Genomic DNA, 515631 nt, shown 5'->3' with positions numbered 1-515631 from the left:
CCACACCCTTCTCGGACCTTCTCCCCTGGGGCAATGCTTCAGTTTGTTGACTAATCCCAAGGGATTTAACTGCATTCATGTGATATTTGGGGTCGCCTTTTGTGGTGGAGCCTGTGGGATCTGTTGTGAGCTCTGGATTCAGTCTACTCAAGATTTGAAGCTCTGTTCTGCCATTATTAGCTTTGGGATCTTAGGCAAGTTACTTAACCTCTCTCCTCCAGTTTCCGAATCTCTAAAATGAGGATTAAAAATACCTGCCTCATAAGGTTATTGTGAGAATTAAACAAGATAATGTGTGTCAGTTGTTTTCAATAATAGTATTCTGGCCGCGCCCAGGGTAGCGCTGTCTCTTGGCTGATTCCCATCGGGGGAGGACAGCTGTTGGGCAGATATTACGTGGAGAGAAATATTCTGTATTCAACCATTGAGAAAACATTTATCGAGCAGCTTATTATGTGTTATATCTGTTTAGTGATATGTTCTATCTATAGGTACCTATAGATACACCTTGAAAGGGAAGGACAAATGCATTTTAGGGATTGCTTCCTGAAAAGGGGCCCTGGTGCCTGCTTCTATCACAACTGACTCCGCAAGGAGCTTGAGGGACCCTGTGGCGTTGGATTCAAGCTGTGCTGGCTCTCTGCAGAATGGTAGCCGAGTCTGCCCCCTAGAGGCTAAGAGCAACTCCAGCAGTAAGAGCAGAACTGGGAAGTCAAAACATCACACCCTTATTGATAGCTTACCACCCCCTCACCAGAGGCTGGAGTGTGGGAGGCATGAAGTTGGCTGAGTGCATGGGAAGGCTAAATTGCTAATGTGATGAATCAGATTGAGACTCTGGATTAGTCTCTCTTAAAAAATACTGACACATGGAATTTGTAAAAATGTTGCCCTTACAAATCTTATATGTGTAATTTATGTGTATAATACTGCTTAGTCACCAATATCCTGTTTGCCTTATCTCCCACACTTCCCACATATTTCCAGCCCCTAAGGACCTGTGTGTATCTTTGTATACACTGGAGCGTCTAGTGAGAGAAGCTATACAGCACATCTCTCAACACCTGTCAGGAGAATTGAGTTGAATTACACCTCCGTGAAATTTCAGAAATCTGAAACAAAGAAGACATCCACAGGCTTTCAAACATAAAAACAGGTTTCATTAAATGTTTTCCAAAAAACAGGAACAGAACGTCGTCAGAGTTATCATCAAGTCTGAAAACTGGAAGTCAGAGGAAAAATGCTTTCTGAAGGAATATCATTTCCTGCCTAGAATTCTATTCTCAAACTACCAAAGAAAACGTATGAGAAGAGAAGCAAATATTATCACATATGACATGCAAACTTTCCAAAAAAGATACTACCTTATCCTCCCTCCCAGAGAGCTCTTAAAGGTGTGCTCCACCAAGACAAGCGGCAGGTGAAGGAAATCACCAAGATCACAGCAAAGGAAATTCTCGGGTGCACAGCTGTGTGCCGGGCATAGAAAGCAGCCTGTTCAGATGGAAGCTGCTCAAAAGACTCCAGGAAAGATTTACCCAAGAAGACGACACCGGTAGAACTGTGTTTAGACACATTGAGAAGGGGTTTAAATAACAGGGGAGAATTAGGGGTTGGACCAGTGATAAGTACCACAAAGTGTAACTAAATAAATGGGGGGTGGGGAGAGGACGTGATTATCAACTCCTGTGGAGTGTAAAAAGCCTGTGAAGGAAAGGGAAAAATCATGGTCCTTGAGTGACTCGGTTGTGAACAGCATGAACACAATCATAACAATGTGAATGCAGAAAGCTGATATAACCCCATATGATATAACTCTATTGGGAGGATGGGGGAATGGGAAGTGGGCACATGCATGTGGTGTTGATCAGGGTGGGTTAACAGAGCTGAACCTTTGTCTGCCATATTGGAAAGTCAGTAGGTGATTCCTGACATGGACAAAACCAGGAAGTATCAATATCCCCATCTTATTTAGAGCTATGGAGGTAAACAGCAGAAGAATCATCTAATAAGACCTGAAAGCGATTGCCTCAAGGGAGCAGGAAAGGGGTAACAAACTGATATTTTTGATACATGACTATTTGATTCTTTAAGCTATGTATAACTTTGGTTTTTGAAAAAAAACTCTAAAATTAAAAAATAGAATCAAAGTGAGTGGAGATGGACTTGCTTCACCGAGGAGGTCCACAGGTGATGCCTAGGGGTGTGGTCAATTCCATCGTGGATTTTATAATGTTGGTGCTAAAATGGGCACCCAAGTCTCCAACCCTGGAACCTCAGGGATGCTATATCCTCCAAAGTTGTGCTGCGGTGTCACCTCGGAAAATTGGGGGTGTGGTCAGAGGCCCTATTGCCTACACCCTGCTCTTTTTTTTTTTAATTTTATTTATTTATGTTTTTCCCCCAAAGCCCCAGTAGATAGTTGTATGTCATAGCTGCACATCCTTCCATTTGCTGTATGTGGGACGCAGCCTCAGCATGGCCGGAGAAGCGGTGCGTTGGTGCCCGCCTGGGATCCGACCCCGGGCCACCTGCAGGGGAGCGCACGCACTTAACCGCTAAGCCACGGGGCCGTCCCACCCACCCTGCTCTTGCTTGACCCTTCTCTGACCCTCTTTCTGCTTCTAGTGACTTTAACTCTTGTAGATTCTCTGGCGGTCTTATCTCTTCTACTTAGGACTCACCTTCTGTCCCAACATCCAAAGACCATGCCAAGGTCTCTTCTGGAATCCTCTCTGTCGATGGTAGCACTGCCAGCTCCCAGCCAGCCGAACCCAAACATCGGGAAGTACACAGAACCCTCCGTTCCCTCACTCTCAGTTTCCGCTGGATGCCTATCTCCTACCATCTTCCCTCCTCTCCTTTCCCTGGGACACCACTTCAGTTCAGACCCTCATGGCTTCTCACCTTGATCCTGCGACCCCCTGCTCATTGCTCTCACTCCTCCAGGTCACCCACCATGCCGCTTCACAGGGCTGTCCAGTTCTCTTCAGGCCTCTCCCCTGCCTTCAATCCTCCAGTGGCCACCCCGAGCTTGCAGAAGGTTCACACTCCTCAGCTTAGCACACAAGGCCTTTGTGATGTCTCTCTGGCCACCTCTCCCACCGCTGCCCACTCCCACCTTTCACCCCGGGCAGCTGGAAGCACCTGCAGCTCCCCACAGCGTTATGAACACATCAGGCCTTGCAGGTGCCATCCTTCACAATGCAGGACAAGCATCACCTCCTCCAGGGAGCCTTCCTTGATGCCCTGGGGGTGATTCAGAGGCTTCATTCACACCTCGTACATACACCTTTATAGTAGCTTCTGTCACACTACATCATAAACGTTTATTTACTTCTTTAAGTCATCCACTTACCGTGAGTTCCTCGAGGTTGTGAATCATGTCCTATTCATAATTCAAACCCCAGCCCCTAGCTCGATGTCTGGCCCACAGAAGCGACATGAGGGAATGATTGCATGGACTTCTGGGATGCAGTTCCTAGATGAGTCCCACCTGCAGAGGGCCTCAACAGGAGTGAAAACACGTCCAGCTTGTTCTGAATGCTCGTGTCTCCTTTGTCTCTTGGGTCTGCCTTTGTCTTCTCTGAGGTGCCTCCCCTGTGGGGTTTGGACCACACTGCCACATCTCAGGGAGCCCATGGGGCAGGATGGTGGGGAGGGCATTCCTGTGCTGAGTGGGGTTCTGGATTCCTTCCCCACCAGGGTCCTCTCAGTTCAGAGAGTCTTGGAGTCTGTCTTGAAGGCAAGGTGGTCCGGGTCTGCTATGGGAGGAGCCTCGCTCTCCTTGGGAGAGAACGGAGGAGAGCCCCCTGCCTGGACACGGAGACGCAGGCTCTGTCCTGGACGCAGTGGTGGAAATCGATTCTCAGTTCCCTGGCAGTACGCGGCTGTATCCAGCGAGGCCTCAGATGGTGTTAGTTCTGCTCTGAAGAAACAGCCACCTACTTGGGTCACATTTTACGTCCTCAGCTCTCCGTACTTGGGTGTGTTCATGGGGTCCACTAGGTTGTTCTTCATACCTGTTTATATGTTTTAATAACTTCTTAATAATTAGAAACCAACGAAGTTGCTCCATAGGCATGAGAAAGACCTAACTAAAAACATGAGTCAAAGAGGAAGGAGGTATTAAAATGGCCTCTTTTTGCATAATCTGTAGAAAGCCCAGAGGTGTGAGGCTCTCTTTGCATAGTGAACTAGAGGAACTGTGGTGCCAGGAGGTTTGCTGATTGCCAGGGCCACAGTTCAGGCACACGGGTGACACAGCAGAGAGGCGCTGACGGGCAGGGCTCTGTGATGCTGGAACCGGAGTGTGAGAGAGGGGACAGACAGTCCTGTGGTTCAGCCCCTCGGTTTACGGGGGATAACACCCGGGCTGGGGAGCTGTCTTAACGTCATTCATCTATTCACACAGTCGTCCCCTGTAGGCCAAGCACTGTGCTGGGTGTCGGGGAAACAGACACAACAAAGCCAGTGGTTCTCGCTCTCCAGGAATCCACACACTAGGGGTGAGACACATATGTGACAAATCATTGCTGAGTGGCACAATAAACGCGTGGTGGAGGTCCATTCTGGTTCAGGGACTAAGCAGGGGGCCCGAGAGGGCTTCTCAGAGATGCTTGAACAGGACCTGGAGGGGGACGTAAGACTCACCCAGGCCCCGTGGACGCTGTTGGGGCTCCAGTGGTGAGCGAAACAGACATGGTCCCTCCCTGCCCTCACAGAGCTTGCGGTCTGGTTGGGAGGTCAACTGTCAAACGCTCACACAGGTGTCAGTTGAAGTGTGACAAGTGCTATGAGGGTTATTTGTAAGAACTTGTAAAGAAAGAAGGATGAGCTAGATGTTAAGAAAGAGTGGGAACTAACTGGGTGAAGGAGAGGGGAAGGGCATTCCGGGCAGAGAGAGCAGTTCGTGCAAAGGCCCTGGGCCAGGAGGGAGCACAGCCCTTTAGGGAGTTGAGCAAAGTCATTGTGGCAGGAGCAGAGGGAGGGGGAGGGGGAGGGGGAGATGGGGGAGAGAGGCAGCAGCCTGAGGTGCAGGCATAATTGAGGGTTTTGTACTTCATCCTAAGAGCAAAGGGGAGCCACTGAGGGGTTTTAACCAGATGAGGGACATTGTCAGGTTTGTCACTTGGAGAGGTTACTCTGGCTGCTTCGTGGAGAACTCGGTTGGGGTTAGGGGCGAGCATGGGGACAGAGAGACCTCTTAGGAGGCCGTTGTGGTCCCCTAGGGAGAATGGAGTTTTAGAGGTATACAGGGGCAGTGCAGGAGGGTGGGGAGGAGGGGCAGGGGAGCGGTGGTGCTGGACTGGATTGGATGGGGAGGGGGCAGAGAGAAGAGTCAGGACAATGCCCTCTGCAGGGAGAGGAACAGCTTCAGCCCATGAATCTTGCAGAGAGAAGCCAAGTTGTAAAGGAAAAGTGCCCTGTGTTCTTATCCCTCGTGCCTCCTGTTCCTCTCTCCTTCCCCATTTATTCGGCCTCCCTCCCCTTCCTCCAGCTCCCTCAGCTCCTGCAAGGTCAACGGGCCAGAGACGCTGCTTTCAGTTCAGAGTGTGAATTCCCATGGAAATTCAATAATCAAATTTTATGGAAACTAATGCATCCCGAATTCATGGTCTTGTCTTTCACTCTCTGCCATCACGCCCCTCCAGGCTGCAGAGCAGGACACTGGCTCAGGTTCTCCTTAATTCTGTGAATAAATAGAATAACTAGAAAGAAACAAACACGTCCAGAATGAAACCCCAGTATTTATGGATCCCCTTTAAGTTTTCCCGAGTCAACAGGTGTGTGAAGTCCCTGCCGTTGGTGCCATCAGCCGCCCTGAGCTCTGAGTGGTCTTGAAAGTGCTTCCTGGTGTCTCAATTGGGGAAACCAAGAGTGCTGACTGTACCCCAGTTTTTTCAATAATCTTTTCTTTTCACTGTTGCATTGAATGCAAATGACAGATGCCCAACCCGAACCAGCTGCAGCTCAAGGAGAATGTGTTTCGAGAAGACTGGGGGTGCTCACGGCCTTCAGGGAGGAGGTGACCAGTCCAGTGGCAGAAAGGCAGGGTGTGGCTGAAGCCTCTGGACCTGCCAGAACCAAGGACTGGACCTGCTCAGGACTCTTCCCTTCTCCGATTCTCCTCGTGTCTCAGTCGTTTGGGCCGCTGTGACGAAAATACCGTATAATCGACAGAAACTTATTTCCACAGTTCCGGAGGCTGGGAGGTCCACCGTCTAGGAGCCGGCAGATTCGGTGTCTGGTGAGGCCCCCTTCCTGGTGCACAGACGGGTCTTCTCGCTGTGTCCTCACGTGGAGGAGGGGCGAGGGATTTCTCTTGGGTCTCTGTCATTAGGGCACTGATCCCATTCGTGAGGGCTCCACCCTCAGGACCCCATCGCCTCCCAAAGGCCCACCTCCCAGCACTGTTACCTACAGGTTGGATTTCCACATATGAATTTGGGGGGGACACACAACTATTCCATTGCACCCTGCGTGTCTGCTTTCCTTTTGTCTCTTCCTGAAGACTGGTTTTCTCCACGCTGGACTTTCACCTCTTCACGGCTTCAGCTGCCTGAGAGAGGCTGCCCTGATGTTCTGTCCTAAATACAAACTCCCAGATGCCCATTCCTGGACCCATTGACTGGACCATGGGGACAAGGAGGCAGGTGCCAAGGGGGCCGGCCATAGTGGAGGTGGAGGAGGGGCAGTTCCCAGGAAGAGAGGAGCCATTAACCAGGCAGATAAGACCATCAGTGTCCTCCACGACCATTGACTCTTATGTATTGAGAATCACGTACTTTTAGAAATGAGGTAAGATTCGACGCTCTCACTCTCATGGCCTGGGTTCGTTTCCCAGTCAGGGAACCACACCACCCATCTGTCAGTTGTCAGGCTGTGAAGGCTGTGTGATGCTGAAAGCTATGCCACAGGGACTTCAAACACCAGCAGGGTCACCCATGGTGGACAGGTTTCAGTGGAGCTTCCAGACTAAGACAGACTAGGAAGAAGGACATGGACACCCACTTCTGAAAAAATTGGCCATGAAAACCCTATGAATAGTAGGGGAGCATTGTCTGATACAGCACTGGAGGGTGAGAGGATGGCACAAAAAGATGGGGCAGGGTTCCGCTCTGCTGTACACAGGGTGGCTAGGGTCGGAATTGACTTCCAACAACAAAAACCTAGTTCCCTATCCCCTTGGTGCTTGGAAGCATCCCCACTTTTGTACTAAGGACCATCGCGTTTGCCAGAGTAATGATCAGGAGTACAACCCCAGTCAAGGGCTGCCTGTGCCCATTGAATTTCTCTTGCACAATCATTTGTGTGATTCTGCAGATGACTCCAGAATCCAAACGCAGCTCTGTGTCTCTGCAGTTGGTATTTCCTGCTGGGACAGATCTCTGTGTGACAGCTTACCTTCTGGTCTTCCTGCCTTATTTCTCATTCCTTAACATGCCTTTAGTTCCCAGTGCTCCCAAGAACTCTTTTATCTGCCCAACAGAAGAGCACATTTCTGGCTTTCTGGCCGCAGAGTCCACACTGTCACTCCTTGTTCTAGAGTAGGGACACATGGACCAGTGAGACCTGAGACGATTTCAGATGCTCCAGGAGCAACACAGGGGCCGCTGCCCAGCTGAGGCCAACACACTCGCTGTCCAGTCCCAGGAGGACAGCCTGGCCCCTCTGCGGAGGGGACACGCACCCAGCACTGCCTTCCCTCCAAATCCACTTCCAGGTCACCCCACTGTGATCCCTCCTCAACACCCCCCAATCTCAGCTTTCCCCTCTGCATCCCCCAGCTTTCCTCCCCCTGACTCTTTGGAGCCCAGCCTCACTCTGCCCAACTCCTCAGCACCCCGTCCCACGTGTCCTCTCCCACATGCCCTCCTCAGGCCCTGCCCTTAGCTCAGCACTCCGTCCTGCCCATCCCTCACCTCACCCGAACCCCCACACTGACAGCACCTCGGGGTCAGTCCCCCACCCCCTCGGCTTCCCTTCTCACAACACCCCAAGCCCAGCCCTCCGTCCCAGGCTGCAGCCTCCTTTTCCTCCTTCTGTCCCTGAGATTCCCAGGGTCCTGCGGGCTCTCTTCTTTCTCCTTCCCTCTGCTCAGCCCCTTGGGACCTCACTCCCGGCTCCGACCCCCCACCCCTGCCTCCACTGCCATCGCGAGGCTCTGCCTTCCGCCTCTGCATGCAGCGCTCCCTCTGGGCCGTGGTTTGTCCTGCTGGTCACAACTTTCCTTTTGCTCTCCCTTATCTGCTAGTTTCTGTTTAAAATGTGTGTATTCAGAGAATAAAAGTGAGTCAACTTGAAACATGAAGTCAATAACAGTGCAGATAGTCCAGGGATGCAGCAGAAATGGTGGTGGCCATCTCTGGGTGACTGAAGTTTGAGGAAATGCCGACTTAGAGGAAAGGGTATAACCTCAGATGAAAAACAGCTACCGTACTCACGCGACGACAACAGCCGTGTGTCGAGTAATTTCTGTTGGTGTGGCCCCGCTCTGACTGCTAATCAGGGAACCACAGCACGAAACTACTGACACAACCTGTTTCCGTCCCCCGCAGCCTCGTGGCACACTGGGGCAGGTCTCAGTCTCCCTCTGTGCCTGGACCCAGGTACCATTAAGGAGCTTGTTGCCGCCTGTATCTCCGACACTCACTCGTTTTGGAAGCTGACGTATCCCCACCATCTCCACGGCTGTCAAAAGCCTGCTCCTGGCCAGTGTGTTGGGAAAGTTGGGGACATCAGAAGGAATCTGTGGAGTCTTGACGTTGAGAATTCTCTTCCTTCCCTTTGCTAAAGTTAGTGAGAAGTGGGGAGGAGGCAGGGATGGAGGGTGGTGTGGGGGTGGCGATACCCATTGACTCACTTATTCATTCAACAAATATTGTTCAGCCCTGACTGCCTTTCCAGCACTGCTCTAAGCACAGGGGATACAATGGTGAACACACTGACAAGGTCCTGAACCTGCTGAAGTTGACAATCCCACAGAGAAGGCAGTCAATGGACAAACAACTAACATAATATCATGTAAGGTAACAAGATAGAGAGTGAGGCGGTGGTTAGGGAAGGCCTTCTGAGGAGGAGACATTTGAGCATAAGTGAAGGAAACAAGCCACGTGGAGATCTGGAGCGAAGAGTGCCCCAGGGACAGAAATGGCAAGTGCAAAGGCCCTGAGGCAGGAACATGCTTGGTTTGTTCAAGACACAGCAGGGAGGTTGGTGTGGCTGGAGTAGAGAGACTGAGAGGGAGAGTGCAGGGAGAGGAGTTCAGATAGGGAGATGGGGCCTGATCATGAGGGGTCTGTGGGCTCTGCTGAGGACTTGGGCTTTGACTGAGGGAAGAAGCTACGAGAGGGTTTTAAGCAGACAAGTGCTGTGGCTGACTTGCATTGTAAAAGGATCACTCTGGCCACCATATGGAGAGTAGACAGGGGAGCCGTTAGGAGAGCCTGGTGAGGGACGAAGCAGAGGGATGGAGTGTCTGCCCTGGGTGAGAGGCATGGATGCGCTGACAGGTGGGCTGGTTGTGTCTTGTCACCAACTGCAAAAAATGGGGGATGCTTCTGTGGAAATGTACCTCAGCACCAGCACTTTTGGAGGCAGTAGAGTTAGGAAGAGGTAGAACCGTCTCTCCAGCTATTTGGACACCTCCAGCCAGGGGATAGTGTCTCCATATCACCTCAGGCCACACTGGGCGTGTGCTGTTCCCTCCACCTGGAACGCGCTTCTCCTCCTCCTCCATCTGCTTGACGTTACTCATCCTTCAGCACTCAGTTGAAATATGTCTCCCTCAGGCAAACCTTCCCTGACCACCCCCCTCCCCACAATAGGTCAGGTCCTCGGGGTGTTTGCTCTCCTGTTCTCCGTGCTTCTCTTCCCAGGTACTTATCACAGGTGTCATTCGTTAATCAGTACGATTAGGTCTTGGTGTCTGTTTCCTCCACCGGACTGAGACTCCCCGCGGGCGGGGATGGCTCTGCCTTATTCGTTCCTCCATCCTCGGTCCCTAGCATGTGCCTGACACAGGTGGGCGCTCAATACATTCCTGTTGAATGAATGACTCAATAAGCCAAGGGACAGTAGAGCAGCTACCAGAGAGGCAGCAGGGAAGGGAAGTGATTCTGAAAGGAGAGACGCAAATAGGAACAGAGCCTGTGTCAACTCAGAAACCGAAGGACTCACAGGCACCTAGTGTGGAAATCATCAGGACTCTGTCCTCGACCTGTGGACGCACCCAGCCTTGCGGACATGCCCACACATTTGCACACACACACGTATACACACACACACACGTATACACACACGAGGCAGTAAGAGCGGTACCTCCCAATATGAAGCATAATGGTGGTTGATAACATAAAATCTCTACTCAGAACACATACTGAAGTTGGAGCAGGAACAGGGACTAATATTTTGATGGCCAGAATTTGTTCTTGAGGCGAATGATTGAATCAACTTAAGCGATTTGCAACTCAACTCAACTGAAACCAGGATCAATGTTGATAGAAATCATGACATGATCAATTTGGTTTCGATGCCTCTAGCTCCCATCCTCCAAGTCCCCTCCATACCCATTCCTCCAATCTCTAGCATGCTTATGCCCTCTCTACCCTCCCATGAATCAAAAGAAGACCTTTAGGGAAGGAGCAGGCAAAAATTCTGTCTACAGTGTAAATGGCTGATAAGACACAGTATTACTCGTGCCAGGAGTATTTACACTTTGGCTGTAATAAATACCTTAAGCTACAGGAACACAGTTTGGGGTTCTTATGCCCTTGTGATTGTATTCTACAGACAGCCACGTCTCTCACACAGGTTCTCTTCCATTCACTGCACTCGGAAGGCACTTGACAGGGTTGCTGCAGCAGAAGAGCATTTTGTGAAAGGGACAGTTTTTTTACATTCCTCTTTTTCAAAAAATTATTTTATTGAGGTCATACTGGCTTATAACATCGTACAAATTTCAGGCATACATTATTATAGATCAGTTTCTGCATAGATTGCATGGTGTTCACCACCAATAGTCTAGTTTTTATCCATCACCGTACATATGTGCCCCTTTGCCCCTTCACCCTCCCCCACCCCGTTCCCCTCTGATAACCACTAATTTGTTCTGATCTATGTGTTGTTTATCTTCCACATATGAGTGAAATCACATGGTGTTTTTCTTTCTCTGTCTGACTTATTTCACTTAGCATAATATCCTCAAGGTCCATCCATGTTGTCACAAACGGCACAATTTCGTCTTTTTTATGACTGAGTAGTATTCCATTGTATATGTATACCACATCTTCTTTATCCATTCATCTGTTGTTGGGCACTTGAGTTGCTTCCAGATCTTGGCTATTGTGAATAATGCTGCAATGAACACAGGGGTACATAAGTCTCTTTGAATTATTGATTTTATGTTCTTTCGATAAATGCCCAGTAGTGGGATAGCTGGATCATAGGGTATTTCTATTTTTAATTTTTGAGAACTCTCCATACTGTTTTCCATAGTGGCTGCACCAGTTTGCATTCCCACCAACAGTGTATGAGGGTTCTCTCAAAGGACATTTTTATATATTATTTTTAAAAACCATTAGGCTTCCAACCATTAAAAAATTATCAAGTAATGTACCTAACGTACATCTTTATTCCATCCCTGAACCTCATCCCATCCTCATCCCCACTCCTTCCTTCTCACCATTGATGACACGTGATATCAGAGCTGCCAGATCAAACTGGTCCTTGGGTCAAACATTCTGCTTCACGTCAAGTACATTTACTTCTTGCAAGTAGGAGGCCCTCCTGGCTCACTAAACTGTGACAACGGATGAGAACATCTGGCTCCCAATTCAGTGCCGCAAGCCCTGGACCACACTCTCTGCCGGCAGCTGTGTTTCTTGAGTACTGGGTGCTTGCTGTGTTGACCAATGAAAGGTTTTTACCTAAGGAGTCTACGAATGGGTTTCAGGAGTCTATGAACCCCTGAAATTATGTAATCCAAATTTGATGAGTACATATATACTTTGCAAAGGGAAGGGGGCTCCATAGTTTTCATCAGATCTTCAAAGCAATCCTATGACCACCAAATGTAAGAAATCAGTGGTTTACATGGGTAATCCAGATATTTCAGGTAAAAAACGCCTGCTTCGGAACATGCTGCCTAGTATCTGCCCTCACTAGATACGGGGTGTCAGGGGCAGAGCTGACTATTCTGTGATGTGTATTTTGTCACTATGGGCAACCAGTTTATGTAGCACATAATCGAAAGTGGATTTCCTGACACAAATGATGCACTTTGCAGGCAACCGTTGAGGACTAAACAGAGAAGTTACTGAATTAATTTGGGGCAGAGTGAAGCACGGGTTTGGTGAGACCATCCTGCCTTCTAGAAGGTGACTCTTTATTCTCTCTCCATTTGCAACAAGATTCCAAGAACTGGGTCTAAAAGGAAAGTTTAGCTTCTGACTTCCACGTTTCAGGTGACCTGGGGCTTGGGAGAAGACCCAGAAAGAGCCGTGGGAGGCGCGGGGAGTGGGAATTGCTTCTGCTTATCTGCCCAGATATTATGTCCTATTATGGTTGAGACTGAAATCGCATGTCAGCCACATGTTTCAGATTGAGGTGACTCCTCGCTGCCTTAAAGGTCAGGAAAGCCACTGTGCTGACACAGGCCTTTCTCCCCCTGGCAGTCTGCCCCACATCGACTCTTGAGTCATCACATCTGGATGACTGGGCTGACAAAAACAAGGTTTCACGGGGTGAGTCGAGCTGGGGGGAAGTGGGGTGGCAGGGCAGAGTGATGAAGCGGGAAGAACACTGCCCTCGGAGTCTGAGGCTCCGGGTTCGAGTCCCCGCTCTGTGAACTTGGGCATGCCGCGATGATCCCTTTGGGTCTCGGAGGAAATTAGATAAAGCAAGACAAGCTGCTTAACGTGGCACCAGGGAGCTAGCAGTGCTCGATGAAAGGGGCCGTGCAGGACCTGCACTGAGGCAGAAGTCTTGGCCCTAGACCTGGATGTGCTCAGCCCTGATCTTCACAGTGACGTGTCTTCAGAGGTTGTCTATGCAGACCAGGTTGGTCCCCAGACCTGTGGAGATTTGCGTCCCTGGTCATTCATTTAGTCACCAAATATTTCTTCAGAGCTATGCTCTGGGATACAGTGAGGAAGCCTGATGAGGTGCCAGCTTACGCCGAGAAGTCAGTTCTCTGTGTCCAAGCTTCTTCTGCCAAAACACATAACAGTTGGCTGTGAGAGGTAGAACTCAACCTGTGCGGGTCTCTCAAGCTGGGGTGTGGGGCTGGAGCCTGGAGGGGGAGGGAGGGGAAGGTTTGTGTCCACAGTTCTCTGTCTTGTCACTAGGTGGCAGCACCAACTCAGGGCTGCGGTCCCCAGGATCCTGGCTGTAACTTGGGACCTCAGAAATTCCCCCAAGTGGACTCAGCCCTCATATACAGCTCCAGCTTCGGAGGCAAAAAAGGTGAGTTTGAGCCCCATCTCCACACTTCGCTGTGTGACCTTGGGCAAACCATGTACCTCTTTTGAGTCTGTTCCTTTAACTGCAAAATGGGGAAAATGACAGTTCCTAAAGTAATAGAGTGAACAATGAGGCAAATGTTTGATAAATGGCAGCTGCTGTCGCCTCTGCCCCCAGCAAGATCAGGCAGCACAGTCCCCTTACGCTCTCATGCATCGCCCTTATTCTGCGCCTTTCCCCTCTTGCAAGAGTGCCCCTGGGCCGGCCCTGTGGCTTAGCGGTTAAGTGCGCGCGCTCTGCTACTGGCGGCCCAGGGTTGGATCCCGGGTGCGCACGACGCATTGCTTCTCTGGCCATGCTGAGGCCGCGTCCCACATACAGCAACTAGAAGGATGTGCAGCTATGACATACAACTGTCTACTGGGGCTTTGGGGGGAAAAAATTAAAAAAAAAAAAAAGTGCCCCTGATTCTTATTTAAAATGACACCAGAGATAAACATTTTGGGGTGGGGGTGTGAGAAGGCAGGGGGAAGGTCCACAGGGTGATTTTTCTAGAACAGACCCAACTTTTCCCCTTCCTTCCCTCCTTCTACCCCTTCTTTTCCTCTTCATTTTCTTTCTCCTATCTAGGGATTTTTATTTTTTATTTACGAATGTCTGTTAACCACCAGCTCTGTGCAGAGCCCTTGGCCAGGCAGGGACAGGTGGGGAGCGAAGGCTGCGGAGAGCAGAGTTACACCCACTGGAGACAGCCCCTCCCTCAGAGGCGCCCACATCCTATAGGCGCTGAGCTGATACCCACATGGGGCGCGCCCAGCGCAGTCCCGTTGTTGAAAGAGAAAAATATTTACATCCTGGCTGGTCAGTAGCCCCACCCTACTGCCCTCCATGCCGCAATGCAGGGCACGCCTTGACCCTGCTCCGGCTCCAGCGTCCGTTCTGACTGGCCGGCGCCAGACCTGAATTTCAAATATTGCCCCTGAGCAGGTTGGCTGGGCTTCACACAGCGTGAACCAAAGCGGGTGGAGAGTGCAGCCTGGAGGCCGAGTCGCAGACTCCCAGTGATGGTTTTCAAAGCAATAAAGGGTCTTATCCAGGTCAGGCACGCCAGAGGCTGGCGCAGGCTGGCTGAATGCTTGGTTTCTGATGGAGCATCCCAGAACCCTCTCAGAAACCAGCCTATTCCTTTTGGCCCCAGAGAATTAGGATCCAGTGCCCTCCCCCGCTTCCTGGAAAACCCAGGTGTGAATCATCATTCCTGAGTTTTGGGTTTCTTAACAGAAGCTTACTCTGGCTGGCTTAAGGAGGAAGTGAATTTGTTGGAAGGATATTGTGTGGCTCACAGAATCCAAAGGAAGGCTGGAGACAAGGCTCAGAATACGGCAGGAACCAGGACGGTTCTCCACCACAGGAATTCTCTGGTCAGGGCTTCACAGCTGGAATGGAGGGCTCCTGTTATCTTTTGGGTCTTTCCTTTGCTCTGCTCGAGTCAGATTCCCAGGAAAGAGTCTGATTGGCCCAGCCTGGGTCAAATGATTGCATCTTCACCAGCTAAGGCATGGCAACTGATCGACAGCCCTACACATGGAAAGAGGCAATTCTCGAAAAGGAAATTAGGGTGCTTTACCAAAACAGGGAGGAATGGATTCTGGGTGGCAAAAAATGACCTCTGTAATCACCTGCATCCCAGTTGTAGGTCAGAGTCCAGTGACATGCTGTCATCAGTCCTCAGGGGTTAGAACCAGACAGAGCTAGATCCCCATCCTATTAATACTATAAACTTCTTGGAGGCCACCAGGTCAACCCAGGCAGCACTGGTTCCTCAGGATTTGGGGAGCCTTGTTCCCCCTATCTCCTCAGGAACAATGGGACACAAACATCTGAGGGAGCTGTAGGCAAATTTACCCTGAAGTAGACAAGCCTTGAGAATATAAGAGATCCGTCCTTCCTTCCTTCCTTCCTTCCTTCCTTCCTTCCTTCCTTCCTTCCTTCCTTCCTTCATCAAACCAATAGTTATTAAGTGCTGGCTGTGCCGGGCACTATGATACAGAAGTAACAAAGACAGAGACAGTCTCTACCTTTGCTCACAGGGTAGTGAATGGCCTATTTAGAAAGTCATTTGACTGTCCATCATTAGTGACCACTGGTGGCTTTATCCATGGTATGTGTGAATGTCCTGTCTTTATCATCATCGTCTCTCCTTTCTGGGTCAGAAGATTGGTTTGTGGAGCACACGCGCACACTCGCATGTGTGTGTGTGTAGGGGGTGGGGGCATGGAGAGCTAGCTAGGCAGGCAGGCAGGCCAACTTCCATTGTACGTTATCATGGGAGCAGGACTTGGAGGGATAGAGCAGAGGCTGATGAGGGCGGGCAGACAGAGGTGAAGGTCCTTTTATGGAGCCCTGTTCTGGACTCCAGCTTGTTTCTACTTTGATCCTGGTCCTTGCCTCTGTCTGGTTGGTGACATCGAGATACAAAACTAAAAGCCAGATGACAGTGTGACTCAAGAGACACAGCTCACCACCCTAGCCTCCTCGGCCCCACCTGGGGCTCCTGTCCCCAATCTCTACCATCTCCATGGGAATGAGTACCTTCCCTTGATTCCTGCTCTTAAAAGATCTGATTAATTCTTACTGTTCATATGTTGGTCAAATGTTTGTTACTTGTATTCCATTGTCAGAAAAAGAATTGTCCTGGATTATACATTCCTGGAAGGCAGGCACTGTGCTTCCTTCTTTCATCCATCCATCCATCCATCCATCCTTGCATTCATTCAGTCAACAAATATTGAGTTCCATACTGTGTGGCAGGCTCTTTGCTACTGTGCATAGAAATGTACGTGAGAATACAAAGGTGAGCCAAACCTTTGCAAGGTTCTGCCATCACAGAACTTTATGGTCTAGGAATAGAGACAAATGTTAACCAAATAACCACACAGATACATGTGAAATTTCAGTCTGTTAATGACTATGAAGGAAGGGTATGTGTTGCTATGAAACCATGTGATAGTGGGGATCTGATCTGGTCTGGGAATTGGGCAAAACTTCCCTAAACTGATATGTGAAGAAAAGGTAGGAGTTAACCAGATGGAAGGGGAGTACGGGATAAAGAGCAGTCAGTTGAGGCTGAACGGTATGGACAAGATTCTGAAGGGGGAGGGAGTGTAGAGAATCAGGGAAAGGCACAGGGCCAGTGCAGGAAATGAGGGTGTGTGAGATGAACTGAGGGGCAGAGGATGTAAGGCCTCTGGGGTCCCATCAAGGACTTGGGTCTTCACCTCGATAGTCACATTGACTAACTTTTAAAGCCCAGTCATGCCACGTGCCAGCAGACAGTTGATAAGCATTTGAGGAGAATAATGCTGACTTCACCCAGAGAAGATGTGCTAATTGGGATGCGGGCGGGACCTGGTACTGATGTGACTCAGCCTGATTTCACTGCTCCAATGGCACAGCCGTGAAGAGCTGGTCTCCAGGAATGGGGACCCATGTCTGTGACTGCACGTTGCAAGATGGTTTGGAAAGTTTAGTTCAGTATTTTATTTTATTTTATTTTACTTTTTATTTTATTTTATTTGTGAGGAAGATCAGCCCTGAGCTAACATCTGCCAATCCTCCTCTTTTTGCTGAGGAAGACTGACCCTGGGCTAACATACGTGCCCATCTTCCTCCACTTTATATGGGACGCCGCCACAGCATGGCCTGACAAGTGCTGCTTTGGTGCACACCCGGATCCGAAACGGCGAACCCCGGGCAGCCGCAGTGGAGCGCCCGCACTTAACTGCTTGCGCCACCGGGCCGGCCCCTAGTTCAGTATCTTAAAATGCCACAAGATAGGGAAATGAGATATGATGCTTTTCACTTTTCAGACCTGGCTGTTCTCTAGAGAAAACAAAAAGGGGAAATTTCAGGGATGCTTCTGGGCTTTCAAACTTTGGTTTTATACCCCATATTAGCTAGGCCTTAAAAATCTAAATATACGTATTTTTAAACAAAAGAAGAATGTAACTGATCTGGGTTTTGGCCAAGAGGGAGGTTTAATTCATCACCCTCTTCTTCCTTGTCTTCTATGTGCATTAAAAAGCAACATGGAAAACAAAGCAAATATTTACATACTGTGTACATTAACAAGAGTGATGTTTCCTAAACAGCTGTCATTTTTAGCATATATTTCTTTAAATCGATTCACTTTTTTATGAAAGTGAAGTTTATTTGTAAAGGAACCTGTATATCATTATAATAAATGGAAAACCACTAGACTTATTAGAATAAATAGATACCAACTAAAGTAAATAAGTTTTAACCAAGTATCGCCTAAAATCATCCTGCATTCCAGGCAGGCCCTGTGGTCATTGAGTTGGATTTTGAAAAATGGGTAGAATTTCAAAAAAATAAATGTGGCATAATGAAGTCATGCATCTCATGCCACTTAGATCAGAGGCACCAGAGAATCCTATTAAAAATGAAGGTTCCTGGGCCCCGTCTAAAGAACCACTGAAAAGATGACAGGGGCGTTCTAGGTGGAGGGAACAGCACAGGAGCAGAGGCCTAGCATAAGGAAAGTGCAAAATGTGCTCACGGACCTGAGTTTTCCAGCCTAGCCACCACAAAAGTTTGTGTCCACAAGCGGAAGGATGGAAGAGCGAGCCAAGGGAGGGAAGCAGGCTAAGGGCTAGTGCTCTGGAAGCACTAGGGCCAGCTGCAGGGTTTCTCAGCCTCTGCACTACTGACACCTGGGGCTGGATAATTCTCTGTCGTGGGGTCTGTCCTGTGCGTTGTAGAATGTTCAGCAGCATCCCTGGCCTCTATCCGCTAGATTCCGGTAGCATCTGTCTCCCAAGTTTTAACAACCAAAAACGTCTCCAGACATTGCTGAATGTCCCTTGAGGAACAAAATCACACCTAGTCAGGAACCACCGAGCTGGGGTGGTTTAAATTCCTTGTTTGGTTGTTTGTTCTCTCGGCTTCTGCATTAGACAGAATGAGGTAAGCAGCACTTACCAGTGCTACTCATAGTGGCTTAACCAAGTAAACTCTTTTCTACTTTCACTTAAAAGAAACCCAGAGACAGGCCTTCTAGCTCGTGCATCATCACATTTCTGCATTATTACCAGGAACTCAGAATCTCTTTTCCTCCTTTGTGTACATGGTTGTCTCATGGTCTTAAAATGGTTGTCCCACATCATATATCACATCTGCCTTCTAGACAGAAAGAAGGAGGAAGGCATGTGCCAACTGAGATGGCCCCACCTTTTAAGGAGCTTTCCTATAAGCCCTACTTGGCAATTTCTGCTTACATCTCATTGGCCTGTGTCATGTGGCCATCTCTAGCTGCAAGAGAGTCTGGGAAACGTAATCTTTTGAGCTGGGCACATTGCCATCCTGGATGAAATGAGGGTTCTATAGAGAAGAAAAAGAGGAGAATGGCTTTGAGAGGTCAATTGTCAGTCTCTGCCATTGCTCCTGACCTTGGTTTCTAGGTACAGTGACAAGCTCAGTGGTCTCTCACCAGGAATCTTCCAGAAGGAGCCAGGCAAACCTCCTGGGCAGCAATGGAATTAGTCTGTGCCAATTTCCCTAGTGAATTCCTCTAAGACGAGGCTCCTCGTCTCTGCTTGCTGGTGGATTCTGTAACCCAGGATCAAGTTTTTAGCCTATCTTCCCGGAAGTAGATTAACTGAAATCACATAGGAAGCAGTTGAAAAATAAGATTTTAGGAGGAATGTGCCTCTGTTCCCTTCCCGGCCCCGGCTCCCATTCCCCTGGCACCCACACGAGGCCAGCGCAGCAGCTGGTCATCCACGCGGCAGGAAGTACACTAACTATCTCCTCTCCACACTTGCTGCAGAGCCTAAAACGCCACCCTTAGCCACCATTCCTTCGGTCAGGCCTGGCTCTCCCCAGGGCCTCTTAAAATGCCAGTCCCGTCTGACAGAGACGAAAGAGGATGAAATCTCGGCCACCTTAGTGTTGGTCTCAGCTCACCAGCCCTTTTCCCTTGCGGTTCCTGGGCAGCTTTGGGGCACCGAACCCCGTGACGGGGAAGGAGGCCAGGGCGGCGGAGGAAGACGGCCTCTGTCCCGAAAAGCGGGGGGCGCCCAGCTGGCGCAGCTCCTTCCCTGTAAAGCCGCAGCCACAACGGGGGCACTGGCTGGAGGTATCAATAAACACTGCCGGTAAGTCTGGGCCCAGCAGATGGCAACCCCGTGACCTTTGAGTTGCCTTTGCTGCCCTTTCTCTCCCCACCCACACTTCTCGACCTGCAGACTGAAAATCTGGCTTTCCTGTAACTTGCTCTGACGCTGCCTCAGGGAATGACACTGCTAGTAAGAGGTCAACAGCGAGGATGGCAGGTGGGGACACAAAGATTCCCCAGGAACCCTCGCGTCCAAGTGACAGGTAACGATGATGCGGCCTGCGCCCCTTTCTTGCTGCTCGGAGCCTTCCCCCGGCCCGGGCTCTCCAGGGAGACCTCGGTGACCTAGGTCAGAGTTACAAAGTGGCAGGCCTCTGCAGTGCCACCCTCAGACCCGGGCAAAAGGGGACCCTGCTCTGGACTCCCCACATTGCAGGGACTGGCCGTGGCCCTCCTCCTGCTATACCCCTTCCCGTGGGGCATGAAGTGCTTAGGACCCAGGGGACATGCCTACCCAGAGCCCTCTGTCCCCTGTTAGACTGTGGTCCACATACCCAGGACACCAGAATCCCCTGCCTGAGTGGCCCTGAGCCGGCTTCCAGGAGCTGTAGCCCTCTTCCCCCGATACTTGCTCTCCCGGGTAGAGCAGACCTCGTATGTGCACCCCTGGACCTGAGGGGTGGCCGAGGATGGCTGTCCGTGGTGGAGGGACATGCAGGGAACCCTGTCTTGTAGGTGGTATGTCCACCAACATAACATAAGGCCGCTGAGGAGGAGCCAGGAGAGGGACAAGAAGAGGACAGGCCGAGGTCTGGGGACTGTTTCTCCCTGTGCCACCTTGTGCTAATACCAAGTTCTGAAGGGTCTAAGAATTCTAACTTCAAACCTTGCCTTCCTGGTTGTTATGAAGATGTATTTGTTAAGGTAGGAGTAAAGAACATATATTTTTTAACATATTTAACATATTTTATTTTGTTGTTACTGCCGTTGAGTGGATTCCGACTCCTAGTGACCCTGTGTACAGCAGAGTAAAACCCAGCCATGTCTTTTTATGCCATCTTCCCACCTTCCGGCGCTACATCAGACAATGTTCCACTGCTGTTCATAGGATTTTCATGGAAATTTTTTCAGAAGCGGGCAGCCAGGTCCTTCTTCCTAGTCTGTTCTAGTCTGGAAGCTCTGCTGAAACCTGTCCATTATGGGTGACCCTGCTGGTATTTGAAATACCAGCAGCATGGCTTTCAGCATCACAGCAACACACAGCCACCACAGTATCACAACCGACAGACGGGTGGTAAGGTTCCCTGCCCGGGAAACGAACCCGGAGCAGGGCAGTGAAAGCATCAAATCTTACCTCATTTCTAGAGGTACGTGAGTCTCAATACACAAGAGTTAATGGTCATGGAAGGCACTGATGGTCTTATCTGCCTGGTTAATGGCCCCTCTCATCCTGGGAACTGCCCCTCCTCCACCCCTAGTATGGACCCCTTGGCAGCTGTCCCCTTGACTCCATGGTTACAGTCAATGAGTCCAGTATGGGCATCTGGGAGTTTGTATTTATTTATTTGTTTGTTTCTTGTGAAGAAGATTGGCCCTGAGCTAACATCCGTTGCCAATCTTCCTCTTTTTGGTTGAGGAAGGTGGTCCCAGAGCTAGCACATTTGCCAATCTTCCTCTTCTTTGTACGTGAGACGCTGCAGCACCATGGCTTGATGAGTGGTGCATAGGTCCACGCACGGGATCTGAACCCACAAACCCCAGGCCACCAAGGCAGAGAGCACAAACTTAACCACTATGCCACCGGGACAGGCCCTAGGAGTTTCTATTTAGAACAGAACATCAGGGCAGCCTCTCTCAGGCAGCTGAAGCCGTGAAGAGGTGAAAGTCCAGCGTGGAGAAAACCAGTCTTCAGAAAGAGACAAAAGGAAAGCAGACATGCAGGGTGCAATGGACTAGTTGTGTGTCCCCCCCAAATTCATATGTTGAAATTCAACCTGTAGGTAACAGTGCTGGGAGGTGGGCCTTTGGGAGGCGACGGGGTCCTAAGGGTGGAGCCCTCATGAATGGGATCAGTGCCCTGATGACAGAGACCTCAGAGAGCTCCCTCGCCCCTCCACCACGTGAGGACACAGCGAGAAGACCCGTCTGTGCACCAGGAAGGGGGCCTCACCAGACACCGAATCAGCCGGCTCCTAGACGGTGGACCTCCCAGCCTCCGGAACTGTGGAAATAAGTTTCTGTCGATTATAGGGTATTTTCATCACAGTAGCCTAAACGACTGAGACACGGGGAGAATCGGAGAAGGGAAGAGTCCTGAGCAGGTCCAGTCCTTGGTTCTGGCAGTTTCCGAGGCTTCAGCCACACTCTGCCTTTCTGCCACTGGACTGGTCACCTTCTCCCTGAAGGCCGTGAGCACCCCCAGTCTTCTCGAAACACATTCTCCTTGAGCTGCAGCTGGTTTGGGTTGGGCATCTGTCATTTGCAATCAATGCAACAGTGAAAAGAAAAGATTATTGAAAAAACTAGGGTGCACTCAGCACTCTTGGTTTCCCCAATTCAGATACCAGGAAGCACTTTCAAGACCGTTCAGAGCTCAGGGCGGCTGATGGCACCAACGGCAGGGATTTCACACACCTGTTGACTTGGGAGAACTTAAAAGGGATCCATAAATACTGGGGTTTCATTCTGGACGTGTTTGTTTCTTTCTAGTTATTCTATTTATTTACAGAATTAAGGAGAACCTGAGCCAGTGTCCTGCTCTGCAGCCTGGAGGGGGCGTGATGGCAGAGAGCGAAAGACAAGACGATGAATTCGGGACGCGTTAGTTTCCATAAAATTTGATTTTGGAATTTCCATGGGAATTCACACTCTGAACTGAAAGCAGCGTCTCTGGCCCGTTGACCTTGCAGGGGCTGAGGGAGCTGTAGGAAGGGGAGGGAGGCCGAATAAATGGGGAAGGAGAGAGGAACAGGGGGCACGAGGGATAAGAACACAGGGCACTTTTCCTTTACAACTTGGCTTCTCTCTGCAAGATTCATGGGCTGAAGCTGTTCCTCTCCCTGCAGAGGGCATTGTCCTGACTCCTCCCTCTGCCCCCTCCCCATCCAATCCAGTCCAGCACCACCGCTCCCCTGCCCCTCCTCCCCACCCTCCTGCACTGCCCCTGTACACCTCTAAAACTCCATTCTCCCTAGGGGACCACAACGGCCTCCTAAGAAGTCTCTCTGTCCCCATGCTCGCGCCTAACACCAACCGAGTCCTCCACGAAGCAGCCAGAGTAACCTCTCCAAGTGACAAACCTGACAATGTCCCTCATCTGCTTAAAACCCCTCAGTGGCTCCCCTTTGCTCTTAGGATGAAGTACAAAACCCTCAATTATGCCTGCACCTCCAGCTGTTGCCTCTCTCCCCCACCTCCCCCTCCCCCTCCCTCTGCTCCTGCCACACCGACTTTGCTCAACTCCCTAAAGGGCTGTGCTCCCTCCTGGCTCAGGGCCTTTGCACGAACTGCTCTCTCTGCCCGGAATGCCCTTCCCCTCTCCTTCACCCAGTTAGTTCCCACTCTTTCTTAACATCTAGCTCATTCTTCCTTCTTTACAAGTTCTTACAAATAACCCTCATAGCACTTGTCACACTTCAACTGACACCTGTGTGAGCGTTTGACAGTTGTCCTCCCAACTAGACCGCAAGCTCCGTGAAGGCAGGGAGGGACCATGTCTGTTTCGCTCACCACCGGACTCCCAACAGCATCCACAGGGCCTGGCTGAGTCTTACCTCCCCCTCCAGGTCCAGTTCAAGCATCTCTGAGAAGCCCTCTTGGGCCCCCTGCCTAGTCAGTCCTGAACCAGAATAGACCTCCACCACGCGTTTATTGTGCCACTCAGCAATGATTTGTCACATATGTGTCTCACCCCTAGTGTGTGGATTCCTGGAGAGCGAGAACCACTGGCTTTGTTGTGTCTGTTTCCCCGACACCCAGCACAGTGCTTGGCCTACAGGGGACGACTGTGTGAATAGATGAATGACGTTAAGACAGCTCCCTGGCCCAGGTGTTATATCCCGTAAGCCGAGGGGCTGAACCACAGGACTGTCTGTCCCCTCTCTCACACTCCGGTTCCAGCATCACAGAGCCCTGCCCGTCTCAGCGCCTCTCTGCTGTGTCACCTGTGTGCCTGAACTGTGGCCCTGGCAATCAGCAAACCTCCTGGCACCACAGTTCCTCTAGTTCACTATGCAAAGAGAGCCTCACACCTCTGGGCTTTCTATAGATTATGCAAAAAGAGGCCATTTTAATACCTCCTTCCTCTTTGACTCATGTTTTTAGTTAGGTCTTTCTCATGCCTATGGAGCAACTTCGTTGGTTTCTAATTATTAAGAAGTAATTAAAACATATAAAAAGGTATGAAGAACAACCTAGTGGACCCCATGAACACACCCAAGTACGGAGAGCTGAGGACGTAAAATGTGACCCAAGTAGGTGGCCTTTTCTTCAGAGCAGAACTAACACCATCTGAGGCCTCGCTGGATACAGCCGTGTACTGCCAGGGAACTGAGAATCGATTTCCACCACTGCGTCCAGGACAGAGCCTGCGTCTCCGTGTCCAGGCAGGGGGCTCTGATCCGTACTCTCTCTTAAGGAGAGCGAGGCTCCACCCATAGCAGACCCGGACCACCTTGCCTTCAAGACAGACTCCGAGACTCTCTGAACTGAGAGGACCCTGGTGGGGAAGGAATCCAGAACCCCACTCAGCACAGGAATGCCCTCCCCACCGTCCTGCCCCATGGGTTCCCTGAGATGTGGCTGTGGGGTCCAAACCCCACAGGGGAGGCACCTCAGAGAAGACAAAGGCAGACCCAAGAGACAAAGGAGACACGAGCATTCAGAACAAGCTGGACGTGTTTTCACTCCTGTTGAGGCCCTCTGCAGGTGGGACTCATCTAGAACTGCATCCCAGAAGTCCATGCAATCATTCCCTCATGTCCCTTCTGTGGGCCAGACCTCGAGCTAGGGGCTGGGGTTTGAATATGAATAGGACATGATTCACAACCTCGAGGAACTCACGGTAAGTGGATGGCTTAAAGAAGTAAATAAACATTTGTGATGTAGTGTGACAGAAGCTACTATAAAGGTGTATGTGCGAGGTGTGAATGAAGCCTCTGAATCACCCCCAGGGCATCAAGGAAGGCTCCCTGGAGGAGGTGATGCTTGTCCTGCATTGTGAAGGATGGCACCTGCAAGGCCTGATGTGTTCATAACGCTGTGGGGAGCTGCAGGTGCTTCCAGCTGCCCGGAGTGAAAGGTGGGAGTGGGCAGCGGTGGGAGAGGTGGCCAGAGAGACATCACAAAGGCCTTGTGTGCTAAGCTGAGGAGTGTGAACCTTCTGCAAGCTCAGGGCGGCCACTGGAGGACTGAAGGCAGGGGAGAGGCCTGAAGAGAACTGGACAGCCCTGTGAAGCGGCGTGGTGGTGAACTGGAGGAGTGAGAGCAATGAGCAGGACGTCTCAGGATCAAGGTGAGAAGCCATGAGAGTCTGAACTGAGGTGGTGTCCCAGGGAAAGGAGAGGAGGGAAGATGGTAGGAGATAGGCATCCAGCGGAAACTGAGAGTGAGGGAAGGGAGGATTCTGGGTACTTCCCGATGTTTGGCTTTGGCTGACTGGGAGCTGGCAGTGCTACCATCAACAGAGAGGATTCCAGAGAAGACCTTGGCATGGTCTTTGGGTGATGGGACAGAAGGTGAGCCCTAAGTAGAAGGGATAAGACCTTCAGAGAATCTCAAGAGTGAACGTCACTAGAAGAAAGACGGTCAGAGAAGGGTCAAGCAAGACCAAGGTGTGGGTAATAGGGCCTCTGACCACACCCGCAATTTTCTGATGTGACACCATAGCACAACTTTGGAGGATACAGCATCCCTGAGGTTCCAGGGTTGGAGACTTGGGTGCCCATTTTAGCACCAACATTATAAAATCCACGATGGAATTGACCACACCCCTAGGCATCACCTGTGGACCTCCTCGATGAAGCAAGTCCATCTCCATTCAGTTTGATTCTATTTTTAAATTTTAGAGTTTTTTTTTTTTTTGAAAACCAAAGTTATACATAGTTTAAAAAATCAAATAGTCATGTATCAAAAATATCAGTTTCTGCTGCTGGCCTGGCAGCATACTGTTTAAGTTTGCATGCTCTGTTTTGTCAGCCGGGGGTTTGTGGGTTCAGATCCTGGGCACGGACCTACACACCACTCATCAAGCCATGCTGTGGAAGTGTCCCACATACAAAATAGAGGAAGGTTGGCACAGATGTTAGCTCAGGGACAATCTTCCTCAAGAAAAAGAGGAGGATTGGCAATGGATGTTAGCTCAGGGCCAATCTTCCTCACCAAAAAAAAAAATCAGTTTCTTACCCCTTTCCTGCTCCCTTGAGGCAATTACTTTCAGGTCTTATTAGATGATTCTTTTGGTATTTACCTCCATAGCTCTAAATAAGATGGGGATATTGATACTTCCTGATTTTGTCCATGTCAGGAATCATCTATTGACTTTCCAATATGGCAGACAAAGGTTTAGCTCTGTTAACCCACCCTGATCAACACCACATGCATGTGCCCACTTCCCATTCCCCCATCCTCCCAATAGAGTTATATCATATTGGGTTATATCAACTTTCAGTGTTCACATTATTATGATTGTGTTCATGCTCTTCACAACCGAGTCACTCAAGGTAACCATGATTTTTCTCTTTCCCCCACTGCTTTTTATATTCCACCAGAGTTAATAATGACATCCTCCCACACCCTATTTATTTAGTTATACTTTGTGGTACTCGTCACTGGTCCAACCCCTAATTCTCCTCCAGTCATTTAAACCCCCTCTCAATATTTCCAAACACAGTTCTATCAGTGTCGTCTTCTTGAGTAAATCTTTCCTGGAGTCTTTTGAGCAGCTTCCATCTGAACAGGCTGCTTTCTATGCCTGGCACATAGCTGTGCACCTGGGATTTTCCTTTACCATGATCTTGGTATTTCCCATCGCCTGTCTCTTGTTTCGCCCCTTGTTTTGGTGGAGCACATCCTTGAGCAGCTTTCTGGGAGAGAGGATAAGGCAGTACCTTTTTTTTTGAAAGTTTGCATGTCACGTCTGAAAATATTTGCTTCTCTTCTCATACTTCTTTCTTTGGTAGTTTGGGAATAGAATTCTAGGCGGGGAATGATAGTCCTTCAGAAAGCATTTTTCCACTGACTTCCAGTTTTCAGACTTGATGATAACTCTGACGACATTCTGTTCCTGTTTTTTTGGAAAACATTTAATGAAATCTGTTTTTATGTTTGAAAGCCTGTGGATGTCTTCTTTGTCTCAGTTTTCTGAAATTTCATGGCAGTGTGTAATTTAACTCAATTCTCCCGACAGGTGTTGAGAGATGTGCTGTATAGCTTCTCTCACTAGACGCTCCAGTGTATACAAAGATACACACAGGTCCTTAGGGGCTGGAAATATGTGGGAAGTGTGGGAGATAAGGCAAACAGGATATTGGTGACTAAGCAGTATTATACACATAAATTACACATATAAGATTTGTAAGGGCAACATTTTCACAAATTCCATGTGTCAGTATTTTTTGAGAAGGACTAATCCAGGGTTTCAACCTGATTCATCACATTAGCAATTTAGCCTTCTCATGCACTCAGCGAACTTCATGCCTCCCACACTCCAGCCTCTGGTGAGGGGGTGGTAAGCTATCAATAAGGGTGTGATGTTTTGACTTCCCAGTTCTGCTCTTACTGCTGGAGTTGCTCTTAGCCTCTAGGGGGCAGACTCGGCTACCATTCTGCAGAGAGCCAGCACAGCTTGAATCCAACGCCACAGGGTCCCTCAAGCTCCTTGCGGAGTCAGTTGTGATAGAAGCAGGCACCAGGGCCCCTTTTCAGGAAGCAATCCCTAAAATGCATTTGTCCTTCCCTTTCAAGGTGTATCTATAGGTACCTATAGATAGAACATATCACTAAACAGATATAACACATAATAAGCTGCTCGATAAATGTTTTCTCAATGGTTGAATACAGAATATTTCTCTCCACGTAATATCTGCCCAACAGCTGTCCTCCCCCGATGGGAATCAGCCAAGAGACAGCACTACCCTGGGCGCGGCCAGAATACTATTATTGAAAACAACTGACACACATTATCTTGTTTAATTCTCACAATAACCTTATGAGGCAGGTATTTTTAATCCTCATTTTAGAGATTCGGAAACTGGAGGAGAGAGGTTGAGTAACTTGCCTAAGATCCCAAAGCTAATAATGGCAGAACAGAGCTTCAAATCTTGAGTAGACTGAATCCAGAGCTCACAACAGATCCCACAGGCTCTACCACAAAAGGCGACCCCAAATATCACATGAATGCAGTTAAATCCCTTGGGATTAGTCAACAAACCGAAGCATTGCCCCAGGGGAGAAGGTCCGAGAAGGGTGTGGAAGGGAACTGAGAAACCTGTCTTAGGGCCGGCCCCGTGGCATAGCTGTTAAGTGTGTGAGCTCCGCTGCTGGTGGCCCGGGTTCAGATCCCGGCGCGCTGGGCTACACCGCTTGTCAGGCCATGCTGTGGCGGCGTCCCATATAAAGTGGAGGAAGATGGGCACAGATGTTAGCCCAGGGCTAGACTTCCTCAGCAAAAACAGGAAGATAGGCATGGATGTTAGCTCAGGGCTGATCTTCCTCACACACACAAAAAAAGAAACCTGTCTTACTGTTGCTTGTTCTCATTCTAATTCGCTGTGGGACTCTGATAACACACTCTGACTCTCTGGGCCTCAGTTTCTACATCTGTAAAATGAAGTTAAGAACGTATTCTGAAGAATTCTTGGAGAGGACCCTGATGACCTAGGGAGATAAAGCATGAGAGGTCTCAGAAGGCCTTCCAAGAGAAGGTAGGTTCTGTGCTCCCTGGAGAATGATGGGAATCACCATTAGAATTTGGAGGGGATGTTAAATTAGTGTAGAAATTCTTAGACTGCTATGAGTTCCCTCTTCAAAGATCCCATTCTAATCCAAGACCCCATAATTTCTACCAAAAAGTGGGTGCCTCCAAGCAGTGTTGCCTCTCCTGGGAACCTGTGGTTCTAACTCCACCAGGGGTGCTCAGACTTGGCTGCATGGTGAGGTCTCCTGGGGAGCTTTAAACACGCAGATGCCAGGTCCACTCTCAGAGACCCTGATTTGGGGTGTGGCCGAGGCACTGAGAATGTTAGGAGTTCACCATGTGATTGTAATGTGCAGCCCAAGTTGGAGCCACTCCCACAGAGTTTTAAATTCTTCACTTTTGGTCTGAAGATGAAAACAGAAAACCAAAGGAAAGCAGTGGCACCCAGTGGCTCTCAAACTTTAATGTGCAAACAAACAAATCACCTGGAGATCTTCTAAAAGGCAGCCTCTAATTCAGTCGGTCTGGGGTGGGTCTGGGCTTCTACCCTTGTAACAAGCCGCCAGAGGATGCCCACACTGCTGTCCCCAGACTATGCTCGAGTAGCTGGGCTGTAGCTTGAATGAACACAGACTTGCTGGTCTTCAGGCCAGATGGGACCTTAAGAAGTTACTTCACTTCTATGAGCTGTTTTATTTTCTGTAAAATGCAGGCAAGTAATGGTAACTACATCACAGAATTCTTGTGATGCTTAAATGAGATAATGCAGTGAACGTGTTTAGCACAACGTAACAATTGTTCGCTTTTCAATTGTTAGGACAGTCAACACTCATGGAATGCTTACTACCTGCCAGGAATTTTCAAAGTGCTTTCATGTCTTAACTGTTCAAGCCTCAAAACAACACTATGAGGTGGGCACTATTATTTCATCATCCTTATTTTACAGTTGAAGAAACTGAGGCACGCAGAGGTGGAGTACCTTAATTTGCACTACTCACCTAGGAGGAGCTAAGCCGGTGTCTGAACCCAGGGAAGATCTGGGCTCTTTTCCCTCCCCAGGGCTGAATGGATCAGTGTGAACAGGCACTTCTGCCCTGCACGCCTGACTTTCTGGAGGAGCTGAGTTGAGGGCTTTCCCTCTGGCATGGGCTGGGACCAGCAGGGGGCAGCCTAGGTACGCGGCTGCAAAGACCACGCCCAGGGGCGGCACTGTGCTGGGCATTTCCCCACAAACCCACCGCTAGTTCTTAAACGTCTCCGAACTCCCCTGTCCCCTCCCCGCTCAGGTCCTCGCCTAGGAGGCGGCCGGGGCACCTATCAGGAAAGAACAGCCTACGTAACAGATTCAAGCTTGAGTTCCCCGAGACAGACCACGTCCGCAGGGAAAGCAAAGAGCAAAGCGAGTTTTGCGCAACTCCCCTTTACCCCAGGAGCGCAACCAGACCGGGAAACCTACAAATCTCTCTTTATACCAAAGTTCAGCAAGAATCAGGGAGCCTAGCCAAGTGGGAAGAAGTCGGGAATCCCTCTCGGATTCCCCAGAGCACTAGGCGGCCCCGGGCATCGGTGCCCGCGCGCAGGGGATGCGGACCGGCACCGGGGAGGCTCTGCTTGGAGGATTACCTCGGAAGGACGGAGGGGCTTTTCTTGTGGGGTCCCCTGGGAGGGGGCAAATGAATTTGACGGGCAGTGCAGGGGGTGGGGGTTAACCGGCGGTTTCCATGGCGCCCGGGGCGTGTAACAGGAATGCACCCGCAAGTTGTGGCGAAACAACTGTGCTGTCGGGCCAGCCCGGGTCAAGAAGGCGGGAGGGAGTGGAGGGGGTAGGGGGGTGGGGACGCCGGGCTGGACGGGGGCGGGGCGGTCACGTGCGCCCGAGGGGGCGAGGCCCCTAGCCGGCCCGGGAGCGAACGGAATGCGGGAAAGTGGCTGCGCAAGGAGCGAAGTTTTTCCAGGGCGGAGAGGCTGAACGAGGCGAGAACGCCCTGGGAGGACTCAAGGCGCCGGCGGCCGGGACCGGGCTGAGGAGTCTGCGGTGGCTTGGGGGACAGCGGTCGGCGACAGAGGACGCCAAGGAAAAGTGGGTGTAGGATCTCGGGGGTGAGCGCAGGGAGCCCCACGCGCGGCTTTTACGCAGGCTCGGGTCTCCGTTTATTCTGGGGCTGTCCGGGGCCAATGCCTCGTCAGCTCTAGGGGACCAGCTGAGGCCACTGTCCCTCAAGACCGCCGGAGTCCCCAGCACCTGTGGTCATGGTGAATGAAGATCCCAACCAACAGGAGTGCGATGGCACCCCTGCGCAGGAGTCCGCAGTCCGGGCGGACCCCAGCGTCTCTGCGGACCCCAGTGTCTCGGTCCAACCCAGCGTATCGGTCCACCCCAGCGTCTCGATGCACCCCAGCGTCTCTGCGGACCCCAGCAGTTCGGCCCACCCCGGTGGCTTGGCCCGCCCCAGTAGCTCCGGCCCCGAAGACCTTAGCGTGATCAAGGTGAGCAGGCGCCGGTGGGCGGTGGTCCTGGTGTTTAGCTGCTACTCCATGTGCAACGCTTTCCAGTGGATCCAGTACGGCTCCATCAATAACATCTTCATGAACTTCTACGGGGTTAGCGCCTTCGCCATCGACTGGCTGTCCATGTGCTACATGCTAACCTACATCCCTCTCCTCCTGCCTGTGGCCTGGCTGCTGGAGAAATTCGGCCTGCGCACCATCGCGCTCACCGGCTCTGCTCTCAACTGCCTGGGGGCCTGGGTGAAGTTGGGCAGCCTGAAGCCACATCTCTTCCCAGTGACCGTGCTGGGCCAGGTCATCTGCTCTGTGGCCCAGGTCTTTATCCTGGGCATGCCCTCCCGCATCGCTTCCGTCTGGTTTGGGGCTAATGAGGTTTCAACAGCCTGCTCCATAGCTGTCTTTGGCAATCAGGTGAGTAGAGGACTTTGTGGATGTTCAGAGGAATGAGCGTCATGTTGCTGTGAGACTGAGTGGGGTAGATTGTACCTAACTGTGGGGGAGCCTGCAATTTTCTGACTTCAGCAGTGTTTGTGACTCTGGGTGACTGTGGCTGGGTGTGACTGACGGTGTGAGTGATGGTGACTGGGTGACTGTGTATGAGAGGTGCGGGGAAACAAAAGGAGGTGACTTTTTCTTTCAACACAATTTCTCCTCCCCCAGCAGAAAGCATCCTTCTGGAACATAAACTGTTTTTATGATCTCATTACTGAACCTGTCAGTCCACCAGCTTAGACCTGTGACTTTAGGAAAGCTATTCTTTCTCAGGGAGTAGCCCATGGGTGTCAGACTGTTCTGGTGTCATGAGAATTGGGGAGGTGTTTTTGGCTTGACCAACCAGCTTTCCTAGAGTACAGTATCTCCTGTACTACACAGAATCGCGGAGCAGTGTCCTAGCGGTAGTTTGCACCGTTCTTACCTTCTTTCATACACAGCTGAAGCCAGGACAGTGGGAACAATGCTTTGTGCCAAACTCTTTCCCTGGAGTCTAGAGCCAAGTCCAGCAGGATGGAGTAGAAATCTTGCTCTGAATTTCATCCATCCTTGGAAAGGCCTAGAAATCTCATATCTTAATCCTTTGTCTTTCCTTCTTTATGCAAGGAGAATCTCAAATTCTTTGCATCTCACTGTGGTTGTGGCCCAGAAAGTTGGGTGTATTATGAATCTAATTGCCTTTTCCAATTCTTTGAAGCGAATAGTTATGGACTCCTTTATCTGGACCACTGCCTCCAGTCTCACTTCTTCCTAAGGACGTGCAGTCGTGGCTACGTGTCTAAGGAATGACCAATAACCCTTAGTTCTTGTAGGCCTATTTTCTCTGACCTGTTCATTGCATTTAGAAAATTTAACCTTTCATCTAGAAATATCTCATTTGGATCAGAAATTTCCAAATCTTCTCTCAAGGCAAATTTCCGTTCTGTTCATCCACAGCACCAGGGAGGTAAGCTGAGCTAGATTTCCCTATGCCGGTAAGTCCTGCCACTGGGGTGATCGTGGAAGCAATCAGTGAAAGCACAGAGACGGCTTCTCTAGCACGCAAACAGGCGCCATAAAGTCCTTTCCTCAGTTGTCTTGCACTGCAGGTTTGAATGTTCTGAAGATTGAATTGAGTTGAGGTCTGGGGATGAAACAAGATGGATCTTTTCTTCAGGGCAATTGAAAAGTAGGTATCGAGGGTGACATTTACCAACCCCCTACCCTCTAAGGTGATGTGACTGTGGATTTTAACATCCCCTTTGCAGCCCTGCTGATGGGTTTGACATTTTTGGATTTTTCCTTTATAGGAGGGTAAACCTGGGAGGTGAAGGGCGGGACTTGCAGGCTTCCAGAGGGTTAAAGCTCCCTGTGAGCAGCAGAACAAGATTCAGACAAGGTCGCTGCAATCCCAAACCCACTGTGTGGGGAGGGCAGGAGAGCTAACCAGGAGAAGTCTTCAGTGGTCTGGTGAGATCAGAGAATGCAACACTTTTTGTTAACCATAAAGTGTAAACTAATAGGTTTTCAGAGCCCTCCTCACACACCTGTGAGGGAACTTAACACCAGATACATCTTTGAAATTTTAAAAGAACAGTTATTCATTCTCCACCCTCACCCCCCACCAAGGTCAGGAAATGCTAAGAATTTTACATTTGAAAACACTCTGATGGCATATATTTGTATCACGAGCCATCTATTTAAGTTTGACCTTTTAGGCTTAACCAACTGTGGTAAGTTAAAAAAAAAAACACATGAAAAACGGAATTGTTTATGCTTCCTCACGTAGAGATGACCAGGTTTGCTTCTCGGCGTGTGTTCTAACCTTCCTTTCTGAGTAAAGCATGGCTGAGTGGAGGAGAAATATTAACAGAGCACCTTGAGCTTTGCTGCTTAGAAAAAAGGCTCCACCAAGATTTCAGATGTCATTCTGCAGAATAATTCTTCGTGATCTACAAACTTCACACTGATCAGCACAACCCCTGTACCCTGCCAACTCTGACCTCTCTCCTAGTGCTTATATGCTCCACACCTGCACCAGCCCCTGCTCGCATTAAATCCCACATTCCCTCATTCATTCCACAAGCATTTTCCTGGCACCTACCTTTTGCCAGATACTATGCTAGGGCTGCAAAGATAATCCCTGCCTTCGCAGAGTTCCTGTACCAGGGTTTTAAATTCTACCGGGCACCAAGATTCAGAAAAAACAAGTAACACATGAAAAACAGATCAGAGTATAGAGGATTTACTTTCAGTTTTCCACAAGGTTTTTAGCATCTGCTTTGCCTAATTGCTATGGGAAAATTGAAGGGGAAGGAAGCTCATATCTATCAAACACTTATTATGTGCAAGGCACCTTTTCATCCATTGTTGAATGTTTCAGCTCTGTGAGATAGGTGGAATTGTCCCCATTGTTAGAGATGGAGAAACTGAGCCCCAGATAAATGGAGCCACCTTATCCAGGGTCCTACAGCTGCTGAGTGGTAGAAGGGAGATCTGAACCCAACTCTACCTGCAACACCCCTGTCAGTAGCCAGTATTGAGTCTTCACGTGAATGAGGCGTATAATTTAAAAAAAAAAAAAGGCAGGATTCTGAGGTTTGAATTTTGCCCCTTGCGTCTTGAGGGTTGTTGGTGGTGATAAAGCATCCAGCAGTTTTCTCCAGAATTTGAGGGCCTGGCACCTGTCTTTGTTTTGGAGTTCCCAGTATCAGCATTGCCTCTCTACCCGCTGTGCTGTAAACTGCTCAAGGGCCCCTTCTGCCTCTCTGAGCCTAGGCAGAGCGCACAGGAAGGTGGGGCTCCAGTCTCTGAGAAGGAGAACCAGTGAGGCCTGAGCTGGGGTGAGGGAGGGAAGGCTAGTCTTAGACTGCAGCCCCAGCTCTTCCCTTTCCCTTCCTGTGGTACACTCGGACCAATTGCACAGTGGGTAACAGCTTGACAGTTTTTAGCAACACTTGCTCCATTGTTTCAAGGGAAAATGATCTGTGTGGAGTTTTGAGTGATGTGGACACATTGTTAATGCGCAAGGGCTGGAAGCAAGCTTTGTGTGGGAGTCTGGTGATCGCTTGGTGACACAGGACGGTCAGCTCCAGCCCCAGTGAAGAGCCTACAGCACCGATGCTTCCTCAAGGACCCTTGGGCAGCTCATAGCCCAGCACCACCCAGCAATACAGTAGGAGAGAATCAGTTTGCTTTTCGAGGTAAAGAAAATACAGTAACTTTACAGAATGAGTTCTGTAGAAGCCACGGCTGGCTGGGCTATCGAAAATAGCGCTGTCCAGGAAAAATATAACGCAGGCCACTAATGCAAGCCATGTACATAACTATATTTTCTAGTAGCCACATCAAAAATAGGTAAAATGTAAATTTTAAAAAAAGTAAAAAAGAACAAGTGAAATTAGTTTTAATACTATATTTTATGTAATCCAGTATATCCAAAATATTATTTCAACATGTAATCAATATAATAAAATTACTAACAAGCTATTTTATATTCTTTTTTCATACTGAGACTTTGGAAATCGGCATGTATTTTACACTTGTAGATAGCCACGTTTCCCAGCAATAATGGGATGTGTTCAATAGCATCAGGTTCTAGCAGATCCAGAACAATGATGCTAATTGTAGAGGAGAAAAAGTTTTCCTTGAGCGTCTTAAGGTCCCTGGCTGGGTCTAAAAATTGAACTGGCAAAGTCAAATTAAAAGGAGAAAATCAAGGCCGGCCCTGTGGCTTAGTGGTTAAGTGTGTGCGCTCTGCTGTTGGTGGCCCGTGTTCGGATCCCGGGCGCGCACCGACGCACCGCTTCTCCGGCCATGTTGAGGCTGCGTCCCACGTACAGCAACTAGAAGGATGTGCATCTATGACATACAACTATCTACCGGGGACTTTGGGGAAAAAAAATAAATAGATAAATAAATTTAAAAAATAAAAAAAATCATCCAGATTTATTTAATGTAAGTATGATGTAATATGGGAGCCTTACTGTTTCTTTCTTTCTTTCTTTCTTTCTTTTTGCTGGCGAAGATTAGGCCTGAGCTAACATCTGTGGCCAGTCTTCTCTATTATGTACGTGGGACACCACCACAGCGTGGCTGACAAGTGGTGGAGGTCCGTGCCCAGGAACCGAACGCGGGCCACCAAAGCAGAGTGCGCCAAACTTAACCACTAGGCCACAGAGCCAGCTCCCACCTTACTGTTTCTTCATAAGGAAATGAAGAAACAGGTCGACCCATGTGCTTTTGTGCTGGGTTTGATGAGGAGTGGACAGTCGTGGAGGAATATGAATGGTGAAGGAGTATCAGGTGGTTTTAACTGGGGGAAACTGTACAAGGCTAGTTTGTTAGGATTCTCCTTGGGGGAGTCCCTTTGTCTCCAGAGATGAGGATGCTCCCTTCCTCCGAGTACAGGGAGGGCACCTCTCACAGGAGGGTTTTAAGGGCTGTTTCAGGGAAGAAGGGCGGGGACGGGGAGGAGGTCAGAGTGATCTGCCTCTGCCATTTTCTCAAACTCCTTCAGCTTAAAATACTCAAGATGCCAAGGTCCCGTATTCTGGCGTAGTGTGTCCTGAGCTGTATTACATTTCCATCAGTTGGAAATCAGAGTCTAGCAGGTAAAGATGGGCTCTAGGAAGCCGAGGCTGGCCTCGAGGAGCTTGTGTTTGCTGGACCGCTGATCGTGTGGCATCACCCAGAGGCTGACTCAGGAGTCAGGGTCATAGGTGGCGGTCAGCCTAGCCTTGTTCCAGAATCATGGTTACTTGGGTCTGTTAAAGTCCGGGCTTTCCTTCTGGATTTTCCAACGTTAGAGGCCTTTCAAGGTCAGAGAAAAGTTTGGGGAGGTGAAGGCAAACTCTTGTTCTCTTCCTTTGGTTGTTAGTGTTACTCAAGGCGCACAAAGGGCCAGCCCACACGGCCACCCACTTTCTGGCCCCCCGTTATGCATTAGAAGAGAGGAACAGACAGGGCCTGGAGAGCAGAACAGAGCTAGTGGGGACCGAAATGAGAGAGGGTGGGGCCACCACCACACCCTCAAATGGTCATGGGGGCCAGCCAGGTCATATACATGTGGCAAAGTAGAATTGACATTGGAGTGTGGTGGGGTCACAGCAAAAGTGACAAACACGTCTCACCTAAAGGCAGCAGCTCCTTCAGCTCCTGCCAGCTGTTGACACACACAGAGTGTGACCTGGGGTGGTCATATGTCTCATTTTTTTTCTTTAAAGAGAAACCAGAAATCCAGATTTTCATGTGAAATCTTTTTTTTTTATTGTGGTAAAATATACATAACATAATATTTTTCATTTAACCAATTGTAAGTGTACAATTCAATAGCATTAAATATGTTCACAGTGTTGTGTATTACCACTATCTATACCCAAACTTTTTCATCATCCCCAACAACTCTGTACCCATTGAACAATAACTCCTCCCTTCCCCCTCCCTCCAGTCCCTAGTAACCTCTATTCTACTTTCTGTCTTTATGAATTTGCCTATTCTATAAACCTCATATACATGGAGTCATATAATATTTGTCTTCTGTGTCTGGCTTATGAAATTTGTTTTTTAACTAATTCAATAGTTTTATTATTGTTATTATTACATTCTATGTTTTGAAACTGTGGGTCAGATAAAACTGCCCGTTTGAGACTTCTGGGGAGGGTAACCCAAAACCAAATTGCAGTTCTGCTTTCTCCTTCCTCGGGAGGCCCTCACCAAAGATGCAGGCAGGTAGAAATGAGCTCAGAGGCCAGCAACTCTGGGGAGGAGACTAGACCAGTGCTTCCCCACCATGGTGATCATTTGCCTCTCCCATGGGGCTAGGTAAAGAGACAGATGCCTGGGCCCCCACGTGGACTTCCTTAACTGGACTCTCTCAGGGAGGGGCCCAGGCCCCTGTATTTCACCTGGTCTCCCAGAGGAGGCTAGTGGTCAGCGCTTTTTGAAGCCGTGTGGAGACGGGACCAGCACCCCATGGGAAGGCATCCTCCTGCTTGGAGCCACGTTCTTGTCGGAGCTGATTTATTATGTGTTTGCTGTATGCTGGGTCCTCTGTCCAGGTGGAAGCAGTTGGAAGCTCAGCCACTCGCTCTTCAGATTGAGGGGAGAAGCACGACTGGGGGTGGGGTTCATAATTCTGATTCACTTAAGGTTCTGAAAATATACTCAACGCCCTGGGGTGGGGGGTGGGTAGGGGAGAGGGGATGCTCCTCATCCTTTGTTGCTGTGACGTTCAACTCCATGCACTGGAGGAGGCTTGGGTTGGCCTGGCCTGACTTCTGTCTTGGCTTTGTTGCCTTGCCAGACATTGTTGCAGGTGCCCGCCAAGTCCATGGCATCCAGTCGGAGTCTCCAGTTTGGTAGTCCCTACTCCCTCCCCATTCCTATGCAGCCTGTCCCTTGTTCCCTCCCAGCCTCGTCTCTCTGCCCTGACCAGTCTGGCTCCTTAATTATCTCCTTGAAGAGATACTGCTTGGGGAATAATTCTTAGGCCGTGGAGAGTGACATCAGCAAGATGGTGGACTAGGAAGCTCCAGACCCTCACTCCCCACGGAAACATTAAATAAACTAGAAACTGGCTATAGTAACTTCTTTATAGGAGCTATGGAAATCAGTCAGAGATCTATACCAACCAAGCAGGTGCCCAGTCAGGAAAAATCCACATTCAAAATGGTAGGGAATTTTATGGCCTTCTTACTCAGCCTTGCCTTCCACCTTCCCCGTGCTGGGCCTCCCAATGTCCTATTCCCTTCTGCAAACTGGGGAGAGTAGAGCAGACCCAATTTGCATCATTTTAACCCAGTTGTATTTCTATACACTAACAGTGAATAATCCAAAGAGGAAATTAAGAAAACATTTCCATTTATGATAGTATCGAAATAGAAAATACTTAGGAATAAATTTAACCAAGGAGGTGAAAGACTAGTACAGTGAAAACTACAAAATGTTGCTGAAAGAAATTGAAGTCATAAATGGATGGAAAAACTTCCTGCGTTCATGGATTGGAAGACTTATATTGTTAAGATGTCAACACTACATAAAGCAGTGTGCAGATTCAGTGTAATCCCTATCAAAATCCCAATGATGTTTTTTGCAGAAATAGAAAATTGCATCCTAGAATTCATATGGAAGTTCAAGGGACACTAAATAGCCAAAACAATCCTGGAAAAGAACAACAAAGTTGGAGGGCTCATACCTCTTGATTTCAAATCTACTAACAAGGCTGCAGTAATCCTGATGCTATGGTATTGGCATAAAGACAAACATGTAGACCAATGGAATAGAGAGTCCAGAAATAAACCCTCACCTATATGGTCAAAATGCTTTTCCACAAGAGTGCCAAGACCATTCAACAGGAAAAGGACAACTTAAAAAAAAAAAGACTTTATTCGTTAGAGCAGTTTTAGGTTCACAGCAATATTAAGGGGAAGGTACAGTATATCTTCTATACACTCCCTGTCCCCGACCAATGAAAGCCTCCCCCATTATCAACATCCCCCGCGAGAGTAGTACATTGGTTACAATTGGTGAACCTACATTGACACATCATTATCACCAGTTTTTTCAACAACCAGTGTTGAAAAAACTATAAAAGTCATAGAAGAAAACAGGGAAAAAGCTTCATGACATTGGATTTGGCAATGATAGCAATGATTTCTTGAATATGATACTAAAAACATGGGCAAAAAAAAAAGGTAAATTAGACTACATCAATTTAAAAACTTTTGATATGCATCAGAGGACACTATCAATAGAGAGAAAAGGTGACCCACAGAATGGGAGAAAATATTTGCAAATCATATAGCTGATAAGGTGTTAATATCCAGAATATATAAAGAACTTCCACAGCTTGACAACAAAAAAATAACCCAATTTAAAAATGAGCAAAGGACTTGAATAGACATTTCTCAAAAAAAGATATATAAATGGCCAATAGGCACATGAAAAGATGCTCAACATTAGGGAAATGCAAATCAAAACCACAATGAGATACCACTTCACACCTATTAGGATGGCTTAAAAGAAAGAAATGTTGGCAAGGATGTGGAGAAATTGGAACGCTTGTGCATTGCTGATGGGAATGTAAAATGGTGTAGTCAAATGGAGGATAGTATGGTAGTTCCTCAAAAAATTAAAAATAGAATTACCATATGATCCAGCAGTTTCTACTTCTGGGTATATACCCAAAAGAATCGAAAGCAGGAACTTGAACAAATATTTGTATACTATTGTTCATAGCAGCATTACTCAAAATAGGCAAAAGGTGAAAGCAACCCAGGTGTCCATCTACGGATGAATGGATAAACAAAATGTCATATATACATACAATGGGATATTATTTAGCCTTAAAAAGAAAGGGAAGTTTGACACATGCTACACGTGGGTGAACCTTGGAGACGTTATGCTAAGTGAAATAAGCTAGTCACAAAAGGACAAATACTGTATAATTCCACTTATGTGAGGTATTGAGATGTATTTTTTTCTGATACCAACCAATTCTCCAATTCTAACACCTACTGGGTGTCCTACAGTTGAGTTCAATTCTAACACTACTTGGAGTTAGTGCAGACCCCACACGTTAAGGGCTCAGTTCCACAAGACTGCCTCCACTTAAGACGCCATTTGCAGGGCCGGCCCCGTGGCGGAGCGCTTAAGTGTGCACGCTGTGCTGCGGTGGCTCGGGGTTCAGATCCCGGGCGCGCACCGACGCACTGCTTGTCAGGCCATGCTGTGGTGGCGTCCCATGTAAAGTGGAGGACGATGGGCACGGATGTTAACACAGGGCCAGTCTTCCTCAGCAAAACGAGGAGGATTGGCGACAGACATTAGCTCAGGACTAATCTTCCTCGTGCGCACACACACACACACACACACAAAGATGCCATTTGCAAATCCTAGGGGCCACCCGTACTTCTGACTCACTGACTATAAATTGGGGGTTTCCACAACCCCTGCTCAGGTTCTATAGTTTCTAGAATGGCTCACAGAATCCAGGTAAGCATTTTACTCAGGTTTCCTGGTTTGTTATAAAGGATACAACTCAGGAAAGGCCAGGTGGAAGAGATGCTGGGCCAAGTTGTGGGGGAGGGGCACAGAGCTTCCATGTCCTCGCTGGGGGCGCCATCCTCCCCGCCTTTGATGTGATGTGTTCACCAACCCGGAAGCTCACTGAATTTGTTTGTTCAAGAGTTTTTACAGAGCTCAGTTTCCAGCTCCCCTCTCCTCCTCAGAGGTGGGGGCAAGGTGGGATTGGAAGTTCCCCAACTCTGATCACTAGGTCTTCTGCTGACCAGCTCCATCCTGGGGCCATCTAAGGCGCTAGTCACCCTAGGTCACCTGATTAGCCTAAACTGGAAAGGAGCCCCTTTTGAATAACAAAAGACACTATTATCACTCAGGAAATTCCAAAGGTATTTAGAGCTCTGGCCAGGAAGTGGGACAAAGACCAAATATATTTTTATTATACCACAGGTGCCTAGAGTAGTCAAATTCGTGGAGACAGAAAGTCGAATGGTGGCTGCCAGGGGCTGGGGGAGGAGGGAATGGGGAGTTATTGTTCAAGGAGTACTGAGTTTCAGTTGAGGAAGATGAAAAAAGTTCTGGAGATGGATGGAGGTGATGGTTGCACAATAATGTCAGTGTCCTTAGTGCCACTGAACTGTACTGTTAACAATGGTAATGGTTAATGGTTAAAATGGGAAATGTTAGGCTCCGTATATTTTACCACCACCACCAAATAAAGGATACATCACTTTTGAGGAGTTCTCTTCTGGCTGGGTACCTGCTCACCTCTTGCCCTGCTGTCATCAGCCTGTGCTGGAGGAACGCATTCCCTGCCTTCTCCGTGCTTGCTGAGTTTACTGGGATACTGGCCTTAGTTTTCTGGTGGTTTGTGTTTCCCCTTCTTCCTTTTCTCTTGTTCTCTTCCCCTCCTCCTCCACCTCCTCTTCTGACTAAATGGGAAACTTGTCTGAAGACTGGAACCTTGACTAATACATCTCTCCAGGGCTCCGGGCTCTGGGCAGTAACAGGTGCTTAGAAATGAATGGACAAGTTAATAAACAAGTTTCCATTTCCTGAAAGGAGTTAAGGCGACCAGTCAGTTACCTGAGAGCTCAGGTGGTTGGAGGAAGGGATTATCAGGCCTAGATTCTTCCCGATGTGACTCAGTCTTGTTCACTCAATGGAAAGAGCTGAAGTCCTTGCTGTGTGCCTTGGACTGTGCCAGACCCAGGGTGGTTGAGGACACTCTCTTTCGCTCTGCTGGGTACCCTTGGACAAGTCCTGTAACTTCCCTAAGTCTCGGCTTCTTCTTTTGTGAGATGGAGATAGTATTGGCTACTGCAGAAGGTGGAGGCGAGGATTAAATGAGACAGTAAGCGGAGGGCGCTAGCCAGCGGAGTTTATCAGATAAGAAGTGCAAAATGAAGAACAGATGCTGTCAGTACTATCACCAATAAAGGTGGTTGGCTCCTGTCTTCAGGGGGCTCCTGATCTAGAAGGTGAGGCCAACACTTCAACGCTCATGATACCCCACGTGGCAGGCTTAAGGGTCTATGTGCACAGGGCATTAAGGGGTCACAGCATGTGGGAGGACACTACCCCAGTGTGAGTGCAGTGGGGAGCAGGCGGGACAGCTTCCCTGAGGAGGTGATGGTAATAGCCAATTCTTGATGAGTGAGGCGACCAGGAGTTGGGTAAAGAGAAGACGGTGGGCCATTCCAGCTAGTTCCCAGGCAGTATCCTGATGGGACCTTGTCCCTCTTGAGAGCTCCTCACACTGAAAACAGTGCCAGTGCTGGGAGATGGTGTTAATGTCCCAGTGTGTGGTGATGAGACCTGATGTCTGTGATGAAAACTTTGGGGTCTCTGTGAGATACTGGGCCAACCTCCACCCCCGCACATCGGACTGTAGTCTCACAAACCTAAGACTCTGCTGAAGGAAATGGGGCGCCCCGCTTATCAGGTGGACACAGCTGTTTTCCACCGCCTGGGTCTTGATGTTTTTCCAGCAATGCTGTTAACAGGATGTCCTTCCCTTGACTTCGGCTCCCTCCGGCCCTCAACATCAAACATCCCCGAGTGGATTGCAGGATGAGGGTTGGAGCCCCATCAGGGATGGTAAAGAACCACAGGGTTACGGTGAAAGCTGGTGTTGCCTCTTCTTTCATTCTTCTCTGTCTCCTGACTTCTCTCCAAGACCATTCCCAAACTTAACTGGTGGAGCATCTCCCTTGTCTTGTTTCTGCAGGACTAAGGGCCTTTTTCTTTGCTGGGTCCTTCAGAGGTGGCAGGGCACCCTGCAGACTCGGGCGGCCCACCCAGACTCTCCTGCTTTCTGATCTCATTACAGCATCTTTCCATTTTTATGCTGTGCAAAAACACTAGCTCAGCCTCTCACCCCCCACAGCAAGATGAGGCCTTGCCCCAGCATGGGAGCAGGTAGCAGCGGCACCTGTGGTGTTTGCAGAAGGCGGGGGTGGGAGGCAGGGCTGGCTTCCACTTGCTTACCCGCTTCTTGGGATTAGACAGTGTGTCTCGGAACCTCATGGTGGAGCAGGGTTTGCTTTGGCTCCCATCCGATTCCTTCTCTAGAGAGGAGGTGAACACAAGCCCCTTTCAGTTCCAGGAGACCACTTTTGGGGGACAGCTCCAGAAAGGAGGGACATAGAAACTGGAGCAAAGTTGGGGGTTATTTTTTCTCCTTTTTGCTGTTCTCCTCTCCCCTGGAAATTCCTGATCTCTGCCCAGAATTACTGTGTTAGCATGTTTGGGTCTCCTTTGGTGGCTCTGGAGGCAGCTATCTGTGCACAAAGCTATTGCTGTGTCCGTCTCCTCTGAGACTGTAGGAAGTGAGCAGCCCTGAGTCATCATGTTAAAGCAGGACCCAGGGCCGGCCCCGTGGCTTAGCGGTTTGGTGCTCGCGCTGTGCTGCTGGCGGCCCGGGTTCGGATCCCGGGCGTGCACCAACGCACTGCTTCTCTGGCCATGCTGGGACCGTGTCCCACATGCAGCAGCTGGAAGGATGTGCAGCTGTGACATACAACTGTTCACTGGGGCTTTGGGGGAAAAATAAATAAATAAAATCTTTAACAAAAAAAAATAAAGCAGGACCCATTCCAATGGGCTGCTGTTTGGGGTGGTGGCTGCCAGGTGAGCAATCCACACCTCCTCAGACCTTCGTCCTGGGCTTCCTGTTTGGTGCTGGACATGTTGTTGGGGCCCTCAGTGAGCTCACTCAGAGGACTATTTCTTCTCTGCCGAGGAGCCAGATAGGAGCTTGCACGTCTCTTCCATCATCCCTGCCTAGGACGCCTAGGGAAGCCAGCAGCTGAGAATTATCTCTTGATTTCTTTCCTTGGGGCAGTGGAGATCAGTTGTTTTTAAGTGTGGTCAGTGAATTCCAGCACTAGAACAACTTGGAGTGTTTGTTAAAAATGTAGATTCCTGGGCACCAGGGCAGACCCTAGGAATTAGCCTCCCTGGGGTGGGGCTCAGGAATCTGTGTTTTTGATTGTGTGCCAGGGATTCTGATGCCCACTGAAGTGTGAGAACTCCTGGTTGGGAGCCATGGAACCGCACTTCCGCTCTGCTGGTGGCTGTTTGGGGCCTCCAGCAGGACACCTGCCCTCTTTGGGCATCAGCTTCATTATCTGTAACAAGGAAGCCTGCCTCACAGGGTTGCCCCCAAAGTGAAATGAGGGAGTGTGTGTGTGAAAGTTCCTGGATCCAGATAAGCCCTCCGTAAATATACTGAAACCACATCTATCTTCCCCCTCCCCACCAAACTCAGGTTCTGTGACATTCTTTCTGGTATCTCTAGATTCCAGCTCCTTTCTTTCATCTTAGTTGCTATCCCTGGAATTTTTGCTGACAGATGATCCTCCCTGATGTGTCAGCCATTGGGAACTTAAGGAGACCCACCTATCTGCTTTCTCTGCTGATGAGTTAGGTTGGGATCAGCATCACCCCCCTTCTAGACAGAAGTCAGCCCCTGCAAGACCTTGCTCATAGTACACAGGCCAGGAGAGGCCATGCCTGGCACCCATTAGGGACTGAGAACATTTGGGTGGAAAGATGCATGACTGGTGTTCTGGTCTTACATTTTATCTTTGGGGCATTGTCTTCTCATTGCAGAAGGAAGATTCCAGAGCATTTTCTGTGATTATTGTTTAATAACATGTCAGTCATGGCCTCAGTAGGATGGGGCTGTGGTGGGGGAAGAATGCGTCTTGACCCAACCCTCTTTCTAATCTTTCTTGCTTTTTACGTGTAACTGGGCCCTCTGAGAAGATCTCTTCCACCTCCATCCTCAGTTCCTACAGCTTTGGAAGCCTGTGCTCGAGCTTGGGGAGAGCAGCAGGTGGTCAGGCACCTCCCCCTCTGAAGCTGGCTGACCTGGGAGGCGGGGCCTGGGAGGATCAGGGCTCCCTTGTTCTCTGAGCCACTTGCTATCTAGCCCCTCACCAGTGCCCTGTGTCCTGAGTGTCACTGTCCCAGTCACCAAGAGACATTCTTGGCCTCTGGCTGGCTGTGTGGCCTTGGGACAGGCATCTCAACAACCTCTTGCTCTATTTGTGGAATAAGGACAGTCCACCTTGCGAATGTTTTGTTTCCTCAAGGTTATCGTCAAGGGAAGGAAAATTGTGTTCTCAGGGCTCAGAACACTGGCTGGAAGTTTGTTTGGGGACTTAAGGAGACATTGACTTTCTCTCTTCTCATTAGACTGCCTCTTTTTTTTTTTTTTTTTGTGAGGAGATCAGCCCTGTGCTAACATCTGCCAATCCTCCTCTTTTTGCTGAGGAAGACTGGCCCTGGGCTAACATCCGTGCCCATCTTCCTCCACTTTATATGGGACGCCGCCACAGCATGGCCTGCCAAACAGTGTGTTGGTGCACGCCTGGGATCCAAACCGGCGAACCCAGGGCTCGCCGGTTAAGTGCGCCACAGTGGAGCGCACGCACTTAATGGCTTGCGCCACCGGGCCGGCCCCAAGACTGCCTCTGACTCACTGTCCAGAAAGAACTTTGATAAGAAGTGCTGAGTGAATATGTCTCCATTTTATGATGACCCAAACACATTCCTCGTTGTAGGACAAACCCAGTTGCAAATGATCCCTTCAGACCCTGGATCATCTGGAGTCTCAGACCGTGTCTTCCTGGGTTATGTGGCTGCTTGGTGCCTTGTTGTGGCTCAGCCAGGACCTGTGGGGAGAGAGCAGGGCTGGGAATGGGAACATCAGAAGTCCTGATGTTTACCTCACTACTTATTCACTCATGACTTCAGCAAGTTGTTTAGAGTCCATTAGGTAATGGAGAGAACGAAGAGCCCCTCATCGGGTCTGTTGCCTCGTCTGCACTTTGGGCATCCTGCTGTTGACCTCACTGGGTGGTTTTGAGGCTCAGATTATATGCTGGATGTGCAGATCCCTTGAAAACTGTGAAATATTATGCAAATATGGGCTTTTAAGTGCCCTTAAAAAAAGAGAGATCCTGGACTTGCCTCATGATACTTGGGGAATAAAAGGGTTCCTCTGTCCACAGATCATCTTCTGTCCATCTCATGAAGTGCAACCTTGGATTAGGGGCCTCACCCTCCGTTTACAGGGTTTGGCATTCTTGCCTCTAGAGTCAGCTCTTTGTTTCAGAATAAGCTCTGGTTATTCTGGCTACAGGAGCCTCTCCCAGAGCTTCTGGGTTCCAAAGCATCCTTGCTGATCTGATCCTTTTGAGCTGAGCCATGCTGCAGCTCCAGGAGTACTGCGGAACATTCTGATTCCTTTTGATTCCAAGAAGGGCCTTTTGCCAAGGGTTGGCACGAAGCAGCTTTTCAGTCTATACTTGCCTCTGATGGCTCCTCTCTTCAATGTAGGAAAGTGGCGGTGGTGGTACAGCACAGAACAGATTTGGTTCCCACCATCAGGAGGTAGGGGCCAGGAGTGAGAAGTTTTCTCCTAAGGGCTTGGAGGTCCTGGCCTTACCACATTTTCTCTCAGGCCCCTTACAGTTAGCAAGTGGCTGTGATCAATGGTAACGAATGGAGACTGGTAGGGTCAGACAGTCCTTGTGAAGATGTTGCTTTTCTCTCTCTAGAGTTCTTCTGTCTCTCCTTAGGGAAGAGGGTACCCCATTATCTGCCCCAGGAATGGCTAGCCCCGTATTCTCATGCTACTCCACAGAAATCCATGACCTTTCCTAGGGTGTCCCCACCCTAGGCTAGATCTCTGTCCCTTGCAGATAACCCACACAGGCCCTGGGCCATCCAGTGTTTGTCTCTCTTTGAATTCTGTTTGTCCTGGATTGCATCTTCCAGCCAGCCTCCCTGTGTCTCCCCAGTTGACAGTGTCTCACCAGCAGGTAATGTGATATATGAGAGCCAGTGAATGAGGGCTCGCATCCCATTGGCTGTCTGTCCCATGAAGGACAACCTTGGATTAGTGGCCATGCCCTCCATTTAAGGGCTCAGTGCTCTGACCTTTATAGTCAGTTCTTGGGAGCTATGGTTTTTTTGAGACAATGCACACCGCCTTCATTTATTTATTGAACAGATAATTATTGAGTATCTCCACTGTCCCAGCAACATTCTGAGCTCTCAGGATGCAGCAGTGAATGGGAAAGAAAAGGTCCCTGAGTTCACATTTCAGGGAAGAGATCAGACTGAAAGGCAGTCACTTACGGAATGACTAATGGTGGAAATGTCAGGCCAAGGAGGAGGGGAGCTGGCTTCAGAGCAGGATATTGAGAGATATTCTTGTGTAAGTAGGTCCCCGAGTAACTCCCTAAATTGCAGGGCCAGATCTGATGCTGCTGCTTTCTTGGGGTGGTGTTGGATATGGGTGACTCATAGTTTTCCTGGTGCAAGGTTTAGATTTCTTTTCTTTCCAGATTTCTCTCTGGGATCATGAGGCAGGGTTAGTTAACTTGTGAAGTTGGCTTCTTAGGAAAAAGCTACAGGAGGCCCACGCTGTCTGTTTCTGGAGGCACACCCTGAAGTCAGAGGAACTCGGTCTGTCTCATCGCAGCCCTTTAAGCAATAACTCTTCCAGGACCTGCCCATGAGTAACCTCTGGGTCTGAGTTTCAACCGTGAAAATGGGAATGGGAGGGGTGTCACCAAGAGAGCCCAACCAGACTGAAAAGAAAACTTGGGAGGATTAGAAACATTTGTTGTCACATGAACTACTTTTAGGAATGACAGCGTGTGACATCACAAAGGAGACAATTATTCCGCTTTGGGCTGTTGTACACCATCTGTCAAAAGGCAGGCAGTGGTGCAGTTGAGCACAGTAACAGCACACAGGACGGTAAAGTCCATCTGTTGGCTGCTGCGTGCTGGCGTCTGGGACAGAATTGGTGGGAAATTCCAAAGCATTCCAGTGGAGCTTTGAACTCAAATGTGAAAAACTTGGAAAAAGTGAGGTCTCCATTCTACCACCTTAGCCGGCCTGGTGGTTTGAAAGAGCCCCCCTCATTTTTCCTCTTTTCCAGCTGAGTCATTGGGGAAGTTCTATGAGCCTGTGGTCATGGGCCGTCAGCACTGTCAGACAGAGGGACCTTTGAGTGGTGAATTCAGCCAGCAGTGACGCGGGCTCTTCGTGAAAAGGGAGGCAGAGGAGGCTTCACGTCTGCTCTCATGTAGACCTAGACTGACCCTTTGCAGATGTCACCACAGGGACAATTTCAAGAGGAACACCAACCCTTAAAAGGAGGAGTGTGTGTACCAGGACCCTCCTGGGTTGATGACTGAAAGTGGGCAGAAGTATGAGGCTCAGCTGAAAAAATAAAGCCCTTTGTTATCATCCTTTTTTTTTTTAATCAAAAAAATTTCCCTGTAGAACTCAGACCCCTCCCCTAAACTTAGAGTCTTCTCTATTTACAGCCTAGGGTTCCCCTGCTCTTCAGCTACCTTGCATCCTCAAAGATGAGGAGGAAACCCAGCACCAAGGCTGTAGGTCAAGATATTAGATAGTTTGTAAGCCTGGTGATGTGAGCTCTTTGTCTTACACCTGTTGTCTCCTCCCCCTCCTTTTAGTATGGTGCTTAGTATCAGTAGGTGTTCAATCAATATTGAGTGTAGATTTGAGAGTGGGAAGCTGATCAGCCTACATTCCAGTGGCCTCCATGTCTGATCTTGGGGATCCTCAAATTTGAGGTCTTCTCTGTGTTGTTCCACCTTGCATCTGCTTCCTTTTGGTGGTAAACTCTTGGAAGACAGCAAACTGCTGCTGTACCCAACTTGTTTGCTATAGAGGAGACTGGAAATACTAGAATTAGGTTTGAGCTGCACAATTCTCAAAGTCCTCTCTTTATTCAAAAGATCTTTCCGAAGCACCATCTCTGGTCTTGGCATTGTGCTGGGTGCGGTGTGGGGAGGGGTCACACAGGAAATGTTAGTCAGTGTCCCCGTCCTCAAGGTGCCAGCCGTCTAGTTGGGGAGACAACGCTTTACATGGAAAAAACCCGAAACTCAGCATTACATAAGAACAAGAAATCCCATAGGGTGTAACCACGTGGTAAACAAAACAGACTGTGGCTGGAGACACCTCTCACATTGCTCCCTCCAAGAGCTAGACAGACGGGGAGGTGCTTGAATTACAGAGTCGAGCGTATGAGGCTGGAGGAAGTGTCAGGTCTTTGAGGGCGGTCACTTCTGTGGCCTTCCCCCTGTTTGTCAAGGGATTTGGAATCAGGTAGCCATGGGTTTGAATCTCAGTTCTGCCTTTAGAAGCTGGGTGACCTTGGGCAAAGTCCTGATGTTTTCTCATGTATAAAAACCAACCAGAGATAGTGAGGCCGACTTAGGGGGTTGTTGTGAGGGATTAAGTGAAATAACATGAGAAAAATCATTTTGCACGCTGCCTAACATATAGTAGGTGTTCATTATGTGTTAGTGTCCTTCTTTCTAGTTTGGATAGTAGCCGTGACCTGAGCGCTCAGCCTGATGGTTAAGAGTGCAGACTTTAGTACAGAGGGCCTGAGCTTGAAGTCCAGCCTTATCACTCGCTATTGTAGGTCCTTGGGCAAGCTACTTAAAAGCCACTTTCCTTATTTATAATGGGGATTAGAAGAGTGCGTGTATATTTATGTATAGTGCTTAGGCTGGTCCCTGCGGCTTGGTGAACACAACGTATCAGCTGTTATTACTACTCTTATCTCCCCTGGGAATCATGATTGCAGGCTACCCTAATTTCCATAGCTGCTGCTTCCTACAATTCCCTAACCTGTTTTCTCCCAAAGGACTGAAGAAATCCAAGAGTGTCGAGCTAGTATAAGCCACAGCATAATCACAGATTTGAGGACAAACCCTGTGAGTGGGGAGGGAGCTCTAAGGAAGTCTAGAGTTGACCAGCAGTGACCATGCTTTCTAAGTTCTTAGAGACCTAAGCTTAGCCTTTTAAATCCATAAACCTCTTTCATGAGTGATTTTCCCCCAAATCAATGGGATTTTTTTTTTGTTCCTGAAGGTCTGCTACCTCCTTAATCCTGAGTTGGACTTTTCAAAAGAAGCCAAGGGCTTGGATTTGGGGATTTCAAAATACAGTCATATGAGCAGGTTTTGCATGCACGTTATTGCTTACCATGGCATTTTCCTGGGAGCTGTCTGGGGTTCCTAGGTGGGGAGGGCTCGTTCTCATGATTAAACTGTTGTTCAGCCTCAGTGTGTCAGTGCCCTAGCCGCCACCTCGTTCTCCTTGCTGCTTTCTGGAGCATCCACAGACTCAGTCCCAGGCCCCCCCTCAGAGCCTTCTCCACTGGTCCAAAGGTGGCTTTCCTGCAGAGTGCCTTCACTCTAACCTAGTCCATTACGTTTGGGACCGTGGGGCCCCTGTTTGTGCATTATTCTGCCCAGATTAGTATTCACTTGCAGGTGTAAACAACGTCTAAGTGACTCACCAAGGAGAGAGGGAGTTATTTATAGGACCAGAATTGTGTATTGGAGTGTGCAGACGTGCCTCACTAGCACCATCATCATGGTGTTGAAATGCCCACACCAGTGCACGTGGGGGTCAGGCAATGAGTGTTGAAGACACTTCCGAGTGTTTGTACATAATTCCTCACGTGGACATGGTCCTGGGAGACGAAGCTTTAGTGGTGTCCTCCCTGCTGGTGGCCATACTGTCCATACCTGAGATGTCAGTGTCAAGCCACACAGCCCCAGGAGTGTGTGGGCATGCTTTTGTGTGGAATGGAAATTAGGCATACCGCATTTCTAGCATATTTTAGCGCTCATAAATTCGGTATGGACTTAAATGAGCCTCAATATAGTAACATTTTCTTACATTTGTCTATGAAGCTTAAGTTTTCCTCAGCTGTGGTGCTCTGTGAACCTTAGCTTCCAATATGTCTTTAGATTGTAAGACCCCTGCTAGTGTACACAGATTTGTGTAGATAACTCATGTTCCTAGTCACTCGTATAAGAACACCCTTGTGGGGGGTGCCCTCATGCTGGGTGCTTTAAGATTACTCATAATCGTTGATGGGCTTTTAAGTGTTAAGTTTTTAAGTGAGCTTTAAAGGACCCTCCATCATGTATTTTAAATAGCAGACTTTCTCTGGGAACCTGGTCTAGATTTAAATTTCCAACCACGTCTTTCCCGGGTCTGGGCTCACAGCTAATCTGGAAGGGAAGTGATGTTTTCCTGATGTGCCAGTTAACTACGGCCTACTCATGCAGCACCCATTTATTGAGTAAGCCCTGTTCTGTTTACCAGGCACCAGACTAGTGTCAGACAAATGGCTGAAAATCAAAGGACTAGAGGAGTTTGTGGCGAGGAGATGACGCCTAGCTACAATAACCAAGGAAGACTCAGTGAAGGAACTGATGTTGAGATGGGCTCAGCAAGATTAAAGCGGGAGACCTTTCCAGGCAAGGAAACTGCTTGGATCAAGGTGGAGACTAGACGATGAAAAGGTTGGCATCGTGAATCGTCCAGTCTGGCTGGAGTACCAGCAACATGGACGGAAGTAGGTGGAGGTGCACTGGAAAGGTAGTTTGAAAGTAGGTGAAGAAAGCCGGGAACAGCAGGCTGAGGGGTTTGGACTTCCGTCCTCCCTCTGAGAGGGCTGACTCCTCGAAGGTCCTTGAGCGGGGACTTTGTGGGCAGTGCAGCTCTGAGGAACGTGCACCTGAATACGTTGTGCGGGCTGGTGGAGAGAGATCACGGTCACCTGAAGGCAAGGGGGCGGATTCAAAGTGGGCTTCTAAGGAGGTCTTGGGAGGGTCTGGGACAGAGTGGACGTGAGAGGGCAGAGTCAAGGGTGACTGAGAGAACTGAAGAGCAGAGGGAAGGAGGAGGAGGAGAACCAGGGGCGGGTGGTTGCATGACTGCCATACATAAACTAAGCCTGTCTGGTGAGTCCCAGTAGCCCCTCCTCTCCTGCCGGTTGCCATCGCTGTGTGCGAGTGTGCAGGGTGCAGAGCCAGGCTTGCAGATGGGGAGTGAGAGCCTCGGAGGTGTAGAGCATTCTGCTGAATGGTCCATTCCCATGAGCTCATTTAGTCCTCAGAACAACCCTGTGAGCTAGATACTGTAACTAGGTGACATTATCTTTTTTTGGTGGAGTTGGAAACAGGCACAAAGAGATAAATTAACTTGCCAAGGTCAGACAGCTAGTAACTGGTAGAGCAGGGATTTGAACTCAGGTCTCTCTGACCCCAGAGCCTGAGCCCTTAACCCCTGTATTCGGGTGATGATGTCTCTGAATAATGTTGGAGTGGAAAGAAGGAAAGGTGAGGGGTTCATTGTAAAGTGAACAACATGCGTGTGAGCTCCTCAAGGAGCAAGGTGAGCCCCCAGTGAGGTCACAAGGAGACCAAGTTTGGACTCAGCCTTCAAGCCCAGGGGCTCTGCTGTAGAGAAAGCTGCCACCCAATAAGGAGACAATATTTAACTCTCAGTGTCAGGGAGCCAGCTCCTGGGGGCCGTGAAATCCTAGAGAACAGTGGTTCTGTGGGTCTCAGAGCCAATATAACATGTGTTGTGTGATGTGTTAGGGGTGGGCATCTTATCCCAGAGGCAGCCCGATGGTTTCCTGGTTTTATTCTTGCTCTGCCAAATGTATGAGCCAGAATGATGAGCAATGCATTACACAAAGCATGGCTTCTCCCTGTCACCCCCAGCCCTCAGTCTGCACAGGTGTGTTTTTAATTGTGACATTTGCTCTGGCAGTGCCCGTGACCGCTAGATTGCATCAGTGTTTAGATATCACCCTGGAGTTTGTGGAAAGAGCAGAAATAAAATGGAAAATGAAAATTGAGTGTCCCAGGCTGCCTCTCCATTCTTTCATTCACCTCGTTTTTGTTCAACGCCTTCCTTTGGGGTGAAGTGAACTGTAGTGACTGGGCGCACAGGCTCTGGATGCAGAACCGCTGTGTGTTCAGACTCCCGCTCTGCTACCTGTAGTTTGTCACCTCAGGCAGGGGACTTCACCTTTCAGTTTCATCATCTGTGAAATCGGGACAAGACTGGACTCTCTTTCTGGGGTTGCTGTGAGGATTGAGATACTCCGTGAAAAGTGCCATACATTTTACTGATTCATGTTATTCTGTGCTAGGCTCCAGAGGTACATGTGAGCCCTGCCCTCATGGAGCTTATAGTCTGGGTGGGAGACAGATGTTAATTGAATAATCATACAGACATAAAACTGCCTGTGCGAGGGGACCTGACCTCAGATGAGGGACCGGAGAAAGCTTCCCTGAGGAAGTGCGACTTGAGCTCAGGCCTGAAGGACATCTGCGTTTATGGGATGACACAAGCAGGGAGGGCATTCGAGTCTGGGCAGAGGAGCTGGTGCAGTGTCCCTGTGGTCTTCTGGCATGAGGACACTTTGGACATTTGAAAGATAGAAAGGAGGCCGATGTGGCAGGGTCTCAGGGAGCAAATAGTTGACCAGGGGCAGGTGACCCCATGTGCAGAACTTGGTGGGTGTGCCTAGGATTTCTACCACTAATTTCAAAGTAAGGGGAAGTCACTACAGGGCTTTAAGCAGGGGAAGGACATAATCCAATTACATTTTGCAGATATCCCTTACTGCAGAGTGGAGAATGGCTGGGGGCAGAGCCGCATGGAAGCCATTAGGGGGCCCATGCCATACATTTTGTGAGGCCAGTGTCTCCCCCACTCCCTGGATGCGTGGTAAGGGTTGCCTGCAGATGAAAATGCAGGTACTCAGGACCCGCCCCAGACCTGAGGGATCACAGTGGGGTTGGGGCTGGTGACCTCTGTCATCAGGCATGGTTGGGAAATACTGCTATGGGCTATGTAAAATGAAGAGCAATTTTTACTCTACTTTAAAAGCAATTTTTAAAAAATAGGTTTCTGAAGGCTAGGCCTGGTGGTCTAGTGGTTAAGATTCAGTGCTCTCACCACCATGGTCCAGGTTCATTTCCAGTCAGGGAAGCATACCACCCGTCTGTTGGTTGTTATACTGTGGCATCTGCCTGTTGCTGTGATGCTGAAAGCTATGCCACCGGTATTTCAAATACCAGCAGGGTCACCCATGGTGGACAGGTTTCAACAGAGCTTCCAGACTGAGACAGACTAGGAAGAAGGACCTAGCCACCCACTTCCGAAAAAACTGGCCGTGAAAAGCCTATGAATAGCAGTGGAGCATTGTTTGATATAGGGCGGGAAGGTGAGAGGATGGCGCAAAAAAGACTGGGCAGGCACAGCCTCTATGGAAAACAGTATGGAAATTCCTCAAAAAATTGGAAATAGAAATACCTTTTAATCCAGCTATCCCACTACTGGGTATATACCCAACAAACCTGAAATCAACAATCCAAATAGGCTTATGCACCCCTATGTTCATCGCAGCATTATTCTCTATAGCCAAGACCTGGAAGCAACCCAAGTGTCCCTTGACTGATGATGGGATACAGAACAAGTGGTATATATACACAATGGAATACTATTCAGCCATAAAAAAAAGACAAAATCGTCTCATTTGCAACAACATGGATTGACCTGGAGGGTATTATGTTAAGTGAAATAAGCCAGAAAGAGAAACTGTATGATTTCACTCATATGTGGAAGATAAACCAACACACTGACAGATAGAACTGCTTGGTGGTTACCAGGGGCACAAGAGGTGAAGGGAGGCATATATATGGTGACTGACAAACAATACTGTACAACAAAATTTCACAATTGAAAAAAAAAAAGACTGGGCAGGGTTCTGCTCTGCTGTCCACAGGGTCGCTAGGAGTTAAAGTTGACTTAACAGCACTAAAAACAACAAATTCCTGATGAGTTAAGACTCTGACTTGGTTTGACTGTGTATTGTGTAACTTGGTATTTTGTTGAGAAGGATAAAACTAGAACATATGCTGGGACATAAGCCAAGTCACAACCAGTTAGCGGTGATTTTTAATTGTTTACATTCATGGCCTGGGTCTCTGTTTTGTGTGAGCACAGGAAAGGTACCCGCACCACCCTCCCAGAGCAGCATTCTCCCATCTATTGGAAGTAACCTTGGGCTGCAGGTCTCTGAGATTTACCCAAGTGGTGTCCTATTGAGTGCTTGACAGAACTCAGGTGGGTGAATATACGGGCTTCTGTGTGAACTGGTATCACGTCAACATTTCATGGGAAGCAGGAGGTGAGCTCGGGTTCTGGAGTCAGACAGAACTGGTTTAAGGGCTCAGCTCTTCTGCTAGCTGCCTGTGTGACCTTGGACAGGGTGCTCACCATCAGTTTTTCTCAGTTTTGTCTTTGTTGTAAGCTTCGTGGGTTAAATGAAAAAGATAAATTACGTTAGATACTCGGTGCATAGTAGATGCTCAGGAAATGCTCGGCCTTCCTACCCTCACCCAACTCTCCCCTGTACACATGTTTTTCCTTACCACTTCACAGTGGTTTCTACAATGTGGTTTGTAGAAAGAACACAGACCCTAATGGGCAGGACTGTGTGATATTGGCATCTTTGTGTAGACAAGAGTTTCTGCCAACGTACATCTGTCCATCTGTCCAGCCGGCCAGCATGACTGAGTACCTACTAAGGGACAGACTTAGGAACCAGGAGCTAGAATACAGCTGTACACTCTCACTGAACACAGCTCTCAAGAAGCAGGGAAAAAAAGACTTGAAAAAACAGAAAAGGCAGAATTTTTCAGTCTAATCTCTATGTTTTGGTTTTCCACACTGGGCATGAAGGTACCTCCAAGGCTAATTTCCTCCTGGAGAAAGGTCACTGTGAGACAGTGTCGCTCTCTGACCAGGGTTACCGTGGGCCCCTGTGGCTGGCTGCTCCATCCTGCTGGCTGGAGAAGGCTTCAGTGCTGGAGTTGAGGTGGAATGGCACTCACTCAGCATTAGTGTGCAGGCGGAGAATGGAGTCCAGCCTCTGAGGGGTCAGGCATGTAGTGTACAACCGGCTGGGAGGACTTTTTCTCGAGGCAGAAGATTCCTGGGGATTAGGTTATCCTACATCAGGGTCCTTTGGGAATGAAAGAATGACAGAGCCTTGGGTGATGTCCCATATCTTCCCTCGTTCTTGCCAAAGGGACCCTGGGGATTCTATTCAACTTCTAGATCTCCAACTCTGAAGTGCTTAGGCTAAGGCTAGCTATGACCTTCAGTGAGCCCATGGTCATATGAGCTCCCAGCTATGAAGGTTGTGTTTGCCCTTCTGTCTTTGGCTGGTTTTTTTTTTTTTTTTGAGGAAGATCGGCCCTGAGCTACCATCTGCCAATCCTCCTCTTTTTGCTGAGGAAGACTGGCCCTGGGCTAACATCCATGCCCATCTTCCTCCACTTTATATGGGACGCCGCCACAGCATGGCTTGACAAGCGGTGCGTCGGTGCGTGCCTGGGATCCGAACCGGCGAATCCCAGGCCCCCGCAGCGGAGCGTGCGCACTTAACCGCTTGCGCCACCGGGCCGGCCCCTGTGGCTGGTTTTTACCCTCAAAGTCTTGGAGATCAGCATTTAAGAAGCCGGACTCGAGTCTGACAAATCTGTGTGACTGAGGAAAGGATAAAGCTCCGAGGATATGAAGTATCTTCTCTTCTGGAGAAGCCTGCTCACTTGGGCCTTTCTCAAGGCTCTTGGTCCTGGAGGGACCAGGCCAGGCCCAGTGGAGGAGGCACTGGCCTGAGAAGCCAGGAGATCTATTTTTCTTACCTCAACTCTGTATGACCTGAACAAGTCACTTCACCTCTGCAGTTTAGCCTTACCTATCCTCCGTTTGTTCTTCTAATGATCAGGTTGTAGTAGAGGATGACAAAGGAACTCTGAAACTATAACATTCTATAATTTCAACCTACAAGTATCCCCATTTGTGTTAATCTTTTGTATCATTGTTTTAAATGCCCCCTGCCCCCACTAGATTATAAAGCTCCCTGAAGGCAGGAACCCTGCCATATATATCTCGGTACCTCCTAAAACATCTAGCAGAATACTTTTCACATAGTAGATGCTTTAAAGATGTTTGATTTATTGAGTGTATCCTGGCATACTTTGGAAGAACCCTATACTGAGCCTATTGGTGATGACTTTTGTGAATATTCCAGAGCTGAGAGCCACTAGTGACCATCCTCAGTACGTATAGTTGACAGGCTGGAAAACCAATCAAGACGGTCACCAGATTGGCAGATGATGCATGGTGTTGTATGTGTCTGCTGTTTTCCCTGTAAGCATCTTTGCTGTAGACGTCTTTGCCACATTTTCGCTGCATAACTAATCAGCCATAAGGCAATTTTGCTGTAAAGGATAGAGATCACAAAAAATAAAAGAGGGACATTAAAAAGGACAGTTATGAAACATGAAAAATGAATAACAAAATTAAAGAGACTTTTTCGAAATACAAAATATTTTAATACATTTAAAATGTGTGTAGATTCACGGCAATACTGTGCAAATAACTGATTTTATTTTGTGGGATGTATCTAAGCACTTGTCTTCAAAGTCTTTCATTCATAGTATTATACTTTTTTTTTTTTGCTTGTTGATTCATCTCCTTGTTCAGCATCCATCACACTTCGTTTTCACTAAAATTTCTTCCTTCGTTAAGAGAGGTGTCAGTTTCCAAAAGCTAGGATCCATATTTGTAACTGAGCTTTGAATTGCGTTGTGAAAAGCCTTCTACGCTGTTGTTTGTTCTTGGCGTGTTGTCACATGTCCATTGATACATGTTCCAAAGTTCTATGGGAAATGTGGAGCTAAGGTTTATATAAGATAAAAATGGTAGTCCTGTGTCAATGGAGAACTTAAACCAAAGTGTCAAGCAGTTGAAACGAAACTGTCAACCAGTTATGTTATCTTTTATACCAAAATTGCCTTATGAACAATTAGACATTGGCAAAAATGTTTGCAGCGAAAATGCTTGCGGCGAAGGTGCCTACGGCGGAAGTACCTAGAACCCGTGTTATAGGGTGGCATGAAAGGAAATTGCTTCTCTACCTGCAGGTCCTTTCAAATACAATAAAGGAAAAGTGGGACCTTAAGACAAAAGACTTACTCATCTTCCTTCACTCTTAGGATTTGAGGCTTGCCTGGGTTCTCAGACTATTTTCCAATTTCTGCCTTGGTATTACGTGTGGCAGAAGGGCATCCAGGAGTTGTATCATAGCTAGTCACTACTGAAGCAAGGCATTTCTGACCTCAGAAACACCCAAGTCACGTTATCTGTCAGGTCACTGGAGTTTGAACTTCCACGCAGATATGAGATGTTTTAATTTGTTGGTGCATGCGTGTGTGTGTGTGTGTGTGTTTATAGCCAGTTTCCATGTGTGTATAAATTTATGCAGTTGCTATTAACAAGCAATGGGCTCGCTGTGCTCGCTGTGGTCTGAGCCAATCAATCACAACGAGTTAGGGATCGAGAAAGAGAGCTTTAATTCCATTAGCCGGCATAATTGGGAAGACATTAGCAAACTAATGTCTCAAAATTCTCAAGAATTACAGAATCTCGAGGTAGTTATATAGGGAAAGTGGGCAGTAAGGAGGGGGGTTAGAAATGTCAGCCTTCAAGCATGATGACTCCAGAGTCTTTCATTGTTCTTTTCTTCTGCCAGTGATGATGAATATCTTGTAGGTGTGTTTCTCGCCTTTGGTCAGCCTGTTCCTAGAGAGAAACTCATAGAACAAAGTTTTAATTTATCAAGCTATATTGGAGTACCCACGTAAGCAGAGGCCATAAATCAGGAGAGCATGTGAATTTTTTTAGAGTACATGCAGAGCAGCGAGTAGTCACATGGAGGAGGGGCTGGGGCCATTTAGTATAACAAGATGGCCTCACTTATGTTCACTTAACATTGCGTGTGACTTCACACTACAGATGCTTTATAAATTACTAAGTTATTTACACAATGAACTTAAGCTGTCATGTTTGTAAATGTGGTAACAACTTCAGGCTTCCATCTCTTACTGAATGCAAGTTCTTGGGGTTGTAGGGTGTAGAACTTTTCCCTCAGCTGGTCTCTCAACTCCAGGGTAACAGATTCAGTGAAATCAAGAATTTAAGTGGCATGAAAAAAAAAATCAACATTGTTTTACTCTACCATAGAGATGGAAGTATAGGAACCATTGTTCATCAGTTTGCAGCTACAGGAGAGCCAGTCTGCATTGAGAACCCATCTATCATTGTTTCCAATTGGTGTTGATAGTGAGGGTGGTCAGGGGTGTGTGAGTTGAGTTGTCAATCAAAAGAGAGATCTCTCTGGTATCTTGAGGGGGGTTTTTAGGGGGTTCCTGATTATGTTTCTTATTAGGAGTCTCCTTAAATTTGTGCTGTGATCTCTTGGCCATTGGTAACTGTAATTGATTGTCTCTGTCTTTTATAGCTTGGAATTGCGATTGGGTTCTTGGTCCCTCCTGTTTTGGTACCCAACATCGAAGATCGGGACAAGCTTGCCTACCACATCAGCGTCATGTTCTACATAATAGGAGGTGTAGCCACTCTGCTTTTCATCCTTGTCATCATTGGTAAGGTCATTAGTAGACTGATGGGAGGCTGGGAGGTAAGGAGGTTCCGCTGACTTGGGTGGGGACGTGGTGAACATGGCTCTAGAGTACCATGGACATTTATAGAAACTGGAGACCTGGCTTCTAATGGTCTTCAAATGTTTTTACCTGCTCACTTGCTACCAATACAGTGCTAGCCAGTCCTGTTTACTTTGTTAGCAGCTCAGTAAAGGTTTAATTGTAATTAAGCCAATATGACCTCACCAGAATTCACATGCAGACTGCTGCATTGTTGAAACCCCAGTGAGCACTTATGGTATCACAGGCACTGTACTGAGCATGTCTGATCTCACTTAATCCTTGACAACTCTGTGAGTGAAGGTACCATTATCACTCTCATTTAACAAAGAGGAAAAGGAGACTTAAGGCAAGTTACTAAATTATTCAAGATTAGGGAGCTAGTAAGTGGCAGAGATTGGATTCAAGCCTAAACTTATTGAACTCCATACTCAAAATTTCTGGAACAAAACAAAACAGAATTGAGCCACAACACTAATACTCTCATAGATTGACCTGAGAATGACTGGGACCACATTTTTTAATGCTCTTTTTTAAATTATAAAAGTAATATCCTCATTATGGAAAAATCTAGAAAATACAAAAAAGAATGACCATTCATTTAGCCTTGTACCAGTTAATCCAAATGACCAACCTCAGATAACTACTGTTAATTTTATATGCATGTACATTGAATCATTGAGATATTTGGTTAATTTTATATCTTCTTTTATCATCTGAGTGATATGACGGGCTGTGATAAATTCAAAAACAGCATAGTAGAGGTTTTCATTTTCAGTTAGTCACCCGTCTTTAAAGGTTAACCAGCTTTCTCCTAACATCTGAAAGTTCCACCACACATGTTAAAGGTTTCCTTCCTTCCTGCCGGCCTCACCTCCAGAGTCAGTTTTATAATCTGTACCTCATTACACTGTTCTCACTGTGTTGTTCCCTCCCCGGCATCCAAGCTGAGGAAGGGCCGCCTGATGGCTTCAGAAGCTGGCAGCATATCTTGGACAGAGGACTTGGTGTTCCTGGAAGGCTGAGAAGCTGTGGAGCCGTGGATGAGAGCAAGAAAGAACAGTCCAGCCAGGGACCCTCTTTTTTTTTTTTTTTTTTTTTATAATTTTATTTATGTATTTATTTTTTCCCCCAAAGTCCCAGTAGATAGTTGTATGTCATAGTTGCACATCCTTCTAGTTGCTGTATGTGGGACGCGGCCTCAGCATGGCCGGAGAAGCGGTGCGTCGGTGCGCGCCCGGGATCTGAACCTGGGCCGCCAGCAGCAGAGCGCGCGCACTTAACTGCTAAGCCACGGGCCGGCCCCAGCCAGGGATCCTCTTAATCAGCAAACTTGAAGTTTCAAGTTGTAATGTTCCCACCTCCAAATTCTTATGTTTGTAGCAGATGAGGGCTTGGTTCTTTGCTGTTGACATCCTGGAGATAGGACATTGCTACATTTTGGCATTTTATTATCAAGCACAGATAGTAGCTCATTGAGTAAAGAACTGAGAAATCTTATCTGGATTCTGGTTTGTGGTTGCCAAGTCCTTGAGCAAACCCCTGCTGTTGCAGAGATAAATAACCTCTTGCCTTGCTCTTTCCGCCTGAAGGGGAGGTGAATAGGCAAGACAATGGATGAGAGGTTCCCAGTGGTGGGAAGTCATCCAGGACTATTTCCGGAGAAGGAAGAAGCCAGGCTCTGAAGTCGGGGCTGGAGGGTTTTCTGGGTGGGGGCCCCTTTGATCTTCAAGAGAGTAAACCTCATTTCCAGAGCTGCTTCTAACTGGAGATAGCCTATTGACCTTTCAGGAGTGTTCTCATGGCGTGTGGGGGGGGCCACGTGGTGCTTGCTTGGACCCAGTTGGAGGACCAGTTTAGCCAAACAACTAGCTAAAGTGATCTGTCCCCCAGAGAACTGAATAGCAATCTGTGCAGTCAAATTGACTGTACCAGTTGTATTGAAAAAAGAATATACAATGAATGGTTTTCCATTGTCCGTCCCCAGTCCTTCATATCAGAGTGGCTACTCCTGCAGGATCCTCTTGTCTCTTCGTGAGGCAGATGTCTGATTCAGACTTTGAGAAACTAGGAATGAACTTGAGGTTCTTCCAAAAGAAGAAGATCCTTTCACTTATTCAGGGAATAATTCTTGGCTGCTGTGTGCCAGGCTCTGTGCTAATCATGGGCAACACAGTCCCTTCCCCTTCGGGAGGAGCCCTGGGGGTAAGCCATTAATTGGGTATTAATACCAGAATACCAAAGCCTCAGCCCTGACTTCCTTTCTATCCATATGTTACTATTGCATGTTTTCAGTGCTCTGTGGTATGTTATTTTCTGGGTATTATGGGACTCCTTGATCCTTGAACATTGCCCGGGAGGCCCACTGATTTGCAGCCATCCAGAAGCCATTAAGAAAAGATAATCAAAGGACTGCTCACTCAGCCACAGACAATGAGAAGCAGCCTCAAGAGAGGAGGCTGTAAAGGAGTTAATTGAATAATTAATATTTCCTTTTGGGGGGCTAGCCCAGTGGCCTAGTGGTTAAGTTTGTGCACTCAGCTTCGGCGGTCCGGGGTTCACCAGTTCGGATCCTGGGCGCAGACCTATGCACCGCTCATCAAGCCATGCTGAGGCGGCGTCCCATATAGAGCAACTAGAAGGATGTACAACTATGACATACAACTATCTACTGGGGCTTTTGGGGGAAAAAAAAATAAAGGAAAAAGGAGGAAGATTGGCAACAGATGTTAGCTCAGGGCTAATCTTCCTCAAAAAAAAAAATTTCCTTTTGGAGTCTTAGTTCCTTCTCAGATGAGGGAGCCAGCTCTCCTTCATGTGTCAGCTCTGTGGGGGTGGGACCACAGGGATTTGCAGTCATCTCTCTTTTTGTTTCCTTTCAGTATTCAAGGAGAAGCCTAAACATCCCCCCAGCAGGGCCCAATCCCTGAGCTATGCCTTGGCGTCCCCTGATGCTTCATACTTAAATTCCATCGCCCGACTCTTCAAAAACCTCAACTTTGTGCTGCTTGTCATCACCTATGGTAAGGTGCAGGTGTGTTCAGGAGTGTACTTGAATGGAGACTGTGAGATAAGAGGCCTGATGTGTCTATGCTTCTTACTTTTTCCAAATTCCAAATATGTATGTAAAGTCACTGTTTAGGTTCAACCAGAAGAGCCAGCTGTGCCTCAGGGCCTTTGCATGTTCCGTAGAGTTCACTTAGAAAACCATTCATTCCCATGTCAGTTTGTCTGACAAATGCCCACTGATCCTTCAAGTCTCATCTCAGTATCACTGCTATAAAGCAGTATTAGGTGACCTTCCCTCTTTTATTGTGCTGTTCTTGGTACATCGTAACACTTATAATTTTTAAAAAACTGTTTCCGGATCTGTCTTCCAACTAGACTGTGAACTCCCTAAGAGTGGGGATTTATGTCTTTCCCTCTTTATAGTTCCTCAGCAGTGGCCAGCCTGGTGTGGATACACCACCGGTTATTGAATGAGTGAATGAATGAAGGAATGAATGAATGCATACATGAGTCTTGCCACATGAACCACTCCTCAACCAATCCTCCTTCATCTGGTAATATTGACTCCATTTTTACCTGAATGCAAAGGCACATCCCTCTCTCATTTCATTTTCTTGGCTTTTGGTAAGATAAATTTGAATATTTATGCTAGTGTATTGGCTTGCCTTTCCAGCATGGTATATCCTGCATCTTCTTCCCAACCTTTAATGAGAATGTTGGACCAGACCAGGGCAAGGACAGAGCCTCGTGGCATTCCATTAAAGAGTGTCTTTACAGATCTACCCAACTCTACTGCTGTCCAGCCTACATTTGACCATTTAATCTACCAGTTAGCATGATTAAAATCAAGAGTTAACATGTATGTAACATGCTCAGTAACCATAAGAAAAAAAGAAATGAGATTGGTTTGACATGACTTATTCTTAGTGAAACCCCAGTTGGCTATAACCTCACGTTTTCTTTAGGGTCACAAACCATGTGTTTTATAAGAACAATAACATTTACTGTGTGCCAAGACTTTTCTTATATGATTTTATTTAACCATATCCGTGTGAGGTAGGTACTATGATTATCCGCATTTAACAGATGAGGAAACTGAAACTCAGAGAGATTAGGTAACTAATTCAAGAACACACAGCTTTTAAGAGGCAAAGCCAGGATTCAGATACAGGTTTGTCTAACTCCAAAGCCTGTACTCTTAATAGCTGTTCCATAGTTGCCTATACTCCTTCCTGGAACTGTACCATGGTTTCATTTTAGGCCTATTGATGCCCTTTAGCTAGATAAAGGTGGTATCATCCTTTTTTTCAGGCATGCACAAAAGTTAGATGTCCTCTCACCTGGAGTAGCTCTAGATGACCAGATTAGTCTTCAAGGTCTCAGGTCTCCGTTCCTCATTCTCTCCAGCGTCTCAGTTCTGAGTATGTCTCTGTAGTCATCCACAATATAAAGACCAAGTTTCTAATACTTAAGATGTCCAACTAAAGAAGGTATGAGTTGCCTGTCACTGGGAGGTATTCAAGTGTGGGTGAGACCAGCCACTTTGTGGGGATATTGTGGGGAATATCAAGCTATAGATGGATAGTGAAATCAGATGACCTCTGGGGTCCCTTCCAGACTCAGGATTCCATGACTCTAAGAATTTTCACTTTTCCCTAGAATTAAACATCTTCAGTGCATTGATCTTTGACCACCATAAACTTTATTGCATCTGACAGCAGGGTATTTGGAGCCTACTTTGGGGTTCTAGGGCAGATGAGTACTTAATAAATATTTTCCATGGATGAGAATGGTGATGGTGGTAATAACTGGGCAATGGTCCAATTCCAGAGGCTGTGGTCTTCAGTGCTGGAGGCTGGGTTGATTGCAGGTTCAGGTCATTGACCCATGAAAACAAGAAACAAGAACAAAATGTACAGGAACCAGCATTGCTCCTGGTCGTTGAGGGACTCAGCTCTGGGCCATGCTGTGGGAGCAAAGCAACTACTTCTCTTTCCTTCTTCCATGGCTGCTTGTTTATATGGTCTTTAATCTGGTGGAGTGGTTTTAATCCTGTACTTCTGGACACTCTTATCTATTTGGTTAAATGATAACACAGGAAATAAATAGAGAAGCACTTCTGGAATGGTGGAGTTAGGACCTTAGGTAATCTGTTCCTCCATAAAGCAACAAGAACACTGGCAAACATTGTCAAAATCAGTTTCTTCAGAACTCTTAACCAAAGGCCTACAATAATCCAAGGGACATTTATTCAAAAAAAAAATGGCTGAATAATGGTAAGAATAGTGAGCTATGTGTTTTAACTTGCTCTATTTTTAGACCCCTGTCCCAGGCTCTGCTGTAGCCTTGACAACCAGCAGCCTTGCAGCCCTGGTAGTTGTGAAAACCAGCAGTCTTGCAGCCATAGGAGCAGTGAAAACTGGCAGCCTCACAGCCACTGGAGGGGGCAAAACACTTTTGGAGCTTCCCCAGTGCCCCAACCCTAGGTCACTATTTGACCTATCAGGAAGGTCTCTGGAAAAGCCCCATTCAGAGGACTTGCTTGTATTTGACCTGACTCAGAACTTGCTCAGTGGGAAAGCCCAATTTCTTGGGAATTTGTTGAAAATAATTACTGTTTAATGTCATAGCTGTCTGAGGTAGCAATAGCAGTTGGGGCAAACAAGAGGCTGGCCAAAAATCTTGAAAGGAAAATCTGGAGACTGAGATGTCCATGGGAGCTTTGAAAAACTCTGAAATATTCTTAGGGATCTTGAAGTCCACATGCACATGCAGAGCTGTGCACATGCCCAGGGAAGATCTGAGCAAGCCCTAAACTCTCACCTCTGGCTGACCTTGAGGCTCTGTGCAAGCAGGAAGTGAAGGCTAAGGCAGAGTTGTCACCTGCCTGCTAGAGCATTAAAGGTGAGCCCCAACACAGACAGAGAGGTCCTTGGTAAAGGCAGAGACTTATTGGTTTAAGATGTTTAAGGAAATCTCTGTTTAATCATTAGCTTGCCACAAAGCTGATGTAGCAGAAACTTCAGTGGCACATGAGAAAGAATACAGAATTTGCAAAGTTAGTCCAGGAAAGTCACTAAACAAACAGCAGCAACAGCAAGAAATCCTGGGGAGGGAGGAGAATCTCAGTTGACGTGATATTTAAAATGTCCAGTTTTCAACACAAAATTATGAGACATGCAAAGAAACAGGAAAGCATGGCCCAGCCCATACACGCTTAATAGAAACTGTCCCTGAGGAAGCCCAGACATTGGGCATAATAGACAAAATTGTAAGTCAACTATTGTAAATGTGTTCATAGAACTAAAAGAAACGATGTCTAAAGAATGAAAGAAAAGTAGAGAATGATGTCTCACCAGATGGAGAATATCAATAAAGACGGAAATAAAAAAGAACCAAATAGAAATTCTGGAGTTGAAAATACAATAACTGAAATGAAAAATTGACTAGAAATCTCATCATCAGATTTGAGCTGGCAGAAGAAAGAATCAGTGAACTTGAAGATAGGTCGAATGAAATTATCCTGTCTGAGGAACAGAAAGAAAAAGAATGAATAAAAATGAGCAGAGCCTCAGAGACCTATGGGACACCATCAAGCATACAATGTATGCATAATGGGAGTCCCAGAAGGAGAGGAGAGAGAGAGAGGGGTGGAAGTAAATCATCATTTAAGTTGAGATAGCAGTAACCTGGAAAGCAATTCACTTCTGAGTCTCTGGAAGCATTTGACTCTGTTGTGTATAGATAGAATTTATTAACATTTTTCTCAAAGGCCTAGGATTATCCCAGTGGGACAGAGTTAAACTAATCTGGATGTTCATACACATTTCAGAAAACCACAAGCCTTATTTCCATGGTAGAGAATTGGACTTGGTGACAGGGCTCTTTGCCAACAAGGAAATGATTCTTAGGCTTTATCACAGATTTGAAAAAAATTTTATTGAGCCATTATTATGTGTCAGCCACCATGTTAAGTGCTTTACAGGCATTATCTCTTAATCTTCAAAACAAACCCATGACTTACGTCCTTAACTCTATTTCATTTTATACCTGAGGAAACTGACGCTCTGAGTTAGTTCCTTGCCCATACTTGGACAGCTAGCAAGCATAAAGCTTGGATATAAACTTTTGTCTGTCTGATGCCAAATCCCATCTTCCTAACCACTGCGCGATTTTGCCTTTCCACGCAGACAGGGGCCTCTTCTTGGAGACAGAGCCAGGGCTCTTTTCTTAGTGCACTTGCCTGAGTGGTCTTGGGTCTACCTAGGGGAGTATGTCTTTCCTCAGATTCAGTCCTCCAGACCAGTTGCCGGGGGTTTGCTTTCTTCTAAGGTGCAGGTCTAGAGTTCTAGGCTTTTGGAAGCAGGACCAACCTACATTGACCAGCCATCTTTGGGATTTGGGGATGATGGGGTCTCAGCATTAGTGAGTCTCTCTAAGGTTTACAGGCCATGTAAAGGCAGTGTCTGGTGCTCAGTCCACTTCAGAATCTCTCTTTCTTCTCCCAGTCTTTGCTACAAATTAAAACAACAATAACAAAAAAGCCTCGATATATTCAGCTAGAGGCTTTGAAACTCCCCCAGAGATCCCCCAGCATCCCCACCCTCCCTGCAGTTTCAGATTGGGCTTTGAAGAGGGAAACGGTTCATACTTTTTATATTGTACATTTGATGTTCATATTTTCCTCTGAATTATATGCACTTGAGCACGTAGCTGAGAATCAAGCAGATGATAGCATTTCACGGGCACCTTTGCTGGATGTGGTGGACATCTTGGAGTAAAAGCCTTGACTGCTGGACTGGTGAGTTCAGAGTTGGCACGTAAGGAATGGGAGGTCTGAGTTTTGGTGTTAGCTCTGCCACTCCCTGAGTGTACCACCTTCACTCGTCCTGTGCCCATCCTTTGTGTCTCTAATTACCCCCCTCAGAAAATAGTAGTAACATTTGCTTCTCATTGGAGTGCTCTGAATGAGCAGTTAAAGCAGTTAAAGCAGTTGTGAATAAAGACACTGCATGTATCCACCTTGCTGTTGCATTGGTAAACTTGCTGATTTTCTGCATTCTTGTGCTGGTCTGAACTAGATTTCACCAAGTAAGGAGTCTCTCTCATGCTGCTGGTGGGATATCCAGTATGGTTTTTGTAGTGGCTTCTCCAAGTTGCGGAGTCAGCTGCCCAGAGGTGAAGTACAGTAATACAGTGAAGGCTTTGGAGGAATTCCAGGGTCCAAGTTTGGCTGGCTGTTTCCTGTAGGCTTCTGGCCACACCCTTAGAGGTAGGTTTGAGAGATAAAATATAAGGGCCATCTGGCTCAATTTGAATTTCAGATAAACAACAGGGGCCAGCCCAGTGGCGCAGTGGTTAAGTGTGGGCACTCCACTTCGGCGGCCTGAGGTCCGAGAGTTCACTGGTTTGGATCCTGGGCGTGCACGGACGCGCCACTTGTCAAGCCATGCTGTGGTGGCATCCCATGTAAAGTAGAGGAAGATGGGCACGGATATTAGCCCAGGGCCAATCTTCCTTGGCAAAAAGAGGAGGATTTGCATCGATGTTAGCTCAGGGCTGGTCTTCCTCACACACACACACAAAAGATAACACAATCTTTTTAGTATAAACACGTCCCATGTAATATTTGGGGCATATTTATGCTAAAAAATTATTTATCTGAAATTCAAATTTAAGTGGATGTGAAGCCGGGTACCTGAGGGTGACTGTAAATATTCAATAAGATTACCTTTGCACCTTGTTATGAAAAGAGGTTAATCTTGTCAATTTGCTGTGTTCCTGTAACCTGAGAGGTGACTCAAGGGTCACAAGGATTTATGAGCTTGTTTCACAGAAGAAAGATAATGCCTTCAAGGAAGTTACCATCACCAGATAACCAGCCCCCAGCTGCCCTTGAGGCCGAGAAGTCAGATTGCCCAGGGCTTATCTGGGATGAAAGAAACATGGATTACCCCTTTGTTTCTCCTCCTGCCAAGCCCCTTAGCTCTACAAAACCCCTTGCTTTCTTCTCTTGTTAAGGTGGATTTGAGAGAACCTGTCTTCCTGCCTTCTCATTTTGGCCAGTTTATACCTTTCTCCATCTCCAAGCACTGATGTCTCAGTAATTGGCTTACTGCTCATCAGGCACTTGAATTTGAGATTAAGAGGTTTGGTATCAGATGTCCTGTTTGTTTTTGTTTTTTCCTAAAACTGGCAGCCCAACTTAGAGGGAAGGAGGTGCAGAGGTTGGGTTTATGCTTGATGTTGCTGAAATATCACAGGAATAGGAAACTGCCTCCTCCTCTAGTAAAATACCCTTCTTCCTCCAAGTTTGGCGATGCAGGGAGGTGCAGGGCTGGAGCCAGATTCTCCTTGGGTCTCTCAGAGTCTGGGAGTAGGGCAGGGCTGGTGATGTGTATGAGCAGTGTGCGGGGAGAGGGGGGCTGAAGAAAATAGCCTTTCTTTGGCTACCTTCTCCTTGTGTCTCTACGTCTTGCTTTTATATGGCCTCTTCTTATGTCTTTTCATCAATGGTGTAACAACTGCCATGTTAAAAACAATTGTTGAAAAGTCTCCTCTTCTAGAGAATGTCCTCAAAGGGAATACTTTTCCATGTTATCCCCCAGCCTTGCCTCCAGCTATGCTTCTGAATAATCTGCCAGTGAGGGCAGATTATCTGAAATTAGAGCCTCAAGTGTGTCCTGGGGATACCGTTCCTGGGGGTTCTCAAGGGCATTACCACTGCCCCACCCACATGTGCCTGGGGAGGGGTCTTTGTGTCCCTTCTAAGATCCTGGCTTCAGAGTGGGTATAAAATCGTCCAGATTCCCTGGAACTTCGCTGAGGTCAGGCTGGCCCTTTGAAACAAGGGTTTACTACAAGTTCAGGAATGGCAGAAGGGAAATGAACACAGTGTAGCCAGAACCCAGGGATAGGATCTGGGATCAGTGTTTCCCGAGCTCCCTGAGGACAGAATGCCCTGGGGTGCTTGGTTGAATGTGTGCATAGGTTTCCCTGCCTCTCTTCTGCAAATTCAAATTCAGAAAGTCTGGGTTAGGGCCTGGGAATCTGCTTTTAACAAGCATTCCAGGCGATTCTGGTGGGCGGCAGGGTTGAGAATTTCAAAAGTGGGCGTGTTATGGGTCATTCTCATGGTCTTGTAGCCCCTTCCCATCCCAGCTACCTCCGTGTTAACCCCAGCTCCTGGGGGCCTGGTTCCGGATTCCCAAGGCCATTTATTCCCAAACTCCAGCAAGTTTAAGAAATGCCCAGGGTTTTTTGTTGTTGTTGTTTTTAAAATGCAGATTCCTAGCCCTGTTCCAGGAGAATCGGATTTAGTAGGTCCATGGTGGAGCCCAGGAATCCGCATTTTTAAACTCTAAGGACTTCTAATGCCAGTGGTCTCTGGACCACAGTTTGAAAAAACTGGTCCTGACGAAGGAGAGAAACTCAAGAGTGATGACACGTCCTTTCTGCCTTCCTAAAGCCCGTCTCCTCAGTGACCAGGTGACTGATACTAGGATGACCTGGCCTTTCGGGGAGGGGTCATTTTCGCACAGGAGTACGGCCTTGACCTGGCAGGCTTACCATGCTGGGGACAGTCATACCCGAGTATAACACAGTAACCTGTCTTCCTGTGAGAGGGACTCACACACCGGGCAGAGCACGCATTCATCCCTGCCCTCCAGTGCGGACACCGACCCCTTGATTTGGGCAGTGGAGTGGTTTGTGCTGTTGAAGCATGTCTGGTGGCCTGGGATGGCTATTGGTAAATCACACTAATCTAGCTGAGCCAGTGGGTCTGAAACTTGAGCACGAGCAGAATTACCTGGAGGGCTTGTCTCAGCGGGGATTGCCAGCCCCACTGCCAGAGTTTCTGCAGCAGTAGGTCTGGGGCGGGGTTAAGAATGTCTGCATCTCTAACAAGCTCCTGGTGTGCTGATGTGGGGCTGATTTCCCTAAACCCTCCAGCCCCTGTGAAGCTGCTCCCTCAGTAGTGCAGGTCAGCCAGCTCAGGACTGCTTCCCTCTGCCTGTTTCAGCGTCACGAAAGTGCTGGTGTTGGGGGTGGGGTGTTTTGCTCCAATTCTCCCTCTGCTTCCTGTGGATTCTGCCCTCCTTGTTCATCCCAGCCGGGCCCCCAGCTGAGAGCAGTCATCCCCCCTGAAGCTGAGCTTGACTTGGAGCCTCCTCTTGCCCCTTGTAGTGTGAGGCCCAGAGGCTGAGGGAGGTGTGAGGAGCAGGAAGAGGGCTGATTCCATCCTTCTCCCTGGCCCCCCTCCTCCCCACCCCCCTTTTCAGGAACACATCTCCTTGTGGGACCTCTTGACTCAGGAATGGAATTTCCAAGTGGCTGGGTGTGTGGTATGAAGGTTAGTCAGGTATGGTTGTTGGGTCAGAAGTTGCTGAGAGCCTCAAGGTCCTCATGACCATCAGCTTGTAGCAACATTTGGTGACACTTCTGGGTTTGCCAACCCACTGTGGCCCTGTGCCAGTCAGGAGGCGGCTTTGAGCCCACCCTTGTTGCATCCCTGAGGCGACCTGCCAGAAGAGGCTGAGACGCGAAATTGTCATCCCCTGAGCTGGGGAAATCCAGAGAATCAGTTTTGTGAGGATGTAAAGTAGAGTGATTAAGATCGAGGACTCTGGAGCCATGCGGTCTGGGGTTCAAATCCAGCCCTGCCTCTTACTACCTGTGGGATTGTGGGAATGGCAAACAAAACTTCCTCTCCCATTTTTCTGAGAATCTGGCCTTCACTGAACTTTGTATCTCGTTCCTCTGGAAACCTGATAAGGGGGTAAGTCAACTGCATTTCAGCAACATTGCTTATGATAAAAACGACCTCTTGGGATAAGATGACTGCAGCTGGACTGGGAGGCCTTTTCCTATCTGGTAGGAAGCCATTCTTGGTGCTTCTCTGAGTACAGTGACTCTTTCCAGTGGCCTGTCCTTTATGGGGACCCTGGAAGCTATGGCTATGGGGTTGTTACAAGCAATAGTAGCTCCTGTGAGGTGTTAAACCAGGGTTGCCATATCTCCCTTTCCCTCCACCTGAGCCATCACCTTGGGGGCCAAAGAGAACAGCTTCTGGATGGCTCCATGGACTGGGGTTCTATGGACTGGTTCCATTGAAGAGCAACTCCTGGGGCTGCCCTGCCCGTGAGCTGTCTTATACCTTTCTAAGTGGACCTAATGTCAAGTGTGCCGGTGGTAGTCTTGTGAACCTCAAAATGAGTTAAAGTTAAAAAGACCCCTGGTGGGCATTGCAGAGTGACCTCTGTGTTTGTTTTTAAAGTCTGTGTGCAGTTTTCTCATGTATAAAATGGGGATGATATTATTACCTACTGGCTAGGGTTGTTATGAGGATTGTAAGGTGCTTAGAACAGTGTCTAGTACATAAGTCTGTGCAGCTGCCGTCGTCGTGATCATCATCATCATCATCGTCATCATCATCATCATCATCATTGTTACTGTTATTATGAAGGGAGGGCAGGAGGCCCTGTCTCCTTTGGGTCAGTTCCAGCCTGATCTTAGTTACTAGCTCACTGTATGGCTTTGGACAAATGGCCTCATTCTCTAAGGACACAGATTCTTACAGTATATTCTAGGTGCTCCATTTGTTACTGAGCCCTAAGGGACCAGTGACCCTCTGGTGAGTCCTTTTGCCCGGATCTGCTTGCGCCGATAGGAGACCAGGTTCGGAATAGCAGAGCAGAAACGTTATTCATTGATCAGTGAATGGAGGAGATAGAGTTCGTGCTCTCAAACACCTTCTTGAAGGGAAGGTGAGCAGGGTTCTTATGTGATGTGAAGGGAGAGGGGTCTCTGCATTATCGCTCAGGGCAGGGGCATTTGGAGCATGCGCAAATCTTCCTTTCTTGCACACGGCCCCTTTTGCACACGTTTCCTTTTGCGCATGGCACCCCATCGCCATCTTGGACCTTTCCGGTTTGGACCAGTTCTGCAGTTTGGCCACCTGGTATTGTTCTGCCTTGGTTGCTATAAGCAAGCACAACTTAAAAACAAAGCATTAGACATGGAAAGTTTTAGGGACTTTTCTGGGTGACACATTTATTTGTTGAATGAGTCGATGAATTAGGAGAGTCAGCTAAATGCTCTTTAGGGTCCTTTCTGGTTTGTAATATAAGATTTTGTGTGACATTGAATCCGAGAAGAAAGTTGAAAGAGAGATGGGGAAAGAGGTTAGAAACCAATTGTGGAGGGAGTGGTGTCAGGGGTCAGAGGTCTAGAGCAGTCTGGAGAGGTGAAAGGTCATCCGGAGGAAGTGGAAGGTGTCCAGTGATTCTACTGACCCCATAGGTCTAGCCAGCAGTTAAGAGGAGTGTGGATGGTTCTGGCCTAGGAGTAATACTTTCTAGAGCCTTTGTTTCCAGGGCAGAGTTAAAGGGATCAGAGGGCAATGGTGTGTGGCCAAGAAAAGGTTCGAATGGTTACTTTTGGTGTTTTGGAGTATTTCTTTGAGAAACACTGCAGAGTAGCCTCATATGCCCTGGATTTTTCTTCTCTGAGGACACCACTCCCTATGGCAACGAGGATGAGGATTTCTAACCTCCCTAACTACGAGGGGAGAACTTAGCTCTGGCCCTAGCGGAAGGTTGACCCTAATGCTGTGTTTCTCCCTCCCTCCTTCAGGTCTGAATGCTGGTGCTTTTTATGCCTTGTCCACTCTGCTGAATCGCATGGTGATCTTGCACTACCCGGTAAGGGACTTCCCCAAGCATGAGAGAGATTGAGATTTCTGAGTCTCGGCAGGAGCTAGGGTGGCAGTTACTTCTTGGTTTCCCCTAGGTCTTGGCAGTGTAGTATGGTGGTATGCTTATGGGATTTGGAGGGAGATGGCCCTGGGTCTCAACCCCAGCTCTGGTGGTACTGACCTGTGTGAGAAGCTAGTTAGCTTCTCTGAGCTCTCATTCTCTTTTCTGCAAAAGGAGCATCATTACCTACTGAAAGATTATTTGTAGGATTAGAAAGTAAATAATATCGTGTGTGTATATGTACATTCATATCTATTATATGTATGTAAAGCGCAGGGCCTGGTGCCTGGCAACACAGTAGGTAAGCATATATACGTATAGAATCACATATGAAATATTTAATTTGTAAAATATGCGCAAAGTTTAATTTTGAATCTTAGTTGCTCAACTGAAGCATTTTTTAAATGTTTCCAGAATCAGTGAGGGCTGGATACTGGGAGTGGGATTCTGAGTGTCCTGGAGTCAGGAATCCCATGTCCAGCCCTCTTTTGAAAGGATGAGGATGTGACACTTTGGGAGGTGGTGGGTCACTGTGGCTGAGTGTTCCAGTTCTGGAGTTTGACAGGTCTGAGTTCACATCCTACTCTGCACTTAATAAATGCCTCATGACCTTGGGTGGGTAGGTTAATTTCACTGTGCCTCAGTTTCTTCATCGTTAAAATGGGGAATATTGATTCCTAACTTTATGGTGGGGAATTATGAGAATTAAATGAGAGGATGATATGAAGTCCTTGCCATGGTGTCTGGCTCATAATAATCACTCAAAAATATGTAACTATTATCTCCCTAGTCCTTTGGCACTGATAGCTCAACAAACTTAAGTATGGAATGTTTGGATATACATATTTCAGTTTCCCCATCTGCGAAATGGGAATAATGATAAAAGGGTTGCTGTAAGGATTAAATTTTTTAAAAAATCTACCTAAAACTGGTTCCAAGGACAGAATTTGGTGTCCGTCTCCTCCCACCCCCCGCCCCAGCATCCAGTGTCATGCTCACACTCCAGGGTTATGTTATGTTGGGAGGAGCAACTGTTCTAGGATTCTCTCCCCACTGGTAGCTTCCTGCAGGCTGTCTTCCCTGGTACTTTCTGAGAATTGGCTCTAATGGAGCCTGAATTACTTGCCTTTGCCCCTTCGCCTTGTGGTGACTGTGCCCTGCCCGGTGTCCCATCCCCTTGCTGAGTGACCATCAGGGTTGTGGTTTGCCCAGGGGGAAGAAGTGAATGCTGGAAGAATTGGCCTGACCATCGTCATTGCAGGAATGCTCGGGGCCATGATCTCGGGCATCTGGCTGGATAGGACCAAAACCTACAAGTAAGTGACTTCCTCCTGGACTGAGAATTGGGGACCAGTGTTTTGAAATGACACATTCATTAGCAATACAGCACTAAAGGTTTGGGTGCAGCAGCTGGGGGTCTGAGTGGTCAACTAGGCAGTTGAAATTTATCTTCTCTGAGCCTCAGTTTCCCTATTTATAAAATGAGGTAAGCAATACCTGCACCGTGGGGATCTTCGGAGGACTAGAGATGGAGGACATGATGCCTAGTGCAGCACCTTCCCCAATCTCACCCCCAAGTAGCAGTGGAAGGAGTGGATGAGGGAGAAATGAAAATGAACATGGAAAAATGTCAGCAGTTGGGAAATTTGTGGAAAGTCCAAGGAGCAGAGATGAGGAGGTGATTCCACTGCACCATTCCCATGACTCCCTGTTGGACCCTGTGGGTTAACAAGGTGCTCTGTGCTTCCTCCGGGCTGCAGTGTTATCTTGCAATTGCTTACACCTCATTGGTGTAATTGGTAAATATGGGGATGTGCTTTGGGCCTGAATGTCCAGTGTGTTTCTAAGAGCCACTATGATTTTACTGTATGCCAGGCTAATCCAGGATGCTTGTTAGAAACACAGATTCCTGGGCCCCACCCTCAGGATGCCAGTTCAGTAGGAGAATCTGCATTTGTAAAAAGCAACCCAGATGGCTCAATTCCGTAGTGAGCCTTGGAGAAAAGGCTCTGGAGAACAGAGGCCCAACTTCCTTCCCTTCTTGTTGTGTCTTTCCAGTGCTCTGCATGCATTGGGTGCACAATTAATGCTGGCCCACAGCGTAGCTGTGAGGGTTGTCCAGCGCTGGGGCATGGCAGTACTCTGGGCCCCTTTGTCAAGGCCTCCAAAGTTTCCAGGGTCTGGAGGCGACAGACAGTAGCAGAGCTGTTCTCTCCACACAAACCCGCTTCTGTGAGGCTCTGGTCAGACCAGGTCTCACTCTGGCCACCCTAGTCCAAGGCCATTGAGGCCATCCCTGGGGCTGTGGCCGCCTGGCTGAGCACGACGAGGAGCCTGGCTCGGCTTAATTACTGCTGGTGGAGCTTGGCTGCCGTCTCGTCTCTGCCACCTGTCAATTGCTTGCTTCAGCCAGACACGAGAGCAGTGAGGACTGGCCACTCCCAAACCAGTGGACAGCAGTGTCCCTTTTTCCAGGGCTTGCCCTGTGGCAGGAGAAGGGAGGGATTGGAATGTCGGCTGGGCTGGGATGTGGGCAGCCAGATGATTCAGATGAACTAGAAAATAGAACGAAAGGGCTGGGGAGGACACTTCAGAACCTGTCGTCACCAGTTCCTGGTGTCACTTGATGTCTCAGTCCTGCAGTCAACAGGAGGCATTCTTCTGTCTGCACTGCTACCCAGGCAGAGAAAGGAGGAGAGGGCTCTGTGATCTGGATATTTCGGTGGCAGTTCCCTCCTCCCTAAGGCTCCGAGATTTGTCCCCTTTGGTTTGGAGGCTGGAAATTGGGTGGTCCAGTCCCTTTATTTCAGGCTGGGACTACAGACAGTTTTTCTAGACGGGTCAGTGGTTTGAGATGAAGCTATGGTGAAACAAATATGGCTAAATATGAGCTTGTGGGTTAGTGAGAGAGCCTGGTGTCCATGAAGCTGCATTCTGCAGGGGGTGGCATGAGGGGAGGGGAACAGGAGTGGGGAAGAGGAAGCTCATGTACCCTCAGCAGCTGCTCTGAGCACCAGGTGGGAGGGGCTTTCTTCAGAGGCTCTGGCCTTAAGCTTTTCCAAAGATGCAACCACACGGTATATTAGTATTCCTGTGTGCAGTGGTAGAAAAAGTGCTGGATTCAAATCCCAGCTCTGGGTTCAAATCCCAGCTCTGCATTTACTCAGCGGGTGACTTTGGTCAAATAACTGGACTGAGCCTCAGTTTCCTCATTCATAAAATCAGGGGTAGCCATGCATTTCTTGCAGGGATTTGTGAGGGTTGGGGGAAATCAAACGCCTGTTAAGTGCTTGACAGAATGCCTGGCACCCAGTAAGTGCAGTATCAGTTGGACATAACCGTAGTCTACGTCTCCTGGCGCCCCCACCGTGTTTCTGGCCTCAGGAGAGGAGTGAAGCCTGTAAGCTTTCATCCTCTGAGTCCTGATGTTCGGGCAGGAGGGCGGAGGGCTGTGTGGAGCCTGGGCCCTGCAGTGAGTAGGGCAGGGAGAGGAATGCAGGTCCAGCTGCAGGAGTCGGGGTTGCAGCAGAGTCCTGCCTGGGCTGCATGGGAGGAGACGTGTGTGGAGGGGACTAGCAGGGTGAGCCCGAAACAGAAACCAGCACGTTGCTGATGGTCCTTCTGAGGGGACAGACAAAGGGAAGTGTCACAGGGAGAGGGTGGAGGGTTCTCACTTTGGCTTTGGAGTCAAGCATTTAGTTCAGGGCTGTAGAATGTTCTCTTAGTTCTGCTGTCTGGAGCAGAGTGGCTCAGATTCCGCAGGAAAAGCTGTGCTGGACCTGTGCACGTGGCGACAGGAAGAACTTAGAGACCACAGAGAGAACCGAAAAGGCACACTGGCCAGCATTGTCGTGGGGCTTGGGGCAAAGCAGACAAGCAGAATTGGATGGCTTCTGGGAGAGTTCTGCACGCCACTGCCGCCTGACCAGAGCTGATGTTGTCCTGTTTGGTTTTTTGGTGCGGGATGAGGAAAGGAAAGGGCCGGACCTTATTGCTTGTGGGTAGGACATGACAAGTCAAGCTGCAGCTCGATGTTTTTGAGAGGCTTCTGCAGGAGGAGAATGCACGTGCAGCAAGACAGCTTCGTACTTCCTGGTCTTACCCTTTGTAGCAGTGACCGCAGTGTAATTCAGTAGTTATTTGTGTGATCATTGGTTCAGTGGCCATCAACCTCATGGACAGAAATTTCCGTGAGAACAGATGTCCCAGCACACAGCAGAGGGCTTGACACACAGCAGGTGCCCCACAGATACTTGCAGAATGATTGAACGAACGAATGAATGGATGGATGGATGATCCTGTTAAAGTCGGAATTGTGTGACTCAACTTCTCTGCCTCTGCTTGTAGGGAGACAACCCTCGTGGTCTATATCATGACCCTGGTGGGCATGGTGGTGTACACATTGACCTTGAACCTGGGACACCTGTGGGTAGTGTTCATCACCGCTGGCACAATGGGGTAAGTTTCACCTCTAACCCGTTTAACTGGGAAGCACCATCCCGTGCCTTCTAGAGCTGCCGCCATCCTAGGAAGCCATATTGATCCCTCTGCTGCCTTCTCACTGAGCTCTGGAGATGCACGTGGACATGGTGCTCAGAGCTCTTGTTTCCTTGCAGCACTTCAAAAGGCCGCCTGGGGCCCCCAGGCCCATCCATGCTGTTGGGACAGAGGATGTCCTTCACACACCTCTGGGAGGCTAGGAAATGTTTTTTAGCTCTTCCTGGGACAACACGGGGTCACAACAGAGGGCCGAGAGTCAGCAAGTCTGGGTCCTGGTCTCAGCTCTGCTGCTGACTATCTGTTAGACCACAGGCCCATCACTTAACTGCTCTGAGCCTCACTTTCCTCATCTGTAAATGAAGATGAGTGGCCTGCCTTGTCGAGTTGTTAGAAGGATTGAGAGAGATAATAGATGTGAAAGCAGCGAGAAGTGTGGTATAGATGTAAAAAATTAGAATTGGAATTTTCTAGACCTGTTGTTTGAGAAAGTGTAAGAAATGGTCCCCTTTTCACAGGGGTGTCTGCTGAGCTTCACCTCCCAATTATTTCTGTGTAGGTACTACCTGAGTCTGTGTGTGTGTATGTGTGTGTGAAAGAGAGAGATTCAGGGACAAAGACAGACAGACACTCAGTCCTTCTCAGCTGGTGACTCTTTGGAGAAAAATAATGAGGACTCTGAGCTCCTCCTTCTAGGTCCCCGAGAGCGATTGAGATGCTGTTCAATATCCGGGAACTTCCCACTCCCAGCACAGGGCCTGTGTACCCAGGACACAGAATTTCTTAGCTGAGGTCTGAATACTCCAGGCAACCGCACCCCTTCTGTAAATGCTCACTCTGTGTGTAATTGATGGCTGGACGGAGAAGCAGCAGGGACCTCCAAGGGCCTCCTGAACAGAAAGCTTCCATGTGAACTTCTTCCCGGTCTGCAGGGGTCTCTGTTTCCTTAGTATGGCCACCTAGTGGATGGCTTGATCCATTCAAGGGCCTAGCATGTCTTTTTCTTTTTTTTTTTACAGTACCATGGTTTGTGTATAGTTTTTTTTTTGATTGTGACATTTTTGTTGTACATTATTATTTGTCAGTCACCATGTAAGTGCATCCCTCCACCCCTTGTACCCACTCCCCACCCCCCTTGCTCCTGGTAACCACCAAACAGTTCTATCTGTCCATGTGTTGGTTTATCTTCCACATATGAGTGAAATCATGCACTGTTTGTCTTTCTCTTTCTGGCTTATTTCACTTAACATAATACCCTCCAGGTCCATCCATGTTGTTGCAAATGGGACGATTTTGTCTTTTTTTATGGCTGAGTAGTATTCCATGATATATATATATACCACATCTTTATCCAATCATCCTTCGAGGGACACTTAGGTTGCTTCCATGTCTCGGCTATAGTGAATAATGCTGCGATGAACATAGGGGTCCACAGGCCTCTTTGGATTGTTGATTTCAGGTTCATTGGGTAGATACCCAGTAGTGGGAATAGCTGGATCATAAGGTATTTCTATTTTTAATTTTTTGAGGAATTTCCATACTGTTTTCCATAGAGGCTGCACCAGTTTGCATTCTCACCAGCAGTGGATTAGGGTTCCCATTTCTCCACAGCCTCTCTAGCATTTGTTGTTTTTTGTCTTGTGATTATAGCCATTCTAATGGGTGTAAGATGATATCTTAGTGTGGTTTTGATTAGCATTTCCCTGATGATTAGTGATGTTGAACATCTTTTCATGTGCCTATTGGCCATCTGTATATCTTCTTTGGAGAAGTGTCTGTTCGTTTCCTCTGGCATGTCTTGATGGGGAGAAACAAACAGGAAAGTTCTAAGGGAGGAGATGGACTCCCCATCCTTCTTGGCTGGAAGTTCTCCATCACCTTGTTTCTGTGATCTGGCCTTTAGCTTCTTTATGACTGGCTATCTCCCACTGGGATTTGAGTTTGCTGTGGAGCTGACATACCCAGAATCAGAAGGCATGTCGTCTGGCCTCCTCAACGTGTCTGCTCAGGTAAGGCTCTTATTTGGTGGTGGCTCCAAAGCAGTGGCTCTTGGTTCCCTGCCCATCTTAGCTCGTGCAGACACTGCATTGTGGCAGCTCAGTTCCCCCTTGGGCTAGTTGGCTGAGCGCTTATTTCCAGTCTTCTTTATGCCTTTCCAGGTATTTGGGATCATCTTCACCATCTCCCAGGGCCAGATTATTGACAACTATGGGACCTTGCCCGGGAACATCTTTCTGTGTGTGTTCCTCACCCTTGGAGTAGCCATCACTGGTGAGTTGGGGCCTCAGGACAAGATGACACTCAGGCTGCTCATGCGCTTAGGTTGTTGGCACTTTGGGACCCCAGGGTCTTGATTGAGCATACAGATTGGGGGCACACATGCAGAAGGAATGGCTTATTTGGAAATCTGTTTGGGAGGCAGTAGCATGTTTTGGTGGAATGAGCATGGGCTTTGGTGCCAAAAGACCCTCGTTTGAATCCCAGACTGTGACTCTGACCTCCATAGCTGTTTGATCTTGGCCAAGTGAACCAACTTCTGGGAGCCTCACTTTCCTCGTCTGTAAAATGGGGACTGTTGTGAGGATTAGAGCAGTGTGTGCAAACTCCGTGGCAAATATAAGTGATCTATAAATGAAGGCCAGTGTCATCATTGGCTTCTGCCTGTCAGGGACAGCAGCGATCCCCAGGCTTTATCAAGTTGGTTGATGGTACCCCCAGCTCCCTGGGATATCTGAAGTAGGTCTGGGATACCTGTGACCATAAGGAAAATGAGGCCTCCCTCTCTTGGATGAACTTGACCATTGGTCGGCTTCATAACTCTGTGTCTCTGTTGCTTTTTCTTCTTGATCCCTCGACCTCAGCATTCATTAAGGCAGATCTCCGGAGGCAGAAAGCGAATAAGGAAACCCCTGAGAATGTGAGTATGGGGGAGCTTGCTGGGCAGAGTTCTGGGTTCTGGGCATTGGCTGAGGATGTGGCAGCAGGGGTGGGGGTTGGGGGAGCTCCCGAAGTGGACTGGTTTCGTGGTGGCTGTGAAACCAACTCAACTCACAAACATGGCGCCCAGAGAGTTTCCTCAGTGGGTGTTTCAGCACTGCTTTTCTGCTGCTCTTTCCCGGGCTCTTTTCCCACTTCCTGCCCTTCTCCTGGCCTCCCTGCTCTGGTCCCCAGAGCACATCACTGTTGTCACAGTCTGCTGAGTAGTGTCCACCCCAGATCCTGACACAAGTCCTGAGGCCCTGGCTCTGCTGCTTTCAGCCTGGGGTCAGTGGCTGGAGAGCAAAGGTGGAAGCCAGGCTCGACCATTCTGTCCTGGTGGTGATGGCCCCAAGGCAGTGGCTCTCCTGGCATGTGACGACCCCTTAGGCAGTGGGATGGAGATGGAGGGACTAGAGCCAACGGATTTCCAGTAGGGCTTTAAAAGGACAGTTCAGGAAGTAGGAGCAGTTGGTGGTAGAAGGGAAGAGGATCAGGAGTATGATCTAGAACAGAAAAGTGTTTCCCTGGGGCCGGCCCGGTGGCGTAGTGGTTAAGTCTGTGTGCTCCGCTGTGGCGGCCCAGGGTTTGATCCTGGGTACGCACTGACGCACCGCTTGTCAGGCCATGCTGTGGCGGCGTCCCATGTAAAGTGGAGGAAGATGGGCAACGATGTTAACCCAAGATGGGCACGGATGTTAGCCCAGGGCCAGTCTTCCTCAGCAAAAAGAGGAGTATTGGCATGGATATTATCTCAGCACTGATCTTCCTCACACACACAAAAATATATAAAAAAAAAAAAAAAAAGAAAGAAAAGTGTTTCCCATCTGCTCTAATCAGCTGGGAACTATTTTAACCAAAATGTTAGGTATCAAATCTGAGCCAGGAAGAAAGGAATAACAAATCTGAGGAGTAAAAGTGGGATATTTCTTAAAAAACAAACAAAGCACCCAAAACCTATTAGAGAGGTAATACAGCTTCTTTGTAGAAAAACTAAAAAATACAAAAAAGTGTACAAAATTTAAAAATCACCCTGTAATACATTCATCTAGAGATGAGATACTGTTTTTTTGCATTTACTTATACATGTCTACATCCATATATAATATATAGCCATGGATATCTATGTATTTTTTTTAAAACAAAATTGGAATCTTCAATCTGCTTTTTTACTTGTGAACACTGTATCAGGTCATTAGTCTATTACAACATACTTTTAATGACTGCACCATATTTTAATGAGTGCACATGGATAAACTATGATTTGTTTGACAGTTTTCCTGTCCATGGACATTAAGGTTGTTTCCAGTTGTTGTTATAAACAATATTGTGGTTAATGTCCTGGAAGCTGAATCTTTGTGCATGTTCTTAAGCACAGTATTTCCTTGAGAAATGGATCAGCGGTCGAGCACATTTTTTTTTTTTTTTTTTGTGAGGAAGATCAGCCCTGAGCTAATATCTGTGCTAATCCTCCTCTTTTTGCTGAGGAAGACCAGCTCTAAGCTAACATCTATTGCCAATCTTCCTCCTCTTTTTCCCCCAAAGCCCCAGTAGATAGCTGTATGTCATAGTTGCACGTCCTTCTAGTTGCTGTATGTGGGACACGGCCTCAGCATGGCTGGAGAAGCGGTGCGTCGGTGCGCGCCCGGGATCCGCACCCGGGCCGCCAGTAGCGGAGCGCGCGCACTTAACCACTAAGCCATGGGGCCGGCCCTCGAGCACATTTTTAAGACCTTGATATATTGCTAAACTGTTCTCTAGAAAAGTACCACCGATACTAACAATTTATATGCTATAGCAGTGTATGAGTGCCAACACTGAGTATTTACCATTTTGAAAAATCTTTACCAGTTTTCTAAGGCAAAAAACGGTATGTGAGGGACTGGCCGCGTGGTGTACTGGTTAAGTTCAGCATGCTCTCCTTTGGCGACCTGCGTTCACAGGTGCAGGTGCCAGTGTGGACCTACACCACTCCTCAGCCATGCTATAGCTGCGACCCACATAAAAAGTAGAGGAAGACTGGCGACAGATGTTAGCTCAGGGCGAATCTTCCTCTGCAAAAAAATTTAAAAAATAAAATAAAATAATGGTATCTGAAAGAGGTATATTTAGCGTTTTAAGGATACATGTTGGCAGATAGATGATGATCTTTAGTTCTTTACCATTTGTCTTCTGATATCGGGCTCTCGAGTTGGCAGGCAGCGGTGGGCAACATGTGGCGGGAGGGGCCTAGGACAGGAAATTTAGTGGGGAGACAGGGAACACCTTGGAGCAGAAACGCTGTCTCTAGCCAGGGTGAGGTCATGGCGTTTCCACTGTGGGGACGGGCGCTCCCCTGTGCCATGTACAAGGAAACATAATGATCTGCAACACTTTGGTAACTATATAGTGGGCCTGGGCCAAGATGCCCGTAATAAAACGGGATAGATTTCTCGTGAAAAGGTTTCAATTTGGAATGTGACATATTGTGTCAAGTGATATGGGATTTTGCTGTGTTTACGTTAGAATCTGTGTTTACGTTGGCAGATATAGTCAAACAAGAAGAATGTAAAGGTCACCTACAGTCCTTGCACCCCCAGACAACCTAGGAACATTTTAGCCCACTTTTCTATGGGTGTGCTTGTGCACATTTGGTTTTCTACCTGCTTGTTTACTTAGTATAGCTTGACAGCCTTGCCTTTCCACACCATTGATTTTACAGCCTCATATCTACATATATGTATTTCTGTTTCCTCTCATTTAGTGTTTAGTTTGGTCCAGTATTTCACTCTTATTGCAGCCAGATCCTTGTGCACATGGACCGGGTTTGTTAGTCAAGGTTGGAGCTGTCGGCTCAGCCACCTTCTGTACGGAACATTGGAAATAGCACTGAGTAGGAATACAAGACTTGAGTGTGGTGCTGGCGCTCAACTCTCTGTGTCCATGGATAACTCACTCTGCGTCTCTGGGCCTCACTTGTATCTGGGCCAGCTTAGTGTTATGGGGCAGTCAGAGTCATGCTGGGCTGACACCCAGGGAAGCCAGGGCTGTCACAGAGCATCCCTCCTCTGGAGCCCGTCCATCATTACACACCCCATGGCGGTCAGTGTAAGCGAGACCTGCACAGAGCACACGAATTCATTATCAGAGCCAGGGGAAGACAGGGCACGCAGCAGACCTATCCAGAGCTGCTCTTCCTAATCTGTGAGGTGTACAGCTTTAGTAAAAAGAGACAGAACTTCTGGGATGGTGTAACGCCTGACTATGAAAATCTTGGTTTGGTTTCCATTTTTCTTCCAGCTGGTAGTTCTCAGCCGTCAGTGGCTGTGCTTCCTTCCCCACTAGCCTGGGTTTCTGATTGCGATTTCAAGGTGATGGCTCTGCGGAGGCAGGCGTGTCTGTGTGCGTGTGTGGCAGAGATAGAGCCTGCCTGGTTGACTGAAGTAGGCTGCTAGTTGCCTGAGCGAAGGCTTCTCATGACCGAGGCTGACCTGGTGCCAGAAGGTTAGCAAGACTGAGGATGCGAAGGTTGGATTTCCACAGCTGTGGCCACTGCCAGGGACTGGCCCGGAGATACTCCCTGGGGAAGAAGCACCACTGTCGGATTGAGACTGGACTGCAGCTTGGCCCTGCACACCCTCCTCCAGCCGAGTGGTGTGGACTGTGCAGGGCTGTGCCTGGGCCCGAGGCCTTCTCACTAACTAGAGCTAAGCAGCAAAGTGTTCCTTAGAACAGCAGACAAATGTGCAAGGTGGCAGTGTGCACCTGGGGGCCCTAGAGGATGATTTCCAGGCCATATTTAATTCCTGGAATTCCTTTAGTTCCATATTTAAACTCACCTAACAAGTGTGACCCAGAAGACTCTCCTAATCCTGTGCCACCCCTCCCTGGGAAAGCCACAGCCAAACTGACCCAAAGTCTTTTTTTCTATCCATAAAGTGCATAGACATATTTGTAGCCACTGAGTTTATATTGTTAGGCATCCTGCCTTTATAAAAATTCTCTGTTGCATCCATTCCATACACATCATCATAATGTTCCTCATCCTGGGGGGCTGCTTCCAAATGGGGGTAGTCGGAAATTCTGCGGGAGTTGCAGACCGGGCAGTTGGGACAGCTGCTTGATGCTCAGTCCAGGTGACCTTTAGGCTGTCAGCACGGCGAGGGCGAGAGCGTGGAACCTGGCACTCGGACTGGGATGGTTTGTGGTGGCTGTGGCATCACAGAAAGCTGGACTGTGTTTTCCTTTATGTTGTGATGGTGTGTGTGTGTGTGTGTGTGTGTGTGTTTGGGGAGCACACCTGTGGCAGGGGCTGGTTGCTTTTCTCTTGTTCCCTTTGTTCACTCTTGGGGACACAGAGTGGCCTCTGACTCTTGTGTTTCCCACGGATACAGTCACTCACAGGCAGCGGCTCCAGCCAGGGTGGAGTCCTGTGTCTCTTCACCCAAAGGGCCGCCTGCTTGTCTTGCCTTGTAGAAACTCCAAGAGGAGGAGGAGGAGGTGATGAGCCATACCAGCAAAGCCCCCACGACCGTCTCGGAGGAGCATTTCTGAGAGAGAAAGGTGGTGGCGACTCAGGGAACACGAACACCCCCCACCTCTTCCGTCAGCACAGCTCACCGCCAGCACAGAGGTCTTCGCTGGAGCAGCTTTTGGAGGGAACCGGCTGGAATATTTGTGGGTTGGATGGCAGTGCCTGTGCCTCCTGGAGCCCACTCAAGAGCTTATGTAGTCAGGGAAAAGGGCACCTTTCACCAAATGCAGACTCGATCCCGACCCCGACCCCTTCGGGTCATGGGAGCTGGCGTTGGGAGAGGCTGGTGGAGGACAGTGGGGTCAGTCCTGGCCTGGTGACTGCCTTCCCTCTTCACCTCCTCCCTTACGGAGAAAGCCTGGGAAATTATCACGGAAAGAAGCTTAATCAGGACATTAACTTTTCTAGTGTCTTATGACCCTCAGAAGCCCAGTTCTAAGGAGCGGCAGCTGCTCTGGCTGAGGGTCCTTCTTGGGTCATCACAGACTGCTCAGTTCTCGGGGAGAGAAAACACCATCAGAACCAGCTTCATCAGAACAAGCCCATCGGCTCTCTGGGCCTAGATTCTCCTGGCCTAACCTTGGGGTCTGTCACCAAACCCTCTTTCCTAAGAGCTGATCAAACCAAACATCAATAAACTCGAGCAAAGCTTTGTTGTGGCCAGGAAGGAGAAAGCGAATTGGCAAAGCTAACGGCCCAGGTGTGTGAGGGTGCTGGGGCCACCTTCTGAGTGTGTTTGTGAGGGCCCGGATTTGGGAACTCGGGTACTTGATTTGGGAACGGGAAGGATCTTGTCTACAAAAGAAGTCCTTGTCCAGGGACTTGTGTGTGTGTCACAGTCACCTCTGATGCCTTCATCTGGACACTGCCTTGAGAAACTCTGTCATCGGCCTAAGTACTTGTTTGCTCCGGAGGGAGGGAGGGAAGTCCCAGCCAACTTCCTGTAACCTTACTGAAAAGTAATCTTGATGCATTCCAGCCCGAGAAACCCAAAGCTGCTTCTGAGCGATGAGAGGAAAGGGCAAAGGGAAGGAGGCTCTTGAAATGGGAATTGAGTCGGCTTGAATTAAGTGTACCCCACCGTTGGTGGGGACAGGATTTGCACACCGACCACCTTCTAGCAATAATGTTTATCAGAAGTTCTAAATGTAAAGAGATTCCCTTTAAACCATCTCAAGCTGAACTCCTCCTCTGCCTAGCCTGCTGTCTGGCTCTACTCATGGGCTTGGGTAGTGTCTCCTGAAAATAAGACATGTTGGTATTTCCTCCTGTGCATTGAGCTACAGTCATGACCACAGTGCTCTTCTGCTGTGGCCACTGTCCTGGCCTCAGCACATCGGGGCAGCCTGTGCTGACCGCAGTGCTGGGGTGCCTGGGTCACCGCCCGAGGGGAGCCAGGGGTATTGCTGTGAGTACACTCTGTACATAATAAAAGTTCACACTTCTGGTGCGGGGAGTGAGGTAGGGGTGGAAGAGAGGTGAAGAGAAAGTGTACCTGACTTTTTGATAAGGAGAAAGGTGTTTACTCTTCAGCCCCTTAAAATGTATTAACAAAATGTTTACTGAATCCATTGCTTTATTTTAAAAACATAATTTGTATTTTCTATTTGTAATACCAGATGTTTTAAGGCAATAAAAGATTCTTCAAGTAGTCTGCCTTGTCATTTGATGGGGCAGAGATGGCTTTTAGTAGTCCCCACGAGACTCGCACGTTTCTGAGGACTAAGGTTTGGGAAAGGCCAGGGTAGGAGGGGTGGGTCTGGGCTCAAGGTGCAGCTCCTTGGCCTCCATAGAAGTGGTGTTACCATCCTGGTCACCTAGGTTTTTTTTTAATGACAAGGCTGTAAAGGTTACTGTCAGCCTGCGTGGGAGACTGCACCTCATGCCTAACACACGACCCTGACTGCTTCCCGTGCTGTGTACACATGAAGATGGTTCACTAAGTGTGGCTGCTGAGAGAGCCCACTGTCATTTCTGGCTCTGCTTCACAGGGTGGCAGAGGTGTTTGTTCTACAATCACCCCAGGCTCACACCAGCCTGCTCTGGCCGGAGTCCACAGTCTCGGCCCCTGCGGTTCTGTTACCATTTTTCTGCTGAACTGTCCTACTTACTGCCACTCTCCCTCCCAATCGCATTCACCTTATGGCTGTTACTTGGATGTGCTGCTGCCGTCAGTTTTCTGTAGGTTTCTTCCCTAGAGAGTTGCACTGTGCCTGTGGCCTTCTGGCACCATATGTGTTAGCAGTTCTTAGCTGGAGAGAAAACGTTACCATTCTCCTCTAACTCATCTGGGAAAGGAGCCAAGCCTGGGCTGTTAAAGAAATGTAATAGTCATAGTGTCTGCTAAATACTCTATGTCCTCTTTTTAGATTCTTTGGGGTCTTTATTTTTCTGGAATCACACTTCTATGATGCATGCCTCAAGGATTCAAATCATCTTATGCTTCATTCATTCTTTCTTTTTTTTTTTTTTTTTTAAAGATTTTATTTATTTATTTTCCCCCCAAGGCCCCAGTAGATAGTTGCATGTCATAGTTGCACATCCATTCCAGTTGCTGTATGTGGGACGCGGCCCCAGCATGGCCGGAGAAGCGGTGCGTCGGTGCCCGCCCGGGATCCGAACCCGGGCCGCCAGCAGCGGAGCGCGCGCACTCAACCGCTAAGCCACGGGGCCGGCCCTCATTCATTCTTTCTTAGGTGGGCTTCATGGGGATCTCCATTCAAATGTTCACTCTCTGTAAGATCATTGCTTTTCTTACTGCCTCCTTTTCTTACCTGAATAGTTGCTAAGGGAAAGATAGTTCTTATCACTGGGCTATTTTTCTAGATGTGCTATCGTGGGGATGTGAGGGCTGGAATTGCTGCACCCACTTTTGGTGCCATAAAGGAAGCCAGCCTGAGGATGAAGCCAACACAGGAGGGCAGAGCTGAAAAGACTGGAGAAATGGAGCTGAGTCCTGATCAAACCATTCCTGAAGCCTTTATCCTCTTTTCAGTTTTGTGAGCCAATGTTAATGTTGTTTAAGCTAGTTTAAGGCAGATTTTGTTCCTTTCACCTAAAGAGCCTTAACTGATAGAGAATTCCCAATGCACTCAAGTATCAACTTCAAGCTTCTTATGATCCCTTACAAGTCTCCTGCCTTTCTCACCTATCTCCTACCTTCTACTTCCTAACTTCACCATACCATAGTTACACTGATCTTACTTCTTGAGCAGACTGTTCCTACCTTCCAGATGCTGCTCCCTCTGCCCTAAACGCCTCCCTCATATCTGAAGACATCTGCTGTCTGGGCATTCTGGTCTCAACTCAAACCTCACCTCCTCAGGAGGCCTTTCCCGATGATCTAAGTTATACCCTCCTCCCCATTTTGATCACAACTCCTTGTTTTCTAGAGTTCTTATCACTGTCTGAAGTTGTTCTCTCACCTGTTGGCTTGGTGATCATGTTTCCCTGATTACAAGGGCCACGGGAGCAGGGACATTGCCTGGGCTGTCTGTCTCTTTCCCATGTGTCTGGCAGGGAGTAAGTGTTTGATAAACACTTGCTGAAACAACGAATGGGCTCTCAAGTCTACACGCTGTGTGGGAGGGCCCTAGCCAGTGGGAGCCTCTCAGGGTTGTGTCTGGAGGCCCCCTGTCCACTCAAGCGCATTGTCCTGGGAGGTCAGTGCTCTCCTTTTCAGGGTCAGGCAGCTGTGTCTTCTGTGCTGCCTTGTTGTCTTTTCTGCCTCTGCTTTCTCAAGAATCTGTTTCTTCCTTAGGAAGAAAACAAGAAAGGGTCCTGACCATGCAGTTGTGAACTCAGAATCTTGAAGGTGAGGAAGGAGAGGAGGAAGAGTTGACTTTAAGAGAAATGAGCAAGTGACAAAAGGGGCTGGAGGCAGCCAGGTGTGCCTGGGTCCTGAGCTGTCCTCACTCTGGTGTCTTTGATCTGTGGAAAGCTGTGCTTCTCTTTCGCTGGGAATCAGAGGAGGGCACGAGCGCTCTTGGCTTAGGGAAGGTCAAAGTACAAGGACTGATCAGAACAGAGAGTTTTTCTATTTATCACAAAATTTGTTACATAAACACAGCTGACCAGAAGGTCTAAAACAGCTCCGACTCTTCCAACCCTGATCCACCTGTAGATACAAGGATGTGAGCCACGCTCACTCACAGAGGAGCCCTTCTCAGAACTGCCTGTCCCTCGGATGGTTCAGAGTCTTGGGTGCAGCAGCAGACAAGAGCCCAATGTGGGTGGACGACCTCTGAAAGCAGACCTTGGAGTCATCTGCTCTGGGTGAGGCAGCAGCTTTAAGTTTCACAGTTCACGTGTTGCCACCACACAAGTCACATCAAGGATTGAAAATAAAAGGAAAAAGGCAGAAGGCTGGAAAAGTGATCCTGGAAGAGGTGGAGGTGGGGGAACGGCACACAGTGGGCTTCGGAGGTGCTGGCAATTTCTTGATCTGGATGGAGGTACAGCGTATTCACTTTAAAATGATTCTTTACATTGTGCATACATGTTGTATGTTAAAAAATTTTAAATGTAAAAAAACCCCCAAAGGTAAAAGGCTAGACATGGATAAGGCGGCTGATGACAGAGCAGAGAAGAAGAAATTAAAGAGCAGAGAGGATGAAGGCAGAGGACAGCGAAGGTGGAAGCCGAAGTCTTGGAGGTGGTGGGGGTGGCCTCAGTTTCTCTTCTTCTGTCTGGATACTGGTTCAACTTCCAGGTACTGGAGCCCAACTAGCATTCCCAGGATTGAGAAACCTTGAATACAGAGAACAGCGAACAGACGTGAACACAGCGCTTTCTTAAACCCTTGTGGGTCTGCTCTCCGGCCCCAGCTCTAGGGCTGGGCCAGTTCCTGTGGGGGGTCTAGGGTGGTTGGATGCTTACTTGCCACCATCAGGGGTGCCAGGACGCCAATCGTGGGAGCCGCGGTCCCATATACAAACACCTCGGAGAGGAAGTGCCCCAGGGCGAGGAGGAAGGTCCAGAGCGTGAGGTGGTAGAGCCTGCAAGGGAGCAGACAGAAATGGGAACTGAAGGGCCTGCGTGCTCAGTGCAGAGGAAAAGGAGCCGTCAGACTGGATACACACAGAGAAAAACCCAGGCAGTGACTATGGCGGAAGGAAAAGAGACTTGGTCCTGAGAAAGACCTGGCCGCTTGATCACATCAGTTTATTCTCTACTGGGGCAGAACTGAAGGTTTCAATGGCTAAACTGAGAGCAGAATGGTCCCGGCTTCCAGAATGATCTCCAAGTCTTAGCAAGGTGGTGAAGCCAGCTACAGCAAAGCTGAGTCTGGACGATGGCAGTCCCAGGCAGTGTAGACGATTTGGGATCAGTCACGCTTACATATTCTCCTTACTCAAATTGGCTTGCCTCTGTAGTCGAAGCCCACCCGGCAGATGTTTGGCCAGGGGCTGGTCAGTGCTCCTGTCATGGATACCACAGAATGCAGGGCCTGAACGGGGGATGATCAGCAAGGACCTCTCTGGGCCTGTCAGATGCTCTCACAATGTGGGCTGGTTAATCTGTGTCTCAGCCTAGGACAATGGTGAGGTGGAGGACACAGTGACAACCTCACAGGAAGAGAACTTGTTCCTCGGCTTTGATAAAGAGGTGGGGAAGAGACAGGTTACAGGGTGATCAACCGCCTGGACTGCTGCTATCTTTTTTTTAACTCTGAAATTTTTAAAATTATGAAATACTTCAAACATACAAAAAATTATAGATAATAAAATACTATAATTAACCCCTATGCGACCAGCACCTGCTCCATCAAATCTGAACATTTTGACATTTTTGCTTCAGATACTTTTTTCTAAGAAATAAAATATTACAGGTATCAGTTAAAGCATCCTGTGTATACTTAGCCCATTCTCCTGTCCCCCCGGCCCCCTGCTCACTGAAGGAACCGATATCTTAAATTTGATTTTTGTCCTTCCTGTCCATGTTTTTACACATTTAGTAAATATGTATGTATGGGAGTTGATTTTGAGTTTCCAGTTAGGAAGGGAATAGAATCAGAGTGCACAGCAGAAGTGCGTGGACCAAAGTCCCAGGCTAAATGAGGCTGGAAACAGAAGTCAGCCCTTTGCTGACTGTGCAGCTGTCCTGTGTGGGAGAAGGAAAAATGAATGGGTAATAGAGGTAAAAATAAGTCTGAGCTGTCTTTGCTCATTGCAAAAGCACAGGAAACAAAAGATATATCCCTGATCCCTATCAGCTTTTCTTCATCATGGTAAAGGTCTTTCAAATGAGTATTCAATCCTCACTCCCTCCCCGTCACTCTGAGAGGAGGACAGATACACTAGTCTCACTTCATACATGCAGAGACGGATATGCAGAGAAGGTCTATAATGAACTTGCTGCTACAAAGCTTGTTACATACATAACTGAGACGAGAGCCCATTTTCTAGTTTTCATTTTCACGCTCCAGGCTGTTTCCACTAAACCACGCTGTTTCCACTAAACCACACTGCTTCCAGAAATACGTGTCAGTCTAGAACAAATAAACCACAGTTTTCAAGTTCAAAAGAGAAAAGTATTTTAAAAATAAAGTTGGAGAGATCGCAGGGCTAATAGCGCTGCTTCAAATCCCACTGGAGTCAGTCTTCCTCGGTTTAAATTAATTGGGTCTCTAATACATAGATCTGCAAACCTGGAATGAAAATCACTACCTCCCAGGGCTGCTAGGAGGAGACTTAATCAAGGTCATGTGGATGAAAGCATCCGGCATAATCAGAGGGGTCAGTACCGTTACTTCCTCTCTTCCCCAGATGATGAGAGTTTGGGTAAGACAGAAAAATGTTTTAGTGTGAAGTTAGCGTTGGTGGCCTCACTCAGTGACCTGAGCGAACATTCCACTTCACTGTGGTGATGACTGTTGCTGGGAAGAGAGCTCGAGCCCCCTCCAGTGGCCCCACCAGTTACAGCATTCCCTAGAGGAGGCTAGACTGCCTGCAGTTGCTCCACACTGGTCTCCTTGAGTACCTCGAGAGGCAGAATACAGGGGTCCCCAGTTCTCTGTCACCCTCACTGACTGAGTCTGCTTAAGCGTAAAACACGTTACTTCTGGGCTGGTTTTTTCAGGATCGTGATTTCTGGTCATTCCTGCCTATTGAGGAGGAATGTGAGAATAAGGTATGTGTGGGTGGCTGCTCTAAAAAACAGCACGCCACTCTACTCCTTCAGTAGAAGAAAGGCTGATTCCTCAGTAACAAAGTAGAGGGATATGATGCAGGCCACTGGATCACCACACTACTACTTTGCTATGTCAGTTCTGAAGAATTGTCAAACTTTAAAGAACCGTTAGTTCTACTATGTTTTTAGACCTGGAAGGAATGGAACCTATTAACCTTTCATTTATTTATTTTTGTGAGGAAGATTGGCCCTGAGTTAACGTCCAATGCCAATCCTCCTCTTTTTTTGCTGAGGAAGACTGGCCCTGGGCTAACATCTACTTTATATGGGACGCCGCCACAGCATCGCTTGACAAGCGGCGTGTCGGTGCGCGCCCGGGATCTGAACTTGCGAACCACGGGCCGCTGCAGTGGAGCGCGCGCACTTAACCGCTACACCACCAGGCCAGCCCCTATTAACCTTTTATGATCCACATTCTAGGCTAATGCGTCTCCAAGGGGAGGACCACAGTGAGTATGCTTAGCACTTGATTTCCAACAGAAAGATGCTAAAGCTCCTCCTTCCCTTACATACGTCTTGTTGTGGATGTCGATGGCACAGATGCAGCGAATCACTGATGAGAGCAGCGTCCAGATCCCAAAGGTCCGAGCTTGGAGGCCATTCACTGTGTAGCAGAAAAAAGTAAGACTGTTGAGAAGGGGAGGAGTAGGGCTCCTTCCAGACTCCTCCCACGTCACTGGTGGGTCATGGGAGGCAGGGAGCTGGGCCTGAACTCCCGCTGGCTGGGCAGAGTGGAAAGAGGCACTGGTGCTGCACATGGAAACTAGAAGGAATGGAAGGAATTCCAGAATGAGAACTGCTCAGCTCCTCTTCAGATGTCTACAGTTGGGTGGGGGAGTCCCAAGAATAGAAACTCGACAAAGAGCCACTTAGGCAATAACTCCTGGATGTAGTAGTTTAAGCTTCTGCCCTGGAAGCCACTCTGGTGTTGAGAAAGCCCAGCAAGTCTGGATCAGGACAGGTGTAGGGCCCTGCTCGAACAGGGCCTATGTGCTTTACAACAGCCATGCGTCCCTGAGGCCCCTTGTCTGGACTAGGAGCCAGCACTCATGATAACAGTCCTGGGCTTGGCCAAGGCCAAGCTATCTCGTGGGATAGCTAGCACAAAGACTGCTGCGGTCTGAGGGAACATGGGGGCACTCCAGGGGGAGCTCTCGTCCTTAGGAAGGCAAGTCATAGAGGGACAGTCCCCCTTGACAAGCCTGCAGCCTTTGTTCCTCTGCCTACTTAAGCAAGCTTCTCTCAGGGGGTGGGAGCGGTGTGCAAATCTATGTCCAGTCACCCATCCCTGGACTCTCCCTGTACGTAAGTCCTAATAAATCTTTATGTCTCGCCTGCTGTCTCTTGAGGCGTTTCTTTGGTCTCTGGGCACAATACCCCACTGTCTTAGCCCACCTGGGCATGAGGCCAAACAACAGGTTTGGAGGAGTATTGCAGAGTGGTCTGTCAATACAAGATGCCTAATAGGTCAGCTGATGTAGGAGAGAACTAAGAAATACTGGGACCTATCTCGATACCCACATCTGGTCTTTAAGAGACCTAAGTCCCTGGGTCTTCTCCTGAATCCAGATCTATATTATTTGAACAGAGCCCAAACCAGGCTGGTTTCCTGTGCATGTGGTGGTGGGACAAAGCACTGTTTCTTTGGTGTTTTCCGAGGCCACGGTGCTCTTGGTGGCTTCGTTCTGATACTGCTGTATTAAATATCTTGTCCTGAAAGTATGGATCATATTCTACTGTAATAGTGGTTCTTGAGCCTGGGCGTTTGTTAGAATCAACCAAAGAAGTTTTATAAAATTACCAAGACCTGGGTACCAGACCAATCAAATCATACTCTGGAGGTGGGCCCTGGGCATAAGTATTTTCTATAACTCTCTCCCTGGGTGACTGTAACATACAGCTGTTGATCTAAGCCATCCAGTGGTCAGGAATTTCAAAATAGTGAAAGCAAAGATACTTCCTGTGCAGGTCTATCAAGCAAGAGAAATTTCAAGGGACAAGACTGAAAATGGAAAGGTCTATTAATGTTTACTTAGGCTTTAAGGATTTTCCAGCTTTTGGAAAACTAGACAGTGATACCAGTTGCACAACCCTGAAGACCTTTAGATGGTAGTAAGGTGAGAAAAAATTCCATCTGCCAACCAAATATCTAGGGGTTAGCCCTGGAGAGCTACATTCTTTATAAACCAATTTGATAGCTTTTCTGATGAAAAGACTGAGGAAATTTCTCTACTTAGTGAGATATGAAAGTGGAATATTTCAACAACCCAAAGGAGATTAGACATCAGGTGAAATTCTACGGGATGCTCCAGAGCACGGCTATGACCAGCAGAGAACCCTGACAGCCCCCAGATCACGAGGGAGGAGGCAGCCTCTACTCTGGGCTGGAGACAGACACACACAGTTGTTTTGCTCAGCTACATGCCCTTCAAGCAAGTCACATGACCACTGGGCTTTTCTGTCTCTACTTGAATTCAAAGGGCTACACCAGATGACCTAAAATCCCGTGAATCTATACAGGGTTCGTGGACCACCAGAAGGCAGTGTTTGAGGGTGAAAAAGTGGAATTGTCCTGCCCAGCTTTCCAGGTTCTTGACTCCTACTGTATTTGAGCTTTGTTCAAAATGAGCCATAGCCTACTTAGTTTCATTTTATACACAGATGTTGTGGAAAATGAGCTAGGTCAGTGCCTGAATCTGGGTTAGCTATAAATGTGACATGGACTCGTCAGCGCTGTGAGGTGGTGCTGCAGCTCAAGTGACCCCCCGCAGCAACGCAAGGGAGTGCATGCTGAAACGTGAAGATGCCCTCAGCAGAGGCTCAGGAAGCTGGGAAGGCCACCGTGGGCCTTCGGGAGCTTCACTCTGGGAGACCAACTTGGAGGGATCTGGGTGCCTTCTCAGGGCCCAGGTCACAGTTTGAGAAGACCTTGGATTAGGAACTCTCCATCTGCAACATGGAATATAACCACGTGGGCCGTGACCTGATTTCTGAAGAGGGCTGGATAACATGCAGAGCTTCCTCATGGCTTTCCAGTGGGGCCTCACAGAGTCACCAAGGACCTCTATTTCCTCACTTGTGTGTGTAATGCTTTTTGTACAGACTAATTGCCTAGGGCAGTGTGAAATGGATGAAAGGGTATTCAGAGAAGCCAGGGGGAAAGGGGCCAAGTGCTCTCCACAGTCTTTATTCCAGTGACTGCCAAAGGCTAGATTAGGCAGCATCAGAATCACCTGGGAAGTTTTTAAAACACAGCACCCAGGGCCCCACCCAGGGGGTCAAAGATTCAGTAGATAGGTTGGGAGAGGGAAATGGGCACCTGTGCTTTGTTTGTAAGTCTTCTAGGTTATTCTGATGTACAGCTGGGTCTGGGAACCACAATTTAGGCCACTCGCACAAAGGATGCAGTTCTTCGATTTCTTACCGAGCTCTGGCTTGCCGGTGTAGAGCTTTTCATAGAGAAAGGTGTGGTCTCGGAAGCTCTGCAGCGTGTTCCCCATGGCTATGATGGAGACCATAACTAGCCAGCTTCGCAACACATTCAGGAAACGGCTCATGGCTCCCCTCACACCAGACAGGGCTTTTTGCCTTGGAAACAAAGGCAGAGGACATGAGACAACAGATGGTTAGTCTACTGCAACCATAAGCTCTCTCACCTCCGTAGTTAAACTGTGCCCCACTCATGAGGGCTGTACTGACCTTACTTGATCAATCACTTCATAAATTCCTCTCCAAGTCCCCTAGGATCTTCCACCCCCAGGGATTTTTCTTTCCTTTTTTTTTTTCGGTGAGGAAGATTGGCCCCGAGCTAACATGTGTTGCCAGTCTTTCTCTCTCTCTATCTCTTTTTTTTTCCTTGAGGAAGATGGTCCCTGAGCTAATATCTGTGTCAATCCCCCTCTATTTTGTATGTGGGACACCACCACAGCATGGCTCGATGAGCCGTGTCTAGCTCCACGCCTGGGATCTGAACCTATGATCCCTGGGCTGCCGAAGTGGAGCGCTCGAACTTAACCAATACACCACTGGGCTGGCCCCCACCCCCAGTGATCTTGACACACTTCCCTTACTTCACAAGGTTAGCACACTGCCTTTGAATATCTACCTTAAACCAAAATGTGCTGAAGTTTACCCAGAGTGAAAAGGCTAAATAATGCAGTGGGTGGAAATGACAACAGCAGTGGAAAAAATGGAGAGAAGAAAGGGAACAGAAGCAAAGGAGTTGTACAAATATTACTACAAAATAACACATGGACTTCCGTGCAAGACTTACAGAAACTGCTCTCAATATTTAGTCACACTAATAGTAGTGAACCAACAGTATACTCTGTAACAAGTGGCACAGGACTTATTTTTGTCTAAGCAATTTCTCCAAAATACTAGCCTAAATCAGAACTTTTTCTCTTGGCTGGAGTCAGTCCTCTTCTATCTTTATTTGTAGCCTGGTTTGTCACGCCATTCCTTTGTAATGCAAGTGGTTCAAATCTGCTAACAGATACCTGCCTGGCTACTGACGACAGATCCTTCCAAGCACAGAGAAGCCTTATGCATTTGAGTGGAACCTATGGTGTGAGGCCCATATTTACATCCTCGGCTCTTCTCTACTCTGGTTCTCAGGTACACCATGCTCCATAAACTAGAAGAACAATCTAAAAGTTAAAAATAAATAAACTGCTGTGACTTGAGAACTAGTAAGAAAATTACATGGAGAAGGAAACAGCAATATTGGTGTTGGGTTACAAGAGAAATGATAATAGCTTACAGTTATTGAGCACTCATGTGTGCCATGCAGTGCAAGCACCTAACATATATTATCTCATTTAATCCTTAAACAAGGTAGGTAGGCACTATTAATATTTACATTTTTACAGAAGAGGGTTGGCACAGAGAGGTTAAGTGATTTGCTTGAGGTTACACAGCTAATATATGGCAGAGCTGAGATACATGGTCTGTTGGGCTTGGTATTGCAATACTGCCTCACTGAGAATACTTTGATGAAGTTTCCATTTTTGAGGAAGACAAGCAGACCATCTCCATTTCTGTCTTCAAGTTGTGTAGAAGATACAACTAGGTTACATACTTTTTGTTTTAAAAAAAATAAAAGCTTAGATCAAACCTTGGTGAGCACTGATTTCAATCAGCTTGATTTCAATAAAATCCTTGCAGATAAAGAATCTAATAATGGAATTACTTCTTCCCAGCTTCATTATGTCTTTTTGGCCCACAGTTTATCTGTTTTGGGTTAACTTCTTGGGCCTGAAGTGGTGATAAACCATCAGGCCTCCTTTGTTACTGTGGCGGCAGGAGTCTCAGGAGGGTCCTACACTACCAGCTGAAACAGATATGAAAGTCAGCAATGGCTCTAGACAGTGAGAAGCATCAAAAAGCAAACAAAAATGAGCTCTAGAGGAGGATGGGTGAATAGATGACACCTTCAGGGACGGTGGCTCACAAAAGGGGACTTTGTCCAAGTCCACAGAGAAGAGGGCTCTACTGGCAGGTGCAGCATGGGCCAGGATCCCTCCATCCTCCTTAATTTCTCGCCCTCCCTCAATAGGAGACTCAGGCTCTTTCCTCCCAGGGTCAGAAAAGCTCCATGGATGGCCCCCTCTTTGACAATCTTATGTCCATTTCACAGAAGGTCTTAGAAATCCCAACACATAGCTGATGAAGGCAGAACTTGATCACTCTTCTGAACTGCTCTTCCAATCCCTCAACACCATTTCCCTAAAGCTTGAGGGCCTCCTGGAATATCCAACAGCTATTCTCAAATTTTGCCCTGGCCCAGCCCAGCAAAGGTGTGGTGTTAAGACTAGAGTCAGAAGAGAGAGATTCCTCTCCTGATCCTACCATTTAGTAGCTGTGTGACCCTGGGCAAGTAAGTTACACGTTACACTCTAGGTTTCCTCACCTGCAAAATGGAGATGAAAAATAATAATTACATGAGCAAGTGGAGGTTGCACCGTGCTAGGCTCACAGTGGCCGCTCATTAGTTCATCCATTCAATCGTTCCCCGAACCTACCAAGCCTTCATCTTCCTAGCTCCCCCTTCTCGTGGTCTCTCGAACCTCTTTTCACTCAAAAGATTGCCTTCCAGGTATCTTCCTTCCATCCCACCTCCATTTTTCCAGACGCTCCGGAACCTTTCAATCAGATGCCACACACACCCCTACATCCGTCTTCTTCCCCACATTCTCCTTACCTGGCGACTGTAGCCCCAACCCAGCAGCAGCAGCTGCAGCAGCAAATAAGCTGCCCCGAGACCGCTCCAGCCGGAGTCCACCTGAGCCATTTGTCCCCGCCCCCGCCCTCACCCGGCTCCAGGATTGGGTCGTTTCCGTCTGTCCTCGCTGTGATTGGCTGTCCCGGTTCTGCTCGAGCAGGAGATGGGGCGTGAACCCTTTACTGCCAATCAGCGGTTGCCGCTGCCCAAGCCCTATCTCTGGGACGCCGCTCACGCAGTGAACCATCCTGTCTAGAGAGGCGAATGAACTCCGGTTTCGAAGTCCACCTTTTAGGGGCGGAGGAAAAAAGAGCGGCACAAAGAAATCGAGTCTCTTCCGCTGAGAGGAGGGCTCTGCGACCGCGCTGCGCCGCGCCGCCGTGACGACATCCTTCCGCGCCCGAAGCCGAGCGTCCTCAGCGGCGGGTGGCGGGCGCCTGCGCAGTGGCTCCGAGCGGGCGGTTGCTTGTTGGTTGTTGTAGTAACGGGGGAAGCAGCCGTCAGCGGCTGCCGTGAGCCCGGCTGGGGAAGGAGGACGGAGGTAGGCGAAGAGCGCGGTCCCCGCCTGCCCGCCCGAGCCATGGGAAGATGAGACGGGTAAGCGCCTGCGTCCGCGCGCCCCCCTGCCGTGGGAGGTGCGCTCCCGGGTCTGGGCGGCCCCGGCGGCTGCGCTTCCTTCTGAGTCCGGGAGCAGCTGGTGGCTTCCGGGCGCGCCGGGCTGAGTCGCGGCGGCGGAGTCGCCCGGTCCTTCCCCTGGGGAGCATCTGCGACCTGCCTGGGGTTGGGGTGAGCCGAGGTAGGGCTGAGGGGCTGATCCCGTGAGGGCGAGGACGCTCCTGGGGCGAGTGTCCTTAATCTTCTTCCGATCGTCCTGTCTGTCCCCGCTCTGCCGGCGGCCTGGGACGGGTCGGCACCCCTTCCTCGCTTGGAGATTTTGTTTTGCTTTAGCTTAAAGGACATCCCAGCATTTTGGGAGAGATCGAGAAATCCCGTTGGGAATCCTCGGAAGAACGCCTTTGAGGTGGTTAGATCTTCAGCCCATTCCGCTGAAGATCTGTAGGGATCGTTATTGGGATTGGCGTTTTCTTGTCCTGTTTACAGTCTAATCTTATTGTGTATATGAATGGATAGAAAAGGTTTGGAAAGATTGACATCAGGTGGTTATCTCTGAGTAATGTGATTATGGTCATTTAAATATTTTCGTTTTCTTTTTCTGTCATTTCTATTCGTTCCTCAAACACACGTAATGAACATGTACTTTTTCCCTATGGAAAAAGTATTTTAGGTTAGAAATATCTTAATTTCTCGTCTATTTGAGATTCGGATTATAGTTTCTGATTTTTAGTAAGAGAGAATAAGTTTTGAGTGTTTGGAAGGACAGTTTTTTTCCCAGCTATTTATGACCTCGATTGAAGAGAACTATATTAATCTTTTGGTTCCATGGTTGAATTTATTTTAGTGGAAAGATGAGGGCATTTTATCTGTGTGCTTGTCATAGAGTCTAAAATATTTTCAAGGATCTTAAATCTTGAGTTTTTATTTTTAACCTAGGTCAGGTTTTTCTAACAAGCAGTCTGTTTTTGGTTGTCATCTACTTACCTCAGACTTACCGAAAAGTTAAGTAAGTCTATCCTTTTGGTGCATGTTAGATATAGTATATAAAAGAAAAATGAGAAACTCGAACTTAATAACACCTCTTTAAATACATAGAGGACAGACCGTATGTTTGGAAAATAATCCTGATTTTTCTGGCGTATGTGAGGGACTGTGATAGAAGGAAAGCTTCTAGAGGCTGGGCACCATTTAGGTAGATATTCATTTTTATTACTTGAAGATTATCAGCAATAATCAACAAATAGACAACTGTATTATGTTTCAGATCATTTGGCTTTCTTATAGGAAACTGTGCCACCCAAATTGATTGATCCAGTGAATCTGCAAGGAAAGGTCTCTGAGGCCCCCGTCTGCTGACTGTATGACAACCCCTAAAGGAAATGCCAGTCGTGATGGCCCGGGACCTGGAGGAAACAGCATCATCCTCAGAGGATGAGGAGGTGGTAAGCCAAGAGTAAGTAATAGCAAGCCTGCTTTTGACCCTTTGCCTCTAGGATGGAAAATAGTTCTCTTTTACTCATATACTCTTTTACCGAATATCCTTCCTTTACTATTGTCTGCCTCTGGTTTTAGCTTCTATCCATGATCTAATTCAAGATCTTATTGGGTTCCCAACAGCTAACTGACATGAGATAAGGCTCTGGGCTCGTAAGTGAACTTGGGCTCATGAATGAACATCGGTTCTAGATGTTGCAGGTAGTAGCTCTTAGTAAAAACTCTTAATCAGAGCTCCTACCATAGGAGATTTTGAAATTTTTAGATATTGAAGAAAAATAGATCTCTAAACTCTGTGACATTGGTTCTGTTATTTTCTCAAAAGCCTTTACAGTGATGGAATGATGATAATATAGAGAGGTTAGGTGACTTCCCAGAGTAACTGTGGGGCAGGACATTAGAATTCTGTAGCCTGTGCTGTGTCTGTTGGACCATGTTGCTTTCCTGAGTTCTTTTAGGTAAGAGTCATGTTTCTTGATTGCTGGATTCTCATGATAATAAAAATGAATGATAGTGATAAGTGCAGCTGCTATAGATGATGGTAGGGACTTGAACTACTGTATCTCATTTAATCTGAAGATATTTTTGTTCCCACTTTATTAAACTCAGTCTCAGAAATATCAGAGTACTTCTGTAGGGACACATAGAGTAAGTGAAGGATTGAAAACTAGTGACCTAGTTTTCCTGGATTTTGAAGCTCTTCCGTATTTTGCCTCCTTTAACATTATTACTTGGGGCTGGCCCCATGGCTTAGCAGTTAAGTGCTCACGCTCTGCTCCTGGTGGCCTGGGTTCGGATCCCGGGCGTGCACTGACGCACTGCTTTTCTGGCCATGCTGAGGCCGCGTCTCACATACAGCAACTAGAAGGATGTGCAACTATGACATACAACTCTCTACTGGGGCTTTGGGGGAAAAAAGAAAAAAGGAGGAGGATTGGCAATAGATGTTAGCTCAGAGCCGGTCTTCCTCAGCAAAAAGAGGAGGATTGGCATGGATGTTAGCTCAGGGCTGATCTTCCTCACAAAAAAAAACAAAAACAAAAAAACATTATTACTTGACACAGAGAACAAAGAGAGAGACTGGCTTAAAGTTAAGATTAGTTTTTAAGATTCTCTGTGAGTCCCCTAGGATATGTGTGTGTTGTCTAACCTGAGAAATGGGGATAATATCTCCCAGGCTATTTTGTAGGGCTATGCTTAGGATCAAATAGAAGAATGTGTCTGAAATTACTTTGTAAATTATAAAGTGCGCTACAAATGTAAGGCATTATTCTAACTGGCTTTAGTATTGAATGTAAAGAGGACTTTTTATTATAAAGTGGAAGATGCCATTATTTAATATGACTTGAAAAAAATTATTGAAGCATTAAGAAAGCTTTGGGGAAAGGCTTCTTATCACTGGTAGGTTGCAGAACGTAATAGAGACTTGACAATATATTTGGGTCGTTCTTATTCAAGATAATTAAATGGATAATTCCCTCTGGCCACTTTGCCTTCTCATGACTTTTGCGCTCTGTGTGCTGCCTCTTACCCATTTTACAAAATTTTTAACTTCTGCTGAAAGCATCCGTCTTTCTGATTTCAAGATCATTTTTTTACTTGTGAATATCTCTCTAAATAGTGGGCTTGGAGGTTAGGCCCAACAAGTATGAGGTTGAACTGTATAAAATTGCCATTTTGGTAAGCAATGAATGAATAGATGCTTTATGCTTTAGATCACCTTAGATCCAGGGATTCTTAACCTTTTTAATGCCGTGGATCCCTTATCAGAATAATATTTTTAAGTGCTTAAAATAAAATACATATTACAAAGAATACTAATTACATTGACATGCAGTTGTCAAAATTAAAAAAACAAACTTGTGATATAGTAATATGTGCTTTCTTATTGCTACATTAAATAACAAGATCATTCATGTAAAACATGGGAAAGTTAAATTTTATTTTCTGAAGACAGCAGCATGAAGACTGTTTTTGCTTAGTTTGCATAAAATCATCACACTCTGGGGTGGTCTTTGATTAACACTTATAAGTGGGGAATACTGGGAAGCATCATAGATGTCTGGACCACCAATGTGAGATGTGACCATTTGGTGGCTTGAGGCAGAGTTGCCAGATCATTGTCCAGCCTCATCACAGCAGAGGAGGACGACTGTGATCACAGGTGATCTAGTGGCAAGTTTAATATCTACCATAACTTAGAGGTAGTGATAAATGTAAATGACATTTTGAGATATTAACAACTGTAAAATGGTATAAAAAATCTATAATTTCAGATACAGTCAGTGACACAGATAACGCTAATACTGCTGTGCTTTGTTGCCTATATTCATAATTGAGAAATGTTAAATTTGTAGTAGAAGTTAGTAAAATGAAGGTGTAATCCCCACTATCCCCACAATCCAAGTTCATGGACCTTTTGCTCTTCTTCTTTTCAAACTCCTGCTGTTGCTTTTTGACTGTTAATCTCATTCCGTCAGCTTATGTCTTGTCTATCAGACACTTGTTTTATGCATTAGGAATCTTAAGTCAGTCTTGTTCACACTTGGAGCAGTAGGCTAACATTTAAAAAGTCTTGGGGGCCGGCCCCGTGGCTTAGCGGTCAAGTGCTCGCGCTCCGCTGCTGGCGGCCCGGGTTCGGATCCCGGGCGTGCACCAACACACTGCTTCTCCGGTCATGCTGAGGCCGCATCCCACATACAGCAACTAGAAGGATGTGCAGCTATGACATACAACTATCTACTGGGGCTTTGGGGGGAAAAAAAGAAATAAATAAAATTAAAAAAAAATAAATAATAAAAAAAAAATAGTCTTGGAAGTTAGAAAGTCTTAAATCATCTAAGGATGTTGATTGGATCCAAAGATCATGGACATCTGTTAGATCTGCTCAGATCCCTAGGCTGTATTAAAGTATTAATGCCTTGCAATCCTGGACTTCAGGGCTAGAAACTGTCTGTGCAGTCCTTGTTTTGCATGGCATTAATTCAAATAATAAATGTAAAGGGGCTCTTTTTGTATATTTTGCTTGGAGATGCCAAATACAAATTTATAAACAGATTTGGAAACTTTCATAAAAGGATTTGATGTCAGATTTCTTTAGTCATGGAAAAAATAGTAACTTTAATTCCTATCATAAAAGCTGGCTTTAGGGGCCGGCCTGGTGGTGTAGCGGTTAAGTTCGCGTGCTCCGCCGCCAAGGCCCAGGGTTCGGATCCTGGGCGTGCACCGATGCACCGCTTGTCAAGCCATGCTGTGGTGGCGTCCCACATAAAGTGGAGGAAGATGGGCACGGATGTTAGCCCAGGGCCAGTCTTCCTCAGCAAAAAGAGGAGGATTGGCAACAGATGTCAGCTCAGGGCTCATCTTCCTCACAAATAAAAAAGAAAAAGCTGGCTTTATATCAGTTCAAAAGATCATCAGCATTTACATGGAAAAAATAAAAGAGCATCAACAAATGATTATACAGTGAGTGCTACAGGATTTTAGAGAAGGAAGGCATCACTGTGGCTGGAGGAGCTGGGGAAGGCTCCATGTAGGTGGTGAGACGGGCTGGGCCTTGAAGAGTGGGATTAAATGGACAAAGAAGTGAGGAAGGCATTTCCAGCAGGGATGTTGGTATGAGTCAGGCATAGAAGCTTTGAGTTATGCAGGCTGGATCCCAGTTGAGTTATGCAGGCTGGATCCCAGGAGTGAATAATATATATTCCTCATGAAATTGCTTCTTAAGAATCAAAACATTCCTAGGCTTTCAATAAAGTGAACCATAAAACTGGTCTACTTCAGTAATTAATGATTCACATCCTTTGTCTTTTCATGACTCTAAAAGCATATTTTCTTAATATATACTAGTTTCTGGTGTGAATGAAAATGTAAGGTCCCAATTTTCCAGTTTCCTAATCATTTTGAATCTTTCCCTTTAGCACCACCTGGTGGGCGCATGATTTTCATGACAATTTAACATCTGCCTTCAATGTGTTTTAGTTGACCTTACTGAATTAATAATTCGTTGACTACCTCTTTTATCTTTTCATAGCTTGTAAGTGGAAAGATTTCTCTGTCAGAGATTTGGCTTTCCACAGACAGTATGGTTAGGGCCTTGGCTCTTCTCAGCTGTGTGTCTGTTTACAGTTATGCATCGCTTAATGATGGGGATACATTCTGAGAAATGTGTCATTAGGTGATTTCATCGTGTGAACATCATAGAGTGTACTTACACAAACCTAGATGGTATAGCCTACTACACGCCTAGGCTATATGGTACTAATCTTATGGGACCATCATGGTATATGCAATCTGTCGTTGACCAAAACGTCGTTAGGCAGTGCATGACTGTATTGTGTTCCTGACTCTTGTCAGACATTTTTAACATGTGGCCGTAATCCATTGTTTGTGAGTGCTAAGGCACAGTGGTGCCAGGTTGTAGCTAGTGCTAGATTGACAAGGAACTTTGGATAGTTTCCAAAGTTTCTGTCCAAGACTTGGTAATTTAGGCTGCTTGCCTGTTATTTCTCTATCCTCTGACTAAGAAATATAGTGGAAAAATTAGAGTTGGAAGAGATCTTAGGAATCATCTGGCCCCATGCCCACATTTTACAGGTGTTTAAGAGTAAAAAGCATGCAAACCACAGAAAAGTCCTTCTTGCTAAAAAATGCACCTCATGGGGGCCGGCCCTGTGGCTTGGTGGCTAAGTGCGCGTGCTCTGCTACTGGCGGCCCAGGTTCGGATCCTGGGCGTGCATTGATGCACCGCTTCTCCGACCATGCTGAGGCCGCGTCCCACATACAGCAACTAGAAGAATGTGTGACTATGACATACAACTATCTGCTGGGGCTTTGGGGAAAAAAAGGAGGAGGATTGGCCATAGATGTTAGCTCAGGGCTGATCTTCCTCACAAAAAATAAATAAATAAATAAATAAATAAAAATAAAATAAACTTTAAAAAATGCACCTCACAAATGGGCATTATCACCCAAGTCAAAGAGTAAGAACAATTAGCATCCACATTCCATTTCTAGAAAACAGGAGATGAACTAGGTGTGGTGTTCTTTGCTTTCCTCACTAAAAGGCTTTTGGCAGCTCATGCCAAGTGTAAAGGCTGCCTTACTTCTAAGATTGGTAGCCTGGCAGCCTGTGCATTCAAAGTATGGATCTTTTTCAACTTGGGCTGGGAGAGTCTGACTTGGCCCTGAGATTTGTGGTATGGCCTTTGTTAAGGGGTGTGGTCATGTGAGTTTCTGAGAGCATCCTGAATCTTGGCTAAATGGATTGTATTCCATTTAAGGAATTGATTAGCTTAAGTTCCCAAAGAGTTGAGTGTAAGGTGATCCATATGCAGAACATCACCGAAATGTGACTAGGGAGATGGAAGAGTAGAAAGAACATAGACACTTGAATTCAAATACCTGTTCCCTTACTTAACCAGCTGTATAACCTCGGGCAAATTACTTAACCTCTCTGAGACAACTTTGTTCCCATTCATAGTGCGGCAAGAGGATTAAGTGAGGTGCCATGTAAAAGCTCTTAGTTTAATTCCTGGCACAGTGCAGGGACTCAGTTCATTTCTTTCCCTTTCTACCTTCCCGCATTAAGGAGGTTGAAGATTTTCCTAATCTGTGAGTAAATATACATGTGTCTAAGATTGATTAATCTGAGATTTCCTGAGGATAGGGACAGAGAATAAAGTCAGAGGTCCTTTTCTGAAGGAAAATGTCTATTGTTCCATTTAGTATAGGCTTTCTTGAAAATATGTGGTTTTAACTGGGATACTTGTATTAGTTTAGAGTTCCTAGCTCAGAATCTTAGGATGGACCATCAAATTGGCTTAAAAAGGAACTATAGGGTGTAAAAGGGGTATATAAATTATTGTGAATATATTAGTTAGCATTCTTTATGTGTGCTGGGGAGTAAAGTGTCCTAAATAATAAAGGGAATTTATTTACTCATATTTAGGAAGGGCTTGATTCTGCAACTCCATATTTGCCACTCAGGATCTCACTTCTCTCATTCTTTCATTCAGGCTCCACTGACTTCCTCTTCTACCAAAGCTCCATGCTCTCCTCTCCAGGTCACAAAATGACAGTTGCACTTCCAGACTTCTCATGCCCTTACACCACCAAGGGGAAGAGAGGCCATCTCTCCTGTAGCTGCTATAGAAGAGAAAGAAAGCATCGCTTTCTCAGAGGGTCTCACAACCTGTCTCCTGACACTCACTGGCTCCATTTGGTTTATATGCTCATCCCTGAACGAGTCACTATAACTGGGGGGTGGAATGCCTTGATTGGCTGAAACCAGTCAAGGCCTATCCCTGGAGCAGGGATGGAATTAATCTTAAACAAACCACATGCTTAAGAATGGGAGAGTAAGGGTTTCCCAAAGGGCAGCTGGGATTCTTATTCCAAAAGGAGGGGAAAGTTGCTAAGCAGCAAACCGCAGTGATCTGCTTCAGCCGGTAATTCAAATTTTGAGCTGTGAATTAATAAAGCCTTTTGTTATGGTTGCAGGGATCATCCATGTATCATGTGGACTGGAGGCTGCAGGAGAATTCCAGTTTTGGTGTTCCATGCTGATGCTATTCTGACAAAGGACAACAATATTCGAGTAATTGGAGGTGGGTATGACCTCCCCACAGAGGGCAGGGCTGGGTGTGGCCCTGAGAACCTTGTCTTGCAGAAATTGATATCCCATATAGATAGAGAAAGGGCCTTGGTCATGAAAAAATCCACTGATTTGTTATGCTTGAAAGGATTAAGATTTCTTTGGTTGTTTTCTGCATATTAAATTTTTTTTTTTTTGTGAGGAAGATCAGCCCTGAGCTAACATCCATGCCAATCCTCCTCTTTCTCCTCTTTTTGCTGAGGAAGACCAGCTCTGAGCTAACATCTATTGCCAATGCTCCTTTTTTTTTCCCCAAAGCCCAAGTAGACAGTTGTATGTCATAGGTGCACATCCTTCTAGTTGCTGTATGTGGGACGCGGCCTCATCATGGCCGGAGAAGCGGTGGGTCGGTGCACGCCCAGGATCCGAACTTGGGCCGCCAGTAGCGGAGCGTGCACACTTAACTGCTAAGCCGTGGGGCTGGCGCTATTAAATTGTTTTTCCTCTCTGATTTTTTTTTTCAGAATTATGTGTACATGTATTTATTTATTGTTATTTTTTTAATTGTGATAAAGTACACATAAAATTTACCATTTTAACCATTTTAGAGTGTACGACTCAGTGGCATTTAGTACATTCACAGTGCTGTGCAACCATCACCACTGTCTAGTTCCAGAACATTTTCATCATCCCAAAAGTAAACCTGGTACCCAATAAGCAGTCACTACCCTTTCTCCCTTGTCCCCAGTACCTGGCAATCACTAATCTACTTTCTGTCTGTATGAATTTTCCTATTCCAGATATTTCATATATAGACCCATACAATATGTAGCCTTTTGTGTCTGGCTTCTCTCACTTAGCATAATGTTCTCAAGGCTTATCCATATTGTAGCATGTATCAGTACTTCATTCCTTTTTATGGCTGAATAATATCCCATTGTGTGGGTTTGCCACATTTTGTTTATCCATTCGTCAGTTGATGGATGGTTGTTTCTACCTTTTGGCTATTGTAAATAGTGCTGCTAAGAACATTCATAAACAAGGTTTTGTTTGAACACCTGTTTTCAATTTCTTTGTGTATATACCTAGGAATGGAGTTGCTAGGTTGTATGGTAATTCTATGTTTAACTTATTAAGGCACTTCCAGAGTTCCTTAACTGTCACTTAACTTATTAAGTGACTGCAGCGTTCCCACCAACAATGTATGCGAGTTCCAATTTCTCCACATCCTCACTAACAATTTTTATTTTCTGTTTTTTGATTATAGCTATGCTAGAGGGTGTGAAGTGGTCTCTTATGGTGGTTTTGATTTGTATTTCCTTAACGACTTGTAACAGTGAGCATCTTTTCATGTGCTTATTAGCTATTTGTATATCTTCTTTGGAGAAATGTCTATTCAAGGCTTTTCCTATTTTATAGTTGAGTTGCTTGTATTTTTCTTGTTGAGTTATGAGTTCTTTATACATTCTGGATGCAAGACCCTTATCAGATATATAACTTGTAAATAGTTTTTTCCATTCTGTGGTTTGTCTTTTCAGTCTCTTGATAACGTTCTTTCCTGAGCAAGTTTTTCATTTTGATGACGTCAGTTTATCTATTTTTTCTTTTGTTGCTTATGCTTTTGGTGTCATATCTAAGAAACCATTGCCTAACCCAAGGTCATGATCCCTATGCTTCTAAGAGTTTTATAGTTTAAGGTCTTATATTTAGAGCTAAATGGTCTTTGATCCATTTTGAGTTAATATTTTTATATAGTGTGAGATCATTCTTTTGCATGTGGATACCCAGTTGGATTAGTTGAGGAGACTGTTCTTTCCCTGTTGCGTAGTCTTGGCACTGTTGTTCAAAATCAGTTGACCACAGATGTATGGGTTTATTTCTGGACTCTTAATGTTCCATTGATCTCTAGTACATTTATCCTTATACCAGTGCCATATTGTTTTAATTACTGTACCTTTATACTAAGTTTTAAAATTGGGAAGTGTAAGCCTTCTAACTTTGTTCTTCTTTTTCAGAATTTTTTGGCTGTTCAGTGTCCCTTGCAATTCCATTGAATTTTAGGATCAGCTTTTCCACTTCTGTGAAAAAAGGCTGTTGGGATTTTGATAGGGAGTGCATTGAATCTGTAAATCACTTTTGAAAGTATTGCCATCTTAATGTTAAGTCTTCCAGTCCATGAATATAGGATGTCTTTCCATTTATTTGGGTCTCCTTTAATTTCTTTAGCAATGTTTTATATTTTTCGGTGTATAAGTTTTGGACCTGCTTGGTTAACTTTATTCCTAAATGTTTTATTCTTTTTGATGCTATGTATTATAAATGGAATTATTTTCTCAATTTCATTTTTGGATTGTTCATTGCCAGTGTGTAGAAATACAATTTATTTTTGTATATTGATCTTGTATCCTGAAACCTTGCTTAACTCATTTATTAATAAGCTCTAATAGTTTTTGTGTGTGTGTATTTTTTAGGATTGTCTACATATAAGATCATGTCATCTGGAAACAGAGATTTGACTTGTTCCTTTCCAACCTGGATGCTTTTTATTTCTTTTTCTTGCCTAGTTGCTCTGACTAGAACTTTCAGTACAATTTTGAATAGAAGTGGTGAAAGTGGGCATCTTTGTCTTGTTCCTGATCTTAGGGGGAAAGCTTTCAGTCTTTTACCATTCATTGTGTTAGCTGTGGGTTTTTCGTAAATGTCATTTATCATGCTGAGGAAGTTTTCTTCTCTTTCTTTGTTGAGTATTGTTATCATGCAAGGGTGTTGGACTTTGTCAGATGGTTTTTCTACATCAATTGAGATGATTCTCTGTTTTTTTTTCCCCTCATTCTGTTACTGTGGTATATTACATTGGTTGAGTTTTGTATGTTGAACCACCCTTGCATTCCTGAGATAAATCCCACTTGGTCATGGTGTATAATCATTTTAATATGCTGCTGGATTTGGTTTGCTAGTATTTTGTTGAGGATTTTTGCATCTATATCCGTAAGGGATAAATGGTCTGTCGTTTTCTTTTCTTGTGATGCCTTTATCTGGCTTTGGTATCAGGGTAATGCTGGCCTCCTAGAATGAGTTCCCTCCTCCTCTTTGGAAGATTTTGAGAAGGATTGGTAAGTGTTAATTTTTTTAATATTTGGTAGAATTCATCCAGTCCTAGCTTTTCTTTGTTGTGAGGTTTTTGATTACTGATTCAACCTCTACTTGTTATAGGTCTATTTGTATTTTATGTTTCTTATTGAGTCAGTTTTGGTAGTTTGTGTGTTTCTAGGATTTTGTTCATTTTATTTAGTTTACCTAATTTGTTGGCATGCAGTTGTTGGCAGTATTCTGTTATAAGGCAAGGTCAGTAGTAATGTCCCCACTCTCATTTCTGATTTTAGTAATTTGAATCTTTTCTCTTGTTTCTTAGTCAGGTGTGTCAGTTTTGATGATCATTTTCAAGAGCCAACTTTTTGTTTTGCTTATTTTCTCTATTGCTTTTCCATTCTCAATTTCATTTATCTCCACTCTTTGATTTTAAGCAGTGCTCTGAATCCTGAGGCTAGCCTATAATTATCTTCAAAGGTCACAGTACTATGGATCAGAACTGTCGTGTGACAATAGTGGAAAGACTCTATAAGTGGGTCATTGGTTCTGTACTGAGGTCATTGGTTCGAATCCCAGCTTTGGCGTTTACTAGCTGTGAGTCATGGGCAAATCACTTAAACTCTGTTAACCAATTTCATTATTAGTAAAATGGAGATAATAGCTACCTTGAGGCCTTGTGAGAATTAAAAGTGGGCACTCAGAACTTGTGCTGCTTACTTTACTTGTTGAACAGGATCTGCTCTACTTTGAAATGACTTTAATAAGCCAGGAGTCCAGAGGACTGGTGAGCACCTGCTTCTGGAATTTGAATCCTCCTCCCTCCCTAAGGGTCCTTGTGTTCTAATCCCCTCAGCAAGTTGCTAGGTTACCATTTAAAGGGACATGGTTCATTCATATTCTCTGAAGCCTAAGTAACTGAAGAATTGCTAACATTTGCTGAGAAACTCCCTCTAAATATGATTTGAATCAAAACGTGAAAGGTGGGTGAAGACAACAGAAGTAAATAATCCCCCCAGACATACTTCTTTTAATCCGCTTATCTGTCACATAAATGAATCTGTGTATTCCATGGCAATAGGCAGACCCTTTTTAGAATATTTAACATTTATTGGAAATTAGTATCCATCAATGTAGTCATCCCATTATTCAAGTAAGCACTGTTTTCTAGAACTTATAAGTCTTTGTTTTTCTCTTTTACATATTCTTGTGATTAAAGAATAGGCCACTAAACTTTTTTCTCAATCTCTCTGCTTTTAAATTTTCTGTATCTTTCCAATTCCTTTTAGGTTTAATAATTTTTTTCACCTTTTTTATGAAAAGAACACTTTGAGTGACTTTTGCTAGTTGCTGCCCTGATGTCTGAATTGTTGAACACTTGGTCTATTTTTTTTTTTTTTTTTTGGCTCTTTTAAATAGCTGACATAGATCTGCTCAGATCATAATCCTGTGGTGAAATCCCCTTGAGAAGTTTATCTGGGGCATTAGTTATCTTCTGTTGATCTTATAGTGTTAGAGGCCAACCTTGTTTTTTCTGTTATGTGTTAAATGTTTCATTGAATTCACTATTAATATGTTTGGTACAATATGATTTCATATGCTTTATTTGTGAAATATTCCAGGAATGTGTTTTTTCCTCACAATATCCATGTTTTTTTCAAAATAGTAAAATAGTATGGTCTTTAAACGTGTAAATGGGATTGCATTTTAGAGGCAACAAAGATGTTTTCAGTTTAAAGTAATCTTTTCCTAGAATGAAGTAGCATTTTATAATTTGCCTCTGAATGTGTTAGTTACCTAAGTTTCTATTTATATAGACTAGCACTGTCCAATATGTCCAAAATATGATGCAAGATATATATGTAAATTTTCCAGTAGCTTTATTAAAAAAAGTAAACAGAAATAGCTGAAATTAGTTTTAATAATATGTTTTATTTAGTCCAAAATATCATTTCCACATTTACTCAATATAGAAAAATCATTAAGATATTTTACATCCAGTATGTATTTTATATTTATAGTGCATCTCAGTATGGTGCAAAATTTACCCGGAAGTATTTGATCTGTATTTAGATTTCACAAATGTTACAGGTGAAAAAGTAAATTCGTATGCTCAAGTTGTTCCAAACAGATTTTCCAGTAACTGAATCGAGTATCAGTTTTTAAATATAAATTAAAGTTAAATAAAATTAAAAATTCAGTTCCTTTGTCACACTAGTCACATTTCAAGTGCTCACTGGTTAGTTACATGTGGCTAGTGACTCCATATTGAACAGTGCAGGCATAGACCTAATTTTCTGACAGTAAGGCAAAGCTACACTATGTTATCATTGAAGGGATTATTCTTGTATTCTAAAAGTCGAAAACATTAGTTTTCAGTTTACTTTCCCGTGCTATTTTAGACCAAACCCCTTAGGGCACCTTACCATTCCCCAGGTGCTTCTGTGCTGACAGTTAGATTATTGGTTCCTTGTTTTTATTTGCTCTCTATGGTCAGTCCTGGAACTTGCCAGGGGTCCTAGCACTTCAGGTTGTCTCCTGAGAGACATGTAAGTGATTGGAGAAGAGGAAATTCTACCATCTCATGGTGGAATTGATGCAATTTGGGTTCAGAGGCTCAGCTGTCAGAGGTTTGGGCAGTTTGCTAGTAGCCAGGGAGGATGAAGGCCTCTTGTTTTTATATGGAAGAAAACATGGACAAAATGATTCTTTCTTGGGCAGTTGGGCAGGTTCAGTTTACAGCTGCAAGTCTCCATTTGACTCTTGCTGTGGGAGAGAAAACCTAGGTTGCCAGTTTTTTCAAGAGAAGCCCAGAAATCTAGATTTTTATATGAATTCTTTCAATTTTAAAAAGTTAGCAACTAGTTCAATTTTATGTTTAAAACACCACGAGGAACGAACCAACCGTGTTTGCAGGCTGGATTTGGCCCTTGGATCACCAGTTTATAACCTCTGTTCTTACATATACTGGTAATCAGCATTCTTGGACTCAGAACGTGCGTGTGAGTTATAATCCCCAGCAGTCACCATTGCTTTATATCATTCCACCCGCCTCTCTTGCGCTCCCCTTTTGGAACATGTTCAGTGTATCTGAGTTGGGTTATAGTTAGTTGGTGTGGATTACAAGTAATTGGTTACTGCTTACTACTTACATACTGTGAGAATCAGATCTGCCACTGAATGCAGTGATGACTGCATTTTTCTTCTATATTAGGAGAAGTAGAAAGAGTATTAATAGCATTTTTATTTTTTAATTTGCTATATAAAATGTATAATTTACTATGTATGATACTATGTATTAATAGCTATTTTACTAAGTATTTACTTTTTTACTGTATGAAAAATTTTACTATGTATCAACAAGTGTCTAAAAGTTTTACAGTATTAACTGACTTAATGCTCACAACTACCCATGAGATATGTACCTTTGTTATCACCCCTGTTTTACAGGTGAGGAAATTGAGCCTACAGAAATTAAATAACATATTCAAGATGACAGGCAGGAAGTAGTAAAGGCAGGATTTGAACCCTGGCAGTTTGGCTCCAGAGACATACTCCTCCTCTTATTACTCCCCCGTCTGCCCCAGTCCCCACATAATCGTTCTCTGTTTTTCCACACACGTTACTGATCACCTTTCCCGTGGCTGGCATTGCGGAGCCAGCACTGCAGAACAGGCACAGAGCCGGACGTAGTCCTGGTCTCCAGCAGTTAAGGATGCTTTGGCTTTTGCCTGTGCAAAAATAGAGGTGTCAGTGATGACTGTTATCATAAGAAAAAGACTCGATTTTTTTCTTTCATTTTCTAAACATTTTACTTAGAAAAATTAAAAACCTCCAACAAGTTGTAAGAATACTACAATGAATGCATGTATACTCTTTCCCTAGATTCACCAATTATTAATATTTTGCCCTATTTGCTTCTCTGTCTCTCTCTCTGAAACATTTGAGAATTAGTTCAAATGCTTCACACCTAAATACTTTATTCAGTATGTATCTCCTAAGAACAAGGACATCCTGTCTAACCACAGTACAGTGATGGCCCTCAGGAAGTCTGTCATTGGTAAGACACTCTTATCTAATATACAATTCCTATGCAGATTTTTCCAATTGTCCCCACTTTATAGCTGGTTTTTTTTTTTTTCCCCCAAATCTGGGATCCAATCAAAGAGTGCATTTAGTTTTAGTCTCCTTTAATCTAAAACCATTTACTAGAATTTTTTTGTCTTTCATGACATTGACATTTTCAAAGATTCCAGGCTAGCTCCTCTGCAGATGTCCTCAAGTTTGGGCTTGTCAGATTGTTTCCACATGTTCAGATTCAGGTTAAAAAAATTTGCAGGAATATCACTTAGTGAAGTTGTGTCTTTCTCAGTGTATCACATTAGGAAGCATGTGGTGTCATTATATTGCATTGTTGGTGTTGGCAACTTTGATCATTTGATGAAGATAGTGTTCACTACATAGCTTCATTGTAGAGGTAACTTTCTTCTTTCTTATAAGCATTCTCTGGAGTGATATTTTAAGATGTATGAGTATCCTCTTCCCCAATAGTCTCTAACCCATTGGTATCCATTGATTCTTGTCTTGAGTTGCTTACTCTTATGGTTTTTATAAAATGGTGATTTTCTATTTCTGTCTTTCCTTTTACATTTATTGGCTGGCTTTTCTGTAAAGAAGAGCTTTCCCTTCTATGGTAGGCAGGATAATGGTCCCCCAAAGATGTCCACCTCCTAATCCCCAGAACCTGTGAAAATATTACCTGACCTAGCAAAGGGGAATTGAGGAATTCTATTGTAGATGGAATTAAGGTTGCTGATTAGCTGACCTTAAGATAAAGAGATTCTCCAAGTGGGCCCAGTATAAGCATAAGAGTCCTTTAAAGTAGAAGGAGGAGGCAGAAGAGGAGTCAGACTGATGCGATGTGAGAAGGACTAGAACCATCATTGCTGGCTTTGAAGATAGGGGAAGGAGACTACAAACCAAGAAATGGGGGCGGCCTCTAGAAGATGGAAAAGGAAAGGAAATGGACCCTACCCAGAGCCTATATAGAAAGGAGCACAGGCTTGTTGATGCCTCGATGAGACTCATCTCAGACTTCTGACCTGCAGAACTATAAGACAATACATTTGTGTTGTTTAAGCCGCTAAGTGTGTGGTAATTTGTGTTAGCAGCAATAGAAAACCAGTATACCTTCTCACCTTCTTATCAGTGTGGATTCATGGATTCTTTTCTTTTTTTATGAGTGAGTTATAAATCTATCTCTGTCATTATTCATTTTTATATTCAAAATTGTCTCAAATTTGGCCATTGGGAGCCCCTTCAAGATCCTTGTGACATGTTCCCAATCAGTTTTTGAGCACTTTCTCTTTTTTTGGCATAGTGAGATATTCCAGGCCTATCTTGTGGTTTCCTTCCCAACTTGGAATCAGAACACAAACTCTTAAGCAGTGCACCATATTGCTTCTTATGTTATACTCTACACCGAAGTGACCACGTATGACTCTGTGCCGTTTTTCTTATAACAATATTGCGAAGACAACATAATAGTGATTGATCATTGGGAAAACCCTGTAACTGGGCTTTAAAAGTTTGCCACAAGAATGAGAACTATGGCGTGTCTGGCCTTTCCATTCCAGTCCTCCTGTGTCTGCTTCGCAAGGCGTTCCTGCCAGGGCTGGGCAAGTAGTAGCAGGGATTTGTGAATATTTTCACATAAATGCATAAAAATCAATGCTTATCTTTGTAGAGGCTGAATTTTGTCCTAGGGTCTGTCCGTAAGTTTCTGTGTTATACTCATTCGGAAATTGTTCAATACACAGTCCTTTAAAAAAATTGTTCTGTAGAATTCTTAGCTAACTTTTCAATAATTTGTAGTGATGCATAGAAAGAAATTGAATTTAATGGGCCAGATTAAATGTTAGTCTTTGGGGATATATAGACATTTCACATGATTTAGCTTTTCCTTTTAGACAAGGGTCACAAGCACAGAATGCTTACAGGGGCCTGGCAGGAAATATGAATGAGTGAAGCAGGCTGGGTGGGGACTGTGCTGAACTGGACAGTGCAGGCCTGTCCTAAAGGGAGCACTTGCACTTCTCCAGTTGACTCTTGCCATGCCAGAGAGAGAGAGCCCAGGGTTGCCAGGGTTCTCAAGAGTAGCCCAGAAAACTAGATTTTTATATGAATTCCTCCAATTTCTAAAGGTTAACAATTAATTCAATTTTATTTTAAAGCACAATGAAAAACCATTCCTGCAGATTGGTTTTGGCCCTCGGGTCGTCAGTTTATAACCTCTGGTCTAAGATATGCTGGTAACCAGCATTGTTGCGCACACAGGGCTATCTGGAGGGGTTCTTAACCTTTTTGGTGCAGTAGACCCTGTGGGCAGGGTGGAGAAGCCTATGGGTCTCTTCTCAGAATAATGTTTTTTAAGTGTATTAAAAAAATACATATAACTACAAAGAAAATCAATTATATTGCAATACAGCTACCAAAATATTTTTTAAAAACCAAATTTGTGGTAGATATGCTTTTTTATGAGTGCATTAAATAACATGATCTGGTGGTTAGGTCTGTTAACTCCTATAATTTTTAAATACTGTGAGAATAGTGATATTTTGAGCTAACTGTAACCATTGTAAAATAATATTAAAATGCCTGATATCTATTGGTGGCAGGTCACGGGTACTGCTAATACTACTCTGCTTTGTTGCCTACACTCCTAGTTGAAGGTCATGTTAAATTTCAACTAGAAATTAGTGAAAACAGAGATGTCATTTTTCCCCCATCCATATTTAGTAACCCCCAACGAATCTCAGGTCAAGAAACGTTGGTCCAAAATAATCCACAACCTACTTAAGGTTAGGATTATTTTTATTATTATCATTATTATTACTACACTGCATAAGAGAAGCAGTGTAGTGTTATTGAGTATAATTAAGCAAGCCACCCTCTTACGGTTTATATCTGTCTCTACAGTTAACTTTCTGCTTACTGAACTTGATTTATGTTTTTCTTTAGAACGTTATCATTTGTCTTACAAGATTGTACGAACAGACAGTCGCCTGGTGCGCAGCATTCTGACAGCCCATGGATTTCATGAAGTAAGCTCATTTTTACTGCCTTACCTGATGTGCTCAGAAGCTGAAAAACCTAGCCACCTGGCTACCAATTAACAGGGCCAGCTCAAGAAAGTACATGGGACCAGTGCTTAGTGATGATGCAGAACTTGGATTGAATTTCTGAGTGGCTTTACCAGTTTCTTCTTGAAATACCTGGAAAACATTTTCACACGATTATTTTTTTGGCAAAAACTCACTTTATTTTTCTTGCTATGTTTTTTTTTTTTGGTGAGGAAGAGTCACTCTGAGCTAACATCTGTTGCCAATCTTCCTCTTTTTTGCTTGAGGAACATTCACCCTGAGCTGACATTTGTGCTAGTCTTCCTCTATTTTGTATGTGGGTCGCCCCTACAGCATGGCTTGACACGTGGTGTAGGTCTGTGTCCAGGATCCGAACCTGTGAACCCAGGCCCACGCCCAAGCAGAATGTGCCATACTTAACCACTACGTCACAGGGCCGGCCCCTCTTGCTATGTTTTTAAGCTTGGGCTAGAGGCAGAGTTGCCTATAAGAAGTTGTCTGATACCCAATTAAGGTTCTTTGATTGCAGGCAACAGAAATAGACTCTGTCTAACTTAAACCAGAGGAATTTATAGGAAAGGTGTGCGCAAGATGGCTAGTGGAATCAGAGGAATAGCTGAAAAGGGAGGCCTTTGGAAGGAGAGAGACTGGGACAGCCCCAGCGATCTGGGAACAGGAATCTTCAGGGCCATCTCCTCAAGGCACTTCCACTGCTGTGGAAGTGACTTGACTCCATTCATTGTCCTTGTGCCTGTCTCTGCTCACGAATAACATTCTAGGGGGCCGGCCCGGTGGCACAAGCGGTTAAGTGCATGTGCTCCACTGCGGCGGCCTGGGGTTCGCTCGTTCGGATCCCGGGCGCACAGCGATGCACTGCTTGGCAGGCCATGCTGTGGTGGCGTCCCATATAAAGTGGAGGAAGATGGGCATGGGTGTTAGCCCAGGGCCAGTCTTCTCAGCAAAAAAAGAGGAGGATTGGCAGATGTTAGCACAGGGCTGATCTTCCTCACAGAAAAAAAAAAAAAAGAATAACATTCTGGAGATAGAGTGACTGGCCCAGCTTGGATCATGGATTCACTTCTTGGGGGAAGAGAGACGTGGGTGATTGGTAGGTCCTTTAAAACCAAGGAATATGTTATTCCCCCTCAAAATTGGGAAAATTGGCATGTTGACATCAAAAGGGACAGTCAAAAATGCTGGACAGTCTTCCACTGTAGATGTTTTGAGACAATTGATAAAAGTCTAGTTGCTAGCTCCTTATCTTAGGTTGAGATCAGAAGTAGATGTTTTGAGGAAGTTCTGATACCAGTGTATATCCTGTCTTATTGCTGTTTTATCTCCAGGGCTCAAAAGGGTACCTATCATGTAATAGGCATAGAGTACATAATTATTGAATGAATGGACAAATGAATTCTTATGAATGAATGAATGATTCTGAGTTGGTTTGCTGCTATAAGGCTTTAGTTCTGATCAGTACTTTATACCCAGCATCTGCAAGGACATAAGGGCAATCTGAGAAGGGAGTTTTGGGGTTGCGCCCTCTTCTCATACTTTGATATGCAAGAATATTAAGAGACATCATGGACTTCTGTAGGAGGGTTAATTTATTCTACTTTTTGCATCTGGCATTTGCCCAACTCTCCCATTCTTTAAACTTGATTATCCTCATGTTCTGTATACCCCTCTTTTGTCTTACTAGGCTCACATACTAACTGGGCCACCTCTGTGAGTACTCTGTGGATGAAAAATCTCTATGGCCATCACTCTTCTTGAAGAGACGCTGTCTCTCATGTTTTTTGTCTTGTCTTTTTATATGCCATCAGGTTCACCCAAGCAGCACTGACTATAACCTAATGTGGACAGGATCCCACCTGAAGCCCTTCTTACTTCGTACCCTCTCTGAAGCACAAAAGGTTAATCACTTTCCCAGGTAATGCTCTTGTTGCTATTTTGCTCCATTTAAAGGTACCTGACATTGGGCATGTAGCCAGCAGAGATAATTAATGTCCTTAAAAAAAAAGTCTGTGATATAGGGCAGCAGTCTGCAAATCAAACCGGGGTGTTTATATCCCTAAGCATATATCAAGCCTTTCCAAGGACTGTGTAGATATGGATAGTTTTAAAGACTCTTTCTAAGATTGCAAATCCCATAGGTTCTCTTTCCTACAATTGAGCTGCTTGAGAGCCCCTCATGTGGACAGGTTCTCCCTTCTCACCTCATTTTTTACAGTTACTGTTTTTCCCCTTTATAAAAGAATGGCCCAGCTAGACTCTTACTATGGTACCTTGTCCTTATGTGTAAAAATTTCCAGAGTTCCAAACAAAGGTACAAAAAAATTGGTATTTAATTGAATTCTAGTATGCATTGAATTCTTTTTGCATGATAAGGATTTCCATTTCTTTGCTTTTAACAGAATTGAAGGAGGACATAATCAAGTTGTCACTGATAGATCATTAAATATAATTTTTAATGATAGATCATCGTGTGACTTCTGACACATAATTAGGAAGGAGTTCAGAGAATTGAGTGTCATTGCTATAGAAAACTCCTTCCAGTTGCCGTTGTTAATGGCAGCCGAGAGAGGCAATATGGCCTCGTGATTAGAAGCACAGGCTCTGGAGCCAACTGCCTGGGCCCAGATTGCAGCTCTGCTGAGTGACCTTGAGCAAATGACCTTCCTGAGTGTCAGTTTCCTCATTGGTAAAAAGAAGGTACTAATGACACACATTTCATAGGATGGTTGTGAGGATTTAATATATCAGGATCCAAAGTACTTAGAACAGTGTGTTCCTGTCACATAGTAAAGACTATGTAAGTTAGCTATTATTTTTGTGACCAAGGTTTCTTAGTGTTTACATCTATGAAAAAGAAGATAGGAATAAAATTGATGCCGAAACCCTGGTTCTTCTAGCCAGTAAGGAATGCTCGACCATGAAGAGGTACATGGTTACATTTTATTTTATTTTCAGGACTTACACCCCAGTTACTCACTTACGCCAAGTTTTATTTTCTGTTACCTCATATACTTTCCTCATTTCCGTGAGGAATGAAAGGCACTTCCTTGATTTTTCAATACTACTGTCTTATTCCTAGGCACTGTGTATAAATACCTGTCTCTATTGTCAAATAGTTTCTTCATAATCTTGGATAAATGTGTGTTTTGAGTCTTCATTACAAGTTCCAGTTTTATTTTATGTCTGAGCTTCATTTGCAGAAAGTAATTTAAACCTTATTTTCGGGCCGGCCCTGTGGCTTAGCGGTTAAGTGCGTGCGCTCTGCTACTGGCAGCCCGGGTTCGGATCCCGGGCGCGCACTGACGCACCGCTTCTCCGGCCATGCTGAGGCCGCGTCCCACATACAGCAACTAGAAGGATGTGCAGCTATGACGTACAACTATCTACTGGGGCTTTGGGGGAAACAAAGGAGGAGGATTGGCAATAGATGTTAGCTCAGAGCCGGTCTTCCTCAGCAAAAAGAGGAGGATTAGCATGGATGTTAGCTCAGGGCTGATCTTTCTCACAAAAAAAACCCCAAAAAACAAAAAAACCTTATTTTCTTCCTTACTGCCTGGAAGATGTAGATTTGGTTTTCTAAATGTGTGACTGGTTGCTTGAAGTGAATCAGATGCATCTACTTTAAATAGGCATTTAAACAGTCTTTAAATAGCCCACACTAGAGTCTGCATTCCTAATTCATGATAGTAGTTATTATTTATTTCAGTAGTGTTTGAAATATTCCTGTAGGTGTATGAGAATTCCATCTCAATTTGGACTCTGTCAGTATTAATAAATTCTAACCCCGTGTTTTCTTGATTACTCTTTGAATGTGTTGTATGTTTGAGAAATTAATAATCAGTTACCTGAGAAACAATACAAAAAATAAACAAATGGGACTACATTAAACTAAAAAGCTTCTGCACAGCAAAGGAAACCATCAACAAAATGAAAAGACAACCTAACAATTGGGAGAAGATATTTGCAAACCATACATCTGATAAGGGCTTAATCTCCAAAATATATAAAGAACTCATGCATCTCAACAACAAAAAAGCTACCAACCCAATTAAAAAATGGGCACAAGACCTGAACAGACATTTCTCCAAAGAAGATATACAGATGGCCAACAGACACATGGAAAGATGTTCAAAATCATTAACTATCAGGGAAATGCAAATCAAAACTACAATGAGATATCACCTCACGCCAGTCAGAATGGCTATAATTAACAAGACAGGAAACAACATGTGTTGGAGAGGATGTGGAGAGAAGGGAACTCTCATACACTGCTGGTGGGAGTGCAAACTGGTGCAGCCACTATGGAAAACAGTATGGAGATTCCTCAAAAAATCAAGGATAGAACTACCATATGATCCAGCTATTCCACTGCTGGGTATTTATCCAAAGAACTTGAAAACACCAATGCGTAAAGATACATGCACCCCTGTGTTCATTGCAGTGTTATTCACAATAGCCAAGACTTGGAAGCAACCTAAGTGCCCATCAAGGGACGAATGGATAAAGAAGCTGTGGTATATATACACAATGGAATACTACTCAGCCATAAGAAACGATGAAATCCAGCCATTTGTGACAACATGGATGGACATTGAGGGTATTATGCAAAGTGAAATAAGTCAGAGGGAGAAGGTCAAATACCGTATGATTTCCTTCATTAAGTAGTAGATAATAACAACAATAAACAAACACATAGAGACAGAGATTGGATTGGTGGTTACCAGAGGGGAAGTGGGGAGAGAGGAGGGCGAAAGGGATAATTCGGCACATGTGTGTGGTGATGGGTTGTAGTTAGTATTTGGGTGGTGAACATGATGTAATCTATGCAGAAATAGAAGTATAACGATGTACACCTGAAACTTATACAATGTTATAAACCAATGTTACTGCAATAAACAACAAATTAAAAAAAAAAAAAAGACAGAATAATCAGTTACCTAAATGCATACACTTTGTGGCTTCTGCTACTATATCTCTCCTTTTTCAATCCAAAGACTTCTAACTCACATGCAAGAGGAATTCTAACACTTAAAATGTTTCCATGTTTTTGTGAACTCTTTCTTAATATAATTTTTTAACTTTTTATTTTTAGTAATTGTAGACTTATAGAAAAGTTGCAAAAATAATGTAGTTACTATGTATCCTTTACCCAGTTCTCCTAATGTTAACATCAGTTATGATCATAGTATAATTATCAAAATGGAGAAATTTACATTGGTATAATGTACATTTTAACCAGAATTTATAATATTTATGGTGTTTTGATGAATTGTGTACTATAATACTTGCATTGATAATCAGTCCAATATAAACAGTTAAAGACTTATGATCACAGGAAATTTAAAAATATTACATATTAATTCATATGCATATTTTTGTTGTAGAGAAGGTATGATAGGATGTGAAAAACTTATGAGCATTAAATATGTTCTATTAGGCTAAGCTGTTCTTTGGAGGAAATAGAATGGAAAAAGTAAAAATAAGAGTGATTGGGGGGATAATGTCTTGGTGGGAGTTTGGGGGAGGCTTCTGGCTTGCTGGGAATGTTCTATACTCAGTCTGTGTGTGTTCACTTGGTGTGTTCACTTTGTAAAAATTCTTCATGCTCTGCACTAGTGGTGATTTGTGTGCTTTTCTGTATATATGTTAACTTCAGTAAAAAGTATATTTAAAAAAGTGAAAAATTTACTGACAAAAAAGAGCTTTTTCTTTAGTAACATTTTTTAAATGTATGGTGGCTAGTGAATCCTGATGTTATTTAGGTTCCCTTGAATATACTTAAAACCGTAGTGTTACAGTTATATTTTAAAATAATATTTGCCGTTCATTGGATCCTTTGGAACAATTTCAATTTATGATGAAAAATCTTAGATGCCGACTAAAATGATATATAGTCTCCCAAAATTTGTATAGGGTATATACCAAGCAAAACAGTTTTGAGACCACTAAAAACTGGACATCTGTAGGAGAATGTGTTCTTCTTCTTATCCTTTGGTTCGGTGTTTCTAATTCCTTAATGATAAGAATCACCGAGGGTACTTTTTAAAAATATACATTCACAGGTCCCATTGCAGATTCATGGAATCACCATCCCAGGGAAGATGTGTGTTTAAAAAACACCTTCTATGTGCTTAATCTTTCTAAGTAAATATACACCTAGAAAGCTATATATTTTAAAACCTCTAGATACCTGTGGCATATATATATTAAAAAGCAATGTATATCCACCTAGTTTGGAGACTGTGAAACTAGAGTAAATGAGTGTTATAGAGTGGCCTCTGGACCACCTGTACCAAATCACCTGAGGTACTTGTTTAAAATGCAGAATCCTAGACGTCATCCCAGAACTTTGAGAGCTGGGGCCAGGAACGTGCATTTTAAAGAAACTCTCTAGGTGATTCTTATGTACACTAAAATTTAATACCTATGCTCTAGATTTCTCAAGAGGACAGTGGATAAGAAAGAAGTATTTGTAATACCTGGATTTGGCAAAGCAACCTTTGAATTTAAGAAATCATAATAAAAAATTTGAACTGAGGAACAGATAGAGTAAGTTTTTAACGGTTACAACAAAGATTCTTCAATGGTTTTTATTTTATTTTATTTTTGTGTGTGTGTGTGTGAGAAAGATTAGCCCTGAGCTAACATCAGATGCCAATCTACCTCTTTTTGCTGAGGCAGATTGGCCCTGGGCTAACATCTGTGCCCACCTTCCTCTACTTTATATGGGACGCCACCACAGCATGGCTTGACAAGCGGGCATCGGTGCGCGCCTGGGATCCGAACCTGCGAACCCCAGGCCGTCGAAGCAGAGAGTGCAAACTTAACCACTACACCACTGGGCTGGCCCCCCTTAGATGGTTTTTAAATGGTGGCATAAACCATAGACTCATGAGTCCAGTTGAGGCTAACTGAGGTGCCTTTTTGTAGTATGCCAGAATACACTCCCCAATAGGCAGCAATGATTGCCCTGAATTTTAAGGTGATCATATCCTTTGTTTTCTTTAAAATTTTACCTCTTATATATCCATATCTCAATGATGTAGTTTAGTTGTCAGTGGGATTCTTAACCTAGTAATCTGGGACTTGACTACAGTGGGATCATTGCAGTCTAAAATTAAGATCTGTCTTGGGCACTATGCAGGTGAAACATATCAGACCATTGGTACTTATACTAATGGTACAAGTTCCATGTAGGTATCTGAGAGGTTGTGCAATTATTGCTGTGGTGTTAGGTCTATATATATGGATAAAGTGGCCACATGTTTTATTTTCCTGGACAGTCCTGTTTTCCAAGATACTAACCTTTCTTTCTAAAAACAAATTAATAAAATTTCTCAGAAATTCTGATATTTTAGTATCTTAATCGGTCTGCATCTACACTTGGGATTAACTGAGAAATTTTTTGTCAGGCCATATATCTCAGAAGGTCACATCCTCTGGATACCTGTGGCATAAAAATTCCCAGAATGCTTTGGATTTGGAACTTGTTAGTTGATATACTAGTGTTTTTTCATTATTTGGGTAATCCAGATTTTTTGGTACTATTAATGAATTATGATTCAATTAAAATAAAGCACATAGGGCCGGCCCCGTGGCTTAGTGGTTAAGTGCGCGCGCTCCGCTACTGGTGGCCGGGGTTCGGATCCCGGGCGCTTACCAACGCACCGCTTCTCCGGCCATGCTGAGGCCGCGTCCCACATACAGCAACTAGAAGGATGTGCAGCTATGACATACAACTATCTACTCGGGCTTTGGGGGAAAAAATAAATAAATAAAAGATTTTAAAATAAAGCACATAGTGTTCCTAAAATATTTCATAATTGTTTGTAGTGGTGAATAGTCACAGACTGTTCATGAAGCTTTATGAGACTAGAATTTATTTGATGTATTTACTTTCTGGACCCTCTAAATTTGAGTATATTTATCAAAAGTCAAACTTAGAACACAGTCTTTTCTTGTTTGTGTATATTTGAAGTCTATTTTATAATATATTTTATACTTATAAATCAAATTTAAAAAGCCGATTTGGCAAGAAGAATCATAGACTTAAATGTAAAACCTAAAACTAAATCTTCTAGAAGAAAACATTTAGAAAATTTTTATGACCTTGGATTAGGTAAAGATTTCTTAGATATAACAATAAAAGCACAATCTATAAGAGAAAAAAAATTGATAAATTGGACTTCATCAAAATTTAAAATGTCTGTTCTTTGAAAGACACTGTTAAGAAAATGAAAAGACAAGCCCTAGACTGGGAGAAAATATTTGCAAAACATATATCTGATAAGGAATTTGTATCCAGAATATACAGTAACTCTTGAAACTAAATGATAAAGGAACAATCTTATTTTTCAAAATGGGCAAAATATTTGAACAGATACTTCACCAAAGACCATATATGGACATGACAAGTTGTTCAACATCGGTAGTCTTTAGCAGAATGCAAATTAAAACCACATGAGGTGTTACTACATAGCTATTAGAATGGCTAAAAACAAAGCAAAAAACCAGGCAATGCCAAGTGCTGATCAGGATGCAGTGCAACTGGAACACTGAAACCTTGCCGGTGGGAATTGCAAAATGGTACAGCCACTTTAGATAACAATTTGGTCATTGCTTGTAAAGTTAAACATATACTTGTGGTTTTAAAATGTGTCCACAAATTCCTTGACATTGCCTTCAAAAGGTTGAGCCTAATTCTCTGTTTTTGAATGTGGGCTAGACTTAGTGACTTACTGCTAACGAATATAATGGCAGAAGTGATGGTAAGTTACTTCTGAGACTACGTCATAAAAGACTTTGCAGCTTCTTTCTTGCTCTGTTTCTCTCTTGGATCACTTGATGTGGGAGAAACCACCTGTCATGTCATAAAGACACTCAATTAGCCTTATGGAAAAATTCACATGGGGAGGAACTGAGGCTTCCTGCCAACAGCCAGCCCCCTATGAGTGAGCATCTGGAAGGTGGGTCCTCCAGCCCCAGTCAAGCCTGATGACTGCCACCCTGGCCAACATCTTGACTGTAACCTCAGGACAAGAAGAGCTACCAAGACAGAACTACCACTGCTACAGTGGACAGCTCTGCCACTCCTGTGTTCCTGACCCACAGAAACTGTGTGAGATAAAAAATATTTATTATTATTTTAAGCTATTATGTTTTGGGGTAATTTATTATGCAGCAATAATAGATAGCTAATACAACTTACTAAACAATCTTATTAAACCCAGCAATCCTACTCCTAGAGGGATGAAAACTTACGTTCACAAAAAACTTACAAAAATTTATATTCATATAAAACCTGTACACAAATGCTTATAGCGACTTTATTCATAATCTTCAAAAACTAGAAACAGCTCTTTTGTCGTTTAACTGGAGGATGGATAAACAAACCGCGTACACCCAAACAATGGATACTACTGAGCCGTAAAAAGGAATGAAATACATACATGCAACATAAATCTCAACTGTGTTATGCTCAGTGAAAGAAGCCAGTCTCAAAAGGATACATACCATATGATTCCATTTATTTGACTTCCTGAAAAAGGCAAAATTATAGGGACAGAAAACAGAGGAATGTTTGCCAGGGCCTGGAGGTGATTGGCAGGGTTGACTACAAAGGGACTTAGGGTAACTTTTTGGGATGTTAGAACTGTTCTATACCTTGATGTTGGTGGTGGTTACCTAATTGTATGTGTTTGTTCAAACTCATAGACTTATACACTGAAAAGGGTAGATTTTACTGTACGTAAATTATACCTTAATGAATAAATCTTACCTAAGAAATCCATTTCATGAAAATGATTAATAAACTTTTGAGCTTGACAAAGGGATAGATTTGGGATATAATACTATCCCAAGTAACTGCTCTAGAACTGTAAACTATAAACTTTTTAGAATATGGTAACACAGGAAAACCTCTGAGTCATGGTTTACTGAAATGGGAATACTTTTATGATTTTTAGGTCGTATGAACTAACCCGGAAGGACCGACTGTACAAAAACATCATTCGAATGCAGCATACGCATGGATTCAAGGCTTTCCACATCCTGCCTCAGACCTTCCTGCTGCCGGCTGAGTATGCGGAATTCTGTAGTAAGTGCTTGACTGAGAACGCCCCCATCCCCACAACTGAACTCGGGGCAGACTTACCCCAAGGGCTGCCTCAGTCAGTAACCAATCAGGGCTTTTCAAATCCTTAAAAAATTGTGTTTCTTTAGTAAAACAGCTGCAGAGATAACTTTAAAACTGTTTTTATTCTGATTGTGTACCTGTGTGTTTATTCTTAGCAAGCTTGTCGGTATCATTCATGTAAGGACACATTAGTGTCATATACATGTTCCCCTGTCTTGTACAAAAAGTGTCTTCTCCATTGACCACAGTTAGTGCCTATGTAAAGATGTATGTACTTCTGCATTTGAACTACATATGCTTCCTTTTTGGTGTCTCTTTTCCCCTTGCCATTTAAGCAATATTCCTGTCACCTTGATTTCTGGACTTGTGTGACGTATGTTCTTTGGGGTACAAGTATCGTGCATCTTTTGGTGTTAGAGTGTGAAGGTACAAATTAGTCACGCTCTCTCTCCTTGGTGTTCAGACTAGTTGAAAAATACACATGGGAGCTAAATAGGGATCTAAATGTCAGCTGTACTGCTGGTAAAGCCAGAGAGGAGCACATGGCCTGCATCTGAGTCTCAGTGGGCTTCTTATTTCTTTTGCCTTGAAGTGAACTTACCTCCCCCACTCCAGGTAGAGGAGATGGGTTATTTCAGGTTTTCCTCCATGGGGTCAGAGCCTGACTCAGTGGGCTTAGTATATAGGAGAGGCATGAGTACAGAGGAGGTTTGAAGTAGGTCTTTGTGAGAGTCTAAATAGTAATAATCATAATAGTTAACACTTAATGAATATTTCCTTTCTGTTAGGCTGTCTTCTAAGTGGCATCTATCCTCTGAGTTATGTACTATTATTGTTCCCAGTTTTACAGGTGAGGAGACGGAGGTACAGAGAGCTTAAGAAACTTCCATAAGTTATGCAGCTAGCAAGTGGTGGAATTAGGGTTCAAACCTGGCAGTTTGGCTTCAGAGGCCATGCTCTTCACCACTGTGGTTTATTGCTAAAGACACTGGGCAGTATGCGCGTAATGACCATTTCTCAATATCACCAATGAGAGAAGTCACCTCTGTGAAGAGGATCAGGTATGACATACAGAGTGGAGAGACATATCGATAGTGCTCTTCTCAGTAAGTCCAAGAGAGACTATTCCTGTTTTATGGGTAGAGGAAGAGAAAGTTCTCTCTAGACTTCCTGACTTTTAATTCTTTTTTTTTTTTTTTTTTTTTTGTGAGGGAGATCAGACCTGAGCTAACATCCGTGCTAATCCTCCTCTTTTTGCTGAGGAAGACCGGCTCTGAGCTAACATCTATTGCCAATCCTCCTCCTTTTTTTCTTCCCCAAAGCCCCAGTAGATAGTTGTAGGTCATAGTTGCACATCCTTCTAGTTGCTGTACGTGGGGTGTGGCCTCAGCATGGCCAGAGAAGCAGTGCGTCGGTGCGTGCCCGAACCTGGGCCGCCAGCAGCGGAGCATGCGCACTTACTGACTTTTAATTCTTTTAACCTGTTGGACTTAACAGTCTGGTCGTCACCAGTGGGCTATTCATGCTCTGGGACTTTCATCATCAGGGACAGTTATCAGGATCTCCTGCTTCCACCTTGGTGAGGCCATTTCTCTGATAGCACTAGTGGCTCCAGCTGGGACCATTGGTTGGCTGTTCATGTTCTTTTTTTTTGTGAGGAAGATCAGCCCTGAGCTAACATCCATGCCAGTCCTCCTTTTTTTTGCTGAGGAAGACTGGCCCTGAGCTAACATCCATGCCGATCTTCCTCCACTTTATGTGGGACGCCACCACAGCATGGCCCCACAAGCGGTTCGTTGGTGCGCGCCAGGATCTGAACCCAGGTCGCCAGCAGTGGAGTGCACACACTTAACCGCTACGCCATGGGGCCGGCCCCTGGTTGGCAGTTCAGTGTTTGCCCATAGAAGGCTCTGAAATGGATCAGAAGAGAATATTAATTAGATGAATTAAGTTAACTTCAAAGCTATAGTACACCTAAAGCTGGAAATTTGTAGGTAAGAATTTTTATTATGTGACTTTAGCTACATTACTTAAACCTCTCTGCACCTTAGCTTCCTCCTCTGTAAAATGGGACTATTTCTAGTACTGACCTGATGGTGTTGTTGGGCTGTTTAAATAGGTTAATGCATGGAATGCACTTGGAATGGTGCCTGATAGGTGCTTAATAAATGTTTAATATTATTTCCTATTTCAAGTTATGTTGAGATGTATTGTTACATAATAAAATTAATAATAAGCTAGTATAAAAATGCTTCAGCTAACATGTCAGCAATGTAAAAATCCCCGATATGAACTCTTCTTGTTGTTGTATTCCTAATGAGAAATTAAAGTCCAGAATAATTCCCTATTAAAGATTAAAGGAGTCTAACTTGAAAATTTCCCTTTCTCCTCTCTGCGATTTTTTATTCTGCTGTTCTCCGCCACGCTTTGGAGGCAGGTTGAGGGCTGGGGATGCTCATTCAGATGATTGGATAAAGTTAGGGTTCCTCTATCAGTTCAAGCCTGACCTGTCTTTCTTTCAGTAGAATTGCTTCTTCAGCATATTGTTCAAACTCTGATGTGTTCTACTTTTTAACAAAAATAAGTTCAGAAGGTCAGTAGAATACATAGAATTAATACAGCTGTAACCCAAGGTCACCACATTTAGCTTCAGGGCTAAATTACAGGCAAATGGTGTTCCTCAGTCCCCGAGGCAAACCACCCATTGCCGTTGCCACCCAAAGACCACAACAGGGACTTACTGTGTTTGTGGAAGAGGGAGGACAGGGAAGACTTGATAGTAATGAGGAATCTTCTTGGTTTCAGTCTTGCCAGGATGCCAGTTGTCCAGAGTCCATGATCTCTAAACTTAAATCCATTAGGGAGAAATCTAAATCATTAGGTTAATTGTGTTGCTAAGTTTACGTATTAGGGGAGAAACCTACCTATTCCTACCACTTCCTCTTTCAAAGAGACCTTCTTCTTCTTCATAAAGTCTGTTTTAAGTTCCCTTCTTTTCCTTTGGTGTCTACCTAGCATATGATAACTAGGAAATTCCATTTTCTCCATGACTCTTATGTTCCTGACCCTCCAGTGCTGACCTGAGTTTGGGCAATAAGAGATTTTTGAGAAGGAAAGGGACGTGAACAGGCTGGCCTTAAGAAAAATGACCTCATGAAATGAATTGGAGGGAGTGGGGGGAAGACACACAGCGGTCACTTTGAAGGTTATTGTAGTGATCCAGATAAGAAGTGAAGATGGGCGCACCTAGGTAGCTGGAATGGAAAGGAGGGATGGAAAGAATGGTAGAGTAAACAAGGTTTACTTACTGGCTGTGAGGAGTGAGACAGGGGCCAAAGATATCTCCAGAGGTGTGAGTCTAAGAAGCTCGGAGGATGGATAAGTCTTTAACCAGGGAGTATAACCAGGAATGTAAAGGAAGTGTGTTAAAGGGGCAGGGGAGGGTTAAATTTTGGACCAGGTTTGGATTTGAGATGCCTACAGGCATCCACGTGGTAATGTTTTACAGGCAGTTATAAAGGCAATTTTGAGTTCTGGCTGGAGATACAGATTCTAGAAGTTGCAGGTATGGCAGTGGATGTGATTACCAAGGGAGAGAAAAAGAAAGAGAAGAAGAACCACGGAGAAATCAGAGGGAGAGAGAGCTCGAAGATATGAGCAAGGAAATGAGGTCCCAGAGGAGGCAGGAGAGGGTTAAATCAAGAGCCCAAGTATCAGGGTGAGCTTTAGGAAGGAGGTGGGCACGTCTTTCCCCTAAAAGGAGGGAAGGAAAAAGGGTAAGTGATGACCCAGATAAAGTTTTAGATAGAGAGGAAAGCAGGTAAGTGGGTTTATGTTACAAATTCCCAGCCTTGGTGAGGAGGTTGTCGAGGATACACACCAGGAATGAGGGGCCTAGAGATGTGTTTGGATATTTGAGAGGGGCCGAAAGGGATGGGAACAGCCTGTGAAGGGCCTTTGAAAGGGAACTGGTGAGAAATGGACGTGAGGATTGCCTAAAGACACTATCGATACCAGCCAAGGTGAATCTCATGAATTTATAGCTTTTTGTTTTAACAAGAAAAAACCTTAAAATCTATCTCTATAGGGATCTAGCCCAGAGACCAACCACTACCTCAAGAGATATGAAAGCCTGGATGCTGCCAAACTGTTCCCGGGAATGCATGGCACAGATCTTTCTAGGCTCCTGGTGCCGCTGTTGCCAGTTACAATATGTAGTAGAATTGGAGGTCTGTGACCCTGATGAACCCAACTAAGAATCTCTTGCCAACTCCAGCCGCTTCCCCAAGTGGACAGCTTTCTACGTAGGAAGAAGGAAGCAACAAGGAAGATATGGTGGTGCCATGTCAGAAAAGCAAACTTTCCCCAAAACCCCCTGCAGATTTCTGCTTACTTCTGATTAGCCAGAATTGTGTCCTATGGCCATTTTTAGTTGCAGAAGAGGTTGAGAAATGATTCTAAGGAATGAGCAAAATTTCGACGTCAGCTGTTAATAGCAGGTGACTGGATTTCCAAGCAATCAGTAGGATTATAGAATCATAATATTAGAATTATAAGAGATTTTAACAAATCAGACCAAACCTCTCATTTTAAAGATGAGACTGGATAGTTTAAGCAAATTACCCGTGGTGTCCTCCACTTGAAAAGTCAGAATTAGAACTCAGATCTTTTCCTCCTGGCTCAGTGCTCTTTCCATTAGACAGAGCATGCTGCCACCATAGGACTGGAAGGCACTAGAAAGAATTGCAGACCCTGTCTAGTACATCTGCATCCTGACAGGCTGTCGAGCTCTTTGCGCTGCTCTTGCTTCTGATATTTCTTGCTTCCTACCCACATTTTTAGAACCTGTGAAAGAAATCAATCTTTGTTCTGAAATATAACAAATCAAGGAGAAAAGCATAGCATGCAACACAAGTCTTTGGTATTTAGAATTTCAAGAACATGGTAAAAGTGAACCAACAGAAGAGGCAGAAACCTCTGATAAGACTAGTTCACAAAGTAAGATTGTTAAACATGTTAGGTGGCAAAGATTGCGTTTAGGTAGATTTTCCCTTTTCTGAAAACAAGAGTTTTCTGCATCTGCTTGCCACTGCAAAGGGTACTGTCTCCAGACAGGTTTGGTCATTTTCTTAGGCATTCCTATAGCCCCCTGCGCTTCCTCTTTGTAACTCTCAGTGTCTCTGTAATGACTTTTTCAACGTCTGCCTTTTCTGCTAGTCTCATCTCCGTGAGGGCAAAGACTGTCTTTTTCACTGCTGCATGCCCCACACCTAGCAAACTGATTGACACGGATTGGGTACTTAGAAGTAATGAATGAAGGAAGTTTGGAAAATTTTGTAATTTTTTGTTTTCTTTTGCTGTTGATAGCTTCTTCTGGGCTCAATCCATTGTGTCTTCAGAATCTGAGGGAAATGGCAAAATTGAAAAATACATAAACTGTATACATATATTCAAGGCTATACTTTATAGAGATTTAATGTGTCTTATGTAACTATAAATATGTCGTGTATAGCAGGCCTTTAAAATAAATTATCTAAGTTACATTTTTTGAAAGGTAATATATTCCCATGGTACAAAAAAAATACAAAACAGTAATGAGTGAAGAGCCTCCTTTCTCCTTTTTTTTTTAATCTAGTAGTCATTCTTTTTTTTTTTTTTTTTGAGGAAGATCAGCCCTGAGCTAACATCCCTGCTAATCCTCCTCTTTTTGCTGAGGAAGACCGGCTCTGAGCTGACACCTATTGCCAATCCTCCTCCTTTTTTTTCCTCAAAGCCCCAGTAGATAGTTGTATGTCATAGTTGCACGTCCTTCTAGTTGCTGTATGTGGGACGCGGCCTCAGCATGGCTGGAGAGGCGGTGCCTTGGTGCGCGCCCGGGATCCGAACCCGGGCCGCCAGTAGCGGAGCGCGCACGCTTAACCGCTAAGCCACGGGGCCAGCCCCTCCTCCTTTCTCCTCTTGTTCCTCAGTCATCCTGTTCTCCTCCCCAGAGCTGGTCAGTGTTTTTTACTTCTCCTTCTAGAGACATTCTCTGCATTTACTAGCATATCGCTTGAGTGTGTGTATGAACAGATGGGAGCATATACCACATTACCTGCACTTCCCTTTTTTCACTGAACAGCCTGTCTTTGAGATCATTCCCTATCTGTTCATTAATAACATTCTTGTTTTGTGTGTCTGCTTAATATTCTATGATGTAGATCAGGTGTCTGTAAACCATAGCCCTTGAGTCAAATCCAGGCTTATGCCTGTTTTTATATATCCCATGAGCTAAAAAGGGTTTTTACATTTTTAAATGGTTGAAAAAAAAATTAAAAGAAGAATAACATTTTGTGGCATGTGGAAATCATAGGAAATACAGTGTCCATAAATAAGGTTTTATTAGAACACAGCCATGCCCCTCTGTTTACATATTGTTTATGGCAGAGATTGCATGGCCCACTAAGCCTAAAATATTTATTATCTGGATTTTTACGAAAGAAAAGTTTGCTGGCCCCATTATATAGATGGAATATAGTGTATTTAATTAATTGATGGACATCTTTTGCTCTTATAATGCAACATTGAATAATCTGGTACATACAGTGTTTCACACATGTGTGAGTAGAAGAGGAGGATACATTTCTAGAAGTGGAATTGCTCATAAAGTTTTAAATTCCATGTGGCACATTTCCATTTCTCCTAATTCTGTTAGGTTGCATCAAGGGGAAAGGCAGGGGAAGATGGGGGAGAGTGGACAAAGGGATCTTTTTCTCCTCCTGGTGAAATGGTTTGTGGGACTGACAAAGTCAAGTTCCTGTTGCAAGGCCTTGAAAAGATGGTTTGGCTCATATCAGAGGGAGTCCTTTGTCCCTGCTTCTCTCCCATGTCCTCTGACCTTCCCTAAGTGGAGGGCAGAGCCATCTGCAAGCATCTGGGAGTCCTAGTGTCAGTTGTCTGGTTTCTCTTCCCATGATCCAAACGTATTTAAAGTGTAAATCTGAACCTGGGAAAGGAACAGAAGTAAAGGGCATCTTTTAATCACTTGTAAATTATTGTCCTCCCTCTCCACTTGCACATTGTTTGATTTAAGGTGATTTTTTCCTACAAGCTCAGAGAAATTGCTTCAGGAAACTGAGCATGTTAGGAGATCTAGCATTTGGCTCACATTGTCACTGTCTGCAATGACAGCCTCTGGAGGTCCTTTAGTTAATGGGGGTGAGAGTTTCAAAGATTCCTGAAAGTTGTTTGTGACAGTAATAGACTGACATCCAGATATTTGCCTTATTTTGTTTTCATCCTCTCGTTCAAGAGGGGAAATGGAAAAAATATAGGGTATAATTTTGTTGTCTCCTCCTCCTTTCTTTCTCCTGTTCCCCCTCTCTCTCTCTTTTTGTTTTCATTTTTAAGGCTAGTCCAAAAATACAGGTTATTTTAGCTGCTGCCCTGCACTTAGAAATTTGAAAAATTCTTTGGGTACCTGGGTAGATAACCATTGCTGAAATTTAAGATGATAAACTCATGTCCCTTCTTTCCCTTTGTTTCTCTCTCCCACTTTTTATCTCCCAATATTTTGAGCAGATTCATATTCAAAGGACCGGGGACCTTGGATAGTAAAACCAGTGGCCTCTTCTAGGGGGCGGGGCGTCTACCTGATCAACAATGTAAGTATGCGGCAGATGGCCACCTTTCTCCTTATGTGTTCTTCCCCGTTCACCCTTGGTCCTAGCTACTAATACAGTTCCTTTTCATTAAGAGCAGATGTTCCTTTCTGAAATCTGCATTCAGAAGTATGGGTTCAGGGTGGGTATGAGTTGGCTACTGTTCACCTTACTGGCAGTAACCTCCTCTCGTGCCAACAGTTACTCTATGGCTATAAAGTCACTTGATCAGATTTTAGGGAAGGGCAGGCTTTGGTGTCAGCAGAAAAGGTACCTCTTTTCAGCTTTCAGCATACTGTTATGTTAATTCCTCAGCACTAAGAATTGATTGGTAGCATACACATTTAGTTTCTATTATGAGCAGAACTGTGGGTTCCTGCCCTGAACGTCGTGAAGGAAATTAACCTTAATTTGGTATGGCATCCTTGCTGCTGCTTCTGCTCCTTCCTCCTTTCCTCCCATCCTCCTCCTCCTTCCCTGCCTCTCTTCCTTACTTCCGTCCTCCCTCCCTCCTCCTGCTTTTCCTTCTCATCCTCTTTTTTTCCCCAAAAGTCATCAGTATCTTGAATCTTTGCGAAATCCTCATTAAAAGGTGTTTTTAAATTGAATACATATACAGAGTGAATAAAATAAAATCTCAACTCTAGTCTCACCTTCTAGACTTACAACAGTAGTTAGTAACTTAATATGGTTGACTTACCTTTCTTTTTTTCTCAACTTTACATTGTATTTGTTAATTTCTAGTTTGATATTTATTTCGCACATATCACCTCCTATTCTCCCTTCCTCATTCCATCTCTAAATTTGGTTACTTTTTATTATTTTTTTATTTCAAAGGATTATAACATTTACATTCTCTTCGATAACGATGCTTCATTTTCTCTGCTTAAGAAGAGAAAAAAAAAAATTTAAACTCAATAGAAGCTTTATAGCATTGGAATTCTGAAATTTAACCAGTATGTAATTAAGCCTGGGTCTCTTTTCATTCTTCCTCTTGGACCTTTGGTTGGACCTTTCAATCTGGAAACTATTTTCCTTTAGTTCAGGGAAAATTATCCGTTTTTTTTGTCTTTGTTTCTGCTTTTAGAACTCCTTTTTGAGGCATTCTGGGTCTTCCTTCGTGTCAACTTTTCACTAATTTTTCTTTGTCTTCCCCATCTTTATCTTCTGGATCACCAGTTTGAGCTCTCATCTGTTTTATTATTCATTCTATCCTACTGTATTTCTTCTATATTGGCTTATCATAGTTTCCAGAAACTCTTATTTCTGATTTGCCTTTTTCTTTTTTTTTTTATGACAGCCTTTTGTTCCTTAATGGATACAGTTTGCCTGCTGGTCTTTCCGAGGATGCTTTCTGATGACCTTAGGTGTTGCGTTATATTCATGAACAAAAGACTAGACTGAAATTGGCAGCTGGCCTGGGTTTCCCCTGCTGTTGTGTAGGACTGTTTTGTTTCTCTAAGAGCTTCTCTCTGGATGAGAGGCTGAAGGTGGGTTTTGTGTAAGGGAAAAATATGGGTGACATTACCTTAGGTGGACATGGGTGAAGAGCATGCCCCTTCCTTCCCCCTCACTAAAATAGGGCAGGCCTTATTGTGAATACAGAGGAAGATTTTGGTAATTTCCCTCTTGGGAAGAGCTACCCTTCCTCTCCTTTCTTCTTTGTGTCTGTTGTAGGGATGGAGGGGCCTCAAGTTGATCTCTTCTCTCAGATCCCTATACCCACCCAAGATGTCCTCCTGAGGGTGTCATCATTAGGTTTTATCCCGAGGGCAAAAGCTTTGGGTGTGGAGAAGGCCCACTGGCCTCACTGTTGTAATTCTTGTTCCTTGGCCCACTCCTGCTCTTCATGTTTGTTCATTACCAGCTTGGAACTTCTCAGAGGGCTCCTTGAGAAGATCACTCTTACCTCAGATATTTGGGGCTGGGCCTTCCTCTGCTCTGTTTTCTCAACTTGATCCCATCTGCTTTCTATCTTTCAGAATTTCCTTATACTTTTGGTCTGTTCTTGTCTCCTTTACCTGTTTTCTAGACTTGTTATCATTTCGTTCTTTTAAAAATATCTTTTCTGTCCTTTTAGTGGGACTCGAAGGGAAGAGGGGAAGGTGGCTGTGTTGTGTGTGTGGTCAATACTCCATCTTAAATTCCCCAGTTCTCTTTTCACATGGTCTGAGCTATTTCCTGTATGTGCAGAAACTGACTTTCTGAGGGGTCTTTCATATTGGGAAATCCTTAAATTCAGTCTGGACTAGAAACTGTACAGTAAACACTGGCAGCCAGACCTTTTGTGCTGAAGAAACATAGGATCTAGTTCTGATACAGCAACTACTACAGCCCCAGGCTGCAAGTCCTGTTACCTGGCCCTGGGTCATGCTGGAGGCCTTTTAGCCTGGGTCTCATGTGACCCTGGCTATATGGGCTGTAAGGCCCTGGTCATATGCCTTGGAACTCTCTTTTCCTGTCTCTGTTCTGACCTTGGCGTGAAGGCTCCTGTCCGACAGCTTTTCCTTCAGTCCCGTGCCAGGAGCCCCCGTGTTGTTTGAATCTCATAGACGGCACTAGTTTGGGTTTGGGTTTCGGCTGCCAAATGGAATTGCTATTGAAAGTCAACTGTGGTACAAGTTTGCTTTTTATTTTCTTAGACATGAGTCAAAAAGAATAGGATCTATTCCCAACTCATCTGGGACTTTTTTCTCTTGGAATGCTCTTTTGCCCTAGTGATTTGTTATTTTAAACCCAACATCATAAAGAATAGAAAAGTTAAACTTTCCTTGGTGGGGCTGAGAACCCCGTGGGTGACAAGTCTTGAGAGAATGTGTTTGGCAGGCTCTCGTCCTCCCTCCCACCCCTCCCTGGGCTGAATCCCTTGAGACCCCCTGCATAGATCAAAGTACTTGGCAGGACCCTTTGCCTCCCCCTCCCCCTCAGTGAAGCTTTGGAATGAGTCTGATTCTTTGAGGTATTTGGTGAAGGTGCCAGACAGAAGCCTGGGAAGATGCCAGCAGGCACCGGGGGAGCTGGCAACATGTGGACATAATGGGAAAATATTCCCATTTCACTCCAACACTGGAATTTTATCACCTTTTACCCAGACCTACAAACCATGTAGTTAATCCTCTTCTCTCTCTCCTTACATACAGGCCTAACCATCCCCTCTTTTCCATACCTGGATCCTTTCCCATGGAATATGTGACCCATTAGCCAACGGGATGAAGTAACTCTTTCCAAGGCTGCTGCCTGCTTTCCTCTTAGATTGGAGGGGGACTGGGGGGAGTGCTCAGGCAAAGGGTCTATGAGCAGAACTAATATGAGTGGATGGGGTGTTGGGGGGGCGGAGTTAGGTGTGAGGCCAAATGAAAACATCTTTCCCTGTCTTCCCGCTGGAGTGAGAGGGCCTCTTATTAAAAATTCCCAATAACAGTCATAACCTTTTGGAAAATATCTGCAAATAGCAACTTTTACCATTACACGAACAGGATAAAGGATAGAAAAAAGCATTACTTTTATGTAATACTGAAGAGAGAAGTGTGAGCTCCTACAGATGGAAGCATCTCCGCCAGTTGGCTAACGGGGTCTCTTAATGATGTGCTCTTTAACTCTAGAAATACAGCGTAAAGGAACAGAGTTGTGTTTGCTCCAGCTCCTTCAGTAACCGTTGACTAAATGCCATATTTTCTCAATTTAGTATATTCAAATCAAGGAGGGGAAAGAGCTGCTGTTTTCTGATTAATGTATGAATTTGATTATGGAAGTCAAATTTAGTCATCCTTGCCTCACACATTATCCACGGTAAACACAATATTAGTAATTTCCCTGAGATTTTGAAGTATCAGGAGAGTATTTAGGTCACTCTAGTCATGCCTGTATTTGTGCATATAATTCTGTACAGCTCTCTTGTTCCTATATGTTTTTGTTTTGTTTTGTTTTTTTTGTTTTTGTGAAGAGATGAGCCCTGTGCTAACATCTGCCAATCCTCCTCTTTTTTGCCGAGGAAGACTGGCCCTGGGCTAACATCCGTGCCCGTCTTCCTCCACTTTATATGGGACGCCGCCACAGCATGGCCTGACAAGCAGTGTGTCAGTGCGTGCCCGAGATCCGAACCGGCGAACCCCGGGCCGCCGCAGCAGAGCACGCACACTTAACTGCTTGTGCCACCCGGCCAGCCCCTCTATATGTTTATATGTTGTTTTATGTTTATGTTTATATCTTATGTGCTCTCTATTTTTTCCCATTGTTCAACAGATATTTAGGGAGCCCTTGCTGTGTGCTAGGTGCTGCCACTTCGTAAAAATAGAGACTTTCTCTTAATCCTTATGTATCTTCATTATAACTCAGTGCATTGCTCTGTGTAGAATGGCGGGTGGCATGCTGTGATGAATGCTGCTGAGTTGTGGAACTTAGTAAATAGAACCACATAGATGCTATTGGGTTGGCAGTAACAATAACAACTATTTCTTGAGCATTTAATATGTGCCTACCACTGTGCCTTCCAAATATAATCTCATTTAGTCTTCATAAGAACCCTATGAGGTGGTTCTGTTATTTCCTTAGTAAGTGGTAGAGTCGACTGTAACCCAGGTCTAGGTGATTCCAGAGCGTACACTCTTAACCACTGTACCATTCTCCCTTGCAGTAACTTAGCAGATACCATGAGCTTTAAAATGTTTTTAAAGTTAGAAAAATGTTTTAAAGTTAGAAAAAAGAATGTTTCCAACTTTCCCAATAATTCAGATTCTTGCTTTAGTATACTTTGGAGGGCAATTTGAGCTTGGAATTGAAATCATTTAAAATGATTTAATTGGGGATTGATGAAGAGGGAACAGGCATGAAGGTATCAAAAGGCTTTCATTAGTTACTTATCAGTATATCACATTACACAAATAAACTATATCCAAATCATTTTTTTCTTCTATGAGCTTACAGTCTAATTCCTAATGCAGATAGAAGTGAAAGGGACAGACTTTTGAGCAAATATTGAAGTTACTTAAATAATGTAAGAGATTATGTTATGCATCACTCAAAGGATAGATGTGTATGATGAGGAAGGGAAGGGAGGGAATGGGCATGGACACTAGATGTGTAATGCAGTGAAGACCATCATTAGTGTATTCTCTGGTTCAGAAGAAGGTTGGGTGGTCATATATCCATTGTAGCCTATTGGTGTTACTCAGTAGGAAGAGAACTGCGATGGGTAATTTTAGGTTTAGAACACAGCCTACAGCTTGCTGCTTTGTACTGTGCATCAGTTCTTAGACATTAAGCTGACTCAAAGTAGACAGTAGTTGTGAGAAACTGATCAAGAAACCTAAGGGAGTCAGGAAGTGGTGTGAGTGATTGAGTCCATGCGTATGAGTCAGTACTGATGTTGTGGTGTCCACATGGTGCGTAGAAGTGGGTTGTGACAGTTGTGTTCTGAGTTTGAGATCGCAACAGTGGGAAATGAGAGGGGAATCTCATTACTGTGACTCTGGAGTTGCTCGTTGTGGTTGTGTATAATATGCTGGGTCACAAAGTTATCCTTCTTCTGTGATAACTGCAGTATTTGGGATAGCAAATGCACGTTATAAAGACAGACTTTTGAATTTGGGGGACAATTATTTTAGGTCAGAACTTTAGGGAAAGTTGTGAGTAGTACTTAAGAGTTGAGCCTCTGAGGCAGACTGCCTGGATTCAGTGCTGCTCTGCCACTTATTAGCTGTGTGACTCTGAGCAAGTTCCTAACCCTCTCTGACTCCTTACTCATCTGTAATATTTGGATGATGATATACCTACCCCATGGGGTTGGGTGAGGATTAAATGAAATAATACTTGTGAAGAATTAGAACAGTGCTTGGCATGTAGCGAATGTTCAGTATGTTTATTAAATTTTATTTTTCTTTGCAAATGTTAATGGTTATTTCTGTTTCTGCTACTGTAGCTATTATCATCACAATAATTATTATGGCCACTTCCTCTTTTGGAGTTCTTTTGTCCTAGATAGATTGTGCTGACTTCCAGCTGATTTCTCTGTCTTAATCTAATCTCACATAGAGTTGTTCTATTCCAGGTATTTTAATCTTACTATTAACTTAATCAAGAATCCACAGTAATTTCTTGCTTCCCACCATGTTCAATCTAAACTTCCCTTGCCAAGGGTTCAGATCCCTTAGCCAGTGGGGTCCCTCCCTCCTAATAGCCTAACCGAACCTTTCATCATTTCCCAGTTCAATCTTTTAGTCCCAGGTCAGTGAATCTGCCTACTCTCCTTTCTCCTGGACTTTGTGCCATCTTCCCATGATGGCCTCCTTTCCTTCCCTCCATGTGCTTGATGGCTTTCAGCACTCACTTCTGTGCCTGCTCTTTCCAGACAAGCCTGCCCTGACTGGTCCCCTCTAACTGGTCTGCACTTCCGCTTTGCAGCCTCACATCTTGCACTGGCAGATATGGTGCTTTGTATTCTTTTAAATTATATATTTTGCTGTCCCTCTACCTAAATATTAAACGCTTTGGGAGTAGAGCTTCGGCTCTGCAAAGGCAAGAATTGTATCTATTTTCTTCATCACTGTATTCCCGGTGCCTTATACAGTATCCAACAATACTCATAATTATTTATCCTATAAATGACTCTTTTTTCATCGAGAAAATCTTTAAAAGATCTAGTTCGGTCTTTGCATACAGTTTTCTAAGCACCTTGATGAAAGTCTTCATTTAAGAATAATGGTAGTAGGGGCCGGCCCCGTGGCTTGGTGGTTAAGTGAGCGCGCTCCACTGCTGGCGACCTGGGTTCGGATCCCGGGCTCACACTGACGCGCTGCTTCTCCGGCCATGCTGAGGCCGCGTCCCACATACAGCAACTAGAGGATGTGCAGCTATGACACACAACTATCTACTGGGGCTTTGGGGGGAAAAATAAATAAAATAAAATCTTTAAAAAAAAAAAAAAAAGAGTAATGGTAGTATTTTAAAATTTCCATCATACTTTACATTTGGGAGAAAACAAGTTTTTATTTATGTTTTAAGTAGCTTTTATTTTCTTGGCATGTAACTATTTAACATCATGTATATAAATCTTTAAAGCTGTTTAGGCTGTATTTATTATGTGAGAGGTGCTGTGTAGATTTATTTTTTCCCCCATTGTAATTGGATACCCACAATGTTTATGAAAGTGGTGTGTTATGTGGCCAATTAAATATATGGGTGGCTCGGAGGAAAGTTTTTCTTAAGAGTTTTAGTTTTCTGTGTTATCATTTCTAAAAGGTTAAGAACTTTACTCCCTTATTGTAAGTTAGGATTTCTTTGTGTTTCTACGCTTTCATTCTTTCTCTTTACTCAATAGCCAAACCAGATTTCCCTGGAAGAGAACATCCTGGTCTCTCGTTACATCAGCAACCCCCTGCTCATAGATGGTGAGTTGTTAGGGCCTCGACTAGATTGGGCTGGATCTTGCCAAATTTTTTTGATGTTTTCGTAGTCTTCTCTAGTAAACCTTGCTTAAGCTGGTGTGAAATTATTGGTAACTGTGGCTCCAGAAATGATGCTGGTTCCTTACCTACCTCATAGGATTATTTTGAAGATAAAATGAGATAATAAAAAAGGACATGCTTTATAGGTTATACAATAACAAATATATACGAAATTGTCCAGTACATATATATATCATTTCTCTCTCATTATATATATGTATGTATATGTATGATTCTTTCTGTCTCATTTTATATTATTATATTTTATATTATTTATCCTCAAAAGGCAAGGTGTGTGGGCAGTCTGTGTTTTGTAGGAGAGGAGGACTGTTCTTTTTTTCATATTTGTTACATTGTCCTGTTCATTCTGTAGCACAAAACAAATGCACTTAGTTTTTCCTGTGAATCCAAATTTTTTTCTAGATTTCAAATTTGATGTGCGCCTCTATGTGCTTGTGACTTCCTATGATCCTCTTGTCATCTATCTCTATGAAGAAGGATTGGCTAGGTAAGCGACTTTTTTAGGGGGGAGGGTGTTTATTAGAGTGGACCCATTAAAGAGTGTATTAAGATCAGGCGGTTTCTTTCTGTTATGTTCAACTCAGGAAAATAGAGTTTAGCAAGATAGTCTTCAGATTACAGAAATCAGTGTTATTAGTGTTATTACTTTACAGTCCCATTTGCATATCCACACATATGAACAAGCATGTGAATGTAAACATATGCCTTTCCCAGCAGGGATCCAGGATCACATCATATTTTCATGCAATGGCAATTGTTATGAAAACCCCAGGGTATTAAGATAATTTGCCGTGGTTCTTCACAACTGATCTAGAGAGAAAAAAAAATCCTACCTTTACTTCTTTGTTCTGTATCAGACATTTATTTTAATGCTCACAACCTTTTAGTTGATGCATTTTTGCAGTTGAGGAAACTGAGCTTTAGAGAGGTGAGGGAACTTGAAGTCAGTTTTCTGAGATCTCCCAGCTGGTTGGTAGTGGAGCGGGAATCTGAACTCATAGATCTGACTCCAGAGCTCCAGGCCGGAGCTGTTTCATGCCCTCTTGTATTTAGGAGACATTAGCTGCTTTATTTTATTTTATTTTTTTCACCTGCAAGTAATATACTTTGCACTGGTTATATATAGATTATTCTGTTTTTCTTGAGGTACTTTTTAGGTTTTAAGGTAATGTGACTGACTTACAAAATTAAGTTCAAGTTATAATAATTTAAAGTTTTCTTTCCCATAGCCACAGGATTTTACAGGTGACAGTGTTTTCACAGACTCTTTAAATTGTTTAAAATAAGTATATAACTTTGCTATGCTTGTCTTCTTTTCCCCCACAAAACTTATATATAGATATATATTTACCAACTAGCCTGCCCTGCAGTTTCTTTTATGCATAATGGCCTTAGAGAGCATAGCAGTTTAGGAGAGGTGGTTTGCATCTGTGAGCAGTCGTGACAAGCTCAAAAGCATAGTTTGTGTTTCTGTATTTTAGAAAATACACTTCAAAGACAGGAAATACCATGGATAAAAGAAGGCTACCTATTTAAGTATAGGTGCTTTGACACATATTATTGTACTCTGACAACTGTTATTTTAGAATTGTATTTTAATTATTTCATATACTCAAAATTTTTTGATTCACCCTGTGGCTGGAATCAGAGGGTGAGAGCAGGCTGAACCAATTCTAGCTGGCTGAACCATGTCTTCCCTTCACCTCTAGGTGGCAGTGACAGCATTTATAAGCCCTGTCATAGTCTTAGCTAAGATTTATGAGTTTGTGCCCTGGGAACACTGGAGGCTGCTGAAGCTCCCTAGTTCTGGCTTCCTGTTCCCTGAAAGTTGAGGAGGGGGAAAACGAAAACATTTCTCAGTTTTTAGGTAAAAGTCTGAACCAGGCATCTGGACACAAACTGACTACCAACACTGATCAGATTTTCATAGGAAAGAAGTTTTCTGTAGTGTTTGTGGACTTATGTGCTCTCATGCTTTGAAGTATAGAGGTAAAAACTGAGTCCCCATATTATCTAGAACAGAAGAAGGTGAAATATATCCCTTACTTCTGCTCAGGTATATAAGGTGCTGAGGATTTTCCATTTTGTAATTTGAGATGCCTCAGCTTTCCCTCTTGTGTATCATGATCCCTCCATCCTCCTCTTTCCACTCATCCTCACCCCAGCTTGTCTCCTGTACCCCTCTTGGGAACTAATTATGTCCTACCACAAATTGGACTTCTTAAATAGGGAAAAGATATCAAGGTTATGCTCACTGTTTCTCAAGGATATTATGCCAGTATATTTTGTATATTATTCCAAAGACATTTCACCCGCAATATTAGTAGCCCTCTCTATTGGTAAAGTTTGGCCTAGTTGTAAGACCTCAGTGGTTCAGATGTGAAATGAGAGCAATACCAATGTTTATTATGGAATTTACTGTACATACACAAGTTCTTTTGCTGGGTATGTGTTAGAAGTCAGAATCCACTAAATTGGGTAACTCTCTTCTTTTGCCTCCAGCAGCAACTGAGTATATATATTAAAAAAAAAAGAAGGGTGTTCTTTCTCAGAATAATTGGGAAGAAAGCTTTTTAAAAGCTCAGACCAAACTGAACCAAAAAATATGAATTTTCAGGGCTTTGGCTCGTTTTACCTAAAAGTATAGGAGCATATAAAAGCTTTTACAAAAGGACAGTACGTTATGACAGGCTGTTGGCCAGAGGCCTGCCAGGGTACGTTGCTCTGCACAATAACTCCCATGTGCCAGAGTTCCTGTGTCTTAGCTCACTGTGTATCCTGGCATTCATCTGCTTCTTTTTAATCCTCAGAATCTGCTTGACTGTGTCATTACATTCAACAATAGTCTATAGCATCTCCAGGTCTGCAGCCTCTACTAATCTTGGGTCACGTGTGTTTTATGTAGACATTACTGAAAATAATCAGTTTGGGATGAGATCACTAGGCCATTTTACTTTGAGGCTCAACAAGGAAAACCATAATCTTTCCTAAAGAGACAGAACTGGCAGCCAATATAATTGGTTTCCTTCTTTAGAAAAGAAGGGTCTTATCCCATATCACTTCTGTTTTGGGCTTCAAAATGAATGCTTAGGTGACAGCAAGATTGAGTTCATTTCACAATACAGTTTTGGGAAATGGGCATTTTGTGTAAATTCTTTACCTTCTTAAACTTACTAAAGAAAAAACCTAAATGGTTTTTATAATAATTTCAGTTGTCCTTGTTGTTTTATTCACATAAGAAGTAGGAAAACTTATTATTTTCTTATACATAGGAAAAATATTGAGATTTTTTTTTTTTAACTATCTTGTCTTTCTGGTATTTGGGTCCAGTGTTTTGCCCCATCCCACTTTTGAGTTTCACAGGTTTGTTGCTCTTTTGCACCAGCAGGGGACACTCACTTTCCAGAGAGGGGTGCCATTCGCTACCAAAATGGTGTGGGTTCTTTTTCCTGTCAGAGGTGGAATCCAAAAAGACTTTGTCCTGGATTTTACAGTTTTAGGTGGATCCAATATGTGGTCTAAATGATTTGACAAGGCCCTTTTTGAGACAAAGCTAATAGCCAAATTTTCACTGAAACAGGCAGAGTAAAAAGTTAAAAAAAATTAAGACAAAACTGAGTTGAAAACCAAATGTGTTGTCAGAGACCCAAAGATAGGTAGCGCTAGCAAGCTGGGGGAAATGAAAGTGCCTGTCCAGGGACCCGGGAGAATTCCCCCACGCGGTGGAGGAGGAGGAGAGGACACTGAGAAGGCCTGGTCGGGGACTGCCTTTTTTCTGCCTCAGCCATATTATTCAGTGGAAGTTCAGAAAAGACCCAACAGCATTTGTAATGCCTTTCCCTCCTCCCCACCCCCAGTTCCTTCTTCAGTAGCCCTCCTTGCTAATTAACACTGGCTCCGCAGGGATATTTACCTTTTCTCTGCTGGATTCCTGTGGTTTTGAAAGAATTCAGGTACTTGCTGGTTGCCAAGGAATTGAGATTACCTCACAGGCTGCACACTGTCCAGAATCTGCCACAGCAGCAAGAGGGGGAAGAGACACCAACAGGGGGGAGAAAGCCCTCTCCGGTGCTCAGTGTCACCCTCCCTGGCAGGCCCTCACTGTTTGTGAAGTTTGAGTCATTTCTGGCTCTAAGACAGGGGATCAGGCTGGTAATCCCCTCCCAGACGGCTCCGTGGGGCGCTGCCTCGTCACTGCGGCACTTTGGCAGTCTCCCGGCTGCAGCTGGTTGACAGCAGATCAGAGAGCTCGTGGGCCTCTTGTTCTCTTCCATGAGATTTTTCTGGGTCAGGCCAGGATGAAACCCAGTGGCTCCTGGCAAGGCTGCCTGAGGTGCTGTCTCTTCATCCTCCAGGCCTCTCTGGCTCTTAATAGCTACACCTGCTGAAAGATAACTCATGTGCCACAGCCAGGGTCTCAGGGCTGGCCTCCTCCTTCCTTTGTACATTTGTAGTGAATGTCTGTGAGAGTCTGTAACTATCAAAGGAGGGGGGTAAGTTCTGCATCTCAACTCTCTATGACTCTGTCGATGGTGTTGTGTTCTTAGAAGAACAAAATAATTTTTGAATGGGGGAAGAGAGTTTAAAAGATCCCGCTGACTCTGTGCTTCCCTTCCTGTTTTGGTTCCAAATTGGGAAAGTTTCTGGAACAAGCAACTCAGGTACAGTTTTAGTTAATGCTTATCAAGCACCTACTATGGGTCTGACATTGACATCCTTCTTTCACAAAGACACTTGAGTATTAAATTGTTAGCATTGTCTTGATTCTCAGTGAGAAGCAATAGAAAGCAGAGAGGAAGTGTAGCTTTGGATTTAAGAATTTATTGTCAGAATAAAGATAATTTGTATGTTTCAGTGTGGTTAGGGAAAAAAATGGGCATGTAGTTCTCTATTCATCAGTAGGCTGCGAAATAGTACCCAGGGTTGCAGATTTGGCACAGAAAGCAGAGCTCCCCCTCCTTTTTTCTGGCTTAAAGGTCGAGGCTATGAAATTCTGTCATGAGAGCTTTTCCTAAATCTTGATTTCATTAAGAGGGAGGTTCAGACTCAATTCATCATGTAAATTTCAGTATGTTAGGATAAGTATTTGCAAACTTGGTCCTGGGGTACCTAGTAGAGAATTACCTCTTTTAGGTTGTTGCTAATACAGAAACTGTGTTGAAGCTTTCAGACCTAAATAGAATGAAATTTGATATGTGAAGGTCTAAATCAACGGTCACAAACTTAAATTCTCACAAGGACATTCACTGAAGAAGTTGGCCAAGTGGACACTGGAGAACTGGAGACCACATGTCCCACCCAAAGGACATTTACTATTCAGTGCCAGCAAGTCATTGATATGTGTTGGTGCTGTGGTCAGAATGTTTATGTCCCCCCCCCAAAATTCATATGTTGAAATCCTAACCCCAAAGGGATGGTATTAGGAGATGGGGCCTTTGGGAGATGATTAGGCCATGAGGGTGGAGCCCTCATGCATGGGATTAGTGCTATTTTATAAAAGATGCCCCAGAGAGATTCCTCACCCCTTCCACCATGTGAGGCCACTGCAGGAAGGTGCCATCAATCTGCCTGCATCTTGATCTTGGACTTCCCAACCTCTAAGAACTGTGAGAAATAAATTGCTATTGTTTATAAGCTACCCAGTTTGTGGTATTTTGTTATAGCAGCCTGAATGGATTAAGACAGGTGGTATTACCAGATCTTCTGGTTTTGAAGGAAACTGAAAAATCTAGATTTTTATTGAGAAACTTATTTTTCGTTTTTACACTTTTAATTTTGAAACTATTTCAAACTTATAGAAAGAATGTAAAAATAGCGTGAAGAGTTACCTTTTACCTTTTGTCTAGAGACCCCACACAAATTTTGCCAATTGTTCTAATACTGTTTTTTATGATGAAAGAGTCCAATCCAGGATACACGTTATAATTAGTTGTCTTGTCTCTTTAGTCTCCTTCGGTCTGGAACAGTTCCCTCAAGTCTTCCCTTGACTTTCATGATCTTAGCATTTTTGAAGATTAAGGGCCATTTTGTAGAACATCCCTCAATTTGGATTCGTCTGATATTTTCTCATGATTAGACCCAGGTCATGTATTTTTGGCCAGAATATCACAGAAGTGATGCTGTGTTCTCATTGCATTATATCTGATGACACATGATAACTTTTAATGGTGTTTGACCACTTGATTAAGGTGGCGTCTGCCAGATTTCTCTACTGTAAGTTACTTTGTTTTCCCATCTGTAATTAATAAGTATCTTATGAGGAGATACTTTTTGAGACCATGTAAAATCTCGTTTCTCATCTCATTTTCACCCAGGAATTTTAATATCCATTGATGTTTCTTGCCTGAATAAATTATTACTGTGATGCTTGCCAAATGATGGTTTTCTAATTTCATCATTTCTTTTACTTTTTTTATTTGGCATTTTACTCTAAGGAAGAGCTTTCTCTTCTTCCTGTTTATTTATTCATTTATTTATATATGACAACGTGGCCTCAAAGATTCCTATTTTATTTAATGGGTTATAATCCTTTACTATCATAATTTATTTTGATGCTCAAATTGTCCCAGATTTGGCCAATGGGAGCCCCTTTAAGTTCGCTTTTGTGTCCTTTTGACATGTCCACTCATTCTTTTGAGCACAACGTGTTTCAGGCTTATCTTGTTCTTTCTCTGCCTCAGCCCTGGAATCAACCATTTTCTCCAAGGAGCGCTGATTGCTGTTAATGGAGAATAGTATTTAGAAATCAAGATCAGGTGCTAGGTATAGTCATTGCTCTGGGATGTCTCTGCTCTCAGGTCCTCACAGTGGACAGACCTACGAAATATATATATGTGTATACATACGTGTACCCATACATACACATTTACATTTATGTTTATTTCTATTTCTGTCTGTATATATTGAAAAGAAGGAATTTATACTAGTACCTCCAATTCTAGTTCGAAACTACAGGATTCATTCTAGCTTTTTCCATTTCCGTATTTTTTTATCTCTCTTCTCCAACAGAGAGATCTGACTCCCATTATCTTCAATATATTTATGTATTTACTCAGTTCCCTTCTATGTAGCCAATCTCCCGACCTCCTAGGCCACTGCCCCACTCAGATGGCCTCCGTGTGTGGACTTTGACCCCTGTGGGGCCACCACCCTGCTTGGATAACCTCTTTGTACTGCCTCTGGACTGCCTTCCCATCCTGTCCGTCATCATCCTGTCCACATGGGCCCTGGCTGCCAATGGGCTGCAGGAAGGAGGGTCTGATTTTTAAATCTTTTTTTTTTTTTTGGAAGATTGGCCCTGCGCTAACATCTGTTGCCAATCTTCCTCTTTTTCTTTTTTCTCCCCAAAGCCCCAATACATAGTTGTATATCCTAGTTGTAGGTCCTGCTAGTTCTTCTATGTGGGACATCGCTTCAGCATGGTTTGATGAGCAGTGAGTAGGTCTGTGCCCAGGATCCGAACCAGCAAACCCCAGGCTGCCAAAGCTGAGCACACGAACTTAACCGCTGCATCACCAGGCCGGTCCCATAAGGTCTGATTTTTAAATGTTGGCCAAGTAATTCAAGTTTTTAAAAAAACACCTTTGTGGGTTAATCAGAACTTGATTATTAGGCCAGATCTGAGATTAATGGGACCTCTGGCCTAGACAATAAGAAGAAAATGTTGGGAAATAGTGGTCAGAGATGAATATGGTCTACTTGATATGGATTTTAGTGAGAAGCATAAGATCTTCCTGGGTTAGGGGAAAAGATGAACACACACATGTAACATTTATTCCATGTGGTCTCCTACGTTCCCCATTGAGCTAAGTGAAATAAAGAATGTAGTACTTTTGCCCTTTTAGGTAACTTTTCCATTGAGCTTAAGTTTTTTGTTTTTGTTTACTCTAATTCTTCCTTACTACTGCTTCGTATGCTTTGTAGAAGCCCACTTTGTGACATTAATCATCTTATCCTTGCTGAGGTTCAGAATATAAATGCCCCAGCGAAAAGGAAGAGTAGGAAGGAGAAAACATTTTTTAGAGATGCAGTCCTATTGAGAAAAGGAGTGTAGGAATGACAGATGTGTTGGGTACTAGGTTACAGTCAACTGCCAGGCTTTTGCCAGTCTTTTCATGTTGTTGACCAAATTAGATCAGGTACTCGTATTGAAAAGAGTTGAAAAACCTCTTTCTCTGAAGCAGAACCTTTTCCCTCCTTCTAAATCATTATTGTTTTGGGGGAGAGATGGCAGGAGGTATGTCACTGTGAGGTAATGTCTGGTTGAGGAAGGCAGCCCCTGTGGGGCCTACAAGGGCCCCCTTTGCATTTCACAAAAATTCAGAGAATGACTGTCTCCTGCTTGACTGGAGAATCTCTGTGGAAGGAAGATAGGGATGTATAGGCAAAGTTTACTCTCAGTGGAGTGACGTGGCTAGAAGTTAGGTGATAACTACTGGAAGTTTCTGGAAAATCTGAAGTCCTTCTCATGCAGGGACAAAATGCTCATCAAACTCTTGTCCCTTAGCCATACGTGCCTGGTCAACATTTTCTCTTTGTCCACATCCTTCTTCCTGGCCTCATGTTTGTTTATTTTACTTTTGGGGGCTTTTTGGGTTTTTTTTCACTTTTCTTTCGTTGTCTCTTGTGTATTTCTAGTACAGGGAATTAGGGAGCAGAGATAGTGGGTGGGTGAGAAGAAATAGAGAAGAGGAAAAATTTTAAATGCTGCCCTTTAATGTGGTAAAAATTCATGTTGACTTCATAGTCTGAGTAAGCATATGTAAATAATTTGTAAATCAGATGAAAATAAACTTGTGGCCTTCCAGGATTTTTTTTCACACACTTGGATGTGCCTCTTGGGAAAACCACTTTAATGAAGGGTGATACGGTTATACTGGTATGTAAACAGGGGTTGATATTTACCATAACCATTCGACTCGAGTGTCCTTTTGTGGATGTTGAGCATCACTGGAAAGTTTTCTCTTTCCCTGGTTACTTCCTTCAAAGGCACATATATTTTATACTTTGGTCTTCTTTTGACGATAGTCCAGGATATCAGATTGCGGCCCTGTATTCAGTGGGCTCCATGTTTAATCCCTCCGTCTTTTGCCTTCATTCCAAATTCAGGAATTGGTCTCCTGCATTATGCTCATATTTATGCTATTCTGCAGACCTAGGCTTTGTCTGCTATTAATTCTGCCATTATTATTTTCTTAAAATGAACTTTATAGGTCAGTGCTATTATTTCTATGGATGTGAGTTCTAAGTCTATATATTGTCATGCTGTCCTTCTTTCCTTTTTGTTTAGTATTTTCCTAGAATGCTCTAGTACCAAGTACTGTGTAGGCGCTCAGTAGGTGTTTCTTGACCAGCTAATGCCCCATCATCCACAGCACCCTACATATAGTTTCCCAGGTTGTGAATAACTCTATTTTCATTTTTCATCCTTTCTATCATTTTAAGTTTCTATATAAAAGAGCAGCATCTTGTGGTTGAGAACATGGATTTTGGAGTCATTGTGATTTTGGGGCAAGTTACTTAATATTTCTAGGTCACATTTTAGTTTTCGTATCTATTTTGAAAATTAGATATAATATTACCTACTTTAGAGAATTGCTTTAAGGATTGAGTTAAATGCAATATAATATACAAAACACTTAGCATGGGGATTGACACTTATTAAACACTCAGTATTTGTTAATGATGTCACCCTCCCTTTATTAATATCTCATTAATCTTGGGTTATAGCCTGTATTCCCTTGAAAACCTGTTCCTGGTGTTTAACCTATGTCTTTTCTATCAGGTTTGCAACCGTGCGATATGATCAAGGAGCCAAGAACATTCGGAACCAGTTCATGCACCTGACAAACTACAGTGTGAACAAGAAGAGTGGAGACTATGTCAGGTACTGGCTGCACCTGAGCCAGGAGCCAGAGAAGTCAGTCTCAGATGCGGGTCTTGTACAAGTGGAAAGTCAACATGTTGCTCTGGAGGAAACTTTGTGTTTATACCGTGTAACTTACAGAGAGCTGTCAGAGTCATTTAATGTAGTTTTGGGGTATATCTGCTGCTGCTTCTCCATTGCTTGCCCAGTTAGAGTGTCAACTTGCTCTACCAAAATCTACCTTCCCAGGTTTCCTCTTCCTCATCGTCTTCCCTTACTTGACTTAGGGGTGGGAATTTAATAGGCATATGGAACTTTTTAGAAGTCAAGAAATGAGGTCATTTCAGCACTTGGCAAAATGTACCAAAAGCTTTAAAAATATTTGTACCCTGTGACCTGGCAATTCCATTTCTAGGAACTTAACCTTAAGAAATAATGAAGGATATACACAAAAGATCAGAGACAAGAATGTTCATCACTGTACATTGTCAGGTGGAAAAAGCATATTACCAGACACTACATGCCATTTAAATTTTTTTTTTTTTAATATATAAGATAACTTAAGCTGTTTGTTTGCGCTGAAGGGGGAAAAAAAGAAAACTAGAAGGATATATACTAAAATGTTAGCAGTGCTTAACTATAGTGAATGGGATTATGGGTGGGTGATTTCTGTTTTCTTCTCTGCTTTTATGTATTTCTTAAATTTTTCTAAAATAAATACTTGTATGATTAGGGGGGAAAAAGTTAGGAATAAATTAAAGAAAGAAAGAAATGAGGCCATCTCAGACAAGGATTCAGTGGAAGGGAGTACCAGCCCAGCTGTGTGGAAATATTCTTTCTGCTCTGTTTTCTTTCATCCTGATAATTTTGCCAGAAAGTGGAAAAATAAAAAAGAAACCCAAACAGTTACTTTCTCCTCAGACTAAAAATAGGTGCCTAGAAGGTCCAAGGAAAGAAAGAAAGAAAGGAATCTGGAAGTGATGGCGTAGGTGCCAAAGCTGTATAGATTTCATTGAGTGTCCTGTGACTAATGTTTGGAATTGGTTGAAGATATCATATCCTTCACTTTGGAAAATGAGCAAAGATGCAGCTGGTGGGTGGTGGGGGTGGTGGTAAGGAATAGGGGGCAGCTGCAAACACAAGTTCCAGACTGCAAGACCCTCCCAACAGTCATGAAAGTCTGCCCCGTTTGCCACTTTGCTGCTGTGGTGGTGGTGTACTTCATCACTTTTATTGTCACTCTAGTGTGTTTTCCCTTCCATGATAACTCAAAAGTTATCAAAAAAAGCTGTGTCTACTGCTAGAGAGGAGGGAGCTTGCTTCAGGTGGTAAAGCAGTTCTGTGCTGGGTTAGTTCATTAAAATGCTACACTAGATTAGCTCACTAGCCCTTTCAGACTCAGTTCTGGTCATAAAATGACATCAGAGGTTGTTTTGTGGCCTCATGTGACATTTACCTCAAAGGCTAGGTTTGTATCCACAAACATTTCAATCTATTAATGTATTGTAACCATTCTTAAATTTGTTTATATTCTTTCACACATTTCTTTTACTCTTTCATGATGTGTAATTGTTCAGTTAAGGAAGAATTTGCCACCTTCTCCTTTAACCCCTGCCCCCCCAATAAGGCAAGCTATATACATTTTCATTTCAATGGAAGAAATTGGTGCAAAAGGGTATATGACAAAAAGGACCAAGAAAAAGTGGATGAGTGGAAGTCAGCAAAGGGAATGTTTTTCTAAGACTTAAAAGGACAAAAAGGCTATTTGTAAAATATCTTATTTCCACAGCCAGGCCTACTTGCATATGTGACCTTGATCCATTAATTTGTTTTAGTTGTGATGACCCGGAAGTGGAGGATTATGGGAACAAATGGAGCATGAGTGCTATGCTGAGGTATCTGAAACAAGAAGGCAGAGATACAACTGGTGAGTACCGGGACTTGTTCCTTTTTGACTTCTGTTCTTCTTTGTGTAACTTTACTATTGTGTCACCAGGAGTTACTTTCTCTAATTCTAATAGGGTTGATGTCTAATGGGATCATTGTTCTTGGTGTTAATTTTTCCTGCCCTTTACAAGATGGAGAACAGGTTTTCCGTGACCCCTGAAATCCCTTTTCTTGTTCCTAGTTTGGAAGGCATAACTTTTTCCTTTAATCTTTAGTGAACTTATGCTTCTTGGATGTTGAACTGCTAACTAAAATACTGTCAGCTTTTTATATAACAAATTGTCTGTCTCCATAGTGGTCCTGAGTTCAGATTTTTCTAAGTTAATCTCTCATTCATTTTGCTGAATTGGAGAATGGGCAGTGTCAAGTTTGAGTACAGGGCTTGGAATCAAAATGGACACTGTAGTTGAGCCTTGAGCAGAATGGGTGACAGTGTGCCAAAAGGCCTCTCTCAGTCCACAAAAGCAAGGGTGAGAGGAGAGAAGAGAAGTACGGCTCCTTTTCCATTCTGTCTTTTGTCGTGAGAGGCCACTTGAGTACATCCCCCAGCACCTACATTCTAGATGTGTTGCCCTGTTCACAGATGTGTGTTCTCCTGGATCACCCATTCACAAGACTGCCACATAGACATTTTTGAGTGCGCACACATGCTTTATAATTACATTGTGTTCTGGAATCCAGTCCTTCTAATCCATGCATTATAGTGTTTCTTCCTTTTTTTTTTGTAGCGTTGATGGCCCATGTAGAAGACCTGATCATTAAGACTATAATCTCTGCTGAACTAGCTATTGCTACGGCCTGTAAAACCTTTGTTCCTCATCGCAGCAGTTGTTTTGGTAAGGAAACTCAAGAAGCTTAACATGTTTTGTGAAAAGGGCCTTGGGAAGTTGGGATGGCATCCTGGGGTAGGCAGGCTTAGTGATGCTACAGGAGTAAGGGGTATGTGGTGGACTTTTATTTCTTTCTAAGCTCACGTAGCATGTGAAGATCCTACTAAGAGGGCAGTGGTGAACTTAGCTGGAGGTCCCCTGAGGACTGACTAGCTTTCTGTGTGGGGAGCAGGTATTGGAACTAAAGCATGGGTCTCTGTCAGAGTGCAATCAGAAAAAGTCTGCAACGGACTGTACAGGAATCCAGCTCTAACAAATATATTCCAGAGCTCTTTGGCAGCCAGACTGGGAACTGTTCCAAGAAGCTCTGGCTGGTACCAGTATGTGCTTTCTCCCATTTTCTGATGACTCCTCCTTTTTGTTTTACTCTTCTTTCTAGTGGGTTCCTCCCCCTCCCCCTCTCCTTCTTTTTTCTCTTCCTTTTCCTCCTCCCCTCTCTTTCCCTCCCACCCCTAACTCTCTGACTGCACAGAGAAGGAGTAAGAAATAGTTCACAGCTACTGGATCAGGAAGCTTGTTGCCTCCTGACCCACCGGCTGTGACTGTAGCAGCAAGGGTGCCTGCCTACATTTGCTTTCTGTGTGGATGAGAACTCTTTAGCGATTGCCAATATGAGTGTCCCTGAAGTCACAGAGGCTTTCAGCAGGTGTTAGGCTTTGCTAGTAAAACGCACTAGGGTCATTGATGGGAGGATAATTCAAGTAACACGGTAGTAAGGATATAAGAGTCATGGCTTGCTTAGGAGTCAGGGGAACAGGAAAGTAAAGAACATGGGCTTTAGATCCTGACAGACTTAGTTTGATACTCATTTGCACCCCTTACTAGTTTTCTGATTTTCAGCAAGGCACTCTAATCCTATTTCCTCCACTATAAAATGGCAGTAATGATGGTACCCGCCCACTAAGAGTACCATGAACATCAAATGAGATAATGCATGCAAGGCGCTTGGCACAGTGTCTGGCCCTTCATTTGTACTCAATAAAAATTATTTTTTTGTTATTTTTATAATTAGACATTATAGTTCTTGATCTCTTTAATGGATTATCATAACAGTCTGTACTTGAGGTACACTAAACAGGGAAGCATTGAGACTCTGAAAAGAAGATGGTAGATACACGAGAACCTAAAATTATATGGGAAAAGAAGAGGTTGTAATATCTTTTTTTTTTTTTTTTTTGGTGAGGAAGATTTGCCCTGAGCTAACGTCTGTTGCCAATCTTCCTCTTTTTTTGCTTGAGATTAGCCCCAAGCTAACGTCCGTGCCAGTCTTTCTCTATTTTGTATGTGGGTTGCTGCCACAGCGTGGCTGACTTGTTGTATATGTCTGCGCCCACTATCTGAACTCGCGAACCTGGGCCGCCAAAGCGGTGTGCAGAACCCAAACACTAGGCCACGAGGCTGGCCCCTGTAATCTCCTTTTTAAGTGCAAATATGTTCATGGCTTCTAAAACCCTTAAATGGCTCCTTAGGCTTTTTAGTAAATAGAAACTGGATATGAGTTCAAGCCTTCTAAGGATCTGACCCCAGCTGACTTTTCTAGAGTTCCATTTCCCCTCTTACATCTTATAATCCAACTATACCACTGAGCACTCCATGCCTTTGTGCCGCTGTTGAAGTTCTGCTATCTAGGAAACTCTCCCGTCTGCCTTGCACACTCCTGTTGATGCTCTGAGAGCTAGCTTGACACTGCCTCTTCCAGGAATCCTTGCCTCACCAAGTGCCCTGTTGTGTCTCCTCTCTCAGGCTGTTCTGTACTTGTTCCATTGTATTCTCTTCCTATCGTGCTGGGATGTTGTGTTTCCACATATACTTCCCTAGTAATCTCTGAGCTTATCTTTTTGAATTCTTAGTGATCACTGTGTCTCTCTTTCCCCTCTTACCCTATTTTTGCCAAACCAGACCTTTCACCATCACCCTGGCCCTCCCAGGTCCTTTCCTTTGCCTTCGTACCTGCTTTATCCCGTGTCTGAAATACCTTTCTCATGTTACTTTACCTAACAGATTACTGACATCTTTTCAAAACAAAGTCAAGTATCACTTCTTTGGTGAAGTTTTTCCTAAGTCTCCCAGCTGGAGTTAGCCTCCATCCCCACCCCAGCACTCCGCTCATAATCTGCAGTGGTACCTGCATGTCATCCGGTACCCGTTTATGTGTCTGTCTCCCCACTGGACTGGAAACTCCTTGAGGACAGCGACAATGTCTCACTCGTTTCTGCCTCTTCCGTGCACAGCAGCATTTTTTGCTATTAGAGGAGGTTCAGGAAATGTTGCTGAATGAATGACTGGTACTTGCTTTAATTGCCTTTTGATGGCCTGGCGGTTCGCTTCCCGGTGGATCTGGTTTGATAAGGGCCTAGAACTCTTAGAATTATTGCAAACTGAGGAGCGGGCACGGGCAATATAACTCCAACTTCAAAAACCTTATTAGATTAAAAAAATAAATGAAAGTTTCTTTTCCACATTGACTTGGCTCTTATATGAGGTAAATTTCTGGTAGCTTTTAGTGTAAAAATCTTTGTTCTAGAAACCATCACAAGCTTTTCTGAATGTTTCCTTCTCTATTTTGTTTTGTTACCTGATTGCCTTTTGGAAGCTTAAGAATTTCTTGAACTTAATGGCAACAGAAGTTCCAATGTGAAATAACCAGTGACTTTCCCTGACTCAGTGAAACACCCACTAAGTCCATTTTATCAGCCTTGGGTCTCCTTTCCCCCTCTCTTTTTATGTTCAGTTTTAATAAACTGAGTGCATCTGGAGTTTTTTAAGTTGTTGACTGTCTTCTTGGCTTTTGTGGTTCTAATTCCACATCCTGTCAACCCTGGGATTTTGTGTGCTTCATTAACCTCCCCTCTTCAGATATGATTTTGTATACGTGTGTATATTTCTGTGAATCTCTTTTCCTCCCACTGATTCCTAACCTCCCCTGGGGTTTAAGTTAACGGAATAAGCTGGGTTTTTTCTTTTCTTTTCTTTTTCATTTGTTTTAGGGTAAACAGGAATTGAGAGATTCCCAGAAGAATTTGGCTTGAACAGAGCATTGGTGCTTTTAGAGGAAGCCAATAGTCCAGTGAGGGGGTTCACTTTATTGGTTGTTGTTTCTGCCTTTCCATGTTGTGGATCTTTGCCAGGAGCATTCCGTTACTATCTAAGTGTTTCTGTCCTATGATTTCTTTCCCACCCTACCATCTGTAATGTCCAACTATGTTTCCAGGTACCTTCAGTATTCCCATTCATTTGTTTACTTATGCATTTAACTTTTTTCAGTTCCTGCTGTATGCAAAGCATAGACTATATGAGTTTGTTCCTCTTAAGCTAAATTTTACATGGGATGATATATACATATACCTGCATTGTATTATTAGCATTTAAATGTAGACTTAGGAACCTTCACAAACTATCTGAAACTTCGCTGTTTAATGCTTTTTCATAGATTTGTACATTGGGAAAGGACCTCAGAGAATAATTAGTTTGGATAAAAAAATTGAGACCCTGAGAAATTAGGACTTTTGCCCCAAGTTCTAGAGCTAGTGAGTGAGAGAACTCAGAGGAAAGAGACTCAGCTTGGAGAAAAGGGGTCAGAAGATGCGTTTTGGCAAGCAAGTCATCTTGATCATAGGACTCTTGATTTATAGAATTTTTGATGCCTTTCCCAATAAAACAGATTTTTGACAGTCTAATTTTCACTGCCTTCAAGTTTGTGAAAATGTGATGTCATGTGAAGTATATGCTTAAACAGCAACCCTTTAAATATGCTTAGGAAATTGGCACTGTGAGATAACTGGCTGTGAGAACAGCTTTTTTGACTAGTTGGAGAAAAACAGCCAAAAACAACAGGATGTTAGCTGTCCTTTAAAGATGCTGCTGCTGACAGGGATTTTATCTGTGTGTATGAGGATGGCTGAAGTGACAGGCCATGACGCTGGTCCTCTCCAGCCTGGGATCATATGAACCAGCTGTCATGCCCCTTGTAAAATTGATGAGGCTGGCCTTGTTTAGGGCAGAGACCAGTGACATCTTTGCTCAGGACAAACACCTCTTCTTGTTGAATGTATGCTGGTTTGGCCTTTTATTGATATTGATTTAGACCATTTCACAGGGTAGGCTGACGTTCTTAGAGGGAGGATGTCCATGAAGATTTGTTGAAGGAATGAAAGCAGGCAGCATACATTCTCTAATAATGTGAACCCCTTGACCAACAAAAAATAATGCAAGTCATCCAGCAGTTCACTTTTTGAGCTAGTGTCCTTTTCTGGTTTATCCTGTGGTCCTCTTTGGATGGGAAGAGAAGTTTATTTTAGAAGGGACTTAGTAGAAAGTACCTACTGTTTATCAAACACTCTTCATTGGTTATTTCCTTTAGTCCTCTTAACAGTTTTGTTGGTATTTATTACTCATGTTTTATAGACAAGGAAAAAGATCAGAGAGGTTAAATAATTTGTCCTAGGTCATGCAGTTAATAAATGACAAAGCCAAGATTGAGAGCCAGGTCTCTCTGGCTCTTTTTCCACCCACATAAAGACAAGTTCTGATGTACCCGGCCACTGTTGGCGTGCCGTGTATCCTGGATTCTCCTTCTGCTCTCCTGTAACTGGATCTCAGGAAAAATATCATCTTTTCTAGCAGATCACCCCTGAAAAAGTGATCTTTCTGCTCTAATCAATAGTACGTAGTCCTAGATACTCTTTCAAATCTACCTTTACATATGGTAGCCAGATACCCATAGATTTATTGGACTTGTTAACAAATTGGCTCTGGGCTTTTTCTTGTATTTAGTTCATTTTCCTGTGGGATCTTGATCTGCTTTTTTCTAAATTCTCCTCCTGGACCCCAGATAAAGACTTCTTCCTTAGGTTTTCAACTCAAATCCAAAGCCAAGGTGAAAAAGAATTTCCTTTATATAATAGCATTTGAATGACAGTGAGTACTAGCTAATGTCAGTGCTTTCCACTGCCTCAGGGATTACAGCTTCAGCTGGGACCTTATTTCTGGAGAGGGCTAGTGGATTGATTCCAAAATTAATGGTGTGACATGTTTCGTAGTCTCTTAGGCCTTGGATGCATTATTATTTTCTCTATCAGATCTTTTTTTTTTCCTCCCTTTTAGACTGTCTTCTAAGTTTTTCCTTAATATGTCTTAATATATAAAAATCTTAATAAGGATTTCTTTTATTTTCTTTATGATTGGTGGCCTTAGTATGACTATTTCAAGTCTTGTGATCAGGGTTATTTTGGGAGAGTAGCTGCAAATTATTTTGTCTTTCTCCAAAATTGTCCAGTGTATTTCAATTAAAATTTTTTTCTCTCTTTTTTCTTCTCTTTTTTTCTTCGTCTTTCCATATTTCTTGATTGCTTCCTGTGTGCTTTTTACAGTACAGGCAGCTTGGTATATAACAATGAATGAGACATAACCCCTGCCATCAAGTGGTGGTAGGAAGCAGGCGTGAAATGGTAAATGACAGCACAAGTAGCAGAGTAACTCAAGTGCTCTGGGAATACGCAAGAGTTACACAGCTGTGCCTAGGGCAGCCAGGGAAAGCCATTCCTAGCAGAGGGAATAAACGCAGTGTCATGACAGGATGTGGCATTTTTTGAAATGGAAAGTTCAGTGTGACTAGATGTAGCCTGCGTAGGATGGTGTGGCGGGAGATAAGGTTATGGAAGTAGATTGGGACCCAATTTATAAAGGACTGACACATTTAAATTCATCCTGAAAACAATAGACAGCCACTAGAGTTTTTTGAGCAGGGGAGCAATAGGATTATTATTTTTTTCTTTAACTTTTATCATGATTTGACCCAAAGCTTGGCACACCAGAATTACAACAAGGGGAATACTGTACAACATTACTAGAAGTGACTAATTTAAAATCCTCCTGGAACCAACCTGACATCAGTGTCTGTCGTTGGGCCGATTCACTGCCTGTCTCTAGCCAACTATTAGATTTATGTTTTAGAAAGGTAATGGTGACAGCCATGTGGAGAATGGACTGCAGAGGGGAGAGACTAGTGCTGGGGAAGTGATTTGGGAGGTAAGAGGTACTTAGTGATAATATACACTTATCTGTGACCCAGCAATCCCACCCGTAGGTATTTACCCAAGAAAAATGAAACCATATGTTCACACAAATACCTGTACACGAATGTTTATAGCAGGCTTATTCATTATAGTCAAAAATTGGAAGCAACCCAGTGTCCATGAGCTGTTGAATGGATAAACAAATTGTGGTGTGGCCATAAAATGGAATACTACTCAGCAATAAAAGGAATGATTACACTACTGATACATGTAATAACATAGATAAATCTCAAAAGCACAATGCTGAGTGAAAGAAGCCACGCTCAAAAGGTTATATACTGTATGAATACATTTATTTGACTTTCTGGAAAAGGCAGAAATCAGATCAGTGGTTGCTGGTGGATGGGGAATGAGGATTGACTGCAAAGGGGCACAAGGGAACGTTTGCTATAGAATTATTCTGTATAGATTGTGTTCTCTATAGATGTTCTCTATAGATTGTGGTGGTGGTTAAACAACTCTATATAACTCATCAAACTGTACAATTTAAAAGGATGAATTTTATTGTGTGTAAATTAAACCTCAGTAAACCTGTCTTAGAGCCAACCCTGGTTATCTAGTGGTTAAGATTCGGTGCTCTCGCTGCCACGCCCTGGGTTCATTTCCTGAGTCAGGGAACCATACCACCCGTCTGTCAGTTGTCATACTGTGGTGATTATCTGTTGTTGTGAAGCTGAAAGCTATGCTACTGGGATTTCACATAGCAGCAGGGTCATTCGTGGTGGACAGGTTTCAGCAGAGCTTCCAGACTAACACAGACTAAGAAGAAGGACCTGGCCACCACTTCTGAAAAAAATTGGCCATGAAAACCCTATGAACAGCAGGAGAGCACTGTCTGATATAGAGCTGGAAGGTGAGAGGATGGCACAAAAAGACTGGGCAGGGTTCCGCTGTGCTGTACATAGGGTTGCTAGGAGTTGGAATTGGCTCCATGGCACTAACAACAAAAATTTGTCTTAAAACAAGAAACAACGACAGATGGCTGAACCTTAAAAACATGCTAAATAAAAGAATCTAGACTCAAAAGACTATATGCTTCCATTTATATGAAATTCTAGAATAGGCAAAACTAATCTATACTGGAAGAAAGATGGATAGTGGTTGTCTAGGGGTGTGATGTGGGGAGCAGGGTATTTACCAGGAAGGGACATGAGGGATCTTTCTGGGGTGATGGAAATGTTCTGTGTGGGTTGATATGAGTGTCGGTTACATGGATGTATTCAATTATCAAGACTCATCAAATTGTACACTTAAGATCCATCCATTTCATTATATGTAAATTATACTTCAAAACGGAATATAGGAGTTAGGCTGGATTAAAGAGAAAGAGAGAAAGAGATCTGGTAATCTTTTGGATTTGGGAGGTGGTAAAGAGTATTTCTAGCTTTGGAGACTGGTGAATGGGGTTACCATTTTCCGAGATGAAGAATAATGGGGAAGCCAAACAAGTTTTGGGGAAAGATAATGAGTTATGTTTTGTTGAATGTTGAGTACCCGTGGGATATTCTAGTGAAATTGTCTAGAAGGTAGTTGGAATTATGCATTTGGTGTCTAGGAGATACTTGACTAAAGATATAGATTTGAATGTCATCATCATAGTATTAATTACAGCCATGAGAATATATGAGATCACCCAAGAAGAGAAGTAGAATTGAGAAGGAAAGAGACCTGAGGATGCCACCCTGAGCAAACCTCCCAGTGAATAGCTGGGCAGAAGAGAAGGAAAGAAAGGAGAGGAAGGAGAGGAGAATCTGAAGAGAGCAGTGTCCTGGAACCCCAGGGAGGAGAAGTTCCAAAAGTAAGGGGTGGTCAACAGTTTTAGATGCTTGGGCGTAGCAATAAGGTAGTCTTTGGTGATCAGACTGAGAACAGTTAATTATTAGAGAGTGGGAGCAGAAGCAAAATCTTATGGGATGGGGAGCGAATAAGCATTAAGAAAGTTAAGACAGCTAAGTGTAGATTGCTTCTTCTAGAAGCTTCGTTAAAGAAATAGGGAGATAAGGGCACTAATGTGAAGTAGGAGGTGGAGTCAGGCTTCTTCTTACCATTCACTAGTATAATGTTCGTTTGTTTTGATTTGGCTGGGGGCTGAAGAGAGTGTTTCTCATCAAGGAAAAATTTCCTGAGGAAATGTTGTTGAATAAGGTAGTATCAACAGTCCTTCAAAAATAACTTGCTCTTCTGTCCCTGTGAAGATAATGCGGAGGAGCAAAGAAAGTAGCTCTCAGAACTGGAAAAGCCTACTTGCCTGCCCTCTTTAACGACAGGAACACTGGTAGCTCTCATTCTGGATACTCAATTTTTGAAATTCTAGGCACTGCTGCTAAAACACACAACATTAAAAGGGGAGGAAGTTTAATATCCTCAGTACAACCTACACCTCACCTTTTAATGTCCACAGAAAAGACCAACCATAAGTTAAAAGGGTCATTATAAGGACTCTACTAGCCTGCCAAGGACCCAAATTCTTGTTCTTAAGCTGAATCAATTATTTTTAAGAGATAAACCTGATAAATGCTGTCTTTTCACCCTGTTCCTCTCCCCAGTTTCCAGCCTCCTAGGTGAGCTGGCCTTTGCACTGTGTTGTAATGCCATCCCACACAGTCTGTTTCTCCTCCCACTCCTAGGTGATGTACATCCACACCTGGCGCATGTGCAGACGTGGTTAGAGTCAAAGCTGATTTTGAGATAGTTTGATTTTGTTTAGCTGGGTAAAAATTAAGTTGGCACCGTAAAGGGTGTTGTCTGTCTTTGGGTCATTTTTTTTTTCTTACTTCCCAGAGTATTGGTTCTCAGCCTTTCAATTGAGATTTGTAGAATTAGCCTCTAAATTTGAGCAATAGTTAAGTAAATGTGTTGGCTTCTTAATGTGAGGTGTTTAAATTGTGAGTGTCCTTGATTATTATTCTGATTTCAGTTTGTCTTCATTTGTGGCAGATTCTGCAAACTGATCGATATGTGTATCAATTATTATTTTCACTGTGTTCCTCATACTATTCTTATTAATAATATTACCACTATGAAACAGTTGAATCCTTTGCTTCAGCTTTTAAAAACTGAAGAGAATGTTATTTTTCTTGAATCAGACTCACATTATATTCTCTCTTGCTTGTGTAATATTAACATGGACTTGTAGAGTTTGCAGGTAGGTTTTTCCTTTTAAATGCTTTATTTAGTGCTATATTACAAAAGATTTTTCTCAGATTAAAAATAAATATTCTGGGTCAGGCCTGGTGGCGTAGTGGTTAAGTTCGCGTGCTCTGCTTCGGTGGCCCGGGGTTCGCAGGTTCAGATCCCGGGCGTGGACTGATGCACTGCTTGTCAAGCCATGCTGTGGTGGCAACCCATACAAAGTGGAGGAAGATGGGCACGGATGTTAGCCCAGGCCAGTCTTCCTCAGCAAAAAGAGGAGGATTGGCATGGATGTTAGCTCAGGGCTAATCTTCCTCTCACACGCACATATGCACACACAAAATAAATAAATAAATAATAAATAAATAAATATATATTCTGTGGGGTGACTGCAGATTAGGTAAAATATTCAGAAGAATGTTCTGGCCGTAAAAGCTATGAGTTTGTTACCAAAAGAAGATAGGTGAAGGAGCTTTCTTTTCTTTACATTTTAAAGTATAGATAATATTTAATTTTTGTGTGGTTACATGAAGGTGAATCCCCTCTCAGACTCTTTTATAGTTTGTGATTATTTTTGCAAATTAAGTGGAATCCTAAATAATTACTATGGTAGCCAAGTCATTCTTGGAAACTTCTCTCTAGAGAGAATTCGAATATGAATGTCTACCTGAATCCATACTACGTAAATAAGAATTTTGGATGTAGGTTTACTGAACATACAGATATTGACAAATGATGATTAACAGAGAGGATAAAGGAAACCAAAAGGTGCTAAAGAAATATCAGAGAGAGAAATGACTTCCCCATGTTCCACAGTGAATAAATGGTGGAGTCATGAGGAGGATCCAAGTCTCTAGATTCCCATTCTAGGATTCTTGGTACTACATCAGACTTCCTGTGTTCTAGAAGAGAGTCTTTGGCACCATCGGTTTAGAAGCCTACATTTATTTTTCCATGTTTTTGAGAGATTTGAGAAATGGGAAAGTCTTTTTTGAAGTAAAGAAATTTGTTTCAAAATGAATTTCTAGAAAATACCTGGTTGTGTTCTGTGGGTGTGAGCTGTGGCCTGTGACCTCTGGTCGAACTGTAAGGAAGCTAGTCTTTTCTCTTGGAAAGAACATGTAAAGAGTTTATTTGAGGGACACAGAGTGGGATGTTTGGGAGTTACTGGGACTTCTGAAAATCTGATATATTTGATGTAAGTATACCAAGTAGGACTATGCACTATGCTTTCTGTAGAGAGGGTCTGATTAATAATAATAAGAGTAAAGGTTGCCAGCTGAGGTTCCAAAGCTAGCCTCTCATCCCTGCATTCTAGGATAAAAGCCTACTCATGGTTCTTGCTTTGCTCTTTGCAACAGTTGGGGAATTAGGGTAAGAGAATCAGTAAAGAATCCAGAACCCATGGAAATTTGATCTCTGGCTCCCTCCTTTAAATAATAATAGTAGTGCAAGATGGCTTGTCACAATCCTGCTGTCCTGCCACTAGCTCCCTCCTTTCTCTTCTATCTTTCTATGTTGGGCCAGTGTATTTTATTTTCTATCTTCAAAGGGAAATTGAAACCATAAGAGAGGGGAAACAATAAATACGTTTTATACTTAGATGTCTTCTTGACCTAGGTTGCAAAAGCAAGATCTTGGTTTAAGAAAGTGTGATGGAATCATACTAGAGAGATGCCTTCAGTAGATTTTTCTGTTTTCAGAGTGTGGCGGGGAAGTGGTGGGGGATAACAATCCAAAGCAAGCCCAAAGCACCATTGATACTGGATGTACTTGTTGCGTTCCTGTCCCAACGTTTTTTTTACCCATAAGCACAGCAGAATCTTGCTTGTTGACTCTCCTAGAGTTAGGTCACTTTGTGTTTAGAATTCAAGAATGTTAATAGAGTGGATGATAAAAAAAAAAACAGTGGAATTTTATTGCATTGTTTTCTTATTATCTCCAGAGCTTGATTAATTTCTCTTGAACTGGAAAGATTCTCTGCTTCTACTTCCACTTATTATTTATACTCAGCAAGTTTCTAGGGCTCTGGTGGAAGTTGATTGGATTGAATCTTCCAGATCTTTATTCGGTTGTGACATGGAAAATGATCTTGTATATTGTGTTATGTTGTATTTCCAGAACTCTATGGCTTTGATGTGCTCATAGATTCTACTCTGAAGCCATGGTTGTTGGAAGTGAATCTCTCTCCTTCTTTGGCCTGGTAAGTACTCTGTTCCATCAACTAGAAAAGGACAGACCTTCAATGAGTAGCACTAAAAAACACTTTTTTTTTTGGTTACGTCTCTTGGCACTAGGAGATTTTTTTCCCCCTAGTTACTAGATAGAGATGACTAGAATTTCTAAATTTGGGGGTTTTGTGGTTTGTTGTCCAAGTCCATGTGACAACCATGAATCCCTATCTTACTAGTCAATTTGCCATCTATGTTTACTGTCTTATTGGGCTCCTAAGGGATGCTTCTTGCATTTATTTTTATCCCCACTTCTCTCTTTCTCTTTTTTTTTTTTTGGAACTTTATACATGTTCTGCTAAGGCCACACAAATACATGAGGTATTATATTTCCTTTATTACCAAAGGTTTATACAGACTCAAATCCACGTATCCATAAAGGTGTATAGAGCTGGGCCCAGGGTAGTGTAGATCATATCTGGTCCTTTTGCTCTGTCCATGTCCTGGTATCCATCCAAGATTAAAGTCCCAAAACTTTAGACAATCTTTAAAAATTTTTTTTAACCTATCCGTTGTTTAGAAGAAGGAAAGAAACATATTTTTCAGTATCAGAGAAGATTCTGCTTATATCTGCAGCTACAGCCAGAGTTTCTATTAGCTATATGCTTCTGTAAACAGCTAGAGACCCTAGAGATTTATGCCAGAGACCACCCAGCTGCTGCATTTTTAAGGATGAGAAATGTTGGCAAATGCCAAGTAATCAAATGAAGACGGATTGACTACTTTGTGGGGTGAGAGTTTGGCTTAACCCCAATAGTAAGTTGTAGAGCTAGATATTACAGATGCTTCAGATATTGTGCTACACTTTTGTTAAGTCAGCTTTTTGCAGATTGCCGAGCAAGGTATATCATGCAGTATTAGAGATCCCCAGAGTGATGCCTTGGATCCAGCAGCTGGAGTACTCTGATTCATGGAGGAACACCTCCAATGTGTTGGCCAAAGCCAACACAGCAGTCACTGCCACAGAGAGGCCTCCAACTTTCAGCCCATGTTGTTTCTGTTTCTGTGTGTGTTCTGCTGCATCGTCTGGTGATATTTTGGGATAACTTATATTTTTTTGCGCTCATTTGCAAGCCTGCAAGCTTAAGAAGATTGATTTAGAACAGAAAATGAAGCCTTAAAAAATGTACAAAGATGGCCAAAGTTCCCTCTCTTGCATATGAATGTGATTTGAGTATTGCAGCAGTAAAAACTAATTTGGATGTTGGGCTCAGTCATAAAAGAGCATATTAAATATTTGAATCTCTAAAATCTGCAGTGATAATGAAGCAGTATTCTTGACTTGTGCAGAATTTGAATTGCACAAGACCTTCTGGAATAAAAAGATTGCATGTCAGGGAATCAATGTCTTGGTGCTGGGCCTGCCCTACAGAGGATGAGTTTAACACCAGGCTTTTATTTCTAGCATTTTTGCCCAGATTTCTTTTTATTTTTCCATGGATTTGGTGAGCTTTATGTGTTGCTCCTCATTGACATCTGGAAGCTTTGCTGTTTTGGAGCCCGTTAGGGACAGCCATTCTGTTAACCTATAAAATTATCGATTGCTCTTTTCTGTCTCTGTTCTGTTAGTGATGCACCTCTGGACCTAAAGATTAAAGCCAGTATGATTTCAGATATGTTCACTGTTGTAGGTGAGTAGTAATGTTTTCTGAAAACTCACATAAAGGTTAACCAGAGCGTCCATTTTGTCAGACTCTATAGGTGTTGCCAACTGGCAGTTCCTAAGCCATGCTGAATGTTTTGTACTAAAAAATTATATTTTCAGGGAAGTGTTTATATGTTTCTGTTCCTCCTGGCTCCATCCTGTCCTGAGGCTGAACCACAACCAGGGCTGAGACCTAATTCCTGGGGCATAGGAATTCTGAGCTGAGGAAGAGAATTAAGCAAAGATCTGGAGAAAGTATATTTTTCTCTGAGCTAAGATAGTGAAACCCACTGAAGAAGCTTTGTTACTACAAAGGAAACTGGCTGCATTTCTGCTAGACAGCCTCTACTGGTGTCAGCATGATCCTTTCTGCAGTAGTTATAACTGAAGCAGCCCAAGGAAGAAAGCCCTTTTTGAGTAGATAAGCCAAAACTTTGAAATGGAGATGAGCAGTCAGGTGGGTCTGTTGTAGGTCTGTGGCTGTTATTTTTTTAAGTACTCTAAAAAGACATAATAAAATGTTTTTGAAATAAACTAGTATTTGCTGTACCAGCAAATGCTGTACAACTTAGCTACTCTATTCTACGTGGTTGGGAGTCTGCTGCTTTTTAGGAAGTGAAATTAGCCCAAGCCTAATTTCCTAAGCCATAGACAATCTACAAAGCCCATTTTGAAAGTTGCCAATAGACCGTCTTCAGCAGTTCCAGAAGTGGATCTTGTAACAGGACAAGACCCCTCACTTGCTTGTGGATTCTCTTGGAAAAAGATTATTTTCCAGTTCCCATCCAGAAAGCTACTTTAAAATAATTTGTTTTTATTGACAACCGTATGTTTTTAAATGGTGGTTTGCACCATTTCTCTGAAGTTCATCAAAAATCTACATCTCTTTTTCTGTCAGAATCACATTCAAGCAGAGTGTGTATGGGAGAGTCATGCCCAGTCCTCTTGAGGATGGATCTCTGTAATATTTATGACAATGAAGCTGAGTTTGTACATCTAAAGAAAAGGTGCAGCTAAACCTGTTAATTTCTTAGAAACTCCTAGGTGTTAATGTTTCCCATTCCCCATTCAGGATTTGTGTGCCAGGATCCTGCCCAGCGGGCATCAACCCGGCCAATTTATCCCACCTTTGAGTCTTCCAGGAGAAACCCTTTCCAGAAACCTCAGGTAAGCAAATTCAGCAGCAGGGAACCCGAAGGAGGCTTATTAGAAAGTGGGCGCTGATGTAAATGAGTGAGCCGAAGCACTGTGGATATGAGGTCACTTAGAGCAGGAGGATTTGGGGATCATTCTAGACAGAAGGCAGTTATATTCAGCTGTGGCTGATAGCTTATGCTTTCAGACAAACTTACTGTCTGCTTTTTTTTTTTTTTTGGCTTCTTTTTTCATTATATTTCTTTTTTTCTTTCTCTTCTTAAAAATCATCCTCTTTTTTCTCAAATTGATGCGTTCGTAAACAAGGCACAGAGAGGGAGCCTACAAATTCTTAGTCGTTACTCTGCTACATTCTTTTTGATCTTTAGACTAGCTTCATAAAGAAGATGCTCAATTGAAATAATATCTTCTCTTCAAAAGGACCCTCAGTGATCATGAGGTGTTGATTGACGTAAAATGAGATAAATGCCTACAGAAACGTGTGCATGTCTGAAACATCATTTGATCAAGCATTGTGCCAGTCCTTGTACACTCTGCATTTTTGTTCCAGTTAAACTAATCAGCTAATCATTCTCTCTACTCATCCCATCTTCTAATCAGTCCCTGCCTGTCCAGACCTGGCTAGTGTCCACTTCTGTTTCTTTGCCTTTAACATTTCTTCTTACCTAAAAGGTCCACCTTCCTCCTCTCTTCCCATCTGGATTGGTTACCTCGCCTGCTTAGAAGTTGGGAGATCATTTCTTATTAAATCCATCCACTGTGTCGTGACCTTTACTTTTCATTTCAACATCATTTACTTGTTCTCTGTTGCATTGTTTTGCATTCATTGATTGGTTGCTTTTAAATTGTCCAGTACTCCCCTGCTAGAGTGTAAGCTCTTTGAAGGCAGAAACAGCTTCTTCCCTGTCCCTCCTCCTTCCCTTTCCCCTCACCCCCTATCAATCATCCTCCACCTTTGCATTAGCCCTCCACCCCTCTCTCTTCTCCTCCTTTCTCCTGCCACTCCCCTTCCTCCTCTTCCTTTTGCTTGCTGGTCTCATTTAGAGTAGTGCTGTTTCTGTTTGCCAAGCTCATATACGATTATGTATTCAGATAACTTTTCATTGGAACAGGGTTTGCCAACTCAAATGCCTCTAGGGGCTGTGGGTAGACTATGTAAATGAGTAAATAGGGCCAGGTATAATAGAGCTAAGAGTGATGTGACTGAGGTAAACTGGAGAGTGCATGCCTCGTATAAAAAGGGGCAGCTGCTTTACTAATGTGCCCTAGCTGAGCACTGCCGTGCCTGAGTGTGGGCCCAGTGTTGTCAGATCTTCCAACTGTCAAGAGAAATCATAAATCTTATTGTAAAATATTGGCAACGAGTTCAATTAAAAAAATACTTGGCAGACCAAACATAGCGTGTCTTTGAGCTGAATTTAGTCTTTGGGCTACCTGTCTGTGACCTCTTGCTCTAGAATTATTCCCTATTGGTATTAGTATTATGATGTGGAAAAGGGTGTATGATATTTTAAGGGGTATTATCTTGGATTAGAAGTAAAACCAGGCAACAAGATTGTACTTAATCAGTACATCATCACAGATCAAAGGGTTTTCTTTAATTTTTAATAAGAAGTAGTAGAGGATTAACCTAAATGTACTAGGAAAACTGGGTTTAGGCAATCACATTCCTTTGCAAATTATTTCCTGCAGTATCTGTGGTAAGAGCCACAGAATTGCGTGTAAAGGATTGTGAATGTTTCTGTGCAGCTTTGACAGAGTCTCTGCCAAGTTTCACTCTAGGGCTAGCTGTGTGTCAATCTTGGATGAATTGATCTCTTTTCTTAGTTTGCCTGTCAGCTTTCATTGGCGACTCTTTGCAAATAGAGAATCTATTCACTATTTGTTTTGCTAACTTGTAAGTAACAGCGTGGCTTCATCCATAAGTCACCTACAGGACACTTATTTAAAGGCTAAAGAAACTGTAGATGAGTTATTGTACTGTGTGAAACAAATTTAACTTCAGGTCCTCAGTCTGTGACAGTTAGGATTGTGCTCTCAGTGGTGAGGAAGTGAAACTGGAATAGATACACTGTAGGAGAAAGCAGTGTGAAAAATAAAGAATGCTCTGATCTTCCAAGCACAAAGTGTAGGGCTCTTCCTTTTGGTCTCTGCTTGGAGATCATTTTTTCCTTTTTTATATCATAAATGTAGGAGTTGGAAAATACAGGCATGTTAGGAGAAGATAAGGCTTTATTCCGTTTTTCTGTCTTTTATAGCGTCCGGTATCTGCACAGTTTCAGTCATGTTTCAACGCCAAACAGGTAAGTTCTGGGTCATTTGGAGACTTCATTCAAGTTTTTACTTCCATTCCCTAAGTGGACAGTCTTTTAGCTTTACTCTTTCACAGTACATATTTCATGCACCTGCTTTATGAATAGTTTAATAACATAAAATAGAATATGTAAAAATGAATGCACACAGAGGTCTTTTCAGATACAAAATAAAGAGTGGAGGTTGCAAGAGTTTATGAATCCTTTTTCCTGATAGTGCTTATGCTGTGATGGAGGCACTTGAATTTAAATAATGAGCAGGGTTTAGAGGTCTATCTATCGCTTTGACCAAAATATTCCAGAAAGAAAATATCATAGTTCACAACTAATCTTTCTTTTGCTCAGACGTCTTATGAAACGTACTATTGTCAGTAGCTTAGTACTGGAAACGTTTTTGCATTGGGTATTGTGCTATATTTGAGTTTCTTAGATGAAATTTCTTATATGTAGTGATTTGTAGTTTTAGGAATCTTAGAAACTCTGCCATAATTAGGGTCTCAGATGCTACCTTTAAAATAAGGACAAAATATTTTATCTTTGTCTCTTAATGATCAGCATTTGCCCTCTTACTGTTCTTATTAGCAGTATTTGAGATTAACTGTCGTTTTCTTCTATGCAGATCTTTTTTTTTTGTTTTTTACATCTTTCTGAAGTGATAGCATGGCTGTGAGGGTCCTCCTCCTGCTGTTTGATGCTTTGATATGAAGGATGTGGATGTTCTCTTACATAAGTGTGTCACTTGCAACTATTAGTTCTTTAGCAAAAAGCTCTGCTGTATTTATTTTGGTGTTTGTGCTCTCTGATAGTTTCTGGTAAGCTTCGAAGCTTGAATTGTAACTCTCTTAGCTACTGTTTTTTGATAAAATGATTTACCTTGTTTATATGAATCCAGGAAATGAAAAAAAAAGACTTACTGGTTGTCTAGTATTTGATAACTGGTTAATGTGGTTCTGTAATACAAGTTTTGGTGTTTAGTTGGTAGAATTAAAAACTCTGTAATATTAGTGTTTTATATTTAGCAAGTACCTAAGAGTGCTAGCTGCTCTCCATGGCAGAAAAAACAAAAAGAACAAGGCTGTTGACTTCAAAGAGCTTACATTCTAAATATCTCTTGAACTAATCTACTTAAAGAGAACATGAAAAGTACTATTTCATAGCCTTCTGAATTTGACTCCAAATATTTTGTGATGTGTAATTCTAATCTCAATATCCCTACCCATTTTAATTCTGTTACATCTAGCTCCATTGCTTGAATTGCCACAGGTTGCAATAGCCTGTGGATGAGCAGCACTCTCTCTAGTAGTTATGTGTTTGCACACTGCTAACATAACACAGAGCCTTTCTGGCTTTATTCAGCCAATTTGTATGTGTTGAATTCTTTGGCTCTTACTGTTTTTTGCAATGTCCTGTTTGTCACTGTCTTGCTGTTAACGAAGCACTCTCAACTCCACAGTAGTTTTGTCAGAGCTAAGTGAAAAAAGAGCAGAAATTCTCTGCTCTGGCCATTTAGACTATGTCAGATTTTCTTTTTCTGTTGTCAGATTGTGAAGTCACAGTTTTTTACCTGTTGTCTGACTATTCCTTTTTAATCCATTCTCTCTTTCTACATTTCTCCCTTCCGTTGAATGCCTATGGTTTAAAATTTTCACTCACCAGAAATTACTTTTTAGTGTTCCAAGGCAAGTGGCATGGTTTTGTGGAAAGAACATGGACTTTAAAGTCAACAGACCTGGGTTCAAATTTGAGCTCTTTCGATAACTAGCTGTGAGACCTTGGTCAGGTCCCCTTACATCTCTGAGGCTCACTTCCCACATCTGTCCAATGAGGATAATAATACATACATGGAGTTATGGTAAGAAAGAAATGATAAAACATAGGTAAACTATTTGGGATAGTTCTGGACACTCTTGCCCTCAGAAGCTTTAGTCCCTTTCACATGTTTGAGTCCTATTTTGGTTTTCCTTTTTCCATTGTCAGTATGTGGTGTTGTTATTTTGATATCCATTTATCTATAGTCTTGTTTTTTCACATTTGCTCTCATCCACAAATGCAGATTAACTAATTAATTTATTTATTTATTCATCCTCCCAGACATTAATGAAGATAATAATGCTTAATCAATACCCATTCTGGAAATCACTTCCTAACTTGATTCACTGCCATTTATCTTATCCTATAGTGACATCTTTTAACTGTTTTCAGTTTTTGTTGGTGTATTATTCGTTATATCATGACACTAAGCCCTGATTGGAAATATAATTAAGAATAAAAATTTTATGGAATTTTCACAAATGCTTGTCTAAAATCCAAAGATATTAAATATATTTGCTATATTCCCCCTTTTTTGTAATTTTGTCCTAAAAATCAAAATTTTAAAGCATGTTTTAAAATAAATAAAGCAATCTCCATCCTCCTATTCTTCATGAGCCCATTAAACTCTAAATGTTTATGGATTTTTTCCTTTTAATGTTTGTTCCATTATTTTACTAGGGATTCGAGTTAGACTTACCAGGCGATAATCACCAGGAGCATACTTCTTACATTTTTGAAGATTGGTACCCCATTTGTTTTTTTCTAATCTTCTGGTACCTCCTCAGTTCTTCATGATTTTTCAAACATAATTGTAAGTGGTTTTGGTAAGTTTTTTTTTTAGTTTTAAATCCAGTTCCCTTCATAACAAGGTGCATGTCTCTCAGACCTGCTGATTTACATTTATTCCAAATTTCCAGATGTTGCATCTCCTTTTTTACTGTAGCACAAACCTCCTTACTTATTTTTTTTTTTTCCTAATTTCAAAGTATACTTCTGGTTATCATTACATGATAAACAAGGTCAACTTTCTCTGTTAGTCATTTTTTGTTTATTTCTGCCCAGATTTATTCATATGTGGTCCTTTTGTTCATTTTCTTTCATTTGATAGCATTAATTCATTTTGCTTTTTAAACTTGCCTTTACCTTTCATTTTCTAGATGACAAGATGCATCACATATAAATTGAGCTATTTCTAGTTCATTTATTTTTGACACAGAATTCCAAACTTTGTAGAACCGCATTGGGAGATTTTATTCTTTGCATGTGTTCTCTGTCAAACTGATTTCATTTTTGCCTCTCAATTATGATATCTCTTAGGACACGTCACCATTTTTCATATTCCTCATTTTGTCCAGTTCTTCTCATAATGGTACTTTACAGCTTTCTTTAGGCTTAGAATCTTTTTTTCTGATTCAACATCTGTTTCTTACTGCTTTGAGTGGGGACAGGTGGTTCCTTGTCTCAATTATTTCACATTCTCAGTTCTTCCCTAGCAATAAAGGTTAGATGTGTAAAGGTTTCTTCTCTGGGTATATTTCTGAATCATAGGTTGTACTAATGATAATTTAACATCTTTGATGCGTGTTGCATGGTAGAATTCTTACTTGCACAGTAATTTGGCAGTTTAAAGTCTATCTGAGCACCCAGTAGTTGAAATCATGTGTCATCCAGCCAGAGGCCATGGTTCTCTTTAAGTTCAGAGGAGCTTTATTTCCTTAGTGCCTTCAGTCAATTCATTGGAATATGTGGATTTATTCTGTCTCCCAGAGAATGTCACTGAGCTGATATGCCCAAAGTCAAAACGACAGAAGACTTGCTGGACTGTTTTGTTTTTGTTTTTGACAGTCCTGGTGGCCTTTCAAATCAGTCTGATTCCTTTTTTCTTTTACTTTGCTTTTAATCTCCAGGTATGTCTCCTTGGCATCTATAAGCGTTTCTATTTTCTTTCTTTGTTATCCTTTCTTTTCCCCTTTTCTCTCTGCCTTTTCTCTAACCTGTGTCTGTAATTCGGGCCACATTCCTTAGTAGTTCGTTTCATTAATGAATATTGGTGGGATTCAGCCAGTGGTCTGGGATGGTAAAGCTTTGTTGTTCCTGTATAAATACGTTTCTCTATAAACCAGCACAGCAGATACTATGTTGATAAAAAAAAAATTTTCTCTAATCTCAAATTTATTGAAAAGCTGAGATTGGCAAAATACTTTTGACTTTCTAGTCTGATATTTTCCAGTAGCTTCCCCAAAGACACAGGCAACCTAGGTGGATTTTAGAGAGGCATTTGTGATACAGTAGCTACAGCTTTTCATCTCTCTCCCTCTCAGCCTTCTTAATAGTTTAGATTGAAATAAATAAGTGAAGAGATTAAAGGCATTTCTAGCCACATTTTTTTCCCTTGGGGTGACATTGACCTTTTCTTTGCAGCCTGGTGATATTCGTGGCAATAAAAGAGTGAAGGCATTAGCCTATGGGAGTTGACAGCTGGGGCATTCAACTAACAAGCACCATTACCCCTTAGCCCCTTCCTTTTTCAAACCTCCCAAATGCCCCAGCCAGGGGCACCTGCCTGAATTCCGACATGCCCCACCCAAACAGCCCACATAGATGCACACAGTAGCTCGAGTTAGAATTGCGGGCTGTGAGTAACAAAAGAGTGGTTGTGAATGTGTATGGGAGACAACTCTTTGAAAGTGACTGGAAGAGAAGGTTGAGATTTTGGGTATTAATTCATTGTTTATGGGAGCAAGTTTAGATTAGTAGAGGCAGGTTGCAGCATCATTATAGTCTCAATCTCTGGAAGCCAGGAATGTGGTTCCATCATGAAGCAGTTCCACAAAGATGAAAATTAGGTTCTAGAAAAGCAAAAAAAATTTACAATAAAAAGATAAAAAAGAAAAATAAACAACAAATAAGAAAATATAACAATTAATAAAAAACAGACCAAAAAATGAACAAAAACAAACAAAAAGACAAAAACAAAAAAAATTTAGAAAACAAAAATTGGAGATGCTCATTAGATGTTATTCAGTGGTGGTTTGATCCATGTTATAAATATGACCATGCATTCCTTAAAACTGTTCTAGTAGGTAATAACTATTTCTTAAAATATTTTGGGTTTTTTTTGGTGAGGAGGATTGGCCCTGAGCTAACATCCATAGCCAATCTTCCTCTTTTTGCTTGAGGAAGATTGTCTGTGAGCTAACATCTGTTGCGAATCTTCCTCTATTTTTGTATATGGGATGCCGCCACAGCATGGCTTGGCAAGTGATGTGTAGGTCCATGCCCGGGATCCAAACCTGTGAACCCCAGGCCGCCAAAGCGGAGCTTGTGAACTTAACCACTACACCACTGGGCCGGCCCCTTAAAATATTTTTATTAACTTTTTAATACAGATTTTAGTTTATCAACACTTCTTTTTTTTTTTTTTTTTTTTTTTTGAGGCAGATTGGCCCTGAGCTAACATCTGTTGCTAGTCTTCCTCATTTTTTCCATTTTTCTCCCCAAAGCCCCAGTAGATAGTTGTATGTCGTGGTTGTACATCCTTCTAGTTGCTCTATGTGGGATGCTGCCTCAGTGTGGCTTGATGAGCAGTGCGTAGGTCCACATCCAGGATCGGAACCAACGAAGTGGAATGCGCGAATTTAACCCCTACGCCACCAGGCCGGCCCGTATCAACACTTCCAAATAACATTTTTTCTATTGTAAAATGCTTAATTGTTATTTTTTTTTATTACATCATTTAAATAGATGCTTACTTCATACTCTCTTTTTACATAACTTCAGAGGACTTTAAGGTACTCTTAAAGAGTGTGAGGTGATAAGGCACCTTGACTTTGGAGGATTTCCTGCCAGTGGCTTTCTGTTCAGAGCCATGCTGTTACATGTAAAGTAGATAAGCATTTTTTGCAAACAATAAGTAGTATGTGAAAATGAGAAAAATCCTCCAGGCATCCATTTACATTTTGGCTTTTTCAAATTATAAGTTAAATAAGCATTCACACTTTAAAGTTTTTTTTAATGATTATATTACTTAAGTTGCTTCCCTTCCTAAATCTTTAAACTCTCCCCTTGATTCCCCTCTCATCCCAAAATGTACCGTTTAATGTATTGATTACATTAAACAGTATTAATTAATGTATTAAAGAGAAATTGGAAGGGAGTTAAAATTTTTCCCAAAATCCTCTGCGGAGTTTTATTCTTTAATAATTTTATTTATTTATTTATTTTTTTCCCCAAAGCCCCAGTAGATAGTTGTATGTCATAGCTGCACATCCTTCTAGTTGCTGTATGTAGGACGCGGCCTCAGCATGGCCGGAGAAGTGGTGCGTCGGTGCACGTCCGGGATCCGAACCCAGGCCGCCAGCAGCAGAGCGCATGCACTTAACCGCTAAGCCATGGGGCCGGCCCTGCGGAGTTTTATTCTAACCATGATTAATCTGTGTGTCAGCACATTCATTCATCTATTAGTTCAACAAATATTTATTGATCTCCTACTCCATGCCAAGTACTCAACTGGTTGCTGAAGATACCATAGGGAAAGCTAAACAGAGCAAGTCTTTGCCTTCACATGTTGCTTATATCTGCTGATGTCATGGTTTTTCTTTATATTAGTATCTCATCATGGAGTTGCCTATTAGAAAATCTATTTTTTATAACTCCCATGCTAGCTTTGAAGATTAGTATGTATTGGTCTCCCTTGTGTCCAAAGGTAAAACCATTCATGGTTATTTGTGTACAGAGATGTATTAGTCTGCTTGGGCTGCCATAAAAAAATATCACAGACTGGGTGGTTTAAATCACAGAAATTTATTTCTCACAGTTCTGGAGGCTGGAAAGTCCAAGATCAAGGTGCCACCAAGATGGCTTTTGTTCTGGGGCCTCTCCTCTTGGCTTGTAGGTGTCCACCATCCAGCTGTGTGCTCACATGACCTCTTCTTTGTGAGTGCTTGGGCAGAGACAGAGTACAGGTTCTCTAGTGTCTCTTCTTTTGAGGGCACTGATCCCATCAGACCAGAGCCTCACCCTCCTGAGCTCATCTACCTTTAATCACCTCCCAACAGCCCCGTCTCCAAATACCATCACATTATGGGTTAGGGCTTCAAACATATGAATTTGAGGGGACACAAACATTCAGTCCATAACAGTGAGTATTGCTGAAAAAGTCAAAAGTTGATTACCAAAATGCCTTTCCATAAGTAATATACACAAAGAGAAAAATAAACAGTAGCTCCTGACAATGGGGCTTCTTCTCTGTGATCAGAGTTACTTCTTGGGATCTAGAAAGACAATTTATACCCACATTTCTTGAATTATTTCTTATTCTTCCTACTTGGCAGATTTGTCTATTTTATCAGTTACTTCATCTGTTTCAATAATAATGTATTCTCATGCTTCATACCTGACTTCTCTTGTTACCTTTATATTTCTGTGCTTGCGTAACATCAAACTCACTTAAAACTTTTGTTCCCAGATGACCTTCCTGATCATCATTTAGAAGGTGAAATAGCCCGGATCATCTCTGGGGATCTGTGATGAGCGTGGCACATCTGGCTGCCTCCTTGGTAGTGCCCAGGGCAGTCTTTCTTTTTTTTTTTTTTTTAAAGATTTTTTATTTATTTTATTTTGCCCCCCCAAAGCCCCAGTTGATAGTTGTATGTCGTAGCTGCACATCCCTCTAGTTGCTGCATGCGGGACTCGGCCCCAGGATGAACGGAGAAGTGGCGCCTCGATGCGCACCCGGGATCCGAACCCGGGCCACCAGCATCGCAGCGCGCGCACTCAACCACCAAGCCACAGGGCCGGCCCGTAGGGCAGTCTTTCTTGATTCAGGTCTCTTGAAGTCCAGCAGCCACCGTATTTCTCATGTTGTAGCCTTTTAGTCAGCTCTTTTCTCTGTCACTGATGACTCTCATCTCAATATTTCCCTCTCAAGTTCTGAAACATCCCACAGCCCAACTTTTTGATCGGTGACAATAATAGATTGCTCCTTGGTTTTCTGTCTTATGTCTCAGTTCTTTTAACTCTTCTTCCCCAGTGTTGAAAAGAATTTGGTTACTTACTGAAATAAATACACATTTAATTTTATATTGAGGTTATTTTCGGATTTTTTTCCACATCCTTGAAAATATTAAATGTACTCTAAACAAAGATTAGGAGTAGGTACAAGCTTAGAAAGCCATGTGGACATCTTTCTTTTTTTTCTACTTGTTTCTCTCAACCCTTAGTGTTTTCCTCCTATTCTGTTTTCTCTTCTTGCCTTTGAGTTTATTAGCTTTCATCTATTTTCTAGGGTTTCAGGCTAAGAGATTAATTAAGAGATGGGCTTTGGATTTTAGCTTATATGTATGAGGAAAGATAATGAGGTTGAGGGACTGAATGGAGGGAAATGAAGAAAGATGGTGAAAACTTTTGTTGGTTTTTCTGTTTTGTTTTCCCTTCTCCTTAGCGTTCCCGTCCACTCTCTGCCAGTGATGCGGAAATGAAAAACCTTGTGGCCTCAGCCCGGGAGAAGGTGCCGGGGAAGTTAGGTGGTTCTGTGCTTGGTCTGTCAATGGAGGAGGTAAAGATAACTCCCTTTCAGGCCTTTGTGGGTTAACACAGGGTTCAGTGAAAATTAGTGAGTCATGGGGCAGGCCCCGTGGCGTAGTGGTTAAGTGCGCATGCTCTGCCACTGGCGGCCCCGGTTCAGATCCCGGGCGGGCACCGAAGCATCGCTTGTCAGGCCATGCTGTGGCGGCGTCCCACGTAAAGTGGAGGAAGATGGGCACAGATGTTAGCCCAGGGCCAGTCTTCCTCAGCAGAAAGAGGAGGATTGGCATGGATGTTAGCTCAGGGCTGATCTTCCTCACAAAAAAAAAAAAGAAAATTAGTGAGTCGTTCATAATATTTATGACCAACTCATATCTTATATTGAGAAGAGAAAGATTCAAGACGGGAGAAATTTCTTCTCAGAAAACAGCATGTTAAATGGAATTAATTCCTCCCTTTGTGCTTCTTTCATATTCTTGGGTCATAACTCTCTTCCTCTGTCCTATAATCACATGGATTTCAGTTTTAAAAACAGATACTCATTTTATTTTATTTTCTCTTCCTCCATGTAGATCAGAGTTTTACGGAGGGTAAAGGAAGAGAATGATCGGAGAGGTGGATTTATTCGCATATTCCCTACATCAGAGACATGGGAAATATATGGGTGAGGTGACTACCTTTTTTTTAAGATCTGTATCTCAGGCCTACAGAATTGGATTAATTGTGACTCAGTGTCGTCATTGCTCCCCATGTGATGCCTTTCTTATTTATTTATAATAGTATGAATATTACCCAACTCAAGAACTAGAGCTTTAACAGTAATTTAATCTACTTGTGCATTATTCCTCTTTTTTTTTAATCCCCTGCCTCCCTCCTAACTAGCCCCCTAACCCAGGGTTAGACACTCTCCAAAATTTTGTGGTTATCATTACCTTGATTTGAAAAAAAAATTATTTTATCACCTATATGTGTGCCTAAATGATATATTGTTTATTTTTAATCATCATTGAGATCTAGTTTACATGCAATTAAATGCATCCATTTTAAGTGTACAGTTTGATGATAAGTTTAGACAAATATGAACACCAACATAACCACCACCATCACCACAATCAGAATATAGAATATTTCCATCACTTCCAGAAGTCCCCTCATGCCCCTTTAGAGTCAGTCCACCTCATTACCTCGAGCGTCAGACAGCTACGGATCTGCTTTTTTTTTTTTAATTTTATTTATTTATTTTTTTTCCCCCAAAGCCCCAGTAGATAGTTGTATGTCATAGCTGCACATCCCTCCAGCTGCTGTACATGGGATGCGGCCTCAGCACGGCCAGAGAAGCCGTGCATTGGTGCGCGCCCGGGATCCGAACCCGGATCGGATTCGGAGCAGCGGAGCGCACGCACCCAACCGCTAGGCCACGGGGCCGGCCCATGATCTGCTTTTTTGACTATAGTTTTTCTAGAATTTCCTATAAATGGAATTATACAGTATGTACTGTTTGGTGTTAGGAATTTTTTGTTTAGCGTAATGGTTTTGAGATTTGTCCATGTTGTTGTGTGAAGCAGTAGTTCATTCCATATTGTTATGTACTATTTCATTGTATGAATATACCACAATTTGTTTATCCATTCACCTGTTGTAGAGTGTTTGGGTTGTGTCCGGTTTGGGGCTATTGTGGAGAAAGTGGCTATAAATATTCACGTACATGTCTCTGTGTTGATATGTGATTTTATTTCTCTTGGATAAATACCCAGGAGTAGACTAGGTGGGTCATGTGATAAGGGATAAAGGATAGTACCATATTACATTGTCCCAGTGTAGAATGTATGCGAGTTCCAGTTGCCCCCCATCCTCGTTAACACTTGTTATTGTCAGGCTTTTTAATTTTAGGCATTCTAGTAGTAATGTATCTCTGTGGTGTTAATTTGCTTTTCTCTGATGAATAATGATATTGGGCATTCGTGTGCTATTGGCTATTTGTGTATCTTTCTTTCCATTTTATTTATTTATTTATTTTTTGTGAGGAGGATTAGCCCTGAGCTAACATCTGCTGCCAATCCTCCTCTTTTTGCTGAGGAAGATTGGCCCTGAGCTAACATCTGTGCCCATCTTCCTCTACTTTATATGGAATGCTGCTACAGCATGGCTTGACAAGCGGTTTGTTGGTGCGTGCTTGGGATCTGAACCTGCGAACCCCAGGCTGCCACAGTGGAGTGCGCACACTTAACCATCATGCCACTGGACCAGCCTCTCTTTCCATTGTAAATTTAGGATTTTATCTTTTTACTATCGTGTTATAAAGGAATCTTGATATAAATCATTTCTCAGATATTTATATTGTGAATATTTTCTCCAAGTCTGTGGCTAGCTTTTTCATTTTTGTAACAGTGGCTTTTAAAGAACAGAAGTTTTAAATTTCAGTGAAGTCCAATTGACCATATTTTTTTAAGGTTTATGCATTTTGTGCCTCCTATATAGGAAATCTTTGCCAACCTCAACTTCACAAAGCTTTTTCTCTTATGTTTCTAGAAGTTTTACAGTTTTAGCTTTTATATTTAGGTCTATGATATGTATTGATTTAATTTTTGTGTGTGGTGTGAAGTAAGGTTTGAGGTTCATTTCTTTCCATATGATGTCCGTTTGTTTCAGCACCATTTTTTGAAATTACCTCATTGAGTTACCTTGGCATCTTTATTGAAAATTAATTGAAATATATGTGGGTCTATTTCTGGACTTCATTCGGTTTCACTGATTTGTGTGTTTGTCCTGACTACTGTAGCTTTATACTGAGTCTTGAAATTAAATAGTTGAGTCTTTCAACTTTGTTCTTCTTCAAAAGTATTTTTACTATTTTGTGTCCCTTGTATTTCCAAAGAAATTTTAGAATTTGTCAATTTCTATACGGAAGCCTGCTGGCTTTTGATTGGCATTGCACTAAATGTATAGATTAATTTTGGGAGAGTAGACATTTTAACAATATTGAACTTTGCAATCCGTGTGCATGATATATCTCTCTATTTATTTAGCTCTTCTTTGATTTCTCTTAACCATATTTTATAGTTTTCAGTGTAAAGGTCTTGAACATGTCTTGTTAAATTTTTCACTTAGTATTTCATGTGTTTCGATGATATTGTAAATGTTATTTTTTAACAGCTTTATGGAGTTATAATTGACATACAATAAGTTGCATATATTTAAAGTGTACAATTTAAGTTTTAACATATGCATATATCCATGAAACTACCACCACAATCAACATAATGAACATATACATCACCCCAAAAGTTTCCTTGTGCCCCTTTGTAATTCGTCTCTCCTGCCCCTCCCTTCCCTTCCCTGCCTGTTCCTGTCCCCAGGCAGCTGCTGATCTGCTTTCTGTCACTAAACATTAATTGCATTTCCTAGAATTTCATATAAATTGAATTCAACATGTTATTCTCTTATTTGTCTGGTCTTTTTTACTCAGCAAAATTTTTTTAAATTCATATGTGTTGTAATGGTTTAATTCATATGTATCAGTGGTTTAATTCCTTTTTATTGTTGAGTAGTCCTCTTTTGTGGGCTTATCCTAGAATTCATTTATCCTTTTCTTGTTTTGTTTTGTTTTTTTTGTGAGGAATATTGGTCCTGAGCTAACATCTATTGCCAGTCTTTCCTCTTTTTGCTGAGAAAGATTCGCCCCGAGCTAGCCTCTGTCCCCATCCTCCTCTATTTTGCATGCGGGATGCCGCCACAGCATGGCTGGATGAGTGTTGCGTAGGTGCACGCCTGGGAACTGTGGGCCGCTGAGGTGGAGCGCGCGAACTTAACCACTATGCCACCAGGCTGGCCCCTGTTTATCCTTTTGGCCAGCCTGTTTATCCTTTTATCTGTTGATGGACATTTGGGTTGTTTCCAGTTTTGGGTTACTAGAGATAAAGCTGCCTGAACATTTATATACAAATCTTTGTATAGACATATGCTTTCATTTCTCTTGGGTAAATACCTAGTTGTGGAATGACTGAATCATCATTGTATATGTTTTACTTTTTAAGAAACTGCCATACAGTTTTCTAAACTGGATGTACCATTTTGCATTCCCATCGTAAGTGTGTGAGAGTTCTAGTTCCTCCATCTTCACAACAGTTGGTATGGTCATTTTAATTTTAGCTCCTCTAGGAGGTGTGTAGTGATATCTCGTTATGGTTTAATTTGCATTTCTCTAATGACTAATGAAGTTGAGCATCTCTTCTTGTGCTTATTTCCTGTTTATATATTTTTGATGATCAAATATATTGCCCATTTTTTAATGAGGTTTTCTTATACTTGAGTTTTGAGAATTCTTTATATATTCTAAGTCCTCTATCAGATGTATTCTTTGCAAAGATTTTCTCCTAGTAATGTTACTTTTCTTTTCATCCTTTAAACAATGTCTTTTGAAAAGTTTTTAATTTTGATTAAATCCAATTTGTCCATTTTTTCTTTTAATTACTGTGCTTAATCTTTGCCTATCCCAAGTTTTTTTCTGTTTTTTATAGAAATGTTATACTTTTAAGTTTTACATTTAAGTCTTTGATCCATTTTGAATTAATTTTTGCATATGGTGCGAGATATGAGTCAAAGTTCTTTCTTTTTTTCCAGATGGATATACAATAATTTTAGTACCATTTGTTGAAAAGACTACCGTCTCTCCATTGAATTGCCTTTTCACTTTTGTGGAAAATCACTGCAATGTGGGTCTAATTCTTTACTGTCTATTTATTTTTCCATTGATCTTTTTGTCTTTGTGCCAATACAGTACCACACTGTCTCGATTACTGTAGCTTTATAATAAATCTTGTTCTTGGGCCAGCCCGGTGGCGTAGCGGTGAAGTGCTCGTGCTCCGCTGCGGTGGCCCTGTGATTCACAGATGTGGATCCCCGGCGTGTACCGACGCACTGCTTATCAAGCCATGCTGTGGTGGCGTCCCATATAAAGTGGAGGAAAATGGGCATGGATGTTAGCCCAGGGCCAGTCTTCCTCAGCAAAAAGAGGAGGAATGGTGACAGATGTTTGCTCAGGGCTAATCTTCCTCACAAAAAATAAACAAAATAAATCTTGTTCTAACTTTGTTCTTTTTCTGAGTTGTTTTGGCTATTCTAGGTTATTTGCATTTCCATTTGGATTTTAGAATTAGTTTGTCAGTTTCTGCAAAAAAGCATGCTTAAGGTTTTGATAGGGATTGCATTGACTCACTAGATCAATTTGAAGAGAATTGGCATCCTAACAATATTGAATCTTCTGACTCATGAACGAGGTATATCTGTCCGTGTATTTAGATCTTCTTTAATTTCTCTGAGCAATGTTTTGCAGTGTTCAGGGTACAGATCTTTTACATCTTTTGTCAGATTTATTCCTAAGTATGTAATATGTTTTGATGCTCTTGTAAATGGTATTGTTTTGTTAATTTCAATCTCTGATTATTTATTGCCTAGTATATAGAAATACAATTGATTTTTGCATATTGATCTTTTGTCTTACAATCTTGCTAAACTCACTTATCAGTTATAGAAGGTTTTTGGAGATTCCGTTGGATTTTTTTACCTAGATGAAGATGTTGTCTGTGAATAAAGACTTCTTTCTTTTCAATCTGGATGCATTTTATTTCTTTATTCTTGCTTGATTACACTGGCAAGAACCTCCAGCACAATGTTGAATAGGACTGGTGATAGCAGACATCCCTGTTTTGTTCTTGATCTTAGGGTAAGCATTCAGTCATTCACGGTTAAGTATGATGTTAGCTGTAGGTTTTTCATGATGCCCTTTATCAGATTGAGGGAGTTTCCTTCTATTCCTCCTTTGCTAAGAGTTTTTATCAGAAATGGATGTTGGATTTTGTCTGATGCTTTTTCTGCACCTCTTGAGATAATCATATGGTTTTTCTTTTTTGGTTTGTTAATATAGTGAATAACATTGATTTTTGAAAGTGAAACCAACATTGCATTCCTGAAATAAACCCCGCTTGGTCATGATGTATTACCCTTGTTGAATTTAACTTGCTGAAATTTTATTTAGAATTTTTAAATCTGTGTTCATAGGAGGTACTGGTCTGTAGTTTTCTTTTATAATGTCTTTGCTTTCAGTATGAGAGTAATGCTGGCATTATAGAATGAGTTGGAAAGTATTCGCACCTCTTCAATTTTCTGGAAGAATTTATGGAGAATTGGTATTATTTATTCCTTGATTGTTTGGTAGAATTCACCAGTGAAGCCATCTGGACTAGGAGTTCACTTTCAATTTCTTTAACAGATACAGGGCTATTCGGGTTATCTATTTCTACTTCATTGAGCTTTGATAGTTGGTGTCTTTTAAGGCATTTGTCCGTTTTCATCTATGTTGTGTTTATAAGCATAGAATTGTTCATAATATTCTCTCGTCATTTTAATATCTGTAGAATCTGTAGTGATGTTACCTCTCTCGTGTCTGATATGAGTAATTTGTTTCTTCTTTCTTTTTATCCTGTTCGGTCTGGCTAGAGGTTTATCAATTTTATTGATCTTCTAAAAGACCCAGTTTTTGGTTTCATTGTTTTTTCTATTTCTAGTTTCTTTACTTCTACTCTGGTATTTATTATTTCCTTTCTTTTACTTCCTTTAGGCTTCATTTGCTTTTTCTTTTTTTTCTAGTTTCTTTAGGTAGAAGCTAAGGTCATTGATTTGAGACCTTTCTTCTTTTCTATATAAGTGTTTAGTGCTATAAATTTCCTACTAAATATTGCTTTTTGCAGCATCCCACAAATTTTGATTGTCATATTTTTGTTACTATTCTATTTAAAATGCTTTTTAATTTCTCTATTAATTTTATCTTTGGCCCATGGGTTATTTAGAAGTGTGTTGTTTAGTTTTCAGATATTTGGGAGTTTTTCTAGAGATCTTTCTGTTAATGATTTTCAGTTTACTTCTGTTGTGCTCAGAGAACATACTTTGTATAACTTGAATCTTTTAAAATGTATTGAAACTTGTTTTATGGTCCAGAATATGGTTTAACCTGGTAAATGTAGCATGTACATTGAAAAGAATGTATATTCTGCTGTTGTTGGGTAGAACATTGTATAAATGTCCATTAGGTCAAGGAGATAGACAGTTTTGTTCAGATCTTCTCTGTTTTTACTAATTTTGTCAATTATTGAGAGTCTGGTGTTGAAATCTATTATAATTGTGAGCTTGTCAATTTCTTCTTTTGGTTCTGTCAATTTTGTTTTTTATGGATTTTGGAACTCTGTTATTAGGTATGTATGCATTAGATTTGTTATGTCTTCTTGATAAATTGATTTCTTTATTGCTGTGGAATGTCCCTCTTTATCCCTGATAATGTTCCTTGTCCAGAAGGCTACTTATCTGCTATAATATGCCCACTCCACCTTTCTTAAGACTAGTGTTTGCATGGTATATCTTTTTCCATTGTATTACTTTTAATCTGTCTGTGTCTTTATATTTAGAGTGGATTTCTATAAAAGTAAAAATTCCTGCCATTTGTAGCAACCTAGATGAAGCTGAAGGGATGATGCTAAGTGAAATAAGCCAGAAAGAGAAAGACAAATATTGTATGATCTCACTCATATGTGCAATTAAAAACAAAAAGTAGAACTCATAGAAACAGAGAGTGGAATGGTGGTTGCCAGGGGCAGGGGGTAGGGGAAATGGGAGATGTTGGTCAAAGGGTACAAACTTGCAGTGATAAGATGCATATGTTCTGGGAACCTAACGTGCAGCATGTTGGTATGGTTGAGGTTAAATATGCCACGTTACTGTTTGTTTTCTTTTGTCCGATGTGTTTTTTGTATGCTTTTTATTTTCTCCTGCCTTCTTTGGATTAATTAGTGTTTCCTGCCTCTTTGTTTTCCTTTTTTTTTTTTCTTTTTATTGTGGTTGCTCAGGGGTGACAATATGCATCTTTTTCTTATCACAGTGTACCTTAAAATAAAATTATAATATTTCATGTATAATTTAGGAATTTTACAACCAATAGACTTCTATTTTCCCTTCCTGTGCTTTGTGTTATTGTTCTCATACATTTTACTTCTGTATAAGTATAGGTTATAAATCCTACGGTACATTGTTATTTTTGCTTTGAACAGCTTAATTTAAGGAACTTTAAATATGAGAAAAGTCTCTTATATTTACACATACGCTACCATTTCAAATGCTGTGCTTCTTTCGTGCTGATCTAGGTTTTTATCTGGTATCGTTTTCTTCCATCTGAGAAACTTCTTTTAGGATTTGTTGTAGTGCAGTGAATTCTCTCAACTGTTGTTTCTCTGAAAAAGTCTTTCTTTTCATTTTTGAGAGATGTTTTTCATTGGTTATAGAATTCTAGGTTGACACTTTTTTCTCCAGCACTTTAAAAATTTTGTTCCATTACCTTTGGCTTGCATTTTGCTGATGAAAAGCAGCATACAGTAATTATCTTTGTTCTTCTGTGCGTACCGTCTTTTTTTCTCAGCCTGCTTTTAAGATTGTTTCTTTTTTTTTTTTTTTAGACTATAAACTTTTCATTTATTTTGATGAAAAATTTCTATAATATACTAAAAAGAAAGTTTCAAGGGTCAATGAACTAGGAGTGGCTATTTGATCCCCACCCCCAAGACCTAAGTGGATCTGTCTTCTAAATTATCCTTTCCACTTTCTGAGTATTTGCTACTCACTGCTGCTTCTTCCTAATATATGTGACTGTGACATATCTCTACTGTTTTCTTCTTTTTTCTCTCTTTCTTTGCTCTTCTTTCTTCATAGCTCATCTATTTCCTCTTTTCTCTACACTTTAAGATTGTTTCTTTATGACTGATTTTCAACAAGTTGATTATGACATATCTCCTGGTGTCATTTTCTTCATATTTCTTCTACTTGGGATTTGTTGAGCTTCTTGGTCCATGGGCTTATAGTTTTCATCAAATTTGGAAAACTTTTGGCCATTATTCAAATATTTTTTCTATTTGCCTCCTCTCCTTTCTCCTTTTGGGACTCTGGTTACGTGATAAATTGGTTATTGTATTACAAGTCTGTCTCTGTTCACTTTTTTTAGACTTTTTTCTTTCTTCATTTTGGGTGGTTTTCTATTTCTCTATGTTTCTAAATTCATTCATCATTTTGTCTGCAGTGTCAAATCTATTAATTCCATCCAATGAAGTGTTCATTGCAGATATTTTATTTTTTATCTTTAGAATTCCCATCTTTTTCTCTATATCTTCTTTTTCTCTTTTTCATTACTTTTATGATTTCCTTTAGATCCTTGGGCATATATTATAGTATTTATAGTAGCTGTTTTAAAATCTTTGCTTATTCTGTTATTTCTGTCATTTCTATGTCTGTTTCTATTGACTTATTTTCCTCTTATTTATGGGTTATATTTTTCCTGTTTCTTCACATGTACAGTGATTTTTTTCTAAGAAGAGTAGCCTGTTGCCGGTATTTTTCTCTCTTTTTTTGCCCCCTCCCCGGAGCCCCAGTACATAGTTGTATATTCTAGTTCTCCTATGTGAGCCGCCAAAGCATAGTTACTGACAGGGGAGTGGTGTGGTTCCGCATCCAGGAACTGAACCTGGGGTGCTGAAGTGGAGCGCACTGAACTTTAACTAGTAGGCCATCAGGGCTGGCTTACATGATTTTTTTTTTTAATTGGATGCTGCACAATGTAAATGTTGTATTGTTGAGTGTTTGGATTTTATTGCCTTCTTTAAACCCTGTTGAAGATTTTTCTGGTCAGATGCTTAAGTTACTTGTAGATCAGCTTAATCTTTTTCAGGCTTATTTAAAAGTGTTTTTATGGTTTGTTTAGATTAGCTTTTTGTTTAGTTCTAGGATAGTTCTACTACTAAAGACTCTTTTGGGGATGTCTGCTAAATGACCCCCATATTCAGTGAGATCTCTCCATTCTGGCTGGTGGGAACTCGATCAATTCGCAGCCCTGTGTGAACTCTGGAAAGTATTCAGCTTACACTTTCTCCTTAATGTTCTTTCCCCTGACAGTTGCTCTTTGCCCAGCCTTGTGGACTTTCACCCTCTGCCTGAGCAGATTTGTATTCCCCTAAAGACTTATAGGGTCCCCTGGGATGATTTTTGGATTTCTTCTTATGCATAGCTTCTTCTTCTCCAGTACATTGCTCTGAAAATTGTAGCTGCTTCCTAGACCTTTGATCTCTGTCCTCTCAACTCAGAGACTCTTGGGCTCTACTTAAATTCCCCCTCTCTTCATAGTCTGGAAATTGCCTTTCGGCAGAAAGGTAGAGCCCTCACAGGGCTCACTTTATTTATTTCCCCCTTTCAGAGATCCCAGTCCTGCACTGCCAATTGTTTAATGTCTGAAAATAGTTGTTTCATATATTTTGTACACTTTTTTAGCTGTTTGTGGTAGAAGGGCAAGTCCTATAGCAGTTATTTTCTCATATGTAGAAGCAGACTTCTATTGTTTAGTTTTAATGGCTTTTGAACTTTTTCTAAATAATGATGGCATAGTATATGTACTCTTGCTTTTTTCATTCAATATTATGTTATTAAGATTCATGTTTTTACATGTAGCTATAATTCGTTATTTTTCCCTGCTTTATTATATTCTTCTGTTTGTTTATACTGCTGTTAAATTTTCCATTCTCCTGTTGTTGGTATTTGACTTCTTTCTGGTCTTTTGCTGTTAAAGACAGCTGTGCTATAAATATTCTTGTATGTGTCTCCTGGGGGTATATCTAGGAATGGAATTACTGGGCCATAGGATATGTGAGTGTTCAACTTTAAAATATAATGCTAAAAAAAAGATAATGCTAAATTGTTTTCCTAAGTGACTGTAAATTTACACTCCTGTCAGTGCTGCATAAGAGATCCTGTTGATTTATATCTTCTCAAGATGCGGTACTGTCAGACTTCTTAATTTTTTGTCAATCTAGTGAGTGTAAAATGGTATTTAATTTTGTTCTTGATTTGTGTTTCTCTGATTACTAGTGAGATTGAGAATCCCTGTGTTTGTTTATAGGTAATACATTTTTCTTCCTCTGGTGACTGGCTTTTGATTTAGTTGGGATATTAGTGGTTCTAAGTATAGAGCCAGAACTTAGAGGAATGAAAAATTAGAGGGAGAAAGAACCAGTTTTTGTTTGTTTGGGTTTTTTTTGTTTTGAAAACCCCACTGTTCATAGAGAAATCTTCCTTTTATCTTGCAAAATATTCTATCCATGTAGTACACTTTATAAAGACCTAGAAATTCAACAGAAAGATATTACTTGGGTTTTCTTCAAAGTTAGATAGAAGTATATTTTTTGATATGTTTTTGAAGAATTTGAATATTTGAGTTCCTAGAAAACATATGTTTTAAATAACAAAACTGGAACCCTCCAATCTTGAGTAGTTCAAGAGGCAGGACCTTAATTTGAGTGCCTTTTTTTAAGAAACCAGTTACAAGTAATGTTGGAGTCTATTAAGGAGTCCAGTAATGATGCCCTTCTTTACTGATTTGGTTCTGGACCAATGGAGAAATAAGACAAAGACTAAGATAGTTGGAGGCCAAAATTTTACCTTCGTTACTGATAAAGTCTAGGTTGGGAGACTTCATTATATCTATTTGCGAGCAAATGTACTTTCCCTTGAACTTCAGAATTGGACAGATATACATGCCCATTTGTTAGACTGAGCTGTGTGTGAGGAGTACCTGACACTATAGGAGCAGCTGTGGATATGTACTTCCTAAGAGGAGATTATCTCTCAAGAGAAAGAAGGGAGATGCTCATTGAAGCACATTCTGTTTGTTCTTCCTAAATTGCCAATCTGGTAAGTCACTCCACCTCTCCTAGGGCCTCTGAGAAAAGAGGCAGAGAGAGGCCAAGAATATTATACTAATTCAGCTGCCTTCATGTAGAGTGGGGAAGATGTGTTTATCTACTAACAAATATGCCTTTTTATTAATATATATTTATTGAGTATTAAGCAAGTGTCTAGCACTATGCTTGGTGTTTTGGAGTATAAAACAAATATTAGATGGGATCTCTGCCATTTGAAAGTTGACAGTATGATTATGGAGAAATTATTTATCCATATAATAAAAATAGCTCATATTTGTATAGTTCTTTGTAATGTACTTTATACATATTGTTCTTCCCATTTTAACGATAAGGAAAGTAAGGCTCAGGAAAGTAATGTGACTTGTCCATGATCACATGGTGGGACTTGATTCAGGTATTCTAACTCCAGATTCTGCTTTTTTCCCATTGCATCATGCTGCTTTCTGAGAAGAACAGTTTTACTCTATGAGATGGTCTATGACAGGTCCCTCATACAGTAAAGGCCAGGGTGGTTCAGACAAGGGCATCTCTGTGGACTTGGGGCAGTCACATCAGGGAAGGCTTCGTGTAGCAGGGTGGACTTGAGCTGCTTCTTGAAGGATAGATTATGGATAAGTAGAGAGGGTATGAGGAGAAGGTGTGCAGACAGAGGCCAAAGGATCCGTGGAAGGTGGGTGTGAGAGGATTCTAAGGAGACTTGTCTGGCTGTGCTGCAGGATCCATGTTGGGGAACTGTGTGGGAAAAGTGTGAATGAATTGGTGGTGTAGATCATCCATCTTTGGAAAGCTTGGTAGAGAAAGTGTATGCCTCCTGCAGAAAGCATCAAGGAGCCATTCAAAGCTCTTGAGAAATAACATGATTTAAACAATCTTCTGTCTACATTTTCGTGCCCTTTATACATCTTCTGTTCCTAGCTTTATTTGACTTCTTTCCTAGCTATATATGATTTTTGGTGGTGGTTTTGTTTTTATCTTACAGTTTTATCTTCTGAATTTAGTATATCACCTTTTATTAATCCAAGAAATCCTGCCTTTTCGTTCTTTTTATTTTCTAAATTAAACCCTTTATTTTTTTCATTTTATTATATTTGCTGCTACTCTAGTGTTTTATAATTTTAATTTGAGCAGCTGTCTCCTCCTTTGCCACTTTAAAGACAGTATATTTCTTTAGAACAGTATATAAGTAACCTGTCACTTCTGTGCTTGATTCGTGGTTTTATTCTATATTTTCCCTTTTTAACTAAGCTTAAGAAATAACCAATTTCTTTCTTTGTCTTTCAGGTCCTACCTCGAACACAAGACCTCCATGAACTATATGCTGGCGACACGTCTATTCCAGGACAGGTGAGGATTTGCTAATCTTATAAATTTAGTAGAACTAGATCATAAAATTAGGAGAAAGTACATGCAAAAGAAGGAAAGAGGCTTTCTAGGCTTTATAAAATCTTCAGTAAAATCTGTGATAGAAAGGGCCTTGGAGAAAACACACTGTAATACCTTATTTTTTCAGAATTTATTAACTCCCAGCACTTTGTAATATTTTCAGAGGCCACAAATTAAACCATAAGGGTCTTTAAGCAATCTTGACAGATGCCCTAAACTTTATTCTTCTTAAAGGAAAGCCCTTACTCAGTACCTTTTTACTTTAGACACAATTTTAACAGACATGATTGTCTGTTTTTCTAGATTAGAAGAGATTATAATGATCAGGTTAGAGAAGGTAGAGGGGAGGTAATTCACAAAATAAATACAGTGAGAGTTGTAAGAAATGACAACTGATAACCTTAACACAAGGGAAGATAGGAGGAAATGATGGAAAACAGACACTGGAATTCAAATAGCATGACAATCAGGGTCTGTCTAGTCCCACACACTCTTGTTGCCCCTGAGGTATAACTGCATTACAATACATTTCAGTAATTGACTAACAAAATAAGGAACCTTAGTTATTTTGAGAAATCTATATTATTTTCAGGATATATGTACTTTTTTGCAGGATTCTTTAAATAGGTACCCAGATTTCATCTGTTTCTTGCAATCTATTATCTATTATCAGGAAATATATGAGATTTGCAGTTTCTCTCTATAAATCTCTGGTTATTACCATTGATTAAGTAGTCACAATGTGTAGCTTCTATGAAAGAGATCTTCAGATTTACTTACAAGACACAGAAGCTCAGTTCTTTATATATAACCTGCCCCCTCTGCCCCCCGGAAACTTTTACAAGGCTCCTTTGTCTTTAGAGTTCAGATAATTTACCAAGATGTTATCTGCTATGTTACCTTTCATTATTTTGATTTTGCAGTGAATGAGTCCTTTCAGTCTGAAGATTTAAGTCTTCCAGTTGTGGGAAATGTTCCCTCATCCTCTCTTTCCTCTCCTTGTGGAACTTCTGTTAGATGAATTTTGGATCTTTTGCTATATCGTTGTATTTCTTTACTTTTTTCTCATACTTTTGATCTCGTTGTCTCTTAGCTTTAAATTCTGGGACATTTCTTGAACTTTGTCTTCTAAAACTCGAAATTGATCTTCAGCCCTATCTATTTTGTTATTCAGTACCAGCACAGGAGAGAGTTGTTCAATTTACTTTTTTTCTTTTGGCAAGTATGATTTTAATATCCAAGATCTATTTTTGCTTTCTGACTAGTTTTCATAGTTTATGGATGTAATTTTTTTGTGAGTATGTGAGGAAGATCAGCCCTAAGTTAACATCTGATGCCAATCCTTCTCTTTTTTTGCTGAGGAAGATTAGCCCTGGGCTAACATCCGTACCCATCTTCCTCTACTTTATATGGGACGCCGCTACAGCATGGCTTGACAAGCGGTGTGTCGGTGCACGCCCGGGATCCAAACCTGCAATCCCCGGGCTGCCGCAGCGGAGCACGCACTTAACCGCTACGCCACTAGGCCGGCCCCGGATGTAATATTAAAATGATTCTGGTACCAATTCCAGGAGTGGGGGCAGGTTTCCTCCCCAGCACCAAGCAATTGCACCCTGTTGGTGTTTGAGAATTCAACTCAACTCTGATACTATCTACCTGGAGATTAGCATCAGATTCCACAGTTTAAGGGTTCAGTCCTATAAGACTCCTCCCCCACTTCAGATGCCACTCGCAAGCCCAGGTTGTCACCTGTGCTTCTGCCTGACTGGCTACAGATTGAAGGTTCCAACGACCCCCTTCTTTGGACTTCAATTCAGACCTCAGTCAAAAGTCTAGGTTGTTACCTGTACTTCGGACTGACTGGCTATAAATCAGAGGTTCCCACGACCCCCTCCTTGGGTTCAGTTAATTTTCTAGAGTGGCTCACAGAACCCAGAGAAACATTTTACTTACTAGATCACTGGTTTATTCTAGAAGGATATAACTCAGGAACAGCCAGATGGAAGAGATGCATAGGGCGAGGTATGGGGAAAGGGCACAAAGAAATTTTTTTATTGTTATATTACTCCTAGGAGAATGCTTCATTCAATAACAAGACCCAACAGTGGGTCTGGTAACCACCATAATTTTAAAAGTGTGATAAGTGTTGGCAGTATTTTATAGACACCTGTAACAACTCTTAAAGTAAAATGAAAAAAGATGTGCTATTTCTTTTGGTAACAAAATCACACTTATACTACGGTGGAGGGTTTCCTATATGTATATGAAGGAAATGCTAAATATCAGAGAATTAATTTTTTTTCCATCCAAGTTGGTATACTCCCTGAATTCTTTCTTCAGGCCCTGGTAACAACTCCTGCTTATAGAGCATTCTAAAAACTTTGATTAAAAAAATATGAATTTCCCTCTTTAGTGAAGAAAGGCCCTCATGATTTACTCTTGCCTAGCTTTTTAGCCTAATCTCCACTTTTCCACATCAACCCACGGCCAGTCAGACCATATCTACTTGCTTTTTCATGCCTTCTTATCTTTACATACTCGCCATCCCTGGGAATGGCCTTCAGTTCATCCCTAAATTCTTCTAGCTATGTCCTTCATCCTCTTACCCATACTAGGAGGAGGTTCTCCCAGCCCTTCTCATCCCTCAGTCTGATTTAGATTCTCATATCATATCATAATTGCCTATTCACTAACTACTCTACTTTACAAGTTGACTTAAAGAGTAGGCACTTGGTTATGTTCATCTTTGTCAGTATCAAGAACCTACCACATGGTAGGCGCACGTGCAAAAACATGCATTGAAAACATGAAATTGTGTTTGTTGCAAGCCTTAACATCTTCTAGTAAGTTTGTTCTGTTCAGTTGGAATTGATGTTTTTCCTCTTGCAAATCTCATTGTATTATTGTCAGAATTACTTTCAAACTAATTCTCTAATCATTTCTTTTACGTTAATTTTATCTGCTTTCTCTGCCCTTCCCTGCTCATCCCCCACTTACCTATCCTGCCCTGGCAAACAGTATCTTACCTACTGTCTTACAGTATGACAGTAGTTTTATAATTTTTATTTATTTATTTATTTTTCCCCCAAAGCCCCAGTAGATAGTTGTACGTCACAGTTGCACATCCTTCTAGTTGCTGTATGTGGGACGCGGCCTCAGCATGGCCAGACAAGCGGTGCGTTGGTGCGCGCCCGGGATCCGAATATCCAGACCTCCCATATCTGGCTTTTTGTTTTACATTTAAGAATTAACATAAACTTGGTTTCTCATCAAAATCTTTTGAAGCATAAGTCTAATTTTTCTTTAAAGAAGGAAAACATTGTGATTGCCGTTTAATTAAGGGAAAACTGAGAGAAATCACGCGGGCCGCCAGCAGCGGAGCGCGTGCACCCAATCACTAAGCCACGGGGCCGGCCCAATTTGACAGTAGTTTTAACCCTGGCTGCCTATTAGTAACACCTGGGGATCTTATAAAGCATATTTATGCCCTGGCTCCACCCCTAGATTGAAGTATTGGTACTTACTAAAAGCTGCCCGGGGAATTGTGATGTGAAGCCTTGATTGCAAATTACTGGAGCAGACCGTTATCTGATGAAAAGGTTAAAATCATCTTGAGACTTTCTGATGATAAGGTGACAGTATTAGGACACTGGCATGAATAGAAGACATGGGAAGGGAAAGACAAAAAATTTTGGTGAAGACAAACTCTTTGCTTGATTTTCTATAGACAGAAAATCTTGATATTGATTGTATCTGTCTCTTTTAAACAAACCAACACCAAAGGTTACATGCTGTGTGATTCCATTTATATAACATTTTTGAAATGATACAGTTTTAGAATGGAGAACAGATTAAAGGGATCCAGGATTAGATAAGAAGTGTATGGGCGCTTTGTTGGGCCGGCCCTGTGGCTTGGTGGTTAAGTGCGCGCGCTGCGATGCTGGTGGCCCGGGTTCGGATCCCGGGTGCGCATCGAGGCACCACTTCTCCGTTCATCCTGAGGCCGAGTCCCACATACAGCAACTAGAAGGATGTGCAGCTACGACACACAACTATCCACTGGGGCTTTGGGGGGAAAAATAAAATAAATAAAATCTTTAAAAAAAAAAAAAAAAAAAAAAAAAAAGAAGTGTATGGTTAGAACAGGCCAACACAGGGGATCCTTATAGTGATGGAAGTATTCAGTATCTTTTCTGTGGTGGTGGATACATGAACTTACACAGTGATAAAATTGTACCGAACTGAACATACACATTCACAAATGAGTAGAGTAAAGCTGGGGAAATTGAAAAAAAAAGAAAAGAAAGAGTGTTAAGTGAAAGGAAATTGAATGAGGAGAGAAAGTTTTAAAAGAAAAACAAAAGCCAACTCAAACATGAATGGCACTCACTTCCTGTGGTTGAAGCCCAACTGTAGTTTAGAGATAAGGAAGAGCGTCTCTTTTTTGAAGAGATTTTTTTTTTTATTGTGGAGAACCTGTTTCTCGTGAGCAGTCTGTGTGAAGCCCATGAGAATGGAGATTGGTTTCTTTTCCTAATACAGTTCAGTGAAAATATAAAGAGCACTGGAGTCTGAGACCTAAGCCCTGAGTTCAAATTTAAACCCATTAAGCTCCAGCCTTGGGCATGTCACAAAATGATCGTATCCTGCTCCTTTGGGGCTAATAATAATCTTATTCACATGATTGTTGTGAAGAATAAGTGTGATTTGATTTGTGACTAGCTATATAAATGCAAGTAATTGTTATGATTTTTCTCCAGAATTCATTTGTCCTTTCCCTTTTGTTTTTTATTGATCCTCCCTCAAGCTTAGGTACTCTATTCTTTTCTGAGCATGTTCTCAATTCATCTGTCTGCTTCTCCCCCAATGCGCCTTCCCTGGCATAATTCCATGTTGAACCTCTGTAATACAAATCTCAAGAGTGTATGTGTATGAACTCAGGGGAAAATATCTGCACAGTGCTCTAACCCACTTGTCCTTTCTACTTCTGTAGGGGACACCCAAGAAGAAGCTTATTGACAGGAAGAACACGGTAACTGATTTTTGACAGTTGGGAAATTCTTTCCGTGTGCATAATGTGTGACCGTGCACGGACTAAGCATGATACTTTATATGACTATCTTCAGTTTGGCTCAGCTTGAATAGTAACATAAAAATGTTTCCTATAGAAACACTATTCTGTGGCAACTTTTAACTAACCAAGTTTGGGATTTACCTTTTTATAACTACAGGTATATCATTTCAGCTGATAATAGTAGTATCCTTGTTTGGCTGTGTGAGAGAGGTCAAAGTATTAATGAGATTTCAAGACTACTCTCATGTTAGATTCAAATAAGAGGTTACGTTTTGGCCTTGACATACCTGGGGCATACAGCTCTGCACTTCACAGGACTGAGTAGAACTGCTTCCAGTTTGCCACGGAACTAAAGTGTACAAAATACTTGTGCCTCTTCATTTTGGCAGAGGAGAGAAAGGTCTTAGAGGAAGGGCTGGGATAGCCTTGCCCAACTGAAGATTGCAACCCAAACAAAAGGTCTTAACCCTAAACATACCCTCTGGTTTGAGACATGACATGCATCCCCTTTGTGCTGAATTTCTTTAAAAAGCAAAGTGACAACAATAAGGAAGAGACCTCCCATATCTGGCTTTTTGTTTTACATTTAAGAATTAACATAAACTTGGTTTCTCATCAAAATCTTTTGAAGCATAGGTCTAATTTTTCTTTAAAGAAGGAAAACATTGTGATTGCCGTTTAATTAAGGGAAAACTGAGAGAAATCACGTATGTAGCTTGTTTCCAAATGAAAGTCACACTTAGTTTATAAGTTTTCTCCAGTGTTTAGTCAAGGAATGTGCTTCCTGCAGTATACTGCTATCAATTTGGAAATTAGAAAAAAAGTCTTAAATGACAAGAATATTTAAAGATCAGTAGGTTCTGTCCTTCATTTTCTGGCACTCATTTTATATTGCCATCAGTAGGGGTTTTTTGGTGGTATAGAGATGTAAGCAAATGAAAGGTGGCATATGATTGACCATATGCTGGAGTGTGAAACATTTAAAATGTCTTAATGCATTTAAAAGAATTAAAATCATACAGAGTGTGTTCTTTGACCACAATGGAATTCAAAATTAATAACAATAGAAAATCTCCAAATATTTGGGAATTAAACAACACATTTCTAAATAATCCATGGGTCAAGGAAAAAATCATGATGGAAATTAGAAAATATTTTGAACTGAATGTTAATAAAAGTATAATATTAAAATGTGTGAGATGTAGCTACAGTAGTATGTGTGGGGGGGAGTGGGGAATTTACAGCTTTAAATGCTTATATTAGAAAACAGGACTAAATCACTGATCAGTGTTCCATTTTATGAAACTAGGAAAAGAAGAGTAACCCAAAGTAAGTAGAAGAAAGGAAATAATAAAGGGCAGAAATCAATTAAATAAAAGACAGTAAGGAAAATTAGTAAAATCCAAAATTGTTCATTGATAAGATAGCAGAATTGATAAACTCTTAGGTAGGCTGATTTTGAAAGAAGAGAGACCACTAGTTACCAGTATTAGGTAGGAAAGAGTGGATATCACTATAGATCCTACAGACATAAAAAGGATATTAAGGGAATATCATTAACAACCTTATTCCACTACTTTAACAACTTAGATGAAATGTCTGAATTCCTTGTGGGGAAGAAACACTTAGCAAAACTGACACAAGTGGAAATAGAAATTTTGCATAATCCTGTATCTATTCAGAATATTGAATTTAAAGTCCAAACCCTTCCTACAAAGAAAACTCCAGGCCCAGTAGTTTCACTGGTGAATTCCATCAAGCATTTGAGGAATAATAACACCAATCTTACACAGACTCTTTCAAAAATATTGGAAGGGACACTTCCCAATTCATTTTATGATGCTAGCATAACTATGACACCAAAACCTGGCAAAGACATTAAACAAAAAAAAGAAGAAGAAGAAAATTACAGGTTAATGTCTTCATGAACATAGACATAAAATTTCTTAAAAGAATATTGGCAAATAGAATCTACCAGTATATAAAAAGGATAATACATATGACTACAGTGAGATTTTTCCCAGTAATGCAAGGTTGGTTCAACATTTGAAAATTAGGCAGTACAACTCACCATATTAAATAAAGGAGAAAAAACAGATGATTATTTTATTAGATGCAAAAAAAAAGCATATGATGAAATTCAACACGTTTATGATTAAAACTCTTAGCAAATCAGGAATAGAAGGGAACTTCATTAATCTAATAAAGGCCTTCTATGAAACACCTATGTCTAACATCATACTGAATGATGAAATATTGAAGCCTTTCCCCCTATGTTTAGTGATAAGGCAAGATGTCCACTCTCACCACTTGTATTCCCTTTGTCCTAGAGGTCCTAAGCAGTACAATAAAGCAAGAGGGGAAAAAAAGAAATAAAAGGCATACAGATTGGAAAGGAAGAAGTTAAATGTTTTTATTCTTAGACGATGTGATCAGGTTAGTAAAAATTCCTAAGGTGTCTACAGAATAACTATAAGAACATAGAAATGCACTCGTCTTGGGATACAAGGTCAATATACTAAAATCTGTTTTGTTAATATACTAGCGGTAAATAATTGGAAAATGAAATTTGAAATTCCATTTACAATAGCATTTTAAAATATGAAATTCTTAGGGATAAATTTAATAAAATATGTTTGATACTTATACAGTAGAAGCTACTAAATGTTACTAAAAGAGATTAAAGAAGATCTAAATAAGTGGAGAGATGTTATGTTCACATATTAGAAGATTTACTGTTGGGGCTGGCCCGATGGCATAGCGGTTAAGTGCGTGCGCTCTGCTGCGGTGGCCTATGGTTCGCAGGTTTGGATCCCAGGCACGCACCGACGCACCACTTGTCAAGCCATGCTGTGGTGGCGATACATATAAAGTAGAGGAAGGTGGGCACGGATGTTAGCCCAGGGCCAATCTTCCTCAGCAAAAAGAGGAGGATTGGCAACAGATGTTAGCGCAGGGCTGATCTTCCTCACAAAAGAAAAAAAAAAAAAGATCTAGTATTGTAAATATCCATTCTCCTCAAACTAATCTAAAGATCCAGTGCAATCCCAATCATTTTCTAGTAGATTTTTGTAGAAATTGACCAACTGTTTTTTTTTTAATTTATATAGAATTGCAGAGGACTTAGAATATCCAAAGTCATCTTGAAGAAGACTTTGAGTACTTGACTTAAAGAAATACTATAATGCTATAATAATCAAAGCGGTGGCAAATCGATCAATGGAACAGAATAAAGAGCCTGGAAATAGACCCATATTTATATGATCATTTGACTTTAAACAAAAGGCCTAAAGTAATCTGTTGGGAAAAGGAAACTTTTTAACAAATGGGCCTGGAATTGGGAATCATATTTTTTAAAAATGAACCTCAACCCCTGTCTCCCACAAAAATTAGAGATGATTCATAGACATAAACATAAAAGCTATTACTATAAAACTTCCTGAGGAAAATATCTTTGTGACTTCAGGCCTGGCAAAAGTTTTTAGACATAACACAGAGAGCAATAAGCAAAAAGGAAAAAATGATAATCTAGATTTCCTCAAAATTAAAAACTTTTGTTTATCATAAAATACTATTAAGAAAATGACTAGGCAAGCCATAAACTGAGAGAACATATTCATCAAACACATCTATGCAGGGACTGCTATCTGGGAAATATAACGAACTCCTACAACTGAATAATTAAAAGACAACCCAGTTACAAATGGGTAAAATGTTTGGACATTTCAAAAGGAAGATACGTGAATAGCCAATATGCTTATGAAAATGTGCTTACAACATTGGTTATCAGAGAATGGCAAATTAAAATTATGAGATACCAGTAACTTCCAGCAGAATGGCTAAAATTATATCAAATCATCATGTTGTACACTTTAAATATCTTACAGTTTGTCAATTAAACCTCAGTAAAGCTGGGGGAAAAATGACTGACCACATCAAATGGTGAGGATGTGGAGCTAATGGAACTCTGATAAATTGTCACTGGCAGCATAAACTGGTACAAGAACTTTAGAAAAGTCTGGCAGTCTGTTAGAAAGCCTAGAAAATTCCACTCTGACATCTTTACCCAGAAGAAATGAAAAACATAACTATAAAATGACTTGTACAAAAATGCTCATAGCAGCTTTGTTCATAATATTCCAAAACTGGAAACAACCTGGATGTCCAACAACAGGAGAGTAGGTAGACTGGCGGATTATTCATACAGTGGACTAATCCTCGGCAATAAAAAGGGATAAATACTGATACAATATGGATGAATCTCAAAAACATGCTGAATGAAAGGAGACATGCACAAAAGAGTTCATACGTATGATTCCATTTTTGTGAAGTTCTGGAACAGGCAAACCTAATATGTGATGAAACAATTCAGAACAATGGTTTAAATTGAAGTGTGAGGGAGGGATGGACTGGGAAAGGGCATGAGAACTTTCTGAGGGGATAGTAATGTTAGAGTTTGGGTTATATAGTTCTAGGCGTTTGTCGAAACTCATCAAATGGACATTTAATATTTGGGTATTTCACTGTGTGTAGTATTTAGCTCACCAGAAAACCCAAAAAACCAGAAAACAACAACCCCAAAGCCCTATAAAACAAATATTGAATTCCAAATACTAATGCTATGCACGTTGAAGTGTTTAGGAGTGAAGTGCACTGACATCTATGTGCAGCTTTGAGATGCTTTAAACGTTAGGTGGATTGATGGATGGATAGAAGAATGGAAAGTTGGATATATATGTGATCAAACATACAGTAAAATGTTCATTGTAGAAACTAGGCGGTGAGTATATGGATGTTCACTGTGTAAATCTTTAAACTTTTCTGTTTAAATATTTTCGTAAGATATTGGAAAAATAAAATGAAGTGGATGTAGCTAAAAGGTATTACAACTTATTTATAGGGAATTCAATTGTTGATTAATTAAAAAACATTTATGGTATGTCAGCTGTGTGCTGGGCAGTCTCATAAGCACCACTGATCCAGTGATCAACAAGATGAGCATGGTCCTTGCCCTCGTAGAACTATAGTTCCCATTAATCAGATTCACACTTTCCCAGCCTCCTTCCCTTGTACTAGTTAAGATTTATCTGTCTATTCAGAGTTTCTTAGAAGCTCTTAGTTGTTATTTAAAAATATCATATTTGTTTTATTTTCTTTATTATTTAATTGGCTAAAAAAATCTATTTTCAAAACCGTGTTGGGGGGGGGTGGAGGCCAGTGTTCAATTGTTGGGACTCCAATAAGCTGAGTTTGAACTGTTTTTAAAGTTCATGAATTTGCTTCCTGTTTCTGCCCCCAACTGACCTTCCCTGTTCTTGGCTCAATTTCCTGCTCTAAAGAGAAGGCCTCCAAAAGATTTACTATCTAGCCCATCCACCCAGAAATCCCTAAAAGTCCTAAATAGACCAAAAGACACAGCCTTTCCATCATTCCCAGAGACCGAAAACTCCCAGAGGAATAAAGATGATTCCTTGACCCCAAAGGGAATACACTTTCAGTTCTAGAGAGTTCAAGAGAGTTCAGAGCCAACCAGTTAGATCTTGAGTTCTGAGTATACGGAGTTGGCTGCTTGCTTTCAGACACTAACATAGATACTTGTTTTCTGACAATGACCAAGAACCTTTTCTCTCTTTGGTGACCTAGTTATCTCTACCTGTCCTGTACTTTGCCAGTCCTTGTCTGGATTGCACCTGACACCTGTCACTTCCCTAATTTGTGATTTATCTTACTTTGACTAATGCCTAATGTAGCTGCTGCCATCCCCTTTCCCCATCCCATTTCCCGTTCATGACCTGATGGAATTTGGCCTTATCCTACATCTACTGCCTTCCCTCGTCTGTGCCTCTGACTCTAACTCCAACTTCTGACCTGTACTCAATACCTGGCGAGTCCCCGCCGCCTCTCCCCACCTCCTTCTGTAACCAAGTAGGCTCTCAGGGAGGAGTTCCTCATGTTGGAATGCTTGAGACTTGGTGTATCCCAAAGTCTTGGCAACTTTTCGCTAAGACACTTTTGCTGTGAGTCTCCGTCAGCTCTGTGCTACCATATTCACAGATTATCAGCCATTCCTCCCCTCGTTTCAACCTCTGCTAAATCTGTGTTTATTAAATATTGTATACATTCAGAAGAATATTTGTATAATTCTAGGTTATAATGAATAACAATAAAGCAAACACCTCTAGCTGCCACCCTGCCTAAGAATTAAAATGTTTCCAGTATCTTCCAGTCATTCTTAAGGTATAAGGTATTGGGTAGCACTTTATGATCCCTGCAATAAATAGTCAGCCAGTTTTACTGAGTACTTAAAAATACTTAAACATTTTCTTCAGATATATTTTTGTTCACAACATGTAACAAATGCAGACAGGCCATTAGTGAAGTTTTAATGTAGATTCCAACATTCTCATTTATCTGTCAAACCGTTTAGAATTCACTAGAGTTACTATGCCCAGTCCGTCATCATTATAGGATTCTGTCAAGCTTAGCCTTGGAAGAAAGGAGAGAATTTTCTGACGCCTGTAGCTACCATATTGTTTTTTTCTAGGATGACTGCTGATGGAGCACCGGAATTGAAGGTAGAGAGTATGAATTCAAAGGCCAAGATACATGCTGCTCTTTATGAGAGAAAGCTCCTGTCTTTGGAGGTGCGAAAACGTAGACGTCGGAGTGGCAGATTGAGGTCATTGAGGCGAAAATACCCAGGTACCTGCTGGTGAGCTTTCACCAAACTCTGTTGTCCACATCCTGCCAGACTGAGTTAATCGGCTTCTTAATTAATACGTAGTGAATCAGACCCTTCCTGATCACATATACTTAATTTTTTTGTGTAGTCTTTTTCCTCTCAAACTTAATTTGAAAAGGATTGTAAGTTTTTAAACCTTCCACTCTATAATATTTGTATGGAAGAATATCTGAAGCACATATATTTTGGCTTTTGTTCTTATTCCAGCATTACATAGGTAGCTGATAGCTTAGAAGTAATATTGGCTCAAGTTTAATGGAATCCTGAGCATTATTGTTCAGGTCTTTCATGGTTAGATATTAAGTCCCGTTCATCCTTTGACATTGCTGAATGGTGTAAATATTTTAAACATGAACGGACAAAGGGGAATTTCTTTCTCTTCCAGATTCTCCCCTGTTATAGGTCTATTTGTCACTGACTGATTGACTGACTTCCTTTTTTTCCCTCCTTCCCTGATTTGTTGAGCACTTGTATCAGACACATTAGTGACTGGGGTTTCATCAGTGAATAAAAAAGAGATGGTCCTTGTCCTCATAGACGTTCCCAGGCAGTGAAGGAGAAGGATAATGAATAAACATAGGATAGAAAGATATTCCCTTGCTTTTTGTACCTCCATAAACAGGTGCCCTTCTAAAAACCTCTAACACACTCTAGAGATTACTCTACAAAGACGTTTTTTGCCTTAAATTGTGAGAGAGCCATTGGTACTATGATGAGAAACATCTCTAATGAAGATCACTAATAGATTTTTAGATTATATAAGATTGGTGAGTAACATGTGTATGCTATTAATTTTGTGTATTTGTGGTCTCATTTAGAAATGGGTTTTTACTAAAAGGATAAAAAGAAGGTATTGGGAGAGAGGAAAATTTAATCCTTTTTTCAGCAACATTAGTGATTCTTCGCATTTAGTGATTACCCAACCAGCTGAAATGAATGTTAAAACTGAGACAGAGAGTGAAGAGGAGGAAGAAGATGCATTAGACAATGAAGATGAAGAACAGGAAGCTTCCCAGGAGGAGTCTGCAGGGTCCCTTGGAGAAAATCAAGCCAAATACACACCCTCATTGACCATTATGGTAGAAAATTCACTCAAAGAAAATGCCGTGAAAGTTCCTGAATGGAATAACAAAGGTGAACAGTGCCACAAAATTGAGACTCAGGAATCAGAGCCTAAATTTAACTTGATGCAGATTCTGCAAGATAATGGCAATCTTAGGTATGTACCGTTTGTAATTATAATAGTAAAACTGATAACAGCTGAATTGTACTATGTACCAGGTACTGTGCTGGTGGCTTTACAGCCATTTTTCATTTGTTATTCACAGCAGTCCTGTGAAGTAATGACTGTGGTTTGATGTTATTGTTATTAAGGAAACTGAGCCTTAGAAAAGTTACTTGTCCAAGGTATTAGAGCCACAAACCCGGGTCTCACTGGCCCAACAAATATTTGTTGGGTTTTAGTGTCAGTCGCTAAGAGCACAGGGGACTGAGACAAGGAGCTCAGGCAGCTTATGGTTTAGTATGGGGACACTTAAGAGCAGGGCTCTGACCCTAATATGGACAAAGTGCTCTTAGGACACAGAAAAAGGAGTGATTGGTCTTGCTTGGGAAGACATTAGAGAGACATTAGGGAGGAGGCAATATCTGAACCAGACTTTGACCGATGAGTAGGTTTTCAGGAGGTTTGGGAGGTGACAGCTAACGGTAGGAGTGCTAGTGGAGAAAATAAAGGCACAGAGATGTGATAGTACAGTCATTCATCCAGCCCCTCAACGAGTATTTACTGAGCGCCTGCTCTGGGCCAGGAATTGTGCTAGGCTATGTGGTGTCACAGTGGAGACCAAGACAGGCTTGTGGAGCTTATGGTCTAGTGGGGAAGACTGACAGTAAACAAAGAACACGATAGTTTCAGGCAGTAAGAAGCGCTCTGAAGACGATAAACAGGGTGTAATGTTACAGTGTAATTGGGCAGAGGATTTCTTTAGATTGCGGTGTTCAGGCACGAAGAGGTAACCTTTGAAGTAAGTCTTGAATGATGAGAAGGAGGTAAGTCATGTGAATATCAGGGGGCAGATTATTCCAGGCAGAACATTAAGTATAAAGGCCGTGAAACTGGAATGAGCTTGGCGAGTTTGAGAAATACAGATTAATGTGTTGGAGTTACATGGAGAGAAGGGTGTAGTAATAAATGAGACTAAAAAATTGCATATCATTTGATCATAAAGGCCTTTAAGAGGAGCATGAACTTTATTTTCTAGATGGATAATTTTTAAGCAGATGAAGGAAATAGTCGTATCTTGATTTAGAAAGTAAATTCTGGTTGCATTGTGGGATAGGATTGATAAGAGGAGAACTAAAGGCAGAGAGGTGAGTTAAGGGCTATTACAATAGTCCAGAGCCAGGATGATGAAGGCCTCGACCAGAGCAATGGCTATAAGAATGGAGAGAATGGGATGGACTTAATGAAATTTGCAAGTTAAATTGGCAGGGGTTGGTCTCGGTAGATGTAAGAACTCCAAAGAGACTGAATTTTCCAAATTTGGCAACTTGGTGATGCCATCAGTCAATATAAGGAGGATAGGAGTTGAGTTCATGATATAAATAATGCGATTCATTGGGACACAGTGAAATGGAAGTGCTCTGGGATGAAGATGTCCAATAGATAGGTGAAAATACAACTTTGATGGTCAGAGTTGAACAGGATTGTACAGTTGATAGTTAGGAAACTTCAGAGTGGATGAGCTTGTCCAATTCAGTTTAGTTCAGCAAGCATAGACAAGGGGAAAGGAAGAGAATTGAACCCTGGGGAAAACCAGTGTTTAATAGTAGTAAAGAGACCAAGAAATAGCAGTTAGAGAGGCAGGCATAAAACTGGGAGGGAATAGTATGATAAAAGCTACAAGACGAGAGTTTCAAGCTGTAGAGCTTCAGACAGCCCAAGTTAGGATGGGGAATGAAAAGAGACACCTGCATTTGTGACCTAGGGTGGACTTCGGTGGGTGGAAGAGAAATTGCGAATTGAGGAAATAAGAAAGCAAGTGTGAACTAACTTTTTCAGAGGGGTTGGCAATGAAAGGAAGGTGAGAAAGCATCAGAGAGAAAGCAAGTTAAGGGAAAAAGATTTTTTAAGGTAGGGATTCTGCAGCTTATTTAGACTAGGAGAAGGATTTGATGGAAAGAGGATTAGGGATGCAGAAATGGATATGTTGATAAAGGAGGTCCTAAAGGGAGGTGGAAAGAGGCCAGTGGAGGGGTATTCCTTCCTATCAGTCAGAAGGAAACCACTATAGGATGAATGCAGTAGTTAGAAGTTAAAGGGGAAGGAAGTTAGGCATTTGTGCACGTTGCCTTTATTTTCTAAGTTAAAGGTCAGTTCTTATACTGTAAGGGTGGAGGGTGATATTGGGGTTTAGGGGATTGGAGGGATAGAGTTAAGGTTTGGAACAGTCTTGTGGAGAATGAGAATAGTTCCATTAGTGGGGAGCACATTGAACTGTGTCAGGAGACCTGGGCTCTGGCTTTTTAGTGCTTACCAACTGGCTGTGTGATCATGGGCAAGTCAGAGAGCTTCTCTATGCCTCAGTTTCCTTTTCTGTTAAGCCAAAGTATGGGGTTAGATAAGTATTTTTCAAACTGTGCCTTCTGGAGGGGAAGAAAGATTCCACTAAATTGAAATAGAGAATTTGGAAACCACTGGACTGTATTCTAAGGTCCTTTCCAGCAACAATGTTGTACTTAGCTGTTGTAGAAATAAATTATTTCTTTATAAGTCTTATGGATCTCGCTTTCAATGAGTAAACTGTTGCAATTGCAGAGTATGTTACTGTAAGTCAGTGGTTTTCAGACTGGGTTTCCTGGAGCTGCCTCTCATTCTCTGGGGCATCTCAGTGGCTACTGAGAGGTCTGGGGGAGGTCCATGGCAAGGATTCGAGACTCCAGGCCCCATAGTTGTGTATTTTGCATATTGAGGATCCACATAGGCTTTTATTTTTTTAAGAAAAAGGTTTCTTCAGTGTAAATTATTCTAGTTTTCATTCTTTCATCTTTTTTTGGTTCGTTTGTTACAAATGACTAGCTGACCAGTGTGTCCAGTACCTTAGAGACAACCTTAGGATGAACACTCCACAGATCTCTTTAATAAGGTTTATAGAAATGGAAAACTCAGTCCTTGTTTATTTAATTTGTTACAATGATTTGCAGCCGTTTAATGATTGAAATCACGACTTCTAAGCAATAATTCCCTTATCTAAAAGTCCTTCATGTTTTGGTATTAGAGGACTATTAAAATTAAGTATTCTGTTACATTTGAGGTGTCTGAAACATGCCATTTCTAGCTCATTGTATTAGAAGTGAATTTGCTGACCAAAATTGAGAATCTTTTTCATTTGTTTTGACTTGAAAATAATTTGTTGTAGAGGTAAAACTCACGGGAGTGGGTGAAGGGAAAGCGGTATATCATCTCCAGGTAAACAAGGATATGATTGTCGTCCTTGTTGAGAAACATTTGAAAATATAAATTTATTTTTTCAAAATCATATTGTGCTCCCATAAACTATCCCTGTTAGTAACAGAGATATAGCCTTCCTTATATCTCATGCTCTAAAGATCTTATGTATTAAACTCTCAAAAGCAAATCTACTTCCCAACCCCATTCCCCTCCCCTCCAGTCCCTTCAGCACACATATAGAAGCTAGACCGGGACCCTCTTAGGATTTCCACTTTACTCTGGACAACCTTCATCCTAGCCTTGGAGGAACAGTGAGTAGAAAGCATTCAGTGATTGCATGTGTGAGGACTGTAAACAGAGTTTTTGTTGGGCCCTAATCTTCACTGATGTAATTTTGGCTGGAGTGTCAGAAGGCCGATCAGCTGAAGTAATAACCAAAATCTCTCCTGAAGGAAAACAGATCTGCTACAGTTAGCAGCTGAAGTGAAAATCATCAGTGTCTCTCTTATACTTCTGTCTTCCAAACTATATCTTATCCGATTTCCTTGTTTCGAACCTAGACCACCAGGCAGAAATCACTGGGTTCTTCAGTGATGTCGCTGAGATGCTTTTTACTCTATGTAAGGATTTCTTTTTCCCACTGAACATCTGGGCTTGTCCTGGCCCGTCAGTTCTATGCCGGGCTCTGTTGGACCTCACTCGTTTGTTCTGGGCTCCAGCCACTCCCATCTTGTAGTTGAGAAAAGCATGGCCTTAAAATTTGGTCTCCAAAGTTCCTTTGTAGGATTTATCTATTTCCTGCTTTGGAGGCTTTTGCACACCAGAAATATTAGTTGCCATAGCAAAAGCCATACTTTTGCGCTAACTGATAAGTATTCTCTTAAGGGCCTCTGAGGCAGAAAAACCTTTCTGCATTAATACAGATGTTCTTCTGAAGATTCCATACTTTTTCTGTCCATTCTCCCAAGAAAGTTGTTAAAAAGTTCAAAGAGGTAAGGTATAAGAGTGGGAAACTTGATTTTTCTATTCTTGTTTGATTTTTTTCCCCATGGTAATAATGAGAAAATAAGTAGGATTCTCCCTTTCTCATTCTTTTAATAGAAAAAAAAATCTCATGTACAATTGAGAATGAATCTTTATTCAGTGACTATATGAGGGGCTTCATTTTTCTTAGCCTTTCTAATAGAAATATCCTCAAAGGCCACTTTGAGAGAGGCAAGTACACATTTGCTAGGCTTACCATGCTGTCTCATAATGGTATGTTGTTTTGGATTTCTATAGCAAAGTGCAGGCCCGAATAGCATTCTCTGCCTATCTCCAGCATGTTCAAATTCGCCTGATGAAAGACAGTGGAGGTCAGACGTTCAGTGCCAGTTGGGCTGCCAAAGAGGATGAACAGATGGTGAGGCTCTTCTTGTTGGAACCTTTTTACTTTCCCTTTTTTTCTTTTCTTTTTGTTTTTTCTATTAAGGTAAAGAGCAATATATTTTTCTGGTGAAAGAATTATTCTATACTATAGCTTATAGATTTCTCTTACTGTAATGTAAAGTACATCTTTGATCTGGAGCCATGTTCATCACAATATGTGTTGAGGCCATCAATTTGTTTCATTCTGAAAATGGAAATTGATTGCTCATTAGATGTCAGGCCCTGTGCAAAACCCTTGAAAAGAATAACAATTTATAGAGATCTTTCTCAAACAACTTCACGTTTTGTTAACTCTTTGAGGGAGGCACTGTCATCCTCGTTTCGCAAATGGAAACAAAGACCCAGAGAAGGGAAGTAACTTGCCTGTTGTCCCACAGCTTGTATGTGGTGAAACTGGAACTTGAACCCAGATATTATAATTGTACATTACTTACTCTTCCATTGTTTCCATGCATCATAAGCCATTTATTTTCTGTCCTGAGGGGTCGAATTAGCTCTTTGAAAGTCAACACTTTATCATAGGCCCTCTAAGAATGTACCATCCTCCATTTTAACATTTTTTCTTTACTAGTTGTAACTTCATAAGATTCTTAGATTACTGGAAACAAACTTGTGTAATAATTTTTACTGTATATCGGTCATTTGAACATGCCTAGAATTTAATATTCTAGCAAGGTTTTTCTTTTTGGATCAGAATGACAGGGAGCTTCAAGCTCTTTGGTAAGGTCAACACTTATAGAAGAAGCCACAGTCCTTCCATAGCCTTTTTAACCACAGGGATCTGTTACTGAAAATAGAGGGATCTTTAAATCTGAAAAAGCTGCATCGTTTGTCCAACTCAGTGGTGACCCTACCATAATTTTCAGTTCTCCATATACAAGAGGCATACAGTATGCCAGGCTTATTATAAAAACATGATGGATATCCCAGAAAACAACTTGTGAATTTAAAGTAGCCAATACAACCCAGAGATAAAACCTTGTGTGTTATGAATAATCCTTCAACCATCAGTGGAAAATGTTAGCTCTGCTCTTTCCAAGTGGAAAATTGAAACTGCCTTTTTTGAGAGTCGGTTTGCTCCACTGTGAAAAAATAATGTTTTAATACAACAGCTTAAACCACCGTATAGTCAACACAGCAGAGTAGAGCTACGAAAGCCAGCCCTCTGGTTGTGAAGCTCTTCCTTGATGCTGGAGTAAATTGGCACCAAAGGACAGTGAACCAAAATCAAATTCAAGAAGAAAAAGATAGCTCAGAAGAGGAGAGCCACTGCCGCTACTGGCTTAGAGCTGACACCGGATTTCATGGGGCTTTTTACAAGAATATTTAGGATCACCACTGTAAAACTTATGACCAGTTGTGTGCATTCCTTTTAGAAAATGTTTCTAGAGAGCAAACCGTAACCCCATTACCTGATGATTGTGGCCTTGTTTATGAGGAAGGTAGGTATAAAATTGCCTTCTCTGCTTCAGGTTAAGACTAGAGATTCTTTATCACATAACTCACAGAAGGCACATCAATAGAAGGTCCCAAAATCTATCATCTTAAGGCAATTTTATTGTATTTGGAGTAGGAGGGAAGGAACAACCACCTTTAAGGCCCTTGGCTTTGCAAAATCTCTCGTTGAAGCGTTTGTGATGCTGTGAATGATCTGATTGGTATCTGTTCAGATTTCAAAATCCTTTACCCCGTCTCAAGTGAGATCTTCCCCTGAATGACCTTCCACTGTGTCCTCCTTGCCAATCCCAGCTCTAAAAGCTCCGTTGTCCTTGGGGAAGAAGAAGAAAAAAAGCTGTCAACTTTCAAGCATAGTAGTGGTTCTTCTTTCCCTTTATCACTGAACTGTTGAAGTCAGTAGTTTCTGCTCTTCATCTATATTCTTCATGACCCGTGCATTTCTTAAACCCTTCTCCTATTCCCTTTACTGTACTGAGAGTGTTCTCTTGAAATTATCTCATGCTGGCCAGATCCTGGGCCTTGTCTTGGTTATGGTCCTTTCCAGCTCCAGCCTCTTGGAAGCTTTTGACATGGTACCCTTTCCTCCCTTGGTTTGCATGACAGTAGTGTCTCCTGGCTTTCTTTCTACATTTCTGATGTTTCTACTATGGGGTTTTTTTGGTTGTTTTTTTTTTTTTTTTTTCTGATTCTTCCTCCTCTTTCCTATCTCTGAGTGTGAATGTTTCTGTATTCTTTCTCTGCCTTCTCACTTTGATGACCTCATCTGCTCTCATGGTTTTAGTTTCCACTACCTATCCTTGAATGCTTTTCCCTAAATGCTTTCTTTGATCACCCTATCCAAATGATATCTGTACTTTGAATTATTATAGTACTATTTGTATATGCATTATGGTTCTTTTACAGCCACTACTTTATTACATAGTTATTTGCATACCTTTTTGATTTTCTGATTACTAGCTTATTGAGGGAAGAGAACAAGTTTCTTTTGTTTTGTTTTGTCTTTCTGTATCCTTCTTATACCTAACATGTTTGCTCTGGGTCTTATTTGTGGAAATGTATAGTATACATCTTCTCACATCTCTGTTGTGTAATCCCTCCATAGCTTGTCTTCTATTGCTTAGCACAATCCCTGCTTTTTCCCCCAATGACTCTTAATTTATAGGAGCTGGTGGTTCGTTTCCTCAAGCGAGCATCAAGTAACCTCCAGCACTCACTGAGAATGGTATTACCCAGTCGACGACTGGCACTTCTGGAACGTAGAAGAATCCTGGCCCACCAACTGGGTGACTTTATCATTGTGTACAACAAGGTAGGTGGTTTATTTGTTAGTCTTGTGCTTTAGATTGCCACACACTATCCGAAACAGGCTAGAAGCCTCTGTCAGGCTGGGCAGGGAGGTCCTTCTTCTCTTTTGTAGCATCATTATCCACTGTTTGTGACTGATATGGGGAGCAGGACCTCACTTCTTAACCTAGCTGAGCTGAAAAGCTGCTTATCACTTCTGAAGGCCCAGTGGCCGTAGTTAATGCTTATTGAAAGGCATATTCCTTTTGAGTGCTCTTTACACCTGAGATGAATCCTGGGCTATGTGAATTTGCATTGTCATTATTCTGCCTGTAGACAGTGGTGAATTGACTACTTGAGAGCAAATTTGAACTGTGGAGTTAATATAATGAAATAATCTTCTTTCCTGAGAGAGTTATACTTTGTTCTCTAGAATGTTTTATACAATGACATCATTTTACAGCTAAGCCCAGGAAATATACTATTTAGTTAGACTGTTTTGCAAAGCATCTTATAGCCAAGGGTCTCAGAATGCTTTAGAAATATCATTTTTGGGGGGAAAAAACATGGTCATTTTGCAGAAAGGAAAGCTGAGGCCTAGAAATTTAAATGGCTTTTGTAAAGATGTGTGGAATGGTTAGTAGAATGTCAGCACACCAAATCCATAGCCACAATTTACTCCAGATCTATTGAGAATTTTGGTATGTCTTATATAAGTGAAGAATTTATTCAGTTTGGATGCTGGTATAGGAGTATCTTCCAAGACCTATCTCTCCTTTCTCTAATTGTAACAAAATACAATGTCTCTGTTGTTATACTGTTAAAGCTGCAAGTGTGACTATAGACATTACTAAGCTACTATAAAAAGCTCCTTTCTCAATGGACTATGTGACTAGAAAGTAAAAACATGGTAAAAATTTACATTTATTCTGCAGCTTTTACTGGGAAATTCTAAAATGTTTCATGAAATAAGGGTAGAAAGTAATATATCAGATTTGTAGATGGCAAAAGTATATGGAGGAATTAAATGTCTTTACTATAAAGACAAATTAGGGGCTGGCCTGGTGGCATAGTGGTTAAGTGTGCTTGCTCCACTTTGGCAGCCCAGGCATCTCGGGTTCAGATCCTGGGCGTGCACGGATGCACCACTTGTCAAGCCATACTGTGGCGGCATCCCATATAAAGTAGAGGAAGATGGGCACGGATAGGGCCAATCTTTCTCAGCAAAAAGAGGAGGATTGGCATTGGATGTTAGCTCAGGGCTAATCTTCCTCAGCAAAAAAAAAAAAAAGAGAGAGGAAAAAAAAACAATTAACCCAAGGGTAGTGAAACCAGATGGTGAAGTATGCATTTATCAAGAATCAGTTTTATCTTGTTTTTCTGTGGGGTGGGGACTGGGTAGGAAACAGAACAAATGGCTGAAAAGAAATCAAAGAAGAAACTTGAAGAAGAAGAGGAAGATGGGGTGAATATGGAAAACTTTCAGGAGTTCATCAAACAAGCAAGGTAGAAGACATTCTTGATTAATAAAAACTGTCTTATTCCAGTTTCCATACTGCTCCATTGAATTCCCAGTATTCCCTTATTTCTTACATATGGATGTGAGTAAAATCACTCTTAGAAGGAGAAAAGAGTTTCCTAGGCTTGGCCTCTCCATATCTCAGCCAATTATGTTGCTGTTGTCATGGTTTCAGTTATCAAAACACTGCTGCTGGATATCTGGGCTGTATTTCTAGCCAGACTTCAAAATACACACCACTGGAAGTGCTGAGAGAGCCCTTTGGAAAGTTGGAGTTAGAGGCTTCTCGTGTTTACTGGATCTGAATTTATCCCTGACCTACTGATGCAGTGGAGATGACCAAATTTTGCCTACATTGAGTGGGTTGAGGAATTGGCAATTTCTCAGCACTCTGGTTACGCCTAATTTATATAAAATAGAACAAGTCCTTCATGCTTAGGGTTAGGCTTTAGGGATTGAAAATCTCAGCATTCAGTCAGCTGTCTATCTTGATGCAAATCAGCCAGGCTATTTGGTCCTATTACAGTGTGTTTCCAAAGGAAGAGGTAACAAAGACATTTAATTTTAAATTTTGTAAGACTTACACTGGAAGGCCTTGTTCTAAAACAGAGAGTTGTGCAAGACTACTCAAAGGTGAAACATCTGTGTAACACCATTAATTAGGCTTCAGCTATCTAAGTCACAGTAGGGGGAAAAGTGGTAAAAAATCAGCTCTGTTGATTTGTGAAGTTAAGTCGGGTGGTGGTTTATCAGTCACCAGCATAGTATGATCTGTGTTTAATACCTTGTACAGACTAACTAACTGTAGCCATAGTATCATGTGCTTAAACGCACAGCGAACAAACACATCACTTTTGCAGGAGTTCATAATTGTGTAATGTGATTTTGTTGACATTCTTGGGTCTTGAGTAATATGGTTGATAAAGCAGGTATAGAAACAATTTCTCACACCAACATTGTAAACATAGAAAAGGAAAAAAACTAGATTATGTTCAGAAAATGGCTCCACTTTTAAAGTTAAAAGTTTAATTTCTAGGGCCGGCTCCGTGGCTTAGCGGTTAAGTGCGCGCGCTCTGATGCTGGCGGCCCGGGTTCGGATCCCGGGCGCGCCCCAAGGCACCACTTCTCCGTCCAGCGCGAGGCCGAGTCCCACGTACAGCAACTAGAAGGATGTGAACCTATGACATACAACTATCTGCTGGGGCTTTGGGGGGAAAAAAATGAATAAATAAAATCTTTAAAAAAAAAAAAAAAAAAAAGTTTAATTTCTAGATCTTCCTAGGGCTATATATAAATATATAAATATGAAAAAAGAAAAGAAAAAAAAATCTTTTAAAAAGTGATGTGTAGTCCCCTACCAGGCCTAACTGGGTGCTAAAAATGAGTTATATGTACTATTAACTAATCATATAGATTTGGAGATAAAATACATTGGAACATATTTACTACTGATTGTGGATTAAATGTTGATTGTTGGAAATATGTGGTAGTATCATTTTTTTTTATTGAGGTCATATTGGCGCTTAACATTGTGTAAATTTCAAGTGTACGTTATTATATTCCAGTTTCAGTATAGATTGGATTGTGTTCACCACCAAAAGTCTAGTTTTGATCTGTCACCATACGTATGTGCCCTTTTACCTCTTATACCCTCCACCCACCTTTTTCCCTAGTAACCACTAACCTGTTCTCTTTATCTATGTGTTTGTTTATCTTCTACATATGAGTGAAATCATACAGTATTTGTCTTTCTCTGTCTGACTTTATTTCACTTAGCATAATACCTTCACGGTCCATCCATGTTGTCACAAATGGCACGATTTTGTCCCTTTTTTATGGCTATTATTCCATTGCATATATATACCACATTTTCTTTATCCACTCATCCGTTGATGGGCACTTCGATTGTTTCCACATCTTGGCTATTGCAAATAATGCTGCGATGAACGTAGGGGTGCGTAAATCTTTTTGAATCGTTCATTTGATATTCTTTGAATAAATACCCAGTGGAGAGATAGCTGGATCGTATGGTATTTCTGTTCTTAGTTTTTTGAGAAATTTCAATACTGTTTTCCATAGTGGCTGCACCAGTTTGCATTCCCACCAGCAGTGTATGAGGGTTCCCTTTTCTCCACATCCTCTCCAACACTTGTTATTTTTTGTGTTGTTAATTATAGCCATTCTGATGGGTATGAGTGATATCTCATTGTAGTTTTCATTTGCATTTCACTAATAATTAGTGATGTTGAACATCTTTCCACGTGCCTGTTGGCCATCTGTATATCTTTGGAAAAATGTCTGTTCATATCCTCTGCCCTTTTTTTGATCAGGTTGTTCATGTTTTTGTTGTTGAGTTGTATGAGTTCTTTATATGTTTTGGAAATTAACCGCTTGTCAGATATATGATTTGCAAATATTTTCTCCCCGTTGATGGGTTGTCTTTTCATTTTGTTGATGATTTCCTTTGCTTTGCAGAAGCTTTTTAATCTGATGTAGTCCCATTTGTTTATTTTTTCTTTTGTCTCCCTTGCCTGAGTAGACGTGGTACTTGAAAATATGCTGCTAAGACCAATGTCAGAGTATACTGCCTATATTTTCTTCTAAGAATTTTATGGTTTCAGGTCTTACATTCAAGTCTTTAATCCATTTTGAGTTAATTTTTGTGTATGGTGTAGGATAATGGTCTACTTTCATTCTTTTGCATGTGGCTGTCCACTTTTCCCAACGGCATTTGTTGAAAAGACTTTCCTTTCTCCATTGTGTGTTCTTCGCTCCTTTGTCCAAGATTACCTGTCCATAGATTATTTCTGGGCTCTCTATTCTGTTCCATTGATCTGTGTGTCTGTTGCTGTGCCAGTACCATGCTGTTTTGATTACTATAGTATAATTTGAATTCAGGGAATGTGATACCTCCAACTTTGTTCCTTTTTCTTAGGATTGTTTTGGCTATTCAGGGTCTTTTGTTGTTCCATATAAATGTTAGGATTCTTTGTTCTATTTCCATGAAGAATATTGTTGGCATTCTGATTGGGATTGCACTGAATCTGTAGATTGCTGTAGATAATATGGACATTTTAACTATGTTTATTCTTCCAATCATGAGCATGGAATATCTTTCCATTTCTTATGTCTTCTTTGATTTCTTTCAATAATGTCTTATAGTTTTCAGTGTATAGGTCTTTCACCTCCTTGATTAAATTTATTCCTAGGTATTTTATTCTTTTTGTTGCAACTGTAAATGGGATTGAACTCTTGACTTCTCTTACTGCTGGTTCCTTATTAGTGTATAGAAATGCAACTGATTTTTGTATGTTGATTTTTGTACCCTGCAACTTTACAGTATTTTTTTATTATTTCTAAAAGGTTTTTGGTGGATTCTCTAGGGTTTTCTATATATAGAATCATGTCATACACAAATAGTGAGTTTCACTTCTTCCTTTCCAATTTGGATCCCATTTATTTCTTTTTCTTGCCTAATTGCTCTGGCTAAGACTTCTAGTACTGTGTTGAATAAGAGTGGTGAGAGTGGGCATACCTGTCTTGTTCCTGTTCTCTGACAAATGGCTTTCAGTTTTTCTCCATTGAGTATGATATTGGCTGTGGGTTTGTCATATATGGCCTTTATTATGTTAAGGTACTTTCCTTCAACATTTTGTTTTGAGTTTTATCAAAACCCATTTTGTTTAGAGTTTTTATCAAAAACCGGTGTTGAAGCTTGTCAGATGCTTTCTCTGCATCTATTGAGATGATCATGTGATTTTTATTATTCATTTTGTTAATGTGGTGTATCACATTGATTGATTTACAGATGTTGAACTATCCCTGCATCCCTGGAATAAATCCCACTTGATCATGTTGTGTAATCCTTTTAATGTGTTGTTGTAGTCAATTTGCTAATATTTTGTTGAGGACTTTTGCATCTATGTTCATCAGTGATAGTGGCCTGTAATTTTCCTTTTTTGTGTTATCCTTCTCTGGTTTTGGTATCAGAGTAATGTTGGCCTCAGAAAATGAATTAGGAAGCATCCCATCCTCTTCAGTTTTTTGGAATAGTTTGAGAAGGATAGGAATTAAATATTCTTTGAATGTTTGGTGAAATTCACCAGAGAAGCCATCTGGTCTTGGACTTTTGTTTTCTGGGAGGTTTTTGACTACTGTTTCAATCTCTTTGCTTGTGATTGGTCTATTCAGATTCTCTGTTTCTTCTTGATTCAGTTTTGGGAGGTTGTATGATTCTAAGAATTTATTTCTTCTAGGTTATCCAGTTTGTTGACATATAGCTTTTCATAGTATTCTCTTAGAATCCTTTGTATTTCTGTGGTGTCTATTGTAATTTCTCCTCTTTCATTTCTGATTTTATTTATTTGAATCTTCTCTCTTTTTTTCTTAGTGAGTCTGGCTAAGGTTTTGTGGATTTATTTCTCTTCTCAAAGAACCATCTCTTAGTTTCACTGATCCTTTTTTTTTTTTTTTGTGAGGAAGATCAGCCCTGAGCTAACATCCGTGCTAATCCTCCTCTTTTTGCTGAGGAAGACCAGATCTGAACTAACATCTATTGCCAGTCCTCCTCCTTTTTTTTTTCCCCCAAAGCCCCAGAAGATAGTTGTATGTCATAGTTGTACATCCTTCTAGTTGCTGTATGTGGGACGCGGCCTCAGCATGGCCGAAGAAGCGGTGCATCGGTGCGCACCTGGGATCCGAACCCGGGCCGCCAGTAGTGGAGCGAGCACACTTAACCTAAGCCACGGGGCAGGCCCTCACTGATCCTTTCTACTGTTTTGTTTTTTTTTTTTTAGTCTCTCTTTCGTTTATTTCTGCTCTGATTTTTATTATTTCCTTCCTACTACTGACTTTGGCCTTTGTTTGTTCTTCTTTTCCTAGTCCTGTTAGGTATAGGGTAAGCTTGTTTATTTGAGATTTTTCTTGTTTGTAGGCCTGGATTGCTATAAGTTTCCCTCTTAGTACTGTTTTTGCTGTGTCCCATAAGTTTTGGTATGTTGTGTTTTCATTTTCATTTGTCTCTAGGTATTTTTTTATTTCTCCTTTGATTTCTTAATTGATCCAACAGTTGTTCAGTAGCCTGTTGCTTAGTCTCCACATATTTGTGACTTTCCCAGCTTTTTTCTTGTAGTTGATTTCTAGTTTCATAGCATTGTGGTCAGAAAAGATGCTTGATATGATTTCAGTCTTCTTAAATTTATTGAGGCTTGCTTTGTTTCCCAACATATGGTCTATCTTTGAGAATGTTGCATGTGCACTTGAGAAGAATATGTATCCTGCCGTTTTTGGATGGAATGTTCTATATATATCTATTAAGTCCATCTGGTCTAGTCTTTCATTTAAGGCCACTGTTTCTTTGTTGACTTTCTGTGTGGATCGTCTATCCATTGATGTAAGTGGGGTGTTAAGGTCCCTACTACTATTGTGTTGCTGTCAATTTCTCTCTTTAGGTCTGTTAATATTTGCTTTATATACTTTAGTGCTCCTGTGTTCGGTGCATATAATAATAAGTGTTATGTCTTCTTGGTAGAATGTCCCTTTTGCATTATATAATGTCCATCTTTGTCTCTCATCTTTTTTATCTTGAAGTCTGCTTTGTCTTATATAAGTATGACTACACCTGCTCTCTTTTGCTTGCCATTTGCCTGGAGTGTCTTCTTCCATCCCTTCACTCTGAGCCTAAGTTTGTCTTTAGAGCTGAGATGTGTTTCCTGGAGGCAGGATATTGTTGAGTCTTGTTTTTTAATCCGTTCAGCCACTCTGTGTCCTTTAATTGGAGAATTAAATCTGTTTTCATTTAGAGTGGTTATTGATATATGAGGGCTTAACACTGCCATTTTATCTTTTGTTTTCTGGTTGTTCTAGATTTCCATTGTTTCTTTTCCCTTGTATTTCTGCCTGCCATTTCAGCTTGGTGGTTTTCTCAGTTTTCTTTTTATGTATGATTTGTGACTCTGCTCTGATTTTTTGTTTTGTGGTTACTATGAGGTTTGTATAAAAGATCTCATAGATGAGATAGTCCTTTTTCTGATGTTCCATCCCTTTCCTCTTCCCCTTCTGAGTTAATGTTGTCACAAATTATTCTTTTTTATGTTGTGTTTGTGACCAAATAGAAGTGGTCATAGTTATTTTTGATGTTTTCTTTCTCTTTATCCATTATTTTATAATTAAATATTTGCTAACTTATTCTGATAGAGAGCTACCATTTTCTGGTTTTGTCTCTTTGTTTATCTCCTTGCTCCAGGATTTGTAAACCTTTGCCTTTTTCTTTCAGGTAGGAGGGCTCCCTTCATCATATCTTATAAGGCAGGTCTAGTGGCAGTGAACTCCTTCAGCTTTTGTTTGTCTGGGAAAGCTTTTATTTCTCTGTCATATGTGAAGGGTAGTTTTGCTGGGTAGAGTATTCTTGGTTGATAGTTTTTGTCTTTCAGTATTTTGAATATATCATTCTCTTTCTGTTGAGAAATCTGCTGAAAGCCTGATGGGGGTTCCTTTGTAGGTTCTTTTCTTCTCTCTTGCTGCCCTTAATATTTTTTCTTTGTCATTGACAGTTTTAATATTATATGCCTTGGAGAAGGTCTTTTTACACTTATGTATAGAAGTTCTGTTAGCTTCATGTACTTGTATGTCCAGTTCCTTCCCCAGGTTTGGAAAGTTCTCAGCTATTATGTCTTTGAATAAACTCTCTGCTTCTTTCTCCCTCTGGGATACCTATATAATCCTTATGTTACTTTCCCTCATTGATTGGGTATTTCTCAAAGAATTTCTTCATTTTTTTTTAAATCTTAGTTCTCTCTCCTCTCCCACCTGGATCATTTCTAGATTTCTGTTTTCCAGCTCACTGATTCTCTTCTCCATAAGGTCTGCTCTATTTTTTATGCTTTCTACATTATTTTTTATCTCATTAATTGTGTTCTTCATGTCCAGAATTTCTGTTTGGTTTTTTTTTTAGAGCTTCAGTCTCTTTGGTGAGGTATTCCTTATGTTCATGAATTTTATTCCTGAGCTCATTGAACTGTCTTTCTGAGTTTTCTTGTAACTCGTTGAGTTTCTTTATGACAACTATTTTAAATTCTCTGTCAGTCAGATTGTAATCTTCTGTGACTTCAAGTTTGGTTTCGGGAGAGCTGTCATTCTCCTTTTGTTCTGCTGTGTTACTGTAGTTCTTCATGATAGTGAATGAATTGATGCTCTGGTGGTGCATTTGTGATAGTAACCACCTTTCTTATTTGGGCATGGCCTTGGTTACTTTGGTTGTGTATGAGAGCCTACACTTTCCTAATTCCACTGCCTCTGGAAGCGGCGTCATTAGTGCCCTCTTTGTGCCGCTTGTGCCTCTGAGGTTGCTGGTGCCTTGCTGCTTATGATGTCACTGCAGTCTCGAGTGTCACCACTAGGGTCACCAGACTGTGAGCACTTCTGCTGCTTCTGGGGTGGCCTGGGTCTCCTGTTCCCCCACTTGCTCTCCACGGGCTCAGGTGCTGCTGCCCTGTGCACCACCTGCACTGCTGCTCCTTAGCTTATCTGGGGTTGCTGGCAGCACTGCTGCCAGGGGCTCTGGGTTCCCAGGTGTTGCTGTTGCTGTCGGGGGCCTGGGTTCTTATATGCAGCCCTCGCTGCTGATAGAGCCGGTATTAGGGGTGCTTGCCACTGGGGCTGGGTCTCAGATTCTGCTGTGGTTCCTGAAGCCTCAGCTTGCAGGTGTTACCTGCCACTGCTGGGGGGGGAATGGGGGTTAAGCCACAAGTGTTCATGTTGACCGTGCAGTCTATGGTCACTGGAGCCCACCAAAGTACTTTTGGAGACCTCATGTCAGGGCACCCTGCTCTTGCTGGTGAAATCTGCATTTTGGTTGCTGTCCCCGCTGCTGGAGAGTCCAGTGCCACTGCCGGGGGTGGGGGAGCTGAGTCACTGGCACCAGTTTGTGTCCTGAAGCCTCAGGACGTGTGTGCCACCCACCACCACTGAGTGGGGGGCAGGGGCCACAATCTCTGGTTGTCGGTGCTGGTGCTGTGCTGGTAGCCTGCTCTAAAACCTCGGGTCAGGGCACCCTGCCCCTGCAGAGGAAATTTACGCCTTGGATATGTCCCCACTGCTGGAAAGACTGGCACCACTGCTCAGGGAGGGAGAGGGGTCCGGGTTGCCAGCTCTGCCCTGTGTCCTAAAGCCTCAAGACGTGTGCCACCCACCACCACTGGGAGGAGCAGGGGCCACAGCTTCTGGTTGCCGGTGCTGGCATGCACGTGCTGATGATCTGCTCTGAAATCTCAGATCAGGGGATCCCACCCCTCATGGGGAAATTCACACCTTGAATGTAGTCCCCACTTCTGGAAAGACCAGCGCCACTGCTGGGGAAGTGGGAGGGGGCTGGGTGGCCAGCTCTGCTCTGTGTCCTGAAGCCTCAGGACACGTGCACCACCCACCACCGCTGGGGTGTGGGAGGGAGGGGCCAAGCCTGAGTGCCTGTTTGCCCTTGCAGCCTGTGGTCACTGGCGTGTGCACTGGCATGGGGATCCGTGTTTTGGTCACCGCCACTGTGGGAGAGGGTGGGGGCTGCTCCCCTAGTTCCACTGCCTCCTGGGAGTCCAGTCCACTCACCTTCAGCTGTGTAGATGCATGGATCACTCAGACGTTCTGGTGTGCTGTGCAGGGAGTCCTTTGTTGGCCACTGGCTGTCTGACTGGTTGTAGCTTAGAGGGGAGAGACAAAGGGAACAACTCACTCTGCCATGATGCTGACGTTACTCCACATGCGGAGTAACGGAGGTACACAGTTGGTACACAGAGACCTTCATCAGGGTTGGTAAGTTCAAACACCTGCAGGAGTCAGTCAGGGGATTATAAATCATAAAGTGGGCAGAAGATAAAACAGGAGGTGTAGAGCAGCTTGTATTTTGACCAGCCTTAACCTTTCTCTTTCAGTATTCTGCGAAGGGCCAAATAAAACACACTGACAGGCAGAGGCAGTCGCCCATTTGCAACCTCAGCTTTAGATCTTTGATAGTTACTTGAGGTACTTCTGTTGTGGCACTTCGCTACTTTGGAGACCTTGGAGTTTACTCTGAGGCTCATAGAAGCAGTTTCCTACGTTGTCATTTCAGTGTATTCTGAAGACCAGGGTTTAGGTGCTTCATAATAAGGCAGGAATACTTTGCTTATTTGAAGGCCGCTTATCTGGAACATAGCCAGGCTTAAGAAAAAACTGCAAAAGGCCGTTGAGAAACTGCCACAAATGTTACAAAATCCATGCCTAATATGTTTACTGGAAGAATCCTCTAGGTCCTCATCTATTTCCTTATACTTTCCATTTTGTAGATGCTCATAAAGAGCATATAATTTCACTAATTGAAGTGCCCTTAGAGACCAGCTAGTTGAGTCTCTTTCCTTGTATGGATAGTTAGGGAACTCTTCCATGGTTACAGTGGTGGGTCTCTTTATTTCTGACACTGGTAGTTAAAATGACAAGTGCTCCTTTAGTGAATATACTTCAATTATCTAAAAGTGGAGTGGGAAAACTATGAAGGACCAGATAATAAATATTTCAGACTTTGTGGGCTACATGTGGTCTTTATAGCATATTCTTCATAAAAAATATGAAAATCATTCTTACCTGGGAGTCATACAAACACAGGCTGCTGGTCAGGTTTGACCCACAGTCTGTAGTTTGTTAACCCCTATCTAGAACATGGCTGTCTCCTAGAATTTTCTGTGTTGTAGCTACTCAGTACTTGAAATGTGACTAGTGTAACTGAGGAAAAGAATTTTTAAATTTATTTAGTTTTATTTCATTTAAATTTAAATAGTCACATATGTCTAGTGGCTGTCATATTGGACAGTGCAGATATAGGAAATTCACTATGGAACGAATAAAGCCTTATCATGCTGTAAATTTTTTGGATTACTTCATTTATATTCCTATTTAACCATCTCTTAATAGGGAGTTTTCAGCTTGGGCTTTTCATTTTCCCCTTCCCCAGCTTACTCTATTTGCATAATAAAATTTGGTGGAAAGATTTTCCAGAACAGCTTCCTGTTCTGACCATACTTTCTCTCATTTCAGTGAGGCTGAACTGGAGGAGGTGCTGACTTTTTATACCCAAAAAAACAAGTCTGCAAGTGTCTTCCTGGGGACTCACTCAAAAAGCTCTAAAAACAGCAACAGCTATTCTGATAGCAGGGCAAAGGGTGGTAAGTATGTTGGTTAATTAATGGAAAATAAGAAGAACAAGTGAAAAAATGAGATATATAAAGGAGAGCCAAGAATAATGTTCTGCTTAAGCACTAATAGACTCCATGGTGGTGACATTTTGCAGTGTGGGGGTGGGAGATGAGGAAGCATTACATTTTTGTCCTAAAAGCAGAAGAGGGACATGGTCTGATTTTTTTTCATGGTAATTAACAGCAGAGAGTTTTTTGAGACAAGCTAACGATAAGCTAACATTTAGTGAGCTGCTCGTATTACTATCTGCTAGACATGATATTATTTTTTTACTTCCAAAAACCATATGGAGTAGGTACTATTATAAAACTTCTTACAGACGAGAAGACAGAAGCTGAAAGAGACTGAGTAACTTGCTCGAGGGTACCCTTCAGCATGCAGTGGGACAGGAATTTGAACTTTAGTTGGCATGACTCAAAGCTTGTGCTCTTAATCTCTGCTCTTCTGCTTCTCCTAATGATTATTTCTCACTTGTTAAATTTTTTGCTTCTTCTAGCTCATCGCCATTGGCATTTAGGGTAGAAGAATTCTTTATTGTGTGGGACTGTTCCCTACCTGGTGGGATATTTAATATTCTTAGTCCCAAGCCCAAAATGCCATTAGATTCCTGCAGTCATTGTGATAACCTAGTGTCCCCGTGCATTTCTAAAAGTTCTCACTGCTGGGAAACTCCATGATTGGGTATTTTGGAATTGATGTGGACCAGACTATCTAGCTCACGTCATATGATCAAAAAATAGCAGTGATACTCTATTATAAACAGAGCTCTGTGCTTTAAATGTAAGATTCATTTAAAATCTAGATGAAAGTGTAAGACATAGGTAATCAATAAACTCATTTTATCAGTGTGCTAAGCACTAGATTCAAAGATGGAGACTTATTCCCTGTTCTTTTTTTTTTTTTTTTTTTAATTTTTTTTAATTTATTTATTTTTCCCCTAAAGCCCCAAGCGATAGTTGTAAGTCATAGTTGCACATTCTTCTAGTTGTTGTATGTGGGACGCGGCCTCAGCATGGCCGGAGAAGCAGTGCGTCTGTGTGCGCCCGGGATCCGAACCCGGGCAGCCTGCATCGCAGCGCATGCACTTAACCGCTAAGCCACGGGGCCGGCCCTATTCCCTGTTCTTAAGGCTACCATAGTCCATTGTGGAAATAGCCAGCATAATTGGTCATTTAAAATGAGTGAGTTTTCCCAAAGAAACGGTGTTAATATTTTAAAAACTGTTTGGATTCAGAGGCTAGTCCACAAAAGCCTATTAGCTCACTGTATAACTGAATTATTGTATTACTAGAAGTCCTTCTGAGTCCAGCCCTCTTTGAGCTTTCCTAGGTTGTCTAAGCTCTGAAGCTAGTTTATTCATGTGTTCATTCATTCCTTCTACACATTTTACTGAGCACCCATTATGTGTCAGACATTGTGATAGTTGCTAGGTATACAATGACCAGGACTGTCATAGTCCTCAACTTCATAGCATTTATTGTCTAGTGGATAAAGTTGGGTGAGTAAATACAGGAAGAAGGTTGGTAGAAGCTCTGAAAAGCTCCTATAACAGTGTTGGGAAGGGGAGGCTGAGGAGTTCTTGTAATGAGCTTGGGATCAGGAAAAGTGTGTTAACCTAGGGAGGTGGGGGCCTAGACTGGCATTCAGAGAGTAACTTCTCCCCTGGCAGTAATGAGGAAGCCCTAACAGCATGTACTGGCAGCACCTATTTGTACAGATGGGTCTTTGGAAATTTTGGAGACTACCTTTACATAAGAAGATCTATACTTAACAAGAATAACTAGAGGGGCAGTAGGAAGGCCTCAAGGAGACAACATTATGACATTTGATCATCTCTAGATTCATTTCAAATGTGAGCAAACAAATGTGTGACAGTATTGCCACTGCTGGTGGTGATGGAGAGAAGAAAATTTGTATGTCCTTATTCTTTAATTCTGAAAGATGATCTGTAAAATGGCATTTCTTAAATTTTTGTATGAACCCAGCCCTTGAGAAAGATTTTGGAATATTTCCCTAAGTATATGATTAGCTCTCGCTGTCCTGTTTCAAAATTCTGTGGTAGAAAAAAACTAATTTATCAGTGTGGAAATTTATTTTATTAGAGTGATTTTGTTATTGAATATACTGATCAGCCTATCTCAAGTAAACTCACTCAGCTTACTCAAGTAAAACCAAGGAGTTTACTTTAAGATACAGAGCTATTGTGGTATCCGAGTATCATGCCAACAAATATTGGGGCTATTCTTTCTCTCTCTTGGGAGTTGCCCTGCTCCATACATATTATGACTTCTTTGCTCGAGTAGGTACCACCAAACAGCTTGATCTCTTAGTTCCCCTAGTCTAAATTCTTGGCAGAGGCATCTGACTGCCCTTACTTATTTTCTTTTCCAGGCATATTCTAGCTTGTTGGCAGTCCATGAATGGTTCAGGTAGCTGGAGCTGGGGCTAGGGATAGTTAGGAATTATGCGGTGGGTTGCCCATTCAACAGAGCTGTGGGTGTGGCCATCCTTGAAAAAGTGTGGTGAGATATGCAATGGTTCCTAGCATTGATTACTAGTTGTGTTATAGTTGGAAACAAAACTACAGTGTATAGTGATGCTCTACCGTTTGATTAGTAGGAGAGCCTAAGCTCGGTATCTGTTTCTCATTTCAGATCACCCTGAGACGATGGAGGAAGTGAAAATAAAGCAACCCAAACAGCAACAGGCAACAGAAATTCACTCTGATAAGTTATCTCGTGAGTGACTTCAAACCTACATAGATTTGCTGCTTTCTGATAAATCCCCCAGAGAAAACAAAGTCATCAGATCTTAAATGATTTTAGAGCATGAGACACCCTAAAGAGGTTCCTTTTCTTTGTTCTTCTTTTTCCCTTAGAATTTCCTCTTATCTACTGATAACCTGTTTTCCCTTCAAGGAATTTTTCGCTTTCTTAATGTTTAGAAATTCTGAGCACTTTCGTTTTTCCTAGAAGGGTAAAAAGCAGAGGGAGAGGAGTTAGCTGTCACTACCTGAAACTCTGTCCTGATGCTCTGACGTAAAATGCCCACTCCGGTTGATGGAGATAGTCCCAACTCCAGCCTTTAGAAAGAACTAAAAATAAACTATTTCTGTTGCCAGGTTGTGGCAGTAGGCAAAATTCATCAAGTGCATGATGGATACTCATTAAAGTCTGTGTTTTTCATGATTTCTGTTTCATGCTAAGATTATTTTGATGTTTAAAAATGTTTACTTCATGTTTTATAGAGATTATATGTCAGTTTTTTGTTAAAATGATCTGTTTTTTGTTTGTTTTTATTTTAATAGGATTTACCACTTCAGCAGAAAAAGAGGCTAAATTAGTCTATACCAATTCTTCCTCTACTTCTTTCTCTGGTCCTGCTGCTACTCTTCTGCAGAAAATTCCCAGCACCCATTTGTCATCTCTTGTTACAACCTCTGACCTCTCCCCAAGGCCTGGCCACCATTCTTTATCTCAGATTCCTCCAGCTATCCCCAGCATGCCTCACCAGCCCACAATTTTACTGAACACAGTTCCTGACATTGCTTCTCCCTCCATATATCCTGGGACACAGAACGTACCAAGCCCTGCTGGCCTGCCACGCTGTCGATCAGGCAGTTACACCATTGGCCCCTTTTCCTCTTTCCAAAGCGCTGCACACATCTATAGCCAGAAACTGTCTCGACCCTCTTCAGCAAAGGCAGGTGAGTGAGAAAACGAAAGGCAGCCTGCAATGTCAGCTCCTCTCCAGCCCCAATAAAAAAAGAATGTCATCTCTTCTCTTTGCCTTTTCTTTTGAAAAGTAAAGGGACACACCCTGCATTGTTCTGGTGTGACTAAGGAAGAGTCTTGCATTTGGTCCAGTAACATTCATTCATCAATACAAATGAAACAGGACTTCTTAGGTGCTGGGGATAAAGAGATGAATGAGATAGTGCTTCTGTTTACTAGGAGCTTACGGTCTAGCCACGGGTTTCCCCTCACAGATAATCGTAGACCTGTGAGTGTGCTACATGCGTTCTTTCATATTCAAATAGTTATTCCTGATATCAGACAAATTAGTATTTTTTAATTTTTCAATGTAAAGTCAAGTATGACCTGAATAAATAACCAAAAAATTCTTGAAATATGGTATCTTAATTTTAAATAAAGTAGACTCATATTATCAGTCAAGTCTTTTTTCCATTTTTTATAACAGCTCTATTGAGATATATTTCACATACCATAAAATTCACCCCTTTAAAGTGTGCAATTCAGTGATTTTTAGTATATTCACAGAGTTGTGCAACCAACACCATCTTATTTTAGAACATTTTCATTTTCCCAAAAGAAACCCCATACCTATTAGCAGTCACTGTCCATTTTCTCCTCCCACCGCCCCTGGCAGCCACTCACTATTTTCTGTCTCTATAGATTTGCCTATTCTAGACATTTCAAGTAAGTGGAATCAAACAATTGGTGGCCTTTTGTGAATGGCTTCTTTCACTTATCATACTGTTTTCAAGGTTCATCCATGCTGTAGCATGTATCATTACATCATTCCTTTTTATGGCTGAATAGTGGTCCATTGGATGGACATACTACATTTTGTTTATCCATCTATCAGTTGATGGACATTTGGGTTGTTTTCACTTTTTGGCTGTTATGAATAATACTACTATGAACATTCATGTACAAGTTTTTGTGTGGAGTTTTTGTTTTTGTTTTTGTTTGTACAAGTTTTTGTTTTCCTCTCTCTTGAGTGTATACCTAGGAGTGGAATTACTAGGTCGCACGGTAACATTATGGTTCCTCTTTTTGAGGAACTTCCAAACTGTTTTCCAAAGTGACTACACCAATTTACCACCAGCAGTGTATGAAGGTTCCAGTTTCTCCATATGCTTGTCAACCCTTATTGTCTGTCTTTTTGATTTTACCTATCCTAGTGGGTTTGAAATAGTATCTTGTTTTTGTGGTTATCATTTGCACTTTCCTAATGACGAACGTTGTTGAGCATCTTTTCATGTGCTTATTGGACATCTGTATACCTTCTTTGGGTAAATGTCTGTTCAAATCCTTTGCCCATTTTTAAATTGGGATATTTGTTTTTTTATTGTTGAGTTGTAAGTGTTCTTTATACATTTGGGATACAAGTCCCTTGTCAGATAATGATTTAGAAATATTTTCTCCCATTCTGTTGGTTGTCATTTCATTTCCTTGAAGCATAAAAGCTTTTAATTTTGATGAAGTCTAATTTATTTATGTTTTTGTTGTTCCTTGTGCTTTTAGTGTCATATCTGAAAAACTATTTGACTAACCCAAGGTCACAAGATTTATATGTATGTTTTTTCTAAGAATTTTATAGTTCAGGCTCTTGCATTTAGGCCTTTTATCCATTTTGAATTCATTTTTGTACATGGTGTCGCATAAGGGTCTAACTTCATTTTTTTGCATGTGAATATTCAATTGTCCCAGCACCATCTATTAAAAGAGTATTATTTCCCTGTTGAATTGTCTTGACACCCTTGTCATAAATCATTTGATCATAAATATAAGGGTTTATTTCTGGAGTCTCCGTTCTATTCCACTCACCTATATGTCTGTCCATCTGCCAGTACCACATTGTCTTGATTACTGTAGCACTGTAGTAAGTTTTGAAATCACCAAGAGTGATTCTTCCAACTTTGTTGTTCTTTTTCATATTGTTTAGGCATTCTGGATCCCTTGCATTTCCAAATGAACTTTAGGATCAGCCTGTCAATTTTTGCAAAAATAGGCAGATGGGATTTTGATAGGGATTGCATTGAATCTGTAGATTAGTTTGGGGAGTATCTTAACATTGGTCAAGTTTTTAAAAACCTTAGTAATATCCACGTTAAGGTGAGTTACTGCTAAGCTATGTTTCATAAATAGCCAATCTATATTTTTTAATCAGTATCTGATTTCAAATGAAATGGATATTATAATATGCAGCTTCAATCAGAGATATTCAATGGTCCATTTTAATAAATATGAATTTGTGCATATATGTGTGTCTGTGATAATTCTGGGTGAATATTTTTGTGATTTAATCTTCTAAAATCAATAATAATAATAATACTCAGTGTTCTGGTATGAACTTTTTTTTCCCTTATGAGAGAAATTCAGTAACATCAATGTCACTAGTACCCTGTATTGTCATCAAAACTTTTTTTAAACCTTCTTTGTTCACCCCTTTCCCAGAGAGGGATAGAGAACAGAAGAAGCTACTCAGTTCAAAAATATTTCCTAATTTCTGTTTCTGTTGTCATCTGGATTATTTTTGACCCATGGATTGTTTATAAGTATGTTGTTTAATTTTCAGATAGTTGGCATTCTCTACTTACCTTATTTCCACTGTGGTCAGAGATCATATTCTGAATGGCATAAACAGTAGTAGACAACAATATATAGATAACAATGTATGTATAGTCAACAACAATATAGTAGACAACAATAATAGCCCATAAGTGATTGGAGTCAGATTTTTCTGTGGTGATTGAATAGTTTGGGAATGAGATTAAGATATTATTTAACTTTAGACTTTTTAAAGATAAATATATAGTATCAAATTTCAAGGGTCACCAATGAAAGAATAAAATAAGGAAATTTCAAACCTATGGGAAGAAGAAAAATGGATTGAGGGGAAAAAATCACCCACAAACATAGACGCATACAAGCAAGAAGCTTAGAAAAAGCTTAGAAATGGAAACGTAAAAGATGGTAAACCAAGTCCCAATTTATCAAGAATCAAATAAATATAAATGGATTGAACTTGTTAGAAGAGTGTCAGATTGAATTTTTTAAAAATCCAACTATATGTTGTTTACCAGAGAGAGACACACCTGAAGAAAAGGACACAGAATGATTGAAAATAAAAGGATGAAGAAAGAAATACCATGTAAATACCAACCAGAAGGAAGATGGTCTAGCTATATTAATATATGCTAACATAGACTTTAAGATATAAAATATTCTTACAGGTACAGAGAATAATTACATAAAAGATTCAGTTCAGCAGAAATACAAAAACGTTCTAAGTATATATAACAAAATAAGCTCCAAATATATAAAACAAAAATTGATACAATTACAAGAGGAATCTACAAATCCACTCTCTTAGTGGGAGATTTCCACATACTTCTATCAGTTATTAATAGACTAAATAGAGTTTTACTCAGCAAAGATAAAGAAGATTTGAACAAGATGATAAGTTTTATCTATTGATTATTCATAAGACTGTGTGGCCAATAATTAAAGAAAACAGCTTCTCAAGCACACATGATATATTTATAAAAACCAGTCATGTCCTATGTCATAAAATAAGACAACAAATTTTAAAGAATTGGTATTATAAAACCACATTCTCTGTCCACACTGCAATTAAACTGAAGGTCAATAACAAAAATATATATAACAAATTCTCATGTATTTCAAACTTTAAAAGAGTTAAAGAAGAAATCATAATGGAAATAAATTTAAAAGTATTAGAATTGAATGATAGTGAAAAAACTGCTTGTCCAAATGTGTGGAGAACATGAAAGGCAGTACTGGAGGGAAATTTACTACCTTAAATACATTTGAAAAGAAGAAAGGCTGAAAATTAATGTGCTAAATATCTGATTTCAGACATTATAAAAACAATATCGTAAATCTAAAGGAGAAAGAAAAAAATAAGAGCAAAAATCACAGAATTCAAAAATAAAGTACAGTAGAGAAAATATCAAAGCCAAAAAATTCTTTGAATAGCGTAATAAGGTGGACAGACCTTTGGTGAGAATAATCAAGAAAAGAGAGAAAACATCAGTAAATAACAGAAGGAGTGGAAAATCAGACAGAAAATAAAAATATAGCATAGGTGACAAAAAGAATACTGTTAACTTCTTTATTCCAATAAAATTGAAAACTTATACAAAATGGACAAGTGCCTACAAAAGTATAACCTAAGTAAAATTGACTCAAGAAGATGAAGAAAGCATGAATAGTCCTATAAGTATTTTTTTTTTTTTGTGTGAGGAAGATCAGCCCTGAGCTAACATCCATGCTAATCCTCCTCTTTTTGCTGAGGAAGACCGGCTCTGCGCTAACAGCTATTGCTAATCCTCCTCCTTTTTTTTTTCCCCCAAAGCCCCAGTAGATAGTTGTATGTCATACTTGCACATCCTTGTAGTTGCTGTATGTGGGACGCGGCCTCAGCATGGCCGGTGAAGCGGTGCGTCGGTGCGCGCCCGGGATCCGAATCCGGGCCGCCAGTAGCGGAGTGCGCGCACTTAACCGCTAAGCCATGGGGCCGGCCCTGTCCTATAAGTATTATTTATTTTTTTATTTATTTTTTATTTTTTGTTTATTGCCGTAACATTGGTTTATAACATTGTATAAATTTCAGGTATACATCATTATACTTCTATTTCTGCATAGATTACATCATGTTCACCACCCAAATACTAATTACAACCCATCACCACACCCATGTGCCGAATTATCCCTTTCGCCCTCCTCCCTCCTCCCTCCCCTCTTCCCCTCTGGTAACCACCAATACAATCTCTGTCTCTATGTGTTTGTTTATTGTTGTTATTATCTACTACTTAATGAAGGAAATCATACGGTATTTGACCTTCTCCCTCTGACTTATTTCACTTTACGTAATACCCTCAGTGTCCATCCATGTTGTCACAAATGGCTGGATTTCATTGTTTCTTATGGCTGAGTAGTATTCCATTGCGTATATATACCACATCTTCTTTATGTATTCGTCCCTTGAGGGACACTTAGGTTGCTTCCAAGTCTTGGCTATTGTGAATAACGCTGCAATGAACACAGGGATGCATGTATCTTTACGCATTGGTGTTTTCAAGTTCTTTGGATAAATACCCAGCAGTGGAATAGCTGGATCATATGGTAGTTCTATGCTTGATTTTTTGAGGAATCTCCATACTGTTTTCCATAGTGGCTGTACCAGTTTGCACTCCCACCAGCAGTGTATGAGAGTTCCCTTCTCTCCACATCCTCTCCAACACATGTTGTTTCCTGTCTTGTTAATTATAGCCATTCTGACTGGCATGAGGTGATATCTCATTGTAGTTTTGATTTGCATTTCCCTGATAGTTAATGATTTTGAACATCTTTTCATGTGTCTGTTGGCCATCTGTATATCTTCTTTGGAGAAATGTCTGCTCAGGTCTTTTGCCCATTTTTTAATTGGGTTGTTAGTTTTTTTGTTGTTGAGATGCATGAGTTCTTTATATATTTTGGAGATTAAGCCCTTATCAGATGTATGGTTTGCAAATATCTTCTCCCAATTGTTAGGTTGCCTTTCCTTTTGTTGATGGTTTCCTTTGCTGTGCAGAAGCTTTTTAGTTTGTGTAGTCCCATTTGTTTATTTTTTCTATTGTTTCTCTTGCCCCGTCAGACATGGTGCTTGAAAATATGTTGCTAAGACCGATGTCGAAGTGCGTACTGCCTGTATTTTCTTCTAGAAGTTTCATAGTTTCAGGTCTTACATTCAAGTCTTTAATCCATTTTGAGTTAATTTTTGTGTATGGTGTAAGGTAAGGGTCTACTTTCATTTTTTTGCATGTGGTTATCCAGTTTTCCCAACACCATTTGTTGAAGAGACTTTCTTTTCCCCATTGTATGTTCTTGACTCCTTTGTCAAAGATTAGCTGTCCATAGATGTGTGGGTTTATTTCTGGGCTTTGGATTCTGTTCCATTGATCTGTGTGTCTGTTTTTGTGCCAGTGCCATGCTGTTTTGGTTACTGTAGCTTTGTAGTATATTTTGAAATCAGGGAGTGTGATACCTCCAGCTTTGTTCTTTTTTCTCAGGATTCCTTTAGCTATTCGGGGTCTTTTGTTGTTCCATATAAATTTTAGGATTCTTTGCTCTATTTCTGTGAAAAATGTTGTTGGAACTTTGATAGGGATTGCATTGAATCTATAGATTGCTTTAGGAAGTGTGGACATCTTAACTATGTTAATTCTTCCAATTCAAGAGCACAGAATATCTTTTCATTTCTTTGTGTCCTCTTCAATTTCTTTCAACAATGTTTTATAGTTTTCGGTATACAGATCTTTCACCTGTTTCGTTAAGTTTATTCCTAGGTATTTTATTCTTTTTGTTGCAATTGTAAATGGGATTGTATTCTTAATTTCTCTTTCTGCTACTTCGTTGTTAGTGTATAGAAATGCAACTGATTTTTGTATGTTGATTTTGTATCCTGCCACTTTACCATATTCGTTTATTACTTCTAAAAGTTTTCTGGTGGATTCTTTAGGGTTTTCTATATATAAAATCATGTCGTCTGCAAATAGTGAGAGTTTCACTTCTTCCTTTCCAATTTGGATCCCTTTTCTTTCTTTTTCTTGCCTGATTGCTCTGGCTAGGCCTTCCAGTACTATGTTAAATAGGAGTGGTGACGGTGGGCATCCTTGTCTGGTTCCTGTTCTTAGAGGGACAGGTTTCAGTTTTTCACCATTGAGGATGATATTAGCTGTGGGTTTCCACTTTTCTGGGTTTTTAATTTTTTTTCAGTGAGGTATATGACTTTTATCATAAAAAATATGAACCTTGATTTTATATTAAATAATTTCTTTCTGCCAAAATTTCAGTGCTCAGAAGTAATAGAAATCTTTGATATTATAGTTGAAAGAAGAAAATTTAAATCTGAAAGGAAAATCAGTTATTTGATAATGTAAGATTATTGCTGTTTTTCTAAATACACTCAGTTTTGCTTTTATCCCTCTTTCCTTTTTGAGCTTTGTGTGGACTGTAGACGATTTGACACGGGATGCCGTAGACAACTAACAAGTACAGTCACATAACAAGAAAAACAAGAATTATGAGTTTCGAGGCTACATTTTTTATTCATTAAGATTCGTAAATTCTAGGATTGATTATTCCCCACTACATATGATGAAAATTCTTTTTTGTGACGCATTCATAGTGAGCAGAAACACTTTAATAAATGCATGTCACAATTTGGTGGTCGGAAGAGTTTCTAGGGGATGGTAAGGATTTGGTTTTATTTTTGTGAGCATATGAAGATAGTTTGTTGCTCCTTAGATTGTCAAAGATCCCTAGGATTCAGTAAAGTCTCTGTTGGCTGAGATTTCTGTCATCATCCTGAGTTTTTCAGGGCTTTTTCCTAAGTGGGTGAAAACCTTTCTGTTTTAGCAGGTTCGTGCCATCCAACCAAGCAGCATTCAGGAGTAGCCAAAACACAGAAGGAGGGAGAAGATGGTTCTTCGCACAGCAAACGGTACAACCAAAGTATGGTGACAGCTGAACTTCAGCGGCTGGCCGAGAAGCAGGCAGCAAGGCAGTATTCTCCATCCACACACATCAGTCTCCTCACCCAGCAGGTATGGACGGTTTGGGGTGCCCAAGAGCTCTTTGGGCCCAAGGAGAGGATTAACGGCAGGGTATTCTGTCATTCCTTGTCTTTATGGATTCCCATAGATGATGCCTGTTGAATGAGTATAGTTCGTTTCAAGCTAAAGAATGAAAGTGTTCCTCTTGAGCTTTAAAAAAAGAGTTTCTGTTACAGGTATTGCAAAGTGAAGTCTGCTATTGGCTCTGATGTAGTTACTTCGTGGATAAACAGACTTGAATGTTCAGCTGTAAATATACTTTTAAAGGATCTTTAAAAATAACTTCCTCTTTGGTAAAATTTTCCAGTGAGTTCTAGTCTTCTAAATCTTTTTACCAGAATGCCGTAACATTACCTTTTACTTTTTTTTTTTTTTTATCGTAGCGCCTTTCATCTCATGATCTCAGGATGTTTTCTGGGTACTGATTAATGAATTATTTCAGTACACTCTTATTCAACACGTATCAGTCTCCCCATTTTACAGATGGGGAAACTGAGGCTGAAAGAAGTGATGTAATCAAAGTCATGTGGCAAGCTGGATGGATAACTAGGATTTTGACTTTAAGTTATATATCTAATAACAAGCTTATAACACAGTGAAGTTAGATGAAAGTTTCAAGAGCTTTGGGGTTCTTTTTACCCTTCTTTCTGATTATCCCCTTGGTGTTTACCTGGAATTTGAAGCCATATTTCCTCCTTTTCCTTAATGCAAAATGGCATCAAAGTCCTCCAAAGGAATTATTATAATTTAACTCCACAGTTATATTTTGCTACATCTGTGTTGTGTCGAATTCCTTAATTGGTGGCAACCCTGTAATGATAATCAAGTCTAGAAAAAAGTGAAGCTGACACCTACTTCAAGCGCATGTTAAAAGTAGGCAACACACTGCTCCCTGGTGGTGCCCTCCTTCTCTGTATAAAATTGAGGACCAAAATTCAAGATAAGCCTTAGCCTTACTTCAGCTTCATCTCAGTGTGTGAGTTTGTAATTAATTTTCTTTTTCAAATCCTTAATAGTTTGAAGGAAGTAAGTGAAGAGGCCGAATGTGAGATAGGAAGCAAAGAATCTTACAACGGTGGTGTTGACACTTGAAGGGGGTTGGGTAGTTAGATTTTAGTGATAGAATGATGGGAAGAGGGAATAGAATATCATGACCATGGTAGAATGGAAAGGAATTTTGAAATGTGAAGTAGCTATGAGGAAGGGAGAGGGCCAGTGATCTGCTACACTTTTTTCATTGGGTCATTGACTAGAGTATATGTTTCCAATTTATAAATGAGTAGCTAGAAGCACCAAGACATTAAGCAATTTTCTTTGCAATTGTAGTAAAAATCATAGCTAATATTAGTCTTTACATATTTTCAACTCCTGTCATTTGGTAGACTGCAAAACTTGCAAAATGACAGGATCCTGATGCTGTGGGAATCCAAAGTGATTGTATCCTAGTTGGGAAGTCATCCCCTTCGGTCCATCTGTCTTCCTAAGAAGAATTTCAGTGCCAGTAAATTAAAAGTCCGTCAGACTTCTCCTCGTAGGGATCTGAACTTGCCATTAGATGTCAGTCTTAACTTTTAGTGTCTTGGTAACAGGGTGGTTAGTGCTTGGTACAATACTGAGGGAGGTGCTGTAGTGTGTAATAAGCTGGGTGGAATAGTGGAAGGAGAGCTGGATTAGCCATCTAAAGACCTGCCTACTTCTGCCACTTACTAGCTGTGTGATCTTGGGCAATTCGCTCAACTTCTCTCAACATCACGGTCTTTATTTGTTGATGGGGGAACCTGTTGTATTTTCCCCAATTATCCTCCACTTTGAGGATAGTGTGCAAAAACCTCTTTGTAAAGTCAAAATGCCGTATGCTTGGAAAATATTGTTATTTGAGCCATAAAAGACTTTCAATAATAAATGATTTTTAATTTGATTTGAAATAAGTTTTAGGATAAAATATAGTGTTACCAAAATAAACTTTGTTATTGAAAAGCTCAATTGTATGTTATTGGGCCTCTTCCCCTCAGAGAAAATAATTTGTTAATTTGGAATTTGGTTAATTTGGAATTTGGAAAATTCTACCTTTTATTGTTCTTTTTCTGGTAAATAACTGATAACGTGTTATAATGACTTAATGTCAGCTCTGGTACATTTGTTTACCAGCCGTTTCCTTTTTTTTCCTAACTCTGTTTGGAAGAAAGTTTCTTACACTGCCTTAGTTTCTTACTCACTGAGGCAAGTGATACAATGTCCCTGGCTTTCTGCAGAGAGGTGGGCATCCCCACAGGAAGTGGTGGGGGCTCTGGTCTTCTCTCTGGACTGGGAGCGTGAAGGCTTACATTCAGCTTCATCAGAAACAACTTTGTGTCCAGTTATCACTTTAAATGCTTTTGATTTCCTCTTACCTGAGATTATTACCTTATTTTCAATTCCTATTTTGTGTTTTCTTTTCTTTTTTCATATATCCAGTAGGCTTAATGAGTATTTTCTTTTCGTCCTCCATTTTTTTGATAAGATAATTCTGGATATATTTATTCCTTCTATTGTTTCTAACTGGTTATTTTCTTGTTTTATCTTTAATTTCCTTCCTTCTGCTTTCCCTAGCTTTGTTTTGTTATTTGCTCCCAATATCTTGAGTTGGGTACTTTATTTATTTATTTTCACTCATTCTTGTTTTTTACTATATTTAAAGCTGTGAATTTTTCTCCGAGTGTTACTGTAATTATAGCACATAAACTCTGGTATATCTTTACATTTTTTTCTGGGGAGAGTGTTAAGAGACGTACTAAATGAGGAAAGCTGATTTTAAATTATTTGTGCTACTTTGGAAAATGAGTATAAAAATTGAAATCCTTGGGTATTGCTAAAAAATCATATTGTCTCTCATTTCAACTGCTTAGCCCGTTAAAGGTTTTAGTGGCATTCTCCATAAAACTTTTTATTCAAATGTCTTTTTTCTATTTATTCATTCAAAAACATTTTATTAAGTTCTTTAGAGTGTTCCAGACTTTGGTACTAAGCCATAGGAATGATATAAGACTTAGTCCTTGGCATGAAATAATTCACACTCTGGTGAGGGTGACAGCCACATAAACACATGGTAATGACAGTGTGATTGTCACTGTGAATGCATGACACAGATATTTCTAGGGAATAACAAAACCACCGAAAGGGGTACCTAACCCAGCCTGTGGGTAGGAGTGGGAAGAAGGCCAAAACAGCCCTCTTGGAAGAGATTACACCTAAACTGAATCTTAAAGGTAGGCAGGTGGGTGGCAGAAGAAGGGTAGGGCAGGATCCAGAATAAAAGCTAGCATGTGTGTATGTGGGGAAACACATGTGGTTAGTGGTGTTGGAGGATGGGGAGTAAGCAGGGAGCAGCTACAGTGGAAGCGGGAGGAGAAGACAAGGGCTGGTTCTAGAAGAGCTTTGAATGCCCTGTGAAGGAGCTTACCCTCCATCTCATTGATGGTGGGGAGCCGCAAAGACACAATCAGCTTTGCCTCTTAGCTGAATCCCTCAGGTTGCTGGCAGGAAAGCGGATTAGAGGATGAAGCAATGTAACCCCGTTTTTCCTCCGTGCTCACAGGTGAAGATGCTGAGGGACAGCCAACTAGCCAGACGTAAAGAAGCATAGTACTCTGATAACCCAAAAATTTGATAATAAAACTTGAGGTTACCCAGAATTTACATTAGGGGCTAGACTCTTATGAATTTGTATGGCTGAAAACAGAACCTCATTTACCTTGTAATTACTTTTACTACTTCTGTGATGTAGTTAACTTTGTTTGTATCCTAGAATACATAAGAATATCAAACTTTCCCTGCCACCTGAAGAGGCCACGTTCACCACTTCAGAAATGTTTGTGCCAGCACAAGTATGCATAAAATATGAAGAGATACATGTTCTTAACATAGGATTATTCAACAGATACCTTACAGATCTGAGCAGAGAGCAGGTGAAATTTAGTTCTTTCCCTTGGCGCATGAGAGGCTGGTTATCTTTTGGGGATGAGGTCCTTTGGCAATCAGTCTGTACATCCTTGAAAGCAGGGTTTTCTAGAAGCATCTGTAGCCTCTTGAGAGGAGCACTGTGGAGGCTGAGAGGGTGCTGGAGTCAAGCTTCAGTGTAAGGTCTCACTACCTCTGCCTCACTCCGTGCTGGGAGAGGTGTGCTTTACAACTGCAGCACTGCACAGACGTAGCCCTTTGTGGTTTTTGCTGTTAGTGAACAGAAGAATGTGGCGAATTAGCCCAGCTCTGTGGTGAGGAGTGGGAGGCAGGGAATCAGAGAGCACTGGCCCTCTCTGTGCGGGCCAGTGTGAGATTTCAGGACCCAACTATCATTAGGAGCAGCTCCAGCATTTCCAGCCTGGGAGTTTAATCAAAGGGATAACAGCAGACCACCCAGGCGAGGGCTCCAAGGCGAACGAATGTGCTGTGTCAGTCTCTGTTCCCCAGCCAGCCAGTGCCCGGGATGTGGCCAGGCCTCCTGGAAATGTGCTGACAGATACGTAGGAGGGAGGAGACACTTTTTACTTCTCACATTTTTCATTTAGATGGAGAATGGAAAAGAAAACCATTCAGTTTCTTTCCTTTGTTGCAACGTACCCTAATAGTCCTAGAGAAGGGTATATGCTGAGGTATAGAATGTTCGGTTCACACCAGTTACTCCTTCACTCGCCTTCATTCATATACAGAGGAATTCTTTATCATTTCTTCTGCTTCAGCAGCTGCCATTGTAGTCATGCTAATTTATTCAGGGTCCGCAGTGGACCTTGAGTGAATCTCAGTTTCAGAAATTCCAACTTGAAGGTGGAATTGGCAGAGAGGGAGCTAACTTTTTGAAATGATTACAGATGTTCTCTAGGTTTGAGGCAAATGGCACCCAGTTTATCACAGGCTCTGGCATTTGGCGCTGGAAACTTTCTTCCTGCCTTCTTGGCTTATCTAGACACATTTGAACTACTGTACATTTGTGTTCTGATTTTGTGGTAGGTTTCTAAGTCTAGCTTCTCTTTTGTTCTGTATTCCTTTTTGATAGAAAAAGTTACTCTTCTTTGTATGATATACGTTACTCTTTCCAATTTCTAGAGACAGAAAAGGATAAATGGAAAAAGCAGAAGCTCCTGAGTCATTGAGACCTTGACAAGTTACTTAACCTCCTTGTACCTTGATTTCCTTATCCGTAAGATGGGACGATTTTAGTATCAAGACTAATTCTCCTCCTGGATTCTTGTGCTTCTCCACTCTAGGACCTAGCTCCAATTGATCCTGTCGAATTTTCTAACTCTTCTATGTCTCTCGAGGCTTTAAACCCCCAGTGTTTCTTAGTTCCTTGGGCTACTGCATGCTGTCTTGTTCTAAAATAACCTTTCTTTTGCCCTGCCAACTTCTCAAGCTCTTGTCTTTTCTGTACTGCCAAACTTCTTTTAAAGTAACATGCCCTTGCTACCCCCAATCCCCCTCCCCGTCCACCTCCGCACTTAATCTTGCTGTCTGACTTCATCTCTTGCCATTTTATCCAGCTCTCTTTTCGAGAGTCGCTGATGACCTTGGCATTGCCAGCTTCGGTCACCTGCTTTTACTCCTCCTCCTCCATGTGGCACTAGTATTGACCACTTCCTATGTGAAAACTTCCCTTAGCTTCTCCAACCTTTCAATAATTCCTGAGAGTGCATTTCTTCCTCTTCTTTCCCCTAAAAAGTAGATTCCATTTTCAACATTTTTTTAGAAGCCACTGGTGTATAGACCACAAATGTATAAAACTGACAACTCCAGAGTCTCTCTGATTGAAGAAGGTGGGATGATGCCTGGGCATCTGCTTCTCCCTGCTCTTCACAGGTATCCTTTAACATACCTCTGAATTCCAGGGCACAATAGAACTTTTTTTTTTCTCTCTATAGTTTCCCCTTGGGTAGTTTCTTTTCCCATAGCTTCATCTGGTACCGTTCTGTGGATTTCTCCCAAATATGCCTCCTTAGTTTGAACCTCTTTGCTGAGTGCCAGGTCCAAATTTCCAACTGCCTGCTAGACATTTCCACCTAACTGTATTACCAGCATCCAAAATATCCAACATGTTTCGAAAATACTCAAAAAAATATTCAATATGTCTAAAACCTATTTGTTCTCCTCCTTTTTTTCCCTTCTTTGTTAGTGACTGTGCAATTCTCCTAGGGATTTAGGTATGGAGCCTTTGATTTATCATTGTCTTTCTTTGCTTCCTCAATCTCTGTATGTCCAGGCAGTTGCCAAGTTTTGTTGATTCTGACTCTCTAATGTCTCTGATATATATCTTCTCTGTTTCACTTTCACATCTACTGTCCTGCTTAAGGCCTTAATTATCTCTCCGCTGGACAGCTGCAATTACCTCCTAAATGGTCTCCCAGCCAGTCTCCTCCTATTCACCCTAGTCTTTGCTCTAAAGGAGTCTTTCTAAATCACAAGTCTGATAATAATACTCCTCTGCTCAAGAATCTCGAGGGGGCTTCCTGTTATCTACAATGTGAAGCCCACGCTATTAAATGTTATTCAAAGCCTTTATTTAGAATCTGGCTCCAGGCTACTTCTCCAGCCTGTCTGTCTCCCAACACACATATTTTTGTGCAGCACAACCAAATCTTCTGTTAGTCTCCATGCCTTAGTTTACGCTGTCTTCTCATAGGAAATGTTCCCCAGTTACCATGTCTAACCTTATGCATCTGTCCAGGCTCAACATAGATGCCACTTCACTTGTATGCATGCCATTTCACTCATCGCACCGCGTATATTCAGATTGCTGTTGCCTTTAATAGACAGCGAGGTCTTTCAGGGTAGTGTCCTTTGCTGCCTCAAAAGCTGACTCCTGGGTGCTACTCAGTAAATGTGCTGATTCTCCTGGACTGTAAAGTACTTGATTGAGGATGGGGACGATGTCCATTTTTTTCACCAGAATTTTCCAGCCTGGTATATAATATGCACTCAATACATGTTTTTTGAATAAATAAATGGATGAAGAACCCCCTGCTGCCCCAGCCAGAGGTCATCTCCATTCTCTATGCTCCTTTAGGCCTTCTTTAGTCACTCTCTATAACAAATCTATTATAGTTATTTTGCATCTCTTCTTTCCTGTTGACTTATAAACTACGTGATGTAGTTTAGTTATAAACTACAGGCTTGCTAAGTTGAAAAGAATTTCTTTTCTGTGTTTTGTTGATTTTTATATTTTTTTAAAAACTATTGCTCTTCATTCTTTTTTTATTGACATTACCATACCTGTTCTTCATAATAAAGCAGCTGACATGCATTGAATGTCTACTTTGTACTAGGCTCTGTGCTCAATACTTTATATGCATTATCTCTTTAACCCTGTGAGGTAGGTACTTATTTTTTACAGATGAAGAAAGTAGAAGCTGGAAGGATAAGTGACTCTGCTAAGGTCACACAAATGGCGAGTGACTGAACCAGGACTCTACACCAGGTCTATATGACTCCGTGCTTTTTCTCTCATTCTTTTTCTGCCTCTTCCTGTTTGAATCAGGACTCTAACCTCTCATCAGACTAAAATGGCGGAGCTTAACACTGTGAGCCTGTCGTTCCTGCGCATTGCTGCAGAGTTGTAGCCAAGCCAGTGCTTGAGCCTACAGAGAGAAGCGAGGAATTGAACTTCCTCTGTTTTCATGATTAGAAATACTTCTTCACTCCCCAAAGCAAGTTGAGAAATGTGTAGCTCTGTCCAGATTATCAGTTATTTGTTGAGTGAACTCCTCATCAGATTATTTTATGGTGAAGTCAACTGATCCTTTGAGCAGGCGAAATTCATCCTTGTTAATCCCCGAAGATTCAATAAGTGTGGATCTATTTATCACGGTGGCAGCAGCCCCCATCGACGCACAAAATCTGAATGTATAATTTGGAAGCACTGCAAAGGGATTTGGCCATTTTGTAAAGCTTCCCAGGAATGTCTTTGGCAAATCTTGTTCTCGATTTTGGAACACTAAATGTCTATATGTATATGTATATTATGTAAATGACGAAGTTCAACAGAGAGAGGAGATATGACCAGAGAACTCAGTGCTAATGTATCAGAACTGCAGCGAGTCCCCGCTTTCCCTAACCCCTTTTAACGTTTGGTTAACATTATCACCCTTATGTCCTGGTGATTGGAGTGTAGATTTCTTGAGGTTTATTTTATCAGCATCCAGGAATCCATACAGGAGTTGAAACTGCCTTAAAACATGTTCACTGTTGTGGCTAATGATTTCTTAAATGCTCATGAAGTGCCCTCAGAGGAGGGTTTAAAAATGTAGCTGTTGAAGGATGATTATTTTCATGTTCTTGATTGAATACGGTCTCTAATATTTCTCCAGTGGTGAAAATCTTATAGTAAATGCAGATCTGGCACTTTCGGTTTTCCTTTTCTTTTCAGTGAAACAGATCTTGGTCCACTGGTGTTTCCTATTCAAGGATTGCCTTTTGTTCTAGCAACATATACTAAAATAAGTCAGGAAGGACTAGCCACAGCATTTCCTTATTCCAAATCATTTAGAGCCCCATGGTCAGGGAAATGAAAAGTTCTGTGGCATGCTCAATTGATCCAGCCTTTGGATATGAATGACACAGAGAGCATTATTCTCAAGAGGGTATTGATGTAGTTCTGAGGACAGTATGAATGCAGATTTGGATAAAGTTATCTTTATATCAGTCTGAGTGATTCTTAACCTTTTTGGAGTCAGAGATCCCTTTGAGAATTGAATGAAAACTATATTCTTTTTCCTGAAAAAAATGTACATTCAAACTTAGAAATCTGTATTGATTTCAAAGTGTTCATAGACACCCCCCAACTAGGCTTCCTTTTAATGCCCTTTGGACCTATGGTCTCCAAGTTAAAAACCTCTGAAAACTTTTAGATAGCATATGGCCCTTAATATCAATAATTTGGCCAAACATGATTGCTCCAAATTTGTGATCATCTTTGCATCACACATTCTGTGATATGCCCCCCCCACTAGGCTGTAATCTCCATGAATGCAAGGATATTTGTTTTTATTTTTTCATTGTTCTATCCTCAATGCCTGAAAGAATGCCAAGCACAGAGTAGGTGTCTGATAAATATTTGTTGAATTAATAAAATGATCTTGTGAAACCTAATCTCTCGACCTCATCAGACGAGAATTATCTAAGATTCTGTGGACCGTGCTCTAATGAGGAAATTGAGCTAGCCAAGATTGTAAGCTGCGTTGGGAATGCTATGCCACCGATTTGCTCACGTGCTAAGCTAATGTTGAATTTCCATTTCCATTTTGACAAATAAGGGACATGAAATTTGCAAACAGCCTTAGTGAACCTAAGGTTCACTCAGCGAATCTCAAATCGAGTATTAGCCCTTTGCAGTCTCAGTGCCAAGAAGAAACGTATAATATACGCATTGTGCAGACAGGGGCCAAAATCTGTATGTCAAAGCTATTATTTCACCCCTTTGAGGACCTTGCCCAAGGCTTCAAGACCAGGCAGAAATCATCTCTAAAATTATTCAGGGTACTAGCAAGAGCAACACTTATCTCTCATTTTAGTCACTGATTATTTTATTTCCCTTACTTCCAAAGCAGGCCCTCCCTTGTGGTCTACGCAAAAAGGGGTAATTTGGAACCTTTCATTTCCTTGCTAGCCTTGCAGTGACATTAATCACTTTTCTACTCATTGTGAAACTAACTGCTAGCCGGAGAGAGAGGGAGTGTGTATGTTCGAGAGTAGATAAGACCCACTTCCTTCACTATATAAATGCTTTTGTGCCTGCTGGGCTACACTCTGGGGATACAACAGTGAATAAGATACAGTCCCTCTCCTAAAGGAGCATGTAATTTGTGGGCAAGATATGCAAATAAACCTGCAATTACAATACAAAATATGACATGAAGTTCTTTCAACTGTACCACTGCACTCTTAAAGCAGTTTAATGGCAAGGATCCTTTACAGCTGAGGAAGGTCTTTTATGAAAAGTAAGTTTAACATTGGCAAGTGCAAGGTGGTAGTGACAAGATTTCAGGATCCTGCTGTGACGAAGTGGTTTGAAGGACCTTCCTAGGGCCAATGATGAAACACCGAACAAGCTTCCGATGTTTCAATTTCCAGGTTGGAGATAATCCCTGCCTCTCCTGGCATAGGTGTATATCTATTTTCTGGTTGTGTTTTTCCCAAGCAACAGTGATAAACCTTGGTACTGTGTTAAGAAAGGTAAAAGTCATGTGAAAATCTACAGGCCCCAGTCAGAGGAGGGGTTTTGCCACTACATTGTAGACAAACCGTATCTATAGAAATGTAGAATTCTTTTTTTTTTAAAGATTTTATTTATTTATTTATTTTTCCCCCAAAGCCTCAGTAGATAGTTGTATGTCATAGCTGCACATCCTTCTAGTTGCTGTATGTGGGATGTGGCCTCAGCATGGCCGGAGAAGCCATGCGTTGGTGCACGGCCAGGATCCGAACCCGGGCCGCCAGCAGCGGAGCGCGCGCACTTAACCGCTAAGCCACGGGGCCGGCCCAAAATGTAGAATTCTATGTCTGCTATGAGTAGAGTGTCTTGTCCTTAGGGACCGATAGCACATGTGTACACAGAGGCAGATGCTGGTTAACGATTGATCTGGTGGAGGACTCGAGGCTTCCACACTGGATACCGGCATCTTAATTTTTTCATTAACCTGGTTGTTTTTTCAAATATCTACTAAAACCTCACCATCTTTAAATGTCAGTTTGTTTGGTTTTGTTGTTCCATGGTGGAGCTGGAAGTTACTGCGCACATGCTCATTAAACACTGATGCAGACAGAGCTGGGGCTGGATCCAGGATTCCGTTGTCACTACCTTGAGTTTCAGGAGAAGACACCAGAGAGGATCCTCTAGGCCAAAGCCTCCTCTTAATCACTCTAAGGTTTTTGGCTCCAAACTCCTGAGTGGAATCCCTAGCTTTGGTGACTTGAGCTAGACAGTATATGATCCAGTGTCTTTTGCCTACCAGGCCTAAGGCCTAGACCAAAGCCATGTAGTCAGCCTCCTGGCACCTTCCCCCCAGACCCACCTCCTTTTTTTTTTTTTTTTAAAGATTTTATTTATTTATTTTTCCCCCCAAAGCCCCAGTAGATAGTTGTATGTCGTAGCTGCACATCCTTTTAGTTGCTGTATGTGGGACGCGGCCTCAGCATGGCCGGAGAAGCGGTGCGTCGGTGCGCGCCCGAGATCTGAACCCGGGCCGCCAGCAGCGGAGCGCGCGCACTTAACCGCTAAGCCAGGGGGCCGGCCCATCAGACCCACCTCCTAATCTTGATCCTCAAACCATTTTACTGTTGAGGAGAGGCATGAAAAGATAAATCTAAGGAAAGGCACATTTTCCCATAAGGTCCTAGAAAAAAGCTGGCCTCAGATGCCCACTCTTTGACCTTCCCTTCTTATATGGCAGGCAGCTCCATCTTGCCTTACCAGCTGCATGGGAAGATGTAATCCAAAAGAGGACTAATCCTAAAAGAAAACGTGAACAATGAGCACATGAACTCAAGAGCTTTCTTTTATCATCAGATCACAAATGCAGTTCTCCAGTCCCAAGGTCCACCACCCTTCCTTAGCCTGGGAGGGAAGTAAGGGGAGACCAGCAGTAGTGTGTCCTGCATCCCAGCCTTATTACCTCTTGCCTGACTGTTGTGACTCTCAACTGATCCCAACTTTCTAGGCATGTAATATACAACGTGATGGCTGTGGCTAACACTGCTGTATGATATGTAGGAAAGTTGTTAAGAGTAAATCCTGAGAGTTCTCATCACAACGAGAAAATTTTTTTTCCTTTATTTCTTCTTTCTTTTCTTTTTATTATATCCATATGAGAAGATAGATGTTAGCTGAACCTATTGTAATCATTTCACAGTATATGTAAATCAAACTATCATGCTGTATGCCTTAAACCTATACAGTGACATATGCCGATTATTTCTCAATAAAACTGGAAAAAAATAAAAACAATCTGAACTTTCCTTATTAGCCCCTTTCAACCCATCCCACAAAACAGAACTAGGTTTACCACACACAGCACAGTTCTGACATAGCACTTCTCTATCAGAACCCTTGAGCAAACTTGCTGTTGTCTACTTGATCAGGGGCAGAATCTTTAGTCTGGCATTCAAGGACCTCTCCAAATTGGTTTTCTGTCTGTTCCTATCTTCTGTTGCTCTAAGCTTTAGCCACATTAGACTCCTGTCTGTTTCTCATTCTCCCTGCATTTTAACTTATGCTTTTTTTTTTTCCACCTAGGGACCACCCTCCCCTCATCCCCGCCCCGCACACCAATTCTCCCACCTATCCTTTTAGGCCCAGCTCAGATACCTTCTTTGAATTTCCTTAGCACTTTTATTATGGCACTTACTACATTCTGGAGGCCTTAAATACTGCTATTTGTCTAGATGTCTTGCCTTACTTAACAGAGTACACATTCCTTGATAGCTTGAGGGCAGGAGCTGCATTTTAATCTGTATATACCCTTAGGACTTTACCCAAGGCCTTGCCTATGATAGGCAATACAGTAAATATTTATTGCAATATCTTTAGGTTTGGACTTCTTTTGAGCATTCAGGACTGTGGCATTTCTAGAGGATGCCAACTAGAGCAACAGTGATCTAGTTAGGCCTGTCTCCAGATCCTCTTTGGATACCAAAAGGTTATATATCTGGGTAGGTGGTGGGTATATTCTGGGAAGCCATCAGGGCAATACCATCATATTTTAATTATAGCGCTGGCAGCAGCGCCACTTTTAGCAAACAGCCGTAACAAGCAGTAACACTTGGGCGGGCCAGCCGCCGGAAATTGGCATCCTCTCTGTTTCTCCTACCCCCTTTTCAATCCATCACCTGTATTTATTCCCGCTGTAATTTAAACACCTGTCTAGGTGGAATGCATGCAATGTGTCCCTACCCCACACATTCAGATATTTGCTCACCTGCCTTATTCGGACGGCTGGCTCTAAAATAAACAGTGTTTTGGTACTAAAAGAAAAAATGCACTTAGGTCACCGTGGCAGTGGACATGAGGAAGGGAACAGGACTGGAACCTCTGGATAAGCCACTCCAGGAAAGTGGGAGCAGAGGAAGAGGAGGAGGAGGACAAGGGGTGAAATATCTGCCAACAGGCCCCAAGGCTCAGGCAGTGGTGGGATCCCATGACTAGATTCCCACAGGCAGTCATTCACTTAGCTAACCAGCTAGAGAAAGAAAGGCGGAGGTGGAAGAATATTTAACAAGCTGATTGTTTGGAGGCTTAAATGTCTTGGTTTATTTTTAATGACCACTCTTTCTCATGGCAGGATAGCAAGTAGACTTGGAATTTTCTGAAGCTTGTTCTAAACCGTGTTATCCATTTTTGCATCCTTGGCATATTGAATGGTTACTCCTGTTAATGTTTGAGTATCCAAACAACACTGAAAAATAGTAAAACCTTAAAGTTCCTCATAGAATTATTTTCTCTACTCCTTCCCCTTTGTTGCTTTATATCTTGTTCCTCACCCCATTAAGGACATTTCTACTAGTTTTTGGAAGATCCTCTGAGCTTTATGGAGAAGCATTGAATGGTTCCTCTTTCCTGTTCTTTCCTTTTCTCCCTCCCCTTAACAAGTGTTTCATGAACATTAAGATGCAGGTGAATTACCTGTGGCTCTTGTCAAATGCAGATTTTGGTCCACTGGGGCTGAGGCTGGTCTGAGAGTCTGCATTTTTGACAAGCTCCCAGGTGGTGCAGATGCCTCTGGTCCGCAGGTGGAATTGTAAGTTCCAGGCTCAATGATACAAGACAGTGGGAGTAACAGTGGTTAAAACTACAAGATTGGGAGATTTTGCATTGGGCAGTTCAGGAATTGAAGCTAGGGGCTGACACGTAACACTTATTTGTTCTTGAGCAAGTTATTTTACCTCTCAATCTCAATTTCCCCATCTATAAATGAGGGCAATAATTGTACCTATGTAACAAAATTGTCTTGAAGATTAAATGAGTTTTATATATATATAATGTGCTTAGAACAATGTCTGGCAAAAACTAACTGTTCATTAAATTTAGCCATCAGTAATGCTAATATGATTTTGTTGTCATTATTACTGTTATTGTAGTGGAACCTGAAAGGTTTCATATTTGCATAAAAGTTGATTATGGTAGAACACGTTAGAGGTCCAAACATAGACTTATAAGGTTCCTACATGTGTGTACTGACTTTTGCACATAAAGATTTTGATGTCCATTATCAATAAGGCATGTTCTTTGAGTCATAGTTTCAGTAATTAAAATGGGTTTTATTTAAACTATCCCATCTGTCTTCCAGATTCTGTGTGACCTGTGGCATGAATTCACAAGTTGCCAGCCTAGATTTAGTAGCATAGATTCTGGTTATTAGCCCAGAAAAGCCGACTAGCCCAGTGGCTACAACCTTCACCTTAATAGCGTAATACTCTTAACAAAATGATGAGCCACCTATTTTGTGCCTGGTCCTATGTCTTTTTGTGCTGTAAGCCTACCCTTGTTTAAAATTCTTTAGCAGTGAAACGTTAATCATTGTTGCAAATCAAGTATATATAAATACCGTTTTCCACTTTCGCTCCATCTGATCAAAGCTGGTTTTGTGATGTTACCTGGAGAAATACAGATGGACAGAGAAGCAGGTGCAGCCTGATGACAGCTATATTCTTCATCCTCTGTCCTGCTAGGGAAGAAACCTCCAATATGAACCCTAATTGGCTTGTAGAGGTTGTTAAGGTCTGGTCCAATGCTGGGAGATTTGCCCTGCCCTTAGGTCTTCCCTAGTCAAGGTGTTTCTAGGGTCAAAAGTGATGCTTGGGTCTATTTTAGTTCAGTGACTCCTGCCCATCCTGGAAAAAGCTGAGAAGCTGAGAGGAAAAACTAAAGGCTTTCTTAATTCACTTAATCTAGAGATAATTTGTTTGCACCAAACTTTAGCAAGGCATAAATCTGTACATATAAGATTCAGCCAGATCTGGTCAAGGCTCTAGAGCTGTGCTGTCCAATAGGGTAGCTACTTCCTGCATGTAGCTTTTTAAATTTAAGTTATATAATGTTTAATATCCAGTTCTTTGGTCACACCAGCCGCATTTCAAGTGCATGTGGCTAATAGCTACTGTATTGGACAGTGCAGATTATAGAACATTTCCATTGTCACAGTACATTCTATTGGATAGCACTGTTGTAGAAGAGGGATTGCAAATAGATTCATCCCCCTTGTCTCTTCTGATTGATTGGTGATGGCTGCCTGGAGGACTGTGTAAAGAAGATTCTGAGGCCATGTCTAAGTGAGCCCCAAGTTGTTTGATTATTTTTTGGCAATGTATGTTCTAGGAAGGCAAAGCTGGGGAGTGGGGAGTGGTTATAGCATAGGTGCTTAGTGTCTTCTAGACAAAACCACAGAAGTAAGAATAGAATATTTAGAGGGGTAGGTTGGTACTATTTAATAGAGACAGGTTATTTTTTTTAGCAGGAGTCCTTTGAAAAGACAGGTGAGAAGCTTCACAAGTTTTCTTATTCATTATGTAATCTCTCATTTAAGTAGTGGTCACTTTTGCTATTTGTTTTTTTTTTTTTTTTTGAGGAAGATCAGCCCTGAGCTAACATCCATGCCAATCCTCCTCTTTTTGCTGAGGAAGACTGGCCCTGGGCTAACATCTGTGCCCATCTTCCTCCACTTTATATGGGACGCCGCCACAGCATGGCCTGACAAGTGGTGCATTGGTGCGCGCCCGGGATCTGAACCCGGGCTGCCAGCAGCGGAGCGCGCACGCTTAACTGCTACGCCACAGGGCTGGCCCATTTTTGCTATTTCTCAAAATAAGTTGGCAATGATGTTTTGCTTTTGTGTAGAAGGAAATCAGAATAGCTGCCAGTTCTTAGTTTATCCATGAAATAAGGAAAGGATGTTATGTGAAGAAACAAAACCCACCAAGATTCCAAAATTAGTTTCATGTTCATGCCACCTTTTACTATACCTGCTAAAAAGAAACAAAACTGATTGAGGTTGGTTTTTCTTTGCTTCTTTAATATCTTCTCCTGAAGGATAACAAGAGAGAAACAAAATTTAAGGAAAAGTTGGTATAGTTTGGCATAAATCAATCCCTGTATAATCACTGTTTTCAGAATTTGAGGTCTGTATCTGATTATATTTTCAAAAATCTCTAATAATTAAGGGTAAGTAGGAATGTTTCCCTACTAGTTTCAAAACTAGAAAATGGATTTTAAAAAAAAAAGAGTCCCAGTTCTGCAACTATTATGTGACCTTGAGCAGATGACTTACCATAACCTCTCTGAGCCTTAGTTTCTCCATCTCTGAAATGGAGTAAATAGTATCTACCTCTGTGAGTAATGGGTAAGGAGTAAGTGAGGTATAAAACCTCACTTATAGGTGCCTGACACTACTACTGTAAAGACTCAAATGTTAAAACATATTGTTTGGAAAAAGTATATAGCACATGCGCTTGGAGAAGAACATTCCCTGTTCTAATCTTGGCCCTGCCACATAGTAGGTATGACTTATGTCTAGTTGTTTACCCTCTCTAGACTTTAGTTTCCTCTTGTAAAATGAGGGTAACAATAGAACCTACTGAAAAGACCTGCTCAGGGTTAAATGAGATACTGCACATCAAGATAATGCAAGGACGTCTGATAGATGGCACAGAGTGAGCATTCAGTAACTGTTAGCTATTATGATGAAAATGATGATGTTTAAATTAGAGGCAGCCTTGCCAAAAGAGAGAAGATTTATCAAATCTGATATCTTTTCTCTTTCCCATTCACTAATCTTCAAACTATACAGTTTATGCTAAACATGGTAAAGTGTGTACATTTTGTTTATTTTATTGCTGCTCCACTATAAATTATTAATAAGCCTCTTTCATTGGTTTTTTGGCACAGCTGACCTGAGGCGGTAATTGGAGAAGCTGTTAGTTATCATAAAGACCTTCTCACTTTGTAGTATTTTTACAAGCTGCAAGCTCATGTCTGATTTGAAAGGCCTGATGTTTAAGGCCAGGGATCAGAGCAGGAAGGAGGAGGGCTCAGGGTGGGGGTGGGGAATGACTTCAGTCCTGCAGGGTGTCTGTTTGATTGTCTGAGAACCTGTTGCCTCTAGGGTACAGGAAGGACTAGGCGCTTCAAAGGCACTAGGGGCCAGAGAATATTTCCATACTCTACCAACGATATCTTCTCTGTCCTTTAGTCAGCGTGTATCTTTCTTCTCTCCCTGGTAGCAGCAGAAGGGGGTCAGAAATGATAAGCCAAGGTTGACTCCTGAGGCTTCTTCTAAAGACAGGTCCATACTGGAGGGCACAGCTTGAGTGTCCCATAGCCCAGCCTCCGCAAACACCAGAAATCACTCCTGACCTATGGAAAATGGCTTTCTTCCCAAAAAAAATATTTGGATCCTTTGGTGTGAAGACACAGCCCTGGGCTGTTTTCACTTGTTGAATTCACTATATACTGTTGCTAGAAATTACTTTTTTTTCTTTCAGAAATCTCAGATTTTTTAAAAATCCAGAATTCTTCTATTTGTAAATGTCAAAATTATTAGGTCCTTAGGATGTTTTATAGGAGAACACTTTTCTGGGAATTTACATCTCCTTACCCTGCTCTCCTGTAGTGAGTGTCTCACACTCAGCTCCCTGCGTTCAGCTTTGCATCCTCCCTCTTTTCAGCATCCTCTGTACATGTTCTTTTGAAATGCCTCTCAAACCATCCTTTCTTTTCTGATTCTACTCTCACCACCCAGGTTTTGAGTTTATCACTTCACATCTGTATTTCTCATAATTTAAGATTTGTCTTTTGGATTATGAAAGTAATACATGGGCAGTATAGGAAATTTGGAAAACATAGGTCAGTGTAAGGAAGAAAATAAGTCACCATTCAGAAATAGATGCTATTTACGTTTTGGATTTTTATTTCTAGTCTTTTAGGAGTGTGTATCTGTGTGTGTGTGTGTGTGTGTGTGTGTGTGTGTGTGTGCGTTTAAGGAAATTTGGATCTGCTTTCTATACAGTTTCATATTGTGACTTTTTTTTAACTTGAGATATCAGCACATTCCTATATCATTAAGTATTTTTCAAAAATTTCTAATGGATACATAATATTCCCTTATCTGGATAGAGCAAAATTTATTTAACAATACTGTTAGCCATTAGATCTTCTCCTTTTCAATATTAAAATCAATGCCTGTTTTCAAAATCTGTTACAGGATAGTGTAGTGAGTAAGAACACAGGCTTCAAATTTCCAAAGACCGTGGTTCAGATCCCAGTTCTGCCGTTTATTCCTAGGCCTCAGTTTCCTTCTTTGTAAAATGGGGATTATAATAGTACTTACAAATAGAATTATGACAGTTTAAATGAGATGCATATAATGTACTCATTTACAAAGAGCTTGGCACATTGTAAGTTCTACTAAATAGTAACTGTTGCTATAATAGTCACCGTCATTAGTCATCCATCTGCAGTTGTTTTTTAGTGTAGTCCTAGAAGTTAGATTATAGCACCAAAGTGTACGACTATTTTAATACCTTTAATAATATATTTCCAAATTTATTTCTAGAAAGATTCTACCAATTTATAGTCACATAAAAAGTATGAGTACCTCTCTAATATCACTCCTTGCTTTTATTAGGTATTATGTTTTTTATTATGGTATACCAATGTAACATACAAAAGTAGTATCTTATAATTTGCATTTCTTTAGTTGCCAGTGCAAATGATTAGTTTTAAATGTTTAATTGGCTAATTATATTCTTTCTTTGCAAATTGTGTATTGAAGTCAATGCCCATTTTTCTATTGACTGCATCTTTTTTCTTTCTAAATCAGTAAGTTTTTTGTATATTATAATAATTATTATTTATAACTAAAATTTATTGGGCTTTTAGAACTTTCAGATGAAGGAACAAGGGCCAGAAAGGCTAAGTAGTTTGCCTAGTTTCTTTTAGGACCCTGCCTGGCACAGAGTAAATGCTCAGTAAATACTTGCTGTTTTTGTTATTCATCTTTGTATTTCATAGCGCCCAGCACAGTACAGCACTTTGCACATAGTAGGAGCAAAATAAATACTTGTTAACTTACATTGACACCAGCATCTCACTTCCACTCTTCGATGTGCACAGAAGCCAGCCTTTAATGTCTGCCTTTGTCACAGCCACTGTTTCATCTCAGATGAGTCAGCATCTTCTGGACTTTATTTGATTTTTCCCCATATGTTTTTAATGGTACTTTTCTAAAACTCCATAAAATCAGGTATTTCCCTCACTTCATTTCTAGGTAACAAACCTGAATTTGACAAGTGGCGTCATAAACAGAAGCAGTGCTTCAACTCCCCCCACCCTTCGGCCTGTGATCAGTCCTAGTGGCCCGACATGGTCAATACAGTCAGACTCCCATGCTCCTGAGAGCCACTCCAGCCCTCCTGGAAGCAGGTATGTGAAGGGCCATGGAGCTAGCATTTGGGTCACACAGGGATGGCCTGGGTCCTAAGCAAGCTATCCCACCTTGAGCTCCCTGCCAGACACCAGTAAGACGTGGCTTTCCTCATGTGTCCCAATCCTCTGGCGCTTGAATATAGGGCCTCATTTTACTTGTAAGACAGTTTATGGACAAATCAAATGAAAAGGAAATTTCTGATACAGTTCAGTAAATTCACTTCTGAGTGAAAGAGCAAGAACTTATACCATACTTAATCCTTGCCTCTCTTCAACATTTTCATGTATTAATTTTTGACATTTTCTCCTCATCTCCTAATTCTTTTTTATACCTTGTACTACATTATGTTTCAGTAACTTTAGACTCTTTTCTTTTGAAGGATATATTTGTTTTTTTATGTTTTCCATCTACGTTATGTAATTAAACTCACACAGCCTCCCTGGACAACATTCACTTGGGAAGTGGGAAGGAAATTTCCTTTAAGTAGTTGAGCAAAGTGGCAGAGGGTAAAAACCAAATAGATTCTGGATATAAAGTAAGCAATTTCTCAATTAAAAAAAAAAAAACCACCGTATTGAATTCTAGTCTCAATCCATATTTTAAGTTTCCCTGTATAAAAAATGTAAGAACTGGATTCCCAGTACATCTTGTTTTAGTGGCTATTAAATATGGGTTTACTTGCATCTGTCCCTGAGTTAAGTGAGCTAGAGGGGAACGTGACTGTTAGGACGAAGTATTCTGACCGGCTGAGATATTGTCCCTTCCCAAGAAAGAAGCTCTGCCACATGTGTCCCACCGCGTCCCCACCCCTTACCAGCACTTCCAGCCTCTGCCAGCTAGCTGTCTCTTCATATGCTGTCTTGCTGTGAGGTTGGGAAGGGTGACCGAAGACTTGGGCATGGAGGAAATACCTAATTGTTGTCAAAGAATCTGTTGGCGTTAGAATTATTACTTAGGGAACTGACTTGGGAAGCAGACTCTGCCCAGGAAGCAACATAAACATAAGCACATTACCTCATGCTTGGGTACTGTGTCCCCATACCAGTACTCACTGTGGTCAAGGGTGAAAAGAGTCATCTCAGTTGAGAATTATAAAGAATTGAAGACCGGGAGGCAGGACTTTTTAAGACAGAACATCCTCCCCCACAGTTCTCTTCACAAGAGAAGTCTGTCGTTGGGTGATTTACAATCTACAGAGTAACCGCATTCCTGAAACATAAGTCGTAAAAAAGAAATTCTGTTTATACCATAGAGCCTTATTTTCCGTATAAAATATTTCCAAATATTCCGTTTTCTTTTTACAGTCAGAGCCTTGTTTCTATGGAAAACATTTTCACTGCAATCTTGGATATATTATCTATATGACAAGGCTACAACCGTTTTCCATAGTATAAACAAAATGTCAAAACTACACATTTTGGAGACGTAGAGTTTTGGAATTTTTTATACTTGTAGATGGAATGAGGAAAACTTTTTTTAATAAAAATTATGGCTGGGTTTAGAGCCTTCTCTTGGCAGCACCTGTTAGTGTTGCGACACAGATGAAGGGATCTGTCAAGGTCAGAGCCAGGACCTAGAGTCCGGCACTGTGAGTGGCCTTCTCCCAGCCAGACTGTGCTGGTGAGCTGTGGTAGAATGACACATCATACAATCGGCTTCAGAGTCACTGGCACAAGAAAGCAGCCCCACGAAGTGCCCTGCTCTTTTCCTTTTCCAGTTGTACCCACAACAGTTCTCTCTTCACCTGCTCTTCAAGGGCCAGTTTTCAGGTCCCATTCCAGTCCCAAGTAGCCCTGGGAAATCTTCCTCTGCCCCCAGGTAACCTCTGGTTGCTAGGACAGCCTGGAGGCTCAGCTTGGGAGTTTTAGTTCCATGTGGAATTCCCAGAGGTACCCACCCTAAAGCAGCCCTAAGTGAATTCTCCGAGGTCCTTCCAGACCTGGTTATGATGGTGGGCCCTAGCCAGCCCTCCAGCAGGCATGCCCACAGTACCGTTGCCCCAATTTGTATTTTTATGTGGTAAGTCACGTTTTTTAGATATTTATTTAGTCTCTTGCTATTCCTCCCTTAGTAGTAAGGGTGACTAAGTTTAATGAATATGGGATTAGTAGCTTAGAGATGTGAGTTTTATTACTGGTTTTGACACTAAGTGACCCTAAACTATTCATTGAATCTTTTTATTGGGTAAGCATACTTAACGTATAAACTGGGCTGTTTTGAGAGCTTTTAGATTGCCCTGAAAGCACTTTGATCTCCCTGGAAGTGGGTGCTAAATAAATAAAATATATTCTTATTAGTTCTTCTATAATAGAAGAAGCAATAGAGGATTCCAGTGCTGATAAACTCTGATAATTCCCTAAACTAGGGGCTGCCCTGTAAAGAGCAACGAGATGTAAAGAGAATCCATTGCTGGCTGTACTTTTCATCTTCATATTGGAGGATTCAGTGACTTGGTAGCCACAGGAATGAAAACTGGTGACTCACGAGAACTCTGCAAATAGTGTTATTTTTCATTTCCCTGTGGTGTTGCTATTGTTCTCAGTTTTATGGATCACACAAGTTTTCACCAGACAACCTTGTTCTTCTCCCGCTGTTTTGAAACAACCCCAAATGTAGCCTCAGGGCTGTCGTCTCCCATTGGGTCAGTGTGAGCTCAGCCCAGCTCCTCAAATCCCTTGGTTCCGTTGGTCTGTCTGGAGTCCTTGTTGAAGCTTTGTTGTGGGAGAGGAAGGCAAGGAGCCCATGACTTGCCCAGACAGTCTGAGGCCTGGCCATGTAGCTTGTAGTTCCCTAGACACTCTGGAGTTGGACTTGGCCAGCCATTCCTCTGTTGTTACTTTTCAGAGGTAATAAGTGAGATTAATTGCAGGCCATTCTCCAGAAGAGAAAGTAATCAGGGCCAAATACAGTCACATGTTTAGAAGCCTGAGGTGTGCCTCTGAGCAAGGCCAATTTTGAATTATACAATAGAGCCTCCAGGATGCAGGTACCAAGTGTTCATGACCTCTTTTTTCTTAAAGGGATCGTATTTGGTTTCTAGATGTTGATACCTGGGTATTTAAGCTTTTCTTTAGCCAATGAGATAGGTAGGATTTTTTCAAGCTGCCTTTTAATTATCCATTTTCTGGGCACATCAGGAGTCGTTAGGAGCTGAGGGTTGATGTGCAGAGGGAGGCATCTCCTCATTTCTGCCAGCCTTGCATGGAATTGGACCACGTCAGGCAGAGTATTTCCTAGGTGAGGAGCGCTCAGTGGGTTCACAGTGCATCTTTCTTTATGAGACCTGGAAGGGTTACTGTAAAGTCTTGGCTGCTGCTTGGAATGATTTGGGAAGGACAGGGCCTCAGACGGCTTGGCAGGAACCTGAGGCCCTGTTTTTTTCCAGTCCAGCCCTTCCTTGTGGATCGAGCTGTCAGGGAATCCCACGAATGTCTGGCTTCTGCCCCTTTGTATGTTTTTCCAGCATTTGTCATTGAATTATTTTTATCCATCTCTGGCTTTTTCAAGTATGCAACCTGGGGATTTGTCTGTTCCTCGATGTTAAAGGTGGGGGAGGTTGAGAGCACAGCCATGAGTTTGTTCCTCTTTTTTGTGACAGGGCAAGACCTCTTGCGCATGGGCTGCTTGGCCTGGCTGGCCCCCACTCCAGAGAACATCTCTGTGTCAGAACATTGAATTCTATTCTGGGGAATTGGGGACAGTGAAGCACCAAATCTTGGAAATTTGGGCCATATTTCGTGTCACCTTGTCCCTCTGCCCACTTACTCTTCAGTAATAAATTATATAGAGTCTGGTACCCTGCTTTACATACTTTTTAGGAACAAGTTTTTCAGAGATTCTGATTCTAGTTTAGCTAATACTTTTCTCCATTCCTTTAGATTATTTCTTAGAAATGTTGCTGAAGATTCAGGTCTCTGACTTCCCATCTTTTCATTCTCAATGAGTCCTTAGAAATATTGAGTTTGTTATCTTCTTTAAAAAATATGACCTATTCATTTTCTATGAGTCAGGTATTTATGTTAGACACTGGGAAGTACTGATAAATAAAACAGGATAGTCCCTGATCTCACAGAGATTACTGTCAAGGATGTATCTTCCATGTTCTCAGTGTAGTGCTGGGTGCTGGATGCTGGGTAGGTTCTAAAAGACTTTGAAGACATGGAGTTTGATCACTGAGAAGTTAACATCTAGTGGGGAGAAGGAGCCATATACACATGGATCAATTAGAAAGTCGTGTCAGGCAGCATATAACAAAGATCTAAATTTTATGGCACAGGCAGTTAGAAGAAAGAGTGTGTAAAAGAGAAGAGTATGTAAAGATTTAATCCTGTCACATGCTACAACATGGATGAACCTGGAGGACATTATGTTAAGTGAAATAAGCCAGTCACAAAAGGACAAATGCTGTCTGATTCCACACATGTGAAGTATCTAAAGTAGTCAAAATCATAGAAACAGAAAGTAGAAAGATGGTTGCCAAGGGCTGGGAAAAGAGGGGAGGGGGAATTAATGTTTAATGCTGTAGAGTTTCAGTTTTGCAAGATGAAAAAGTTCTGGAGATCTTTTGCACAATGTGTGAATATACTTAACACTACTGAACTGTACACATAAAAATGGTTAAGATGGTAAACTTCAGGTTATGCTTTCTACCACGATAGAAAAAAGAAGAGGCGTATGTAAGGATTTAAAAGAGAGCCCCATAGGTCTGCAAAAATTATTCAGTGACCAAAATGGCAAGGTTTTCCTTCCATTTTCTGCCGTTGTGTAAGAGAATTATTCTGAATTTAGTCTTTAAAATGCTTCCATTTCTTTAAAAGCATGTTAACTTTACAGGAAAGGGGGCCTTCTACCCATGTTAGGAAGATGGCATGGTGTAGTGAAAAGAGAAGGGACTTGACGGTCAGACAGACCTGGGTTTGCCTTACTGAGTATGTGACCTTGGACAAGTTAACTTTGCTTTTCTGAGCCATAATTTCCCTATCTGCTTAAAAATGCAGATAATAATACCTACCTCATTAAGTTGTTATAAGATTTAATTGAGTTGTGTATGTGAAAGGAGCCAGTATAGTGCCTGGTTTTGGTGTAGGTTCTTGATAACAGTTAGTTCCTCTTCCGGAAAAAAAAAGAAGAAACTTAAAATTGGACTTGTTTGGGATATGGTGTTGCTACACTACTTCTTTTAGTATCTAGTTTGGAGGAAGCTGTGCATCACCTGTGTGCAGTGGGCTCCTGGACCTGAGTTACAGAGATGTGGCCTTTCCAGCTGAGGAAGGGAAGGCATCAGAGTGCGGCCAACAGGAGACTCTTCCTTTTCTTTGACCCCTTTGTTGAAGGGCGACTTCTTTCTACTCAACAGGCCCTTCCTTTCTGCTATCTTCTTCTGAATGTTGAAATTTCCATTGCAGCTTGATGTTCCAGCCAGTAAACATTCATATTTTCCATCCATCCCGGGGGTCGAGCTTTGGGAGAGCTTACTCTGGAGGAGTTTGGAGCTTATAATTTTGTACTTTATCCTGTTATATAAACAACACTCTCTAGCCAAAGAGCACAATCACAAAAAGAAACCACTTTTTGGGGGGCCTGAAAAAAAAAAACTCTTTCATGTTCTGAGTTCTGTAGCAGTGATATTTCACTCCTTATTCTCCTTCCTTCTTTCCCATAAAATAAAGTTTACCTGACCTTCCTCCTCCTAAGTCTTAGCTCTCACCACTCCTCCTTCTTTAGTGAAACATTTCTTTGGCACACGAGTGATAAAGGCCTGTACTTCTATCTGAAATTCCTCTCAAGGGTTGTAGTGTGTGTCAGTTCAAGCTCTGTGACAGATTCTACAGTTCCTTATTCACCAAGAGAGCTGAGTGCCGTAGTTGTTTGTGCCAAGGCCAGAAGGGTTGGGCTTTTGCCTGTTGAAGGAATTTTGGTAAACTTAGGAAATGTGTCAGAGATAGCTGGCTGGACATCACACCAGGGCCTAGGCAAAGTAAGTTTGAGAATGTTTGGGCCTAGTATCAGGAGTGAAAGAAGTGGATCTTTTCTTATCTGCAATCCAAAATAAAATGCAACTTGCTTTGTGGTTTGCCAGCGTAGCATTTTTCCAGTTTAATTTGCTTCTTCACCTCCCCTGCAAAGTTGAAGATAAACCACCTTAGATTTCCTTAGGATTAACACACACGTGTGCACACATGTACGTGCACACACACATACAGAATCATTGTTAGAGGCAAGACCTTATCTTATTTAACTGTTCACTTTGTAATTTTATATCTATCCACAATTGATGATTATTTTGGTTTTAAGAGGCCTAAATGACAAAAATCCATGTACTAAGCTGAATGAGACTCCTTTTCTAGAATTAGGAAATTCTATCAGAGTTACTTAATTTATAATTCAGTTTAATTCTCACATGGTTTTTCTGTCATCTTTTGTCTTTCCAAGTTAACTCTGTTTACCAGCCTTGAAAGAGCTTGGAAAGAATCACAGTGGTGAAAAAACACCATATCTTTCCTTCTGACTCCTGTAGAGAAACATTGATGATCCATTTTTAAAGCCTACTTAATGTTGACTCAACAAATTTAGAAGGAAGACCAGCTGGCTTCCCTGAATCTTTAGCTGAAGATCCCACCCTCCCCTCCTACACATCTTTCTGCTAAAAGACTCTCAGCATATTACTGACCAAGTACAACTAAGAAATCAATGCCTTATTTTTTAAATTCCTAGGATTAAAGAGGCTAAAAGGAAAAAAATTCCCTATGTCCATGTTTTAATAAAGGAAAACAGTAGACTTGTAGTATCTGAAAAGGAGTAAAGGTTCTCTCACCCTTGCAGCCATTTTGAGGAGCAAAGTTTTAGTGTAGGCTCTGGTTTTGGTGTAGGTTCTTGATAACTCTTAGTTTCCTTTCCAGAAAAGAGAGAAACATAAAATTAGGCTTGCTTAGGAAATGGTATTGCCACACCACTTAGGTGGCACTAGTTCAGATACCACTGGGCATCACTCACAGGCAGGGTCGTACAGTGTTACAGTGGGAAAAGCAGTGATACCTGATCAGAGTACTGAGGTCTATGTTATTTTTATTGTGAAGTAAGTATCCATATGTTAAAATTTTTATTACAGACCATTAAAATGCTGCTAAGAAAGATAACTTAACAGAAGTAAAATTAAAAAGGTCATTTCAATATGGAACCAAATGTTCTTTGGGAGATGTGAGTAAGGCTAGAGGTGGGAGAGAGGCAGTATATGAGAGCTTAGGAATTCTAAATGTCGCATCATATGGCAGGTGTGGGTGTTCATAATAAGTAACAGTAGAACTCCTGTCCTAATTGGACTATTCTTATGCTTCAGAGGCAGTAAAGGCATGTTTTTTGGCTTTCATGAATTATCAGGCTAAGACGTGTTAATTTAGCTTTAAAGCCAATAATCAATACCACGTTTGGCCTGGTTCTTAAAAATAAGTTTTACTATCTTTCTGTGATAAAAATGAAATATGAGTGCATCTCAGTAATGTGACTACAGTCTAGAAGGATTTAGGTGAGAAAACCAGGCTTTCTGGCAGAGCAGGTAAGGAAACCATAAAGAGGATTAATAAATGGGATGTACTTAAAGGTGAGAGGAAATCAAATTATGTTCTTCTTACACTGGGTTGCACCAAGGAAAAGGGAGTAGGTGAAAGAATCTGCCTGTATTATTGGTGCTTTCAAATATCTCGCTAGCCGCTTGAACCTAACACTGACATTTGAAATACAAGCCCCCAAAAGAAGAGTTTTGTTACCTTTTTCACCAAATATTTAGTATATTGAAATATTTGAAAAAGAGGAAAGGCGAAACTAATAGTAAGTAATGTTCCAGCTGGGAAATGGCTTCATCTGGTAGTTGTTAAAAGAATGTTATCCCAAAAAAGTTAACACACATTTACTGAATATCTTCTAAATGCAAGGCACTATAAGCGCTAGGCTGAGCTCTGAAGGAGGTAGTAGACAGGGTCTCTGTCCTGAAGGAGGAAAGTTACCAGTTATTTAAATTATTAATCAAGTACTGTAAAACAATATGTCCTTAATTGTTGAATAAGAGGATTATGCTGTAAGTGGGATGAGTTCAGAGGAGAAATTGATCACTGGCTAGAGGAGTGGCAAAAACTTCACAGAAGAGAAGCGGGTGTGAGCTGAATCTGGAAGGGCACATGGGGCGTGGATAGGCAAAGAGGCTGATACTCATCAATTAAGAGATAATTGCACATTTACTTTGTGCTTGACACTGTGCGAGGATCTATGAGAGTCTAGAGAATACTACCCTGTATGTTTACTTCTTTTTTGCATGTGAAATACAAAGTGGGTGCTTGAAAAGGAGTATATGGTTCAGAGGAGTTCACAATTTAGAAACGGTATAAAGGTGGATGGAAAGATAGGGCTCTGCAGAGGAAGGGTTTAATTCGGTCCTGGATTATGTACAGGCTATAGATAGGTGAAGGAAAAAAGATGAGGTACAGGGTGTTTAAGGCATTTTTAAGGGACAGTGAAGGGGAACCAGTCTGGCTGAAGCTGAGTGTTTCTGTTAGAAATAATGTATTAGTCAAAACACTTTGAGTTTCAAGTGATAGAAACTGAAATCAAGGTGGCTCTAACTGTAAAGGAGATTTTTCAGTTCATATAACTAAAAGGTCTAGAAGTTGGTTTGGGGGCTTATAAAGCATCATTAATGATACTTTCTGCCTTCCTCCAGTTCACAACTAAATTATAGAAAAACATCAGAGAGAGCAAAATATTGACTTCATTACTGCTAAGGATAATTTGGAGAATGCAGCTTGGGAATATGGCACAATTAGGCTTCTGCCTCTCAAGTCTAAGCTTTCTAATTGGTTTTATTTCTTCTAAAGATTTTCTTTATTGATATTTTGTTAATTTTGATAATTAAAACAATTTTTAGGGAAGAAATAAAAAGATCTTCTAATGTAACCCACAAAAAAAAGAAAAACAAAAAATAACTTGGGCTGATTTTTCAAGGTGAACACCTGCATCTGGCCCCAATCCACCTTTCCAGTTTTATTCTTCTTCACACATTCAGTTCCAGCCAAACTCAGTGGGTCAAAAATAAGTATATTTTACCATCACTACATCCTTGCACATGCCATTCTATATAGCACTTGTCCTATTAGCTTATTGTTTACTTACTGTCACTCCTTCACAAAAGTGTAAGTTGTCTTATTCACTATTGTATCCCAGTGCCTTGGTAAACAGTAGGTGCTTAAAAATGGAGAACAAATATTAAATAAAAGAATGAAGGGGGGGGTGGCGTAGTGGTTCACACACTCCACTTCGGCGGCCCAGGGTTCACAGGTTCAGATCCTCGGTGCAAACCTACACACCACTTATCGAGCCATGCTGTGGCAAGTGTCCCACATATAAAGTAGAGGAGGATGGGCACGTATGTTAGCCCAGGGCTAATCTTCCTCAGCAAAAGGAGGAGGATTGGCAACAGATGTTAGCTCAGGGCTAATCTTCCTCACAAAAAAAAAAAGAATGAATGAACAGACACCCTGTTCCTCACCTACATCTCCCCACGTCCAAGCCTTTTTCTCCTCCAAGGCTCAGCTCAGCTCAGCCTTTCCACAGTCTTCCCTGATCTCCCAAGCAGCTGTCATTAGGATTTCTCTTCCTCCAATCCCCACCCACTGGACTCATGTTCCTAAAAGATATAGTTCAGAGGAAGCTCTGGCTAAGTGCGCGATTTTAATTTCTAGAGAATGGATCTTTGTGGCTCTTCTTATCCTGGTGAACTGAACAGTAGGAAAAAAGCCCTATTTCTTCTTCATTGAGTTTAGAGCTCACACACCCCTCTTCCCAAGTCATCAGGTCCTTATTGCTTCTTTGGACCCTATTCAGTTCTTTATAGTTATCCAAAACCAAAAACTGCCCTACAAGTAAGAGGTCTCCCCCATCTGGGCAGTGTGTAGAAGAAGAGGAAAAGGCAGAGAACCTTCCTTTTACCATTCTTCTCCCCCACCCCCGCCAACTCACAGTAGTTTGAATAGCCACTGCTAGAAGATACTTGAGAGTGAAGGGGCATCCACCATCTTTGACAGCCCAGCATAGGATAGCTATCTCTTTACTCCAGCCTTTTCACATTGGTTGACTAGTAAGTTGCAGTGTTTGCTGAATATGTGTTTCTGTGATGTTTCAGCTTTTTGGTGTTCTTTATAGTAGTTCCTCTCTCCTCACTGTCCTTCTCCTCACTGTTTGATAGACTTACTGGCATCTCCTACCTGACTGGTTAGCATGGGGAATGTATAATGTCAGGCCACCATCTCCCTACTCCAAGTTCTAATATCATCTGTTTACCTCTGCTATGACACTTACCGCTCCTCCTTATGTTATGGTTGTTTATATACTTTTCTTACCTCCCATATTAGATTGCAAGCTTTTTGAGGGCAGAGACCAAGTCTTCCACATCTTTATATCCTTTAGTTCCCTGTACAAAGTGCTCGGTAAATATTTGGTGAAGAAGTGACTAGACTGATGCTATCCAATATGGTAGTCACAAGCCACATGTGAATATTTAAATTTAAATTAATTAAAAGTAAATAAAATGAAAAATTCATTCCTCAGTCATACTAGCCACATTTCAAATACTCAGCAGCCACATGTGGCTCATAGCTACCATATTGGGCAGTGCAGGACTAGATGGTTGACCCAGAAGATGTGATGAAGACCCAAACTTGGTTGGTGGATTAAAAAAATACAAAGGAATGAGTTTCTAAGAAAGGCATATTCTTGATTATCCTCTTAGGCTCTTCTGTAGATGCCAGGCCTCGTTTGTTTAGCTCTAGAGATTTACCACAGATGCTGTTCTTGAACTAATTTGTGGTGCAAGGAGGGGCATATTCTAATCCCTTGGGAATCTAAAAAGCCCAGAGTTTCTGTATGACTAGTGTCTAACTAATCAGAGTTGGGTTGACTGAGAGGAAGGGGCTTTTTAAGCAGATCAGGATTATCATTTTATTTTCTGAGATCTGCCCATGTCTAAATGTTGGGGAGAGGTCGTGCTTCCCTACTCTATCCCAGGCTTCATCCCCCACCTGCTTGGCTGGCAGTTCTGACTTGGCTTATGGAGCTGCTATAGCCCTGGGGAACAGAGCCAAACATGCGGAAGTGGTTATGTGTACTAGCTCCCAGGGAAGCTGTGGCTAGCAGGGGGAGTGGGTGGGGTCCTGCCGGATGGCTTTTCAAAGAAGCCAAATAAATCTTTGAAGTTTTGTTTTAGCAGCTGCCAGGTATGCTGTTTCAGCACTTTGCAGACTCTCTCACTGTGTTCTCATATCACATTTTTTCTTTACTATATGTGCATAGTGTACACAATGGAGCTTGGATGTTGGGAGAGTAAATATAAAATTGTGGAGTAAGGTGCTAAACACAACCCCCTTGCTTTTTCTTTTTACTTTGACTCTGCTGTGAAATAGCCACTTTCATGCTCCCTCTTCCCCTTTCAGCTCTTGCCCTTTCTGATCACCTGCCAAAAGAGAGGCTAACAGAGTCTTCTTCTATTTTGGGAAAGTAGTAAGTTTTGAAAAACTGGAGCTCCTACATTTCTCCGATGGATTGGGGCATCACTCTGAGAACAGAACATCTCCCTTTTCTAAAAGAACAGAGAACGCCCCCCACCAAGCAACCCTGACACTTTTGGTCTTGGAGTAAATTTCTTAAACGTAGATCTTGTTCACCATCGGATCCTCAGCATTTAGCACAATGTCATCAATAAATATTTGTTAAATGATTGCACTTGCAACTGCTGAAGGGGAGGGACTGGGTAGGTAGAATGCCCTCTAAAGCCACACTCCGAGCTTTCTCTGCTTCCCTGCCTTCTTGCTTACTAATCCCTTTCTTCCATCGAGTCTACAGTCACCTCAGACCTTTTCCATCTGCCCCCAAATTTGCTCCTTCCTCTGAATTCCACTCTTTTGGAGTACAGTGTATGCTCCCTTGTCTAATTATCTCTTATGCTTTTTTTCTTTCTCTCCTGAGATGTAAGTCTTTTAAAGCCAAAGGCTATATTTTATTCCTATACAAAGAACCCTGGACCAGGAATGGGGAGACCTAGGTGCCAGTCCCAGGTCCTCCTGGAACCTCCTGACTTGGGGTAAATCATTTGACAAAACTTCAGTCTAATTTTGCCATGTGGAAGATAATGATGCCTGGATTGTCATGGGAGTTTGATGAGATCATGTACGTGAACTTTCTTTGTAAACTTTAAAGTACTACACACGATTAGGTATTTTCAATATTAATAATACTTACCACTATAAAATAGTAATGTTTGTTTATGCTGCTGATGATACACAGACTAATCTCTCCCAGAGTTGAAGTAAATCACAAGTTCAGTCCCACGTTATGCAGCTTGGCAAAGGTTTAAAGCATTAAATGGTCCATTCCAGGCACTCTCTGTCATCACTTCTTTTTCAGTCTGCAGGTTCTTCCTCTCAGACCTGTGGGGTCATTGTTTTTCTTGCTAGTCTCCCCCTTCTTCTTCCTTCAGCCCAGGCTGAGCTCTCTCTTTTAACCCCCTCAGTTCTCGAAGAAGCAAAGTTGCCCCATCTCATTTCCCAGTTTTGGCTGGAATTGCGATCCTGGTGGACCCTTCTCTCTTTAGCATGACCACCTGCCCCCCACAGCTCTGCCCATCAAGAGCACTGGGCCCCTTCATCGCTCTCCCTCTGCCCAGCCCCGCACCTTCATCAGCAGCACAGCTGGGGTCTCTTCCTGTTTCCCTCTCCCTGCCCTTGCTTTTCTGCCAGGCTGTCCCCTCAATCTCCCCTTTCCATGTCATCTGATCCTGCATTTTCTTTCTTTCTCTGAGCTCAGACCTTTCATCCAGGAAGGCTGTTCCCCGTTTGAAGACTTTTGTGTTTGGTACCTCTCCACATGCCTTTCACCCGGTCCCCATACCTTAAGGCATCTCCTTCTCAGAGAAAAGCAGATAAACAAGCACTGCCATTTTTTAGTACTGTCATATGGCTTGAGAAGGTCCAAATTCCCCCCCGCCTTTTTTTTTTTTTTTTTTGCTGAGGAAGATTGGCCCTAAGCTAACATCTCTGCCCATCTTCCTCTATTTTGTATATGGGACACCGCTGCAGCATGGCTTGATGAGTGGTGCGTAGGTCCATGCCCGGGATCCGACCCTGCGAACCCTGGGCCACTGAAGCACACAAACTTAACCACTACACCACTGGGCAACCCTGAGAAGGCCCAAATTCTTTTTATTTTAAAGTATCTAAGATCTCACATTTAAATGTTATGGACTAGTATTTGCAAGTCTATTTTAGAGGTAGACTCCTTTGGAACCCTCCTTTTCTTAGCCACTTATACTTACTTATTGCCTAGGGCAAGTTCTTTGAACCTACTATTCTTATCTCTAAATGAGCGTAAAATGCCTATTTCCCAGGAAGGTTCTCAGGAGCAAATGAAAATTAAATGACTGAAGAAAAGCGCTTTCATACAGTGCCTACCACAGAGTAAGTGCTCAGTAAGTGGGAATTAGTGTAAACATTTCCCTGTCATCTATCCATGTCCTGTTTTACATTTATTAAAAATTGAGACCCAGAGAAGTTAAGTGGATTGTGCAAATTCTCATGCCTATGTGGTGATACAGTAAGGACTAGAACCCAGGGCTTCTAATTCTCTGCTTGATGAATTTTTCATTTGCTCCTCTAACTCCTCTCACTCCCTCCTCTAATCAGGATAAACACAGCAGACAAGCCCAAGTTGAGGTGTTGACAGGTCTGGAAGCTGGTTAGAGAAGACCTAGATCGTTTTTGTTGTGTGTGTTTTTTTTTTTTTTACCAGTGGTTTCTTTTTTTTTTAAATCAATTTATATGAGAATATTACTCTTTTACTACATTTGCTTTCTATTTATTATTTGTTTGTTCTAGTTTCCCTTTTTCAGGTGGAACAAAGGACTACCCCAGAGAGAGGAATGTTCATTTATTCATGTATTTGTTCATTCAGCAAACATTGCATGAATGTGATGTTGCCAGGCTCTGGGTAGACAAAGCCCAGAATGGTGAACTCACAGCCTTAATGGTTGGTCCAGTGAGTAAGAAATAGTCCCTGAGAAGAACAGTCACAGTACAAAAAACATGCCAATAAAAGGCATCGTAGGGCCTCGAGGAATAAGCTATATCAGAGGAAGACCAGACTAGACTTTGCAGAGGGTAGGTTATTGTTTTCTAGGTGAAAGCGGCAGACTGTTGGGAAGGAGGGGAGGCGTGGAAGAGCGTGCCCGAGTGCAGTGTTGCGGGAGCAGGGCACGCAAGCAGGGGTGCTGGAGGATGAGGTGGGCAGACACAGTGCCTGCTAGGCCATGCTCAGGGGGTTTTACACCATCACCTGTTCTTGTAATTAATGTCAACCAAAGAAGTCAGGAAAATTGTTTGTTTGCTTTAACATTTCTAGGTCTTTAAACTTAATATTTCTCCTGTCTTTCCCTTCCTCGTTCATATCTGGCAAATTCTTTTTGTCATTCCAGATACAGCCCAACTCTCACCCATACTCTGTGCACCTTCTCCTACCATCTCACGCAGAGGCGGCCTCCTTGCCTGTGGCTATAGTGTTTACATTGTATTATGATTAGATTTTCATATCTTTCCTCCACGCCCTCCTTTGAGGTCAAGACTTATACATCTTTATACTCCTGTCCCGTAGCACAGTGTCTGACACATAGTATCCACTAATGTAATGTTTGCTGAATGAACTTAGATACCTAGGTTCATAATCACAGACCGGACTTCCACCTGGGCAGCTCTTTAGCTAATGCCTGGCTTTGGCAACACAAAAATTTAGACGGATCAGATGAAGACTTTCTCCTTTAACCAAAGCCACAACTCAACACGCTTGCCATCTTTAGGATCTGAGCTTTGGCGCCCTCTAGAAAGGAACCCTAACACTAAGCTGGTCAAAAACCTGCCATGGCAGCAGTTGTCACCCTTTGTGTGTTTGCAGCGCACTTCCACACACTAGAACCTCGTTCAACACACCTGAAGGAATTAAAAGACTCAAAACAATACTCAACCCAGTGAATCCCACTCAGTGGAATTAGTATTAAAGAAGAGCAGTATCTCACAGTGTCCCTTCAGTTGCTACAGTTACACTCCTTCCTTGGTCATCCTTCAGAACTGTGTGGCTGTTTGAGTAGTCTTATTTATTTATTGCCCTGACTAGACTCTAATATATTCACGAGGAGAAGTTTCTTCATATCTAGTAAACACACAGTCTGTGTTGGGCACCATCTTGATGTGACATTTCACCTCTTACATATTGCAGATGTACCCTGCTCTACACCGTGCCACAAGATCCAGCCAGCTCAGCACCAGTCATCTAACAGACATAGCTATGACACTGTATTAAAATATATCAGACTTTACACAGTTGTGAATTTTCTCGGTACACAACAGCTGAGACTCTCTCTAAGCCTTCAGTGAAGAGATGCATTGTAATCCAGCAGCAGACCATTATGATAATGTACCCCTGCTATATGCTATGGTAGGATAGCAGGCCACTTTGATATGATAATGCTTTAAAGCTAATTTTTCTTTTCCTTTAAAAATTTGTTATCTAAGTAATTGCATTAGTTATCCAGCTGTATAACAGATTATCTCAAAATTTAGCAGCTTAAAACAATAAACATTTGTTATCTCGGTTTCTGTGGGTCAGGAACTGAGGAGCAGCTTAATTGCGTGGTTCCGGCTCAGGCTCTTTCATGAGGTTGCAGTTAAGATGTCAGCCAAAAGGGCTGCAGTCATCTGAAGGTTTGCCGAGGGCTGGAGGATGCATCTCTGTGATGGCTCACTCTCACATGGATGGTGAGCTCATGCTGGCTGTTGGCGGGAGGCCTCAGTTCCTCACCACATGGACTCCTCCACAGGGCTGCCTGTATGTCTTCATGACACGGCAGCTGGCATCCCCCAGAATGAATGACTCAAGAGAAAGACAGAAGCCATGATGTCTTTTATGACTTAGTCTTAGAAGTCATACACCATCATTTAAAAAAAAATTTGTTTAATTGTGGTAAAATACACATAACATAAAATTTACCATTTTAACCATTTTTAAGTGTACAGTTCAGTAGCATTAAGTACAGTAGTCCCCCCTTATTTGGAGGGGATACCTTCCAAGACTCCCAGTGGATGCCTGAAACCACAGAGAGTACCAAACCGTGTGTACACTATGTTTTTTCCTATACATACATACCTATGATAAAGTTTAATTTATAAATTAGACACAGTAGGAGATTAACAACAATAACTAATAACAAAATAGAACAACTATAACAATATTCTGCAACAAGATACTGATAACCAAGACAGCTACTAAGCGACTGAGAAGTGGGTAGCGTATACAGCATAGATACACTGGACAAAGGGATGATTCACATCCTGGGCAGGACGGGGTGGGACAGTGCAGGACAGTGCAGGACAGTGCAAGATTTCATCATGCTACTCATAACAGCGTGCAATTTAAAACTTACGAATTGTTTATTTCTGGAATTTTCCATTTAATATTTTCGAACTGCAGATGACCATGGGTGACTGAAACTGTGCAAAGTGAAACCACAGATAAGGGGGGGACCTCTGTACATCACATTATTGTGCAACCATCACCACCATCCACTTCCAGAACTCTTTTCATCATGCAAAACTAAAACTCTGTACCCTTTAAAAAATAACTCCCCATTCTGCCTCTCCCAGCCCCTGGCAACCACCATTCCACTTTCTATCTCTATGAATTTAACTACTCTAGGTACCTCATATAAGTAGAATCATATAGGATTTGTCCTTTTGTGACTGGCTTACTTCATTTAGCATAATATCTTCAAGGATCATTCATGTTGTAACATGTGTCAGAATTTCCTTCCATTCTAAGGCTGAATAATATTCCTTTGTATGTATATAGCACATTTTGTTTGTAGATTCGTCTGTCAGTTAGCGACCCTTAGGTTGCTTTCACCTTTTGGCTGTTGTTAGTAATGCTGTTAACATGGCTGTACAAATAGTTATTTGTGTCCCTGCTTTAAATTCTTTTGGGTTTTATACCCAGAGTGGAATTGCTGGATCATGTGATAATTCTATTTTTTTTTCCAGGCTTAATTAATTCATTTTTTTTCTTGTGTAAATACACTACCTGGTAGCCTTAGGTGGAGCCTGGGTCCCCTGCACGGAGACTCTGGTATGGTTCTTTACTAGAAGTCAGTAACTTCCTGATAGGCAGACTTGGTGAATATCGTCTCTTTCCAGAGGTTGGGGTGAGAGAGCTATAGGTCTTGGAGATGGCATCAAAGGTGGCCTTGACAAGTGTAGTAGTCATCGATACCAGCCATCAGCAGCAGCTTCTTGGGCACAAGGGCGCAGACAATGCTACTGCCTCTGGGGGCAGGGATGAGGCACATCAGTACAGAGCCACAGTGGCTGGTCACCTTGTAAAGGACGGTGTGGGGCTTGCCGACCTTGTTCCCTGAGTAGCCACACTGCATGGCAACGATGGAGACCTTGGCCAGGGTGATGGCCTTGCAGATGGCAGTGGCCACCTCCTTGGAGCACTTACCTAGATTGACATGGCTGTTGTAGTCCCTCTTGGTGACAAATACCTTGAACCTGGTCTGCTGGCCAGCATGGGTCTGCTTCTGCACAGGTATAATCTTCAAGCTCACCCTTGAGGGTCTTCTCCAGGAAAAAGTCCATGATCTCAGACTCCTTGATGGATGAGGAGAAGAGAGAGATTTCCTCTGGGGACTTGAACTTCATGTCCATGACCAAGCAGCCCAGCATGGTGACAGGAAGCCACTTCTTGTCCTCAGCCTTGTGTCCAAGCCCTGTGGCCTCCGCCCCAGCCTGAGCACAGCTGTGAGCCCAGCCCTGACGCCGCTGCCCAGACCTCTGGGAGCTGCTCCTGGCCTCCTACAACACTGGCGTCATCCACCATTTGATACTTTCTTAGAGTAGAGGGGCAATTCTATTTTTATTTTTTTGAGTAACCTCCATACTGTTTTCCACAGCACCTGCACTTGCACCATTTTATATTCCCACCAGCAGTGCACAAGGGTTTCAATTTCTCCACATCCTTGCCAACACTTATTTTGTTTTTTTTGATAGTAGCCATCCTAATCGATGCGAGGTAGTATCTCATTGTGCTTTTGATTTGCATTTCTCTAATGATTAGTGATGTTGAGCATCTTTTCATATGTTTGTTTGGTCATTGTATATCTTCTTTAGAAAAATGCCTGTTGAAGTCCTTTTCCCACTTTCAAATCAAGTTTGGTTTTTTGTTGTTGAGTTTTAGGAATTCTCCATATATTTTGGATATTAACCACTTATCAGATAGAGGATTTGCAAATATTTTCTCATTCTGTAGATGCCTTTCTACTCTGTTGATAGTGTCCTTTTACATGCACAAGTTTTTAATTTTGATGAAGTACAATTTTTCTATTTTTTCTTTTTTGCCTGTGTCTTTGGTGTCAAATCCAAGAAATCATTGCCAAATCCAATGTCATGAAGCTTTTGCCCTATATTTTCTTCTAAGAGTTTTATAGTTTAACTCTTATATTTAGGTCTTTCAAACACACTATTGTTTTTGCAACATCCTATTGTTTACACAGGCCAGCTCTATTCAGTGTGGGAGGGGATTACACAAGGATGTGAATACCAGGAGGTGGGGATCATTGGGGGCCATCTTGAAGGCTGGTTCCCACAGTAACTGAAGTACATAGTTTTAAAAGTTGTACAAGTTAAGTAATAATAAGTTTCTAATGAAAATGGGAATCCCTTGCTCCTTCTCTTCCCACTGCTGCCCAACCTTAATTACCACACCCCAGAGATAACTCCTTTCAACTTTTTTTTAGCTGTTTCTTCTGTTATTTACCTTCATATTTCTAAATCATAACGTTTACTCTGCCATTTTTGGGCTTTTCATTTTATATATTATTTATTGACTTCCTGTCGGAATATGGAAGTTTAGCATTCTTGTACTACCTCCTCCCACCCCACCCCAACCACACACACATGCTCACGCTCCCCTTCCTCCTTGCAGTGGGCACACAGTACAGTTTTGGTTACATCAGTGTTCACTGTTGTCAGTGTCATGACTATGCCTTTGGAAACTTTTGGGCCTGTTAGAGTTATCATTTCGTCTCTGCTATTCATCCATTTCTCTGTCATCCTGGCTGACTTTCTGGGGGATTCCCTTAATAATTTTCTATATTACCTACTCCCCTAAGTCTGATTTAGTACATGGTGTGAAGTTAAGAAATATTCTGAGTTTCAGATTTCTTCCAGTTCAAGACAGTTTACACAGGACTGCATCCAAGGGGGGCAAAAAAAAAAATTTATATATACGCAATTATAATAATTAACATATTATAATCTAATATATACAGTTATATATATTATATATATACTCCTGTTTGCTGTAGACTGAGATATTTATGTCCATACTTTATAAAAATTAATTGTACAAGTGATATACACATGTAGCCACATCATAAAATAATCCAACAAAAATATTTACAGATTATGAAGAGATAAAGTTCGCTCCTCAGAAGTAGCCACAGTTAAAAGATTGGTTTGTATATTTTTCCATGTATTTTTCTGTGACTTTTTTTCCTTCCTAATGTTTCCGTGTTTTTTCAGTCTGTTCATATAAACTTATTTAATTTGTTTTACCATTTTTTATTTATTTTAATTTTATTTTACCGTTTAATAATTTTAATTTATTTTACCATTCTCACATTAAAGAGCACTAAATTGCATCCAGTTTAGGCATCCGCACTGAATACCTTGTACATATATCTTTGTGCACATGTGCAAGTATTTCTATAGGATACATTCCAAGAATTGGAATTTGTTGAATCAAATGAATTTTTATAGATACTGTCAAATTGGCTTCCAAAAAGGCTATATTGGAGGGCTGTACCCTCCAGTCTGGAGGGTGCCCTTTTCCCCACACTGTTGCCAACATTGCATACCACTGATCTTTCTCTGTTCCTCTGGACTATCACTTATCCCTTTCATCCAAATTCTCTCCTATTTTTACTGATGGTGAAATTAGGAATAGACTCTATCTTCAGATATATTGCCTGAGGAATGCTTTGTTTTAGGGCAGGAATGCAGTGAGATGGGGCCGAGAAGGTAAAGGGTTCTGGGTGGCTCTTCCTTTTCCTAATATCGGTTAGGGCTAGAAAGAAGCCCTGTGAGTCTGCTTCCCTCCCCCACACTGCTTAGGTGCTCTTCTCTCCTGGTTTTGTTTTTGACTGATTTCATCCAAGGAGCCTGACCCTTCCCCCTCCCGAAGTAATGAATAACCAGAAAAGTTACAGATCTCAGCAAATTGAGTGTAGGAAGCTTAAGGAAAATATTAAAAAGAAAGGAAAGTGTTTGATGTACTTTTAATATAAAACGTGGAAAAAGTAGAAAACGGGTGGGGGTTGGGGCAAGAAGGGAGGAGAGAGATTATTCACGGTAATGGGAACCAAATGTTGGCTGGGAAAGCTGCAGCATTCTCACACTCTTCCTGTAAACCCAGCGGCTTTTCAAAGTGATAATAGTGGAGAGCCAACAGCACAAGACAGGCCTTAACCCTTCCATACCTGGACAGCTCCTTCCAGTCAGCTTTTCAGAGGTGTTGTTCACTTTGAGGAAGTCCTGGTGCATGGAGAATTTCTGTGTCCCTCTTGCCATCAGGGCAAAAAGAAGGAAAGTAGAGGCAAGTAGTAGAACAATAAGGGAACACCTGCTCGCTAAAACACCTCACACTATGCCTACATTTCTCTTTCTGCCTCAGGCTTGGATATTGGACAATGAGCAGCCTGCTTGACCAATAGTTTACCAGATTTGAGTGAACATATCTTCTCTCCTTGCTGTCTAAAGGGAAACTTAACAGGACTTGAGAACTCCCACGTGACAGACAGGCAGTCTCTCTCCCTCAGTAATAATCCCCCTACATGAAAGCCCTCCAGGGAGTCTGACTTCTTCTTGGGTGCCGGTGTGGAAGTACATGCGCTCATCTGGAGGCTCGGGCCTCTGTTTCTCTTGGAAGTCCACTCCTGCCACCGTGGAATTGAGATAGAAAGACTGTGTGGAGCTGAAGGGTACTTCTTGACCTTATGACTTCCCGGTGGTCAAGGACAGGCACTTACCTCTTGGCCCAGCCATGTATCTATGGAGGGAGAATGAAAAGGGGTGAAGGAATGAGTGAAGTTCCTGGTTCAGCTGACTCTTCACTTCCATCTAGATTTGAACTTTGTTCAGATATCTTTGAAAGTCCATTGTGCATAAGAAAGAAAAGAAATCTTTTTTTTTTTCTTTTTTTTGTGTGGAAGATCGGCCTTGAGCTAACACCTGCCAATCCTCCTGTTTTTGCTGAGGAATACTGGCCCTGGGCTAACATCTGTGCCCATCTTCCTCCACTTTATATGGGACGCTGCCACAGCATGGCTTGCCAAGCAGTGAGTTGGTGCGGGCCCGGACCCGAACCGGTGAACCCTGGGCCGCCGCAGCGGAGCCCGCGCACTTAACCGCTTGCGCCACTGGGTCGGCCTCAAGAAATCTTATTTTTTATGTCATATATTTACCATTTCAGAGGGGCAGCCCCTAATCTAGGCAGTGGTAGCAACAGGGCAGGTGGGTGGCACTGCAGAGCAGACGAGAGCTGAGACTCTGTGGTGAGCTTGCCAGGCACCTTGACCTCTCCGCCCTCAGTTGTCTCGTCTGTAACATGAGGCGTCATTAGTGTCAGCCTTCTCGGAATGTTACAGGTTTAAGTAAGTTAAAGCACGGAAAACATTTAGCACACTGCCGGGCATCTTCTCTGTCTTCATCGTTATCCTCATATTGCCTACAGCTAAAATTGAAACATCTCTTTTGTGTTAAATGTTTTTAAAAATCATCTTTGGGGTGATTTTATAGTTTTATGTTTTACATTTAAGTCTGTGATCCATTTTGAATTAATTTTTGTATGAGGTTTAGGTTGAGGATCATTTTTTTGCCTAAGGACGTACAATTGCTCCAGCACCATTTGTTAACAAATAAATGGCTTAAACAGGTTATCCTCCTCCATTGTGTTGGTTTTTCCACTTTGTCAAAAATCAGCTGAGCATATTTGTGTGGGTTTTGGATGATTTTAGTATTCCTAAAACAAAGGCCTATAGCAATAATAGTTTGTTAGAAAATCTTTAGCAAGAACTATTTTAGGTTCTAATTTTCTGTTGTTCATTGTAATTTTGGAATCATATAAATTTAGGTTCAAAAGCAGCTCATTCAGTTACTCTGTATGTGAAATTAAACCCAAGTTATTTAACTTAAGCCTCAGTTTCCTCATTTCTAAAGTGGAACAGTAATAATACCTTTCTCAGTGGGTTGCTGTGAAGGCTAACCATGGTAAAGCACATATATAAAGGGCTTAGCTTGAAGTGAGGCATTTAGAAAGCCCTCAAGCTAATGTTGGTGATGGTGGTGAGACTTGGCTGTCAACACGCTTGACCATCTTAAGTCATACTCACTCATGCCCTTTGCCTTCCCCAAACCTTAACTTTCTTTTGGCCTTTTCATAAGGCTTCGTCATGAGCGCGAATGATTCCAATTGAAGCTGCTGTGGTGTGCTTTGCTTAGATGGCAGTTTTGACCAGTAACATTTCTATTTCTGAATATGAGATCTATGTCTGTGTCTTTAATGACAGTGTCTCTCCACCCTCCACCGCCCCCACCACTTAGCCACATTGGGTTTCCTCTTGTTCCCTGCTCTTCTATATGCTCTTCCTTCTACCTGGAATATCCTTTCCAGTTGTCAAATTGCTGCTCATCTTTTGAGACCATTTCCACTTTGAAGTCTTCCTTGATTTCCCCCATAGGGAGTTGCTCCCTCCCTCTGTTTTTTAAAGTGCGTGTCCTGTTCCCAGCACAGTGGTATACAGAGTTTGGGGAGTAGCAGGAGTTTTCTTCTTAATAAAAAAAAATACACATATTTTAAAAGTACATACATAAAATATATCGATATGTGTTGGCATTAATATTAAATGTTAAGGCAGGATAGTGTAGTCACAATGTACTAGAAGAAGATGGGAATGAAACATGCCCCAGTACTCACTGTGGCTATAAAATGGGACTAGGGGTGACTTTTTTCCTCCTCCTTCACACTTTTCAGTACTTACACATTTTCATGATCAGCATGTATTGATTTTTAAATTGATGTTTATATTGTCTAAAGTGCCCTACAAGTTGCTGTTAATTCTGAAATATTTCTCCCTCGTTTTGAAATGATAAAATTCTATTCTCTATTGGTAAAGACAGAAACAAAAGGGAGGGAAGGGGAAAAGGGAGTGCCCAGCTCATGCCAGATCTTGTTGTATGATTTATCCTATTTACTCCTGAAAACATGGGTGTTGTTACCTTCAAGTACAGATAATGAAATAGCTTTAGAGATGTTAACATTTGCGTTCAACTCTCTCTGATGTAAAAGCTCATGCTCTTTTCACCACTTTAACTTCTCTGCTTCTAGGGAGAGGAAAATCAGTACCTACCTTTTCACAGTGGCATCCCAGGCTAGTCTAGACCTATTTATCAATGATGATGATGTGCAAAGGAGAGGTGGAAATATTTCTGAAAATAAACTGTCACTGGTGGCATATAAGAAACAATCTTTCTGTGCACAAAAGGGAAGAAAACTTGAGTAGCTGGAGCAATATAGTTCAGCATTACAAATATCTTTACCACAGTCTATGAATCTGTACTGTTTTTCACTTTCCCTAGACACCAATGTCATGCTTTGTCTGTGGGCAGAAAACATCGATAGACTGAAGAAGCTCACTATAAGTATATGGCTTGTATTTACAATTTGGATTAAATTTCTACTTGCTTTGTATGCTAGCTGTTCTGGAATAAACTTAATTTCTTTCACAGATTTGAACCAGCAGGTCAGGCAGATTAGATGGCTGCTTTTAACGGTGGGTAATTCCATACAAGGGAACTTTTATGACTCTAAGGGATAGCAATTGTGGATTTTTGGGTCCTCTTGGTTTCTTACAATGGCCTGATCATATGGGTGCTTGTCAACACTTCTTATAAACGTGATTTGTCATTTCAGCTATGGTTTAACAAACATATTGTTCAACAGCTATAGTATTTTAGAAGAGAACCATCACTTCTTGGCCTTTTGGCTAAGATAAGTGTAGAGGGAACCATGATATCATGAAAAGGATATAAAGAAGAAGAAGAAGAGATAATGAAAGGTGTTCCTTTTAGCCTTCAGCCGTTTATGGACTCAGTATGTGGGGAATCTGGCCATAGACAGACACAGAGATGAATCATACATTTCTTCATCAGCAAATGTAATGTCTGGATTTAGAGCTCTAGAGGTAAAGAATTTTGTTTGATTCATCCCTAAAATACGTGTTCTGTATTCCTATTTTTATCATATTCATACCAAAGCTGATTAGCTTCTCTATACCAAGAGGACACAGTTTACCGTATTCCGAGAGGAATATGGACACCCTGTTGATTTGTGAGAAATTCGGGTTACCTCCCATTAAATCTCAAAAATAAGATCATATATAAGAAATAATAGTAGTTGGTAGTAACACAGGGCTTACCATAAGCCAGGCCCTAAATGCTTTCTGTACCTTAACTCATTTAATAGCTAACTTTTACTATGTGCCAGCAACTGTTCTCAAAGCTTTACATGTATTAACATGTAAATACATGCATGCTATGTATTTGCATGATTGAGTGGTCATGGCCACTCTGTGAGATAAGTACTGTTTCATCCTCATTTTACAGATAAAGAGACGAAGCACAGACAAATGAGTGCCTTGCCCAAAATGACATATTGGTGACTGGCAGTCAGGATTCAAAACCAAGCAAATGGTAGCAGAATCCATGCTCTTAACCTGTCTGCCAGTGATTCTCCGTGTTGTACATCAGAATCACCTGTTAAAGGGCTTGTTAAAACCCATATCGCTGGGTCCAGTCCCAGTGTTCTGATTCCAATAGGTCTGGGGTGAGGCTCAGTTATTTTAACAAGTTACTGAGTGCTGTTGGTCCAGGGACCACACTTTGAGAACCGCTGTGCTACGCTATGCTGCCTCTCCTGGGGCTGGTTATGAGTTAGTATTCAGTGCAAGCAGCTGAGGACCGGGATAATGAGTTTCAATGGTCTGATCCTTTGAGAGGCAGGTGCCTGCATTTCACGCCAGCTGTAACCTTGAACTAAGCCCCTCTAGTAAATCTCGAGGCCAGCAAATTTGAGTTGATTCGTCTTGACATAACAAGCATGTGCCATTGTAGCCATGCCGTGGACTTGATGAATAAGAGGCAAATTCCTAGTATGTTGAAGAGTTGTTTCCGTAGATTGTATGTTGAAGGTAGCTTAGGAATGAGCTCCTAGAAGCAATACACACACATGCACGCACGCGTGCACGCGCACACACACACTGCAGTAAGAAGGCTTAACCATTAGTATACGTTTTACTTTCCCTCCTTCAGTCCTATGACTTTTAAAAACAATCTCTTTTTTATGATTTCCCCTATTTTATAAAAACATCTTTATTTATAAAACACAAGTGGAGAAGGAAAAAAAGAAGGAAAGAAAGAAAGGTGGAGTTTTGGGAGTTGTCTCCAGTTTCCCATGGCCAGTTGAGAAGGGGGCAGAGACAGGTTACTGAAGCCAGAAAAGCCGTAGACTTGGCTGTTGGGAGTTGCCTGCTGTTTTGCTTCCTGGGGAAAAGAGGAGAAACGAAAGGAGCCTTACTGATGCGATGAGGCAGGAATTCTAAATTCGTGACACTTTGCAAGCTGTTTCTGTGCACTAAGTTTGAACCCAGCTACAATTCAGTGTAGAAGTTCTTGGAAACTGGCCTGTCAGCTGCCCTAGACAATCTGCACATTAACTTTCACTTTGAAAACTTTTCCTGGCTTGTCTTTGTGGGGTGTGGAAGCTAGGTGATGGTGGTCCAGTTTTACAAGGGCCAGCTGTGCTCGTGTGTACCTGCATTATTGTCACAAAGGCATCAGACTTTTCCCTTTATTTGATAAAAATCCTCCTGAGCTGGACTCAGTCTTCATTGTTGAATGAACTGGTGTCAGGGAGTTCTCTTGGCTTTCTTAAAGGTCACTCGTTGCTCACTTCTTTTTTAGTTCACAGCTACATTTTTCAGGCTTCATGTGGTATACTGATTACGCCAAAGTAAAGAGCTGGATCAAAGACATTTCTTGTTAATAAGGCTAAGGATCAATCTGTCTTTTCAGATCCAGACTGCTAATAGATAAAGGACCAAGGAGTCTCCATCTGCATAACTGGCTGACTCCCAGAAACCTAAGTTGCCTTCTAGAACCATGCTGTGAACTTAACCTTTTGAAAGGTTTGGTTTTATATCTAGCTTTGTGTTCCATAAAACTTGCCCCCAGAGTCTCCGCCAGATGTACTAAGAAATCCAACTTTGTCCTTATTTCCTCCTCCTGGGGATCATTCCATCAATCATGGAGTGGTACGAGCGTGGAGACGGCAGAAGTCTGGTTCACATTCTGTATCTGTTGTCAAGTCCAGCTGGCTGGGCTCTCACTGTACTTTTTAAAGGACAGGCATATCAGCTCTTGGCTTTTTGACATGATACTTCAGTGTTCTTCCCAAATTTATGTCATTGACACAGTGTTTAATAAAATCAAAGTAAAGTTACCTAAAATATCCGAGCAACATCTTTCAGCCATCACTACCGCTTCCTTTTCCTTTTCTATATATCTTTGCTTATTGAGTGAATGATCGGAAACCTCCCCTCTCAATTGCTTGTAATTCTGTATTTCAAAGTATATATCTTATTTGGATCCTGCTCATGTTCTTAATCTCTTTTGATACTTGCATCATTTTTTTTACTTCTATTGATTTTGAGCCACCTTATTTTAATTTGTTGTCCTACTTCCACTTGCCGCTTTTTTATTAAGATGTATAGTAAACTAAAGGTGATAGATTTATTTTTTTGAATGCCAGTTGATATACAGTCTCTTCCATATTTAGATTCTTAATTTTCAGGGCACGTTTTTATCCTATCCAAACCCTTTATTCCTCAAGGAAAATGAAACTCACAAGAGTCAAGCTATTGAATCAATCTTTTTTCTCTACTTAATTATTGAATTACTATGTCCAAAGAGGAGCAGTTCTTATGATTACTAATTTGTGATTTATGGTTCTAGTCCTTGTGATTGTGATTCACTGTATGATTTAATGTGCAAAGAAGGAGCTCATACACTGGGAAAGGAAGGGAAGAGATAGAAATAAATTAGATGCTGAATATATAAACTGGTAATTGAGATGTCAGTTTCAAGCCAAAATCTAACAGATTAGCAAACCAATGATTTGGCAGCCCTTAGAGAAGGAAAAGGGAATTACTTAAGCCCAGCATTGATTCATGAAAAAAATAAGTCATACTAGACTAACCTCATTTCCCTTCATGGTAGAATTACTTTAGCAAGAGAAAATCAGGGGACTAAAAAAGAATTACTATAACTGGGTTTCAGCAAGGCATAATGAAATCTTGTGAGCACGAAAGAGAAATGTGAACAAGATAATGCTATCATTAGAAATATTTGGTGAATAAATAGGCAACTGAACACACGTGATGAATCAGCCCCAAATAATGGGGCTCTGTCATTGGCTCACTAGTTCACCATTTTTATCAATGAATTCATTTGTCCATTCATGAATATTTAGGTGCCTACTGTATGCTAGGCACTTATATATCTAGAAGACATACTAATCCTATTTTCAGATGACTTGAAGGTAGGGTAGGATACTGAATACCTTGGATGACAGTCAGGATTCACAGTGATTTAAACAGGCTAGAATGATGAGCTTGATTCATGGAATTTAATAAGGAAAAACATAAAGTTCTTCACATGGTTTCAGAAATTCAAATGTGAAGAAGGCTTAAGGGTTTAGGTTGACTTTAAGTGTGATAGAAGTTAACAGTGGAAGAACTGCCAAAAACCAACACTACCATGTGGGAAAATTTTCACAACATGTTGCCAAATGAAAAAAGCAGACTATAAAGCAGATAGTACAGGATCGCTCTGTTTGTGTGAGGGAAATACACATAGAGGAAGTATATACATCAAACTGTCAACAAAATATTTATTGTAGCCATCTTTGGTTGTTGGATGATAGATGACTTGTGTTTTGCGTTTCTATCTTTTTTATGTTTCTCAGGTACATGGCGTTGAGAATATATTGCTTTTGCTCCTTAGAAAAATTACTTTTGTTTCATTTTGAAAAAGGGAAAGGGGATGTAGTCACTGCTGATAACTTAGGCTTTTATTAACAGAATTGGGGGTGGGGAGGAGCATTGTGATACCCTCTCTCATTCATCAGTGCTCACATCCACTGCCCAAATAGCTGCCCCTCCCTGGTAATCAGCATTATCACCCCCTCTTCCCCACAGGGGCCAGCACCCTGCCTATGGTTAGAGCATTCTCTAGCTGGTCTGCCTTGGAGCAGCAGGCCTCCATCATGAGGAAGCCTCCTCAGGAGGGGGCTGCCATGCAGCAGCTATCTCTGGTGGGGGAGACTGGCAAGGGGACTTGGCTCTCCTGCTCACACACGCTGAGTGACTCTTGAGTCCTTTTTCATATCCACTAGGTTGGCTCCCCTATTTATCACCCAAGTTACCCCACATGGACATAATACTTGGAAAGGGGATTATAAATGCTATTTTGCTTCTCTTCTCTCTGAGAAGTAATAGAATTGCTTACACCTGTTCCTTAACACCCTTATTGTTTGTTTTTGCAAAGGTTTGGATTCACTTTCCATGGAAAGAATATTAATAATAGCAGTTCACATTTATTGAGCATTTATTATGTGTGCCAGACATTGTGCTAAATGTTTTACATGGATTATCACATTTAATTCTTGGATAAACGCTGTGAGAGGTGGGATTGATTTTTATTCCCATTTCACAGCTGAGGAAACCAAGGCACAGAGAGGTTAAGTATGTTGCTTTCAGTGGTAGAGACAGGATTAGCAGTCTTGTTCTAGAGCCCAGCTCCTGGTCACTAAGCTGTGCTGCTTCCTATTCTGAGGGTCACCCAGTTCAGAACCTGTGGTGGGGATCCAGGGGCACAGGGCCTCTGCTCCTCCTCCAGAATTCTCTCATTAACCCAGCTCTTGCATCGCTTTTGATTCCTTTCCAGCATCCAAAACCTTTTATTTCTTTTTGCCTTCTTTCTTGGATTATTTCTTTAATCCTTTCCCAAGAGCCTTTCATCCTCTCAAATAAACAAAATATTTAAAGGTTTTTAAGCCCTTTCACCCTGTTCTCAAGCAAGGAAGATCAACTTGCATTTATAATTTCATATAGTTCTGTGCTTTTGACCTAGCGTGTAGGTCGTCAAAAGTTCACGTTGTTTTTCCAGATAATTTCTGAGCTTCTCTGTACCTCTAATACTACTTCTATTGTACTTCAACTCTTCCTGCAAGAGAAACATCTCAATATTAACTCCATAGATTGAAAACAGAAAAAGTGAAAGTGTGTAGTCTTATCTCAAGGAGCAAACTCAAAGGTAAAAAAATAAATTTTACTCTTTAGCACCTACATTTTTAGAGATCGTTTTAAAGTCATATCCCAACATCAAAATTTTCTTAAGAGTCAAGGCACCTGTCACCATGAGCGTAAAACCTCTTGGCAGGTCCATCTAACTCATTCCACTTAAATAATTTTAGCCACAAATTTCATTTGGCTAGTTCTCACTGTTCCCAGTCAGCAGTTACCAATAGCAAGCCTTAAGACTTGTTAGGAGATGGTTTCAGTATTATTTATTAAGTTGATATCTAAATACAATTTGACTTTTATTTTTTCACTAATAAAAGAAGTTCTCAATCATTCCTTTGATGCCTTTTATAAGCCGACTTTTTTTTTCTTGGAACCTACGTTATGTAATTTTAATGCTCAAGTTAATTATCACTGACCTCTTGACTCTCTTCTAACTACATATGACTTCTAATTTCATAATATATCTTCAGGCTCAGTTTTTCAGGGCCAACATTTCTTTTTGCCTTTCATCCAGAGTCCTCAGTTACCGTCATTCTTGTCACTCTGCTTGTATTCCCCTTACTTCTTCAGACGTTCATGCCAGCTGATTTGATCTTCAGGGGCTAATGTGATTTTGCACACTGTCATTTTCCTGTGGCCCAGCTCCCCTTGACTCTGCCCAACACTGTTTCTCCTAGGCTTTAACCCTCTGAGAATGCGACCTATTCGAAGGCCCTGCCATCCCTGACTTTCCTCCGCCTCCTCATCTTCCCTGTGGACTCACCTGAAAAAGCACACTTCCCTCAGATGTTAAGCTCCTGGAGGGCAGGAGCTTGTGCTTTTTTTCTTGGTGGTCCCTAAGCACCTCGGAACAGTGTCCAATAAGTGAGGATTGAATTCCGCTGAAATGAAATAAGTGCTTAGGCTTCTGTCTTTACATGTGATCCTAGTACTACACAATGCATGAAGAGAAACAATACTTTTATAATTAAAATCAGAAAGTGAAGAATAGAGATCTAACATATAACCAGAACAGGAAATATTAGTAATTAGGTTTTTAATAAAAGATAAAGGAAAATGCTGTAACTTTCTGTTTGCCTGTTTGTCTTTTTATATATCTACCTCCATTCCGTGAACCCCAGGACTGTCTGTATTTTCTCTGATGTTTGTTGTCACCTTTAAAATGTAGACTTCAAATTCAGTACTCATAGGTTCAGACTCGAAGCAAACTCTATTTTTTTGTGTGCTCATGTTACAAGAAATAGAGAACTGCATTCATGAACTCTCCATTCACTCTTATCCTTCGCATCCTCCCTGGCTCAAATTCATGATCCCATGATGATATAATGAATATATACTAAAAAAATTATCTGAGACTTATCTTCCACGTCATCATTTTTTATTGAGGTATAATTGACTTATAACATTATGTTAATTTCACGTGTACAACATAAGTATTAGATATTTGTGTATATTGCAAAATGATCTTTCTTAAGTTGAGGTAAAATTTACACAAAATAAAAGGCACATATCTTAAGTGTTCAAATCAATGAGTTTTGACAATTTTGTATATCCATGTAACCACCACTCAACACAAGATATAGAACATTTCCATCACACTTCAAAATTCCCTTGTGTCTCTTCCCAGTCAATACTGCACCTTCCCCCAATAATCACTCTTTTAACTTCTTTCACCATAAATTTTCTTTTATTGTGGTAAAAATACACATATCATGAAATTTACTGTCTTAACCTTTTATTAAGTGTAGAGTTCAGTGGTATTAAATACATTCACACTGTTGTGCAGCCATTACCCACCATTCCTCGGCATAACTGTTTTCATCTTGTAGAACTGAAACTCTGTACCCATTAAACAATAACTCCCAATTACCCACTCCCTTAGCCCCTGGCAACCACCATTCTACTTTCTATGATTTTGACTAAGTACCTCATGTAAGTGGGATCATACAGTATTTGTCTTTTTTGACTGGTTTATTTTACTTAACATAATGTCCTCAAGGTCCATCCATGTCGTAGCATGTGTCAGCGTTTCCTTCCTTTTTAAGGCTGGATAATATTCCATTATATGTGTATACCACATTTTGTTTATCCGTTCATCTATCAGTGGACACTTGGGTTGCGTTTACATTCTGGCTATTGTGAATAATGTTGCTGTGAACATGGGTGTACAAATATAGTTTTGCCTATTCTTGGACTTCATATAAATTTTATTTATTTATTTATTTTTCCCCAAAGCCCCAGTAGATAGTTGTATGTCGTAGTTGCACATCCTTCTAGTTGCTGTACGTGGGACGCGGCCTCAGCATGGCCGGAGAAGCGGTGCGTCGGTGCGCGCCCCGGATCCAAACCCCGGCCACCAGCAGCAGAGCGCGCGCACTTAACCGCTAAGCCACGGGGCCGGCCCTTGGACTTCATATAAATGGAATCATACAATATTCTTCTGTGTCTGGCTTCTTTCATTCAACACAGTGTTTTTGAGATGCATATATGTTGTTGCTTATATCAGTAATTTAGTCCTTTTTATTGTTTGGTATTCCATAATAAGAATATTTACACAATTTATTTATTCATTTTCCTATTGATGGACATTAGGATTGGTTCCAATTTTTTACTATTATGATACAAATTCAATGAACATTCTTATACAACTTTTTTTTGTAGCCATATGTTTTCATTTCTTTGGGGTAAATATTTAGGAGTAGAATTGTCAAGTCATATAAATATATGCTTAGATTTATAAGAAACTGACAAATAGTTTTCAGAAACTGTTGTATCATTTTATACCCCTATCTGCAATGTATGTGAATTATAGTTGCTCCACATGTTCACCAGCATTTGGTTTTGTTATCTTTTTAATTTTAGTCATTTTCTTAGGTGTAAAATGATATTTTCCTTTTTCTGATGACTACTGATGTTGAGAACTTTTCATGTGCTTATTGACCATTCATATATTTTCTTTTGTAAAGTATCTATTCAAATATTTTATACATTTTTAAATTGGGTGGTCATGATAGGAGTTCTTTATATATTATCAATAGGGATCTTTGTCACATATATGTATTGCAAGTATTTTTCTCCAGGGCATGGCTTGCCTATTCATTTTCTTAGTGGTGTCTTTTTTTGTGTGTGTGAGGAAGACTAGCCCTGAGCTAAGATCCATTGCCAATCCTCCTCTTTTTGCTGAGGAAAATTGGCCCTGGGCTAACATCCGTGCTGATCTTCCTCTACTTTATATGGGACGCCACTGGAGCATGGCTTGACGAGCGGTATGTTGGTCCACGCCCAGGATCCGAACCTGCAAACCCCGGGCCGCCGAAGCAAATTGCTTGAACTTAACTGCTACACCACCAGGCCAGCCCCTTAGTGGTATCTTTTGATGAGCAGAAATGTTTAATTTTAGTAAAGTTTTATTTATCAAACTTTTTCATTTATGATCAGAGCTTTTTGTGTCCTAAGAAATCTTTGCCTATGACAGTGTTACAAAGGCATTCTTATATTTTCTTCTAGTGGCTTTATGGTACTAGCTTTTAGGTTTAGAGGTCTGTGATCCAACTCAAATTTATTTTTGTGTATGGAGTGAAGTAGAGGTTGAGGTTCATTTTTTCCATATGGATATCCAGTTGTTCCAGCACTGTTTGTTAAAAAAAACTTTCTTTTCCCTGTTAAATTCACCTTGGTCAACATCAATTGACCGTACATTTATAGGTCTATTTCTGGACTCTTTATTCTGTTTCACCTGTTTGTTTACTATTATGCCTATGCTGCACTGTCTTGATTGTGGTAGTTTTATAGTAGCCTTGAAATCAGGTAACATAAGTCTCCCTTTTCAAAATTGTTTTGACTATTCTAGATTCTTTGATTTTTTTAGTATAAATTTTAAAATCAACTTGTCAGTTTCTTCAACAACAGCAACAAAGCCTGCGGGGTTTTGATTGTGATTGCCTTGAATCTGTAGATCACTTGGGGGTGGTCCAGTTCTGGCTGAGTAAGTTTTTATCTGATCAACCCACTGGATAAAATACAACTACCTAAAGGTACTGGAGGGTAAACCAATGCTGGCAGATACTGGAGAATAACCAACATTTGGAAGAAGGGAACTGCAAGGGGTGACTTTTGTATTTGTTTTTATTTATTGCCTTTTAACCTGAGGGCAGACCACAGTTTGCACCACATGGAACAGTTAGAACTTAAATAGAAATCCAAAGCCTACTGGCTTGACAAACCAGAGGATGGTGTTCAGGACAACCACATGTGCTGGAGAGTAAGTGGAGAACCCTGGAAATGAGGCAACCAGAAAGAGGGAGCCTAAATTCTATGTATAAATGTTGCCCAAATCTCTGCTGACCCCTTGACAATGTATATGTGGGGCATACTCCAAACTGCACAACTAAAGCTAAAAGAACTGAACGTAGATCTGAGCCACAGCCCGTTGAGGGAAGAAAGAATTGCCGTTTGAGTTCAGCCAAGTTAATTGCCTGCTTAAAACACACACACACACACACACACACACACAGAGTCTTTGGAGCAAAATAATACAATCCAGTATCTACAAAATTTCATAATGTCTGGGATAAAATATGAAATTATTCAACATATGAAAAAACAAGAAAACATGACCCATCCTTAGAATAAAAGATAATCAATGGAGGCCAATCCTAAGAAGGCTCAGATGATGGAATTAACATACAAAGATTTTAAAGTGGCTATTATATCTATGAACAATAAATATTTTTATAAAGGAAAATATGCTTTATAAGTATTTTATAAAGGAAACTATGCTTTAATGAAAAAAAGAAATCTCAAGACAGATTTCCAGATGGAAATTGTAGAACTGAAAGACAATATCTGAAATATAGAATAAACATCTTAACGATATTGAGACTTCTGGTAAGTCAACTGGGTATATCTCTGTATTTATTTAGGTTTTGTTTAATATTTCTCATTAATTTTTATAAATTCAATGTAGAGATCTTACACATTTTCCTTTATGTTTATTCCTAGATATTTGGTGTGTTTTTATGATATTGTAAATTGTATTACCTTTTAAAATTTCATTTTCCAATTGTGTATTACTTGCATATAAAAATATGATTGCATTTTGTTTATGGACTTCAATTCTTGCAAACTTGCCAAATTTCTTTATTAATTCTACCAATGTTTTTATAAAATTCATAGGGTTTTCTATGTAAACAATCATGTCTGTGAATAATAGCAGTTTTTTTTTTCTTGTCTTATGACGCTGGCTAGGTCGCCCATTACTGATTTTGAATAGAAGTGGTGAGAGCAATCATCCTTCCTTTATTCCTGATCTTAGAGGAAAAGAGTCCAGTGTTTTACCAATAAGTATGATGTTAGCCGTAGATTTTTTGTCAATGTCCTTTATTAAGTTGAAGAACTTTCTTTCTGTTCCTAGTTTACTGAGAGTTTCTGTCATGAATGTATGTTGAATTTTGGCCAATGCATTTTCACATCTAATAATATTCTCATATGATTTTTCTTCTTTATTCTCTTAATGTGGTGAATTACATGATGGATATTTATTCTTAAACCATTCCTATGGTAAATACCACTTGGTCATGATATATTATCCTACATTTTTATAGGAGATAGGTTTTTTATATAGGAGATAGATATTAATTGCTAATATTTTGTTAAATCTTTTTATGTATATGTTCATAAGGCATATTGGTGTGTAATTTTTTTGTAATGTCTTTTGTATCAGGGATATGTTAACATCATAAAATTAGTTGGGAAGTTTTCCATTCTCTTTTCTGAAAGATTTTGTGAAAGATTGGAATTATTTCATCTTTAAATGTTTAATAGAATTCATTGAAACCATCTGGGCTTAAAATTTTCTTTATAAGAAGGTTTTTGATTACAAGTTAAATTTCTTTAGTAGGTATATATATAATATATACGTTTATTTAGATTTTCTTATTATGTCACTTTTAATAAGTTGTATTTCCCAAGATTTCTTCATTTCACCTAAGTTGTTGAATATTTGGCATAGAGTTGTTCATAATATCTTCCTATACTTTTGATATCTATAGACTGTGTGATGTTCCCCTCCTTCATTCCTGATATTAATAACTGTATCTTCTTTGTTTTCCGTGTGATCAGCTTGCTTGAAATTTATCAGCTTTTAAAATCTTTTCAAATAACCACCTCTGCTTTTGTTGATATTCTCTATTTGCTCATTTTCTATTTCATTCTGTTAAAAGATAAACTGAAGTACATTACAGTTTTGAAGAGTTCATTTGAGCAAACATTGATTTTAATTCATCAGTGCCAAATGGAAAGTGGTTAGGAACGCTCCACCAGCAGGAGCTAAGGGAAAGGCATTTTTCAATGGAGCAGACTCCTAAGCAAAGAAGGAAATTATTTGATTGGCTATAGCGTAAGCGGTTGCTTTTTTGGAAAAGCCTAGTTAGGGCTGTTTGTGATTGGTTGTTCTTAAGTTTCATTTTCTCAGATTTGTGTGCATTGACTCGGGCTTAGGTTTCGGTTTGCTTACATAGTCTGCCAAGGCGTTAGAGCTGCCTAAGTCTAATGGCCTCCTTGTTTAATTACTTTATTGATTACTGCTCTTATTTTAATTTTTATTCTTCTACTTTGTGTTTAACTTGTTCTTATTTTTCTAGCTTCTTAAGATAGAAGCTTAGATCATTGATTTTACACATTTCTTCTTTTCTAATATAGATGTTTAATACTATAAATTTCTAAGTACTCTTTTAACTGCGTCCCAAATTTTGTTTGGTTATGTTTTCATTACCATTCAGTTTGATATATTTTCCAATTTCTCTTGTGATTTCTTCTTTCACCCATAGGTTATTTAGAAGTATGTTGTTTGATTTCCAAATATTTTGGAATTTTCTTGATATCTTATTGTTATGAATTTTTGATTTAATACCATTCTGGTCAGAATATACTGTGTGATTATGATCCTTTGATTTTTATTGAGCCTTGTTTTATGGCCCAGCATTTGGACTATCTTGGTGTATGTTCTGTGTGCACTTGAAAGGAATGTGTATTCTGAAGTTATTGGGTGTAGTTTTCCATAGTTGTCAAATAGATTGAGTTGATTGAGAGTGTTGTTTAAATGTTTAACTCTAGTTTGGCAGTTTTGGGGTTTTTTTCCTTTCAGCACTTTAAAGTCATCCATCTATTGTTTTTTGGCCTGCATTATCTAACAATAAGTCAATTAATCATTTGCATTGTTGTTCCCTTGTATGTGATGTTCCCACCAGCACTCCACCACCTTGGCTGTTTTTAATGTTTTTTCTTTATTTTTAGTTTTCAGCAGTTTGACTGTGATGTGCCTGGTACAGATTTATCCTGCTTGGGATTTGCTGAGCTACTTAGGTTTGTAGGTTCATGTCTTCTATCAACTTTGGAAATTCTCAGCCTTTATCTCTTAAATATTTCTTCTGCCCTATTCTTTCTCCTCTCCTTCTGAGATTTCAGTTTTATATGTGTTATATACTCTCCTCTGTTGTTTCCAGTTTGCTCTTAAGCATTTTGAATGATTTCTTCATTTTTGATTTTATATTTTTCATTTCTAGAATTCTTGTTTGGTTCTTTTTTTATAGATTTAATTTCTCTGTTGGAATTCCCCATCTGTTTATATGTGTTGCCCACCTTTTACCACTAGACCCTTTTACATATTTATCATAGTTATTTTAAAGTCTATGTCTGGTAAGTCCAACATCTGTGCCGTCTCTCAATGTCCTTCTATTGACTGTTTTCTCTCATGGGTCATATTTTCTTGCTTCTATGTGTGTTTTATAATTATTAATTGTATGCTAGAGATTTTATGTAGAACCAAAGACTTAGGTAAATAGTGTTTACCCCCCACCCCCAAAAAAAGACATGCTCATCCTTTTCTCAGGCTGCTAATGCATGGGAGGGGGCAGGGAGAGAGGCATTGAGACAAGCTAATTGATAAGTAAGCTGGTTCTGGACTTTGTTGCAGCTTTAGTTAGATTCAGTTCATCCCTGGCTTCAGGTGTTTTGAGGGCAGGGTGGGACCACCAGTAAGATTCTAAAGACCTTTTTATGCTTTACGATCATGTGGCCAGCTTTCTGAACCGTGGGACACCTCTGCTGTTTATCCTGGATGTCTTTTTGGGTAGCTGAGGAGTCCTTTTCTTTCCAATCTTGCTCTCTTTGTCCCTGTCCCCAGGGTGTGGTAGCCTGTATTACAATAGGTCTGTGGTTCTCAAAGTGCTATTCATGGACCTGGGGGCCAAGGGGGATCCTTAAGACCCTTTGAGGAAGCCAATACAGTTAAAATGTTTTTCATAGTATTACTAAGACATTTTTGCCTTTTTCACTATGTTGACATTTGCACTAATGGTGCAAAAACAATGGTGGTTTTATAAAACTCCTCATGCCTTAGCACAAATCAAGGCCGTGCCACCAAACTGTAGTAGTAATCATTGTATTCTTTACCACCAGAGCATTTGTAGTTACAAGAGAAATGCCATTGCTACTTATGAATATCCTTGATAAGCAGTAATAATTATTAAATCTCAACCCTGCATTACATATTTTTTTAATATCTGACTAAATGAGATGTACATATAAAAGCACTTGTGTACTGACTGAGTTGCAATCTGAACTAGCCACTTTTTTCATGAAACGTTTTTACTTGAAAGAACAAATGGCACACTGTGGTTATTTGGATTATGATATTTGGCAGACATTTTCCCAAAAATAAACAGTGAACCTATCACTTTAAGGAAAACGACTGGCAGTATTTATTGTCAATGATAAAATTCTAGCTTTCCCCAGAAATAAACCCACACTGTTATGGACAGCTAGTCTTTGACAAAGGAGCCAAGAACATACAATGGAGAAAGGAAAGTCTCTTAAACAAATGGTGTTCGGAAAACTGGACAGCCACATGTGAAAAAATGAAAGTAGACCATTACCTTACACCATACACAAAAATTAACTCAAAATGGGTTAAAGACTTGAATGTAAGACCTGAAACTATGAAACTTCTAGAAGAAAATATAGGCAGTACACTCTTCGACGTTGGTCTTAGCAACATATTTTCAAGCACCGTGTCTGACCGGCCAAGAGAAACAATAGAAAATAAACAAATGGGACTACATCAAACTAAAAAGCTTCTGCACAGCAAAGGAAACCATCAACAAAATGAAAGGACATCCTAACTATTGGGAGAAGATATTTGCAAACCATACATCTGTTAAGGGGTTAATCTTCAAAATATATAAAGAACTCATGCATCTCAACAACAAAAAAACTAACAACCCAATTAAAAAAATGGCAAAAGACCTGAACAGACATTTCTCCAAAGAAGATATACAGATGGCCAACAGGCACATGAAAAGGTGTTCAAAATCATTAACTATCAGGGAAATGCAAATCAAAACTACAATGAGATATCACCTCACGCCCATCAGAATGGCTATAATTAACAAGACGGGAAACAACAAGAGTTGGAGAGGATGTGGAGAGAAGGGAACTCTCACACACTGCTGGTGGGAGTGCAAACTGGTGTAGCCACTATGGAAAACAGTATGGAGATTCCTCAAAAAATCAAGGATAGAACTACCATATGACCCAGCTATTCCACTGCTGGGTATTTATCCAAAGAATGTGAAAACACCAATGTGTAAAGATACATGCACCCCTATGTTCATTGCAGCGTTATTCACGATAGTCAAGACTTAGAAGCAACCTAAGTGCCCCTCAAGGGACGAATGGATAAAGAAGATGTGGTATATATACACAATGGAATACTACTCAGCCATAAGAAACGATGAAATCCAGCCATTTGTGACAGCATGGATGGACATTGAGGGTTTTATGCAAAGTGAAATAAGTCAGAGGGAGAAGGTCAAATACCGTATGATCTCACTCATTATGTAGTAGATAATAACAACAACAAACAAACACATAGAGACAGAGATTGTATTGGTGGTTACCAGAGGGGAAGTGGGGAGGGAAGAGGGCGAAAGGGATAATTAGTCACGTGTGTGTGGTGCTGGATTGTAATTAGTATTTGGGTGGTGAACATGAGAACATGATGTAATCCATGCAGAAATAGAAGTATAATGATGTACCCCTGAAATTTGTACAATGTTATAAACCAATGTTACCACAATAAACAAAAAATAAAAATAAATAAAATAAAATTCTAGCTTTCAAGAAAAAATCAGAATTATGGAAAATTTGTATCCACCACTGTGGATTTGACAGCTTCCTAATATTTGAAGGCTTTTCTGATAAAATTGGAGTGATATTAAAAAATAATGAGGGCCGGCCCTGTGGCTTAGCGGTTGAGTGCGCATGCTCCACTGCTGGCGGCCTGGGTTCGGATGCACTGCTTCTCCGGCCATGCTGAGGCTGCGTCCCACATACAGCAACTAGAAGGATGTGCAGCTATGACATACAACTATCTACTGGGGCTTTGGGGGGAAAATAAATAAATTAATTAAAAAATAATAATAATAATGATTACATTGTATAATGAAATGTGTCAACATTTGGAAGGTCTACATAACTCAGTGAACCAATATTCCTAAAGACTAATGCATGATATCACAAAAATCTTGCCTGGATAGAAGATCCATTCAAACTGCAAGATAGACCAACAGAGTATGAAAAGTTCATTGATTTGGTTTCAGATTCTTGTTGTTAGTGCCATCAAGTCGATTCCGAGTGGAATCTTGCCTGGTCTTTTTGTGCCGTCTTCTCACCCTCCAGTGCTATATCAGACAGTGCTCCGCTGGTATTCATGGGGTTTTCATGGCCAATTTTTTCAGAATTGTGTGGCCAGGTCCTTCTTCCTAGTTTGGCTTAGTCTGGAAGCTCCGCTGAAACCTGTCCACCATGGATGACCCTGCTGGTATTTGACATAGTGGTGGCATAGCTTTCAGCATCACAGCAACATACAGCTGCTACAGTATGACAACCAACAGACCAGTGGTGTAGTTCCTTGACCAGGAAACGAACCTGGGCTGTGGTGGTGAAAGCGCTGAATCTTAACCACTGACCGCCATGGCTGGCTACAGATTCTATATTACAGATTCCACATTACGACTCACTTTTAGACTACCACTTGTTGACTTTTGGTGAAGGTCAAAGAATAATATCCACAATTTCTCTGAAAGGGACTTCGGTCAGTCCCCTGCCTTGCCCCCAGCTTTCAGCGTCCCCGGGCACTTGGTGAAGGAGTTGGTGTGTGGGTGCAGACCCCCTCTGTTGCTGGGCTTCCGGGAGACTAAAATATCAGACTAGCCCACCTGCAGGTATTGAAAGTTGGTCAAAAGTTTAGCTGGTTGTGCCTTAACCCTTATCTTTAGCATGTTCCTCCTCCTCCCAGGGGTCTGTCCCATTGGCATTTTGTTGTGTTTGAAATAAGTATGATTTGACAGTTTATTCAGCTTGTTCTTTTTGTTAAGGTAGGAATGACAGTCTTTTGAAACTTCCTACACCCTGCTCAGAAGCTCGAAGTCCAACAGAAACTTTTAAATATTTTTTGGTTTTTGCCTTTGATTTAACACAAGAGAGGTAATATTCAGGATGGAGAATGAGGGAGCTATGTTGAAATAGAGAGAGGTCTATTTCATTATTTCTGAAAGTGGAGGGTAGCACTCCCCTTTGGGATCACGAGTTTTAAAGGAGTCCCAGAGGCCTGTCCAGCTCACTCTCACTCTCCCTTGAGCACCTGCTCGAACAAAAGGAAGCCACTACATTTATATGGATGGAAGCTGCATTGACAGACCTTGGGGGAGAATGTTGGGACAGGAAACAGACAGTGTAAACAGACAGTCTTTTCTCGGAGGTCACCAGTGAAACAGAGAAGAAGGTAGAATGATGGCTGCCAAGAGATCACACCTTCAGTCTCTGGGCTAGAGGATCAGGAAGTAGATCTGAGCAGAAAACTCAATGCTTAAAAAGGTGGATGTAGGTCTCCCTACCCCCTCCACTGTTGAGTGGATTGAAGAGGAGGCAAATCCACCTCTCCCCAGATAACCTATCTTAGTCTTTGGCGTAGAGCAGTTACAATACAATTTTAATAACCCTTTACATGATACTATTCAGCAGGGCTGCTTTTTAGTAGCTTGGAGCCCTTTTGACTTCACAACTAATACTATATTGATGACTAGATTGTGCTAACTTTGCAACAGAGAATCTTCTGGTGGTAAGTGGCTAAGTTTATGTTTTCTATATACTCAAAGAACTGTAGGGCAGTAGTGAAATGGAATTGTTTGGTAGGAGGAGAGTAGTAATAATAGTAGTATTAGTGGTGGTGATATATTTTTGGAGCTCTTCCTCTGTGCCTGTACTTTCACTTGTGTTAACTCTTTAATCCCCACAACAACTCTTGAAATAGGTACTATTGTCATATCCCCATTTTACAGATGAGAAAAGTTTAAGAATAATAAAACACGGAGTTTAGTGAAGGCCACAGTGGAGAGAATCCTTCCCTGATTCTTCTCTCCTTATCCATTTGGTCATTGCAAATATGACCCAATTCCAGCTGCTCTGGGAGGCATTGGGAAGGGGACACAACATTACAGGCAGAATCACTCTAATTTTGTCCTTGGAAATACCCCCAAAGGCAAGGGAGATCCCCACCACATCATGTAATGTCTCTCTGATCACGTAGCTTCCTGATTCTGGCCAGCACCGCTTTGTACTGCTCACAGGAGCCCTTCTGTGATCTGTAGGATTTTAGCAGTTATGGCATGTTTGCAACGCTTACTATGTGCCACGACTACTTTGAGATTGAGAATTTATAGAGGAAGAAAATGGAGCCTCTGCTGTCCTTAAATATCTGCACATTCTGTAAAGTGCCATGGAAGTGGGTGGATATTCTTTCTTGTAAAGAAATAGTAAGATTCTCCCCAGAAAGCACTTCCTTCATGGCCTTACAGTATTTCTCATTAGAAGCACCATTGGCGTTTAGAGCAGCACTTATATTTCCTAGTACAGGTCTCTTCCTTGCATTTCTGGATGTTTGGCACCCTTGACGTCCACCTATTAAATGTCAGTAATCCCCCACCTCCTTTATTATGACCATTTAAAGTACACCTACACACTTCCCAACCCTCAAGGGGGACAGGGGCATTCCTATACATGGTAGCTCAGGTTTTGCTGGGATTGGATGGAGGAGGCTGGGGAAACGGAGTGCCGAATCACACTCGGTATAATGACTGTCACATTCCTCTGCCTCATCCCCACCCTACATTCTTGTATGTATCATTCTTGGGAAATCTGTACACTGAAAGCATATCATTATGGAGAGTGCAACTGCCTGGTGAGATTTTGCTTTGCTAAAGACCAGTGCATTTTGCAGATTTCCTCCAGGTTCCTTAGAACCCACATCCATTTGATGGAACAGATATTAAACCAAAGAGGAGAGTATAGCCCTTCATGTGGCTGCAGGTTGGGGAGTATGCTGCAGGAAGGGCAGTTACGGCGAGAAACATTTAGTCCTGCAGTGCCACAGTAAGATGAAGTTCTAAATGAATAGGCCAATGAGAGAATGTGGTGTTCAGAAAAACTTGCTATGTTGTTGCCTATTAGCTGCATATGTAGTAAGGGTGAAATACAGCATAGTCACATTGAATTTTTGAATTTGAATCAAATGTTAAACATTCTGAGCATTCCCACAGCTAACTCTCTTGGCTCTATATACTCTGTTCTAGAAATAATATAAAATGATTAGAAGTTATTTACAGGGGAATATGTACAGTATTTTGCTATTGAGCAAAGAATAATATAAAAACTAAATTTTAGAGAGAATGGTTGAATCTCAAAATTTTGGTGGGAGTAGAAAATGTATTACTAGTCTGCTAGAATGAATTGATGTTTACGAAAATGGGATGGGGCCTGGCCCGGTGGCACAAGCGATTAAGCGCGTGCGCTGTGCTGCAGCGGCCCTGGGTTTGCCGGTTTGGATCCTGGGCGTGCACCGACGCGCCGCTTGGCAAGCCATGCTGTGGCGGCATCCCATATAAAGTGGAGGAAGATGGGCACGGATGTTAGCCCAGGGCCAGTCTTCTTCAGCAAAAAAAAAAAAAAAAAAAAAGAGGGTTGACAGATGTTAGCACAGGGCTGATCTTCCTCACAAAAAAAAAAACAAGAAAGAAAGAAAATGGGATGGAATTTTGAATGGGAAGGGAAGCTATTAGACGCCATAGAAAGGAATATGTAGATATAATCTCAGACAAGGCCTAGGTGAGAGCACACCTGGCCTCTTGTGTGTCAGTCATTACAGCACTTGCATATTACAAACGCTAAATGCTTGTGCTGTAATTGTGAGACACTGTGGCCTAACACCCACTGCAATTCACAGCAAGCCAGTGTCTCATGGCGGTTACACACAGCTTTACAAAGCTGAGCACCCCTGCCCCCGCCCAGTGTTGCACTGTAAAAATTCCTGCCTCTTTGCTAAAAGCCTCTACTTGCTTGAGAAACTTCCTTTTCTGATTTGGAGAATGGGCTTATGTTACTGATGAGATTAAAAACAGCTTTTGCTATAGAAGTTTGTGATGCTGCAGTCTGTTCAATGTGTGCGGTTAGATGAGTAAACCTCCTCTTATCCAAAGTCCCTGATTTGATCTTCTCTTGCCCACTGCCCTACCCCTTACACTACAGTCCCGTGCTTCATGTACGCACACCTGAGAATCTCTCTCTGGGTGTCTGCAAATAATGGGATCCAGTTACAGACTCTGATTTCTGATACACAACAAGAAGGCATTAAAGTAAATGCCTCCTAGGAATATTTGTTATTAAAGCAGCTTTCAGAAAATGAAACCAATCTAGCTAGCCAGTGAGATGAATTCTGATTTAAGCTACATAGTTACAAAAATCTTTTAATATCTAACCCCTGAGTCTAGATTGCTACTTGTGGCTAGAAACTTGTATAACCAGCAAGCTGGGAATGGAAGTAGAATCACAACTGGTGAATTTTCTGGCTTTTGGTGGAGTTATAAAGAATAATTTCATTCTAGAGTCAAATACCTGCTCTAATTGGTATGGAAATCTCAAGATTATTCAGCCAGACAGTTCCTGCTGTTTCATCCGCCTCTTCCCGATGTTCATTTGTTCATCGGATCGGCCCACTCCTGCCTTGAACTTTCTCTTCATTTGTACCTGGGTACCTTTCTCCATTGCCCTTGCTTCCACTCAGAGCTCACGCAGTCCCCCTAGCTGTTCATTTGTTTCTTGCATGTCGTCTACAGTAAGCATTTCTCTTCCCTCACTAACGAGAAAAGAGATAACAGGTTCCTCTGGCCCCTCGTTTCCTAAGCCAGTAACTCCTGTTTGACTCCCACTCAGCACTTCATGTGTGAATAATGTTAATGTTTTATTCATGTATTTAGGTACTTATTTATATTCAATCACTGGTCACCACATTTCTCCATACCTCTGGAAGCCCCTTGGGAAAGATCATGTCTTTTTAACGGTATAACAGCATGCACGTTGAGGCATTTCAAGAGGGATCACTGAAGAGCAAATGTCAAACTCAAAAAATTAATAAATAAGCTCTGAGCTTTTTGGTACTGTTCTCCAAGAAGATTAGCTGCAAGTGTGTAATCGTGCAACTGAACTGTGGGAGCCAAACTGGGAGGAGACGAGCAAGGGATGTGACATATCAGAGGTGAGATCATGTGAGTAGAAAACCTTTCATCCATGGACTTGAGAATACATTACACAGACCTTCCCTTAACGAGCTGTTTGGAAATCTCTTAGAGAGAGGCAGAGGAACCAAAGCAGAGACCTGAGGGGCCCAAGCTATGAGGGAGGCCACAGGCAAGAGAGAGCATGGACTTCTGGACACAGCAGACATTCCGCTTTGCTCCTTCCCAGGGGGCTCTGCTGGGGGTCACTAGGACCCAGGCTATACATAACCAGGTGGCCTGTAGGTCAGGCCTCAGGGAAATCTGTATAACCTCACTCCAGTGTTGCTGCTCTCTGCCACTGAAATCACCATTAACGCCAAAGGAAATTTACAAAAGAAAGAGTAGCATGATGATTTAAATCACTATGAATATTTCTATTAAATTAGGCACTGTTTCCTCCCTCTCAGCCCCATTAACTAGGCTTTGGGTAAGGTGGTTCACTGTGAAATTCTTCTTGTTTCTTCTGTGTACAATTTTCTGGTCACCATACCTCAAAAAGGAAAAAAAATACAGAATGGTTAAAGAAGTTTCAGAGAATAACCAAAAATGTTAAGGAGGTGAAAGGACTGCCAAATAAGACTACTCTAAGGATAAATGGGAACCTTTTTTAAAAAATTGTGGTAAAATATATATAACCAAAAATTTACCATTTTTAAGTTTACAATTCAATGGCATATAGATCATTTACAACCATCACCACCATCCATCTCCAGAACTTTTTCATCATCCCACACTAAAACTCAGTACCCATTAAACAATAACTCCTCGTTCACCTGTTTCCCCAGCCCCAGGCAACCACCATTTTACTTTCTGTGTCTATAAATTTGACTCTTCTAGGTACCTCATTTCCCTTAAGTGGGAAGTAAAATCATACAATATTTGTTACTTTGTTACTGGCTAATTTCACATGGCATAGTGTCCTCTAGGTTCATCCATGTTGTGACGTGTCAGAATTTCCTTCCTTTTTTAAGGCCGAATAATATTCCATTGTATGTATATATCACATTTTGTTTATCCACTCATCTGTTGATGTTTTCACCTTTTGGCTATTGTAAATAATACTGCATGAACATTGGTATATGAGTATCTGAGTCCCTGCTTTCAATTCTTTGGGGTATATACCTAGGATTGGAATCGCTGGATTATATGGTAATTTTGTGTTTAGCTTTTTGAGGAACCGCCAGAGTGTTTTCCACAGCAACCACCATTTTACGTTCCCACCAGCAGTGCATGAGAGTTCCAGTTTCTCCACATGGTTGCCAGAATGTGTTACTTTTGGTTTGTTTTGTTTTTATTTATTTATTCATTTATTTATTTATTTGGAGAAAATACTCAACGAAAAACAGGTCTTTTATTTCAAGATATAGGATATAAGAGTGGTCAGATATGTCGGTAAAGCACGTATAGAGGGAGAAAGGTAAAAAAGGAACTATATCCATAATAAGCCAGAATTAATTTTAGGTAATATCAGCATGATGAAGATCAAGGGAACATAAGAATGTTACAGTTCCTGCCTTGTTAGGATGAAGGTATAGATGTAAAAATGTCGAACTTTTAAAATTGAGATATATCACAAAAGAAATAGCCCAGTAAGTTTTCACAGGATGAAATCATACATCATATGTGCTCTTGTTTGACTTCTTTTGATCAGCATTATGGTTGTGAGATTCATCCATTTAGGTTGTTTCCAGTTTGGGGTCATTTAAATAGTGCTGATCTGAACATTGTGGAAATGTTTTTTGCTGCACATATGGACACATTTTTGTTGGCTGTGTACCTAGGAGTGGTATACATATGTAAAGCTTTAGTAAATACTGCCAAACAGTTTTCCTAAGTGCTTTTATCAGTTTACACTCCCACCAGTAGTATATGTGAGTTTCTTCACACGCTCTCTAACACTTAGTATTGTCAGTCTTAATCTTAGCCATTCTGGTGGAGGTGTAGCTATATCTCCTCAATGTTTGTTGGCCATATGAACAGGGACTTTTTTGTAAAGTCCCTGTTCGAGTCTCTGACTTATTGTTCTTATTAATTTGTAGGAATTATTTATATAATCTGGATATGAGCCCTTTGTTAATTCTATATGCAGAAATACCTTTTCCCACTTTGCAGTTTGCCTTTCACTCTGTTACATATATCGTCTGGTGAACAGACATTATTAATTTTTTTTTTTTTGCTGAGGAAGATTCGCCCTGAGCTCACATGTGTTGCCAATCTTCCTCCTTTTGTATGTGAGGTGCTGCCACAGCATGGCCGCTGACAGATGAGTGGTGTAGGTCTGTGCCCAGGAACTGAACCTGGGCCACCAAAGTAGAGTGCACCTAACTTAACCACTAGGCTGCTGGGGCTGCCCCCGACATTCTTTTTTTGTTTGTTTATTGTGGTAACATTGGTTTATAACATTGTATAAATTTCAGGTGTACATCATTATACTTCTGTTTCTGCATGGATTACATCATGTTCTCATGTTCACCACCCAAATACTAATTACAATCCATCACCACACACATGTGCCTAATTATCCCTTGTGCCCTCCTCCCTCCCCCCTTCCCCTCTGGTAACCACCAATCCAATCTCTGTCTCTGTGTTTGTTTTTGTTATTATATACTACTTAATGAGTGAGGTCATACCGTATTTGACCTTCTCCCTCTGACTTATTTCACTTTTCTCTTGCTCTCTTCCCTTGTGGTTTGATGGCTTTCTGTAGTATTATGTTTGGGTTCCTTTCTCTTAGTTTTTTGTGTATTCAGTATAGGTTTCTGGTTTGTGATTACCATGGGGTTCATATACAGTAACGTACGTATATAGGAATCTGTATTAAGTTGATGGTCTCTTTAGTTTGACCTGAAAAGCTCTACTCTTTAACTCTCTTCCTCCCACATTTTATGTTTTTGATATCATATCTAACCTCTTTTTGGTGCATTTGTATCCATTACCCTCTTATCATGGAAATAGATACTTTTTCCTATTTGTGGTCTTCTCTTTTCCCCTTAAATAAGTCCCTTTAGCATTTCTTGTAGTACTGGTTTCTTGGTGACAAACTCCTTTAATTTTTGATTGTCTGGGAAACTCTTTATCTCTCCTTCCATTTTGAATGATCACCTTGCCAGGTAGAGTATTCTTGGCTGTAGGTTTTTTCCTTTTAGCACTTTAAATATATCATGCCACTCTCTACTAGCCTGTAAGTTTTCTGCTGAGAAGTCAGCTGATAGCCTTATGGGGTTTCCTTTGTATGTAACTTGTCTTTCTCTTGTGGGTTTTAGGATTCTCTCTTTATCTTTAATTCTGGACATTTTAATTATGATGTGTCTTGGTGTGGGCCTCTTTGGGTTTATCTTGTTTGGTGCTCTCTGTGCTTCTTGTACCTGGATATCTGTTTCCTTCCTTAGGTTAGGGAAGTTTTCTCTCTTTTTTTGTGAAGAAGATCAGCCCTGAGCTAACATCCGTGCTAATCCTCCTCTTTTTTTTTGCTGAGGAAGACCGGCTCTGAGCTAACATCTATTGCCAATCCTCCTCCTTTTTTTTCCCCCCCAAAGCCCCAGTAGATAGTTGTATATCATAGTTGCACATCCTTCTAGTTGCTGTATGTGGGACGTGGCCTCAGCATGGCCGGAGAAGCGGTGCATCGGTGCGCACCCAGGATCTGAACCTGGGCCGCCAGTAGCGGAGCACGCGCACTTAACTGGTAAGCCATGGGGCCGGCCCCTGATTGGTTCTTTTTTATATCTTCCATTTCTTTGTTGACGTTCTCACTGAGTTCATCCGTTCTTCTCCCAAGGTCGGTGAGCATCCTTAACACTCTTTGTTTGAACTCTCTGTCGGGTAGGTTGCTCATTTCTGTTTCACTTAGTTCCTTTTCTGGGGTTTGGCTGTTCCCTTACTTGGAACGTATTCCTTTGCCTCCTCATTTTGCCTCTTTCCCTGTGCTTGTGTCTATGTATTAGGTAGGTCGGCTACATCTCCTGCTCTTGGAGAGGTGACCTTATATAAGTGATGCCTTATGAGTCCCGGCAGTGTACTTCCCTCAGTTCTGAATGTTCCAGGAGTGACCCCTATGTGGGCTACGTGTGTCCTTCTGTTGTGGCGTGGTTGCTCTCCCTGTAGGTGCCCAGGGAGGCTGAGCTATGCCCGTGGCCAGCTGTCGTAATGCTCAGCTGTTTGTAGTTGTTGTGGGCCCTTCACTCTCTTTATCGGGTGTGGGGAGCACCAGCACAGTTGGCTACAAGTTCTGTTAGCACATTTGTGTTGCAGTATTTCTTTTAAGTGAGTAGGCCCCCAGCATGGCAGGTTGTCAGGCTCAGAGGCTTACAATTGCTATAAGCCTCCAGCCTTTAGGTCTCTTGTCAGCTCTCTGAGGATTGCAGCTGGGTGGGGCTGGCCTCAGGCACGGGAGCACCCAATTGTTACAGGCTTTGGAAGGTGGGGCAAACCCCCTATGTGGGTCTTGGAGAAGCACAAGTCTTCTGCAGCTGACAAGCCCCGCCGCCCACAGGTCCACACACAAGTCAACACAGTCCTGCCCTGTGTGCGCGCCCCGACCCCCTGAAGTGGACCCAGTCTCTCCAAGGTGGGAGCCCCACACACTCTACCACCGCCCCACACTCTCCGCCTGTTCCTTGGACCCACTCGCAAGTCTTCGGAGAATCCAGGCAGCTTACTTAGCAGGCCTACAAGTTGCCCGAGGGCTTGTTGTTGGGTGGGGTCAGTTCCTAGGGTGGGCTGCCTGCCCTGGCTGAGCTTGATTAAGTCGGTGCTCTAGTGGTTGGGGCAGACCCTTGGCTAGCAGGCCCCAGGGAGAACTCCAATGGCATCTGCCAGTGTCTGTGTCAGCACACCCACACCAGGCCACAATAATGGCCACTGCCAATGTCCCGGTCCCTGGAGAGGTCTCACCTCTCACCAAGATGCACTCAGAGCCTATCAGGTGAGTCTCTTTTCACCAAAGCACTGTGCAGCTTTCTTTCTGGTGATTTTAGGTTGCTTTCTGAAACGGGTGAGTTTGGGCCGGCCCCGTGGCTTAGCGGTTACTGGCGGCCCGGGTTCGGATCCCGGGCGCGCACCAACGTACCACTTCTCCGGCCGTGCTGAGGCCGCATCCCACATACAGCAACTACAAGGATGTGCAACTATGACATACAACTATCTATTGGGGCTTTGGGGGGAAAAATAAATAAATAAATAAAATTATGAAACAGGTGAGTTTGCGCATGGGCCCTTTAAGAGCCGGTTTTGATTTCTTTGTGAACCAACTTTTCTCGGGGTACTCCCCAATGCTTTAGTAGCAAGCAACGTCAGATGTTATGCCACTCGTCTCGATTGTGCTGGGTCCACAAAATGCCTACAGCGGGGCACTCCCTGGCTCAGGGCCCCGCTCCTCCAGGGAGGGCTGCGGACCTTTGGGCTGCTCCCGGGTGGCCGTGAGGTGCTGCGGCTTGTGAAGGCGACGTTTTTCCTTTCCAGAAGGGAGTTTCTGCCTCTTCCACCTCGATTAGGATTGTCCTTTGTTGCAGGAGCTCCTCTTATCCAGTTTTCGGTCCTCTCGCAGGGGTAATTTTTCCAAGAGTAGTTGTAAATTGGCTGTATCTGTGGGAGGAGGTGAGTTCAAGTCTGCCTGTGCCGCCGTCTTGACTTCTCTCCTGTTTTGTTTTTAATAATAGCCATCCTAATGGATATGAAGTGGTATAAATGGGAACTTTTCTACCTGGAAGAAATGGACTGAGAGGGGAAATGTAGGAGCCTGTAGTTGTAAAGACTTCAACTTGAATGTGCACAGACATGGTCACCACAATCTAAAATTTTAGAATTTGGGCAAGGAAGATAGTCAAAGTATTTAATAGATAGCATAGCATAGGTATGAACAGTCCAGAAGGCCACCGGCCCTTCACCTTCTTCCTGTGTGCAGACTAAATGTCGGCTTGGCTGGGGACCCTGTTGAGGTAAATTTAGAATAATGAAAAAAATGTCTTCTCAGACCAGTTATGTTATCCAGTGATGGGGACATACGCTCAAATGTAAACACTTCTTTAAAAGATTTAGATACTTGACTAATGGGTGATGAGGAAAACGAAGAATTCTGTATAATTCACCCCTATACTTTTGAAGTTAATGTTAGAGAAGATGCTTGTGCCTCTGTTCCTACCTTAAATTTAACCTACCATCCTGCATTTGAAGCTCTCTGGCTCCTCCTGGAAGTCCTCGTGGCATTCACAGAAGAGTAAAACTGCTATTATAATTATCTAACATTCAACAGATATTTACTGTACACTGACCCTGTGCCAGGCCTTGTGATAAGCACTACAAATAGAATGGAGAGCAGAGCAGACCCTATCTTTGTCTTCATGGAGCTACAGTTTAGTGGCCAAGTCAGATAATTTATCACACAAATGGATTTGTAATTCCAAACTGTGTTTAGTTCTTTAAGGGAAAAATACCTGAGATATTTCTCTCCTTTCCTTTAAATTGTTCACACAACTACTGTAAGAAATATGTTTTCTTTTCTCTTCAGGAGCCTCCAAACAGGTGGCTTTGCCTGGGAGGGAGAGGTAGAGAACAACGCGTACAGCAAGGCTACAGGGGTGGTCCCCCAGCACAAGTATCACCCCACAGCGGGCAGCTACCAACTCCACTTTGCCCTGCAGCAGCTCGAACAACAAAAACTTCAGTCCCGGCAGCTTCTGGACCAGAGTCGTGCCAGGCACCAGGTAATTCAAGATAAGGCTTTTCCACGTACTAATATCTTCCTTCTCTCGGAAACTAAAAAGAGGGCCAGGGCGAAACGTAGGAATAGTTTCCCAGTGCCACCATGACTTTGATGGGTCATGGGGAATCTACTCTCAGGGAAGAAATGTTTTGAAGCCATAACATTGGCTTTTCTGGAAGATGATGCTGAACCAGTTTTGACATTCTTTCTTTCATTTGAATGTTTCTGCATAAAAATCTCTATTGTCGTATTTACCCTTTCTGTTGGATGATCGTAGTTCAGTAATTTCCCAAAGGGTCTAATTCCCAGATACCTAAAATTACCTAGCATTTTAATGAATTTTTTTTCTAAATGTACTAATTCCTTATCTTCACAGACTTGGAATACATACCCACATATTAATCCTTCATGACCTATCAAGATTTTCAAGGAATAAATAATTTTCAAGTTCTTCTTGTAAGAAATGGTCAGAAGTTAGGTTATCGGTGTTCTGGTTTGACAGTTTGTTCAGAAAACAATGTACACAAAAATGTAACAATATACACAAAAATTCTCACTGTTGTGGAACTTAACACTCCAGTGAAATATTGATTCTCTACTCACTGTCCATAAAATGACAGAAACTCCTGAGCATGTGTGTGAAGAAGCTAGATAAGTAAATTGCACTAGTGTATCAGCATGCCCCCAATTACAGAAAAAGGATGACTTCACACAAGTCAGGCCATAAAGAGTTAAATTTTTCTTGCTGATTTCAGGATTATCATTAGAATCAGTTACCATGTTCTATTGGGCTGAATCAGTACTGATTCTAGGAGCTTCCCTGATATTTCATTAAGTGAAGAAACATCTATCAGCTTGATTTCTTGTCGTTTGCTCTTTCCTATAAAAATGAAGTACATAGTGTACATTAGTTTGTGCAAAATTAATAGTCACTCAAAAGCTAAGGCAGCGTTTCCCAAAGTGTCTTTTTCCTCTAAATAAAACAATTATCATTATGCTCTCTCTCTTTACTTATCTTTTCAACTACTGTTCAAGTCCAGACATATTTTATTTCAATATCATTCATCACTTGATCATCTTTATCTGTGATAGTGTACTCTGTGTATTATATTAATTCATTGTAGTTGAGCAATTTCAAGTGAGGCATTGTGAAGTAGTTCTTTAGGTCGTTTTTACTGGAGAGAAATCCAGACTTGTTATCTGTAAAGCGTGGCATGTAGCATCTCATTCTGATCACCACACTGCCCTCTGTCATGTAGAAATTTCCTCACTTATTCTTGGGATAGTGAAGGCATTTAAGCCAATTTGCATTTTCACAATTGCAGAGATAAATGTGTATCTTAGATTTTTTTTAACCTGTGTAAATTTTGTAAAATTTTTTAAGCCTCTGAACTCCCCATCATTCAGAGTACTTGAGAATGCCAACTTAATCAGATGCTGGAGAATAGAGATATCATATATAGCCTTATTTCCCTTATGAGAGTATAATCAATGGCTCTAACAAATCTAGACAATTGGGCCCTTTCAATGCTTTCATACTTGAAATAGTGGATGATTTTTTTAAAAAGGAGGCAATTGCAAGGCATTGAAGTTTTGAGGAAGGAGAGACAGTTTTGCTGATTTTCACTTTTGGAAACTGCTTCATTTATAAGTCCTTCTCGTTCTTTTGATTAGCTTCCAGCAACTCACATTCCTTTGAAAATTCAGAGTACTGCTATTCTTGTGTGGGTTTTTTTTTCACTGAGGATTACACTGGTTTAGTTTCACCGAACTATGAAGTATATAGAAAACATGTTTTTTAGAATCTGTCAGAATATCTATCTTAGAGAGGAGTCAGAACTCCCAAGAAGGGAGTTATCTTGTGTCTGCTGGAGAGGGAACAGAAAATCATTCATCATAATTTTATATATGTTTATAACATCATTTTATTTCTTCCCCCTGTTCTTCTCATCCACAGTTGGTTTAGGTAAAAATGAGTAAGGGTGAAGTTCTGGGACTATAGGGGAGAGCTAACAAAACTACGTTTTATTAGCTTGAAGAGTTTATAACTAATAAAATAGCAAATAAGATATTAAATGTTCTAACATGAAGAATAACTTAGAACACTTTATTTCAGGGGACATTAAGAATTGCTCCACAGAAGGAGCAAAGCCCTACTGGATTTTATGCTTGTTTCTAGCCTAGCTTATGGCCATGCTAGACTTGACTGTTATAATTATCACCAAATTGTTGATTGAAGCATGGTTTGCATTCTCAGTATGTCCTGTATATCTGTCATTGGGTTAACCCTTTAGATAGAGATGGTTTCTCTGATGAACTCCTTGTGCTTTGGATTCATTTTTCTAAAGTGTAGGTAACCATTGATGTAAATAACAATTTGGTTAATTGCCTGTTTGAGAGCAATGGATACAATTGAAATCTGGTTTACCTAACTTTCATCCACAAGAGATCCCTGTTTATGGAACAGGACATTAAAGGGGGCTTTATGTGTATGTGTGTGTGTGTGTGTGTGTGTGTATATATATATATGTTTTTTGGTGGGTTTTTTTTGGTGAGCAAGATTAGCCCTGAGCTAACATCTATTGCCAATACTCCTCTTTTTGCTGAGGAAGATTGGCCCTGGGCTAACATCCATGCCCATCTTCCTCTACTTTTTATGTGGGATGCCTGCCACAGCATGGCTTGATAAGCAGTATGTATGTCCATGCCCAGGATCCAAACCTGCGAACCCCAGGCCACCAAAGCAGAGCATGCAAACTCAACCACTATGCTACCCAGCTGGCCCCAAGGAGGCTTTCTATTATATATGTTATTATACTGTACTATGTTATATTACGTTATATTATCATAATTATGTGCATAGACAGTGCCTTTCATTGTGATCTCCTAAAAATGTTTTGGGACAGATCGTGTAGCCTTTCTTGCGTTACGTGCAGTGGAAGTTCATCCTTTTCTGCACTTAGATAGCCAGCTTATTGAAGGTATTAACTTTAAGAAGGCAAACTCTGATTCAGGATATGAGTTTGGAAATGGGCATCTCCAACCATTCATGCAGAGTAAGCTTTGACCTCCATCTCTGTCTAGCATTGCACTCATAAATCTAGAAACTGTCATGCACTGAATCCACCCCTACGAAAGACTGGTCCTATAACATAGGCGTGGGAGAGGAAAATCACCCAGAGCCATTGGCAGAGGTTTCGAGGGACAGAGGTACAAGGAAATAGGTGTGATCCAGTCCATTTGATAGAAAGCATGATAAACAAAATAAGACAAAATTGAAACTATGAGCTTTTACACACTGATGGATAAAACCAGCAGTTTAAAAAACCATTGTTCTAAGTCAGAGCAGGAGTCAGCAAACTTTTTCTGTAAATGGCCAGATAGTAAATATTTAAGCTTTTCAGGCCATAGGGTCCATGTGGCAACTACTCAACTCTGCCATGGTAGAGTGAAAACAGCCATAGACAATATGTAAATGAATGGCTGTTTTCCAATGAAACTTTGTTTACAAAACAGGCGGCAGGCTGGACTTGGCTTGCAAGCCCTAGTTTGCGGACCCCTGGTTTTGAGCAACAGAACCACTTGGAGGGTCTGTTAAAACACTGATTGCTTCCTCTCCCCAACTCTGATTCAGCATGTTTGAGAATGGAGCTCAAGTATTTCCAACAAGCGCCAGGTAAAGCTCATGCTGCTCTTCTGGGGACCACACTTGGAGAACCATTGAGCTATAGGGAAAGAGATTCCAAATGTCTCCTCTTCATTATTTGTTTTCTCTCCTTTGGAAGGGAGACTGGATATGTTAAAACTTAGTGTTGCCCTTATGAAATTTCAGGCAATCATTTTTTTATAGGAACTTTGTTTCCCTCCTTTTCACTCCATCTACCACAGTCTCCTTGTAAATAAGTTTTCCAAACTTAAAAACCTCCTTGCTCATTTTTCTTATCAGGGTACATTCTGCTCAGCAATCACTGCTTCCAGGACTCAAGTTTTATGGTGGACAAGAGATAAGTAATGGGACAGATTCCTCCCTCTTTGTTTTGCTAATAATAGCCAACACTTAATAAGCACTTACTGTGGTTCAAGCACAATTCCAGGTGCTTTACGTATATTAATTCATTTAAAATGAGTTTCAGGATGGTTGAGGAAATTACAGAATCTTGATAGTCTAGGGATGGTAAAATGAATCTGTTATGTGTTGATATATCCTGATGTGTGTTTCCTCTCTAGTTTCCCTCTTTGCTTCCTGCTTCCTTCTCATACTGGCTTCCTGCCCCTAAAGGAGGAGAAAAAACTTTCCTTTCAGCTGAGTCGGGGGCCTTTCTTGGGCAGCAGTGCCTGCTGGTGACATCAGCATGAGTAGCCCTCCACGCTGGGGTCTGTGAGGAGGGCTGCATGGCTGTGAGGCCTGACTGACCTGATTCTAATTGCTGACACTGAGCTGATGTTATTCTTGGCCCAGGACAGCACGATTACTCAGTAGTTTCTGTTAAAGTGATCCTTTGTTAAACTTCTGCTCCCAACCCCCCTCTCCTTCCCTCCCACTCTCTTCTCTGCCTCATCCAGACTGAAAAAAGCCAAAAAAGCAGAAAAAATAAGGACATTTTGATGGCCAAGGCAGAACTGCTGAAATTTCTTTTAACAACAGAGGAGGAAAGGGGGAGATTTTAAATACATCTTAGTTTTTCACTGGTTCCGTTCTCTTTCCAAAGGCCTTCAACTTTTAGTAGACTTAATTTTCAACGTAGTAAGGTAACTCAGAGTAGAAAACCGTGCCTCCTAAATTCCTCTCATCTTTCCGCTCCATCTGTTCTTTACTTCCCCCCTCCCACCATGCCCACTTTTACCAGACTAACCTAGATTCAGTAAGTGCCAGCAGAGACTAATGATCCTATAACAAGCAGCCCAGGGGCAGCTCAGTGTTCACCCCAAGGGGTCTTTCAGTATGGTAGTAACATCTTGAATGCCATATGTAATGAGCTTTTTGCTAATGGTATGTGTGTGCATGCACAACCTCACAGGTGTGGAAAGGATTCCCATGTAAAACCAGCCAAGTCTTGTTATTCTGCTCCTAAAAGTGCATTGCATGTGTCTAGAAAAATTCTGCCCTCCTGCAGGAATGAATACTGTTTCTCCAAGCCTTCAGCTGCCCTGTGTTTGCGTTGTGGAGGAGGGGAAAGAAAGGAATTGAACAGCCACCCGGGCTTTTCCAGGCAGCCAGCAATAACATGCTAGCTCCTCAGCATGGCATGAAGAGAGCAAGCAGACAGACTGGCTGTGCAGGGGGAGCCTTTCTCCGTCTTTCTCACAGTATCCGGGAGGAAGGCTGGACTGGGGATATGCAAGGGGAAGAACTTACACGTCTGTGCTCAGCTCCTGGAGCATGTTGACTTGAATGTCATAACCTACTGCTGTTTTATTTTGGTTTGGGGTTTTTTGTTCCATTGTGTTTTTGCTCCTGCCCTGTATCAGGAACTCATATAACGCTTACTAGCTGCTGCTGCTTCCTCTTCTTTCTCCTCCTCTTCTTCTGCTTCCTCTTCCTCCTCTTCTCCTTTTTCTTTCCTAGACCCGTTTGATTTAGTAGATATTGCCAAACCAACCTCCTTTCTTCTCACCTAATAAAATGCATTGAGAAAACATGAAATAATGCACATAAAACTACACTCAGCTGTTTTGGAAACAGGTACTCTGGACAGGCTTTGGAGTCAGATAATCCTGTTTAAATCTTGACCCTGTCCAGCCCGTGACCTGGGACAGTTTACTGAAACTTCTTTGGACCTCAGTTTGCTTGTCTCTAATATGGAGATGATAATATATATCTGTGGGTTATCAGGAGGCTTAAATTCCTCAGGATGTTACCATGTGTCAAGCACTGAACCAGGAGTTTTATTTGCATTATCACATTGAATCCTCACAACTGCTTTCTTATCAGCCCCATTTACAGATGGAAAAACAGAGCATCACTTATGTGACTTTCTCAGGGTCACATAAGTAATCAATGGAAGAGCTGGTTTTTGAACCCAGGTGTGTCAGCCTCTGGCATCAAGCTCTTGGCTGTCATACAGTATGCTATCTCCCTGACAGTGTATTTAAGGCACTCAGTAAATAGTAGCTATACGTATTATTACATAAATTTTTAAGTTGCAGTTCATACATTCAACAAGTAGTTATTGACACCTATAAAACTGTATTTGAAAAGTTATTCTCGAGTATCTTAACAAGTCTCCTACTACTCATATATACTATCGCAAAAGAAAAAGTTTACTAAACATATGTAAACTCAGGCCTAGACATTATCCCAGTTATCTCAAATTCTTAGTAAAAGAAATTTCTTAAGAAAGTGTTCCTGGGCTTAAAACTCTTAGAAATGCCCATAGTTCACCCTCTTTTGTGCTTTTATTACTTAGTAATAGGGTCAGGGACTACTGAGTCATGCAATATCCTGAGATATGTTGTAGAAGTTTAGAGATTTGGAGCACTTGTGTGAGTTGTTAATAATAACATCGGAATTATCTCTTCAATTATCACTTTGTCCTTTCAACCCTGTTACTGTTACTGGTCAAACTATTTTCATTTTATTTCTATGTTGGTGTTTTGGAGAAGACTACTAGGAAACATGACAGGTGTCCACAAATGTGAATACCATAGATGATACTTTTGCATGATTAATATTATGCTTGCTTTTTTTTTTTTTTTTGCGAGGAAGATTAGTCCTGAGCTAACATCTGTAGCCAATCCTCCTCTTTTTGCTGAGGAAGATTGGCCCTCGGCTAACATCCGCGCCCATCTTCCTCTACTTTATATGGGATGCCACCACAGCATGGCCTGATAAGCTGTGTGTCAGTCCACGCCTGGGAGCCAAACCTGCAAACTGCAGCTGCTGAAGCGGAGCGCACACTTAACCACTGCGCCACCAGGCCAGCCCATTATGCTTGCTTTTTTAATACCATATAAATCTGATTCTTAATGCGTTACTACAATATAGATACCAGTTCATTATACTGATTCATTTCTACTAGTAATAGAAGTCCCTGGTTGCCACCAGCTTGTTTTCTTAGCTGCTGCTAGTGTCCCTCTGGAGTCTTAGAGGGAGGAAGGTGAGGGCAAGGAAATGGATAGATAGTGAGCCTCCTGTGTGCTAGATGGAGTATTATCTCCGTTCCACTGATGAGGAAACTGAGGCTCAAAGAGTTTAAGTAACTTACACAAGGTCGCAAAGCTAGCTAATACAGAGATAATATTCAGACCATATCGGAGGGCTTCCAAATCCTTTTCCACTTTACTACCCTCCCCCTTGACAGAAGTGACTCTTCATTTTCTTCTTGCTTTACATATTTATCATCAGTCAGATAAAGCATTCCAGTTTTATTGCTGCTGCTGCTACCCACTCATATACACACAAAAAAGAAATGGTCAATGTAATGAATCAAAATTCAGAACTCCACTTGGTTCTGGGCATATTAAAAGGCAACTATTCACCTATCAGCTGCTTAGGATCCATCTCGTTTGTTGTAAATCCCTAAAATGCGGTTTTGCTATAGTTGCCTGGTGATGTTTCGTTCCCTCCCATCACTCTGTGACCTGTGGTTTGTTTGTTTGTCTGTGGGCGTATGAGGGACTCACAGCAGTGTGAGATGATGAAAGACCGCGTCTTTAAATGTGAAGAACCCCACCTATCTGAGATGGATGCAGCCACAGGAAAAAGCTTAATGAATATATGACAGCAGGGTCTGTGCAAGATGCACAGTAGGTCAACCATGTGAGACTCTGAGCCAAACAAAACAAACTGTACATTTGAAGACAGAGACAAGTTAGATATTTATAAACTCTGAATTTAAAGTTGTAAGGGAGGGCCGGCCCCGTGGCTTAGCGGTTAAGTGCGCGTGCTCCGCTGCTGGCGGCCCGGGTTCGGATCCCGGGCGCGCACCGACGCACTGCTTCTCCAGCCATGCTGAGGCCGTGTCCCACATACAGCAACTAGAAGGATGTGCAGCTATGACATACAACTATCTACTGGGGCTTTGGGGGAAAAAAAACAAATAAATAAAATTATGAAATAAAATAAAATAAAATAAAGTTGTAAGGGAACTTAGATATTGCCTTGTCTAATTATTTCATTTTACTAATCAGGAGATGTAAGACACAGACACGTTATTAGACAAGGGCTCTGATATGTAAGTAATTCCCTAATAGTACTAGCAGATAAAAGAGACAGTCGAAAATGAGGCTATGAATTATCTTTTTTTCACCAGTTGAACTCTCAATGTGGAGTCACTGCTGATCTTTTGAGCTTACCTTTATATATATATATATATATATATATATATATAGACCTACATACATACATATATATACATACTTTAGCTTTTAAAATAAGTAACAGAGATTTGCTTAGAAACACATTTTTTTCAACTTTCCTCTTGGAGTAAAGCAACTGAAATCTGTCGTTTAAGTGCATCTGATGAAAATCGGACGAATTGCTAGGTTTGCTTTAGATTTGCTTTGGAAGGGAGATTTGATTTCAGTGGATTTTCTTTAACAGGGCGTCAGCATAGCATAAATAAGGAAGGCAGCATAGTGTAGTGGAGCTCTGAAATCAGACTCCTCTGGGGGTGTGGATCCCAGCTTACTGCTCAGTAGCTGTGCAATCATGGAAGCTTTTTGTGCCTTGGTTTCTTCCTCTGTATATGGAGATGATGATGGGACCCCCATCAAATGGTTGGGAGGATTAAATGCGATAACAACATGTAAAGCGCTTAGAGCAATGCTGACCCATGGTAAAAGCTCAATAAAAGTTCATTGGTCTTATTATTATATATTACTTTTTGTTTCATTGTGGTAAAAAACACATAGCATAAATTTACCCTCTTAACAATTTTTTTTTTCCCTTTTTCTCCCCAAAGCCCCAGTAGATAGTTGTATATCATAGCTGCACGTCCTTCTAGTTGCTGTATGTGGGACACTGCCTCAGCATGGCCAGACAAGTGGTGCGTCAGTGCATGCCCAGGATCCGAATCCGGGCCACCAGTAGTGGTGTGCGCACACTTAACCGCTAAGCCACGGGGCCAGCCCCTTAACAATTTTTAAGTTTATAGTGCAGTATTGTTAACTACATGTGCATTGTTGTACGACAGATCACTAGAACTTTTTCATCTTGCATGAGTGAAACTCTATACTCATTGAACAACTCTCTGTTCCCCCTTCCCCCAACCCTTGACAACCGCCATTCTGTTTTATGTTTCTATGAGTTTAATTACTTTAGATACCTCATATATCTGGAATCATGCAGTATTTGTCTTTTTGTGACTGGCTTATTTTACTAGCATAATGTCCTGAAGGTTCATCTTTGTTGTAGCAAATGACAGGATTTCTTTCTTTTTTAAGGCTGAATAATATTCCATTGTATATATAGATACATTTTCTTTATCCATTCATCCATGGATGGGCATTTAGATTGCTTCCACGTCTTAGCTATTGTGAATAATGCTTCACTGAGCATGCAGATATCTCTTCTATTGTGTATTACTTTTAACCTTAAATATACGTAGCATTATAATTTCAACTTGTGGGTTTTAGTTAAACCCCCTGTGCCAGAGCAGAAATTAATTAAAATGATATTAAAGAAGGTGTTTTAGGAGAAATTCAAGGCTCGTAAAGTATTAATTAGCTACATTTTTTTTTTACTAATATTTACTTAATTGGACAATCAAAAATTATATGCAAATTAATTTGTTCACAATTACTAGAGAGAGATGTGTGAAGAAAGAGTAGAAAGGATGATTAATACCATGATAAAACAATTAAAAGAATATTTATGTAGATCGTTAGCATGTTTGTCCAAAGATGCAAATGTCTTATAAACATAAAAAAGAAAAGAAACAGCATTAGCATCAAATTATGAGGCAACTTTTCATGGGACACGTGCTATTTCCTTACAATAATCAAGGAAAGACAAGGATATTATCCTCTCAAATATACTGATGGAAATGCAATTGGTACGGTCTTTACAGAGGGCAATTTGAGAATATATATTAAAAAAATTCTGAACAGAAGAGGAAGCAGCCTTCTAATCTAGCTATTCTACTTTAAGGAAATTATTTTAAGGAAATGACCCAGCATGTGTGAAAAGATATAGATAACATGATGTTTATCACAACACTGTTCTTAAATAGCAAAACAAAGTGATGACAACCTGAATGTGGGGGCAGGGATGTTTCAAATGGAAGTATAAGATTTGGGGGAGCATACTTTTTCCCACTTAAAAAACTGTTATGAACATGTTTCCATAATGACAAATACAGATCTACTGTATCAGTTTACAGTATTTTACTATTGGTGATTGGTTAAGTAAATTATGATAAACCATAATAGAAAATATGCAGCTATTAAAAACAGTGACCTAGATCTACCCTTACAGATATGAAAAAATGCTCAAGATAGATATTTGAATGACAAAACAGTCTCCAAAACATCAGTTGTCATATGATCCCATTTTTGTAAGCCCCCGGAAATACTTATATTTTCATAGAAAATAAGCCTGTATACTCATAGAAAATAAGTCTGTATATACAGAGAAAACAGTCTAAATGTTACCAGAGGTTATATCTCAGAGTAGAATTTGAAATGACTTTTAAAACTGTTTTCCTGGGCCGGCCCCGTGGCTTAGCAGTTAAGTGTGTGCGCTCTGCTGCTGGCCGCCCGGGTTCGGATCCCGGGCGCGCACCGACGCACCGCTTCTCCAGCCATGCTGAGGCCGCGTCCCACGTGCAGCAACTAGAAGGATGTGCAGCTATGACATACAACTATCTACTGGGGCTTTGGGGGGGAAATAAATAAATAAATAAAATCTTTAAAAAAAAAAAACTGTTTTCCTTTTTCAAATGAACATATATTAAATTTAAATGTTTCAAAAACAGACAAAAAACCTCAGTCTGCCAACCTTTTGTCAGTGTGTATGATCAGTGTTCAGATATTGCTGGGCATTGAGGGAGAAAGAGATAGAAAGCAAAGCAGAGTCTACAGTCATATGAGTGTAAATTTGCCATCAGAATATCAGCCTCTGCTAAGGTATGTCTAATTGGTTCTGTTGTTGAATGGGTGATGGGGCTGCTAGTGAGGGAAGGTCATCCATGTAATGTCTTGGGGCTAGTTGGTTTCACTGAGTTTTGTGGTCATGGGCTGCAGCCCTTGCCTTAGCCAGCTGCCTCATAATTGGGCTCCTTTGGTTGTAACACACACCCAGCCCAAAATCAGTTCATGTGTCTCAGTACTATTGAAAAACCAACTCAGAAACTGCTCTTGGTATCTTTGGTTTGGTTAGATGGAGTCTGAGGCTCATGAGTATATTTGAATATCTGTTTTGTATCACCTGCATTGTTTTTCAAATGTTAGCAAGTACAGTTGATTTAGGGACTGGGTGAAGCACAGTGCTTTCAGTTGGTTGGTGAATAATAGTTTCTCCTAAATTATTTTGTCCAGGTAAGCACCTGTATTCACATCTTTTAGATTTGGTCATTCAAGAGCCTTCTTTCCTAGTTGCTTAAGAAGAAAGAGCTTCTTAATTGATTTTAGAAATGGAAGGATATGCCAGCGGACTTCCAGTATCTTTGGCAGCTCAAAGTCCTGTCTCAGGTGTTTGTGTCATTGGTCCCTCTCTGTATGAACAGTAGCATCTTCTGGGTGTCCGCTCCCTCCCTGCCGGGGTCATAGCACTGTCCAGTGCCTTGTGACAGTACCAGAAGTTATACTCTGTTTCTCTTGCTCAGCCTCCAGGCTTGTCCCAGCTGACAAACATTGTGAATGGAAGACAGCCAAGAACTCCATACAGTGTGAGACAAAGGCCTTTTGGAAGCTTGCTTTTGCCAAAATAGAAACAACTACCCTCACCGTCACCTTGGCCCAAGCTTTTTACTTTTTACAGCATTGTATGGTTGCACAAAAGCCGTAATGTGTTCTTTGCATTGAACAACTGTCGGCCTGGTTGTAGTAAGGTGAGTGATTAGCGTCTTACATGCTCAGGAAGATATACCACCTTAGCACTTGAGCTGCCAGAGAGAAACATACTAGAAGTGGCTTTGTGTACTATGTAATGGGAACTTTATCCAAGTTAGGATAAAATCTCATCTGGGGAGAATAATGCCTAGAAATGTTTGCTCTTCTGAAATCAAGAGTAAAAGGAGTGCAAAGGGACATTAACCCACTCAAACAGAGGTTAACATTTGCCTTCTTTATCTCCCTTAATTTTCAAAAAATGAATTTAGAGAGTTATTTTGCTACAAAGAGCCATCCAGCTTTGCTCCATCACCAGGAAGCCTGAGTAAAGACTCAAAAAAGGAGTGTTTTTCTGGAAGGAATTAAAAAAAAAACCTCCCAGAATTTAATCTCTGAACCGTATTATCTTTCTAGTAAGAGAGCCCAGATCTTGCTTCCCTATAACCTTCCAAGTTGCAGTCTGTGTTCTGTCTATCAGAAATTCCTCCTTCCCACCCACGAGTACCCTTCTGTTGTGGGAGGAGGGCCTTTCCAGTCTTTTGCCTGGGGCCAAGCCAACCCTCAAACTGTGGTTTTCTCTGAGTCTCCTTGCTGAAGCATGGCTGTTTCCCACACCCAATAAAGAAGCAAAAGTCTTGTATATGTTGACCAGGCCTTGAGTTGAGGCCAGTGCTTACACAGCTCTCCCATTCCCAGGACGTTGACTGATGACGGTACAGCCTCCATCCCTGGGCTGTTCACCCACAAGTGCAGAGTGCTGATAGTGTATATCCAAACCTCACATCTCTTAGACATTATATAGAGAACTTTGTACAACTCTTCTGTCCATTTATGAATGAATATCAGGACAAAAGAGTTCACATAATCTATTGTTGGTGGAGTTGTAGGATTGGGGCCAATATAGGCTATGTGGGCCCTGGGGAGTTTGATTTCTGCTGCTAGTCTAAAGACATCCATTTATATGTCTGCTTTTAACATTGCCTGAGTATTTTCCTGGGTTTCTTCTTATCAGATTAGATTGCTTTAATCTCATTCCTCTTAGCCTTGGCTTTGGTGAAATACCTGGGAACTTGTCTGCATTACTGACTCTTTGGAATTTTGGATGGTACAGAATTTTAATCATTTCATTATCCATTCAGTGTATTAGAGTATGACCACCAAACAACAAATGAGAACCCAGAAGCTTTTATTGTATTTGGAAAGAGTATCTGTTTTTTTGAGATGCGGTATATTTGTGTTATATTGAAGCTTAAACAAGCTTTACTCTTTGGTAGATTGAGAATTATATCTCAGCTCAGTTAGGATTCCATTTGGCTGCATGTAATAGACTACCCCTCCACCCCCACCCCCTACCCATGGCTTAAACAAGTTGGAGATTTTTTCCCCCCCATATAATAAGAAATCTAGAGATAGGCTCTCCCAAATTCCATAGTACTATCAGGAGCCCATGCTCCTTCTGTCTTTATCTTCTGCAATCTTTAGCAAATAACTTTCACCCTTTGCCTGTCCAACTCTAGGTAGATATCCATGTTCTGGGTGGGAAGAAGAAGAACAGTAAAGGGCAAAAGTTGTGTACCAACCCAGTCTGCCCTCTTTAAAGAGCTGTCCCAGAAATGCCACCTGAAAACTTCTGTTTACATCTCCGAACTGTGTCACATAGTTATCTCTAGGCACAGGAATGGTTGGGAAATGTAATTTTTTAGCTGGGTACACGTTATTACCCAAACAAAATAAGGCTAGTATTATTAGGAAGAAAAGGAAAAGTGTTAGTGTTACCGAACCAAAGTGGGTTCTCCTCCTGGCAAGTTAAAATCAGACTCCACCAGAAGTAGTTGTCACACAAAATAGAGTGTATTTGCAGCAAATAGGAGACCACACGGAATTATTTCCAAAGTCATGGCTGTCCCCAAGCATGGGACAGCAGGTGACTTATTTCAGATGGGGAATGAGTATTTAAAAGGGAGGGGTGGGCATTCACTTGCACAGGCTCTGTTGGAAGACATGCCTCCACATACACTGCAGGTTATGGTGATAAGGCCTCAGCTCCTTCCGGAGGGGAGATCTCAGCATTAAAAATGAGGCAAAGGTCATAGGCCTCCTCTTGTGGTAGGGCTTGGTCTGGTTCAGGGTGGTTGGTGATTGCATCTCTTAACATAACAAAAAGAGAAAAACAATTTGGAGAAACAATTAAATGTTTCTGAAACCTCCCTTAAGTTCCTCTGGCCAATTAATCGGTGACATCAGTATCCAGGGAAATGACAGTCTCCTAAGCAATCAATTCTCCTAATTTATTTTATTTTGTTGTTTGAGGTAAAAACTGATGTTATTACTATGGAACATCAATGTCTAAGGTCCTGCCACAAAATTCACATTTAGGAAGGTGAATTTATTTTTGTTTGGAATCTACAGAAGGTCTTACTTACATTTTGTGGCTGAGTATGAGTTGAACACAAATAGCACATTAGGCACTGTTCAAAGTCCAGAGAATGGTGCCATTACAAGATTACATCTCTGTGTAGACACAAACTTGCCTACTTTCTTGTATAGGAATTCAGTAGTTGCTGAAAAGAAAAAAAAAAAGATGAATAGTTGGTATAATGTGAATTTTGTTTTTTTCATTCATGGAGTAAATGTTTATTAAGCACCTTTTATGGTCAAGGCATTCTACTGGGCACTCTGGGTGAAACAAAAATTAATCGGATATAAATCCAGCCATTTTCAGTGTGTATTGTCCAGAAGGGGGAAAAAGTCCGTACGTAAGTGTCTGTAATACATGGTAGAATGTGCTAAATGTGATAAGACACATACAAATAAATTTTTATAAGTGTTTAGAAGAGGAAAAGATTATTTCTGCCAGAGAGAATTGAGTAAATATGATCTGGGGAACCTAAACATATGTTTTCATTTTAAGAGTTTGCTTTCACAGCTAGTGAGCATCATCATAAGACTAGAAAAATATGTTGAAAAATGCATAGCCAACTACCCTTCACAAATCATTACAGACAGGCAGACTGGCATGTCATCCCGTTGTTGGGTTCCTTAGAAAACCGAGGTGGAGGTTTGGGAAGGAGTGGAGCATTTGTTGAGTGTCTGCTCTGTGCCTGGTACTTTGATTTATTTCTGGAAACCTTTATTGAATGCCTTGGCTAGATTTACATATGTGATCTTCACTTAATCCCCAACAATCCAGCTAAGTAATTATACTTGCTTATGAGGAAGTTAAAGCTCAGAGAGGTTAAGTAACTTGAAAACATCACCGAGTTTCTAAGTGCCAGAGCCTACATTTGAGCCTAGGCACATTTGACAGGAAAGCCTTGCTCTTTCCCACTTACCCAAGTCTCTGCCTTTCACTGATGACCTAACCTGATTTTGTAGCCACAATAAGTGTTGAACAGTAATTCCTTCTTCAGCCTGGTCTAATGGTTTGTCCTATACCCTGCTGGTTGAAACGTGGGCTTCATTTGGATACTTTTGACTTGTACTCACAGTTAATTTGTTACCTTCTTAACTCTTATTAGAACTTGACTTCCTTTTGACTTTTGAATAATTTATTTTTGTAATAAATAACTACATATAAATGATACAAAATTTTAAAAGGTATAAATGATATATAGTAAACAATTAGTTTCCCTCTCCCACTGACCCCTAGCTAACCAGTGCTTCTCCATGGAGGTCACCAGTTTTTTGTACATCCTTTCAGAATTGTTCTGTGAAGATGCCAACATTGTATATATGTTTGTATGAGAGAGAGAGAGTGTGTGTGTGTGTGTGTGTGTGTGTGTTGGTACATATGTGTATGTTTGTGTGCATTCCTTTTTTTACATAAACAGGAGCTTACTATACTCACTGTTCAGATCTTGCGTCTTTTTATTTGTATTTAAATGTCCCAGAAAGATTTTTTTAACAAAAGGAAAACTCAATGAATTTAAATATGGTTAAGTTGTCACCATGGCAATGTGTATTGAATAGATGTTCTTATTGACGGCAGTTCCCTCGCAACATGAAAAATCTAACTAAATAAAGAATATTTTTATTTCCAAGAGCTCTTTACTAACCATGGTTTCTCCTCCTCTTCTCCTCATCCAGAGAATTTGTTTATCGATGTCCTTGTAGAACTCGTCAGCCCTCATTCTTGCTTTTTTTTTTTTTTTGTGAGGAAGATCAGCCCTGAGCTAACATCCACGCCAATCCTCCTTTTTTTTTTGCCGAGGAAGACTGACCCTGAGCTAACATCCGTGCCCATCTTCCTCCACTTTATGTGGGACGCGGCCACAGCATGGCCTGACAAGCGGTGCTTCGGTGCGCGCCCAGGATCCGAACCTGGGCCGCCAGCAGCAGAGCGCATGCATTTAACCGCTACACCACGGGGCCAGCCCTGTCAGCCCTCATTCTGATTTCTGGTCTCCTTCCTGTCCTGAATCAAGCATCTTTCAAGCACTCCTCAGTCTAAACTCACTTAATTGGGATGTAGTGGCGAAAATAGAAACCTAGGGTAGCCCTTTCCTGCTGCCCTCTTTCCTTCCAGTTGAGTCTCTCCCACAGATTTTGAGACCCTCAGATATGGAAATGGTGCCTGAAAGAAATTGGTTTGTTTTGGGGCCAGTCCCACAAGCCTGGCCTCTTGCTGCACTCTTTGGTTACTTGTCTTCAGAAAGCTCGCTGGAGCAGATCAGGACTCCTGGGCCCTCTTAGACCGTCTGAAGACCTCCCCACATGTACACACTCCACAGTGCAGCCATCCTGGCTTTGCCTGTGGGCTTGGGTCTGCCTTTGTTCCCCTTCTTTGGATCAGAGATGGAGGTGAGTGAACAGCTCTTCAGTTTCCCCCTCGGGTGGTTTGCAGAGATGAGGAACATCTCAGTCAGATTGGTCCTTTTGAAAATGCTCTGATCCTCTGTCTCTGAAATCACTTTGTTCTTTGTCAGGCCTCTCAGTCAAACATATTTACTCCACACAGGACCCCTTGATCCCCTCATATCTGCCTAGCCCAGGGCCTTTGGGCACATTTCCCTGAAATGGGACATTCCAAGGATGAGTATAGAAGGGTTGGTTAACATTTTACTAAAGCTACCCAGTTCATCTTCTATATCTTAAAAAATAAAATTCATAACAGACAAAAATAATACTAGTGAAATCTATCTAAAAGATGAATGTTCCTAAGAGCACTTGATCTGATTCCTTTAGGCCTCGCCATGAGGAAATGACATTTCTCCTATGTCTCTTTAAATGTAATGTCTACAGATGGAAATCAATTGCCAGAAATCCTTTTAATTAAAAGTCCTATGTATTTTTTCAATTATATTATTTTTCTCTTAATGCTATTTTACATTTAAAGCTTTTATAATGCATGCGTATTAAAAGCAGTGTTTATAGTATTGAAGGATCAGAAACAAAATTTGTGACACAAAAGATTATTTCTAATGAGGTAAATAAGTTGTAAGAATTTTTTAAGCATCTATTTGGTGAAGTATATGTTTACATGCTAACTATAGGTATATGTTGGTGTTTGTGATGTTTAGATGGTGATTTGTAGGTCTTTATTTATAGGCTTACTCTCTGAGCAAAAATACCCTTGTGTTGATCTTGTGTTCATATAATAACTAGTATTCATGTAGTAATTTTACTTTGAATGTGTTTTCAAATGTAAAGTCTTGTGTTAATCTTTAGGTCAAAAAGGTGTTACTACGCCAGAATTCTACAAATAGCCCTCAAGGCCATGCATGGTCTGGCTCCTGGTTTCTCTTCCAGCCTCCTCTCTCCACTCTCTCTGTTTGCTCACTCTGCCCTAGCCACACTGGCTTCTTCCCTTTCCTCAAATGTGCAAACCTTCTAGAGGAGTTCAAAGTTCTGTGAGTGGGCTGGAATTTGAGTCCAGCTTCAAGTCACTTTTGTTCTGTGCTGTATTTCTAGTACTTGACACCCATTAGGAGACATTTGTTAAATATTTGTTGAATTTAGCAATGAAGAAAACTAAGATGAAGAGAGACCAAGTGCTTTTCTAAATCATACATGTGGACCGATACATAGTACCCAGATGCCCTGATTCCTAGCCCAGTGTACTTTCAACAAGACCATCTCAACTCTTTGCTTCAAGAGATTTCCCGTCTCTGAATCTGGACCTGCACTGGCATTGTTAGAGAAGTTTTTCCTAAAAAATTACTTTAACGATTTCCATTTTTTTTGGTCCCACTTTAAGATTACAAACCAGTTATTCACTTATAGCAAATGGGTTGTGAAGAGCATCTCCATCAATCATTTTTTTCTTTTTCTTTGTAGGCAATCTTTGGCAGCCAGACACTACCTAACTCCAATTTATGGACAATGAATAATGGTGCAGCTTGCAGAATTTCAAGTGCCACAGCTAGTGGCCAGAAGCCAACCACTCTGCCCCAAAAAGTGGTGCCATCTCCAAGTTCTTCCTCCTCCCTGGTCCCCAAACCCCCATCCAATCACAAACAAGTTCTCAGAAAGGCAACATCCCAGAGGACTTCCAAGTAAGTTTTCAATAATCTTCTGTTGAATTTCTTCTGAGTTGTATCAATTCTCTGCTAACAGTACTCTTTATTTATGGAGTCTTCAAGACAATTTGTACTAAAATGTTGAAAATAAGAACACCTGATGGGGAACAAAGGCTAACTCTGGTTCTCAGACCTGGCTACAGATTAGAACCACCTGGGGAGCTATGGCAGCATGCCCACGTCTGGGCTTTACCCCGTGGGAGGGGCAGGCACTGCTCTTTTAGGTTCCCCAGGGATTGAAGAGAGCTGCCACTGGCAGGATTCAGGGTCTTTGCTAACTAGCTCTTCCGGCCTCTGGCAGGAGCTACAGTCAGACGGTGCACCAGGTAACAGTGCTGAACTGTGGGCTTGGAGAAAGGAAATGAAAACTTCCTCCTGGATGTATTCTTCTCTTGGTCATTCTACAGACTCAGATCTTTTCAATTTCATATGAAATTCAGCACCCTTCCCCTGCCTCCCACTCTTGTTGATTTGTTCACTTTTAGGCATTTGAATGGGAAGACGTAAGATTGGGATTTTATTGGGGAGATTTCTGTTGACATTAGTCAACAGGCTCTGTGTAGCAACAGTGTTTCTAATATCTTTTGTAGTCTACCTATTTTACCTCAAAAAAGACATTTCCATGCCTGAATCAGATTTTTTAGGTCACATCCTTCACTCTACCTCCAGCCATTTTTTAGCTAGTGAACCAGAAATAGACTGATAAAGAGCGTTGGTCTTAGCAGCCCTTCTCCATTTAAAATTGGAGAACTTTTCCAAGCTGTCTGGAAGAGGTGGGCATTCCCTGATGGACAAACACCTGGAGGAGATGTGTGTATTTCTTTTGCTCTCATTAAGGCTCCTTATTCATTTGTGCTTCACAAATTCGATTTTAGTTGTAAGACAGAATCCTAGGACATAGAAAAAGCGGTTACCACTTTTTGCCCTGGGATGGTGAATCAAATTCTGGATTTGGATTGAAAACATCCCTTGTGGCTGTTTTAATTTTATTGCTGCCATTATTCATTTATCCAGCAAATGTTTATGAAACGCCTACTAAGTGCCAAGCACTGTTTGAGGAATAATTGGCATTGTAATGACTTTACAGAACTCTCTGGAGCAGTAGGGAAGGGCAGTGGGAAGGCTGCAGTTTGTGGTTGAAGGCCAAATAGCACAATAGCGAGGAAGCTGTATGGCCCCTTACCCTGGAAAGAGCAGAGACGAATCCTTAAGGGCACAGCCTCTGGAGCCAGACCACCTGTATTCACATCCCCACTCCACACTTTACCAACCTGAGACCTTCGGCAAGTTACAGACTACTTAATCTCTTGGCCTCAGTTTTCTCGTTTGTGAAGTGGAGATAATAAGAGTATCTACTTCATAGAGGACAGTTGATGAATATTAGCAGAGTTAATACATGTAAAGTACATAGAACAAGACCTAGCATGTGTAAGAACTTACTAAGGCTTCATCACCATCCTAAGCATTCTAAAACCACACTCTCCCTCACAAGTTTGAGAAGCCCACAGTTAGGGAGGAAAATTAGCGAGTCAGATATGAATGTTGAATTTGCCAGTGTGCTCCTGCTTTGTGGATTCTCCAGTTACTGTTGGTACCCTGAGATGGCCCATGGTGGCCCGGGTGGCTAGCTGGTCTGCTGGTGGAGAGGTGGGCTCCGTCGGCAGGCGGCAGGGTGGACGTCTGAAGACGCCACTCACTGCTGGCAGGAGAAGTCTTCAGCCCTCTGAGATGGGATTGCAGCTCTATGGACAAACTTTCCTTTGCTGCATTTTTGTGGTTTCTTCTCTCTGACAGGCAGGACTGTGGGAAAACCGGAAACAGCTCAGCACCAAAAATGCACAGAAGGGGAGAAAACGCAAGATTTCTTCAGAATTTAAGAAATATAATCCAAGTATCAAAAGGCATGCTGTGAGGCATTGTTCCAGGAAATAGTTTCCAATTTGCCTTTAAAACTCTAGCACAAGTCTCTGAAGCTAAATAAGTTAGCACTAATGGAGACCTTACCATTCTCCCACTTAACATAGAAAATGTACAGTGTTATGAGGGCCCCACTGCTTTCAATATTCTCCTGACTTTTAGGAAAAAGAATAGCATTATTTTTATTTGAACTGATGCAATGAAAAGTTCCATCTATGAGATATCCAGATAAAGCTTTTTTTAAATAACCGTTTTATTTTAGAATAATTTTAGATTTACAGAAAAGTCGTAAAGATAGTACACATAAAGGTGAGTACACTCAGTTTTCCCTGTTGTTAACATCTGATATTGCCATGCTAGGTTTGAAGAATGTACAACACTAAGAAACTGTCATTGGTAGATTGCTATAAATTAAACTCTGTCCTTTTTTGGATTGATGAAGTTATTCTTAATCTAGAGAAACTTTTCATGGCTCCTGAAATCAGGATTCTGAGTATCAGTTGATATATTCTTATTGTTCTAAAGTAATTAATGTTCCTAGCCAGCATGGCGAGTTACTTAATATCTTTGTGACTCAGTTTCATGTTTTTTTGTTTTTGGTGAGGAAGACTGGCCCTGAGCTAATATCCGTTGCCAATCTTCCTCTTTTTGCTTGAGGAAGATTACCCCTGAGCTAACGTCTGTGCCCATCTTCCTCTATTTTGTATGTGGGACACCTCCACAGCATGGCTTGATGAGCAGTATGTAGGTCTGCGCCCAGGATTCAAACCAGCAAACACCGGGCCACCAAAGCGGAGCACATGAACTAAACCACTACGCTACCCGGCCAGCCCCTCAGTTTCCTATTTTAAAATAGGAATAATAATAGTACATGTCTCATAGGGTTATTAAGAGAAATAAATGAATTAATAATGTCAAACACAAATACAGTGCCTAGTACATAATAGACATTAAATTAGTTTTAGGTATTATTATGATTAATACTGAGATGACATTTCGAGAAATTTTCAGGTAATTTTTTACTTTCTTCATGAAAGATGTGTTGCTTCATTTACTTGGAGTTTATTGCAGCCTTTCCTCTGGCTCCGTTTAGATTAATCAGGAGCCCTCGGCTGTGACTGGTGAGACTGAGTCACTCTCAGGAATGCCATTGTTGCCCCAAGAGACACGACTAATGAGAAGTTGTAATGAGCTTTTGACCGTGCCAAGCCCTGTGTTTTTGGGTTGAACTTCAAACTTCTCCTAGCACAGAAGTTGGCATTGGACAAATAAAGAAGCAATTTCCAAGAGCATCAAAGTTTCCACATCCTAGAGGGTTGAGTTTAGAGAACAATAGAACATAAAAGATGGAATGTCATTTGGATTTTGGTGCAAAGGGAGTTGAGAGTCAGAACAGTGGGGTCCTATTTCTTTATGATAATATTCAAGTCACTTTCCTTCTAAAGGTTTCAGTTTCCCATCTGTAAAGCAAAAACCACTGTTCCCACTGAATAATTAACCAAAATAACTTGTTTTCTGTCTATTCCATTGAAAGCCTTTTTATGAGCACATTTGCTTTTTAATCCTGATGCTTTAAAGTCATTTTCCTCATCCCTTCTTGGTCCAGCAGTTCTTTGTTCTAGTTCTCAAGTTCATATACTTAGCTAAATCTCATTTGTCATTTCTGTGAAAAGATGATTTAGATTTTTTTTTTTTACCTTTTCCGTAGTGCCAATAGCCTTTCTTGATTTTCCTTTCTAATGTTTGCAACACTTCATAATTTAGTACCCACTTTAGATCCTCCTTTCAAAACTATTTGTGGTATTTCTTCCAGGAAGTCAGCTGAACTAAGAAGGATGACAGCCTCTGAACAACTACATGCATATGTCTCTTCCTTGTAAATGACCTTTTTTTCAGAGCCAGAATCACACTGTCCAGGAAATATGGAGAAAGAAACCTGAGGAGATTAAAGTTTGCCAGGGACATGGGCAAAACTCATAGACGAGAGATGAATTTGGAAGGGCAGGGTCAAAGCCTTTGTACCTTGGGACTGCTCTGAAGAAGGAAAACTGTGTAAGAAACACCAGACTTAACTAAAGCGCTTTTCTTTAAATAGCTGGATTACCTTTCCTTACCCTGGTCGTAGGATATTCTGCACCAGGGTGACCTCAGTGGAAATCGAAGGTAACTGCCGTTCTGTGTCAGCACCCAGGACAGTGGTGTTTATTAAAGGCTGCTAGGGATTAGGAGGGAGGAACGCAGTCAAGAGCTCAGCAGCATGGTACAACCAAATACCAATTAATCTGACCTGATATTTAGTGATGTCAGCAATATGATGAATGATGCTCAGAGATTAATGTCAGAAAAATATAGGGCCGGCCCTGTGGCTTGGTGGTTAAGTGCGCTCGCTGCGATGCTGGCGGCCCGGGTTCGGATCCCGGGTGCGCATCGAGGCACCACTTCTCTGTCCATCCTGAGGCCGAGTCCCACATACAGCAACTAGAAGGGTGTGCAGCTATGGCATACAACTATCTACTGGGGCTTTGGGGGCAAAAAATAAAATAAATAAAATCTTAAAAAAAAAAAAAAGAAAAATATAAAATTAAGAATCAGGTAAAAAAGTATGCTACATCTTTTTAACATATGAGTCATTAAAGTGAAGTAAAATGACCAGGAGTTATAATGGTCCAAAAGTAGCTTCTTGATAGGAGCACAGAAGATATCATATTGTAGGTTAACCATCTTCTATCAGCCTTTCAGCCTTTTGTGTAGTTTCAAGAAATATGATTGAATCTGCAGCTTATCCATCCTTAAATGTAGAATTCTCTAAATTATACGTTTCTAAAATATATAATCATAGAATTTTAGATAAAGGAGGATAAAGGAATAGAGGCATAGTGCAGGGCTCTGAGTATAGCAAGGTACACAGGTGGTCAGTGGTAGAGCCAAAGCTGGAATCCATGTCACCTACTGTGCTAACCCCGGGCTCTTCCCAGTAGACCACTGATTTCAAAGGCCTCTACCAGTCCTTTCAGATCCATTCTATACAGCAAATGGCAGATGAATCATCCTAAAATATTACCTTTGGGGAAAAGCAATGTAAGCACTTAGGAACTTACTCCTCTGCCTTCCACACCAGTTTTACCACTTAAATGGCCAATGAAATACTCGAAAGGAGCAAGAATTTGTGTCACTCTCATACTGAAGTGTTGGGAGAATTTCTATTAGATGTAGCACAAGAAGGATTGAATTGAAGAACAACATTGAGGGCTTTTATATACTGCCTTCCTGTGAGAGTGTAGTCTAGGAAGGTAGTGGGAGACCTGGAGTATACCAGACAATACCCTCTTACTCTAAGGGGCAGGGCCTGGAAGTAGGAAGAGGTGAGGGCCAGTCAAGGGGTCTGCCACTTAAACTGTCTTTCCTCTACCAACCCTCAGCATTTGGACCTCAGTGGTGGCATTAGGAGATCTTAAAGTTTGCTTTTGGCATGGACAATGACATCAGTCAGAGAACTGGGTACTAGTAACCACATGTAACCAGAAGTTGCCATTGGGGTATGTATGGTCCAGTGGAGAGAAGTACATGAAAGTCGTGTTCTTCCTTTGGTCGTTCATAATTGTGTAATTTAATTTAAAATCTTACATCTCATCCCTGCCTGCTGGGATGTTAAAATGGTGTTACAACTGCTGGATATTTCCTATCCTTCACTTCCCTTTTTTCTTATCTGATTATGGAAATCTCTTTTTAAAAGATTTGAGCAGGAATTTATACCAAGCTTTGATAGAATCTATATCAGTTCCTCTGTGATCATAAGCTCTTAATGGCAAACTTAGACTTTCCTCTCTAAGGATGAGCAAATACTAACAAATCTTGGGGCCCTGGAATAGATGGTATGGCTTAAAAGAAAGCTCCATGGGTAAGATTCAGAGGAGCTGCCAATCTGTGAAATAAGTTTAAGCAAGAAAGAAAACAACATTTTAGAAAATACCTGATGTGTATTCTTAACAAAATTTAAAAGTAGACTGTATCCCTGTATAGAGCTAGAAGAAGCTATCGCATAGAGCAAGCAGTCAGAGGTCAGGGGGGATTGCATGGAAATGAGAAAGTCGGTTGAGCAGTGAACAGAGATCAGGCACTACAGAAAACTGAATCAGTAAAATAAAGGACAGATTTCAAAAATTCTGCCAAAATTCTGAGGAAAAGTAAACAAACATAAAAATGATGAGAGAAAAGATAGATTCAACCTAAAATAATAAATTCCAGAAAGAAAATAGAAGTAATAGTCATTATTATAGGCAAAATGGACCTAACATAAGGACATAAAGGGTTTTCAACAATATAATTAATAAGATTAAATTAATAGATATACAACTTTGTGTCCTGCAGAGCGCCCATGGAATATTTTTCAAAATGAGAACATTTCAATTAAATCCTTAAAAAATAAAAATTATACAGTCCTCATTCTCTGAGCACTTTGCAATAAAAGTAAATATTAAAATAAAAGTCTGGACAAAATGCCCAAATAATTTTGGAATTTTAAAACATTCTTTTAAGTAATTTGGATCAAAATTATATTACAAACTATGTTGAAAATACGAATTGTACATATCAAAAGAAGGATGCCCACTCTTGCCACTCTTATTCAATAGTACTGGAAGTTGTAGCCAGAGCAGTTAGGCAAGAAAAAAAAATTAAAGGCATCCAAATCAGAAAGGAAGAAGTAAAACTGTCTCTATTTGCAGATGACATGATATTACATAGAGAGAACCCTAAACACTCCACCAAAAAACTGTTAGAACTAATAAACAAATTCAGTGAAGTTGCAGGATACAAAATCAATACACAAAAAGCAGTTGAATTTCTATACACTAACAGTGAACTATCAGAAAGAGAAATTAAGAAAACAATTCCATTTACAATTGCATCAAAAAGAATAAAATACCTAGGAATAAATTTAACCAAGGAGGTGAAAGACTTCTATGCTTGAAAACTATAAGACACTGATGAAAAATATTGAAGAAGACACAAATAAATGGAAAGATATTCTGTCCTCATGGATTGAAAGAATTAATATTATTAAAATGTTTACACTACCCAAAGAAATCTACAGATTCAATGCAATGCCTGTCAAAATTCCAATGACATTTTTCACAGAAATAGAAAAAAATAGTGTGGAACCACAAAAGAGCCCAAATAGCCAAAGTAATCTTGAGAAAGAAGAACAAAGCTGAAGGCATCACACTTTCTGATTTCAAACTATATTACAAAGCTTTAGTAATCAAAACAGTATGGTATTGGCATAAAAACAGACACATAGATCAGTGGAACCGAATAGAGAGCCCAGAAATAAACCCACACATATATGGCCAATTAATTTACGATGAAGGAGCCAAGAATATACACAATGGGGTAAGGATAGTCTCTTCAATAAATGGTGTTGGGAAAACTGGATATCCATATACAAAAGAATGAAACTGGACCACTGTCATACGCCATACATAAAAATCAACTCAAAATGGACCTGAAACTGTGAAAGTTTTAGAAGAAAATGTAGGGGATAAGCTCCTTGATGTCAGTCTTGGCAATGATTTTCTGGATCTGATACCAAAAGCAAAAGCAACAAAAGCAAAAATAAACAAGTAGGACTACATCAAACTAAAAAGCTTCTGCACAGCAAAGGGAACCATCAACAAACTGAAAAGGAAACCTATGGAATGGGAGAAAATATTTGCAAATCATATATCTGATAAGAGGTCAATATCCAAAATACATAAAGTACTCATATGACACAATACCAAAAAAAACAATCCAATTAAAAAATGGACAGAGGAACTGATACACATTTTTCCAAAGAAGACATACAAATGACAAACAGGTACATGAAAAGGTGTTCAATATCACTAATTATCATGGAAAATCAAGTTAAAACCACAAGGGAATTTCACCTCACACCTGTTAGAATGGCTGTCATCAAAAAGACAAGAGATAACAAGCATTGATGAGGATATGGAGAAAGAGAACCCTTGTGCATTGTTGGTGGGAATGTAAATTGCTGCAGCCACTATGGAAAACAGTATAGAGTTCCCTTAAAAAAATAAAAATAGAACTACTATATCATCTAGCAATTCCACTTCTGGGAATATATTCAAAGGAAATGAAAACACTATGTTGAAGAGATATATGCACCCCAATGTACATAGCAGCATTATTTATAATAGCCAAAACATGGAAACCAGCTAAGTGTCCCTTGATAGATGAATGGTTAAAGAAGTTGTCGTATATATACGATGAAATATTCACTCGTGAGAATGAAGGAAATCATGTCATTTGCAACAACATAGATGGACCTTGAGGGCATTATGCTAAGTGAAATAAGCTAGACAAAGACAAATACTGCATGGTGTCACTTATACATGTGTGGAATCTAAAGAAAAAAAGTCAAACTCATAGAAACAAAGAGTAGGAAAGTGGTTGCCTGGACCTGGGGGGGTGGGAGAAATAGGGAGAGGTTGGTAAAAGGGTACAAACTTTCAGCTATAAGATGAATAAGATCTGAAGATCTAATGTAAAATATGGTGACTATAGTGGATAGCACTATATTGTATAATTGAAATTTGCTAAGAGATTAGAACTTAAGTGTTCTCACCAAAATATATATATATATATGAGGTGATGGATGTATTAAATAACTAGATGGGGGAATCCTTTCACAATGTATACATATATCAGATCACCACAATGTACACCTTAAATATCTTACAATTTTATATGTCAGTTATACCTCAATAAAGCTTAAATTTTTTTAAATGAAAATAAAGAATTGTACATATCAAAACTTATATTTGAAATGAAGTTAAAGATGTACTCAAAGGTAAATTCATAATCTTAGTTATTTTCATTTTTAAAATATAAAAAGTTTGAAAAGAAATTAACCAAGATACAAATGGCATATTGACTTCAACTGATATACTGGCTTCAGCTGATTGCCCAGAGTGTTTTGTTGAAAAGAATTACGAGGACTTTTCTGAGTTCAGCAAGAAGTGCTTTGATAGATTAGTAATGTCTACCACAGACAGGGAATATGATGAGCGGGGTGAATATACACGCCACATATTTGTCATACCTGAACTAAGCTTTCATTTCTTGGAGTTAGAAAAGAGTCAATAAAACAAAGCTAAGAAAAACAGGTCAAAGGAAATCAGGAAGAAAAGCAATATAAAGTGAACAACAGGCCATAAAATTAGTTAAGTTCAAAACCTTAGTTTGGGGTAGGGGGATCAGGGAGGAGAAAAATAAACATAGCTCTGCCATAAAAATGAGAGAATTAAAAATAAGAAAAAGTTTTTAAAAGTAGATATAGGAGAGATTGAAAAATTATGAGAACACTGTGCACAATTGTATACTACTACATTTTAAAAACTGGATGAAAGATAATATTTGAAAAATACAAAGTACAAAAATTGGTTCTTGAAGAAAAAGAAAACCCAAGCAGAACAAGATAGAAGTTTTTAAACTATCCAAGTTGGTTCTTAAAGAAATAGGGTACATGAGTAGGCCTAGAAGCAACTTTAAAATATCATCTCTAAAATAGTTTTTTGAACTTTTTTTTGAAATCTTTGGAGGCTTCCAAGTGCCTGCAAGATCAAGTGGAGAGTCCTTACTCTGACATTAAAGCCTCTGCAGTGTGTCCTCTATTCTGCCTCCAACCTTCCCTGTACTACGCTACCTCCTTGCACGGTCTGCTCCACACATGCTTCCATTCGTTCTTCCTACATGCTCATGTCATCCCCTCTGCACAGAAGGCCCTTAGCCCTCTTGAATCTAAGTCCTGCCCTTTATTCAAGATCAGGTTTTAGTTTATTGCCTTCATGTGTCTTTCCCAACTGCCCCATCCTCAACTCCTCAGCTGACTCTACCATCTACCTCCTTGTCTTATTTTTCCTTTTTGTTTGTGTTCCGCTTCTCATAAGTCTCTTAGGACAGACATGTTGTCCTCACCCTTTTATCACATATATATTGAATGTCCACTGTGCTATGCATTGCTCTAGATATTGATGATAACACCAGTGGAGAAGACAGACAAGAGCCCTGCTTTCATGACATTTATTTTTGAGAAAGGGGAGATAGTTCATTCCCCAGCCCCTGATATAGCTTATATTCATAATAAGTTCTCAGAAAATGGTTGTGGAGGGGATGGTGGTGGTTGAAGTTGTGGTGGTGACACTATTTTGCATCAAGGTGTATGCATCAAGGATCACTAAATAACAATGATCTCATCATTAATTATTTATACTTTGTAGAGGGGAATATGGGAGGCAGTAGAGCACAGTTATTAACAGCCCAAGATTTCAGATTAGATTTGAATCCTGGTTCCTTTACTTAATGGACTGTTATTTAGGGATCCCTCTAAGCTTCTGTTTCATTATCTGTAAAATATTACCTACGTCGTGGAGTTGTTCTTAGGATTAAATGTGATTATGTATTCCCTGACATATATTAAGTGTCCAGTGCATGCTGATTGGTTTTGTCATAATTTCTGCTGCTGCTGTTGTTCCCTATTGAAAGAAATTGCATTTTTGTTGTTAGTAAGTTGATATTCATAAGTGTGATTTGGCTCTAGCTAGCAAGGCTATGGAAATTCAAACACATTCTGATTTCCTGAACACTAATAACTCTAATGAGTATTGAAGGCTAAGGCTTAGTTTCAAACAAAACAAAAGATTAGATTTGAACCTACTGACTCCCAGTCAAGTTGGCTCCATAGTTCGCACTTGAATGTTCCCCTCTGCTGCAAACACATAGCACTGATAGATAAAAAGCTCAAAGAAGAAAACCAAAAGGGCGTAGCTAAGCTTCAAAACAAAGGAAACATCTCCTTGGCCCCAAAAAGTACAGAAGTAAATGAGAATCAGTGAATGAGGCTGAAGCAACAAGCTTTCTGAACTCTACTTTGGAAGTAGGCGGTGGCAGCCTAGAGTTCAGCTCCTGTGCTATACTGGGGCCTGAAAGTGCCTTACCCAAGAGGAGAGACTAAACCCAGGCTCATTCATTGACTATAAAGCAGTGATTTTTCAACCGGGGACGATGTTGTCCCCCAGAGGACATTTGATAGTGTCTGGAGTCATTTTGGGTTGTCATATTGGGGTGGGGGAAGTGCTTTTGGCATCTAATGAGTAGAGTCTAGGGAAGCTGCTAAATATCCTGCAAAGCACAAGAGAGTCCCCCACAACAAAGAATTATCCAGCCCAGTAGTATTAAGGTTGAAAAACGCTGAGCTAAAGGATACAGTGGGCTCTCCTAATGGGAGACTGATAAAACTGGCATGGACCCACTGCCCGAGGCTACATCTTTATATGAGACTAGGGGGCCTATAGAGTCAGGAAGACAATGACATACCCTTGCAACTGTTCATGTCTCAGAACTGACCTGGATTTCTAAGTATCGCTGAGGCAAGGGCCCCATAATACCATTGTAAAGTCTGGTTCTGGACTGGGGTCAGGGGGACTTCAGTGGAGACAACTATAAAATCTTCAGACAGGGAGGAGTATCTCTACTTAGCAAGTAGAGACAAGGGGGGAAATGATTCCTATTCAAAATGAGCCTGCAAACCAAAATTCCAAAACACATGAATAAATCTAATACTAAGAAAGATTGCCAACAAAATCAACAACTGGAACATGAATTCCTTACAGATGATATTAATATTTTTGACCAGTCAGACATGTTGGATCATGTGTCTAATAGGAGTATCTGTGGAACATGACATGTGACTCTGATAGGAGTATTAGGAGAGAGACCTGAGACATAGATGGACGAGTAGTACTTTAAAAAATAATAACTGAGAATTTTCCAGAATTGAGGAAAGACATGAATCCTTAGGCAAAAAAATTTATTCCATGTACCAAATAAATACACCTCTAATCACATCATAGTGAAATTGTAGAACATTAATCATACAGAGAAGTATTACGTACTACCTGAGAGAAAATTCACTTTAACTGCAAAGGAAACCAAGTCCAGCATTCTTCTCCTCGGCAATAATAGGTGCCAGAAGACAATAACTAATAGCTTCAAAGTGTTGAGGTAAAGTAGCTCTCAGTCTAGAATTTTACACATAGCTAAACTGCCATTTAAGAGAGAAGGCAAAATTAAAGTAATTTGGGATGTTCAAAGTCTATACCACCCATGACCTTCACTGAAAGAACTAGTAAAGACTGTCTAGGATGAAAGTGAACACAGAAGTGTTGGATAACAAGAAACAATGAAGTGCAAAATTTATAAAATATCAATAGATGTTATTGACTGTAAAAATAATTGTTGGTCTTCTTTAAAAAGATAAAACACATTTAAGACAACAAAGACAAGATGCAGGGACCAAGAATATTCAGTGGATAGTGAATGTATGACAGGTTTGGGTCAAGGTCAAGGGCAAGACAGAAATACTGAATGGCTTTACATTTTCTGAGAAAAAAATAGCTATATAATTGATATACAGTCCGCAGTTGTGAAACCAACAGAGAGGGAGAGAGGGGAATGTAGAAACTTTGTGAATCAAATGGAAGGCAGGAAAAGAAAACAAAAAGCAAAGGAAAAGGATGGTAAATGGAAAACAAAATCTAAGAAAGTAGAAATAAGTCCAAATATATGAGTAATCACAATAAATGTTGACAGATTATACTCTTCTATTGAAAGATACACTATCAAATTGCATTTTTTTTAAAAATTCAGTTATAGGCTGCTTAAAAGAAACATACCTAAAATAAAATCTCACAGAAAGGCAAGGGATTGGAAAAAGATAAACCATGTGATGCTAATTAGAAGGAGAACGGGTATAGCAATAGATAAAATAGAATGAAGCAAAAAGCATTAATAGGGATAAAGAAAAGCACTTATATGCACTTAACATCATAAGTTCAGCATATATAAATCAAAAGCTAACAAGATTTTAAGGGAAATTGGCAAATCATCAATCATAGTGGATGATTTGTTCAAATATATTTCTATCAGTAACCGATAGGTAACTCTAATAAAAATTTCTGAGGATTTTGAATATTTGAAATGCAGAATTAAATTTGCTTTAATAAGTGGCTTTTAATCTTTTTTGACCACCACTCATAATAAAAAAATACATTTTATATGCAACCTAGTAAAAATATCTATATGTAGGTGTGTTATACATGAAATAAAAGTTTCACAAAATACTATTTGCTATTCTTTTTTTAATTCTGATTGTGTCCCCTAAATTGATTTTACAACCCCCTTATGAGTTACAACTCTGAAAAGCATTAATACCTGTGCATAGACTCCTGTGCCCATCAGGGAGAATATATATTCTTTTCAAGTATATGTGGAACATTTACAGAAATTCAGCATATACTATGTCCAAATGAAGGCTGCACATGTTTCAAAAAATCAATATCAAACAGTTCACACTCTTCAACTAAAATATACTTAAATTAGGAATAATGAAAAGGTCCATGTGTTTTGAAAATTTGAAAAAATAGAGTACTTAGTAATCATGTTAAAAAGGTAATATGAAAATTATAAAATATTTAGAACTGAATGTTTATAAAAGTACTGCATATCAAATTTGTGGGATAGCCAAAATGCACTCAAAAGGAAGCTTGTAAGCTTAAATACGTTTATTAAAAAGACAAAAAGACTTGAAAATGAGTTAATCGTTTAACTTGAAAAGCTATAAAAGGAACAACAGAATAAATTAATGAAAATAAAAATAAAAGAATAAAAATATATAAATTGCCTAGTACAGCCTGCCACATGGGAGAATAATGCCTCAAACAGTATCTGGCACATGATGGGTATTCATTAAATAGTTGACAAAGGAATGAATGAAATCGACAACAAACAATAGAGAGGATCACCTCTGGAAAGACTGATAAATTTAAAGAAAGAGAAAAGGCCCACATAATAATATTAGGAACAAAAAGAAACGGAACCACAAATATAAAGAATAGATAATGTGTGGTATATTTATAAAATGGAGTCCTGTGCACCACTACTGCACAAAAGTTGACTTCACTAAACGCTTCTTGACTTGGTTTTGGAATCAGACCCAAATTAATAATGTTCTAATTGTTATTTGCTACGGATTAGCATTTTAGCTTCTGTCTCTGAAATGCATGTATAATCCCTGGACTGACAAGTGAAAAGAATAGGCACACATACACTGTGTGCATGTAGGTGTGTTGTAAAGACAGTTGTGAGATATTTAATCTGTGAGTAAATGTTTGCTAAGAAAAGTCAGAGTACGTGTTCTTTTTTTGGAATTCAGTTCTTTAACCTAGCTTGCATCTTGGAATTTCTTCTCTCCTTTGGGAATTGAAAGAAGTGGGTTGTCACCAGTATTTTATAAAAATGATCAAGTTTGGGGGTGTTTGTTTTTAGGACCTTCACAAATGCCACCTTGTCTGTTTGCCACAGCCCTGGTGAGATCAGCATTTCCAGCTCTACTCTTCCTGTGAAATCTTGAGCATTTTCCTTTTCTGAGTCCTTCCTTCTACAGAAAGGTCATCCCTGATGTGGTGGCATGAATCCAAGATAAACTTTTACTAAACCATTGAAATAGAAAACTAGTACCTCTGTGTTAGAGATGTGGAGAGCCTTGAAAAGAACCCAAAGAGAAACAATATAGCATCAAACCACAGTCAATCTTGTGAAATAATGAACAAAACAGATCTTAAAGAAAGGATATCACTTTCGGAAAAGTTTCCACTGATCAAAATAAAGAGAGAAAAAAAAAGAACAGAGGAAACCACAAATAAAGGAAATAAAGATCCATGAAAAAGCACGTCAAAAGCCTTACCAACAAAATGGATAATGGGGATTTTGCTCATTGTAACCCTCCTAGACTAATGATGGTGTGTTATATAGGCCGGCTGTATGATGTGGTCTTGGTGCCAGTGGAATTCCTAGCCAGCCATTGGATCCACTTGTATTCCCTAAGTAGAGACTTGCACTGGAAGAAATCTTTCAAAATGATAAATGCAGGCAATATTTCAGCTTATAAAGAGATTATTTGTTTGTAATGCTCTGTTGAACAACTTCTTTGAAAAGCCCAGAAGAGCTGTTCCCCCTTACTCAGAGTAGGAATAGTGCCCACATCAGGCTCGCTCTTGGACGTCAGGAAAGTGGAAGAGGCAAGAGGAGTAAATAGGTATGGAGCAAGTAAATTGAATTCTGGGTTAGGAAGTGTACATTTAATATTTAAGGAAACTCTTCTGATACTAGCTATGAACATGTCCCAAGGAAAGATTCTGCCTTGGTTGAAAAGAGCATGTCAGTATTAATGGAATTCTTCCAATTCTTTGTTGCTACTGTACATGGCCACGTTTCTGAGTTCAGTTTATCAGGAAGCCTGCCCTTCAGCAGCTTTTGGTGATTATAGACAAACAGTCCACCTGCAGAGAATGGTCTGAACTAAGCCCGTTTCCCTAGCTGAAAGTGTAGTAAGCCACTGTCAACCTTTGACTACATCTGACACTTCTCCGTCTCCTAGAACTTGTACCATTTCCAAGAAGAACAATTAAGGAGCACTACCGGGACCAGACAGAGACATCCAGCACTCTTCCTGGGCTTGAGCTCTGCCTTTTGCATGATGTAAAGTTAATGGCACCTTTCTTGTCCCATATTTTCGGTATTTCTCACCACAAAACTCAATACTTTTATAACTCGTTTTTCTGAGTTCATCTTTATTTAGCCACTTCTTCATATTCCACATGTACTATGATCAGAAAACAGCAGGGAATGGAGCTGTAGCAAACATCTTTAACTTTGTACATACAGATTTCAGAGAGAAAGAGAAAGTACGATTTCAGTAGTGGCTGATTCCATTTGCTGTCCCACTCAGGAGGAGATGGAAGATGCATTCCTTGTTCCTCCAGTCAGTCTCATTTCCCACAAGCCTCTCTTGTGGGAAGAGCATCCCATTGTACTATGTATCATTCTCATGCTTGAAGACACATACTTTATACGACAAGCCAACTACTTCATTTGGTCCACAGTTGAAGAAACAGTGATTCGTTCTGATGCTGGCAGAAAAAAAAGTGTATGTCAGATTTATTAAGAGATAGTTTGTGAGCTTGGCCCGGTGGCGTAGTGGTTAAGTTCACGTGCTCTGCTTCAGCGGCCCAGGTTCACAGGTTCAGATCCTTGGCGTGGACCTACACACCGCTCATCGAGCCGTGCTGTGGCGGCGTCCCACGTACAAAATAGAGGAAGATTGGCACAGATGTTAGTTCAGGGCCAATCTTACTCACCAAAAAAAAAAAAAAAGAATTTGTCAGTCTCAAATGAGACTTCTCTTCCTAAGGGACTTTAAGAGTAATTTTGACTATGAGGTTTCTGCCTTGCAGGTTGCCAGTTATTTACCTTTTGGCTTTAATAGCAAGTTGCTATTAACTTCCAGGTTCTGAATATCTTGTGGTCATTCTTCTACAGTTTAGCACTAATATTCCATACTGAGTTAGAGTCAGTGAGTCATCCAATTTAAAATTTCTGTACAGAGATAGGCTTATAGTGAATGCAAAGGTTGTCAGTATTCCTAAGTAAAAATAACAATACTAATAGTAGTTAATGTTTCTTTAGCTCTTAATATAATACCAGACACTATGCTAAGATATGCTTTATATGTGCCATCTTGTTTTATCCTCAACAACCCTATGAAGTAGGATCTGTTATCCCGATGTTAAAGCACAGTTACTGACTTAGAGACAACCAAGGGAACACATACATACCTTCCTATGTAAATATTTCCTAAAACACAGATACTCCCAGGAAAGCAGCAAAGAATCATTGCAGAAGCAGAACACCAGGTGCTAATTAACATACAGGCTCTAGACAAGCTGTGTTTCCAAAGTTCTCATTCAGGAATGGGTTGTCCAGAAGTTGGAACGTATTTTCCCGAGGAAATGAGGTTATCACAACAAAAGCATTTTACCCATGCTGTACCTAAAGTAGTAATAACATAGACCCAAACCATTTTGTGTACCAACGTTTCCATGGAAAAACGCACTCTGAGTTTCCCTTTGGATGGTATGGACCAGCAGGGAAATGGCGACCCTATGCTAGAAGCAGTAGGCATTAGAAATGTTCAAAGTCTGAATCAATGGTGGCTCCCAAAGCCTGTGATGGGAGTTGATGGAGGGAGGAGGATGGAAAAGTGAATGGAGCTGAATACAAAGGGGACTCAGGTCAGGTGATCTTGGGTGAGGAACAAGAGAAAGCCTACAAAGGTGAAGGATGGGATAGGAATTCCAGAGAGCAGAGGAGAAAGAGAGTGTGGGGACCAAGAACTCATCAGGTCTAAACCCTCAGGGATTCTTCTCATTCCTTGCATATCTCCCTGTCCACTGCCTTTGTTCCTTCTGCTGACTCCAAAATTTTACCTACTTGCTTCCCTTTTTACTGTTAACACTCAGAGCTTCCTCTGTGATACTAAGACCCACGCCGTGGCTTTTCCTGCCTCAGCTGCTCCTAACGCAGGCGAATGGCCCTAACCGTTTTTAACTTCTGTAAAAGAAAGAACCCATCCTAGGCCCTCCAGAACTTTTCCTTTTTCACTTGGACCTAGAAGAGCAAATATCAGCCTACAGATACTTTGGGTGGTTTTTTGGGTCCATAAGGGGCTGAAATAACATGCATAGGCATAGGCGTTCTGGATGTAGCTCTCCAAGGCTGAGGCTTGTGGGAAAAGGGAGAAGCCCTCTCCTCCTTTTCCTTGTCTTTGTTTTTGCAGCTCCCGTGTCCTCAAAATGAAAGTGGAAAGGAGGGAGGAGCTCAGATTGCAGCTTGCTGGAGGGGAGGTCTCTAAGGCAGTGAGATCCTTGCATCACTTCTGGGGTGTATTCTCAAGGGGCACGTCTCCATCAGGGCTGTAGGGACCACCTGGGCACCTAAGCCTCTACCAGACTCTCCAAGTGCTCCTCAGACCACCTTCCTCTTTGCCCACTGGTCATGTTTCCCTGACTTCTCTGTAGATACGAGTCACCTGGGCACCTGGGAGCTATAGAAAGCTCAAGTTCTCAGGCCCTACCCCAGACCCAGTGAATCAGAATCTCCAGGGGAAGGGCCTGGAAAGCTGTATGATTAACAGGCACCCCAGATGATTCCTGTCAGGGACTTTTGGCAAATGCTGCTTGACTGCCCTCCACCTTGCTGGTCTTTAAGGGCTCCTAGGACATTCTGAGCCTCAGAATCATTATATACACTATTTCTTCTCCATGAAAAGCTCTTTCCTGTTCCCTACTCTTGGCTAATGCCTACTTCTCATAACTTCATGACTCGGCTGAAATCTGATTTCCTCAGAAAGGCCATCCTTGACCACTCTCCTCACCATCTAAATCAGGTTCCCTGTTTCATTCTCAAACAATGCTTCATGCTTTTTCTCCTTAGCATTTATCACAGTTGGTATCTTCCATATTTGCCTAACGTCTGCCTCCCCACTAGGACCAAACACAGGGAACGCTTTATAAGTGTTTTTTGCTTAAATGAATAAATGGATAAATAGTGCTGGGAGAAGGGTACTAAAGGTTGAGTTGGATGCTGCTCAACAAAATAAAAAAACTGAGCATATGAAAACTTTAGTCTCCCAGGTAAAATTTTTGTTTTTTGTGTGTGTGTGTGAGGAAAATTAGCCCTGAGCTAACATCTGTTGCTAATCCTCCTCTTTTTGCTGAGGAAGACTGGCCCTGGACCAACAGCCATGCCCATCCTCCTCTACTTTATATGTGGGTCCCCTGCCACAGCATGGCTTGCTAAGTGGTGCATAAGTCCACGCCCAGGATCCGAACCTGCAAACCCCAGGCTGCCAAAGTGGAGCATTCAAACTTAACCACTATGCCACTGGGCCAAACCCTAGGGGAAAATTTTTACACATCAACTAAAGTCAAGGTAAATGGACCCAACAAGTAAGTGTATTTATGGGCAATGGATCACATTATTTCAAAAGATATTTATTAAATACCTAATTGTGCAAAATGCAACTTTAGGAGCTATGGATACAACAGTGAATAAGACCGAAACGATCTTTGTCTTTATGGAGCTTACATTCTAGCAAGAATAACAGATAGTAAGCAACCAGTTACACAAGCTCATAATTATAATTTTGGTAAATGCAGTGAAAGAATTACAGAGCTGTAAGAACCCATGACAGAGAGACCTGGCATGATTGTAGGGCGTCAGGCTAGTCACAGAATTTCCAAGACATGTGGCTAAGGAACCTGGGCCCAAAGAATCCAGTGTACTCTGTCCTGTCTCTTGTCAAAGTTGACATGAGGGGAGATGCCTCTATGTAATGGTTTCTCAACCTCAGCACTATTAACATCTTGGGCTAGAAAATTCAAGTGTTTGAGGGCACTTTCCAGTGCACTGTAGGAGGTGTTTAGCACCATTCCTGTCCTTTACCCACCAACCCAGTAGATCCCATAGTTGTGACAACCACAAATGTCTCAGCATTGCCAAATGTCCCTTGTGAAAGGGCAGGGATGTGGGGCAAAATCTGTCCGTCCTCCCTCCCTCAGTTGAGAACCACTGCTCTTCGTGAAACTTGGTTTGTTTTGTTTTGTTTTGTTTTTTGTTTTTTTATTTTTTAAGCCATAAATTTTTTTTGCAGTAATATTGGTTTATAACATTATATACATTTCAGGTGTACATCATTATATTTCGATTTCTGTATAGATTACGTCATGTTCACCGCCCAAAGACTAATTACAATCCATCACTACACACACATGTGCCTAATCATCCCTTTCGCCCTCCTCCCTCCCCACATCCCCTCTGGTAACCACCAATCCAATCTCTGTCTCTGTGTGATTGTTTGTTGTTGTTTTTATCTTCTACTTATGAGTAAGATCATACAGTATTTGACTTTCTCCTGCTGACTTATTTCGCTTAGCATAATACCCTCAAGGTCTGTCCATGTCACAAATGGCTGGATTTCATCATGAAACTTGGTTTTTAAAAAATGTCTTTACTTATGATTTATCCAAGTGAGTACCAGGAACTTAATTTATTCGTTCACTAAACAAATATTTGTTGAGTGATTACTAGGTGCCAGGCACTGTTCTAGGCACTGGAGACCCAGCAGTGATCAAAGCCTGTGCTTTCTTGAAGCTACATTCCAGCGGGTGGAGATGGACAATGAATTTTAAGATATGCAGTATTTCAGAAGAAAGGATAAGTTGGTCATAGAAGTCTTTTCTGATAAGATGACGTGAACAAAGTCTTGAAAGAAGCACGGGAATGAGCCACAGGAGAGGGAGCACCAGGAGCAAGGGGCAGAGCCACTGGGGGCCTGTCCTTGATCTCGCCTGTCTGTCTGCAGGTCTAACCAAGCTGCTTGTGTTTCAGGGGCTCCTCCACAGAAGGGCAGCTGAATGGACTCCAGAGCAGCCTTAACTCTGCAGCCTTTGTGCCCATCACCAGCTCCACAGGTCAGTGGGCACACCAGCTCCTTCCGGGGGCGGGACAGCAGGGCGGGTGCTGGGCTTGGCACATTCTCTCTCCTGCCTCCAAAGAGAGCCCCACTTCAAACGAGGAAGCATCCAGTCTTTTGAAGCTTTGGCAAATGGGCATTTTGTTACCTACTTCATTCAAATGATGTTGACGGTCTAGGATTGAATGGTTTTCCAGAACTATTTTGGGGTAGATGAAATTTCCCAGTCTGGTAGAAGGTTGTCAGATTTGCAGCATTTACTAAAAATGCCTGTATTTGACTGGTGTTTCACTGTTTATGTAGTATTTCCACATGTGGTATCTCTCACTAAATCCTCACCACAACCCTGTGAGGTGGATCCTCTTGTCACCTCCACGTGAGGACACAGAGGGGCCTGTGGGAGATTATACCTGTGCACAGAGCCAGTTCTGGGTCCTGTCATGCTCATGTCATGGTCTGTTGCCAGGCGGTTCCCTAGAGCCTGAAGCCTCTCAGTGCAGGTACCTCTGTCTAAGTCAGGTAATGTTGTCCACTGATAGTTTTCTATGAGTAATAATTCATAAAAATACACTCATCAGTAATCAGAAAATTGAAGGAAAATCACTTGGATTCAATTCAACAAATATTTGCTATTGAGCACCTACTAGGGAGAAAGTCACCTGCTTGGCACTGAGGTACAGAAAGGGTGAACTAGGCAGTCCCTGCGTCAGGGGACTTACAGACTCAGAGGAGAAAAGTCAGCAGGGAGCGTGCTGCAGGGTGAGTGACTATCAGGTACTGGGGACACAGAATAACAATAGACGGCATTGGGGAGCATCCGCTATGTCAGGCACAGTTCTGAACACTTCACATGTAATAACTTGTTTGTTCACACAACAGGCATATAATATAAGAACTGTGTTCCCCATTTTATGGCTGAAGAAATAAAGGCACAGATTATGAAACGTATCTGAAATCTCACAGCTAATAAATGATGGGGCAGTATTTGAACCCAAGCCACCTAGCCCAGGCTCTTTAGGGACTGGGGAGGGCTTTCTAGAGGAAGAAACTTCAAAGCTGAGGTTTGAATGTTGACCAGGTCAGCCAGGAGAGGGGAGGCGTAGGGTGGAAGGAGGTCCAGGAAGAGGGAACAGTGTGTGCAAAGGCCGAGGGTCGGGGTGAAAATGTACTGTGTTCTGGAGCCCTCACGTGTCAGTGTGGCTGGGGACTAGGGCCTGAGCAGGGGATGCCAAGAGAAGAGGCTGGAGAGGTAGCAGGACCAGTCTGAGCCATGTAGGGAACTTGGTCCTGAGAGCGGTAGGGAGCCATTAAGGAGTTTAAGGCTGGGGAGTGTGCGTGTTGCAGGGGTGGGGGGTGGGGGGGGTGAGATAATACACCTTAAAATGATTAGGAGATGGCTGAGAGGCCTAGTTAGTTTGACTGTATCACGGGGGTCATTACGTATATCTCAGAGGCTTACTGTGAGGATTAAAGGAAGCAATATAGAGAGGAAGGGTCTGTAACTACACCCAGGTCAGGTTTAATGTGATCAGAGTGTAAGGATTTTTTTCTCCACTTAAAACCTTAAAACCTGAATTCAAGAAATATTTGATGAATATCTACATGCCCCCCCACCCCCCCAAAAAAAAGAATTACTAGAACATGGTAGTTATTTTTAAGGAAGTAAGATTTCCACCTGAAACTGTTACAGACTGAGAAGTGGGTGGCTAAGAGAATCGTGGATTAGTCGAAAAGATTTCCATGGGATACAGCTGTTAGAGCCCCTTCAGCTCTTCAAATTTCCTGGAGCTGGAGAGATTTACAAAGCTTAGGAGATCCAGGAATCCTGCCTGTTTCATTTGCATGTCTAATTGGTAAATTAAGTACAGAATTGAATTCTTTGCATGCACTACGGCTGAGGAAGTTGGAAATTTGACCCAGGTGGGTCATACTTTCAGCATCTTGATAATGTATTAATATTTCCTGGCAGTTACTTAGAAGCTTTTGTAATGGTTGTAGTGAATTTGGTATCAGCATAAAACCACAGAACAAAGAGAAGTTGTACTTCTCCATGGCTTCTTGTGTCTACCACTTTTCCCTGCTTCTACCTTAAGATAAGCGTATTATTCTTCTCACCTTGTTGAGATAGCCTGCTATTTACTACTTTTGTCTCCAAATGACTCTGGGCCTCTAAAGTCCCTTGAATTTGTTTCTATTCTGTGACTTTCCTGGTGCTCCTGATCCTTGGTTAAGGAAACACTGATGAGCATGATATAGTAAGGCTCAGGCATTTTCCATATTCCCAATAAACATTTTACCTTAGCAGTGTAATAGTAACTAGTCCTGTTAGAGTTGTTTATACAGCTAGTCCATAACTACCTGCACTTCAGTGTTTCAACTACAAATCATGTGTTTTTCTGTATTACATGTAGATTTAAAGCGGTTATTCTAAGGGTATGCTATAAAAAGGGGAAGATGAGATTGCTATTAGAAGCGTTTTTCTTTAAACCCACAAGCTGGGAGGACAACCTCCATAATAAGTCAAAAAGTTTACACGTGTGTCTGAGAGTTGGGATATTTGTGCCTATACAGGAATCCCTAAACTGATTTGAAAGGTATTTAGCCCCTGTCTGCTCCAGTTAAGTCAGTTGGTTAAACATGGTATTATTGAGTGCCTCAATATAGCAAAAGTCTGTTTCCTGGCCCCTTGACCCTTCCCCAAGTCTAGCCCACCAAGCCTTAAAGCTGTGTGACTTCGTTCATCAGACAGTCTGAATGAGATAGTGGTTCATCCCAGGGCACTGTTGAAAAACAACTGAGTCCTTTCCCACTGATGGTGGCCTGCTGACCTTTTTATTATGAACTTTAAATGAGTTAGTGAATGTGAAAGCGCCTAGCGGGTGCCTGGAATGCTCCATGCATGTTACCTTTGCTTGACTTTCCTACCTCAGGCTATATATTCTGAGTTTGCTATGGAAGGGAAGGTGTAGAGTCAGCAAATTTGGAAATTTGAGAAGGAGCCTGCAGTGAGGGCATTGGCCTTCCTCCTTTATAACCATGGCATTCTTCTCGAGTTCTGAAGTGGTGATGGTGAACTAAAATAGCAGAGAGCAACAGATTAGATAACTGGCATTTCTCTCATGCTGATTTGATAGTGTAAACTACCATTATTGTGGGTCTGAGCCATACCAGCTGCCCTCATCCCTGTCCCTTAGCTTCTGCCTAAGCCTTTCCTGTCCTAGAGCCCAGCCTCTACCACCCCCACCCAACTATTTTATTTTTATTTTATCTCTTATTGGTCTATAGTTAGTTGATGGAGGGGACCTTACCACCTTTTGAGCGCCAATGCTGGATTTCATTTCCAAGAAGTGAGAAGCCATGTCCTTATTAAATTCTTATTATTTGAGTCCCTGGTAAAAAGCACTTGAGCTCCGCGCTCTTCGCTTGGAGGTGGGGCAGCCACACATCATTGTGACTCTGCCTGCCCACTTCATTGTCTCTCAGTGGGACAACAAGAGAAAGGAACTTATTTTAATATAAAGTAAACCCAGTGGAGCTTAAACCCTAAGGATCTAGAAGTCACTTTAACTTTCAAGTGAAATTATTTGCCTGGCAGCTCTCAGTGGAGTGACCTATTTTCACTATTAGTTTCTTATTCTTTGCACAATGCATTATATAGTTGTTGGAGATCCTGGGTGGATCTGGAGTATAACAGATTAATAATAAAAATAAATAAAGCTCTTGAGATGCTTGCCCTAGTGTCTTATACCTTTTATTGCTCCCAAAATGTTCTTCTCTCCCCAGAGCCAAAGGGATGAGAATTTGGATTGATTACCCATTCTTACACTGTTAGAAAGCAGAAGAGAGAGCCTGGATTGGTATTGGGCAGGAAATGGGGTGTCAGCATCTGGGAGAACGTTGATCCCCTAAAACCTAGTTTTAGATTTGACTTCTTGTCCTTTCAGCCAAGATCAAATAAAGTGTTAAGTAGGGATTTTTGTTTTTTTTTTTTTTTTTTTACATTTTTCAGGATCTTTGGAAGCTCCCCAAGTTATTTTCGCCAGATCCAAACCCTTGCCCACACAATCTGGAGCCCCTGCTACAGTTATAGGACAGAGAAAATCAAAGTCGGTGAAGTCAGGGCCAATTTAAGGTAACAGTAAGAATAAGAGCATATTTTTTTATTGTAACTTGCTGTCTTGATGCTACAGCAAGAGATTTAACAGCTATCAAGAGAAGTGATAGTTTCTCAAAATGACAAGGAAATTGGCATTTTATAAAACCAGAGCTCAGAATGACTCGCCAAAACTGTGGCTAAAAGTTAAGCTACCAATAGCTTGCTTCTGTAATAGCCTACCAGTAGGTGGCGCTGTGGCAGTAAGAAATTTCCTCACTGTTACGGAAACTTATATGGGGACATTGAAGCCAATCAAAGAAAGAAACTAAAGCCATAACTGAGTTATCACAGGTAAAGTGTAAAAGAATATATTGGAAAGCATGATATTTGAAGGTCAAATTGCAATAGCCTCTAAAGAGAATGAATATTTATTATTAAAGATATTTATTAGGGGCTGGACCCATGGCATAGCGGTTAAGTGCACATACTCCGCTGCTGGCTGCCTGGGTTCGGATCGCAGGCGCGCACTGATGCACTGCTTATCAGGCCATGCTGTGGCAGCGTCCCATATAAAGTGGAGGAAGGTGGGCACAGATGTTAGCCCAGGGCCAGTCCTCCTCAGCAAAAAAGAGGAGGCTTGGCATGGATGTTAGCTCAGGACTGATCTTCCTCGCAAAAAAATAAATAAATAAATAAAGAAGGCTTTTAGACTAGAGTTGGGTAGTTTGTGAACTGGGACTTTCAGATAATGGGAGACAAGAAGGGAATAAAATTTCTTTTAAATTTTTGGTGAAGTCGATTATGTTTTTTTCTGAGTTATTTAAGATAAACATATGCTATAATTGGCAGCAAAACAAACTATAAACCCCATCCTACCACCCATCCAAAAAAATGCTCCTACATTGAAGGAATGGCCTGACTTGATCTTGTGAGGCAGTACCCACACTTCACCAGCGCTGCCGCCAGTATTTTGTTCCCAGCTGTGGCCTTCAAAACTTTCCAAAAAATTCTATGGAACTGCAAGGTTTTGATGATGCCTTTCCTCTTTGCTCTACCCTACACACTAAAGCCTTAATGGCACACCTGCTATGAGCTTAATACTCTTCTTACCTCTAGGGGAATATTTATAATCTTACTTGAGAAGCATTATTCATCAAAATACCCCAGGAGAGCAAAGGAGGGAGGAAAATTATTTACCCACCACAGGATTCATTTACATTGGATTAGAAAGCTTCAAATATCTTTTCCCAGCCCATCTAAACTCTTTCCAAAAAGGAATGAGAAGAGAGAAGGGAACACCAAATCCATGGCTTGGTCATCTACCAAAATGTACCAGAGAAACTGAAAACAGCCAGAGTTCTATTGGTAATACTTAGCCAATGGTCCTTTAATTCTGATACAAAGCAGCCTATCCAGTGATGAACAACTAATAAAATATAGAAAATTAAAGCGAGAAGGTCAGTATTTTCTTCAGGAGACTGGCAGCCAGAAGAATGAATGTGACATCAAGCTCCAAACCAAACGGATGGCCTGCCAAGAAGTACTGATGTCCATCCGTTTCCAGGACTGTGAGACTTGGACCTGCCACACTTGTAATATCACTTTCCTTGAACCTATTTCATTAGTATCCGTTACAATCCACCCAGAACATTACAGGCAAAATAGGATCGTCAGCAAAGCAGCTTTGGGAAAGAGCCTATCTCTCAGCACTTAAATCTCTGTTGCCAACCCAGCCCCGCTGAGCCTGAGTTGTACATAAGCTAGGGAGGGGTGATGATGTATTTGTAATTGGTTGAGGTGGTGAGACCACATGCCAAGTGTGTATGGACTCACGCGACAGAGTGGTCAGAGGGCCTCAGAAGTCCAGCCTCCCATGGTGCAGCAGAACTGCTGGGAGGCTCCAGAGGCAGGCCCACCAGCCTGGCAGATGGCAGATGGCAGTGGGCTGCCTTTCCTCGAGCAGGGGAATTAGCTAGTTTACAAAGTGGAGAGGCAGAACCCCAGAGTCCACAGCCCATCACCTGGATGCATGCTTTCTCCATGTTGTGAATGCAGTGTAGAACAAATCACTCCTTGGGCAGAGGTCCCTTCAACCACAGTCACAAGTGAATGTCATCACCAGCTGTGACAGTCCTAGAACCTCTTCATATGTGGGTTTGGGAGGCAGTCAGGTTAGATTAGAGGATTTGAAGTGTGTTTGCATAGCATGTTATGTAAAACTGAGAGACCATCAGTTGTCCTTATCAAAGAATGAGGGAGCTGTGCTGAAGGATACTGGGGACTAAAGACTATCTAAGACCCACCATGCGCTGCCCCAGGCAAGTGTCATATTTAAATATATACATCGTTCTGTGTCTTCTTAGATTCTGTATTGTCTGTTTGGCATCTATTCATCACAAGGCCAATTAACTATATTTTCTATGTTCTTGATGGTTTGGCATTTGGGGGCATGACAGACCCAGGGAGAGACTGCCCCTCCCAGGCTAGCTCATTCCTAAAGCTAATAACAACTTGCCCATGAGCATGCCTTTCACATACAAGCCAACCAATCCCAAGTTTATATCCCCAGCCACCTCCTTATCTAACTGTCACACAGCAAGCCAAAATTGTCCTTTCCCTAAACCATTCCAGGGCCAGGGAGAGAGCAACTGGAGACAACCCCTATAGCCCAAAGGCCTCAGAATAATGCAAACTAGCCACTTTTAAGCTGCTTACCTTGCCCTGACCTGCCTTTCCCAAGGAAACCCCAGATAAGGCTCTGGCCATGACTTTCCCCTCTCTCCTGTCTTCTGTCTCCTGACCACACTGGTGTTTTCCCCTTGTGACCCTGCGTGGCCTGCACTGACCCCTTCTCTGGGACCTGTGAGTATAATCAACTTCTTCCTGCCAAGCCTCCTTTTCATCCCCTCCTGTAGCTGCACCGACTTTACCATACCATACCCAATGTGTACGTTCTTAGAACAAACATCAATAGGAAGAATATCTTTAATTTGCAGTACAAGGAAGCAGGAGAAAAATCTGAATCCATTAGGTTTTTATCACCCAGTTCTAAGTGACTGGTCATAGCACTTACTTCGTTGTAGGCTGTATTACCCAAGTGATGTTTTAACAGTATGTGTTTTGCTAGCTTCAGTCTGGCTGCAGCCACACAAGAAGGATGTGGATCCCTCTACATGGCAAAATTGCCTGGCTGCCAGCCATTGAAATTTCATGCTTTCCTGTCCTGAGGCCTCTTTCATTTCATTTAGTAACTGTTTCTACATTCAGAAACAAAACTCAAGCATAGCTGAAGAACCTGGTTGGAAGTGGGGGAGGAAACAACCTGGCTTCAGTTTGTGGGGAGGTAGGAGGTTCTAAGAACCCACCCAAAGGGGATTCATTTGTCTTGAAAACCGGGTAACTCTATTTCTGAAATGGATTAAGAAATGGACTACTGAGAAAGATAACATCTGAAAATTGATACTGTCTCTTGCTGAGTTGGCATCCTCCCAAGAGAGGAGTGATGATGCTTCAGTTGCTAACAATTGCTACTTTGTTATAAAGAGACAAGGGAAATGCCCTAGCCCCTTTCTCAAATTACATTTGTGTTACAGAAGCACACACACCTCCTGGAAAAATTGCCTGGCACCCTGGATTGTTCCAGTTGTACCTACCACTGCATCTTGTAGCAGATTTGTGCTGGCCTGTGTAATATCCATTCACTTTGGGTGGAAAAAGATCCTGTTTATTCTTGTAGCCCTGAACTGGGCAAGTAACCAGCATAATATTGCCTTACTTTGTGAGTCTTTATACTTATCACTACAAGTTATCAGTCTGTATCCTGTGGTTATCCATCCTATGAACCCACACATCTTGCTGCTCGTTTCAATGAGATGCTTGTTACAGGCACATAGCTTTGCTTTACCATTCTTATATCCTCAGGACATAATTGCTCCTAAAAGTTCTAAAGAAAGAAAACAGCATGCTAAGCCATGCCGGTCTTTGGAAAAAGTGAGCTTTGCACATGGAAATATTTACAACTGTGCTTGCCTGATATAGAATTTGGACTGGGCCTCAAAGAGTGCAGAGCCTAGAGGACAATGACTTGAAGTACATTGTCCTGTTGGCGTGATTGGAATTGATATTTATCCTCTATTCTTTCAAATTATGATTATAAAGGAAAAAGACTCAAATTTTCTTAAGTCCTCAGAATGAAGAACATCATCAGTAAAAATAAAACAAGTCTCTCATACTTTTTTGTTCTCATCTTTCGAACATGGAAGTATTTCCATTTAGCTCCATAGCTATCAAGGGACTCTCTTCTCTTGAAACCTAAATCCATGGTAATTAGTTATCTGATACCAGAGAGGACAGCTTGAATGTGTGCAGTGTCCCTTTCGCTACATCAGGAAAACATAGCGTATATCCCCAGTATAAATGGGGTTGTAAGGTGATGAGGTGAGGAAAAAAGGCAGCTGGTTAGAAGTTGCTAGGCTATTGTTGCTTGTTTTTTTGTTCTTAGGTAGAAGAATCACTCTTTTTTATATCTGTTGGATGGAAAGTGACTGAGGTTTTTTCCCCCCTTCCATGCACTTCTAATTTGCTTCCCAGGGAAATTGAGACATGTGACAAGGCTAAATGAAGATATTTTGGGATGTGACAAGAGGCTTTTATTTTTAACTTATTATGGCTGAGCTGCAAAATGTATTAGGTAATGAATTGTTCATAGTTATTAATCACATTTTGAAATATGGAATTTTAAAAACTGCCACTCTTTTTTAGAAGTCTGAGTCCTCTCAGGCCTTCTGTTTTATATTTTTTCATCCTTTCTACTATTCCCCAATATATCGCCATTGTGCGCGTGTACATATGCTTACCCTCCTCTTTTTTTTTTTTTTTTTGGTAAGGAAGATCGGCCCTGAGCTAACATCTGCCAATCCTCCTCTTTTTGCTGAGGAAGACTGAACCTGGGCTAACATCCGTACCCATCTTCCTCTACTTTATATGGGACGCCGCCATAGCATGGCCCGACAAGCAATGCCTTGGTGCACGCCCGGGATCCAAACCGGCAAACCCCGGGCTGCCGTGGCTGAGTGTGCACACTTAACCGCTTGCGCCACCGGGCTGGCCCCTACCCTCCTCTTTTTATGCAGAGAATTCGAGTAGTCTACAACAGCCTTTTGATTATCAAGAAGAGAAACACCCTCAGTTTGCCTCTGTTAAGAAAAGTTATTGTACATAAACGCAGGGAAGAAAGAAAGAAAGTCTCAAGACCAGACCTTGTGAAAACCTGCAACCTTATTTGAGATAATTAGCTCTTGTGGCTAAACAGCAAGTCTATTAGTCCATCCCTGTTACCAGGTCATCGGTGGTCTCCTCCTTTCTGTGTGATTGTTTCTCTCTCCACTTTTTGCATTCAGCTTTCACAAGACGGAATCTGCATTCATTCATCCAGCAAAGTGCCACTGGCGTGCAGAGCTAAATGTAGGTGGCTGCTGCCTTCCAGGCAGATGCCAGCCTGCTGCTAGTGTAGCATGATTATGTGATACACAGCTGCCAACGTATGCCTTTCTGGCAATTTTCTTCAGGTGGGATTGTAGCTAGGCAGGTGTGGCATAGACTGTTCGTCTCTAGCATAGAGTCTTAAAATATAAAACCACATGCAATAAATAATAAAATATATAGGGAAAATCAAGACCAAGAAACAAGATATTTCAAATTTTTCAAATATAAGACCAAATAAAATTACTATAATTGAGGTTAAATTTGGTTCTGAGTCTCCAAACAGCCAAGACAAAAGGGAAACATGATAAATCAGAGTAAATAGTTCTCATTTTCAAAAAGGAAGAAATACTCTAGAGGCAAATTAAGCCTTTTCCTAGCTCTTATTCTAAAAGAAGTATTTTACATACTGTATATAGAGAACACTGGATGGAGTAAAAGTGCCCTCAACAAGCTAACATAGCAATGTGTTTCCGGGGCTACTTCTTGGCAAGACCTACATGAAGGCAAAACTTGACAGTGCGAGTCAATGAATACAGTTTTGTGAGGGACAAAACTAATATAGTTGAAGTCTCTTTGTGGTCCAAGATGATCCAAGGATAAGATATTGATTATTTAGAGGACTGGGTGGATTTCATGTGTCTTAGACAATCCTAAATATAACTTCTCTCAGTTGATTGCTCAATAAGAGCTATTTGTGCTCTTGGGCAAGGGCCCAGATGCCTAGTCTTCTGCATTGCTGGTTGAAGATGCTTCTATATGCTTTGGAAAGCAAGTGGCAAAGGTAACATCTTGTGAAAACTGTGGAAGCTGAACAATATTCTTGCCTCATCATATGGCATGTTTGTTCTCTGTTCCTTTATTTATGTGTACAGTTTCCCCTGCCTAGGTGCCACCTGCCTCCTCTTGCCCCCTTCCTCCCCAATCTGGCTCATTCCTATTTGTCCTCTTTTCTGCTATCTAATCCTACCTCTGTCCCACCCCCAGTCTAATTTAGATGCTTTTGGACTGTGCCCCAGTGGAAGTCTGTGATGACCCCTGCGGTAGCATTTACAGCACTCTAGTATCTTTATGAATTGCTGGCTGTCTCTCATAGCCTGTCATTCTCTGGAAGGTGAGGATCAGATCTGATCTGACTCTGAAACCCCAGAGCCTCACTCAGTGCTCAGCCCCTAGTAGGGACTTAAGGAAATTCTGATTGAATAGATGGAATTTTCATATTTCTGCCTTTGTTTATTCTTTTGCTGACACCTGGAATACCTGTCCACACATGCAAATCCTTCTTGTCCTCCAAGGGCCCAGTTAAATTTTGTTTCCTCCAATAGTCCTTACTCATAGTGACATTTATCTTGCCATTTTTTAAATCCCTAGAACACTTAAAATTTTTATCACAAAGTTTAGTACCTCACTGTATTTTGTCATCTTTTATCGCTACTTACTTCTTGGATGTCAGTATGACCATAAACTCCTTGAGGGCAGGATTACATTCTGTATGTATCTTGAAACCCTAGCAACAGCCAAAATACTTAACTACATTGTAATATCAGCCCTAAAGAAAAGAATACATAACACAAAATTTTTCTGGAAAATAATCTATTCCCGTCTATTCTCCTGGCTTCAAATAAAATGTGTAACCTCAGGTCAAAATGCTTTAACCTTAAACATTTCATAAATAATGCATTTTATTATTAAACAGTCTTCAAAATCAGAATAACCTTCCTTATAAATTACCTACTATTTCTAACCTATTTCTTGCAATATTGTAAAACTACTTCCTGTAAAATAAAGAATGACTAATCACTACCCCTCAGATAACAACCTCTTATACACATTTGTAACCTTACTATAAACCTAATTGTTACGATCCAGAATTCAGTATAAAGATGTTCTATTTTAGACCACCTCCAAGGATCTCATTATAAGGGAACAAAGTTAAAATAAAGTGTAGTTTATTTGAAAAACATTATCCTTCAGCTTTTTTTCCTCTATACCAACTAATTGGAGCTCTTTAACTTTATCACAGATCAGGTTTTGCTTTTGAACACTGAACTGTCTTTTTTTTTTTTTTTTTTGAGGAAGATTAGCCCTGAGCCAACATCTGATGCCAATCCTCCTCTTTTTTGCTGACGAAGATTGGCCCTGGGCTAACATCTGTGCCCATCTTCCTCTACTTTATATGGGACACCACGACAGCATGGCTTTGATAAGCGGTGCGTAGGTCTGCGCCCGGGATCTGAACCCATGAATCCCAGGCCACCGAAGCGGAGAGCACAAACTTAACTGCTACGCCACTGGACCAGGCCCCACTGAACTGTCTTTTTTATTCTCTTCTGAATTCTCCATGAATTCTTCAAGTTCCTCTTAAATTGTATAGTGTCTGAAATGGAACACCATACTTCAGTATTAGAGATCTGCCTCATATTGAGTGTAGTATAAAATTCATCATCCTGGTTCTGGAGTCATGGTACACTTGCTATTTATATTTGTACAGTGTTCTCAGAAACAAGACTAAAGTTCTCTCAACCCTTACCTCTTACCTTCCCTAGTTACTCTTGCTTCAAGTTCAGGGCCATATAGCAATACCACTGTCATCATCAGTAACAATACCTAACTTTTTTAAGAATTTCAGAATGTAGGATGGAAAGAGCAAAACTCTGAAGTTAGGCTGACCTGTCTGGGCTCCACCACGTCCCTGTTCGCAACTGCGGGCTAATTACTTAGCCATTTGAGTCTCAGTTTCCTCATCTGTACAGTAAGTATAAAAATACCAATCTTGCAGAGTTGATGTAAAGATTATAGATAGCCTCCACAACAGAAGACAAACAACCTGACTTAAAAATGAACAAAGAACTGGAATAGACATTTCTCTGAAGAAAATATATCAAATGGCCAATAGGCACATGAAAAGATGCTTGACATCACTAATCATAAGGGAAATGCAAATCAAAACCATAATGACATACCGCCTCACCCGTTAGGATGGCTACTATTAAAAAGAACAGAAAATAACAATTGTTGATGAGGAAGTAGAAAAATGGAACCCTTGTGCACCATTGATGAGAGTCTAAAATGGTGCAGCCACTATGGAAAACAGTACAGTAGTTCCTAAAGAAACTAAAATCATAATTATTATACAATTCAGCAATTCCACTTCTGGGTATATACCCAAAAGAACTGAAAGCAGGGTCTTAAACAGATATTTGTATACCTATGTTCATAACAGCATTATTCACAATAGCCAAAAGGTGGAAGCAACCTAAGTGTCCACCAATGGATGAATGGGTAAACAAAATGTGATATTATACATACAATCAAATATTATTCAGCCTTAAAAAACAAAGACAGTTCTCACATGTTGTAACGTGTGATTTTACTTATATGAGGTACCTAGAGTAGTCACATTCATAGAGACAGAAAGTAGAATGATGATTTCCAGGGGCTGGAGGGAGGGCAGAATGGGGAGTTATTTTTTGATGGGTACAGAGTTTCAGTTTTTTGAGATGAAAACAGTTCTGGACATAGATGGTGGTGATGATTGCACAATGCAAATGTGCTTAACACCATTGAACTGTTCACTTAAAAATGGTCAAGATGGTAAATTTTCCCCCCTACTCTCCACCTCTGGCAACCACCAATCTGTTCTCTGTATCTAAAAGCGCCTTTTTGGTTTTTGTGGGTTTTTTTGGATTCCATATATAAGTGAGATCATACAATATTTGTCTTTCTCTGTCTGACTTATTTCATTTAGGATATTGCCCTCAAGGTCCATCCATGTTGTTGGAAATGGCAAGATTTCCCTCTTTTTTATGGCTGAATAATAGTCTATTGTATGTATATACCACATTTTCTTTATCCATTCATCCGTTGGTAGACACTTAGGTTGTTTCTATGTCTTGGCTATTATAAATAATGCTGCAGTGAAAATGGGGGTGCGTATATCTTTTTGAGTTAGTGTTTTCATTTTCTTCAGATATAGTCCCAGAACTGGAATTGCTGGATCATATGGTAGTTCTATTTTTAATTTTTTGAGGATCCTCCATCCTGTTTTCCATAGTGGCTGCACCAATTTACATTCCCACCAATAGTACAGAAGAGTTCCCTTTCTCCACATCCTCACCAACACTTGTTATCTCTTGTCTTTTTGATGACAGCCATTCTAACAGGTGTGAGGTGAAATCTCCTTGTGGTTTTAACTTGCTTTTCTCTGATAGTTAGTGATGTTGAACTCCTTTTCATGTACCTGCTGGTCATTTGTATGTCCTCTTTGGAAAAATGTCTATTCAAATCCTCTGCCTATTTTTTGATCGGATTATTTGTTTTTTTGCTATTGAGCTGTATGAGTTCTTTATATATTTTGGATATTAACCCCTTATCAGCTATATGATTTGCAAATATCCTCTCCCATTCCATAGGTTTCCTTTTTATTTTGTTGGTGGTTCCCTTCACTGTGCAGAAGCTTTTTAGTTTGATGTAGTCTGACTTGTTTATTTTTGCTTCTGTTGCCTTTGCTTTGGTGTCAGATCCAAAAAATCACTGCCAAGACCAATGTCAAGGAGCTTTCCCCTGTGTTTTCTTGTAGGATTTTATGGTTTCAGGTCTTACGTTCAAGTCTTTAATCCATTTTAGTTAATTTTTGTGTGTAGTGTAAGATAGTGGTCCAGTTTCATTCTTTTGCGTGTGATTGTCCAGTTTTCCCAACACCATTTGTTGAAGAGACTGTCCTTTCTGAATTGCATATTCTTGGCTCTTTTGTCATAAATTAATTGGCCATATAGGTGTGGGTTTGTTTCTGGGCTCTCTATTCTGTTCCATTGATCTATGTGTCTGTTTTTCTGCCAGTGTCATAACTATTTTGATTACTATAGCTTTGTAATATAGTTTAAAATCAGAAAGTGTGATGCCTCTGGCTTTATTCTTCTTTCTCAAGGTTGCTTTGGCTATTTGGGGTCTTTTGTGGTTCCACACAAATTTTAGGATTGTTTTTTCTATTTCTGTGAAAAATGCCATTGGAATTTTGACAGGGATTGCATTGAATCTGTAGATTGCTTTGGGTAGTATAGACATTTTAACAATATTCATTCTTCCAATCCCTGAGCAGGGAATATCTGTCCATTTATTTGTGTCTTCCTAATTTCTTTCTTCAGTGTCTTATGGTTTTCAGTGTACAGATGTTTTACCTCCTCAGTTAAATTTATTTCTAGGTATTTCATTCTTTTTGATGCAATTGTAAATGGAGTTGTTGTCTTAATTTCTCTTTCTGATAGTTCATTGTTAGTTTATAGAAATTCAACTAATTTTTATATATTGATTTTATGTCCTCCAATTTCACTGAGTTCGTTTATTAGTTCTAACAATTTTTTAGTGGAATCTTTAGGTTTCTCTATATATAATATTATGTTATCTGCAAATACTAACAGTTTTACTTCTTTCTTTCCAATTTGGATGCCTTTTATTTCTTTTTCTTGGCGAATTGCTCTGGCTAGGACTTCCAATACTATGTTGAATAAAAGTGGTGAGAGTGGGCATCTTTGTCTGTTTCCTGATCTTAGAGGGAAAGCTATCAGCTTTTCCCCATTGAGCATGATGTTAGCTGTGAGCTTGTCATATATGGCATTTGTTATGTTGAGCTGCATTCCCTCTAGAACCACTTTGTTGAGAGTTTTTATCATAGATGGATGTAGAATTTTGTCAAATGCTTTTTTGGCATCTATTGAGATGATCATATGATTTTTATCCTTCTTTTTTTAATGTGATGTATCACATTGATTTGCAGATTTTGAACCATCCTTGCATCCCTGGAATAAATCCCACTTGATCATGGTATATGATCCTTTTAATATATTGTTGAATTGATTTGCTAATATCTTTGTTGAAGATTTTTGTATCTATGTTCATCAGGGATATTGGCCTGTAATTTTCTTTTCTTGTGAGTCCTTGTCTAGTTTTAGTATCAGGGTAATGCTAGCCGCGTAAAATGAGTTTGGAAATATTCCTTCCTCTTCTGTTTATTGGAAGAGTTTGAGAAGGAGTGGTATTAATTCTTCTTTAAATGTTTGGTAAAATTCGCCAGTGAAGCCATCTGGTCCTGGACTTTTGTTTGTTGGGAGGTTTTGGATTACTGATTCACTCTCATTTTATGTTATGTGTATTTTATCACAATAAAAAAAAGACTATAGATTCTATATGTCGTGCACCTAGTACAGTGTTTGACACATGGAAAGTACTCAATAAATGGTGGTTCTTACTATGGTGTCATCATTCAAAGCATGTGGTTTCATTAATTCCCATTATGACCTTTGAAGTCACATTATTGTTATATAAGATCAAAAGTTAGGTTCCCTAGAAAGCAAACTCTAAGATGGAGATTAGTGTGCAGTAAGTTTAGGGGTGCTCTTGGGATCGATACCTATGGAATGGAAGGAAATAAGATTGGACAATGGGAGAAGTTGGGCTGTGATGCAGTGACAAAGAAGTCCTCGTTTGACCTCCCAGGGAGCCATAAAACTGGATGGCCTTTCAGAGCTGTGGGTTGTGGTGAGGGGCTGGGACACAGCTTTCATACTTACTCTGTGTTCATCCGTCATTGCTCATGGGCTGCCTGAGAAGAGGACATGCCCTTGCATCATGGAGCAATTCCCAAAGAGGGCTGAGGGCAGCAGTGGAGGTGGGGAATGTCCTTCATTCCCAAAGGGAGGGGGGGAGGGAATGTGTATCACTACAGCAAAAATTTAGAACTAAAACTCAGGCTTTAGTGACTCCTAGTCCAGTCGGGCTCATCTTTAATCCTCTGTATTCATGAGTAAAATTTCTGTGTTATCATTCACATCGTTAAGTAAAGAATCAGGAAACTTGCAGCTGGCTACAGCAAGGCTTTTCACACCGTCAGTGTTGAAGGACTAGTTATTTTGCTTTCCAGTCCTGCATGGACTGATACTTTCATAAAATACACTGAAAATAAATTACTAGCGAAACTAAATAAGAAAAAAGACGTCTAACACACAAGCTCGAATTTATTATTATTAGATTCACCAGGCATAAAATTGCTGGGCATTTGCTGTAAAAGGTTTTATTTAATTTATTTTTTTGTGTGTGAGGAAGACCAGCCCTGAGCTAACATCTATTGCCAATCCTCCTCCATTTTTTTCCGTTTTTCTCCCCAAGGCCCCAGTAGATAGTTGTATGTCATAGTTGCGTTTCCTTCTAGTTGCTGTATGTGGGATGCCACCTCAGCATGGCCGGAGAAGTGGTGCGTCGGTGCACACCCGGGATCCGAACCCGGGCCACCAGTAGCGGAGCACGCGCACTTAACCGCTAAGCCACGGGCCCGGCTCCCGCTGTAAAAGGTTTTAACTGCCTACTTTCCTTTTCTAAACATGTCTCCTTGGAGACTAATAACAAAGAGTTCTCGGACTGGTACCAATCTGGGACTCCACTCCAAATAATCCTGGGTTACAGGATTCTTACAAGACATTGTGGATTTCCTTCTGAGTTGACATTGGAAATATATTGGATTAAATGAATGTTGTGCTTCAACCTAGAGATCTGACCTTTGCTGTTGTTGGGGAATCCATAGCTCTCTTCAAGTCTGGCCTGAATCCAGGAAGCCAGTGAGCAATTCAGGTTCCAGGTATAAGTAGTCCTGAGGACATTTCTTACTCATGTTTTCATCTGCTTCCTCCTAGAACCAAATACATGAATGAGAAAAAAGATGGAGTTTTTTTAGTAAAGATCTAATGGATGAAAGGGACAAAGACCATTTTCTTGTTTTGTTGGTCATCAGGCAGTTTCCGATCCTGGGACTAGGAACCTGACTCACCTGTTGTCATCATCCTCCTCTCAGGGCGTTTGTAGGATAGGGAGACAAAAGAACAGGGAACGGAGGTCTGATAAGCAGAGCACAACCTTTAGGAAGGAGCCACTAGTAATAACAAAGGGTCATGATACACTCACAGACTTTATCAAGCTTTCTTGTCTAAATCAGGGAGTTTGCCCTAAGAGCTGTGGCCCATGCGTGTAGCTTTAGTTGATCTATGAATCCCCTGAAATTGTGTACAGAACATCAGGTGTGCTGCATCTGTGCCTTTTTTTGGAGACAATTCTGAGGGTGACCCAAAAACTCATACTGACTGACTTACCTCTCTAGTTTGAAACATGGGTTGTTTTTCCTTCCCTACTTGCAGGGATTCAAGCTTAAGTCACTAAACATTCTCACTTGGACCTACTGTATTAGCTTCTTAATGCATCAACCCTTGCCGTCTCTGTCTTCTTCCTTCCGTTCTCCATGTCACTGTGGAATGAGCCTTTCAGAATGCAAGCTATGTCTGACATACACACACACCACTTAAAGCCCTTCATAGAAGCTTACCATTGCTCTTAAGGTAAAGATAAAACTAGATTAAAGGTCTTACATCACCTGCTTACCCTCCATCCTTACTTGACACTGCCTTCCCCCGTGCTTTCTCAACACTAAGCACCCTGGCCTTCTCTGAACTCCCCACTGTTGTTCCTCAGTCACAGAGCCTCTTCCACCTGGAATGCTCTCTCCCTGCCCTCAGTTCATTTCCCTTCTCTGGCCTGTCTGATTCAGGCATGTCCCCCTTTCACAGAGGCCTGTGTAGCTCTCTCTTGTAGGGTTTGTTACAGTTCCTTGTGCTTTTCCATTAGTGTCTGTCTCCCTCACTAGACCCTAAGTTCTATGAGGTCAGAGACTGTGTCTGTGTTATTCACCATCAGATGCCCAGAGTCAAGCATAAAACCTGGTGTGGAGCAGTCTTGCCCTAGGTATCTATGATTGAGTGAGTTAGCTGTTATCTTCCTCACTTAGACAAGAGAAAATTAAGGTACAGAGACTAGGAAACGACCCAAGTTCACATAACTGATGTGAAGCCAGGCTTTGAACCCAGATTTGACTTCAAAGCCCTTGCTCTTAAGCACTGTAATAATAATAACAGCAGCAGCAATACGTAGTCATCATTTTACTGAGCACTTGTTATATGCCAGGACTGTGCTTAGCATTGTATATTAGTCACATTTTATCTTCTTCAACCCTACAAAAGTAGGTGGCTCTATCTTTATTTTACGTATGAGGAAACTAAGGCTGAGAGAAGTTAAGTAACTTGTCCAAGCCACACGGTTAATGGTGGAGCTGAAATTCAAATCCAGGCAGCTTTATTCCAGAACCTGCTGAACTGCCTCATCATATCAAAACTGTAGGCCCCTCAAGGTGATTTCACTTGCCCAGCTTCCTTTCCCAGTGGCACTAAGTGGCTGGTAACCAGGCCCTCCAGCCTGGACCTCCCTGAAGTATCTGGTGGGTATCTCTAATCACTCAGCAGGGGGTTGCTGGCAGTGTGGGGGCATGTGTAGGTGAGGCTGGCTTGCCTTTAATCCCAGCCATTTAACTTCTCTGAATGGAGCCAGACCTGGGAAAGGGGAGGATAAGTATCGAGGTGGCCTTTCTGCCTCCTCTCCCATAGAGGGGAGTGAGGTGATAATCTTTCCCACACCTCCTGAAACGCCTCTGAAGGGGCAGCAGTTCTGATTGGTAGAGGGGGCCTGGATGGGGGTGAAGCAAAGAACCTGGGACCCCCACAGCAGAGGGTGGAGGTGAAGGTGGGAGGTAGCAGGGTGGGGGCAAAGAGGGAGAGCTTGGGAATCACCCCTGGATTTGTTAGGAGAGTATTCCCTGCAGGTAACAGAAACTCAAAAAATCAGTGGTTTACCATAAGTAAAGGATTTATTTTTTTTGCACGTCAAGAAGTTCAGAGACAGGAAGTCCTGGGCTAATGCAGCTCTTCAGAGACATAACTAAGGAGCCAGGCTCCTCTCTTCTGCTCTACTAACCCTAAAGCATTGGCTTTCATTTTTTTGGTCATAAGGTAGTTCCTTTTCCTACTGGCATTGTGTCCATGTTCCAGGCAAGAAGGGGGTGGGAGGAAGGCAAAAGACAGATGCCAGCTAAATGTGTCCACTTTAAAAAAAGCTTTCTTGGAAGCCTTGCAGTTCCAACTAATACGTGATTGGCCAGCCCTGGGTCCCATGCCCACTTCTCCCTAGCAACAAAGGAGTCTGGGGGGTTAGTCTTTTAGCTGGGCACGTTGCCTCCCCAGCAAATTGAGGTTCTCTTATTGAGGAAGAAGGGGAGAATGGTGTTGAGAAACATCTATCAGTTTCTGTCCCAACATGTTTTCTCTCCAGAGTCTCCTCCCCTGTTGGATGGAGTCCATCACCTTTCTGCAGCCCCTCTCCACCAGCTTCTTGACTGCTACAAAGAGAAATGTCATTCCTTTACCCTAGTTTGCCCCAGACCTAGCTCATAGTACATGGGGGAGGGGGTACCTATTGTCTGGAGGTTTCAGGAACACATGAGAATCCCCGTCTTCCTGAATGAAGAGTCATTATAAGTGAGGAAGATGGAACAAATGAGCCATAGAGAAAAACAAGAATGCTATAAAAGTGTTTATTATTTAAAATGATAAATTTGCTCTAAGTATAATATAAATTTATGATATACCACATTCATTTACATGAATTATTTAATATTCACTCCTGATTATCCTGCAGCAGAATGGTTATGTATACTCAAATTATGCAGATTAAGTTTGTTGTAGGTTTAATTTTATTACGAAACTAAATTCTGTTCACGTATGTTGTCTTCCTAAGATTTTGCTCACAGTACAGCCGCTTTAAAAACTGAGAGAGGTTATTAATGACCCCTGTTTCATTTAGAGAAAAGCTTCCTTGTGCTCAGGTCTTTACTGAGATTCTCCAAAAAGAATAGAGCTGGAGCCTGGTACTCACAAGTCATAGAATTTTAAACAGGATTTAAAACTAACAATGAATACAAAGCTACAGTAATCAAGACAGTGTGGCGTAGGATAGATCACTGGAATAGAATTCAGAATCCAGAAATAAATGCATACATCTCTGTCCAATTGCTTTTCAACAAAGGTGCCAAGACCATTCAGTGAGAAAAGAGTAGTCTTTTCAACTTATAGTTGAAGAGGCTGGTGGTGCTAGAACAATTGGTTGTCCAGATGTGAAAGAGTGAAGTTGGACCCCTACCTCACACTATATACAAAAGTTAACTCAAAATTGGTAAAAGATCTAAATGTAAGGGCTAAAACTATAAATTCACAGAAGAAAACATACAAGTAAATCTTATGTCCTTGGATTAGGCAACGATTTTTTAGCTGTGACACCAAAAAGCACAAACAACAACAAAAATTAAATAGGTTGAGCTTCATGAAAGTTAAAAAATTACGTGCTTCAAAAAGCACCATCAAGAAAGTGAAAAGAGGGCCGGCCCCGTGGCTTAGCGGTTAAGTGCACGCGCTCCGCTGCTGGCAGCCCAGGTTCGATCCCGGGCGCACACCGACGCACCGCTTCTCCAGCCATGCTGAGGCTGTGTCCCACATACAGCAACTAGAAGGATGTGCAACTATGACCTACAACTATCTGCTGGGGCTTTGGGGGGATAAAATAAATAAATAAAATTATTAAAAAAAAAAAAAAAAGGAAGTGAAAAGACAGCCCATAGAATGGAAGAAAATATTTGCAAATCATATATCTGGCAAGGGACACTTCCAGAATACATACAGATCTCTTACAGCTCCACAATAAAAAGACAGATAACCCAATTTAAAAAATGACCAAAGCATTTGAATAGATATTTCTCCAAAGAAGATATACAAATGGCCAGTAAGCACCTGAAAGGATGCATCATTTGGCATTAGGGAAATGCAAATCAAAACCACAATGAGATGCCACTTGACACCCACTAGATGGCTGCAATCAAAAGACAGGTAATAAAAAGTGTTGGTGAGGATATGGAGAAATTGAAACTCTAGTGCATTGCTGGTGAGAACATAAAATGGTGCAGCTGCTTTGGAAAAAGAGGTTGGAAGTTTCTCAACCAGTTAAACTTCGAGTTACCATATGACCCAGCAATTCTACTCCTAGGTAAATAGCCAGGAGAAATGAAAACATATATATACGTAAAAGGTGTACAGTACATGAATGTTCATAGCAGCATTACTCAATAGCAAAAATGTGGAAACAACCTAAATGTCTATCAGGTAATGAATGGATGAACAAAATGTGTATATATATACACACACACATGCATGCGCACACACACACAGTGGAATATTATAAAGTCATAACAAAGAATGAACTACTGATACATGCTACAGCATGGATGAACCTTGAAAATGTAATGCTAAGTGAGTAAAACCAGTCATAAAAGACCATGTATTGTATAATTCTGTTCATGTGAAATGTCCAGAATAGGTAAATCCATAGAGACAGAAATTGGATTAGTGGTTGCCTGGGGCCTGGGGTGGGGGAGGGGGATGGGGAAAGACTGCTAATAGGCACAGGGTTTCTTTTTGGGGTAGTGAAAATGTTCTAAAATTAGTTTATGGTGATGGTTACACTAAAGACCACTGAGCTATATACACTTCCAATGGGTGAATTTTATTAGTGTGTGAAATATGCCTCAAACCTTAAAAAGTTAATAGTTGATACCTAAAAAGTAAAAAACAAAATAAAAAGCCTTCAGTAAAAAGCAGTCAAATTGTATTTACTTCTTAGATAGCCAGATTCTTTAGTAAATACCTGCTTAGTGCCTCCTGTTCATTAATTCAACAAATATTTGACTGTCCCTTTTGTGTTAGGTGTGCTGAAGGTCCTAGGGGGAAAGATGCCTGGGCCCCACTTTGCCTCTAGTTTTTTTACATTTGCAAGTAAGGTGGTGTGCCTGGGGGACAGCAGCTGTCCCTGGGCCTGGCCTCACTTGCTTTTTTTTCCCGTTTGGAAAGGTGTCAGGCTCCAGGGTATTTCTGTTGGTTTAGTCAGCACAGAGCAAGGAGGACCTTGACATAGTTTCAGAGCCTTAAGCTTCACCTCGTGCTCCAAATCCAAGACAGAGCAGCTGAGAATGGGGCTAGCTGTGCCACCAATTGCTTCTCTCCCATTGTTAATCCCTTTAATTCTGCTGGCCACAGGCTCCCCTCCCGTCACACTGTCCTGTTGCGCACTTGTGATATGATTGAACAAGTGGTTTGGGCTTTGAAAGGTGATTCTTAGAGACACCTCAAGTGACCCAGTCCCTGGCTTGCCGGGATGCTCTTGATGTTCATTACCATGGGGCACCAGAGATCTTCTCTGGGCTAATTACACTCTCCAGTCGAGCTGGCCTCAAAAGATGGTAACTGCTGCTGACTGCCTGAGATCCCTGCCGAGCTGCCAGGGGCGTTAGGGAGAGCCACATTTCATTGCTAAGTGCAGACAGTGAGAAACCTCCAGGCCTTTTTGGCTCTTACAGAGGAGTTTATGCTCTGACACTTGAGTTATTAAATCACTTGAAAGCATGGCACAACTGGCTATGTGGTGATTATATATTATACACTGTATTTCTGCTTTGCTCTGTCATTACCTAATCAAGATGTTATAGTTTATTTAAAAATTCATCCATCTCTTTCACAAACCCTGGATTTTATACACCCCCCCCCAAAAAAAACTGGGTCACTTTTCCCTAGAATTAAACTAATTCTAATTTCTCTCTCCCCCCAAATGGATGAATTAGTCAAGTGTCCTAAGATTTTCATGACATTTACAGAAGAATACTTGCTAATGGCGTGTAGACAGAGAAATCAGTTGGGTATTGGGGGGGTAAAAGCACGTGTTAGCCTTTAACCTGCCGTTACTGTGTTACTGTCGCGCATGCCTCTGACCATGGCTCTGTGCTCCTGGTGTTTGCAGAGCCAAGGAAAGCCTCCTCTCCCCTCCTGGGCTCTTCCCTCGTTGCTGTAGGAAGGGAAGTAGCAGGAAATGGAATCTGCCCCGGTCATGGGATTTTTGAAAGAAACAAAGCATGATCTGATGAAGAGCAGGTTAATCCTGCTATTTCATTTCCCTTTCAGAAGGGGGTGGGGGCAGGACCGTGATATGAAGTATTTGGTTTCACATCTGTTCCAGGAATTATCCTCGGCATAAATGCATTTTTCTTTTAAGCATCCTAAAGGGAGCTCCTCCTCCTGTGCACCCTCCCCACCCCCACAGTTTGTTTCATGGCCACAGAGCAGCTGACAGACTCCCAGAAAGATCATCTTGTCAATGCTACGGAAAGAGGAAATCTCTAAGTCTTGGAAGTCAGAATTTCTGTGGGTCAGTGGTACCAATTTTCTGCTCTGCTCTCCATGAAGGGCTTAGGATAGAAAGGAAGTGGCGTGTACCAGCAGTGCAGTATGATGCAAAGAAGACCCAACTTAAAAATCAGAGGAACTGGCTGCTATCTCAGCTTTGCTACTATTTGTGTCATCTTGGGCAAGTCACCAAACTTCCTTAGGCTCAGGGCCCTCATCTGTAAAATTAGCGCAATGTTTCCCAAAGTGTGTTCAGTCTTAGAAATGCCGTTTACTCTATGCCACTTCTTAAAGAGTCATAATGTATATTAGCATAGTAAAGGCTCTGAGGAGTCTTTCAATAAAGAACCCTGTTTTTCGCCCAACATTTCTCAAATTTATCTGACCTGAAACTGTTTTTCCTGTAATGCTAATTACCTTTTGACACTTTTTTGAAACGAAGTTCAACTCCAGAATGCTACAAATCTATAATCTGTCACATGCCATGTTTACCAACGTCAATTTAAAGTAAATTTTCAACTTTCAAATTTCATTCGTGGGAAAAAGAAAAATAATTTCATATGTGACAAGGTGACTTCTAGCTTTAAAAACCAGCTTAAGAGCAAAGCAGTTATTCAGACCAACACAGGCTTGTAACTAGAGTTTTGAAAAAGTTTTCTGGAACATCTGTTTTCTACTTCCACCTTTCAGATGTTTAGGGTTCTCATATGGCCCTTAGGGGTGTGGTGGGAATTTTCTGTGAATAATCAGTTATGCTCAGCACACTATTAGGTGCACATAAGGAATGACAAACTAAGTCACAAGATCTGTAACCTTAATTCAGAGAATAAACATATATGCAAGGAAAAATAGAATTCCAGATTTCAGAGTGAGGCAGAAGAATGATTACAAATTCATATTTTGAGAAATGTTAGTATATATTATTAGTTAAATAGCTGCTGAGAAGATGCAGAGAACAGGGAACTCAAGGCAGCAATGTAAGTAAAACATGGAACAGAAAATCGAAGGAACAACTGGATCAGGGGTCAAATGGGAAGAAAATGAGGGAAAAAATGTGAAAATAGTATCAGGCAAAGACTACTTTTAGTACCTTGAGAAACTAGTGGTACCTGGTATAAATATTGAGGCTAAAATTAAGTTCTATGATCAACCTTAGCCACACAATCCTAAGTAACATCATTAAAAAGTATGGCTAATAATAAATCTTGTAAGAAATAAATAAGGATGGTTTACTTAATCACTCAGTCTAGAGAAGTATCATCCCCATATTTAAAGTGTCAGTCTTTAATAATGAGTTTTTGGTAATGTTGGCTTTCCCCTTTCTTACCTCTCTGGCGGCTCTTTCCTAGTCTCTTTTATGAAGCTGTTCATCCTTTGCTTACTTTGACGTTTTATTCTCTAGAATCCCGTCTTTGGTCCTTTCCCATAGTTTCAGCTGACCTCAGTATTTGACCTGTACCGATTCCAAACCTGTGCCACCAGCCAGGGCTGTCATGTATGGCTTCACAAATCAGTTGTGCACTGCACGGTTCTGGGGTATCATGTACATAAAACGTGTACGCAGCAGCCCTTCTCCAGCCCAGACTTCTCTCTGGATCTATATAGCCCAGCCTCCTCTAGACATCTCTCCTGAGTGTCTCACAGTCATCTCAAACCCAACACATCCAAAACTGAACTCCTTATCCTCTCAGACACGTGGTCTCCTCCTGTGGTCCCTCGCTGTTCACCTTCATCAAAGGGGAAGCCAGAAACCTAAGAATCATTCCAGCTACTCCCCTCACCCCACATATCCAATTGGTTATCACTTATACACTTTGCTTTAAATACTGCTCAGATCTTATGTCCAGTCTCATTCATTTCCACTGCCTTAATTCAGACACATATCACTTGGTTTGAGTTACTACAGCATTTTCCATATGGATCTCTTCATCCTCAGTCTCATCCCACTTTTATCCTCTGCATTGCTCTTAAAACAGTCTTTTAAAAACAATTATAATTATGGTACTTCTTTACTAAAAAGTCGTCAAAAGCTCCCTTTAAAGTTCAGACTCCTTAACTAGGTAACCCTAGCCCTTCGTGGGCTGCTCTCTTCTCTCCCCAGATTTCCCACCACTCCCCCAACACGTACCTTTCAATTCCAATTCACTTTCAATTAGTAGTCATTGTAAACTACTTGCCACACTATCTCAAACTTCCGTGCCCTTACACAAAATGTTTCCTCTTCATAGAAATCCCGCCTCACCTTGGCTAACTCTTGCCATGCTTTCATTTTCAGATCTTGTCATCTCTTCTAGAATCCTTCACTGACCACAGTACTCGCTTCCATCTCTTACCATCAACTCCTATAGCACCCTTTGCCTTCCTCTGTAATAGAATTTGCTAAAATATGTTATTTTCCTTATTGGCCTCTACCACTAGGTTATAAACTCCCAGAGGGATTGGGAATTATGCCAATATAATTGGCATAATTATATCACCAATGCTTTTCACAGTGCTGGTGTACAGTAGGTATTCAGCAAGTGAATGTGGGATAAAAGATCAATATCTATTGCTATTATAAGATTTAACATAAACCAAATAAGTCTCTAGACAGTGTTAGGATCAACTATGCAATGTTCATATCCTGTAAATTATGGGTATTTTATTAACTATTTCTACGTTCCTTTCTGTCCCTTGGACTTTTGAGAGGAAACAGAGAAACTCCATGCCATTTTTGCAGTCAGCTTTTTCCTAGTGTTTAGGGGCTGTGTTCCTTCATTCACCCAGAAACCTATATGGGGAAAAAAACAGGCATATATAGAGTACCTGTCTTTAATAAGCTGAAGGTGTTAAATCCACTACTCACTGACTATTAAAAAGATAAGAAGATTTGTAGATAAATCTTCTAGAATTGACTCAGTAGCAAACTAGAGTGTATGTGCTCATACTTGATTAATTGGCCATTTTCAGAATGTAGTTGTTTGCTTATATCTGCTTTTCATTCATCCCAACACAGCCCCCATAGCAAAAAAATGTAAAATAAATTGTCAGTTAACTGAAAACTTCATTATTTTTTAAAAACTCTTTTTATCCATAACTTCAAGGAAGAAAGATGCAAATAGCAAATATATAAGGTGACATGGTACAGTAGAAAAAATCCATTATTAAGCTTTGCTACATAGAGATTATCATTTTCTATGATAATAATTCTATTACCATATACTATATACGATAGAATTGTACCATAGATAATAATCCTATTACCAGGATTCTATTACCATACCTGCCACTTAGTAACTGTGCGATCTTGAACAAGTTAGTTAACTTCTCTAGGCTCAATTTTGTCCTCTGAAAAATGGAAATACATTCACCTAGAAATATTTTTTGAATGCTTATCATGTGTCAGGTGCTTGCTTGGCACCTGAATTAAAATAGCTGCTATGTCTTCTTCATGGGTTGCTGTGAAACTAGATGAAATATTGCATGCAAAAATGTTGTCATTGATGTTTTTTTACTGTCAAGTGACACCTAGAACAGTCTCAATCAGCAGTCATCAAAGACTCTGTTATTTTTGGCAGAAAAGTACACTGATTCATTTGCAGCAAGTTTTGAAACAAAAAATTTGGCCTTAACCCCAATTAACAAAAAAGTTCAAGTAGCCGCAGTATTCTTTGCCCAAACATTCCAGTTAACACGGGTTTTTCTTTGTTGGTTTGTGAGGTTATTGGTTGCATTAGTTATCTATTGCTGCATAACAAATTTTACCCCAAAACTTACAACTTAACCTTTATTATCTCACAGTTTTTGTGGCTCAGGCGTCCTAGCTTGGCTGGGTACCTCTGGCTCAAGGTCTCTCGTGAGGTTGTAGTCAAGCTGTCAGCTGAGAGCTGTGATCTCTTCTGAGGGCTCAACGGGGGGATCTGCTTCTAAGCTCACTCACATGGTTGTTGGCAGGCCTCTTTCCTCTTGGGCCTCTCCAAAGGGCTGCTGTATGGGCTGAAATGAGCCCCCACCCCCAAATTCATATGTTGAAGTCTTAATCTCCAGTACCTCAGAATGTGACTGCATTTAGAGATAGGGCCTCTAAAGAGGTGATTAAGTTAAAAGGAGGCTGTTAGAGTGGGCCCTCATCCAGTTTGACTGGTGTCCTTATAAGAAAAGGAAATTGGGACACACAAAGAGATACCAGGGATGCACTCACATAGAGGAAAGACCCTGTGAGGACACGAGGAGAAGGTGGCCATCTGCAAGCCAAGGAGAGAGGCCTCAGAAGGAACCAACCCTTGCGGACATTATGATCTTGGACATCGAGCCTCTTGAACTGTGAGAAAATTAATTTCTGTTGTTCAAGCCACTGCATCTGTGGTATTTTGTTATGACAGCTCTAGCAAACGGATACAGCAGCGTCATGAGATGGCAGCTGCCTCTGCTGGGCAAGCAGTATATGAGCGAGTGAGCGAGCACCCAAGACAGAAGCCACAATCTTCTTATAGCTTAATCTTGGAAGTGACATCCCATAACCTTTGCCGTATTCTCTTTGCTAGAAGTGAGTCAGTAAGTCCAGTCCATGCTCAAGGGGAGGAGATTACATAAGGGCACAGACACCAGGAGGCAGGAATCACAAGGGGGCATCTTAAAGGCTGCCTACCACACTAGTTTAGTTTAGTTTTTAATAGAGTGAAAATAAAAAAAAGTTAACAAATGGACAAATTGGCAATTTTTACATGATAAGTAGATTTAACCTCATCAAATACATGAGCGCTTGGACTGATACAATCTGTTGTATCATTCTGTGAAGCTAAGATTGTGCTGATCTGGAAGATATAAAATTTTGACATTCAGGATAAGATTTTCTAGGGGTGAAAAAGAGCACTTTATGGACTAGATTGAAAAGAAATGGTACAATGAATCCTTAAGTCTATGTATAATATATTGATTCTCACCCAGGGGTTCAGACCAAGAGAGGGTGAGGGAAAAAGAGGAAGGGAGATTAAAAAAAAGGATAGTCAAACTATAACATATTTTATGTATGGAAAGTAAGAAGAAACATAACTTTCATAAAACAAACTACAGAAGGTCAAACTGAACAAAATCTTGGCTGATGGAGCATAGGTGATAAAATGTTGAGAAACTGCTCTAATCATTCTTTATTGTCAATAGACAAAGAGAAGGATACAGGATAGTAGCTTAGAGATGGGCACGCATCTCTAAAGTTAAGAACTTTAACAAGAGAAGGATGGGCGATAGTTGAACCCAAGCTTTAGTTCAAAGGATCCGGAGGACATCTGCTTTGGGGTGATAGTGAGCTGACATCTGATTCCTCAGTAAGTACACTGAGTTTCCAATGGCTTTAGCCTCTAAAATTAGTATATTGTCAGCTTGATTGTCTCCTATTTGTCTAACCATCAGAGTCTATGTGGCAAAGCTGTCATCATTCCCAACCAAGGTCCAACTTCCTTTCCCCAACAGCCTTCTTTTTGGTCTCTTCACTGATGCTCATATGAGGTTAAACTCTCCCTGTACCTATCCCAAGCACTCTAAGAGCTATCACTTGTAATCACATCTCCAAATATTAGGCTCCAATAATTTGGCTTCTGCTTCATTGGAACTCCCCCTTGGGTGGCCCTTTGTTTTAAAAGAGGAAGAAGGTGTTTCCTGTTATCTCCTGGTTGCACGATAACAAGATGACAGACTGACTCTAGGGTCCATTTCAGTTTTCCTTACCGAAAGCTGTGGAACTAGAGGGGGGAGGACCTCACAAGATGACTCACACTAAGAAGGTGTCTTGGAATTTGAATGGTATTTCTATGGATTACCTAGAGTTCTCCTAAAATAGATGTTTATGTTGGTATGGAACAATTTCTGAGATGTATTATTAAGTGAAAGATACAAAAAAAAAATCCACTGTAGGTTATGCTCCATTTGTATAAAAATGGGAGAAGGAATATGTGTTTGTGCATAGACTGTTCTGAGAAGGATACACACACACACACACACACACACACACACACACACCAGTAGCAAGAGTCAAGGGTAGAAGAGGCAATTTTAACTCTATAGCCTTTTGTATTGTTTGATTTTTTTTTAAACTTGTGTATGGATTACTTTTAAAAAACACAAATGGAAACAGTTCTTTGAAGAGAGAGACCTTGAAGACATGAAATTTAAGTTACTATATAAAGCCTTCAAACTCATGCTCTATTTTCTCACATGGTAATTTGAGTTTTCCAGTTTTCTCTTTTTATCATTATAGTTTGAGAAATCATGATAGTAATAGCAGCTATCTATTGAGCACCTGCTGTATCCCAGGTGCTGTAGCTTTTACACAGATTTTTTTAACCTAACCATCACAACAATCATATGAGGAACGTTTTATTTTTTAGCTGAGACTTGTATGTTCCTTCCTCTGGTACTCTTTAGAAAATGGAGAGGAGACAGTTCCAAGATTAATTTTCTACCAGATGCCTGACTAGCACTTTGCTCCAGCAAAGATCAAAGTGGCCCTGCTTCTGATGGGTAACGTTGGGTCAGTTCAGCTCTTGGGTTTTTCTCCTCTGTGTTTTCTTTCTCTGGGCTTATTATTTTATTCATTTTCAGAATTTCAGCTTTCACCTTCATTCTAATGATTCTGACATCTTGAGCCTCCATTGGTGGTATCCAGAATACATGTGGTTGCAGTAACAAATCTCAACTCAGACACCTAAGAAAAGGGGGATTTATTGACTGACATTACTAGGGAGGATTAGGATGGATCCAAGAACTAAGTGTGGTCAGATCTTTCTCTCCATTCCTCTCTGCCTCAAGTCCTTTGTCTCTTCATCTATTTTCATTTCTCTTCACAGCTTCATTAACCTCCCTCTTTCCTTTTTTTTTTTTTTTTGTGAGGAAGATCAGCCCTGAGCTAACATCCATGCTAATCCTCCTCTTTTTGCTGAGGAAGACCGGCTCTGAGCTAACATCTATTGCCAATCCTCCTCCTTTTTTTCCCCAAAGCCCCAGTAGATAGTTGTATGTCATAGTTGCACATCTTTCTAGTTGCTGTATGTGGGACGCGGCCTCAGCATGGCCGGAGAAGCGGTGCGTCGGTTTGCGCCCAGGATCCAAACCCGGGCCGCCAGTAGCGAGCGCGGGCACTTAACCGCTAAGGCATGGGCCGGCCCTCCTCTTTCCTTCTTTTTTTTTTTTTTTAAAGAATTGAAAGCAGGGTCTTTTTTTTTTTTGATATAATTTTATTTATTTATTTATTTATTTTTTCCCCCAAAGCCCCAGTAGATAGTTGTATGTCATAGCTGCACATCCTTCCAGTTGCTGTATGTGGGACGCAGCCTCAGCGTGGCCGGAGAAGCGGTGCGTCGGTGCGGGCCCGGGATCCGAACCAGGCCGCCAGCAGCAGAGCGCGCGCACTCAACCGCCAAGCCACGGCTCTGACCCTCTCTTTCCTTCTTTATATGATTTTCCCATGTAGCAAGATCAGATGAAAGGGTGTAGTTTGAGCAGCTCTAGCCTTATTCTTTCCAGATTAATGACCACAAAGTAACGAGCGCTCTTCTCTATGTTAATATGTATAAATCCTAAGGAAAGGCTGTGATTGGCTTGACTTGGATGACATGACCGCCTCTTAAGGCAATTGCTCTAGGCAAGGGGATGGGAACTTTGGCCAGATCTGGATCACCTGCCAACTTTTGTGAAAGAGTATGGGAATGGCCGGCCCCGTGGCTTAGCGGTTAAGTGCGTGCGCTCCGCTGCTGGCGGCCCGGGTTCGCATCCCGGGCGCGCACCGACGCACCGCTTCTCCGGCCATGCCGAGGCCGCGTCCCACATACAGCAACTAGAGGGATGTGCAGCTATGACATACAACTATCTACTGGGGCTTTGGGGGAAAAAAATAAATAAATAAAAATTAAAAAAAAAAAAGAGTATGGGACTAATATTTGTAATCACCTGATCTAATAATCACCTGAATGGAATAGAGGAGGTGGGGAGCAGTTTCCCAAAGGAAGTCAAAGGAGCTGAAACCACAAGCAGATGGGAAGGAATGCTAGGCAGACAAAAACCATAGATTTCCCCTACTTTCCACCCTTAGCTTCTTAGCATCTATGCAAATATGGGGTTAAATAAGACAATGCGTGCAGTAAATACTTCCTGTAATGCCTGGAGCAGAATAAGTGATAGATCAATATCTACTATTATTGAATATCTTTAGTTGTGGCAAAATACGTATAACGGAAAATTTACCATTTTAACCATTTTTAAGTGTACAGGTCAGTGGATTAAGTACATTCACACTGTTGTGCAACCATCACCACCATCCATCTCTAGAACTTTTTTTAATCTTGGAAAACTGAAACTCTGTACCCGTTAAAAAATAACTCCCCATTCTCCCCTCCCTCAGCCTTGGCAACAGCCATTCTGCCTTCTATCTCTATGAATCTGACTACTCTAGGTACCTCATATAAGTGGAATCATAGAATATTTGTCATTTTGTAACTGGCTTATTTCACTTAGCATAATGCCTCAAGGTTCATCCGTGTTGTAGCATGCGTCAGAATTTCCTTCCTGTAAGGCTGAATAATACTCTATTGTGTGTATATACCACAGTTTGTTTATCTAGTCATCCATTAATGGATACTTGAGTTGCTTCCACCTTTTGCCTGTTATGAATAATGCTGCTCTGAACATGAGTGTACAAATATCTGCTTTCAGTTCTTCTGGGTATATACCTGGAAGTGGAATTGCTGAACTGTGTGGTAATTCTACTTCTCGTTTTTTGAGGAACCGCCGTACTGTTTTCCACAGCGGCTGCACCGTTTTACATTCCTATCAACAGTGCACAAGGGTTCCATTTCTCCACGTCCTCACCAACACTTGTTATTTTCTTTTTTTTTTTTAATTAGCCATCCTAATGAGTGTGAGGTGGTTGTAAGTTCTTTTAAAGTAAATCTTGGTAATTGAGATAATACTAGTGCCATTGATAGAATTAGAGTACCCAGCACTGTGGATGAGTGGGGCAGATAATACTGTTAGTATTTTTAAAAAGTCAAATTTGAGGTGGTGGCTGAACAGTAAACTCAGAAAAGTCTTCTCGAAAGCCAGGGAGAAGTCAGAGGCAGATGTAGGTTTAACAGCCATCCTTACAGAGCTACATGTTGAAGCTGTGGGTGGATAAATTCTGTGAAGGAAAGAATGTAAGAAAGATCAGCAAAATGCAAAGGAGAAAAAGGAGCCAGTGGAGGAGTCCAAGAGGCAGCCTTGAGAGGCATGTAGATATTGCAGAGCCTCAGAGAGCCACAGAAAAGAGATCAGGAGGGCTGGAATGATTGGTGAGCTCAGATGCTGATATTTTTAAATTGCCTGTGAATAAAATTTTGTTAAATAGACTCATTTTCCTATGAATACTGTCTATAGAGCCCTTTATACGTTTCAGAATGCTTTCATAAGTGTTATCTTATTTGGCCCTTAACGACAGTCCGGGGCAGCACACAGTTGTTATCCCACCTTACAGAGGAAGAAGCTGAGGCTCAGAACCACTGTGCTGTTCCTAAGGGTGCTGCTGTTACCTCTCTCTCCCCAGGTGATCAGTTTGGGGAAGCTGAAGGCAGAGCAGTTCAGAGATGCCTAAACCAGAGTGGGCAGGGAGAGGTCCCCTCCCTTGCCCCAGCAGCTTGTCATCCCTCGCACGTGTGCACTCGTTCAGTACCTCCTGGAAACAGCGTCTGCCGGCCCCTCTCAGCTTCCTGTCAACTACAGAGAAGTTTGATTGTCTAGACTCCAGAGCAGCGGTTTTTAAACTGTGGGTCATGACCTGCCAGTGGGTCATCAGATCAATGTAGTGGGTCACAGCGGGCTCACAAGAGCCAGTGGAGCGTGCCTCTTCTCAACCCTGCCTTCAGTAACTCCGTGTTGGGTTACTTGAACTCAGCTGTGGTAGAAATCAGCCAACAACACAAAGCTGGGGCTGCTGTTTGTTTGTTTTACCACAGAGAGCCAGTTGTTAAACAGTCACTAGCATACCACGTATGACGATGGTCATAACCGTCATTTCTCCCTCCTACCTGCCCCCCACAATGGAACAGAATGGAATAGACAGAAAAATGCCAGGGTCCATCTATAAGAAAAGTAAGAATTGTTTTGTGAGACTTTTGTTTAAGTCATAAAGATATTTGTGTGTGCATTTATATAAGATGGATTTTTTACTGTGTTGCAGTAAAAAAAAAAAGTTTGGGGGCTGGCCCAGTGGCATAGTGCTTAAGTTCAGTGCACTCCGCTTCGGCAGCCTGGGGTTCACGGGTTCAGATCCTGGGCGCAGACCTACACCACTCCTCAGGCATGCTGTGGCGGCGACCCACATACAAAATAGAGGAGGATGCGTGCAGGTGTTAGCTCAGAGCCAATCTTCCTCACCAAAAAAAAAAAAAAGTTTGAAAGTCACTGGTAGGGTCCCTTCATTTACGTTCCTCAGGTAATTGAAAGTCTGCTGTTGTCCTGATCTTTAGGCAGAGAACTGATATCCAGTGCCCTTTCTGAATTAATGCCCCATCTACACTAGGAGGAATGAAACTGAACTTTTATTAGGCTAGAAATTATTGTTCTAGAATAGACGAGATCTCTCTGTACATCAGTTCTTTTGAACTCAAAGCTGTATAAAAATCCATTCTTAAACCTCACCAAAGATTTTTCTACCAGTGAGCATGTATTTGTCCTGTAGTCAGAAAACAATACTCGTTATTATTAAATCCCAAAGATTAGAAGGCAGAAATCAGATTTAAGCCCATAGCCTTGTGTTACTCTACCCTTCTTCATTACTGGAACTCTCTATAAGGAAATTAAATCTTTTTAAGAAAGTAAAGAAACTTTTTGTGAAATAAATCATTTGCCTTTTAATAATTTAGTGATTTATTTTATAAATCCAGATTTTATATATATATACACACATACATTATATATAAACATTTTATATGTAAACGTTATATATGTAAACATATATATAAATATATCAGCTATGCTTAAGTGAATTATGCTTCAAACTAGATAGATGTAGCTAGATCATAGAATTAGATCCTAAGAACTTTGATTTAGATCAGCCTTGCAATTTTTAAGTTTTCATAAAAGGATAGTTATTATTAAGTATCCTTATGCAAAAAAAAAAAAAACTCTGCAAATATATTAAATGGTCTGCCCTTAGGATACTCACCATCTAAATGTAGTTACAAAAAGAAACACTTTTCACTGAGTGACATTTGAAAGTCATTCAAATAGATTTAGGTCTTTCTCTTCCATGATGTAATTTTATCATGCCCATCTTACTGGTTTGTTGTAATAAGAAAATGAACCAGAGTAAGGGGAATATGGTTTTTACAGGTTTGTAAGACTTAAATATACTTTCAGAAATTAGTTGTGTACATTTTTATTAGAAGAATTAGGCTTATTGTATACATAACTTTAGTTCTTTACAGTAAAATATCTTAAAATAGCATTTTATTAAAACTATTCAATACTCATTGGCAAGTAGAAAGTAAATCTCCCCCATCGATGGACACTTGAGCCCGTGTTGGTTTTAGCATCTAAGAGTTAAACCAAGTGCCTATACTGTTCGTTAGAAATTAAGAAGAAGGATTTCTGGGAGGGCATGCGAGCTCGGTGGTGCTGCTGTGGTCAGCCAACTCCCTTCTCCCTCGTGGCTGCATTTCAGAGTTACTCAAGGGCTGCCTTTGCTCTGAACAAACCTCTTGCAGCTGTGCCCGGCGCCTTTGTGTCAGCCAGGCAGGGTTTCATGAAATGGATCTGATGCTCTTGTGCCTGTGTTGTTCATTCCTACATACTGGAGCCGTGCCCAGGAAGGTGAGGGGCCAGCAGGTTGGCCCTCACTCCCCAGCTGTCCCTTTCTCCTATGTCACTCAGGATATAAATAAATTGATTCATTCATTCCCGTTCTTGCCAAACCAGGACACTGCCAGAAGATACTACTAGGGCCTATCTGACTAGTTGGAAAGGCGTTAGGGACAAATCTAAAGACTTTTGCATTCAGGTAATTTTAAAATTAAGTTTTTAATTTTATTTCTCTTATTCACTTCAGACCTTGGAGGGAGAAAAATAACTCCAGTTATACATTTATATTGTTTGATGTCCAGGCCTTCTTTACTGGCATGGAAGTCATGATGAACTGGTAAAGCCAGTCAGATGATCTCATTGACAATTTGCATCCCTTTCCTTCAGTCAGCTGACGGGTGGGAGGAGCACTGCTCTGGAGCGTGGATGGCCGCTCATCACACCAGACCTTTTGCTGTTTGCAGAAGCATAGTTTGTATTGTTAGTTGGAAGTCTTGCTACCCATAAGGAACACTGCTATGGGTCATTTCCCACATCAGTCAGTCAAGTATTTACCAGGCAGCCCTCATGTAAATATCCACATGGCAAGACGCTATGAGCTCGGGTCATGTGAAGATTTGCGCGATGTGGTCTCTGCACTTTAAAAGAGTATAGCAGGGGAAATAAGCAAGCAATACGCGGAAGACAAAGTCTCTCTCCACCCCACAAAGAAGTGAAAGAAAGAATGCTTTAGATAGTTTAGGACAGTCTGTCCTCCAATCCTCTCAGGGAACTTAAGCCTCAAAGTGAGCATGAAGTGTGAATCTGCTGTCTCCTCAGCAGTTCTCCATCCCTGGGTGCCTCGTGGAGTCTACTTCACCTTGGCAAATGTCGATCACAGTGTTTAAAAATATTTTTATTCGCTATGTTAAAGTAAGATAAGCCAGTTACTTTAATCTGGTGCTAATGGAAGAACAGCAGGCTGGAAGAAAAATTGGGTTTGTTGGACTCTCTGATAGTTGCCAAACTAATATAATGTATTTTACAGGTGTGTTAGGAGTTGTAAGAGTAATTCTGACGTTATTTTATGTTTGCGTTGCTTGTTAACTTTAGAGTTAACCTAATAAGATGTAACTTAGTTTATTTGGTAAATGCCACCTGAGTGTTTAAATAGACAGTATGATCCATAGACATTTGACCAAACAAAAAGAAAGAATTCCCAGGCCAGGACATCAAAGAAGAAAAGAAGTAGATGGATTAACTTCAATGACTGGTTTGTCAAAGTCCTACAAAAAAAGAGCAGGACTGTGATCATGGCCACAGAGGCAGTGAAGGGGAAAATGCAGTAACATTGTTGTCTTGTATCTTTCCTGCACTTATGACCCCAGCACTGGGTCACCAGGCAGGAGTGGGATCGTAGCAGCTCCGGACCAGAATTATGGAAAGGCATAGGGGGCAACAGGCATATCCGAAGGTGGAGAGTCTAATGGGAGACCTTTCGCTTAAAGATGGACCCCAAAGGGCTGTATTCTCCATATAAAGGTCAACCAGAAATAAGTTGACTTCTCCTACCTTCCCTCCACCCACTCAGGCACTGAAAGAAAATTGCCTGTCTTGAACCTTGGTGCTGAGTGAGATGGAGGAGGGGACTCTTCCCTGATAATTTATAACCTCAAGCTGGCCCTCATGTTAGCTTGGGCATGAATTCATATTCCCTAGATGGCCTGAAAAACTTCAAACTGAGAATTTAGTTTAAGGTAATCCAAAGCTAGTAGTGGCCCCAGGTACCTAATAGAATCAAGTGCATATTTTTTTCTGGAAAATGCTGCTTCAACTCAAATCTCAAATAATTCCCACAAAGTTCTAAGAATGGTGAGATCACAGTTTAAAATCACAAAACAAATAAGGCAATATGGCACCATAGGCACAAGCCAACAAAAATAACAGATAACAGTATTAGACCTGCAAAGACTAAGATATTAAAATTATCAGAAAAACAATAAAAAATAAATTTTCTCATATGTTTAGAGAAATTAAAGGAGGGAATAAAACCAAGAGATTAAAATTATGACCAAGCAGATTTGAAAAGGAACTAAGTAGCACTTTTAGAACTGAAAAAATATAGTAATTAAAGTTTTTTAAAAAAATCAGTGGATGGGCTTAAGTGAAAACTAGACCCAACTGAAGAGAGACTTAATGGACTCAAAGATGTGTTTAAAGAAATGATCTGGAATGTAGCACAGAAAAAAAAAGTGGTGAAAAACCAAGTGAGAAGGCCTAATAGATATCTAATCAGAGTTCCGGAAAGGAAAAAGGAGACAGGGACAATATTTGAAGAGATAATGGCTAAAATCTTTCCAAAACTAATGTGAGATACACGAATTGTAGGGACTCACAAGAAATCCACACCTATTCACGCCATACTGAAACTTGAGAATACTAAAGACAAAGAAAAGATGTTAAAAGCAGCTAGAGGGAGAAGAAGGCTCACCCAAGGAATGCCAATTTGATTGACAACACACTTCTCAACAGCAATAGGGAAAACCAAAACACAATGTAATGTTGCCATTGGTGAAAGAAAATAATTGCCAAACCAGAAATGTATTTTAAGCAAAAATATCTTTCAAGGATAAGGATGAAATAAAGACATTTTCCAACACATAAAACCTGAAAGAGTTTGTCACTAGTAAACTTTCACCAAAGGAAAGATTCTAAAGAATGATACTTGAGATGCAAGGAGGAATTATGAGCAAAGAATGTGTAAAAATATGGGCAGATACAAACATAATGACCAACAAAGTGATGATAATGTTCTTGTGAGGTTAAAGGGGGGGGGGGTGAAAATATCCAACAAGAGTATCATGTAAATCAAGGGGGTGGTCTGATCAGAGTTAAATAGTCTAACTTGATATTGTATAGTGAAAAGCTAGAGATTGACTAATTTCAGCTCTACATAGTTAATATATACAAATGCTAAAATGAATAGAGTAACTACTAGAGGAATAGAAACATAAAACTTGTAAAGCAGTAGAGAGAAAATAGAATGAGAAAAAAATAAATCCAAAAGAAATCCAAAAGAAAAGGTGGAACAAATAGAAAGCACAACTGAAGACAGTAGAAATAAATAAAAATATTAGTAATTACAAAAATATGAGTGGACTAAATGTTCCAGTTAAAGTCAAAGACTGACTTATTCATTCATTCATTCAACAAATATTCACTGAGCCTCCCCTGTGTACTTGACACTACTCTAGGCACTAAGCAGACAGCACAGAGCAATGAACAAAACAGCCCAAAATCCCTAATAGGAGAGACAGACAGCAAACCAAATAAATAACACAAACAGTACATTAGATAGTGGTGAGTATTCTAGAGAAAAGATAAAGCAGTGAAAGAAGACAGAGAATAGGGAGAGTCACATTCTAAATAGAGTTGTCAGGGAGAGTGGCATTTGAGTAAAGACCTGAAGGAGGTGAGGGAATGAGCCGATGGATATATAGGGAGGGAAATTCCAGGCAGAGGGAACAACATGAGCACATGCCTTGAAGGGGGATCATGGCTGCTGTGTTTGGGAAATACAGGCAAGCCAGTGGGGCTGCAGTGTTGGGAGTGAGGAGGAGAATATGAATAGCTGAAACTCAAGAGATGACAAGGGACCAGATCATGAAGCACCCAGTGGGCCAGGAAAAGGACTTGTGCTTTTCTTCTCATTGAAGCAGGAGCCATCAGGGGGTTCTGGGCAGAGGAGTCATGAGGTGACTTTGGATTTAAGAGGACTCCTGTGGCTGCTACATCAGACAGAGGTGAGGTAGTAGCAATAGAGACAAGGGAAATGGTCAACCACAAATGGGTAACTCCTCAGCCTTGATTTTAAAAAATCCACTTTTAGGCTGTTTAAAAGAAACATATCTAAAACATAAGTATATAAAAAGGAAGACAGAAAAAGGGTTGGAAAAAGATACACAAGGAGGATGTAGCTATATTCATTAGACAAAATAGATTTTAGGACCAAAAGCACATCAAGAAATAAAGAGTGTCACTATATTATGACTAAAATTTCTTTTTTTTTTAATTAATTAATTTTTTTTTAAATTTTTTGTTTATTGCAGTAACATTGGTTTATAACTTTGTATAAATTTCAGGTGTACATCATTATACTTCTATTTCTGCATAGATTACATCATGTTCACCACCCAAATACTAATTACAACCCATCACCACACACATGTGCCGAATTATCCCTTTCGCCCTCCTCTCTCCCCACTTCCCCTCTGGTAACCACCAATCCAATCTCTGTCTATATGTGTTTGTTTATTGTTGTTATTATCTATTACTTAATGAAGGAAATCATACGGTATTTGACCTTCTCCCTCTGACTTATTTCACTTTGCATAATACCCTCAATGTCCATCCATGTTGTCACAAATGGCTGGATTTCATCGTTTCTTATGGCTGAGTAGTATTCCATTGTGTATATATACCACATCTTCTTTATCCATTCGTCCCTTGAGGGGCACTTAGGTTGCTTCCAAGTCTTGGCTATTGTGAATAACGCTGCAATGAACACAGGGGTGCATGTATCTTTACACATTGGTGTTTTCAAGTTCTTTGGATAAATACCCAGCAGTGGAATAGCTGGATCATATGGTAGTTCTATCCTTGATTTTTTGAGGAATCTCCATACTGTTTTCCATAGTGGCTGCACCAGTTTGCACTCCCACCAGCAGTGTATGAGAGTTCCCTTCTCTCCACATCCTCTCCAACACATGTTGTTTCCTGTCTTGTTAATTATAGCCATTCTGACGGGTGTGAGGTGATATCTCATTGTAGTTTTGATTTGCATTTCCCTGATAATTAATGATTTTGAACATCTTTTCACGTGCCTGTTGGCCATCTGTATATCTTCTTTGGAGAAATGTCTGCTCAGGTCTTTGGCCCATTTTTTAATTAGGTTGTTAGTTTTTTTGTTGTTGAGATGCATGAGTTCTTTATATGTTTTGGGGATTAAGCCCTTATCAGATGTATGGTTTGCAAATATCTTCTCCCAATTGTTAGGTTGTCTTTTTGTTTTGTTGATGGTTTCCTTTGCTGTGCAGAAGCTTTTTAGTTTGATGTAGTCCCATTTGTTTATTTTTTCTATTGTTTCTCTTGCCCGGTCAGACATGGTGCTTGAAAATATGTTGCTAAGACCAGTGTCGAAGAGCGTACTGCCTATGTTTTTTTCTAGAAGTTTCATGTCTTACATTCAAGTCTTTAATCCATTTGGAGTTAAGTTTTGTGTATGGTGTAAGGTAAGGGTCTACTTTCATTTTTTTGCATGTGGCTATCCAGTTTTCCCAACACCATTTGTTGAAGAGACTTTCTTTTTCCCATTGTATGTTCTTGGCTCCTTTGTCAAAGATTAGCTGTCCATAGATGTGTGGGTTTATTTCTGGGCTTTCGATTCTATTCCTTTGATCTGTGTGTCTGTTTTTGTGCCAGTACCATGCTGTTTTGGTTACTATAGCTTGGTAGTATATTTTGAAATCAGGGAGTGTGATACCTCCAGCTTTGTTCTTTTTTCTCAGGATTCCTTTAGCTATTCGGGGTCTTTTGTTGTTCCATATAAATTTTAGGATTCTTTGCTCTATTTCTGTGAAAAATGTTGTTGGAACTTTGATAGGGATTGCATTGAATCTATAGATTGCTTTAGGAAGTATGGACATCTTAACTATGTTAATTCTTCCAATCCAAGAGCACGGAATATCTTTCCATTTCTTTGTGTCGTCTTCAATTTCTTTCAGCAATGTTTTATAGTTTTCCGTGTACAGCTCTTTCACCTCTTTGGTTAAGTTTATTCCTAGGTATTTTATTCTTTTTGTTGCAATTGTAAATGGGATGGTATTCTTAATTTCTCTTTCTGCTACTTCGTTGTTAGTGTATAGAAATGCAACTGATTTTTGTATGTTGATTTTGTATCCTGCCACTTTACCATATTCGTTGATTACTTCTAAAACTTTTCTGGTGGATTCTTTAGGGTTTTCTATATATAAAATCATGTCATCTGCAAATAGTGACAGTTTCACTTCTTCCTTTCCAATTTGGATCCCTTTTATTTCTTTCTCTTGCCTGATTGCTCTGGCTAGGACTTCCAGTACTATGTTAAATAGGAGTGGTGACAGTGGGCATCTTTGTCTGGTTCCTGTTCTTAGAGGGACAGGTTTCAGTTTTTCACCATTGAGGATGATATTAGCTGTGGGTTTCTCATATATGGTCTTTATTATGTTGAGGTACTTTCCTTCTATACCCATTTTATTCAGAGTTTTTATCATAAATGGATGCTGTATCTTGTCAAATGCTTTCTCTGCATCTATTGAGATGATCGTGTGATTTTTATTCTTCATTTTATTAACGTGGTGTATCACATTGATTGATTTGCGAATGTTAAACCATCCCTGCATACCTGGAATAAATCCCACTTGATCATGGTGTATAATCTTTTTAACGTATTGTTGTATGCGATTTGCTAGTATTTTGTTGAGGATTTTTGCATCGATGTTCATCAGTGATATTGGCCTGTAATTTTCTTTTTTTGTGTTGTCCTTGTCTGGTTTTGGTATCAGGGTAATGTCGGCTTCGTAGAATGAGTTAGGGAGCTTCCCCCTCTCCTCAATTTTTTGGAAGAGTTTGAGAAGGATAGGTATTAAGTCTTCTTTGAATGTTTGGTAGAATTCAGCAGGGAAGCCGTCTGGTCCTGGACTTTTATTTTTGGGGAGGTTTTTGATTACTGTTTTGATCTCCTTACTGGTGATTGGTCTATTCAAATTCTCTACTTCTTCTTGATCCAGTTTTGGAAGGTTGTATGATTCTAAGAATTTATCCATTTCTTCCAGATTGTCGAATTGGTTGGCATATAGCTTTTCATAGTATTCTCTTATAATCTTTTGTATTTCCGAGGTGTCTTTTGTAATTTCTCCTCTTTCATTTCTAATTTTACTTCTTTGTGCCTTCTCTCTTTTTTTCTTGGTGAGTCTAGCTAAAGGTTTGTCAATTTTGTTGATCTTTTCAAAGAACCAGTTTTTGGTTTTATTAATTTTTTCTATTGTTTTTATGGTCTCTATTTCATTTATTTCTGCTCTGATTTTTATTATTTCCCTTCTTCTACTGATTTTGGGCTTTGTTTGTTCTTCTTTTTCCAGTTCCTTTAGGTGCATTGTTAGATTGTTTATTTGAGATTTTTCTTGTTTGTTGAGATAGGCCTGTATCGCTATAAACCTCCCTCTTAGAACTGCTTTTGCTGTATCCCATAAATTCTGGCATGTTGTATTTTCATTTTCATTTGTCTCCGGGTATTTTTTGATTTCTTCTTTGATTTCTTCATTGACCCAGTCATTGTTCAGTAGCATTTTGTTTAATCTCCACGTATTTGTGGCTTTTCTGATTTTCTTCCTATAGTTGATTTCTAGTTTCATACCGTTGTGGTCAGAAAAGATGCTTGGTATTATTTCAATCTTCTTAAATTTATGGAGACTTGTTTTGTGGCCTAATATGTGATCAGTCCTGGAGAATGTTCCATGTGCATTTGAAAAGAACATGTATTCTTCGGTTTTTGGATGGAATGCTCTATGTATATATCTACTAGGTCCATCTGTTCTAGTGTGTCATTTAAGGCCAATGTTTCCTTGTTGATCTTCTGTTTGGATGATCTATCCGTTGGTGTAAGTGGAGTGTTAAAATCCCCTACTATTATTGTGTTACTGTCTATTTCTGTTTTTATGTCTGTTAATAATTGCTTTATATATTTAGGTGCACCTACATTGAGTGCGTAGATATTTACAAGTGCTATATCCTCTTGTTGGATTGTTCCCTTGATCATTATGTAATGCCCTTGTCTCTTTTTACAGTTTTTGTTTTAAAGTCTATTTTGTCTGATATGAGTACTGCTACCCCAGCTTTTTTTTCATTGCCATTTGCATGGAGTATCTTTTTCCATCCCTTCACTTTCAGTTTGTGAGTGTCTTTAGGTTTGAAGTGTGTCTCTTGTATGCAGCATATATATGGGTCTGTTTTTTCATCCAATCAGCCACCCTATGCCTTTTAATTGGAGCATTTAGTCTATTGACGTTTAAAGTAGCTATTGATAAGTATGTACTTACTGTCATTTTTAACTTTTTTTCCTCAGTGTTTTAGTAGTCCTTCTCTGTTCCTTTCTTCTTCTATACAGAATTGATGGTCTCTTTAGTTTGACCTCTGTCTGAAAGCTCTACTCTTTAACTCCCCTCCTCCCTCTTTTTATGTTTTTGATATCATATCTAACCTCTTTTTTGTGCATTTGTATCCATTACCTTCTTATCAGGGAAATAGATAATTTTTCCTATTTGTGGTCTTCTCTTTTCCCCTTAAATCAGTCCCTTTAACGTTTCTTGTAGCACTGGTTTCTTGGTGACAAACTCCTTTAATTTTTGCTTGTCTGGGAAATTTTTGATCTCTCCTTCCATTTTGAATGATAACCTTGCTGGGTAGAGTATTCTTGGCTGTAAGTTTTTTCCTTTTAGCACTTTAAATATATCATGCCACTCTCTTCTAGCCTGTAAGGTTTCTGCTGAGAAGTCAGCTGATAGCCTTATGGGGTTTCCTTTGTATGTAACTTGACTTTCTCTTGCGGCTTTTAGGATTCTCTCTTTATCTTTAATTCTGGACATTTTGATTATGATGTATCTTGGTGTGGGCCTCTTTGGGTTTATCTTGTTTGGGGCTGTCTGTGCTTCCTGTACCTGGATGTCTGTTTCCTTCCTTAGGTTAGGGAAGTTTTCATCTATTATTTCTTGAAATAGATTCTCTGCCCCTTGATCTCACTCTTCTCCTTCCAGGACACCTATAACACGGATGTTAGTGCGCTTGATGTTGTCCCAGAGGTCCCTTAGACTGTCCTCACCCTTTTTAATTCTTTTCTCTTTTACCTGTTCAGCTTGGGTAATTTCTTCTAGTCTGTCGTCCAGCTCACAGATCCATTCTTCTGTATCCTTTACTCTGCTTTTGAGTCCCTCTAGTGAATTTTTCATTTCCAGTATTGTAGTCTTCATTTCTGATTGGTTCTTTTTTATATCTTCCATTTCTTTGTTGACATTCTCACTGAGTTCATCTATTCTTCTCCCCAGATCAGTGAGCATCCTTAACACTCTTTGTTTGAACTCTCTTTCGGGTAGGTTGCTCATTTCTGTTTCACTTAGTTCCTTTTCTGGGGTTTTGTCCTGTTCCCTTACTTGGAATGTATTCCTTTGCCTCCTCATTTTGCCTCTTTCCCTGTGCTTGTGTCTATGTATTAGGTAGGTCAGCTACATCTCCTGCTCTTGGATAGGTGACCTTATGTAAGTGATGGCTTAGGAAGCCTGCACTGTGCTTCCCTCAGTTCTCAATGTTCCGGGGGTGACCCCTATATGGGCTACGTGTGTCCTTCTGTTGTGGCCTGTTTGCTCTCCCTGTAGGCGCCCAGGGAGGCCGAGTTATGCTCCTGGCCAGCTGTTGTAATGCTCAGCTGCTTGTAGTTGTTGTGGGCCCTTCAGTCTCTTTATCAGGTGTGGGGAGCCCCAGCACAGTTGGCTGCAAGTTCTAATACCACATTTGTGTTGCAGTATTTCTTTTAAGTGAGTAGGCTCCCAGCGTGGCAGGTTGTTAGGCTCAGGGCCTTACAATTGCTAAAGCCTCCAGCCTTTAGGTCTCTTGTCAGCTCTCTGAGGATTGCAGCTGGGTGGGGCTGGCCTCAGGCACGGGAGCACCCAATTGTTTCAGGCTTTGGAAGGGGGGTCAAACCCCCTATGTGGGTCTTTGAGAAGCACAAGTCTTCTGCAGCTGACAAGCCCTGCTGCCCACAGGTCCACACACACAGTCAACACAGTCCTGCCCCGTATGCGCGCCCCGACCTCCCCAAGCGGGCCCAGTCTCTCCACGGCGGGAGCCCCACACCACCACCGCCCCACCCTCTCCACCCGCTTCTTGTGCACGCCCTGCCCCACTAAAGCCCTGCCCCACTGAAGTGGGCTCAGTCGCCAGGCTGCAGAGAATCCAGTCACCAATCTATGCAGACCCACAAGTTGCCTGAGGGCTTATTGTTGGGTGGGGCCAGTCTCTAGGGTTGGCTGCCTGCCCTGGCTGAGCTGGATTAAATCGATGCTCTAGCGGTTGGGGCAGACCCTGGACTAGCAGGCCTCAGGGAGAACTCCAATGGCGTCTGTGTCAGCTCGCCCACACCAGGCCACAACAATGGCCGGCGCCAATGTCCCAGTCCCTGGAGAGGTCTCACCTCTCACCAAGATGCACTCAGGGCCTATTAGGTGAGTCTCTTTTCCCCAAAGCACTGTGCCCCTTTCTTTCTGGTGATTTTAGGGTGCTTTCTGAAACGGATGAGTTTGTGCACGGGCCCTTTAAGAGCCAGTTTTAATTTCTTTGTGAACCAGCTTTTCTGGGGGTACTCCCCAATGTTTTAGTAGCAGGCAAAATCAGATATTATTCCACTCGTCTCGATTGTGCTGGGTCCACAAAATGCCCACAGCGGGGGCGCTCCCTGGCTCAGGGCCCCGCGCCTCCAGGGAGGGCTGTGTACCTGTGGGCTGCGCCCGGGCGGCCGTGAGGCGCTGCGGCTTGTGAAGGTGGCGTTTTTCTCTCCAGAAGGGAGTTTCTGCCTCTTCTACCTCAGTTAGGATTGTCCGTTGTTGCAGGAGTTCCTCTTATCCAGTTTTCAGTTCTGTCTCAGGGGTAATTTTTCCACGAGTAGTTGTAAATTGGCTGTGTCCGCGGGAGGAGGTAAGTTCAGAGTCTGCCTACGCCGCCATCTTGACTTCCCGAAAATTTCTAAAGATTCGCCGGGAAAGTATTTACCCTTTTCTTGTTGACATATTTTAATTAGCATATTTACTGATTTATAAAATTGATATTTATGAAAAATATATTGGGCAAAAAATTAATGGAACCACAAAGAGAAATAGACAGATCCCCCTTCATATTGGAATGTTGTAATGTAACTCAGTAATTGACAGATCAAGCAGTCTTAAATCAGTTATGTTTCAGGAAATTTGAACCATATAGTTAACAGGCTTGATCTAATAGACATGTATAGAATATCGCACTAAATAAATGCATAATATACGTTCTTTGTAAGTGTCCATAGAGTATTTGCAGAAACTATGTACTAGGCTTTAAATCGCATTTCACAGACCGTATTCCCTGATCACAATGCGATAACAAAGAGGTAACTGGAAAATCCTTACGTGTTTGAAAATTAAGAAAGAATTAACTCATCAAAAAAAATCAAAATTAGAAAATGCTGTTTATCAAAAATTTGAGGAATATAGCTAAAGCAATATTAAAGGAAAACTTAAACTTACAGTAGGGAGAGGGAAGAGGCTGAAAGTTAATGTGCTAAGAATCTGGCTTAAGAAGTTAAAAAAAGAACAACCAAATAAATCCAAATAAAGTAAAAAGTAAAGAAAAATAAATAATAATAAAGATAACAAAAGAAATGAATAAAATAGAAAATAAACATACAGTTGAGAGGAACGAATAGGGACATTATTATACAAGCCTCAGAGATTCAGCAGATGGTAGGAAGATATTATGATCTTTATGCTGATACATTTTTGACAGTTTGGTGATATGGATACAATTTTAGTATTTAACCTACAAAAATTTACTCAAGAAGAAATATAAAACCCAAATATTCTTTTAATTATTAAGGAAACTGAATCAAGAAAAAAATCTTCCTGCGAATACCACACCAGGATTTTATGGTTTTACTGGTAAATCCTACCAACATTCAAGAAACAGATATCCCAATCTTCTAGAAACTATTCCAGAGTAGAGGGAAAGAGAGAACACTTCCCAACTCTGTTATTATCTTAATATCAAATCCTAACAAGGACAGTCCCCTAAAAAAGTCTTAAAATTACAAGATCTTCTTAATTGTGGATATAAATGCAAAAAAAATCTGAATAAAACATTAGCAGACTGAATCCAGCAATGTTAAAAAAGACAATACATCATGATCAAGTTAGGCTTATCCTAGAGAGTGAAAGATTGTTTTATATTAAGAAATTGACAGATTAAAGGGAAAAAAATCATATGCTCCTCTCAATGGATACAGAAAGAGCATTTGATAGAATTCAATATCCTCGTGACTTAAAAAAATTCCTAGCTAACTAAGAATGGAAGAGAACCTAATAATAAAGTATCTCTGCAAAACACCAACAGTAACCGTCATACTATTGATTGGGAGACTTGGAAAGCATTCCCTTTAAGGTGAGGAGCAAGACAGGGGAGCCATCACTTGTATTGAGTGTTGTACTGGAAGTCCTAGCCATGAAGTCAGACAAGGAAGGAAGTGACACGGGGATCAGAAAGGAAGAAGCAAATCTGTCAGTATTCTCAGATAATGTATCTGTCTGATTGGAAAGCCAAAAAGAATGTTCAGATAAATTATTAGCTTTGTAAGAGAGTTTTCCAAAATCAATTACATTTCTGTACATCAGCAATGAACAGGTAAGAGAATGTGATTACAGAAAAGATACCCTTTGTATCAAAGGTAGAATCATCAAAACATATAATGTACCTAGGGAAAAATCTAACAAAAGATATGTAAGACCTATTATTAAAAAAAATTATTAAACTTTATTGAGAATCACTTAAAAAAAAACAAATTAATGGAAGGAAATACAGGTTCATGGGTTAAAAGTCAGTTTGGTAAAGATGTCACTTCTCCCCAAAATTGATGTATGGATTTGAGAGGGTATTAGTTGTTTATATCTTTTTAAATTTGACAAGCTGATTCTAAAATTTACGTGGAAGAGAAAAGGGCCAAGAATAACCCTTTTACCCCTAAAGAATCTGAATGAGAGATGGGAGCCACGTGTAACTTGTCTTACCAGATACCAAGAATGATTATCAAGATTATTATCAAGCTAAAGTAATTAAGAGAGCGTGCGTGGTGTTGGCACAGAATAGAGAAACCTAAAACCAGTCCCCTATATAAAAACAGTTTATGACAGAGGAGCACTGCAATTAAAGGAGGAAAGGATGGACTTTTCAAAACCTAATGTTAGGACAATTAGTTATTGTGTGGGAAAAGTGAAATTAGATAGTGTTTCACACTATACACAATTTTAGGTTAGATTAACGAGTTAAAAATGAAAGGCAGGGCCGGCCCCGTGGCTTAGCGGTTAAGTGCGTGCGCTCCGCTGCTGGCGGCCTGGGTTCGGATCCCAGGCGCGCACTGACACACTGCTTCTCCGGCCATGCTGAGGCCGTGTCCCACATACAGCAACTGGAAGGATGTGCAGCTATGACATACAACTATGTACTGGGGCTTTGGGGGAAAATAAATAAATAAATAAAATCTTTAAAAAAAAAAAATGAAAGGCAAAAGTGTACATCTTTTATAAGACATTATAGAACAATATCATTATGATCTCAGTGTGTAAGGGAAGGATTTCTTAAATTAGACCCCAAAAGTGCAGACTGTAAAAGTGAAAATTGATAAAGTTGACTTTTTCAAATTAAGAACTTCTAAGACACCATAAAGATATTGTGGGCTTTTTGTTGTACCCTCCACCCGACTTAAATCCTTATTCATTAGAGATATATTCTCTAGTATTTATGGGTGAAATGACATGTTATCTTGGGTTTACTTTGAAGTACTCCAGGAAAAAAACATGGGGAGAGATATGAAACAAGAATGGTAGAATATTGATAATTATCGAAGCTAAACGATGGGAACACGGAGGTATCTTATACTATTCTATTTTTTGTGTATGTTTAAAATTTTTTATTTAAAAAGTTTTTTAAAGAAACCATCCATTTTTATGGTGACTGTCTTGGATTTTCTAAAATCATTAAAAAATGATTTTCTGAAGAGGTCACTTATTAAGTGTGTATCTAAATGTGATCTAATTTTTATCTCTGAGTAGCATTTTTCTTATAAATTAGTAAATCTTGAAACAACCACTAAAAAAAAATACTATAATGAGTGTGAAGAGACAAGTCTCAAATTGGATGAAGGTGTTTGTAATACATAGAACCAAAAAATTAGTATGCAGATATTAAGCAAAGAACTTCTAAAAATCAATAAGCAGTTTCTTAGATATGACATCAAAAGCATAAGCAACAAAAGAAAAAAATAGACAAACTAGACATCATCAAAATGTTTAAATTTTGTGCTTCAAAGGACACTATCAAGAAAGTAAAATGACAAGCCACAGAATGGGAGAAAATATTTGCAAATCATGTATGTGATAAGGGACTTGTATGTAGAATATATAGAGGAGTCTTACAACTCAACAATAAAAAAGACAACTGAATTTTTAAAATGGTCAAAGGATCTGAAAAGACATTTCTCCAAAGAAGATATACAGTGCCAATAAGCATATGAAAAGATTCTCAACATCATTAGCCACTGGGGAAATGCAAATTAAGACCACAGTGGAATAGCACTTCACACCCACTGGGACAGCTGTAATCAAAAAGACAGACAATAACAAGTGTTGGCAAGGATGTGGAGAAATTGGAACCTTTGTACACTGCTAGTGGGATTGTAAAATGGTGCCACTGCTTTGGAAAACAGTTTGGCAGTTCCTCAAACAGTTAAATATAGAGTTACCACATGGCCCAGCAATTCCCCTCCTATGTATCTACCTAAAAGAAATGAAAACATATGTCTGAACAAAACTTGTACATGAATGTTCATAGCAGCATTATTAATAATAACCAAAAGGTGGAAACAGTCCAAATGCCCATCAACCGCTAAGTGAATAAATAAAATGTTGTATATTCACACAATAGAATATTATTTACACCATAAATGGGCATAGAGTACTGATGCATGCTACAATGTGGATAACCCTTGAAAACATTATGCTAAGTGAAAGAAGTCAGACATAAGGGACCACATATTGTATGATTCTGTTTATATGAAGTGTCCAAAATAGGCAAATCTGTAGAGACAGAAAGTAGATTAGTGGTTGCCTAGGGCTGGGGGATGAGATGTATGGAGTGATGACTAACAGGTATGGGATTTCATTTTCTTTCAATGAAAGTGTTCTAGAATTGATAGTGGTGATGGATGCACAACTCTGAATATACTAAAAGCCACTGAAGTGTACACATTAAATGGGTGAAATTGTATGGTATGTGAATTATACCTCAATAAAGCTGTTTTAAAAAACATCAATAGACAACAACTCAATAGGAAAATAAACAAAAGGCATGTCTAGACATTTCACAGAATAAAAAACATCTGTGCACAATAGATACTTGAAAAGATGCTCAACCTCATTCCTAATGAGGGAAATGCTAATTAAAACCACAGTAGGATACAATCATATACTCGCTTGATTCACAAAAATCTTAAACTCAGGCAATACCATTTCTCCACATGTAGAGGAGATGGAGAAGTAGGGGAAGCTCATCCACTGCCAGAGGGGGTGTAAGTTGGTATAACTGCTTTGGAAAATAATATGGCATTACTTTTAGAGAGTGGAAGATGCAAGTATTTATGACCCAGCAATTCCACTCCTAAGTATACAGCTAAAGAAATTCTTGCAGTTGTGTGCTGAGATCACATATAAGAATAGTCACAGCGGCACTATAAAATTCAAAACCACATAAAACTAAGCAATATAATATTTAGGGATATAAATATATGTAGTAAATCTGTTTTTTAAAAAGCAAACAAGTGAAGGATAAACAGAAAATTCAGGATAGTGGGAATGGGAAGGAATTGGGAGAGTCTAACAGGGGATTCGGGGTAATGGTAAAGTTCTTTTTCTTAAACTGGGTGCTGGGGTGTAGGTGTATATTTTGGGGATGGGGCCAAGAGGTACCAGGCAGAGTTTATCTGACAGCCCAACATTGAGGGAAGATTTAGAAAAACTCAGAAGCATACATAGAGCAGTTTTTCCATGCAGTTCAATATTGAATGCTAATAATGATGACCCTGAGTTTCTAGAAAAGGTTAACATATTTAGCATCTTCTATTTAAGAAGCAAAAGGGATAAAATGTTCTTATCCGGGGGCGGGGGGGGACCTGAGAGAACTACACAAAAAAAGAAGCAACAGCAGAAAAGGAGTGTTTTAGAAAGGTTTCGAACAAAAGTGGCTAAAATTAAGTTTTCTATTCAAGGTGAACTTCATTTATTTGGGCCACTTCTTTATTCTTCAGTAATGCCAACTAAACCAGACATTGCTGTAAATAAGTAAAACCCCACACTCTCATTTTGGTCACTTAGTGGTTAATTTTCTCTTTTTTCAGATCCTGCTCACACTAAACCATGAACCACGAACACGTGGAAGAAAAACCTCTTCTCTACTCCCACCACTCCTGGGTGCATGACTGCGGGGGAAGCATCCACCAGTGCTGCGAGGGGTCTGTGGTATTGTTTTGCTGCCTCAGTCCCCAGAGCCTTCGAGCAGAAGTGGCAATACACTGTTGCCCGTAGCCAATCCAGACTTTCCTGAGACGACAGGAAAACACATCAGCTGGTTTTGATGGAACTTGGCAGTGGGGACATTCAACTGATGCGCTATAGACCCCGTCAGAGCACACATGTGTCTTTTACCCCCTTTACCCCCTCCCCCAACCTGCTTAGGTCTTCTCTGTCCCTCTCCTGCTACCACACAGAGATGATATAAAAGAGGCTCTTTGGCTATTTGCATTTTGCTTCCTCTTCTTTTCCAGATTGCAATATTAAGCTTTACTTCCTACAAGCCTAAAATCCCAGCAACGTTATCTACCCAAGTTGTTCTTCTGTTTTCAGAGTTTGGGGGGAAGGGGGAGCTTCCATCACGAGTTTCCGGAGAGTGGAGAGAAGTTGGTGTGCTGCTGACCACACAAGCCACTGTAAAGGCACCCTTTGGAATTACTGATTTCTAAAATTAATAAAGTAATTCTATTTTTATTTTCTTTTTTCCATTTACTAATTTCCCCACAATCAGTATTTGCAAACAAGACTGAAATGGGACCAACTTCTCATTATATTTCATTGCTGGGCAATTTTTTAAACTTTAGAAATGTGAGCTGTAGAGAGATGTTTTATTCTTACATTCAGTTTCAGCAGATGGTGGGTCCAGGCTCTCCCCCACGGGCAGCTCCCACACCTGGGAAGCTGGTGTGTGCAAATGTCTCTGTTAGCAGACCACAGCAGACAGGTCCTTCGGCGGCGTGTGAATCTGTATCCAGTCGCACATTGTTTACCTAAACAGTTCATCAGAACGAGGCAGCACAGCCCCCTGAGTGCTTTCCACTTAACCTCTGCTCTCTGGCTTCCTCATCTGTCCTAGTTCCTCTCTCTGGCTTCTGCTGGAGAAAAGCTTGAAAGGTGGGCTGCAGAGCCCACCAAAGGATTGACTTAGCTGTCCTAGGGAGTTATTGGGTGAGAATCCAGAATCTGGGGTTTCTATAAGATGCTAAAGACTCAGCATTGAAACCCCAAAAGAAAAATGACACCCAAAAAGGCAGCGAGAAAAGAGACTTTATTGCCTTCTTAGTGAATGAAAACAGGTTTGAGCACATTGAAGCGTTTTGTTTGCTTGTGAAGGATGAAGTCTTGTCAATTGCAGGAGAGAAGAGAGAATGTATACCAGATGGTCCTGGGACTTCTGGTTAGAGTTTGAGGACCATCTTAACTGTTTGCTAGCTTGGTTGTGAATTGGTTAGGAGACAAATTAGAATTCCTTCATAGTCCCCTGCTGATGTGTAGAACTGGGAAATAAGATGTTTAGGGAGACTCACCACATGGATCTTGTGAAAAAGGATAAGAGTATGAGCCTGTAAGAGAACTTTTAGACCAACTGGAGTGCTTGGGATTGCCCTAGGTAAGCATCAGAATTGAATCCTTAAGCTAATTTCTTACTGCATTCACCATGTGCTGATCAGGTGTAAGACCAGAATCCAGATCTCTCCCTTCATTTACCTAAGTACTTTCAAGTCATTTTTACTGGTACTGGACTTCAGTTGGTAATAAACCAGACAGATCATACGATCCTCCCTCCAACAGCAGTGTCCCTCCTTACCTTTCCCTAAAACAAGCATGTATTTTGGAAGATGGACAGACAATGGTTCAAGTTTCTATAGTGCCTGTAAATGACATGTGGAATGGGGACGCTGGACTTCAGACCCCTGCCCATATTTATATCTGCTGATTAAGATAAGAATAGAGATCGAACATAAAAAGAACATTTGGAATCACAGTGTGTTCTGTTTTCTTTGAGATACTTCAGGAAACACTTCTTGTTGCCTTGGTTCATTAGGATGAACCACAGGCCAACGTTTTAGTGATGTCCTATGAGGTTATAAAAAGGAAGGTTTATTCTAGGGCCAGAAGGATTATTTCCCTCTTCCTTATTTAAGCCTTAAGTAAGGACCAGTGATGTCAGTTATAAATGCACTGCTTGGGCTGGCCCCGTGGCTTAGCGGTTAAGTGTGCGTGCTCCACTACTGGTGGCCCGGGTTCGGATCCTGGGCGCGCACCGACGCACCGCTTCTCCGGCCATGCTGAGGCCGCCTCCCACATACAGCAACTAGAAGGATGTGCAGCTGTGACATACAACTATCTACTGGGGCTTTGGGGGAAACAAAGGAGGAGGATTGGCAATAGATGTTAGCTCAGGGCTGGTCTTCCTCAGCAAAAAGAGGAGGATTAGCATGGATGTTAGCTCAGGGCTGATCTTCCTCACAAAAAATTAAAAAATAAAAAATAAATAAAATAAAATAAATGCACTGCTTCTTAGGCAGGCTGGACACTACCCCAGTCCTAAAGACATCTCTAGAGATGCAGCCTGAAATTATACATTTTTATAAACATTTGGGTGATTCTTATGCCCAATGGAATTTGAGAATGACTTCTACAAGTGGGCAGACTCTGGAATTTGGACAGCAGTGGCCATGGGTGAAGAGCTAGGCATGCTGCGCCCCCTCTCTAAACCCTCGGGCTCCCTGGATAAGATGGAACACAGTCCCACCAGCCTGCTTTCAGGGCAGGGACACAGCCCCTGAAACACAGTGGAAGTAAATGGGTGCCACTTCGGATGAAGCCTGAGAGAAGCCCTTAGAATCGGCTGGGCGTGGACAAAGCAGAAAAAAGTCTTGGTGACCAAACTCAGGAGTTCAATGTGGGAACACTCCAGAAGGACCAAGGTACGCGCGCGCGCGCGCACACACACACACACACGCACGAACATATTGTACACGTCCTTCAACCTGCAAATTTTAGCTTCAATTAGACTTTTTTACCAGTGGTAACGTGACTTCAGTAGAGGAACATGTTTTTCAGGAGCTGCTAGGTGGTTCCTCATTCACTGCAGATGGTTGCTTCAAGTGGACATCGATACCACAACAGAATTCTGTATTGCTCTGGGATCTCTGACCTCTCTCTGATCACTGACCTCAAGGGAGAACTACGGGATTGTGCTTTTCTTGCTCTCTCCCATGGCCAAATCCCTGACAAGAGCCCCACTGTCTGAAAAGGGGACCCTGGTCAGCTCTTTGAGGCTTAACCTGATAACAGAATCAGCCTCATAGTCCTAGGCCATTTGCCATGGTGAGTTTCTCTTATTCTCAACCGATTAGGAGGGTGAGATGAGATTTTCAAAAATGATGGTCATTTATAGTGAACGTACAGACCAACACATTGCCACGTGCAAGGGTTCACACCGGGTGATTCTGCCCACAGTTAAACTCATATGCTTTCTGCAAATCTGAGCCACAGCCTCTCTGTGTCTGAGAACAATATCCTCTGCAGGAAGGAAGGGAACACAAACAATGGTGCAGCCTTCTCAGCTGGCAGAAGGCAGCACGGTGTGCACTGTCCAGGGTATTCACACTAAGCAACGCATTCGATGTCTGAGATTCTCTGCTCCAGATTCCAGTTACCTCTGGATAGGAGCTGTGGACACGGAGTCACGAAAAGGGTAATGATGGATATTTATCGAGTCAGACTTATACCTCAGAATAAGGCTTTTACTGTTCTAGAAACAATCTTCCAGAAGATGAAATGATCCAAGATTCCCCAAAAATATTTATTTATACAAAGATTTTGAGAGTAATATTTGTATTTGTCTTTATACCTCAGTCTATGCATCTGGGGCCAAGTCATTGTGTGGCACACGTGTGACTTCCCCGCATGCCTCACACGTTGTAGCACCTGCTTCCAGGAACACTAGATGAGCACAGGGTCTTGGGGGCTGGGGGGGACCCATAATGCCTCAAGGCTGCACAGACCCAAGATCCAGACCTGTGCACCCTGACCTGGAAGGTGTCTAGCCAAATGTCCAAGAGGAAATAGGATCGAGGAAGAAGACGAGAGGAGGACCCCCAGAGGGCAGACAGGAGAGGGTTAATTCCCACCCTCTGCTTCTGAGTTCAGCATATCCACAGGGCCCAATATAGTTGATGGCCCGGGAACTACATTACCTGGATTTTCTCCCTGTAATGACCCTTGATGCTGATTGATGTCAAGGGGACAATTTGCAAAAAGAACAGATGTGTCCTTAATCCCAGGTAGTGTGAGATACAATTCTGGGACTTTGTCTTGGTAACCTGTCTGGAAGAAAAATGCTTGCCTTGTATAACGTAATCCAGCTTCCCTAGAGCAGATGAGGGGCAGCGATGAGCAAAGCTGACCTCAGCTCAGAAGTGTCTTCCAGTCTGGCCCTGTCCTGGCCATTCTCTGCCCTTTGTCCTCCCTAGGATATCCCAAATCCCATTGCCGCACCATGTGTCGACTCGCCATCCCTCTTCCTCTGTCCCCACCACCTCTGTCTACGTCACAGAAGATCTGTGTGTTCTGAAGAGTCCAGCCTTCCCCTAACCAAACACACACTTTCTTTACCACAGTGATTCTCAGAGCCAGCAAGAAAGAGAAATGTTCCAAGAGGGAACCTCCGTCTCAGCCATTTGCCTGGAGATGAAGGTTGTAGGCTCCAGGCCTCTAGGTGAGGTCTGTTGCTTTTGTGTTTCCGAGGAGCAGGCAGGCAGGCAGTGGCACTTCCTCTCTCTCCTCTCTCCGTCGCAGGCAGGGCCTCAGCTACACTTACAGGACTTCACCACCATGTTAGAAAGCTGTTCCACCTTGGGGGTCCTCCCGACATAGTACAGGATGGTCAGGGGCTCCAAGTCCTGGGGCACACAGCAAGGTGAGGCAGAGGCTTCAGGATTCAGGGTGTTGTACAGTCCCAGCACCTGGGGAGGGAGACATCATTTAGAGGTTGGAAAGCCAAGCCTCAGGCCTGGAGCCCAGGAACTTGCAGTTCTAGGGGATGCTCCAGAGACCGAGCAGGTGATAAACTGGCCATCGATGCTATTTCACAGGGATTGGTGGAACATAGTTTGGGTTAGTGACTAGTCGCTGTTCATCCACAAAGGGAGAATGCAGAACATTTGCACCTCTTGGAGCGCTATCATCAGTTTAAGCATGGAACAGTTATTGGGTGACTTTAAATTGATGATGAACTTCTCTTTGCTGTTAAGGAAACACTCTTCCTAGCTGTCACTGGTCACTTTGGTGAGAACCATTCTCACTAAACAGTGCCTTGGGCCATTTAATAAGTGCCAGAGGATGGGGCCCCAGACAGGATGTGGTAATAATGAGCTATAAGGAAACCTTCACACATTAATGCCCTATTTTTGATTCCCCCCTCAGGGAAAGACAGGCTGATTTCAGAGTCTGGACTTCCCTCTCTTCTCATTGTTTCATATTAGCTTCTTCTGTGTGTAGCTTATTCTACATTATTTTTCATAATAACTCTTCTTCCAAGAGGCCGCAATTATCAGAGTTCTTTAACTGATGGTAGAAGCCTTTCTGCCCCAACATTCCTTGCCAGCCATGTGCATCTGTGACATATAGGGTGGCATGTGATAGCTAATTAATTTCCATGGTACCAAAAGCTTTAGATAGAACAAATAAAAAGTCTGGTTGAAACTATGGAAGAAATTTTAAAGGGCAGAATGTGACCACATAGAGTTGGGCTAGGATGTCAAGATCAGACCCTTCACCAAAGGGATCTTACTCACCCCAGGTCATCATTTGCTCATGCAACGTTCAGTCCTTCATGCATTCTTTTTAACAAGTGGCCTGGCAGGCCAACCCCCGTGCCCTGTGTGGCATGAGCCCTGCTCCATACCGTGCTGTGGGTTGTGTCCGCACTGCGGAGGTACGGGCAAGGGCCTGAGCAGAAGTTGGCATAGTAGCCCTTAGGTTCATGGACCCATTTCCAGCCCAGATCCTGTCGAAAGTCAATGTAGAGAGGGCGCACACAGCAGTTCTCCTCCAAGTTGCTACAACAGAAAACATTTATAGAAAATCAACCTAAAAGGAAACCACCAATATAAAAAACTTCACAAATGGCTCTCATGTTTGCACTTGGAGTTCTTCCTGGGCATCCTAAGAGGTGGCTCTAATGAGTGGAATCCCAGGTTCAAGTGCATTGAGCTATATAAACTATAAAGGCATTTTCCTGTGCTGAAGACCATGATCTCACGGATGTAACAGGCAGATAGATGATGCATGAAGACGATAAAAAAGGCAAAAGTGGCCCTGCCCCTTTTACATCACGAATCAAAACAGACTTAAAATGCTCTACATAAAACCAAGCACTGAAAGCTACTGGCAACTCAGCTTTGTTGAGGTTGGTTTTGTTGTTACCTTCCTAATATGCACCCAACCGAAAATGAACTCAAAGCTCATACAGCTTGCATACTACAGTAGACGACTGCTTAGACTAAACCTAGAGGCCATCGAGTCAAAACGAGGCATATCCTTCTATTAGACTCATGATTCCTAGATCACCCCAACTGCGATTGTCAGGCCACTTCACTTCTGTTGCCTGCAGAAATCCATTTGGCAATACCCCTTGCCAAGTGGGCATCCAGCCTGTGCTTCAATATCTGCCGAGACCTAGAACTTGCTGCTTCCAAAGGCAGCTACTGGCCAAAATCTGGCTTCTTGTGCATTCCAAGGGTGAACCATGGCAGACAGTCTTGGTTACCTACTCAATAGCCATTCCTACCCCTCTTCTCCCTTGCCATGTCTCACTACAGTCTAGAACACCAGCTACTTTTTTTCCTGGCCTCCCTTGCAGCTAAGGGTGGTCATGTAACCCAGCGATGACCAATCAGACATAAGGAGAAGTATGCAGGGGGTGACGGCAAATTCTGGCAAAGATAATTGATCCTTTATAAAAGTCACAGATGGAAGAAGAAAGCTGCTGGCTCTGCCTCTTCCCCCTTCTTCTTGTCTTGAGCATGAACGAGATGCCTGCAGCTCTAGCAGTCACTGACCATAAGCAAGAAGATGAAAAGCCAACACACTAATCATGGCAGACTGGAGAGAGAGAAAGTGTCCTCAAAGGCATAATTAAGCAGTCAGACCAACCCTGAGCCTGCTGCTACAGTCTTCTTGTGAACTAAAAATCTGTGGTTTAAGCCACTGTTACTTGAAGCCAAGAGCATTCGTTCCTAACTGAGCCACATAGAACAAATCTGCATGCCAGCCTTCAGACATTTGGAGGCAAACTATACTGCCTCTCCTATACATTCTGTTCCCAAGCTCATCTGTAGTTCATTCAGTTGTTCCTCATAAGACATGGTTTTAGATCTAAAGATTTCCCAATTCATTCTCCCCAGCTCCATTCAGGCATCTTCGTCTCCAGCCAAAGTGATGCATTTATGCTCCTTCCTTTACCAGAAGTGCTTCCTCCTCTCATATCCCTACATGCCCAAACCTCAGTCGTCCCTGAAGGCTCAAATTCTACTTTTGAAGCCTTTCCTGCATCCATGGATGAACTCTTTGCTCCCAATTCTTTTTTTTTTTTTTTTTTGGTGAGGAAGATTAGCCCTGAGCTAACATCCATTGCCAATCCTCCTCTTTTTGATGAGGAAGATTGGACCTGAGCTAACATCTGTGCCCATCTTCCTCTATTTCATATGTAGGACGCCTGCCACAGCATGGCTTGATGAGCGGTGCGTAGGTCCACGCCCGGGATCCAAACCTGCGAACCCTAGGCTGCCAAAGTGGAGCATGTGAACTTAACCACTCCATCACTGGGCCAGCTCCCTTGCTCCCAATTCTTAAAGCACTTTATCCTTCAGACCTTCTCAAGGATGTGGTCATTTTCTACCTTTTAGTAATTGCTGTGTACGCTTCATCATGCCCCTCTCTTATAAATGAGATGCTAAATAAGAGAAGAGACTCTGTCTTTTTTCTCCCTTTGCAGTGGCTGCCCAACTATTTCTGAATTAGTTCATTAATTTCTATAGCTCCAATTCCCCCCTGCAAATAGAGACTGCCCTATTTTCCCTCATCCAGTAGCATCCTTGGACCCTCACAGAGAACTGAGTACTTCTTGAATGGAAGTTTCTGCATTAATCTCCCCACCACGGAAACATACCCTACAAATATTTTAAAACATGAAAACCATGGAGAGGCTTCAACCAAGCCTCTCCATTCCAAACCATTTTAGCAACACTCTCCTCCCCCTTTACTTCATCCAGGCCCTTACAGAGCTGGGCTGCAGAAAAACAGTGGGGCTCCCAGAAAAACAAAGAGATCTGTAGGAGGTTCTAAGTCTTTATTCCTGGAGATGTTTGTGACTAGCATCAGGGACCTTGGCTGAGCGTAGCCTAGGCCTGGGGCCTGACCCACGACAGGCGCACAGTAAATGTCGTCTCAGGGGTTCACGGATCCTGAGTGGGCCCGCGCTCACCGGAAGCAGTAATTGGTGTCCAGGGCCCTCTTTTTCCTCTGACCCCCCTGGCCCGGGTTGTCCAGCCGGTGTGGAGGAATCATCATGAGGATTAAATGAGGGTTGTGGTGGTCCTTCTGCTTCTTGAGGCGCCCCAGATCTCCACGGCCATGATCATCCTCACTGTCCACACCTGCAGAAGGGAAGGAAGGGGACAGCCTCCTGTCTAAGGAAGGCAGAGTGCAGGCTGCTTTCTCATTCCACCTCATCACTGCTCAGGAGGAGGGACGGTGCAGTCTGCAAGGAAGGCCTGGGATGGGGGGCAGCTTCAAGCTAATGTCCAGCTGCAGGAAGGGGACCACTCGGTGGAGGAACTGGTAGCAAAGGAACCTGCAAGACGCCCCTGGTTGGATTCCCTCATGACTCCTGTGCGTACACCTTCCGGAGGGCAGAGAATCCTTCCCGAGATGCTTCCTGGGCATCGTCAGGGATCCGTGAAGCATCCTTGTCACTAGGTGGCCACCTAACACATACCTTTAGGTTGTCAGCTTAGATTCTGAGACTTCGAATCTTGGGGTGGGAGTTTCCTCTTATACTCTGAATTGGTCAAGATAGCACAGAAGTCGCACTTATAATTTAAAGTGTCACAATTTAAGATAGTTTGAATGGAAGCCAGAGGAACAAGAATGAATAATTGTTAAGATTCACATTGCATTTATAGTTTCAAAAGTGTTTTCACTATAAAACGCAGATGAAATACTGAAGTGTATGATAAACAGCTTAGCAAACAACTTCTGGAAAGAAAACCTGCTATTTCATCTGAAAAGGGAAAGACTGAAGATTGAATTAGAAGTGTCTCAACTAATAGGAGATCTCTTCTGTGACAGACAGACAGCTGTTGTCCATCTCCACCAAGGATGGGAACATGAGGAGTCTAATTTACATAGTGACAGGAGGGACTTGGACCTCATGAAGGGGCACCAGGACCGTGAGGTAAATGGGAGGCCTGGATCTCAGATTTCCTTTTCTGAAAATCTTAATGAACAAGATAACTATTTACTGAAGTGGGATGATTTTGTCTTAGCCTGGCCTTGAGGTAAGGACTCTGAAGGTCTTCTGAGCTCTGAAGTTCTGTGATTAGGATGTCAGATGCTTGGCTTTTAAACAAATAGGCTCTGAGGGCCCAGCCTCATGGCCGAGTGGTTAAAGTCTGGCACGCTCCACTTTGGAGGCTCAGGTTCATGGGTTTGGATCCTGGGCACCAACCTACTCCACTCACCAGCCATGCTGCGGCAGTGTCCCACGTACAAAATAGAGGAAGATTGGCACAGATGTTAGCTCAGGGCAAATCTTCCTCAGAAAAAAAAAAAAAAAGGCTCTGAAATAGAGCCCATGAAGGATAAGAGACTGCCAGGGCTGGGAGCCAAGAAAGGCCTGCACCTTTTTTCAGACCAGACTCTGACCTCAGGCTTTGACTTGGTTGGTTTGACGACAAACCACCTGGTCTCATGTGTGCCCCAGTTACCCAAAATGAGACTAGGAAAGGAAAAGAGAACTTCCCTGAAACCCAGAGATGGTCTAGGCTGAGCACCTTAGAAACGTATTGGAAAACCAGAAATGACTCAACTATTTTGCTATCTCAACACAGACATCCTGAGCCCTGAAGCTATTATTCAAACCCAGGTGACCCCTGGGCAAGGGTCAGGTGGGCTTTGCAACATCTGAAAGCTAAGTAGTCAGGGGGCTCATATCATGGCCTCCAGAGTTCCTTTCTTTCAGAGACCAGGAAGACAACTATTGTTGGTTGAGCATTTGTGGCCCTGTGTCTTACATTTGTTATCTCATGTAATTTGTATGACAACCCCGTGAAAGAGGTACTCCCACGCCCATTTTACTGACTGAGCTCAGAGAGCTGGAGCAGCTTGCCTACATGATTTCACAGCTCTTACCAGCATGACACTGTCTTCCAAATGCCACTGTATTGTCTACATCTATAAACTGAAAGTCACACTCTTTGATTGTGGGGCAAAGCAGAAGGACTCAAGTACAAAACAGATGGCCCTCTCTGGGAGGAAGCTTGGTTCCTTTCCTTGGGGTCTGGTTGGAGTCTCCTGTTCTATCCTGCCTCATTAACTCCCTCCACCCATCCTACCATACACATCCATTTTGTTACCTTTGAATTTGATTTCCATCACCTCATGAATGTTTTCCAGGATATCTCCATTGGGCTGAAAGGTGTGACATGGACAGTGAATGCTGATTTCCAGACCTAAGTTGGACTCTGCAAAATAAGGCACAGAGTCAGTGAGAAAAGCGCTTTGTGTGATGGAGAAGTGTACCCACCACCCATGCCCGTGAAGGCCAGGGCCTCTGCCGCCATAGGCAATCACAGGAGCTGAGGTATACTGAGGGTCACAGGAGACAGAAAGTGCTGCTGAAGCTAGAGTGGACCTTCACACTCATGTTGCCACATTCCACGTATTTCTGTTACGTTATGAACAACCAAATGGGGCATCACGAAGGAGAATTTTAATAGTCATCTATTTTCAAAGGATCGTGTTAGGAAAAAATTGTCACCAGCCTACTAGGGGGCAAAAGAGTGCGGATACAGGAAGGAAGGAAGAAAACAGTCACACAGCCGAGGTGTTTGTTGGGAGAAGTGATAACTCAAGCCAACCTGCTGAGAAAGGATGAAGGGAAGAGGCAGGGAAAGGGAAAACTGAAGAACTTTGGGGCAGAGAGACAGTGATTCACAGGCCACAGACTCAAAGGGCCACAAGATGGGAGGAGGTGGCTCCGTCTGAGCCATAGGATTAAAAGTCAGGAGATGAGGCTAGAGCAAGGTCACCTGCAAACAAGCAGCAGACTCGGTCCAGGTGGAAGATGCCAGCATTTCCACCAGGGATCTGACTGTGGACAGACAGGGAGTGGTAGAGTCCAGAGGAGATAAGATGAAAGTCACAGTTACACTTGGCCGTATGTTCCGTAAGGAACAAGGACACACGAGGTGCAAGTTGCTTGGAGGTTTCTTCTTTGGGAATCCTCACTCAGCTTAATGGGGAAGTTGGCAATGTGGGTGGCTCGCCGAGGGAAAACGAACAACTCAGGAAGACAGTCGTAAAATTAGAAAACAGGCCAGAGGAGATGGCAGAGGGCTGTGGCCAAGGGTCCAGAGGACATGAGCGTAGAGAGAACAGCATGAGGAAGCCTGGAGGGGCCAGGCGTTGGTGACTGATATTCTGGTGCAGCTCTGGCCCTTTCTCCTGTTACTTGCGGGATCAGATGTCTTGGAAACAAATTGGGGAAGCGAGGAAATTAGTAAAAGCCGTTGAGTAAAGTGGAAGGATAAAAGGAAGAATAAGAAGTGAGAAATTTGAACTGAATCCAGTATTTTATGCAGGGAAACCAGGTAGGGCTTGGTATCCTGTCCATTCTGATGGGTAAGACTCAATTAGGGAAGCTCTTTTGATCCTGAGGCAGCAACCAGCTGTGTAGGAGAGGTCATGCGGGATGGACCCCTCTGGCTCCAAGGTTAGCATCTCAGGTTGCTGATTGATTTCCTTCTCCAGAGGCCATCCCTATTTCTGTGTGAGCAACCAGCCTTGGGGCCAAGCTGGGGTCTTCCTGAAATCTAGTATCATCAGGGCAAACCCCAAAGAGTCCAGGCGAGCTCAGCATCCTTCTCAAGGGCAAAACCACCCAAACTCAGAGATTCCAGTCACCATGAGGCAGACCCGGATGTCCCAGTCCTACTGGTAAAAAACCAACTCAGTCCCTTCTTCCATAAACTCCAGGGCCCAGCCTCTCTGTCCTACTCCAAGTCAGGGCAGCCTCTGGGACACACAGACACATGCTGAGCTTGAAGATTTCTATTCCAGAAGGTTAGCTCTGGTGGGGAGGGGAGAGGCCAATACAATAAGAGGCCAATATAACAAGGAAGCCCCAGCTAGAGAACAAGAAGTGAATAGAGAGGGAGGGAGGCATAAGAAGGATCCCCTTCCCGGTTTAAGGCAGCTAGAAGGAGCTGGAGTAGCTGAAATGGGCTACATAAAACATAGTATACTTCTTATTACCCAGAAGGGGTTAAGGTAAGCCAGGAGAGACCTGGAGTGGACAAGTTCTATGATTCTGTGAGTTGGAAAGTCAAGGTGCAGAAAGATGTGTTGGGGAGAGTTAGGGCCAGGATACAGGTGGTAAGTGTGAGATGATGGCCTGGCTTGGCCAACAGGCTCTGTCTAGGTAGAAAAGTCAGAGAATGATGGCAATAATCACCAACATTGGTTGAGCATTACCACATGTCAAGCACCACTCTACAACTTTACATGCATTCACTCATTTTATCTCCACAATAATCTTACAAAGTCGGGACTATTATTACCCCTGTTATACAGATGAGGACACTGAGGCTTAGGGAAATTAAATGGCTTGCCCATGGTACCCAACCAGTAAGTGGTAGAACCAGGATTCAACCAGGCAGCATGATGTCAGAGCCACACTCCTAACTGTTAGAGACAAACAGGAACAAAGAGGAGCCAACCGAGACCACCAAGGAAGATGCCCACACATTCTCTGAGATGCAAAATGGTTGTGTTTTCCCAGTGTCCCCCCTGTCCTGAGCCATGACGCTGGGGGTGCTCCCTGCCCAGCTAGGGGAGGCCTGGCTCTGCACAGAGAGAAACTGCAGACTGTGTGGAGCAACAGCACAAGCGTTTGAGGGCCTGGGCCTCCAACCCTGGATGGGGCTCCAGCCAGTTCTGGGACCCAGAGGGCAGCCCGGGAACCTGGTGCACAGTAGGCTCTCAGATGTTTGCTGAATGAATCCAAGACCATATGTGTGACTCAGTTTCCTCGTCAGTCCACACCACCAAGTGCTCCATTTGGAGTCCATCTGCTGCCCTGTTTGGGGCCGTGAACTCTGAAGACTCTTGAGCTCTGCGTAAGTAAAGGTCTGTGTGTGATTCCCCCACGCGGGGGGTGGGCAGCAGCTGCCTGAGTGGGAACCGCAGGTTCTAAGGAAGAACTAACCTCCGAATTGGCAGCAGTGGGGATGGTGGGTGGGGGACCCATAGGTTTTATTACGAAATTATCTTTTTGATGTCTCAAGGATGGAAATCATTCTCAATGCAAACTTCTCATTGAGTTCTGCAGCTGTGAAAATAAGAACTCCTTCAAGTGCCCAGGGCTTCAAACACATCCAGGTGGAGCTGATCAAAATCAGACAGGGAAGCTAAGAGCTTAACTTCCCCGGCCTCTCCTCTCTGCAGCCGTGTCGGGCTCCAGGCGGAGGGCTGTCTGAGTCAGAATTCCCAACAGTGCTGCTGTTGGCAGGTCCACGTGGCTTGTCCTAGGCTTTTGCCTTCGTGGTCAGTAGGAGAGACAGGATGGAATTCCTGGGCACCCTTGGAGCTAGGGCAAGACCTCCAGCCCACGAGCTGCCAGCTCAGCCTCCAGGTAATGCCCCTTCGATGGGGACTTGCAAACTTGGATGCCCACAAAGCCCGGGCAGGTTATGTAAATAAGCAAAGCAAGCCTGCACATCATGCTAAATAGGGACCGCCAGCCTCACTCTTGGGGAACACTGGGGAATGGTGGGGCCCACGGTGACATGAAGAAGGCGTGCCCCACCTCAAGAGGTGGCCACCACTCATCTCCAGTGGATCGTTACCAGGAAATCTTCCAATTTTTCGAGAAAAGCCAGAAGTCCAGGTTTTATGTGAAATCTCCTGACTTTAAAAACAAAAATCGTTGACCACTAGTTAAATTTAAAACAATACGTAGGCCAAGCAGTTTGTGATCTCTGCCTTAGATCTTTAAGTTCTAGTTTCCTAAAACATCAAGGACAAGAAAGGACCCACCTGCCCCAGGGACTTTGGACATCAGGGTGTGGATGGACTGTGGCTCTATAGCAGCTGACGATAGTAGAAAACTCTTCACAAGAGGGAGAGAAGGAACAGATGGGACCGCCATAGGTACCCCCATCCCACTGAGCATCAGACCAGGCAGTACCACCAAGTGACAGAGGGGAGAAACGGCAGAGTGTGATGTCACAAGACACCATGACTGTCAGTCAGGAGACTCCAGTTCTAATCCAGGCTAGATGACCTTGGTCAAGTCACTTAACTTCTCTGGGCCTCAGTTTCCTTATCTGACCCAATAAAAGCTCACTCTTGTATAACAGGCTGAAAGCCATGAAGTTCTCTCAAGTATAATGGATCCTTCAAACAGCTCTGGGAGGCATGCAGGGAAGGAACCATTACCTTATTTTCCAGGTGAAGAAACAGAGCAAATGGGTGAGATGTTTGGGACGTGTGATGTTTGATACAGCTGCTGGACAGCTCTACTTGGATGACCACCAAGCCTTTCACACTTAATTGGCCAAAACTGCCCTTGTCCCGGTCTTCCCTATTTCAGTAAGTGTTACCACCTGGGTGTTGAGTCTAAAATCCTAGAAGTCATCCTAGACTCCTCTTGTGTCCTCATACCTTATACCTAATCAGCCTGTCCTATTGGCTCTGCCTCCAAAATACAGAAGAAATCCACACCATCTCCATACCCACTGCCACTGCCCTAGCGAAGACCCTATGCTCTCACCCCAGCTGCTACAAAGGCCCCTAACTGGTGTTCTTGCTTCTTCCCTTGACCTCATGGCAACCAGAGGGGTCTTTTAAAGATGTAAACCGAATCACCTCACCCCACATCCCCAGCACTGCTTATAATGATCCCAGGACTTCTCATCACACTTGGAATAAGTCCTAAAACCTAACCACAGCCTTACAGGTCCTAAATCATATGGCCCCAGCGACCTCTCTCAGCCCCCAGCTCACTCCACTCCAGCCACATCAATCTGTTTGCTGTTGCTAGAACAAAGCAAGCTTGTTCCCACCTGAGGGCCTGGGCCTTGCTGTTTGCTTTGCTTAGAACATCGTTTATCCTGACCTTCACAGGCTGGCAGCTTCTCATCACTCAGATCTCAATGCACAGACTCCTTTTTCACCGAGACCCTCTCTAAGCAACTAATGTTGGGCCCCACCCTGTCATTATCACAGTGCCCTCTTTCTGGTTTTCATGGTACTTACCACTATGTGAAATATGTGAAATTCCTATTCGTCAATATGTTTACTGGTTTATTATGTGTCTCTCCCATCAGAACAAAAGCCCCATGAGATCTGGAACTGCACCTGTCTTGTGCACTGCTGCATCCCCAGGGCCTGGGTCAGAGTGAGCATTTAATAAATATTAGGTGAGTGAATGAACAAAGGGCACAGAGTCGGTCGCAAAGCTGGGCTCTGAACCCAGGTCTGTGACTCCTCTTGTTCTGTCCTCTTCCCTGTTTCACGAAGGACCAAGGGACCTGAGGTTCCTTCCAAACGCTCAACCTAAGAGTCAACCCACCTCTTCGCAAGAGCCATTCTCGCACAGTGTCAGTGACATCAAAAGACAGCCACTCAGCGGTGCCCCGCGTGGGCAGATTCCTGCCACCAATATAGCGCTGTTTGGCGATGTGCTCGTCCGGCCGGAGTATCTACAGAAGGCGAGAAAGGAGTGAGCACAGGAGGCCAGCACAGAGTATTGCAGTTCACGTCACAATGCAGAAGGACAGGTGAGGGGAGCAGCAGGAAACCAAAAGTTCCTGAATGTTCCTTCAAACACCTTAACTCTTTTCGTCCTCTGAACGACAGACACAGATACAGAAACTAAGGCAGGATTCACACCCAGGTCTGCTGAACTCTGTGCAGAGTGGAGGTCTGATATGGCAAAGCAGCTGGCTTTGCCACCTGAAAGGTGTAGTTCTGGGAGGGGATTCACCTGGAAGAGCTCGATCCTCTGCTCGTTGCGCTTGGAGCTGGGGTTGGGCACCCGCAAGACCCGGAATTCTGCTCGGAACAGGTTGGTTCCATTCTTCTCCACTGAGGACACATTGAAGCGGAAAACCTTGGAGGTGATTCCTTTGGGGCAGACGGCCAGCTCGTCTAGGAGATAAAGGAGCAGGGAGAGGAGCAGCATGAGTGAGAGCCAGAGGAGCAGCGTGCTGCCAACGGACACTTGCCAAGTGGCCAAGGTCCCACCTGTGACCTCCCTAGAGGCTTGAGGCCTCAGACCTAAAGGTGGAGGGAGGAGGAAGATCCTTGGTGGCCCTGGAATCACACACAGGCCTGAGCGAGGAGCAGGGAGACCTCAGAGCCCCAGGACATGGCACTAACGTAATCACCCCTCCTCCCACTGCCTCGACATCCCAACTCTGGCAGGCTCTCCAGCCTGCTTTTCCTACTCTTCTAGAAAATGCAGATTCTCAAAAGATATCAGCAATTCCCCCAAATAGTTTAATCATCTCATAGCTAGTCAATTCCTTCACGTGTTTGTCCATTCAGGCATTCATTCCTTTATTGAACGTGTATTGAGCAAATTCTATGTGCGGAGGATAGTGCTAATGTTGGGAAGCAAAAATGAATAGACACGGCCCCTGCCTTCAAGGAGATTAATATCCAGGGGAGGTTATTAATACATAAACCCAAATAACAGGACCAGAGGGAAAGCGCTGCGGGCCTTTAGAGAAGCCCAGGACTTGCTGCCAAGAGATCAGAGGAGGGAGAGAGCACAGGGCACTTCATGGAAGAGGTGATATTTGAACTGGGTCCTGCAGGAGGAAGGGCTTTGAGGATGGAGAGGAAAGAAATTTGACATGGAAGTGCTGCTGGAAGCAAAGGCAGGGAGGGGAGGAAATGCACGTGAGTAAGAGGGATCCGAGGCAGCCAGGCTAGAGCCAGTGAGACAAGGTCAAGACAGCAGACTGGGGTCCACCTGCAGGAAGGCTGAAATGGCAGACTGAGGGGTTGGATTTTATGCTATTAACAGTAGGGAGCCATGGAAAGTGTTAGAGCAGTGCAGTGACATAATTGACACTGTGTTGTAGACCTAACGAGAGCACTGGTGTGGCAAAGAGCCCACATCTCTAGCCTGGCAGACACACAGATGTTTCTTCAGACCGAGCTGGTCCGACATCATTGGCTCCTTTCTCTCGAAGGGTTTCTTTCCTTGACAGCACATGCTATGCCAGCCTCTGTCACCCCGCTGGCCTCTTCATCCCTGTGCGCAAGACGGAAGGCAACAAATGCACTTTCCCACCCCTCAGAGCCAGATAAAGGAAAGAGAAAGAGAGATCCTGTCTTTCCTCCTGTACACTCTGCAACCTCAAGGTCTGAGCAGCATTAACACCCAGAGAAAAACTTTCTACACAAATGGTAACAATAGCCAGAACTTGAAATTCAAGCTCATAGACCCAGATTCCACACATAATGGACATGGCTGGAATGAGCTCATAATCACCCCGAGGGGTGGTTTAGGAAGTCACGGACAAGGCGGGAAGGATCAGAGGCCTGGAACAAGCAAATGTGCTACTGATCTTTAGGAAAGGATGAGTGAGTGTTTCTGGAAATTGCCATCTGGTGGACCTGACACTGGTTCTTAGAAAATTAATGGAACAGATGTTAGGAAAACAAATGTGTGAATGCCGGCTAATGAAGCCCTGATTAATAATTGGCTTGGAAAGAACAAGTACTGGCAACTATTCCCTAAACCATTTCGGATAGAACCAGAAAGAGGAATCATGACGGCAATTTAATTTTTAAGTTTGCAAGTTTGTAACCTTCTGGACATGGATAAACTACTTAGACTGGCAACCCTCTTAAGTACTGACATACTTGGTTTTTGAAGGAGCTGTCATCAATATGGCTTCAGTTTTAATAGTACCTCCAGCAACTGTTGACAGAGGGAATCAACGGTATTTCAGCACAATGCACGCATTGCTGTAAAAGATAAAGGGGGATGGAGAATGCCACGTGCCAGTGAGGACAGTCAGAGGGGTCAAGAGAGTGGGAAGCCAGGAGATGGGGGAGCAATGAGCTAAGAGGGTCTTCAGATGCCCTAGTGATCATCCTTCCTTGGTTTCTTCCAGCCCATCAATCAGATACCTGATCCCTATGATGGACGACTATTGGTGGGAATTTCAAGGAGATTTCAAGAAGGAGGTGGGAAGCGTCATTTTTTTATCACTGGGATCTGTAGATTTCTAATAAAGTTAGAAGGAACTTTAGGAGTCGTCTAGTGCAGCCCTCTTCAGATGAAGAAATTGATGTCCAGAGGGATCTTGGCCAGGGTCATACAGGAATTAGTCGACACAAGCAAACTGACCCTAGCAAGCAAAGCTCAGACACAATCATTAGTGATTAAAAAAGAATTGCCTAGGGCCGGCCCTGTGGCTTAGCGGTTAAGTGCGTGCGCTGTGCTACTGGCGGCCCGGGTTCGGATCCCAGGCGCGCACCAACGCACTGCTTCTCCGGCCGTGCTGCGGCTGCGTCCCACATACAGCAATTAGAAGGATGTGCAACTATGATATACAACTATCCACTGGGGCTTTGGAGGGGCAAAAAAAAGGAGGAGGATTGGCAATAGATGTTAGCTCAGAGCTGGTCTTCCTCAGCAAAAAAAAAAGGAGGATTAGCACAGATGTTAGCTCAGGGCTGATCTTCCTCACCAAAAAAAAAAAAAAAAGAATTGCCTAACAGAGAAAAGCAAATGTAAATATCATCTTCTTGGGAATTAAATCCACTGAATGTTAATGATGTTTTAAATAATTTGTGGAATGAGTCAGAGGGTAAATAAATAAAATGTAATAACACCACCTTACATTTCATAGAGCTTTTATTAACTCATCAGACTCTCTGGCAATCCTTGAGGAGAATAAGAATAAAATTTATCATTTTACAAATGAGAAAAGTGAGCGTCAGGAAAGTTAAATGACTTTCCCAAGGTCACCCAGCTAGTAGGTGGCAAAGGTGGGATTTGAACCCAGGTCTTTTGATCTCATCCATTGAAGCGGAGACTCTAGAATTTGGAGGGCCCTGAGAGATCATCTAGTGGAGGGATGGTTTCACCAACAAAATGTGGCAGGATTCCATGAAATGAGCCTAGAGTACCAACCTACGCCTCAGACAAGAGCCAGTTCCCAGTCAGTTTTGTGGTTAAGCCATGCTTCTGCAGAACACTAGTATTATTGAGAACTGGACTAGGGGGTCCACCTTTACAAATTAAATTATGACCAACTTTTTCCATTGCACAAGACATATATATATTGATGGAGGCCATTTTCTCTTTTTTTGCTTTAGGGAAAGAAAAATAAGCAAAGAATATTCATGTAGAGTATTCATGGAAAAACCTGGAAATAGCTGATCATGTTTAGAACACGCCTTTTAAAATGTTTTAAGACAGCTGGGCTCCTACCCACGCCTTTGCTTGTATGCATCATTTCTGCTAGTAAAGTGACTGCTGGTTCCAATGATGGGACCACATTCATCAGCAAAGCAGTGCTTCTTTGCCCTGGCTGTACATTAGCATCACCTGGAGAGCCTTAAAGACAGATGATGCCTGACTTGCCAGAGATTCTGACTACACTGGAGTGGGTGGGTGGGTCCAGAGTTTTTTTCTTTTCTGTTTTTTTAAGATCTTCAGATGATTCTAATGTGTAGCCAGGGTTGAGAACCACAGTTTATAGTGCTCTGCAAAGGGTACCATGGCTTCCAGATGTTCTGGAAGTTTGAGAAACCACAGCTTTAATGCTTTAACCTTTAAATGGGTTAACCTTTCAATGTATTAGACATGTTGTTCGGCCAATGCATCATTTCTTAAAATTTTGAATTAGAAGCCCGTAAACATTTTAAGCCGATGTTAAAAGTTGGGAAATTTCACACAAAGATCCAGATTTTCTGCTCTTCTGGGAAATGGTAAGATCTAGTCAAGCTGGACCCACGTTCTTAAATGCAAAACTCAGCAGGAGCTGAGCGGGGATGGGCACGCTTCCAGGTCCCCCCCACCGGCCTCCCCACACACCCTCTTCTCTCCATGACCCTGAGGCAAAGTGTCCTGTGCAGTTTGTCATGGTGCATATGCTGTGGCTTTTCTTCTAGATCATTTGCATTAGCTGCCTGGCCTCTGTGGGCAGTTGCATTTGTAGACCCTCTAAGGAAAGGTTTTCCCCTAGTTCACTGAATTTTAAGTTTCAGTGAACTTAAGAATCAATAGAGAGCCTGTTGAAAATACAGATTCCCCAGGACCACCCACCCACCCCCAAGATTCTGATTCTGTAAGGGGGGGTGGGGCCTGGGAATCCACATTTCTCACATTTACCTTGCCTCTGGACCGCACTTGGAGAAACACCGACTAGTGTGCAGAGGGCAATGGCACTTAGAACAAATGAGTTCTTTCAACACAAAACATCTTTTAATTTTCGGAATGAACAAAATCTAACTGTCGCGTCCAGAAAAGAAAGGCTAAAATATCAAATTTTCTCTTTGCTCAGGAACTCTGGGGCTTGCTGGCTGTCTTAGCGCCGCCCTTGGATGAAAACAAGAGTCTCCCGCCAGACACAGATAATTACAAGCCAGAAGTTAAAACGACACCTACACTGGTGATATCTTGATAACAAGGATGACAGCAGAACTGAAAAAGCTGTGTCCTTCCCCACCACGTGGGTCAGAGAAAGCCTCTACTCACTTCCCATAGCAAAATCCTGGAGAATTATAGAAGGGATTACAGAGTCTGGCCTTCACCCCCCAGCAGAGACTGTGTTGAATCATCCCAGATGTACACATAAAATGTTCCAGCTGAAAGGGAGTTTAGAGACTATCTCTAACTTTACAGATGAGGACACTGAGGCTTAGAGAGGTGACGTGCCCAATTCCACGTGGTGTAGTTGCTCAACCGGCTTAAGACTCTTCAGCGGATAAAGAAAACCCTTTCGTTGAATTTGGGAGAATGTTTGTGGCAGTATGAATCTCCCAGCCAAAAAAAATAGGCAGAGCTAAGGAAGAACACACCCAGTTATCTCTACGCAATCCGCCACCGGGGTTGCTAAGATGTTGCTCCTGTCTCCTCTGCTTGGTCCAATGTGGGATTCGTTCATGTTATAAACCAAATTCTATAAGAGCCTAAAGGTTAAAGGTGGGACTTAAAATGTGTATTTTACACACTTGCATTGTGCCTAACAGCATGCATTCTGCAGGCAGAACGTCTACGTTAGAGCCCTGCTCTTTTGGGGCCAATTACTTAACTGATGCGTGTTTCAGTCTCCTCCCTATTTTAATAGGGAAATCAGGGTACCTGTCTGACAGGGCAGAGCCAGAAGATGGGCCCTATCCTCTCTGCTCTCACCTTGGGGCCCCTTCTCCTGCACCACTGGACATTACTCCTTCCTGCACTTTGCTCTCCAGGCACCCCATCTTCTCGCCCCAGCTCCTTGTCACTTCCCTCTGAGTGCCTGTACGCTGGGTGTGTGATCTCATCACCTCCCCGGCAGAAGCTCTGGGACCCAGACCTGCCAGTGCCCCACCACAAACCCAGTGCTCCCCCCTGCCCACCCTCCTCATCTCCAGACAGGCTTCCCTCACCCCAAGCCTATGATGGCTCTCAGCTCTGGCTTAGCATCTGCTGGGCGTTTGCATCTGCCCACTGCCTTCTTTATGTTAGTGTGCCTTGTGTGTCTGCCTCTCCGGGGCTGGCTCAGCACCTGACCAGCTGCAGGGCGGGCCCAGGCCGTGTCTGCTCAGCCTCTGTGTCACCTCCAACAGCTGCAGAGTCTGGGCCTGCTTCCTGTTTGCACCTGTGAGCCTCAGTGGCATCACCAGTGGCTCACTGGGCCCTGGCCCCTCCACGGTATGCCACGTAGTATCCTGCTCACTGTGGTGGGTTTGCTCCTGGCCTGACCACGGCTCTGTGGCCCCAAGGCAACCCCCACCTGCTGCAGTTTCAAGGTCCTGCCCAGCATCTGTGCGGCCCTGCCCTGGCATTTCCCAAGGCTGTCCACTATTTGAGACCTGAATCTCTGCACAAAATCCATGTCCACTGGCACCTGCGTGCCCTTCCATCCATTTGGCTCATTCATTCTCAGCTCGGTATTCCAAGCTGAGTGGGCCCTAGTGACTCAGAATCCCTCCTCCCCGTGACTCCTCCTCCTGACCCGGATCATTAAGGTCCGAGTCCTTCCCTCACTCTGTACTCTCCTCAGACCTCTCCTGCAGGCCTCAGCTTTCCACCCTCCTCTGACATTTCTGGCCGCTACCTCCTGCCTTTGTGGGTGCCCAGAGGGTTGGGGGTTTAGCTATCTGGCTGCTGGTGCCTCTGGGAACTGTAGGCCCCTGGCAGACCCTGACTCTGCCCCACTAGAGGACCCGTGGCAGGAAGCACTAACTGCCTTGTCCTCCGGCCTCCGCCGCACATAGTAGCCACATCCTAAGGCAGGGCACTCTAGGCGGCCACAAGAAACAGGAATGGGAACCCCTCGCCAGTAACCACAGGCTCCTGGGCCTGGCGTGGGTCAGCTCCCAGCAGGGTCTTTCGCACCATCAGCCAGAGCTGGTCCACCTATCAGCCACCCACTCCTCTGCCTTCTCTCTAGCCGGGTTCCTTTCAACCTCTACAGTGCCCCCCACCACCACCCTCACCCTGCCCGTTCCATCCCACCTGCCCGCCCCCACCCCAGCCACTGCCCACCTCCTAGGTGAGCCGGGCTGAGGTAGTCAGGGTGGCGAGGACACCTGCTGGTAGGAAAAGCAAACAGAGCTGCTCCCAGAGTCCCTGGCCCATGAGTGGCTCACATTCCTCCTTCCTGGGCTGTCAGTTTCTCAACATCTGCCAAATCTCTCTCTCTTGTATTGAGGTTTTTTAAATCCCCGTTCAGTAAACACACATGACTTCCACACGTGTACAAACACACAGACGGCTCACCCAGAAGCCTCCCAGCTTCTCAGCACAGACAGGAGCCTCCCGGGAGGACACACTTCCAGACACATGTCCCCTCTGCACCCACAGTCATCCCTCCCACCCATTCTTCCCATGACACGCAGACACAAAAGGGCCGCCAGCAATCGTCTACACATTCAGAGCCACAACCCTGCTTTCTCATGTCCACAGGCCTGGAAGACACCCATTTTGAGCACATGAATCTGTCTACTGTACAAAGCAAGACTACACGTCGTCATAAAGCACGTGTACATGTGAACATAGGTGCACACCCTTTCCCTACGCACACAGCTCACGTGGGTCACGTGTGTGGCATAGACTCAAGGGCCTAGACAGCAGGAAGCCGTCTCTTCCCTGGGCTTCAAAAAGTTTGACAGACATTAATTTGGGGCAGGTATACTCTTCTTCCCAAGAACTGGAAAAACGGAACCGGAGACGTGTCACAATGAGTTGTGAAAAGCAGGGAGAAGACGGAGGTTTCCAGATTCATGGAACAGAAGGCTTGACAGCAAGCGGCCCTGCCCCCTTAGGGCACCTCTGCCTACTGTTACCTATCTGATCACATGGGCGAGTTCACGCACATACGTTAATGGGACAGCACAATGTAATTCCAAATTAAACTCAGTCAAGGATCTGATGAGTTCAGCAAGCCACTCAATTCCAGGGCTCCTGGCCTCCAGAAGCACCCGGCTCTTCCTAGAACGGCTCTGTCTCCCTCCTCACCCACCTACCCAGCCCCAACTGCGCATCACACCTCCTGAACCTTGGTGCCCGGGAACCCGGGGCACCCTGCTGTGTGGACACTGCTAGGCCCCCCTCTGTGGCGCTCCCTACTCCAGTTCAGACCCTCCAGAGCAGATACTCCATAGAGAATCTGGACTTACTGTGTTCCGCCAGGCCCTGGATCATGTCGAATTTATGGATTTCTTTGGCATAGTACTCCGACTCCGTGTTTTCCTGAGTGCAGCCGTCCTCCCTCTCCCCCTGCATCTCCTCCAGCAGCTCCCGGGTGCTGTTGTAAAGGGCCAGGACCTGGTAGGGGACGTGGGTCATCACCGATGGCTCGGGGGGACTGGTGAGCCTGAGTTTGCTCAAGATCTGTCCCCTAATGGCTTCCACCCTCTTCTTCTTGATGTGGCCGAAGTCCAAGGTGGTGCAAGTGGACAGAGAGAGGCTGACCGTGGCAAAGTTCAGCAGGGCCAGGACCACCAGCGCCCTTTGCAAGTGCATCTTCATGCGCGAGCCGGGGAGAGAGGCCAGGGGGGCTGCGAGGCCTGGCGAGGAGGAGACCCCAGCAGACGTGCAGAAGGAGGGAGGAAAACCAGGCGGCCTCCCCAGATCCCGAAGACTGAGGCTTGGCAAGAAGGTGCATGAACTCACTGCACTGCAAGAGCTTCAGGACTTCCAGGAAGCGCTGGCAACCCTGAGCACGAAGAAGCCGACTGTGTGCCTTGGAGCTCTGGGTTTCTTCTCCATGTGTCTAAACAGGTTCTGCTGGGCTCTGACTCCCAGCAGGCCAGGTGGAGGGCAAGCAGAGGGCTGGGAGGGGTGGCAAGGCAGCTGGGAGTGGGAAGGGAGCTGGAGTTTTTCCTTAGGTAAAAATAAATAGAGCGGATATCTGATATTGCCAAACGCCGCTTGGCGATGGGGAGAAAGTGGGTATTTTAAAGAAGGAGCAGAGGGACCATGGCCGGGTCCCCAAATCAAAATCCTTGCCTTGCCCTGAAGGAGAATAAGAAAAGAGAATGGACAAGAAAAGAAAAAAAATTGTTAAAAAAAAAAAACAAAGTCAGATCACCAGTGAGTAGGTGGGGAGAGGCAGGGCCGGGCTGCTGCTGGCCCAGCTAAAGGTGGGGGCAGCGCAGGACACACTTGTCTCTCGGGCACACCATTCATGCTTTCTCTTTTGTTTACACTTCCTCGGGGGCTTTCTAAATGACTTTGTTCACGCTGCCTCTCGTCTTCATTGGCTGGGAAGTGGGGTTATGTGCAATTGGAAGGCGGGGGGACAGCCTCTGGAGAGCAGCCCCAATAATCCACTTGGACGCCCAGGTCACCAGCACCTCGGCTTGTCTTCTCCCTCGGCCATTGCTTCTGTTCCCTGCTTCTCTTTAAAAAATAAGAAGGAAAAGAAAAATAAGGCAGAAGCCAGTTCACTGCCCGCCTGCTCCGGAAAGCTGTTACTCCTTTCTCAGGCTTCTTCCCCTATCTCTCCCCTCTCTTGCTCATTCCCTTGGACTTGGCTTTTTGCTTCCCTCCCTTTCTCTCCCTGCTGCTCCTCTCTCCCTCTCCCTCTCGCTCCTCTCCCTCTCTCTCACACACACACATGCACACACACTGCTTTCTCTATTTCTCTCTGCTGAAATTTTATACCTCCCTCCCATGACGTCTCTGGCCCGGGGTGGGGGAGGGAGGGACCAGCGCACGCAGCCTCTTTTGCTGTACGATTTTAATGTTTTAAACAGGCACAGGAAAAGCCGAGCCCGTTTGAAAAATACTTTGCGAGTCCTCTCGTTCGACGTGGTAACTGAACTTTTTTTCCCCTCTTGGAGTCACTCCTGCTACACGTTGACTGTTTTTCTGGAAAGTTACTCCGATGAATCCCCTCCCTCCTTCTCCCCCAACTCCTTCGCCCTCTCGCCAGCTGTCAGTCCGTCCTCTCCTCGGCCCGTCTCTCGATCCCTCTCTGGCCCCCCCATCCCGGGCCGCCCCCGGGCCGGGCGGGACACTGGGCAGGGTCGGGGGAGCGCGCGGGGCCTGGGCAGGGGCGGCCGTGCCCACCCTCCGCGGGGGTGACTCCCGGCCCGGGAGCAGGGTTGGAGGTGGGTTCAGCTCCGCGGCGATCCTGGCCCCGATTCTTCATTGACAAGGCTGGAGTCGGGTGGCTTGCTGAAGTTTGGAGATGCTCCAGGGACTTTGAAAAATGGTGGCGTTTTTTTTTTCCGGCAGATCGAGGGTGCCCTCTGGCGAGGCGAGGCCGCCAGTGAAGGAGGCCCCGCGGGTCGGAGCCGGGAAGGCGAAGGGCTGGGGGGTGGGGCTGTGGGCGAAGGGGCTGCGAGAGAGGGCGAGGAAAACGAGACGGCGGGGCCTGGGGAGCGGCCTCGCTCTGGGCCCGACGTGCGTACACGTGCACCTCTCCTTCCCCGCGCCCCGCGCTGCAGCCGCTTTCGCAGAAATGTCCTCCAGATGTTCGCAGCCGCCCTCCCCGCCCAGGGTTCCGCGGGGAGCCGCGCCAGCGAGCGCAAAGTCAGCAATTGGCCCGAGCCCATTTCCCAGATGGGTGAGGGGAAGTTTTCTCCGCTTTCGTTCTTCGTCTCAGCCTAAGCTTCTAGGTATTTTCCCAGAGGCTCAGGGAGGGCAAGGCGCATTGCTTCCCCCGCCCCCCGACACAGGACTTGCCCGTAAATTGATCACTTTCCTGGGAATTAGTGCTGCTCCCCACCACCCTACCTCACCTCACCCCAGCCCTCCTGGACCTTTCCTGCGAAGGCTGGTTCCCGCTCCTGGCTTCTGGGCCACTAACGGAAGGGATGTTCACTGCATCCCCAGGAGAGTGGTTGATCGGTTTACAGTTGAGGAAACTGAGGCACAGAGCGATTTAAAAGGCCATGCTGCTTGTGAGTGGTGGAAGTGATACTGAACACAGGCTCTCTAGTTTGGGTAGGCATTGTTTTTATTTGCCTAACAAGTGAGGAAACCTAGGTGTACATAGCTTAAAGAAACTTGCTTTGAAGTTACTTTTACAAGTCATATAGCGAGTGGGTGTCAGCACTGAGATTTCGACCCAGGAAGCCTATAGCCAGAGTCTGTGCACTTAACTATTAGGCTATATCATCTCTTGTATACCATCTCTGTCTCTGCCATCATTTGAGAACTATTTCTGACATTTGCTATATGCCAGGCACTGTTCTAGGCTCTGTGGATGCAGCAGTAAACAAAACAAACAAACAAAACCCCCCTCATGGAGCTCACATTCTAGAGGCCTGAGGTGGGGCAGTGGGGAAGGCCATAAACTAAATAAATATGTAAATTATGTAGTCCGATAAAAAGTAAGTCCCATGGTGGAAAATAAAGCAGGGAAGGAGGAGAGGGAATGCTTAGCTTGGGGGCTGTTGCAATTTAAAATAGGATGATCAGAGAAGGCCACTTGCAAAATGAGAGGGAAAATTATTACAGTTATGTCTTTCTGGACTCCACCTCTATCAAATTAGTGTCTCCAGCGGGCGGGCCCTGGCATATGGACTGTTAACAAACCTCACAGGTGATTCAGGTGCCCAGCAAGGTTTGGAAGACACTACTCTAGGGCTTCCTTCTTCCTTTAGCTTTTAGGAAGTTGGGGAAGAAGTGGGAGTGAAGGTTTGGAAACTGGATATAAGGTGGTGGTGTGGCTATGAGCTCATGAGAAATGGAAAAATCCAAAGATTAATCTTTTCTTCCTCATCTGGGGCCAAGGAAGAGGGGAACAAGGGATTCATTAGAACCTGTGTTTCATTCATCTTGGATTTTTGGCAATGAATGTTTCTTCAGATGAAAATCCAACAGAGTATTCTCATTGAGAATCAGAGTTAGTGAGTAAAAGATTTTAGGGGTAATCTCTAAAAGTAATTCCCAGGGAGGAAACTGAGGTCCAGAGAAGGCCTTGCCTGGCTACAAGGTAACTATCAGCAGAGCTAGGATGAGACCTCAACTCTTCTGACATCCAGGCAGGGCTGTTGCTGTCACGAGACGTGCTAAGGCACAGCCCCACTAGTAAACATGTTTGGAAGAGTGGTCCAACTGAGTAATTTACTGGGTATTTAAGAAATGTTTGCAGTCCAGGTTTAGGCGTGCTACTCTCCCTTCCAAGTCCTCACTTCTAAGTGGTAGCCATCTAGGTCTTACCTCCAGCATGATATTGGGAACACTGCTCACTTTCAGGACCATGAGTCCATCTTCTGGGGATCCCAGCTGACCAGTACCAGGGACCTTGCCAGTAGTATTGACTTGGAGATCTTACATGGAGAGTTGGTGAAGACTCAACTCACTTGCCCCATTAGGCTGGGAATTTGGGGGACATCTTCCTCTGCCAGCCTAGGAGAATAGCTGGCACCCAGTAATACATGCTGGAGAAAAATACTCCAGGAAGATCTGGTGTCAGAAAAGGACCTGGCTCTGCTGCTTAACGCTCAAATGATTTTTCCTCAAGCCAGCTCCGCACCTCAGGGTCCCCAACTGTTGAACAGAAATATTACTGCTGCTCACTTTGTGGGGTTGTTGAAGGGGTTATTTGTACTTTTGAAAGTTATTACTACTCAGGTATTTGATGTGTTGGTTCAGCCTCTCTGTAAACTTTTTGAAGGCAGAGATTATGTATATTGCATTTTTGCTATAAACCATTTATTGGCGCCTGACCCCCTGTAGCCTGTTTTCTCATCTGTCCAATGGAGACAATACAAATTATCTTGCTTTCCATACAAGGTTGTTATATCCTTCACGTGCGCTAATAAGGTCCTCTTACATTGCAAAGGGCTATACAAATAGGAGGGATCAGTCTAATTATTATTAGTAGTAGTGCTTTGCACTTAACTTATGTATTTAAACACAGCTACAAATGTAGACAGTTCCTAAAGACTAACATTTTTTCACAGTCCTGCAGGAGCGGCCTTAGCAGAATTTACTATCTGGAGGTTTCTTCCAGAAGTCAAGCAAGGCAGGTTTAGGAAAGATTTGGTTCAAATCGGAGGGTGGCACATAGAATCCAGGCACAATGCGGCGGACCCTTTAAATATTGGGATGGAAGGGCGGAGCCGTCGTCAGGGACGCGACTGGGCCGCTGGGTTTCCAGGAAGTGACGTCAGGCGGCCGCCGAGATGGAGGACTTGCTGGACCTCGGCGAGGAGCGGCGCCGCGGCTCGGCCACCTCCGTGAGGACAGATGCGGGGGCCTGGGGCCAGGATTTGGCGGGTGGGGAGGAGCGACCCCGCGGCTTGGCTTCCTTGAGGCGCCTTGGTGCGGCTTGGAGCGGGGGGGCCCCGAGCCGCGCTGGGGTGAGGCCGGGAGGAGGCGGCCTCATCTGCCCCGCCCCCGGGGCGGCGATGGGCTCCGCCGCTGCTGGCCTGGGGTTTGCTTTCTCTCAAAATCCTCAAAAAGTAGAAAACAGATCCTGCCCTTGCCAGCCTCTGGGACCAGTGGGAAATTTCCCAGCCTGTCTCCGCTTCCTGGAGCCCCAAGAGCGAAAGCCCGTAGAACGGACAGATCTGAGGGTGCCTGGAGGGTTCCTGGCCAGGGTCGCACTGGCACCCATCCTAGAGTTTTCCCTTGGGACTTCTCATGCCGGAAGTTCATGTAAAAACTGCACTGTTTTATGCATGGAAGGAAGGATGGCTAGCCAACCGGGAGGACCTTTGTGGCCCATAATTCCCACGGGGAGGTGGGCATTACCTTAGAGTTATAGTTAAGGAAATCAAGACTCGGATTTATAACGTGGAGGAGTAGCCAGGTGCTCGGGGCCCAGAGGTCAGATGAAGTATAAAGCTGTTGCGTGGGTTGAAAGAAGTTAACCTCTCCAAACCTCGGTTTCCTTAGCACCAGGATGGAGATGTTGGAGGTGTTGATACCTACTTCAAGGAGCTGCAGTGGAGGTGAAATGGAATAATGCACGGAAAGCATTTCACACAGTGCCTGGCACAAGCTAAGTTATTAGAAGAGGTTAGCTGCTGCTGTTTCTGAGGCTGTGATGTACCCGAGGTTTTAGAGTCACTAAAGAACAGAGTTAGATTCAAGACCCAAGTTCAGTATTTTTTTGTTTTTGTTTTTTTTAAACTCCATCACAGCCCCATCAGGCCTTTTTTGCCTTTAAAATTAGTCAAGACCACAGTCACTAAAAGATTGAGCCACACAGCAAGTCTTTAGTTTCTGCTGTGGAATCTGTAAGTGTTTTGAAGTGCCTCTGATAGCATTAGCTGTCCTGTAAGGTACTGGAGAGGAGCAGCTGTCTGAGGGAGATCTGAGGGACAGGAGCAGATCATTCTAGGATGAAGCAGGTTGCTTGACTAATCAAGGAGAATATTAGGTCACTGGGCCCTTCCAATATGTGAACTGGTTTAGTCCCTGGGGATGTGAATGTAGTTATTCATTCTTTCAACAAGTATTTATTGAGTCCCTCTTGTGTATCAGACATTGTCCTCGGTGCTGGAGATATAGCTGTGATTAAAACAAAGCCCCTGCCTTCATGGGGTTTATGTTCCAGTGGGGGGAGATGGAAAATAGACTATACATTTAAAATAAATAAAATCAGCTTGTAAAGTAGTTTTTGTACCAGTCATACCTGTGGATTTATACAGGGTGTTCAAAAAGTTTAAAACCTTAAAATACTTAATAATTATTAGAGAAACCATATGCAAACAGCATTTAAAGACAAGATCATTGAATTTTGTTTTAGCACAACCACTGCGTGTAGTATGCCTTATTCAGATACCTGATGCTATGACGAATGGAAAAGGGCAGTCACAGGCAAAGGAGTGGAATTGTCTGCCGTGGGAAGAAAATGAGCTGCTTGTTATTGGAAAGATTGTTTCCATCATCCCCGAAACCTAAATGATTGATTAGAATTTGAAATGTAAACACTACGTAAGGGTTTTTATGCAGCTCCCATGTGACCCTTCTCAATTTACTGGTGCAGTTAGCTCTTAGAACATCTTACAACTGAAATACCAGCATGGTATAGTGGAAAGAAGTCGAGATTTGAAGACAAGAAGATTTTGCTCTTAGATTTATGTCTGCCACTTACTTGCCTTCCCGGGCCTCAATTTCCTCGTTTGTAAAATGGCGTCAGTCCCCATCCCTGTTATTGTGAGATCAAATGAAGCGGCCTCAAATGAGATCTAAAGATCTAAAAGCTTGTATTAATGCTGGTTTTTAAAAAAGCAAACAAATGAAAACATAAATATTTCAGTACCCACTGGTCTGCCTAAATAAAGTTCTGTTTATGTGCTGGGAGGCATTTGAGACACAGAGCCTGTACCCTAGGAGGGCTGTGGGAAACACCTGCAAATGGTTCATTTGGTGACTCAGGATTTGAAGTGTTCTGATTTCCAAAGCTGGTGTCTCAAAATTCTTGTAAGAGATTTCCTTTAATGTCTGTAAGAGCAAATCCAGTTAGTGTATACATCAAAGCAAATTCTGTCTGTATTTCTGTGGTGTCAGTTGTCATGGAATTTAGGAATTCTTTCCCCAAAATACCTTTTTGATAACAATTTTCATGCCAAGCTGCAGCTTTGAAATTAAGCCTTCCTAAAATCCTGCCTAGGAACATGGGAGCCTTTACCACACTCTCCCCTGAGCTGTGGCATGAGGTCTCTGCCCATCCTGGAGGAATTTCTAGCTGCATTTCTTTGAGTAGAAAAGATCTATGGAAGTTAAAAGAAAACCTTGTGGTCATTAACCTTGTGAATTTCCTATACTCCTACCGAATAGAGCTGACCTCAGGTACTTTGTTTTAAGAGTTTGGAACCTTTTCTAAGAATATGTTCAAGTTACTCAAATCCCATCCTCCACCCTGTCATCATAAATCCAGTCCTGGCTTACCTTCCCAGAGTTGTCTTCCTCATAGTGGCTCAAAGACGTTTGGGTCAGCAGTGCCCCTCATCTCTCCTTACAGGGGGCCAAGATGGGTCGCCGAGCTCACCAGGAGTCAGCTCAAGCCGAGAATCATCTCAGTGGCAAGAATTCCTCTTCAACTCTGACTGCAGAGGTGGGTGTTAAAAAAAAACTGTGAAGAAATGCACTCTAAGAGTTAGTGATTACTTAATGAGCAAGGAATTGGTATTCCGTATTTCTTTTCTTTAATGCTAGCCTTTTCTATCATGATTTGGGAATTCCCTTCCTTTGCGTTTGTCCTATTAGCAAGAAATGAAAGAGGCACATTTTTTTCTTTGATGCCGGAGTAGTTTCTGTGCATTGCTTTATATTCTCAGTGGAGAACTTTCTTAAGTTAGCTGAAGCAGGGGCCTGGGAGGTTTCAAAATCCAGTCGAAATCCAGGTTTTTATTCCTGCCGAATAAATGCCAGTGAGGCTCGCTGGTGACGTAAGGTTGGATTACACAACTGGACGTTTGCTCTCGTGGGGACCTGCGCTTTCTACAGTTTTCAGGCAGGAAGGGATCAGTGCTGGCCTTGCTTTCCTGGAAACTTTTCCAAGTGGCCTGGAATTGTGGGAATTGATCCAGCTTCTATGTGGAGGGTGGGTCATCTTGATGAGCAATGCTTTTAATGCCAGGGCACTATTTTCAGGAGTTTACTCAGAGCCCTTTTCACCTTTCTCTGTCCATTTGAAAAAACGATGCCCTTTTCAAGAGTCAGCTCCAGGGTAATCCCCTCTGTCAGCTCTTCCTGACTTCTCCAGGCCGACTTAGGGCCCTTCCTCTTGCTTCTCATAGCACTTGTTATAGAACAGCTCACATTATATGCTAATCTTTTTACGGGTCTGTCTGCCTCACTAGACAGTGAGTTCCCAGATAGTGGGAAACCTGGCCTCTCAGTAGTCTAGCTCATTGGCACGTAGTAGGTTTACGACAAATGAGGGCATCTACACTGGGAAGCCTAACGGGCCAGGCAGATGCATGAGGCAAGTGTGCTGGAGACAAGACATAGACACACTTTACTTACATATCACATCTGTAGGGATCTTCTTCGCTTTCATAGAAAATAAGTTCTCTGCTGTTTCTTTAAGTGCTCCACATGGCCCTTTCAATTTATCTTTCATTTTCTTACCTATTGTAGAAATGTGGGTACAGAGAATCATTTCTCTGCCAAGACTACAACCACGGCAGCACAGAAAAGCTGGTGGCTGACCCTTGGCCTCATTGCCTGAAGACCGTAGGGAGAGGGTGGGGGGCGGATTGTGGGAACTGGAGGCCACCTGTGCCCTCTGAAGGAGTAACCACTACCTAGCCAAAGCCGACTGACGCTGTGGGGAATATAGGCCCAGGATTATCAGATCTTCTGATTTTTCGAGAGACACCGGCACTCTAAAATTTTATGTGAAAGGGACACATTTTTAGAAGTTAGCAACTAATTATAAAAATTAAATCACCGTCTGGGCTAGATTAAGGCCTGAGGGTTGTCAGTTTGTGACTTTGGCCATAGCGCTTCCATTATTGTGCTTATTACATAGTATTCTAGTTGTTTACGTGACTGCCTCCCTTATAAGATGTGAGCTTTTGGAAGGCAGGGGTTGTGTTTTACCACTGTAACCCTTTGTTTATCACTGTGCCTGGCACAGAACGGGCATGCAGTTGACGCTGCAAAGGGTGAGGGGAGTGAAGCGCATGAGGGCTCTTAGGAGCTGAGTAAGAGCGTTACAGGGTGGGGGGGTGGGCAGAGAGTGGCGCATTGGAGGCACAGTTAAGGGGGATGGGGGTATGTTGCAGGAAGACAGTGAAAGAAGATGTACCAGACCCAGCCCTGGATCTCAAGCAGCTTGAACTGCAGTAGTGTATGTCTTCAAAGAGAAAATAGGCAGGCAAATGACTGGGTTAATGGAAGTCTACTCTTGGCCTCTGACCACCTTAGACTGTGGGTCTTGGAGGATCCATCCCAACTCCAGGTCGTTTACTCAACAATATTTATTGAAGCTTACTGTGTGCCAGGCACCGTTTTAGAGGGTTGGCGTATTTCAGTGAACAAAAGAGAAAATCCCCTGCCACAATGGAACTTACATTCTCGTGATCACTGGCAGCCAGCAAGACTAACTACAAGTCTACTTAATTGTGAAGGAGGTTATAGCCACCTGTAGTGGTTAGGTGAGTGAGTCTGTGATGGGCTAGGATGTCCTGGATGACCTGATGGCCATGAAGCCCTGTGTGGCCCTCATATCAAATCAGCTTCTAGGCTGGGGTCAGTAGGAATGCTTCACCCTCTCCTTCCCCTTGGCTCCTAGGTGAGAGTGAGTACTGTGAGCACCTAACTCTAAAGTCACTGACTGGTAAATCTTTTAGGGTTTCAGCTTTTCTGGAATATCTGCTTATTTCCCCAGAGACACTTACCTTTTTTTCACTCCAGGCCTTAGCATCTTTCTGGGAGAACATGATGAAAAGTCATTCTGTTCTTCACCTAACTGGTGCCTCTGACAGCGAAATGCCAGTCAGAATTCCAGGATTCCTTTTCTCCCTGGGTTAATTGAGGTTTAAAGCAGTGTGGGCAGCCTCCCCCCGGGGCCAGATGCTCACTGTGTTTTTTGGCTGTTTCTTTCTAAAATTAGATCCCAAGACTTGTGCGTGTGCCCATTTACATTCCAGTTCTGAGTGTATTACTTGATATATTTATTTTTGTCCTCTTGCTGACTATATTCAGGATGAAACTATCCATGAAAATGTAAATGTGGTACCTGGGGGCCATCAGACACACTGGAATCACTTTAGAGTTAAGTAGGAATTAGTTGAAACAAATGGTTATTTTAAAGCCAGGTGGTGGAGTTGGGAGCCCTGGTGAAGGAAGCCAAGAAGCGGTCTGCTGGAGAAGAGAGGACGCAGGGCTTGGCACCAGGAAGCCAGAGCTTGCGACTTGGCTCTGCTAGTTGCCTGGGTCTTGAGCACGACCACTAACCTCTCTAATCCTGCCTTTCATTACCCGTCAGATGGTGGTAACAATGCCACCAGGTTGATGTGGGGATTAAGAGAAATGTGCATTGAAAAACACTTTAATAAACTGAAAAGCACTGCACACAGTTTCATTCATTCAATAAATTAGTGAATAAATAAGTATATGGACAGTGCTTTGCTGTTTGTATTAAGGGGCAGCAAAGAAGGGGTATGTCAGACTGGATCTCTTTTAGAACTGATTTGGAAGTCTCTTCAAGGGCTACTCATTTATCTGTAGGTTGACTAGTAGTGATCTGAAGCAGTTTTTGTGTGTTCTTCCCTTGTGAAGAACAGGTAAGAGCATCCGATAAGGGGGCAGCTGTGGGCTGAAATTCTGGCTCTGCCACACATTAGCTCTGTGTTAGCCTCTTTAAGCCTCAGTTTCCTCATTGGTAGAACAGGGATAATAATATTACATACTTCACCAGGTGACTAGAAAGAAAACATGAGATAATAGACGTAAAGCCCTTAACACAGTCGACACATAAGTGCTCAGTATGTTGCTAACCATTATCATTATGTCTCTAGAACTCACGTGTTCTTTTTATTCTGCCTGAACCTTCTCTACCAAGGTTGAAAACTGGTGGCCTTCAGGATGAATTTAGCCTACAATCATCTTTAGTTTGATTTGTAGAGTTTAAAATTTTTTAGTTTGGTTGTTATCATTTATAAATTAGGAATCTTCATGTGAAAATCCAGATTTGGGGCTTCTCTTTCAACTCAGAAGTTCTGGCATGGTGGGTGTGGTGGGCTGGTGTTCCCACATGGCGGCGGTTGGCCGGAGTGGGCCAGAGCTGATAAAGGTGCTCGCTTAACTGCGGCCTGCCCTCTCCGGTTCCCCACTTCTTACTTTAATACACCTAGTCAGATTTACTCACATTTGATATGCCTGGTTCCTATTTCCGTTTGAGTTTAAAACTCCTGCTGTTTTAGGATGGCTTGATTTTCGGATGTCCTTGTGTATCTATTAGTATTGAATTTGGCTACATGCATCAGAAACCCAACCCCCGTACTTGAATCAAACAGGAGCGATTTTTCCTACAGCAAGAAGTCCAGTTGAGGGCAGAGCAGGTGGGTGCAGTCACTGGAGAATGTCCTGCATTCCCCTCGCCCCTCCTAGCTTCCTGCTCTGCCATCTGGAGCTTATGACTTGTTCTCATGGTTGTTCTCATGGCTGCAAGATGGCTGGTTGTTCCCCCGGGACCAGGTCTGCATTCTAGGTAGAAAGAGAGGCAAGAGTTGAAGAGTTCAAGGTGTTGTTTCTTATGAGGAAAACAATAGCCAGAGACCTCACCAAATAGACTTCTACTTACAGTTCAACCACCTTCAGTTTCAGGGGAGTTTTTAACTGGGCATGTTGCTGCACCTAGAACATTGGGGTTTTTTGGTAAGGGAGAATGGAGAATGGCTATTGAATAGGCAGTTTACAACTGACATGTCAATTTTTTAAAAATTAGAATTTATACAAAAGTGTTTTGGGTAGGCTTGGGTATGAAAGGAAAGAATTATTTTTCGTGGCAAAAAAAAAAAAAGAAAAATATCCACATTCCTCTCCAGTTTTCTAGTTTAAAGTTTTGTAGAGTTCACTGAAAAATTGTGTGCCCTAAAGTCCCAGGACCCCTGATGGAGTTGCCTGTATCAACTCTCTTCTTGATCTTTTCCTTCTTCCTGTTGTCTCTGTAACTGCTTGGGGCTTTCTACTCATAGGATACGTGTGCTCAGTCCATGTAATTAAACTCTTTCTCCTTCTTTGAGAGAAGAGGAAAGGTCTCCTTATTTGCTTGGTCATTTTGTAATTTTAAAATAATTTCGAAGAATTTAACTGCCTAATTGTACTGGTTAACCAGAAAGATGAATTCTTCATCTTTGATTAGAGTTGTGCCTACTTCCTTAGGGTTGTCATGAAGATCAGATTAGGTAATGCATGTAAAGTGCTTAGCAGAGTATTCAGCATACAGGAATCTCTCAAGAAATGGTAAGTACTAGGAAAGGTTATAACTGTACTCTTCTGTTTTGTTTTGTTTTGTTTTCCCCACGTGTCACAAATCAGACACATAGTTTCAGTTAGCAATTCAGGTCAGCATTACAATTATTGAGAATTGTACTAGAAGATGATTCCATGACGAGTGTCTACAAATCTGCAGTGTATACCTTTCTCTGGGTAGAGCAGCTCTGAGGATTAAACTGGATTTCTCTGCTCAAACTTTCACATTCTGTTGATTCAAATGATGCTGCTCTTATAAAACTCCTTCAAGAAAAGACCCCGACACTCTCTACCCTAAAGTTACACTAGTGTACACTGAGGTTGGGGAAAGTAATCTTGGGCCAGACCTCTCCAGGGCTGGTCTGTCTTTTGAATGAGCATTTCTCACTTGGGTCTAGAGCTCTTTGTGGCTTAGCTTTTATTTCATAGATTGTCTTTTTAATAGTAATAATTTTAGCTTACATTGGAGCAATCGCTACGTCTCTATTAATTGCATGCAATATTCTATTTAAGCCTCATGGTAGCTCTTGAAGTAGGTCCTATACTCATTATCTTATTTTAGCTATGAGGACACTGAGACTTTGAGAGGGTAAGTGACTTGTACAGAGTCATTCAGCTAAGCTCTGTCTCTAGTCTAGTCCCTCTGACCCCATCCAGGTGCTTAACCACCACCTAATCTCTCCTACCTGCCAGCTAGCTAGATGCACAGACCTCCTAGGGGAGAAAAGCTTGTGGGTTATTCTCTTAGAATCCTTTGGGAGAGGGAGTCAGTTCTCACTTATTCGTCCACTGGTCTAGAGAAGTGTTTGAGTCACAGTTGTTCCCTTTCTCCACCCCGCCCCCCTCCGGTCCCTTCCGAGGACACAGAACTGAAAGTTAGCCAGATTCTCTCGCAGGAATCTGAGAAATGCTGCTGGGCTCATGTTCCCAAATTAGGCCAATTTCCTCATCGCCCAGCAGCCTCTCTCAGCTGGAGCTCCCTTGGCGCTTTGCATTACGTCTCTCGCCCTCCGCCTGTTCCCTGACTGGTCTGCCAGCCCGGCAGTTATTTTCAGCCCAATAGGGTTATCTGCTGACCCTTTTTGGTGACATTTTTCTTCTTTCTCACAAAAATAACTTTCCTGATTGGTCACATTTTTCAGCCTTTTTCGTAATCCCTCTCCAATGGGCTGGATTGAATGATGCTTCTGATAACGTCGTTCAAGAGGGATGCAGGGAATTTGATGTGGAACTGTTCGTGAGGAATGCATTTTCCGTACTTCATATTTATGTCATGCTTTGCATGCTTCAGTTTTGAACTCTCCCTTGGGGTGGGCAGATGTGCATCGCTGACCCATCCCTGGGGCCTGCTGCTGTGTGGGAGGGAATGTTGTCTCAGGGTAGATCCTGCGATTAGAAGTAGCGTCTTGAGATTCTCCTCCAGTGCTGGCTCGGGCTCGTTCAGCCTCCTGGTGCGACGCACTCTCACAGCTCATGCCTCATTTTGCTATCTGTAAAGTGGAGAATCACTCTTGCTGACTTCCGCCAAGTCCTGGGGTGAAAGGTGGTTCTGGAAGAGCATTTTAAAATTCTCTTCCTCCACTATAGGGTGGGTTAAATGAGACATACACGTAAGGAGTTTAGCCCAGTGCTCCATTAAGTTAGCTATTGTCATCATTATCTAGACAACCTGGGAAGTAGAAAAGGTGATCATTTTGTCTTTAATCCCAGCTCTGTCGATCACTAGGTGTATATCCTGGGCAAGTTACTTAACCGCTCTCAGCCTGTTTCCTCCTCTGTTGAATGGAGGTACTAGTAGTAGCTATCTCATAGGGTTGTTGGAGGATTAAATAAGAGAATGTGTGAAGCTCTGAGGACAGTGCCCGCCGCATGCTTATTGTTATTGTCATTATCTGTGTCACAGGAGAATTAGAAGGTATTATCAATTTATCTTAAATTGCAGTTCTGTTCAAGATACAGAGATATTCTTATTCCATAGAACTAACTAGCCCTTGGGGCAAAGAAACATTTGGATGAGGTGTCCTTTTGGTGAGAATTCTTTGTGCCACTTGAGCCCCATTTTATTTGTCTCCTCTAGTAGCATCTCTGCCTATGCCATTGACCAGGTATTTGCCAATACCTTTCCATCTTCTTTTCAAAACCCAACCCTCTGTCTAGAGGCTGGCAGACTTTCCAAAGAATAATCCTTAATTGCTGACTTATATCATTTTGTGGTTTTGGGGGCATATGGTCAGAAAATGAGGAGGGCAGGAGTGACCTTGGTGATCTTGGTGACCTTGGAGTAGAAGATAACATCCATTCATTTATTAATTCATTCACTTATGAAACTTGATTAAGAGCTTTCTATGTGCCAGGCATTGTGCTTGGAGCTGGCAATGCAATGATAAACCAGACATACTCCCTGTCCTCTTAGAACCTTGGTCTGGGGGCTGCAGAGAATTAAGTGCCAGGTGGAGGTGAACACAGAAAGATATGGAAATACCTATGTGGAGCCCCTCTACTTTTGAGGACAACTGGAAAGGTTGTCTAGGAAAAAATCAGTTGGAGTTGAGACTTGAAGGATGGGTAGAAGTTAGCCAAGGGAAGGACACAGGGGTCAAGAGTGTTTGATGCTGCCAAGGGAGTCCAGGAAGGTGAGACCCTCCCCCCAGAGCAGGGTCTGTTGGATTTACCAGTAGGGAGTCCCTGTACTTTCAGGGAAGCAGGCAGAGAGGGTGTCATGTGCTCCTGGCACAGAACCACACACCAGGTAGGTTCTCAGTAAATATTTGTTGAAAGAATTCAGTGAATAGGTTATGAAATGTGTATACTCAGCACCAAATGTAAAAGACCTCCCTGTCTCCCTCCTGAATCTCTGTCTCTTTGCCTTTTCTTCTGTTATTGAGCCTTCCTCTGTTTCTCCTTTTTCCTCCCCTATTTCTCTTTTTCTTGTATCTCTTCCTGTTTTTACTCTTCACCAGTAATAACGGAGAACTCGAGGGGCCAACCCCATGGCCTAGTGGTTAAATTTGCCGTGCTCTGCTTCAGCGGCCTGGGTTTGGTTCCCAGGCGCGCACCTACAGCACTCATCGGCAGCCGTGCTGTGGCGGCAACACACATACAAAATAGAGGAGGATTGGCACAGATGTTAACTCAGGGCGAATCTTCCTCAGCAAAAAAATAAATAAATAAAAACATATATATATATCTATATATAAAACAGAGAACTGGATCCCCCATACTCCTTTTTGTCCATCCATTTGTATATGTTTTTATTGATGTATTTGTAAGTAGAATTTTGTTCAATCATTTATTCACTTATTTATCCTACATTTAATAGGCACTTTCCAATGCAAAACTGAATAAGGTAACTTCATTTTCTAGTTGGAGAACCACACACTTAGCCAAAAAATTATAATACTTAAGTAGTATCAGTGAGTGGGAATATAGAAGCAGCAGCTAAGCCTGCCTGGGACTTAGGGAAGGCTTCCTAAAGGAGGTGACCCTTGAGGTGGGTTGAAATGAATGAGTAGGAATTTGCTATGAGAGGGAAGGGTGGTGGGAAAAGTCTGTTCTAAGGCATGCCATCCTACAGGGGCCTGGTGTTTTCAGGGCATTGGGAACATAGGCCTTGTGTTCCAAGTGGAGGAATTTGGGGTTCTTTTGTATGTTGTAGGGAGCCCAGAAAGATTTTAAAGCAAGGAATGACATTACTGACTTCGTCTTCTAGGAAGGGGAATCTGGCAGCTACGTGGAAGATCATCTCGAGTGGGAAAGATTGTTGGCAGGGAGACCAGTAGGAGGCGGTTGGAGCCGTCCTTCTGAGCGATGATGAGGCACGAACCAGGCAGTGTTCCCAAACTTCAGGCATTCCCAGACCGTTTTTACAGTTTGGGGTAAACACATACCACTCATGTTATTATTAACTTAACATTTTCCTTTAAATCAACTCCCATTTTATACTTAAATACATTCATTTTTAAAAAGAAACTATCAATGAAATTACAGTTTGTGATAGTTATATTTTTCCTTATACACATTGAAATACATGCATGGTTATTTTTAAAAAGGCACGTCCAGGGCCGGCCCCGTGGCTTAGCGGTTAAGTGCGCGCGCTCCGCTACTGGCGGCCAGGGTACAGATCCCGGGCGTGCACCAACGTACCGCTTCTCTGGCCATGCTGAGGCCGCATCCCACATAACAGCAACTAGAAGGATGTGCAGCTATGACAGACAACTATCTACTGGGGCTTTGGGGGAAAAAAAAAAGGAGGAGGATTAGAAATAGATGTTAGCTCAGAGCCGGTCTTCCTCAGCAAAAAGAGGAGGATTAGCATGGGTGTTAGCTCAGGGCTGATCTTCCTCACAAAAAAAAAATAAAATAAAATAAAAGTAAAAAGGCACGTCCAAGTACCACCTCCAGTCATCTTGCCTACACCAGTGCTTTGGGAAACAATAAACTAAAGCCTTGCAGAGGGATGAAGAGGAGAGGTCAGTGCCCAGAGATGTTTTTAAGGGGAGATGGATGGGAGGTGGTAACAGATTGGCTGTGGAAGTGGGAGGGAAGAAGAGTCTGGAGATGACCCCATGTTTAGCTAAAAAGGCTGAATAGAAAATGATATTTTTGAGATTGAGAATTTAAGAGTCTCAGCAGTGGGGGAGCAAGAAGACATAATTATTTCAATTTTGGGCATGTTGAATTTGAGTTGCCTTCTTTTCAAAGAGATCTGTTAAGTAAACAGTTGAAAACTTGGTCTGGAGCTTAAGAGAGAAAGTTGAAAACTTGTCATAACAGATGTGGGAGTCATTGACATATATTCTGGGGTCTCTAAGAAGGCCGTAGAGGAAGAACTTCTGATTCCTTTGGATGGCGCACAGACCCTTCATGATCTCCAGGTGCAAACTTGTGAGGGTTTTAAGCAGAGAAGAGGTACGATTAGATTTGCATTGTAGAAAGAGCAGTTTGGCAGTAATTGATCAGGGATGAATCCAGGTTTTGTGGATTTAGAGGCCTTCTTTAAGACAAATAATTTAAAATGATGAATTCAAAGTGAGATATGAAAGTAAATACTTATTTATAATGAGAAAAGAAATCACAGCCAGGTTACTAGAGCCTTGGATGTTCAGACACCTTTCTTTGGAGTTCTTGTTAGGTAGTGTACCAGAAATGCTTACATAGACATGGCTCCTGATTGAGACCCAGCTTCCCCTCCCAGTTAGAACTCTCTATAACTCCCAGGGGCCCGTGCAGGTGTGGAGTATGCTGGAAGCAGGGAGACCAGATAGGACCCAGCTGAGAGAAGGCAGAACATGAGCGTGTTAAGCCTTAATTTGCATGGCTGTGCACTTTTCTCCAGCATCCCTCAGCAGGCTGGGTATTGACCAGTGAAGCCACATGGTTGGCTTGATCCAGGTTTTGGGAAGTTCTAGCAGAGATGTGCTAAAAAGACAAGACAGTGAGGCATGATGTGATGGACCTTGGGAGCGAGCTGGGTGGATAGGGAAGGAAGTGAAACCAAGAAGGAAGTTCTTTGGTAAGCAGGGAAGAGGAGGACTAGCTAGTTCAGAGATGGAGCAGTTCCAGGTTATGATGCATTTGAAAAAGTAGCAAAGTCCTGTCATTTAAAGCATCAGGGAACTATAGGGCTAAGCATTAGATGAATTGTTCATGTGAACACTGACTTTGCTTAGAATGATGGGACTAGTTGTGGAGCGGGAATGCCCAAAGTTTTGATCAGTGTGTGCTCAGGCAGTTGTTGGTGAGAGGGATGAAGAAGGAAAGAGAGGTGATGTAGCTGAACAGTATGAGTTTCACAAGAAGTGTTCCATAATAATTTGGAAGAATAATGGTCTAGAGGAACTTTGGGGAGTGAGAAAGGAGTGTTATCTTGGGACCCTGGTTTGTGGGGTTTTAAAGTATGAGCAGGCTCTACTTGAAAGAGCTATAAGAGAAATGAGGTCCACGGGGGGAAACCAGGATTTAGGAGAGGCAAGGAGATGGAAAGGGTGTGCTGTGAATACAGAATATCTAACCTGCTTAGGAACCATAAGATTGTGATCAGAAAGCATCATTGAAGTCATTAGCTAGGCTAGATTTCTTCTCATTATGCACCACGTCAGTAATTAGTGAGAAGGAACAGAATGATAGTAAAATATTCTTTTAATAATGATGCTTTACAGGAAAAGGGTACTGACTGATATTGAATGTCATTGGTGATAGACTGAAACATTTCTGGTCACATGCCTTTACTCAGTATAATAGAGAATTATGTCACTCTGTTTAGCCAGTTGCTTTTATATTCCATTTTAATCCTTCTATTGGCTTTTTAGGTGTAGCTTTTTATACTATTTTTTTAGTGGTTGCTCTAGGGATCAGAGTATGCATCCTTAACTTATCACTGGCTACGTAGAGTTAATGTTATACCACTTCACATAAAATGTGAGACCCTTGCAGCAGTAAAAGTCCATTTATCCCCTTTGTGTTAATGAAGTCATATACTTTAAAAACTACATATGTCATAAACCCCGCAATACTATTTGTCATTTCACCTTAAACAGTTGTCATGTAGAGAAATTAAGAGATAAAAGGACAGTCTTTTATGTTTGTCTGCATAACTACCATTTCTGTTGTTCCTCATTTCTTCCTGCAGATCCGGGTTTCCATCTGGTGTCATTTCTCTTTAGCCTGAAGAACTTCCCTTAGCATTTCTTGTAGATTTGCAAGAACAACTTCTCTGTTTGCTTGATCTGAAAATATTTTTATTTCACCCTCATTTTTGAAGGATATTTTCTACTGATATAGAATTCTGGATTGAGAATTTTTTTCTTTCAGCACATTAAAGATTGTCATTCCTTTGTCCTCTGGACGTCATTGTTTCTAACGATTGTTCTCCTGTATGTAAGTCTTTCCCCCTCTCTCTTGCTGCTTTAAAGATTTCCTTTTTATCTTTGGTTTCAGCAGTTTGACCAGGATGTGCCTAGCTGTGATTTTCTCTGTATTTATTCTGCTTGGGATTTGCTGAAGTTCTTAGATCAGTCAGTCAATATTTTTCCCCAAATTTTGGGAATTTTAGGCCATTATTTCTTCAAATACCTTTTCTGCCTCATTTTCTCTCTCTTTGTTTCTGGGACTACAGTTGCATACATGTTAAACTGCTGATATTGTCCCATAGGTTTGTCCTGTGTTTTTTTGTCCCAGAAGCATTGTTAATTTTTTCCTATCTGTTATCTTTTTGGTCTTCAAATTGGATATTTTCTGTTGATCTGTCTTCAAGTTCACTGATTATTTTTCTTCTGCTGTCTTCAAGCTGAACTTTTCATTTCAGATATTGAACTTTTAAGTTCTAAATTTCCATTTGTTTTTCTCCTGTTTTTTTTTTTTTAAATTTTATTTATTTATTTTTTCCCCCCAAAGCCCCAGTAGATAGTTGTATGTCATAGCTGCACATCCTTCTAGTTGCTGTATGTGGGTCGTGGCCTCAGCATGGCCGGACAAGCGGTGCGTCAGTGTGTGCCCGGGATCGAACCCCGGGCCGCCAGCAGTGGAGTGCGTGCACCTAACCGCTAAGCCACAGGGCCGGCCCTGGTTTGTTTTTTTTACACAGCTTCTATTTCTGTTAGATTTCCCATTTGTCCATTCATTATGACTATCTTTTCTTTTAAGTCCTTGAACATATTTATAATAGCTGCTTTAAAAACTCTTTTGTCTGTTAGTTGCAATATCTGGGTCATCTTGGCATCAGATTTTATTGTTTTTTCTTTTGACTGTGGTCAGGTTTTTGTATTTCTTCATGTGTCCAGTAATTTTTGTTTGTACATAGGACATTGTGGATAATACTTTTGTAGAAACTCTATATACATTGTATACAAATAATACATTTTAGAAACTCTGGATTATGTTACCTTCCTCTGAAAAGTGTTGATTTTTATTTTAGCAGGCAGTTTAATTATTTGCAGATCACCTTGGATTTATAAGACCTGATTTTAGGCTTTGTTAGGTCAGGTCTATTTTGGTTTTGCCCTTAGTCCTAGAGCAAACTCCATAGTCTTGGGACATGGTCTTTGCTCCTAAGGTGCCACTCTTCTGGGATTTCACTGGAAAACCCAAGGTGTGTACCAGGCACCTCTAACTTGGTAGAACTGAAACTTCCATCTCTGTCTCCCCTGCAGTGAATGTGATACACTCAGCGTTTTTTTTTTTTTTTTTTTTTTTAGCTCTTCAGCAGTTGCTTTTCACTGGATTTCTTAGTGCAATTCAGGTATTGACTAAAGGAATTCAAGGGAGTTTAAATGCAGATTTGGGGCTCTCTCCTTTCCAGGATTTCTCCCTCTCTATTTTTAGTGACTCTGGCAGCCCCCAACTTTGTCCTCAAGCCAATAACTGCAGCTTTCTGCTTGAATTCTAGCTGCTCAGTTGCCAGCCAGACTGGAGAGTGCACTCAAGGGGAAAATCCATTTAAACATGGGTTTTTACCCAGTGCAGTTCTTTTCTTTCAACGGTCAAATCCCCTCCAGTTTCTGCCTGCTTTTGTTTGCCCTCTAGTGCCTTCAAATAGTTGTTTCATATATTTTGTCCAGAGTTTGTAGTTGTTATCTGTGTGAAGGTTAGTTGAATGCAGACTGCTCTCCCGTTTCTGGATCTAGAACCTGCCAATTGCTTTCAGATTATTTCGGAATCCATGGTGGCTTTTTTCAAGTGGTGCTGTTGGCAAGAAAATAATGAAAGTGGTTGTTGCAGAAACAGCTTGTATCGATTTCTCTTAGGGTAACTGACAGGGGCATTCAGGTACATTAGTGTTGAGATAGAAAGTGTTCTGACAGCAGTGGTGCACTTGAAGTAATGATCAGAAACATGGGTATGAAAGAGGAGACACCTGGGATACAGTCACCAGGATGTGAGTGCTCATGCATGCAGATGCCGTGCTGAGCACTCTGCCAAGTTCATCTAGAAAGGCTCTAGAGTTGGAGAGGTTGGCAGTGTGCTCCTTCCGGGACAGGAGGTCTTCCTGTTCTACTTCAAGCTGAGGAGCAAAATATATGGATCAAGTGACTGTACCCAGTCATGCCTTTTGTGTCAGGCATTGTCACCTGGGAGCAGTAGAGTGGCTGGCCTTCAGCCTTTTTTGTTTGAGAAAGGGTGGGATGAGAGCCTGAGAATTCAACCTTGGGCTTGGGTTGATAAGCTGAAAAAGAGATAGAGCATAGCCTGTTTTAACATTGGTCTATGAGGAAGTTTTTACCAAAATGAGAAAACCAAGAAGAATGTAATAAGTTTTTCAGAAACTAAATTTATTCAATTTAAAGGCTCATTCTTTATCCTGGTTTATGTCCTTCCTAATTTGGGGAGATTGAAAAGGTCCCCTCTTTAATGAAATGATGGTGAGAGGAAATGGTGTTTTTTTGTTTGTTTCTTTTTTTTGGTGAGGAAGATCAGCCCTGAGCTAACATCCATGCTAATCCTCCTCTTTTTGCTGAGGAAGACCAGCTCTGAGCTAACATCTATTGCCAATCCTCTTCCTTTTTTTTTTCCCCTCCAAAGCCCCAGTAGATAGTTGTATGTCATAGCTGCACATCCTACTAGTTGCTGTATGTGGGACGCGGCCTCAGCATGGCCGGAGAAGCAGTGCGTTGGTGCACGCCCGGGATCCGAACCCGGGCCGCCAGTAGCGGAGCGTGCACACTTAACCACTAAGCCACGGGGCCGGCCCTGAAATGGTGGTTTTTTTAAAAAAGACTCTTAACAAAATTAAAAACTATTAACTCTGTACTGCCAACCACATCCCACCCTCCACAAACAAAATTTATTTCTAGAAATATTGACAGTCCATGAAATCTAGAAGTTTGGGGAACACAGTCCTAGAAGTCTAAAAATTTTTAGGGTTACTAGGGTCACTTGAAATGTTGTCGGGGGTAGAGTGAAGCGTGTGCTAATTTGCCAGCCATGATCTTGCTCTGTGCTTAGAGTGTCTTCTCCTGCTTCCACAACCAGGGCAGGATGGAGAAGAACTGCTTGTGAGGCTGCGATGTCTGTGGTCTCCCCACAGTGAGCAGAGTGGGAAACGGAGCCAGGCGTTCCTCTCCAGGTCTCACATGATGGGAATGCCAGCCCATTGTTTAATACTTCTTTCAAGCTCCCTCCATTTCTTTTCCATCATCACCCTTGAGGAGTCTTGTGAGAGATCAGGTTTCTTAAAGCATCAAGGTTGCAGCTTGCTCCTCTGCTCTTAACTTCCTCCCAGTTATTCCACCCTGGATTTGGTTGAGGTGGCAAGTCTAGACCGTGCTTATACAAAGTCACAGGTACCAGGAGGGGTGCTGGGAGTTTATGCCCTACACCTCGTGTGTATTTCTGGTGACACACATGCCGGGTGGATTTTAACAAATGAAAGGAGTTAGGAGAATGACAAAACCAGATAGGGTTTGATTTATGATGAAAGTTGAAAAGAATGTTTGTTTTGGCTGAACTGCAAAAAGTATGGGGGAATAGGGCATTTCTTTATAAGTGTCTGGAAGATATAGACCCAGGAAGAGAGGAAAACTGATTTAGGATGACTCAAAGAGATGTCACTGAGATTGAGGATGCCATCCACGGTAGGAAAATCCAGGATGAATTTAAAGAATGGTTTCCAGGACTGAAATCTGTTCTCTTTGGATCGGGCTTTTCAACAAACTGCTGACAGTCCTGTCCCATGAGTCATTTGAAGTGGGCAGTTTGATGACTCTGTATTGAGATATGGGACATGGCTCTTTTTCTTATAGGGTATGTGTGAATATTTGGAGGAGTGTGGCACCACTGCAGTGAGTGGCAGACACTGGCTGTCCTGAGCATCACCTTTATTTCTCAGTCAGCAGTGGAGCTGTGGTTTCCTCTTCTTGGTTCAGGCAGCTTTATTTTATCTTATTTTATTTGTGTGTGGGTAAGATTAGCCTTGAGCTAACATCCGCTGCCAGTCCTCCACTTTTTGCTGAGGAAGGTTGGCCCTGGGCTAACATCTGTGTCCATCTTCCTCTACTTTATATGGGACGCTGCCACAGCATGGCTCTACAAGCAGTGCGTCGGTGCGCGCCCGGGATCCGAACATGTGAACCCCGGGGCCGCTGAAGCGGAGCGCGTGAACTTAACCCCTATGCTTCTGGGCTGGCCCCGATTCAGGCAACTTTAAAGGGTTTCTCTCCAGGGAAGTTGGAATAGGTAAGAGTTGGATCCCTGGAATGACGCTTGTCCAGGGCATCCTCAAATAAAAGGCCCTGCAATGTTTGCCCCCCCAAAACTTCTCATTGTTTCAACCTTAGACATGAAAGATTACTCCTCCAAAGTCTGCATTTTATTAGTATTATTATTTCTGATAAGTTATAACAGCCACTATCATCACCATTTATTTAGTGTCTGCTCTGTGCCAGAGATTGTCTGCAGTGTTTACAAGAGATCTACAAGGGACTCATGACCATTCTCATTTTACACATGAGGAAAAGGACGCTTAGTGAAGATGTGACTAGCCCAAGGCTACACAGCTAGAAAGTGATGATTCCAGAATTTGAACCCAGAACTGCCCCTCCTTTCCCCCACCACTCCCTCCCCCCCCCATTAAAGCTACAGCTTTTCTCCTTTATGTCTTTTTTTGGCAAACTCACTTCTCCCTCCCCTTTGGTTAGTCATTCTTCAAACCCACTGCACTGTTGGTGTGAGGAGAGTATCTTGTGACGTGCAGTGAAGACACAGCTACGTTCTGAGTACAAGGCTGTATATTGACTTCAGCCTAACAGCTTGGCGCAGTGCTCAGACTGCTGTCGTTTATTGTAGGCCTCACTTTTTAATCCTGACTTTCCCCTTAACCCTTCCCTCGGCTGCCTCACTAAAGAGTTAAGGGGTAGACCAAGCTACTTTCTGGTCCTCCTGTCTTCCTGAACATATTGATACCATCAACAGGTACATCTCACTCTGCCCAGATAATAGATGAAGGAGACGCTCCTTTCATTCTGGTCTTCCCAGGTCTTATCCTTCATATCAGGCTGGATGGCATCGATCTAGTCTCTGTTGTTCTTGGGCACTTTGGTTCAGCCCAGACAGATTCTTTTCTGTAGCTGCTCTGTCCCTTCAAGCACGTTCTAGCTGACATGCACCTAGCATCTAGGAAGCCATATTTCCTGTGTTTCAGGGCAAAGCTTTGGTGTCAGAGAGACTTGGATTTGAATCCTTGCTCCATTACTTACAAATAGGATGATTTTAAGTGAGTTCATCTCTAAGCCTCAGTTTTCTCGTCAGTAAACTTGGTATGTAGTAGTGTCCACTTCATTGGGTTGTGAGGATTCTGCAGAGTAATCCTCCTAAAGCTTTGGCAGATGGTAAACCCTCGATAGATGTTGGCTGTTGTTATTATTATTAGCTATAAATTAGTTACTATATTCTTTCTCATTGCCTAGATTGGCTTATTCACTACTGATCAAGTCTTTATGCTTACATATTCTCATTTCTCTCTGTACCTTGTCTTTTCTCTTTTATTGTCTCCATCTCCTACGTACCAGTTCAAATCAGTGATAGATGTTCCATGTCATCATTTACATCTTTTTCCCTAGGTACCCTCTCCTTGAATTGAAAATACTACCATTCATAGACTCATTGAATCACAAAATTGTAGAACTGGGATGTATCACTTCTACCATGAGTTAAAATCCAGGATCATGGAACTAATTAGTGGTAGAGTCAGGACTAGAACCCAGATTACTTGGTGTCTAGTCTAGTGTTCTTTCCACCACATTTTTTTCCTTACCCAAATCTCTCATATACATATATACACAATTAAAATACAATCCACAGTAGATTGGGGGAGGGGGACACGAGGAGGCACTTTTATTTAGAAGCTCATTGTTCCATCACTTCTAGCTCTGGCAGGGATCTCAGACCTGATGTTTGGGGTGTAGAGTTGTTTTCTGTTCCTCAGGGTGTTGGTGTTAGGAATTCCCACCCAGGGAATGGAGATTGTCTCTGTTCCTGTTCAGCCTAGTTCTTCATTGAGCAGATATATCCATGAACAACCCTCATATTGATAATTTATAAAATATGTTAAAATATATATGTGTTTTATAGTTTTTTGCTGAATTATTTCAAAGCAAACATCATGACATGTCACTTCAATGGGGACATTTTCCTAGAAATCCACAATTCGATACTTAACAGTATTCAAAATTCTCTAATATCATCTATTACCCAGTACGTATTCATTTTCCCCAGTTGTCTCCAAAATGTCTTTTATAGCTATTTTTTCAAACCAGGATCAATCAAGAACCACTCCATTAAGTTTCTCTCTCTTAAGTCTCTTTTAATTTAGAATAGTTTGCTCCCCCTTCCACCCCCAACACACGCCCCTTCTTAATGCTCTTGACTTTTTGAAGAAATTGGGCCAATTGTTCTTTAGAGTTCCCTCATGCTGGATTTGTCTTTCTTCCTAGTGTCTTTGAACTTATTCCTCTCTGACCTGATTTCCAAAACTGGAAATCAGATAGGAAGGCTTCATTAAATTCTGGGTGAATGTTTGAGGCAGGAATTTTTCCTGGGTGGTGCTGCGTGCTCCAAGTGGCAGCACATCACGTCCCACTGCTAATGCTGCTAAGTTTGATGATGGAGTTATGGTGGTGATAGATATCTCTTGTGTTAAGGAACACTGTCTCCCTTGCAACTGGTATGTAATGTATGGGGCTATTCTTTGGCACCATGAGAATGCCCAGTTCCCCATCAATAAATCTTTCACCCCATGGCTTTAGCATCTATTGATGATCAGATTTCTTTCTTATACTTAAAATAGAATTTGCATTTTGATACGTCCATTTCAGCTTGAAAGAGCTATATTTACTCACAGGGGTTCAGTTATAATGTTGGATGGTCCATTACCTTCCATGATCTTAAACCCACAAGGAGAAAATTCAGGTCTGTAATGAATTAGTTGTCAGACCCAGGGTTGAGGCAGGAGGAAGAAATTGGCAGAGATGTAACTATGCATGGCGGACAGATTTGAGGAATAAGTGCCTGCCCCTGCAGCGTATGCATGTTTTAAGAAGTGTTAATCTTCTCTCTCATCAAGCATATAAGAACACCTTTCTTGGGTCTTCATTCAAGTTGCTGGAGAAAGGAAGGGAAATTTGTTTTTAGCCAGTAACCAGGTTTGAACTTGGGAGCTGTATTGCCCCTAGAAGCTGGAAGATGGGTAGATGTGAAGCATGCAGTGGATCTTAACCAAATGTCTTTCCTGTTGGGAATTTATGTGTGCATTTGGACTGGCTTTTTGAAACAGGTTGCAGTTTGGATTTGGGACTGATTCATACTGTGGGGTTTCTCCAGGACTTTTGAGAGTGTGTGAGAAGTTTCTAAACTCAAAAGGCTCCTTTTTTGGCACTGCAGCATCTTTTCTATTTCGGCATCTTAAGAATCTGGGGGAACCATATAAAGATCAGAAACAAGTCTGGCTCTAAAGGCTCCCTCTGACTTGGTAATTCCAGTTAGTTGAATCCTGGCCCATTCGGATGAGACCATATAAAGAGGCTGTTTCCTGAATTTCCCGCTCTCTGCCTATCACAGGCTCTTTTTTGTAGAAAGCTGGTATTTCAGGACCGCAACCACCAGTCACGTGCCTCCAGCTCTTTACTCACAGTCATTCCTGCCCCTGTTTATTTTTGGAGAGAGCACATTTTTGCTTCTCTTCAGGAGCTATGCGGGGTCCTGCCCCCTCTGTCCATCAGGCAGCAGCCCCAGCGGGCTGTGCTCATTTCCCACACTCGGAGACATGACTCCAGCTTTCAAGAGAGAACACGAGGGGTGCACTGCCTGAGGGCTACCGTCACCCGTTCCTATTTCTGTCGTTCCTGGTGTTGCACATTTTAAGACTCTCTTTTTGAAAACAAGTTTGGGTAATGTTACCTGGCAGTAAATCTGCCAAAATTGGAAATTGTTTTCCCAGCAGATGTCTTGGGGCTGTGCCTCTGAATTTCAGAAGCAGAGCAATTTAAAGAATAAACCAGGACTTTTGACTTCTAGGATCAGCTCTTCTCTTCTTTCTGGCTTTTAAGATCATTTGAGCTCTGCTCTCTCTCACTCATCCAGGTTTTTTTTTTCCCTCTTCCCTAACACAGGGATAGCACACAGATTTCTTCCAAAGTCATAGCTCAAACAGATTGGTAGTGTCTTCCCACGTGCTTGGTCAAGGAGGATTCTGGAGTTGGTGAGCTGCATGAAAAAAATGCCATGACTGTCTTAACCTGCCTACAGATTAAGTTTCTAGTTTCAAGGATGGAACAAGAGTAAATTAATTACCCTTTAGATGCCTGGGCCATTACGCAGAGAACTCAAACACATAAGATTTGAGAAAAAATAAATCAGACATTCATGTGTCCTCTTGTCCTACCCAGACCTGATGGGCAGGAGAGGGAAGGACCCCTGGCCCAAATGGAAGGGTCCGTAACTAAAAGGTTGCAACTTCCCACCTCTCCAGGTGGGGACTGGGGCTCTGACAGTCGAGCTGGGGAGGGCATTCGGGTCCCTGAAATCCCCCAGCATCTGATCTGTCACCGTGGGGAGGGGAAAGCACAGCGGTTCTGACAGCTGGTCCTAAAAGGAGCCACAGTAGTTTCTTGGCCTAGGAGTATGTCCTGGGTTTCAGATCACGCTGGGGAGAGAGCCATGGGGCTCTTTTTGAAACAGGGCTGACTAGGTGTCTAGATGCCGTCATAGCTCTTAGGAGAGCAGCCAGGCATTCAGGGACTGGACTGTCCATGCCAGACCTTTTAAATTACATTGCTGATAGCCAGTCATCTGCTTACATTGCAAATAGATCATTTGCACCTAATTTTAAAGTACTGCGTTATGATCAAATTGCATCAGCTTCCACTCAACGCCCTGCATTGTGAAGTAACAGACACTGAGGGGCTCAGACTCCCAAAGACTTTTCCCAGGGACTCCTACCAACGTGATACCACTTAATAGCATTTGCCGCGGCCCAAGTGTTATGTGCTATCCTGGTAGCCCTACACCTTGGATCTGGTTGCTTCTGGAATGCTTTTCCTCATCATCCCTGCTTATCTTTCCAATCCAGGGCAAGCCCACTTTTCCCATAAAGCTTCCTTGACCTCTTCTGTCCTCAACACTTCCCAAGTTGGTTGGTACAGTTCTGTTTGCCTTTAGTCATGTACTGCAAGCTCATGCATGCTTGTCAGAGCCCTGGCTTAAGGATGCCCCAGGAGAAAGTGGCCTGGTAAAAACCACCACAGGTGACAAGAAAACTGCAAAATTGAGTGGAACTAGGGGCTGAGGGATTCCCCCTCAGCTTCACCCCGGGGCCCTGGATGCAGCCTCTCCCTGGAATGACTCTCAGGACCTCCATCCCTCGTGCCTACCTCCCACCTCCAACTTAGCCTCTTAAGTTTCAGATTAAGCCTGATGTCCAACCACATGGCTTTCATACAGACCTGGTACACCCTGAATTCTGCCTCTTCTCAGCCTCATTGAACTGGGGTAGCATTTGAGGACAGGGGTGACGTCTACGTTTTCTGTCTCACTCGGTGCACATAGGACAGTGCCCAGCTCCCCACATGGGGAACAAAGTTGAATTCTCGGGAGGAGCTTTTATAACTTGGTAGTCGTGGTAAATTAAGTCTGTCTCATCCAGACAGGGTATTTGTGTGTGGCCATCACAAGACTCAAAGGAGGGAGCATTTACGAAAATAATTTCTTATCCTTGGACCCAGAGTACTAAATCATGAACATAAGCATTCCTCGTCAGGGTACGTCTTCCACCAGATGCCCAAGCCCTGCTTTGCAGAGCGTTACATTCTACCTTCCCTTCCTAGCTCGCATCGGCCTCAGCGCTCTCTCCTGAGGTTGGCCAAGACTCCTAGTGGGGAACAGGGAGGACAGCTATAGCCTCTGCCCCGTTTTGTGCAGAGAATTTCTTTGTGACTCTTCCTCTCCTGGGCGAGCTCAGTGAAAAGTGGCTTACGGTTTTACAACATTGTGTTAACACCTGAAGTCTTCAGTCATTAGTACAAAAAACCTTTGATTTTGGAACGAGTTAAATTCTGTTGGATGTGGAGGAGTGACTCTTCTGTGGTGATCTTTTTGTTTTGAAGCTCCTGTCCTATTTAGCAGCTGGTACCATTTCCTAATGGGAAGAATAGGAGAGAAAATGTGTCTTTGTGTCACCTCTAGGCAGAAAGGATTTTCACTCATCCCCCCACTAGCCATGGCTTCTTGGGGTTTGTGGTTAAAGAAGACAAAACAGATGATTTTGGTTTTTAGAATCTTAGGGAACTTCATTAACCATATGACATCCATTAGTAGTCGAAGTGACAGCTCAGGGCAGGCTCAAAGGAGTCTTTTTTTTTTTCTTTTTCCTTTTTCCAAATGGTAGTATATTTTATTTATTGTGGTCTAGCCTTTCATATATCGACATTGGTAATGATGATGATGATGATGATGACAGTAAAGATATAGCACTTATTATGTGCCAGGCACTGCTCTAAGCACCTACCATATGGTCACTAATTTAATCCCTCAACAGTTTAGTAGTTACTCAAAGGAGTGCATTTTGACCTAAGTTTATGTCACTTATGCTCCTGTTCCATGCTACCTAATCTGCCACATTCGCTTCCCTGTTCAGTCTCTGCTTCTGTCACCATTATAACCAACACCCCATGGTAGACACAGAGGTGGAATGAGGGGACACAGGTTGAGGAACCTTGCCAATGCCACCCACGTTCCTTCCCTTCTTCTTGTGGACTCAGCATCTTACAGCATTGGCATGTACTGAATAGACTCAGACCCTCCTGACATTGTGGCACCATGGATTTACTTGGTTCATTCTGTCCTTCCCAACGTCCAGAGCAAAGAGAGGAAAGCAGAGGATCCCAGCTCCGAGAGTGTAGGTCAGCGGTCCCACACCCAGATGCCTATAGGGACCTCGGTGAGTGAAGTGGGACTAGGAGAAAGACACAGGCACACTTTCAGTTTGCACACTGAAATTGTAAGAGAAGATCACACTTCCAACCAAGAAATAGCCTCTTTCCCATTTTTCTCAAAACACCTGACATAGCTTTCATGTTCCCGCTTCTGGTAGACATAGGAACTGAGAGATAATTCCGCACAGAAAGAGAAACAGCAGCACGGGTGCACAGTAATAGATGGCAGCTGGCACTTGACTTGAGCAGGAAGGTGACAGAAAAGGAGGCTGGGGACTGTAGCAAACTGGAATGCGTATGTCCTGTCTACAGGGGGCAGCTATTACTCAGTCCTAGCATTACTAGATCTTCCGGTTTTTCAAGAGAAGCTGGAAACTAATGTTTTGTCTGGAAAGCTTCCAGTTTTTTAAGTGGTAGCTTAAATTTCAAAATAAAAACAAGCAAACAGAAAACCACTGTCTGGCCAAACAAAACATGTGGCTACAGGTCTGTGACCTCCAAGTTCAGGAACGTACATTACCACAAGATGGTCCTGTCCTTGGGTAAAGAAATATGGGATGTTATCTGCAAAAGCACAGGGAAGATAACTACAGGCCAAATTGGTTGAAAACATCCTCGAGGAGCCCCATATGGTTCAGTTCGGTTCTCTAATGTTTGAAGTCTCCCCAACACAGTACCTTACACGGAGTAAGAACTCAACGAAACACGGTTCTTGGTTTCTGCTTATACACAACTTTGGCTTCTGGTAGTCTTGGGTTACTCTGATTCCAGCTGGTCCTTTTAATTCCACTGCTCAGTGCTGTCTGAACAGCTTAACCTTTAAGCTTCAATTCTAGATTCCTGGGACAGAGAATTCGATTGGGTCAAACTGGTGCACCCCTGGTTCAATCAACTGTGTCTAAGGTAACAGGGGTCGTGAGATATAAGGCTTCCCCTTCTAGCCTGAGGATGGGCCAGTGTGGGGTGGCAGGTATACCAAAAAAGCATGTGTGGGCCAGGAAGCGATGGTGGGCATCTCTTAGTACATCTTGTCTGGATTTCCCCCCGATAGAGACAGACAATAGCTTGTTTTCCACTTCTATATTTTTGTTGTTTCTAACTAAGATGTACAGAGCCCCCAGATAGCTCCATTACCTGCCTCTAGCGTAGAAAACTCAAGTTTCTTTTCTCTGAGGTGTTGCTTACATTTCCCAGGAGGTGAGTTGGATACAGGCATTCCAGGACTTAGCTTCTTCTCAGTCAGTCATTTCCAGCACGTTCTGGCTCACCCTGCAGAAAGGCCCAGTATCTAGACGGAGCACATCCTTGGCAGGCTGGGAAGCTACTAGAGAAGCAGGAGAGAAAACATACCTGGTGTAAAATAAAAACATCAAAAGTCTAAAGGTATTTTGACACGTTGAGGGAGTGTTTTCTTAAAAAGTTACCGGTTAGGCTTTAAGCGATAGATTTAAAGGACAAGGCAATGACACGTTTGAGTCCAGGGGTCAGCAGACCACATCCTTCCTGCCAAAATTTGGCCTGCTGCTTGTTCCTGTGACGTTTTATTGGAACACGCTACTTCCATTTGTTTACTTGTCATCTGTGGCTAATTATTGCCCTACAGCATCAGAGTTGAGTAGTTGCAACGAAGACTGTATGACCCTTTATAGAAAAAGTTTGCCAACCTCTGTTTTAGTCCATTTATCAAAGTATCTCCTTAGACTGAGAACAGCAGTTGTAATTATGTGAAGTTCTGGGAAAGAGGAAGTTGATATTTCAAAAAGCAGTCCTAGGTAAATGCTGGCTAATTCAAAATAGGAAATGTTCTTTGCTGTTTTGTCCAACTTGAGTGATTCAGTGGATTGGTTGATGTTCCCTTGGTATTTTTAGTTGAGGTATGCTAGACAAGAATTCCTGCACTTGGGTTTCTGAATGTATCCATTGCAGGTGAATGGATGCTTCCTGCCCAAATCATCTGAGTAGATTTTTAACCCACCAGTTTAGTCTGTGTCTTTTAAGAAAGCCTCTCTTGTATCTTTATTTTATTACTTTTCTGTTTATAAAAGTCATATAAGTTGATTGTAAAAAATAAAATTGGAAAATGCACAGTAGCATAAAGAAGGAAAAAAAATTGCCTATAATTCTATCACTGGAGTCCCCTCTCACTCAGGTACTTGTACCTAATTGACACTAGATGTTATGTATTTATAATCTTCTCACAAAGTCAGAAGCATATATCTACTGTTTTGCAACATGTTTTAAAAAGTTGGCGTATGTTGAACTTTCTCATGTCGTTAAGTATTATTTTTTTAACCTAGCTTTTCGTTCTTGCATAGTATTTTCACATAACCATTCCGCCGTTTACTCAGTTCCTTATTGCTGTCCATTTTGGTTGTTTCCAGTTATTCACTATGCAAATTTGACATTATATTTCCCTCTGATTATTTCCTTGGGATAAATTCCTGGGGTTAGAATTGCTGGCTCAAGAGGTATGAGCATTTCTAAGGCTTTCAGTAGACGTTGCCAAATGGCCCTCTAGATCTTGCCAGTTTATACACCCACCAGGAGGGTATGAAATCACCCAGATTTTCATGGTAAATTAGAAAGGTGACTGTGTTTTTATTTGAAAGGTTTTGATAGGTCGAATATTGGTGTAGGTGACCTTAACCTCAGCCACTGCTTGCTTGAAGGCAAATGTTGAGTGACTGTGTTATTTTGGCTTCTCTTTCTCTGTAGGCTCCCCCTCCCAAACCACCCCGCCGGCAAGGAGGCTGGGCAGATGACTCCATGAAACCTTCAAAGTGAGTGCCAACAGCTCGTGGGGGTGGAGGTGGGCTTCTGTGTTGTTCTTTTATTTTTTATAACAGCTTTATTGAGCTGTAATTCGTATGCCTTAAAATTCACCATGTAAAATGTACAATTCACTCGTTCATGGTATATTCACAGGGTTGTGCTACCATCACCACAGTCAATTTTAGAACATTTTTATCAGCCCCCAAAGAAACCCTGTACCCATTAGCAGTCACTTCCTACGTCTCTGCAACCTCCCCAGCCCAAGGCAACCACCAGTCTGCTTTCTGACTACAATTTGCCTGTTCTGGACATTTCATATAAGTGGAATCATATATGATGTGGTCCTTTAATGACTGGCTTCTTTCACTTGGCATAATGTTTCTTTTTTTTTTTTGTGAGGAAGATCAGCCCTGAGCTAACATCTGATGCCAATGCTCCTCTTTTTGCTGAGGAAGACTGGCCCTCAGCTAACAAGCATGCCCATCTTCCTCTACTTTATATGGGACACTGCCACAGCATGGCTTGACAAGAGGTGCAACGGTGCACGCCCAGGATCTGAACCTGTGAACCCTCGGGCCGCCGCAGCAGAGTATGTGCACTTAACCACTACGCCACCAGGCCTGCCCCTGGCATAATGTTTTCAAAGTTCATCCATGTTGTAGCATTCTATGTGCTTCTTAAAGTAACTTTCTAAACAGAATGGAATTGCCTGTTAGTAACTGCTGGATTACAAATCATTTTGGTCTTTAATCCCTTGCACTCAATCTTAGATGAAAGGTAAACCAAAAAAAATATTTACTATACCAGTGGGTTGGCCAACTATCCAGTTTAACTACGTAAGATATACTCAGGAAGGATATTTCTTTTTGTCAAAGAATAGACATTGCTCTCGTTTGGAATTTCCTTCAGCAGTGTTGCCTTCAAAATAGCACCATTAAAAATATTTTTTTTCCAGTTCTCTCCCTACTTCCTCCTCCCTTCCTCTCCCCCCCATGCACACACACACACACACACACACACACACACACAAACACACGCACACTCACATGTTTTTTTCCCCCTTGAGTTGTTTGAAAACAAGTTGTGGTTGTCATGACGTTTTGCCTCTAAATACTTCAGTGTACATCTTTAAAGATTAAGGACATTCTCCAGATAATCACAGTATCATTATCACATCTAAGAAGTTTCATAATGATTTAATAATATTTAATATATAGTTTATATTTAAATTTCCCCAGTTGTCCCCCAAATGTCTTCTACAGCCTCAGGATCCAATCAGAGTTCACATGTTGAGTTTGGTAATTCTGTGTCTTTTAGTCTCTTGATTTAAAATAATTCCACCTCCCCCCCCCACCTCCACCCAATTCATTGACTTTTTTGAGGAATCCAGGCCAGTTGTCTTGTAGAATGTCTCACATTCTGGATTTCTCTGGTTGATTCCTCATGATTAGATTCAAGTTAAAGGTTTTTGGCAAGAACAGGTGATGTTGTGTGCTTTTCATCATATCAAAATGGTATGAAGAGATGTGCTCATAGATGTCTTGCTCCCATTCTTGTGTCCTCCACCTCATTCTCATCCATCCCCTATGAGTAACCTCTGTGTTAGTTTCTGGTTTATCCTTCCTCTACTTCTTTGTACAAAAAATAAACATGCATATAGAAAATTTGTCCTTCTTTGTTTCTGTATATTACGATTCAGCAAACTATGGCCCATGGGCCAGCTACCTGTTTTTATAGATCAGGTTTTGTTAGAGTACAACCACACGCTTTCATTTTAAAGGTTTAGATCTCTGATCCGTGTGGAATTAATTCTGGTGTGTGGTATGAGGTATGGATCTAGTTTTGTCTTTTTCTAAGTAGGTATTGTCCCAGTACCATTTGTGTAAGAATCCGTCTTTCCCTGGTGAATTGAGAAGCCACCTTTATCATATTCTACGTCTTTGTTGTACCTGAGTCTACTCTGGACGTGTTATTCTGTCCCGGTGGTTTTTCCATTAAGTACCACACTATTTTCTTTAGAGAACAAAACACTACTTTTTAGTGCCAACCAGAAACAAGAAGGTGACTTTGAAATGTAGGTCTCGTACAGTAGTGAGAGTCTTGTAGAGGAGCCCCATTTTTCTAAGTTATTAGGGGATTTTAGTGCTTGTAATATCTGGAATTTATTTTAAAATATGGAAATGAGACAAATCCTATATCTGCTTCTTAGAGAAAAAAATATCTCAAGTGGTTACTTTTCAATGAATATAGTAAAGATTTTTCCAGATCAAATCAGTTTCCTCTTGGAGAGAGATGCTTTTCCATTTCATGTGTTACTTTTCAAGGGATTCACTTGCTTGGCTCCTCAGTCTGTGGCCTAGTGTTGACCGCTTTAAATGTTGGGGTGCCCAGGGGTCATCCTCAAACCTGCTTTCTTCTCTGTCAACAGTCACTCTTGGCCTGATCTCAACCCGGTCTTGAGAGTTTAACTATCACCTACACACTGATGACTCTGAAATTTATGTCTCCAGTCCAGTGCTTCCTTTGAACATCCAGTTGTCCACATGACATTTCCACTTGAACGTGCAACTCAATTCTAACACATCCAAGTTGGTCCTCTTAATTTCCACTCCTTCTACCCCATCCCCTAACCTGTGCCTCCCAAAGTCTCCCCTAGATCTCCATGAATGGCGACTCCATCTTCCCTGTTACTCAGACCATAAACTTTGGAATCATCCTAGAGTCCTCTCTTCATCTTCACTCATGTTCAGTCTATCAGCAAACCGTGTTACGTCTACTGTTGAAATACATCTGTTGTCTGCACTGCCAGTGCCCAGCTATAGCCACCATCACTTTCAGCACTGACTCAAGTGAGGGCCTCCTGACTGCTCTCCCCACTCACCCTTGCCTCCCTCAGTCTTACCTCCACAGAGCCAGAGTGACCCTCTTAAAATATAGGTGAGATCATTGGGTCTCACCTATGTTTCCTGCTTAGGACCCTCCAGTGACATTCTCCCCAGTCAAGTAGAACCCAAAGTCATTACCATGGCTTACAAGGCTCTACCCAACCTCATATATAAAGTAGCACCCCTCATCACTCTGTGTTCCTCATTTCCTGCTCTATGTGTCACCACTTGACATAGGTGCTTACATACGTGTGTGTGCGTACACACACATACATATATTGTCTTTTTTCTCTACTGTAACGTAAGGTCTGTGAGAGGAGACACACTCTTATTTACGTACCCCTGGTACTTCAAACAGTGCCAGTCCATAATAGGCACTCAGTGACTATTTATTGAACAGACAAGTGATCAGATCAGTCTTTCTGATTGATTACTTTGCTGTCGGTGTGGGAAGTGGAGATCTGGAGGGCTGGAAGACCTGTTGGGAAAGTAGCGCTCTGTATGAAGGATGATAAGAGCCTGCACTAGGACAGTAGTGTGAGCATGGACAGGAGAGGCGATTTGGAGACATTCGGGAGGTGGAGTTAATGGAAATGCCATTGGCTGGATGCAGGGCAGAGGGAGGAGTTGGAGGGCCTTGCCAGTGCCTAGCTTTGATGACTGGTTGGGTAGTGGTGCCGTCAGGTAGGGAGTGCAGGAGGAGAGACCTGGTGTGGGGGCTGGTGGTGACCCAGGTAGACAATTTCCACAATTTGGAGTCTAGAAAAGAGGTCAAAGAAGAGGTGCAATTGAGTCATGTATGCAGATAGACAAGGACAAGGAGAGAGCCTTGGATTTGGCTGTTTGGAGGTTACTAGGGGCCTTTGAGAAAGTGATTACGGTGATTTGCAGTGGGGCAGAAGCCAGATTATAGTGATTGAAGAGGAAGTGGGAAGCGAGGAAATGGGGGCAGTAATACAGGCTACTACTCTAAGAAAGAAAGGAAGGAGAAGGGACAGCATTTGGAAGGGAAGTCTGTTGAGAATCATGTGTGTAATACCTGGGGAAAGAGTGGTTACAGATGAACTAGGGGGGATTTGAAGGAGTAGGATCCTGGAGGGATAGGGTGAGACCTTTCAGGAGAGACTAATTAACCCTGCACTGGAGGAGGCAGGGACATATTTCCTCCAGGACAGGAGGGAGCTTGGAAAGGCTGAGTAAGTTATTAGGAAAGGTTGAGGGGAGTAGGGGATTGGGGAACTTTCATTTTGGATTGGCCTCTTTTTTTTTTTTTTCTTTTTTCAAAGTAGGAAGGCAAACTGGTTGTTGAGCTTGTTGGAGCAAAGGAGAGTCGCATCTGGAGGCAAGTAGAAGAGATTTGAAACAGAAAGAGGAGAGGGGGCTGATTAGGGGTCGGAGAGGTGATTGTTGAGTTACATTGAGGATCTGCTCCGTGAAGGCTGGAAAACATGAGCTCCTGCTCTTTGCAGGGCGTTCCAGGGAGTCCAGAGTGTAGATGTGCTTCCTGCCCTGCAAGAGCTTGGGTTCTGGTTGGGGTGGTCAGGCCTTTTCATTCACAAAAGTTAGGAGCACCTCTTAAGTGAGAAATGAATGGGATGGTTAACCCTGGCAGTGTGACATCAGTGAAGAGAGTAATCACAATGGTCAGGGGGTCCCTTGCAGAGGAGATGGGGGTCAAGCTGGGTGAATTTTGATGCACAAAGAGGATCGTGAGGAGAGCATTTTAGTTCAAAGATTGGTGTAGGCATAAGTGTTGTGGGAGACAGTAACCTTAATTGTCACTCTGGTTAGAGCAGAGAATTCACACTGCAAAATAGTGTACTCACCTTAAATTCTTTTGGGATGATAATAATGGCACTGTGCTAGGCACCTGTCTCTTCAGTTCGGGCTGCTACAACAGACTACCATGGACTGGGTGGCTTAAACAACAAACACTTATATCTCATTATTTCTGGAGGCTGGAAGTTTGAGATCAGGTGCTAGCATGGTTGGGTTCTTGGTGAGGACCCTCTTCCTGGTTATGTCCTCACATGGCTTTCCTTGGTGTGTGCACAGAGAGAGAGAGATCTTGTGTCTCTCCCTCTTTTGATAAGGGCACTAATCCCATTATGGGAGCTCCACCCTCATGACCTTATCTAATTACCTCCAAAAGGCCCCCACCTCCAACCACCATCACATTAGGGATTAGTGTTTTGACAGGAATTTTGGGGGGACACAAACATTCAGTCCATAGTCACACCTTATATGTACATTACACCAATTCCATTGGGTAGATTCCATTGTATAAGGTAGGTATCCCTCCACAAGGAAGGTAGGAGGAAATGAGTGTTACAGAGGTCTACGGCTATGTTGTCGCCAGTGGCATTTAGAAGGGCTGTTTGCAGATCTGATTGAGGAGCTCACAGCCAAGGGATGTGAGTTTCTGGGATACCTTTGTTCTGTTGGCATAACTCTGCCCAAGACAGAGAGCAGAGCATGTGTCAACCACCTTACTGGCTAGAGGTGCTCACCCCTGAGCCACAGGAAAGGGCTGTATTCAGGAATTGCCTGGGACTGGGGGTCACTACCTGTCCCTTCTCCTGGCACCAAAGTCATAGCTGTGCCAAAGATTCCATCTTGGAGCCAGCCTGTCTATGCCTCTGAGGTTGCCTGAGTTGGGGCACTTGTAGACAGTGGGTCATGGGCTTGGCTATGGGGACTAGAGCTGAGCAAGAGGCAACCAGACTTGGTACAGAGAGGAAGGAAAGGTAGTCTGATTAAGTTTTGTCTCAAAGTGTCTGTTTTTGGGTTTGTCCCTGCATTGATCTGCAAGGGAATGAGGCAAGTAATGGCCCCTCAGGGACTTTCAGGACTTTGCTCTCAATGTCAGCCGTCATTTTCAATCACCCTCTCCCTCCCAGCCATTAATTTTGGCCCAGGATCATGGGGACTTGTCCATCTATCACTCCTAATTGACACTAAATGATCTGTCAGTTTATTGATGAACGGCAGGAGTGGAATTGTCACAATATATTTTACTTTCTAACAACTCCTCCTGACAATTTTACCTTGTCCATCTCACTCTCCTCACATAAATCTCCATTGGCCGCTCATTCCTTCTCCTGGGCTGTTCTGGTGCCAGCCACTTCTACACCATCTGCACGCGTCAAGGACATCAAGATGGCGGTGGAACAGCATGTGCCGGTCCTGAGGTTGCCCCCTTCCCTCCTCCTCCTCTCTCTCTTGCTTTTTTTTTTTTTTTTTTTTAATGGCATAGATGTTCCAAGAATACTAAAGGGCTTCTGTCCTCTTCCTCTGTGTCATTGCCATACCAGAGTCTCTTTACCTTCTCTTTAGCAGCAAGTAGTTAATTCTTATTAGGCTACAAAAGTGTGAAAGGCAAAAATTCACAGAGCTGCCAGGCCCTAGATCTGTAAGCACGGTTGCAAACACATGTCTTATCTTCCTAAGCTAGTTCCATTACAGGCTGTCCATCCGCCCAGAAGTCAGTTTCTTAGAAAGGCGTCACAGAGGGTGGGTTAGCCGGAGCGTCCTCACCAGTGTGCTGTGTGCTGCACTGTGGGTGCAGATCTGCCAAGATGTGGGTGCTCTGCCCTTGCACCCACTGGGCCAGGCCTAGAGCTGCCGACCCCTGGGCTGGTCCTTTGTAACCATGAGCAGTCTCATGTATCCACCCCGGTTTTCCATTCAAATGTTATTTTGAAGTGCCCTACATCTTGAAAAATATGGGAAAATACTGGGTTAGATGTACATAAGGGTATATGGTTACTTAGTCTTAAGAAGGTATACATATGGATGTGAAAAATCCTATATCCTTTATGAAGCCAAGGATGAGTAGAGGAGCTTGACAATATGTAAAGAATGTCACTCCTCCTTCCCTCCTTCCCTTCCTGCTGAAGATAATTTTTAACTGATAAAGATGATTTTTGTTTAATAAACATCATTCAATTATCATGCCTATCAAAATTAATGGTGTTTCCTTAATGTCGTCTGTAATCCAGATCACGTTGAGGTACTTCCACTGTCTCAAAGATGTTTTTTTACAGTTGGATTGTAAAAAGTCAAGGTCCACACCTATTTAGTTGTTAGATGTCTTTAGTCTCTCTTTTATTCTGTGACACCCTCCTCTCCCTGTTTTCTTCCCATGCCATTGTTGTTGTTATTTTGAGAAACTTGTCCTGTAGAGTGTCCCACATTCTGAATTTGGCCCATTGCTTCCTAGTCACGTGTTTAACTTGGTCCTCTGTCTTCATGTTCCTTGTGAAACTGGTATTTAGATCTAGCTCAACTGGTCGTTAGATTCAGGCCCAGTGTTTTGGCAGGAATACTTTTTCAGTGGTGCTGTGTGCATCCTGCTGCGTCACATCCGAAGGCACAGGCATGGGAAGCTGCAGGTGTCCAGGGTTCCACATTAAGTGAGGCTGCGATTGGTCTTTGGGGTCAGGGGTGTGCCCTCCATTTTATGTTCCACACCAAACCAAACTCCCACCTAGAGCTCGTGGTGTTTGATTGATTGATTGATGATCGTTGCCTAGAGCCATGATTTTGTTAAAGGTCGCCAATGGTGATTTCCTAATTTTCACTTATTAACAGAAAGTCTTCTATAAAGAACTTTCTCTCATCAACTATTTCGTTGCCTGAAATACAATTCATACCTGCAGTCCTGCCTTTTCCCCCTCTAGTCTTTTTATTTTGAAAAATTTCAAACCTATAGAAAAGTTGCAAGAATGGTACAACAAACACCCTTCTAGTTGTTAAAGTTTTGCCACATGTGGCTCTTTCCTCTTTCCCTATTTTTTATTTATTTTTATTTTTTACTGAACTGTGTGATAGCTCCAACTGCCTTTGCATTTACATTACTAGTAGCTGGTAAATAGTTACTTTGCAAGAGATTTTTGTCTGTATCGTTTGCTTCTGGGTCTGTGCCTGGCATATATGGGTGCTCAGTATGTATTTGATCAATGAGTGAATTTTGGATATTTCTTACAGAGCTCCAATAATTTAAAAGGGACCAGGTATCCCTGAGTCCCAGTGAAGTAAAAGAACTTAATCCTTGACCTTCAGATTTTCATCAATAAACACAATTTTCTTTAGAAGTATTGAGAATTTGTTTCCCACATGCTGCCCTCAGCCACAAAGAACCCAAATCGATATGGCGTCACCAGGGGTCCTGGGCACCATGGGTGAGCAGTTATTTGGTTCTCAGCGAGGTTGGTCCTGGGTCAGAGATGAGCATCCAGTATTGGGTGAAATCAGATGAGGCGGTTGCGTGTGAGAGGGTGAGAAGGGAAGGTTCTAGATGCTAACTGCGCCCCCATTCCCAATGGCTCACACACCATGATCCTGTTTCTGTGGCTTTTGGAGAGGCCCATGAGAGCCCCCTGCTTGGACCTCTGTCTCAGCTTTATCATCATTGCTTCCTCCCACATATATGCTTTTTCTCCATGTGGCTTCTGAGACACGGAAAATTCAGAAAAGATGGCTTCAGGGCCAAACAACAACCTATCTTTTTAATGTATAGCTTACATTTGTTTGTTCTGTGTAGGCTCCCCAAAGAGTAATTGTTTTGTTTTATTGAGTAACACTGGTTTATAACATTATGTAAATTTCAGGTGCACATCGTTGTATTTCGACTTCTGTATAGACTACATCATGTTCACCACCAAAGGTCTAGCTGCCGTCCATCACCTTCCAAAGAGTAATTTCTTACTTTGCTCTCAACTGTGTTCAGAGCCTGGACAGAAAAGATGGTAGAGAAGGTCTAGATAAGTTTTTATTTTAATGGACTTAGAGAATTCACAGTTTGTTTTTTTTTTTAATTGGAACTTAATTGCATTGTTTATTGCTGGAAATCATATACATCCAGTAGGGCAAACAAATAACACCTAGACTGTGTACCTTGAAATAACTAGTGAAAAACAAGTATCCTCACTGATGTAGTACAAAGTGTGAGATATGTCAAGCTCCTCCTATCCTTAACCTTTTCCTGTCTTCAAACACTTGTATTGTTTTGGTAGATTTCATTTGTTTTGGTAGCTGGCAAGTGAGGAGGAATGAGAATAAGGGTCGCATGATGGCCGGACTTAGCTGAGCCACCCTTTCCTGCTTGCCCTGACGTGGGCACAGCCGTGAGGTACTTGCTGAGAGTCACCCCTCATAGGCAGAGGTAAAGGAAGGAGTTTGTTCCTTCTGTGGACACATGGACAGAGGACTGTCCCTTGGCCAGCATGTGCCCCCAGGTCTAACTTTGTCAGACAGAACCCCTTTGTGTAAGGACGATATTCTGCCTTTTTATGGAGTAGAGTCTATTTGACCTTAAGGCTCAAATGTAACTAAGTTGAAAAAGGTTTATCGTTTCCTCAAAAGGATTATGAGAGAGAATAAGAGACTAGGATAAAGAGACAATACAAATTCTTATGTTTTAGTCATTGTATAACTTCATGGTATTTTTTTGAGACATTAGAACTCTTAGTGAGTTTTTAATTTGATTTATTTATTTTTAAATAAATAAGAAATATACATAGTATAGAATTCAAAAGATAAAAAAAGATGGGATATGAAACGGAAGTGTCTCTCTCCCTTCCCTGCTCCCCCAGGCACCCAGTTTCCCTTCCTGGAGGCAACCACTGTTCACCAGTTTTTTTGTGTTTCCTTCTGAAGATATTCTATGCATTTACGAAAAATATAGGTTAATATATTCTTTTATCCCCCCACATAAATTATAACATATCTATTCTGCATTTTTCTTTGGTCATGTAACAGTATTTCTTGGTGAATCTTGCTTTCTGAATCTCAATACAGATAGAACTGCCTCATTTTTAAGGGCTGTATAGTACTCCAGAATTTCTTATCTCAATAAAAGTAGTCACGAGCAGACAGTAGATGTGGTATTTTCCCAGGCTGAGAAAGCTGACTTCCAGTGTTTTTCCATGTAATAGCCATAACATGACCCTTTGGAAGGTATCGTAAAGGCTTGAGATATGGTACAAATAGATCCTGTAGTCTAGGGAAGAGATGTGAAGCATGCATCAACCTTTTTCTCGCTGAGGATTGAGGGGGGCATTTTCATGCACTTCTACTTGGATTGATACAGTGATGTTCAGTTCAGAGCAAGCAGAGATGGTCTCCATTGTAGTTTAGGGCCCTGGATGGCTTGTCTAGTGTCACAAAACCAATTTACTTATGCAAATGACTAAATATGAAATAATTGGAATCTTGCAATTCTGTCAAGTGCCTCCCAGTTGAAGGTGATAGCAGTCTGTTCCCGTAGCCCCATGTGGAGTAGCATTTGGATACTTCACTTGCCACTCTGAAAAGTGGAGCAGTCTTCCTGACAGGTGGCCTTAGTCACTTTGCTCCCTAGAGCAGAGGTGAGTACCGGATGCCCAGGGCAGAGGGAGGAGCACACGCGGTGACTTGAGATGAACTTGTTGCCTACGCTTGTGCACCGGAGAAAGGAGAGCTGAGGCCCCGAGACCACACAGCATACAAGGGCTGTGTTTCTGAGGGCCTAAGTCAGCAGTACTGCTTCCTGATTGCCTGTGGGGAGGCCTGCAAAGACTGCAGAGTAAAGGCCCTGAGCCCCACCTACCCCGGAGCCTGCCCCCAGCTGCCTTTCAGGCCTTCAGCTTTTCTTAACTAGTTAAACTACCCTTGGGTTTCATTTTGTAACTGAAAACCAGGAGTGGTTCTAGAATGGGTTCTTAGCATGTCCTGTGAAGGCTTTGACTTTTGGCCGTTTACGGTTTCTAGTTTTGCAGAGGTGAAAATTCTCCTGTGATAGAGCTGGTCATTTCTTGGAGCCACGGGTAGGATTGTAGAGTAGGAGTGTCAGGAAAGAAATGACAGGCCCGCAGAAGTATCATACTCGTAAAGAACACCAGCCAAAGAGCACAGCATCCTGTGGAATATTCCTTTGTCTCTCTGGATTATCACATAGTGCAGAGGTCCTGAAATTAGAAGGTTAGAGCCAATTTCATCCAATCTCCTGTCAAATTCTGATGTTTCTACAAGTGCTGGTCCAGGGTATGCCTGAACCCCTCCACTGCTGGGGAACTCAATGGAAGCATGTATTTTTTTAAAGTCTTTTTTAGTTTTACAAGCACCCCAAGAGCACTTTGGTGATGTAAAAATTCAGACAAGACAGATAAAGCTAAATTTGCCTGAAACTACCATCTCCTCCAAGCCTAGTCACTCTCTAGAAGTAACTACGGGTAATAGTTCGTTAGTATCTTTTACAACATCAATAGATGTACTTGTAGAAATCTATGTGGTTTTTTTTTACACAGATGAGATCATATTAAGTATGTTCTGCACCTTACATTTTTTTTCATTTCTCATTTAACAGTACATCCTGGCAATCTTTTGGTATGTGTAGATTTACCTCATTTTTCTAGCTACTGCATAGCAATCCCATGGTATGGATGCACATTCCCCCGTTGGTGGGCATTTAGGTTATTTCTAATTTTTTTTTTACCTTTATCAACCCCCCTCATTTTTTTTAAACAGCTCTAGTCTTTAGGAAATTTGTAGCTTCATCCCTTGATCCAGATTCTGGCTTCTGGGGCCACGCTTCAGAGCCCATGTGTAGACAGGCCACATGTCTTGTCCAGCCCTCTTGTTGTGTGGATGAGAGAACACACACACACACACACACAGACACAATAGTACACACATAGTACAAACACACACACACACAGACATCACTTATTATGGCTTTTGTGCTGGGCATGGTGCTAAGTACTGTTGTCTTACTTTATCCTTATTATCCCTGCTTAGAGATGAGGAAATGGAAGTTCGGAAAGGTTGAATAACTTACTCAAAGTTACACGGCTAGTGAGTAGCCAGCAGGATTTGAACCCAGGTGAATCTGACAGTGGGGTCTTTTTCTCTGTGCCTCGCCGCCTTCCCTTTTTGTGCCCTTGGCCCCTGGCATAGTGCCTTTGCACTTGGCCGATGTTCCCTGAGGGCCATCTTGACATGGCTCCAACATATTCAGCCTGTGGGAGGAATAGCAGGGGGCGACTGTGTGACCTACGCCCTTCTTCACCTCCTCTGGCCTACCCGTCTGCAGAGCCATGCTCCAGCCAGCGGCCTGACCCTGAGAAGAAGGTGAGTGAGTACAAAGGATGCAGCCTGTACTTAGGGGCACGACCAAGGCCATGCCAGTCCTGCCATTAAAAGGCCTAATTAGGGTAGTCATTAAGTTCAATTAGGCATTGGAAACGATTGTTCCTTCTAACCCTGCAGTGCCCTCCAAGAACTGGATCCCTTCCCAGGCAGCCAGCTAGAGAGTTCTAGTTACTGGTGCACTAGCAGCCCTGTCTCTGGTTGTGGGCCCTTGACTGCTTTGCGAGGCTGAGGGCAGAGTGACCCAGGAGGCCCTCAGCCCGGAGCGAGGTGCTCCACCTGCACGTTAAAGTCAGGCGTCTGCCTTGGAGGCCTGAGCTCATTTCTGGTCACCCTCCTTTCTTAGGGGCACTCTGTCCCCATGCATGTGTTAGGAGTTGGACATCTGCCTGTGCTCTAGTCCCCTTCTGCCACTCACTCGCCATGTGACCTTGGGGCAAGTCATGTGGACTGTTTGGGCTGAGGTTCCGTGAGGGGTTTAGACCAGATGATCTCAGAGTTCCTTTTTCAGCAGTGGGCTGTTATGATCCTGAGAAATCCCCCATATACAAGCCTTGGTCTGTACAAGATCTCCTTTCCCTGAGCGCTGAGCTGGGAGAGAGAGGAGGAGGAGAGCTCCAGTGGGACCTTGTGCCGCTACTCAGCACCTGGGGCCCTGTCCTTTCAGCCTTAAAACTGGCTGTCTCCAAGGCCCCCTACAGCTCAGAAAGTATGGTTGGACTTCTGAAATATGCTTTCTGGACACCTGCTGGAAGCAAGTCATTTTATTCTATGAATCATTACCTTGCAATGAGACAGTTGACAAACACTGAGGTGGGGCAGGCCTTCCAGGCACAGGGACTGGGTGCAGGGAGGCCTGAAGGTGCCACAGTGTGTTTGGAATGAGCGGAGCTGGGTGACTGAAGCCCAGGGTTTGCCTGGAGAACTCGAGGAAATAGGCGGGCTGGGTAGAGAGGGGCCCGAGCGCAGGGCCTTGAACTCCAGGCATGCACTTTATTATTTAGAGGACAGGGAGCCCCTGAAGTGTTGACAGGCGTGTGACCAGTGGTGCAAGGGACACGTTAACACACCTCTCTGAGTGCCTTTTTGACATAGTATAGTCTCGGGGTATTTGCAGATGTAAAAAGACAGCCATTTCTCCCAGTGTAGACTCCTCTTCTTAAGAGTTGTTTCATCTTCGTTCTTTATAGCGGGATGTTTTCTTTTTAGACTGGACAAAGTTGTGGAGAGGGTCTGCTCATCTTTTTTCCCTGTTAGACACCTTTTATTCCAGCAGATTTTGTTGATGTCGCTCATTCATAGCCTGAGAATTGCACTCCTCTTGTATCCATTTCAAATCATTGCTTTCTCTTGGGAGACCATATATTAAGGTTAACTAATTCTGACTATGTGAGGTTGCTTTTTCCATAGGATATGTGTTCCTTCTCGACTAGAATGCTTTCTCATTTGCCACTAGATGTGCTCTATTAGTTGAGGTTGCATTCATCTGCAGGCACCAGAGAACCCCATTAACAGAGGCTTAAATAGAAAGAGGTTTGTCTCAGAAAACAAGAGGTCTGGGGCTCTGCAGTCCAGGGCTGGTGTGGCAGCTCCATGGTGACAGCAGGGACAGAACTCTTTCCATCTTCCTCCCTGCCATCCTTAGCATGTGGGCCTGTGTCATCATGTTCATGCCTCATTGTTATATGATGGCTGCTGTACCTCCAGGCCTCACCTCTGTTTTCCAGGCATGAAGACAGAGAATGACATGGAGGTGAAGGCGAAGGGCTCTTTCTTAGTAAGAGTTTATCTTTTGGAGGTAAGGGGGTGGGATATGCTCTTTAGGGACTGCTACGTCTTTCTCATTGGTCAGAAATGTGGTGTATGCCCGTTCCTCACTGCACAAAAGGGAATTGAATATTTTTAGTTGGGCTCATTGCCACCCCAATAAAATTGGGGTTTGAATCAAGAGGAAGAGGAGATAACTTTTGGGTCAGTACCAAGTTGTTTTTTCTAGAAGCTTTCCAGAAGTGGGGAATCCTTTAGAAAGGATTCGAAAGCCAGAGAAAGTTGCTTTTTAGACAGGGATAACCAGAAGGGTCTGAAATGAAGGAAGGGAGCCAAGAGGCAGAAAAAGTAAAGCAGGAGATGGAAGGCGCTTGAGGGATGCACACTGAGAAACCTGGGGTTGACCCTGGAGGTTATGGTAATTTTGTTGTAGGAAGCAGTGGCCAGCTGATGGAGAGGCCTTGTGAGCTGGGCAAAAGGTTTCTCGTGCGGGGTTGGGAGTGTGTGGATGGGAAATAGCAGGGTAGGTGGCGAGGGCGTGCCTTCAGCAGAGGCTGCTGGGGCCAGGCCAGTTCAGCAAGGGGCAGCAGGAATGTGGTGAAGCAGAGGGAATGATGGGTCTAGAAGCAAAAAGTGTGAAGCCACTCAGCTGGGCACACCTAGCCAGCACCCGTCTCTGGGCTGGGGTTCAGTTACAGGACCAGGGAGGAGAAAGACAGCATCAAGGATTAGCAGCATAGAAAATAGAGAGTGGAGTGATGATGATGATGATGATGATGATGATGATAATGATGATGCAGCGGCAGCTGCTGTTCACTGAGTACTTCCTATGTGCCAAGTACTATGCTATATGCTTTGCATGAATTATTGATTCTTACAACAACCCTGTGAAGCAGAATGTGGTCTTATCACCAGTTTTTCCGAGTTTAAATGACTTGCCCAAGAGCACACAGCTAGTGAATGGGGAAACTTGATTTGAACCCTGTCTCCAGAGCCCATACTCAGAGCCACTGGTTTTAAGCCTGTTGTTCAAATCGGGGCCCAAGCTCAAAGCTCAGCTCCCACACCTAGGCTGGCTGGGTCCCGAGTGATTGAGCCCGGGGCTCTGAGTCCTTCTGGACCCGGGGACAGAGGGCTGGTGTCTGAGGTGCCCTGGTTGCAGGTTTGGAGACTTCAGCAGGTCCAGGCAGATACCCTCTTTCCAACTGCTTGCAGGGAAAGGAAGAGGAATGGAGTCATAGTAAGCGAAGAGAACATAGGAATGTTGGAAGAGGACAACTAGGAATGTTGAGAGTGGGTGACTGTTAAAGAGAGGACTGTAAAGGGAGAGTCAAGTTTCTCTCTGCCACTGGGACAGAGAGGCAGGTTTTGACAGCAGCTGAGAAAGGAGAAGAGAGGACCAAGGAGGCAAATGTCTTAACTTCTCAGGTAGGAAGAGAGCTTGTGTTAACTCTGTTGTCCCTAAAAATGATTCAATAAAGGGAAGAGGGTTTCTTTGTTTTCTTTCTTTCTTTCTTTCTGTTTGTTTTCCTAGCCATGTTGATTTTGGGATCTCCAAACCAGCACATTACAGTGTCTTGATTGAAATTTTAGGGCTGGATAAACCAGTTTTGGGGAAGGGGTTGCTTGGGAGTTGTCAGAATAGAGGGTGGTACTGACGGGGAACAGATGGGGATGGGGACCGGGATCAGGAGAGACAGAGTCGGTGATTGTTCCTACAGCTGGGGAGGGACCTGAGAAGTCATGCCGTGTGGCCCCTTCAGTTTAGAGATGGAGAAGATGAGGCTGGGGCAGTTAAGGGACTCAGTTCTAGAACCTTAGAGTTAGAAAAGCCCTTAAATGTCACCTTGCCCCACTGCCCAAGGGCAGACAGCTAATTAGTGTAATAGAATGTGCCTCTCACTCTGCAGCCGTGCCCATCCCCACACCTTGAGAGCTGCACGCATTCATCTCAAGTTCATGAAAAGGCCGTGCACTATGCTATTTGTGCAATAGCAAGTCTGTTAGAATAAAACTGTCTTTACTGCTGTCCTCTGGGACCCTCGCAGAAATGCGATGTTGATCATATGAAGCAATCTTATTGAATGGAAAACTTTCAAGGAAAAAAGTTGTGTCCCCTGAGCCAGCTCTCTGCTGAGGGGGACTCGCTGCTTTGCAGTATGAGCAGCTAAAAGCCAGGAGGGACTGACTAGAGATGCCAGCCATTGGTTAAAATTCTCCTGACATGAAGGACCTCCTCGTCCTTCCTTTGATGGATTCAGCCTCTCAAAAATAAAATGCGTCTGTGAACATCATACCTACTTCTTCCCTTTTCTTGTTAGTCCTTTGTTGAGAAGTCACCGAAAGCAGTTTTGGTATAAAAGAAGCAGCTTGGGCATCTGTAGGCATGCCTGTGCACACGAAATAGAGCCCCCTCACATAATCTAGGTTTCTTCTGGTCTAGTGGGTCTGTCAGTGATTCTGTTTTTTGATTCATGCTACCCTCTCCACAGCTGGTTACTGGCGGCTATGCCAGTCTCAGCAGTCATTGTACCAGAGGCAGTGCTTTGAAGTGCCAGGTTGTCCTTGGTTCATCTACACCAGGGAGTCACCAGGGTGGGTCCCGAGCCTGCACTGCCCTGATGGCCTTGCACAGTGGCAGCTGGAAGTGGGTCGCCTCTAACAGCAGGAGGCTTCTTCTCGCTGAGCACCTCATCTCTCGGGTGAGTCTCTGTATTCGTGAGTTTGGGGAGGACCATCCTTTCACAGGATGGAAAAGAGGGGCAGAGAAAACAATGAGTAAGTAACTGGAAGGAAATCTTTACAGGTTTCTCCATTAGAGAGCAGAGAATTCTCTCCAGGAGAAGTAAAAGAACCAACCCATTCGGTGATGTAAAATGGACTGAAATAAAGGTTTCCAGATACGCTGATAAAAGTTTGCCCCCTGGCTTGTGCACCCATGATTTCCACATGTTTCAGTCACCCCATCCTATGTCATTTCACTCTCCATCCTGAATAGCCACATTTCCCAGAGATGAGCATTGAGTCACAAAGTTATTCCCTTTTCCATTAGCTTCCAGTCCCTCTGATCATGTCAGTGGGAAAGTCTCTATTTGCAGCTAGTATTTCTTTAACACCTGTCTAACCTTGCTAATCTATTTTTTTAACAAAAAAAGCATAAGCCATAGACTCAGACTTTTGGCCAAATGGCAATATCTAGCTATAATAAAATAAATTTTGTTTTTAAAAACTGTATTGTTTTTTACAGTTACCTTCTATATGGCTGGTGATGCTGGCTTTCCATTGAGGACATAAAGTATTCCTTTAAATAAATTTATTAAGGTAAATGTAAGGAATCAATTTAAAGAAAATATTAAGTAGGTGCAAAAAGTGCACAGCTATAGCAAAATTTGTGAAGGTTGCACTTGAAAATGACAGGCGTTTTTGGAAACACTGTCCTATAGAACTTCTTCCACTAGAAAATTAATTTCTAGTCCCACAGTTGCCTCCTGATCTCTGATCAGTGTCAGTGTCTATATTTATAGAGCTGATGCCAGCGTGTGTTCAATTCTGGTTGCTTACCCAGCCAGCTCTGATGCCTTGTCTGTACTGCAGCCACACCAGGTCCACTGCTGTTGGCCCTTTCATGCCTCCTGCATTTATTCAGGTTGTCGCCTCCAGCTGGAAAAGCCTCCCTGCAGCTTTTCTGCCTGTTGTCTACTCATCTTTCAATTGGAAGATCTTCTCGGAAGCCTCCCCAGATGCCCCGAAATGGAATGGCTAGTTCCCTCTTTAGTGCTCCCACGACCTTTGGTTTACATCTGCCTCACTTGTCCTGTTAAGTTTGGGGCAGAGTAGAACTAGCAGCAGATGAGGCATTATGAACCTTGGTCTCTAGTTCCAGCTCTGTGTCCAGCTAGCATTGGGGCTTTAGTTGGGTCCCTTTAACAACTCCTGGTCTCCTTTCCCTCATGTAGAAGAGGCAGGGGTGGACGGTGGTAGGAGTCTTTCGGGCCCTGCCATATACAAGTCTTCTGGACGTATTACTGTTATTTCTATAACGTTCTTTCTGCCAGATGGTAAAATCCTGAGCAAAAGATCCCCAAAGCCCAACATCTCCCATTCATGTCTAATAGATAATTAGTTATCCAGTTACATTTCTGCATAAAATAATGTTCATTTGAGATACCTAAGATCTAGAGTTGTAAACTCTACTACTTTTTTAGTTTCTTGATAGCAGTCATATACATACATTCTATGTATTCCCGTAACTGTTTTTAGCTACTAAAACTGTTCCTATGTGTTTCAGCTCTTTTTCCTCCTGATATATAAAGGCTCCTTCAGAGTTGGAATCAGAACAGAGGTGTTATTTTGAATCTGACCAGCAGGGGGCAAACTTCACCCAGGAATTGCCTTGTAATTCACTGTCTTCCACTTGAGAGGGCTTGGCAGTCTACAGCCAGGACACAGACACCAGTTTTCATCTTTCTACTAGACACCTTGTTGATTAGACACCTTGCTAATAGCTAAATATCTAACATGACCTAAAGCGCCAAAGTGCCAAAATTTTGGTGCTGGGGAATTCTTGCTTAGTTTTAAAAGATGGGAGAAAATACAATACCCACAAATACATACTGGACACCAAACACCTGAATGGCAAGAACTAGGAACTGGGGGGAAAAAGAGAGGGCACTTCAGCTTTCAGGAGAGATTTAATCAGGAGAAGTCCATTGGTCAAGGAAAACTTCGGGAGAAATATCTGGCTTTTAATCATTTTTTTAGGGACATCTTGGAGCAGAGGGACACCAATTAACCAGTCTACTTCCTGATCCTGACTGGACATTGTAGGCAAGATTACGATGGCAGCTTTCTCCTTTGCTCAGATTTGGGTTTTCATTGTGAGAGCTCATTTGGTGGGTCACACAATTTATAGAGGACAGTGTTGGTGTGGCTGTGCTGGTGATGTGTTATACGATCTGGGACAGATGCCCTCCCCTCTCTCTCATGCCTTGGCAAACTGTACCTCAGCGAGGTTTGGAGAACTTATGAGGTTTTTATTGGACGTTTTAAATCTATGAGGGTAGAAAACCTCACAAGAAAATAGCGTTTTGATTTCTTTTCCTCCAGAAGAGTGATGCATTTTTACAATGTAAGGTAGCTTTGGCTCCAGTTTAGCTGGTATCTCGTTCCTGCTCTTCTCCTTACCAAGTGTTTCCTTATAAATTTGGCCCCTGGCTGCAGAGTTTCTTCTTTTTGTCACGGGAGACCTCTGAGCTCCTTTCTGTGGCTTTAGCTTTTCTCTCAGGGGCAACAAGTTGTAATAGTAACCATTTGTCCAAACCCTTCACATCCTTCTTCTGGTCAGAGGCAGTGGTCCGCAGGGCTGGGCCAGCAGAGGACCTTCCACTGGGACAGTCAGAGCTCTAACGGCCTGGCACTTTGGTCTATTTTAAGCCTGTTCTGTCTTGCAGCAAGGAGGTGAGTCTAGGGTCCAATATGTGCTGTGGATATTAAGAGACTTCAAGGACACTTCCCCCCATTTATCCCAGTTATGTCCCCTGCTAAAATAGGTTAACGGTGTCTAATTAACCACTGAACATTGTCATGCTGCATAAAGATAGCATCCTGGCTGTTCTCTGAGCCGTGGTACTTTATCTCCATTTAGATCTCTGCAGTATTCCATTAAACTCGAGAGAAACATTTTAACTGAGATGATGTCTACATTAGGGCTGCCTTTCACCCTTCAGCACGTAACCCGTGTAAGCAGCAGCCGAGGCCTTCTCTCTGATGCAGCAGGGAGGACAGAGAAGACAGACCCTGCTGACAGGGAGAGTTTACATTCCAGCACTTCTTAACCACCGGGCCCCAGGTTGAGACTGAGGATCCAGGAGCAGGCGGTGGTCCTGTGTGGCTGCAGTCACAGGATGTGTCGGTGCGATCAAGCTTGTCGTCAGCTGACCGAATCATGCCCGTCGAATGTCAGTGTGGTCCCTAAATGCCAAAAGAAAGGAATTGCACTTGTGCAAAAGAACCTAGAAAAGGAGAGCACATGGAGGGAAAGGTGACTTCGCTAGACGGGATCTCTTTTCTGCTGTGACACAAGCTGTCGTGCTGTAAATAAAACATACATAATAAATCATGCAGAGCAGTTAAACCAACGTTAGCTACTAAATTGTCAGGCCTGACAAAGCTACGGTACAACTGTAAGTTGAAAGTATGTCCTCGTCATGGGAAATAGTAATTGGATTTGAAGCAGAGTCTATAGAATGAGTGTTTCCCACGGTGTGGAACTGCCAGCGTGTCTCTGTTGTGTAGGGGTTAAGAACTGGGCTTCGGCATCAGACAGTCCAGAGCTTGTATTCTGGCCCTACAGCTTTCTAGCTGGGTGACTTTAGGCAAATTACTTTACTTCTCGGAGCCCCAGTCTCCTTATCTGTAAAATGGAGTAAATTAAATAAGATAATGTCTAATACTATATATAATATATATTGTTATATAATTGTAATATATAAATTAGATAATATAGTAACAATGCCTGGCACCCAACAAGCTCAATAAACGTTAACTGTCACCATCAGTCACCAGCTTTCACATGACAGGTTTGTGTTGAGGGGGATCCTGGGAATGGGCTTTCCCCTGAGGGTTGAGGGTGGATGTGTGAAGCCAAGGAGGGAGGGACTGGTTGGGTGTTGAGCTGAAGGACTGGCTTTAAATGCAGGTGAGGAGAGCGAGACAACACCCTTAACCTCGAAGTCCTCCACCTGAGAACCTGGTGTTGACAGAACGCCCGCCTCCCGGCTGAGCGTTCTTAGTGATTTGGAAAGGGCCACACAGAGACGTCCCTGGTTTCCCCTCCTGCCAAGTCACCGACCAGGTTCAGTGCATCGTTCGCTGGAAAGCAGGGAGCCAGAGAGTCCTTACTCCTGTCACCCTATCTCCACAAGCTGGGAGGTGAGGCAGAACATTTACTCTCATTGTCCGGAGTCAAAGCTTCCTTCCTCAAAATGGCCAAAGCAATCAGCAAGGGATGGAGTAGCTCTTAAAAAGAAACCTGGCATTTAATTAACTTTTCAATGTGCTGGTTCAGCAACCTCTATGTTTTACATTTTGAATATTGAACAAGCATCTCTAATCGGATCTGAATTGCTTCTGGGCCTGCCAGGGTGGAGAGCACCTGCTTAGCTTCTACGAACACCCTGGAATCTTGTCTGAATTTCGGGATAGCGTAAATCCGGATCACTCAGGACTGGAGCTTCAGTCTGTGAAAGCTCTTCCTTCCTCCCCTCAGACCTCAGGTCAAATAAGAGTTCATTAACACTTTGTTACAAGAAAGCAGGCAACTGAGAGGGATAAGGCAGAAAGCTTTCTGCTTTGCTGCTTAGCAACTGGAGAGTTCAGCCTACTTTCTGAAATAACAGCGATTCTCCTATATGTGACTGGGTCCTATTTCTAGAAATTACTGCCTCAGGGGGGCCTTGGGTGAGGCCCAGTACACAGACACTGAAAAAACTTCCCGGGTGTGATTCTGTTGTGCATCACTGGTTAAGAACTGCTGGGCTAAAGGATTCTCTCCAGCTTTCGGTTTTCTGTCTGTACCGTGTATTGCCTTCTGTAAGTATGGAAAGTCAGGAACGCACAGTAAATCCAAACAGATGTCTGGTGCCCTGGGGACATCTGAAAACCAGTGGGTATCTGCTGTTGAGAAGGCTCGGGGCAGTCTGTCTGGAATCTGTGGTGGAAGTCGGGAGATGGAGATTCTTGTTTCAGCCTCATCTCTAAGTAGCTCTGTGATTTGGGTGAAGCACACAACGCGGCGCCCAATGGCCCCGTCTATAAAATGGTGCCGCTGAGACACGCGTCACCTCTTTTCCAGAGCTCAGCTGAGCTAGTGCTGATGGACGTGGAAGTGAAGAGTCCTGAAAGGGGCTCTATCTGTGTAAGGTGGTCTCACCAGTGTCACTGTAATTATCAGGTTCCCCAAACCCTCTGCAGCCACTTCTGAGGAAAGAGGCACGTGGGCCGTGGGTGCAGTAAGAGGCCAGAAGCCGGGGGCAGAGACCGCGGCTCTGCAGAGAGCCTGGTGGGGCTGGACCAGGTCACACGGTTTCCTCAGAAGTATGTCTGCAAGGAAGAGAGGACCCAGAACCCACAGTCCTCTACCTCAGCCTCCACCCCCACACGATCTGTGGGAGGCGGGACTTCAGCCCCAAATCCTTCTCTGGTTCCCTGTCCTGGTGGGCTATGGTAGACCACTGGGTTTTCATTTTTTAAACCTGTCACCAACACTCAAAATACACTCTACATCATGACTGGGTATGTTTGTACATACAACTGAAAAAAACAAGTTTGTGTAATGCTTATCCTAACTGTTTGCAGTACACTCTCTTTTCTACTCTATGCTATTCAAAAAAAAAAAAAAAAGACAAGAAAGGCTGGTGCTGGTGATCCACTAAATTGATGTCATGACTCACTAATGGGTCATGACCTGTAGTTTGAAAATCACTGTGGTAGATTCTGTGTCCTTGTGCTGGGCTCTGTGTCACTGCGTGACCTGAGGTGCCTTTGGGGACCAGATAAGTAAAATAAATCTGTGAAGTGGGGTTTTATTTCAGAATAGCACCTTAAATTATATTACTGAGATACGTATACAAATTATTTGCATATTCACAGTTCAATAAAGAACTGTATTATCTGCCAGTTCTCCTAAAACATGCTTCCCACTTAGTCTTCCTTTTGCTTTCTGACTTTGGGTAGCTGCATGGCTGCAGGAAATACTTCACCTGTCTCTGAATGTCTCTAAGAAAATCAGCAGTGCAAAGTCAGTGATCAAGAACTAGTAGTGGGGCCGGCCCCGTGGCTTAGCGGTTAAGTGCGTGCGCTCCGCCGCTGGCGGCCCAGGTTCGGATCCCGGGCGCGCACTGACACACTGCTTATCCGGCCATGCTGAAGCCGCGTCCCACATACAGCAACTAGAAGGATGTGCGGCTATGACATACAACTATCTACTGGGGCTTTGGGGGGAAAAAAAATAAATAAATAAAATTATAAAAAAAAAAGAACTAGTAGTGGACCCAGCGTCAGGGAGGGCTGGGAGCTCAGGCTCGTAGAAGCGGGGCAGCCACAACTCAGCCTCTCTGAGTTCTCCATGTGGGAGTACAGGTCCACTGTTGCCAGGCTTTGTATTTGAAGAATTCAGAAATCTGGATTTTTCTACAAAATCTCCCAATTTGGGCAATAAATTCACGTTAAAACAGAACCAAACAAAAATAAACAGTAGTGTGGTCCAGACCAAACTTGCCTGCAAGCTAGGTAAGGCCCGGAAGTGGCCAACTTTATCCACACAAAGTGTTTCATGCCATTTTTCCAGGGCCCTGCCCAGCTTCACACGAGGCTTTCCATCTCCCAAGCAGAAGGCTTGCCCAGAACCTGCTACTTCTGGCCGAGAGAGAGGACGTGCCACCTGAGGATATCCCTGCCGTGTATCCTTGAGGGCTCCCTTTTGATCTTGCTTCTTCCCATGGGGTGAAATGAGATTCTGGAGGATCCTTGGCTCCCCCTAGAGTGAGAGAGAGCAGGATGTGGGCTCAGCAGCAATTACGCTGAATATGAAGCTCATCCCCATTTTGGACGTTGAATGGATAAATGGCAATTAGTCAGCCTTCCCTCGAAGATTAGTGTTATCATTATTGTTTCCTTCAGACAAAATCACCACACCTTTTGCCGTGGCACATTGCTTAGGAAGGAACAAGTCAGTCTTGCTCCTAAGGGTAATCCAAGACAGATGTCTCTCATATACAGAATGAAGGTGCTGGCCTAGTCCACCTAGCTTCTTCAATTCCATTACTTGTCTCTGATCCCTGTTTCCATATAAGCCCTTCTGCTGCTGGTGACATACTACCAAGCCATTTGGACAGTGGGTTTGTAGAGTTCAACTCCACCAGGACAATTAGAGGCAGTGGTCCTGGGGACTGTGTGAGCAAGCAGAGCCTTCTGTCTCCCACACAAACAGAAGGCAGCTTTGGTGGTTGCTGGGGGCTGTAGGTGTAGCATTCCTTTGACTCAGAACAGCACTGGAATCCTACACCATCCGGCAACACCCTGGTGGGGCTGCCCTGGGTTCTGCACTGCATTTACCTTTGGTGATCTCTTACTGCCCTTTCTGTCCCACTCGCCCTCCTACCCCTACTTGCTCAGGTTCTTTACTTGGCTCTTTAAGAGTCAAAAACTGCAGCCTGGGAGAGCCCCTCAGAGTTGTTCCATCCCGTTCTTCCAACTTTACCTGCCCATTCTCTTCTCCCTCCCTGACTTCAGCCAAAATTCACTCATTCTTTCTCCCTTTTTTAACAGTGCAGTTGATATGGTCTAAATTTCATGGGAAGTAGTTTATTTAAACTTGGGCTTAATTTGCTATTATACTCGTGGAATTGTTTGCATTTTGCAGGAATTGCAGGTTGGTTCTGATATAGCTCTTACTGGGGAAGCTGGTGGGCCCAGCGCTGTCAAGGGCCTTCTCATTCATCCTGACTCCTGGCCATTAGGACATTGCCACCACGCTTTGCCCCTGCTCATCATGGTGATTGATTTCTGACTTAAAAGAATTCATTAAAAAACCAAAAACTCGGGGCCGGCCTGGTGGTGCAAGCGGTTAAGTGCGTGCGCTCCGCTGCGGCGGCCAGGGGTTTGCCGGTTCGGATCCCGGTGCGCATCGTCGCACTGCTTGTCAGGCCATGCTGTGGCGGCGTCTCAGATAAAGTGGAGGAAGATGGGCATGGATGTTAGTCCAGGGCCAGTCTTCCTCAGCAAAAAGAGGAGGATTGGCAGTTGTTAGCTCAGGGCTGATCTTCCTCACAAAAAAAAAAAACAAAAAACACTCTTGTTAGTGTGGAAATTTTCAGATGTACAGAAAAGTAATCATCATGTACCCAACACCCAACGTGAGCAATTGTCAACATTTTGCCAATCTCAATTAGAAAACTTAAGATCTGTGTTTCTCAGAGTGTCAGTAGTGACCTACTTGGATTAGAATTACTGGAAATTTGTTCGAGATGCAGTATTCCTGGGCTCCTCCTCCCCGAAACCAGCTGATCCGGAAACCTCTCGCCACCAGGTCCAGCGGTCTGCGTGTCTAACAAGCTTCCTAGATGGTTCTTAGCACATTCAAGTTTGAGAACCAGTGCCTTAAATAAGCATGTGTGTGTAAACAGGCTTCCTGTTCTCATGGAATGTCTGGAGGGCACTACTCACCCAACATCACTCACAGGCTCTTCTAGTCCTTCACGTGGAGGATACAGAAGGACAGGCTTTGAACCTGCAGCCTGAACTGTGCCGCTAGTCATCCCTTATTTGCTTCTTGGAAGCTACACATGCTAACACAACTGCTCCAGATAAGACCCAAAGCCTCAGTCCTAAGCAAGTGCTCTCTAAATTGGTCAGTTGATTGTTGAAAGAAAGGAGGGTACCATATCATTTATATCCATTTGAGTTTTGAGCTTCTCACTCAACCTGCACTTAAACTCAACAATTCAATTTGGAATTATGCTGAAATAAGTCTATAAGAAGGCACTCACAGTGTCTGTAATTCTCTCATGGTGGTTATGGGCGTTGGTCTATAAAGAGGAATCCAGACAAATAAAGCACTTGGGGTATGCTAATTTGCCCCCACTTTTGAATCTCCCTTTCCAACATACTACACCAGTGCATGAGACTAGTGGGTCCTGATAAACCTTGTCTTTCTCTTTTTCAGGTCAGGAAGGAAGGCTTCTGAAGAAATAGAAGAGTATGTTTCAAGTATTCTTATGGCATCCTATGGTGACCTTTGTCAACAGTGCAATCTTCGTGGTCATTATCTGTTGAGCCTATGTTCAACACAGCATTCAAAAATAGACAGCACAAATCTGGCTGTGATCTGGGGCTGGAGTTATGCATACTGAATCAAGGATTTGGTTAACCCTGCTTCCTCAACCGCAGGTCTAGACTCTGGCATTGGTGCTCATGCCATATCTCCCACCCTGTGGTTTTTAGCATTGTTTGTTCAGATATCACAGTACTGAGCCATGGGTTCTGCTTTATTGATGTAGATGGGCAGAAGCAACACCAGCTTTCTAAACGTAGCCTTCTCCTAAGACTTATATCAAAAAGAAAGAAGTTCTAGGTAAAGATGGAGTGTAAAGGCAGGGCCACCGAATATCCCCCCTGTAGGGATGGGAGGAGCATTCATATCATAGTCGGTGTGATGCTGCCCAGTGGAATGGTGCCCTGCACAACCTGTGCAGCCATACATGGCACACCCCATTGCCTGATGAGGTTTGACCAAGTTAATAGAGGAAAGTGGGTCCAGAGACATTTTTATCTAGGAGAAAGAATAGATACTATAAAAATTTAAGGTGTTTCTTTCTGTGTTTGAAACTCATTTTCTACTTTCCTTTCCTTCTTTTTGGGGGCAGTCACCGCCTCAGACAGCAGAGCCTGGATGGATCAGATGATGAAGGAGGTAAGATGTCCTTGGAGGAAGTCAGAAAGGCCTCCAGAGAGGTCCCAGAGCCCCCAGAGCATTTCCTGGACTGCAGCTAAGACACTCTTTGCTGCGGCTTTATGGAAGGCATCTGCAGGGACCTCACCTCAGCATGTTGTTTCACATCTGGAGTACCTCACCCCCTTCTTTATCCACTAACCCTCCTCATCCTTCACAACTCAGCAGAAGCATCACCTCCTCTGAAATGTCTTCCCTTCCCACCCTACCCCTCTCTGATTCAGATGTTCTTTCCCTGTGCTCCCACAACCTCCTGGGCAAACCGCCCTTGTAACAACAACAACAGCAACAATAGCTAATATTTGCTAGGTGCTTGTTATATACCAGGCACTGTTCTACAAGTTTATAGATGTCAAAGCATTTAATCTTCACAACAACCCCATGAGATAGTACTGTTATTATCTCCATTTTATAGTTGAGGAAACTAAAGTACAGAGAGGTTAAGTAAGTTGCCCATGGTCACAGAGCTAAGTGACTATCACACTTTAACTCTTTATTGGCTTGATTGTTCTTCTCACCAGGCTCTGAGCTCCTTGATAGCAGACCCATGTCTTAGTTATCTGTACATCCCTAGTGCAGGACATGTAGTGGTGAGTTAATGGCTGACGATGTAAATGAGGGAGAAACAGCACTAAAAGAGCCAGCAGCTGTGTCACAGCTGAAGCCTACGTTCAAAACTCAAGAGAAAAGATAAAATTTATGTACTTTTTACAAGAAACCTACTAGAGAGGAGATTATATTTGGGACCTAAAATATCAAAGCCTTTTTTTAACCCACAGATTTACCATTTCCACACTCTATTCCTTTGTTGTAGAACTCAGTTTCCATCTGGTATCATTTTTCTTGTGCCTGAAGGACTTCATTTAACATTTTTTGTAGAGCAGGTCTTCTGGCAACAAATTCTCTCAGCCTTATTTGTCTGAAAATGTCTTTATTTTTCACCGGATATAGGATTCTAGGCTGACACCTTTTTTTTTCTTTTAGCACTTGAAATAGTTATTTCATCGTCCCCTGGCTTACATTGTTTCTGATGAGCAGTCAGTGGTAGTTCTTATCTTTGTTCCCCTGTATGCAGGATGTCTTTTTCTCCTCTGGCTGCTTTTAAGCTTTGTTTCCCTCTGTCAGTTATTTTCAGCAATTTGGTTGTGATGTGCCTTGGTGTGGTTTACTTTGTGTTTATCCTACTTGAAATTCTTGAGTCTGTAGATTTATAGTTTTCATTAAATTCAAATAATGTTAGCCATTATTTCTTCAAGTATATTTTTCTCCCCTCACTCCTTCTGGGACTCCAGTTACACGTATCTGGGTTATATCAGTTGAAGCTGCCACACAGGTCATTGAGGCTCTGTTTTGTTTTGTTTTTTTTTCCAGTCCATTTTAAACTCTGTGCTTCAGTTTGGATCGTTTCTGTTGCTGTCTGATCTGAAAAGATCTGAACTGATCTTTTCTTCCACAAGGTCTAACCTGCTGTTAAGCCTATCCAGTGAATTTATTATTTCAAATACTGTATTTTTCAGTCTAGAAGCTTCATTCAGTTCTATATATATAGACACATCTATATCTCTATATATCTTCCATTTATCTCCTTATTTTGCTCATGTTTTTCTATATCCTTGGTAGTAGCCTTTATAGTGGCTGTTTTAAAGTCCTTTTCTGGTAATTCTATCATCATCACAGAGATGATAGAGACTTTTCTGAGTCTATTTCTATTGACTGATTTTTCTTCTTGATACGTCATATTTTTCTGCTTTTTTCACCTGATAGTAGTTTTTTTGATTGGATGTTGGCCATTGTGAGTGTTACTGTGTTGAGCGTTTGGCTCTTGTCTTTCTTTAAAGACTGATATAGTTGTTTTGGTAGGCAGATAAAGTATTTGTTGATCAGCTTGATCAGTTTGAGAATTGTTCTTAAGCTTTATTGGGGCAAGTCTAGAGTGAGCCCTCAACACTAAGACACTCAGGTGTCTCTGCTGAGTCCCTGGTTGTTCAACAAGGACTCCCCACTCTGCCTGGGTAGAGCTGAGCCTCTTCAGTTCTGTATCAGCTCTGGGATTGTTCAGCTCATGCCTTCCTCGTAGCAATTCTTTGCCCAGCCATGTGGAGTTTGCCTCTATACGTACATGGCTTAGTATGCAGTCAATCTAGGTTTCTGGAGCTCTTCTGTGACACAGCTCCCCTCTCTCTCAGACTCTGCTTCTCACACTCCAGCCATCTTAGCCCCTAAACTTTGATCTCTGTCTCCTCAACTCAGCGAGACCTCCGTGCTCTACTTGGGGTTCCCCCTCCCTGTGCCAGCATCCAGGAAGTACCTCTAGGCAGAAAGCTAGGGTGGCCACAGGACTCACTTCATTTGTTTCCTTTTTCTCAAAGATCACAGTCCTGTGCTACCTATTATCCACTGTCTGAAAACAGTTGTATCTTATATTTTTTCCAGTTTTCTAACTGTCTATAGTAGGGAGGCAAGTCCAGTACCAGTTACTATCTCATGGCTAGAAGTGGAGTCCCAAAGCGTGCTATTAACTAGCCTTTGTATGCAACTACAAAGTGGAGGAGAGAATTAAATGTAGAAAACTTGCATGATCATGTGTACTTTAGCTACCTCACAGGGTTGGAGTGAGGGCCATATAAGACATAGGTGAAATATTCTGGGAGCCAATTAAAATACAGATTGCCAGGCCACCTGCAAATCAGAAGCTGGAGTTGGGGCCTAGAGGTCTGCATTAATTTAAATAAGCTCCCTGGATGAATATTTTGCATACTGAAGTTGGACAACTCTGCTGTAGTACCTCTAAAGCTAGGATCAAGGACTGGAGAGGACAGGAGTCATGAAAAAGTACTTCTGCCTCATTTCCAAAGGGGTTTTAAGGTAGAAAGGCAGTTACTGGAGGTCAGGAATTCACTCTAAGATTTAGTAAGAGCTTTTGAGCATAGTCTTATCATTCTTCAGCATTTTCCTTTGCTTTTCCCATTATCTCTTATTGACAAGCTCATTTCTTTTTTGCCATATCTTCTTCCTTAGCTCTACTCACTAAACTCCCTTTAGCTGCCAAACTTCTCCACCCAATGACCCTGTTAAATAAGGTATCCTGCATTTCTGTTCCAAAGTCGCTTTTCTCAGACAAGTACCTAGGATGTCTCCTGCCAGTGCTACACTGGCAGCTGTGGTGGCTCAGTGATTGGTGGCTGCTGGCCACACTTTTGATTGCTCGTCCTCACAGATTGTCTGTGCTTCAGCCATTGGTTGCATAGGACAGCAGGGTAATCATCCAGGAGGATGTGCCAGAGGACTCAAGGAGGCAGGGTCCCTGCCAGACAGTGACAAAGCTGTTGGGTGGTTAAGGAGCAGTGTGCATGGAAATTACGATGCTGGTAACTTTGAGATGCTTATTAAATTCATAGTCTACAGAACGTTTACTCAGCTGGTATCTTCTCTAGGCCTCTCCCCACCCTACTTTGAGCCTCTTTCCAGCTCTCTTCAAAGGACTTATGAAATCCTCCTTTCTCCACTTTTTTCAATGTGTGAAAAGGCTACATTTCAAGGAGTAACTGTTAAATGTTACAGCAAAACCTTCTGAATACTAAAGTTTACACACATTATAAATGCCTCTTATTAGAAGGTTGTGCTAGCTGCCATTGTGGCATCATCACATTAGAATTAAATTATTGCAGCTGAAAGCAACTCTATAGGCCTTCTTGTCCAAACCTGTCATTTGACATGTTACAGACTTGAAGCTTAGAGATTATTATACAAAAGAGCAGGACTGGGCCAGCCCCGTGGCTTAGCGGTTAAGTGCACGCACTCCGCTGCTGGCGGCCTGGGTTCGGATCCCGGGTGCGCACCAACGCACCGCTTCTCCGGCCATGCTGAGGCCGCGTCCCACATACAGCAACTAGAAGGATGTGCAGCTATGACATACAACTATCTACTGGGGCTTTGGGGGAAAAAATAAATAAATAAATAAAATTATAAAAAAAAAAAACAAAAAACTAATAGCTGTAAAATAATGACTATATTTAAAAAAAAAAAAAAAAGAGCTGGACTCAGAGAGGAACTCTGGTCTTCCGGCTCACAGGAGAACACTCTGCCGTCGTACCACAGTGTCCACCAGCATCACTGCCATCGTCGTTCATTACCAAACACTTACCATGTGCCAACTACTAAGCCTAGGGTTTTACATTTTTTTTCTCATTTAATTCTCAAAACCAATCTATGGGAAACTTTTTTAAAATCAACTTTATTGAGGTCAATAAACTGCATCCATTTAAAGTGCACAATCTGAGTTTTGATGGATGTATACACCCCATGAAACCACCACCCCAATCAATATACAGAACATTTCCAGCACCCCAAAAGTTTCTCACGGCCCTTTCCAGTCCATCCTTCCTCTGCCTCTGTCTCCAGGCGACTACTGATCTGTTGTTTGTCACTATAGAGTGGTTTGCATTTTTTTGAATTTCATTTAAATTGAATCATATGTGTGTACGCTTTTGTGTCTGGCTTTTTTTTGCTCATTGTAATGATTTTGAGATGCATCTAGGTTGTTGTGTGTATCATCAGCCTGTTTCATTTATTGGTGAGTAATATTCCATTATGTAGACATAGCACATTTTAGTTATCTATTCACCTGTCAGTGGACATTGGGATTCTTCATTATCCCCATCTTAAAGATGAGTAGACTAAGGCAAGAAAGGTAACCTTGCCCGAGGTCACACAACTAGTCAATGACAGCACCAGGAATGGGGAGGCAGCTGTGCTCACCACTCTACCACCAGCGCTGCACAGCCCAGCACCAGGATTTGAATACAGGTCTTCACCCCAGAGTCCTTGCTCTTGGCCTCTGAGCTGTAACAAATGGTACAACCCTCAGCCATGTTGGCGTCTCCTTCCACAGGTAGGTTGTATTAATGTCAGCTCCCAGGTGTGTAATAAAGAGTGCCTAGACTGATTGATAGGATGCTTAATACAATTTCATTAAGGAAGGAGAGAAGAAAGATATATATTTTCAGAGAATACCTCTAGTATGTTTTTCCCCTTCGTAAACTTGGAATGTGAAATTTGTGATTTGGCCTTTATTTTGGCTCTGGAGGTTTGAAGCATGAACTGCTTCCTTGTCAGAGAGTGCACTTGGTTTTACCTTCTGGGAGGGATGCCTCTTCCCCAGCATAAATTTGTTTTCCATGCAGTTATGCCTGAGTCCTTTAATGGAAAATCAGTTCATATGTTACACTTCACACTTGACTTAGTCCATTTCACTGTATGTGAATGTTTAGAATCCATTATGTAGTAGGAATCATATGTTACATATAACTAGGTTCTAGAATTATCTTTGCTCAAAGAATTACTTGGTTGGCTAGTGAAGGCTGCTCCTTTGAACTTACAATAACCAGTGGGCGGGGAGACTCCATGAATGATTGCCCTGAATCATCCAGTGATGCTCATTCGGCAATGACATTAAACAGATCTTTGGGCCTCTGTAAGGGAACCTTTGGTTCCCTTAATGAAATCACATCCAGGTTCTCTGAGATCATTAGTGCAAGAAGTATTATCATCTGGGAAGGGTCTGGTAGTTTCCTTGTACTTGGTAGAGGTGGGTGATTGGTGAGCAATCTCAAAGGAGAAGAAGAATCTCGGGGAGTAGGAATGAGGATCTAAGTTCAGAGTCCCCTCCAGGCAGGCGGTCTCCTTCTACCACCAGCCTTATTGAGAAAAGCCAGCAGGTTTTCATACAGTGCTTCCTGTGGCCAGTACTGCTTCAGATGCTGGAGAGAGTGATGAGTAAGAGAGTCCTTGCCAGCCAGGAGCTTCTGATCTAGTGAGAAATGCCCTCCCATCCTTCCTTCCCCTTTTATAGGAGCCTTGTCTCTTTAGAGATATTTCTCAGCATGCAGCCTCCAGAGCCTCACTCTTGGTACATGTTCCTTCTTCTTCCCTGGGGAAGGTGCCTAGGGAGAGAAGAGAAGCACTTCCTCCCCTTCATTGATATCTCAGTCTTCTAAGGGAAGAGAACAGAAAAATAGATGAAAAAAAGAGCTTTTAAGATAAGGTTTGTTTTTAGAATGAGAAACGGAGAGTGAGTGACATTTAGAGGTGGTTTTTGGGTCTCTTGGTTAACCAGAATGTACTACATGCAGACTGTTTGCAAGACCCCGGCAGGCTACAGGCTCAAATGCCTTTAGGAGCCAGGCAGATAATATAAACACATGAAACAGCAGAAGTGTATAACAATAAAGAATGGTGGGGCCTGTGGTGAACCCAGAGAGGAGACGTCACAGCCTAAAAGTTGTCAAATTCATATTTCAAAAAAAGAAAGAATTTTTTTAAATCACTTTATAAACAGAACAAAATGCATCTGTGAGTTGGATTAGACCTTTGGGAAGTGATTTGCAAATCCTTCATAAGACCTTGAAGGGCTCTGCTCTAAAAGAACACAGAATTTTGTTGGGGAGACAAAACATAAAAGATGAAAAGCATTACAAGAGTTAAATAGCTAAGACAACAGTATCATGGATGGCAAAGGCAGCAAATGGTGGTTGCTAATGTTGGTGATTTACATTATTAAGGTCCGTGAGTTCAGAAAGGGAAGTGATCCCTGTGGGCTGAGAGCACTTCAGGAAGAAGGAAGAACTTGTGCTGGGTCCTGAAGGATGGATAGGATTTGGTTAGGTAGAGAAGATTGTGAAAGGCCTTCAGAGGTAAATTGCCTGGCATAAGGAGAGACTCCACATGGAGAATGAATGAGGAATTCACAGTAACTAGGAGAGAAGCTGGTTCTGCAGAACTAAGCCCTGATTCTGGTCTATTCTCAATGACAGATATCCAATGTCCCCACGTAAACTTCCTTTAAGAAGTTTGAAGATTGCCAATCATATAATTTGCTGGTTCAAGGTAGAATCACACACAGCTAGAACTGACACAATGCTTCAGGAAAGTTAGGATTCATGATTATGGAGGATAGCTGAGAATGATGGACAGCCAGAGCCCCAAAATGACCCCAAAATTGTAGGATGGCAAAACTGATCTTACCTATTTAGATGACCATCCTTTAGTGGCATAATCATCCGTTCCTATTCTTGGAATCAAATTTCTGGTTTGCCCTAAGGCCTTTAGACTTCTCTGTCCTGGAAAGTTGTAGGGTGTTAGAGAAAGACTGTCGGATCTGGAATAGAATTGAACCCAGCCTCTACAAGTGACTTTGGGCAAGTCATTCATTCATTCATTTAACCACCATTTGTTGAATGCCTACCATGTGTGATGCATGGGGCCAAGCACTGGGGATGTGAATGGACCGAGCCTTAGTCCTTGCCCTCATACAGCTTATAGTCTCGTCAGGGAAATAGGGACTAAACAAATAGTCACACGACTAAATGAGTAAGGACAAATTGTGACTGCGTCCACTGAAGGAAGAATGCAGGGTGCTATTGGAGAGAATAACATGAAGCCCTGATTTGGACTAGGTGATGAGGGAAGGCCACTCTGAAAGAGTGTTTTTTAAACTTCAATTTGAAGCAAGAGTAGAAGTTGCCAGGAAAGGAGGGTGGAAGTTGGGGGTATGGGGGACCCTGGTGGGGAAGACAGCAGGTGCAAAGTCATGTCACCTCTCTAACCCCAGAAGTATGTCCAGGCCTGTTTGGTCTTTTCTGTCTCTAAAATCCAGCTCTCAGAAGGCAAACTCTGGATAGAATGTGAAACTTTAAAGATGAACTTTGAGAGGCACACAAATGGGAGAAAAGAAGTTGTCTTTAAAAAAAAATGGACCTTATTCAGGTTGAAATAATCTCTGAAAACACAATTAGATATGAAGTCAACTTTCAAATAGTTTATCTCAGAGCTAAATTCAAGTTAGGAAAGAACTTGTGAGCCCCAAAATATGTCTTTAAAAGTAGAAAGTCTCTGAAAACAGGAGCTTCAAGAAAGGATTAGAGCTTTCTTGCACTTAACCACTGCCTTTTGGTGTAACCTAGGACTGTGGGTGGAGTGATAACTCCCTCTTCCTGGCAGCTCCCAGTGCCTCTTGGGCGTGCCTCATCCCCACTGGAGATGGCTGTGCTCTTTGCATCCTGAGGTCCAGTTTTGACGGCATCGAATACTTCAAAATCTTAGGAATAATAAATCCTTATGGCCAACCAAAAAGTGTTTAATTCCTAAAGGACGAGCTGAGTTGAGCCACTTCTAGCCAGAGGCAATTGGGGACTTAATTCTGCAAGTGTAGCAATCTGGATGATCTGAGAGCTCTGAGTTTAAGGGTAATTGCTCAATTTTCTATCCATGTCAACAGGGAAAATAGGTAAAAGTGGCTGAACACAGCCAAGCAATGAGGCTGGATGAGATGTGAGATGCTCGACTGTCAGTGGAATTAGAAAAATGCTATCTACAGAGGGCGATTGCACCGTCGCCCCTCTGTCTTCCCCTCTCCCAGTTCATCTCTGTCTCCGGGCTTTCTGACTCTCTTTTGGGCTCTTTCTCATTCCTTGCTGAGTCCTTCTTCCATATCCTTCATCACTTCTCCTGTAAGCAGCAAAGTCACTCTGAGCCTAAACAACTTTAATGTGGAGAAAGAGAAAGTGGGAAGAATTCTTTAAGTACAGATAAATTGGAACCCTGACATCTGAATTCCTTTCTCTTGCTGAGTAAGAATGTTCCTTATGTTGGCGTTCCTTCCTTAAGCTTAATATAGCACGTGGGACTTCTTAGGTGGTCCCCAAACCTAGTTCCTTTGCATCTCTAAATTTTTTAAACCATTCTAACCAGTACTGATTTTTGATTGAATAATGTTCCTTAAAATCAATTTGTTTTTCTAAGTTCAAAGTCACTAGGACTAGACACGAGTGTCTTCCTAAACCCGTGCCTCCCCACACTTCCTGACACACACACAGGAGCTCCTTTAGCTAAACATAGCCATAGCAGGAAAGGGGCAGGGGTGGGACTCATTGGTCCACGGATTAGCTGTCCTCTCTTTGTCTCTGTGTTTTATTAAACTTTGGTCTGTTTACAGGATCTTACAGGTAAGAAATTTGAAAGAGAAGGCATTCTTGTAGGAAATGGTATTGACAATTGACAATTGACTATGACCCAGGCACTGTGCTCCTCTACCTGCAGTGCTCCGGTTAATCCTCACGATTCTGTGAGGAGACACTGATGATCACCCTCTTACAGAGGAGGAAATTGAAGCCTTGTGAAGTTGAGTCACTCACAGACGTCACATGGGTAATAAGCAGTGATGTGCTGGTAAATAAACAACTGGCCCTCTAGGTGAAGGAAGTCCTCATGGGTAGTGTTTGCTGATTTCTATGGTGTAAATAGTCCCACCACGGCTGGTTTCAAGCTCCCAGCATGACATCATTGACTGCAGAGCTGGGAAGAAATGACAGTAGTACACCAGTGCATCATATTTCCACGTACAGGTAATTTTGAGAGCATAGATAAAGTAAAATGTAGCAAAATATAGCAAGTGGTAACTTTTTTTTTTTTTTTTGGTGAGGAAGATCAGCCCTGAGCTAACATCCGTGCTAATCCTCCTCTTTTTGCTGAGGAAGACCGGCTCTGAGCTAACATCTATTGCCAATCCTCCTCCTTTTTTCTCCCCAAAGCCCCAGTAGATAGTTGTATGTCATAGTTGCACATCCTTCTAGTTGCTGTATGTGGGACGCGGCCTCAGCGTGGCCGGAGAAGCGGTGCGTCGGTGCGCGCCCGGGATCCGAACCCGGGCCGCCAGCAGCGGAGCGCACGCACTTAACCGCTAAGCCACGGGGCCGGCCCAGGGACCAGGTCTTTAAAGCTCTGTGATATGAAGCAGAATCTTCGGGTTTGACCATTCCTGTCTTCTTGTTAGCCCTTCTTTTCTATCAAATCCACTGAGATTGCTTTTAGATAATGACTTCTTGTGCCTATGCTGTGTTCTCCGGAGAGGAGAACCTACTTTAGAGTGAGAGGAAGGAGTTTCACTGGGCTTGTGCAGGTTGCAGTGTGAGTATCAGGGAGTCTGGGAGGTTTGTCAGAACAAAGACCCACAGGGCACGCCTGGGCCATGGAGCGCTATGGTGGTAGCTCTCCCGCCAGCCTGCCCCTTTGAGGCACGGCAGAGGAAACAGATTGACACCACAAAGTCATGGGACACTGGAAAGACTGCATGGGACATAAAAGAGCCCCAGCCAGGGGTGCCAGATCATGGAGTGAATATTGACCTGAGGTCGTAATGGGGCCACAGGTGGAATCTGTGCAGGTTAATTGCATCATAGAAAATGAATTTTTATTACAATGATTCTAAACAAAAGACTTGGTGTTCTTTATTTATAGGCCATGTCTGTGGTTAGAACATCTGGAAAGACTCTTCTATAGGCAAATGTGACACAAAGGTTTTTTTTTTTTTTTTCCAAATATATCACAAGATGTATTTCAATGGACACCCCAGGATAAGGATGTCTTAGAGATAGAGTGGACCTCATTTCAATGATAAGGAAACTTAGGACCAGAGTTGACAAGTAACTGCACAAGGTCAGCAAATTAGGGGCAGATCTGAGACTCAGGTTTGCTGATTCCTCATTGGGTGCACCCTCTGGTACAACTCTGTGGACCAGGCATCTGGATTCAGTTCTTCCAGTTAAAGCCACATTCCTAGCAGCAAAAGAAAAATGAACTCCAGTAGATGTAGACTCTTGAGGCCACAGCGGCTGACTTCTCTACTCCCCAGTGTGAGTTTGACCAGGGCTGGTCCCCAGAGTGAATGACATACCAGAGAAGTTACATGGAACTTGCCAGAAGTCTCTAATGCAGCAAGAGAAGTTGTTTTTACTTGGTTTTGTTTTTTGTAGGAGGTGATTCCAGGTCCCATGACCTTCCCCTAGGAAAAGCATACACTGTCATGGAGTAGGTGTCTAAGAGTTGATGGGATGGGGAGATATTTGGAATTATTTGACTCAGCAAACATAGTGGAGACTGGTTTGACTGTATTCTTCTGGCCCCCTAAAAGGCAGAATGTCAGGGGAGTCCTTGCAAACTGAGTTAAGATTTGAGCAGATTTTAGTTCTGCTTTGTCAACTCAGTCGTGTTCTGCCTTACCCGGTCCAGCTGCAAAGCATGGCCCAGAGTCTTGACCGGACCTCCTGCTCTGTGGGCAGAGCTGGGACAGAGTGCTTTGTTCCCCTGGTGGTGCCCTGAAATCTCTGGGTCACACCAGACTTTCCAAACTTATCATCACGAACATCTCTGCCTGAAACGCGGTTGACAGTGACCTCTCTGAGGTTCCATTTTCTTTGTTCATGTGAGCAGCTTACTTGCATGTCCCCATGTGAGGAGGCAGAATGGAAAGAATGAATATGAAGATCTTGTGCCATGCATGGACACATGTTGCAAATGAAGCAGGTTGTGTTAACCTTCCTCCAGGAACACAGAGAGAGAGCTCTGTCAGCATTCTGTCATGCTGTAGTCTCTTTGGAGGGATGTGATTAATAAATCATCCAACATTAAGCACTGATAAAAGTAAAAGAGAGCTAAGTCTCCCTGAAATCATTCTAGAGATCAGGGTGTTTGTTCTGTAACTCCTTGTATTCTGTCTCGGTTGAATACAGAAGACAGGATCAGGACAGGACAAAACTAATCCCATTTAGTTTTGTGAGACTGTCCTAGATGTGACTGCAAGCAGTGTCCCAGCTTCTGGGGGGAGGCGCGGGCCCTTCTCCACACAGTTGGGAAGGGAGTGGATGCATGAGGGGGAGAGGAGGGGAGAGACGCAAGTGCAGACAAGCCCATACTGATGAGAGCCACTGCACAGGGAGGTCTCAGACAACTTCGATTTTTATTTGACTAGAAAGAAACAGAGGCTGCGTTCCAGGATGTCTGTGTCAAAAGATGAGGACTGCGTAAAGAGGCATAATGTTCTCTGCGATGTAAAAGGACAGGCAGAGTAGGAGAGTTGCCCCAAATAGTCACTGTCACCAAAAACACAGCAGGTGGTGGCTGGAATGACTGGTGGCTGTGTGTTCTCCCAAATAGATGGCCGTGGTGCATTATTACTCAGTTTAAAGCCTGACAACCAGATGTTGCTTAGGTGAGATGGGAAGGGACAGGCACGCTGGTGCATCTGAGGTTGGACTTATACATCAGTTAGCCCTCCGTTGGAGATGTCTTTTCCTTCTGACACATCACACATGGAAATTAGTTCCTAAAGAAGGCTTTAAGACAGCACAACCTAGGTATTGCAGAAATCTAAGGAAGCAGTAATTGGGGACCCTCTTACCCTGGCAGGAGATGAACTTGATATGACCAAACAGTAGATCTTCCTTTCTAGCTTTAGGTTCTACCAGTTTTCTAAAAATTCACAGATGCCCAGTGTGTGTGTGTACTCATCTATATATATACACACGCAGGTGGACACATATTGGGAATGTGATTCCTGAGTCCATAAGTGTGGTTGACGGACTAGGTTTACCTAAAAGACCCTTTAAGAGAAAGCTCTTGAAAGATGATTACAGAATTGAGACACCATCATTTAAAAGTGCCCGAGGCAAATGCCTTTGAAAATTGCAGCAGCGGAGGGACAGAGAAAGAAGAGGCAGCCGTGATTGTTGTGCCGTTCCCTCAGGACCCGTTCTCCCCTCCCCCTCTGTTTCTCCTCTGATAAGAGAGAGAGCAGCAGTAAGACTCCTCATCTATCTTATGAAAATCCGATTCGGAATGGCTGTGATCAAAACCAGCTGGCTGTCACAAGCAGTGGCCCTGCGCGGAGGGAACCGCTCAGAAGCGTTCCGTATGTGGGGGTGTCATGGGTGGCACCGATCAAAGTAGCGCTTTTTTAATAAATATATATAAAGAAAAATACAAAACCTAAGGATTTAGAATAAAAGCAGTGTAGTTTGTCTTGTTTTTTTCATTGTAACACGAAGAGGATGAAATAGAATCAGATATGCCTGGTTTCTAATGTACTTCTGGTGGCAGCTCTGCGAAGGCGCTTTCTGTCACATTAATGCCATATCACTCATCTTGGGCCTCATTGAAGAGAGTGGAGAGTTCCTCAGTTTCCATTCCTTCCAGCCACTTCATTTCTCGTCACTTTTAAAGTCCTTTACCCCTCCTTGTCTTTAACACATCTCTACAGATCAAAGCTGGAACCACCTGGAAGCTCCAAGAGAGCTATTGGAGTGGCGGAGAGCGTTCCTATTCATCATTCTTTGTTTCCTTCAATTGTCGGTACCAGTGGTGTGATATTTCCTAGAGGTCACCCCGGCAGGTGACACGGGGGTTCTCCCAGTGTCAGGTTCCTGGGCTGAACAGGATCTTTGCCTATAGAGAACCCTTGTTGGGCCGTGTTTGTCTCTTGCGAGCACTACCTTTGAGTTGCTCGAAAGGCGCAGTCCTGGTTGACAGCCCTTTGCACTCGCAATCCTGATTCTTGTACAGCACTCAGTGGACTTGGGTGGGGTGATAGGAAAATCTCATTCCCGGGTGTTGCATTCATGGCTCCTTCAGAAATGTGCTGGCATCCTTCCGTGGGAGGCAGAGGTCTGAGGGCAGGCTTTCACTCACCATAATATACCAGGAGCTGAGTGGCCACTCGTAGCAAAGCCCCATCTCAGCTCATGATCCAGCCAGCACCACACTGTGCTGCGGCCTAGCTTATCTCAGAAACCGAAGTCTGTCCAAACCTTCCTCCCCAGCCCCTCGTCAACCACGACAGTCACCACAGCGTAGCAGGCTGTGAGGAACAGTCGACTATTGTGATCTTCTTAAGGTCTGTGATCTCCTTCCCCAGCAGCATTAGGAGAGATTTGGTTTGGCAGGAGCATGGAGGTATTTCAACATAGGGGGCACGTGAGAAAAAGCCCTCCAAGCCGGCACCTCAGGACAGGTCACCTTTTCTCTCTGTCTCTCTGTCACACGCTTCCTCGGGGACTTGCTGCTGCGTGGCTTGAAGTAGACACTCACTCCACTGCGTCTTGGGCCACGTGTCTTGCTCACGGTCGGTCCTGCTTCTCAGCCTCTGCAGCGTGGCTCTCTAGCCGGCACTCCAGCCCTCAGACTCTTCTCCCGTGTCTGTTGCCTCTCTCCTGCCCTGCTAGTAACGAGTACAGGCCGACCTGGCTCGAGTCAGGTGAGTGACAAGGGAGAAATCTTCATTAAGCAGACTTGCCAGGGACCTGCAGACATGTTTTTGCCTCTCGAACCCTGACTCGGGCATAGCAGGGGGCCGACAGTGCTGGGCCCAGGCTCGCTTGGTTGCTCCTCTGAGACCGTCTCTTTCTCCTGTTCCTTCGGGTGTTTGAAGCCTGTTGCCTACCACTTTCTCCTTTTCTTCTCCCTTTTTAAAATTCTCCATTTTTTCACTTAGAAAAAAAATTATTTATACGATTGAGATCCACTAATTAAAGCCATTTTCTGGTATTTGGTTACTGGAGCGTTTGATGTCTCTCTGACAAGACCATGAAATGCACGGAGTGTCCACAGGGACAGAATTTGCTGAACACGGCTCTTTGTAAATGAGGGGACACAGTGTCGCAGCAGCTCATGAATATGAAACGCCCATGATGCCACCTCAGTGGACTTGGGAACACAGATGAATCCTGTCATGTGCTAAATGAGACCAATTTCTTTCACTTAACTTCATCTTCAATCAGACCTTCTTCCATTTGCCTGTTTAAAATTCCCCATACGTGATGCAGAAGGTAACAGCATTCAGTAAAACAAAGTTTTGCAGCTGCAGAGAAAAATTATAATGGTCTCTGGTTTAAAGTTGCCATCTCCTGAAAACATGGATGTTGTTTCCCCTCACTCACCCAGCTCTGCCGAGGTCTGTTGACTTTGGGTGTAGAATTAGGGGTTGTCTGGATTGCCCATATTGGGGTGTCCTTAGACGGTGTGTCCAGATCCCTTTCGTGTGGATTGGTTAATGGACTTGGCTGTGAATGGTGGATATGAGCCCTTAGCAGCCCATGGAGGCAGTGGCCAGAGTACCAAGTGTGAAGGCAGCTCTGGGAAGGGATTGTGTGTAACCAAGCAGGGCCTTTGCCATCAGGAGCTCCATTAGTGGATGAAGTGAGAGGGACGGATGGCATCACTGGGCACCCGGAGGAACCTGGCAGGTAGGCCAACCACTTCTATTATTTCCTAAGGTGTCAAGGTAGAAAGAGCTGGAGTATAGAAGAGACTTTATGTAGCTCTGCAGAAACCCTTCTGGGCACAACCAGGAAATTCCATTCAGAAATCCCCAACCAAGAAAATCAGCAAAGAACAGAACCTAAAGGGACCCAGAGAGGAAGGGCTCGCCGTGGGACCCAGAGGCCAGATCACGGGGCCTCCTTTGCTCTCTCATTCCTGCAGGACTTGGATTTACACTCCAGGCAAAGGGCCTGAGTCATGCTCAGGGTGTACTCATCTCAAGCCAAGTCCGGTCTAAGAAGTCACTTTCTGTTCTTGTTGTACCAAAACTGGCGAACAACATCTGGGTTGAGCACAGGCTATCACAGAATGCGTCACAGAGATCTGGGGCCCGCTTCATTGGAAGAGGCAGGCAGGCTTCTTACTGTCAGGCCGCAGGGTCTGAAAAGGATCCCTCTGGAGATCTACTGGGTAGGTAGCATTTTAGTGTGTGTGTGATCATATTATCTATAATAAATGTATTTCAGGGCAAATGGCAGCTTCTCACGGCTTTGAAACCAGTTGTAATTGATCCTACTGGTCTTCCCACATGTTTCTATTACTTAATTCTATTCTTTATTTAGCACCCCTCATTACTTCTGTGGTTTCATCTAGTAGTTGGTTTGTTGGGTAGATCTGTTGGCAGACTAGTGTTATGGTATCATAATGAGTTTCTCATTTGGCAGTCTCTCTCTTTGAAATAAGTTCTTACTGCTGTTGCATACATTAATAAACCTTTACTGGGGGCTCCCAGAAAGTGGAGTGATAGAGTGGGACACGCTAGAGATGCAAGAAGAAACACAGGGAGGTTGGTGAAGAGCAGTGGGACCCAGCCTCGGGATGGAGGCCAGGTGGTCCGTGTGGACCAAATTTGAATGACTCTGCCTCTGTAACTTTGTCCTCACTCATCTATTGTTTCTTGTATGTACATGGGCCCTTCCCAGCAAGGCTTGCAGCTCTCAAGTGAGGCCAAGCCTTTGCTATGAAGGTATCAAATTCAGGAAGTATCCAAGGGTTGCGCTTGGTTGTTCTTGTGAAATGAATCCTACTTGGGCAACTTTAGGACTCAGTGGCACTGATACCATAATTGGAATGATGTAGAAAAGATTGACCTGGCTCTTCCGTGTGTGTGGCTTTCGGATTTGAGGGGCATCTATTGATTCAGTTCTGTTCAGTTGTCCTTTGGTTTGTCAGTCCTTGGGAATGCAGAGGTGACTGGGATGTGGTCTTCGCCCTCAGCTGGTTCACCATCTAGGGGGCAGACCTAGGGCAAATTTCACTTACCCTACCTACTGCGAGGTGGTGAGGTCTACCCTGTGGCCTTCAATGAAGTATTTTGGAAAGACAAAGTAGAAAGCTCTGGATTCTGCCTGTTGGATTCCGAGATGATTCACAGAGGAAGGGATGTGCATTTTCCTTATTCTGCTCCTTTATTATTGTTGTTGTTTTATGTATAGACCCTCCCTTTGCAACTTTGCCGTGCTCAGTCCGTCTGGGTTCGCCCCTCATGTGCCTCAGAAGGGGTCTTGCGTGTAGTAGGCGCCCAGTCCCTGTTTCCTGGATGGTTGATGCAGGGCCTTCCTCACCTGGCACCAGGCACCCACTCTGCCTCACCCGTGCCGCTCTCCCCAGGGCCCCGCAGGCCAACCACACCAGCCTTCCTGCAGCCTCTCCGGTGCTGCAAGTTATTTCTCACCTCAGAGCCTTGCACATGCCATCCCCTGCCTGGCTGAATCCTGTTGATCCTTCAGCTGTCAGCTGTGCTGTCCCTAACTCAGACACCTTCCCTGACTCCTCACCCCAACACCCCAAATTCTAAATTAGGTCCTCCCTGGCCGGGATTAAATGCATTCCGGAGCATCCGTTCAATAGAATACCAGGTGGTCATTTAAAGAGTAAGATATATCAGTGTGCTGATAAGGAAAGGTAAGAGCAAGTTGCAGAACATCGCCTATGTAAAGTGATCTGATTTGCAAACATTTTTTAAACAACATGTGTGCTGTGTATGCATAAAGTCTTTTCAGTAATATATACAAGAAATTATTAATAGTGATTACCTCTAGGGAGACGACTGGGGCCCATATAAGGAAAGGAGATTTTTCATTTTAAACTTTTCTGTAGCGTTTGAATTTATTACCATATGATATTACTCTTACCTTTAAAAAATAAGACAATTAGTTCTCCCTGTTATTTTTGGCCATAGAATCCTGTTAGTTTTCCTCACAGTATGTATTTTAATTTATAGGCAGTACATGTGTGTTTACAATCCCCCACTATGCTGGTGCTCCATGAAGAGAAGGACCGTGTCTGTTTTATTTGCTGTTGTTACCAGCACCACTTAGCACAGCACCTTTCACGTAGTGGGTGCTCAGTCAGTGTTCCTTGAATGAATGAATGAGCAAGCGAACAAATGCAGTTTCCCCACCATATGGCTAAGCAGGCAGCATGCGGGGCGGACAAGCAGGTTGAACAACACGTGAGATGGCTAACACAAGAGGCAGCAAGTGCAAAGAGCAAAGAAAACCTGTTTAGTTTAAGGAGTCCGAGCTGGGATAGAGAGCAGCAGGTGATCTGTGTCGAGGTGGGGATCTGCTTTGGGCTGGAGATCTGTGTGGGGGTGGAGATCCACGTGGGGATGGGGATCCGCTTGGGGGTGGGAATCCCCGTGGGGGTGGGGATCCATGAGGGAGTAGGGATCTGCACGTGGGGATAGGGATCCGGGCGTGAGGATAGGGATCCGGGCGTGGGGATAGGGATCCGCGCTTGGGAGTGGGGATCCGCCTGGGGGTGGGGATCCGCATGGGGGTGGGGATCCGCCTGGGGGTGGGGATCCGCCTGGGGGTGGGGATCCGCATGGGGGTGGGGATCTGCGTGAGGAGGCGCTGCTTGCCTGCGGAACTGATGTGAAGGGTGAGAGCACACACTCCCGTGGCACTGGAGGCGTCCTAGCCCTCCTGCCTTGCCTTCCCCTTTTCTGGGGCTGTCCAAGGTGCCCAGCCACCTCCTCCATGGGGCTAGTTTAATAAGACGTGGGTGGCAGGGGATGAGTCCCCAGGGCTCTCGGGCATCCGTGCACTGTTTTCATTCTGCTCCATTTGGCCCTGTTGTAGGGAAGTAGCGAGTTGGGGTATTGGGTGAGGGAGAGACTTCACTTATTTATGGTTATTGGGATCAAGAGAAACACCCAAGACAGAGGACACTGAGTCTCAGGCAAAATAAAAAATGCCCCGACTCTAGGCAGTTGTCACCCTCCACTGTAGGAGGTGTCTTTGAAGGCACTGTGCATGTGCAAAGAGAGCATGGATGAGGTGCGGACTAGCTCGGGGGTTGCAGGCGGACTGGAGCTGGAAGCCTGGCTCTGTCCATTATTAATGGTCTCACCCCTGCTTAATCTTGCTGAGCCTCAGTGTTCTCATCTGGAAAATGGGTAGGAATAAATGAGAAAATGAAGGTAGAGCCATACAGTTTCTCTCCATGCTCAACATTGTATCTGTTAAGTGAGTAAGAATAGTTATAGAATATTTATTATGTACTGAGCCTAGCACATAGTATTTTATAAAGATTATTACACTTAATACTTACAGCAACCATATCAGGTAGGTATAATTATGATCCCCATTTTACAGATGAGAACCTGAGGCACACAGAGGCTAAAGTCACATGACTAGCACATGGGGGAGCCAGGATTTGAAGCTGGCCATCCTGCCTCCAGGGCCTGTGCTCTTAACCACTGCACAGGAGTCCTAGCTGTATACTTAACTAACTCATTGTTTCTGTTAATACGCTTATTATTAGCAGCATAGAAGAAAATGAGGATAAAGTTTACATAATTATTAAAATTTTTAAAATAGTGGTAGCTTTTCAACAGTACTAGAGCAGACTCCTATATTCCTCTTACTCTATTAAAATTGCGTGCTTTTGAATGTTAAACTTGACACCCTGCATCAGATGGGTCACCTGTCCAGACTTGCAGGTCAAGTAGCCATCACTGTAGGCAGGGCTGGATCACTCCATGTAGGTCATTTTGTGAAGAAGTGGACTTCTCAAGTCCGTTTTCTTTTTCTAGGTTCATTCACAGTATATGTGTGTGTGAGGGGGAGAGAGGGAGGGAAGGCGAGAAAGAGAACAGAAATTCCCAAGAACATATTATGCACACATAAGCAAGTACTTGTCTGTGATTATAAGTCAGAAACTGTAAAATTGTGAAGTTCTTTGAAGTTTGCCCAAAACCTGCTCCACGGCCACCTGTTCCACTGGGGGCCAGGAGTTGGATGGCCTGACTCTGCTGAGATGGCTCAAGCTGTCACTGCACCGGAATGTTCCAGCTTGCCTTGGCCTGGCTGTCATTGCTGGCTCTGTCCCACTCAGGCGGTTCAGCAGGTTCTGTAGGGCACCAGGCTTCCAATTAGAGAGAAATCCCACTGTGTGGCCAGCCCCACCAGTGCCGCTCTGAGAGGCCCCTTTGCCAAGGCCCGAACTGACCTCTGATCTGTCACAGATGGGCCAGCCCTACACTCCTTTGTGCACATTTGGAGGAGGGGGGTGGGGAGGAAGAGAGGAGCCCATGGGGAGTCAGAGTGGACATTGGGCAGAAGTGCGGTTCCTCAGAGCTAGGAGAAGCTGGGCAGAGTTGACAGGACCCAAATGCTAACATTGTGGAGGGAAAGGGGACTTTGGGAAGACCTCATCCTGAGCCCTAAACTCAGCATGGGGCATTTTCTTACCAACTTCTGAATATTCATCTCAGGCTGGACTCCACACCCAAGGAGAGCCAGGAGCAGCTACCTGGCTCACTCTAAAACTGTCACTCTGCTGATGGTGCATGGCACAGCCAGCTCCCTCCCCACCCCGCTTCAGGGGCTGTGCAGTCTCACCAGCCTAGGAGCCCCGCCTGCCCTGGGCTCGGGGACAGTACTGTCAGCAGCCCCCACCATGGGCTGTGTTCATCACACAGCGAGCGTGAACAAGAAGGCTGAATTTCTATTAGCATAAGAAATAGAATCCTGTAGAATCCGTCTCTAATTCTCTAGCAGGATAGAGAGATATAATCTAAGCTCTGAACAGCTTCTTCCTAGGTAGAGGACTTGCTGAATGTGGTTCATTATTTTGGGGATGGCGTATGTGTCGTCTTTATTTCCCCTATCAGCCATTTCTTTTTATTTTTATCCCTTTTCATTCTTTTAATCACTCTCTTTCCCTGCCTGTCTCCTTCTCTCTGTGTCTTATTGTCTGTGTCTCCCTTGCATACTTTCTTTTTCTTTTTCTAGGTACAGCATCTGTAACCCCATAGTCAGAAGCAATGATAAAGACACCAGGCTTAGAACTGACATTTATATACTCAGGCTTAGCTTGACTAGAACGGTCGCAAAGTCTAAATAATGAGCAGCCTGGAAGTGGCAAGGGTCTTCCCAGCTGTTCTTGGAATGATTCTGCATCTCTCTTAAAAATAAAATTGAGGGGCCCGCCTGGTGTCGTAGTGATTAAGTTTGCGTGCTCTGCTTTGGCGGCCCAGGGTTCACAGGTTCAGACCCAGGTGCGGACCTAAGTACTGCATCAAGACATGCTGTGGCAGCATCCCACATACAAAAAATAGAGGAAGATTGGCGTGGATGTTAACTCAGGGCCAATCTTCCTCACCAAAAAAAATAAAATTGAATTCAATCCATGGAAGCAAAAACACAAGGTTTCGTCACTATTCTCTCCTCTCTGGGATGTTTCCTCCATTTAATGTTTGCAGTTGGTTTGGGAATTCCAGGGCTGTCTCACCCCAGTTGGCCTTTTTTCCTGCCCCATCTCTTTTTTTACTCTGCTCCTCTATGCAGACTGATTAAAACAAAGAAAACCCCTCTACCAGTCTGTGATACTCATTTGGAGAAGGAAGTACTTCTTTAGGCTGTTAAGTTGTCCCCGTGAGAAGATGGACTATTTTTGTACCTTAAGCAAGTCGCCACAATTAAATGATGTGCTGTCTCTGTTTCTCCATTTGCATGACTTTCTTAGACTGATGAAAGAAACGGCCTCATGTGTCCTCCTGTGTCTGTATGTCTGTCTCACATGGAGAGTTCCGAGAAGGAAGATTTCCATGAGACAGCAAGAGGAGTGTCATCTTTAGACTCAGCACTGTTTATTGTGTTAGACCTGGCAAATGGAGACCCTGATCCTGGATACACTGCTGGGGAGCCAGGTCACATCGTTAGGTGTAAAATGTCCTTCGGATGCAGGCCCAGGGCCGTGACTGTGATGGTTGTAAAGACTGCGACGAGCTAATGCACACATGGACCTTGGTCATAAGGAAGCACGCCCAGAGTGACATCCACCTCGTGACACTACACTTTCTCAGTTCCTCTGTCTCTGCCCATGCCACGCTCATTCATCACTTCCTCTTCTGTCCTCTCCTCTAACGTAATACTTCCCCAAGTGCTGTCAGGGACCCTCTTCTCATTTCTTTACATATCTCCTTGGAGATCCACCCCAAGGGCTCCCAACCTGAAGTGTACATCAGGATCACCGAAGAAATGTTAGGAAAAGATGCAGATGCCTGAGCCCCACCCAAGAGGTTCTTTGGTAAGGCCTGGGATTCAGAAATTGATGAAGTGCTACCTTTGATTCTAATGTGCACCTTTAGTTCAGAACCACAGCCCTAGACTGGGAGCCCCTGCAGGCCAGAGACTGTGTCTGAGTGTCCATTCTGTCCACGGCCTACAGCCCCACAGCTGGGGTGTTGAAGGTGATAAGTAAGACGAGATCGCTATTCGTGCTGCTGACAGTTTTGCCTCCTCGTCTCGTTGCAGACATTCCTGTTATTCCGGATCTGGAAGAAGTACAGGAAGAAGACTTTGTTTTGCAGGTGGCAGCGCCTCCCAGGTATGTTAACTTAGGTGTGAGTTAGGCGAGAGGCAGGGAGCGTGTGAACTAATATACTCCAATACCCGGATGCAGCTGTGCATCCGGCCCCCGGATGCGGCCCCCGCCTCCCCCCAGTAGATGGGATGTTTCTGGTGATGGGCTCCAACCCAAGGTTCCCACTGTATTAATATTTTCTTCCCATTTTGGTCCTTCCCAGCTGCCTTGGAGGCTCTGAGGATGGTGGCCCAGCCGCACTCCTGGAACTGGTCCTGCCTGTGGTTCCTCCTCACATTCTCTCTTTCCTGCAGCATCCAGGTAAACCGGGTGATGACCTACCGTGACCTGGACAATGACCTCATGAAGTACGCAGCTTTTCAGACCCTGGTGAGTGGAACGGCTTTTGCATGGAGGGGCAGGTTCCAGGCCACATCCGTAGGGGTTTCTCAGTTCCTCCCAAGCCATACAGCATCTCCTCCAGGGGTCTCTGAGGCTGCCTGGCAACAGTCCCTTTGCCGGCGGCATCATCCTCGGGTATTACAGCATCCCTGGACCCAGCATATTCTGGTGTTTCCCAGGCCCAGGCTCCCGCCTGCTTCCATGGCTGCCCGCTTGGCATCAATAGATATACTGGCCGTAGAGACATGCTGCTGTCATGCCCTGCCCTCCTGGTGCTGACCTTCTCCACAGAATGCTCAGCCTGTAGGATGTTGTGGCCGTGTGCTCCACGTGCATTTTTACTCATTTATAAGGCATTTCTGCAGGTCTGGGTTTGGGAAGTTCTACCACACATGATTCTCCTCACTTTGCTAGAGAGAGTTGTCTGAGGCCCTCTGAGGTACATAGCCTGCCTTTTTTTTTTTTTTTGGCATTCACAGGATGGAGAGATTGACCTGAAGCTCCTCACCAAAGTCCTGGCGCCGGAGCACGAAGTTCGAGAGGTACGTAGCAGCGGCGGCTCCTTACTCTCTCGGCCGAGTCATTCCTGTAACCGGCTGGCTCCGCAGGCTGACCTCTGCCTCCCCGGCTTGGCTGCGATCGAGGGACAGGCCTGCCTTCATCTTACCCAGCGATCCCTCTCTTGGCAGGACGACGTCAGCTGGGACTGGGACCGTCTCTACACCGAGGTGTCCTCAGAGCTCCTCAGCGAGTGGGACCTGCTGCAGATGGAGAAGGAGGACCCTGTGGGACAGCCCACAAATACCTGAGCCCTCGGGGGGCGACAGGCCACTCTCCCCGCACTGAGTAGTCCCTGCTTTGGACTTGAAAAAATGCCATAAGCCTAAACCTCAAGAAGTTTGCAAGCAGCTTAGAATTTTTATATGGAATCTTTTGTAGTAAAAGTATTTATTTTCAGAGGACCACATTGGATCATTCAATTGTAATAAATTGCTTTTTTCTATGGCTATCTCTTCCAATTCTTTCCAGCACCCTCTTGGAAAGGTTCGGGAAGAGTCAAGGAGGGCAGCTTTTAAACAATCTGATGGGAACTGTCCCCGTGGTTGAAGAGCATGATTCAGGGAAAGCTAGATTGAGGGGGAGAAGGAAGTTGTCCAGTTCCCAGAGGCCACAGCAGTTCGCTGGAGCATCTGCCTGTGAGCACCTGGACGCGGAGATTTGGGAGGCTGCAGGCGGCTGCCTGGGGCTGGGGTCCGGGGCCTGGCGGGACACCATCCTTCCTGTGGATGTTCAGTTACGGCAGTGAAGTTGCCTGTCTCCTTCGTGCTTTCAGGGAGCTTAGCTGAGGAGGCAGCAAGAAGCGGGCATGGTAGGGTGACCCATTCCTCACATCAGGGTCTGGTGGCTCTTCTGACAGACCCCCCTTTCCCCTCTTCCTGCAACCCATCCCCGGGCTCCAAAGCAGCATTTCCCTTCTGCCACAGGGTCCCAGAGCCTCGTTTCTGGTTCTCATTAACGGGACAGCTTGGCAGCCCTGAGAATTCCACAGAGTGTTTTTCTCTGGGAAACCGGGCCTCCCTCTGACCTGGGACTCCCTCTGACCTTTCAGATACATGGCTGTGTGTCTCCACTGCTCCCCAAAGCAGCCTCACCGCCTGTTTCCAGAATGCACCAAGGTTTGGAGCAGATCCCAACCCTTTTCCTACAAGAGACATCTTTTGTTTTTGTTTTTCTCTTTCTCCCCAAGACAGCTCATCTGAGGACAGGGCCGGCTCCCCGCCCTCTGCTCTTGGAGGCCTCTGCATCAGGCCCGTGCAGGCTGCAGCAGCTCACTGAGCCCCGCTCCTCGGCCGCAGGGAGTGCCGAGCGCTGCTCTTCTCCTGCCTGGAAAGCCCTTCATTAAAATTCAGAAAAACAGAGAGGCTCAACACTTCAAAAACCCGCTGGGGGGTTATTTTTGTGTGACTATGTGCCCTTCCCCGTGAGCCACGTGAGCCACACGGGCTCCAGAGCAGGCAAAGAGAATGCTTGTCTGTTAATTATAAACTCAGGGATTTAGTGGCTTTGGGGTCCTTTTTCCTCCTTTTCCAGAGTCATGCTTGTGGCCCAGACAGCCTCTCTTTGGAATAATTTCCATGATCACTGAGAAGTTTCTGTCCAGGCTGGTGTTTCTTGAGGCTGCATCCTTCTGAAACCCCCAGAGGAGAGAGGCTGCATTTCTGGTACCTTAATCACTGGCAAATTCCACTGCCTCGGGACTCTGACAACCTTGGAGGTCTTCAGCCAGCCGGAGCAAGTGGCTAGGGGGTGACTTCCTTCCTCCTTTCATTTTATAACAACAGCAGCAACAAGGTCTAACATGTGCTGAGCACTCACCTCATGCTGGGCACTGGGCTCAGCAAGTGTGAATTATCTAGTTTCATCCTCACCACCAGCCAGTGAAGCAGACACTGTTGTTATCCCATTTTACAGATGAGGAAACTGAGGCTCAGAGAGGTAAAAAGGTTGCCCAAGAGTATCCAGCACCTTAGGAGCAGAGCTGGGATTCAAAACCAAGTTGTGTGACGCCACTGTGCTTTTAACACCTGGGTTTTTGTTCTCCCTCTGCTGCCTTCAGCTTGGGAAAGCGATCTAGTTTATAGTGGGCAGAATTAGTAGTGTGCTGGGAGAAGCTGCCTGCACCACCCACCACCCCCTAGACCAGGCATCCGTTCTTTCTGTGGAGTGACCACAGAGCAGAGGGCTTCTGTCAGGCCTGGGTGTGAAGCCTCTCCACGTGGCTGAGTTCCAGAGTCCTGGCCCTGGGGGGTGGGGAGGAAGCCAGTGTCCCTGGGTGAGGAACAGTCTAAGTGACCTGAGCTAAGCCTAGACAAGAGTCAGGTTCAGGCCATGTGTGGCCTAGTCTCCTGTCACCTGCCTGCACCCGGGCCATACCTTGTCTGGACTTCATCCTTTACATGGCATCTGAGCATCACGTCTTCAGAGTTCCTGGGGAATGACAGGTTGTTCCAGAACCTACATCCACCCAGTTCTTACCTGACTCCTGAGATACCTTCCTTATGTTTCAACCAGCGGTGTCTCCCACCCCAGACTTCAGAGGGCCTCCTAAGAAGATGGCCCAAGGGGTAAGACAGCATGGACAAGCATCTCCAGGTACCCGCAAAGTGGTTTTCTGCAGACACGTGGGGGAGGCATGGAATGGGTCTTAGTGCTGCTGCCTCCTTCATGTGGCGTGTTGACTGGTTCCTTCCCAATTTCTCCTAGGCTGGCTCATGTCACCCCTAAGGAGCCTTGAGAAGTCCCAGCTGATCTCTGACAAAATCTCCCATGGTGTCTTTGGCATTGAGTGGTAGCTGCAGAGATGCTGTTCGTGGGCTGGGCCCTGGTGGGAAAGGTCATGAGATATTGATTGCTACTTGATATGTGCCAGGCTCTGTTCTAGGCTCTGCAGAGAGAGAACTGGACAAGCCAAACTCCCTTCCCTCCTAGCACTGACATCTGCGGGGTAGACGGACAAATCAGTAAAACAGTATATCAGACGGTAAGAGATGCCGTGGAGCAAAATGAAGGAACAGGGAAGGGAGTGCTGGAGTCAGGGGTCGCAACGGTGAAAGAGGTGGTAAGGGGAGGCCTCACTGAGAGGGTGACATTTGGACAAAGACCTGAAGAAGGTGAAGGAGCAAGACCGGTGCCGGGAACAGTGTTCCAAGGAGCGAGAACAGTATGTGCAAAGCCGGGGGAGGGCGTGCACCTGGCCTGTTTGAGCAGGAGGAGGTCAGTGTGCCTGGGGTGGAGGGGATGTGGGGAGGGGAGATGCTCTGTCTCACTGTGTCCAAGGCTTGGGCTTATCACAGACAAGGCTTCAGGGTGTGTGGGCCTGCTCCCTCCAGAGACATGAGCACCCTCAGGCCTCCTCAGGCCTGTGGAAAACTCTCAAATTGCTGCACGGCCTCTTAGTCAGCCTGGAGGAAGCAGAATGGTTAATGCTGCATGGAGGGAGAGGGGAACAATGGGCTCTGTCTGCCACGGCCCAGAGGTCAGGAGGCTGCTGCCAGCCCCCCGCCAGGCTGGCGTGCGCTGGTGTGCAGGCAGACAGGGCGGCATTGTAAGGCCCCTGCGTGGAACATTCCCTGGAAACTTGCAACTCCGATGAAAAGCTCAAACAAGAAATTCCTCTAGGCAGGCCTGTGGCTGAACCTGAGGTCATCTCTCCCCCAGGATGTTGGCTCATCTTTGCTAAACCCCAGGACACTCCAGACAGGCTTTTGGAACTGCCTGCTCCAGACAGAAACTGATGCTACCGCCTGTTCAGTGTTGTTGACCAAATGTACTGCTTACATCAATCAAGGCCTGTCTCGCTTAGTGGCTGGGGGGCTCCTGGGGGTGTTGATGCTGGAGACCTGCATGAAGGGTAGTATTTGCTACAGTGAAATCAGGAGGCTTAGCATCCTTGCTCTGCTTGCCCAAGCGGTGCTTGCTTTTCTCCTGGGGGCCAAAGAGTCAGTGAGGACAGGGGTAGGCAGAGTGGGTAGGGAGCCGTGGTAAAGAATGCGGATTCCAGAATCAGGCAGGGCTAGATCCAGTCCAGCTCTGCTACTTAGTGGCTGTGGGTCCTTGAGCGAGCTACTTTCCCTTTCTGATCCTGTTTTCTCATCTGTAAAATGAGGGTAATTTTAGCAGTGTCCTCTTAGAGTTGTGGTACCTAGTGAAAGGTGAGCGCTGTTAGATTTTAGATGGATGGGATCGAAAAGCGAACATAGGAAAAGTCACAGTGGATATTTTATTGCATCAGCACCTGTGTTTTGCTAGGGGAAACCGCCTTCGTTTCCCCTCGCGCATCAGTTCTCAGCCATGGCTAGAAAAATGGTTTGGCACGAGGTTTGTTTTGTTTGTTTTTATAACAACTTTATTGAGGTATAATTTGCATGCCTTAAAATTCACCCACCGAAAGTATCCAGTTCAGTGATTTTGGTAAACTTATGGAGTTATGCAACCATCACCATAATCCTCTTTTAGAACATTTTCCTCACCCTACAAAGTTCCCTTGTGTCCCTTTACGGTTAATCCGCTCCCACTCCCAGCCCTAGGCAACTACTGGTCTGCTTTCTGACTCTATAAATGTGTCATTTCTGGAAATTTCATATAAATAGACTCACGTAAGATGTGGTCTTTTGAGTCTGGCTGCTTTCACTTAGCGTGTTTTCAGGGTCCATCCGTGAGTTAGCATGTGTCAGCACGTGTCAGCAGTTCTCTCGATTACTGAGTGGTGTTCCATGGTATGGACACGTACCCCGTTTGGTCTAATCATTCATCAGTTGATGGACATTTGAGTTGTTTCCAGTTTGGGCCATTATGAACAATGCCCCCGTGGACATTCATGTACAAGTCTTTGTGTGGACATAGTTTTCATTTCTCTTAGATAGATTCCTAGGAGTGAAATTGCTGGGTCATATGGTAACTCTATGTTTAACATTTCAGAAACTGCCAAACTCTTTTCCAGGGCATCCATTTTATTTGTTTGTTTTTCAGTGCTTTAGGATATCAGGATGAATTAAGTACTTAATTTTTTCTTATCTCCTTTCCATAAGTTTTCCAAAGGTCGCTGGTAAGTTTATGGGAGGTACATCCTCCTGGATCCTCCCTCCCTTCCTTCTTCCTTTCATTGAGCTTATCTCTGTTTTAAGAACACAGAGCTCGTCTGTCTGCTTTCCCCACCAGCCTGTGAGCTTCTTCAGGGTAAAACAGGGTGTTGTTTGAGTTGTTATCAAGCCCCATGCATATTCCAGGAGTTCAAAGTCAAACAAGACTTGGTCCTGACCCCAAAGAGCTCATAGGCTTGTAGAGAAATAGACAAGTTTCATCTGTGTTTTCAAAGCACTGGTTTTGAAAACCACAGAGGCTTTCTGGATGAGTGCAGGAGCCCGAATGATGCTCCGCAAAGTGCAGATGAAGGGAGAGAGAGAGAGGGAGCTTTATACATCCGCCAGGAAATACAGAGGTGGGATTGCTTTGCTCAGAGCAGGGGTCGGCAAACTGCAGCCCATGGGCTGAATCCAGCCCGCCCCCGCCCGTTCTTGTAAAGTTCTACTAGATGAAGCCATGCTCCCTCATTTACATATTTTCCATGGCTGCGTTTGTGCTACAATAGCAGAACTTAGTTGTAACAGAGACCATGTGGCCTGCAAAGCTTAAAATATTTGCTGTCTGGTCCTTTACAGAAATAATTTGCGAACCCTTTTAGAGGAAAGAATGAAGATGAGAAATAGCAATACCCACATGCTGCCTATTGCTATCCAAAAAATCAATTGCAGCAGGAGTGATTTGAGTTAGATGTAGGGAAAGACTGGAAGGGTGGGGTGATTTCGGTTCCTAAAAGAAAGAGACAAAGTTCCCTTAAGGAAAGGAAAAAAACACTCATCATTTCCAGCAACGTTGGGACATAATCTATCTGGAGACAGAAAGCTGCAAAGAGTGACTCGGGGCTCCTTCTCAGCCCTTTGATCCTATTTGGGATGCGGGTGGGGGAGTCTCGGGGAGTCAAATACCTTTGGCAGTGGGCTCAGAATAATGAGGAGAAAGCCCAGCGGAGGGGGGTTAGGAGTAAGGGCGGGGGGAAATCAGGTTTTTCTTTTGGCGAGGTAGAAATCAGAGAGCAAGGGTGGTGGGCGCAGCCGGAGGAAGCGGCCATCCCTCTTGTGGCCGTGATGGAGAGAATTAATTCCCGGCATATGTTCCCAGCATCTGTTGTGGTGACCTGGACCGGAGGGGTCAGTGAGAGAGGGGACCATGCCAGGGCTGAGCATTAGCCCAGAATTCCCGGGCTGCAGGGGCTCTTAGCTCCCACAGAACGATGGCTGGCCAGCGCGCTCAGGAACATCTGCTACAGCTGGGCAAACAGTGCTGCCTTGGGGAGGAGGGAGTCCCCTCCACGCTCTCTCGGTAAGAAAACACCTGGCTGTGAGGGGCTGCGGGAAGAGCAGAAAGAATCCTGCAAACTCTGTCTCTTCTAGATCTCGGGCTGCAATGGATTCGACCCGCCAGCCACACATCCTGCCAGCAGACTGGAGGTGACGCCGGGGACCGCTGAGAGGGGGCAGGGGGACCCACAGCCCTGGATGGAAAGAATGCACACGGGTCTTGGGAGGGCCTCCTAAGTACCAGTCCCAGAATCTCCCTGGATGCTGTTTGGCCCGCTTGGTGCAAACTGTCTCTCGGGAGTCAGCGATCAACCTGGAGGAAGCGAGGCAGGAGGGCACGTGGCTAAGAATGTACATGATGCCGGGTTCACGTCTCCGCTCCTCCACCTCATACCTGCACGACCTTGGAGAGGTGCCCATACCTCTCTGTGCCTCAGTTTTCTCATCTGTGGAGTGAGGTGGAAAATAATTCCTGTCTCATAGGGCCATCGTGATGATGAAATGACCTACTACATGTCAAGTGTCTGGCACAGAGTAAGCACCAGTGAAGCTTAGTTCTGATCACAGTGAGTGGACAGGCTAGGACCACCTGTGGCCCCGACGGTAGGTCCTGGGCCTCGGGCACTGAGAGGACCTAGGTGGGCATTTGCCCCAAGGTCACGAACTGGAGGCCCACAGGCCGACTTTGACCCACGGGACATGTTTGATTTGGCCTACACACGATTTTTTTTTTCTTTCTTTCTTTTTTTAAAATTATTATTTTATTGAGGTCACATTGGTAACATACACTGTTTTTAAGTTGTTTAGTTAATTATCAGCATTGAAAATGGAAAGGTTTCACATTAAACCCAGATTTTCAGCTTCTCTCAGAAAATCGGGAGATCTGTCCACTCTGGACCGTATGGCAGTGATGGGCTTGAGCGGAGAAGCAACAGCTCCTTTAAGCAGGGGCGGTTCAGCCCGTCCCCACTCTGTCCTCACTTACATTCCTGTGTGGCCGCTGCAGACACTGACTTTGAGACCCTGCCCCACCTCCTCATTTTGCCAGTGAGGATTCTGTTCCCCAAGGGCACTTACCCAAGGTCATGTTCCTGAACTGGAACTCGAGTCCTGGCTCGCAGGCCAGTGTCCTTTGTCAGTAAGCAGGACCGCCTGCCTGATGTATAACGTAAAATCGTGTCAGCTCTGGAGAAGATCCAGTTTGCCTACTGTGGGGTCATCCTCCTGTGATCAGGGAGCCTAACCCTGTGTCCAGCATGGATCTGACAAGAGTTTGAGCAGAGTCCTGGCATAGTTGAGGACCACTAACTGGTTAGCCATTTGCCGTCCACTGTTTAAACTCTGCCCCGGAGCTGACGGTGTCTGCTCAGGAAGGGTGTCCGGCCCAGCAGTCATAAGAGAGGTAGGAGGTTTGCTTCTTTCTACAGCAGCCCCAGTGCCTCTGTCGCGCTGCCGAGGCATTACGAAGACGGGGCTGAGGCTACAGGGAGTGTGTCTGGCTTTCAGGCCTCGGGCAGGAAGGCACCCACATCCATCAGCCAGCAGGGTCTCCGTGCTGGGCTCAGGAGGCGGGACAGCCCTGGGGTGCACCACTTGGCTCACCTTTTACTCGCCACCAGGAGTGCAGTTAGCGGACGGCCTCCACGGCGGTGCGACCAGCATCTGCCTCAGCGTCCAGGCGGAGGCCATGTGCTCCCCGGGCAGCACCCGGCCAGTTCCTAAACCTTCAGTGGTGCAGAGCGCACCATTCCTGGCCAGCACAGGACTCGTCTTTCCACCCGAGCTTCCCCTCGGGCTGGAAGTAGCACTGCCCTCTGAGACTCCTGCTACCCACTCCTCCCTCCTGCCCGTCTCTGTTGACGGGCACCAGACCTTCCTCACCGCCTGAAGGCTTTCCTGCAATTCCTGCCTCCTCTCCCTTTATCTTTCACAGGCGTTACCATCTCAGTGTCTGCCTGCCGGGGGACCCAAACAGCGGGCCTGGGGTGGTCCAGCCAGACTGCGTGGGCAGACTCCTGGGCAAGGCTAGAATATGGGTAGCGACCTCTTCTCCAAAGCGCTATGCCTCACGAACCCCCATTGTGTAGCTGGGGTGTGGGTTTGATTTAGAGCAGGATTCCTGGAGAGGGATGGATGGTGGATCCCTCTCTCACTTCTGTAAGTGCCAACTTGCAACCTAATCCAACCGAGTAGGCCTGAAAAGGAGGAACTGAACACCCCACAGCAGGCATTTGGCAAAAAGAATTTGGTACCCTATCAGCCGGAGAAAACCTTCACCTTTTTGCTGAGGTTGGCACGTGGAACCTCTGTTGGTGGCTTTATGGGCAGAGAACAGGGATGTCATGGCACACCAGGCCTGCCAAGAGACAAGGATGTGCCCTCCAGAGGACCAGGATCTGAGGGCATCACCGCTGAAGCTGGGAGGAGAGATGGAGTTTAGACAACGGTACCCCTGTGCTCGCCAGGGCAGAAGCCAGGTAGCAAAGCCGCCTCTGCCACGCAGCAGGACGGGGTAGCATGTTCTCGGCCGGCAGAGGGGAGGCTGCTGCGGGCTTTGCGAGGGCCAGGCTTGTTCTGATGGAAGCCCAGTGGGCAGTGCTACACTGAACCTGAGGCACGATGTCCTCCAAGCCGCTCTTGCAGTTTTAAGGACAAAGTTTTAAGAACCAAGACTGAACAAGAAAGCTGCCTCACAGGGTGCCGATGGAGGCTCTGTGAGATGGAGGAGACAGTGCTTAGCAGGGAAGCTAAGCAAAGAGACAAAAATTAGTTTAGCTCTTTAACTAGAGAACAGAAAAAACCAAAAACAAACCTGGGTGAGATAGAGTGGGGCAGGGATTGACTGCAAAGCACTGGAGGGAACTTTTTGGGGTGATGGAAATGTTCCACAGCTTGATTGTGGAGGTGGTTACATGTCTGTCTATCTTTATAAAACTCATCCAACTATCCACTTAAAAAGGGTGATTTTTATTGTATGTAAATTATTCCTCAAGAAATATGACTTTAAAAAGATTCTCCCGTCACCCCTCTCTATCTTGGGTACGTGAGTTGGGGGAGTTTCTGTCTGTCCCACTGCATCTGACGAGTTTTTGCAGCATCCCCAGAGCCAGGGTGCCGGGCCGCCTGGCCATACCTGAGAACGAGGTCAGGATGTGGAGAAGCCCTAAAATGCCACCTCGGCCCCGGACCCCCAGACCAGGGGGCCGCTCAGACTCCAGAGCTAGCTTTTAAATCTTATCTGCAGTTTGATTTTCCATGATTATGTTTGGAAAGGAAAATCCAGCAAGTTTGACTACTGGGGACAGCAGATGGTCCAATTTGGAGTAAAACATGGGCATTTGGGCACCACTTTTGACATTCAAATGGAAGCACAGGTCTACTGAGCCCAGAGTGAGGAAGGACAGGAGAATCTTGAAGACCCAAGACCC

At 42.7% G+C, this 515631-nt stretch overlaps 5 protein-coding genes and 1 pseudogene across 21 annotated transcripts; 3 read left to right on the top strand and 3 right to left on the bottom strand.

Annotated features, from left to right (window-relative positions):
- The first annotated feature begins 30424 nt into the window (after nucleotides 1-30424).
- Nucleotides 30425-86876, top strand: FLVCR2 (FLVCR choline and putative heme transporter 2). Its single transcript, XM_087448171.1, has 10 exons — nucleotides 30425-31433; nucleotides 59275-59416; nucleotides 62356-62496; nucleotides 73118-73185; nucleotides 74452-74555; nucleotides 77587-77697; nucleotides 79640-79745; nucleotides 79896-80007; nucleotides 80598-80653; nucleotides 85168-86876. The coding sequence occupies exons 1-10, from the start codon at nucleotides 30765-30767 to the stop codon at nucleotides 85243-85245; spliced, it is 1587 nt and encodes a 528-aa protein (XP_087304297.1). The 5' UTR covers nucleotides 30425-30764; the 3' UTR covers nucleotides 85246-86876.
- Nucleotides 86877-89240: 2364 nt separating this feature from the next.
- On the bottom strand, nucleotides 89241-98586 carry ERG28 (ergosterol biosynthesis 28 homolog). Of its 2 annotated transcripts, XM_087448173.1 has the most exons (5): nucleotides 98440-98586; nucleotides 95841-96004; nucleotides 92926-93020; nucleotides 90104-90222; nucleotides 89241-89974 (listed from the first exon to the last, which is right to left on the bottom strand). In XM_087448173.1, exons 1-5 carry the CDS (start codon nucleotides 98526-98528, stop codon nucleotides 89926-89928), a joined length of 516 nt encoding a protein of 171 aa, XP_087304299.1. In that variant the 5' UTR covers nucleotides 98529-98586; the 3' UTR covers nucleotides 89241-89925. The 2 variants fall into 2 exon arrangements, with proteins under 2 accessions (XP_087304299.1, XP_014639928.1); XM_014784442.2 differs by lacking the exon at nucleotides 98440-98586 and having other exon boundaries at nucleotides 92930-93020.
- A 240-nt stretch (nucleotides 98587-98826) lies between these two features.
- TTLL5 (tubulin tyrosine ligase like 5) lies at nucleotides 98827-399767 on the top strand. Of its 16 annotated transcripts, none has more exons than XM_087448166.1 (35): nucleotides 98829-99236; nucleotides 100539-100707; nucleotides 107250-107356; nucleotides 117451-117533; nucleotides 119396-119502; nucleotides 127553-127683; nucleotides 135283-135365; nucleotides 142678-142747; nucleotides 143228-143312; nucleotides 152610-152711; nucleotides 154526-154617; nucleotides 155366-155473; nucleotides 166855-166936; nucleotides 168534-168595; nucleotides 169682-169776; nucleotides 172023-172067; nucleotides 180331-180444; nucleotides 180986-181077; nucleotides 193478-193540; nucleotides 198573-198611; nucleotides 205198-205355; nucleotides 206308-206614; nucleotides 211127-211247; nucleotides 213894-214040; nucleotides 215418-215521; nucleotides 225594-225721; nucleotides 228407-228490; nucleotides 229060-229458; nucleotides 236924-237111; nucleotides 256401-256555; nucleotides 308287-308482; nucleotides 326749-326966; nucleotides 347256-347338; nucleotides 359539-359669; nucleotides 399122-399767. In XM_087448166.1, the coding sequence occupies exons 2-34, from the start codon at nucleotides 100634-100636 to the stop codon at nucleotides 359628-359630; spliced, it is 4014 nt and encodes a 1337-aa protein (XP_087304292.1). In that variant the 5' UTR covers nucleotides 98829-99236; nucleotides 100539-100633; the 3' UTR covers nucleotides 359631-359669; nucleotides 399122-399767. The 16 variants fall into 16 exon arrangements, with proteins under 16 accessions (XP_087304287.1, XP_087304283.1, XP_087304284.1 ...); XM_014784427.2 differs by lacking the exon at nucleotides 359539-359669 and adding an exon at nucleotides 351350-351472; XM_087448161.1 differs by lacking the exons at nucleotides 359539-359669; nucleotides 399122-399767 and adding an exon at nucleotides 380615-381156 and having other exon boundaries at nucleotides 98827-99236; nucleotides 206350-206614.
- Nucleotides 273713-279146, bottom strand: LOC106801180 (small ribosomal subunit protein uS5-like; annotated as a pseudogene).
- Nucleotides 399768-402827: 3060 nt separating the features above from the next.
- Nucleotides 402828-424914, bottom strand: TGFB3 (transforming growth factor beta 3). The gene is made up of 7 exons (XM_014784443.2): nucleotides 423222-424914; nucleotides 415354-415517; nucleotides 414940-415069; nucleotides 409721-409828; nucleotides 407569-407740; nucleotides 404989-405142; nucleotides 402828-404047 (listed from the first exon to the last, which is right to left on the bottom strand). Exons 1-7 carry the CDS (start codon nucleotides 423571-423573, stop codon nucleotides 403889-403891), a joined length of 1239 nt encoding a protein of 412 aa, XP_014639929.1. The 5' UTR covers nucleotides 423574-424914; the 3' UTR covers nucleotides 402828-403888.
- A 3270-nt stretch (nucleotides 424915-428184) lies between these two features.
- Nucleotides 428185-506293, top strand: IFT43 (intraflagellar transport 43). Its single transcript, XM_004426382.3, has 9 exons — nucleotides 428185-428240; nucleotides 430976-431068; nucleotides 456573-456637; nucleotides 482133-482165; nucleotides 482833-482879; nucleotides 504836-504908; nucleotides 505199-505274; nucleotides 505766-505828; nucleotides 505976-506293. The coding sequence occupies exons 1-9, from the start codon at nucleotides 428187-428189 to the stop codon at nucleotides 506093-506095; spliced, it is 624 nt and encodes a 207-aa protein (XP_004426439.1). The 5' UTR covers nucleotides 428185-428186; the 3' UTR covers nucleotides 506096-506293.
- The last annotated feature ends 9338 nt before the right edge of the window (nucleotides 506294-515631 follow it).

The sequence above is a fragment of the Ceratotherium simum genome, chromosome 24, assembly GCF_057802395.1.
Source record: "Ceratotherium simum simum isolate JZ-2026a chromosome 24, ASM5780239v1, whole genome shotgun sequence".
In the NCBI taxonomy this organism is placed as follows: Eukaryota; Metazoa; Chordata; class Mammalia; order Perissodactyla; family Rhinocerotidae; genus Ceratotherium; species Ceratotherium simum.
Note: the sequence above shows the minus strand (reverse complement) of the source record. Positions and strands in the feature narration are given on the sequence as shown.

Coding starts and splice junctions, on each gene's coding strand:
- FLVCR2 (XM_087448171.1), top strand. CDS start 30,765: ATGGTGAATGAAGATCCCAACCAACAGGAGTGCGATGGCACCCCTGCG. Junction 77,698..79,639: donor ATCACCGCTGGCACAATGGG/GTAAGTTTCACC, acceptor TCTGGCCTTTAG/CTTCTTTATGACTGGCTATC. Junction 79,746..79,895: donor TCCTCAACGTGTCTGCTCAG/GTAAGGCTCTTA, acceptor ATGCCTTTCCAG/GTATTTGGGATCATCTTCAC.
- ERG28 (XM_087448173.1), bottom strand. CDS start 98,528: ATGGAAGGAAGATACCTGGAAGGCAATCTTTTGAGTGAAAAGAGGTTC. Junction 93,021..95,840: donor CACCGGCAAGCCAGAGCTCG/GTAAGAAATCGA, acceptor TCTGCTACACAG/TGAATGGCCTCCAAGCTCGG. Junction 89,975..90,103: donor GGCACCCCTGATGGTGGCAA/GTAAGCATCCAA, acceptor TCTGTATTCAAG/GTTTCTCAATCCTGGGAATG.
- TTLL5 (XM_087448157.1), top strand. CDS start 100,634: ATGCCAGTCGTGATGGCCCGGGACCTGGAGGAAACAGCATCATCCTCA. Junction 135,366..142,677: donor GCGTCTACCTGATCAACAAT/GTAAGTATGCGG, acceptor TTTACTCAATAG/CCAAACCAGATTTCCCTGGA. Junction 172,068..180,330: donor CATGTTTCAACGCCAAACAG/GTAAGTTCTGGG, acceptor CCTTCTCCTTAG/CGTTCCCGTCCACTCTCTGC.
- TGFB3 (XM_014784443.2), bottom strand. CDS start 423,573: ATGAAGATGCACTTGCAAAGGGCGCTGGTGGTCCTGGCCCTGCTGAAC. Junction 415,070..415,353: donor AGAGGATCGAGCTCTTCCAG/GTGAATCCCCTC, acceptor CGCCTTCTGTAG/ATACTCCGGCCGGACGAGCA. Junction 409,829..414,939: donor AGAATGGCTCTTGCGAAGAG/GTGGGTTGACTC, acceptor CTTATTTTGCAG/AGTCCAACTTAGGTCTGGAA.
- IFT43 (XM_004426382.3), top strand. CDS start 428,187: ATGGAGGACTTGCTGGACCTCGGCGAGGAGCGGCGCCGCGGCTCGGCC. Junction 431,069..456,572: donor CTTCAACTCTGACTGCAGAG/GTGGGTGTTAAA, acceptor CTTTCTCTGTAG/GCTCCCCCTCCCAAACCACC. Junction 504,909..505,198: donor CAGGTGGCAGCGCCTCCCAG/GTATGTTAACTT, acceptor TCTTTCCTGCAG/CATCCAGGTAAACCGGGTGA.